Consider the following 497,057-nt stretch of genomic DNA (forward strand, 5'->3'; position numbering starts at 1 on the left):
CTAGACTAGCTTGTCTTTTAAGAAAAGAGATATTAAAAAAAATTAAAAAAGGAAAAAGACAAAAATGTAAAAAAAAAAAGCAAGTAAAATCTAATTTTTAATATTGTTTCATGTGGTTTGGTTCAAGATGTATTTCATTCTTGTTAACAATCAATTTCTTATACCAATTTCTGTTCTGTGTTGTTTATAATAATTAAAAGTTAGGAAAAATACAAATAACTAATAGGAGAATGACTAAATAAATGATGGCAGAATGGAATACAATATGTGTGAGTGGATTTGCATATAATTATTAATAACTATCTTGGAGAAATTTACCCATTGCTCTGAAAACATAACCATGAAAACAGACCCCTATATACATTTGATATTCATTCCATGTTTGTAAAAAATAATAATAATAATGTGACTGTATGTGCACTGGAAAGAAAAATATCAGGAAAAGCATACAAGAAAATATTAACAGTGAAAGACTCTCTGTGGGTTATATCATCTTTTATTTCTGCACTGAAGAAAAAATGAAAATCTATGAAAAGACATTTAAAACACTATATAATTCTAAGTTTTAAGATTTTTAAAGCATTTTAAATTCAATTAATTTCAATTACTTATGCTTCTTTTCCTTTAAAAGTGTTTTTAATAATTTGCCATTTGCCAACAATTTTTTTTTAATTTTATTTTATTTTTAAACTTTACATAATTGTATTAGTTTTGCTAAATATCAAAATGAATCCACCACAGGTATTTCTTTTAAATTTTTATTCTCAACTAAAAACATACTAAATATTTTAATTATTTTATGTGAAACGTGTCATAAAAAATTTAAAAATGACTTACTGAAATTGATGCAGATTTGAACATTGACACTCAGGATAAATCCTACTTAAAATAAGAGTGATGGGGAATATTTATTTTATGGCTAATTTTATTTTCATGGACATTTCATTAATTGTTTATCATCAGATTACTTTCAACCAAACGCTATGTTATACCATGATCAAGAAGGTAAGTTTTATCCTAAGAATGTAAGAATGCTGCAATTTTAAGAGATCTATCAGAATAGTAGTTTATTCAAATACATACTCCAATTTTTTTTTAATTTTAATGAGAACAGAATCTTTTTCTTAACAAAGAATATCTTAAACCAAAAGTTCAACATTAAAAACTCTAAAAGCAATTTCACCAAATTTAAAATCAGCAACAAAAAATGGTACTCACTCATCACAATACCATGCATCATTAAAAAATTAGAATTCTTAATCTTGGGAAAGAAGACACAGTATTAAATTCATTATCGGATGACATTAATGTGTATCAACAGGAGCTGTAAGAATTTGTTTAAAAAACAAATACAGTAATAAAGCAGAGTGTGCACACTTGGTTAGTTCTTTGGGGTTGAGTTGTAACATTCTAGTTATACTGCTGATAAATATACAAAAATCAATATATTCTTCAATTTCTACGTACTTGGCTGAAATACATGTCAGAACCCAAAAGGTCTTACTCATGGAAATAGGAAAAAAATTTTAAACATTTTAGGGATAATTTCAGGAATATGTATGACATTATAAAGAAAGTCACAATACTTTGAAGATATATAATTTCTGCTGAATAAGAAATAATATTATTTGATAACTGTTCTTAGATAAAATTATAAAGTTAATTAAACTTCACACAAAATTCATTAACACACAGGAGAATATTTCTAAAGTTTATAAGGAAGAGCCCACAGGAAATGATATTTAAGAAATTCCTAAAGGAAAAATAAATGAGAGGAAATTGGCCCATGTAGGAAATATATTTCAAGACCACAATAATTCAAAGCATGAATTTTTCAATTAAAAATACACAAAAAATTGATTTTTAAGTCTGTTATTAATTCTGTGACTTGTACCAATTTTTAACCCAAAGAATATACTTTTAAATGATACCTCTAGCTTTGTTAACTTCTCCATGTTTACTAATAACATTTATCAATTAGTACTTATTCTATTTCAAAATACTTTACTAGGCTCATCACTGCTTCTTGTTTGCAAATGATGAGAGAGCTCACGGACTCCATCATAGGACTCAAGAAAGTTTCCTAATGGACGAGAATAATTCTGAATATTTTCCAAGTGCCGAAGAATTGATGCTTTTGAACTGTGGTGTTGGAGAAGACTCTTGAGAGTCCCTTGGACTGCAAGGAAATCCAACCAGTCCATTCTGAAGGACATCAGCCCTGGGATTTCTTTGGAAGGAATGATGCTAAAGCTGAAACTCCAGTACTTTGGCCACCTCATGCGAAGAGTTGACTCATTGGAAAAGACTCTGATGCTGGGAGGGATTGGGGGCAGGAGGAAAAGGGGATGACGGAGGATGAGATGGCTGGATGGCATTGCTGACTCAATGGACTTGAGTCTGAGTGAACTCCGGGAGTTGGTGATGGACAGGGAGGCCTGGCGTGCTTCGATTCATGGGGTCGCAAAGAGTCAGACACGACTGAGCGACTGATCTGATCTGATCCGATCTGATCTAGAACAAATGTCTCTCTAACCTGTGAAGCCATAGAGGATATCACGAAGGAAAACATTCTGAAAATTTGAAACATATTGAAGGCTTTTGTTTGTAAATATTTTACAAAGTCATTGGAAACAATAGCCAAAAGAACAGCTAATCCAAAATGTAGTTTTCAGATATTATTCATTGGTCCTCTTATGTGTATTTCCCAGATGGTTGTTTATGCAGAAGAAAGAGAAGTGGGAAGGGAAAGAGACTGGAGGGAGGTAGAAAGGAATGAAAGGAAGGTAGAAATGTATAAAATTATTAGCAATTATTTTGGGTCACTTATCTATTTGGCAGTCCCTATTTTCTCATTATCCAGGAGTGTAAATTAGTTAACCTAAGATAAAAGTACTTCTGTCCATCAACAGATGAATGGAAAAGTAAGTTGTGGTACCAAAAACAATGGAATGTTAGTCATAAAAAGGAACAAATTTGAGTCAGTTGTACTGAGGTGAATGAACCAAGAGACTGATATAGAGTGAAGTAAGTCATAAAGAGAAAAACAAATATTGTATATTACCACATATATATGGAATCTAGAAATTTGGTACTGATACCAAATTTGGTACCAAATCAAATATCAAATTTGGTACTTGTCCTGAACCTATTTCCAGGACAAGAATAGAGACACAGATATAGAGAACAGAATTGTGGATACAGTGGGGCAAGGAGAGGGTGGGATGTGGGACAAATTGAGAGAGTAGCATTGAAATATATACATTACCATATGTAGACTAGATAGCTAGTGGGAAGTTGCTGTCTAATACAGGGAGCTCAGCCTGGTGCTCTGTAATGACCGAGCAGGCTGGGATGGGGGTAGGGTGAGTGAGAGATTTCAAGAGAGAGGGGATATATGTATACTTAGGGCTGATTCACATTATTGTATGGCAGAAACCAAGAAAACATTGTAAAGCAATTATCCTCCAATTAAAAACTGACTTTAAAAAATTTGAAAAAAGACAAAAAAAAAAAAAAAGAAGAAGAACTACACTTTTCTTGGGAAAGTAGCATGCCCTATTCTATTTTATACCCCAAGCTAGACATGTAGCAGGACTTCACATACTAGTTTAATTCATTTTCTCGGCCTGCTGCTCTTTTCATTAAAGTTATTTACTCTTGAATTTTCATCTTCTAGAGACCCATTTTTCTCTCATCTACTACCTATGAGGGAAAATGATCAAGAGAACTTGAACAGGACTTATGACTCAGACCCTTAAGAGAAAAGCTTAGTTGAAAGGGTTGGAACTTTGTGCTCCAGCAGAAATGTGTTTGTTTCTTTTCACTTTTCAGCAGCTGCATATGGGAGAAGTAATGGCAGCAACTCAATTGCCTGCCCTGACAACAGTGAATCAGGGTTCACCCGATTGTTGTTGCTCAGAGCAGGAGCTGTAACTTTATAATCCATCCTTTTGAATGACCCTTAAGAACAAGGACAGAGCTGACTACATTTTCTGAGAAGATTAAAAATGAAATCTATTATCGGTAAGAGCAGTCAGTACCACAAAGATTCCCTGTTTCATCAAATGGTTAATAGTTGAGGTTTATTACAGATAGAATTAAAACCACCTGCTTCTCCACTGTCTACCATTGTACTACTACTAATAATAGTATTGAATTTGGAAGTGGGAACTTTCAAAAGCTGCACTTTGTTGAGAATAAACAGTTCCTATAGCCCAAATCTTTAAAATCCAACTCTTAAAACTATTTCTTCCTTAAATCCTGCTTGATTAACCTCAGCCTACTCTGAAAACACTCTTTTTCCACTGTATTTCTTCTGTATTCCTTGGGACCTGTTGCTACCAACTGACACTTTTTAATTCAATGCCACTACTGTAATTAAGTCTCTTTCACATAAGTGTACTGGATACCCATTCATTTATTTATATAAGAACTGTTTCTTGAGCCGCTCTTGTGTGCCAGACACTCTTCATGGTGCTGGGGTTAAGGCACTGATCAATCACATACAAGATGCTCCTTCTTATGGAGTTCGAATGAGTAAATGGCTAAACCAATAACAAAATAGATATGCTTATATTACAATAAGTACTGGGAAAATAATAAAAGATGGTGGTATTATAGATAATGACTAGGAAGCCACTTTAGATTCAATAGGCAGAAAGTTAATCTTCCAACAAAGAAAACTCTGATTTGATTCTGTTCTGATTGACAGGTAGAAGTTAGCTATGAGAAGATTTCAGAAGAAAATGCAAGTATAAATGCTTCAAATTCAGAATGGACTTGGTCAAATCCAGGAATAGCGTTAAGTCTCACTCACAGAGAGTGGCAGAGATGAGCTCATAGAAGAATTAAAGGCAGTGATAAAGAGATAGGATTTTTTTTTTTTTCCTAAATTCAGTGAAAAACAGAAGAGCAACACAACCTGATGAAAGTTTCTAGAGGATCATTCTGGCTTCTTAATAGGCCTCAGATTGTGTCAAAACAAGAATGAAAACTAGGGAAAAAAAAGGTAAGGAAGTTATTCAATTAAGCCAATAGCTCTTGGTGAAGCTCTAGACTCAAGTGGAATATGGGACATATTTTAGTGGTAGAGATGTATTTTTGGTAATATGTTAGATGTCAGGTGTGTGAATGAAAGGGTAGAAGAGGACAGGACTCCCAAGGCTTTGGCTTGAGTACCTAAGTGGATGGTGGCACCACTGAACTATTAATAGACACACAAAAAAATCCGGCTGGAAAAGTTTGGGTAAAGATTGTTGAATACATGCATTTGGAAATTACAGATATCCACATAAGTATACGGGAGAGGGCAATGGCACCCCACTCCAGTACTCTTGCCTGGAGAATCCCATGGACGGAGGAGCCTGGTGGGCTGCAGTCCATGGGGTCGCTAAGAGTTGGACACGACTGAGCGACTTCACTTTCGCTTTTCACTTTCACGCATTGGAGAAGGACATGGCAACCCACTCCAGTGTTCTTGCCTGGAGAATCCCAGGGACGGTGGAGCCTGGTGGGCTGGTGGGTCTATGGGGTCGCACAGAGTCGGACACGACTGAAGCGACTTAGCAGCAGCAGCAGCAGCAGCAGCAGCAGCAACATAGGTATACACTGAATCCTTTAAAAATAGAAACCATATCATTTTTCCCATTTGTAATAATTGCAGGATAAGGAGAAATGCATGAAAAAAGCTAAACTCTGATAAAAGTCTTCAAAATGTTGTCATTAATAACCATGCAATCAAAAACCTAATTCATTAGGTCTGTAAAGGCGGAGGTGGGGGTTTTGGGAGGGGGAGGAAATCTCTAGTCACAGTGGCTGGATCTTTTTATGCTTATATTCCAAGTATTGTGTGCATGTTTTGGAACAAAACTTCTTCACCAAATAGATAATCTGATTTAGAGTGACACTACCCCTAGAGATACACCCCACCCCCAGAACCCTCCTTTCTCACCCTCAATTCTGCTTTGTCCAACCCTCCTGATGAGGAGGGTTTCCTTAATCTCGGAGAGTAAACCATGTGTGTCATGACTCCCACCCCCAACTTAAGCCATGACACTTGACTCTTTCCACTTTCAGAGAACTTGCAGACATGATCAGGTTTGCCCACCTGAATGTAGAGATTGACAGCCTGGCTTGTACATTCAGATTCTATTTCAGGAGGTGTCTCAGGCCATCAAATAACCACTGCCAGACCAACAGCGGCCCAGAGAAGCAGGGATTAATAAGAAGCAAATTCTTTGGGCTTGTCATGGGAAATCTTCCCAACCAGGCATTTGTACGTGTAACTCAAACTGACCTAGGATTCATCTTGACCCAAATATCATCCACAGTTCAGAGACTGAGAAAAAAAATCTTTATAAATCATATCTCTCCTCTCTGTAAAAGATATGGAAATTTGCCATGTACCTCTCATGCTCCTTGTGGCTCAGCTGATAAAGAATCCGACTGCAATGCAGGAGACCTGGGTTCGACCCATGGATTGGGAAGATCCCTGGGGAAGGGAAAGGCTGCCCACTCCAGTATTATTCTGGCCTGGAGAATTCCATAGACTATATAGTCCATGGGGTGGCAAAGAGTCAGACACAACTGAGCGACTTTCACTTCACTTTTCTCAAGTTCAATAATTAAAAAAAAAAAAAAAAACTTAGTCCTGGTAAGTGAAAATTTTCTTGCTAAAAACCATATTGTGAAAAATAAAACAAATGCTAGAAAATGATTCACTGCCAATATCTTGTGGCTTCTAAGAGTTGCTACTGCATATGTGCAAAGTCAACAAAGAATTAGAAGGGAGGGGAAATTCCCTGACAGTCCAGTAGTTGCTGCTGCTGCTGCTAAGTCGCTTCAGTCGTGTCCGACTCTGTGCAACCCCATAGGACTCTCAATTTCCACTGCAGGGGGCAAGGATTCAATCCCTGATGAGGAAACTAAGATCCTGCATGCTGCAGTGGAACAACAACAACAAAATTGGAAGGGAGGGAAATAAAGGAAAGGGTGTAGATAGCTGCTATATTAGTTACATACATTTCAGGCTACTCTGGAGACACGACTGAGCAACTGAACTGAGCTGATCCAACTAGCCTGACTTTATTATTGAAATTACAGGTGCTGCTATAAGCTAAATAAGTAATTACAAAAATTACTTATTTGCTTGTTTTTCCAATTATATTCAAAGTGCAAAGAATGATTTATAATTTTTAAAAAGGCAAGATAAAATCATGCATTTGAAAGTAATTATTAGCAGATGTTGAATCCATATTGGGTTCTAGAACAGTTCTAAGAAGCAATAAACGGAGTAAAGGTAAAGAAACAAAAACTTCAAGTGTATTATCCCGTTTATATTACACTCCTGAGGAAGAGTTAAGCAGAAGGAGAATAAACATTGGCTGGGAGAAGATGAGAAATTAGTGCTGTGAGTCTGCCAACAAGCCACCTACCAAGAACATTGAAAAAACTGAGTGTGCTATAAAATAATTTGTTTCAGAATGTCAGAGACCTATCCAAGAAAGAAGGATTATCAAGATGGAGAACCAAAGAGATGTCTGCTAATGACTTGCAGCTTCTTTTTCCCTAAAGGCATTTGCTGATTCTATGTGCTAATAATGTGGGCTTCATCCCAGCAGAGTCCAGCTCTAGGAAGAGAGAAATACCAGTGCTTTGGGCAGTTTCATGAGGTGAGAGAGTCAACTGAAGATTGGAGAAGCATCAAACATCTGGCCATTTTTCCTTCAGGATTTTTACAAAATTATGAAGAAGTGCAGATAGAAGGCAAATAAATAAACTGAAAAAATAGGATTCAAGACCCCACTGTAGGAGGGACTCATTCATTGCACCATTTAGCCAATTGAAAATACTGGAGAGCTACACCCTAGAATCATAGCAGAAGCCAGGAGAAGACTGAACCTAACCCAAAATTCAATCCTGGACCGACTCCCACCATCCCTGATTGGATTAAGATCATCATCCAAGCTAGGAAAGAGGTGTTACATATCATCTGGAGCTGTTACCATTTTACATACCAAGAGACAAGACTAAATTAACCAAAATCAAGAGGGGGAAAAAAAAGATAAGAGAAACAGACTTACAAACAATCATGATGCTGAGGAGAACAAACAAAAATATTAAAATAACCATGTTTAACATATTCATTAAAATGTAGGGAAAGGTGAAGAAAATAAAATAAAGAGGGAGAATTTCACCAGAAGTCTGGAATAAAAGAAATGGATATTAAAAATTAAAATGTACCATATCTAACATGGATTTAACAGCAAACTGAAGAAAGAATGGCCAAAAACTTATTTATGAATTGTTGAGGAATATCAACCCCAGGTTGAAGAACCTCTGTAAAGTTCAGCAGGATAAGAACAAAACATTCTTCTGAGGTATCACAATATAAGAGCTGAGAGATGGGGCAGGTAGAAGGCAGAGGCAGAGACACAGACAGAAAGTGATGTCTTAAAAGCAGTAAGATTGTAAAGCAATTATCTTCAATTAAAGATAAATAATTTGTTTTAAAAAGCAGCAAAAAAATAAGGAGAAATTGCCTTCAAAGAAGAAACAATAACTTGGAAAGCCAAGTTCTCAATAGAAATATGAAAATAAAGATATTTTCAGATAAACAAAATGTGAGAAATTTTTGCTAGGTAGAAAAGCAAAACCATACTAAAAAAAATTGATGATGCTGATTTTTAATAACAAAATGAAGATACATTTAATTAAAATTTTAGAATGCTCCTTAGGAGACACATATCTTAAGTATAAAAAACAAAATATTTAAAAGAAAAGAGATGAAAAATACATGCCATGACAACACTAACCAAAAGAAATATATTATTTTTGTCTTAATATCAGAGACTACTTTAGTACAAAAAGCATTTCTAGAAAGAAATAGAAATATGTCATAATGATAAAAGCACCAATCCTCCAGGAAGTTATACAATTCAAAATCAGTATGTATTTCATAACAAAATGAAAATATATGCAACAAAATTAATGAATTAAAACAGAGTAGACAAATTCACACTTATAGTGAGAGACAAAATATTCGCAATATCTGATAGAACAGGAAGATAAAAAGATATAAATAGAAAACCTAATTAACAAATTAACAAATTTAAGTTAATTGAAATATACAGAACATTGCAACACCAACCACAAAATACATATTTTTCATCTATATATGGAGTACTTACCAAATAACCATATGCTGTATTATAGAACAAGTTTTAAGAATTTCAAAGGACTGATTTCACTCTGAGTATGTACACTGCCAATGGAGGAAATAACAGCTTCTGCTGCAAGGAGCCCAGCCAGACCTCCGGCCTTAGAGCTCTGCTCTCGTCACCCAGCACAGACAGAACTGGCCTGGTGTGCAGCCCTGCTTCCCAGCGTGCTTCCTACCCAGTCCTGTCTGATCCCCGTGGTGTGTGCTCAGTTGTTCAGTCACGTCTAACTCTTTGTGATCCCACGGACTGTAACCCACCAGGCGCCTCTGTCCATGGGATTTTCCAGGCAAGAATATTGGAGTGGGGTTCCATTTCATCCTCCAGGGGATCTTTCAGATCAAGGGATCAAACCAGTGTCTCCTGCATTGGCAGGTAGAGTCTTTACCACTGTACCCCCTGGGAAGCCATCCGATCCCCAGTAAAACCTTAATCATTTAAAACACGTGCACATTCAACACAGCAACAACAACAAAACAACCTTGGGGTTTTGACTGAGATTGCATTGAATCTATACATCAATTTGGAAAGAATTGACATTTTAACGATATTGAATCTTCCCATGATGAACATGGAATACCTTTCACTTAACATACTTTTAATACAAGTTCCTCAAAGAGAAGACACAGAGCGGGCAGAGGAGAAGACAACATGAAACAAGAGAAGACAAGAGAAGGGAAGAGAGGAAAAGTTAAGGTAATATTTTGAGAAGTATTGAGAATTTTCCAATAATTGATGGAAAACACCAATCTCTAGATTCTAGGGTTTGTTTACAAACCCTAACAAAAAGTTCTTTAAAAATAAAAAAATTAATCTTAGATGCATGCTAGTGAAATTACCAAACACCAAAGATGATGCAAAAATTTTTATGCAGTCAGATAATACTTTTTAATTGCATTGAAAGTAATGACATCTTTGCTTCTCCATGGGGAAGACAACAGGGGAACCCTGGGGAGGCAAAGTTTTATTTCTTAAAGTGAATGGTAGTAACATGAGTAGCCTTTTCATAATTATACATTTAACCACACACACACATACACACACACATATATAAGACTGTTGCTGGGAAAGATAGAAGGCAGGAGGAGACAGAGGACTAGATGGTTGGATGGCATCACTGACTCAATAGACATGAGTTTGAGCAAGCTCCGGGAGTTGCTGATGGACAGGGAAGCCTGGCGTGCTGCAGTCCATGGGCTCACAAAGAGTCGGACATGACGGAGCAACTGAACAACAACAAATATATACTTTGCTTTTTCTATTTTATGTATATTTTACAATAAAAAGAGGAAATACGTGAAAGACTAAAAAGAAATTGACTGGTCCTCACGTTACGGGTCCTCATGTAAGTTAGTTACATCTTTGTCTGCATATTTTACAATGAAAGAAGAATCTTTAAAAAAAAAAGTTGACTCTACTTCTGCAGTGAACTTTTAAGTAAGAACTTCCAAAGCAAATAATTAACTTCCTCTCTTTGTGCCTTCAAATCTGTTTTCCTTCTTATAGTCCTTTCTCCCACGTGAACCTTGCCTGCTCTAACTTTCCTACTTGGCTCCCATTTCCTTGTTCTGTAGAGTCTCATTCTTTAGAGACCTCATAACACGTTTTCTTTCTTCCCCTTTATGATCATCTGTAACATGTAATCCACAATGTCTACTTGCATTTCCTCATCATGTAGCTACTCGGTAAGCCTACAGAATCTGGTTTATGCCATCACCAACCAACTGTGAAACTGAGCTGGAAGTTCAGTATTCTTCTGAAAGCCATGGTCAATAATTTTATTCGGCATCCTAGATCCTTGAGAGTTTTGGCTGAATTAACTTGGTTTTATTGTATTTTAAAAATACATAAACCAAAGCTTGCAATGGACACACAGACTGATATCATCAAGATAAAGAATAAGGGAAATGGAAGCAAAGATACTGTGGTACAAGAAGACAAAGGAGTAACAATGTGTGTGAATTAAACATAAATAAGGTTTAAAGTGAAATCAAGGGTAGCGTGCTGGACTTGGCCCTTCCCATATTTTTGCCTCATATGATCTCACTATAACCTGTGCTACAGGTATCATTATTCCCACTGTGTATTAGGCTTAGAGAAGTTAAATATCTTTCCCAAGATGAATACGGAAAATCATGATGATCACCAAGCCCATAATCTTGGTATCAGGGGTTCTCTGTAACTGAGGAAGGACACATCAATTGACAACCTGGAGAGAACAAAGGGAGCTACACAGCTTCAAATTTTCTCATCTTTGCTTTACTTAGACCACCTAACACACTGTCATTCATAAAGTAAGCATCCAATGACCTATAAGTAACATTTACCCAAGGGTCACATGGATCAAAAACATCTTACTCAGGACTTCCTTGATGGTCCAAAGGTTAAGAACCCGCCTTTGGATGCAGGGGATGAGGGTTCGATCTCTGGTTTGGAAACTAAGATGCCACGTGCTATGAGGCAACTAAGCTACTACTGAGCCCATGCACTCTAGAGCCTGTGCACCGCAACAGATAGGCCATGTGCTGCAACTAAGGCTCAATGCAGCCAAATAAACTAATTTTAAAATAACATGTTATTCGTTATTTATTCAGTCGACTATTGCTTAGTGAATATTTATTAAATACCCACATGTGCCAGATTGCAGACATTTTAGGATTTTATTTCATGTGAAACATGACTTACTTTTGGTGAGATGGAGAAAAAGAAGATCCTTCCATAAATATAAATTATATCATGATTATGGTGAACTTGTTTAGGAATATTACAAATCAGATAAGAAAAAGATACCCAGAGGTATCAGAGAAGGGGGATATCATTTACCAGTTGTCCTAAAATTTGATCAAGAGTGACTTATGTAAATCACGACTCACTGAAAAGTAATTTGAGGAGCAAGAAAGTTATTTACCATTTGGGATTATATTTGCACCTCTACTGTATTCCATTTATAGGAAAATCAGAAGTATTAAAAAGAGCCCTTTTCCACCCAGTCAATTGCTTTCTAAATTACATGAGTTATTATGTAAAATGGACTTAATCTTTTATCATCCATTTGAGATATTACCATTCATTTGAGACTGCAGTAGTTATTACATATCTAAAGTGACATTTTTATCTTCAATAATTTCTAATTCAGTTCATATATTATCTGAAGAAACACAATTTTAGTGTGCTTAATCAAAATGCTTTATGGATTCTTCCTTCCATACGCATAACAGTATGATGCTTTAACAAAAATAATAATTAAAGTATTCATTTGAATAACCACAAGGAGGCTTTTCTCTTCTGTCCCTTTAAGGAGAACCCGTTAATGGCGAAGCTTGTTTGGCAATTTCTACTCCTCAAAGGTGCCATGATAAAAATTTAATTATTTCATTAGTTTCTTAATTTTCCATTTTCTTGGAATTTCTCTCTAGGTATCATTTGGCAACTTCACTTTAAATAACTTCCATATAACTTATGGTTTCATAGCTAACTGATAAATGCACTTTTATTTTCACTCCTGTGAGAAAAATACACTTTTGTAACCCAACATTCATTTGATTTTAATATAACTGGCCAACAGATGATTAATAACAAGCAAAGTGTTATTTTAAGCCTCTAACTGTTGAAAAGCAGAGGGTACACCTTTCCATAGTTATAATGCCATTTGCACAATGGCATATTCTAAACATTTTGTGAAATGAAAATTAATATTTTATTTATATATTAGCCTTTACATGTAATTTTGGTATATAAGATTTATTTCCATCTTATGTATAGTTTTTGTTTAAATTTTCTTTTTTAAATTTTACATGCCCTTTTTATATTGATAATAATGGTCCTTCATCAAAGATTTACAACCTTCCCAATAACATCAACAGTGAGTTTAATGAACTCACATTTACTGCGTATATTTTTAAATCGAATTTTCTATCTCATCTTTCAATCTATTCACCTCCATGACCATATAACCACTAAAAGGTTTTTGTCTCTAAACTAACATGCCCCTTTGATCAAATTTTTAAAGATTCACTTCAAGGCTGACCTTTATCTACAGTTGGATGCTTAAATTACTTTTAAAATTCTCCACAAACACACACACAGTAGCAATAGTTTATCAAATATCCTCAAAAGTTTGTTTTACTACTTCTACATTCTTTTCCTGAAAACAGTTTTTATTCAGTAAATGGAAACCACATATTTAATTCTTCTCTGGCCCTAATAGAGAAAGTGATAATCAACCATACTCTTCTTCAAGAACTCAGATACTTGACATAATCTTTGAGGCATTTCTTTTTTGAGAAACCTTTTTATTTTGCATTGAGGCACACCCGATTAACAGCGTTGTGCCAGTTTCCGGTTCACACCAGTTAACAGTAAAGGGACTCGGCCATACGCATCCGCGCAGCCACTCTCCCCCAGACTCCCCCCATCCAGGCTGCCGCATAACACTGAGCAGAGCTCCATGTGCTATACAGTAGGTCCTTGTTGGTTATCCATTTTATAAACAGTAGCATTTACATGCCTATTCCAAACTCCCTAACTATCCCATCCCCCCATCCCCTCCTCCCTGCAACCATAAGCTCGTTCTGGAAGTCTGTGAATCTGTCTCTGTTTTGTAGGTAGGGTCATTTCTATCATTTTTTTCTAGATCCCACATATAAGGTATATCATATGATATTTCTCCGTCTATATCTGACTTACTTCACGTAGCATGACACTCTCTAGGTCCATCCATGTTGCTGCAAATGGCATTATTTCATTCTTTTTTATAGCTGAATAATACTCCATTGTATATATGTACCACATCTTCTTTATCCATTCCTCTGTCAAAGCACACGTTGGGTTGCTTCCATGTTTTGTCTACTGTAAAGAGTACTGCTATGAAAATTGGGGTGCATGTTTCTTTTCAGATCATGCTTTTTCCTTTGAGGCCTTTCTTAACCAAAATAATGATAACAGGACTGAATTTTGTGAAAACAAAATTCCCTATTTTTCTCAGTTCTTTTAGTTTGTTTTTTCCATTTAAAGCACGTAAAGTTAATGTTTATGTTAGTACACAAACATACTCCTAGTTTTGTTTTTTTGTCACACAAATGACATATATCCATTTTCAACTCTGAATCTCTTTTTGACTGTTAATATCATTTAGGGATACAAATTAAACTTCAAAATGAACCAGCTTTTAGTAATTTAGTTATACCTTAAGGCAATTCTTTCCAAAGTGTTCACAGAGGACTTCAGGCTATACAGCTGGAATATTTTATTTTAAAACATGTTTTGAATGTCCTGTCCAGAGCCATAAGCTTGAATTTTGACAAATACTTGTTCTTAAGTAAGGTAATTTCAGTGTTCATGTCTAGCCACTTTCCTTCAATCTTTTAATACTTTCAGGATGTCTGGGTCCAATAATAGTTTAAATTTTAAATACAGGTTTTAGCTACTCTCCATTGCATTAATCACTCATTTGAAGTATTTTAACAAGTAAGGAAATAAATCAGCATGAAGTGGAATAAACTAAAATCTTGCTACAGAATTAATAGAAAGCTGGATGCAATTTGGGGAAAATCTGCACAGACCCAAATTTGTTAATTATAAGAGAAATTGGAACATAGAAAAAAGCACATTGGTAAAGGAAAGGAAAGAATGTGAAAGAAAAAAATGTGTTTTTTATTTCTTTTTATAGCATCTTATGAAACTAATTGGACTAAAATATGTTTTAATATAGAAAATACTGTATCCCATTTACCTCACACATAAAAGTCATTTATAAGTAGTATATGGTGCATTTACCTGTATGTAGTTAGAATGTATGCTGTCTATTCATCATGACTTTGACCACAGTTACTGGATTCGTCTTCCACCATTAGCATTTCCATCATTCCATGGCCTTGAGAGAGACTGAAAAGAAAAAAAATGTTTATAAAACCAATTTCAATCTTAAGGAGTACAGTTTTTAGGATTAATGTCTTTTCCTTCCTTATATAACAAGACTATCATAAATTCTATTCTCATAAACTAAAGAGGTTGGAGATGAAATCCATATTTTTATATTGATGAGAAATCATAGTAGAATGTTAACTAAATTATCTTCAAATCTACATCTTATTTGAAGTGATGGTTTATAAGCTAAATGAATTTTTCTGGGTCAATTACTCCAATGCTCAGTAAAAATACAATTCTAGTCAATGGCAAAAGTTGAAATTAAGGAAAGAGAAAAAGTAAGAAACTCTCTGTATGATTAGTTGTCTACTCAAAGAACAAATTTATGGAGTTAATGTAATGAGCTAGTCTGAGATCTCTTCCAAGAACATTTGCTTGTCTAATTAGGTTTTTGGACAATTTGCCAACTGTAAATAAGTTACAGGAAAAATTTCTAGTTTCTGTGAGTAATATATTTTCCTATCCTTCTATATCATGAAATGTGACCTTTTCTCAAATTCCTCATTTACTCTTGAATATCTTTAACTGGTAATTACTCTTTTATTGATGACAGCATCATCTTTTTATTGCAAAATAAATTGATGGTTGACTGGCACCTTTTCTAGAACTACCTCTTTTAAAATGGGCTTCCAAGGTGGTGCAGTGGTAAAGAATCCACCTGCCAGTGCAGAGGATGCGAGAGACACAGGTTTGATCCCTGGGTTGGGAAGGTCCCCTGTAGAAGGAAATGACAACCCACTCCATTATTCTTGCCTGGAAAACTACGTAGACAGAAGAGCCTGGTTGTACAGTCCTTGGGATCACAAAGAATTGGACACAACTGAGCACATATACATCCTTTAAAAATAGTTGTGGGTTCATCATAGATTTTTCCTGTCTGGCTGGCTTTCTAGTGGCCAGGGAAATCTAATCATGTGGGTCCTTTTAATGACTCAACTTTTCATAAACCTGAAAAAACCTGTGTTTGTTTTAATGGTTAACAATTATCAAAATACAATAGAAAATGAGTGAATGTTATGTAACACACCTTATTTAACTCAGCTCACAGTATTCTTACAGTTTCTTTATATACCATATAGTTTCAATACGCTTCCCAAACGGCCAAGAAGCAGTAAACATATGGTGAAGTACAAATTCAAATTTGTCACTTTATTTTGACATTAAGGATATGAAATACAAGTTATGATGGAAATGAGCATTTGTGTGTATTCACACTAAGTCGCAGTAGTGAAGATTTGATGCTTATGATCCTACTTTTGTTGCATAGGGTCATTTCAGTCTGTGTGCATTTGTAAAACAGAGGCTTTTCAATTTACCTTATAATTCATAGGTGGCATTCAATTAAATAATATACAGAGGATCTCCTGGTCCTTTTATTTACAGATAATAAACAAAACCTGGGTGAGCGAATTCTCCTCCCCTCCATTTTGACAAAGGAGGTTTATGGTAATTAAACATATTTTAACATCAGCTTTAACCAAGCTCTCTACTCCATGCCTAGAGGAGCCCTGTGGTCCTTTTGCTTTTCCCTGTGTTTATTTTTTCCCAGTTTCAATGAGATATAATTGACATATAGCATTGTATTCAAGTATAAAACATAATGACTTGATATTTGTATATATTGTGAAATGATTACCATAATAAGTTTAGTTAACACCCATCACCTCACAGAGTTAAAATTTTTTTGTGGTGACAACTTTTAAGATCTGTTCTCTTAGCAACTTGCAAGTATACAATACAGTATTGGTAACTATAATCAGACTGCTGGACATTATGTCCCAGAACTTATTCATAACTGGAAGTTTGTACTTTTGACAACCATCATTCATTTGGTTGCCAGGTTGCCTATCATGGCAACCACCAATCTGTGCTCTCTCTATGAAATTTTTTTTTCTTTTCTTTTTTTTTAGATTCCATATATAAGTGATATACAGTATTTGTCTTTCCCTGTCTAACTTATCTTACTTAGCATAATGCCCTCAGGTTTCATCCATGTTGTTCAAATAGCAGGATTTCCTCCTTTTTTATAGCTGAATATATATGTGTATGTGTGTATTTTTTCACATGTTCCATTCATTCGTTTATGAACACTTAAGTTGTTATCATGTCCTGGCTATTATAAATAATGCTCAGATGAACATGCGGGTATGGATACAGCTTCAAAATAGCGGTTTCATTTCCCTCAGATATATGCCCAGAAGAGGAATTTCTGGATCTATATAGTAGTTTTATTTTTAAATTTTTCAGGAAAACTAATCTTTCCCTTATCCTGTTTTCCACAGTGGCTGCACCAATTTACCTTCCCATTAACAGTGCGCAGGGATTCCCTTTTCTCTGCCTGCTTTTGTGAGGTAATTTTAATTTTAACTTCATGAGGTGGTAAAAATGTGGTGGTATAAATCTTTTTTAAGTAACAGTTAAACCACACTACACGCTTTTCTCACCTGCCACACCACACAGCAGATGTAGGTGAAAGAAAGGAAAAGAAAGTGGGTTAAAGCAAGGGTAAGCTTCTCAGACTTGGTACTCGTGAAGAGAGCAAGAAAGCTAGTCAGAGCAGGCTCTTAGGTGCCCAGCTTAGCTCTCTCCAGCTCTAAAAGAAATTTGAAGATCTGCATGAATATTTTAATGCATTGTATTTAGAGAGAAACTCATTGTCAGGGCTGTGCAGATTGAATGGGTGAATGGCGATCTAAAGATGGTTACACTTAAGTAATGCTGTGACAATGATCATCATGGCATGAGGAAAGGACCCTCCAGTGCAGAAGTGTTGCCAGTCATGTCTTGTTTTTTTTTTTTTTTCCAGTAACCTGGAAGACCAGGATAAAGGGCAAGTAGTAATCCTCTCTCGCTTTCTCCCTTTTCCTCTCTCACCTGTTTTCCTGTTTCCTTTGAAATAGGCTTCTTACAATAAATACAGGCGAGCCATGTGATTATTTACGGGAAGAAAACCAACTAAAGAGGTTGGTGTTCTGGAACGTAAAGCTCGAGTTTCTAAGCATCTCCCCTGAAGGCTCCGTCCGCTTCTCCATCATGTGGTTAAATGATGCTAGTCCAGGCACTCATCACTCTGCTCGGCTCCCATCCTGGTCTCACCCTCACCCTCTTGCCATGTTAATAGTTCCCCTGAAATCCTATCACTTTGCTGGAGGATTGATGTAAGTCTCCAGCAATTAACATAATTACAAGCCTGATTATCTTCTAATTACATTATGAGTATTTGGTTATTCACTACACAAATTAGAGAAAATTAAAGAGGAGCAAGAGCCCGCTGTGTGGGAGACGAGCTTGCTAAAACAGTTATGAGCATTTGAATGCAAAGCAAGAACCCAAAGGTGAAGACCTTGTCATGCTCCTGTTGGCTCACAGTTGCTATGTTTCATTTTGGAGAAAGACAATTTCTTCCTTTTTCTCCCTTCTTCCTTTCTTTTTCTTCTTCTTTCCTTTTTTTTTCTTTTTAAATTAATGGCACACTAAGTTCTTCCTGAATAGTTTGTAACTTCCCTCCAAAATATCAAAACCATCAAATGAGATGCAACATCTCCATGCTGGTCCGTGTTGGGGCATGCAATAAGATAAGTGATTAAAAACTGCTGAATAAGTGACAGTTAAATGTACTCTTGGAGAAGGCAATGGCACCCCATTCCAGTACTCTTGCCTGGAAAATCCCATGGACAGAGGAGCCTGGTAGGCTCCAGTCCATGGGGTTGCTAAGAGTTGGGCACGACTGAGCAACTTCACTTTCACTTTTCACTTTCATGCATTGGAGAAGGAAATGGCAACCCACTCCAGTGTTCTTGCCTGGAGAATCCCAGGGACGGGGGAGCCTGGTGGGCTGCCGTCTATGGGGTCGCACAGAGTCGGACACGACTGAAGCGACTTAGCAGCAGCAGCAGCAGCAGCAAACATACTCTAGTCAGATATTTCAGTTGCAACAAAAAGCATCAGTAATTTGTTAGTAATTTTCGTCATCATTTCAGTTCAGTCACTCTATCTTGTCCGGCTCTTTGTGACCCCATGGACTGCACACACCAGGCTTCCCTGTCCATCACCAATTCCCGGAGCTCACTCAAACTCATGTCCATTCAGTCGGTGATGCCATCCAACCATCTCATCCTCTGTTGTCCCCTTCTCCTCCTGCCTTCAGTCTTTCCCAGCATCAGGGTCTTTACCAAGGAGTCAGTTCTTCACGTCAGGTGACCAAAGTATTCAGCTTCAGCATCAGTCCTTCCAATGAATATTCATGACTTATCTCCTTTAGGACTGACTGGTTTGATCTCCTTCCTGTCCAAGGGACTCTCAAGAGTCTTCTCCAACACCACAGTCCAAAAGCACCAATTTTTTGGTGCCCAGCTTTCTTTATATTCCAACTCTCACATCCATGCCTGACTACTGGAAAAACTATAGCTTTGACTATACGGACCTTTTGTCAGTAAACTAATGTCTCTGCTTTTTAATATGCTGTCTAGGTTTGCCGTAGCTTTTCTTCCAAGGAGAAAACATCTTTCAATTTCATGACTGCAGTCACCATCTGCAGTGATTTTGAAGCCCAAGAAAAAAAGTCTCTCACTGTTTCCATTGTTTCCCCATCTATTTGCCATGAAGTGATGGAACTATATCCCATGATCTTTGCTTTTTGAATGTTAAGTTTTAAGCCAGCTTTTTCACTCTCCTCTTTCACTTTCATCAAGAGGTTCTTTAGTTCCTCTTCGCTTTCTGCCATAAGGGTGGTATCATCTGCATATCTGAGGTTATTGATATTTCTCCTGGCAATCTTGATTCCAGTTTGTGCTTCATCCAGTCCAGCATTTAGCATGATGTACTCTGCATATAAGTTAAATAAGCACGGTGACAATATACAACCTTGACGTACTCGTTTCCCTGTTTGGAGCCAGTCCATTGTTCCATGTTTGGTTCTAACTGTTGCTTCCTCACCTGCATACAAATCTCTCAGGAGGAAGGTAAGGTGGTCTGGTATTCTTATCTCTTTAAGAATTTTCCACAGTTTGTTGTGATCCACACAGTCAAAAGCTTTGGCATAGTCGATGAAGCAGAAGTAGAATTTCTTCTGGAATTCTCTTGCTTTTTCTATGATCCAATGGATGTTGGCAATTTGATCTCTGGTTCCTCTGCCTTTTCTATTTCCAGCTTGAACATCTGGAAATTCTCAGCTCACATACGGTTGAAGCCTGGCTTGGAGAATTTTGAGCATTACTTTGCTAGCATGTGAGATGAGTGCAATTGTGCAGTCATCTAATTTCATCATCATCATTCTGGGAACCCTCTTTGTAGTGAAGAAAATAAGGAGGCAAACTGCAGCACGTGGTCTTCATAGATTATGCTTCAATATCAGACTTCAGAGATCAAATTTTTCATTAACTGGAAGGCAAGAATTATCTCAAATTGAACAAATTTTGGTGGAGCAAGTAAAGTTGACTCTTCTTTACTCTTTCACTGTGTCCTAGTCACTTGCTTTAATTTTTACTGCTGTCCTTCTGTTTGACCACCCAGGAAAACACATCACTTCTCATATCATGCCCAGATCTGATAACTCATATCATAACAAACAAAAGAAAACACTGTTAAATAACTAAATTAGGATGTCATTTAGAGCAGGATGGCTCTAACACCCCAGCAGCAAACTGAAAACTCAGCCAGAGTCAATTTCTATAAATGCCTCCAGGCTGAGAAATCATAGCTGAAGAACAACCAATCACAAACAGCCAACCAGGCTTTCCCAGAGAAGGCGACCTGGCTGCAGCCAGTCAAATCGCCACCTGCTTTGTCCTGTCTATAAAAGCCTTTCCCAGACTCCTGTTGGCTGAGGCCCCTAACTATTTTCATTCTGGTGCTGCTTAATCTAGTCAATGTTTGCTCAAATAAACTCCTCCAAAATCTGAGTTACCCCAGTTTACCTTTTAACAACACAAAACACACTCTTCTGGGGTTCCTCATTATACATTTTGGACCAGCTGGCATCTTCAAAGTGAAGTGAAGTCACTCAGTCGTGTCCGACTCTTTGCAACCCCATGGACTGTAGCCTACCAGGCTCCTCCATCCATGGGATTTTCCAGGCAAGAGTACTGGAGTGGGCTGCCATTTCCTTCTCCAGGGGATCTTCCCAACCCAGGGATTGACTCCTGGTCTCCTGCATTGCAGACAGACGCTTTACCATCTGAGCTACCAGGGAAGACTTCTTTTCAAAGAGAACATCATTAAATGTCAACAGGGAATAAAGTGAAAATGATCAGAGAAAAAACAAATGTGGAAAGAGCCAAGTTTCCCAAATCTAGGTACCCAAGTCTATAAGAATTCTCCCAGCACTATTTAGAGTCTCCTCCGCCCATGGCTCCTTACTGACACTTATATGGTATGTGTTGACCTGTTTCCTGTCTCATAGACACCTTATTTTGGGTATCTTTGTGTTTTTCAAGTGAGAAATTGCACTCAAGTTTCCCAGAGCCTCTCAGGCTCTGTCAGTGAGAAAAACCATTTCCAGGGCCATTTCGCAGGACTGGGCGATTAATATGATGGCTTCCAACAAATCTCAATTTGCTACCTTACCTGGTTTTAATGAGATATGATGTGACCCTAGGCGGTCAGGGATAGGAACACCAAAATATTTATCCCTAAATTGTTTCTTCCCAGGAATCTCTAGCCTTTTACTAATACCCAGCCTGGAAGGGTGGTGGTAGGAATGTGATAGAGAGGATGTTTGCTGATAGCAGAGTCTTTGCTGACAGTAATAATGGCCTCCAATGGGGAGAACTCAAACATTGGCAATTGTAAATCTGCTTTTGACAAAACTATAGCACAACGCAACCTTTTTTTTTCTGGTAAAATAAGACATCTGCTTCATAAATCATTCCTCGCATAATAACATCCCTGGACTCAGAATTCCCATCCCACTTTGCTCACCCATTCATTTGACGCTCAGCCATTCACTCTATCAAGATTTATTTATTGAGCACCTATGAGCACCTATCGTGTGTTTGACACAGGAGCAAAGCAGATGCAAGCCTGTCCTTCTAGGGCTCAAGTAAGAGACACAGAGCTGTAGGTGTGAAGGTAGTGGAAGCACAGGTGCCCTCGGAGCTCATAGGAAAGGGAAGATTGGAAAGATACTAATTTCAGTAAGAAGAGCGAGTCAGGCAAAGGTGGGTGGGAAGTGGGGAAAGGACAAAAACGAAAGCACAAGTGTGCTGATCTAAGAAAGACAAGGGAGAGCATGTGCCAAGACCACAAGACAAGTGCCTGCAGTGTGGGCAGGAAATAAAAGTAACTTGCGATGGCCTCTGGCACATAAAGTGTGAAGGAAGCGCTGTTTTATTACTTATATAACATTCAGTTCATCAAAATTGTCATTGTTCATTTAGCGTTTGTCCTGGACCATAAGCTCCATAAGCATCAACACAGCGTCTGTCCTGTTCATTGTTGAATCCTCTCTCTAGCACCGTGTGGTACTTTCTAGGTGCTCAGCAAATATGTGTGTAATGAGACTGAATTGAGATGAGGTTGGGGACGGACCAGGAAGCAGAGCATGAGGTGAATCACAAGCCATATTAAGGGATTTGAACACTATTCTGACCACAGTGGAAGGTCAGCTAAAGGATTTGAACATGAGGGGAACATGATCCCATTTGAATTGGAAATGCATTCATTTATTAAGTTAATAAATAGTGACTGAGTTTCAGGCAGTGAGATGGTGTCTGGAAACACAATGGGAACAACATCAGATAGAGCCTTGGCTCTCATAAAATCGGTTTAGAGTCTGCAGAGGGTATGAAGGAGATAAATGCCGAGAAGAAAGAAACAGCATCCACTCAAATCAGGCAGCAAAGGAACCTGAACTAGATAGCTGTTCTAGTGCATCCTGGTTCATTGTAACCTGAATGTGGCTGCCAGGAACTTGGAACATACGAGGAAGAGAAGGAGGGTTAGCAGTGTGACAGCCCAGACAGCATGGAGAGCTGTGAAAACACAGGAAAAGAGGAAGTTGACCCCATTCCTCTCAAGCTCCTCCCTGGATTTCTCCAGAGCAGAAATAGACACAGGATCACTCGTCTTTCTCCTATGTGCTTCTTCTGTAAGCTAGAGGTTTGTAAAGGGAGCTTGAACAAGGGAAACGCCATCAACATCAGGAATCCAAAATTCAGCCTTTCAAAAGACACTATGGTTGTTTTAACAACTGTGTTCTTACCAGATCTGTTCCTGTGTCCTGTTACTTGCTAAGGTCTTGCTGATCACTGCACCTTTCCCCAAATTGAATAGCAGCACATTTTATTTTTAGCATCTAACTTTGATAACTTTTTTTGCCATGGTAAGTCATTTCTATGAATACCACCTTGGAACCAATAGTGATTACTTTTCATATACGAACAGTCTGAAAGTCTCTTTTTCATTTTTTTCGTTAAAGATGTTTTAAGATAATTGGGTACAAGGATATTGTTTTCATTTTAAACTTATATTTTGCTTTCTTTTATTACTATGCAAAAAAAATATAAATTTTTTCAAGCAATAGAGACTTCTTGAGTGCAAGTTTCAGATCTTCCCTGTTGACTGCCTGGGGCTGTGAGGAACAGGTGAAAAAATATAGTTATAAATATCTGAAAATGGCAAGTGACCTTACAAATTAAGCAGAATATTATTTTTAAAAATCTCTGCATTTGCTGGAGCACTTGGCATGGGACCCTGGGAAATCTGGATTCTAAACTATTGTTTATGAAACAAACTGATTATTTAATTAATAGCTGGATTTATGTACCCAAAATGTACTATAGTTTCATATACCATTTTATGCATTTATTATAAAATGAAACTTATAATTTCTGGGAAAATAAAAGTTACAAATTTTTCCATTGTAGCTGAAATGATTAAGCCATTATACCAAAGATGGAAAGCAAAAGAGACTTTGTTTATTAATTTTCCAGGGGAAGTGGTTTTATTTTATAATGTTCAGTGGAAGATTTACCATGAAGTTATCATCAGGTTAACTTTCTTTTTTAACAAACTATATTTTTTGAGCAGTTTTAGATTCACAACAAAATTGAACAGAAAATACAGATTTCCCAAAATACCCCTGCCACTCCATGGACAAACTTGCCACCATCTACATCCGGTACTTGAGGAGTGAGCTCGTTACGATCGATGAACTTTTACTGACACATTATTTTCACCCAAAGTCCACAGTTTACTTTAAGGTTCACTCTTGGTACTGTACACACAATGCATATTAACAAGTGTACCCACCACTGTGGGGCTTCCCTGGTATCTCAGCTGGTAAAGAAGTGAAGTGGAAGTCGCTCTGCTGCTGCTGCTAAGTCGCTTCAGTTGTGCCCGACTCTGTGCGACCCCAGAGACGGCAACCCACCAGGCTCCCCCGTCCCTGGGATTCTCCAGGCAAGAACACTGGAGTGGGTTGCCATTTCCTTCTCCAATGCACGAAAGTAAAAAGCGAAAGTGAAGTCGCTCAGTCGTGTCCGACTCTCAGTGACCCCATGAACTGTAGCTTGCCAAACTCCTCTGTTCGTGGAATTCTCCAAGCCACAATACTGGAGTGGGTAGCCATTCCCTTCTCCAGGGATCTTCCCAACCCAGGGATCAAACCAAGGCATCCTGCATCACAGGCAGATTCTTTACCATCTGAGCCACCAGGGAAACTGGTAAAGAATCAGCCTGCAACGCAGAAGACTCCAGTTCGATTCCTGGGTCAGGAAGGTCCCCTGGAGAAGGAATAGGCTATCCACTCCAGTATTCATGGGCTTCCCTTGTAGCTCAGACTATAAAGAATCTGCCCATGATGTGCAAGATCTGGGTCGATCCCGGGGTTGGGAAGATCCTCTGAAGGAGGGCATGGCAGCCCACTCCAGTATCCTTGTCTGGAGAATCCCCATGGAAAGAGAAACCTGGCAGGCTATGGTCCATAGGATCACAGACAGACACAACTGAGCGACTAAGCACAGCACAGCATCCACCACTGTACTGTCATTTAGAGTACTTTCTCTGCTTTAAAATGTCTCTGCCTTTTCATCTCTCCCTCCTCCCAACCCCTGGTCACAACTGCCATTTAGCCAAACTTTTATACTAGTAACACAAGTTTTACAAAATGTTTTAAAATGCCTTTTTATACTTTCCCTATTGGTTACGTAAACGTCTCTGTGGCTGCTCCTCCCATCACCACAATCCCCTCTTCTCTCTCTCCTTTTGTTTCTAACATTTATTATTGTACAACATCATTTTCTGAAATAAAAACCTACAGTTGTTGTTGTTATTGGTTAGTCACTGGATCATGTCTGACTCTGCCACCCCAGGGATATAGCCCACCAGGCTCCTCTGTCAATGGGATGCCCCAGGCAAGAATACTGGAGTGGGTTGCCATTTCCTCCTCCAGGGGATCTTCCTGACCCAAGAATTGAACCCACATATCCTGCATTGGCAGGCAGATTCTTTACTTCTGAGCCATCAGAAAATCCCACAAGCATTAGCACAGGTAATATTATAAAATATTAAAATTTAAAAAACAGTGATGCACTCATTTGCTGGAAAATTATGAATTGAAGGCTTATTCTGAGGCATGCTCTTGGGACTTGGAAATGAACAAACAGGTGTAAGTCCATGCTCTCATACTACCTACTTCCAACCAAAAACATCTGGCACATCAAGGTTCTGGATGGTGAGTGGACTGGTACCTACTTCCATCTCTTGATCCTGCTTTTTATGCCAACCTTGAGAGGACAACAACAAAGCGTGAGAAATATAAGATTCTTTAGTCCAAAAATTCTCATTGCTACTGCTTTAAGAAATGTCACAATTAGAATCGGCATCCCAAAGAGGTTAGGGCTGAAGTGATTTTGTTTTCCTTGTATTATTTATCAAAAGGTTCCAAGTAGAAATTTCTAAGGTAGGTAACTGTAAAAAACAGAAATAGCTGAGTTTTCTCATTATTGCAGCCTACTCGGCAGTTGCAATAAAAATAACAGTTACTATATATGGGGGATGGGCTTCTCTGGGAGTTCAGTGGTACAAAATCCACAGGCTGCAGTCGAAGGGGTTGCAAAAAGTTGGACACAACTCAGGTACTGAACAACAACATATATGGAGGTTAGGCCAAAAGCTTCATATATGCACTTATGTAGGTTTATGTGTGTGTACTTCTATCACCAACTCAATGGATATGAATTTGAGCAAACTCCAGGTGATAGTGGAGGAAAGAGGAGCCTGACATTCAGTAGTCCATGGGATTGTAGAGTCAAACACAACTGAGCAACTCAACAACAACCACAATTTCTATCACATCCTTATAAAATAAGTATATTGCCCACATTTTACTGCCTCCCCCAAACCATGAATCAAAGCATACTTATTTAGACCAGCACTGTTCAAAAATGTGATAAATTCTGACATATGAAAAATATTAGATGCTACTATTTTCAAATCTAACAGTGATCAAGATATCAGCAGGAAGTACTGCAAACACAGTCACTAAGTCATGTCTGACTCCGACTCTTTGTGACCCCACGGACTGGAGACCACCAGGCTCTTCTGTCCATGGGTTTTCCCCAGGCAAGACTACTGGAGTGTGTTGTCATTTCCTTCTGCCGGGGATCTTCCTGATCCAGGGATCAAATCCGGGTCTCCTGCATTGGCAGGCAGATTCATTACCATCTGAGCCACCAGTTAGAGGTAAATTTGCTAGTCTCTCTCTGACTTCCTCAGTCCTTTCTTTCAGCAAAGAAATAACAAATGCCCACTTTGTACCAAGCCCAGTGCTAATTTTAGGAGATACCATGCTAATAAGACATAATCCTGCCTTCCAAATGGACTGTCCAGTGCTCAAAGGCAACAAGTAAATAAGCAGTTAAAATCATGTTTGCTAATTGCTAAGCTATGGGTATTTACAGGGTGGTCAGAGAGTCAATATGCATATGAAAGAGATATTTTCTGCATATGTTCCTCCGACCTCCATCCAACTGTTAAATTCCCTTATGTCCCTCTGAATATGATGTTGGAAGTCATTATGGAAATCGCTGATAGTTATTTTTAAATCGTCTACTATTGTTAGCTATTATTCAGCCTTGAAAAGAAAGGAAATTCAGTCACATGCTACAATAAAGATGAATCTTGACATTCATCTATTATGCTAAATAAAATAAACCAGTCATGAAAGGAAGAATATTTTATGATTCCATTTATTTGAGGTACTTATATTAGTCAAATTTATAGACAGTCAGAGTAGAATGGTGGTTTCAGGGACTGGGGTAAGAGGAAATGAAGAGTTATTTAAATGAATATAGAGTTTCGGTTTGGGAAGATTAGAAAGTTCTTGGAAAGGATGGTGGTGATGGTTCCACAACAACATGAATGTATTTAATGCCACTGAAAGGTACATTTAAAAGTGGCTTAAATTATAAATTTTATATTACATATATTTTATCATAATAAAAAAATATTTTGAAAACACATTAAAAAAATAATAACCACAGACAGATGTGACAATGCAAAGACTTATCTTTCATAATTGTGTCTTTGGACACAATTTTAAAAATTAAAAAAGTTTTAAAAATACTTAACTTTTAAAAATTGTATCCAAAGACAATTTAAAAAATAAAATGTGCTAGAAGATTATATTCATATACATTAATAAATATATCATATATATAATGTGATGTGCCATAGGCTTTAAAATAACGTATCTTTTAGAGTCTTACAATTTGATCTTAAGGCCTTATAGTTTGGACCTAAAGCATTTTTGGAGAAGGCAATGGCAACGCACTCCAGTACTCTTGCCTGGAAAATCCCATGGACGGAGGAGCCTGGTAGGCTGCAGTCCATGGGGTCTCGAAGAGTCGGACACGACTGAGCGACTTCACTTTCGCTTTTTACTTTCATGCATTGGAGAAGGAAATGGCAACCCACTCCAGTGTTCTTGCCTGGAGAATCCCAGGGACCGGGGAGCCTGGTGGGCTGCCATCTCTGGGGTCGCACAGAGTCGGACACGACTGAAGCGACTTAGCAGCAGCAGCAAAGCATTTTTAAGACAAGGAATATTTAAGTAGGAACTAAAACAGTAATTGTAGGTTGACTATATGAGTTAGAAACAGACAATGATATTACATTTCCTTCAGTTCTAGAGTTGAAAGCTGATTTCCCTGGAGATATGATTCTCCCACAATAAAGGTAAAAAGTAAATAAAGTATAGCTCTGTTGTTTCATCACCTTATTAAGGAAGATTGACTCTGTGCTTAGCTAGCAGGGAAAATAATTTATTTCCCTGTCACTTTATTTATTCACCTGCAGCAAGGTAAATATAAGATGTTACTTGTTATTTATTTAGCTCTTATAAGACACCTACACCATGGCAGAAAACATATCCAGTTAGGAAAGCAATTCTCTTCTTCTGATTGTAAGTGTATCCGAATTATTTATAATAAAAGTTTTCTACATACAAAATGTTAACACTTCTAAGGAAATGTATGAAAACCCTAAGTAAAATCAATCAATGTGCAATATTCCATTATTTCAGTCATGTAAGTGATTACAAGATTCTTCCCTTATAGCTGAGTTAGTAAAGAATCTGCCTGCAATGCAGGAGACCCCAGTTCAATTCCTGGGTCGGGAAGATCTGCTGGCAAAGGGATAGGTTACCCACTCCAGTATTCCTGGGCTTCCCTTGTGGCTCAGCTAGTAAAGAATCTGCCTGCAATGCTGGGGAGTCATGTAAGTAATTACAAGAAAATCAAAAGCACAGGGCCTCCCAATACTTACATAACTCTGGCTCTCAATTTCACATGGTTTTAAAAGACGGAATAATTGTGCTGAGTCAAATAGATACTTTTGGAATACATGGGTAAGTACAGATTCAACTTCACAAAATTTTTGAAGGACTAGTTAACTTTAACAGTTTAGGTATAGTTTATAACCCAAATTGAATGCCATTTGAGGCAGAAAAAGAATCCTGCATATTTTTATAACTGAGACTCAGGTTCAGTCCCTGGTCAGGGAACTAAGAGCCCATAGAATTATATTTTCTGTGTCCTTTGCAAAGCTCTAATTTTAAAAATATATATGGAAATGTATATATGTACAAAGGGCTTCCCAGGTGGACCTAGTAGTAAAGAACCCGCCTGCAAATGCAGGAGAGGTAAGAAACGTGGGTTCGATCCCTGGTTTGGAAAGATCCCCTGGAGGATGGCACGGTAAACCACTCTAGTATTCTTACCTGGAGAATCCCATGGGCAGATGAGACCATGAGGCTATAGTCCATACGGTCTCAAAGAGTGGGACACAACTGAAGCAACTTTGCACACACACGCATACATATACAAACATGAATACATAATCCATATATAGTATATATTTTACATACTTATATTTTATATATTTATAATTTTTGTTTACCTACCTTATGTATTTTTATTGTATACACATATACTTAGGGCATCATCTCTAAGAATGCAATATTTTGTGGAACTGTCTCCATTAGCGGGGCTTCCCAGGTGTCTCAGATGGTCAAGCTGCCCTCAGTGCAGGAGACAAGAGTTCAATCCCTGGATTGGGAAGATCCCCTGGAGGAGGAAATGGCAATCCACTACAGTGTTCTTGCCTGGAGAATTCCATGGACAGAAGAGCCTGGGGGGCTACAGGCCATGGGGTCCCAAGGTGTTGGACATGACTGAGCGATTAGACACACACACACACACACACACACACACACACTGACACTCCGTTAGCAAGGGCTTCCTTGGTAGCTCAGTGGTAAAGAATCTGCCTGCCAATGCAGGAGAAGCAGGAGATACAGGTTTGATCCCTGGGTGGAGAAGATCTCCTGGAGAAGGAAATGGCAACCAACTCAAGTATTCTTGCCTGGAGAATCCCATGGACAGAGGAGCCTGGTGGGCTACAGTCTGTGCTGTGCTTATTCTCTCAGTCATATCCAATTCTTTTTGACCCCATGGGCTGTAGCCCACCAGGCTCCTCTGTCCATGGGGATACACCAGGCAAAAATACTGGAGTAGCTTGCCATGTTCTCCTCTAGGGAATCTTCCCAATCCAGGGATTGAACCCAGGTCTCCTGCATTGCAGATGGAATCTTTACTGTCTGAGCCATGAGGAGAGTCCATGAATACTGGAGTGGGTAGCCTATCCCTTCAAACCAGAGTCTCCTGCATTGAGGGCTGATTCTTTACCAGCTGAGCTACCAGGAAAGCCTGGGCTTCAGTCTATGGGGTCACAAAAGAGTCAGACACAACTTGGTGACTAAACAATACCACCATTAGGAAAGATTGTATTTTTGGCTATTCACTGAATTTTCACATTCACTACATAGGATCTACACTGAGTCTAAATAACCCAGTATGTTTACATGAGTCTTTAATACTTTGTCCCCCATACGGTTTACACCACATTCCCAACAGTAAGGGTGCTGTGTCTGAACCCAACAGTCATTTAAAAGGGGTAAACCACCAACATACTTAAGTGATTTATTGGATCCGATGTTGTTAAACAGTAAAAACTCATTCAAATTGAAAAGATCGTCTTTGTTCCTTTCATTTTCAGAATTCATTAACTTTAATGACATTTAGAAATGCAGAATGGCCACAGAATTGGGCCATTAATTCTTCTGAAATATGAATTTTCAAAATTAACATTTGAAGAGGAAACAGTCACTATCTCACAAAAACCCTTATTTTGAGCTCTCAGGTTGCTGAAGCAGAGCCCGACTTATTTTTACAGTATTATAAAGAGGTGTAGGAAGTTATCCCTACAAGGATTCATGGCTAATTAAAAATTTCAAATTGTATAATCTGAAAATTAGTGTTTGCAGCAAAATCAGGCACTCAACCTTGAACATGGCATTCAGTGTGTGCAGCTCTAACGAGCTGCTTTCCTGCGGTGTGTGGTCCTTGACATTTGTCATAATCCTCAGACCACCCAAATATAGCACTCTGCTATTTGGAAGAGACACCCTACAAGTTTCTCTTTTCTCTTCTTAAGGCCATATTTTTAAAGAGCCATCAGTTACTTGTAGCCTTCAGTCATCATGCTAATGGCTTCTATAAATACTCTAACAGATCATTCTTCTCTAAATTGTCCAACAAAGAGAGGACAAGAAATGTGTCATCAGAGGCTGCAAAGGAGGCCATGAGCCTACTTCCCATCTCTGGTGAGTATGGTTAGAAAGGCACTGAAGACTCTACCCACTAGAATATCCCATGTGCAACAATGCACAAGAAATCCCAGGTGAAATGTGATTAAACATATGTGGCCACAATGGTTCTCCTGAATATTTTTTAGCCTTTCACATCACAGTGTTTAAGTGATGGGTTACACTGCATTTTTCTTGTCTTCCTCAAGAACTCTATTGGGATAGAAGGTATCTGCTTTATCATTCCTTTGGATAAAGCCAGGTCGTAGAAAGAGACAATCAATTAGCGCTTTCATCATCAATCAAATCTCAATACCTACACTCTCTTCTATTCAGAATAAAACTAGGAGTTCCAGTCACCATCTAAAATCTGAGTTTACCAGAAACAGGTAGCACGACTTTTGAAGTCTAATTTATGCCAATCATCTCAACAATAGGCAATAAAGTCATGGTGAATGCAAACTAACACTGTTTTATTTTATTTTTGGAGTATAAATGCTTTACAATGTTGTGTTAGTTTCCTCTGTACAACAAAATGAATCAGTTATACGTACACATATATCCCCTCCCTCTTGAGCATCCCCCTCACTCCCTCATCCCATCCCTCTAGATCAAGCTTCCCCACTAGCTAGCTATCTTACACACCAGTTCAGTTCAATTCAGTCGCTCAATCGTGTTCAACTCTTTGCGACTCCATAAACCACAGCATGCCAGGCCCCCCTGTCCATCACAAACTCCCAGAGTCCACCCAAACCATGTCCATTGAGTCAGTGATGCCATCCAACCATCTCATCCTCTGTCGTCCCCTTCTCCTCCTGCCCTCAAACTTTCCCAGCATCAGGGTCTTTTCTAATGAGTCAGCTCTTCGCATCAGGTGGCCAAAGTATTGGAGTTTCAGCTTCAAAATCAGTCCTTCCAATGAACACCCAGGACTGATCTCCTTTAGGATGGATTGGTTGTATCTCCTTGCAGTCCAAGGGACTCTCAGAAGTCTTCTCCAACACCACAGATCAAAAGCATCAATTCTTTGGTGCTCAGCTTTCTTTATAGTCTAACTCTCACATTCATACATGACCACTGGAAAAACCATAGCCTTGACTAGACAGACCTTTGTTGACAAAGTAATGTCTCTGATTTTTAATATTCTGTCTAGGTTGGTCATAAGTTTCCTTCCAAGGAGTCAGTTCAGTTCAGTTCAATTCAGTCACTCAGTCGTGTCTGAGTCTTTGCGACCCCATGAATCGCAGCACTCCAGGCCTCCCTGTCCATCACCATCTCCCGGAGTTTGCAAAACTCACATCCATCGAGTCGGTGATGCCATCCAACCATCTCATCCTCTGTCATCCCCTTTTCCTCCTGCCCCCAATCCCTCCCAGCATCAGAGTCTTTTCCAATGAGTTAAGTAAGCGTCTTTTAATTTCATGACTGCAATCACCATCTGCAGTGATTTGGGAGCCCCCCAAAATAAAGTCTCTCACTGTTTCTACTGTTTCCCCATCTATTTGCCATGAAATGATGGGACCAGATGCTATGATCTTAGTTTTCTGAATGTTGAGCTTTAAGCCAACTTTTTCACTCTCCTCTTTCACTTTTATCAAGAGACTCTTAAATTCTTCACTTTCTGCCATAAGGGTGGTGTCATCTGCATATCTGAGGTTATTGATATTTCTCCCGGCAATCTTGATTCCAGCTTGTGCTTCTTCCAGCCCAGCGTTTCTCATGATGTACTCTGCATATAAGTTAAATAAGCAGGGTGACAATATACAGCCTTGACGTACTCCTTTTCCTATTTGGAACCAGTCTGCTGTTCCATGTCCAGTTCTAACTGTTGCTTCCTGACCTGCATACAGGTTTCTCAAGAGGCAGGTCAGATGGTCTGGTATTCCCATCTCTTTCAGAATTTTCCACAGTTTATTGTGATCCACAAAGTCAAAGGCTTTGGCATAGTCAATAAAGCAGAAATAGATGTTTTTCTGGAACTCTCTTGCTTTTTCGATGATCCAGCGAATGTTGGCAATTTGATCTCTGGTTCCTCTGCCTTTTCTAAAACCAGCTTGAACATCTGGGAGTTCATGGTTCACGTATTGCTGAAGCCTGGCTTGGAGAATTTTAAGCATTACTTTACTAGCTTATGAGATGAGTGCAATTGTTTGAGCATTCTTTGGCATTGCCTTTCTTTTGGATTGGAATGAAAACTGACCTTTTCCAGTCCTGTGGCCACTGCTGAGTTTTCCAAATTTGCTGGCATATTGAGTGCAGCACTTTCACAGCATCATCTTTCAGGGTTTGAAATAGTTCAACTGGAATTCTATCACATCCACTAGCTTTGTTCGTAGAGATGCTTCCTAAGGCCCATTTGACTTCTCATTCCAGGATGTCTGGCTTTAGATGAGCGATCACACCATCGTGATTATCTGGATCATGAAGATCTTTTTTGTACAGTTCTTCCATGTATTCTTGCCACCTCTTCTTAATATCTTCTGCTTCTGTTAGGTCCCTACCATTTCTGTCCTTTATTGAGCCCATCTTTGTAAGAAATGTTCCCTTGGTATCCCTAATTTTCTTGAAGAGATTTCTAGTCTCTCCCATTCTATTGTTTTCTTTGCATTGATCCCTGAGGAAGGCTTTCGTATCTCTCTTTGCTATTCTTTGGAACTCTGCATTCAAATGGGTATATCTTTCCTTTTCTCCTTTGCTTTTCACTTCCCTTTTTTTCACAGCTATTTGTAAGGCCTCCTCAGACAGCCATTTTGCTTTTTTGCATTTCTTTTTCTTGAGGATGGTCTTGATTCTTGTCTCCTGTACAATGTCATGAACCTCCGTCCGTAGTTCATCAGGCATTCTGTCTGTCAGATCTAGTCCCTTAAATCTATTTCTCACTTCCACTGTATAATCATAAGGGATTTGATTTAGGTCATACCTGAATGGTCTAGTGGTTTTCTCCACTTTCTTCAATTTCAGTCTGAATTTGGCAATAAGGAGTCCATGATCTGAGCCACAGTCTGCTCCCAATCTTGTTTTTGCTGACTGCATAGAGCTTCTCCATCTTCACCGTCGGTCGCAGCTGCCGATTTTACACATGGTATGGGGTTGCACAGAGTCAGACATGACTGAAGTGACTTAGCAGCAGCAGCAGCAGCAGTGTATGTATGTCACTGCTACTCTCCTAATTCGTCCCACCAAACTAAAACTTGATGATGCTTAGAATAAACCTACAATTTATCATCCTGATTTTTTAAATTGAAAGAGAATATATTAACAATTATTATAATAATCAAGTACTAACTAATATCATTAAGGATAAACACTGCAGGACAAGAAGCATAAGTCAAGCCTGTCCCTCGTGATGACCTTGGAGGTGCTATGCTGAGTTCAAGATGCACTTTGCCATATTTATTTATTTCACACTCGCAGCAGAGATGGAGAGCAGGTACTGTCATCCCTATTTGACAGATGAGAAAACAAAATCTCAGCAAAATTAAGTGATTTAGTAAATCAAGGAACTGGGGTTTGAACACAGCTGCCCATCTGGCTCAAAACCTAGGCTTTTCTTGCCATGTCGCTGCCTGTTATGAATTACAGAAATCGTGTCATTCTCTTAAAAATTGACAAAAGGAGTGTGCTACTCTCATGTCCTCCCTCCATCTGTCTTTGTCTCTCTGTACTGTAAGTAAATATAAGTACAGCTATAGAAAACAAACGTGTTAGAGGTCAGAGAGATGGAAGACAGTTTTGCATCTAGATAAGACCATATATTTAGAATTTCACAAATCCTTTCTAAACCAAGTGACACTATTGACTTCCGGTTCAAGAGAACTTTTCTTGGACCCCCTGCAGAAGCATTCTTCCTTTTGGAACCAAGGCATCTAGACAGCAGGACCTTAAGTAGCAGAATGAGAAGCAGAGCTTTTGCTAGTGGACACCGTGGTGTTACAGTGGGTGGAGGATTTCCATCTTCACCCCTGGATTCCGGATGCAGGACTTTTGGTTATGGGAGAAACAGCACCGTGTACTGGATGCCAATTTAGGTCATATATCACCTCTTGGAGGACACTGCCCCTCCCCCAACACTGTCACCTACTTGATGCCATCACTCAGGCTAGTAAAGGTTACTCCACCTGCCAACTGCTCCAGGAAGATGGGGAATATGGTAAGACCAGAAAAGCCCAGATCATGGGCCTACTGGCTCCCTTTTTTTTGCTGCAAATTAGTTCCTTACTGGGAAGTGAAAATGTGTGTCATGCTATCACAGTGAATAAGACATTCCAGTCACAAAAGGTGGGTTTGGCAGAAGCATTGCAGCAGAGGAAGCAAATCTATAACCAGAGTAAGAATCTATTCCAGCAAGAACAAAATGCTGCCCCTTCTGTGATGGAGGAGCTCCAGCATCATCATCCTGCACCTGAGTAGCTGGCTGGTCACCTGGGGAGTGGTGCCACACTGCAGGCTCTGTGCCGGCCTCTGCTGCTGGCAGACAGAGTGCTCAGCAGTGGCCGTGGCCAAGTTAGCCTTGGTGAGTAGACACCTATGTTGCTGTGCCCATGAGTACTCTTGATCCCTTCTATCATGGCCATTTTGTTAATGAGCCAATGGGCAGTAATGGGAGTAGCTAAGGAAAGATGACTGACAGCAGCAAAACCAAACCTGTTGTCCACTTTAGCCGACGTCATGTGGGACATAGCTGTCTTTACACTTTAGGACCACTTGGAGATATTTATCCACATATTTTCCCAAACATTGTTGTCACCCATTTTCTAATTGCCTTCCTTCCAAATCCCTAGATCTGCCTTAGGGTGAGAAAGCCAGGCCCTTGGGCACCAATGTTGATTAGTCATTGGAAGGAGATGTGTTCTTCAGGGAGGCCATTGTCTTGAACCAAGGCAACCCCAATGAGGAGCTATACAGAGAGCCCTCTTCCTGCAGCATTCCTAGCAGCCGAGGGAATAAGTTCTTCATTGATGAAGGGGTCGGGTCGGGGCAGTGCATCCCAGGCCATCATGGCATCCACCATCTAGATCCTTAACACTAATTGCTGAGCAATTTGACATGAAAATGAGAATTAGAAGAAACAATATTTAACATAAATTATTAAGTTGCTATTTATATGAACAAGGTCAACATCAGCGATTTGAATTATAAAAAAAATTTTTTTAAGTCAAGTATCAGTTAATTCCTGTAATTCTTATCCTCTTATGTTGCTCAGTCTCCCATGCCAATCATCACTGGAATGCTGGCCAGAGCTTATTTTCCAGCCTTCTGACCACCACCACCCTGCCCCGCCCACCCCACCAATGGCAGATTTCTACAAAATGAAAAGACCTACCAGCTCCATTCTTGTCACCTGGGCTTCCTCCAGATAGCAATGATGGGCTGGCTTATTGTAAGAACCATCCCTCAGCTTCTTGAATACGCAGCAAATTCCCCCAACCCTCATGGTGTTTTGAAAATATCACACGTAGTAGATTGCTCTGCAGTTTCTCTGCAGCATGTACTAAATGTGTATGGTGGAATGATTTGCAACACTATTCTCTTCTTGAAATGATACACACACCCGAAAGATGCCTTTATTAACCAGATTAAATCTTAGTACGAAACTGAAGGCTTCTGAGATTCTCGGCCAGCTCAGTGGTGCTCTCCTAAGCTCTGTGTCCAAGAGCGATGTGCCTTCTACTCTCAACTCTTCATTGGAAAGGGGGTAGAACTGTCCATGGACAATATCCTGAACCTATTATTTGATGTCCATTTAGCACGAATGAGCCGTGTGTTCCTTTACTCAGTGAGCTCAATACAGCTTACTTAAATGCTTTTTAAGAGACGATTTTGAGGAACTTTCCTGGTGATCCAGTGGATAAGAATCCACCTGCCAATGCAGGAGACACAGGTTTGAGCCCTGGTCCAAGAAGACTCCACATGCCTGGGAGCAACTAAGCTCCTGCACCAAAACTGCTGAGTCCAGCTCTAGAGCCTGTGCTCTGCAGCAGAGAGAAGCCACCACAGTGAGTAGCCCGAGCACCACAACAAACAGCAACCCCCACTCGCGCCACAAATAGAGAAAGCCTGTGTACGGCAACCAAGCCTCAGCACAACCAAAAACAAAATCAGTAAATTCGAAGAAAAGGAAGTGATTTTGAAAACAAATTGGGCTTCAATAACAAGTATTTGTTATTTTATAAAACAATTTCCGATTGGTCTTCCAAAAGGAATCAATTATTTACCTCAGTCATTACTTTTATAGGATTTACCTTACAAAATCAGCTGAAACGTGTCACTGTGACTATATCCCCTTATACTCAAATTTAATTATTGACTGTCTGCAAATCATTAAACAGTGAATGTCCTGGGCATTTAAAGAGTTGCACCTGTAATGTATTTGGTTTATGGTCACAATAGGTTACAGGGAGAACCTGGGTTACTTCTCAGTCCCCAGCATTTTCTCAGGCAGAACTGCATTTTCTGTAGGGCCACTGGGTCTCTACAAACAGCATTCTTTCTGCCAGGCACTTTGTAATGTGCAATGAACGGTGTCATTTATTTTCATTTCCTCATACTTAATTGCATGCTTCTTGCTTCCAACATTAAGCCAGAAGGCAGGTGGCAGAAGCAATGAACTAAGCTGGGACTAGTGTCCTCATTATAGGCTCTGCTCCCTCCCTTAAAAGCAAGCCGACAGTTTACAACCCAGCAGAAGCCGGTGGGCTGGAAAAACGCTCCATTCCATTGCAAGCTCTGACTTTGCAGAGGCTACTGTCAAGACTAGCACCCAAGCAGGAAAAGGCACCCAACTGACTCTATCTCTCCCTAGTATCTACACAGAGTGCTGAAGATATTAAACCAAAAATAGACATCAAAACTAAGTAAATAACCTTCTAAACTACAATAGTTGACTATAGGTTGATGATGAGAGAATCAATTGATCAGAGTAGAACTCTCATTCAAATGATACACATCACTCCTAAACAATCTCTCTCCATAAATATTGAGCACAACTGCTTAAAATGGATCATCCTAAGGAACATGGTGAAGAACCAATGCAGGAGACATGAGAGACGGGGGTTCGATTCCTGGGTTGGGACGATCCCCTTGAGGAGGAAGTGGCAACCTACCCTAGTATTCTTACCTGGAGAATCCCATGGACAGGGGAGCTTGGCAGGCTACCATTCATAGGGTGGAAAAGATTCAGATGTGACTGAAGTGACTTAGCACACATGCAGCGAACAGGGTAAGTTAATTGAACATATTAAACATCAAATTTATATAATTATTTACAGATCATTCAGCAACGTAGTCAAAGACAAGTGATCATTTTCAAAAGCTAAGTGATATCTCAGTGCTATGCGATTTTATAGCCCCAAACAAAATTATTCAATACTGAATAAAGCTAAATCAAACTAAAATGAAATCAAAATAAAACTAGAAAAATTGTGTCCCTTTTTGCCAATAAATGCAACTAGTAACTAAGATTTATGGACATCTTTCTCCAAATGAAAAATACTCATCTTTTCTGTTACTGTTTTCAAGAAATGTTTCATGACCCATAAGTTGTGCTTTTTCAATGATGTCATCCACGTGTTGTTAATCGGATGGCCTTTAAAATTTGAGAATGCACACTGTTTCAGTGATAAAGAAGAACAAATGTCACAAGAATCTGATTTCTTAAGGCTTTATTCTCTTTCCTTAGGAAAAAAAGCAACTATATTGTATGAAATGCACATTTTGCTTACTCTCTATCATTTCCATACAAGCGTCGGAAGGAATAGAGTAGGGGCTCCCACTCTTGTTCCCTTGCAATAAGACGCAAATCTGGATTCTGGGTGCATATCAGGAATGAAAGCATTAATTATGTTTTTTTCTTAACCCTATCTCCATCCTTTCCTCAATCTCTATTCCTTCTCTATTTACCATTTCCTTCAAATTTTGTCTGTCATGACACCCCAGGCCCTCTTCTTTAGTGTATTTAAGTGTTTATTTTTCCACCTAGGTTACATATCTTCTATCCAGACATCCTCAATCTTTTCTACTCATTCTGCTGATATTCTACAGTTTGCTATCACTAATCATTAGGGTTTCCCGGGTGGCGTTAGCGGTAAAGAACTTGCCCGCCAATACAGAAGCTGCAGGAGATATGGGTTTAATCCCTGGGTTGGGAGATCCCCTGGAGGAGGACATGACAACCCACTTCAATATTCTTCCCTGGACAGAGGAGCCTGGCAGGCTAGGGTCCATAAGGTTGCAAAGAGTCCGACACAAGTAAAGCAGTTTAGCAAGCAGGCAAGTAATTCTTTGTGAAAAAATTAATGACTCAATCATAAATGACCACAAACTGATCCTGATGGCAGCATTACCTGTGGGTAGCATGATTTCCCAGAGAAGGCAATGGCACCCCACTCCAGTACTCTTGCCTGGAAAATCCCATGGACGGAGGAGCCTGGTAGGCTGCAGTCCACGGGGTCGCTCAGGGTCGGACACAACTGAGCGAATTCACTTTCACTTTTCACTTTCATGCATTGGAGAACGAAATGGCAACCCACTTCAGTGTTCTTGCCTGGAGAATCCCAGGGACGGCAGAGCCTGGTAGGCTGCCGTCTATGGGGTCGCACAGAGTCGGACACAACTGAAGCGACTTAACAGCAGCAGCATGATTTCCCAAAGTTAAACTGATCATTGATTAAAAGGTGCTGTGATCAAATACATTTAGGAAATTCTGTGCGCCAAATTTGAAAATTGAAACCCATGATGCAATCCCATAATAAAGAAACCTGCTTTATTCAGAAGCTCCCAAACTTACATGAACTAGGACTCCACATTTTCACGAAATGCCTGTTAACATTTCTTGGAACATTTTGAGAAACATGAGCTTAGTAGCTACAAGTTTAGGCAATTTTCAGATAATAATTTAAAAGCAATCAATAGTTACATTTATGCAACCACAGGGCTAATAAAGCAAATCAAGAACACATTCCAAGTATGATTTATGACATTAATATGAATAATGTATTTTAATAACCATTGAAAATAGTCACAAAGACTTGATTTGCTTATATTCTGAATTGCAAAATATAATTAGGCTGGAGTGTTGGCTTTTTATTTATGTCTCAGCATCAAAGACCTTCTATTTTCAGTAAAGTTCCTCTGATTTAGATTGGAAAAATAATGCTGGCCGTTCACAAGTTTATTGTCAGTCTACATATTTTTTGTTTTCTGAATCTTTCTGTGATCTGTTAGACAATGAATTATTATTATTATTTGTATAAATAAGATCAAAGTCACTAATTTTTAACAATTAGAAGTTATCATTTTTGTATCTTTGATGATGATTTTAATTTTTTCAAATGGAAGATTCATTTATTCACTCATTTAAGAAATATATATTTAGCATGTATTTTGTGCCAGGCATTGTCTCGGGTTCTTGAATGCACCAGTGAACAAAACATGCTAAAATTTCTGCTCTTGTAGAAATTATATTTCTAGTGGAGATGGGAAGAAGGGGAGGCTGTCAATAAATAATACATATACTAAACAGACAAGTTATAGAGTATATTACAAGATTATAAGTTCAAGAATTTTCCAGGCAAGAATACTGGAGTGGGTTGCCATTTCCTCCTCCAGGGAATCTTCCCAACCCAGGGATTGAACACTTGTCTCCGGCATCTCCTGCACTGGCTGGCAGATTCCTGACTGCTAGTGCCACCTGGGAAGCCTCAGCATTTAGGTGGTTTTAAAGACATGAGACTAGGTGAGAACAACAAATATGTGAGTAAATATGTGAGTGTAAATGGAGAAGGAAAGAAGATCAAGAACTAAAATTAAGGTACTGTGCTACCAAGACATTGTAGAGCCCACTGGGGAATGGCTAAGACTAAAAGGGAGTAGCCAGTAGCCTGGATGAGAGCAGAGTGTGGGTGAGAATGGACACGTGTATATTTTGGCTGAGTCCCTTCACTGGTCAACTGAAACTATCACAACACTGTTAAATGACTCTGTGCATGTGTTTGCTCAGTCATATCTGACTCTTTTCTACCCCATGGACTGTAGCCCGCCAGGCTCCTCTGTTCATGGAATTTTCCAGGCAGGAATACTGGAGTGGGTTGCCATTTCCTACTCCAGATCTTCCTGACCCAAGGATCGAACCCACATCTCTTATGTCTCCTGCATTGGCAGGTAGATTCTGTATCCCAATACAAACTAAAAAGTTTTTCTTAAAAAAAGATTGACTCTCACTCTGTGGGAAGAAAATAAAAATTAAAAAAGGATATGGTTAGACAAGATGATTGGATGGCAACACCGACACAATGGACATGAGTTTGAGCAAACTCCAGGAGATGGTGAAGGACAGGAAAACCTCATGTGCTGCAGTCCATGGAGTTGCAGAGAGGCAGACACAACTGAGAGGCTGAACAACAAAGCCAATAACTTAACAAGAAAATAAAAAAAGACTGATGTCCTCAAAACCATACAAGTGTATCAGTTAGGAAGGGAATCACAGCACAGAGAGCTGACAACTGAATTTAGTTACATGGATATTACTAACCTTGACAAGAGCTCAATGGGCAGGTAGGAACAAAAGCCTGACTGGTGGGAGCTTAAAAGAAAATGAGACCAGGATAAATGAAGGAAAACATATATAAGCAACTCTTTGAAAAGTTCTCTCTCCCAAAAGAGCTGAAATATGGGAATATAATTTAGCATGTTGGTATAGTGATAGGAAGGTCCATCAAGTCCAAAAATATTGATGATGCAGAAGAGAAAGGAGAGAATTGGTGGGAGAGTATCCATGAGTTGGGAACAGGAAACGGGGTCTAGTGCAAGAGACTTTTCTAAAAGACTCAAAATGCCGTGTGTCACTAGTTTCCAGGCAACTTTTGGCATTTTCAGAGAAGTCTGTGTAAAATTAATGAACACACATAGATTTCTATGACATTTTCACTATTATTTAGAAGTTAAGAACTCCTTAGGGAATACATACCCACTACACGGAGTTTGGTTATCCCATATAGAATTAAAAATTAATAAATATTTATGGCTTCATTATTGTAGAGATTATAAAATAAGAATAAGAGAATTGTTGGTTATTCATCATTCTTAAAATCATGTTATATGCCCAGGGAGATAGTAATCATGAGGGTACTTGGCTAAATAATAAACATGTATTAGTTAAAATCTGGTAATAGCTGAAAATAACCAACTCAGTGTATTTCAGTGTGGACTGAAAGGATGGGGATGGGTGATCCAATCCATTCAAGGTTGTTTCACATTGTATCTTCACTATCTTCATCATATAGTTTAAAAGCTGGCCTCTTTCCAGTAAGCTGGAAAGTGGTGGGAGTAGAGTTGATTGCGGCAGGGGTGGGGGGAAGGGGGGGGACCGTCACTGTTATCTCCCTTCGTCTAGAAGTGATTTATGTCACTTCTCAAACTCTGTTCGTCAGAACTATTCACCTGCTCCCCCTCCCAAATGTTAGGAAGCTAGGAAGTGCAATTTAACAGTTAACCATGTGCTCAAACTACCGCACAATTGTACTCATCTCACACGCTAGTAAAGTAATGCTCAAAATTCTCCAAGCCAGGCTTCAGCAATATGTGAACCGTGAACTTCCTGATGTTCAAGCTGGTTTTAGAAAAGGCAGAGGAACCAGAGATCAAATTGCCAGAATCCGCTGGATCATCAAAACAGCAAGAGAATTCCAGAAAAACATCTCTTTCTGCTTTATTGACTATGCCAAAGCCTTTGACTGTGTGGATCACAATAAACTGTGGAAAACTCTGAAAGAGATGGGAATACCAGACCACCTGATCTGTCTCTTGAGAAATTTGTATGCAGGTCAGGAAGCAACAGTTAGAACTGGACATGGAACAACAGACTGGTTCCAAATAGGAAGAGGAGTTCATCAAGGCTGTATACTGTCACCCTGTTTATTTAACTTATATGCAGAGTACATCATGAGAAACGCTGGACTGGAAGAAACACAAACTGAAATCAAGATTGCCGGGAGAAATATCAATAACCTCAGATATGCAGATGACACCACCCTTATGGCAGAAAGTGAAGAGGAACTCAAAAGCCTCTTGATGAAAGTGAAAGTGGAGAGTGAAAAAGTTGGCTTAAAGCTCAACATTCAGAAAATGAAGATCATGGCATCCGGTCCCACCACTTCATGGGAAATAGATGGGGAAACTGTGGAAACAGTGTCAGACTTTATTTTTCTGGGCTCCAAAATCACTACAGATGGTGACTGCAGCCATGAAATTAAAAGACGCTTACTCCTTGGAAGGAAAGTTATGACCAACTTAGATAGCATATTCAAAAGCAGAGACATTACTTTGCCAACAAAGGTTCGTCTAGTCAAGGCTATGGTTTTTCCTGTGGTCATGTATGGATGTGAGAGTTGGACTGTGAAGAAGGCTGAGCGCCGAAGAATTGATGCTTTTGAACTGTGGTGTTGGAGAAGACTCTTGAAAGTCCCTTGGACTGCAAGGAGATCCAGCCAGTCCATTCTGAAGGACATCAGCCCTGGGATTTCTTTGGAAGGACTGATGCTAAAGCTGAAACTCCAGTACTTTGGCCACCTCATGAGAAGAGTTGACTCATTGGAAAAGACTCTGATGCTGGGAGGGATTGGGGGCAGGAGGAGAAGGGGACGACAGAGGATGAGATGGCTGGATGGCATCACTGACTCAATGGATGTGAGTTTGAGTGAACTCCAGGAGTTGGTGATGGACAGTGAGGCCTGGCATGCTGTGATTCATGGGGTCGCAAAGAGTCGAGCAGGACTGAGTGACTGATCTGATCTGATCTGATGTGCTCAAAAAGAAGTAATGGGTTTGGTGAGCATCTATGCAGTCTACCATAAAACAGATACAATTTCATGACTTCCCATGAATTGTTAGACTTCAATTTCTCCTTTTGGCTCATATATTAGAATGAAAACCATCAGATATTATACCAACATTTGATAGTCTGCTGTAGCCATTGCCTGAAGATTACCCCATATCATTGTATAATAAGCCAGTGTTGATCACATTAATGATTCAGATTCTAAAAGTCATCCAAGAAAAAAATTTCACTAAAAAAAGTTCTAAGTTTTGATAGTTAATGTACTGGTTAATGAGGAAATTACACAAAATATATACAAAGCAAGATAGATCTTTTTTGAGACTGAATAAAGATGTGTGGATGGATATTTCAGGGACTTGGTATAGGATGGGGGAAAGATTGAGGTTAAAGAAGAGTGTGGGAAATGCAAACAGTTCCTCAAAGTAGGATTATGAGCAAGTAGAGGCTGGAGAGATATGCTCAGTCTAGATTACAAAAGCCTTTGTACACTAAGGAATAAATGTTTTATCCTGCTCTGGGACATCACTTTTCCAAATGAAGCATAAGCCCAAGATAGCACAAAATGTCTACTTTGAATACAGTGCTAATCTGCAGATAATGCAAAGATAATGTCTTTACATTCCAAACACGCCTGTCTCATCCTTTTCTGTCAAATACACATACAATGAATACTCACCCATATTACAAGATTTCCGCATTGCATATAAGGGATTCACAGCCCAGCAAAATTTAAGGCAATGGATTCTCTGACAAACACCTTCCTGGGAATCTGTACACTGACTGGCAGTGCAGATTCCTAACAATTGTAACGGGGACCTGAGAAGAGCCACAGCATTGGGAAACCCTAGTTCTCATTCTAGAGTGAGTATCACTGCTTTCCCCTCCCCATGCACCTGACAAAGTGGTGACTGATGACACTTCCCTTTGTCAAAGGAATCCAACTGGATTGGAACCTAGAAATGAGATGTTTCTTAATAACTCATTGTTACCCCATTCATGACCTGAGATAATGTCCATTAAGCAGAAGATAAATGGGATGGATCAAGCCCCCAGAACTACATTGAAATGACCCAGCCCCGACTGCTCAGGTAAGTAGACCCAAAGATTAGATGAATTTATTAGGTCACTTTAGAAGTACTTACCAGGTAGAACTTTCAGTTTAGACTAGATAACATTAAACCAGGTTCCCCTGCTCCTCTCTGCTAAGCATGAGTATAAATCCTTGATACAGTGCAAGAGACAACCAGAGGAGAACTCTAAAAGATGATAAGAGAAAGATGAGCTAAATCCATGGTCACGAAGATTTATCCATGTTTTCTACTAAGGGTTTTCTACTGAGTGGTGATGTCTAAAGGATATGGGATTTCCTTTTGGAACTGCGAAAATGTTCTGGAAATGATTGTGGTGATGTCTGTACAACAGTTTATACCAAAAACTATTGAATCAAATGAATTGCATGATGTATGAATTACATCTCTTAGAGCAATTAGCAAAAAAGGAAGAAAAAAAAAAAACCAGAAGTAGCTACACTGATCTATAATAAAATAGATCTCAGAACAGAGAGAATAACTAGATACAGAGGAACATTACACAATGATAAAAAGCTTAGCCCACCAGGAAAACATTATGATCCTGTGTGCTATTTTGCTAAGTCACTTCAGTCGTGTCCGACTCTGTGTGACCCCTTAGACGACAGCCCACCAGGCCTCCCTGTCCCTGGGATTCTCCAGGCAAGAACACTGGAGTGGGTTGCTATTTCCTTCTCCAATGCATGAAAGTGAAAAGTGAAAGTGAAGACGCTCAGTCGTGTCCGACCCTCAGCGACCCCATGGACTGCAGCCTTCCAGGTTCCTCCATCCATAGGATTTTCCAGGCAAGAGTACTGCAGTGGGGTGCCATTGCCTTCTCCGAATGATCCTGTGTAGGTAGTGAAAAAAAGAGCTTTGAAAAACAAGCAGCAGGGACTTCCCTGGTGGTCCAGTGGTTGGGACGTTGCCTTCCAGTGCATGGGGTACAGGTTCAATCCTTGGTCAGGGAGCTAAGATCCAACATGCCTCATGGCCAAAAGACCAAAGCATAAAAACAGAAGCAATGTTGTAACAAACTCAACAAAGTCTTTAAAAATAAATCACATTAAAAAAAAATCTTTAAATAAATACAGAAAGCAAAACCAGATAGAACTCAAAGGAGAAACACATGAATCCACAATTCTAAGTCTTCCCAACCCACTCTTAGCCACTGAGAGAACTGCTAGACAGATCATCAGCAAAGGTACAAAAGATATGAACAATACAATCAACCAACAGCGTCTAGTTAAAATATGTAGAACACTTCACCAAACAGCCACAGAATACATATTTTTCCCCAAGAGCCCATGGAACATTCACTGAGTTGGAACACAGCCTGCGCCGTAAAACACACCTCAAATTTAAACTGAAACCAAAAAGCATGTGTTTTCTGATCACGGTAGGATGAAACTAGACATCAATAACTAGAGAGACAGGAGGACATTTTTTAACCCCTGGAAATCAAAGACACACTTCCAGTCCCCAGTCAAAGAGGGAGTCTCAAAAGAAATTTAAAAATACATAGAATGAAATGAAAATGAAAACAAAATTTATCAAAATATATGGAATGTAACTCTAGTGGTGCTGAGAGGGAAATTTATAGCAGTGAGTGTTTACATTAAAACACAGGAAAACTATATCAATAACCTAAGTTCCTACTGAGAAACTAGAAAAGAGTAAAATAAACTCAAAGAAAGGAAAAGAAAAGAGCATAGATTAAAGCAGAAGTTAGGGAAACTGAAAATTTCCTATTAGGAATAGGAAATCCTCTATTATAAGAATATAACAAAGAATCAGGGAAACTAAAAGCTGATTTATGGGGGGGGAAAATCAATGAAAAGTAAAGTCTCTAGCAAGACTATCAAGACCAAAACCGAAGAAGATATAAATTCCCAGCATCAGGAATTAAATAGAGGATATCACTATCAGTCTTGCAACCTTGAGAAGATTCATAAGAAAATACTATGTCCCTGGACTTACGGAGTTCATTCTATCTTATGGGTTACACAGTAAACAAGCTAACTGGTTAAGAAGCAAGAAATAATCAGGTAGCACTCTGGCTATGACTAAAATATTTCCAGGTGATGTGAGACAGTGACAAAGCAGTGACTTGAGATGGAGAAGACAGGAGACCCCTGTGCAGTGTTGATGTTTAAGCTGAGAGCTAAATGGAGAGAAAGAGACAGTTCTGAGAATCTCTGGACAGAAGGAGAATCTCTCAGGCAGGGGTGGGGGTTAGTGAAAAGGCCCTGAGGCATAGAAGAGCTTGGTGTGTTTTAGAATTAGAAGGTAGGTGTGACTGGAGTCTAGTGAGCAGGAGATGCTGGCTGGTAAGAAAGTTCACCAGGGTCCAGATCAGATGAGACTTTCCAGGCCAGGGGCAGGGATATGAGCTTGCGTTTTGGTGTAAAGGGGATATTAGGGGAAGTTTGAAGCAGGAAAGTGACTTGTTCCAAACCATGTTTTTAGATGACCACTATGGTTGCTAACAGAGGTTTCCTAGTAGCTCAGTTGGTAAAGAATCTGCCTGCAATGCAGGAGACCTGGGTTCTATCCCTGGGTCAGGAAGATCCCCTGGAGAAGGGAATGGCAACCCACTCCAGTACTCTGGCATGGAGAATCCTATGGACAGAGGACCTGGTGGACTACAGTCCATGGGATCGCAAAAAGTCGGCTTCCAGATGGCTCAGAGGTAAAGAATCCACATGCCAAGCAGGAGATGCAGCAGACACAGGTTCAATTTCTGGGTCAGCAAGATCCTCTGGAGGAGGAAATGGCAACCCACTTGTTTGTATTCTTGTTTGGGAGATCCCAAGGACAGAGGAGCCTGGCTGGCTACAGTCCATGGGGTCGCAAAGAGTCAGATATGACTGAGGGACTAAATGGCCACCACTTGGTTGCTATTGGAGAGTGGACAGTAGAAAGACAAGAGTGGAGGAAAAGACAAGTTGAATGACTCTTGCTGTGGAGGTGGTAGAGACTCTTGGCTGCAGAAGTGGAGAAAATTATATTCAAATAAATTTTGACAAGTGATAACTTCTTACCTCAACATTAAAATTTAGAATAAGAGATTCCACTGCTAAGCTTTTATTCTCAGTATAGACTTGCTAACAGTATAATGAGTGCTTCTGTGTTTTTCCATCTGTAGTTATTATGTATTTTCTTGACTTCATCATGAGTCATAGTGATACAGTCCCAAAAGAGAAGCAATGTAATAGGAACCACATTTATTATTACAAAAGAAAACATCCCAAAATGCTTGGAAGAACATTTCACATCTATACCAATTTCAGCACTCAATTTAAGTTGAAAAAGTTTGCTTTTACCAAGTCTGTATGTTTTTGGAAACATTTGCTTTTTTCCAGTTGGGTTGTTTAGTTTTCATCTTAATTCTCAGGTAGAATTTCATATGCTAAAACTAATATCACAGTCATGACAGTGTTTTTCACATCTAAAAATTTTTTTGGTTTTATCATTATCAACAAAGATTTATTTCATGTTCATTTGGCATCTGTATAAATAAAAAGAATTAACAGAAATTATTTTAGATGCATCAAAACTATGATTTTAAAGCAGATTCACAGTGAATACTAGCTGTGCTGAAAATAATACTAAAATCTTTTAAATGTCAGTCATTAATGGAGTACTTTTGGTTTTGACAACATGTGTATGTGTGTGAGTGTGTGCGTGTGCTCAGTCCTGTCTGACTCTTTGCGGCCCCATGGACTGTAGTTCGCTACACTCCTCTATCCATGGCATTCTCCAGGCAAGAATACTGGAGTAGGTTGCCATTTCCTACTCCAGGGGATCTTCCTGACTCAGGGGTTGAACCCACGTCTCTTGTGTTTTCTACATTGACATGTGGGTTCTTTACCACCTCCGCCAACTGGGCAGCATGAGATTTTGTAAGTGATCTGGCTGAAGACAAAAGTGCTAAAAATATTATTGAACAGCAGTGTGATCTTATTGAACAACAAGGTGTTTCTTAAGGTTTGGGCATGTAACTCTTCTTAGACCAAGAGTGGAGATTGTCTCTACTTCCTTCTAGGTCACGTGCTATCTTTCCTAACTGGGAAAGATATAAGGCAGGAGGAGAAGGGGACGACAGAGGATGAGATGGTTGAATGGCATCATCGATTCAATGGACATGAGTTTGAGCAAGTTCTGGGAGATGGTGAAGGACAGGAAAGCCTGGCATGCTGCAATCCATGAGGTCGCAAAGAATCAGACATGACTGAGCAACTGAACAACAGGTCAGTGCAGGCATGTATTAAGACAAGAGGGCTGAGTGCTTGTAGATACTCAAAATGATTACCTTCTACTGCCTAAAAGTGCTAGAAATTGGACAAAGTAACTGGCCTTCCTCAAAGCATGATACAGACCCTTTTATGCTCATGAATTCTGTCAGTTCCAGTCCTTTGATCCATGAAGACAATGACTTCTTGGAGCTTCACATCAGAGTCCAAAGCTTAATAAACTACCAAATGACATTCTTATTATGGTTTAAGTGCTTTCCTTATGCTTCCTAATTCAATCATGGTTAACAAGGGAAAAATTATTTCCTTGGTTGGAAGTTTTAATTAATAATTATACTGAAACAAAGCTTAGACTTTGATGCATTTTCACAAAGAAAAGTCTTGAAGTTGATAGAATTCTCCTTTTCATGTTTTTATTATCACTAGAAGCAAACTGTCTTGAAAAATATCTCAACAATAGGGCTTTGTGTTGAAGTGATACTGATAAGATATGACTGGAAAGAAAGAAAGAGTTGGCTGTGCCTTATACACATATTGACAATCTGGAACCCTGTAACTAAATTAAAGAAGAATCTTCATTTCAAAAATGATATTAACTCTTATATTCCCAGTCCACACTAGTCATAGGAAAAAAAATCAGGGCTCCTAAACTATCATTCTTTTATTTGTCAATTTGATGCACATCTATTGATATTTATTTACTGAAATATTATATGTCAGGTACTGTTCTGGGTACTGGACATACAGCTAGGAATGAAGCGAAGTCCTACCCTCTTGGAGTTGCCTTTGGAGAGAGTCCACTCGTATAGACCGGAAAAGGTCATGTTCTATAGGTGATGACTCCAATGGCAACTTCAAGAGGGTAGGACTTCGCTTCATTTCTAGATTCATTGTTTCATTCATTTCCTTCAACTTCCCCAATTCTCTCCCTAATTATGATCTTAGCTTTGACTCCTTTCTCTCAGATCCTCACATGACTGCCTCCTGCATGACCCATATCTCAGTTCAGACAGCACCTCTTCCAAGAGGGCCTCCTTGACCATAATATTAAAACCTATGCACAAGATACACTATATATTAGGTAGGATTGTACCACAATTCAATAAGTAGACCCCGCCCCCTCCTGACCCAGCCCCTCTCCCCACAGATCCCACTTCAGAGTAAGACTCTTGTCTCAGAGGAAAAAAATCTGAAAAATGAATTTAGTGGAAGACTTTAACCGCTTCTCTTGGTCTGTGTGAGATCAAAAAACAAAGGAAATAAATGAAACTGATGTGATACAGAATTTGCCCTTGTAGTGAACGTCTGTATTAAATTTTGTGCTCTTCAAATATTATATTTTGTTTTAAAAAGTCCACGGACTCTCTACAAATTATTAAGGAAGTGAACAAAATTTTGAAATTTCAATTAATTCCAGAATTATTTAAATAAGTAAAACTGTAAATTGAGACAGAACTACAAAATGAGAGGAAAAGATGGTGTTTAAAATTTACAAAAGCATGTTTTTAGCATAATACATGCTTAAATTTTGTAATTGTTCTCCATGTTTTGATCTTTAAATGTTCATTCATTCAAGCTTGTGACTTAATGTTGTTTAAATCTTTTATATCCCCAATTTTTGTTTTGGCCAATTGTGAAAGATGGGTGTTAAAATTTCTCATTATAACAATTGATTTGCACTTTTTCCTTGAGGTTCTGTTGATTTTTATTTACTTTCACTTGATGCTGTTTTATTGAGCTGTGCTGTGCTTAGTCACTCAGTCATGTCCAACTCTTTGCGACCCCATGGACTGCAGTCTGCCAGACTCCTCTGTCCAAGGAATTCTCCAAGCAAGAATACTAGAGTGGGTTGCCATGCCCTCCTCCAGGGGATCTTCCCAACACAGGGACCAAACCCAGGTCTTCTGCATTGCAGGCAGATTCTTTACCAACTGAATCACCAGAGAAGCACAAGAATACTGGAGTGGTTAGCCTATCCCTTCTCCAGGGAATCTTCCCAACCCAGGAATTGAATCAGGGTCTCCTGCATTGCAGCCAGATTCTTTACCAGCTGAGCTACCAGGGAAGCCCGCTGTTCTATTCAGTTCAGTTCAGTCACTCAGCCGTGTCCAACTCTTTGGGACCCCATGAACTGCAGCACCCAGGCCTCCCTGTCCATCACCAACTCCTGGAGTTCACCCAAACTCATGTCCATCGAGTCGGTGATGCCCTGCAGCCATCTCATCCTCTGTTGTCCCCTTCTCCTCCTGCCCCCAATCCCTCCCAGCATCAGTCTTTTCCAGTGAGTCAACTCTTCGCATGAGGTGGCCAAAGTATTGGAGTTTCAGCTTTAGCATCAGTCCTTCCAAAGAACACCCAGGACTGATGTCCTTTAGGATGGACTGGTTGGATCTCCTTGCAGTCCAAGGGACTCCTGTTTTATTAGATGCATACAAATATAATTTTATTTCAAGTCAATTTACTTAAATCAAATTTAGTAGCTATCACTAGTTATCATTTCTTCATTTCTGGCGTTAAACTCCTTTTATTTCCTGTTAACAAAGCTACTCTCTGTGATTTTTATGAGCAAACAAAAACATTCTTGTTATTCCAATCAGGTAATATTTAATCTTTAAAATTGTTTACACACGTGATTGAAGAGCTGAACAGCAAAGAGGGGCCAGTGAGGCAGCTTAGGGCAGCAGCAGCAGGAAGGTGTTAGCATCCCCAGGACTGGAAGGACAAGGAGAGGAGCAGGTGCTCTGGAGCCCAGAAGCTGGTTCTATCAGAGCAGTAGCTAGATCACAGCAGGAGCTGCCCATCAGGAGATGAAAACACAGGGAGGGGCTTTCCAAAGGAAGTTGCCGAGAAGAGAAAGCTGCTAGAGCACAGGTGAGAAATAACTCTCCCCCCATTCTTTCTACCCTCTTGTCCTGTCAAGCTTCACACTGGCCAAAACAACACAAAACCAGAGGGCAAGGGAACCTGGGAATAGTGGCTGTGTGATAAACAGCAGGGCAACGGAGTGAGGAGCAGATGTGAGAGCAAGCAAGCTGTCTCTTGGCACTGTTAGGCTTGCCCGGAATATATTTTTCCATCCTTTCATCTTTCTGTGCCTTCTGATTAAGATGCTGACTTTTTTTTTTTTCTTGCAATATCCTATATTGCCTATAATTTTGTTTTTGTTGTTGGTCTGATAATCCCTGAATGAATGTTTGTATCTTTAAATGTTTTTTCATGTGGTTATTTTAAATTTATTGAGTTTTTTTTTTGAATTATCTGCCCTCACCCCATGTTTTCTTATGCTAGTTTAGAAATATACCATCTTTCATCATTGTCCTTGATCCATCTTGAAGAATGTGTTGTTGTTTGGGCCTTTTTGTTTTGTTTTGTTTTTTGTGTGTGTGTTTATTGTATACTTGTTAGTAATAAATTCTCTTCATTTCTATTGGCCTGAATGTCTTATTTTACCTTCACTCTTGAAAGATAATTCCAGATTGAGGGTTATTTTTTCCAAGCATTTTTGTTTTGGTTTCTGTTTCCATTGAAAAGACAGTTATCTAGTCATCTTTCCTTTGTAGGTGATCCGACTTTTCTCTCCTGCCGCTTTTAAGATCTCACTACTTTTGGGTTTTGTCATCACATTAAGATGTTCCTACTTGAAGCTCTCTTCAAGAGACAGTCTCATATAAGTATTAATAGCATGAACTCAGCAGCCAGATTACTCCTACAATTTGTGAGCTATTAAACCTTGGCTATATTAGTTAAATTTTCTGTGCCTAAATAATCTCCTACATTGTGAGGATAGAGTTAATACACGCAAATTGTTTTGAATTCTGTCTGGCTTGTGTTAAGCAATCTTTCTTTGTTTGGCTTTTTAAGTCTTTTTAAAAAATCTTTTAAACCTCTTTTTCTTATGATTCACTGGGAGCCATTGAATTTTCTGAATCTGTTTCATTTATACATTTAAATAGTTCTTTTCCTTCATTCTTCCTGTTAGATTTTGAAACCTTGATGACACATTTATTGGAGGATCTCACTCTATCATACAAGTCTCTTAACCTCTCATTTTTTCAGCTAGCTCTTCCAGTTTGTGAATTCCTTCTACAACTGTTTCTAAATCACTGTTTAGTCAGTTCATTCAGTTTCTAATTTCATTTCTAGAATCTCTATTTACTTTATTTATCAAATTTCCCTGGTTAGTTTTCATAATCTCTTATTCCTCTGTCATATTTCTATGCTATCTTTTAAAAGACATTGTTTTATATTTCTATCAGATAATTCTAATGTTTAGAGATTAAGGATTTGATTCTGTAGTTCTTTGTTTAATATGACTTCATTTAGATAGCTTGGTTTCTCTGGTTTCTAGATATATTAATACTTTTGGAATTTCAGCTGTGGGTGGTCCCTGGGGCTGGTTTTAGCTGTATTTTTCTAGAGATGATTTGCTTTTGCTTTGTCTGGGAATGGTTAAAGTCTGAAATTAAGATTCAGTAGTATATACTGCCTTAACATCTGAGACTGGAGGGCATCAAATGGACGAATCACAACTCACCTTCCTCTGTACTGTCTAGAAAAGGTTCTCTAGCTAAACAACCCTCCTTATGATGGAGACCAGACACAGTGCTTATTGATCCCTGAAAAGCAGGCTTACATTTCCCACCAGCCTGCAGAATTATTCAAACAAGCCAATCATCAATTCAATTCAGTTGCTCAGTCCTATCCAAATCTTAGCAACCCCATGGACTGAAGCACACCAGGCTTCCCTGTCCACCACCAACTCCTGGAGCTTGCTCAAACGCATGTCCATTAAGTCAGTGATGTCACCCAACCATCTCATCCTCTGCTGCCCCTTCTCCTCCTGCCTTCTATCTTTCCCAGCATCAGGGGCTTTTCCAATGAGTTCACTCTTTGCATCAGGTGGCCAAAGTACTGGAGTTTCAGTCTTAGCATCAGTCCCTCCAATGAATATTCAGGTCTGATTTCCTTTAGGATTTGCTCTCCTTGCAGTCCAAGGGACTCTCAAGAGTCTTCTCCAACACCACAGTTCAAAAGCATCAGTTCTTCAGTGCTTAGTCTTCTTTATGGTCCAACTCTCACATCTGTACATGACTACTGGAAAAACCATAGCTTTGACTAGACAGATCTTTGTTGGCCAAGTAATGTCTCTTTTTTAATATGCTGTCTAGGTTGGCCATAGTTTTCTTCCAAGGAGCAAGTGTCTTTTAATTTCATGGTTGCAGTCACCATCTGCAGTGATTTTGGAGCCCCCCAAAATAGTCTCTCACTGTTTCCATTGTTTCCCCATCTATTTGCCATGAAGTGATGGGACCAGATGCCATAATCTTCGTTTTCTGAATGTTGAGCTTTAAGCCAACTTTTTTTAACTCTTCTCTTTCACTTTCATCAAGAGGCTCTTTAGTTCCTTTTCACTTTCTGCCATAAGGGTGGTGTCATCTGGATATCTGAGGTATCCTCCCACAAAAACCAAGGTCCCCTCAGCCTCTTAATACCTCAGAGACGGCCTCTCATATCCCCTGTATGTTCACTCTGTTTGTAAGGTCAACCTCTGAATGAGCCTGCATGACGCGGTGTTCTCCTCCCCAAGGCTGTGAATATATGTGGCTACCCATCTTCACGTCCAGTGTTGAGTGTCCTATGTTCAACCACCCTCATATCCTTAAGGTAGAAAACTCTTATTCACCAACAGAATGAAGAGGAAGCAAATAAAACATGGGTTCTGAGGTCATTACCAACATATAACGCACTTCATCTAAGTTTAGAGATGCATCTTGTAATGTAAAGTGTTAGTCACTCAGCCATGTCCTACTCTTTTCAACCCCACAGACTGTAGCCCTCCAGGGTTTTAATGTAAATTCAGGCCCAAATCTCCAGTAAAGTGTGAGAAAAGTTTATACCTCTCTCAATGAATGTTTCTCTCTCTCTCTCCCTCATTCATTTTTCTTTTTCACTCAAAGATAGGATATACATACATTCCCACCATCTCTCTAGGGCATATTTTTTCCTATCTACCACTGAGGAAGGTGTTGTAATCCTTTAGGAATTTCCCTGTTTATAGGAGCTGCAATTTGACCTTTTTTTTGTTGAATCACTAACTCATGTCCAACTCTTTGTGGCCCCGTGGACTATAGTCCTCCAGGTCCCTCTGTCAATGGGATTTCCCAGGTAAGAATACTGAAATGGGTTGCCATGCCCTCCTTCAGAAGATCTTCCCAACCCAGGGATCGAGCCTATATCTCCTGCGCTGGAAGGTGGATTCTTTGCCAGTGAGTCAGCCTGCTCAGTCCTCAGGTTTATTTCTTAAGCCCCTACACACAAGACTTCTTAACACTAAGTGTAAACCCAACACTCGTGCTTCTTTACTGCATACTTTCCTTCTCTGTAAAATTCAGTTTTTAGATTCTGTGAAAGAATCCATTATCTTTTACAGAAGATTTATCATGCTTTAAGAATATTTGTTCATTTATGTTATATATCTGCACTTATTTTTTGCCTAGCGCAAGAGAGATTTTCTAAACCATCGCTCTCTTTCTCTTTTTCACACACACACCACCCCCCCACATATACACACAATGCAAACTTAACTTGAACTGTTCTGCATGTCATTAAATATTCTGCAAGCATGTGATTATTTTTGCTCCACCGCATTTAATCATAGAAATGTAGCATAATTTAGCTAACTCTATTTTCAGACTTTAAGATTTCAGAAATCTTAATATTTTTACAGTTATAAATAGTGCTGCAATGAATATCCTTGAATAAAAATCTTCGTATCTCTGATTGTTTCTGTCGAATAGATTCTTGGACGTGTTATTATCCTGACAAAGGGTATGAACTCTTTGAGGGCTCACAGTGCATTTTGCCAAATTGCTTTCTAGAAAGCTTGTAGCAATTTACAATTCACTGCAGTGTGTGATAGGTGAAAAGCAATGTATCATCGATGATTTAACGTGCATTTCCTGATTACTCATGAGGTTAAACATTAACTGACTGTGCTATATGTTTAACCAATTCACTTATAAGAGTATCAGGTGACTTTAATTATCCACTTTGGAGATTTGTTCATTTTTTCACTCAAAATATTTGTGAATCTACTATAAGCATAGCACTGCATTAAAACTAAGGATTAGCTCAACAGCCCTGCATACTTCAATACCCATGGAATAACTGGCATACAAGGGAACAATTATGTAATGATGTAAGGAATTGTAGCAGTAAATGAGAACTTCTACTCACCCAACCCTCTGTACAAAGGGAAAGGTCTTTATTTCACTGTTTTCAATAATCAGAATGAGCCTTAGTATAATCTCATGCTTTCTATTGAAAACGAAAATGCCATATTGAAATCTGACTTTAAATGATTTTTAATTTGGCTATTTTACAGTTAATATTGTTCTTCCACTCCAGAGTTGTTTTGGAACGATTCAGCATTCGCTATTTTCTGTACCAACATCTATTTCAATTCTATTGCTTGTTTCCATTATCTCTGGGAAGGGATCTGCTGATTGTTACCTAAGCAATTATATTCCAGTAAAAACTATATAAATAAAAATAAAACTGAAAATACTTTGAAATGAGCTACTCTAGCAAGCTGTTCAACGTTTTCTACCCATACCTGACTACATTTTAAATATATAACAGAGACCCCTTAGTACCTACTCTGTCTCATTTAATGTTTATTAAGTGTGAGTAATTATTTTAAAATTTAAAAAATGCATCTATAAAAAAACAAGGTAATTCTAAGATATTATTTAATGAACAATGTAATACGATGGTGAAGCCATTGGCTTTTTTTTTTTTTTTCTGGGTTGTATTCGTCACATTCTTATGAAATTAACCTTTTCCTTCAAAAAAATTCTTTCCATGGGCTACATCCCTTGGGACAGTCATTCATTTGTCTTCTTGTTGTATTACTGTTTATAATAATTTCTCATCCTAGTGAAGGCCACTTGTGAAAATTTGTCCATCTCAAAACTGTGTGATAGCCCCACCAGGACATTTCTTCAAACCCCAGATAAAAGGATTTACACCTCTTCATTCCCTTTACATCCAGAGACAAAGGGTCAGTTGAGCATGTATGCTTCAGGCAAGAATAAAAACATGCCCACACAGCTCATTTGTCTGTGTGACCAGCACCAGAGGACAAAAGGGAAATATATATATATATTTCCACTTCAAACACTAGCACCAGGTAAAATTGAATGCAGGGGAAAAGTAGAGTATATCTACTATGTCTAAAACCAAGAAGCTATTTTATTTAGGACATATCTTTTGTTTTGTTAGGATAATTTTTACACTAATTTCCCCAGTGCACTAGCTTCATGAAGAATCCATTTGCTTTGAAGGTTACAGAATTAAGAAGTGTCTTTCCTCATAGAAAACAGAGTCATGGACACAGTGGGGGCAGGAGAGGGTGGGACAAATTGAGAGAGTAGCATTGACATATATGTACTACCGTGTGTAAAATGATAGCCAAGGGGAAGTTGCTGTATAACACAGGGAGCTCAATCTGGTGCTCTGTGGCAACCTAGATGAGTGGAAACGGGTGGGGGGTGGAGGGAGGGAGGTTTAAGAGGGAGGGAACAGATGTATACTTATGCCTGATTCATGTTGATATATGACAGAAACCAACACAACATTGTAAAGCGTTATCCTCCAATTAAAAATAAATGTAAAAAAAAAGAGGAGTGTCTTTCCTACTCTCGGTCACTGCAGGCCTAATCCTAGTAGATGTGATGGGCTAGCAGAGTACGGCAATTTTAAAGAAAACCTTATATACATTGAAAAAGAAAGGGGTGAGGGGAAGAAAGATGTAATGGAAGGAAGGAAGTGGGGAAGGAGAAAAGGAAGAGTCTGCTGGCTGACCAGGCAGCCCTCCGGTCTCTGCTGGTGTTGCTAGTACATCTCGACTCAGTCCTGTTGCTCCTGTCGGGGTCTCAGCAGGCTAACCCGAGCTTCCTCTCATGGTAGTGGCGCAGTGACAAAAAAAAAAGATAATACATGCGTGCCAAGGTCACTCTAGTCCTAGTCTTGAAACTAGCATGCTGTAGCTGCCACTGTTTGTAATAGTCCAAAGCCATTTCAGTATTAATCCAGACTTAAGGAATAAATAAATGGCCTCCACCTCCTGAGGGGGCTTCCCTTGTGCCTCACTCGGTAAAGAATCCACCTTAGTGCAGGAGACCCTGGTTCAATCTCTAGGTCGGGAAGTTTTCCTAGAGAAAGGGAATGGCAACCCACTCCAGTATTCTCGCCTGGAAAATCCCATGGACAGAGGAGCCTGGCAGGATACAGTCCATGGGATTGCAAGAGTCAGGCATGACTTAATGACTAAACCATCACCATTGCAAAATACTCTGGATAAGAGAGAGGCAAAGAAACGGGGCAACTTTTAAAAAATTATCTACTCAATAGATAACAATTGTTTGGAATAAAGTTGTAAACATTAGTCTTGCTAATTTTTCTCAAGTTTATCACATCTTTAAGTGTAATTTTAATAAAAACAAATAATTTCCAAGTCTGTTATATAACTATGTGATAAGCATCTTTCTTCCCTGGAGATCAAATGGTAAAGAATCTGCCTGCAACTCAGGAGTCCAGGTTCAATCTCTGGGTCAGGAAGATCCTCTGAAGAAGAGAATGTCAACCCACTCCAGTATTATTGCCTGGAGAATCCCATGGACAGAGGAGCCCAGTGGGCTACATTCCATGGGGTCACACAAGAGGCAGACACAACTCAGTGTCTAAACAACCACAACATGCTAGCTGCTACAGGACATAACATGATAAGAAAGTAAGAATTTCTGCCCTCAAGAAGATTACAGTCTTTTGGCTGGATGAGAAGGGTATACAAATATGCCTAAACCATAGCCAAGTAAGGAAGACATCGTGAAAAGAGAACATACAGTCAAGCTGGGGCAAAAGAGGTGAAGACTTAAAGAGCAGTGTGTGTGGAGCATATTTAAACATGCGGTGAGCCAATAAAACATGTTAACTAACACTAGAGGCATGTTTATTGAATCCTCTCCAACCACAGGAGTTAAAAATAGCAACCCCAAGAGTATTCCTTTAATTCTTTGGCTGGTGATGCTTAAGGATAATATGAGAGGGGGGGGAATAAAATATAAAAAAAAAATTAACAGAAATGTTAAGAAAAAAACAATCTGAAGGAAAGAAAATTGATCCCCCTTCAGGCTTCAGGGAAAATCTCAGAGCAGAGCAGACTCAGCAAGGTGGCAGGGATGTAACTCTGGCGTCTGGGCTCCTCCTTCTCCCAAACACCCACCCAAGACCTGCACAGGCAGGTCATGAACTGTGAGACGCCTTGCCGCACAGCTCAGGAGCACTCTGTGAATTAAACGCACATGTGTCCACTTGTCCAGCAGGCACCATAAGTCACATTGCCCACGCCCATGAAAGACTAGCTTTGCTTAGTGAAGAATACACCTGTAGTACAATCGTGCCTGGGCCAGAATCCCAGCTGGCACTTCCCTACAGTGGGGCGTCCCTACTCAGCTACTTTACCCTCTGTGCCCCCATCTCTTTCTCCCTTACCTGTGTGCCTGCTCAGTTGCTTCAGTCATGTCTGACTCTTTTCAACCCTATGGACTGTAGCCCACCAGGCTCCCCTGTCCATGGGATTCTCCAGTGAAGAATGCTGGAGTGGGTTGCCATGCTCTCCTCCAGGGAATCTTCCTGACTCAGGGATCAAACTGGTGTCTCCTGCGTTGGCAGACAGATTCTTTACCGTTGAGGCACCAGGGAATCCCCTTCTCCCTTGAATTGGGATTACTAATAGAGCCAACCTCATGGGGTAAGACATGAAGTGAGATAATATCCATAAGAAACTTCAGTGCCTATGCCTAGAACATATCAGAATTACTATTTTACAGCCTTTGTGAGCAAGTGGATTCATTGGCAAAGACCCTGATGCTAGGAAAGAGTGAAGGAAAAAAGAGAAGAGAGCGGCAAAGGATGAGATGGTTAGATAGCATCACCAACCAATGGACATGAACTTGAGCGAACTCTAGGAGACAGCGGAGGACAGAGGAATCTGGCGCGGGTGCTGGAGTCTGTGGGGTGGCAAAGAGTCAGACACGGCTTACAGACTGAACAACAAAAACCACCATAAGGTATTTTTATTCTTATTGGGATCCTTGTCTTCAAGATGAGGAAATTGAGCAGCAAAAGATGGACTCAGTTGCCAGAGTTGGGCAAATAGCAGAACTGGCATTTAGACCCAGCTTGGTAGATCCCCAAGCACAGGCTCTTAATCCCCACAGCATCTTCTCATACCACCAGAAAACATGCACTACCCCAGACAGCAGAGGTTTTTCAAAACCTTTGGCAAAAAAAATTGTTGCTTGCATTGGGGTATTTTCAAGTTAAGAAGAAGCAAAGCCAAATCATGCAAACTAAAGAAGAGTGGAGGAAAAAATAAAATGTTTGCAATATATTCTCCCAAGCTTATATAATTATCCAGACAAATGAAACCCTAGACCAGCCTTTATTTGCCAGTTTCCACAGAGCAAATATAAGAGCGATCAAGATCAAGACAATTGCTGAAATTGTCTTGATGGGATCTTTCTTGGACTGAAGCAGGAGACCAGCATTCCTCCAAACAGCCCAGAAGCTAGTGCTCAACGGCCACTGGAACTGGACTCCTTGTGAGCATCCCACAGAGTGCCACCTAGCAATGGTCAGAGTGTCATTAGTTTTCATCCATACAATTCTTTCTCTGTCTGATCACTTGGCAATTGGTGTTGTTTAATCTGATTTACAGTCCAGTAGTCATGTATGGGATGTGAGAGTTGGACTGTGAAGAAAGCTGAACGCCGAAGAACTGATGCTTTTGAACTGTGGTATTGGAGAAGACTCTTGAGAGTCTCTTGGACTGAAAGGAGATCCAACCAGTCCATCCTAAAGGACATCAGTCCTGGGTGTTCTTTGGAAGAAATGATGCTAAAGCTGAAACTCCAGTACTTTGGCCACCTCATGCGAAGAGTTGACTCATTGGAAAAGACTCTGATGCTGGGAGGGATTTGGGGGCAGGAGGAGAAGGGGATGACAGAGGATGAGATGGCTGGATGGCATCACTGACTCGATGGTCGTGAGTTTGAGTGAACTCCAGGAGTTGGTGATGGACAGGGAGGCCTGGCATGCTACAATTCACGGGGTCACAAAGAGTCGGACACGACTGAGTGACTGAACTGAACTGATACTGCCAGAACCTCACATTCTCAAAATATTTTAGAAAGGAAACGACACAGTTATAAAGTAGAAAATCTTAAACTTAAGATATTTTAAGAGAAGGCTGCTGAACGGAAAGGCAGTTTTCCATCCAGAAGATGGTGGCGAAATGCACATTGATCTGAAACACCTACTGGTAAAAGTAAAGTAAACTCAACTGCAAATAAGGAAGAATTTCAACAATTCAGGAGAATTTTGACTCAGCTATTGAAGGGCATTGTAAAATAATTTCTGCTGTTTCTGTCCCCCAGAAAAAGCCCAGCCACAAAGGAAAAATCAGTTCAAATATATCACCAGAGCAGAAGGGTAATTCATTGTTGCTTCATTGCTTCCCTCAGTTTTATTTTCCCTTCCTATTCTAAAAATAAATTCAACAGTGCTTTCTACTAGAACAAGTGGTTCCTTTATGTAGGGAGAGATTAAGTTGGTGTTATTTTTTAGACTTGTTTTTTAAATTTTCAAGTTCCATCACTGAGATTAAAAAGATGTTTTGTAGATTCCATATTTCTTCCAGCATATTGAAGCCCCAAAACCCAGAATAAACCCCTGAATGCTAAGCCAAGTTTATTATAAAGCCCACATCCTTGGCTCCAAATACTCCTGTGCTACCTTTGAGCCACTGAAGTGCACAGAAGTAAACAGTCTTCCAACTGGGGACAGACAATCCGTTATTATGGGCACTTCTCTGATGGCTCAGTGGTAAAGAATCCACCTGCAATGCAGGAGATGTAGGTTCAATTCATTGGTCAGGAAGATTCCCTGGAGGAGGGCATGGCAACCCATTCCAGTACTCTTGCCTGGAAAATCCCATGGGCAGAGGAGACTGTTGGTTTATAGTCAGTCCATGGGGATTCAAAGAGTTGGACATGACTGAGCATGCATGCATAATCCAATATTATATAGTAAACTTGATAGTATCTATACATCTGTGCGTTGTATCTATAGATCCTGAAAGAACTCAGAGGGATATCATAATAAACTTATGAAAGGAATGCTCTTAAATTGCTTTACGTTCCCATTCTGTGAAACTGGTGTCACAGAAAAATAAAATCATTTTTTGTCACACTGTCAGAGAAAATATGTTCAGTAGTATCAGGAAAATGTTTACCCTTTAATGATTAGAGATAAATTATATAGCCAGGCCAACAATTTTGAATACATATTCTGTCTATTGTAGGGATAACAAAGTTGTAGGGGTTAAAGTACAGTGAGCTACTCATGTTCAAATCCTGGCTTTACCATTGAATGTGATTATGGACTTGTTATAATTATTTTGTCAAACATAGCGAGGAGAGAGCTGTTTGAACATATTTGAATTCAATTCAGTTAAACAAATAGCTACTGAGTCCTTGTTATGGTCAAGAAATTGTGCTCGGCATTGCAGGCGTCTCAGAGATGAACAGGGCACGGTAATACTGCCCCAAAAACTTATTGAGAAGGGAGATGGGATAAAATGCATAGAATGGTAACACAGTGGGTGAGAGAGACATCCCATGAAAGAATCACCAATAGTTGCTCCAGGAATGAGAGTAGGACAAGCCTAGATCGAGACAGAAGAATCAGTAGTAGTTTCAGCGGGGCAGTGGCTGTTAAGAACAAAAGCAAGAGGGTGATGAAGCTTCTGGGAGGATGTGGAGGGCAGGACAGTGCTTAGGAACATACATGCAGAAGCCAGAGTCAGGGCACATTAAAAAAAAAAGGTGACCTGCCCTGGGAGAAATACAAAAATTGAGAGAAATAAACTAGAAGTAAGTAAGCAAGCCAGGGTCTGGAATGACAGGTGTGGAATTCTTGCTTAACTCCAAAAGCAATAAAAATGGGCAACATTCACCTATAATGTACCAAGCACCTCTGGAAGCTTCTAGAAAGAGATTAAATACTGGCTTAAACTCTAGATGCAAAGATAGTAACTCAATAGGAAGCAACCTTATGAGTTTTCTTGTGTGAAAATAGCAGATTAAACTTTGAATGGAAATTTATAAATTAATTTACAACTTTTAAGAATGTGTTGGAACTTTATCACATTTTACCAAGCAGCAGGCTTTCTGAAAGACCTTTTTTTTGCAGGAATTGAAATAATTAAATTGAAGATTCAGTGTACCTGTTCAATCATTTTATTAAAAAACTCATTCTGGTTTTCTCTGAGGGAGAGATAAACCACTGCTAAGGGAGTGGATAAATCTTTTTTTAAAAACTGTATTCACCATAAAATATATGACACTATTCCCAAATAACACCTAACAGAAGCAGGTCACATTAAAAAAAAAAAAAAACTTGCCCTGTCGTACTAGCCATTTGTACTCATTTCTATACCAAAGGTTAGAAGTATAAAGATGATTGAGATATAATCTAAAGCAGAAGAAAAATAGCTTATAAACTAATGATTACAACACAGTAATGGAATACACATCATGCCTGGGGCTGGGGGGGAGGTGGGTGGCGGGTAGGGAGAGAAGCAGGGCTTCACGTGGAGGTAATATTTGATTTGGATTTTGGAAGTGATGTGATTATGTGGCACTACTGATGCTTTTTCTAGACCAAGGGAGCACTAGGTGTAAACGCTTGAAAATAAGGCCAGTGACATGTGGCTGTTTTCGGGAGAGTTACCGGTTTGGTATATTTGGGTATCAGAGAGCTGGACCACCAGGGAGGTCCCAATCCTCTGGAAGTCTAGAGATTATAGGTGTTTATAGACACCACATCAAAAGCATAAATGGGTAAAGCAGTCAAGAGAGTGGAGGAAGAGGGGGAGAAGGAGCCACAAGAACTAACGTATTATTCCATGGGGACACTTAACATGTAAAGGGACCTTAATAATTTATGGTTTCCTTAGTTATATTAATAGATGATGTGCATGCTCAGTCGCTTCAATCCGACTCTGTGTGACCCCAGGCTGTGTAGCCCGCCAGGCTTCTCTGTCCATGGGATTTCCCAGGCAAGAATACTGGAGTGGGTTGCCATTTCCTTCTCCCGGGGATCTTCCCGATCAGGAATCGAACCCGCATCTCCTGCACTGGCAAGAGGACTCTTTACCACTGTGCCGCTCGGGAAGCCCTAATTACAGGTGATATTCAAACGTAGTAATAGAGACAAGGCAACATAGATAATATAGTACAATTCTAACTCTTTCCTACTTGTCTTAATAAAATGGAAGTGTTTATATATTATGACATCCTGAATCTTTACCAATAGCTTCCTGAATTAAATCTCTCCAGACCAAGAAAAAATATGCTAAGTTAAGTTGTTTTCTTGCAGAGAGCATTTTTTAGGCATTTGATATTTGAGGACCATCAATCCCATCTAAAGAGATTCTGTCCCTTCCCTCCAGGAGCTTAGAATCAGCATCAAACACGTTAATACAGACAGGTATATTGGAATGCCACTAGGAACGAAATGGAAACATTAAAGCAATACATGGATAGACAGGTAATTGCATTACGTAAAGGTCAAGTGTAAAGAGATTTATAGTGGAAGGAAGCAGGGCGCACTTAATCAGGGCAGAGATCAGGGACTACCTGTGGAAACAGGGCAGGTAGAGGGTAGAGTCACTTTCCTAATCAACCATGGACGATTTCATGGGAGGAGTAGGGATTTGGCAGCCACCATCAGCCTAACTTGGAGCTGAAGAGTCTCTTGCTATCTTGAAAATGTGTGATTTTTGAATTAGTGAATTGAAGGCTACGCATTATAATCCAGTCTAGTGAAGCAGGAGGATTCCTTTTCTTTCATCTTTGGCTCAGGGATCATTTTAAAAGGCCATCTCTCTCATGTGAGAGTGTTCTTTTAAAAAAAGTAAACTTCTAAAAGTATATTAAAGATTGTAATGCCTAGTTTTACATCACATCTTAAATTTTGTCTACAAAATCAGATGTTGCTATTTTCCTTTGTGACCAACGTCCTTGACAATACTCAGGAACGAGAACTAACGTTAAAGAAAGCATTTTTCAGATTTCAAAGAGCCACGGGAGACATCTTGGTTCATTGTCTGGCTGAACTTTATCCTATCTAAAATTTATGAGCACGGAAACCCTTCAGATAATTAGAGCTAAGTTCAAACCCTCTGCCCACTGGGTCTTTTATAAAGAAGGAACATTTCAAGAAGAGGAGGGGTGTCAGGAGATGCTTGGGTGACTTGACAAGTATTCATTGGGTGCTGAGATTTTAAAAAGCAGTCCTAAGGAGAGCTCATACTCTCTTTTGGCAGTACATTCAGGATCACTGGGGGAAATTTTTTTCACGTGAGATGAAATGCTCACTGTTCTAGAATTACATACAATTCCTCATGTCATATCTCCAGTGGAGGTGTTGTCTGGTTGTTCTGAAAGAACTCTTAAGATACACAATTTGAAGATATTACATTGCCTCTCCACATTACCCTCTCTGGTCCTTTCATCTTTCTTAAAGATCTTATTTTCCAATCCTTTAATTATCTTTATGGTCAAAACTGAAGTGCCCTTCCATTTGTCTTGTCATGGAGGTAGGCGCTGCCTAGCGTTAAGTCCTATATTTATATTTCTCCACCCAAGGGCTACCTTTCTTGTTTAAATCAAAATGTTGCTGTTGACTCATCATATCTTTTGGAAAAGCAACAATAACAAAATGTAGCTTTAAACACATTTCAAAATAAGACACAGAGTGTACAAATGAACCAGAATTATCTTTCCTTTGTGTTACTCTGGTCCCCAAGTGGGCCCACTTTATGGGAAAGTAGGAGCCTTGATAATTCGTTCGCAGCAAAATATCACTTACCAAGGTAGTGATATTAACTCAGGTAAGCAAAATGCGTGTTCTTTTCATCTCAGCAATTCCACGCCTACTCACCTTGCAGTTGACTTTTTATAGAACATGTTTGCATTAAAAAAAAAATCCATTTAATTGCATTGGAGAAACACTTCTCTGCCACAATCCAGGCCGATACCATGTTGCAGCTGCTCCTATTTAAAGGATAATTGTAGCCTCCCTCTTCTACAAGGAACTAATTCTGATTTTGAAAGGATTTGTCCTCACAGTTTATCCTGATGAGAGAGGACTGGATTATTGCCGTGTGAAATAGCTGAATAGTCCTATTATGGCCATTATGCCACAAATGTTGTATATTGTTGAAGATCAAAGTACTGTACCAGACTCAATGGTGACATGTACAAGCATGGCGCACTTTCCATAGTATGTAAAAAATACTGCATTTTATGAGTCATTGAGTACCATGTGAGGTATCTGTGGACCCTCTATCATTTCCTTCAAACTTTCATCATTCCAAAAATCCTTTATTTTCTGGTTGAAAGGCTTCCAGTCTAGTCATTTCTCACCAGTCTCCCCAGGAAATAAACTTCAGTACTCTGTGTTCTCTTGTGGCATTATATTACGAACTGCATATCAGCCTAGTTTACATTTAAATTACTTTAGAAAAATAGTGAATAACTCTGGACAACACTAAATTCTAACTGGCAAGTTGAGAAAATGTAAACCTTTCCCAACAAAACCCTTAATGATGTTTTTTGAAACTTTAAGTAGGACTCAGGGTTGGTTAGGTTCTAAGGGGACAGGCACAGCTATTTCACCCCATAACCTTGTTAGGAAGGTCAACCTATATACGCGTGCATAATGAGATAGGTTAAAATAGAAGGTGGCCCAATGAGGTTCAAATGAATGGTCTTTTTAAAAAATGAGGCTTTTCTTCTATAGGAGAGATTGAGGCATTAGCTTTGCTGGAAAACTCACCCTTACATAAGAGGCCAGGGAAAGACTGAATATTAATTTAATTATAAAGTATGGCATACTTCCATTTTAGCTTAAAAATTTAGTATTTCAAAATGAATTCCTACAAGATGTTTTTCACAGTCTATCTGTAGAGGTAGTCTGCTGTGGTTGTTGTTGTTTAGTTGCTAAGTCATGTCTGACTCTTCTGTGACCCTGTGGTGGACTGTAGCCTGCCAGGCTCCTCTGTCCATGGGATTTCCCAGGCAAGCATACTGGAGTGGTTTGCCATTTCCATCTCCAGGGGATCTTCCTGAAAGAAAAACTAACTCCCCAAACTAACAAAAAATGTCCCTCAGGAAGTACCACTTTGTTGTTGAATAATTTCTAATAAAACTCTAATATATCATAGATAGGATGAACTTTCTAGGGGATATTTTCCCTAAAGTAACACATCCTGTGTGTAATTTGGAGATCTTACTCCAAGATTTAGGACTTAGCATAGTACAAAGAATCAGTAAACATAAAATGTGGTCAAGGAAAGCAATTGCAAATTTGAAAACATTACAATGTATGGAACCATAATTAAAATGATGATGGGTAATGTTTAGAGAACCAAATCAAATGCTAAGTGTGGTTTGTAATTACTGGTTAGGGTTTCCAATGTCATTTGTAAAACTAAATGAGACAGTGAAGTTAAATGTATAAAAATGAGGACCAGGTCTACAATAGAGGAGGCATTTTATAAATTGCAGCTATCCATGTTATTACATCAATTCTAGTGGGGAGATGTTTTGCTTATAGACACATATTTTCTGGTGCACAGGCTCAGTTGTTCAGTCATGTCTGACTCTTTTGTGACACCATGGACTGTAGCCTGCCTGGTTCCTCTGTCCATGGGATTTCCCAGGCAAAAATACTGGACTGGGTTTCCATTTCCTTCTCCAGGGGATCTTCCCAACCCAGGGATCAAACCCATGTCTCCTGCATCACAGGTGGATTCTTTATCACTGAGCCACTGGGGAGCCTATTTTCTGGTAATGAGGTATGTAAAATTCCTAGTTCAGATGACCAAATTGTAGTCTGGCTACACAACAATTTATTCATGTTTTGTTGCCACACTCAGTCTCTGAAAGGCAGTGCAGGTGATGGGATCCTGGAAGTCAGGGTCCCCAGTGTCTCCTTGTGATTTTCAACCCCAAGAAAAATGCAGCCAATTTTATTTACTAAAATATTTAACATTACCTCTCTGCACGTCTTATCTTTCCTTCTAGAACAATTGACCTCAATCTTTTTAAAAGTTGAGAGATTTTAAAAAGTCCTATGCCGAGGCCCTACCCCAAATGAACTGAATCAGATTCTTTGCAGGAGGATCCCAGGCACAAGTATTTTTTGAAGCTTCTAAGGTGATTTCACTGAACAAACAGTGCTGGAAACACTGCTCAATAAGACTCTAAAGTCATTTAAAGAAGAAAGTGTTTTGAAGTAATTTGTTTTTATATGTTAACCTACACACAACATACAGCATAGTGCTTTCCCCCCAGCTCATAAACCTTTGATGAAGAATGTACACATGTATGAATAAATGGACAAATAAATGAGAGCCTCGCTGGTAGCTCAGTGGTAACGAATCTGCTGCTAATGTAGGAGACAATGTAGGAGTTTGATCCCTGGGTCAGGAAGATCCACTGGAGAAGGAAATGGTAACCCAGTCCAGTATTTTTGCTTGGGAAATCCCACGGACAGAGAGGCCCAGCAGGTTATAGTCCAAAAGTGTCAAGATATGACTTAGCGACTAACAACAACAAAAAGCCATGACATAGAGTTGAATGCCGCAGAAATTGAAAAGTAACGTAATGACTGGGCCAGAATTTGGGGGAGATTGGATACATGTATACGTATAGCTGAGTTCCTTTACTGTCCACCTGAAACTATTACACCATTATTAATTGGTTATACTCCAATATAAAATAAAAAGGTTTTCTTTCAAAAGTTATAATGATCCTCTATTTTATCTTTCAAATCAATAAGATTTACTCAGAGGTCTCGCTTTTTAAATTTCCCCAAGTTTTTCTTGGTGGAAGTGCACCTACCCATTTGAGACATGATCATGACCAGTCCTGGGTGGAGCATTATCAAGAGAGTATTTTTTCCGATTACACGGAGACGACACTCCTGGTCTTCTCTCTATATATGAGTGATTAGAGTATAGAACTTAAAATTTTTTTGCCAACAGCTCAAATTTGCACCTGAGTTGGGAAAAACTTGGTCTGCTTCCTGTCTTTCTCCTTTGCTCTTACACTACTAGACACTCAACACTTCTGACGCCAGACGTGTGGGTTTTCTCCACATGAAGCAATTTTGTAACACCAGCTGGGTGTCCTACAATTGGACTCAATTCTGCCATTATTTACTTGGAGATAACATCAGAACTCACAGGATAAGGGCTCAGTCCCACAAGACTGCCCCCCCGCACCTCCCCCCTCCCCGCAACGCCAAAGACATACACACTTCCAGTTGCAAGTCTAGGTTGTTACTTGTGCTTCTCCTTTTTTTCAAACTTCAAACTTTTACTGTGTATTGGAGTATAGCTGATTATTTTCCTGTGGTCATGTATGGATGTGAGAGTTGGACTGTGAAGAAGGCTGAGCACCGAAGAACTGATGCTTTTGAACTGTGGTGTTGGAGAAGACTCTTGAGAGTCCCTTGGACTGCAAGGGGATCCAACCAGTCCATTCTGAAGGACATCAGCCCTGGGATTTCTTTGGAAGGAATGATGCTAAAGTTGAAACTCCAGTACTTTGGCCACCTCATGCGAAGAGTTGACTCATTGGAAAAGACTCTGATGCTGGGAGGGATTGGGGGCAGGAGGAGAAGGGGACGACAGAGGATGAGATGGCTGGATGGCATCACTGACTCGATGGACATGAGTCTGAGTGAACTCCGGGAGTTGGTGATGGACAGGGACCCTGGCGTGCTGTGATTCATGGGGTCGCAAGGAGTCGGACACAACTGAGCGACTGAACTGAACTGAACTGATGGCTGATTAACAATGTTTCGGTAGCTGCAGGTGAACAGCTAAAGGACTCAGCCATACATGGATATGTATCCCTTCTCCCCCAACCACCCCCCCTTTATCCAGGCAGGCACATAACACTTTAAAAAAAAATTATTTATTTCACTGTACCAGGTCTTAGTTGCAGCACACAGGATCTTTGATCTTTGTTGCGGAATGTGGGATCCAGTTCCCTGACCAGCGATGGAAATCAGTTCTCCTGCGTTGTGAATGCAGTTTTGAGCTACTGGGCCACTAGGGGAGTCTCTATTTACCTATGCCTGTGACCAATCAGTTATAAATCAGACGTTCCTATGGCACCTCCTTGGGGTTGCTTAATTTTCTGGAGTGGCTCATAGAACTCAGGAAAAGGTTGACTTACTGTCTATCACTTGATTATATAAGGGTATAATAAAGGACATAGAGGAACAAATAGATAGAAGAGCTACAGAGGGCAAGGTATGAGAGAGGCCAGCACCTCTACTGTTCACCACTTTGGAAGCTCTCTGAACCCTGATCTTTGGGATTTTTATGGAGACATCATCACATATGACTGATCAATCACTCCTTGAAGGACCTGGAAACACAGAGGTTCTTCTGAATCCAACAGAGAAAAATTCTTTTATCTTACAATTCTCTCTCCCTACAACAATTCGCACCGTGTTCATCTGGAGGTAGAGAGGAAGCTGTATTCTTGCCACTTAAAAAATGATGAGGGAAGAAAGAAAACAATGACTTAAGATGAAAATGATGTAAGAAATATAAAACAATGCCTAACAAAATGTTCCTAAAGGAGCCATGTATAGACCTCAAGGGATGTTCATTTTATCCTTCCTTATACTGTCCTCAGACAAACCTAGACAACATATTAAAAAGCAGAGACATCACTTTGCCAACAAAGGTCCATAGAGTTAAAGCTGTGGTTTTTCCAGTAGTCATGTATGGATGTGAGACTTAGACCATAAAGAAGGCTGAGTGCTTAAGAATTGATGCTTTCAAACTGTGGTATTGGAGAAGACTCTTGAGAGTCCCTTGGACTGAAAGGAGATCAAAAAAGTCAATCCTAAACGAAATCAACCCTGAATATTCACTGGAAGGACTGATGCTGAAGCTGAAACTCCCAATACTTTGGCTACCCGATGCTAAGAGCCAGTTCATTGGAAAAGACCCCGACGCTGGGAAAGATTGAAGGCAGGAGGAGAAGTAGAGGATAGAGGAGGAGATGGGCATCACTGACTCAATTGACATGAGTTTGAACAAGCTCTGGGAGTTTGGTGATGGACAAGGAAGCCTGGCCTGCTGCAGACCATGGGGTGGCAAGGAGGCAGACACGACTGAGCGACTGAACAACCACCACCACCACAACAACAACGCAGCCTTAGCCTTCGCCAACTGCCCTCCCTTGGGGTCCCTGGGACAGAAGGCCAGTTAGAGCGCGCAGAGGGTTGGCGCTCCCCGAGGGTTCCCGGCCCCCACAGCAGCGCAGGCAGGAGCAGTCACTTCCACCCAAGAGCGGGAACTGGGGTGGGGAGCGAACAGCTGGGTGGGGACGGCCGCGCGGCTAGAGGTGTTGGGCGCCAGAGAGAGGTGGGGAGGGCCGCGGCAGGGGCGGCGGGAGCGGGGCGGGGCCGGGGCGGGCCTGGGGGCGGGGCCGCGGAGCGGGATGCGCCACAGCGCCCCCTGGCTGCGTGCTCCCCGCTGGGCCCCGTGGCCGCCTCAGGCTCGGGCTCGCCGGCCCCTTTGTGTGCGTCGCGCCGCGGCCAGGAGAGCGCGGCCCGGGGCCCAGCCACGTTCTCCTGGTCCTTCTCCGCTCCACCCTCCTCCGGCCCCCGGCCTCGAGCGTTCGCCATTGGGCCGCCAGCAACCCGCGTCCCGCCGCGCACCCCACCCCGCCGGGCCCGGGGCGCTCACCGCCCCCCTCTACACACCACACCACACACACACCGCCCTGTCCCCCTCTCCGGTCCTCCCCACCCTATTCCAGGCCTCCAAGGTGGAGAAAATAAACTCCAAGCAGAGCAACTCAGAGACTTCAATAAAACGCCCAGGACCTAGAGCCCGAGCGCGTGTGCCGGGCGGCGAGGGGCGCGGGAGGCGGGGAGGGGGGCGCGGGCGGGGGGACAATGAGCGCATGAAGTTACCTGCCCGGCGGCGGAGCGGGCTGCGCGCTCGGCGCCGACGGGTGCGCGCCGCGGCTTGGGGGAGAGTTGAGCGCTTTTCCCCCCTCTTTTTTTTTTCTTCTTTTTTTTTTTTTTTTCTCCTCTTCTTCTTAAACAAACCACAAACGGATGTGAGGGAAGGAAGGTGTTTCTTTTACTCCTGAGTCCAGACACCTCTCTCTGTTCCGTCTAAGCTTGTTTTGCTGGACACTTTTTTTTTTTTTTTAAGGCACAGAAAAGGAGTTTGCTTGATGTGAGAGTGAAATGGACGTAAGATTTTATCCACCTCCAGCCCAGCCCGCCGCTGCGCCCGACGCGCCCTGTTTGGGACCCTCTCCCTGCCTGGACCCCTACTATTGCAACAAGGTGAACGCTCTGCTTTTGTTTCCGCCGCGTTCTGGCTGCTCGGTCCCGGGAGGGGGGCGGCGGCAGGCCCGCCGGCCGGCCGCGGAGGCCGGTCTCCCGGGCGCGCTCGGCTCGCAGCCCCGCGGCTGCCGGGGCGTGCGCTCGGGGAGTCAGTTTTGCGGAGCAGCTCCCGGCTTTACCCTGCACCGCGATAGTGCGGAAAGTGACGCGCTTTGCTCCATCGTTCCCTTCCCGCTGATCGCGATTCAGTAGTCCTGCCTAGGGTTGCCGCGGGCGCTGGGGGGAAAAAAATTAAGAAAGAACAGCAGAATACTTTGGGGGTGTGTCTGGGGTCCCGGAACGCAGGCGGAGAGTGAGAGAATTCCGTTGATTTTCTCGTTTCCCCTTCTCCCTCCTTCGTTCCTGTGCGGGCTGCGGGGGCTCGTGGTACCGCTTCCCGGCCCAGAATTAGTTGCCAGGGGAGCCGCTGGGAGTCAGGGTGCCGGGGACCCGGAGAAGCCCTCCGCCCGGGAACGGCGCTCCGCAACTCTTTTGTTTTCCCGAAGCCGATCGGCGGTAGAGCCCAGTATCCGGGCTCGGATCTGCAGGCCGGGGTGCCACGGGAGCGCGGGGTCCCGGGGACAGCTCCCGCCCGGAGGTGCGCGCAGAAACCGCGAGTTTGTTAGGAACTGGGCGGGCGCGCCGCGTTCACGTTCGGAGCAGCAGCACTCGGCGCGGGACGCGAGCAGGTCCTGGACTGGACTGTACCCGAAGCCCGGGGACCCCAGGTGCTCAGGCCGCGGGGTCCGGGGCGAAGCCGGCCGGGAGGGTGAGCGGGGCTTCTGCGGAGCTCCGCTTGTCCCAAGGATGGAACAGTCTGGGGATACATAGGAAGGGGGCGACTCCTGCGCTTTCCCGAACTCTCACCTCCCGGAGGGAGGACGCGTGGGGCACCGAGTCCGAGAGCAGCCGCAGGGCCACGGCTGTCCTCGCCTCGGGCTTTTTGGACATGTCTAAACAGTCCTGCCCGGTGAAACGTGGCGGGGAGAATTGAGTTCTCTGCGACTCTGGGGGAGCGGTTTAGACGCCCAGCTCCCGCTCGGTGGACACCGTGCCTCTGCCAGCAATCCCGCGTCGGCCCCTCGGTGAATTCCACTGGATAGAGCGTTGGGACTGGTAACATTTGCCCGGTGGCGAGTCATCATCAAGCAGCTATTTTACGTGAGCCGGAGGTATTTAGCGCGTTTCACCCTCAGCCCCGGGGCCCCAGCACGCTGCAGACTCGCAACTCAGAGTCTTGGTCAATCCAGGCGCGCGCCCGCGCGCATGCACACACACACACTCACACACACACACACTCACACACACACACACTCACACACACACGCACTCACACTCCAGACACCCTCCAGACACACACCCCACAGAGCTGTGAGTTATAGCATCCCGTGGAGAAGTTCCCTGATGCCCTGTGTATACAATGTGTAAGACCAACGTGCGTGTGTTGATGTCTAGGCAAGTTAGAAACCAGAGGAGTCTAGTCTTGGACAAGGTAGAAAGGCTTTTCATCCCGCAGGAAGCATCTCTGTAGCTAGGGACAAGTTGGAGGGTAAGGGAACTTTGACCAGAGAAGTTTCTGTGATGAAGTTTCATTATTTGTTGGTAACATAGCTCTTTTACTCTAAAGTCTGGTTTGCCTTAATAAGGAGGTGTTTTGTGTTTGTAATATTTTATTTTTGCTTATAACACGTCTACTAACAAAAATAATAGAAAGGTAGCAGCATTCTTGATAGTAAAGACCTATTCCGCAGTATTAATTGGAACCAAAAGGTCAGAAACATTTTGTCACTGAAACTGGACAAATCTTATTAAGTTTATCTGTGATTTTATAATGTCTTAGATACACATTTCACTCGTCATTCTAGTGATAGGAGGGTCAGATTTAATTTGAAAGTTAAATGCTTTGGAAAATCAAGAATTGCTCCAATATATTAAATCATTTTCCAATTAAGTGCTTTAAATAATTTTAGTGGGTTGTACTGTGCATTGAATAAATTAATTTAGAAAGTCTTCAGAATTTTTTTTTACTAGCTCATTGAAGTTCCTTTTAAGTCATCCAGTGTACGGGGAGCAAACTGTTCTTTTTAAATGCAAATCAGCCACCCTTTCTATAGACTGGATGCAAGTCTTCTATTTTACTTATTCAGGGAATAATGGATTTTTAAAGATACACAGTCATAAGATACACTTTTCATAGTAGGAAGAGACTTCATGGAAATGTTTGCCTCAGGATGTCTGCTCCTGCCCTTCTCTGGGTAGCAGTCTATCAACTATGTTTGTCACTCATTCTTGATTATATTTCGTGTACTGAGTAGATTTGCTAGGCCCCAGAAAGCCCCGGCACTAATGTTTTCTACTCCACCGTGATTAGCATTGGCACAAAATTTCTGTCCGGTTCCACAGTTTGAGCTGCTTACAGTGTAGTCAGCCAGCATTCATTTTTGCAGTGACTCAAGTAGATTTGCTGGGATCTAAAAGGTGGACAGAAGTTTGAAAGAGGTGAAATAATCTTTATCTACATTAGTAAAAACAAGTTAGCTCTGACTCCCCCCAAAGAGAGAAGACTGCAAAGTAAACCTTGTCTCTTTCAGAGGTGTCACTAGTGTGTAGTTGATTACAAGAAACAGTCACTTTGTCAGGCTATTTGTTTTCAGTAGGATGATAAGATCATAAATTACTAATTGTCTTTATTTGAAATCTGTCGACACTTTACTAAAGTCAGTGTGCTAAATCCCAGCGGAACCAGTATCTTTCTGTGCTTCAGCACCACACACTGTGACTAGACTTTCTCCAGTGACATTATTTTTTTCAATGTCAGGAGAGACCCTAATCCAGAAAATGAATATCCTCTTCCTGGAGCTTTTCTAAACTAAAACGAGGTTGTTTTACTTTGCTGACATTCTCCAGCACTGCTGCTCTATAGATTGCCAAAACACTACTTATATTGTTCAGTTAATAAACTCTGGAGGAGCAATTTTTTGGAAAACAGTTTAATTTAGTATCGCTCTGTTGCAAGAACACATTAGGTTATGAGCACATCATCATACAAAGTGGCCTCCATTTTCACGTAACCCATTGAGGGAGAAAAGTGAGAACAATGCATCGATGTTAGTTATGGCAACTGTGCGAAGCATCTCTTCTTATACAAACAGCCAGAACTGGATGGCATGTTGCTGTATATAGGTCAGCCTTTGAAATAGCAGTGTAACTCATAGACTGGACAGGAACCAGTAGGCTCAAAGTAACACTGTTTACCTCTGGCAACTTAAAGCATGGCTTTGTTTGAGACATTGAGAGATGGGTACCATACTGGAGTTTCATCTAATGAAGGCTATTTTAAGTAACATTGTATCCCTTAATTGAACTGAATGTTACCAAAAGAAATTGGATTATAGGCACTCCCAATTGGAGCTTAGTAGTAAAATAGAGTCCTCTTTTTTGTTCTAGTTGAAGATGTCAGAACATTAGTTTAAATATATACCCACAGAGTAATAACAGTTCCTTTCAGTTTCTAGTGCAGTGTCATTTCTGAAGATTGTTTTCACTGATTTTATGCTAAATTGGGACGAAGAAGTGGCACTTTTTCATTTCTGCAATGATGTGATGTGTTCAGTTATTGCTCAGTATCTGCCCACATAAGGAGTAGTAATACAATTATGTTATGACATGGCTAATGACAGGGATGCTGACCTCTGCCAGCAGTGGGAGAGGAAATAATGGTCTTTACTGTTCTCAGCGGTTGCTTTTGTGGAATCAGGCCCTGAATCTTTCTTTGACTGATTTAGACCCAAGGAAGTTCATAACACAAACCCATGCTTAATACTGGCTATATACAGAGTGAAAAATAATGGGCGTTTGGAATATTGGGCTTTTGTCATTGAAATGAGGAAGGAAAATGTATCATCTTTTCACATAAACACAGGAGGAAGAACCTGTTTGTGATGAACTCTGACTTAAAATGTCAGGGCTAACATTAAACATTTGATGACTTCTGAGGAAAACAAGATTCATTTTCATCTCTGCAGAATCTCCTTCGAGCTTATTTTCCTGTTTAGAGTATTATGTGTTTTCTTGAATGTGGCAAAACTCACCCTTCCTAAAATACAGGATTTGCAAGCACATTATGATGGAGTCATTATTTCTGCTTTAATACATGTAAGAAAAAGGAGGAGGGGAGAGAGGAGGGAGGGGAGGACTATAAGCAATTTAGAGCATCATGCTTGATTAGTTCCCTCCCTACCCCCAGAACTTCTAGGACTTTGGGAAATTCATAGTCAATACTTTGAACATCATTAGTGTAATTAAAAACTCCCATGGGAGTTTTATTAAGCTGGCATCTTTCGTAAGTTTTGAGGTCTTTAAATATGTTTTAAATAAATTTATAGGCAAGAGCTTTGAGCCAAGCAATCATATGGTTTTGGCCACTAAGTCAGATGTCATACAAAAACCTCAAATGTAGCTATTGATATCTTGATTTTGTGAGATATCTCAGTGTCATAAACTCCAATTTTAAATGTCTATGCAAAAATTTTAGTTTTGAGCTTTGGAGCTCATAATGTTATTTTTAAAATAGTTTACATTATTTACTATTCTCACATTTTACCATTTATTTTAAAGTTACTGAGTGATGATATTAAGGAGCATTTTGATATTTCTCTTAGCTGGGAAAACCAAACTAATATTTAAATATTATCTCATCAGCTGCTTATTGTTGTTTTTTTAAGTGACATGATTGCAAGGGGCTTAGAACAGAGAAAAATGTAAGGCACTTGAATCTGAAAGAAGTAGGGAAAGTTCCAAGTTAACAGTGGTTTTCTTAGGACCAGAATGGGTCTCAAATGTTGGTTTTGGTGTGTGGGGCTATTTCTTGTGGTCGTATTTTTTTGTGTGATGGGCTAAATTCAAGAAAGGGATAGGTTAGGGGACTGGGGCTATGGGCATAGAGGAAATCTTACCACGAAGGATGACTTATTCTCGTGCTTTCCAACATTTTGCTAACTTACTAGAAAGTTGAAAAAGACCCTGGGGATATTTCTCAATTACTGGAGATCCTCCTGTCTTGATGGAAGCCTACCCTCAGCAACTGGTCTGTCTGTGTGTCTGGTGCCTCCTCCCTCCCTCCTCCTCATCCCCTTCCCAAACACCCGCAATCCTGGAACAACTCCCCCTCCCCTGCTTTTCTCCTTCCCAGTCTGGGTCTGAACGTGGAAGGTCTATGTTTTCTCACCTGAACTTGCTCTGCTCAGATCCTTGGCTCACCATTGTGTTCATCTTGGCCACCTTTGGTGCTTGTCTTCATTGTCATCATTGCCATCATAGCCATGTTGGCAAGTCCATCTTTCTCCCAGTACTTGACCTTTCTTGGGCACAGAAATTGGAAACTTCTAGTCCGTAGGCCCAGGTCCACTTCCTAAAGTCCTCAACTAGGCTGCTATCCTTTTCCCCAGCTGAGTGAATGACCTAGGGTCATAGAATAATAGACTAAGAAAACAGATGTGATCCTGAGAGGAAAGCCATGGTGGGTATTTCTAAGCTCTCACTGTTCCTTTCTTCCAGCACATTTTAAGCACAGTGTATCTAGAGCTTGGGATCAGCTCCTTGAATATCCCTTATCAGTGAGAAATCTTAATTTAGACTCTAAAATAGTATGTAAGTGGGACTATGATCTTCTGATCTTTAGTTGCACATGGTAAGTTAGGTAGTTACATTTATAGTGATTATATGGGTTGGCATGTTTATGTGTTCTCATCAGAATATACATAGATAACTAAGATTGGAATAGTTGGAAATGAAGAACCTATTTAATCACTTTTAGGTAACTTGTCATCCTACATCTTAGCTTATCCAAAGGTGAATCTCAAGGTTTCTGAGAAGTCATAAGGTAGAATATTTAACTTATATTTCAAGGAAAAGTAATATACTACTTATCATGACTCGATGAACTGTTATGAACAATTGCATTTTTAAAATATTGGATCAACTGTTTAAGATAAAACTTACGTTGTATACAGCCAAATATAAGAATCTAACATGTATATCTTTGGGAGAAAACAACATTGTGATACACCATAATTATAAATACTGTGGGCCCCAAAGACATAGCTATAATCTTGGCTGCAAGAAGCTTCCCCATGAAGCATCTGAATATATGAAAGCTGCCTTGTTTAATTGAATTTAAACAAAATTTTAACATGGGAATGTTTACTTTTACCAATCTTAAAGATAGTTTCTTTTTTCTTATTTATTTCGATTTTCATGTTATTAATATACATCAGCTTTCCACGGGCTTCCCAGGTGGTGCAGTGGTAAAGAATCCACCAGCAATGTAGAAGATGCTGCTTCAGTGCCTGGGTTGGGAAGATCCCCTGGAGAAGGAAATGGCAACCCACTCCAATAATCTTGCCTGGAGAATCCTGTGGATGGAGGAGCCTGATGGACTAGTCTATGGGGTCGCAAAGAGTCAGACACAACTGAGCGTGCGTGCACGCAGCTCTCCATATATGCAGGTTCTGCACTGGCAAGTCATCCAACTTCAGATAGAAAATATTTGGGGGCGGTAGAGAATCCCAGAAAGTTTCAGAAAGTGAAACTTGAATTTGCTGCACACCAGCAGCAACTATTTACATATCATTTACATAGTGCCTACAGCTATTAGCATAGCATTTACATTGTTTTAGGCATTATAAGTAATCCAGAGATGATTTAAAGTAACGGAGGATGTGTGTAGGTTACATGCAAATACTGTATCACTTTATATAAGGACTTGAGAGACTTCAGATTTTGGTATCCGAGGGGAATCCTGGGCCCAGGCCCCTGAGGAGGCCCAAGAACAACTATTATTCAGTTGATCATTTTCTTTGAAGATGCACTTCCCAGAATCAGATAGCCTGTGGTCTCCAAGGGTTGACAGGACCAGCAGTAGATAGTGAGTTGTGTTAAATGGACTGTCCTGCTAGGAAAGCAGCCCACCAAGATGCTACAGCTTACATCTACCCTAATGAAGTGGAGCATTTTTTTTGTTTTAAACCATGCATGCCAAGTTTCATCCTAAAGAGTAATTTCTCATTAAAAACAGTTGAGTTATAAACTGCTTAGAAATGTGGTTTATAATGGAAGTGCCAACAGACTGTTAATTATAGCAGTTCTTCCATAATACTTTGAGACATGGAATTCACATTAACCTGAAATGAGTCTTTCCTGGTTATAACATGTTCCTCCCTATAGCATTCATTTTGAAAATGGGAACGTTATATTGCTCTGTGCCTGGATGCAGCAAAAAGATCAGAGGAGGGGTGATGCCAAAGAGAACCCCCCTGTTTTATCAAGAGGTATCAATATTTCCCTAGATCTCTTTATTTGATCTACAGCGAGAGTTTGCCTAACTTTTAAAATCTATCTTCAGATTTCCATTGTATTTATGAAACATCATCACTGATTTATTTTTATGCTAACAAAGGTCATGAAACCCATGTCACTCTCAATGCTTTTCTGTTTGTCCATTTTTCACTTTGGAGTTTTTAATGGTTCAGCTTTAGCCAAGTATTTATTGTTTTTCATTCTTGAGTTATGTGCTTTTATGAAGCTGTTTTGAAAGGACTCCTAAATAAACTAGTGCTATGGTTCGTTGATAAGAAGCTTTGCTAGTGGCCAAGAAAATATAAAGTGTTTTGAGTTACTATGTGGGCTTATAAGTTACATGTATCTGATCCACAGTTACAACACCATCAGTTGCTGCATGAACACTTTTCCATTCAAGTCTTTGAGCCCCTCTCTGGAAGTCAGTTACCTGGTAGAGAAATTGGCATGCGCACATACACGTGCATGTGCGTGTGTGTATGTGTTGGGTGAGCACGTGTTTTACTGTGTTTCACATTGTCCTGGATATATTTCTTCCCATAAATGCAGGAGAGTTTACCGCAAGTGGCAGAATCAGTGTGTACAACAACAAAGGCAATCATACTAGCTAGCAGGAATGCCTCATTACCACTCCTTTTTAAGAAACTTAGCCGTATTTCACATGTGACACTTTTTCACAATGATAGGGCTTTAATTGGGCAAATTATACCTTAATAAGACTAAAGAACTGAATCTTTTCTGAGGAAAGCCCTAGGCCTCACTGAAGAAAAGACTTGCTGAAGATTTCACATAAAACCTGGGCTCTTGAACCTATGTTGACTTACCCCCTAGGCAAAATAAATATAACCCTGAAAGGATATGGTTCCCTCCACTTGTTTCCCATTCTGTTTAGAAGCCTGACTCTGTTCTATGTCTGGTAAAAGTTCTGATACCTAAAAACCTTTCATCCACCTGTGTCCCAATCTTGCCTGCATCCACTAGAGGAAATAACTTATGTTTGTATCAAGGCACCCTTTTGAGCCTCAAGGAGTCAACAGAGGTAGATTATTTTGAAACCATGTGAGAAAAGATGTTCAAAAATTCAAGCCATGGTAGACCTTAGAAAAATACTGCATTCTCAGCCCATTTCTTCTATTTCTGCTACCTTAGTGGAATGACGTTTTCTCCCAAAGTCATAGATTAGTGATTCTTTCAGGAAAGGAGCGAAAGGAATAACCTTTCTAGCGGGTCAGAGGTGAATTGGGGAAAATGAGGTGTGTGTCTGTACAGACTGTAATCTCCATCTCTCAGATATTGATAAGCCCCCAGGGAGTGTCTTTTTCGCTTTCTGCATTGTGAGTCAGTGCACCTAATGAGAGATGTTAGGATGGAATCTGTTGTCTATGGGGCAGTGTAGGGAGATAAAATAAAGTTGAGAATGCCTGCTCCAGAGGGAAATGACCTCTTGTAGTTCCTGACTTCAGGGGACTAAGCTTGCCCCTCACTCCCTTCCTCTGATATATGGGCCAGAGATGGGCAATATAATATGCAAGATTAATTAAACAATGGACCAACTGGATCTAAAGATAGTCCAATTACACTGAAAGCATGTCTGCACACCACCTGATATTCTTAAGTCCTTTAACTCAATTAAATGGTTAATTTGAAAAATGATGGGTAAAGTGTTATATGCATTGGCATCTCCAAGCTCTTGTAAAAAACTAACTCTTTCCTTCTACACCAATATGCCTTCACCTAAAATGCCAGGAACAATTGTATAAAGAGAAATGTTAATAATAAAGAGGCAGGATAACCTTTCAACAAAAAGTATATTTTATCATTTGGCAGATGCAGTCATGAACATTAATCATAGAAACCTGCAGATAGTAGAAGCTTAATATCAAAGCTAATGATTTATTTTATGTTAATGACTTTCTGCCAGGGCATAAAAGACTGTTCATAATGGACTCTCTGCACGGTGTTCAGTTACTAAGGCTGATGGGATAATCTTTTTCTCTCTCCAAATTAAGCTTTTTGAAATACATTATGCCGTTATTTTTCAAGGTAACTCCAAAATTTACTGCAAAACTAATCTTTTAAGAACTGATTAAAGAAATAAAGAAGAAGAAAAATCCCAAAGCAGCTTTTCTAGTTCTTGAACAGTTTGACTTAATTAAAGAGAGAAAGTTTGCATGTATGCTAATATCCCTGAACTTGGAATGCCAAACAGTTTTCAAGTCAGCCTTTGGTGACAAGGTCTGCCTTTTGGAGATTCAGTTCCCATAAGTACATTCCCCAACAGAACCTGTTTTCATCGATTACTGGCCAATAATGAACTGAATGGTAGTAAAACCTGGAGTTGTGCACTGGGAAGTTTTAAAAATTATGTTTACAGCTAGTTATAACCAACATTATATTTCAATAAGAGATAATTTGCCTACTAAAGTTCACATAATGTGCTAATCATGTCTAGTGGTTAATAAAGGCCTCCCACCTCACTCCCCTGATGGCTATAAAAGGCTATTATATTCATGGCAACAGTTCAGGTACAGCTGCTGTGTGTTAATAATGTAGCATTGTCCCACTAATCAACACAGCAAAGGTCAGCACCCCTAAGCACCTAAACTACCTATTCTCTCTCCAAAATATTTATTGACACCCTAAAAGATTATCTGACCTGAAGTTTTCCTTAACTTAGAATTAGTTAATTCCACACCAAGCTAATTGGGTGATAAAGGTTTTGTAACCTAAGCTAGGTTGTGGAGGAGATGAATATAGATTCATACTAATCTCCCATAAACATGTTTCCCTTTCTGAAGTCATTGACTGAATTAGTGTGAGGTTGTTAGAGCCATGAACCCCTTTATAATTAAGTAAATGTGTTCCAAAGGGAGACTGTTTTCAGATTTTACATGTTATTTGAAGAGACGTTTGGAAGAAAAACAACTTTTCAATAACCAGAAGCTTTTAAAGTAAACAGAGCGAATCGGAAAACGAGAAGGGATATTTAAAGTCTAAACAGACAGGAATCTGTGTTAGTTTATAGACCTGATCCAGTAGTGAAATATTATTTGCTTAATTGTTCTTTTGGCATAGGGAAGCAATAAGAGTAAAAGCTTCTTAAACCATATTTTCTGCACACAAAGAACATATTCACGTGGGATTTCCATTTTGCTAGAAAATCGCACAAATCAATAAGCCAGCACTTATCTGCATTAAAATTAGGCAGACAACAGTTTACAGGCATAGTGATAGTGTAGTTCTCTTGATACCCTTGGTTACTGTTTCAGATAATCCTTGCCTTTGTGTCCTCAGCAGCCAAAATGTTAAGTGAACAAGATCTCCTTTTCTCATCTTGTATTATTGTCTTCTGTTTTCTGTTACTCATTTGGATAGCTTTGTTTGTGTGCGTGTGTGAAAGTGTCTTCTTCCTTGAGGACTTGAGAACCTTAAATGTTTTCAGAAAAGAAAAAGAAATGAAACTCAACTGTGTTTCCATCACCAGGAGAAACGTGAAAGGCGATCTGTGGGAGGAGCCTCTGTGTAGCACATAATGTAGGACGATACATTTGTCATGCTTTAAATATATAATGCCTACAATGAAATATGTACAGGCACAGTTGTGATCTATGAAGTCCCTGGCTCCAGTGCCATTGTTTGTAGTCTCTACGGTTGTCATACATTGTTCTTTGCACATCATACCCTTACAGCAGAATTTGACACAATTTCTAGCTTTCCGTCCTGCACCATTTTCGTTGCACAATATACATGAGTTTGACAGGGTGTGTGGAGGAAAATTCTGGCAAGCAATTGATATTTTGAAGTGGCAAGCGTTTCAGCAGCTGCTTGCTTGTGAAAAAGGAATGATAAGATATACTGTATTGTTAGTTTCAGGGAAAGCATTAAGGTTTAAGCTCTGTAAAAATGTACACATTATTCGTCAGTGGTGAAGCAAGTCTTTTATGTTTTTAGAGCTTAGCTCGCTGGCTGATGTGAACTAGAATGACATTGGTCAGTAAATGAATAGGAGTACTTTGAATTTGAACTGCTGCCAATTTTGCACCAACAAAGGAACTGACAAAAGAAAGATTTTATGTGAAATGCAAAGCACACGCGATGTTTTGGGGGCGGGGAAAGGGAAGGAGGGAGAGAGGGGAAAAAAAAAAAAACACTCACACCAGAGAATATTCTTTAATACCTACTTGCAAAGATATCAAATAGTTAAAACGCATCCATTTTTCATGGCTCATCAGCTCCAACCTAAGCTGTTTTATCTAATGTTCTTTAAAAACCTGTTGTGTACACATAGGCTTCTAGAATCTGTTCATATGGAATTTAGAGTGTTTTCCAAAATATCACACAGTGGCCTGAAGGCCTGTTGGCAGAATATCAGAGTTGCCCATGCTGGAGTCCCCAGCTCTCTCTCTCTCTCTCTCTGGTAGTGGGAAATTGTAGTTTAATCAGTTATGGCACTTTCAGTGTGTAACGTTCATTAGCAAGGCAATTTGTCATGACTGCTAATGGTCAGAATGCATCTGCTCTCTCGGTTACAGAGCGTGATAAGTAAAAAGACAAATATTTCAATACCTGATAGTATTAACTTGTTTCAAATTTATAATCCAAGGTTAGTTGCTCAAAACAGACACAGCAGCCGATTAACAAGCATCCTGTATTCAATTTTAGTGGGCCCTGTTTTTATGGATTTATGACTTTAAAGCAAACTAATGTGCTATTACGAAGGGCACAGTCTTTGATTAGATGTTCAACAGAAACTAAGTTATGAGCAGAGTACCTTCTGGGTTCGTCTGTAGAGAATTTATGTGCATAATATTTTCTGTGGAGTGCTATAAATTGAAAGCTTTAATGCACGCAGTGTTTCTGACATGCCAAATATTCTTCTTTATAATTAAAAAAATGTCACTTTCCTATTGGTTTATAAACTGGTCAGTCACTTTTCAAGTGAGATAGATACCTGATCTCTTTGAAAAGTTTGAAAATTCTAGTAAAAAGCTTCAGAATGAATTAGAAACGTCACAGCTCTTCCCAGAACTCTGCTTTATAAGATCATTGTTCATTGTTCTACACAGGAAAAGTTAAAAGATTCCCCCCCGCCCAGTTGAAAAGGCTAGAAATTGTTATGTATCTCTTATTTTCTAGATATTACATCACATTGCTTGCTATACAAAATCTTGACACATTTTCATTTTTAATGAAAGCCCATAAAATACAGAGCATAATGATTTCTTAGAAACTGAACCCAATCTTGGTTAAAAAAAAAAAAAAAGAAAATCGTTCTTGCTAGTAACAAAAGCTGTTACTGTTTAAGTTCCTGTTGAGCGGTTAGTTGGTACGCTTCGCTGAATGTTGTCAAAAAGGCTTTCCTCATGATTGACAACCCGGCAGGAATGTGAATGGAGATTTTAATTGCGTATCATGTGTGCATATCAGAGCGAGTGAATTCATGACTCTGCTTAGCTCCACATCTCTGCAGGTCAGCTGTGCCAAAAAAATGCTCTTTTATGTGCAATATCTCCAAAGAGAAAGGTGTATGTGTACTGAAGTCATTCGTTATTCATTTCTGAAGTAAAGCACTTGTGTTCCCTTAGCCTTGGAGTTTGAAAATGGAACAGAAATCCATTTGGAGATTTCTTTCTTTTACTCTTTGCACTTATACTTGGATGATGTAAATTCTTTTCTGTTACAAGTTGGGAAAAGTGCCAGAACATATTTTTCTTATGGCACTTGTTATATGAAGTGTGTTTATCTTTTTTCTTTTTCCCTAAGGAGTACTTTGAAAAGAGAAAAAAAAAAATGTAAGCCGATGGAAAAATTTACTGAGGTCAATTGCCTCTCTCTAACTTGAAATCTTTAGAAAAAAAAATTTTGGGGGGTGGTTAGTGGAGGGAAGAGAAGTAAGGCTATGTATCTGAGAGGGGGAGGGACCATGAAGCTGTATCTGAATTTTGGTTAAGAAGAGCAAGAATACAGTGTTTATGGTAAAATGACATGAATGAATATATGAATGTTCAGTTCTTAGAAAAATAACTCCTAGACTGAGAACTTAAAGGTCAAAGTTTCATTTCTGCTATCACCTCTTTGCCAAGATGTAACAGTGGTGATAAACTATTTATCTTAGTTAGCTGTCTAAATCTAACACATGTGAAATCCTTGGAATCAAACTTACTGTGTGAGGTAACTGGCTACAGTCACCCCAGATTGATCAGGAACTCAAAGTAAAAACAAAACACTCAGCAATGGATATGCTATATATAAAATTTTTCATTTGATGTGATGTGAAAATTTGGCACTTGGGTTGTAAATTTAACACCTACCTACTTTTCTGTGTCATTTTGAATGGGTGAGAAAAAGATTAGTGCCAGGGTCATTTTAAATATAATCCTAGTAATAAGTAGGGTCCTGTTGAAAAGATGGTGACTTTATAGCCATAGGATATCCCATGGGGCCGTAACTTTATTCTAGGCTTATTGTGTTATCCCAACACATTTTAGAAGGTGTCAAATTGCAGGCTGATGACTCAGCCTTTAGTATAGAAGGCCGTGGGGTTCCACTGTGGCTCAGAGGTAAAGAACCCACCTGCTAATATAGGAGACACAAGTTTGATCCCTGGGTTGGGAAAATCACCTGGAGAAGGAAATGGCAACCCACATCAGTTTTCTTGCCTGGGAAATCCCATGGACAGAGGAGCCTAATGGGCTACAGTCCATGGGGTCGCAGGGTCGGGACTTAGCAACTAAATAGCAACAATAGTAGGCAGTACAGGGTTATGGCTCTGGGAAGACACTGCTGTACCTTTAAAAGGCTAAAGAAGAAAACTTATTTTAAAAAATTTAGCTTTATCTACGGGGTGACATTTTTCTAATGTTATGGAAAACTATTTTGTACTTTATATTGAGAGCTCGGGCAGGAAAAATCTATTTACAAAATGAAAAAAAGTACTCAGCTGAATGCATTTCACTTTTAAAGATGATATTCTGGTAATGAACTTTATCAAGCAGAGAACATTGCAGGAAAAGTATTAAAGTAGTTCCTATTTGGGTTGCCTCACTTAAGGCTGTGTCACTGTTTCCATTATAACTTCTTATTTTCAGGTAGCTCTAATGCAGTCCCCACACAGATATTTGCACAGGGATGAGATGAGGATATTCTCGCCTAAGAAGCAGACTTTTTTTTTTTTTTTTTTTTTTTTTTTGGACTACACTTGTAAAGAAGCTGTAGGCTTTGTTAATAAGGCACACTTAATTCATTTTTAGAAATGAAAAGCATTTACTGAACACCCAACTGTGTGCTGAGCCTTAGGCTGAGTGTTCCAGGGGCGGAGACAGGCACAAAGATCAGTAAGTACTGGACTCTGCCTCTGTGTGACTAGCCAAGAGAGGAATGCAAATAACTGTGGCCCAGCTCTAGTGTAACTGATGTGATGCGGATGGAGTCTGTAGTCAAAGTGCTGGTGGTATAGAAGGAGTACTAATGGATTGAAGTTCAGGAAATCCCCGTTGCTTCCTGGAGGAAATGGCATTTTAATTGGCCTTAGAAATCATGCAGCGAGAGGGGGAAAGGGACTCCTATATTTTGAACTATTTTTTAGACTTCCTACCTCTTTTCAAAATGACTTGAGGCAACTAAAAAAAAAAAAAGGCCAACACCTACCTTAAGGCTATTAGTATTAATGCAGATTATGGTAGCCAGAAAAAAAAGATGCCACGTGTTTCTTAGCTCAGGTGTGATCCCTATCTGTGCTTAGTCGCTAAGTCATGTCTGACTCTTGGTGACCCCGTGGTCTGCAACCTGCCTGGCTGCTCTGTCTTTCAGATTTTTCAAGCAAGAATACTGGAGTGAGTTGTCATTTCTTCCTTTTCTTCCTTCCCAACTTGGGGATTGAACCCGTATCTCCCACATTGGCAGGCGGATTCTTTGCCACTGAGCCACCTGGGAAGCCCAGATTACCCCAATAATCAGACATTAAGTTTGGCTCTTGCTCATTCATGGAGCAAAAAATGGAAACCCACTGAGTGACAGAATGCTGATTATTTGAGAGACTTGTGAACCCTAATCATTCATAAGTTTTCCTCTCATGAAAGACTGCAAAAGACATCAAATGAGGAAATAGATGGAGGTGTGACATCACAGGATGTCTGAGGCCCCACCCAATATGGTGCCTGAGTTGAGGCTGAGGTGTCGATAGTGAGAAATATGGGCCTAAGGAGGAGAGCTTCACTCCCAGGCAAACAGGAATTGCTTCGCAAGTCAGGCAGGTAACGGTTGCCACGTGAGAGAGGGTTGGGAGCAGTTGGGGTGGAATTCAGGTTCTTCCTGAAAGTGAACTCATGCTCAGCGCTTATAGGAATGTACCAGAGAAAACTGCCTGGAGAGGGAGTTCTGTGGTAAAATGAACCTTAAGATATTCACCTATTTTTTTGAAGACTTTGTCTCAGTTACGATGAATAAGCTTTTTTTAGTGACTTCCCAGGTGGCGCTTGTGGTAAAGAATCCACCTGAATACATTTGAATCAGTTCTAATGAGATGGATGAAACTGGAACCTATTATACAGAGTGAAGTAAGCCAGAAAGAAAAACACCAATACAGTATACTAACGCATATATATGGAATTTAGAAAGATGGTAACAATAACCCTGTGTACGAGACAGCAAAAGAGACACTGATATATAGATCAATCTTATGGACTCTGTGGGAGAGGGAGAGGGTGGGGAGATTTGGGAGAATGGCATTGAAACATGTATAATATCATGTATGAAATGAGAAAAAAAAAAAAAAAAGAATCCACCTGCCAATGCAGGAGACAGACACGGGTTCGATCCCTGGTTTGGGAAGATCCCCTGGAGGAGAGCGTGGCAACTGACTCCAGTATTCTTGCCTGGGGAATCCCATGGACAGAGGAGCTTGGTGGGCTACAGTCCATACGGTCTCAAAGAGTTGGGACACAACTGAAGTGACTTAGCACGAAAGCTTTTAGAGGCTTTATATGTCGGCCAAAAGATTCAGTTATATTAAATGTAACTTCTTGAGAGACACGCTAGAGTCTTATAGTCTACCTGCAAGTTCTTTTTTAAATTGATCATCCTGATAATTAGAAATTAATATGAATGTTTTGCTTTGTGTGTAGTTGCAGAAATGCACCGGCTGACTTAACTTCTAAAATTAGTAGTCGCTTTGCTGAGATTTCTTGTTTAGTGACAGATAGGCACACAATTATAAGTAAACTGGGAAAATACAGTGAAGTGTCCAAACATATTCAGAAATGTCTTTCAGCAGTTTTAAAGGGATCTCACAGTCTTCAAGTAGTTTTTCTACTGAGATACATTAATGGAATTACACCCTGAGGGGGTGGAGGAAGACTCCAGAAGTTCCTGTGAAATCTACGGAGTTATTAGAAGGATGATGCTTCATCTTTAAGAAATATGTAAATTTTATAATATTTTCCATATCACATTCCTTGTCTGTTTTCATGTTAGTATAATACTTTAAATGACTTACAGTTGAGTCCACTCTGTTCCAGAAACCAAGTCTCTGTTATTCTAAAGTTCTGCTGCCTTCATGTATCACTCTTTGCTCTTAGGGTTATGAATTTGGGGAGCATGAAATAGCATAACAGTCTTTCATTCTTATTAAGAAATAGACTGGAGGCCTTGTACAAGCTGATTTTGTTAGGTTATCTCTCTCCCAGAGATCAGAATATTTTGTTCACTCTTAATTCTCTTTCTGACTTCCACTAATTCTGTTTTTGATAAGAAAGCTTGACAAAGTATTTGATCTTGGTTTCAAATGGAAAGCAGTGTGGCTAGGGCTCAATCATTGTTGGTCCCGTGGGCATAGTGACCTTATGCTTAAAGGGAGGGAATGGGAAAGAGGGAGGAATAGCCCATGGTCGGGAAGATACTCTGGAGAAGGGCATGGCAAACCACTCCAGTTTCTTGCCTGGAGAATCCCATGGACAAAGGAGCCTGGTGGGCTGCAAGTCCATAGGGTCACAAAGAGTCGGACACAACCGAAGCAACTTCGCACGCACGAACGCAGACAGAAGAGAATGGTCCTGGAGTTCCTGGCAAAACCTGAGTATACTTAGTGATGGGAAAGGTGGTCAAATGTGGTACTATGCTGTTAGACATTAGTACATAGCCTCACCTGAGAAGAATTTGGAAAATTCAAGAAAAGAAAAGGATCATGAAGAATTGAATGGTTATGGTGATGATTTAGGGTGCATCAGGATGGAGCAAGACCTATAACATAACAGATGGCTGAAGTTTGAGTTCCTTTTTGCCCATCCTCCTTCCTTCCATTTCAGAGAATTTGTAAGATGACTGACATTATTTTCAAGATTCCTTTAGACTTACATTGTTTTACTTGTTTTCTCATCTGCCTAAAATGGGCTTCTGTTTTGGGGCATCCATCCTTGCCTGCCTTCTCCATCATCATTAGGATCCCCTTCTTGGAAAACAATAGTTCTAGTTACACAGGACAACATGGATAGATTTTACGTGTGTATGCAAGGTTTCAACAAATACTGATCTACTTGATGTCCACAGCATAGCATTAAGTCAGGCTTGGTTTGTTCATTTTCCTTAAATTCATTTAAGTCTTAACCTCACTTTGAAATGAGTTCTTTGTAAACCAGTCAGGCATATGTAAATAACAGCTATTCTCTTTAATGACAAAAATGTGTGTTTTCTTCTAGAAACTTCATTTAGGCAGATGAGCATTTTAGCTGTTTCACTTATCCGAATCAAGGAGCTTTTCCCTTATTTAACGTCCTTTTGAAGTTTTATCTGAAATGGTAGGCCAGGGGAATGAATACATGTCTGCAGTTTACACACAGTTATTTGCAAGGTCCTGTAAAAGTGGAACAAAAAAGTAATGAAGAAGCAGATTCCTTATATTCAGTTCCATTGCCTATTTCACCATGGGTTTCAGAGCCCATGCCACAGGCTTGCTATAGACCCAGCTTCCCACTATATGGCATTTCCAAATACTGGTTATTTTATTCACTAAATATTTTCCAAGTGGTTACTATGCACCACAAACTGTGCTTAATGGTAGGAATAGAAAAAAAAATTGTCACTTAACAGAGGTAATAATCTTAGATGTGATATGAATAATCCTATTAATAGAAGATGGGTGAGGTGAGAACCAAATAGACAACTTTCATATTTGACCTCGGCGCTATTCATATTAAGTGCTGAACATCCCTATGTTCATTCACGCATTTCCCTTCCCTCCTCCTTTTCCTAATTTTAGTCCAGATGGTTTGACTGAGGGTAGACCCAACATTCCTTGCCTGTTCTCAAGTCTTGCTATGAGAGCAACTGATAGCCTGTGGGATACGATAACCTGGTAACTTAAGCCAATAGTGATTGTTTCTGAAGTAGCCCAAGGAATGAATTTTTTAAAATTGAAATTCTAATCTTACAAATATTTAAATCTTTGGAAATGTAAACTATCTTTCAGAAATAAAGAACAAGATTTATGTGCAATTCTTTTTTTTTTTTTTAATCAGGGCTTTAAATGAGCTGAAATCAGTTGTTTAGTATTATCCAATACTACTTTTATATTTGAAGTTGCTTTTAAGTTCAGGGAGCATTTTTTTGAAATGGTGAACTAATCAATGTTCATTTTGTTCAGGTTCATCATAATGGATTTCCAAAGATAAACACTACTGTGTACTGAAAATGATTTTTCTGACAAATACTGCATATTCTAGGAGACAGTCATTGCAAAATTGCTTACAATATAATTCTGTGAATCTCGTATTTTCTTAACCATCTCATTCCTTACCCTTATATGGTATGGAAGCAGACTGCAATTACGCTTTCACAATTACTTTATTATATGGGTTGAAATATACTCCTGAAGCTCTTATTACCTTTTCCATACACCGTTTGCACAGACCTGCTGATGGCTGTCAGCCGTGCTTGCCTGGGACAATCAGCCATTCTTGGTGGTTGTGTTTGAATTCAGCACCACAAATAGAAAGCACCTCTCTCTGCTTGCCAATGAATTTTTAATGTTCGAGCATTTATAATAATTCAAAGGGCTTCATTATAACCACTTGCAGAATTAGGCATGTGTGTTTTAGGATGTCGGGATATTTATTTGTGGTCTTTGTCAAAAAGAAAGAGAAACAAAGACACACGATATCATAGTGTGTGTTTGTGTCTGTGGCAACAACCTCAGCATCATATCACCCGATGTTAGAGCTCCTTTTTCCTGAGAGGGGTTGTTTAAGATTTTCTACTTCAAATAATTCACTCAAAAGCTCTTTTCTCAGTAATTGCATTTTAGGGGGAAAAAAGACGCAACTCTACTCTATGTCTTTAAATGGAAACTGGAATGCCATGTATTCAAATATGGAATACATTTACATTTAATGACAAAATCAAGAACCTTTCTTTTACATTACAAAGAGAAATGTTCGCCTTAAAAAAAATGAAAGCCAGTTCTTAGGGTCTTTGAGAGTTATCCAAAAGGAGATTTGGTTGACTTTGAGAGCCATATGGTACGGTCTGTTACCATCTTCAGTGAAGTTTTTCTTTATCATTTTATTTCACTCCCAAACTTTACTTACATTAGAACAACTACATTAGGCCATCTTTTCTAAAGTTATGACATTTAAAATATATATACTAGGAAATAGTTAAAATATAATCACCTTATGTGTTTCCTGCTGTCAAATGCCACCATAGACTGATTGCTTCCCTCTCTGAAAAAATTAGAGAGATTTGAGCCAAATGCTGATACTCTATGGGCATGTGTGTTCATTTAAGTCTATAATGTCAAGTGTTCAGGAATACTCAGGTAACTGATTATATGCCTGGATTTTATTCAGTGATTACATTTATCAGTATAGTTTTTGAAATAACATAATTGTTCACTTATTTGGTACTAAACCATTTGATGTCTGTCTTCCAGGTAACCTCTTACATAATTCTGATGATTAGTAATGGTGATGAAATGAGTTGAATAAATGGTCTGTTTATAGCTTAATGTGGTAGAAAGGAGATGGACAAGGAATTCCAGGATGTAGATGCTAATTAAAGAGCTAACCACTCGGTGTGGGATACGTTACTAACGTCTCATCTTTTCTCCAAAACAAGGAGCTCCATCATCTGCAATATTCTTTCCTGCCTAAAATGTCAGGGATATCTGCTGATTTGTTACACAGTAAAGTCTATAATGGACTTCCTCAATGGCTCAGTGGTATAGAATCCACCTGCCAATTCAAGAGACAGGGATTCATCCTTGGGTCAGGAAGATCCCCTGGAGAAGGAAATGGCAAGCCAGTGCAAGTATTCTTGCCTAGGAAATCCCATGAACAGAGGAGCCTGGTGGGCTTCAAGTCCATGGGGTCACAAAAGAGTTGGACACAACTCACCAAATAAACTACAATAGCAACAAATTCTATAATATGAAGAGATTCTGTGACTAAAAGCAACCGGAGGCCTTTTTATCAGAGACATCAAACTTACAAACTTGATGGTGTTGTCCTTCATAACATACCATGAGGATTCATTAAAATCTGATCAGTTTAATAACTAAACAACACAACACAGTGAGTTTCCATTCAGCAGACCTTAGAGCTAACTTTGAACATGGTTTTAACCAGTTCCAACTTGACGTCTTAGGAAAATGTCACTTTTTAAAAACTGAGGTTTCTTTTAAAAAAACTGAACCATCTGGGCTCAATGGGAACTTGAGTCTATTAAAGTGGGAAACTGACAAGCGTTTCTCTGATGCTTCATTGTATTAATAGGGTAAGTTAGGAAACGCATTTGATAATCACAGGCCAAGGAATCCCAGAGAGTTGGGAATGGTTGCTCAGATGGTAAAGAATCTGCCTGCAATTCAGGAGTCCTGAGTTTGATCTCTGATTCGGGAAGTTCCCCTGGAGAAGGGAATGGTAACCCACTCCAATTTCTTGCCTGGGGAACTCCATGGACAGAGGAGCCTGTCAGACCCTGCATGGGGTCACAAAGAGTCGGGCAAGACTGAGTGACTAACACTTTCACTTTCTTTCAGAGGTTTAGCTCAACCTGAGTGAGCATTGACATCTATAGTCAGGGGTCTTGCTGAGCTCAGTTTCTTGCCTGGCTCACACAGGCTTATTATCATCATTGTTATAGTTCTTATATCACTGGGACAAATCCTAGCTTTGCTGTTGTAGACTCCTTGAAAGTTCCTATTTTAAGTGGAGAGTGTGCAGGCTATCCAAATGGGCCTGCCTGCTATCAGTCTGCTCTCTCTTTAACCAATAAATTATCAGCAAGATTTAAGAAGGCAGAGTTCCTGACTTCAAGAAGTTTTTGGGTTGAAAAAGAAAAGAGTTTATACTTAAAAAATTAAACATTTGGAGAGAATAACATAAAAGGAAAATGTATTCTTAGGGCTCGATTTTCAGTCATCTTTAACCCTTTTGCTTCACATGTACAAGCCCATATTCTAGACTCTCAGATGCTGTACTTGAAGGAATGAGTAGGTCAATACCTTATAGACAAAAGTCTCAGGAAATTGAAAAAAACATTTTCTACAGCTCTCTTGGGCTGCCCTGGTGGCTCAGTCAATAAAGAATCCTCCTGCAATGCAGAAGACCCGTGTTTGATCCCTGGGTCGAGACGATCCCTTGGAAAGGGGAATGGCTACCTACTCCAGTATTCTTGCCTGGAGAATCCAATGGACAGAGGAGCCTGGCAGGCTACAGTCCATGGGGTAACAAAGAGTCGGACACAACTGAAGCAACTTAGCATGTACCTTAGCTGCAGTAAGGGGGGTGCATCTGTGCTGGTTGCTTCACGTGCTCTTTTTCTCTCAATGTGCCCCCTGACCAGATAGAGCCATCAGTAATTGACCTCAGCTAAGGCAAAGAAGAATTTTACACTTTGATCAAAATGAAGTAAACTGGAAAACTAAAATGTGCGTTGACAAACTGGTTTGACAACCAGTAGTTGAAGAAGTACCAAAGATAACTTTTATGTTTAAAAGACACATGGACACATACTAGTAAAGTCATATGTTCCTGAGATACAATGTTTACCTATTTTAAAACCCTTTAATTAGTTTATTTTCAATTCCTCAAGAAAGCACTAGAGCCTTTCAGTGTCAACCTGTCTAGCTATGCAGTCAAAGCCACAGCAGAAAGCAGAAATTGAGTAAGTGCTAACTGTGGATTTATTTGAATTTCATACATGGCTTTTCCCAGCAGCTCTAGTGTAGAACTGAAGAAGGAAATAGTAACCCACTCCAGTATTCTTGCTTGGAAAATTCCAAGGATAGAGGAGCCTGGCAGGCTACAGTCCATGGGGTCTCAAAGAGTTGGACACGACTGAGCGAATAACACACTGGTGTAGAATGTGCCCAAATAAGAATTCTAAGCAGGGAACTTTGTAGAGGCATCAGAGAACACTTAGGGCAAGTTTCTGTTCTTCTCTGGGCCTCAGTTTTCTCATCTGCAAAATAGAAGCAATAAGGACTCCTTGGGTGGTCCAATGGTTAAGACTCTGTGCTTCCAATGCAAGGGATGTGGGTTCGACCCCTAGTCAGGGAACTAAGATCCCGCATGCCATACCACATGTTGCAGTCAAAAAAAAAAAGCAAAAGTGAAACCATAATACTATTTCTTTTATAAAATTTATAGTAAGGATTAAATGATAGAGATTGTAAAACACCACCCTGCCAGCCTGGAACAGAAGTGTTCAATGAACATATATTGCTACCGCCTCAAAACTCACTCCGTCGGCATCAGCATGGCCAGAGGGCCTCATGTTGCTTGTAAACATCACTTCTGAAACTCATTAACTAGTCTCCTTTGGAGTACCTCAAACTGGTGTTGAAGCTGGCGGCACTGCTGTAAGATCACACAAGTGCCGTCACATGCGTGCACTTCTCCTCGTGGAGAAGAGGACTGTCCCAGACATGGCATCCTGTTAGGGACACCAGTCCTGAAGGTGCCAGCAGGCCTCCTGAACCCCAGGTGCTCCCCTACACGTGGCTCTGGGCACCTTCCAGCAAAGTCAGGTCCCAGAACAGAGGCTGACGACACAAGGGCTGCAGCTGGCCACAGTGAAACGTGCGTCTCAGCTGGGATGGTGCTTTAGCCTCATGCCCTGATACACTTGCTGAGATGAATGTATCCCATGAATAAACTGCCACATTAGGCCCTAAGAAGTCAGGCAAAGAAGTTCTAACCCAAGATGCCCCTAGAGTTGTACCAGTTGGGTACACCAGTTGGGTGCAGATGAATAGAACAGGAGGCCTTTCATGAAAAGAAGTGTTGCAAAGATACCAGTTACACACTTCGCCTGGCTCTTAGCTGTGTTTGCCCTGCCGTGGCCCCCGGAGGTGTCAACAAACCCACAAGGGTCGACAGGACACTCCTCCTCCTGTGATCTTCTGTGCCTTTCCCAATCTTTTTTATTTTCTCCGTAATTACCTCAAATGATATTATGACCATTATCTGCAAAGCGGGAGCCAGATTATCTTTGTTTTGGATTTCTAGTGGCGTTTTAATTTCTTAAATAAAGATTTGTAATTTGTGTGTGTGTGAGAGAGAGAGAATTTAGAGAACTATTTCTAAGATACTTTAGGGCAATCTGGGTTTCATTGTCACAGTTTGACTATTACACATTCCATGAAAGGTGAGAGGCACTCACTTTTATACCAGAGGAATGCACTCTGTGTGTGTGTTGTGACTTTCAGCTTTGGTATGAAGTTAGTAAAAAGTGAATAGACAAAAGTACAAGGAAGTTAAGATGGCTTAGTAATGACTTGCCTATTAGGGCTTGAACAAAAGCTCTCATACTCCTAATGTTAGGAGTGCTAATGGGTGTTAGAAAATTAAACTAATTAAAGTCATTTTTAAAACCACGTTTAGTCCATCTCACCAGGTGATAATAAGAGTGTGGAAGAGACATTACCATTCCATTTATACTTTTAAAGTAATTTGATAATGAGCAATTATCCTTTAATTGGTACTCTCCCTTATTGTTTTCAGGGCGTTTGTACATATATTTGAAATGTTTAACAATTCTTGGGGGCAGAGGGAGTTGGCGATCCCTTACATAGTAAAGGAAACTGAGGGTCAGAGCATTTAAGTGAAATATTTAAAATCATGTGGCTAGTAAATGACAGAATTGTGTGTGTGTGTGTGTGTGTGTGTGTGCGCATGCACGCTTAGCGGTGTCTGACTCTGCAGCCCCATGGACTGGGGCCAGGTCCCTCTGTCTATGGAATTTTCCAGGCAGGAATACTGGAGTGGCTTGCTATTTCCTATTCCAGGGGACTTTCTCAACCCAGGGATCGAACCTGTGTCTCTTGCATCTCCTACGTTGGCAAGTGGATTCTTTACCCCAGAGCCACCTGACCCAATAGGAATATACTAATAAGTGAGCTGATATAAATCCATCTCCAGACATCTACTCTATAGTCCACTGGTTCTGTTGAATTCCTGAAGTTAGGAGGTAACCAGCATGTCTGCCTAAACAGTCAAATCATGGTTCAGGGAGAACACTCAAGGAAATGCTAGTTTATTTCACCTTATGGAAGTCTTATTTTTAAAGAATGTGCAAGAATCTGCTTCTCTTTCATTATATTTAGTATAACTTTTCTTTCAGGGTATTCTTGGGAAAACTAACTACATGAAAAGTCAATAAGCTCCCCTTGAAGTAAATATTAGAAATCTTAAGTATATTCTTTTAATGTGCTAGACTATATCTCTGAAATATCTATGGAAAGCTAAAAAAAAATGACTTTTTGACTTTTAAAGTAAATATTTTCTTTATGTATGTAATTGCAAAATTAAATTATGCCCTAAAATGAGTGACCTCAATTACTTACCAAAACAAAAATTGACAAAACCATGGGAGGTACAATTATGATTAGATATAATTCCTACCCTTGGGCACTTAGAATATTATAGGCTGTATAAGATATTTGCATAATGAGGATATAAGTTAGTGATGGTTCTGTAAAAGAGATGCAAATGTTAGTAAATGGTGAATAATGGTATTCAGATATTAGGAAAATAAATTATGATCTAGTTTTCACTCATACCATTATTTGGGATACAGTGTAGCAGTGGGCTTTTTGTGCTGCTACCATGCATAGTGACATCAGTAAGACAAAAAGGCTCTCTGAGTGTCCTTTCTTTAGAAACCAGGATGAAAGGTGACTGAAATATGTGTTTCCCTTATAAAGTTGTCCGCAAAAATGTATACCTCCTTGGGGACATAGATAACTTTGAGGAATACTGCTCATTCTTCAGAACTGTCAAACCTGTTAAAAGTACAGTCTGTGTATTTATTTCCAAATTCTGCACTGCTTCACAAACGCTTCTACACTGTGACTCATGCCAATTATTGGTTTTCTGTTTTAAAATTTTAATTACAAAGTCTTTCAAACCCAGTTATTATTATCACCCATAGTAATAATTAAAAATTTTATGATGATTATAAATCTTTCAAGCCCAATATTATGTAATAATTATACAACTTATTCTTGTGTTTATATTATAAATTATGCAAACATAAACAAAATAAAAGGTCAAAACATTTCCACTTTCCCATCCAATTCTACCTCCAGAAATAACCTCTGCCAACGTTTTAGGATGTAACTTTCCACTGTTTTTACTATTTTTATTTAAGAATAAATGTTTATATTATTAGAGACGCATTTAACATATATTGAGTACTACACAATCTGGAGAGTATGTAATTTTAACCAAATGGGAATCATGCTCTGTTATACTGTGTTTTAGTTTATCATAATTTTTCAGTAAATAATTTCTGATCACTTTTTTAATACTTTGATGTCATGATTATTTATCTTGTTTAGTGTAACAAGGCTATGAGTAAATGATGTGATATTCTCTGCAGGAGATTTTGTTATTGGCACTTAGCAACAGACCAATAAAAGTTGATCAAATCTATTGATTCCTCCTGAGTTATTTTTGAAAGGTTGAATTATTTGAAATAAAATAGGACTTGTAGCTAAGACATTCAAGTTACCACATAACTCTTTTATTTAATTAACCATATATATACTGAAGCAAGAATGTATTTTCAGGCAGACAAGTCCCCGTTGCAAGTGCAACTGAGCAGAAAAGTTTGTACCTTACAGTAGAAAGAAAAGACTTTATGTAGATTTTTAGACAGGGACTCCCACATTATGAAGGTGTACAGGTAACTGTAAATGTTTGTTTACTTAGCCAGGCTTAAAAGAAACATTTTTGAAGTAACACCATTCCCAATAGTTGACTCAAAAGCACTTTTAGCAACTGAAAAATGTCAGTTAGAAGTAATTGAAATATGACAGAGCACTTAGGCAATGGCAAGATATAATGAATATCATGATAATATATATGATAGATACAATGATAGATATATATGATTGATAGTAACAATGATAGATAATCATTCATTAGATGTTAACTGAGCATTTCGGAGAAGGCAGTGGCACCCCACTCCAGTACTCTTGCCTGGAAAATCCCATGGACAGAGGAGCCTGTTAGGCTGCAGTCCATGGGGTCGCGAAGAGTCGGACACGACTGAATGACTTCGCTTTCACTTTTCACTTTCATGCATTGGAGAAGGAAATGGCAACCCACTCCAGTGTTCTTGCCTGGAGAATCCCAGGGACGGGGGAGCCTGGTGGGCTGCCGTCTCTGGGGTCGCACAGAGTCGGACACGACTGAAGCAACTTAGCAATAGCAGCAGAGCATTTACCACCTTTGCTTGATTCTGTTAGGAATTAAAATAAGACTAAGACTCAGTTTGTTCAAGGACTTTCCACTTCTGTAAATGGTTGTATCTAAATTATTTCTTAGCAACTATGATAGAATGGACACAGTTACAGAGAGATAAAGCTCAGGCATAATAAATAACTGGTAGCTCGTAAGTGATGAAGCCAGGATTGGAAGGAGATTTTCCCCTTGGAGCCTATGTAGCAAGGACAGAAAGGTCTCAATCACAGGAGGTCTACTGTGACCCCATTCCATGCCCATGGAGAAAGTGCTAATAGGTCTTCTGGTTTCCTGACTTGGCTCAGAGGTAGCCTCCATCCCTCTTCTAGATGCAGTGATCACTGGTTTTGGTGACGTTACCAAAATGTGCTCACCACCTGTTTGCCGGTCCTGTCCAATGCTCTTTCTGCTACACCTGTTGCTTCTCAAGAATACACAGTTTATATTAGAACAACAGACATTTCTAGTATACTTATCTTGACCTAAGCATGGGGAGTTCAGGATAAACAGGATACAGTCATTGTCCCTAAAAGCTCACAATCTGGTAGGGTAGAGAGACACATAAATAGGTGATTATTAATACAATGTATTGTGGAAGATGATATAGTAGAACAATGCATAGGGAGGACAAAGGGAGGCCCTGATTCAGCCTGGACTTAAGAGTTCCTGGAGAAGAAGATGGGAAATGAAGAATCCAGTAAGAATTAGCCAGATGAAAGGTGGAAACTGTTTCCCAGATCAAGAGACCAACATAAACCGAGAATGTGGGTCATGCTGGAGGAGGGCATGGCAACCCACTCCAGTATTCTTGCTTGGAGAATCCCATGGACAGAGGGCCCTGGTGGGCTGCAGTCCACAGGGTCGCAAAGAGTTGAACACGACTGAAGTGATTTAGCAGCACTCACGTGGTTCATCCTGAGCCCTTGGGGAAGTGCTTGCAGATTGGTTTTGCTAGAACAAGAAGGATCGAAGCTGGGCTTAGACTCTGGCCTCACGGATTGTGTTAGAGAGGTTGACATTTATTTGTTGATATTTATAAGAAGCCATTTAAACGTTTTATTGAGGAAGTAGCCTATTCCATGTAGATTGTAGAGAGAGTACTCTGGCTTTAATGCAGTGAATGGATTTGTAAAGACAGGATGGAAAACAGGAATGCCAGCTAGTAATCTATCAGACCTGATAGACTTCTGACTTTTTATACCAACAAAAGCTTTTTTAAAAAGTATATACTGAAATTTAATAGAGTAGATATAAATAGAGGAATCCTAGGAGTTCTTGGAAGAAGTTTTGAAAACTATTGATCTTCAGGTAAATGAAGGGAGAATGAAGTGGCAACATTGATCTAACATGGCAGAAATCAATGGAAAGATTTGTGATGAATACAAGAGGGAAAATCAGATATGGACGATTGGTTAGATGACAGTGACTGAGAAAGAAAATCATTCCCAATGTGACAACAACATTTATTGATACCCATGTACCAGATATGTATGTATACTCTACATGGATTATGTAATTATTATAACAACCCTATAAAAGAGCTGCTATCATTTATTTACAGATGAAAAAACAGGCTAAAGAGCTAAGCAAAAAACTAAGTTAGATTAAAACCCAGACCTGTCTGTTTGTATTATCCAGGAATAGCTTATTGTGAATGAAGAATAACAGACCAACAATGGAATCATGGGGGAGCCCAAGTTTTAAGTGATGACCAGAGGAAGAGATTTTAAAAGAATCAGAATTAGGATAGAGGGATGTCATTGGAAGAACTGACGTTGAAGCTGAAACTCCAATACTTTGGCCATCTGATGCAAAGAACTGACTCATTGGAAAAGATCCTGATGTTGGGAAAGATTGAAGGTGGGAGGAGAAGGGGATGACAGAGGATGAGACGGTTGGATGGCATCACTGACTCAGTAGACATGAGTTTGAGTAAACTCCGGGAGTTGGTGATGGACAGGTAGGCCTGGCATGCTGCAGTCCATGGGGTTGCAAAGAGTCGGACACTGAACTGAATTGAATTGATGTCACTGAAGCCAAGAGAATAAAGAGTTCTAGGGAGTATATTGTCAATAGTGAATATTATAATAAGATAAAGATGGATAAATGGCCACAGAATTTGCCAATATGGACATTATCAGCAACTTGATGAAAGTAGTTTTAATAGAGTGATGAGTCTTGAAGTCAGATAATGATGGACTTAGGAATGAGAATAATTGAGGCTGTCGAGACTGAGAGTGTGGGTGGCTCTTCAATACATTTATCTGAGGAGGAAGGAAAGAGATTGAGTTGTGCGTGAGGGAGGCAGGCAGCTGGAGTGGTTATTTTTGAGTATATTTATATGGAGAAGGTAGTGCTGCTGCATAAGCAGAGTGAGTGGTGAAACGATGGAGCCAGATCTTGTGGAAACAATCTAAGGACCCACTGAGGCCAAAGTGGAGCTGGTTGGGTGCTGCCTTCAGTGGAAGAAGGGGCACCAATGCTTTGCCACTGGACAAAGCAAGTAAGGAAAAATATAGAAGGTGATTGATTTATTTTACAAGTCTCGAACTTGAAGATGTGCCCACCAATGTTCCTGGTTACTTAGTGAACAGAGCAGGGTCATATGCTCAGAGGGGTGAGATGGAGTTGGTTAGCAGCTTTGAAAAGATGAGTGAATAGGTGCAGTGAAATAAGGGAAGGAGCCAGTCAAGACAAGAAAGAGGAATTGTGGACAATGCTATGGACTCATCTAAAAGCAGTTCTAGGAATACCCCAATTTCTTCTTTAAGGAGCACATAACCTTGGGAAAGCTGTGTCTAATCCTCCTTGGCATCCAGGACCCTTCCTATCTTTGGAAAGGCTTCTGTTACTATCGGGTGCTCTTGGCATTCTCTGGTTTGACCTTGCAAATTTCATTAGAGATGCACAAAGGATACACAACGTCCATCTCTTGATGTAGATGATATTACGCACTGGAAACAACATGGGTACTACCAAAGACAGAGCTCTCAGATCTAGGAAAAACTTGAATTACAGAGCAGTAAATATGCTGATAATAACTTTAGTTCAGTTACCTACAGCAAAGTTTTCCAGACTATTGGCTGAAAATATGAGTGTTTTATGAAGTTTTTAATAGGTGCTCCATGAAAGAAAAGTTGTCCTAGGTGGGAAAAAAAAAAAAAAGAAAACGTAATTGCGTACATTCTCAAGAGATTCACTACATGTTAACTTATGAAAGACTGAGAAGTCCTGCTGGATTGTTATTTGTTTAACTTTGTGTAACCCAGTAGAAGATGTGAGGGGAAAAATGATATCATATTTGGCCATAGTGTACAGAAAGCACTTGATCACATCAATGGCCAGTAAATTGAGTCTGGTGGGATCTTCAGTTTGTTGTGCTATCACTGGAGCTTGCTGGTCATAGAGCCTTATATTCTCAGAGGGGATGGTAGTATTAACCATAGAACTTATGGTTAATACTTCGAATTAAGTAAGGCTGGTCTTGCTTCCCTGAGGCTCTTACGAGCCACCAAAGAGTGAATGGACTCCCCTGGTAATCACTGAATCTGAGAAGTCACTTGTGACACCCCAATTCTTAAAGTAGGAGACACCTAAGGGACTTTCAGGAACTCTAACTGAATCTCGACCAGACCACTGAAGAACTGAAAGAGGTCGCTATGGTGGTAGCGTGAACTCAAGACAGGCTCCTAGTGAGGAAACTCAACAGGAAATTACGGAAGGATAAGGGCTGTCCCACACAACCCTCACATGCTACATCCTGAACACGCACACATGCTACATCCTGGGAATGTATAATACGTCCTGAGCACGCACACATGTTACGTCCTGGGCACGTATATTACGTTCTGGGCACATACACAGGCTACGTCATGCGCACGCATGCTACGTCCTAGGCGTGCATATTACGTTATGAGCACGTCACACATGCTACACCCTGAGCTCCTGCTGCGTCCTGAGTGAACTCGTTACCTTTCCTGTCAGCCTGAGGCACTCTTCGAAATCCTTCTGCAAAGTAAGTTCCCTCGAGGTCAAACTTTATTGCGATTTGGATTTCCAGTTTGTCATGGATACCAGTTGTAAGTTGTTTTTAGGTTTCAAGGTGTTTTATCTTGGTTTTGCCATCTATGTTTAGGGTGACCCCTCACTAACTCCTAATAGTATTCAATTCAGTATTATTTTTAGTTAGTGGGAGGCTCTTAGGGCCTCTTTAACCTGTGGATAAGTACCTGCTAGAAACAAACAGCAGCGTCAGAGCAAGGGTACCCAAATGTCATGAGCTTGTTTTGGTTCGCGAGGGTGATGCATTGTCTGTGAATGCCCCAGCTTTTCTTACACCACGGCTACCTCATTTGCCAAATATGGGGATGATCCTTTGTTCCCGTTAATTGAAAATGACATCCTTATTCATCATATGCAATTTTTTTAGTCATTAAAATTCTGTCCAAAGCCTACCCAACTGAAGGGAACGGCTGAGTAATACCAGGGCCTTGTTAATCTATTGTTATCAGCCTTCTGCTTTATCCTCCTGACATGAACAGCAACAGGAACTCTGAAGTCTACACTTTGCTTCGATTCTGCACCCAAAGTGTATTGCTGGAATAGTTATATTCATGATCTAGAAACATATTTGTGACCTAGCTCGTCCAGATAATGTCTGGAGGCTTTCGTTTTACTCAGAGGGTCAAAGACTCAGGCCTGATTATATTCCCATTGGAAATATAAATTCCTATGATAAATTTTCCTTTACGTGGCTACAGTTGAGCAACTTACCACTACAGTTGATTAAGATAGTGAGTGGACATGAACTTCTGAAAGTAAAAAAAAAAAAAAAGGCTTTAAAAATGTATCTGGGTCTAAATTATATGGCTATAATCATCACCTGAATTAAGATAGTCATAGACTGTGTCTGTTTAATGTCTTATTCTTTCTTTGTGACCTTCTGAAAAGTAGTAACAAAACACATTAAAATAATTTATATTCGATGTCAGAAGTGTGTTTTATTTTTTTTCTGCAATAAAGGTTTCCAGACCTTTGATTAAATTTATGTTTATATTTGACACTTTCTTGAGGTGCATAAATTCACATGACAATGGAAGTCCACACACTCGCAGCACCCAGGGCCAGGTTGAGTTGAATTTGGACACATGACATAAATAAAAGTGGTTTTATGTTTCACCTTCATCTGGTAGGTGAGCACTCTACCTTTTCTTGTGAAACATAATCAGTTGTGACATGGCAAAATTAGATCCTGGCTATTTATTATCTTCTGAAATCAAACCCTATAACTGGGGAAGCATGTGGTAGGTCTGCAGGGGCAGCTTGCATGCAGAGAGGAAAAGGGGGGCTTTCCAGTTTTATAAGCTCAAGGTGATTTTCTCCAACATCTCGAGCATTTTAATTAATTACCCTGAAAGATTGAGTAAATTATTATTTGAATACTTTATGGCATTACATGTTAACTTTTCAAGGACAAAGTGCTGTACTTTGCTTTTCAATAATGCTTCATCTGTCAGAATATATCTTTGAAATTTATGTAGTTTGCTGCAGAGTGAAGGGGGAAACAGACCTGGAATCCTATGAATTATTAGGAGACATCAGAGTCAAGTGTGATCTATCCCACAGCAAAAGGAGTATTTATCGATATTTGATTTCCAATTAGAAATTAACAAAATGAATGGTGAAATTGATTAGCTGCATTTTCTCAGAACATGTTAAATAAAATTGGCTTTCTTTTTAGTGAAGTGAAGTTCTTCTATGTTTCTTTTTTTGGTAACCCTTGGCAGAGGTGAAAGGCTAAGCAAACACCTTCAAGTCAAAATAAAACAAATTTTACTATTAATAAAATGGATTTGGGCATGTCAGTTTCACCCTGTGTGCCATGTTTCACAAAGTAAGTTGTGAGAGGTGTCCTATTTTGTTTATGCTTACAGATAAAAGGTGTTTCAACTTGGATGTTGAAATCTTTAATATATGTGTGAAAAAGCATTCTTTGGCCTGCAGAAAGCCTCCATGCTGAGTTTGACAAAGTCTGTTTAAACGTAGAAAGTGCGTAATATGTCATAGACTGTTTAGTTGATCTTTGTAACCAGTAACAAGCTTCTCTCTGCAGATATAATCTTTCTTTCTCCATAAGGGCACTCAACCTTTTACTAACTTCATCCTACCATCAGTAGATTAGATTAAATCCCCATTTACTGCATCATATTAATATTTTCAATGGCACACTAATCCAAGAAATAAATGTGTCAGTTTCTATGGCTACATTGTAATGGGCATAGCCATCAGAGAGTGCCTTAGGCCACATAAAAGACTTAATGTACAGCTTGAATAGAAAGCACATTATTTATTATGAAGCTATCAAGTTGAGAAATTTAGCAATCTCATTTAAAAAATTTGCTCATTTGACCTGGGCCAATTTGCCTGACTGATAATATTGAATATTTAGTATCACAATGTTTTTGCAATCTTAAGGATAAAGTGTTTTGAACTAATTTGATTTGAAACAGTTGGCTGAATGGAATGATTTTATGTCCCTAAAATGTTTATTGATGCTTCTTTTTAAGTTTTAGTGACTAAAAGTTTAAGGGGAATAAGGTCTAGGCAGGCCTCTGATGAGGGAAGTCAATTCAATTAAGCAAAAACAGTACCAGAGATAGAAACAAACCCATTTGGCCTGATTCTGTCATCTGACATGAATAGGTGGGGAGAGATAAGAGCAGGGATGGAGTTGGGAGTGGAAAAATGTGTTCCCCACAGCTCCCCACATCCCAGAAGGCAAACGGATTTTATTCTCTGTGAGCTTTGGTGGAATGGTTTGATTCAACCTGAAAATTTGTAACAGGAGATTCAGAGGAGGGAAAATTTGTAGAGAAAATCCTCTCTCCATCTTGTTCTCCTAAACCTCACACCCTTAGTCTCGCTTCTGTAATAATACGAGAAGTGCTAGGATCATTTGATAAAATTGGAGAGACCCTCTCCCAACACAGAGCCTGCTGCCTTTCTTTAGTGTATTTCCATCTGCACTGAAAACAAAATGGAAAATGACAATTTCAAATTGGTTATTTTGGTGTTATATAATTAAAAAAAAAGAAAACCAAACATTTGACTGGATTTAATTTTTTCTGAAAGTGAGTGTAGACAAACATTTCAGTTAAGTGTACCTTTTGATGGCTGGTGGAATATATAATTGGAATCTAATTATTGTTGATTCATTGATTCATTCACAGATGTTTGCACATAAAAATTGAGGGATTGTTTTCCTTAAAGGTTGCTAGTAGAATATCTCTCAGATCAAAATTTGTCTTGGTTTTTGCTATCGTGTAGTATCTGGAGGAGCCTGACATTTTTCAGGGAGATGTGTAGGGCCTACTTCTGACTATCCTTTTTTCATATGTCATTGCTTACTTTTTTGTTTCCTTATTATTTGGCATGATTTATCATTTAAACAGATGTGAAATCTGGAGTTATTACTACAGTATTCATTGGCATATACAGTTACATTTATACTTGGCATTGCATTTGGAAAACTATATTTCAGTTTGGGATTTGGGTAGAAAATGCTTTAAATTTATGGATATTTTACTGTCTTCTAAAAATCTGTTGAAAGACAAAATTGTTTTCTAGTATCTCTTTATGCTTTCTTAAAAAGGTATTAATAACAGTGTAGACTGTAATGTTGACAAAAGCTGACATTTCTAGAATTTCACACGTCAATAGAACAGTGCAAGGAGCAGTGGGAAGACAAGAGAAAGGCAGCAGAGCATGGTAGTGGCTTAAACTGAGCCCTCCAGTCTACTGAAGTCTTAAACCTTATGTTTAGGAAAAGTCAGAATAACCCTCATGACACATTTGGTCAGCCTCAATACTAAGAAGCAAAAGATACTAAGAGTAGGTGGTTTAAAATTGAGAAGAACTGTTACCTAAGAATTAGCTTGAAATACAGTGTCTGCATGAATTGGTATATTTTTATTTTATTAGAGAATGTTATCTGTCCTTCCAGTAAGAAATGGCTAATACAGACTTGTGTGGCTATTTTCCAGTACAGAATTAGCACAATCATCCTCAATTTTCTGAGAAGTGAATAAGGGCTCTTTGTTCTTAAAGCAGCAGGTATCTCTATCTTTTGTTTCTATAGCATTTCGTTTATATTTTGATAATAAAAACATAGTATTTTAATACTCTCAACATTCAAGTACAAATACCTAAAAGGCCTAATTTAAAATAAATATATACTTTTATAAACTTACTAAATGGAATGCTCTTATTTTAGTAAGAGCATTCTGTGGGCTAGTCATATTAAAAGTTATTTAAGCCTGAGAGTAAAAAAAAAGTTCCTACCATAACATTTCTTTATAGGCAGAGCTTTAAAAGGATTATATGTATTGTATGCCTAAAACATTGAGTATATAACATTGTTTTCATAAAAACTTTCATATAGCAACAAGTGTCTTCTGTATCAACAGTATTTTTCAATTGACATTTTAAAATGTGAGTTTTTTTCCCTTCCTATTCTGCTACTGAGGCTTATTGGTGAATTTAGAAAGGCTAAATGTAAATATTCTAGCGTCAGAACATGTGAAAGAAAATTTCTATGGCGTTTTGCCCTCTTAGTTCCTGAAAGAGTGAGTTATCGTTTCTCTCTCGCATGGTCATTAATAATGACAGATGTCCATGGTGCGGAGTTCACGTACATTATTGTCAGTAACAGGGCTGGCAAGAGAATATTTATTACAAGAGGAGGAGGGACAGAGACATAATGTGGAAACAGAAGACAAGAGCAGAGTTCAGCTGTTTTTTTTCTATTGAATAAAATATAATCATTCCCTAAGCTTTCTTAATAGCGTTTATTTCTAAGCACTGTTATTACAAGTATATTTCATCTGCGTAAATGTTCCTTGTAGTGTTGGATTAAAAACTGAAATGATTAGGCACTCATTTTTATTTTATTTTTCCAGTAAACCTGTCTAATAACCAAATATATTGGAATGACTCTTAAAATGTCATTTGAGTTGTTGATCATAGGACAGTTTGATTGGTAAGCTCTCTTTCCCCGCCATGATATACAGAATTAAGAGGCTTTAATGTAGAGACAGCAGCATTTAAATACTTATTTAAAAATTTGCTTAAATAAATATAATAATAATAATTGTAGGTTCCAAGAGGAAGAGTTTACAGAATACATTTATACAGCCTCTCCTTGCTTCTCTGCCTGCTTTTCTGTTCTTTCATTCTCTGTCCTACCCCTCGTTCTAATTTTAGCCTATTAAGGCAACTATACTTGGAATTCCTTTCCTGACTTAGTCTGTTGATTGTCCATCGAGGTACAAAGGAAAGCCTGTACTGGAGTCAGGTTTTCTCTGCTTACCCACACTCCCTCACCCCAGATACAGCAACAGAAGCCCAGAAATAGCCTCTTAAGTGCAAATCTCTAACTGACTGTGAGTTCTTTTAAGAAAATAATGAAGGGGGTGGGTTAAGGAGAAATGAAATTGGATAAATGTGAGGTTCTTTTCCTCCCTGACTTCCGACTAAAGAAAGGGAAGGCATAAGGGACATAGCTTCTTTCTCTCATTAATTTATAGAGAAAGCATACAAACTCACAAGTATGGAGATATAGTAATGAAGATACATTAAAAGAAAACTTAAAAGCCTTTTTCTCACTTAGCTGACAAAAGTCATATGACTTCTCAAGATTATTCTTGAGGTGGTTGTAACAAAGATACAGTTTAAGGTATGGCACATAGTAGGTGTCCCACAAATTTTAGCTTTCTTTTCCCTTGAGGACAAGATCCTATATTGTTCATCGTTCTATCCCCTTAACAGTGACTGTTGTGCACACACCTAGGAGGCATTAAATGAATATGTTTAACAGTTGTGTAAAGGGTAGATATGTACAGGACATAGAGGCATTAATTAAATAAAATTCATATCCATAAATATATTTTAAGATAGTTTTAGTTGTGCGATCATACTCTTTGAGGCAACCCCCTACTGTTGGTTGTTAGTAGATTTCACAGTGCTGTTTGACTCAAGAAAACCTCCCAGCTTATGTCCTCAAGGTCTCGTGGATGAAGTCTGCCCAAAGTGACCCACTGACAAATGATACTTTCAATTCCCTGATTCTCTGTAAAAGATTTTCTTTTTTTTTTTAATTTTATTTTATTTTTAAACTTTACAATATTGTATTAGTTTTGCCAAATATCGAAATGAATCCAGACTTTTACAGCATTAGTGGTTTTCCTTTAATTAAAAAACAAAATATATATATATATGTACCTTTTCCAAATTAAAATCAATCTGAACAAATATAAATTGTTACAAAATAAAATTGAATATCCAAAAATTACTAGTTATGGGCTTATCAAATGGTATTAACAAGCGTAAGGCAAGATGAGAACTCAACTGAAATGATGTTGCTATCTCAAAAAGCTATTCTCATATAGTCACAATGAATCAAATCACTGCTGGGGTTGACTGGAAACATTCAGAGTAGAGAACCAAATTAAAATAAATCTCTTTGATTATTATGGCTCAAGGTAAAACAGTTTTATTTTTTCTCTCCTTTATAAATATTCAGTGATTTGATTTAAATTATGGGAAAATGGAAATAAATACATACACACTTTTTTGGTAAAGGTATAGAATTACAGTAGCCATGGAAAGCCTGCATGCAGTATTTGCCTTTTCAAATAACTTCCAGTGTCAGTTATCTGGCTTTTTAAAATAGGATGGAATTACCTGTTATTCCTTTGCCTCAATTTTATCCTCTCCTTCACTGTTGCTTTGAACATGATGCCAAAGGATGCTTCATTCTGCCTGACAAGCCACAGTTATTAGAGCTTTCCCAAGTAACATAATCAATACCTTCAGAGGTGTTGCATTCTACTTTTCTTAGGAATCATGTAAAAATATTTTTCCAAGTGCTACTTTTCACGGATATTGAATGGTGCTCTGAAAATTCAATCAGAATGTGGAACTTGAAGTCACCATAGATATTTTGAGTTCCTCTTCTATTGTACAATAACAGGAAAAAAAACAACTTAAGCAAATAAGGGTATAGTTTAAGGAGTTGCAGGAATCTTGTGTGGGAGCTAACCTAAGTTTGCTGTCTCAGCTCATTTGTGCTGTGATCCTGAATTAACTTGAAAACTCCTTTTCTATGCAAGAATCAGATTTCTTCCATTAAAAAACTTTCCAAGTGCACTGTCAAATGCAGCATGTAAAAATTTCTAATTTCCACCACATCACAGGTGTCCTCCTCCCAGTGGGAGGGGCTGCTGTCCCAGGTTCCTGGAGGAAGAGTGATGACTGCAGATATGACAGCCACTCAGGCCACTTGCTTGCTCTCTCTACTCTAGTCCCAAGGCTCATGAATTGGCCCATGAAACTTTACCAGTGCCCAAGCTTGGAATATAGCACAAGTAGAATTAGGCTTTATGATCCTTGGTGATAGTACTAATAGTTTTCATAATTTAACTGTTGTGTGGATACTACTTTTTCCTCCATTTCCTTTGTCTTCCTTTCTTTCCTTCTGAGTTGACTCACCTTCCACTGGCAATGACTCTAGGCATTCCCAAGTGCAACCAAGGCTGCCCTAGAAGGCAAAACTTACTATGTTTAACATTTGTCTTTACCATGAATTAAAGGGACAAAACGATTATTCTATATGTAGGATTGTCAGACTTTCAATTACCTCTATTCTTTATAGTCCAATAAGTACATTTTTTTTTTTTTTTTTTTTTTAATGGCACATTTTCTATATCATGCTGCTGCTACTGCTGCTAAGTCGCTTCAGTTGTGTCCGACTCTGTGCAACCCCATAGACGGCAGCCCACCAGGCTCCCCCGTCCCTGGGATTCTCCAGGCAAGAACACTGGAGTGGGTTGCCATGTCCTTCTCCAATGCATGAAAGTGAAAAGTGAAATGGAATTTGTTCAGTCGTGTCCGACCCTCAGCGACCCCATGGACTGCAGCTTTCCAGGCTCCTCCATCCGTGGGATTTTCCAGGCAAGAGTACTGGAGTAGGGTGCCATTGCCTTCTCCATTTCTACGTCATAGCCCTTAGCAAACAAGCAAGAATCAATAAGTATTGAACTTCATTATCAGCCATGTAAATAAAATGTCAATTGTTCAGGCCCTTAGTCTGGACATATTTTAATCTCTCATCAAGACTATCTAGAACCTTCCAATTCTCACCAGGAAAGAATCAGTGCAGGAGCAGTACTCTGTGCCAGAGTGATAGCACTTTTGTGCTTGTATATATTCTGTATGTTTGGGGAGCTCTATAAGTGGGGCTCTCAGAAATCCAGGGATCAGGGCCATGAGACACACATTCTTGAGTACCAAGCTTCATGCCTTTCCTGGTCACGTCCTAGTGAGGAAGTGAACGACCTCACTGTTACAGAGACTTCACGATGAAAAAGATCTGAAAGAGATACGGTCAAACTTAGATGGAGCCTCGAGAACAGATGAACTATCTCCATCCAAACTTTCAGGAGACAGACGGAGCTGGGGTTGCAGCATAGACACTGGGCCTCCGGGAACGTAGGAGGAAGTACGTGCTCACTGGCAGAACCAAGGGTACTCACTTCCATGGTTATAGGGTTTAAATTCAGGGGCATATTTTTAACTCCAAGAGAAGTGGTCATCTGTGACGGCAGTAGAATTCCTCAGACGTGTTCACCCCGGACCAGAACTGCCTTGAGCAATCGGTGGGTTTTTGATACCCTAGCTCCTGATGGTACAGGAGCTGTGTGACTCCGGCCCATTCCGACTCTCTCCGCTTTTGATTTGTTTGGGAAAAATAAAAAAATTCTATGACTTTTTGGACTGTTGTGAGGATTTGTTATTGTTGTTGCTCAGTCCCTAAATTGTGTCTGACTCTTTGTGACCCTATGAACTCCAGCACGCCAGGCTTCCCTGTCCTTCACTATCTCCCAGAGTTTGCTCAGACTCATGTCCATTGAGTTGGCGATGCCATCCAACCATCTTATGCTCTCTGAGGATTTAACTGTAAGATAATATATGTGAAATTGTTTTATAAAGTATGATACAAATGATATTCTAGTATTGCTCTTGATGGGGTCAGAGGTGTTGTTTTGTTCCTATTTGATTGTTATTTTTCTCCTTCCTGAGAAATGGAGCTCTGTCTCCCCTTCGCACAGACTCTTCATGACTCCTTAATAATAGGTAATCCATTTGACTTGACCCTTGTTAAAGAAAAGATTATTCTGAAACTTGTCAAAATGATAAGGAAGGCTTTAATCCAGACTATTGTGACAGGTGGAATCAAGACTGTTGCAGTGGGGAAAACCTAGGCTCAATTCTGAATACAACAAGAATAAGTGAGGATTTATAGTCAGGGAGCTAGCTTGCAAGAGAGATTGGAGGCTAGGAGATTATTAAGGGTAATTGTTGGCAGGGGTCATTCTTGTGAGACTGACCTCATAAAGGGTGATCAGATACAAAGGACAGGATGATGGGAGACGGGGAATTTTATCAGATATTGAGGATGGGGGGGATTCTCTCTAAACTGGCTTAGAAGAATTCTTGCTGAAACTGGACACTGCAAAGACAGAGCTTGCAGCTCAAGGTCGAGACATGGTTGGAAGAGGGCTCAGAGGAGTCTGACTAAAGTTTGGTCGAGGAGTCTTTGTCAGACTTCAACTGCTGCCTTTCTCTCTTTGCCTTTACTTCTCTAGTCGGCACGTCTGCGGCCATGGTTTATGCAGTGACTATAATGCTGACCAAAATTCTAACATCAGTAGACATAAAATCCTATGATTTTTATGTATTATTTTTACAGATTTTTTTTAGGCTAACATCTCCAGAATCAAACTTATCAACTCTCTTTCATCAGTTTTGCCATTATCATCTTTGTTCTTCTGGGTCCTGGCTAAAAATCTGGATTTCTTCTTTGCACACTTCATCACATCAGTAAATGCTGTCGATTTGTCTTCTTGGAATGCACTGGAATTCCTGTTTTCACCAGTACCATCTCATGGCTGTGTCCCTGAAAGAGCCTTTATCTGCTGTCCCTGCCTTCGGATCTGCTTACATGTAACATGTGATCTTTCTTAGTCACAATGTGGTTTCCTTGTTCCTCTACTGGCTCCTTACTTTCTCTTGCATGAAATCTTAAACCTGGCATGGCCTCCACATGATGCTGGCCCTCTGCTTCCAAAGGCCTGGCATCTCATGCTCCCTCTGAGTGTTGTACATAAATTCTTGTGTCTCCATCTTTTCTCTGCCCCTCTCACCTCAAATGCTCACACTTGACCAGGTTTTTTGCTTCCTTTGGGGCTCAGGTTCTAGGGTCAAATCTTCCTTCTAAACTTTTCCTGATCCCAGTTCACCTTCACTTTTCTCTAATTTCAGTCTCTGACATTCAGAGGCAATCTACTATATTTTAGTTCTTGATATTGCACTATTTTTACACTATATTTCACTGTCGCTTCATCTATTTTTTTGTGTAAATAAGTAATACTTCAGTGATGGGGTACAGCTTTTAGGGGCTAGACATTTTTCTTCTGGATCCATCTGGATATCTTACAGCGTACATGGTAGATAAATGTTCGTTGAAAACTTATTTTTTGATTGATGATTAGTTTTCTTACCAGAGGGCTTCCCTGATAGCTCAGTTGGTAGAGAATCTGCCTGCAATGCAGGAGACCCTGGTTCGATTCCTGGTCGGGAAGATCTGCTGGAGAAGGGATAGGCTACCCACTCTAGTATTCTTGGGCTTCCCTTGTGGCTCAGCCTGCAGTTCGGGAAACCTGGGTTTGATCCCTGGATTGGGAAGATCCCTTGGAGAGGGGAAAGGCTACCCACTCCAGTATTCTGCCTGGAGAATTCCATACAGTATAGTCTGTGACGTCACAAAGAGTTGGACACGACTGAGCAACTTTCACTTTTACTTTTCTTACCAGGAACATGTTTCACTCTTTACCTGCTGCTTTTTCTCAATTCTACAAATATTCAGCATTTTGCTAAGATAGCAAGTGTAGGAACTATATTTTCTGGTTAGTTACCAATGCATTTCTTGGGTACCCACTCTGTGAGCACTTGAATAGCACTCTGAGCAGAAAACACCAGTTCTTTGCCTCTCTTCAGTGGAAGTTTGATAGATATTTGTTCAGAGAACTGATAAATGACATGTTTACAGACAGGTTTACTGTTGGAGAAATTAGGAATTGCGAGGTAAAGAGACTTGCCCAAGGTTACTTATTTCTGTGGCAGTGTTTGTTGCCATGATTGATGTGGAGAATTAAAATTATTATCTGGACAATTCAAGGTATAAAAAAAAGTGGAAAATCTATAAATAATAAGGGCAGTGAGGAAATAGGAGAATGGTTTATAAAGTTTGAGAATTAATGCTTTATCTTTGCGTAATAATATATACAAGCCATATTATTTAGGTGAAGGAAGTGCTTGATCACAACTCAGGGGTGTCTTTGGGGGTCCTTTGGAGTGTAGAGGGGTGAAGGGAGGAAGTTATGTTGTGTCATTTCTAGATGGAACACTTAATATTGTTTAAGTCAGGTCTTCCACATTTGTCCAAGGGAAGGCTTGAGTTCCATTAAGTAGATTTATGGAGACCATGAACATTCTTCTCTAGCTCAGGGATTTGTGTTTAATTTTCTGGGATACTGTCCAATGATAATGTCTTGAGGACTTGAATTCTGTGAAAGAAAAACTTAAGATAAAAATATTCTACTATCCATGCTGGCCTCAAAGTAAATCGGACCCTGAATACTATGGCCATGATCCCCACACCCTCACCAACCCCAACAGCTATTTGGTTTCCAACAACATATTTAGTGTGGTTTTGCTCAATAAAGTTTTGGATATTTGTTGCGGCTGTTGTTATTTTTATTCATTTTCTGAGGTTTTCTTGATGGTTTCTAGAGCTAGTGAAGGGATATTTAACAAAATGCAGAGGTTATAATGGTAATAGAAACTGATGAAGTTTATATGTTGCTGATCTCTGAGATGCTTCTAGCTCCTTCTAAGATTAAACAGAAGCATGGATAGAGGTTTGCATGTTCCCAGGTAGAATCAGTTAATGGGGTTGTTTTTTGTTTTTCAGCTTTTTTTAGTATAAATTTGAAAACTTAGTTTAGAAATTCAACTCTATTTTGTCATTTTGTCAGTGTAAGACACAATAGCTGGAAAAGATAGTCTGATGGTCCACAAAGATTTCAGTAGTTTCAAATTTTCTGTGATATGCAGCTCTGTGACTGTGTTCAGAGCAAGATACCATACAACTAATTCTTTAATCATTACTATGTAACTTGCCAATGATTAGCATAATTCATTTCTCTAAATGTCTTCTATGTAAGGCAGTTTATTCTTGAGTAGGAAGCCTTCCTGCATCATTGGTATGTGATGATGTCATTGATCTGTTACAGTCCAGCAGTGGCAAAACACCGTGATAAGAAACGAAAAAGAAATTCAGTGTTTTTTCTACCCGTAGGGCAGTATATTTAGGAACATTATTGCAGAGAGTCCCTTTTCTTTCTTTTCCTTTTGTGTCAGAATGCCTGATGATCAAGGAAGGATGCAGTGGAAACTGGTATTCTTGTATTGGTCAGAAATGCAGAAGTCTTATTTCTGTTTTAATTAGTGTATTGATTTATTTGTTTATATAGTTACAAACTAAAAAACAACAACCACCGTATACTTGAAATACCTTGGATTTCAACTTATTCAACAATTACCTGAATACCTATAATGTGTAATCCACTGGTTCCTGAGGAGAGTAAGAGAAAGGGAGGGAGAATACAAGAAAATCAGAAGCAGCTCAGACCTTTAAAGAGACACCCTGGGAAGAATTCTGACATGCTCCTTCTTTATCATCCTCTGCATCCAATGTGCTACTAACACCTCTCTGTTCTTGCAATAAATCTATCCCCTATTCACCACCACCTTTTCCTTTGTACTTCATCTCTCTGATGTCAGCCCTCATCATTTCTCACTGGATCACTTGAATATCCATCTTTCTTGCTGTCAGCTCTTTTGTGTGGCACAGGGGCCCTCCTGGTTGCACACCTGGCTTCCTCCCACGTATCTGCCCTCCACACTACTTCACGTTTACCATACCCTTGAACCTGCCAGTACCTTGCTATTCAAGCCATCATGAAATAACATGGGCTACTCTTCCTGCCTCAGATGCTCCCCTTTTTGTCTTACCTGGCTAACTGCTGCAAACTCTTCCCATATCACTCTCAGAAGTCATCTTTGCAGCCTCACCAGACTCACTTTAAGTTCGAAGTGCTTCTTCTGGACGCATTGATGTCTATAAATACCTTATACTAACCTTCAGACAGCAGGAAATATTGTCATTGTTGGTGAAGTCATCACAAACCTAGCGTCCACAATCCAGCTGAGTGGCTGGGTTCCAGCAGTCATGTCATGACAGCAGGTTAACCTCACCTGTCTATGCCTCAGCTTCCTGATCTTAAAGTAGAGATAGTATTACCCAGCATTTTGGGCTGTTGTTAAGATTAAATGAACAAAAATATGCAAAATACTTAGAATGCCTGCCACACAAAAGTAAGTTTTAACAAAACTTGGTTTGATTTTTATTTTTCCTCTTCTTTGCTTTTCCTTCCTCTCCCCTCCTCCTCTTTCTTCTTTTTATCTTCCTCTTTCTCCTCCCCTTGTCCCCAGTCCTTGTCTTTTTCATCCTCTGCCTCCTCTTCCTTTGAACCATCTCTCCAATCTGGCCTCTGTGGAAGCTCTGTGGATACTGGGACTATGCTGTATTCAATTCTGTGCCCCATAACCTATTGTGGAGAATACTTCTTATTGGACAGTGGGGAAAAATAACTGTGTTTTTTCCACCTTCAAAAATTATTTTCACTTTTCAGAGTTAGAAAATGTTTCATTAAATTAATGATTAAATCCAGAGGTCACTAGAAAACCTGTGTGAATACTAGATATCAAGGATGAGGTCCTAGGAATATTAGTAAATAACTGGGGTCTTTTTGTTAGTCATTGTCACAAATATTCAATATTATGGGATTTAACTTGTATTTGTTATTTGATTTTTGTGCTGCAGCTAGTTAAGATTGTAAACATTTAAAGCATTATTAATCTGTTCTCAGAAATAATGTCAAACATTTCTATATCACTTTCTGTGTGTCAGGAATGTATATAACTATTATTATATATAATAATATATTATTATTATATATAATAATAAAAATATATAACTATTATTATAATTGTACCTTTTCCTACTAGAAAAGAAATGACAGATATGATTTTATTTCTTGGAAAGTCAAAGAGAGAAATGCCATTTTCCATCAGTGAAAGATGTGTGGAAAACCTTTAGGTGTCTGATATGCAAATTAAATAGGTAAAATTAAGTCTTAACTTTTTAAACTAGTGCCCACAGTTCTAATCAGGGATGGAGTTTTTCTTTTTTAGCAGAGAAGCATCTCCATCTTTGGGGGCCTGATCCTTGGTGTGAATTCTTATGTCCAGCATTTACAAAGAGTGACATCGGGACAGCCAAGCTTGTGAAAACTGTAAGGTCCAGTTTTTCCACAGTGTCTTTAGAAATGGAGGAGTGTGTTTAGAAATAGTAATGTATTACAGTTATTATTGTAGTTTTAAATTAGAACATTAGATTAGCTATATCCTGGAGATTTTTTCCTTTTCCACAAATGAGAAATTTCAGGAAATCTGGTTTTCTGTGCTTAAATAAGTTCAGAAAATGGTAGCACACCAAACTCTGCTTCTTTTGGGTCTGCAGTGAGATTAACAGCTACTCAGAGGGTCTGCAAAAAGGCACTTGTTCAGTTGTTTACCTCACTATTTCTGGAACCCTATCCTCCCCTACCTCAATATCTACTAACATTTTCAGGCACAGTAGTGATCTGTGGGACAATCTGTGTAATATTGGTGTTTACCATTTGGGATGCAAAGATGTGAAATGTAGTGCATTATTTTTATTAACATTAAGTTTATCATATTTTAGTCATCGCTTACTCCTTGGAAGAAAAGTTATGACCAACCTAGGTAGCATATTCAAAAGCGGAGACATTACTTTGCCAACAAAGGTCTGTCTAGTCAAGGCTATGGTTTTTCCTGTGGTCATGTATGGATGTGAGAGTTGGACTGTGAAGAAAGCTGAGCAACGAAGAATTTTTTTCCTTGAAGGTACCTGGGCCCTCTGAGTTTAAATGATATTCATAATCTACATTACACAGAGCAGAAAAAGTAGTAGATTGATACTGAAAGAATCTTGGGAAAGGTTTGAAATGCAAAGAATTTGTGGGATTATAGAATTGAAATGTAAGACATAATTTCAGGGAGTATGACAAGCAATCCATAATTAGTAAAGAACAGGGCTCTTTTTGTTAGTCATTGTCACAGATATTCAGTATTATGGGATTTAACAGCATTTGTTTTTTTATTTTTTGCTATAGCTGGTAAAGATTGTAAATGTTTAGAACATTATTAGTCTGTTCCCCAGCAGCAGTTGTTGGGTTGCTCACTCACTGTACTTTGATTTGACCTAATAATGGAGAAGGCTGCTAATGAAAGCTCACTGGAGTTTCTTTTGTACAAGTGAAGCAAAGTTCCTACTTGTTTAGGCTTCAGCCACGACAAAGTTGTTCAGAAATTATCCTGCAGCACATGTATACAACTTGTATACAACTACTGTGAGTTTTTTAATTTGGCATAGTTATACCACGTAATGCTTTCTATTCTTCACAAGACTGGCATTCAGCAATATCCGAGAAGAAAGCATGTTGTTCCCCATGGTTTGTTATCCTTTCCCTCTTCAGTTAAATGTTCTTTCTTTTTCCTGTATAGCTTTCGCCACTGGGGTTTATCATTTGACCAATTGGGCCATCTTGTTTCTATGAGGAGTTTAGCGTTCAGAATTATTTTATCTATAGAAAATATTGCTGCATCTGAAGCTATCATTGGTAAACCCTGAAAACATATTCACGTATTGATTTTGTTAACACATGAAACTTAACTTGATTATTCAGCAACTTTTGTTCCTTTTGGAACATGAACGTTGATTCTCAGGTGAACTTTTAGAAGGAGGGAACCAGAAGTGGAAGAAACTGAACGTTAGTTTGGAATGGAATTTTGTTTCTACCATAATTCATATAGATATGCGCCATTTTCTTTTTCCTTCTACCATCTATGAAGGTATAAATGTTTCAGCTCTGAAAAGGAGCTATGCACTGGAAACCTGATGAGTTCCAGAATAATCTTTATAACTAACTGGCTAAATGGTTACAAACAAGACGTTTAACTTTTCTGAACGCATTTTGGGTGTGCTGACTCTTTGCAACCTCCTGAACTGTAGCCTACCAGGCTCTGTCTGTGGGATTTTCCAGGCGAGAATACTGGAGTGGATTGCCATTTCCTCCTTGAGGGGATCTTCCCAACCCAGAGATCAAACCTGTGTCTCCTGCATTGGCAGGCGGAGTCTATAACCACCGAGCTACCTGGGAAGCCCTGTTTCCTCATTTGTAAAAGGAAGAGGTTCCATGATAATATCTTTAGTCTAACATGCAAGTAGTAAAAATATATGATATGAAACCTGTACTCAGTTACTTCTACAAAATCATTAATAACAAAACTTGCTATCTACTTTGTATTAACTTTACATGGCAACAAAAGATAGTAATGGCTTCTGCATCACTGAAAACCACTGAACTGATGCACAATTGTAATCCAAATTAGTCACTTTTATTCTAACAATCTCATTACTCCTTTGCCCACTTTAAGTTATTCTGATTATATTTTGCTAGCTCTTTGGGAGAAATGGGTTATTTTTTTAATTATGAAAATGTTATTTCAGTAAATGTAATTTAATTAAAATGAGAATTTCTGCCAGCTGCTTTAAAATAAATACAGTATTTTCTCGCTAGTATGAAAGGAGTTACTATTGCTGTCTCATTTCCTCACTAATATGCTGGTGTATTTAGCTTGAACCTGAGCTGGTGGAAGTTTATTCTTAACCAAAGCAGTTCCTTTTTCATGTAAGTAGGTTAAATGTGAATTGGGCAGCCTCAGGGTGCTTTTTTGTTGTTGTTGTTCAGTTTTAAAAGTCCCCTCAAGAGGGCCCCTTTTGGAAACCTAGAATCATATGTTTGGAAAGTTGATCCAAATTAACATTAGAATGGTCCTTTTATTTTTAAAAATTATACAGACTATTTAAAATATGCTAAACTGACATAGACCGAAATAAAACTGAATAAGGGAAGTAACATTTCTTGTTTTATTCTTCCTTTGGGATGAAAGAACTGAAAACAGAAAAAACAGAGTGTGTGTTAAGTGTAGTACAATTTCTATCCCCAGAATACAAGAGGAAATGTATTTGTACAAAAGGTACAAATTAATGTCATTCATTTTCTTGTGACTTTATATGCCTAGAATGGTGTAAGCAGATCAAGAGTTTATATGTGTTTTGACTTCTGAGAAGTTGTTTATTTATTTTTAAAGAAATATTACATTAATAAATTACTAGAATTGCAATTTTAAATCATCTCATTGATAGAAATGCAGGCAGTTGATGAAGTATATTAATGTTTCTTCTCTTTTGCAAATTGTATAGCAAATTTTTCCAGAGTCAAGACTGTACAAACACTTTAATTTGTTGGAAAAGACTGAGCCATTAAATATGAGTAAAATTGCTTAAACTGATTTTTAAAAATACCCTGGAAAACTAGAGAACTACAAATTACGCTTTGGCGGTAATTTAAGTCTCTACAATAACCCAAGTCCCTAAAGGTCTTAAAAGAGTGACAGAGAAACCATGATTTTCAGACATGTGCATTATATATGCTAATGGCTTTCAGTGAGAAAGGTTTATATCCTTGTAATAGAGGAAACATTCATTTTTAGCATTTCAGACCATGGGGAACACAGTAATTACAACAGGCACTAATACCTGTCTCCTTTCTACCCTCGCTTTCACCCACCTCCCCTTCCATGTACTTGAATTATCTCAGCAGAGTTAGTAAAAGAACTTTAAACCTGTGTCATTTCCAAAGCCTTTTTTATTCTCTCTATAGTACGTTTAGTACAACATTGGTCCTCCAGGAATGTGTGACATACCTTATGTAGATATATATCATCACAGCTAAAGGAATTAAGGATATTTTTCTTTACTTAAAAGTGTTCATAGACATTCCCATTTATATGATTAACAATGATGATTTTCAGAAGCTCAGTACTGAAGTACTCTTTTATAGTTAAGTTTAGGTCTAAAGCAGTAAAAATCTGTGTCCGTCTTCAAGAAACTTTATCATTAGCTAGAACAGTCTGGCCAGTGTCCAGTCTTTTGGAATAAAATAAATCTGCCATTTTTTTTGTCAGATGAAAAATAGAAAAATAAGCAGTTAGCACTTGACCTGTGGTATATTCTATACAGGTTTAGTTAGCAGGCAAATCCTGTCTCAGCCCCATCAGAGACACAGTCTTGGCAGTGTTTGATCAAGATTCTGACATTCTTAATCCTCTATTAATTAGTACTTTTATTGAGGAATGAATATATAGGATTTCACTAGAGAACTCCTTGTAAGTAATATCAGCTAAAAATGTGCATTGTAAAGCTAAAAACACCTTTTCTAAAGAAGTTTTGCAAGTTTATTTTTACTAAAAACAGGCAAGAATAAAAATATGAAATAAATCCTTAAGTCTTTCCCCCTTTACTGTGAAGGATTCATATGGCTTAATTTTCCTGATAAAGGCATTAAATTAAATCATTTAGAGAAGTTAATCTATATTATAAGGGGGATAAAAACTAACTTACTGCAGCAGTCTTAAAGCTTGATAATAGGTCTGATTTCCTTTTATTCTCTAATCTTAACTCCTCTCTGTCTCTATCACACACAGGCACACACAAACATCCTTTATTTCTTAGAAATAATTGTCAGAGATTGTGTAATTTTTGAGGAAACAAAAAGTTATAGAGGGGGACTTGACTTCAATAGTAAGGGGCAAAGGTTTGAGGAATTTTATGGTTGTTTCAACTTCTGTAACTGGGGAGCAAGTATAAAACAAAAGCACCAGTTCTTGACTTTGTTTTATAAATGGAGAAGATGAGCAATCTGCAATATCCCTTTAAGCTGTATACTTAGAACAGGTAGTAGTCATCACCCAGAAGAGCCATTCTGGTAAAGCACACTGATAATAAAAGCTGAAACCGCCTCCTTCCTTATTCCCATGCTGCCTTCAAACTCAATTCATATTAAATTATCCAGTTAAATGTTCCGTATTTATAAAAGTATTATGCTTTCTTGAGTAATCACCCTGCTCCCCCTTGTGTTGATATTTGCTCTAAAAGCTAATTTATTTGGACATATTCTCCCTGGCCCACATGACAGACTTGTATTCATGCTTTGAGTCTTCTTTAAGGATTTTTTTCCCAGCAAAGCTTTGCTGGGGCTTCCCAGGTGGTTCAGCGGTACAGAAGCAGCCTGTAATGCAGGAGACTCAGGTTTGATCCCTGGGTGGGGAAGATCCCCTGGAGAAGGAAATGGCAACCCATTCCAGTATTCTTGCCTGGGAAATCCCATGGACAGGGGAGCCTGGCATGCTATAGTCCAAGGGGTTGCAAAAGAGTTGGACACAACTTAGTGTAACAGCAAAGGCTTTCCCAATCTCTGGGGAGCTAGGACATCCTTCTCCTCTCCACCAACCTCCATTACAGCACTTATCACACTGCTTTGTAGCTATTGGTCAAGTTGTTAAATCTTCCTGATGTGAATTCTTAAGGCTGGTCATATTTGTCATATTTACCCTAAGTTCCCCAGTGCTTGCAAGGTGCTTGGTGAGTGGTAAGTACAGAATGAATATTTATAAAAGCCTAGAGAAAGTGTTTGTGGTGGCATGAGCTGAGACCAAGGGAGAGAGGGAAAGAAGGAGAATGAATGAACCAGGAGGAGGAAAAACCACATTGCTGTGAGGGTATATTACTTCTATATTTTAGCCCCTTTTACTTTACTTTTGCATTTGAATTTTAACACAAAAACCTTTGCTTCTGTTAAATAAGGATCATGTGGGTACTTTGGTACCTTTTTCTGGGGTTGGAGGACATAATGGAAATCCCCAAAGTGCTGTATTGGGGGTAACTTCTAGATGTGTTTTGTTTAGGAAAAATAATAGTCCTCAAGGTGAAATTTTGAATTCGTAAAATATACATTAAAATAAATTAATAAAATTTAAGAAGTTTAAAATACTAACCCTAAACTAGAAAAGAGTTAAGAAAGATGAGGAAGAGCGATGCAAATTTGCTCTGCCATTGCTTTCCTGGCCTTCCTGACTGGGGCAGAGGACTGGAGTCTGCTTTTTGCCAACTCTGCCTTCTTTCTCCAGGTGATGTCCAAGAGGACCTAATTCCAGACCTCTGGGTTGCTTGTTGGCTAGATCCCTTGTTTTATGTAGGAAAGTGTCAGATGGTGCAATGGTCAAAAGTAAAGTTACAAGCTCTACTCAGGGACTCACTGTCCTCTCATCAGGTAGATGGATCACTCGGCCACTAACTATGAAACTGGTGAAGAATCTTAGAGGCCAGGTGGGAGTTCTGCTGGTAGTGGGAAACTATGGAGTAGGGGAAGAGAGGGGAATTTTTTTACCAGATAAACATTTTTTTTTGGTTATTTAAAAATTGTGGTAGAGGAAATTACAGAAGACAGAGACCATCAAAGAGAGGAAATGCCAGGTAATTACTAAACTTTTACTGCACATTATCTTTTAGAGATATGAGGATGTATCTCTGTTCACAGGAGGTAAAATGGTTCATGGTACTGTTTTCGTTTGTTTTTTTTTTTTTCCTTTATCAAATGCCTTTTCTCAAAGCAATCAGTACGAGGTGCTTTAGTTGCATTTATTGTTGATGATCCACACTGATAGTTCAGAAGCCGAAGCATCACCATTCATAATACCTTGATCCAGTCATTTAATAACATATTTTGATCGTACACATACTCAAATGCAGATTTGCTTTGCAATTTTGAAAAAAATTTTGTTTTCATCTTCTATTTTGCATTGTTTTACAATCTGTCATATTTACGGTACAATCGCTTGGTAATCTCCTGTAATCCTTGCTGACTCAGTTCTTAGTAAATCAAAAAAGATGGAGCTTTATGGTAGACTTTAAGTGGGGAGTGACAAAAGTGAAGGACGTTTAGTGTGAAAAATTCCATTGTGTTTTTCAATTAAGTTTTTCCCCCAAGAGTAGAATTGTTCACCAGCTAGTCTTGATAGGCTAGCAGTGGGGTAATTTCTCATCCTTAATATAGACAGTGAAGGAGACTAAACAGCACAAAGCAATTTGCCATCATGGAGGATCGGTCAGCACCGTGCATCAGAAAGAAATGTCCTCCATGTACCCATTCAGAGCTCTGTGACATTGGTGAATTATAGTCAGTCTCTCTGAGTCCTGGTTTCCTCTTTTGTAGCATGGATAATGGTATTATCTAATTGACAGTGTTGCTGAGAAAATAATATGCAAAATTTGCTTCAAAAAGTTACTTGCACTGAAAAAGATTTGTTGTTAGTATTATTGTATTACTATTATTCTATCAAATGATAGTACAAGGGACAGTAGTGAGATTGGGAGCCAGAGGGATAAAGACAAAGAAAAGAGTTGTATGTGGCGGGGGGCGGTTCCATAGTGGTCCTGTGGCCAAAACTCTGTGCTTCCAATGCAGAGGGCCTGGGTTCAATTCCTGGTCAGGGAACTAGCTCCTACATGCTGCTATTAAAAGATTCTGCATGCCACAAGGAAGATTGAAGATCTCACATGCTGCAACTAAGACCTGGCACAGCCAAATGAATGAACATAAATATTTTTTAAAGTTAGGGTAAGTAAACCTGTTGAGATAGACCGAGTAATCCATAAACAAAGACAGAGATACATGAGGATATCAAATTTTGCCTTACCAAAATTAAACACTATGTACAAGAAGTGGCAGTGCCACTTGAAACAAAGCTGAATGATAAAGTAATAACATCCTAGTAACAGGGGAAATGGTTACACGATTTTAGAATTTTAACAAAGAATGAAAGCTTATTATTTGTCTTTGATTATGGAAAAAGTGACTATGGTTGATCTTGGGAAAAAGATAAACATACATTAAGCCAGTACTTAATTACCACCAAATTCTTTGTTATTACCTAACATAAAGCATGGAAACAAGAATTCAATCACTTCCCAGCACTGCAATAAGAACTGTTTTCTAGATGTTCCCTACTCATTTCTGGCTACAATACTGAGAGTTCTTTTGAAACAATGCCACCAAGCAACACTAAATATGTTCTCTCCCACACACTGCATGTAAGTGAAATCAAGTAGAGAACAATTTCACTAACTGTTTGCCAAGGTCAACTTTTCTGTTTTACAAAGAGTAATGTGTTTTCCTTGACAAATAATGTAATACTTTCTGCATTGAAATATGGGCCTCCCGATAGGGAATTCTTCCTTGAATAATAATATAAATCCATGTTATCTAATTTGACAGTAGACTACTGTAAGGACATTTAAGAATCAATATTAGTGTTAATTTGTTCAAAGGAAATACATTTATTGCTAGTTCTTTCTTTTTCCACACTGTATTTTTACTAACCCAGTAATATCTTTTTCATAAAATAATTCTTTAAAACAGTAAAAAGATTCCTTCATTTTTTCCTTCCAGTTAAATTGTTTTCTCCCTATACCTGAAACAGGAGGTCTTTGGGGGCTCACCTTATCTTCAGTTGAGCATCAAAGATACCTTCACCTTCTTTCTTATTCTCTTAGGAAACCTGTATGTGTACTTATTCAATTTGATTTTGATTTTGGTGACATGGGGAAAGGGGAGTAAGAAGATACAATGCTTCAGGGAATTATATTCAATATCCTATAGTCAACCATAATGGAAAATAACTTTTTTAAAAAAGAAGATACTGCACTTTTGCAATTCTCTTCCTTTTATACTCCAGAAAACTACTAAGAGCAAACTGGCTCTTACTTCCCTAGTGAGCCATCCTCATTATTTAAAATTCCTCTACCTCTTCCTTACTACAAACCAATTGGAAGGCTGCCAGTGCACTAGAGCCAAGAGAAGTTCAAATCCTCTGGCCAGATTCCTCTTGCTGCTCTTAAGAGTGCTTTATTTCTTTGCCTCCTATGTTCTAGAAACACCCAGCCTTGCTAGAAGTTGACCTTCAAGGTATGTTTGTTGAACTAGACTGAAGGCCCAAACTCGGTATCTCCCTCCGTACCCTAAGCTCTCTGCTCAATTTCTGTTTCAGAGGAAACCTTGACTTCTTTAACTAATACCCCCTCCCTCTTCTGCCCAGAGCACGGACTGACCTGACTTTGGTCTACATTCTAGGGGGCCCTGTGGATATTTACAAATAATATTAAAAAACAATAGTTCTACTGTTGACCGATGAGAAATTAGGACATCTGGAATGGTGTAAGACAAACTTCTTTTATCTACTATGGTGCCTTGTAGTGCTTTAAGAAATAATTTGCTATAGTAATCGCTTTTACTAAAAAAGATTCTTTGCTGATATTGTTGGTAAATCATATGAAGCACTTAAAATTTCTTAAGGTTTTCACGATTTAAGTTTTTTGAAGATGTTTGAAAAATAAATGATTATTAAAGGCATACATATTACCTGTAGAAAATATAGAAAGTGAAGCTATAAAAATGTATAATTATACCACTCAGCATGCATTTTCTTCCAGCATTTATATGTGTGTAATATACAAATATATGTCATTCATATACAAACTGTTCATTTATGTAGACTATATGCTGAGAGAAAGAGAGAGGAAGGCGTCTATGTACTGTTTATATTCATGAAGAGTGCCGTTAGGAGCATAAGCTCTGGAGTAAGATGATGTAACTTAGACAAGTTATTTAATATCTCTGGGCCAGCTGTGCTTGTTGAGAGGATTAAATGAGATACTAGGAACTAAATACTTACAGAATGTTTTCAGTGTCCAAGACATTGTTCTGTTTTTCATATAATGTCTATTTTTAACTCTCGGAACAAACCCATGAGGTGTGTATTTAGCACTTAGTGTGTTGTCAGGTATAGTAAATGCTAGCTATTTGTAAAGATTTTTTTTTTACAAAATGTGGCTGGTTAGTAATACGTTTTGTAATGTATGTTTCATTTTGTGTTTAAATATTTCCCTGAATAAGGTTTTTATTTAAAAATAAATTGACTAGTTTATATTTTAAAGCTTAAATCTAAGGACATCATTCATACTCTTTCTTCCAGGGAGAAAATTCAGATTCCTACATTAGTAAAAGCTAAGGAGTAGCTTGTCATATATTATCTGTTGTTCCAAGTCAGATTATACTTTTTCTAAATATGTCATGATCTTATCAGTTCTTCCCAAGTAATTAGTTAAAATGTGGAAATGAAACTTGTTGCAAATACTCACTGCTTTGCCTTTTCCTAGTTGCTCCTCACATGGGAACCCAGACTGTGCACAGTTGGTGTCTTTATCAGATATGCCCCAAGCCGAGGGAATATGGCTTTCCAGTTAATAAAACCTGTGGTGGGAATTTCTGCACTGCGTGCATTTCCTTTATATAATAAATGACACACGACAGCAAACATTTCGAGGGGTTTCCATGAGATTTAGTCCTTTAATCAGGGAAGACTACCAGTGTTCAGAGATTGTTTTTCACCTTAGAGGTTGAGATTGAGGATAAGTGTAACTACAGTCCTAGGGACATTGTAAAGAGCATCACCTAATCATATTAGTTTCACTGTAGTAACATCAGTACATTTCTTGGGTCTCATGGTTTGGGAACATTTCCAATGAAAACTTTACAAATTACTCATTTTTCTTGATTTTTATAGGCTTTCTAACAAAATGTTTTGATCTCTTTGGCAAAAGAAATGTATATGAAGAGTGTCCTGTTTCATAGGGTCACTTGACAGTTACTTTAAGTAAAATTATTTTAAGACTTCTAAAGAATAACTCGAACTTTTGCATTTTGGTGCCAGTTCTTTCTAGGATGGTGTCCAGCAGCCACTGCTGTCACATCCTGAGATGGCTTTCTGGGCAGTCTGGTTAAAGTTGCAGGATGGAATAGACAGTCTTGGAGATTGGACAGTCCAGATAAAGTGAGCGAGTACTAGCAGTGCAGAGACCCAGGTGCTGACTTGGGAAATTCAGACTTTTAGAGAGAACTTTGTGTGATACTTAGAAAGGCCTTCCCCGCTGTACTGTACTTCCCCACTAACGTACTTTCTACTTGATTTTCTTTGAAATATTTGACTCTAATGATTTGTTTTTGACTAAGGTGTGGGGCAGGGATCTAACATTTTTCCCTAACAGCATTTTATCATGTGTTCAATTTCCCGCATGTAGTAGGATCAGCTTCTGGCCTTTGCGTTTGGTTCAATCCATTTAGGCTGAAACATGTGCTTCTCTGTGGTGGCTGCACTTGAGTCCTCATTTCCCATCCCTGGCCTCCTGGCTGCAGCCTTTCTTGTTGCCTGGAACTCTATACTGGACTAAGGCTAACAGGTTAAACAGAGGGGCAGGACACATTTGGCTCTTATTCTTTATTCTCAAGCTCAGACCTGAGAAAATGGCACGGTGGAGGGGAGTAGGTAGAGAAAGCCCTCCCCGGGTTTGCCTCGAGCCGAGTAATAAGCTCATCTGGTCCCTGTGTGCTACTGTTGATTCAAGAGTAGAGCTCCTGTTGGTTTACAACAGTGCTTGTCCCCAGGGCCTTTTTGCAGCTGATCTGAGCATGGCTCCCCCTTTGAGATCACAGCAAGCCTGGCGTTTGAATCAACTCCAGAGTATACAAAGTAAATCAGCAAACTGGTCATCGTATCAGCTCCGTGGGCATAATGCAATCCAAGAAATGTCCCTGGAAAACTGGAAAAGCTCTTACAGTGAAGCCAGTTAGAATTTTATTTCTTTCCTCCTTTTTTTTTTCTCACTATCTGTGAGCTTGTAGTGGCTAGTGGTATGTAGTAGAGAACATCTCTATAATTTATGAGAGAGTGTACATTTAGAGGAATGTATTTGGTTTGTGGTGAAGAAACTTCCTTTTGCAAAGTTTTAACAGGCTAGTCTTTAATATAATTCTCAGAACTATGTTGGGGTTTTTTTGTTTATTGTTGTTCCTGGAAAAGTTACTAAACATATTTCTGAAACAATGTATTTGTCTCTGTCAAAATTTTAATACCAAACCCCAAACCTTTCTTCCCTTTTAATTATCAAATACTGACAATGTTAAATTACATGACACAAGTCACAAAAGCCATTTCCAGGGAACTCATAACTGTAAGGATAGATTGGCAGGATAAAAGAAAACAGTTCCTCATCTCTGACATTTGGGAACACTGGACAAGGCTTTAACATTCTGGTGTAGTTAGAAATCTTTTCTTGTTTTCTTTCTGCTAGAGGAAGGAAAGAGTACCCCAAAATGGGGATAATGCCTGTATACTGATAACCTCTGTACTCATGCCTACTCATGAACTGTGTGTAAGAGAGTTAAATATAGCTTCCATTATTTATGCATATTATAAGTATTTGATTAATAATTAACATAAGATGCTATAATGCACATGTGGCTTTAAAACACTGGAGAGTTTTATTAGATCATTTTGGTCATTCATTTTCACAAATTGAGCCCTAAACACTGAACAGATGATTAACTTTCAAGTTAGTACAATTAGTTGAACTAACCTCTCTTTTATCATATGTTATTCTTTTTCTAATATGAATAAAATTAATCCTAGATTTCATATGCAAAGTTGGAAAACAATGTTTAACAAAAGTACACGTGGTTTTTTGAGATATGTGTGTATGTGTGTATATATATATAGAGAGAGAGAGAAAGAAAGCAAGAATATTGCTTGGTCTTGAATGACTGACTATAATTCTAAGAAAAGTGACATTAAACCATCATTAAAGAATCGTCTTTTTATTTTCCTTTCAAATGGAAATAGGTTAGGTGTTTGACTATCTCCAGACCAGTGATAGGGCTTCCCAGGTGGCACTGATGGTAAAGAACCCGCCTGCCAATGCAGGAAACTTAAGAGAAATGGGTTTGATCCCTGGGTCAGGAAGATCCCCTGGAGGAGGGCATGGCAACCCACCTCAGTATTCTTGCTTGAAGAATCCAGTGATAAGTTCTAAATCCTTGAACAGTGTACATGTGTTCTCAGTACCACTTACACATTGATCCGAATTCCCTAGATTCCTTAAGGGAAGCAGTTACTTATGAGTAATAACTCTTAACTCTAACGCCATTTGAAATATATGACACTTTAGAAAAATGGCATAAAAATGTCAGTACAGAAGGGAACATGTTATAAAGACTGCTTTTCTGGATATAAGACAACTGAATTATTAGTCTTATAAAACGAATGAAACAACAGTCAAGATTATGTTTTATGTTTTTTCTAGTTGAGGCAGACCAATATATTTCCCCAGGCAAACTTGCTGAGATAGAGGCCGTGCAGTGGAGAGTGGATTGCTGTAGAATGTGGGCAAATGCAAACCATGTGTTCTGTTGGTCTTTCCACTAGGGATTTTAAGTTATTACTGTTTTATGGAAAAGGCATTTTTTTTATTGTAACATATTTAAATGATAGAAAGGGAGAAGGAATTTCTGCAATTTTTTTGGTCAAAATACTGAGCACTATGGTTTTTTATCTTAATACTGAATGGCTTAGACAATAAGTTTGTGCATTAACCAAAACACTTTTGGAAAAAAAAAACTTTTGAAAAAAAATCGTGGAATCAAACAATGGTTTGGTCGATAGTATATGTGATTTTTCTTCATTCAAGAAATGTCGAGGACAATCAACTATAATTCAGTTTAAAAAAAAGAAATGTCAAAGTCATCCTCTGAAACTAATAATCATCATTAGCTTTATTGTCACATGAATTTCAAGGAAGTGTTTAGGCTTGTATAAGTCTTGGTCTATTTATCAGTCATTTTCCCTTAATAGGTATTTTTAAAGCATCTGCTGAAGGCCCAGATTGTTTACATAAGTTTTTGAAATTCAAAAGAGATTTTTCTTTCTTTGCTAGGACTGAGGTTGAATAGAGATACTTAAGATTTACAAGGAAAAATGGTACAAAGTTTAACTAAAATGCAAATTGTGTTTGTTTTAAAGTTATCTGTTCTATTTATATCCTGAGGTTACCAAGCTCTGTAACTGTTTGAGGTGTCTGACATAATCCCAAAGTTTCTGTGGATTGTTTTAGAGTTACTAATTGTCCTCAATATTTTCTTAAATCAATCTCCTGCTTTCCTATACATTAACTAGAGCAAGCTACATCCTCATAAGACAGTAGGAAATTTTGTCATTGTCAAAAGGAGCCAAACCTGTCTCATTCTCTTCAGTATAATGCCCCCAGTAAGTGGTATGAAGGATCATTTTGTAGATGATAAATACCATCTGTATGTTGGTATCAAACATTAAGACTTTACTGAACCAGCAACCCTTCTTCCTTTGTTCTTGAAGTCATCTAAAATCATCCTGACTCTGCTGATAATTTTATGCCCCAAACCAGTAAGAATATATATATTCATCTTAATCTTTGTATGACCAGTTTCTAGTGTGGCGCCTTGCATATAATAGCTTCCCATAAATATTTGATGATGAGTGATTGATCTTGAAAGCAAAGAATGATTTAGTTCCTTTATCAGAAACAATGAAAAGATTTCCATATTGGTGAAATATTGCAGAATGCAACACACAGAATGCAGCTGAGCTGTTTCAGTTTTGCTCTTACAGATATTTCACAGCAAAAACATAAACAATTCAAACTGTCAAAATGAAGGTATAAAAGTAAAAAACACTTATGCTCCAGATGTTAAGTGAGGCAAATATAAGATCCAGAAGGTCAACTTGAGCTTCTTGCCAGATGCCCTGAGATTTAGAATACATTCAGGTTTTTATATTAATATAAGAATCAGAAGGAAATGAGAGCATCGGCTTTCCCTGTTTACGTACAGTGCTTTATGGTAAGGAAGAAAACTCAAAGATTATACCATTCTAATTTTACTTTATTAATCTAATGACTTTTTAAGTACTAGGTCAAGGAAATAAAAGTGTTGAGCCTAAGGAAGATGGAATACATAGGTGTTTTACTCTCTGGTTTATAATTTCTAATATTTGAGTAGTCTTCCGTTATTCTTGAGACACTTTCGCAAACGCCATCTATGACTGCACTCACATAGCCTGAAAGGGAAACTGAAATCTAGCCTGGCTGTACAACTCCAAGTCCAGTTCCACTGTCAACTCTGAGATGTTGCTTCCTTATATCTGCCTTCCTCATGCACTCACATTAATCATGACTATATATAAACTTTATAATAGGGCATAAGTTACAATAAATTGTCACAAAACATGAAATTCCAAACTCTCCTATATCTAGTGCAAGACTTAGGAGAGTGAGGTGATAGAAATGCACCAGGGGACAGGTTATAGCAAGGCAGCCTCCCTTGAAAAGAATCAGGGGATCGATACCAGGCTTATGAAACTATTCATGTCAGGCATCCCCCGGATGTGTTTTTTTTTTCCTTTTATTAGAGTGACTATATAATACAAGAACATATACTTCTTTGCTTTTAATTTTCAAAGCCCTCTTAGTATAGAAACCCCTACCACTCTACTCTGCTCTCTTATTTGACTACATTCCGCAAGAGAGGCGAACTTTCTAAATACTCATATTTCAAACAACTTCACTTTCTTTGGGGAAACTATAAAGCACTCTGTGATCCACAGAAGTGGTTTAACTCAGGAGTTCATAAAGGTATCAGTAGCCAGCAGAAATGTTCTTCTACATGAGTGTTTGAAAGCCATTGTTTGAAATCCTATTGAAATCTCTTTACAAGGGATTTAAAATAATTTATAGATTAGAAAAACAGAGAACTGGGAAGTTTCATCACACTGCTGTTTTCAGTAGGCTGAATAATTGCTTAGCTATTGGTCTGCTTTGCTTATCTTATTCAGTGAAGGGATTTTTTTTTCCCTAAACCTAGCTTCTAATACTTAATACTTTGTTATATTGTAGATATCATCATTAACACATAGAATTTAATCTGTATTGAAATGTTGAAAGACATTGGAGTTTCAAGTCTTTTCAGCCTAATATGTTGATAAAAATGTATGTTTTCTCTAGTTTATTTAGAAAAAGAGGAGATAAAACTTGGGAGTCTTTGTTATCTATTGAAGAGGAGAGCTCATTGATCAGCTATTTAATTGCCTTTGATTCTCTCAGTGACCACGTAATTGCCAAGTGAAGCCCGAGTAACATTTGTTATCAGTTGAGTGATTAATTTACTGGTCTATGATCCGCAAGTTGAAAGAGCAAACTGACTTACGAATTGAAACACAGTTAAGATGTTTAAGGTGTGTCTCTTCTTTTGTATCACCACCTGCTTTTCATTTCATTACCTGATAAAGAAATAATTGATAGGTAAATTAATTTGCTTATAACATCATTGAAAATAAGTCAATGGACTAGATTCTAAATATGTGAGAAGAGTTTATGATGAATTTTGTGTCCTTGAATGAATTCAAATGCTTTTAAAATGTTTTTATTTCTTTGAAATAACTATATTTCATGTATTAATGCTTCTGTTATGCTTATGCATACTCATGTAAGCATGAATAGTGGTATGTTGTATGTTAAATGGTGTAAATACAAATTATTTTTAATAGAGGATGTTAGTTAGGTGTTTAAATAATGTCTCCAGGGGAAAACCAACAATAGGTTCCATTTTTTTTTTTTTTTTTTTTTTGGCTCAATTCATTCATGATGGTATAAACAGTAAAGACAGTTCCAAGAAAGCTGTTTCCTTTGCTTGCTCTTTGGGGAAAGTTATATTAACTTAGAATCAGAAGACCAGAGATTTTGCTCTACTATTTGTAAGTTCTGTGTTTTGGGGGTGAGTTTCCTAGCCTCTTGATGTTTTAGTGTTTCTATCAGTAAAACAGAAAAATATCTACAGTATCCAAATGGTGAGTTTGCATGGAACTGTCTGTGGGGTGCAGACATGGGAAGGTGACTGAAGATCCAGGCAGGGAGCGATTGCTAAAGACAGTCCCACAGATTGGTGAGTTCAGCTGCTTCCTCGTTATTGCTTCTGATGATGACCAAGAACAGAACTTACCAGTTACCTTAGCATTGTAACCTGCCATCATATAAAGGTACTGTCATGAGCTATGAGACAAGACAGGTTGGCAGGTTGATTTAGAGTACTCTTTCTTACTCTGAGATTCTGAGGAGCTGTGACTTTATTTAGCCTTTGGGAGAAAGTTCATTTGACCTTGTGGACAGGAGGAAATAGAACTCATTTACTTCTAAGAAAGCAGTAATTATTTTCTGTAAAGATTTACTTCAGACTTTATTCTGAAGTTACATTACTGTAATAACAACTAATGGCTTAACAATTACTATTGAACTCATTTATATTCCTAATAACATTTCAGACTGGGACCGGGTATTTCATTGTGACACTGTATTGCAAAAACTCCCTGTTAGACATGGCACTCTCTTTTTTATTCATAATACAAAGAGGGGAATTCTGAATAAAACTTTGTCTTTAAATTACTACACTCACTTTTCTGACAACGTAATTAAGTTTGTTTATCATTTCATTCTGTGATGTTTTGAAATTAGTGTAGATGGTGTTTTTTAGGCTCCTTTTTTTTCTCAGAAGCCTCTGTTTCTAGGGCTTTTATTTGCAGCACAATCCTAAATTCTTTCTTAGGTTAATTGTGAAATTATTCAATGTAAACTAACCCATGGTTAAAAGACTGCATTTAATTAACTTGCACAGTGAGTGTGTGGCTGTGTTGTTCCAGCAGTGAGCAGAAATACGTGAAAGATGGAAACTCTTTCCTTCTCCTCCTTCCCCATGTGCACCTTTCTCCGCTAGCCTGGCCTGTACCATGAACCAGGGGATTATTACCAGTGAGTTGCCATGAAATACATACTGTGCCATTTGCAATTTTAAAAACATGATATTGAGGTATGGATGATGATCCAGTGTACTTAAACTCAGGTTCAGAGTATTGTTTTCCTACAGAAAGATGGTATTTATTCCTTCAGTGCCTCAATTGCTCCCTGTTTGTAAGTTATGAACCTTCAGCAATCCTGAGTTTCATTAACACCTAGGTTATTATTTAGTTGTCTGAAATTGCAACTCTCCCAGTAAGACCCTCAGGACTCAAAGTGTTGATGCAGCTTGAACACTAGGAGAATTTAATTGTCTTGAAATAATGAATAGGAGAATTAAAAAAAAAATCTCGATGAAATATTTAATTCATAAAAAGCTTCTGCATTGCCATTATTAATTCTTAGTTGAGTATTTAAAAATTTTCATACCATATGTAAATTATGGTATGTCAGTTGGCCTCGCACATAAATATGAGATATATGTTAGTATTGTTTGTGCTGTTATTGTCAAATGAATAAGCAAATGAAGTCATTCAACATGAAGGGGAAAAATCAGCATGTTTCTGTAATGCTATAGTTTCCTAAAAGTCAGCAGACACAGACTGTACAGAGGCCTGTGAGCCCAGATAATGGCCATCACCATTGGCTGTAAACATGGGCATGGTCATGATTGCCCAGGAAGGGAAAGATACACCAACTTAACCCAGATGCCTTGAGTGACTTGTTGGTACTAAGCTGGAGCCCCGTTTTACTTCTGACTTTCTGGTGAAATCTCTCTGAAGTCAAGAGCAAAAGAAGCCTTTCAAATATTTTGGCCTCATTCCATGATAGTCACAGGTATTCTGCCAGCACATATATTTTGAGTCCTCTCAAAGTCAGCTTCCACTAAATCATTATTTAATCCTTTCCTAAATTAGAAGAGATCAGTAGATTTTTTTTTCCTAGGCAGGAGAGAGGTGGAAAATGGAACACCAACCCCCAGAATTTTGCTTATCTGATTTGGATGTTTTGGGGGTACTCACTGTTCTTGCCTCTCACAGGAAACCTGATCGGGCCTCATTTTAACATGAATGACTGTTGAAGGGACTGAAAGTTCTCTAGAATTTGGAATGACCTTGCTATATTCTACAGACTTAACTGCTATGTGTCTAGATTGTCATTATTCAGATAGCAACTATGAATAGAAAATAGAATCCCAGCCATTCAACATCAAACATGATTCCTTTATGTCTGAGTAGCAGAACTATTTTTGTACCAGTTACAAGTCTTGCCTGTGAATTACTTTAAAAAATGAAATCTTGAACCCTGAGATTTTTGAAAAAGATTTTTGAAAAATCTTATTACCACCATCACATAAACATAGAAAGGAACAGATGTATACTATTAAAGGTGAAACTCTCCTTCACGTCTTAAAAGAAACACAGTGCATTTGCTTCTAAATATAGCTTGTTTAAATAATAACAGAAAAAAAAAGATGTATCTGCAGGTAATTAAGGAAGTAAAAATTAAAAAGGAGAATCATGTGAAAGTAGCAAAAAAATAGTTGAGAAAGAGAATAAAACTGGGTAGAAAAAAAAAAAAAAAAACCTGATTCTCATACACACAAAAGTTGGAAAATAATACAAATCTCCATCATTTTAAGATAATTCTATGTAAAGGTGAATATGTGCCATTTTGACTTAGAGGATTGATATGTATAGGGTTAAATACACTGATGGGCTCAGTTTCCTAAGCTATTCTGCTAATACTTAAATTTAAAATGAGTTTTTGATTTTTTGAAAGTAGCAAAACCATGTGATTAACCAGATAGGAAATTCCATGAACAAAGGAGTGTGGCAGGCTACAGTCCATGGGGTCACAAAGAATCCGACGTGACTGAAGCAACTTAGCATTTGGTTTTCTGAAAGTAGCAAAACCATGTGACTAGCCAGGTATTCATACATACTACAAATCTGTTAGTTTTTAATTTTAGGCTTTCTTGAATTTGATAAGAAGCTGTTGTATATATATATTTTCCCTAACGAGAAGGCAATGGCACCCCACTCCAGTACTCTTGCCTGGAAAATCCCGTGGACGGAGGAGCCTGGTAGGCTGCAGTCCATGGGGTCGAGAAGAGTCGGACACGACTGAGCAACTTCACTTTCACTTTTCGCTTTCATGCATTGGAGAAGGAAATGGCAACCCACTCCAGTGTTCTTGCCTGGAGAATCCCAGGGACGGCGGAGCCTGGTGGGCTGCCGTGTATGGGGTTGCACAGAGTCGGACACGACTGAAGCGACTTAGCAGCAGCAACGAGGACATTTAAGTGACACTGCTTATTCTTAAAACACATACACAAAGTTTGTCCAGTGTTTAAGTATGTGTGAAGAAGAAACTTGTGTTTCAAAAGAGTCCCCATGTAGAATTTCAAAACACTCTATTACATTACAATAAAGTAGAAATTTAGATATTTTTGTCGTATAGTCTAGATGAGAGAAGAATATATACCTGGAGAAATAAGCTAATTTAAATCATTAAAAAAATGTCTTTTACATGGAACTATATAAAATGCTCTGTGTATGTAAATATTCTGTTACCTTCTTTGAGTTGTCAGATGCACCATCATAGCCTGTGGAAATGTGGACAGGGAATCAACTCTGTGTAGTCAGTGAGGGACAGGTGGGAAATGATGTTTTCGAAAAAGAGGGCACTTATAGTAACAAGTTATCACTGTCAACTTTCACCTCTACCAAATGTGTGATTGGCTTAAGCTACTTATATTTTCAAATCTGTTAATTATTCACAGTTTTGGCAGAGCTGTTGGTTCACACAATGTTGGTGGCTGTAGTCCACTTTTTTTTTTTTTGATGAGTTTCATGAAAGGGAAATTGGAATTGTTGTTTTCCTTCCGAAACCTTTAATGGTACCACCATAGTTTTTCTGAATTCAGAACAGTTTTACAGTTCTGTTATGGAATGAGTGCTAACCTCCCAGCATAATTCTGCGGTTTTAAATGTTACACCAAAACTGGCTCAGGGAAGTAGCTATGTATGGAGGATTTGATGGGTTCCAGAAGAGAAAAAGGAACAGAAAAAAGGAAGAGTCGATTTTGTGGTTGTAAGGCTTATGGTTTAGGGTACTCCTTGGGGTTCAGAGCTGTGCAAAGACAGGAAGCATCCATTCATAAGTCTTGGTCCCTTTCTACTGTATTTGGTATCATAATTTAAATGAATTCAGGGCTGAATGCCAGCATCAGTCTGTTCTACGTGCTTGATCAAATTTCCATTCTTGCTTTCAGAAAGTGTACTTTGGTAGAGGGATGGTAGACTACTTTAAGGATCCACACATAGTGGAGGGAAGTCATAAAGTTGACTCCATGCTCTAAACATGACTGTGGGAATATAGAGATCCAAATACATGGTCTCCTCTTTAATACTACGCAGCTGATCCACAATTAGTGCCATTGTTTGAAACATGTTGAGAACGCCTCTTCTGTAACTTTTCTATTCCAGTCTATATTAGAACTCATAAGTAGTTATTTCATTACATTATTTACAGTGTCAGTCTGTTATCTAACAGCTTTCCCATTTTATTCACTAAGTTCAGTTCTGATGTTTTTCTCTACAGTTCATTATGGGAAACTTTCAGACATAGAGCCAAGTTGAAAGGTTTTAAAGCAAAGCTAGATTCTACCATAACTTTTTTACGTACTTGCTCTGATGCATAGGTGATTGACTCTTTGGTAGTTTTTCTTCATTTAATTCACCCTAAAAAAAGTTTTTACCACTAACACACACACATGAAGACACACACATACACACAAAAGTAGATTCTAAAACAAGACTTTTAAGATAAAGATAAACCCATAAAAATACTATCAAGCTAACTTCAGTACTTTAAAAAGGACTAGTAACTATTTATGGTTAAATTCTGATATATTTGCTTAAAAATTAGTCATACTACTTCAGAGTCACACCTCATTTATGGTATCAGTCATATGACTACTTTATTATAAGATTATATCTAGATCTACAAGCACATGTAAGTACATTTAAAGCCATGTAATAAAAACTATGTATATGGACTTGGCAGTCAGTAAAAATGAATTTATTCATACCTGTTATGTGATACTTTTGAGCCTTCATACCTTCTATAGTAATAAAAATGCAACTATTTTTATAGGGAAATAAATTGTTCTTGGTTGTTCCTCCATTGTTACATTATGGATTAATACTTAAATATCATATCTACCTAAAAAAAATCCTAAAGATTTCTCTGGCTTTAAAGTTCTTTCATTCAATCCTAAAGATTTTTCTGGCTTTAAAGTTCTTTCATTCATGAAGGTCTGAAATGCCTTTTATGACTTTGGTATCAAGTTTTCATACTTGGATGTTAATGTTGATGTGAATGATAGGAAATAATATTTGATTGACCAGCTTCTGATCCTTGTCAGGTAATATTTTGGGTTCCTTGACATGTTAAAAAAATACCCCTGAGCATTAAATTCCTATAATCTTGGGTTTGTTGGGCTCCAGACCCTTTACCATTAGCAATCAGAATACCTTAAGACCTAGACACAATTTGGACTTTATTGGAAATCCCTTTGACTGTGGTATAAGTGTTCCCATCTGAAAGAAGTAACATTTGATATGGCATGTGTTAAGGAATTCTGTGGGCACTTAAATGCAAGAAAAACTTTTATAATAATAGCTCTGAAGAATTAGAAATAAGCAGATTAGGAGAAAAATCTTAGAATTGTAAACATGGAAGAGACCTCAGAGAAACTATTCAGTTCAGTCCTCTCCTTTTTCATAGAAGGTGATACTGGATCACTCAGTAAGGTCAGCAGTTAGTGCTCATTTCATCGACTTCCCTAAGTTCATTCATTAATAAAAGACATAACCAATACAAGAACCCAAGACACTTCCACACTTACTGTTTTCTTACAATATGTCAAGAATTCCTAAAATAGGGTTTAAATTTTTAACTGTGTTTTATCCAGAGATACTGGGCCACAGAGATTAAGTAACTTGCTCAAGTTCACATAGTAAATGAGGGGCCGACCTGGGATTTGATTCAAGCTGGCTAGTTCTAGAGTCCACGCTTCTAGCCACAAAGTAGAATTGCTGAGCAAGTGAATGAGTATGTGGTAGAGGCAGAAAGGCGCTGTAACTCACTGGAGTTTGGGAAGGACGTGAGGTTGCTGTTAAATAATGAGTGCACATTTTCAAGGGGGAAAGGTAAGAGAGCATCCTAGGTACAAGACCCAGACTCCAGGAGGTGCCTGCTGGGTTTGGGAGCTCTGATGTTCTCTAATGAGGGGGCAGAACTGGGAAAGTGAAAGAAGGTGTTGGAGCAGCACAGCTTGATTCAGAGGATGGGACTGATGATGCCATACTGTGAAGTTTGAGATTACTCCAGCAGTCAAGTAAGAAAAGGGATGAAAATAATGTACCTTAAATACCCATTGTGTGCCAGGTGGTTTAATGCTTTATACTTGTGCAGGCATGTGCACACACACACACATTCACATTCATTCTGTCCCTCTTATGAGGCACTCCCACCATAGCCAGAGGTTTCACTGCCAGTAAGTGGCTGGAGCACAGGATAGTGACCAGTCCCCTCTGATGGTATGGCTTGTTTTGACCTCATTTGGCAAGGGGCCAATGGAAGTTTTGAAGCAAAAGGGTGGCCGGATCACATTTCTTTGCTTTTTGGCAAGAAGAGAAGAGACAGGGAGAGTAGAAGTGAGGGGAGAAGTGGGGTCAGGGAGATCAGCAAGGGCTATTCCAGTCCCAGAGGCAGGAAGAGCTCTTCCTGAGGCAGTGGCCATGGGACTCCAAAAGCAGTTCTGATTTGAGGTTCCTTTCAACCTACCCTTTCCTTGATAGTCAAGGAATGCTTTGTCTGTGTTGAGCTAACAGGACCGTGTGCCTTAGCAGCAGTGGACAGCGGGGTCTGTGGTACGTCAGCAGTTGGCCAGGGCGTGGTGTTGATCCGGTATGAACAGATTTTGGTCATATTGACAGTTGTACACTCAAATGGCTTGTTTATTTGATTCATGATTAGTGCCTTTCACACAGAAGATTAGCACTCAAATTAGTGTTTGTTGAGCTTGACAAAATGTGCATCACTGATGGGTGGGAAGTTACTGCTGTACCTACTACAGGTGGCCTCAACCTTCAGTTGCTGTTGATGGTCTCAGATGGCAAAGGACTTTCGCATTTCCTGAGACAGAAGGAAACTGATGGCTTCTCAGAGTCCAGTTGTGAGTAAATTATTTTTCACATGTGAATTTCTGTTAAGCTAAGGAACATTAAAATTATCTTGTTTTATGAGTTTTCTCATTTTCCCTTTACTGGATTTAAACAGTATAAACCAGAATAAAGTATCAATTTAGTAAATAATGTGCTGTTCTATCTTAAAGGATATAAATTTAAATGTATTTAAATTAGTTTTCCTCTGCCCCAAACTAGAAGGTAAATACATAGTTATAAGTTATAGCTGAATGTTTTTCTGAAAGAAAAAAAAAAAGAATCATTTTCAACAATTTACAGAAATGGTTTAGATTCTTTAATTTTTAGCCTAAAGGGAAAATTGGTGGATGCCAGAATGAGGTAGTTAGGGTAATAATAAGAGAAATGAAAAAAAATGGACAATGAAAGGACATTATCCTCTTAGAAGGATAATGAGACGGAATAAGAAAAAAGGAGGAAGGGAGCATTAATGAAAATGAACAAGGGAATGCATCATTTCTAGGCAAATAATGAGGACATAAACAAAAATCCTGAAGTCCTTTTTTCCCTCGTCTGTATGTATTTTCTTCACAACGTAAGGAAGTATAGAGCACTATTGAAAAGCAGGCAACTCAAAGCAACTATGGCAAGGAAAAAGGAAAGGAAAAAAAAAGGCCTACCACAGGAGTATTTTCCACTGTATAAACAGTCTTGTAGATTCATTAGAAGACAATTTGGAAAATATTTGATAATCGTTGCTTTCAGTCATAACAGGTATGTGCACAATACACTTTCTATTCATATCAAATCGGTTTGATTAAGGTTGGTTGAGTTTGACATTCTTTGCTTAATCGAGCTTGCTCACTTTTTTAGATATGTCCCACTAATGAATGACTGATGTGAGTTGACATAATGTAGGATTACCGTAGTGCAGTTCTTAAGTGACTTCAGTGTATTTTGGGAATATTGTTTTAATTCTAAAGCAAGGAATGGAGGTCAGAGATCATTTAGCCCAACTGTCATTTCATAAATGAAGAAAATAAAATCTTAGAAAAGCTACATGCTTTTGCCTGTGGCCTGAGGCTGGTTGGGAGCAGCCTAAGAATTACTCACATTCCCCCAGTCCACTGAGATTTCATCACATCAGGCTGCTCCAGGATCTTGGGGCAATAGTAGAGAAGTTACATGAAGATTTAGAAAAGAATCTTCCCCCTTTTTGCTGCCATTACCAATCAACTTGTTACTGGCTTCAGAATGGAGCAAACAGAAGAGAAAACAAGCAAAACATTTTTAAGAGAACAAATTGCTAAGGGAGAGGCATGTGTTGTGGAAGGTTTAGCATCAGTGTAAGACCCCAGAGCCCCTCTCAAGGCTCCTGTTAATTAGTGAGCTTGGGCAGAGAACCATAGCCTCATTCTGGAGGGAGAGCAGATTATTCTAGTTATAAGAGGCAGAGGCAGGATCTGGTGAAATCAAAAGTTTCTTCCAGCTTTAAAATTCTGATGTAACTGTTATGAGTACCAGTGATAATCTCAACTTTTAAGGACACTTGTGGCTCATTCCTTATCAAAATGAGGGAAAATAAGTAATGTAATCACTCATAAAAAGCTACTGTTGTTTAAAAATGATACTGTTGGCTGAAAAATCTTAGATGGAATGTGAGAAACTTGTTGATACCTCACCTCTGCCCAAGGGAGGAGCTAGCATAAGCAAAATACAAAATTTTTATTGTAAAAAAAACAAAACAGAAAACTTGACCTTGTTGCTATTTAATAATCATCTACCTTCTTGGTCTGGCATAGTCAATTATCCAACTCATGAAAATTTAGAGCACTGCTACCTCAACTTTGAGCTCAGAAGGCCATAGATTTGTGAGGAGAACTTAAATAATTCTCTCTTTAGAGCAAAATATGTTAGCCATTATGCCAGAATGAAATTTAATATTCTAAAAGCTTTTGCTAACATAAATAACCTGCTGCTGCTGCTGCTAAGTCGCTTCAGTCGTGTCCAACTCTGTGCGACCCGAGACGGCAGCCCACCAGGCTCCCCCGTCCCTGGGATTCTCCAGGCAAGAACACTGGAGTGGGTTGCCATTTCCTTGTCCAGTGCATGAAAGTGAAAAGTGAAAGTGAAGTTGCTCGGTCGTGTCCGACTCCCAGCGACCCCATGGACTGCAGCCTACCAGGCTGCTCTGTCCATGGGATTTTCCAGGCAAGAGTACGAGTTTACCATTATAACTCTAGTATATGCTTAAAGCAGATACATAAAATACATTAGGCAATTCATACTGGAGACTTAATTCAGGATTTAACTGGTGTCACTATAAGTAAATTCTTCTACAGAGAATTTTTATATCTCAGAAGCCATAGACCACTGGGTGCTCCCCAAACTGTCTTGGAGTCCTCATATTTTATGGTTGTTTTCTGTAATGCTGCTATTTTGTGATCACTTTTCAGCATAAAAACAGAATAAATGAACACAATCTTACTATGCCTTCAGAATAGTAAGATTCTTAAGAAAGGAAAAGTGGCATGTTAAGATAGTCTGCAAAGAAGAAACCAATTTACAGAAAATTCTTAACAAAGAATTTGAAGAAATTTTTAGAGCCAAATAGAGGGGGAAACAACTTTTTAAATGGTTGTAAACACAGACTTATGAGTGCAGTAGCACACTCTTTTCATGCACTGTTTACTTTGCCTTCCTTTACTTGAAACTTCTGGTAGTAGTATCTTAACTGTTCAACACAAGGGCTATTTGTGATCATGAAACCGCACTGCAGGAGAGTTCCAACAGGTGGGAAATGGCTGGATGAAGCCTCAAAACCCCACACAGTCTAACCGTGGGTGCCTCTTGATGGATATCCTAGGTTATTTGAGGGATTGCAGACTTCATTTCATCTTAAAAGGATCATTTTTCCAGGCCTCTTCATAAAGTGGAGAAACACATCAAGACTCAGAAAGGATACAGAAGGGCCTGTGTGTTTTAAGGGATAAAAAGATGACCCTGGCAAAAAATAAAGCCATCAGTTTAACTTGGATCTTATCAGGACAAATAACATTAAACTTTTCCAGTCATGAGCACACACACCAGATTTATGAAGAATAAATTATACCAATTTTAATACCAGTATGAATAAAGTAATTTCATCCTGTAAATACTGGTAGCCAGCTTAAAAAGGAAAGGGTGGATGTAATCTGAATGTAACTTAGTTTCATTGATTGATTGATAATATTTTCATTAATAATTTAGGAAAGAGCCTCACTATTACACTGCACATGTGTGTGTGCTAAGTCGCTTCAGTCATGTCCAACTCTTTGTGACCCCATGGACTGTAGCCCACCAAGCTCCTCTGTCCATGGTATTCTCCAGACAAGAATACTGGAGTGGATTGCTATGCCCTCCTTCAGGGGATCTTCTTGACCCAGGGATTTGAACCCCCATCTCCTGCGTCTCCTGCTTTGCAGGCATATTCTTTACTGCTGAGCCACCAGGAAGGCCTTTTACACAGAGATGAACTTCTTATTCCAACAAATGTTGTACTCTCCAGCAAGACTATCATGGTCCCAAAATTATTAAAGTTTAAATGATAATTTTCTGTAAGATGCAGGATGAAGTACAGAGATAAAAAGACATCCCAGAATTGAGCAGGATAAGGGCCTGTGCACAGGAAGAGGCCCACCTTTCCAGGCTTCTCTCTCTACTCTGTGAAATGTGCCCTCAGGCCACAGCTGGGAGTTTCCGGGAGTGATCAGCTCTTTCTGGATTCCATCTCTTCAGATACTGCATTCCCTTTCCCACACCTCACCCCTGTCATCTAGTTGTCTTATTCACACCTAAACATTCAACTTAAAGAATAACTCCTCTTGGAAACTTCTCTAATACCCTACTCCCACCTCATAAGTCTGGCTTGCATTTCTTTCTTTGTGTGTGTGTGTGTCTTCAAGACACTGAACAGGACTGCTATGCGCACAACATCCTGAGATGGTTAGGGCCAAAGACCAGAGCTAGCGCCTAGGCCTGAAGGCCTGTTTACCCCCTGCTATCTGAATGACTGAGGGGAATTGGAATTGTGAGTGAGTTTTCAGCTCTCTGGGTCATTTCTTTCTTTGTAAAATGAGGCTTATAGTAACACCCTCATAGGGTTATTCTGATGCTGCAGTGAGTTCACATATGTGCAGCAATTAAAACAGGCACAGAGCAAACCCTGTAAGTGTGAGCTCTCATCAGCATCCTGATTTGCATCGTTATTATTTCGTCATCATTATTGTTATCATGATTGCTTGTCACTCACACTGTACTGTATTTCTGATTTCAGAAATTGGAGCTCCTGTCATGCCATATTAGGCTCTGTAGCCTCAGGATTGAGTACCCTTGGCACATAATATTTCTCATTAAATGTTTTCTCGAGTAAGAGAATAAGTAAGAGAATAGAAAAGAGAGTGGCTACTCATCGACTCTGAGAGATTATATGTCACAGTGGAACATATGGCATTTGTTTGTGTATATAAGCAAATGAAATATAGGAATGGAAGTTAGATGTAATCTGGGAATTACTGTTTTACTGTAGTCACTGTAACTGTTACTAAATTATTTATTCTAATTTTCAACTATGCACACATTTTTGTTGCTTAGCAATGGAAATCAATTGCTTTATTAAATTAAGTATGTGTGCTCATATTTTTATGGGGAGTACTAACCTGGTGACTCAGACAATTAAAGGAATCCACCTGCAATGTGGGAGACCTGGGTTCGATCCTGGCGTTGGGAAGATCCAGTGGAGGAGAGCATGGCAACCCATTCCTGTATTCTTACCTGGAGAATCCCCATGGACAGGGGAGCCTGGCAGGCTACAGTCTATGGGATCACAAAAAGTTGGACACGGCTGAGCAACTAGGCACAGCACAGCACTAAACTGTTTGTGTCTACAAGGACAGAACTGGAAGAAGGGGGCGGAGAGAGTTACGAGTCAGGGCTGTTTAGTGAATGTTCAGATGTGTGGGCCAGGGTCCACCCTCCACAGTGGTCGCCTGTCCAGGAGCTCTGCCAAGGAAGAGTGTGTTTTTTACTGTTTTTAGTATTAATATCATTGCACAGTCTTAACATACTTATTTTTTTCAGTTAAAATCTACTTAGGTAAATATTTGATTATTCAGTACTAGAGGAGGCTGTAGAGAATAGTGTAGCATTCTGTGAAATGGCCATTTGTGACAAGTGTGGGTGATTGGTGGATACAGTTGGTCAAAGGGCATACCACACCATTTTCCTTCTGTCTGTGAATATTCTGCCCCATGTACTTCCTCCGAGGTCCCTGGTCATGTTGCTCTCTTCCCTCCCTTCCTCCATTTCCTCCTTATGAGACTTTGAGTTCATAACTGGTTTGTAACTGTATGAAGTGTCTAAACTTGCACATCTATAAAATAGGCATCATGATTGTTTTTACCCCCTTGGATTGTGCAGCTAAAATGAATCCATCTTTGGAAGCCCCAGACAAGCAGCATTTGGCACAAAATGAGGTGCTACCCATGAGTATGTTGTTTTAACTGTTACTGCTTTCCTTTCTTTAACTTGCTGTTTTCTTCTTCTGCTCTAAAAATCCAAATGCCCAATGGTTGATTGTGAGCTGGTGGTATAGTACTGGTTGCGGGGTAGAAGTTCATGTCTAGATGTGCCGGGTGGAGTGTGCCGAGGGCTCTTCTTTTTGGCCCCATCTTGGCACTCAGCAGCAGGCCTGTCTTCTCAGATGAGGACATTGAACAAACCAATAGGACTGAGCCTTTCTGTTGCCATTTTTAAGGGGATGGGAGACTGTGTAAAGCATTGGTTTTCTTTTTAATACCGTTTAAGCATTGTGTTTTGCTCATCATTGGGGTGGAAACTTGGTGGGGAAGGGCACAAACATTAGGTACCTCTTGAGCTGTGAGTGGACACAGAACCTCATCACCTGCCTCCCACGTCAGAATTTGTGTCCTGGAAGTCTGTGTAGTAATTATAGTAGAGATTACTTTATAATAGGACTGGCATAGATTGCAATCTTATCTGGGAATAGTTAACTTATTAATGATCGTTCTGGCCTGTTGGCAGCCATGCTGTCTTTAAACTGTGAGAGAGATACCATCTCTCAAGCTGTGAGGGATAAGTAATTGGATGGGGACCATGAAGAACTAACTCCTGGGCATCAAGGATTCCCCATCAGACTGGAAGCACAATTCAGGCAGAGGGTTTGTAGGGCCCTTGGTAGGTGGTACACATACAAATCAAAATCTTGGCTACTTTGAGGTTTATTTGGGTATATTTTCTTCCGTATGCTTCCAGACGATGCCAAGGACTTCCAGTCTGAAAGGGCAGAGCAGCTAAGAAATTACTATAGAAATCTACACTGAGGGGCCTAATCTGCTGAGATCATGGGAGCAACTCTACCCTGTTCTTGCTACCAGAAAGAGTGCTCTGTAGAGTAGATATTTCTGTATCTTTTAGATTTAGCGTTTTTGTGAACTTTGAATGAAATGTCGTCTACGCACCTAGCTTGGTGCCTGTCACTCACCAATCATAAGTATGAGCTCCCACTATTGTTAAAGAAAGTGGAAATTAGCTAGAGGGTAGATATTAGGAAGAGTGGTGCAGTCAGAGGGGATGGTGTAGTAAAGGTTCAGAGGCATCTGACCGCACACTACGCTAGTGAAACTAAAAGGAAACAACCATTTCAGAAGTCTAAGAGAATATTCATAGAGCTGCTAATAATAGTAAATGATTTAAATATTATTTTGATAAGCAGCTTTTACTGTACAACAGCTCCACTTGTAAAATTAAAGTGACCGTAAGAGAATTCGAGATTTTTTCTTGAACTGTTCCTTCCCTAGTGTTTCCGTCTCAGAAGGAGATACCCAGTTATTTATAGCAACAGCCTCCAAGTCAACTCTGATCCTACACTTCTCCCCTTCACTCTCTTGTTTGCCTCTTTCTCTATTCACATCTGTTTCCATTGCTAATACTCCCACTCTAGCCAAACCGTGAACATAGTTGGCTTGGACTGATGCAGAAGCTTCCTAATAGTGTCCTTGATTTTCTGCTTACTCGTCTACCATCCCTCTTTCCCATGGAAAACAAGAGAAAAAACACAGATCAGATTATGTCACTGCTCTGCGAACAGCTCTCCAGTTTCTCTCATTGCGCTTAGGAGGAGAATCCAATTTCTTTTCGCAGACTCACTTTCATGAATTTTCCAACCCTTGTCCATCTCTCCAACCTCATTTTGTGTTTTTCTCTAGTTTGTTTATTTTTAATGTTCCTTACACTAGCCAAACTTCTTCCTGACTCACGGTTGCCATTGACCTGCTCTCTTAGGCTGGCACAGTCTTTTGAAGCTGACTCATCATTAAAATTTTAGCCTACGTGTCACCCCCTCAGAAAGGCCTTCCTTGACCACCCAATCCAAAATGTCCCCACCTTTCACTTTCTATGCTTAAGATCTAGCTTTGCATTTTTCATAAGTTTTTATTATTGGAAATTATCTCATTTGTTTGCTTATCTTTTGAATTGCCTGTCCCTCCCCACTAGAACTTACACACCTTGAGAGCAGGGATGTTCTTCATCTTTTGTTCACTGATACACAGTGGTTAGAACATGCCTGGAACATGATGTGTGCTCAGTAGGTATTTGCCAAATGAGCACAAGAATTTTATTAAAATCAACAAATGGTTTACTCGTGCCCCGACTATGTAAAACATGACCCAGTAGTGGGTGCTGGGATGAGAAATTTGTAGATTTCATCCTAGAAGTTTTTAAACTCAACAAAGTAATAAACACATAAATTATTTCAATGTGCTATGTATTTAGGCTAATGAGATAACATAACTATCCTCGAGCTATAGGTTTTATTTTCGATAAAACCTCAGCCAGACCCCTTTCTCCAGTCCAGTTAATCTCTTCATTGTCCTTTTTATACACGGTGGCCTCTCTTGCTCTTTCTGTCAGGTTTAACTGGAATGTGTTTCTTACCCTGGAGTGGCCTCAGTTATTTCTTCTTTGCATCTGGTAAATGCATCTAAGACACACAGTTGATACTTTTATTGGTTGACTGATACTTAATATGAATGTGATTTTTCACATCAAATGTTTGGTTTTGTTTTTACAATGAAATTCTGACCTATTGATGCTTCTGATATAATGACGCAGGATGTAGAGTAGCTTTATAAAGAAAATGAGGGGAGATTCTTATTTAAAACACCCACAGGTAATGTCTACTTTTTCAGAAGTTCACAGAGGAAATCCTTGTGACCACAGTGTAAACATTGTAAATAAGCAATCTGTTATCAATCATGTTTTATTGCCATTGGAACATGTTGAGTGCTTTGATAATGACCTTGGGAGCCAATAGCCTCTGTAACCTAGATGTAACCAAGGAACTCTAGAATAGCTCAAAGCCTAAAACATTGACCTTCAACCTGCCTGGAAGCAGATGGAACACTGTGCACACCTGGCCGTGTGTAAATGTTAACCTGTTTACTCTGTGACGTCAGGAGCAGCAAACCAACAGTGTATGCGTATGTTTTTTCCATTTCATAGAGCTTCATGGTTTTTGTTAAGAAAAGTTCTTCAAATATTAAACAAAAGGCTGTGAAATATTAGATTCATTAGAAATGTAAAACTTAATGCTGCTTTTCTAGTGGCAACGGCGCAGCACGCGTAAAAGAAGTAACATTGACAAACATTACTTATTTCTGTGGTTGTCAACATTTAATTAAACAGGGCCCCTACATCTTAAGATGTCCCTGTTTTGTATATGTGCAGTAAAAGGTTCAAATTAAAATACTGTACAATTAGTTTGCATAGAAAAATGACTTTTGCAGACCTCTACAATAGACAGTTTAGAGAAATAAGCATTTTGTGTTTAAATTGTGCTCCTTAGTATTTCAAACAGATGGCAGTGGCTTTCCTCTTGATTATAACTTTGAGGCATGCTTTACTAAATGGAATCAGCGGGGTTCATTAAGGTCCCATTTGATGTATCAGTATTATAAAAATACCATGTTAATTATCCTCAAACGTTGCAAGTTACCTCCATTTTCCTGCAATCAGAAGATGAGAGAAACCCTGTGAAGCAAATTAGTCCTAATTGAAAGAGGACTGATTAATATTTAAATAAGGCATTGTGTGAGGGATTCTGCCATGAGAAAAATAGGCTGAACATCTGAATTAATTGCATAGCAGGTTAAATTAAATTTCATATAATGGGTTGGAAGATGAGTTGGCACAGGGCTTTAGCAGTGAGCACAATGGCTGAAATACCAGTCTTTTCTTTCGCTCTTGGCTGAATTCCATCGAGGTCCTTGTAGCCATTACCTCTTTGTTGTCTCTCTTTCAATGCAAACAAAGGTACTAACAGAAAATTGCTACCACATTTTAAAAAATGTTAATCCTTTTTGGGAGACAGCACCTGTCTACACATTTTCTCCATTTCTCTTCCACCTTGGCTGTAAAATTGGGAAACATTAGTATCTTTCTCCTTGCCAGGTTTAATGAGGATTGATGTCATAAAATGCTAATGGCTGGAATATAGTTAGAATTGTGCTATTAGTGGGTTATCACTGTCTGACATTTTCACTGCACTGGAGCATGCATGTGGAGCCTGTTTAAAGTGATTGGGTTACTTAAGGGTCCCTGTTAGGGATATTTAATCCAACATAAATTACTTATGCACTTTGTTAGTGTTCAAAGGAAGAGTGTCACGTTGTACATGCTGGCAGTTTTCCAGTCAAGAGCTGTTAATTACTGTACAGCAAGTGAATACATTTTGCAGCAGTGGAAGTCCTGGGGGTGTGGGTGGGTTCTGTATCTATATTGCATCTAACTAAGAATGAGTGGATGAGCGTGCAGAGGAGAAGAAATAGACTGAAGTCATTTTTGCCCTCAGGAATCATAGTGCCATTTGTTTTCATTCTGAAAATAAAAACAAATGACAGTATGATTCCCTCCAGGAAAAAGTGCTTTGGTTATAAAGCATTTCTGCCCCCAAACTAGCAATTACCTATCTATATGCTGTTAACAACGAAATACATTTGCCAGAGCTGTAATTCAGAATTTTACGTCTTTGTGAACTTCAAAATTTGTGAAGATATTATTTGCTAATCAAGCCAGAAAATACCGCAGTGATAAAGACACTTTTAAAAATTATGATTGGCATAATTATCTTTTAAATAAGCTTGGTAGATCAGAAACGATCTTTTTAATATAACTTTGAAAGATCAAGTAGTCTTTGTTTACATTAATAACAGTTATGAAATCTGCATTATTTGAAACCTAATTGTGAAAAAGTAAAGTTCTTTAAAAAGACCTACCTATTGGCCCTGACTGCCATTGCAGTCAAAAAAAGGGGCCAACCTAATCTACATTTCTGGATTTGAACCTCTAGTGTTACTTAGAAAAGTGTCCACAGGTAATATACATATCAGAGATCTTCAGTACTATCCATGTACTGAAATAGCCAGATGCATAGATCATGAAATTTTTTGCAAACGATTCATTTTCTGTGTCAAAGAAGATACAAAAATGTATAGTTATTAAGCTTTTGTAAAATAATCCTTCATTCTGAATTATGACTCTGAACAAAGAACATTTCATTTTTGTAATTCTTATTATAGCCATCAGTTTTAAATTAAGAGTTGGAAATATGTGCCTAGCATATTTATAAACTTTCTTTAAAAAAAGAAAAAACCCTCATTTTCTTACTGAAGAATGATATTAGGCACAACTGTGTCAAACTTGCTTTTGTAATAACAGGAATAAAAATATTTTGATTGGCAGTATTAAAAGGAATTTCTTATTAAGGGGATCCCTCTGCTATTTCACACAAATCTTGGTAACAGATACAAATCCGTACGGTTAATTCTAATGCTTAGTATATCATCTATTAATGAAGTCATGCTTCAGAAGATTTCAGAGATGTTTCTGCTTTGAACAGAGTTGTAAGACCTGATGTTGGGGAGTTGATGACTAATAATTCACCAGGGATAACAGTGAAATCTGAAGCCTTCCTAAATGTAACTGGCTAACAAGCACGTGAACAAAGAGCAGTAGGTCACAGTTCTGCAAGATGGGATCTATTACCATACTCAAATACATAGAAGTCTGTATCCATCTTTTGATGAGGATCACATGTATATGCGTAACTCCTCGTAAGGCTAATGGCAGTTCACCAAAAATATTCTTTGTGCACTTCTGGGCGATGGACCAATCTCCTGAGTGTATCATGAGTGATGAGACTGTTTCAGTGAAGTTGATAAAATATCAGGGTGAGCAAAGGTAATAGTTCCTTCATAATTGGCTAATGATGAGAAGGAACATGGAAGATCTAAATCTGTGCAACAAATCCAAAATGTTTTACAAAGATGCTTAGACTCAAACCAATGAGTGCTGTCAAACAGGGTGATTTTAAAAAGAAACTGTTTCTGTATTTTGAACCATCTTTAGTTCATAGAAAAGTCAAAACAAAGTTGTTCACGTAACATAAAGATGTAACAAAAACAAAGACAATAAACTGCAAAATGCCTGCAAATCACAAACATTCCATCTTTTGATCTGCAGTGAAATTGAAGGATGACTTCATGTTTTATAATTCTAACATCTGAGATTAACAGGTATATCTTCATACTAGATAGTACAGAGATAGGTAATATTTAGATAGACAATTTTATATATTATGTGAAATTTTGACCTTCTTAGTTACATAGTCTTTTATTAACCATTTATTAACCATTAGTAATGTCCCTGAGTTTGCTGCTGCTGCTAAGTCACTTCAGTCGTGTCCGACTCTGTGCGACCCCAGAGACAGCAGCCCACCAGGCTCCCCCTGTCCCTGGGATTCTCCAGGCAGGAACACTGGAGTGGTTGCCATTTCCTTCTCCAGTGCATCACAGTGAAAAGTGAAAGTGAAGTCGCTCAGGTTGTCTACTTGAAAGTTATACAGTCGTGTCCTACTCCTAGCGACCCCATGGACTGCAGTCTACCAGGCTCCTCCGTCTATGGGATTTTCCAGGCAAGAGTACTGGAGTGGGGTGCCATTGCCTTCTCTGGTCCCTGAGTTTAGGACTGGACGATCTGGACACAGCTCTAACATTGAATCAAAAGCTAGAAGCATTTCCTTGTAGATTGCACCCAGTCTCTTTCTGTAACAGGTTGTAGATTTCATGGTGAGACCACAAGTAAAAGAGGTGCAGAGGTTGAAAGCAGGTGATTAGCCAGTGGAAATTGCTGTAATTGTGAAAGCCTTCAGCAATTACCACCCCACCTTCCAACCACCACCCCGTGTTTCCCTCATGCCTCACTTCTGGCCTAATCACAGGGACACTGTTTTTTTTGTTGTTGTTGTGTTTTTACAGCAATTCTATGGCAGTGTTAAATTGCTTCCTGTTCTCATGGAAATTTTGTACCAAATAGTTTGTGTTCTTGGAGCAAGAAAGGCAGAAAACGAACATTTGTTAAATATTGGAACTTAAGTGAAACATATTTCTGTATGGCAACTTGAAACTTTGAGAAGTGAAAGGATAGACTCCATCCAGTGCATAGTACCTGAATGTCATTCAAATGGCAAGTGCTGTTAACTGCATTTCTCAGTGTCCTAGAGTTACAGGCTTATCAGACTGACAATAAGAGTGGATTCTAGATCTTGTAAGCTTTCTTATCCAAACCCAGATTGCTAGAGGAAAATTGCTCGCTTATCGAATTGAAAGAAGACCTTTCAAGACTCTGTAGCATGATGCTATACAGAGAAGGTACAGCCTACAGGCTGAAAAAGTAGCCAGTTGAATCTCCACCTGTCTCCTTTTCTTCTTTTTTGCTGTTGAACAAGTGAGGTGCTCTTGGTCATGGCTTGCTAAATTTCATTCTTCTGTTGCTTTTTTGACACTTGCCTCAGTCTTTCCTGTTGGCCCGTGACCATGCTGGCCACTAAAACCATGCCTTCTTAAAATGTCAGCAGCACTCTGAAGTAAGCCATCACAATGACATAGAACCACAGAATGTCCTAGGAAAAGTACAGATTGAAAGTAAAAGCAGATATTGCACAATTTCAGTGTTGACTCTTGTGGGATCATTTACTTTGTTGAATGAATAACTGAATGAATAAAAGAAGTGACACAAATCTAAAACTCATCAATGGCCCTGAATGAGTGAAGATCGTGTGTGTAACCTTTGTCTTCATTTTTTTCACTTTTGAAACTTACACTTTGGTGGAGCTGTCGTCCTGAGTGTCTGTACCACACTCATTGATACATCTATCACAGTCAGTTCTATTCAGGCGATGTTTCTGAGGACCTGCTCTGTGTCTGGAACTCCACTAGTCCTAGAGGAGAAATTGGAGCAAGGCAAGGTCCTGTCCTTGATGAGTCCTTTCCTTGAGAAGGTGGTCATGAACACAGTGTGTTCCATAGCACAATAGGTACTGTCATAAACACGCGGGAACTCAGGTAGTCCTGCCAAGGGAAAAGAGAGCTGACTGCTGCTGAGAAGGTGATGTCTGAGCTGGGCCTTGAGGAGGGAGTTACCAAGCAGCCTGAGAGACATGGGTAAAGGACAGAAGGATAGCATGTCGGAAGGCGTGTACTGTATATTCTCTGCCTAGAGTGATTGAGTTGATGTGTTTAAAGTCCATCATTTATAGGGTTAGAATTGCTGTAGAGGAGACTAGGGAGGAGGCTGGGATTGTGTCATATTAGTGACCTAACACAGTGTTATGACAGTCAAAACTTCTTGACTCTGAAAAAATAATAGAGCCTTTTATCTGGAATACAGTGGAAAGAGCTGTGGATGAGTTCTTTACTATGCAGTGGTAGGACTGAGCAAATCCTGTAACCTTTAGGGTAGATTTCTCCAACTGTAAAATTAAAGAAGTGACTAGATGAAATACAAAAGTATTTTTTATCTGTTACATGGTTCTCAGATATTGAAAACTAGAGTCACAGAGTATTTTTAGGATGGTTTTTAATAAAAACATTCTATTCAAGTGGTTTCACAGTTCATGAGAGTCTGAAGGATCTGTGAACCACAGTTATTAAGATTATGGATTAGTAGGCAGGACATAGGTGGGACATTGTGTACTAAACTAGATTCATAAATTATTCTTAAATGGGTATAAAAGGCATTGAACACACATGAGTTAAACTGTGGGCTCAGAGGTTTTCTCAAAGGCCTTCTATTTCTCAGCAAGATGGTATCTCAAAGCAGATTTGCCAGACTCATTAGTATGAACTTCAAAAATTGCACAGTGGAAGTCATACACTGAGATTTCATAATTCAAACATAACAGTTAAAGGAGTTTGAGTTCACAGTATGACTGATTTCCAGCCATTTGGGAATGGTGCATGTGCTTTTCATAGGTGTTTTTTACCTTTCCCCTTAGACTAGAGTTGTCAAGGTCTCAATTCCAAACCCCACAATTAGCTGGGCTTTGCTGTCATGCCTCAAGGCAGTGACCTAGACAAAGTGAACCAACAGTCAGCTGACTGTGCGCATCAGGTCTGCTAGCCTCTTAAACCCAAGCCTAATTACTCATGTGTTTATTTCCACTTTGTGAATCATCTGTCATGCTAGTGACCAGTTTCTGCCTGGAAAGCCTAGTTGATGTCTGCACCCCCCAGAAGTTTACCAGTTGCTGCATTTTAATAAGCAGAAATAGATGAATAAAAAGCAAGTCAATCACCATGCACACTAAAGAATACTGTTATACAGTTTGGAAACAGTTCATGTGTGAGGCAGTGTGGTGTACAGGAAAAAGCAAGGATTGTGGAGCTGGAGGCACATGGATTTGAATTCTCTGTTGTGACCGGCTCTGCAAAATTGGGGATGGAAACACAAATCCTTTCATTTTTCATTTGTAAATTGAGTCCAGAAAGCCAACCTCTTACAGTTGTTGTGTGGATTAAATGACTGTATGCAGAGCTCTGGCAGGGGACCTGGAGTAGTTTTTGGTTGGATTTTCTACACTGATCCTCCCTGTTTATTAAGGAGACAATTGTGGGCAATTTCACCAAAGTGAAAATGCAGGTGACAGCCTGCAGTGCAGGAGATGTGGGTTTGATCCCTGGGTTGGGAAGATCCTCTGGCGAAGTAAATGGCAACCTGCTCCAGTGCTCTTGCTTGGGAAGTCGCATGGACACAGGAGCGTGGAGTCCATGGGGTTGCAAGATTGGACACGACCAAGTGACTAAACCAAAGTGAAAATGGATAAGTTTAAGAACTGAGAACATGCCAATGAAATTCACAAAATTTACTAAACTTAAGTTTAACTCTGTTTAACTTTATGATTAGAGTTTCTAAGTCATATTTAAGATATTCAGTCTAATTTAGAAAATCTAAATTGATGCAATGATGGCTCATAAACACCTTCTACATTTAATCTGGGTTGCAACTTAAATTTCCTAATTAAAAATGTTGAAACTTCAGATGGTGGATAACTGACAAATAGCTTCTGTAATGATCCCTTCTTAGGAAATGTGAGTTACTTTGTTCAGAAAATAACATATTACATGTATACTTTTTAAAATCCTTTACATAGAGACAGAGTAGATGATGATTTTCATGATTTTCCTCCTTTCTCTTCTATTATGGATCCATGGGGAATAGTGTAACATTTATCATCTAATAAAATTTAATAGAAAATTTTAGGAAAATTAAGAAAAAGTATTAGCCAGGCAAAATCACTGGAATTTCAACCATGATTTTGGCTCTCTGTATTTAAAAGAAAATGAAAATATATATGGTAATTAATAAAAGCTGCTTATGAGAGAGTGTGTGTGTTTTAGTCGCTCAGTCGTGTACAACTCTTTGTGATCCCATGGACCGCAGTCCACAGGCTCCTCCGTCCATGGAATTCTCCAGGCAAGAATACTGGAATGGGTTGCTGTTTCCGAGTCACTTTCTTTTAAAGAAGTATTTATTTGAGAAAACCAATGTATTGTTGTGCTTTGGCCATGTTCCAAATTGTAGTTTCCCTAGAGACCTTTTTCTCCTGTAGGATGACCTGCTCTGTTAAGTCTCAGGTATTTTTTTCTTCACTGGTAGAAAACCTATCGCATGGCAAAATTTCAAAAGTGACCTTTCTCTTCTGACAACAGATGGCAGTGTTTTCAGGGACGATAGTTGTGTATTTATTATCTACCAAGGAATCTTACACTGTGTTTCTCTCTAGAACCACCGCACTCCATCAGGAGCTGGTACACACAGGAGCACTTGGACTTCATAGGACTTTTTTTTTTTTTTTTTGTAATAGGAAAAGAGAAAGTTTGGAATGCATTGTTCCTTTGTTAGAAAGTTTTAGATATATTTTCTGCTGTTACATTTGTTTAGAGAAATTAAATCTATTCTTAATAAGAGGAAAAACTTCCTTTGTACATACATATTACCTCAGCTGTCTTCTGCAATTGAGAAAAGTGTAATACTTTAAGGAAAGCTGATATTTGTCAGAAGTTTTCACTATACACTTTATTACACCTATTTCATGAAGAATGTAGTAACACTTTCAGATGAAACTTAAAAAGAAATCCTAGGACATCTGATGGTGTAACTAGTTGATGCCTTTTTGTGGAAGTGCTTGGGAATCTAGGGTTTTGACAGAAACTGTATCTTAATTGGAGAAGGCAATGGCACCCCACTCCAGTACTCTTGCCTGGAAAATCCCATGGACAGAGGAGCCTGGTAGGCTGCAGTCCATGGGGTCGCTAAGAGTCAGACGTGACTGAGCGACTTCACTTTCACTTTTCACTTTTCACTTTCATGCATTGGAGAAGGAAATGGCAACCCAATCCAGTGTTCTTGCCTGGAGAATCCCAGGGACGGGGGAGCCTGGTGGGCTGCCGTCTCTGGGGTCGCACAGAGTCGGACACGACTGAAGCAACTTAGCAGCATCAGCAGTATCTTAAATACTCTATTGTATTCTTTTGTGTATGCATGCTAAGTTGCTTCAGCTGTATCTGACTCTTTTCAACCCTATGGACTGTAGCCGCCAGGCTCCTCTGTCCATGGGATTCTCTGAGCAAGAATCCTGGATTGGGTTGCTATTCCCTCCTCCAGAGGATCTCTCCAATCCAGCATCTGTTATGTCTACCTGCATTGGCAGGTGAGTTCCTGGGAAGCCCCACTATATACATTTAAAATGTATTTATGTTTCATAGCTGTGAGGACAGCTTGGAAGCTGTGCAGAAACATTGACTTGAAGCTGGGCCTAGAAAGTAGAGTACATTCTAGATGGGCAGAAAGAATAAGGAAGTGTTCTCTGCTGGAAGGAACAACATGAGTCCCACTAGGTGGGAAGACATGGAAATGATCAACAGTTCATTTTGTCCCAAGTGAAAGCTAAGGGGAAAAGATTGTAAAACAGGGTGGTACCCAATTGAGAAGATCCTTGAACCATAAATATGGACCAGCAGTTATCACATTCAAAATAAGAACTGTGTGTCCTTTTGTATAAATGACATTTTGAGTGGAACCCTAGTATAGTTTATGAAGTGAAGTCGTTGCTTTTGAAGGTTAGTCCTTAAAGCACCTCCTCAAAACTCAGCAGTGTTTTCCAAGTGAAGGGTAAAAACTACCATTGTAGAAACGTCTCATGGGCAAGATCTGCACTTGCTCATTTATTCATTCAGTTGTTTTGCAAACTGAGTGCCTACAATGTGCTGTGCAGTTATTTTTAACTGCATTTTGTTTCATCTTTAGACTTGTAGAGAGAAATATGATTCATTGCAGAGATGCAGCCAAAGTTCATTAGGAGAATACTTTGCATAGCAAGTCAACTTATGAGTATTGTATTGCCAGACTGTAGGACATTGTCACTATCCATTGGGTAAAATAATAATCTGTAATGATTCCAAAACAGAAAAACACATATTATGTATACTCACATTCCATTTTATGTAGTCAGATATAAATGCATATATACACACGTGCATAAGAGTATACATTTGTTGACCTAAACAATTACGTATCTATATGAAAGCAAGAGTGACCTAATTAAATTACAGCTTATTTTTATTTTACTTAGATACATTTCCTTAATATTTTTCAATTGAGACACAAAATAAAATTTCACTTTTGGTTCAGTGATCATTTTTGTATACTCTTCAACTTTCCACAGTAGTTTGTGTCTGCTGTGTAAAAAGTAAAATGACTGTCCTACTTCTGTCTGTTTCTATTATGTTGCTCTTTCTTCGCTGCATTCTTTTTCTCTCTGTGCATTGTGGGACGTTAAAGGTTCTATAATTATTTCAGTAAGATCAGGGTGTACACTTTTCTTGGTTTCACTTAGTTGTTTGCTAATAATCTGGCTTTAGTGCTGAAGGCTGTCACATACCTTATTTAACAATGCACATTTGAAACATGATGCTCTGAAGAATACTGTGGTTATTAATCTATTTTATATCTTTTTCCTAGATTATTTAATTATATCTCAGTTTTAGAAAACATATCATAATGTTTAAATTTTAAATACTAAAGAAAGCAAAAGGTGTTTTCTTGGTAAGAAAATTAATCGGGATCTACCTGAGAAAAAATTTCCATAAAATAGACACTATTGATCAATATGAAGTCCCCCAGATTTGAAGGCCCAGAATGAACCATCAGTCATGCCAGCCTTAATAATCAGCACCTTTTTTAATTATAATTCTTCTGTTCTCAATCTTGTGTAATCATGATGGGATTGTTGGCTTCACCCTGAAATTTGTTGTTTTTTTGGTTGTGTGTGTGAATGTTTTCAGCAAGAAAAGTGTTAATTATCAACATATTTCTAAAGTCAAGGGGAAAAGGCCAGAACTTCCTGGTGCACACTTGTGGAATTCACCCTGAGGAGTCCAGGATGAGTAGGTTCTTAAGTCCCTCAGTAGGAGCAGAGTAATTCAGAGACACCTTAGAGAGTCAAGAGGTGAGAAAAACACATGGAATAAATGAATTTAGAATCCTTTTGCCTGACTTAGAGCCCTGGGAAAGCTTACAGTAAAGCTCCTTAACCTTTGTTTAACCTGGCATGTCCCAATTTACTTAACCTGCTTAAGCATAACCTTCCATCATGCTGTGGAACCCACTTTGGGAAATGCTACTCTAGAATCTTCCTGATCCTAAACTTAAACATGAGGACTGAATTGCTAAGCTGTACTGCCAGTGTGGAGGGTTGGGAGGAGGACGGAGGAACGTTTCCCCAGAACCCTCCTGATTCCTTGTTCCCACTGGCACCCTCCTTTGGGGCACAGGGCCTTTTCTTTCTCACCTGGGCCGCTTTCCACAGAAGGGTTAAATCCACTTCTCCAAGAAGTTACTGTGCAAGTTTCAGAATAGGGCCTCAGATATAAAAATAACAGTTTATTTCTTCAAAATATTACCATGATAATGGTTGAAGACATTTTTTGAACAATGTGACATTATGAAACCATTCAACCTTTGTTTGAAATTTGTGGCCCTAAATGAAAATAAAATTTTCATAAGATTTAACAAATAAAGACTTTATACCAACAGGGAGTATAAAACGGTGCTTTGTATTTATCGCTTGCCTTTGTGGTTGTTGGTATAATGGAGAACATACACTCTCTCTTTCTCTTTTTGACTTGAACACATCAAGGTAAGCAGTTGAGGGAGACGGAAACCAACTGTTTTTCCATTCACCTTATTATTGAGCTGTGGTTACAGAGCTTCCGTTTTGTTATCAAAAGATCTTAACTAAAGCTTCAGTTAAGCAGAGAGAAAGAGTTAACATTTAAAAGTGTAGGAAAATAGTTCTAGACACCTGTTCTGAGTTTGTAGTATAATATTCAGAATAATATTACCTGGTGACTCACACTTTAAAACTAGTGTAAGAAATATATCTAATTATATTGTCTATCATGTATAAATATCATTGTTCTTGTTTATTTGCTTTACTTAGTTTCAAAGAACATGTTTCTTTCTTCTGCGAGATCCAGCACCTAATCATGGAATGGCTTTGAAAATTATCTTAAAGGAATCCTCAGCAAAGGACAAACAAGTCATTAACTAGGAGTTTCAGACAGACCTCCCAGCTTTTCTGTTGACCAGCAAGGCACGCTTGTTATGCTGTCTCCCTCTGGGAGAGGATACGGTGCCTCGGGTAGTAATACTAGGGAAAGCTGAAAGAGTTAGTGTAAACCTCTCTGATGCACAATGCTATTAAAAAAAAAAAAAGAAGATGAAAGAGAGGGATGGAGAGAGGGAAAGGAGAGAGATAGGGGCAGGGAGAGGGGAAAATAAAAGAAAAAATTCAAGGCACAATTTACATAAGCACGGCTTCTCCAAATTTCATTTAAGCATGGAGTTACTAAGCAATATGACAATGCCAACAAGGTATGTTTATTTCAGCCTACTTGAAGGTTTCCTCGCAAAGTGTTATAACACCAGCCTGGAGTCAGGTTGTTGAACGCTAGGCACTCTGGCGGTAGCAGCCTGGTGGAGGCATCATGCCTCCCAGAGGTGAAATGTGGACTCTTCAAGGAGGAAGGATGCCTTCCACGCCCGAGGAAGTGTCCAGGGCTCTGAACATGAAGAAGCAATAGAGACATCTTCAGCCAAGGGCTGTTAGCCTTCCTGCTAGAGGAGTGACAGATAATACTTGCACTGGGAGAATAACCTAAAGCTCTGCTTAACTCACACTCTACAAAGCCATAAAAGTCCAAAGTAGAAATAGTTTATTGAAAACTCAGACTCTTAGATAAAGCAAATGGAAAGGAATCATACAGTAAAAAATAATTTATTCTATATTCACACCCTGTTTTGTCCCATGAGCTTAAATAGCCTTTTCCTCTGCAGCTAGTTCAGATCCAATTGAACACCACAAATGTGACAGTGCTTGCGTTTCTGCTTTGTGAATATGAGCAAATTCAAAAAGCTAACTGATCAGTCCTAGTATTAGAAATATGATCACTATTGATGGAGTTGACATGATAAATAGGAGTTTTAACATGTTAATATTTATTTAAACATGCTATTTCAACTATTATGAGCATAAGTGGTTATAACCACTTATTGGCATTCAGCTTTTAGTTGAGCCATCTTTACCCTCAGTGATCTTTTTCTGTAAATAGACATTTGACACTCAATATATTTAATAATTGTATTTGTATATTTAGAAGTCGAAGTGTTAAGCAGAAAAAATTAAATTGATATTTAAAGAATAGATCACTCTAATTTGGGGATAAGTGAGTTAATGTAAATAAAGCTACTGCATAAAATAAATGGCCGAGTTATTATAAAAAAATCTGACTTTATTATTTTTACCAATAATGTGGAACCCAGCCATGCTTGTCTTCAAATTCTTGTGTATACTCTGGCATCCAGTGCAGTTGTTTGCATACAGTAGGCACTTCATATTGATTAAAAGAAGAAATATATTTCAAGGAAAGACCAATTTAGTGACTGAATTCCACTAAAAATTGAGGTCTTATAAATATGGATTTCTTTAAACTAATTTGTTATTTAGGTCATCAATATTAAACAGTCTGAAAATGGCCTGCTGGAGATTATCTTTTAAGAGCATAAAACTGAAAGCTGAAAAAAAAAGATTAGTAGTACCCAAGTATTTTCTGTATTATCTTTAATGCTAACGTTTAAAGAATGGCAGCCATAGAAAAATCTCAAATGACTAAACCATTAAAGCTTAGCCTCACCATGAAAAAATCTGCATGTCCTGGTACTTCTGTGAGCTACATAATCACTGTATGTGTTACGTTAAAAGAGTTGATTTTTTATTGTCTTCCTAGCTTTCATTTCACATTTTTACAATCATTTTTATACTGTTTGTTTTCATTTCAGGGTTAGTCAGCTATTTATTTCATTAGTATCGAGCAAAGCAAACCAACAGATAAAGAACTGTCTTTTTTATCTATGTCTTTTATAATCATTTCTTTTTTAAGTAATAAATTTACATTTTATAATCGTAATCATGAAATTGCAAATGAAATCAGTTCTAGAAAGATTAATTCAGTCGTGCTCACAGCTGTGAAGATTGTGGAAATAAATATCATTTTGCAATAATGTATTCTTGACAAAGGGCATAACAAAAGAATGATTTCTATTCAGAGATAGTGGGTATATTTATTTTGCATGTTGGGGGAGGGGCATTCAGCTCTAGCTTTTCGACCCTGACCTAGTTTTGTAGCTGCTTATTATTCAGCTATATGTTTGAGAAATCTCTGTAATTTAATTTGGCATCCTCTTCTGCATGTCTGCACCTAGCAGTAGGGGCTCAAGATATTAGCAGTGTCCCATGCTGAATCGTATTTATTTTAAAATATCCTAACGCACTCATAACTCAAAAAGAAAGTGTTAATTGTTACCAGGGAACTGCCTGATTACAGACTTGCTGTCCCGTCCAGGGCCCTGCCATAATTAGTAACCACTGTTGACATTTAGATTTAAATTGAATTTTCTTCTAATTAAACCCAGAGGGGGTTGATCCTCTCAGATGTACAGGTTAATAAAATTAGTCAGAAATTGTTAAACAGTAAGCTGAATTCTCCAAGAGAGCTGTCCCAATGTATTGTTAAGAATTCTGTAATTAATATTAAAGGCATTCATTAAATGTGAATTGTCTTTTTCTGATTTGAGTTGCATATGGTTTTGTAGCAGTTATTTCTTTAATTAGGATTGTTTCCTTTGATAACTATACTATTACTAATTTCTCTCCTGTTTGTAAATTTAGAATTATAAATACTATTCCCTCATTCCATTCTGCCATGCATAATTCACACCACCATTATTCTAGGAGCACCAATGAATAATAATAAATGCTAAAAATAAATACAGTTGTGGAATGAAATTTTGGTGCTCCAGATGACTCTTAACTGCTCTCTATTTGTCAGTGTCCTTGCAACAAAGATATTTAGGCTGTAAGCAGGTCATCAGCATTTCCCTCAGTGTATTTTTCTATCTTCTCTTGACGAGTTTTGACGTAACAGTTGCTTGATTTTGGATTGCTTTGTCTGGCGATAGGAAGTGTTTCCAGCTCTAGCTGCAGTGGAGATTCTACATATCAACATAGGCTTTGATTCCTCCTTTCCAGAGACTTGGGGAAAATACAGCTCAACTTCCAAAATGGAAACAGATGACAGGAACATTTCAGATTAATGCTGAGAGAGATAACGTGAACCTGGTAATTTTATTAATACAAGGAGGCTTCCCTTATTAACTTTCTGTAGGGTCTGGATTTAAAGGAACTTTTGTGAAGCAAATCTTTAGCTCCTCTTACCATTATTTTCTTTCTAAACTTATTCATTATTTCTTATGTACCCCACAGAATAATAACATATTGTCAACTTCACCACTGTATAAGTCTTATTTTCAGTATACCAATAATACTTTCATACATTAATACTTAATAAATAATACTTTAAATATACTGAATGATTACAGTTTTTTTTTTACATTATTCATTTCTAAAACACTTTAAGGTAACATATTTTAGAAAAAGGTTCCTTTAGCATTTGACAGTGTTTTAATGTTATACTTACTCCTCAAAAGAGAGGCATAGTTATTTTATAAACCACTGCTTAATTTTCTAATCAAAATAAACAGAAGAAAACAACATGACTGCACTTTTCTTGCTCAACTAAATTGAATTAAATTTAAAATGTTGCAGTTAAATTTAGGTGGGGGAAATTGGGGCCAGGGTATGCTCAGCACATAAATAGTTATGCCTCATACAAGACTATCTGAGAGGCAGAATTGAAAACCTAGAGTTTTAAATTATGGAATGATCTCCTTAACATCATCTGAAACTTCATCCTCAGGACATTATGGCTGGAGTACATTATTGGATGACAGCCTTATATGACAAAATCCAAGATAAAATGTTTACTTCACAGTCCTGTTAGACCCGAAAATCCAGGACAGAAGTAAGGTCCTAAGAGAAAAAGGCATAATAGGATAATAAATAAAAGCAAAAGCGTTTGATAATAAAACAAACAATTGTAGCATACTACAATTCCATGTGTAGTATGGAATTATCTCACCCCATGCCTGCCAGAAATCCTAGAATTAAGAACCGTAGTTGCGTGAAGAAATATGTACACACATGGGCTGATGGTTGTAAGCTGGAAGCACCAGCAGGGCTAGAATGCTGGCATATGACAAAGGACTGTACAGTACTCGATTAACCACAAGCTAGCTTATTTGTCACTAGTGTTTCCTGATTCAGTTTATTTTAGGGTATTTTTTAACCTATGGCAACAAATGTGGGCGCACCAAGAGTATACTGCCTGGGAACACGAGGTTTCTGCTGGTTCCTGCTGGTCAGCTGAGCACACTTGGGCCAGTCATTTCACTCTGTCTCAGTTTCCTTCTGGGTTAAGTTGAGAGACAGTAAGTCTCCTTACATCCCCATGATTCTGTGCTTCTTGAAGTCAAAGAGAAAGTGAGGTGTTTGCACAAAGATGATTCTTTTTTAAAATGTATTATGATCATGATCGATCTTTTATTAATGAAAGATACAATTATGAGATTAGTGTGAATTAATTTCCTAGTTTCTACTTTGTTAGTTATAATTCCAGAAGCCTTTTCTAGAGTGAAAATATCCTGATGCTGACTTTAAGATTGAATAGTGTTTTTTTCCAAGAAAAATGTAATTGGGACTTCTCTGACAGTAGTTCAGAGTTTGTGCTTCCAATGCAGGGGGTGAGGTTCAATCCCTGATCAGGGAACTAAGATCCCATATGCTGCATGATGGCCAATTTTTTTTTTTTTTAATGTGATTATGTGTGAGTTCTGTGGTTGAAATTTGAAGCCACCCACCCCACCCCAACCCCATCCCCTGCCCAGGCAGGTCAGGTTCTCTGTGGGTACTTGTTCATTCTCACAGGAAAGCTAAGATCTCTAAAATCTCATTCTCCAAATACCCCTGCCTTGGGCCTCCTTTGTCCAGTGGCTCCTCCCTACCACCTCCTCCAAATATTCCTAGTGTGCCCCACACTTATTGCTAAAATATCTATTCCTTGAGTTCCCTTGACCCTTCTCCAAACGTGGAATTAGACTCTTGTTCAAAACTAACAATCAAAGGTACTCCAGTTGCCACTAATCCACACATCAGATTGCCTGTTGGTTCACTTCACCATGAAATTTCTAAACCTTAGAGTACTGTGTTTTTTCCTATAGTCACATTAAAGAATCAAAAGGTTGACTGCATTTTGTTGAGAGGAGGCTAGGGTGATGGGAAGGAGGAAGATTTGATGCTACCAGTGTACCCCTACTCCACCCAGGAATGATTTTACTATAAAAAATTAAATCAAGCCACATTGAAATTTAGCTCCTTCCCCTTTGAACTTGTGTATCCAGCATCACCTTGACCTTTCATGAATTCCTTTTTATGGCTTTTCTGTGGTCACTATGTTTCTTTAAGGAGTGGTAGTATGTTGAATTGCTGTTTGCAAGAGAAAGCAGGTGGCATAGGCCCCAGAGTAGAGGTGGCAGGAGAGAAGCTAAGATGTTGGGGTTATTATTGTGGACAGAGAGTCAGGAGTTTCCATGTGTGCATGTGTGCGTACATGCTAAGTCACTTAACTCGTCTGACTCTTTGCATCCCTATGGACTGTAGACTGCCAGGCTCCTCTGTCCATGGGATTTTCAGGCAAGAATACTGGAGTGGCTTGCCATGCCCTCCTCCAGGGGATCTTCCCAACCCAGGGATCAAACCCATGTCTCTTATGTCTCCTGCCTTGGCAGGCGGGTTCTTTACCACTAGCGCCACCTAGGAGGACTGTTTCCGTGTATAATCTTACTTAATCTTCAAGTAAACCCCAAAGAGAGGTAGTAGTAGTAGTATTACTACATTTATTCTCATCTTATCAATTAGGAAACTGATAGAGATGGGGGAGGTAAATTCCTGAATCAAAGTTCTTGACAATAAGTGACAGGGCCACTTATCTTTCAGACTGAAGTTAATGGAGTTTGAAAGATATTATGAACAAGTAAAGATGTTAGTAAGAAATCCAGGACACTTGAAAAAGGATTTGCTGAGTTTTGCCAACGGAGCCTGCCATGTCCAGAAGCCTTAAACACAAACATACGTACAGGGCTGTTTTCAGCAGACTTTCCTGGGTAGGGGTGCTTTGGGGGGCAGGGATTCTTCTACACGGGAAAGCTGCTCTTTGTGCTCAGGAGACAGAACTGAAATAAATAAGATTTTCCTTCAAGAAAAGGAGTTTTGGATGGATTGAAATCACATTGGTGGCAGGCTAATGCTTGGTCTCTTTGTTACCTTGGCTTTTGTTAAATAATGCCCAGTTACTACTTTTATCTTCATGGTCTTTAGATCAATTATGTGTAATTGTCAGTACTGACATGTTCCATGAGCCAAGTGAAAAGGGATCTAAAAATACAATATATCTGAAATTAGCTTCATGGTTTTTCTGTGAATTCTTCCTTTATCCTGGCAGACTTCTTTTCTCAGAGGCACTAGCTGTATTTCATTTCGGAGAGCAATTGGGAAACACCTTTTCTTACTGTCACTCCTGTTCCCACTGTGATTCAGCTATGCAAATGCACACACATTCCAGCAACCTGGACTTCCTAAGGGAGGCCAGTGGAGGGGACAGGCACAGTGATCCTTTGTCAAAACCCCTGCCAGTCCTTTCACTTAACTCATTTGTTTTTCATAGCAATTGTGTCTATAGGAGAAATATCCTGTGTTCCCTTAGTGCAGTGAACGCGAATGATAACACTTCGCCGATTATAAAGCATCAACAAATGTATTGTTATAGTGGATCTTCACAATATCTCTATGTGGTAGGCATTATTAGCCCAGTTTTGTTGAAGAGGGCTGTGAGGACTGAGATTCAGAAAGGTTAAATGACTTTCATAATCTCACATAGCTATCTGGTGATACAGCTGGACTCACAGTCCCATCAAAACCTATTGTACCGTGGTGGAATCCAGAGTGATTAGGGCTGGCAGAGGGTAACTGTAAACAAAACCTTTGCAAATATTACATCTTAAGTTTGGTTCACCCCTTCATTCTTAAAATTATATACAATAGTTTAATATTATCTTCCCAGCAGCTTCCCACCTAAAATACTTCAGCTGTCTTTTGCAATATTTAAATTCTTCCCTCATTGTTTCCCTGAAATAATAATGGGCATAATAATTGGTAACATATTTATGAACTGCTTTTTGAGTGTAAGGCAACTTATTAAACATTTTATTTGCACTGTTATCATTTAATATTTGCAGTAATCTTTTCATTAAGTATTCTTTGCATTCTCATTTTATTCCTAAGAAAACTCTGGCTTCTAGATTTTTAAGAAACTAGCCCAAGATTTTTTCCCCAAGATTTTATAACTACTTAAGTGGAAGAATTGGAAATGAATCCAGACCAAATTCTACAGCCAATACTCATAAATTCTGCACTATTTTATATCTTAAACATGAACTTTGAAGGTCATTTTTAAAGTCCAGAGTATAATTCTGATAAAACTCAGTAGCTCTTTATCTTCTTTTGATAAAACAAAAACTCTAAAGGAGACATCCTATCCTCCTTCCATGTTTATTCCAAATCTGTGTACAAATTACTGACAGCTGGTCAGATTTTTAAATACATATTTCATTTGCATATTTCTTGCCTATTTCACATCTCCCTTTGCTAGTGCAATGCTGCAGGTGAGATTAAATGGCAGCAGAAGGTGCAAAACTGGGAGTCACTCACTTTGATTGTTCTGAAATAGAGACTGGAACTTATAGTGGAAAAGGAAAGGATCTGAAAGAGAATACTCCACCTCCTGCAGAAAGTTAAGAAAAAGGAGATAAAAGAATGTGGAAGAGAGAAAGGGAGTGGAAAGGAAAGGGGAGAGAGAAGAACCAAGAGAATTCAAGATGGAAGATGAGAATGAGTGCTCCTGAGAGACTTGTACTCATAAAGAAAGAAAAAAGAGGAAAAGAAGGAAGAATTAATGAATAAAGAAAGGAAGGAAGGAGGATAGGAAGGAAGAAAGGAAGGGAGACCTGGAGGGAAGGAAGAAAAACTAAACAAAATTTAAGCCCAAAAAAGAACTAGAGTGATATACCTCCTGAAATCTTCTATATCCCACTTTTCCCCTTGTGCTCCCTAAGTTTATAGCGTTAATCCAGGTTAACTTCAATTCTGTTACGAAATTGACTCACCGATGGCCGCATTTGAGGCCATCTTTATAGCCAGACAGTGTGACTGACCAGTGAGTTTTCCAGGGGAAAATGCTACAAGGCCACCGCCATGAGAAACTGTGCTGCCATTGAGGAGGCCACCACACTGAGAGACTCCTCTTGGAACGTGTCATTCCCGCAGAACTCTTCCAAATCTCCTGTGATCTCTGGACCAACGACTCCTGTGTCTCTGTACGGAAGGACCCACCTTCCCATGAAGGAGCAGCCTGCCATACGGACTGTGTCCCTGCACACCTTAGGGCAGGCCTGGCGGACAGGAACACACATGGTCCGCCACCGCCCCTCTGACAGGACAGAGTTTCGGTGAGCACAGATTTTTTGTTTTTGTTTTTCTTTTATTAAAAGGTGGGTATAGGAAATGACAACCCACTCCAGTATTCTTGCCTAGAGAATCCCATGGACGGAGGAGCCTGGTGGGCTATAGTCCACGGGGTTGCAAAGAGTCTGACACAACTGAGCGACTTCACATTCACTTTCACTATAGTCAGTGGAGTACTTCTCTGATAGCTCAGTGAGTAAAGAATCTGCCTGCGGTGCAGGGGACAGAGGAAACACAGGTTTGATCCCTAGGTCAGGAAGATCTCCTGGAGAAGGAAATGGCAACCCACTCCAATATACTTGCCTGGACAATTCCATGGACAGAGGGGCCTGGTGGGCTACAGTCCGTGGAGTCACAAAGAGTCAGACATGACTGAGCAACTAAACCCTGCCACCACAGTCAATGGAACTCCCACTGTTTCTCATTTATCCATGAAAAATCTTATCTCACAGATAGTGATTTAAACCTATACAGTTTCTTTAATATGTTTCATTCTACCACTAAATTAGTGCCTCAAAATGTGGATGATTAAGATGACCTATAAATATGGATATAGAATAGTCTTCTCATTCAAATAAATGCACAGATAATTTAAGCATTCTTTTACCAATTGACCTGAGGAAGATGGAAATCACTCCAATAAAAGCTGTTTGCATTTGACCAAAACAAAAACAAAAAAAAACTAAGAGTAAAAAGAAATAATGTGTAGTATGCTTATTTAACTTATATGCAGAGTACATCATGAGAAACGCTGGGCTGGAAGAAACACAAGCTAGAATCAAGATTGCCAGGAGAAATATCAATAACCTCAGATATGCAGATGACACCACCCTTATGGCAGAAAGTGAAGAGGAACTCAAAAGCCTCTTGATGAAAGTGAAAGAGGAGAGTGAAAAAGTTGGCTTAAAGCTCAACATTCAGAAAACAAAGATCATGGCATCTGGTCCCATCGCTTCATGGCAAATAGATGGGGAGACAGTGGAAACAGTGTCAGACTTTATTTTGAGGGGCTCCAAAATCACTGCAGATGGTGACTGTGGCCATGAAATTAAAAGACACTTACTCCTTGGAAGAAAAGTTATGACCAACCTAGATAGCATATTGAAAAGCAGAGACATTACTTTGCCAACAAAGGTCCATCTAGTCAAGGCTTTGGTTTTTCCAGTGGTCATGTATGGATGTGAGAGTTGGACTGTGAAGAAAGCTGAGTGCCGAAGAATTGATGCTTTTGAACTGTGGTGTTGGAGAAGACTCTTGAGAGTCCCTTGGACTGCAAGGAGATCCAACCAGTCCATTCTGAAGGAGATCAGCTCTGGGATTTCTTTGGAAGGAAATGCTAAAGCTGAAACTCCAGTACTTTGGCCACCTCATGCGAAGAGTTGACTCATTGGAAAAGACTCTGGTGCTGGGAGGGGTTGGGGGCAGGAGGAGAAGGGGACGACAGAAGATGAGATGGCTGGATGGCATCACTGACTCGATGGACGTGAGTCTGAGTGAACTCCGGGAGTTGGTGATGGACAGGGAGGCCTGGCGTGCTGCGATTCATGGGGTCGCAAAGAGTCGGACACGACTGAGCGACTGAACTGAACTGATACTTTATCTATTTTGAAAGTCCAAACAGTCATGAGTTCACATTTGAAATCATTGGAAGTGAAGCAGGTAAAAGATAAATGCATGGAAAAATTGTCATGCCAAATTTGAGAGTAACTAGGGTCTTCTTAAGAAAGAAATATTTTCTTCAGTTAGGTTATCAGTGTCATAGCTGATAACCTTCCAGCTTCTCAAACTTCCCAAAAGTTGCTTATCTCATACATCAACTTTGTTATTACCCATGTAGTTTAATATCTTTAGGAAATATTTGAGTAACGTCAGCAAAAGATTCAACTTCATGGACAGAATGATTAATCAGGTTTACTGAAAAATGCCACTACTTTTATTTATTTACTTCCTTATTACCTGTAGTATCAATATTACCCCATTACTTATTATCTACTTAATACTCAGTTTCCAGAAAGAATTCGAAGAGGTTTTATTGTTCATTCAGAGTTTATTTCCTTCCTCCTGAAATTGTGGTTTTGTTGTTAACACGTTACGTTAATCAGATTTCATTATTCAAGTTTTAATCATTTATTTCTATCCCTGACTAAATGTTTCAGATCCCTTCATATTTTTTCTGAATACAGAGACCTGGTTTATATTTTGAGATGTACATTCTAAACTCTAGTAACTAGTTTGCAGCTCCCATGCATCATATAAAACATTACACATACAGTCTTCTACTGAGAAAGTCCATGCATTGCTGTTTATGCATTATTCCTCTTTCTACCAATTTTAGACAGTGTCCCAGTCGGTTAAATTCACTTTTCAAGAAAGAAGAATTTCATTGAACTGAGTCAAATGACAGCGTTTAATAATAACTTTTTAAAAAGGTTTCTTAATGGAAAAAAGTTGTGACAACTTGATACTTTGCTGCAGAGCAGTGGTGATGCTCTAAGAACAAGTGAGAAGTGGTGGTTTGTTTTGTGAGCACTAGGAGAATGCAACATTGGAGAAGGAAATGGCAACCCACTCCAGTGTTCTTGCCTGGAGAATCCCAGGGACGGGGGAGCCTGGTAGGCTGCCATCTACGGGGTCACACAGAGTCGGACACGACTGAAGCAACTTAGCAGCAGCAGCAGCAGCAGCAGCAGAATGCAAGGGGCTGGCAAGGCCTTATTGTCAGTCACAGGGGGTGATGCTAAGGCACTTCTGGTTTCTCCTAACTTTGGTAGATCAGGATTTTGCTGCTCAATTCCAACATCAGTCTATCCATTGGCGATCATGTACCTAAGTCCTGCCTGTACCCAGCACTATTCCTAATGGATGTGAGGAGAAGAAAGAAATGGATGCATTCTAGTTAGAAAGGAGATTTCATGGAGGCACTGGAATGTAAGCATTAGAAGACAGAACTAAAATTCCTGCATTTAAATGAGGTTTTCTTTTCTCCAAGAGTTATTTTTTGGCCTGGAGGTACACAGAAAGATCCCATTTATTATAAATTTCAGTCAACTTTTTGTAATTAGCTATTTAAAGTTAGTGTCTCAGGAATTAAGGGCTGGTGATGTGTCCAAGTCCCTATTATGTTTTAAGGAAGGTCGCCGGTATTGCAGTCACTCCATCAATATTTAATGAATGTTATCAGAGGGTAAAATATACATTAGGCCCTTTTGGAGAAATATAAAGTATAAAAAAGAAGTGATACATGTTCTTGATAAGATTGTAATCTAGTAATCCTTGACAATGGGGATAGAATTATAGGACTCAGATCAAAAAGATCTAAACATATACCTAATTACAACTTTTTTCCTCCCCCACCTTTCTTCCTTCTCTCAGGGAAAACGTCCATCATAATAGAACAGCAGCTACTTTTCCAAAAGAGGACATAAATCCATCAGGGCACAGGCTTACTTTAAAAGCCAGTGATAGGACTTAGTGAGTTAGGAAAACAGCATCCCAATTTTTCTGAAACTATGTCTTTTGCTCCTTGTCAGTAATCTCACAGTGTATGTTCCCACATATGTGTGCAAAGACCAGAGGCTTAGGAGTTACATGTCAAATCTTTTCTTTTACTAAAAGAAAGCAGCATGGACACAATGAATCTAATACGTGAATGTTGAGAGAACATTTGTTTTCTGACAAATGAAAGTTGAAATGCAATGCTGGGCTTATTCGAACATTAATCTGGAATCCATGCAAAACGTCTCCATAAGCAAGAGCATATGGCAGGGAGTGCTTTAGACAATAACTGTGTGCACACTTGGCAAACCGAGGCAGGAGGGCAGCCCAAGGCTGTGCCTAGAAAGGTCTGATAAGTACAGACCCTGAGGGTGCTGCTTTACTAGTAATAATAAAAAGATCTGAGAAGGAAAATGCACCCAAATGGCTAAATGTACAGCTTTAAATCTACCCAGGACAGTGGTAGATTCACCTTGGGCCAGGGGGCTAGTAGGTGACAAGATATTGGTCTTCGAGCTTCACTGCGGGACCTGGGAGAAAAATGAAAGACACTGTTTCAGTTCCAAGAAAGTTGTCAGTGAGCAAGTCTCTGTCATTCCCGAAACCAAATTGATTATTAACAGGTCTTTCCTCATTGCTTTATGCTCATTTGGAAAAAAAAAAGATGATAGAAACTGGTAATTGACGGCTGTTTAGAAAGTGAATTCTAGAAAACTAGCTATACTTTATTGTGATAGATTTTACTTTTCCAGGTTGTAATAAGTTATTATATAGAAATGCAAAAATGTGATAATATCCATATCAATATGTATAAGGTTCCATTTACCAGCAATTGTTGCTAATTTATATTACCTTCCTTTTAGCTCTATTCAGTCATTTAAACACACAGTACCTAGGTTTTAATACTTGCTATAATCATTTTTATTGTAGAATTTTAAAAAACCACTTATAATGATATTTTCATGTTACAATTACATAAAATTTCTGAAAATGTTTGAATATTAGCATTATTTGCAAAGAAAAATCAAAATATGATCATTTGTATTTTAGGTGTAGGTTACCATGTTGGAGTTCTTTTAATACTGGACTACGTGAACAAGCATTGCTGTTTACTCTGGCCACAAAAAAATGTGTGCTGTTTTATTGTACCACCAATGATGATAATAAAAAGTAACCCAACATTAATAACCATAGTCACCATGTTACATCAAGTATGTGTCAAGCACTGTGTTAGATATTTACAATGTCTCACTTAAATCTTTAAAACTGCCCCTAAATGATAAGAATTTTTATCTCATATTTTTCAGATGAGTTGCATGATTCCTTTAGGGGTTCAATAATTCACTTGAATTTTCATAGTTAACAAGTAGTAGAATCAGGAATCTTACACAAAGACCATGCTCTTTCATGTCTTATTTTAAATCTAATAAAAATGTCTTTTGCCAGTGGAATATAGGTCTTTAGTTATTATAATGCAAGCAAGTGCTAATGTCTCTCCCTTATTTAAAATATAAGGTTTATTTATGGATTAGTGTCATATATTAGCCCTTAGAATGATGACTAAAAACTTGACATACATAAGCAACCACAAAAATTGAGATAGTGTGTTGTGGATATTACTAAAAGTCACCTCAGTGGGGGAAAGATAAAGCTATAGAAAATTGCAGTTGACTGGAATCCTAACTAGACTAGTTGCTTACAATTGATTGTGTGTTATTCAACCACAAAGATAAATTAGAACATGGGCTACTGCAATAGAAAAGTGGTTTAGATGTCATAGAGACAGTATGACTATTTTTATCTTTCAGTTGTAAACCATAGCTTACAGTGGCTGAAATGACATTGAACTGTTTTTCTCTTTGATGATATACAGCCTGTATAGTGCATTTGTAAGAGCAGATGTCACATTTTATGTATTTCAAAGTGTCAACTCTGCTGACTTATGTCTGAAGATTCTGTTTCTGAATCAATAGAATGTAGTGATTTCCATTTTTTAAAGGTGATTTCCCAACATCATAAAAAACACATAGTGACTATTGGTCATTATAATGCTGCAGTTAAACTCCTATTTTTGGTCTTGTATTTTACATACATCATACTATTGATCGTTATTTTGTGAAATCTGACTTGAATGGACAGGGAAGATTCTAGAGAGCTGACTATGTTTGGGCTTAAGCAAATTAAAAAATGTTTGCATTTCATCTCAGACATAGCTGTCCAAAGTCTAAGATGGATTGAGCAAAGGAAAATGCATCAAGGTTTTCATAATAAAAAATTATTCCCAGAAAGTCCACATATACTTTATTCATCCCATATTTCAAATTGATTTTCATTTTACCATTTAGGGTGCAGTTACTGGTAGTCCCATCTTTTAAAAAGTCAAATTTGCATTTAAATAGAAACTGTTTCAATCATTTAACATCGGAACCCAAACATTTTATTCATTTTTCCCCCTCTTTTCTGCCTTTCCCTGTTGTTATACTTTTCCATAGTCATCATGAATTCTGTACTTCTATAAAGACTGTAAATTCCTTCTTCCTTTTGTCACTTATTAAAATTGAATTGCTAATAGATTTTTGGAAAATAGCCAGGGTCAGGTGAGAGCAGAGCAAAGTAGAGTGTAAAGAACCTCATAGCTGGCAAGTCATGGTAGTAGAATAATCTTCAATTAGATCTGAAAAAGAATACATTTAAATGATTATAATTAATAAAGTAATGTCAGAAACAAAGACGGGGGGGGAAGACATTCAAAATAATAACCATGCAAGTTGTCATTTTTTACATTGAAATAATAGACTAATTTTTTGTTACCTGGTAACTAAGGGTATAACTGTTCATGAAAAAGTATAAATGTGTAAAAATATTTTGAAAGTTGGTTTGATTTTTGTTTACTTAAAGCCATTATCATGGAAGAAGATGAACCAAAGGTCAGTTTTATCAACATATAATGTAGTCTCAAGTTAAAATTTTGAATACACAATGAAGCATCATTTTAAATGTAAAGGGAATTCTCCTTTTTTCGGCATTTATAGACATCTGTGTATCCCTTTTTATTCATTTGAGACACCATTGGTAGCTCAGCTGGTAAAGAATCTGCCTGCAATGCAGGAGACCTAGGTTCGATCCCTGGGTTAGGAAGATCCCCTGGAGGAGGGAACGGCTTCCCATTCCACTATTCTTGCCTGGAGAATTCCATGGACAGAGGAGCCTGGCAGGCTACAGTCCATGGGGTCTTAAAGAGTCGGGCAAGACTGAGTGACTTTCACTTTCACTTTTCAACAGTTTAAGAACATCAAGAAAGGGATTTATTTGACTTGAACTTGCAGTACATTCACTCTGCCACAAACCTGCTGAAATTAATGACTGATTCGTTCCCAGTAAGAAAGACCACTTCATAATATTTATCTTATTGCCCATTTATTGTCTTTTTTTCCTTCTGAAACAAAAAATAAACACTATAATTCACCTGATAATATCATATATGTATTAAATGGTTAGAAGATATTTTAAAATACTAGAGTTTCAGTTTATATGTGCCATATTTTTAAATGAAGTATTTCAGTATTTAAATTGTACCATTTTCAAGGTAGTTTTTGATAATGAAGACATTTTCATTAATAAAGAGAAAACTGTCATAGCCAACTTATTCATAAGATGTAATAATTCTACTATGACTATTTTATTAGTTATTTCTCCTGGTCTCCTTTGATTAGATTTGAGCATGTGTTTGGAATTAATGGTGTAACATATATCATTTTGTCATCTGAAATTTATTTCTTACTATAATTGAATAGGATGAAACTTTCAAAAAAACACAAACCAGAGTTATTCAAAATACTAGTACTTTTTAATCTTTTTTGGTTTTGCTCTTCTAATGGATCTCTAGAGTTACTTCATACTCAGGTCTGTCATTAAAACTTACAAGGGCAACTCATTTGCATCTTACGTACTTACTTAAGTGACTTAAGGCACAAAATAGCAACTTCTCAATTGTGTTTGGTCCTGTCAATTCGAGTCTCATCAAAACTGACGTGTGATTTCTGTGAATTGCTAGCATCACTTTTCCATCATTAAATGTTGGCTTGTTTCTGAGTGCAGCTTTTTAGGGTGTGAATGGGAAGTATACATTAGGTAGAAGCCACGAATATTTAGGATTACTTAAATCAAGAAAACTATTTGTATAGAATTAGAAGAGGGAAGACAAAACCCAGATGTCAGGTGGCTCTTGATGTTTCTTTGATATGAGCATCATAGTCTACATCTGAAAGGATGTAACCTTAAAACTCAGTCTAAACACAAGGAATCTGGGAAACTCCTTTATGTCACATGGGAGGTTAATAAATTGAGGCAGATATCTTAGTTCTTGTAGATTTTTAGTTGACTCACTTCTGCTTGGAGACTGTTGCAGAGATTGCCTTTGTGGAAGAGACTACAGTAATTACCAATTGTACTAAGCTTGCTATCATAATTCTATTACCAGTCCATATTCTCTTTCTTGTTTAGAGAATATAGGTAAATTAGTGGGAGGATAGACACACCGACAATAAGATGGGAAATCATTTTTGAATTTCAAAATTGAATTGCCTGGTTTGAATTTAATTTCTTGAATTATTTCAGTATTTTCCTGAGTGTCCTGATTTTTTTTTAATGGGTATAGTGACAGGTGATAAAAAGAAAATTTTCTTGGTAGTGGAATTTTGATCTCTTTAGTGTGTGTGTTTCTGATTACTGAAATAATATCACTACACAAATGTCAAACACAGAAATTTTTAACTCTCAATTTCTATATTGTTGTTATTTAGTCACTAAGTCATGTCTGACTCTTAGTTAAGGAAATGCTGATCTAGAGCAAGTTACCTACCTAAGTAAACAGTAAATAATTTGAATCAAGTTATTAATATAGACTACTAGTAGAATTAAAAGATTCTTTAGCCAGACTGAGTATGTCTAAGCAAGAAAATTGTTATTGTTCGGTTGATCTAAAAACTACTTATAATGGAAAACTTTGGCTCAGTTACAAATCCAGCAGATAGGGCAATATCTAATTGCATTTTTTGCAACATCCAGCTCATTTTTTCCTATGAACTTTAAATAATATTCATTTAGCCTCTAGCACCTCCCTTTGTACAGGCTGGATATTCCCATAGTGTCTTCACTATAATTACTGTATTATTCCTAGAGTATACCACCATAGACGTGATTTTTCCTTCTTATCACTTTCTCTTTAATGTCACTTCTCCCTTGCTGCCAATCAATTTGATTTAGCTTTATTTTATAACTCCCTCAGCTAGTATCTATAAGAACAGAATATACACATTCATTCTTTTCATTTCCTCCAAAGAGTTTCCTATTCTTTTACCCTGTATATAGTAGATTTTTTTAGATCAAATTCTTCCTCCTGTAAATACATGACATATTTTTAAAGGGTATCCATTTATGTGTGTACACACACACATACACACATTTATATATTAGTATTTTAACTAAATATCCAGATTCTCAATTTCTTTTGCTCTTCCTATCTTGATTTCTAGGCTTGAAGAATTATGAAGAAAAATGCTTTTATATTATTTTGAGTTTTAAATCTGAATTTAAAACCAAGTTCAGCCCCTCTTGTGTCCACCTTGTAAGTTCCTGCATTGATCACACAAAATGGCTTGGCTGTCTCTTACACTTATGTCATGATAGAAACTCATGAAAGTTAATAAATCTGATTTTGTCTAGAAATCCCCAATCACATTGTGAATTGGACCCAGTAGCTCCCCATATACCTCTTTCTAAAAAATGTATCACATGCTGTTATGTCTGGTGTTTCCACCTCCGGTGGTTCTTCCTGTCACACACAGATGGGGATGGTCCCGCTATAGAGATTCATGAATCCATATCCTTCAGATACGTCCTCTGTACCAACATTCTTGTCTCAAAAGTGACCAAACCTCCATGAGTTTATTTTATATTTTATATAAAAATAGATTCTAGACAATCACTGACCCCATGACTCCACATTCTTTTTTCTTTCTCCTTCAGAGTATACAGTATTACACAAAAGTCTTGACAACTCCTGTTTTTTCACATTCAGAAACTTTGTTGACTTTACCTTTGAGTGTCTTTTTGTGTCTTTTGTTTCTCTTTTGACTTATTATACCATGCGGGAACTTAACTTCTTTTTCTGATCATTCTTTAATTTATTATCTTTTCCTAAATTATGTATTACTGTTCCAAAGACCAAAGAATTTAGCTTTCCTTTATTTTCATGCTTCTTCATCAGGTTCATTTTAAATGGGCTGGCCATTTGTCTTTATATTAGTTATTTTTGTTCATGTCTCTAATCTCAAAAGCAAAACATTTTGTTCTCCATTTATAGCAGTCTGGTTACCAATGAGAGCTGCCAAAATTCTCTGTAACAATTTGAATTTAATTTCAATTTGGTTATTGGGAAGATTCAGCTGCTCTTGGAAACTGGTGTCACCAAAACAAATGTTTTAATTTTAAAGTAAACATTTTGATTATAAACATGATGCCAAAGAAAACATTTGGTAGCTCTAGGAAGCAACAGATTGAACTGAATTAATAAAATGAATTAGTTACTGATGATTTGGGAGTGCACTCTGTTGGAAGGATTTAGGAAATTCACCTAATTAGGTGAATCGAAATTCACCTAATTTAGATCAAGTTCTACCTTTGGGCTTCAAAATAGAAAAATCTTCTGAATTTATTATGTAGTTAACAGAGTCTTTGTATGCAGTGAATTTTGATTATATGTTCCTAATTATTTGGGGACCAGATAACTAAAATGTTTTTAAAATCTTAACCATATGTTGTTATTGAGTCAAGACTAATCCTCTTCCTCATATTAAATTATTTTGTAAATATTCACCATTGATTATCTGATATTAACATGACCAAAATACTATATCTGATAATTATTGTCTATGTATTTATATAATATTTATGACCTGAAACTAAGCAATTTCCAAATTTATAATACCATTATAAATACTATGTATATTTTAGATGTATACTTTATGCTGACTCAAATGTAAGAAGTTGCTAATAAAATATTGGTTTGATTATCTGTTGGCTGTGACTCTCAACCTTTAAGATATTCTACATGCTGAATAAGATCTTGTCAAATAATGATCCCGTAAACACAATACTTAAATAGAATAGAGGAATAACTAAATTATTGACCCTGGCATACTTCAGCACTTGGCAGGCTGATAAACATAGTTGTTCCAATTGAATAGGATGGGAATCTATAACTCTGAAGCCTTGAGGCCTAGAAGTAAAGTCTTCTGAGGCCTTCTTGAGGCCTAGAAATAAAGGCTTACCTAGAAGTAAGTCTTCAGAAGTAAAAGACTCATCAAAGGCCTAGTCCCCCAGCATAAATGCACTTAAATTGGGTTCAGAGGTTATTTAACCCAACTGTGGATTCATGTCTTAATCCACTGGTTTCCAGCCTGGCTTTCCTTTTGCTTGTGTCTATTCACTTTTCCCATCTTAATAGTAAGTTTCAAAGCAGCCCTCCACTTTTTACCATTCTCATTCTCTGCTTGTGAATATGTGCCTTTTTCATGGGTTTCTGCAGCTTTCATATTACCAGCTGGGGGTAGAATGTCTGGGGGAAAGACTGTGCTCCTTTAGGGTTGTCTTGCATTGGAGGTAGTCTTACCTTTGTATTTCTTTAAAGCCTCTTTGAGAGTGTGCTGATGGAGGGGTCCGTCAGCCTGATTTTGGTTACTAGTCTGAAGATGTGTGTTTCATATTGTGGTGCAGTTCTAAAAATACTGAGGTAGGAAATCAACACCACAGTTGTGAGAACTTGAAAGAGAGCTCTTGGGGCAGGGCTCCAGTGCAGAGGTGCAGTGGGGGTTGCAGCGCAGTCATTGCACAGCTGGTAAACCTTCAGCGCATTCCCAACACCTCATCACCTGAAAGTCGGGTGGTGTGGTCTTTTCAAAAGACTTTGGCATGCCTAGTTCATTGTTGTTGTTGTTATTAAACAAAGAATAGGTTTTTACTGATGATAAAGGTAGCTATTATTTGCCTATAAATAAAAAAAAACTTTTCATATCGTCTTTTTGTCAAATTATATTACTGATATAATTCAGCACAAAAATTACCAGGTACAGCAAGGAGGAGCTTCCCAAGTGACTCAGCAGTAAAGAATCCACCTGCCAAGCAGGAGACGCGGGTTTAATCCCTGGGTCAGAAGGATTGCCTGGAGGAGGAAATGACAGCCACTCCAGTACTCTTTCCTGGGAAATCCCATGAATAGAGGAGCCTGATGGGCTACAGTCCTTGGGGTTGCAAAAAGAGTTGGACATGACTCAGCGACTAAACAACAAGGAGTCTGGCTAGAATTGGAGATATAGAGCAGTAGGTTATGGTTATGGGAAAGGGGCTTTGACCTCATTTTTTTCCCCTCATTATTAAATTACTTAATTACTTATTTGCTTTTCCATTATAACCCACCTTTTCCCAGAAGGAATGTTAAAGAAAGGGAAAGGATCAGAATCTAATCTGTGTGCAGGATGGGGACCTCCAGATTTCTGAGATGGGGGCTTGCTACTCCTCAGAAATGAGACCATGGGAGAGAAGACCCTTGAAATTGGACTTAAAGGTTGACTTGACCTCAGCTGGGTCTGCCCCAGTCACTCCACACTTGTTCCCTGCTTCACTTCCGAGTGTGGGAGAGATCCTGAGGCCTTTGTTGTAAAGACTAATTAAACAATACATGTAGAAAATTTGAACCCTAAAATATGTTTAACAAATGCAGAGCATTTTCAGGGAAGAGTGCATTGCTCCACATTCTTCAGAACTGAAAAGAGAGTGGAAATATGCTTGTCAGAAAGAGTAAAACTGCTATAAAAATTACAGTGTTCAAACTGGACGAGGAATAGATTTCCATATTTATTGAGTAAGGGGAGAGCAGGCCCAGTAACAGAGGGAATACCAACTAGATGAAATGTGGCATCTGGGACAAGTAAATTAAAATGATTCCCTGCCCCAGGAAAAACCCACTAAAAACAACTGCTTTTTACTCTATCTCATTACTGAGTGAGTCACCTCGGTTTTGAAATGGCACAAAGTAATCGAAATGATATTTTACCTGTTGGTAAGGATTCATTCAAGCAAGTACATCAGTCACTGAGGTACAAAATGCTATAGTGTATTTTTCATGATGGAAAAGATGACCAGCATATGAAGAGATGGGTCTAATTTCTCTTTTCCAATTCACCATATTTTTACAACATAAAATGAACACATTTATTTTTCTATTTTGGAGGTTATCTTTTGAGTATATTCCTAGCAGCATTGTTCAAATCATGCATTTTTCAGTCATACATGTTATCCAGAGGTGTGGTGAGATCTTGATAAATAGTGCCTGTGTACACTATGTATTATGTACACTATGTTCAATTTATATGAATAATAATATTCATTATAACATTAAAATGAAACAAGATGATTACTTTTGGCAATCTTTATTTTTCTCTTTAGGGAACTGTAGGATCATCAAGTGTTTGCAGTGCACTCTCTTAAAAGTAAAATCAGAAGAAATTTGTGACCCACAAACAGAAATTCAGAAATATCATTTTGTCTTTGAAAAGTTGAAGTAGAAAAAAGTCAGATGAGAGAAATTGGAATTTAAATAAATACTGTACTCTTAGATCTGTATCTCCATTGTCATAGCATTTATTCCTCAAGTGAAATTTAAATAAAGTTAGTGGAGAATGAGATACTGATGATGATGATTAGTGATGATTAAAAGTTTAAATAAGCTTTGTTTATTCAGTTGAATATACATAAATAAAGACATGTTCACTACTATAGAGACGCTCATAGTCTAGTAGGACAGATAGTTGTATAAATAATTTTTTGAATCTTACCAGGAGGTACACAAAGATAAAAGATGTATGATGCATGGAAGGGACAGTAACATGAAAGAGGGTTGACTGACGAGAAAAAAACTTAACTGAAATGACTGAAAAGTAACCAGAGCCATCAGCCCTTGGCATCTTCAGGGCAGTAGGCTACAATGCTAGCCCTGGATAGGTTGGCTGCCCCTCCAGTGATGTGAAGTGAGAGTCACATCAAGATGGGGGAGAAACCAACAACTGTCTCTGAAACAACTGAGTTTTGGGTCATTTCTGAATCATTAGGAGGTATTTTAGAACTTTTGCTTGATTTAATATTTACTTCAAATTGTATGGCCTTACTTTCCATGGATTCTCCTATCTCTGTAACATAATTCTACCATAGAACTTCTGCCACTGATTGTACTTAGAGGTTAGCAGTAGAGAATTAGCAGTCATGCTAGGAAAAAATTTAGCATTCCAGACAATAGGACTTTTCTACTACAGGGACTTGGAGTTCCCAAGAGCCCTAAGCAATTTAGTCTTTTGGTATTTTAAAATCTATAGTCTAAATATAGATATATGACTTTACTGATTTTTTTTCCTTTAATGGAAATGTACGTTTGTGTCCATTTTTATTCATTCCCTTATTACACAGATTTGAATGGACTCATCTGTACTTCCCTCATTACAACTAAGCTCTTATTTCCCTGAGTTCATCTCAGGCAATGTCAAACCATTTGACTGAGCTTCCAGTAGAAACTCAGACTTTTCTAGACTAAACATTAAGTTCACATGGGTCTTTGTAGAAGGACTAACTGACAAGGAAGGCCATTTCTAGTTATCCACGTTTGTTTTCTGGCTCTTTTAGACATGGCTCAGATCTCTAGAACCCCCTGATGAAAACTAACAAGAAAATGTTGTGGACTCAGGTTACAATAAATTATGCTCTAGTTCTGAAAAATTTTTCCATAGGTAGAATATTTCACAAAGTCCATACGTTATGCTACCATGGCAACTGGTTACCCTGCCACTTGGCAAATGCTGATCTCTGTATTCTCAAACTGTGGCAAGATGCTTTTCCCCTTAGGTCATCATAGAAGATTCTAGAATTTCCCAGAAGGTCTATTACAAGTAAATTGAGAATGCAAATTATGTGAAAGGACAAAATTGATGAGTCAACAGTAAAGGTCTGTGATCCTCACTTTAGAGGAATGTGTTCAGTTCAGTCTTCCGGTCCCTGCCTACACCCACCCCGTGGCTTGAACACTGAATAGCATGACTGAAAGGGCGTCCATCTCTTTGGCCCCAGAACCCCATGTTGATCTGGCCCCTGGCTGTCGTCACTGTTTTCATTTCTTCTCAGAAGAAGCTACTTTCTGATTTTCCATGGAAAGCTCGGCTGTTCCTGCACATTGTGGATGAAAAAGACATTTTCCCATCTGGCCCAGTGCTTTCCTGTGCTGGGTTTGGGAACATCCTGTGCTTATGTGACAGGTTCCTCAGTTCACTATTCCTGGTGGCACTTCACTTATAGTCATCAAAGAGTCAGGGGCCACTTGAAGAGGCTAGCGCCATAAATATCCCTTGGTCACAGATGCCCCCGTCTCCCCCAGGTGAAATCTATCCTCAGTTTAAGCAATATATGAGCTATGAGAACGTAGCTTCAAGACAATGATGCTAGCCCCTCATACACAGGAATTCTGCAGTCCTTGCCGGGAAGTCCTTCACTGCCCTGTCAGCCTCTAGAGCAAGATAGCTGACTGTCCCTGAAGGTTCAGGTTCCCGCAGGCAGTGGAGTTCCCGCAGTCTGTCAGGTCTGCAGCCCAGTCCCCCGCCCACCTACACACACAGGTGCTGGCCTTTCCGACGAGGGGCCCCCCTTCTCCCGCAACACCTATGCCTGTGCTCTGCTGCTTTTCTCATCTGGGCGTCTGGGGGAGCTCAGCCTAACTTCCATTGTTGTAGTTTTACCAAATGGAAATATCTTACAGATGAGATAATAAGGTTATCAAATAAACACCATCACAGATAAAGAGAATTTCCTTACATTTTAATCATCCCTGCCTTCAAATTTAATCTGTAGGTAAATAGAGTTGAGGTGAAAAACATTAAGATGAGAGTTCTACTTCATCTCGGTTCAGTTCAGTCGCTCAGTCGTGTCCAACTCTTTGCGACTGTATGGACTACAGCACGCCAGGCCTCCCTGTCCATCGCCAACTCCCGGAGTTTATTCATACTCATGTCCATTGAGTTGGTGATGCCATCCAGCCATCTCATCCTCTCCTGCCCCATTCTCCTTAATCTACTGTCGCCCTGTTCTATTTAGTTGGCTTCAAAAAGTTGAATAATGCTTAATTCTAAAAATGCAGCTTTTACTTAGCAAAGTAAAAGGACTTTACTTACAAAGGCCTTTGTAACTTCAATAAATATGATTGATTGGAATGTGATATTTTTTTTCACTAAAGGAAGTGACCACTATTCTCTATGGAAAAGATTCTTAGAGTAAGTTCAGAAGATGACAGTGAAACCATCAATCCACATAGGTGAATACAGGGACTTTGCTACCCAAAGCATTGTCGGGGACCTAAAACCTGCATGTGATTTTAAAAGCTAAACTTCATTCTGAAATACTCAAATATGAATGTTTGTACATTGCTGAAGCAGACAGACATTCTGTGCCATGTAAGTAGAAGAAAAATCTATACAATATTATGGTGTTTCCATTTTTGAAAACACTGATTTATTTCTGCCTGTAGTGAATGGTGGTGTTCATAGACTTGACCCAGACATAAAGAGGAAACTTGAGCGGCTGCCTCCCCGCTGTCAGTCAACCACTGAGCAACTTACCTCGCTGGGATTCTCTCCGAATTGGGCCTGTGTTTTCCCTTCATCCTCAGTTGAGGTTTCTGCTTGCCACCCTTTGCCTTGCTTTCATTCCATTTCAGAAAACAACTGTTTTTACATAAACTACAAAGTCCCAGCCAGCAGCATGTGCCGCAGGGACACGTAGCCTGCGGTTGCCCGAGGACGTCTTGTTTTATCTCTGCGCAGACCCTGCACGGCCTGCCAGGTACAACTAGTGTAACGAGGACTCCAGCGTCTCCATCATAACCAGCAGCCCCGCCAGCGCAGAAATCCGTGCCCTGATACACGGGCTGTTTGGCAGCCCAGGAAATTCTGTAAATCATGTTGCTGCCATTGATTACAGTCTGCAAGGGCATTAACCCTCCTCATGGCCCCAGGATACACTTTCCTTCACCCTGTTACGGGGCCTTTTTGAAGATTAATTCATTGCTGGAGATAAAACTCTCTCACAAAACAAGGAAATTCAGAGCAAATCTTAGTATTGTCTGGCATATCTCTTTGAAACCATTTTTAAATTGTGGCCAATGTCATTTATGTTTTGTGATACTAGTGCAGAGAATAAAAGCCTATTGGAAAAGATACTCTTTTAAGCTAGATATTATGGTCCATAAACAGTGACAGGGACAGAAGTGATCAAGATGATTTCCTGAGTAACAACCCCCTTCACTCCAGAACTTATCGTAGTTTTTTTTTTTTAATTAATTGACTATGCATTTTGGGTTTGTGTAGGCACTCACTGTTGGGTTCTCCTAAGTAGGGCTGTCACCTTGGAAAATTGAACTTCCTCTAATGCTTGAAGAAGATGGAGATCACTCTCTTCTAGCTCAAAAGCCAATGCTTAATTTTCTTGTTAGTCGCATCCTAAATGAGCAATTCTCTTCAGCTTCATTAAATAGGATAATTTGGATTGCACAATTATAAACAATTTTTATCAGAATTACAGTTTGTCAGCACGTTTCCTGGTTGTCATCACCCACCACAGTGGGGACAGTAGGGGGCCTTCTCACACAGCCCATGTGACTGTCAGCTCTGGGACCCACAGCCTAGCTTTGATCCTAGCTGCACACTTTGTTTTTACCTCAGTTTCCCCATCTGTAAAACTTCATGTGATTTTCAAGGGACTTACAAGAACTAATAAAGGTAAAGCACTTCAAAGAGTATTCAATTTTGTAAGTGACAAATAAATGCTAGATTAAAAAGAAACCGAAAGCCTTTGGGCAAAGGAGCTGTCTTCAAGGGTCTAAGGAGAAAAAGTACCTTTTATTCTAAAGGATATTGTTACGGGACACATTCAGCTTAACTGTGGTCCACACCACAGTGGGAAGAAGCAAAAGATGGGAGGTTACCCTGAGAGGCCATGCAGGTGGGCACAAGCCTCACTGTGCTCCCATCACAGGCCCACCGACTGAGTGGTACAGAGATGCTGGGACAAGGGAGCTGTGAAAGGCATAGCTTTAATGATCGGCAGCAAGTGTACGCGAATCTACACCCTGCTTCTGCTGAGCTCCCCTGGCCCAGCCCTCCACCCCATCCCTGCCGTCTCACGTTACTTCTGTGTTGAAGAGTTTCGGCTTTGATGGTGGAAACTGATGGTGACTTCAGTGTCCTTCACATATGGTTTCTACAGGAAATCTTGTTGAGAAAAGAGAGGAGTGCTTTCTCTTCTATTAAGTTTCTTTTGGTTGCAAGTGACAGACGCCAACTCTGGCTAGCTTAAGCAAAAATGAACATTTATTAGGAGACTGGAGTATTTTATGGGATCCAGCAATTGAAAAAGCAAGTCTCTAAGGACAACAGGACCCCAAGTCCACTACAGGCCAGTTAAAGGCATGAACTCTAGACCTGAACCTCTCTAGTTCATACCCAGCACTACATCTTGCTAGCTGTGTAGTCATAGTCTGGTTCTTTACCTGATCTGTGCCTTAGTTTTCCCATCTGAGAAATGGACATATTAATAATAGTTAAAAGAGGTAGTCTGTAAAGGAACTTGGGACAGGGCGGGGCGGGGCGGGGGCAGTAATCTCTGCACGAGGGCTGACTAGGTTAGAACCATGGGCACTTGTGGACACCTCTCCCCCCTAGTTCTGGATCAAGTTGGTGTGGTTGTCACGAGATGTGGAGAGGGCACCTACAGGCCAACCTGTCTCCTTGGACTGGGGTCAAAGAGGTTGGTGTCCTGAGTGGGGCTTTGGTTATGAGTCCTCCAACCATAACATGTTCACACCTTCTGAGTTCAAAAGGAAGAGTGGTCATAGAACATTTCATTTGGAAATAGTTTGTATTAATAAGTAACAGGTTATCAAATACAGCTACGGAGCATACACTTACTTTTTTTCTGCAGACAGACCAAGTCTCCTACAGCTCTAATATTTGAAGGGCTTAATGAGATGCAAGTGAAATAGCATATGTTCTTTTGTTAACACCAAAGGAGAAACAATTACTCAAGTAGACATTTAGCTCATAGTTAATGGGAACAAAACACTTGAGGCAAAATGTGCAAAGCTGCTAAACACACACACACAAATACTGGGTGTGTCATCATGTAGAGGGACACTTCCTTCTCTTGTGGCTATCCTGCATCTCATTACCCATTGGCTCTCTCAGGAGATGCTAGTTTATGCTGAGAAGGGCACTTCATACTGTAATGCACTAAGCTTAGCAAAAATAGTCTGTATTTTCCAAGGCTTTGTAATAGTGGTTTGAACTCTGCTTCACTCTCAGAGAACAATTTGATTATTTCTCTCTTACATATAAAGAACCTGGTGAGCCAGTAAGGAAATAAGTAACTTCCTTCCAGTCTTGGCAGTTGTACCCTCTTTTACTTCTTCCAGGTCTCACAGTTGTAGTAGAGAATCAGCCAAGGGGTCACTGAGACTACTGGCTCTAGGTGTACACTGCTGGTCAAATGAGTTTGAGAGAGTACTGCATAAAATTACACCCATGACAGTAACTTGGAAATTCATAGTGCATATGGCCTTTTTGAAAAAATAATTTTTCCAGCCTTTCCCAAACTTGTTGGTTTATTGAACTCATTTTCACATAATATCAACAATTCTTAACATACAAAAGAATGTGTGAGACATGGTTTGAGAATTACTCATGTGGATTAACAAATATGACTAGTTACTAACACCTTTAAATCTGCCCTGGTTTCATCATGACTTAGTTCATGGGTTGGCATATTTTTTCTGTAAATGACCTGATAGTAAATATTTTTGACTTTGCAAGGCAGTCTGTGTCACAGTTTTGTATTACAATAGCAGCCATAGCTATATGTCAATAAATGAGTATGGCTGTTTTCCTATAAAATTTTATTTATAAAAACAGGTGGCTGGGCAGATTTGGCCCATGGCCTTAGTTTATGGACCCCTGAATGAGATGAGTAAATTCATTATTTGAAATCTGCCTTTATTCCTAAAACCTTTTCTTTGGTAGTTTTTGACTCATTCTCTTTGGGTTTTTATAATTGTCTTAATTTCTTTATAGGCTTCCCCAGTCCTCAGCGGTAAAGAATCTGCTTGCAATGCAGGAGACACAGGTTTGACCCCTGGGTTGGAAAGATCCCCTGGAGAAGGAAATGGCAACCCACTCCAGTATGTTTGCCTGGGAAATCCCGTGAACAGAAGAGCCTAGCAGGCTACAGTCCATGGAGTCACTAGAGTCAGACATGACCTAGCAACTAAAGAACAACAACGACATTTCTTTATAGTTGTCTCATTTCAGTTTTGCAATGATGAAGTGGACGCTTTAGTTCATCATTTTAAGTTCCAGATCACTGTTCATACAATGTATGCCTTTCAGACAGTGTCTCTTCATCTAAACTTTGCATCTACCTGCTGTTTTTAATGAAACTGCATAGCATAGTAAACCCATCTAAGCCCTGGGGGTTCAGAAGACCTGGGTTGGGATTCCTGCATTACTGTCAACAAGTGTGATTTGGGCCAGTTTATTTTCTCTGAGCCCTCATTCACATATCTTTAAAATAGAGAGAGCTTCAGTTACAGAGCAGAAGTCTCCACTAGCCCTTGGGAGTGGGCAACCATCCATAGTATGTGTGTCTGGAGGGGTGTGGATTTGCCATCCTTTCTGCTAACCTCACTTCTGCCAGCCTCACTTCCAGTGCCTCTGATAATATGAGCCTGGCACTGAGCTGACTAAGATCTCTCTGACTAATGATACTTGCCAAAGGACCCCACAGTTGCTAAAAACAAGCCAACTATTTCATTGGGTACCAAGATAGAGGCTTAGCCATTGAGTATAATTCTGACTGTACCTATCATTTAACTTAGCACTGACTCAGAACTGGATCTTAATTCCAGAATTAGTACATCAATTAATCATCAATTAATTGTTTTTTACTTTTTCACATTTCAGTAGTTTATAATGCAGTGTCAAAATTGAACCTTATGCTGTCCGTGATATAGAGGAGGCAGAATATGGGCTTTTCTAGAGTCATTTAACAATCCCCAATTTCTGCTTTGGGGCACACCTGAGAACCTAAGCCCCACAGAAAGTGAACCTTTTCTGGACTTCCAGCCTATCTCAGTTCAGTTCAGTTCAGTCGCTCAGTCGTGTTTGACTCTTTGCAACCCCAAACCACAGCACGCCACGCGTCCCTGTCCATCACCAACTGTTGGAGTCTACCCAAAAGCATGTCCATCAAGTCGGTGATGCCATCCAGCCATCTCATCCTCTTTTGTCCCCATCTCCTCCTGCCCTCAATCTTTCCCAGCATCAGGGTCTTTTCAAATGAGTCAGCTCTTTGCATCAGGTGGCCAAAGTATTGGAGTTTCAGCTTCAACATCAGTCCTTCCAATGAGTATTCAGGACTGATCTCCTTTAGGATGGACTGGTTGGATCTCCTTGCAGTCCAAGGAACTCTCACAAGCCTTCTCCAACACCACAGTTCAAAAGCATCAATTCTTCTGCACTCAGCTTTCTTTATAGTCCAACTCTCACATCCATACATGACTCCTGGAAAAACCATAGCCTTGACTAGACTGACCTTTGTTGGCAAAGTAATGTCTCTGTCTTTTAATATGCTATCTAGGTTGGTCATAAGTTTCCTTCCAAGAAGTAAGCGTCTTTTAATTTCATGGCTACAATCACCATCTGCAGTGATTTTGGAGCCCCCCAAAATAAAGTCTCTCACTGTTTCCACTGTTTCCCCATCTATTTGCAATGAAGTGATGGGACCGGGTGCCATGGTCTTCGTTTTCTGAATGTTGAGCTTTAAGCCAACTTTTTCACTCTCCTCTTTCACTTTCATTAAGAAGCTCTTTAGTTCTTCTTCACTTTCTGCCATAAGGGTGGTATAATCTGCATATCTGAGGTTATTGATATCTCTCCCAGCAATCTTGATTCCAGCTTGTGCTTTCTCCAGCCCAGCGTTTCTCATGATGTACTCTGCATATAAGTTAAATAAGCAGGGTGACAATATAGAGGCTTGACGTACTCCTTTTCCTATTTGGAACCAGTCTGTTGTTCCATGTCCAGCCTGTCTAGTTTCCCCAAAACACATGCAGACCTGTTGACATCAAGCTGTAGGCTGCTTAAAGAGGCCATGAAATTCAGAGTCAAGCTCCCAAGCAGTGCTTCATTCACCTTTCCACGTTAACACCCAGGCCTGCCTTCACAGCAGGGTGACACAGGAGGGAAGCCTCAAGGCTGTGGGAGGTTAGGTAGCACTATGCCCTTCTCTCTTTTTTATTCAGCTCTTCTTCTGTCTTAAGATGTCTTCTCTTTCTGTACTCAAGGCAGCGAGTGAGTGTATCATTTTTCGGCTAATAAGTCGACTGACAAGATAGCCACTTCGTACCTAATTGTTCAATTTATTTATGTATTATTGATGAGCCCGAACTTGAACTCTCTTCCCTTGGAGACCGCTTGATAAATCTCTTGGCTAATCCTGAATCGCTGAATTACCTGCTGGATCATAATACGTGACATCGCTTTTACTTTGTGTTCCTAAAAGGCATTAGATACACATGACAGTGTCTGTGTTGAACAGTAAGAAATAAAATGGAATACATAATTCAGATTCCTCTTTGTGCCTTTTTTTTTTTTTTTTAAGAAAAGCGTAAAACACTTTCATTAAATCAGTTTCTGACTTCACTGCTTCAGGTTATTTTGAACTGTGCAACCAAATGCCAGACTATAGTCTCACTTGCTTTCCTGTGGTTTCAGTTGCAAGCAGTGAAATTGCAGACGAGTAACTGAGATTGGGTACTGGGAATCTATCTTCTCTTTCTGAATCGAATGGTAGTTTTCATGGATACATGGTTGAGACACCAGAGCCCAGCCCTGAGCACCATGAAGATTTCCTGGCTCTTTTATAGCATGTCCTCTGATTAGCAGAACCACTGGTGCTTCCCTTAAGTGTCCTCTCTGGTCCTGTGTTTCTCCTTCAGTAAACTTAAGTGATGACACTGAAGTGCTGTGTTTAAGAGAAGTAGTGAATATGAGCTTATTGAAGTGCACTGACGCTGGACCATAAGCGTTTATTATTATAAGGATTAGTATTTGAACAGTAATCAGAGCGCTTAAATTATAGATCAACTGTGAGGATACAAGGTTCCTTACAAGATTTATAAGTACTGATGAGTCATTAGGTGACCTTTGTGCTCTCAGATTCCCACTTCCTCACAAACAGAAGAAACGGATGTTTTAAAAATGGGAGGTCTCCTTGCATACTTCGGTCATGTCTATTCCCGGTAAAGTGCCAAGGGTGGGGGATGTCTGCCTTCCCGCAGGACCTGGCAGACACGATTCTACTTTCATTTCTGTGAGTTTGGTTACCTTACATACCAAATATAAGTGGAATCATGCAGTTTGTTTTTCTGTTATTAGCATATATCACTTAATGTCCTTAAGGTTTATCCATGTTGCATATGTCAGAATTTCTGTCCTTTCCACTGTTGGATAGTATTCCATAGTATGTATGTACTGCATTTTGTTAACCTATTCATCTGTTGGTGACACTTCGTTTGCTTTCACCATTATGAATAACGCTGCTTTGAACATGGGTATATAAATATCTATTCCAATTCCTGCTTTCAATTCTTTGAATATGTACCTAGACATGGAATTGCTAGATCATATGGTTATTCTATGGAGAAGGAAATGGCAACCCATTCCAATATTCTTGCCTGGAAAATTCCATGGACAGAGGAGCCTGGTGTGTCCCAGTCCATGGAATTTCAAAGAGTCAAACACAACTGAGCAACTGAGCGCACACACACATAGGTAATTCTATGCCTAGTTTTTGAGGAACTGCCATATTGGTTTTCCATGGCAGCTGTAGCACCAGCTTAGAATATGATTCTCTCTGCTCAGAAAAAAGCTGAGCTAATTAACGTGGAGGTAAGATTGGAAAACACAACTGCATAATTTAATCAATCAGTTCAGTTCCATGATTGACTAGGAAAGCAAGGTAGTGGCATTACTGCAGGATTGGGGAAGTATAAGACAGGTAAAGGGGGAAAGAGTCAAAGGCATCAAAAAAATGGAGTAATAGAGCTTCATTGAAATGGCCAGCTCTGAAATCTAGTCTACGTCTTCTTGGAGTCAATGAAATCAAGATTAGAAGGAGGCAGAGTTATTAAAGGTAATTGGAAGAGTAGATAGAAGTTTAAAAAGTGAAAGAAGTAGAAGAGGAAGAAATTCTAGTCAGAACGAGGAATTTGATAACTCAGTATCCATACAGAGCATTCTGATGGAGCATACTGAGCATTATGATGACAAATCCACATTGCTCCAGTGCCTACAGGAAGCTGAGGTTTAGTCATTCATTAAAACTGGAATAACAGCAATCAAAAAATGAAGGTAACTTTGAAGAGATCAGCAACAGAGATATTGAAGCCAGCAAAGGTAATTAAAACAAAGGGAAGGGAAGTAGAAACATCCTAGGAAATGGCAGATGAAAACAATTAAGACAAAAAATGCGGGATCAGAGATGATGTAGAGTCCAGAAGAGAACAAGTTAGAAATGGCAGTGGAGTGATGTTCTGGAAGGAACCAGTTCTGATCTCTACCTCTTGACCTGTGAGATGAGAGAGAAGGATTATCTGCATTGGAAATGAAAGGTGCTTCAAAGAATGTTCAAGATTTTTTTTTAACTGGGAAAACAGTGTTTAGATTTAAGAGGGGGCGTATACAGATTTATTAAACCACATTAACAACTATGAGATGCTTGAGGGCAGGAACCACACTATCTTGGTCTTTTTCTCCCTCTACCTTCCAGGAATATGCTTAGAGCATAGAAGAAGTAGAGTAATAAACACTGAATTAAGGACTGAATCAGTGAACAGATTTTTAAAATCATAAGTCAGTGAGATAATGAAAGTGAGAAAATATTTGACTTAGTATAGTTCATTTGTTCTCGATTTTAAGGAACAGGGTTGCCGGAAATGGAAAGTTTAGGAGTAGACTCAAGACACATTCTAAGCAGAGAAGTAATTCTTAGGCCTTTTCAAAGTTACCTCTCAGTGCTGGAGAGTGGTTTCTGGGAGGTCATGCTGAGAATCAGTGCACAGCAGGCAAGCCATGAGCTGCTGTACCGCTGTAGTAAGAAACAGTTCACACAACAGGAGAGAAGAGAGGGGGCAGGCTCTAGGTCCCTCGCATTTCACTCTTCCCTTCTCCCCCATGCTTCTCAGTTCTTTATCTCAGCCTTTATAGCTCAGTAACCTAATGGTATTGCGTTAATAAGTCTGGACAATCTTTATTTTGCCTCATTTTTTAACAGTTTTATTGAGGTGCCTTTTACTTATGATGAAATTCACCTGTGCTAAATGGACAATTCAATGATTTTTATTAAATTTACCAAGTTGTCCAGTTTTAGGACATTTTTATCATCCCTGAGAGATCCTTAATCGGTTAACCAATCTTAATGATGAGATTACGATAAGGATAATAGTTACATTTATTCAGTGCCTACCATGATCTGAGCTCTATTTTAAGCACTTTATTTGAACTGACTCATTTGATCTTCACAGTGATCCATAAGGTAGGCGCTCTCATGTCCCATATTACAGATAGAAAAACTGAGCCATTGGTCACATATATAGTCAAAGGCAGAACCAGCATGTGAATTCAAGCATGCTGGTTCCAAAGCCATTGATTGTAGCCATGATATCATATTGCTTTTTTAATATACTTTTAATACTGACTATCCAGTGTTCTTGCCTGGAGAATCCCAGGGACGGGGAAGCCTGGTGGGCTGCCGTCTCTGGGATCGCACAGAGTCGGACACGACTAAAGTGACTTAGCAGCAGCAGCAGCAGCATTTGAGATGCAGCATTTAAAAAAAGCCATAACTGTCTGTGTTCTTTCTGTGTTCCATGATACTTTATCAGTATGAAGTGAGAAATACAGCTTCAATGCAAAAATATCCATACGTTTCCATCCAATACATTTATCCATACATTTCCCTTAAGTAGCTGATATCAGAGATGCTAAGAAATTGTAATTTTATACAGAACAGAATGAAGTTGGAGTCTTGGCAGTTATCTGGTTAACAGAGTAGATCATTGAGACAAAAAAATTTTGTTTGGTGGTTTGAAATAGCTGGTATGGCTGTCCACGTTCATCAAATTAACAGGATAATTGCCAATTCTCTACTTTTTCTGTATCAACATAGCCTGAAACACAAACGGAAGTTTTTGCTCAAATGGTATAAATTTAGTCAGTTGCAACATTCCCGGTCACTAACCTAGAAAGACTGTTGGGGCTAGTTGGAAATGTTCCCAGAAATTCAGTTTGAATATGAGACAGTAGAAGTCTAATTGTGGTATTTGCCTCTTTGCGAAATCAACTACTGACATTTTAATCCATGAAAAATCCTGAATCTACTTAGAGATATTTCTGGAAAGATACTATGTCAAATGAGCAGAGCATTAAATAGGCATATCATTTTCCATAACTCCTCCTTAACGTTAATTTAAGAAAAATTCAACTCATTCTTAGTGTACTAAGGACTACCAGTAGAAGCTTAGACTAGGGTGTTTATTTTTATCAACAGTACTTTTTGGAGGTAGATAGAGGCAGTACTGGCTAAAAAGAATCCTAACTCCAATTGTACAGACAAAAAATGCTGAACAAAAAGGAATCAATATAGCTCTTTTTCTGTGTAATCCTGTAGTGGTGGATACATATCATTGTGCACTTGTCCAAAATTATAGAATGTACAACACCAAGCATGAACCCTTAATGTAAATTGTGGACTTTGGGGGATAATGATGTGTCAGTGTAGGTTCAACAACTGTAACAAATGTACCGCTGTGGTGGGGGATATCAAAAATGGGGGAAGCTGTGCAGGTGTGGGGTCGGTCTCTGGGCGAATACCGTGTGCTTTTTACTCAATTTTTCTGGGAACTTAAAACTGCTCTAAAAAGCAAAGTTTATTCATTTTAAAAGCTAACAATATACTGTTTTTAAAAAAGCAAGACTATTAATGTATACTTTTCTATCTGGGATGCAATAGCAATAAATATTTATAAACATACAGGTAGTTTATTTCCTCTTAAGATTATCAGAGCACTTTGCATATATATTCCTTGCCTTCTTCATTAAAGTTACTGAACCAGTCTGCTAGATGGGCCCCAGCAGCAGAGTGTTTACCATTTTAAGATGAGGGAGCCAGACCAACTCCTCCCAGAGTTTTGCCTAATGTAGATGTTTTCCCTGAACACTTCTGATTCTGACCTGCTCTGTCTTCTGATTCCACTCAAACCAGAGTAGCCCTGGGTTGTCCTTTCTGACTCCAGTTGTCCACTGCACATCCACTGATCATCTTCTTTGGAATTGCGTGGAGCCATCTAAAATCCCGCACTGACTTCCCGTAACTGCTCTGAACATCCCTGAGACACCTCCCTCAATGCCTAACACCACATCAAGTGATCAAAACTCATAACTGTAGTAACTAATTAAGTCATGTTTGGGAGGTAAACATACTGCCTAAAATATATGGAGTACTTACAAAGTTAGGAGGACTTATTAACTAATTTTAGATTATTTGCTCTTTCTTTTTAAGAAGATAACCTGGTCATGGACTCTCCTTTCTTAGAAAAATTGAAGAGGTGGCTTTATATTGTTTTAAAATATAACAGTATTTGGGGAAGACAGGGTTTGGCAAATTGCATCTACACTCTGCCAACAATATTATATGCACATATTATGTACATATATCTCAAAGAATACTATATATGCCTACTTGATATCCAGGAAGAATGCTTGAAAAATAATGAATACTATGAATTAGATATAACTGCTTTGGGTTAGTATAGAGAACTGCCCCTTTTAGACAGATAACATCATGTGGGAATATTCATTGTCCTAAGAACTGCATGAAACACAGTGTTGAAATTCCATTTTCATTTATAAAACGAGTACTGCCATTTACTCAGAATATTAATGGTTTTAATGAAGATGCAACATTTTGCAAGCAAATAATTAGTTTCGTGCATGAAGAGATAAACAGAATTCTAAGTAACAAATCAGTAATTTTTCTTGGTTTTAGATTCATGACAAGTGGAAGTTTTAATGTGTAGTTTGAAGAATTTATTTTTGTTATTCTGTAGTTACTTACAGTAATTATAGCTCCAGAATTTAAGTAATATGGCATATGTTTATTTTGCAGTAATTGAATTGTAAGCATGGAATGATGAGGGCTCTTTAACTCTTGTTTTGAACACCATACCCAAAGTGCCTGGAATATTGCTGTCAGCCCTGTACGAGTTGGGCAATTATATTGTATCGTACAAACTGTTTCAATCAGTTCAGTCACTCAGTCCTGTCTGACTCTTTGCGACCCCATGGACTACAGCATGCCAGGCTTCCCTGTCCATCACTAATTCATGGAGTTTAGACCATATCTAAATGATTATTTTTAAGACTTGTAAATTGATTTAGGATTTGAGTTACCTTTGTTACTTTTAATGAGTCATTTTGTAGTGAATCTTATTTCTCATGTCCAGTTTACCATGAAAAGAACCAAAGCTTCAAACTCAACCAGGGTAAACCAGGGTTCTCGAGAGCAGTACAGTTGACAATGGGGCTGGATAGTTCTCTTCCATGGGCTGTCCTGTGCATGGCAGGAGGTTCAGAGGTATCCCTGGTCCCTCTCTGCAACCCTCAGTAGCAACCCTCAGTCATAACAGTAAAAAAACGGGGACAGAATTGCCCCCAGTTAGGAACTACCCCCCATTCACTGTGTATCTATCATATTATTAAATAGAATGAACCAAGCAATTGTAAAAACAAAATCAAAACAAATGTTGAATACAAAAATATCCGAAGAAATGTCAAATAACCATCTAAATAATGGAATTGCCAAACTATATGGTTGATGTCGTTGTCATTATGGAGAAGTTCAAAGTTCTGTCGCTCAGTCGTGTCCGACTCTTTGCGACCCCATGAATCGCAGCACGCCAGGCCTCCCTGTCCATCACCAACTCCCGGAGTTCACTCAGACTCACGTCCATCGAATCAGTGATGCCATCCAGCCATCTCATCCTCTGTCGTCCCCTTCTCCTCCTGCCCCCAGTCCCACCCAGCATCAGAGTCTTTTCCAATGACTCAACTCTTCGCGTGAGGTGGCCAAAGTACTGGAGTTTCAGCTTTAGCATCATTCCTTCCAAAGAACACCCAGGGCTGATCTCCTTCAGAATGGACTGGTTGGATCTCCTTGCAGTCCAAGGGACTCTCAAGAGTCTTCTCCAACACCACAGTTCAAAAGCATCAATTCTTCAGCCCTCAGCCTTCTTCACAGTCCAACTCTCACATCCATATATGACCACAGGAAAAACCAAAGTCTTGACTAGATGGACCTTTGTTGGCAAAGTAATGTCTCTGCTTTTCAATATGCTATCTAGTTTGGACATAACTTTCCTTCAAAGGAGTAAGCGTCTTTTAATTTCATGGCTGCAGTCACCATCTGCAGTGATTTTGGAGCCCCCAAAATAAAGTCTTACACTGTTTCCACTGTTTCCCCATCTATTTGCCATGAAGTGATGGGACCGGATGCCAGGATCTTCGTTTTCTGAATGTTGAGCTTTAAGCCAACTTTTTCACTCTCCACTTTCACTTTCATCAAGAGGCTTTTTAGTTCCTCTTCACTTTCTGCCATAAGGGTGGTGTCATCTGCATATCTGAGATTATTGATATTTCTCCCAGCAATCTTGATTCCAGCTTGTGCTTCTTCCAATCCAGCATTTCTCATGATGTACTCTGCAAATAAGTTAAATAAGCAGGGTGACAGTATACAGGCTTGACATACTCCTTTTCCTATTTGGAACCAGTCTGTTGTTCCATGTCCAGTTCTAACTGTTGCTTCTTGACCTGCATACAGGTTTCTCAAGAGGCAGGTCAAGTGGTCTGGTATTCCCATCTCTTTCAGAATTTCCCACAGTTTATTGTGATCCACACAGTCAAAGGCTTTGGCATAGTCAATAAAGCAGAAATAGATGTTTTTCTGGAACTCTCTTGCTCTTTCCATGATCCAGCAGATGTTGGCAATTTGATCTCTGGTTCCTCTGCCTTTTCTAAAACCAGCTTGAACATCTGGAAGTTCACGGTTCATGCATTGCTGAAGCCTGGCTTGGAGAATTTTGAGCATTACTTTACTAGCATGTGAGATGAGTACAATTGTGCGGTAGTTTGAGCATTCTTTGGCATTTCCTTTTTTTGGGATCGGAATGAAAACTGACCGTTTCCAGTCTTGTGGCCACTGCTGAGTATTCCAAATTTGCTGGCATATTGAGTGCTGCACTTTGACAGCATCATCTTTGAGGATTTGAAATAGCTCAACTGGAATTCCATCACCTCCACTAGCTTTGTTCGTAGTGATGCTTTCTAAGGCCCACTTGACTTCACATTCCAGGATGTCTGGCTCTAGGTCAGTGATCACACCATTATGATAATCTGGGATGTGAAGATCTTTTTTGTACAGTTCTTCTGTGTATTCTTGCCACCTCTTCTTAATATCTTCTGCTTCTGTTAGGTCCATACCATTTCTGTCCTTTATCGAGCCCATCTTTGCATGAAATGTTCCCTTGGTATCTCTAAGTTTCTTGAAGAGATCTCTAGTCTTTCCCATTCTGTTGTTTTCCTCTATTTCTTTGCATTGATCGCTGAAGAAGGCTTTCTTATCGCTTCTTGCTATTCTTTGGAACTCTGCATTCAGATGCTTATATCTTTCCTTTTCTCCTTTGCTTTTCGCTTCTCTTCTTTTCACAGCTATTTGTAAGCCCTCCCCAGACAGCCATTTTGCTTCTTTGCATTTCTTTTCCATGGGGATGGTCTTGATCCCTGTCTCCTGTACAATGTCACGAACCTCAGTCCATAGTTCATCAGGCACTCTATCTATCAGATCTAGGCCCTTAAAGCTATTTCTCACTTCCACTGTATAATCATAAGGGATTTGATTTAGGTCATACCTGAATGGTCTAGTGGTTTTCCCTACTTTCTTCAATTTAAGTCTGAATTTGGTAATAAGGAGTTCATGATCTGAGCCACAGTCAGCTCCTGGTCTCGTTTTTGTTGACTGTATAGAGCTTCTCCATCTTTGGCTGCAAAGAATATAATCAGTCTGATTTCGGTGTTGACCATCTGGTGATGTCCATGTGTAGAGTCTTCTCTTGTGTTGTTGGAAGAGGGTGTTTGCTATGACCAGTGCGTTGTCTTGGCAAAACTCTATTAGTCTTTGCCCTGCTTCATTCCGTATTCCAAGGCCAAATTTGCCTGTTACTCCAGGTGTTTCTTGACTTCCTACTTTTGCATTCCAGTCCCCTATAATGAAAAGGACATCTTTTTTGGGTGTTAGTTATAAAAGGTCTTGTAGGTCTTCATAGAACTGTTCAACTTTAGCTTCTTCAGTGTTACTGGTTGGGTGTGGTTGGGGCATAGACTTGGATTACTGTGATATTGAATGGTTTGCCTTGGAAATGAACAGAGATCATTCTGTCATTTTTGAGATTGCATCCAAGTATTGCATTTTGGACTCTTGTTGACCATGATGGCCACTCCATTTCTTCTGAGGGATTCCTGTCTGCAGTAGATATAATGGTCATCTGAGTTAAATTCACCCATTCCAGTCCATTTTAGTTAGCTGATTCCTAGAAAGTCGACATTCACTCTTGCCATCTCTTGTTTGAGCACTTCCAATTTGCCTTGATTCATGGACCTGACATCCCAGGTTCCTATGCAGTATTGGTCTTTACAGCATTGGACCTTGCTTATATCACCAGTCACATCCACAGCTGGGTATTCTTTTTGCTTTGGCTCCATCCCTTCATTCTTTCTGGAGTTATTTCTCCACTGATCTCCAGTAGCATATTGGGTACCTACTGACCTGGAGAGTTCCTCTTTCAGTATCCTATCATTTTGCCTTTTCATACTGTTCATGGGGTTCTCAAGGCAAGAATACTGAAGTGGTTTGCCATTCCCTTCTCCGGTGGACCACATTCTGTCAGATCTCTCCACCATGACCCGCCCGTCTTGGGTTGCCCCACGGGCATGGCTTAATTTCATTGAGTTAGACAAGGCTGTGGTCCTAGTGTGATTAGATTGACTATTTTCCTGTGAGTAGGGTTTCAGTGTGTCTGCCCTCTGATGCCCTCTTGCAACACCTACCATCTTACTTGGGTTTCTCTTACCTTGGGCGTGGGGTATCTCTTCACGGCTGCTCCAGCAAAGCACAGCCATTGCTCCTTACCTTGGACAATGGGTATCTTCTCACCACCGCCCTTCCTGACCTTCAACGTGGGATAGCTCCTCTAGGCCCTCCTGCGCCCGCGCAGCCACCACTCCTTGGACGTGGGGTTGGTCTTCCCAGCCCATCATTATGGAAACCATTCATTAAATCAGCCTCTCACCTTAAAGAACATTTGACTGAAAACAGTAACTGCTAATGGATAAAAAGCATGGGGTCTTATTGGGTTTCCTAAAAATGCACATCCACAAGCCTTTTTCAAGAATCAGAGTGAAAATACACTGTTTTTAAAAAGTACAGTTTAACTTTTATGGACCAGATGTTTGCCCTTCTTCTCTTCCTATGAATTGCCTTTTTCCCCTTTCAAGCCCTAGATCCATATCACTTTTCTTAGCTCTGGGTGGTGTGTAAGTCTCCATTGACTGCCTTTGAGTCTCATATCTTTGTGGAGGTCCTATACATATATACATAAGTAATTAAATTTGTTTTTCTCCTGTTTAAAAAAAAAGTACAGGTTTAAAATTTTACATACAGGTTTGAGTGTACATTTTTTGAGAAACCCCATTAGGTTTTAGAATCACTGATATAAATGGATTATTACAAATGCAGTTTCACTGCCCAAAAATGGTATGCTATAAGGATATTGTAAAATACGGATTTTAAATATTAAATGTTGGATATTTTCCTGTCATGTGTCCAAAGAGCTTTGTTGCCTAAATTATGTGGAATGGGGAGTAGGCACTATAATTAAACTTTCTGAGGAAAGTTGGGTTACCTCTGAAGAAAAAGCAGCATCATTCTGCTTTAAAATTAAAATCTGTTAAATAATTTGATTTGCTGTAATGTTTATTTTCCATCCTAGTCTTATTTCAGTATATGTTTAAATTATTTGTTTCAAGTTTAATGTCTCAAGTAACATTGAAGGATTTCTTAGAGACAAGACTCATTACATATATATTAATATAAAATATGTACATTCTGCTCAGAACTATTAAGAAGGCATTTCAAACAAAAAATCCTGAAACTACTTAATCTAGCATTAATATTAATTTACTTAATGGTTATAAAAATATATTATGCCAGAATTTTTCATAGCAAGTATGAAATGTGCAAAAGATATTAATAATGTAATGCTTCTTACAGAAAGTGAAATTAAAGGTTACAGAGTAGTAGAGATTACATAATTTCTTTGATGTGAGCATTATAAAGAACATTAACTGATTAGTGAAACAGATTAAATATCTAACTGGGTTATGCAGTTGTTGGACTAGAGCAGAAATTGTTCTAGCAGCAGCAGTTCCATAAAATACAAGCAGTTGTTATCTTATGGATAATTAAATGTATGAAGCTAATAAGCTATGGAAAATAAGATGCTATAGGAAATCTATAGCATCTTATATCATACTATTATATATTTAATATTTAAGTATAACGTATTTTTATGCAAAAAACTGCCTGAAATTTTCATTTTATGACAATAAATCTGCCTGAAGCAATTTTAGTGAATATGATATGATATAGCTTACTATGACTGGGTAATATTTTCTCTATGAATTAAGAGAACAATTCAGTAATGCTTTGCATTTTCAGATAGTTTCTCCTGCAGTTTTGTATAGCAGTTTTTGATATATTTTACCATAATAGCATCTCCCTTATGTAGCCTAAAATAAATAAAAACCAAATAACATTTCATGTGAAAAATATTCTGTATGCAGATACAATAAATAAATATGTACATTATATAAAAAACATGTGTGTGCATGTATACTTGCACATACATACACATGATGCTCTACAAAGTCTTCATGTATTTGGTAATTACACTATTATTTACTGTTTTACACTCCTTTGCTTCTCTTTTACCTAATATTTAAGGTAGGACTCTGCCCTTCCTTATATAGTGGTAAAAATAATGTCTGCATATCATCTTCCATATTAAAGACCTTTTCATAAGTTAATTTAGGGCATATTTATCGTGATTCTGCACTCTTTCTGCCTATTGATCTTTCCAGTAAATGATGAAAGCAATCACATGAACTTGCCATGAGAGGGGAAGTTCTGTAATTTCCAGACGGTAGCACAGGGATTGTATGTTTAGTGCTTTAAATTTACAAATGCTTTCCCAATCTGAAATAATTGCACAAAGAAAGTGTAATTCTTACTCTCATTCCCCTGAAGAGTCTGCTAGGAAGTGTCATAACCAAGACTTCCATCTGATTCTTCTTATTTCAAATCCAGTTCATGGTGGAATCTCTTCTAAATTCTGCCCCTATTCTGCCGTACCTGCAAGGGAACAAGAGACTCCAATTACTCAAAAACCACATGGTAAAAGGGAGGAATGAACTGCACTCTGTCTGCCAGTCCAGTCAGCTTTTCATTAGCTCACTGGTATAGATTAGGGCTTCCCTAGTAGGTGAGTGGATAAAGACTCTGCCTGCAGTGCAGGAGACCCAGATTCAGTCCCGGGTCAGGAAAATCCCCTGGAGAAGGAAATGGTAAACCACTCCAGTATCCTTGCCTGGAAAATCCCATGGACAGAGGAGCCTGGTGGGCTGAAGTTCATGGGATCACAAAGAGTGGGGCACAACTGAGCGACTAATCTTTTCATAGATTTGGAGATGCAGAGAGCAAAATGTTCATCAGCAGCTTGACGTCAGCATGAAAAAATAAACTAGCTTGATCTGGAACAGCATGGGCACAGCCTGCTTACCGGAACTGGGCAGTTTGGTACCATGAAAGTTTTCTCTGTTAGCTAAGTGCTCATAAAATGAACTTCTTTTCACGCTAACCAAACTAGAGTGACTGAAAAAAAAATTCAGTCCCTATAAAACAGGAAGAGATGGAAAACTGAAATGTGGTCTGGTTTACAAAAGCTTTTTTCCAGTGCCCCTGGAGGATCAGTTATTTTCATGGATAGAAATTGATTTGGAAATGAAAGCACATGGAATAAATATTACTGCAGAATAGCAGAATGGTGAGATACCTAAAATGCTTTCACTTCTCACAACATTGCACTGAATTTTTTTAAATCATTTGTTTAGTGTTAACTTAGTAAATTCTGTGTGCTTGACAAGTGTTAAGTACTGGGGATAGAAAAGTAAATAGGAATGTCCCTGCCCTCTAACAGTTCATAGTCTGATATAGGAGTCAGGTAGCATAGAACAGTGCCCACACAATGAGATACAGCCTGCAGTAAGCACATGATGCTGTAGTGAACTTACTGAGGCACAGAGAAGGGACCCTAGATCATAAGTGGCTTTAGGGAAGGCTTACCTTCTGGTGGGAAGATGCTTCTTGTCTGAGAGAATCACATTTATGCCTGCTGTTCAATCATAATTAGTTTTAGTATGTCCCTCACTTTTAGAAGTGTTCCAAGTTGGCCTATCAATTCAGTGACCATCTTATTACTAGAAAATAGGACAAGAACTCACATGGACTGGGAGATGGAAAGGTATTCCAGGCAGAGGGAATGAGTGGGAGGAACAGAGGTGGGAGTTTGCTGGTCGTATGTCAGTAGTGACAAGAGATGTAGACGGGAGTGGTGTTAAAAACATTTAACACTGGCATGGCACTGGCACTGGCCATTTAGAGTTGGGCACCATCCATAAATAAGTGACATCACTGTTCATATCATGAAGGACCTTGTGTTTTGAACTAAGTAATTGGAATTTGTCTTGAAAACCTTATGGAGCATTGAAAGTGGAGGAGAAGAAAGACCAGTTTAGTATACTCAGTCTGGCTTAGTCTAGCAGTGAACAGAAAGGTAAGGGACTAACTTTGAGAATCAGTTAGTCATGGATGTTGTACCAGGCATTTCCCCTAGCAGTTCTGGTCTTCACAACAATCCTGTGACACGGCCACTGAAGCTCACAGAGGCTATGCCTTCCTACATTTACAGCTCAGTTCAATTCAGTTCAGTCACTCAGTCGTGTCTGACTCTTTGCGACCCCATGAATCGCAGCACGCCAGGCCTCCCTGTCCATCACCAACTCCTGGAGTCCACCCAAACCCATGTCCATTGAGTCAGTGATGCCATTCAAGCATCTCATCCACCGCCATCCCCTTCTCCTCCTGCCCTCAGTCTTTCCCATCATCAGGGTCTTTTCCAATGAGTCAGCTCTTTGCATGAGGTGGCCAAAGTATTGGAGTTTCAGCTTCAACATCAGTCCTTCCAATGAACACCCAGGACTGATTTCCTTTAGGATGGACTGGTTGGATCTATTCGCAGATATTGAGTGGCAAACCTGAGTTTCGAACCCTGCTCTGAATTATTCAATTCTGTGGGGCTTCCCAGGTGGCGCTGCTGCTGCTGCTGCTAAGTCGCTTCAGTCGTGTCCGACTCTGTGCGACCCCATAGACGGCAGCTCACCAGGCTCTGCTGTTTCTGGGATTCTCCAGGCAAGAACACTGGAATGGATTGTCATTTCTGTCTCCAATGCATGAAAGTGAAAAGTGAAAGTGAAGTTGCTCAGCTGTGTCTGACTCTTTGCGACCCCATGAACTGCAGCCTACATAAAGAACCTGCCTGTCAATACCAATGCAGGAGCTGTAAGAGACACAGTTTTGATCCCTGGGTTGGGAAGATTCCCTGGAGAAGGAAATGGCAACCCATTCCAGTATTCATGCCTGGAGAATCCCGTGGGCAGAGGAGCCTGGTGGGCTACATTCATAGGATTGCAAAGAGTTGGACACGACTGAAGTGACTTCAGTTCAGTTCAGTCGCTCAGTCATGTCCTACTCTTTGCAACCCCATGGACTGCAGCATGCCAGGCCTCCCTGTCCATCACCAACTCTCGGAGTTTAGAAGTGACTTAACATGCATGTAATCTTCCTAATACACTTTCTGCCTCTAGTAACTGTTCTGATCCCATTAGAATTGACTATGGAATAAAGTATTCCATTGTCATTAAGTGAGTATTGTCATTGAAATAATGAAGTCTGCTGTCCTGGTAGTTGTTGAATTGGTTTTGATATTCATTAATTTTATACTCACATTGGGTTACCAGAAAGTTTCATGTTGATTGATCCTCTTCTAGTACTAGTACTAGTAAGTATTTTTCTGTCCTCAAACAGACCTGGAATTGAGCCTCTGCTCTACCCCTTCCAAGTGACCTAATTCTTTAAGGCTCAGTTTCCTTTTTGGTCAAAGGACGTGAATACTCCCTGCCTCACAGAGTTGTTGGAAGGATTCAGTGAGTGAATGCATGTGTGCACCTAGCACACAGTGAGTATAAAGTAGGTGTTAGCTGCTGTCACTGTGAACGGGGCCTGGCACACAGCGGGTGCAAAAGGAGCATTTGTTGAATGATTGAATGAGTGAGTACCACATTTTTGTCTGGGACTGTGTTGATTACCATTACATTTACTGTAACAGCAAGACCATGCTAGATGGTGCACCCCTGACTGTCTTGTGTGACTGTCCATGTGCTGACTGTCTTGCAATTTTTCAGCAAAAGAGCATCATATGGTGCCATTCAGAAAGTAAAACAAGGGAAACCAGTCTCTCCTCACCATGCAGTATAAATAAGGCTTTGAGTGGAAGCAGACTTGGAATTTCCAGCAACAAGACTTCCTGTTTCGGGTTAGACATGTTTCTGGCACTGTATCATGCTATAAGAAGGATGTTGTCCAAAGGGAGGATGAACTATTTGGGAGAATGCTACCATAAAAAAAAAAAAAAAATTCAAATGGGAGTGGGAATATAACCTAGGGGGATAGTTAGAACTACTGTAAACATGAAGACAATAAGAAAACTCTATAAATACATGTAATGAATATGCCTTGGGATGGGCACATCTTATGCATGAAGTCTTAAGCTAAAGCAAGGGAAATTATGTCATAATCTTCATAACATATGATAAGTCAGCAGGGAGAGCTACATGGGATCATGGGTTAAATATCAAAGAAGATAATATAAAAATAAATATACCTATATAGTATTTGAAATCTCAAAGAAAATTCAGAAATTCTTCTCCTTTTTATAAAACAAATGGATTGAGTAACTTTTTAAGTTCCTTAAAGTGAAAGATCCAGAGCTTTGTTTCCATTCCTAATGGACAGATTTACACTCAGTGACTTGAAAGATTTAATCCAGTTCTTTAAAATGTCAGTATGTTTTCATTCAGAAAATAGAAACTCTCTGGCTGGAGCCTGAAAAAAAATATTATATATGATCTCAAAAGAAAAATGGAGTATATCTAAACTGAACTTCTTATGTTTTTAATCGGTCAGGTTTACCCTGAATATACCAAAATATATTTCAACACCTGTCCTACCATTAGGAGAGTTTAATGACCAGAAGTCTATTCCTGTAACATCATTGTTATATTTAGTCTCAATGTTATTTTCTGAGTAATAATAATAGGGAAGTGAGAATCTCCATCTTAATAATTCTGTACCTTCCTATTTGTATTTTTATTTGGTTCCCTCACTTTTAATCTAAAAATTATTCAATAATTGTTTGACTTCAACTCTTTTTTAAAAAAGTTTTCATCCCACTCAATTGTCACCTAAGCAGTCTAAATACAGCTTCTCTGTTAATCTTTTTCTACATCTGTCGTTCAAGTCTCAGAACCTTCTCAATGTTCTGAACTTCTGAGTCTCACATTTTTCTTGTTTTGAACAGAGCATGTTCTTCCAGACCAGACATGTGTGAAAAATAGTCTCACCTTTTCCTCTATGTGTCAGATACTGAAGAATGTTCACTGTGCTTTAAAAGGAATACTAGAAATAAAAGAGGCAACCCCCCAAAAAATGACTTTCATACTTTTCATTCCAGGTCTATGCAGGATTTAGGTACTGTGGTGAATGAGGTGAGAGCTGATACGATGTGGAAATAGTGAGCTTAGGTAAGGATTGCCAGCAAGTTTGAATGTACTTCTCAAGTTGTTCTCTTAGCCGATGGATTCAGAAAAACTTGACTACAACATAAGTCACAGGAATGTTCTGAACCAATCATTTGAAAGTGCACTGAGTTTCAGTGACATGGTATAGTTTTACAGCTTTTTGCTTTATAGAAATTCAGAAATTACTTGGAAATTCATTTTAAAAACAAGAGTTCTACATGGACTCAGAAATCATTGCTCATGATTTTCTGATATCAGACACTAGTGTCATGGATCAAGTGTGTTTTCATGATTTAGTTAAAAGTTATTTCCACTAAGTGCACCAGGATTGATTTGGAGTGATAGCTAAGCTTCTATCCACACATTCTTTTCTTTCTTAAATAATGTATAATGAAAATGGATTTCTTTTGGGATTAATGAAATTTTCTCAAAACTTGCATGAAAGTGAAAGTGAAGTCACTCAGTCCTATCCGATTCTTTGTGACCCCATGCCAGGCTCCTCCGTCCATGGGATTTTCAAGGCAAGAGTACTGGAGTGGGTTGCCATTTCCTTCTCCAGGGGATCTTCCCAACCCAGGGATTGAACCCAGGTCTCTGTCATTGTAGGCAGATGCTTTTACCGTCTGAGTGGTATTTTCATGATATTGAAAAATCTTGATTCTTCTGTTTATTACTATTTCATAAATTTGTTTATGTCACTGCATAGACATTTAAAATAGAACTAAATGACTCAATAATATAATGGAAGCATAATAAAGACAGTAAAGACAGGATGAAATGTAGCATTAGTTAAGAGCTGTTACTTACTAACCTTGGGCGACTCACCTGGCACTGTCTTGGTCCAGGTGCCCTGGAAAGGAGAGCCCATAATGAATGCTTGCATATTAACACCGGGAGTGCAAGTCCAGGGAATCCAAAGTGAGGGGGAAGGACCACGGCAGGGAGGTGGGAAGAACAAAACATGGTGTGTACTTCCAAGCGTAGTAGCTGTGCAGCAGATCACTGCTGCTTGTTAGGCCAAAGGGTCTTCTCTGAAGAGGCCACAGGGCCTGCCATGGGCCAGTCCTCTCCACTGGGCAGTACCTACCCAACTCTTGAGGTGCATTACCAGCTCTTCTGGTAATTGAGAGGCGGGGCCTCTCGATGTCAGTTGGTGTGGATTTAGGGCACCTCTAACTGTACTGTGGTGGCAGTACAGAGAGCTGGGGACTTTTATTTCCATGAGAACTGTGAAATTAAAAGCCAGTGGCCAAGGCCTGAGGGTCAGGCAGGCTGTGCAGGCCTGGGGGACATGTGATTGGATCCATCACAGACAGGTTACTTAACTCCTCTGTGTCTTAGTTTTGTCGTCTGTAATGGGATTAACAGTAGTCACCATATTACAGCTGTTCCAAAAACTAAATGGCTTAATATGTGGTTGGAAAGTGCCCATAGAGGTTAAAAGTGTTTTGAATCATAATGGCATGACTTAAGTGTGGAGCCATTAAGTGTGACTTTAAGTGTGCCACTTAAAATAATACAGAGTACATTTGCATTAATAAATTTGGTGTGTTGCCTAAAAAAGCAAACAAACATTGCATTGTAACCATACCGTTAACAGCAGATGGAGATAGTTGCTACCATGCCACTGGGCCTTGGTGTAGGACAGCATCTATGAGGATAGGATCAAGATAAATGCATAATACTGTTACTGAAAATGTCAGTTATTAAAGTTAACAACGGAAACATGATACACAGTTCTTCCCCAAATAAATGTATCACTAGGACAAAGATGAGAGTATAGATTCAGTTCCTAAACACAGCTCAGATTCTCAGTGGTGGGTCCAGTGTTGCACTTGTGGAAGTGATATTCTCTCTTTCCCCCTCCAGTGGCCAAGTCATCAAGCTCCACTCTGCCCAGATCATATTTCCTCTCCATGCCATTCAGATCTGCAGCAGAGTGTTTACCACTCAAGTTCAAGTGACAGGAGCCAACCAAGAGGGGTCTCTCTTTCGTGGTTCAGCTCTGTGTGCTCCCAGGTTGTCACGCACATCCATTCAAAGCACCGGCAGTAGTTGTTTCCTTTTCTCTGGGTGTTGACGGGCTGTGCTCTGCAGGTGTCCCTTCAGGGTCCGTGAGCACTTTCCAGGCCCCTTTGCACAGTGCCAGTTTCATTCAGTCTGGCTCGGCATGGAGGCGGACTGCCTCAGCCCCTCTCACATTTCCACGGTCAGCCTTGGAACTGGAAGATAAATAAACACACACTCCCTCTCCAGTGTCTCCTGACCTTGTTCCTGGAGAATGGAGGATGCCTAGGAAGCTTGGAGCTCACCTCAGTCTATTTTTATTGGCTACACGTTACTCTGCGTGTGAACAGTGGTGACAGCTGTGCTCAGCGCCTGTTCCCACCCTTCACATTATGCTGTAGCTTTCAAAACGCTTTGCTCTACATGAAAGAGCAGAAGTCTTTGATTTCATTGACCAAACTTAAACTATTTCTTTCATTACCAAAAAAAAAAAAAAGAAAAGAAAAAGATAACTTTTAATCTCACATTGAGCCAAGTAATACAAAACTGGATATTTTATTTTGAGGATATTGCCCTGTCTTATAATGATTTATAGTCTTCTAAGAAATGTCACATTAACTCCCTGTTATAAACATTTCCATTTTTAGCTTCTTTTAAAAAAAAAAAAAACAAAGTATCCAATATTCCTCCAGAAAACACCCAGAAATATAAGATTTTCACTTTTACAGGGGATACAATGCAATACTGTTCATGAATCCCATGAGGCCCCCATTCTTCCCCAGCAGCAGTTTTCTGGTTTTCTTCTAATGGTTTCCCTAAAAAGATTCCATTTCCTCTACCAGTGCCAATGATTGATTTATACTTCATATTCTATCTTTGATTTTTCTTATGTTTAGTGGTTTTGGGAGCCTAATATTACTCATTTCTGCTCATCGTTTACTCTGTTCAGATGGTGTTGGATGTCTACTTTCAGTTTTAAATAGAAGAAATAATAACTACCTAGTTTGAAAAGCTCTTTGGGATTATGGGTTTGGTTAATATCCTCTGAAAACAATTTTTAAAAACTGTAGTGGAAGATTATGAATGACTTTTTATGTGATTGCATCCCCTGGTGCTTTGAAATAAAAACACGAAAAAGAGTCTAAAGCACTTGGTCAGAAAGGCTAATCCCGAGTTGATGCCGTTTACATTTAGATTTAAATAAGTCAGCCTATTTACTCCTTCAAACTTTGCTTCAGGTTTTAAATTGAGAATACACAGAAATTAAAAGTCCTAGGATGCTTAGATGTATTTTGAAAAGTTATAATGCCTAAATTCAGCTGAATTCTAAAAATAATAGCTGTGACAAATGCAAGGAGTAAGGAGATGCAGTTAGTTATTTTTAATAAAAGAATATCATTGCAACAATTATGAATAAGGTTTATCTAATATGTGGTCCAGATGAAGTGAACTGGGGTCATTCGTGTAATAACTCAAATACTTTGCCTTTTAGACTGTGGGGCATGCAAACAAGCCACACACAAAGCATTGTGGATCTGGTCCCCCACCTATTATTTGTGATGGAGTTTAAAACAGTAGCCGTAGAGTCTAATCCCTCACTTTTAATGGGCAATGGAGTATAAAGCAGCATGTCATAATGAAAAACTCTTCTACTAGAAATCTAGACTTTGATTCTATACCCAGATGGACTGCATGACCAATAAAAAGTCTGTTTCTTAAGTCATAACCTCAGGGGTTCAGACATGACACCTTTGAGGACCTTTCCAAGACCGAAATTCTGGGACTCTATCCACTATAATTCAACTTCAGATGGCAACTAGATATAAACCCAAGATACAGATGCATTCTAAGAATGTTGCATCAGCAGAAGACCTGTTGAGATCCCTGGAACCAGCTTCTGGACAGGGTGTGGTTGGGTGGAGCTATAAAAAGTACAAGGATGATGTTAACCTGTTGGGGTCTTGCAGGGAGACGGTGAGCTGGGGCACTGGAATCTTGGCTTATTTTTCTTCTTGAGCTCAAGAGTTTGTCCAGACACAAAGAGGAATGACCAGGCTTGTTTTGACATATGTGTATCTTTATTTGGTAACTTATAATTCTTCAGAAAGAGACCTTAAGTTAATTTACAGTGAGATCTCTTGATTCTTAAAAAAAATCTGCATGTTTTTTAATTGAATAAAAATCTTGAGGAAGAACAGGTTCCAGCATTTAAGTATTGCTGTCTTGGCTATTTCTGTACCTTTTTTTTTCTTTGTAAGAGCTTCTGCTCCTATTGTAATTCTGCTCCAGTTTTAATCTACTGTAAGACTATGAATTGTGCGCATTTAAAAGCCTTCAAATCATTTTCTAAAAGCTGAATATTCTCCCTCCTGTCAAGTCAATGCCTTCTGTAGGAAGAGGATCTATGCAATCAAGCAAATACAGTTTAATTTTGGTTAATTGTACATTTCCTGAGGACTTTTTATGTGCTATCCCTAAGCCATAAGGACACTAAAGATTACCAAGATGTGTACTGTCTTCTGGTAGCTCACAGCCCTAGGGAGTTAATCCCCCAATAACAAAACCTGCCTGGAACCAGAGGGCTACCTGGAGGACCCCAGAGGCTAGAGACAGCCCAACCCTGACTAAGGGGAACTGAAGGATCTAAGAAACATTTCAAGAGAAGGAAGACAGTCTGGACAAAGAGGTGTGGATGTATGTGACATATACTGGGTCACAGGGAGTGGTTGTGGTGAGGCCAGACACTCATAGCAAAAAAATCAAGGTCATCTCTTTCTGCATCTCTACATTGCCGGTCTTCCAGAGATAAGCTTTCAGAGGAGTTGTGAATATCTTGATAGTAATAGAAGTGGTAGGGGAAGGAAGGGAGGATTTATTACAAGGAGTTGTGATTATGGAGGCTGAGAAGTCCCCAGATGTGTAGTTGGGAAGCTGGAGACCAAGAGTTTTTTGGGGTTTTTTTCTTCATTAAAAAATATTCAAACAATAACAAATGATATAGTTCCCATCCAAAAGCTGGCAGGCTTGAGACCCAGAAGAGCTGATGTTTCAGTTTGAGTCTGAAGGCAGGAAGACAGGTGTTCAGGTCAAGCAGTCAGGCAGGAAGATTTCCCTTTTACACTCAGGAGTGTCAGCTTTTTTGTTCTATTCAGACATTCAACTGATTGGATGAGGCCCGCCCACAGTAAGGAGGGCAATCTGCTTTATTCATTTTTACCAATTGAGATGTTAATTTTGTCCAAAGACCCTCATAGACACACCCAGAATATTTGTCCAAACATCTGGACATTGGTGGCCCAGCTAAATTGACACATAAAATTAACCAGCAAACCACCTCCCTGTCTTTTAAGGCTTACTTATAAAGCATCCAGGAATATTCTCCCAGCCTGATTACTAAATTGTCAGCTCACTGGGACTCTTGTTCTTTGAAAGCTGGTGGCTCAGCTGTTAAAGAATCTGCCTGCAATGTGGATGACATGGGTTCGATGGGTTGTGCTAAGATCTCTCCCTGGGTTGGTGAGATTCCCTGGAGAAGGGAATGGCTACCCACTCCAGTATTCTGGCCTGGAGAATTCCATGGACTGTATAGTCCATGGGGTTGCAAAGAGTGGGACACGACTGAGCAACTTTCACTTTCACCATAGAAATTCTGTACGATATCTTAACATCATTGAGATACTGTCATCAGTCTTTTCTGATAATATATTGGCATTATTTTCAGAATTGATAGCTAACTCATCATTTATGGCTCAGAATATATTTATATTTGTTTTGGGAGTTACATGCATATGTTGTAAAACCAGGCTTCTTGGCTTTGAATCCCAGCCCTGCCTCTTGGTAGCTGTGTAACTTTGAGCATCTAGCTTTACTTCTCTCTGCCTTTACGGGTAATAATAATAATACCTAACTCTTCGTTGTTGTGAAGATTAAATCACTTAATACATATCAGTTAATGCATGTAAAGATACAGGTAGGTTGTGTGTGTGTGCTAAGTCACTTTAATTGCGTCCAATTCTTTGTGACCCTATGGACGGTGGCCCACCAGCTCTTCTGTCCATAGGGATTCTCCAGGCAAGAATACTCGTTACAGATACATAGGACGTACTTGAAAAAAATAGTTTTTCCTTTAGCAAAGTATCTTTTACTTAAAATGCTGTTTCAGCCTTGGCTCAATATTACTTAAGTGCTGATACTTTTTTGAGGAAAGAGTTCTTAGGAGCAGTAAGTTGAATATACTCAATTAGCACACATTTTGGATAGACTAAAACCAAAACTTCAAAGCTTTAGTTGGCTTGAAAATGACACCAGATTTAGAAAATGAGTAAGAGAAGATGAAATAGAAAGTAACACATTTATAGAATATGCATAGGCAGTGGAGTGTTTGATTCACTTCACTACTTCTGTTCAGTTTAGTTTGCTACAGTAAGAGAAACTGTCCATATTTTAAATGATTCTTTGGCATCTTAACATTAAAAACATTTATAAACAAACCAACAGTGGGAGGGGGTGGAGAAATGCTAAATGATGCTCTTTGTTAGGTTTTGAGCTGGTAGAAGTGACAGGCGGATCTCGTGAGGCTAGACTATCTTGGGTTGAAGGCGTTCACCTGACTGATGGAAAACCAACTGTGGGTAAGTCAATCGGACTCAGGGCTCCTAAGCCAGATGACAGAGCAACTAAAATGTCCAGATCTTCTTTTCTGGGTGTGCTATTTCTGATTTGTCCTAACAACCACATCTTTCAATGAGTGATATCAGATCTGTTTAGATACGTCTATTCACATAACATGAAATATAAATATTTTCAAGATGATGCGTGAGGAAATCTTTTGGTTCTTTGAACTTAATGAGTGCCTCAAGTGTCCTTAGGGAGGTCTTTCTGTACAGCTCATGTTTATGTGGATCTTCAGGGCAGTGTTGCAGACTACAGTTCAGAGCCAGTTCCAGAACTGAGGCGTGTCCATTTTGTTGCTAGCAGCTCACAGGTGGTGGAATGCTGTGTCTATAATTATTCTCATGCTGTACAAGCATGTCCACAGCACTGCACCTTCTACCTCCGTCACTAACTCTATTCTGTCTTGAAAAATAACCTTCCAGATATTCAAATTGCCATGTCTGAAATAGTCTGGCAGTGAAAGTATATTCAGACTCAGCTCTTTGAAGCTGGCTGTATTAGTCCGTTTGATTATTTCCTTGGGAAAATTCTTCCTGTAACTAAAAGGGAAATGCTTTACCCATTTATCAAGTAACTAAAGACAGCACTTTTAAGCTGAGGATTAAGTCTGAATGGAGTGATTACTGCTTTCAAAAACCCAAATAATGAAAAGTTTGTTGTTGATGTTGTTACTGTTATTGTTGCTTGAACTCTTCTACAGTTTTGTATGCGAACTGCCCCCAGAAATTTTCTCCTCCCATCTTGCTCCTAACTTGTGAATTTGTATATGGATTTCTATGCATTTGTAATACATTAATTCTATGTCTTTGAAAATCTTCCGAGAGGAAAATGTGATCATTGAGTCTTATATTTGTATTGTTATCCATTGTTATTACCATTCTTAGACATGCTTGTAGTGTCACGTGCTCTTCTCAAATATTATTATCAAGTTAAAATTTTTTAATCATAAGGCTATTGTGGTGAAGCCAATTTTAGTCTATTATGAAAACTCTGCACTTTTTCATTTTTGAGAACCAAACTCAGAATGTGTTGAGCTGTGCCTTAGTATATTTTCCATTATTCTTTTCTTTCAGAAATCATGCCATCCATTTAATACTTCGTTACAGCTGAACTGCAATATGTATATATGTGGTATGCAGAATGAGCCATTTTGTTTTAAAACAGATTGCAGATGAAAGGAAACCATTCATTTCTTGCTTGCTTGCTGTAATTACTAGAGCACTAATTACTCCAAATCACTGACATCCAGGGTCAGGAAAGATGACAACAGAAGCATCAAAGAATAGACATGGTTCTCTTGCTGTGACAGATTTTCCATATTTCCAACCACAGTATTTTGTTTTATGGCTACTGTTTTCCAGTTTGATGGTGAAAAAAAAAACAAAACACAAAAACCAACAACAAACATGCACACAGTCAAGATTGCTGAATGTTTACTATTATTTCATTCGCAGTTTGACGGTGAGAACATGTATATGAGCATGACAGAGCCGAGCCAGGACTATGTGCCAGCCAGCCAGGTGGGTTAATTAATCTTCTCTGCCTTGTTTCAAATTGTAATTAAACAAATTCAAAGAGTTGCATTGCAAATGAGTAGCACTATCAGTAACTGCCGCAATCAGGAATAATCATAATTTATAAACAAAGCATTTAAGCCTTGTTTCCAGTTAATGAGATCGCGCTGATAAAACCCCAGAGTTGGCATTTGTTGAAAGATAATACCTTGTTTCCTCTCCAGAACGGCAAGCAGCTGTTTTGCCAGCATGATCTTTCCTAAACAGTTGTTTTACCTTTAGGAAATAAAGTCTTTACAGGTGCAGGTTATTTGAGCTTCTGACTGTAGACGAGTTAATCATTATAAGCTACACATGTCACAGATAGCTTTAATTATCAACTATTGGGGCATTTCAATAAAATGTTACATTGATCACCAGAATCCCACAGCCAGAGAGTGCTCTATGGCTGCTTTCAAGCCAAAACACCGTGGTATTATGGAAACATTTCAAGGGCACATCTGTATCCATTTCACTGGGAATGGTTGACAAGGTGTTTAATCATGAGAAGTGACAACGAAAGTCCAATGAAAATGTAAATGGTTACATTTATAAAAGTGAATGTTTGGCTATTTATTTTTAGATACTTAAGACCAGACCTTTTGATCCAGAGCCGGTATTTGAAGCAAAATAGTAACTGCCCTCTGGGGCCACTATAACATGATATGTAAGAATACTGTAAGTAAAAATAAATGAATGAATAAATGAGAGTGAGGAAAAGTTCACAGGAGCATATTGTGGACTTGAACATATATTTTCTGGAAGAGTGAAAACCACGGTAGCCTGGAGTTTCATGTGTCAATAACTATAATGTAAACTCAAACATTGAAAACAGTTGTTTTCAATGCCCACATATCCGCCCAAATACATTTGATAACTGAGAGGGGTGGGGAAATAGAGAACAAAAATAAAACTATTTTTCTTCATGGTGGTTGTCAGTGAATTAAATCTAATATATATGTCAGGGGTGCACTTCACGGGGCTTTAAAATTTCTCTAAGAACAAAATGTCTCAGGCTTAACTCAAAACAGAGGCAGGCCTGCCTCTCCATGAACTTTGCATTTAGAAGTCATTATGATCACTGCCTTCTCTGGTAGACATTCTGGAAACTATACAGTATTGTTCAGATGAGAAGGTCATTATTGAGTTCAAATACCCAATCTACATTTCCTTCCATTCAACAGAGTCAGTCACTCTCAGAATACCTTTGGAAGGTTGGGCTTCGTGTTTAGAATCATTACTTAAACTGAATTCATTCAACTAAGTAGCCGCCAAGATCCATAGGTAGTTCTGAATAGGACTGTTTGATTAAAAAATGAAAAATGTTACTATTAATTTTCTTCTAACCATCAATCCCAAAACTGTACTGACAAGTTTAGTATTACTATTAGATGAAAGCAACCTGGTATCATCTCTTTGGTGCCTTTAGGGTTTTGAAGTGTAAGGGCTAATTGAATTTGTTTGAAACAGTAGGAACACAAACTCAATAAATGATTGCTGTTATAAAGCAGCTGCTCCCTTTCGGAGAATCATTATGTCCGTCTTAAAGACTTTTGGATAAAGGATTGGAAATTCAAAGCGTATACATCATAACAACTTGGCTCTTCAGATTTTTAAATTCAAGTACCATGAATTCTATTAATCCCTGACTAAAATCAAACAATGTTATTTTTCTTAATATTTCAGTCCAGTTACCAAGAATGTTTTAAATACCAGTGATAATTTATGGAGGAGTCAGGAGCTCCAAATACTTTATGTGCTTTGTAAAGATATGACAGGTTTGTGTGCCAGAAGCAAACTATTTTTTAATAATGCAGCACATATTAAAATGTTTTTAAAATGTGCTATTGAAAAAATTCGACTAATGTAAGATAATACATACCATGGCAGGGAATAAGCTTCACAAATTATATAAGTTGAATGGCCTTTACTAAATTTTACCCTTAACATTCCTTTTGTTTACTGTAATATGGTGTGTTCAAGAATTCATTACCAGGTATTCTTTTAGGGAATTTTAATCAATTTACCCCTTTCGGCAACAATAAATAAGACTTTAGTCATCTGCAGGGGAAAAAAGATATATAGTTTTGTTCCTTTTCCTACACAATATACAATATCAAGCATCTGCATAGTTTAGTAATCCAAGCTTACTTAATATCTCTCAACAATTGTAATTCCTATTCAATTTTCAAATCAGTACATGCTTTGGGACTTACAAACTAAGTTGCTAAGTAGCAGCATATGGTACACTACTGCTCCTGTGATGTTGCTACAAGCAAATAGCACAATTCTAAAGAAATGATTTTTATAGAAAGCCAGTGCTGGAATGGCTCCAGAAATGGAAGTACACTGTAAAAATTAACGATATTCTTTTAGATAGTCCCAAAGGGCTCTCTGGCACTCATCTACTGCATGAACTCTATACCTCGTAAGTCTAGTGTATACAAACCCTTAGAATTTTTTGCATATACTTTTGTAATTGATAGACAGCTTTTATATCGAATACACCACCCTATAATAAGCCTGCTATGCTATGCTATGCTAAGTCACTTCAGTCGTGTCCGACTCTGTGTGACCCCATAGACGGTAGCCCACCAGGCTCCCCCGTCCCCGGGATTCTCCAGGCAAGAACACTGGAGTGGGCTGCCACCTCCCTCTCCAATGCATGAAAGTGAAAAGTGAAAGTGAAGTCGCTCAGTCGTGTCTGACTTCTGGGTTCATTCTTAAAATATTCACTGTTTTCTCCTATAATAGCCCTAAGTGTGCTGGCCATTCAGGACTTCAAACACCATTTAACTTTTTCTTATTCTGGATAGAATTTGAACCACACAATGCAAGACTTATTTGTGGGTTTCTAGACTCTGGCTAAGGAGGCCCATGCTGCTTGATACCTCATGAACTTACAGGTTCCCTTCTCTATAGTTAGGGGAGAAAATGTGAGCAGCTAATGGAAAGGAAGCCAGAAGTAAGGAGCAGCCATCGGCCATCACGAACTCCTTTCTCATTCTTAATCTGACGTGTTTGATTGACCACATGCCGAATGGCACAGCACAGAGGTGGAAGGGGACTGGACTGCCCACCGGAGCTCTGCCCCTTCTCCAGAATCACCCAAGCCTACTTAGATGCTCATGCCAGGAAATCCTTCTTTTTCCCTGAAGTACCTTCTGTAATTCCTTATATGGAGTCAATTATACTCAAGATAAATGTTCATTTGAATTAAATACATCAAAGGAAACAGGAGTCTGGGTTTCTTGATAGGAACTTTGTATAGCACCAAGGTCATTTATCTATCCGTTTATTTATTTAGTTTCCTTTTCCTCTTTCTTTTTCTTCTATAGAAGTTTCAAGAGTATCATTTTCCACAGCTACTTATTCATTCCATGCTTTCCACCCACAATGGTGAGATTGTTTACCAGTTCCCTGGATGTAGGAACTCTTCACTTCTCACCCCTCAGTTTGGGCTCTGTGTGGAAATGATTGAGAAGTACTGTTTTTGCCTTTTTTTTTTTAATATATACAAGAAATAATTACCTGGCAGATTTTCCTGACAGAGGTGATGGAGAATCTTTGGTTACTTGATTAAACCATGTTTTCAATAAATCACTTCCTCCTTGACTCCAATAAACCATTTCTTTCTGCTTGTTTTCCCTCCCTATCTACTTGCTTCCGTCATTTCTTTCCTCCCTCTCTTGTTTTTCTTCCTTCCCCCTTTCTTCCATAATTTTTGTTGTTAATTTGAGCATTATAGTAAACCCTAAGTATTAAATGTCCTGACCTAAGATCCTGTGTTACATTATTTCCAGGTTGTAATCAGCTTTCTCTCTGCTTCTCTTTTTCTTCTCCCACTGGAATTTCTCTTACCTGTTTCCTCAGATCTCAAGATTAAAAATAACTGTGATAAAACATAGCAATGTTTTTCCTAGAATCTTACAACTAAGCATTTAATGTACATTTTATACCCTCCATCTTGAATGGAAAAGTTGAAAAGCATCTAGGGCAGCTCTCATGTGAGTTTCAGGTTTGATTTCTAACCTCCCTGGGCACCTGTCCTTAACAGCAGCTCAGACTCAACATATCCATTTGTCAAATCGAAATTCATCACCTCCAGCCCACTACCTTACCCCAAACTTCTTTTTTTCCTATGTTGCCTATAGTCGTGAGATTGAACACCACTCCCCAGTTACCCAAGACAGAAACTTGAAGAGTCTCCCTTAAAAGCTGAGCTCTGAACTGATTCCAGATAGTACTGATTCTACTTCTCTGCATCACTGTTGAATCTGTCTCCTCTTTTCCATCTACATTATTACGGCTTGAGTTCTGGACCTCACAGTTTCTCATTAACTCAGCTCATCTTACCTCACTTTCATCTATCTCTCCTCTTGCTATTGCTGAATGATCCATGTTTCTTCCTTATGCACACATGTCCATGCCTCTCTGGTTGGAGTTATTGAGACACACACCTGCCCTGCTGTGGTGTATTGCATGACTGCAGTGGGACTCGCCCTTCTTTCTCTCTGGATCTCCTGTGCTTCAGCAATGCTTGGCACATTGGAAATGTGCAGCTTTATTTTGTGTACATGTTTTACTTACATTAATTCTTTGAGTCTTCTACTCGCAGTAGTTTTCAGCCCTGCTGTGCAGACATTTAGCAAACCTGGTCCTGCCCGTTCCATTCGAGCAGCACCCCTCCACCTGGGTGTCAGTGTCTCACATGTTAACAAAAGGCACAACACTCTTAGCACCTCAGAGAATTATTTCAAGTCCAGGACTCCAAGAATTAATGTGATAATAAACTATATAGTAACAGGCAGTTATTCTTACAGTAATATCGTATTGCTATTTGTCATACACAGTACAATGGCAGCAGAACCAATGGGACTTCCCAAGTTCTTTTTTGTGCAATGTTCTCTTATACATACTGTCAGAATTGTAATATTTAATGTTTGCAAACTTATTAATAACTCTATCTGTATTTTAGTTACAGATGAGAAAATTCTCAAGGTTAGATACAGTATAAATGAGGTATGACAACAGGGCCTGGAAAGTATAATATTTTTAAGAGCACTTTTGAAAAAAAAAATCCCTTGACTTAGGTCATAAAATTTCCATGATTGTGACATAAATTTGAACTATAAATTAGGCCAATTACTTTTAGATTGGTTCCTTTTGGCAGAAATTTCAGGAGTAAGGTCAGCTTGACTTTTTGACCATTCACCCAATAAAATAGCAAAGCTGCCAGGCTTTGAGTAATCTAGTTAGTCCAACAAAGTCTGGCATCTTAACAAGCCCAAACTAGTTACTCAAACCAGTCTTCAGTGTAACGTTCAAATGATTACTCTGTGCAGTCCCAGAGGTATTCATTACAGACAAAATTGCTCTTGTTGCCTTGCATACAAGCTGAGTTTTCAATGGGAAATGAAAGGATGCCTGGAAAAATAGGCCACCTAATTAAGTTAAACTACTCTAGCGTTTGGCTTGACATCTTCATTACTCAAAATTAAAAAGATGCTTCACTTGAGCACACAAGTTACTATTGTTTATGTTGTTTTCTTCCTAAATTGGCTTCTTACATGGAAGTCTGTTTTTCAGAATTATATCTTGAAATAGCTCACATATTTCTTACAGTTTATAAAAATGTCTTAATAACTGTATGGATACTGAATACCAGCACCATACAAATATTAATATATATCTTAGAGCTCCTGATACTCAAGCACACATTCGTTTTTCTGCATATTTTCTTTATCATTTACACTTTGATAGGGTTGAAATTTAGATGATTTTTTTAACCACCCAATCTTTATTATTATTATTGTTGTTTTTGTTATTATTAATTGGGTCTTGACTCTGTAATCTATAAATGATCAGTTATATGAGAAATGGAATTTCTCAAAAAAAATTCAAATAGAGCATAAAGTTTAAGCTGAAATTCATTTGTCCAGTAAAAGTGTTTAATATTAACTCCTCTAAGAGAGCTATTTTGGGAACATTTTAAAACACAAACACAGGTAGAGCACACCATCCACTGATTGCCAGTTCCTACTCATTGACACTAATGAGGCTGCTGACAGGTTAAATGTTGTGTATCATATACATTTCCAAGCTGTGGGATTTGCAAATATAAGACTCATTTTTTATTTCAGAAAACGAATGTTGCTGAGTATGTTTAAGAATTTTATTATAGTTATCTGATAGTATATATTTTTAAGCATTAGACAAAAGCATTTCAATGATAGAAATTATGAAACTATCTGAATGGAATAGCATGTATGGCAAAAACAGATTCTGAAAAAGCATCTAGCTCCATGTGGAGGATGGTTTGCTCTGTGGACAACTGTCAAGTGACACCAAGACATTTTGGCACTGGCCAAGGGGCCATGACTCTAGCACACAGCCTGACCAATTTAGTTGATTTTGATACATTGTGAAAACAGCCCTTTGACTTGTTCATGATGGTATTTTTTGCAGATGTTTTGCTTTAGCATATGAGCAGTGATGAAAAACTAAATGATCCTTCCTGTTAAATTTTGGAATATATATATGTGTTAGATTTTTTTTTTCTATAACTTATAATAAACTCTTTGCAACCCTATGGACTATGCAGTCCATGGAATTCTCCAGGCCAGAATACTGGAGTGGGTAGCCTATCCCTTCCCCAAGGGATCTTCCCAACCCAGGGATCGAACCCAGGTCTCCCGCATTGCAGGCAGATTCTTTTCCAGCTGAGCTACCAATGAAGCAAACCTGTCACTAAATAATGTCTAAATAATAGGTATGGCATTCAAGTTAAGAACAGCAGTATGTTGAATGATATCATCTGTCTCTGCCAACTCCACTTCCAAGACACTTAAAAGATTGTTCCAAACAAACACTAAAATTTCATTATGCCAATATGTCAAGTAGAAGTGATATCACCCATTTTTAGTATAAGAACACTGAGGCTTAGAAAAGCTGTCTTTCCACCTATCCCTCTCTCTTCTGAGACCACCCTCTTCATATCTTCACCTGCCACCTGAACACCTTTAAAAAAATGTCGTTTCCCTTCACAATTTCAGTTCCTTGGTTTTAGATCATACTTAGGCTGGACTTCCCAGAAACACAAAGAGGGTTTCAGTTTAATCTTTATATTCATATTTTCTTTCTTTCTCCTGTGTTTATTCTGATCTATGTTATTTTGCAGTTTGGACCTAAAAATTTCTAACTACAATCCTCATGGTTTGAGATTAATTGGTGGCTGTTGTGGAAGATGCTCTGCATACATTCCTTCCTTTTTGTACATTATGATCATTGATCCTGTTGCAAGCAAAATCAGACAAATAAATTCTTAGTTTTGGCATCAGATTTTTCAACTAGAACAGCCTGGTCTGAAACTCACCTGGGTTCTGAGGGTCATGATTTGAGACCAATAGAGAAGCCTTCCTTAGATGTGTCTGGGCCCCCTAGCATTTCAGGAGAAGGCCCACCTTCAAGAAGAGCTAAGCCTATTGTGAGTAGTCATTTTCTGAACTCACAAACCAGAGTGGCCTTGGAGGAGTGGGAACTGGGGCAGGCCACAAGATTGCAGGGCTGGAGCAGGGCCCACAGCCCTGGACAGCAGTTGCCTTCGGAGAAGCCCAAACTTACCTGTACCATGAGCACTGAGCTGTTTACTTCTTATACTCCAACTGCAGTTAAATGTCTTGCTTGACAAGATAATGGTAAGTTTTAGCAGGAAACTTCTGCTTGACTGGAAGTTTAGGTTAGCATTCCCTTACCCCCAAGATAACGAGTGAAGTCAGTCCATAACAGTAATAACTGTCAGTTGACAGCTACCTGTATCTGTAAGGAAATAAGCTAAGGCCTTGCATGTGTTATTTCATTGAATCATTGCAACAGTCCCCGGAGGATGAAAGTGGTAGAGGGAGTGACCAAACATCAAAAAGACAGTACATGATCCAGTTCCAATTTTGGCCCGGAAAGGCCTAACGCCCAAGTCAGACTGCATCCTTGGGCCACAGGCCACACTGTATTTTAGAACTTTAAGGTCAAAATGTTTATGTGCTAATCTCAGTACTTGTTAGTATTTGCATAACTACATGTGTTACCTTGTGTGGGGATACTCTGAAAAATAGCAGGTCGAACCAAATGAAATTGCAGATATTTGACCATCTTTTCCCTACCAAAGCAGCAATTTCATATTTTGTTCAAACACACATTAAAAACCATGCAGAGGTGTTTATTTGCAGTGCCTGGCTTCTTTTATCCAAAACAGTGATTCCTTTTTTCCCCTCTTTTCCATACGTTGGCAATCATAGTTGTCCTCATTTCCTGTGTATTTTCTGCTTTTCTTGTCTGGGTTGAGGACTCTTCTTGGAGCTTTTCCTTTTCTCGACCAAAACGTAAACAATGTCTAGAAGGTCTCGCCATCAAAGATGTCGTCCCCCTTCTCCAGCTTTCCCAGGGATCCAGCTTCTGCGTAACTGAAGGAGGAAGAACTCTAGCTTCTTTAAACTCAGAAAATTATCTCCAGTTGTTCATCTTTTTTCCCCCTTGCCCCTATCTTCAACTCCATTTCAGCAGAAGCTTTCTTGGAAGTAAAGACCGTGGGAAGTGAGATGATCCTCAGATACCTAGGGATCCACTTGTAACTGCTTCCTGGGGAAGGATCCAAAGAGTAGAAATTGCATATCAGAGAATGATGATCTTTCCTCTTTCTGTCCCGCTTAATTGAAGGAAGACCCAAACCAAGAGCAGAGGCCATCTATTTATCCTCTGCTAATTTGGCTTTTGAAGACAGTCAGTTTACATAGCCAACATTTACTGATTTCTGTACAACAGGAAAAATGAAAAGAATGACCATAAACACATGTAGTTTATATTTTAAATTTTACATAAAAATATGTACATATAAAAATAGGCCAATCCTGAATGCTCAAATCCATGTTGGCTGCCTGTGTATGTTTTAGCAAGAAGAATCTGACCATAAGCAAAATTCAGTTTAGCAGAGGTTTCTTAAAAAAGAAAATTTTATTGAAGCTCAGAGGCCATTCATGCTTTAAATAGTATATTAAACCCCATGTATTTTATTCAATTATTGAATGTAAAAAAATTCTATGTAATGATGCTATGAGTTTTCCCTGTGCTCAACTGGCTCTCTAAATACAAGCAAATCATTTTAACCTCTTTACTCCTCATTTTTTTCATCTACGGAGTGAAGGTATAGTCTCTGAGGTCTTCTCTCAAGCAGGCATTCTTTAATTTCATTTTAGCATAAGCATAGGATTCTAGAACATTATCCTAAGGAAAAAAATACCTAAGGTTATTCACTGCAATGTGATTCATAAAGGAGAAAAACTAAAAATACCCTAAATACACTAAATGTTTGGTATAAGTTACTGGAAACTGGAGTAAGTTACAGAAGATGAACACAATGACATAATATGCAGTTGTTAACAATAATGTAGATGCTATTTATAGGCATGAAAAATATTCACAATCCATTTTAAGTGATTCTATGATGGTATAATAATGCAGCTGACATTTATTGATAGCTCTTATGAGATAGTATATTACTCAGATTATTTTTCATTCAGTTCAGTTCAATTCAGTTGCTCAGTCGTGTCCAACTCTTTGTGACCCCATGGACTGCAACATGCCAGGCCTCCCTGTCCATCACCAACTCCCAGAGTTTACTCAAACCCATGTCCATTGAGTCAGCGATGCCATCCAACCATCTCATCTTCTGTCATCCCTTTCTCCTCCCATCTTCATTCTTTCCCAGCATCAGGGTCTTTTCAGATGAGTCAGTTCTTTTCATCAGGTGATCAAAGTATTGGAGTTTCAGCTTCAGCATCAGTCCTTCCAATGAATATTTAGTACTGATTTCCTTTAGGATGGACTGGTTGGATCTCCTTGCTGTCCAAGGGACTCTCAAGAGTCTTCTCCAACACCACAATTCAAAAACATCAATTCTTTGGCACTCAGCTTTCTTTATAGTCCAACTCTCACATCCATGCATGACTACTGGAAAAACTAAAGCTTACATTATCTCATTTATCTCAGTTAACCCTGAGGCACCCTGAATGAATTGAATATTATTATCATCCCTACTTTATAGATTTGAAAACTAAGGTTTAGGAGAATTAAGTACCTATATCTGCTAAGAGAGGACATGAGTACTGGATATAGCATTTCTAGCTCCAAAATCAGAGTATTATGATCTGACTTTGGTTATTAAAAATAAAACAGAATTCCAGAACAAAATAGCAAATGTGGACTAAAAAGAATCTTGAAAGAATGTGAGTTTTTCATGTATAAATTTTCTTTTCTTTATTCTCTCTCTCTTTTAACATGGATTATTTCTAAAATAAACCAAAAAAAAAGTGTAGAACTGAATCTCAGAATATATGAACTCAATGTGAGACTTGAAGACATCTGGAAAACTATAAAGAAGGATAGGCAGTTTTTGTACATGAAATTTATACTAAGCAATGAAACTTTAAATGTTTTAATTATACCCTTTAAACACTGAATGTAGAATGATGACCTGTTCGCAGAACATCCTTGGGGCCCTACTAGGGTTTCAGAAGTAACTCTCCCACATCAGTCTGCTCTCCCTAATCAGCACCCCTGTGTGGTTGGGAATATAGGGGAACGGGTGGCACATTGTTTGTTTCACAGAAGCTTTATTTTTCAATCAAGGAGAAGGTCCTTATGACAATAGCACACAACACCTGATTTTAAAATGTCCCCTAAAACTACAGCTCAGAGACTCATGTAGGCCCCAACCCAATTCTGAGAGGAAATAAATCTCTTCCCACTCCAGCATCCTTAATGAATTATGGCAAGAGAAACACCTGTATGTAAGTGCTAAGGACTTTTCTGCACTTTTCTTGAAATCCTGTAGAATGGCCCTAGAGCAGCAGTCATGACACCCAGAAGAGTGTTGGGTTTCCCTACCCCTCCCACCCCTGCTTTGAGAGTGCTTAGCCCACTGTCCTGATCCCACTAGATCCTTAAAGCTTCAGCCTGTGAACCCCACCTCAAGGGTCAGAGTTCTCCCAAACCTGGCCCCAGTGTCAGAAATCATCTGGGGCGGCCTCACATTAACCCTGTTTTCTGATTTCATTCAGGCTTTGCCCCCCACCCGTTTTTAATAATCTGATAAAAATGAGTCCCAGTAGAGGCTCGCACTGGGCTCAGTACCCCCAAGTTTGTTTGCTTAATGGGCTCAATCTTGCCCTTGAAGGTTTCTTAGAGATTGAAGACCTGACCTCCCTGATGAACCTTCTTGCTGCATTGCCTGGATTTGCTTGTCAGTTTCGTGGTCTTCCCTTCATCACTTACTGCATCTGAGCAGAAGTGTCTGATCTTCAGGTCCTGTTATCAGGGTAAATTTGCTTGTAAGAACCTTCCTGCGCCCGTCATCCCAGCTTCAAATAATTCTTATTTCATTTACACCCAGATACCACTTAGCTTGACAATTGACATGCTGTTTTATTGGAAGACGAAGTTTTTCTCTCTTGTCTAATTTACTTCCTCTATAACAAACTCTTGCAGTTCTTTGTATCTCAAATCCCACTTTGCAGAATGCCTTACACATAGTAGGTACACAACAAACGCTTCTAGGACAGATGAAGCACTGATTGCCTTTTATTTAAAGAGGTTACAAAAACTAATGAGCACAAATAAAATAAATGTAGTACGTTCTACCCAGAATTGCATTTTGATAACTGTTGCTTGAAAAATTAGTGCATTGTGTGTTTTTAAATGAAGATGATTTATTGCTATTGTCTAACATGTGAAGAAAGACAAAAAAATTGTTTGCAGGATCATTGGCTTGAGCACATCAATGGCACTGTTGGACAATTCTTGCTGAGTGTTCAGATGATTTATGTAACAGACCGAGGCTTTCCACAGTAATACATTATAGTTTCAAGCTATCAACCCTTGTTCATGCAGAGACAAAAGAATCTGAAAAATACCTACTTCTGAAGGTCTTCTCAAAAGAAATTGGAGATAATGTTGATGCTATTTAAACTCTTTTGAGAGAAAGCACCGTTACATGCAATATCTTAACTTCTGAAAACATACAAAGGAAGTTTATTATTTCCTAATGAACTCAATTTACTTTGCTTTTCATTCAGTTATTTAAATTATGCAACAAGAATTTTTAATAATACAAGGTGAAACATTTTTAAACACAGGCATTTTTCTATCCTGAACTTTCAGGAATTATGTTATAGATTAAAAATTAAGGCATTTCATATACATTTGATGGCAGTGCTATTTATTTATCTTTGAAATAAAGATCTATATGGGAAACATATTTTACAGTATTCTAACTACTGCCATATTTTTAGTGTGTGCATGATCACATGAAGCCATCACATAATTTAAAGATACGTACAAGATGATATCTTTTGAATTCTTCTGAGTTATGGGACTTGTCAACCAAAGATTGAACACTCTGTATAATGAATACAGTGTGTGGACAGAGACCCACAAATACAAGGCCCTCTGGTAGAGAAACTAGGTTTTTAGAAGAAAAGACAAAGCCCAGAAGAGATTTCCCATTATTTGTTCCTGGTCAGCATTTATTAACCCTCTTATCTAAACAGTCCAAAAAAATATAAATTCTCTGTAGTCAAAAGAAAAATCAGCTTAATTTATCTATCCAGATGTAATAATTCAGAATAAGAACAAAAATTAAGGACAGACTGTAGTGAAAGGAAGTGTGGATTGTAGAATGAGAAAACAATGTAAACAGGATACCCAGGCTATGGAATATGTAAAGCAAAACGATGAAAAAGAAATGTCATTTAACAGGCAGGGGAATGAGATCTTCCAGAAATCAGGCGAGAGATTTTCCTTCTTTTTTCACTGGATTGGAGATGCCAGGGGTGGTTGGACATGGGGAAAGACAGTGGCTTTAGTCAGGTGGCTAGAAAGTTTCCCCAAAGATCAAATCAAAACATATGAGAAGGCTCTTCTGTTACTTTCCTAGCCAAACTCTTGATTCTTGTCTCAAAAACAAACCATCTGATTAGCAATTTGACCACAGTCTCCAAGGGAATATGGTCTTCCTTTGGACACAAGACAGTATGTTAGAAAATACAGCTTTTGCTGCAAACTTAGATACTGAAATTCTGCTTCACAGATTCATCCGTGGGTTAGTAGGTTGGAGCTGTCAGTACTGATGGGTGCTGGCCTGCAGCAAAGTTCTCTGAAGAATCAGTTGTGGCCCTCTGTACTTGAGGTCCTTGTTGTCTGAGCTCTTCAGCATTCTTCACCTATTCACCATTTCCCACTGTCTTGTTATTCTTTAATTTCAAAATTGCAGTTTAATTCCTATTAAAATAAAGACAAAATATATTTATAGGGAGCAATTAAATGAACACATTACGTACAAATGGGGCAACACTTTGCTTCAATGTAAAGTCTGATCAATGATAAATATACTGAAATTCCTTTATTATGATGTCTAATCCTCTCCTGTTTGATCTGTACTTGTTTGTTTTCTCAGATATGACCCAATTCATGGTGTACGTAAACCCATTTTACAATAAGCACAGCTATGCCAAAGCTGCCATTTATTAAGAACTTTCTATGTGGCAGACATATATTATTAGGCATTTACCCATCTTATGTTTCTGTTTTCATGCTCCTAAGAACCCATAAAGCAGGTTTTGAAACAGAGGCTCACCAGCAGTAAGAAAGCTGCCCCAGAACCCACACTAATAAATGCTTCTGAGAGCCTGGAGCAGCACCATCTGCTGGACTCCAGAGGCTCCAGTCTTTCCAGCATACCACATGGCCTTCTTATCAGTCTCTGAGGAGGCATTATAAGTACTCTCAACCAGTCCAAAATCTGTCTCCTCTTCAGAGAAAGATATAGCACTTTATAAGCTAAATATGCAAATACCAATGGTAAGGTTTTAAGAAATTGACTTGAATAGATACTGGATCTGTTATTTAGGACCATAGAAATAGTCTCTCAAGGATGATAATATTTTGGAATTGCTACTTTAATGCTCCCAGCAATTCCCTCGTGGCCTTGGAGAAGTTCACGTACATTCCAGTGGTAGTCAAGTCTTGTACTAGCACTGCCCACTCTTCCCACGTTCCGTGACCTTGACTTCTGCCCCCTAGATACATGGGGACTCACGGAGCCCACCCCCCACCCCAACTCTAGGACAGAGCCATGTCCTAGAACCAGCAGTAGAATGAATCACCCCTTTGTCTGGGACCAGTGAGAAGTCCTGGGGTCAGGAGAGTTTGGTTAAGTAGCAGTGATCGAATTTTGAGTTATTTGAAATAATTTGGATCATGCTAACTGGCTATGGTTTAGAGCAAATCACTTGGCATGAGTCTTTGATTCCAGTTCACCATTCATTAACTTGGTGAAGATCCAAGGTAAAATTAAACATATTGGCTTGAATTTCATACCTTTATTTAACTCAGTACTTTCTCTTCATTTGTGGAGATGGTCTCCACTGATTTCTGTCATTTCTTGGGGAGGAGGCAGCTGCATGGCTCTGATCTCTACACAGGGAGGAGTGAACGGCACTATCAAGGCTGATCAGGAAGATGATGCCACATTGAGGGTCCATACCTGCTCTTCTCCAGCACTGTACCCTGGAACTCAGCCCTCTAGATTCTTAGAGACCATGGATTGATCCTTGGTGGCCTCTAACTCAGGCTGAAAAAAAATACATAGCCCTAGGTCTCATGGGGATATGCAGGGTCTTAGGATCAAGTGATTTTTGGTGTCAAGAAAATTGGAGGATGAAAGTTTTTTAATACCTGGCCTCACTGAGACTTGAAGGAAGAAAATAAGCCTGAGTCAGAAAAGCATCCTGAATTGGTAGGAAGTGCAAGGAATGACGTTCACTGAAGCTTCTCTGACTACTCAGCCCCTGGTATCATCATTGGTGTCCAGTTTCTATGCTCAGAGCACGCTCTCATGCCCTCTATGGCCAACCCCTTGGGATCCTGATGTGGAACTGAGGCTTCCGCCTGGTCCTTAGCTGCACTGGGGTTAGGTCCAACAACTCCTGAGAGCCAGAAGCCCCAAACCGCCCTTAGGAATCCTCTGGGGCTTCTGTGTTACCATGGGGTGGTAAGTGCAAGCCACTTCAGAGGGACAGATGAATAAATAGCCAAAGAGGCACACCAAACCACCCCACCCCAGCATTCTCAGGCTGCTTAAGCCTTTACATCTTTCACAGGATATAGTACTTTCACTTCCCAACATGCTGAGCAGTCAGCATTCCATACCATGTGGTCATCTAGCCAGTGCATTCTTGGGAATACAGTGTATTTATTCATGCCCATGCCATAGCATGGGTATATTCATAAACTTCATGCCTTTGAAAAAGTCATCTTCTCCTTCACTTACTCTTGAATGCATTCGTTTAGTGATTCATTTGTTAATTCATTCAACAAACATTGAATGCTGACTGTAACCAGGCAGCTTTGTGGAGAATGAGGGAAAATACTGAGTCATAAGCAATTGTTACATAACCCCCCAAACTGCAAATTGCCTCTAACATATAACTTACTATGGTTAAGTCAGACTTACTAGATTTCAAGAAATCAAAATAAAGTCGTGTCATGGAAGTCAGTGTTGAAGAATTACCTAACTCTTTTCCAGATTTAAAAAGTAATTAGTAATTAGTCTGGCAGTGAAGTTTTTCTAAGTTCTGTGACATTTTGACATTTATGCAGTTACCATGATACTTTTATATGGCATCAATTTACACTGTAATAGGCTCCTGGCAAATAACCATCTCATGACTTCTAATGTAAAGAACAGAAACTACTAAGTAACCTTTTGTTGTTAAAATTCTTGATCCACATACTACCCATTACCGGTTAAGTTGTGGGATCTGTGGTTTTGGTACATAAGTGCATGGATTAAATAACCTTAATGTCTAATTATGTGAAAGTAAACCATGTAGTTTAGTTAAATTGCAGTACAATTGTTATCACTGGATGTAAAGTGATACCAATTAAATTCCTTTAAAACACCACAAATTAAGATTTAACGACTGGAGACATTCTAGAATGTAAGTTATAGTACACCATAGGTAGAATATCCCTGGGTATTTTCAGTTGTTTAATGGCATTTATGAAGTTAAAAACATCTTTTTCCTTTATGACTGGAATTAATTGTACCTTATTCAGGCAAGTTTCAAACAGACATCAGATAACTTCTTAAAAGACATGTATCAACAAGTTCAGCCTTTGAAATATTGACAAAAAGACAAATTATGAATACTTGTGCTCTTATAGAGTAAATATTAGATTTTAATGGGATGGGCATTGGGGTAGAATTTGGGACCAGGCTGACGCTAATATAAACTCTTAAATTGTAAAATTTTATCAATCAAAAACAATTGAGTATTAGCAACTTTGTATCATTTAACTTAACAAAATAATGGAAATGAAAAATTACACAAGTATTAGAATTAAAAATACCTTCCTTCTTCTTACATTCATCCCTCAAATGTTCTGATTGCTTGCTAGCTAAATGAAAGTTATTTAACTTTAGCCTCTCAATTTTTTCTTTAGGAAAACGGTAAGAATAGCCACACAAAGGATTATTGTAAGGATTAAATGAAGACAGCATAGTCAAAGGACTCAGTACAGTGCTTTACACAAAGTCAGCATTGATAAATGTGCTTCCTCTCCCCTCCCCCATTTTGCATCTTTTATGTTTACTTATATGAGTACTTGTACCTGGAGCTGATGGTTTAGATCTACAGATTCAAGGTCTAAAATATTTTAGGCAAGTGAGAATTTTAATCAAACTTGCAGTTTTCACACAAAGCACTAATATATTTTTCAGTCAGGAGACAGATATTGTAAACAGGAAAATTTGGAAACTTATGATTGAACTTTTAGAGCTGGAGATTTTTTCTTTTAGCAGAACTTTAGATACTTAAGAAAAGTTACCTGCAGAGATGAATCAAATCTTTCCCTCATACACCCCAGTCTGTAACCCACACATGCCTCTACGTGACCAGGTCTCCATGCCAGATGTTCCAAGTAGCTCTTCATTTAATCATGTCTTCTGACAAAACCTAAACAAATATATCAAAACTTGTACAACATTTAGCAAGTGCAACTTGAAGATTTTCTTTCTGTTAGACAAATAGACGCCATCTGGAAAAAATAACCCCAGGCACTTGGAAGCAGGAGTATGCAGCTTACTGGCTGAACACCCCATGAATACCTTAGACTACTTTCTTTGGCTCCTACCCTCTGCCTGCTCATTTCAAATCTTGCACACTCCAGCAGGCGTGCTTCTGTCAGACAAGCGAGCCCTTGTTACCCATGCGCCCAGACACTAGGAAGACTCGCTTACTTTGAAAGATAGGCTTGCAGGAGTTATCTGGACCCCCTTTGTTTCCTTCACATTATGGCACCTGCTCTCTAAAGACTGCTGACTCTCACTGTGTTCTGATATGAATTGGTAACAGCATTTTACTAATCAGTTCCGTGTTTACCACATTCTATTTTTAAGCAGTAGTGTCCTGGTATGCTTTTTCCTTTCCTCTTTGCTTCCTCCTTTCCTCTTTTATCTAAAAGCTACTTTCTAAAAGGAAAAAGCCACTCATATGTTGTTACTTATTTTACTAATTGACTTTTATTCCTCAATTAGTATTATAGTGATATTCATGTTATTTTGCCTTTCATAATTAGCCAAACTGCATTTCAATGATTTTGAGTTTGTCATCTTCTAGAGGAAAATCAAATAAATGTAAATAGTCAGAAATCAAGAAAACCATCTTAATTTTTATTTTGATGACATAATCTTCACGATAAAAATAGCTTTTAATGGCATAGTCTTCATATGTCAAACTTTCCCTGCAACCATACTTACACAACATATTTAAGTTATAGCTTTACTAAGTTTTTGTCTTTTGTCAGTTGTGAGCTGGTAGCACTTCAAACCACAAAAGCAGTCACCTCAGAACTTCTGGAATTCATTTTATGACATCTCATGATCTGAGCAGTAGGGAGCCCTACAAAACATGTTTGATCAAATATTAATTTTATAAATTGCTTTTCCTTCCCCACAATTCCTATGAAAAAGGTATTCAGCTAGATTAAAACTCTGGAAAATTTTAATGGGACCTTTGAAATCTGTTTGAGCTCAGCTTCTTGGAAAAATAAAACTGCCTAATGGAAGCACTCTTTATACGAGAAGTGGTTATGCCTTTGAGGCAATTTTCTTCCATGCATAATAGAGAACTTGCAACGGGATAATCTGAGTATTAGAAATGTCTTTGCCAGATCTTTAATGCTGCTTGTAATACTATCTGAAGGGGTCCTGTGTGCTTGTTCACCATGATGAGAAGAAGGGGATGGTAATTTGCAACAATATCACCTTGTCTTTTCAGTCCTACCCTGGCCCAAGCCTGGAAAGTGAAGACTTTAACATTCCTCCCATCACTCCTCCTTCCCTCCCCGATCACTCTCTGGTGCAGCTGAATGAGGTCGAACCTGGTTATCACTCTCTGTGTCACCCAATGAACCATAATGGCCTGCTACCGTTTCATCCACAAAACATGGACCTACCTGAAATCACCGTCTCCAATATGCTGGGACAAGACGGAGCACTGCTTCCCAACTCCATTTCTGTGGTAAGAGTCTGCTTCCTGATTTGTCTTGGGGAGTCGGGGACCCCACACTGACAAGGCCTAAATTCATGCGAGGAGCTTTCAATCATCATAACATGGCTTTCTGAAACTAGAATAGTTCTCAGCCATGGAAGATGTTCTCCATTAGTCCTGTAAAATCCTAATACAGTTTTCCATCGTATATTTAAGTCAAGGCAAAATCAATTAACCACACATTTGATCACTTATATTTATAACCCAAAGTACTAAATACTGTTTGGCACTGAATGTCCAGTCATGTGGTCAAACTGTCTTACTAGCTTTTAGATAAAAATTATCATGAAGGTGCCATGTCTCATCTAGTGCAGGATTTCTCACCACAAGCAAGATCCCCCACATCTTCTGGGAACTGCTATGAAGGTTGGTTTCACCCCTGTTTTCTGCTCTCAAATCCCACAAATTTATATAATCAGAAAGCAAGAAAACAATTTTCATCTTTATTTTGAAGGTATGATTTGGGTGATCAAAATTTGTCTCCACTAAAATGTTTCTGTATCTTGGACTTTGTTGTTACTCCGAATCTTCTAATGTTTGACACTTCTCAAATTTAGTAAGAATATGTTATCACCAGAAAACTAGCAAAATTTAAATTCTTAGCCCCACCCAAAAGTCCAAGAGTCTGTATTTTTAACAAGCATCCTGTGCTTGAGAATAGGGACATCATAAAATCTTTCCTTCTGATTGTTACGTCATTTAAAACCTTAGTAATTTCTCTGTCTATATCTCACGGAGTGAAAGATATTATCGTCAGTATATGGCCAAGGGCAGAGCTTTCTACCATGTCATGAAACTCTCTGAGGTTAATAGAAACTTCTAATGAATGACAGGTGGGATGTTAAAGTCTTTACTTTGGTTCCGTTGTTCAGTCACTTAACAGTCCAACCATCTCTGTTGTCATTTTCATAAGTCACTGAACAGTGCTGCCATATTCCCAATGAACAAATCGATTAACTTGTTTATCTTATGTTGTTTCTGATAGGAAAGTGTTTGATGTTATCACTTATCTAAATCATTTGGATGTATCTCTAACTTGAGTGACTTCACTGGAAGGTTTTGCTGTTAACCATGAACATAAAGCGAGGAGATGGACAGTGGAAAGAAATCTATTTGTAGTTTGGGGAATGAAGTCCTGAGCCTAATGCCACAGGGCATGGTAGGGTGTCGGATTCTCCGCAAAACTGGCAGCTAGCTGGTTGGCCTGAAGGAGAGGACTTATTCCCAGCACCAGCAGTAGCAAAAATCTCTACACTATTGTCTTGGTTTTTAGATGATATTACACTATATAAATTTATCCTAAGAGTATTAGTGTGACTTCATAAAATGGAAGATGGATTTTTTTTAGAAAATACGCTGTGTAAATCTGAATAATGTTTTACTTCAAAGTAGTGACCTTGAAAAATCATGTGCCTATTCCTCTTTGGGGCTAAGGTTCAGACCCAGTTCAGGAGCCAATAAGGCATCCAGGTCATGCTTTCTAGGCTCCCCTATTCACTGAGAAGAAGAGGAAGGATGAATACAGTGCAGGAAGTACCAGCTTTGTCCTCCTCACCTCATCCTCGTGTGCTCATGAGGTTGAGCCATAGAAGGAAGTGAGATCCTCAGTCAGAGAGTTTTAGTCTCAAAACCCTTTTCCTTTCATATAATTTGCCTTCTTAGCATTCCAAGCATGCACTGGAGAAGGAAATGGCAACCCACTCCAGTGTTCTTGCCTAGAGAATCCCAGGGACGGCAGAGCCTGGTGGGCTGCCATCTATGGGGTCGCACAGAGTCGGACATGACTGAAGTGACTTAGCAGCAGCAGCAGCAGCATTCCGAGGACTCTCCCAATTCACCATCATTCTTTAAGAGATGAGTGTATAACCTCAGTGTACACTGACCTGGAGTTTGCCCAGCTTTGCTGTTCTTGGTCACTCTGTCCTCAGCTAACAGGCTCAGGACTGGCCCTGGTCCCAGTCATGAAGCACCACTATCTAGGCCATTCCTCTACAGTGCTTCCCTCTTTGCTTATCATGAGCTTCTCTCATCTTAATTCTTCATGCTCCTTTCCTCTTAGAAACTGGACTTTGGTGTTTTCCCCCTTAACATTGTGTTTGCACACTTTACAAGGCAGAGGGATCCTGTTCAGCCTAAGCTAAGCAAGTGAAGCTCTGATGTACTATTCCAGTTCTTGGCACGTGAGTCTGTCAGGATTTTTCATAGGACAGTGAGACATCCCAGTACCTCCAAACCGTATTCTGAGGTGGACATCTGCCCTGCCTCCTCACAGAACTGGTCCTAGAATTTTATGCTTTAAGTTAAAAGCTGCTCCAACAAATCCAATTTTGGCAAGACTTCGGACAGGCTTCAGCACAGTCCAGTAGAACTCTCTGTGCTGATGGCTTTTTTATTATCCATGCAATCTAATAGCAAGAGTCATTGGCTATTGAACACTTTAAACATCGCGAGCATGACTGAAGGACTAATTTTTATTTTATTTCATTTTAATTACATTACCTAGTGGCTACTGTCCTGGACAGCATAAATCCAGTTAATTATGTTGATTTAACATTAAATCTATACTAAACTCATTTTTTAAGCAAGTGTGGTCTTGGAGAATGTAGATTTGGAGGTGAAATTTGTTTTTAGAATTCTGTTTCAAGGTTTGGATCTCTGACTGTATTCCAACAGCCAGAGTCTGATATACTGCAGAGTTGCAGTAGAAATCTAATACAGTTGGAAAGATCAACTTTATTGGAGTTTGCTAATTCCTTTGAGAAACAAGAGGCCTCTCCCGTTCTTATTTTGAGCTATTATGTGTTTGGAACACCACTCATCAGTGTGTACATTTTAAATGCTTTCCCTGCTCTAAATGTTTGCAAGGGGTCAAATGATTGATAAGATACAGTCACTGTCCTTCAGGAGCTTGTAACTCTAGAAAAAGCACAACTAAGTATGAAACAATTTGAGTCAAATGTGAAGCAACTAGAGACAAGAGAAGGGTAAACAGTTTCACTGACTGTGGACCCAATAGGAATCCTACCTAGCAGAACTATAGTCATCTGGCTTGGGTATTGTATAAACTTAGTGGAAAAGGTATGATGGCAGTCCAGTTTTGAAAGGTAGTTTTGATTTGGACAAACAGAGAGGAAAGAAAAGGCATCCAGGAGAGAGCATCTGAAAAGCAGGTTGGATACTGTAAGTGGGGAGATTTGACCAAAGGTTTCAAAAACCACTCTAAGGACAGTGGACTTGATATGATGGATTCTAAGAAACCATTGGCTGTTTTCACTGAAGGCAAAAGCATTATGAAATCAGTGTCATAGGAATATCCTTCTGGCATCTCTCTGGAGGGACTGCAGTGGCAAGAAACTGGAGTTGTGTCGAGTCTGGGAGCCTGTTATAACTCAGGCAAGGAGTGTTGAGACACAGGGTACTGAGGATGAGAACAGAAAGATGAGCTCGTAAGCTGTTTGCACATCATTCCCATATCGGCGGAGCTAAAGATGAACAGCCCTTCATATTGCCATGTTTTATATTTTAAAAGCACTAAGTATTATCTTCCCTGAAAGTAACTTTAGGTCTATATGATACTCTCTTCATGCATGTTTGTATAAACTGACTAAAACTCTTTTCTAGCAACTTTGCTCATGTATAATGTGATTGATTGGTTTGCCAGTTGTTGACATATATGTAAGACATATGTATGAAATGGAATAGTGTACGATTTAGGTCATCAGTGCTCATACAGATGAGGAAATAATGGCTACAGAATCAGGATGTAAAAAAATCCCACCTAGAAATTACAGGGCTCTTTCTATAACTTCTCTTCTTTCAAGGTCTCCTCAAGTTTGGAAACAACTAATTAAAGCTAACACTTGTGAACTCTAAATAATTACTTGCTGTAAATTTTTAAATCTCATGAATATGATCCACCCTAGGTAGATTTATGTGTAGAATCAACTATCCACAACTTAATTTTACAAAAGCCCTCCAGTTTTATTAAAGCTGAGCCTTTTGCTGTTAGTACGATGCTCAGATCTTTCTTTAAAATATAATTTATTTCTTTTTTTAATTGAAGGATAATTGCTTTACAGAATTTTGTTCTTTTCTGTCAAACTGCAACATGAATCAGACATAGGTATACATATATCCCTACACTTTTGAATGTCCCTCCCATCTCCCTCCCCATCCCACCCCTCTAGGCTGATATAGAGCCCCTGTTTGAGTTTCCTTAGCCATACAGCAAATTTCCATAGGCTATCTAATTTACACATGGCAATGTAAGTTTCCATGTTACTCTCTCCATCCATCTCACCCTCCCCTCCCCTCTCCTCATGTCCATTAGTCTATTCTCTATGTCTGTTTCTCCTTTGCTGCCCTGTAAGTAAATTCTTCAGTACCATTCTTTTAGATTCCTTATATATGCGATAGAATATGATATTTATCTTTCTCTTTCTGACTTACTTCACTCTGTATAATAGGTTATAGGTTCATCCACCTCAATAGAACTGACTCAAAGGTATTCCTTTTTATGGCTGAGTAATATTCCATTGTGTATATGTATCACAACTTCTTTATCCATTCATCTGTTGATGGACATCTGGATTGCTTCCATGTTCTAGCTATTGCAAATAGCGCTGCAATGAACAATGGGATATATGTCACTTTTTCAATTTTGGTTTCCTCAGGGTATATGCCTAGGAGTGGGATTGCTGGGTCATATGGTGGTTTTATTCCTAGTTTTTTAAGGAATCTCCATACCATCTTCCATAGTGGCTGTGTCAATTTACATTCCCACCAACAGTGCAAGAGCGTTCCCTTTTCTCCACACCCTCTCCAACATTTATTGCTTATAGACTTTTTGATGATGGCCATTCTGACTGATGTGAGATGATATCTCCTTGTAGTTTTGATTTTCATTTTTCTAATAATGAGTGATGTTGAGCATCTTTTCATGTGTTTATTAGCCATCTGTATGTCTTCTTTGGAGAAATGTCTGTTTAGGTCTTTTTACCACTTTTTGATTGAGTTGTTTGCTTTTCTGGTATTGAGTTGTATGAGCTGCTTGTATGTTTTACAAATTAATCCTTTGTCAGTTGTTTCATTTGCTATTATTTTCTCCCATTCTGAGGGTTGTCTTTTCAACTTATTTATAGTTTCCATTGCTGTGCAAAAGCTTTCAAATTTAATCAGGTCCCACTTGTTTACTTTTATTTTTATTTCTGTTACTCTAGGAGATGGGTCATAGAGGATCTTGCTTTGATTTATGTCATCGAGTGTTCTGCCTATGTTTTCCTCTAAGAGTTTTATAGTTTCTGGTCTTACATTTAGGTCTTTAATCCATTTTGTGTTTATTTTTGTGTATGGTGTTAGGAAGTGTTCTAATTTCATTCTTTTACATGTAGCTGTCCAGGTTTCCCAGCACCATTTATTGAAGAGGCTGTCTTTGCCCCATTGTATATTCTTGCCTCCTCTGTCAAAAATAAGGTACCCATAGGTGCGTGGGTTTATTTCTGGGCTTTCTATCTTGTTCCATTGGTCTGTATTTCTGTTTTTGTGCCAGTACCATACTGTCTTGATGACTGTAGCTTTGTAGTATAATCTCAAGTCAAGAAGATTGATTCCTCCAACTCCATTCTTCTTTCTTAAGACTGCTTTGGCTATTCGGGGTCTTTTGTGTTTCCATATGAACTGTGACATTTTTTGTTGTAGTTCTGTGGAAAATGTTGTTGGTCTTTTAATAGGGATCGCATTGAATCTGTAGATTGTGTTTGGTAGTATAGTCATTTTTATAACATTGATTCCTCCTACCCAGGAACTCTCCATCTGTTTATGTCATCTTTGATTTCTTTCATTATTGTCTTATAATTTTCTGTGTACAGTTCTTTTGTCTCCTCAGGTAAGTTTATTCCTAGATATTTAATTCTTTTTGTTGCAATGGTGAATGGGATTGATTCCTTAATTTCTCTTTCTGATTTTTCATTGTTAGTATATAGAAATGCAAGTGATTTCTGTGTATTGATTTTGCATCCTGCAACTTTGCTAAATTCATTGATTAGCTCTAGTAATTTTCTGATACTATCTTTAGGGTTTTCTATGTACAGTATCATGTCATCTGCAAACAGTGAGAGCTTTACTTCTTCTTTTCCAATCTGGATTCCTTTTATTTCCTTTTCTTCTCTGATTTCTGTAGCTAGGACTTCAAGAACTATGTTGGACAATAGTGGGGAAAGTGGAAACCTTTGTCTTGTTCCTGATCTTAGGAGAAATGCTTTCAGTTTTTCACCATTGAGAATAATGTTTGCTGTAGGCTTATCATATATGGCCTTTACTATGTTGAGGTATGTTCCTTCTGTGACCATTTTTTGAAGAGTTTTAGTCATAAATGGGTGCTGAATTTTGTCAAAGGCTTTTTCTACATCTATTGAGATGATCATTTGGTTTTTAACTTTCAATTTATTAATATGGTGTATCACATTGATTGATTTGCATATATTGAAGAATCCTTGGATCCCTGGGATAAACCCAACTTGATCATGGTGTATGAGCTTTTTGATGTGTTGCTGAATTCTGTTTGCTAAAATTTTCTTGAAGATTTTTGCATCTGTGTTCATCAGTGATATTGGCCTATAGTCTCTTCTTTGTGTTGTCTCTGTCTGATTTTGGTATCAAGGTGATAATGGCCTCATAGCATGAGTTTGGAAGTGTTCCTTCCTCTGCAATTTTTTGAAAGAATTTTAGAAGGATAGGCATTAGCTCTTCTCCAAATGTTTGATAGAATTCTCTTGTGAAGCCATCTGGTCCTGGGCTTTTGTTTTTTGGGAGATTTTTGATCACAGTTTCAATTTCAGTGCTTGTAATTGGATTGTTCATAATTTCTGGTTCAGTCTTGAAAGATTGAACTTTTCTAGGAATCTGTCCATTTCTTCCAGGTTATCCATTTTCATGCCATACAGTTGTTCATAATAGTCTCTTATCATCCTTTGTATTTCTGCACTGTCTGCCGTAACCTCTGGTTTTTCATTTCTAATTTTGTTGATTTGATTCTTCTCTCTTTTTTTCTTCATGAGTCTGGCCAAAAAGGTTTGTCAATTTTGTTTCTCTTCTCAAAGAACAAGCTTTTAGTTTTATTAAAACTAAATAATCTTTACTCTTTGTTCACTGTTTACATTACTGTTGTTTCTTTCATTTTCATTTATTTCTGCTCAGATCCTTATGATTTCTTTCCTTCTACTAATTTTGGGGGGTTTTTGTTCCTCTTTTTCCAGTTGTTGTAGGTGTCAAGTAAGGTTGTCTATTCAATGTTTTTCTTGTTTCTTGAGGTAGGATTCTATTGTTATAAACTTCCTGCTTAGAACTGCTTTTGCTGCATCCCATAGGTTTTGAGTTGTCATGTTTTCATTGGCATTTGTTTCTAGAAATTTATTGATTTCCCTTTTAATTTCTTCAGTAACCTGTTGGTTATTTAGAAATGTATTGTTTAATCTCCATGTGTTTGTGTTTCTTACAGTTTTTTCTTGTAATTGATATCTAGTCTCATAGAGTTGTGGTCGGAGAAGATGCTTGATCTGATTTCAGTTTTCTTAAATTTACTGAGGTTTTATTTGTGACCCAAGATGTGGTCTAGCCTGGAGAATGTTCCATGGGCACTTGAGAAGAAGGTGTATTCTTCTGCATTTGTATGGACTATCCTGAAGATCTCAATAAGATCCATCTCATCTAATGTTTCATTTAAGACTTGTGTTTTCTTATTTATTTTCTGTTTTGATGATCTGTCCATTGGTGTGAATGGGGTATTAAAGTCTCTTACTATTATTGTGTTACTGTGACTTTCTCCTTTTATGTCTGTTAGTGTTTGTCATGTATTGAGGTGCTCCTATGTTGGATGCATGGATATTTACAATTGTTATATCTTCTTCTTGGATTGACCCCTTGATCATTATATAGTGTCCTTCTTTATGTCTTATAATCTTCTCTATTTTAAGGTCTATTTTGTCTGATATGAGGACTGCTACTTCAGCTCTCTTTTGCTTCCCATTTGCATAGAATATATTTTTCCATCCTCTCACTTTCAGTCTATATATTTCTTTAGGTCTGAAGTGAGTTTCTTGTAGATAGCATATATAAGGGTCTTGTTTTTGTATCCATTCAGCAAGTCTGTGTCTTTTGGTTGGAACATTTAATCCATTTACATTTAAAGTAATTATTGATATACATGTTCCTATTGCCGTTTTCTTAATTGAGGTTGATTTTGTAGATCTTTTTCCTTCTCTTGTATTTCTTGACTACATAAGTCCCTTTAACATTTGTTGTCAAGCTGGTTTGGTGGTACTGAATTCTCTTAACTTTTGCTCGTCTGAAAAGCTTTTTCTTTCTCCATCAATTTTGAATGAGATCTTTGCCGGGTGCAGTAATCTTGGTTGTATATTTTTCCCTTTCAGTACTTTAAATATATCCTGAATATGGTGCTCAGATCTTTGTGTTAGTATTTTCACATGATGGAATTTTAAAATTTGAATGGATCAAAAAGGTGAAAATATTTAGTTCTCCTTTAGATACTGTATATACTTTAGTGGTTATTATATTATTTAACATATATGCACTATTTTATGTTATATATGTTGCTGTTTTATGTAATACATAATGTTTTCTGGAAATTTATTTTAAATGTTCTTATATCTATCTGTTTTTTATCTCTATTGGCAATGTAAGTGATACAATTTTACTGATTCTAAGCATTTCCAACAAATGTCTAATATATTAGATGTAAAAAATTTAGTTCATAATTAGAAGTCAGTATCTGAGTATTACTATCCCAATAGTATGAAAAATGGAGGTTCAGAGTAGTTAAGTGACTTGCTCCATAGCTCAGCCAATGAATACTCCAGCTTCCTTATGTGAAAAACAAGGATAATGATCGTCCTTATCTTGTGGAGTGAAATGAATATTTAAGAATTGCTTAGATCATTGGTTGGCACACAGGAAGCATTATTATGTAAGTTTTCTAAATAAAATATGAAAAGCAAGAATGTATATGTATAACTCCTTTGGAGAAGTTAAAATACATGAGAGAGAAGATTTTTCAAATGAGCTATTTATACTTAAATCCTTAATCTTCTTCACATCTGTCCAAAAAAAAAAGCAATAAGCCTGCCATCACCAAAAAGTCTTTACTTTCTACTGAGTGTCCTTATATATCATTGTGATTAACCCTGGTGTCTTTTGACCACAAGATGTCTTTTGACCTCAGTTCAAATCCTGGCACAATAACATACCAGCTATATGACACTGAGCAACTTGCATAACCTTTCTGTACTTCAGTTGCTTTACCTATAAAATAGAGATAAGACACTTATTCTCATATTGTTGTGAGCATTAAAGTAATTAATATCTATGAATTTAGGGCCTGTCAAACAGTAGGCACTAGATATATTCAGTGGTATCCCCCTTTTTTTTTTTACTCTAATTCATTTTTTAAATTTTATTCATAATGTTCTTGCATATTCTACAATAGATTTCTTTTCTGGAATTGTTAGATACAATTTCCCAACTAATCCTTCTTTTTTTTTTTTTTCTTTTTTTTTTTAACTTTATTTTATTTTTAATCTTTACATAATTGTATTAGTTTTTGATAAAAATGTCACTAGGGTAGAATATCTAGCTTGCCTTCTGAAACTTGCCATAAACATATACAGGGGTGAAGCATACATAGGGTGACTTTTTTCCTTCCTTCTCCAATTTCCCACCACTTCCGTTTTGTATATTCTTGCCTATGCCAATTTTATGTGTTAGTAGTCAGTCTGGACTCTGGCAAAAAGTTAGATTTCTGGCACTTGAGAAAAGATTCCATTTTCTTAAAAGTCCATATTTTCCAAGACCAGGTTATAAAAGAGTGTAGAATTTCTATTAGTATATACTGTCAAATAAGTGCCAACTAGTTCTGATTTTCAAGGTCCAAGCTAAACAGTCATTCATGACCCAGTGTGTAAGAGTTCCATTTTTCTCAAAATTCCCTTGAGTTATTTTGATAGTGGGTAATTGAACAGTCTGTGCTTTTCCAGGAGTGAAATCTGGTTAGAAGAGCACTGGAATGAGAGTCTGGAAGGCCAGGCCCTGCCTGGGTTAAGCTTGTTAACCATGGACGATTCACTGTACCTTGGCTGTAACCAGCGGGGTTGGACTAGATCAGGCGGAGCCAAGGGAAGCCAGAACGGAATCAGCCAGAACCACGATGCTCTTATTCATCTCACTTGTTCACATTTCTCGTAAAAAATGCCCTTGAACTTAGGATTCTACCCCCCAAGAAGAAGGAAAACCACAGGACTAGTTGAGTTCTGAGATCCTTTCCAGGGCTGACATTTTCCTGTGATTCATTCTCTATCGACCACACAACTGTGATCCAGAGTTGCAGCTCACTCAGCTTGTCACCTTAGTTACTTAGTCATTTTTCCCACCATCGCATGGGCTTTCTCAGTGTTTTACCCATACCCTCACCCTAAAGCCAAATCGATTATTAAGCTGCTTGAACTTATTGGACAGAACGTTTCTTTTAGCTGGAAAATATTATTATGCCATTAAGAAGAAAGTGATGTTGTTTTCATGTTGTTATATAGAAACTACAGAGTTGTTTGGGGAGAAAGGTAGAATAAGAAAATGTCCATATTAAGTATTCATGGTCTAAGAAAAATCCCTTGATTCCTGCAAACTGAAATCAGGAGCCTCTCCTTTTCCCCTTCATCCTGGCACCCTCACTGCTGGGTTTCACCATGGGCTGGTGGAAGGCAAAATGCAACCTTGTATAAAGTCATTCAAGGCTCCTGCCTGGCCTCATGTGGTGATTGCTTGTTCTTTGTGCAGGCAACAGAAGCTCTTTCATACAAAGAAACATCGTGCAAAGTTTTAGAATGGCCTCACAGAAAGGATTCATTTAGAACCTGGGCTTTTTGTAGAGTATGGTTCCTAATGACATAGTATAGAAAATTTACAATGAGAAAAGCAACAAAGGAGATTTCAGTTTCTTTGAATACTTCAAATTTCCAGTTCTGGAGTTTAAAATGGAAAAAGATGTTAAAAGGCAATAAAATTGGGGGGTTTATTTCCCAAATGCCTTATTTTTTCCGGGCAACAAAAGCAAGCGTGATGTATATACTCAGATGTATTGTCTTTTGAAGCTTTCAGTCTGGCACACTTTGCATTCAGAGGCCACTGCACAGCTGTTTTGCCAACCATCACTTGGGTAGGTGCTGTGCAGGACACATGCAGCTAAAGCAGGGGTGCCCCTCTGGGTCTGTAGGGAGTGCGGTACATCAAGGAAGTCCACTGTATTAGAGCAGCATGAATTGCTAATATGTTGCCATTATGGAAAGGACCACTGGCATATTGAATAATGTAGCTTTCAAAGCCAAGCAGAAAATGTGATTACATACAATTTGATTGCTGTTTTTAAAATAAATATTTTCAAAATCAGGAGATATTTTATTTCATGTAATGCATAAAGTATGTAATAGTGGACTGGAGCTAAGTAAGTATCTTTTAGGACATGAAGGAGCTGATGATGTCAGCCCCATTTAGACATGAAATAATAGAAGCATTAGTTTAAAATGGAATGGATGTCACCCTGGTTTGTTTCTTTCTTTAAAAAAAAAATAGGAGCAGAAAAGCAGTAAAAAAATGATTTTGCCCACTTTGACAGAAGAAAAAAGACAAAGAATGATTACTTAGCATTATGCCACAATTCATCAAAAGTTTAGCAATTTCAGCCATTTTTTCACAAATTATCCTTTTTTTAATATTGAACATGAGAGCAATTATTAAACCATTGTAACAACTGTGAAAAAATGGACAGGTTTTTTATTCTTATTTTTGACCATATATAATAATAAAAGTGTGTGGTTTGGGGTTTTTTTAGTGTCAAATTCCTAATAAGGCTAAAAATGAGCATTGTTTGTAGTGAGTTGGTAAGCTCCACTTAAGCCCTTTCTTTGCTCAAAACAGATTCTACTTTGAATATGGTATTGTTCAGAAATTCCATGAACTCAGTATGCTAATGATTTGGGACTATCTTTTAGTTCTGTAATAAAATATTGCTCCAAAATAGACTCTCCTCAATAGTGTTCAGTAAAGGAGCCAATTTAAAAATAACTCCTCTCCATTCTTATGCCAAGTATGACAACTCAGGATTCACTTTGTGTATAAGGGTTGCTGTACTTTTTCTTCACCCCTAGAGTTCATATGGATTAGTGCCTAGCCCATGCACGGAAGAAATTAAAAAGCTATAAGACCAGTTATATAATATACTATAAGCAAACTTAAAGTTATTCAATCCAGTCTCTTAATTCCAGACAGAAGTAAACCTAAACCATTTAAGATATGCGGTTTTCTATCTAAGAGCCAAGATTCCACAACTTTCCTTGGTAGTCTGTTTGTGTTTAATTAACCTTGTAACATTAAGTTAAATTGCACTGAGAGATTTAGATTCCTTCCAGGAAGTTGTTTATTAAAGTTAAACTAAAAAATCTTAACTGCAATTTCATTCTACTTTGTCTCCTTCAGACATCTGAATGCTTGAGGAACAATTGATTGAAAGTATTTGACATTTATTAAGTCAGTCCTGCAGTTGTGTTTTACCTGGTCCAAATAACCCCAGTTCCTTTAACCTTTCCTCAAAGGTCATATTTTTCAACTTTTAAATCAAATTAACTTTTTCTTTTCTAATTTGTGATTTTAAGGAATGCCAACCACCGTGGAAGGCAGAGCTCCAGACAGAGCCTGGGGTTGCAGATTTATTTCTGAAGTTTTCAAATAATTCTATGCCCCTACATGGACATTTTATGATAGGCTCTTTAATAGCATCATTGATTGCTGACATATTTAATTTTTGACCCATCGGTCACTCCCACGGCATGTGTCCCTTGCTATATTAGTATCTAGGCAGCGGTTCCCCATCTTATTTCTGTGTAACTCACTTCTCATCCTAAAGGCAAACATCTGGGAAGGACATCATGGCGTTACTCCTCTAGGCATTTTTTTTTTTTTTTTTTTTTTTGGCTGCGTATCCATGATTTAAATAGCCTTTGGCAAACAAAGAGAGGGAAGAAAAATATTGTTACGTACTCCTAATTGTCCTTGGACAAACAGGTGCCAAGTAGGCCCATAAGTAAGACTTCCCAGGCCTTGGCAATAAAGTTTCAGTCTCTAGCTGCACCCTCCAATTGTTAATAACATGTTTCCTAAAGTGTTGAGAGGGCGTTTGGGAAAAGCAGCACAGAATCTGGATGAAAAGAGGTGGGAGCAGGAAGAATAAACAGCTGTTCAGGAGAGAAATCGTGTACCTGAGGGCTCCGTGGGACGTATGCTTCCTGCGTGTGGCCCCCTTGCCTGTGCCTTACCCCCTCCATGCATGCTGTCTGTGTCTCCTCTACCTTTGGGTCCATCCACACACCTGGACCCTAAGTAAGATTGTTAGCGCTTCATCCATCAAGTCCTGAACAGAAGTCAGACTCTGAGCCGAGCACTGCCCTCGTGTCCTTCTGGCTCTGTCTTTCCTTCCTTGGCCTTTGCTTTAACGCTCAGGACATAACCCCATTCTCACCACACCATGCAGAGAAGTCTGCCTCTCACTCTGCCCGGTGAGCTCTTTACGGAAAAGAGAACCCAGACCCCCAAGAGCTTGTTTGGTTTCATTATCAAGACTTCCACACGGAAATCCTTAATAACAGTGTTACAGGGCGTGCTTGCACAGAGTAAGACCTCAGTAACTATCTCTGATCTAAGAAATGAACTCAGTTATCCCTGATGGAACCCTTACAATTTTCCCCAAACAGGTACAGGATCGTTCTTGCTTTGTTTTTTGTTGTTGTTGTTGTTGTTGTTGTTTTCCTGACACTTCTAAGTTGTATAGTCTTCTAAAATAATACCAGTTTTCCGACTTTTAAAAAAATGTAATACCATGTGTTGTGGCATCTAAATGCATCGAGACTGCGGTAATACTTTCCATTTAGCTAAATTAATCTGAGCCCTAACCTTACATCTATTTTGTAGTTTTAACACTTAATCAACTTACTACTAATTATTCCTAACCCATACCACTATTAAATTGATATGTTTGACAATTAATTACAATGTATAGTTGATCTTTTTCAGATGTGTAGTTTTATTTTCTGAGTAGAGCTATTTTTGTAGAGAAAATTTGTCAGCAAAATTACAAGATACCTAAAGGAACATATTTCTGCCTAGTCCTCCAAAATCTTAGGGGCAGAAGAGGCAATGTAAAGAATTAATGTTTGTTAAAGATTGGCTCATATGACCAGTGTTGATTTTTAATATACATATATATATACACATATATAATCACAAAATGATTCAATCTTTGACTTGCTGTTGCCTTGATTTGGGTGAGTAGATTATTAACATTAAAATGGTGCATTATAAATCCATTTAGTCATGGAGTCATAGGAGAATTAGTCTAAAATGCTTTTCAGGAGAACAATGAACCAGTCTCACTCCAAGACACCGCTTCCTTCATTATTCATTAACTGTTCTTATCTCGAGCACATGGGAACATTCTAAGAGCAGGTTTTGTTTTTTTTTCCATTTCAGTTTTTTTCCAGTTTGAAAGTTCTGAGTTCTCTTATGTGGACAAGCAATACCTACAGGAACATAATGTTTGTCTTTTTATATTAGTCATTCATATATGTTTCTCTGCCAGAAGCAAACACACTCCACTGGAGAAAAGGCATAGAGTACTGCAGTCTTTTACCATTCTGGACAGTAATTAAAATACTAGATTCAACCTTCCTTTTCTCAGTCATTTAAAATATCACAAATGCCATAATAATTCTGAGAACAGGTCTTTTCTTCTTCACCTAATGAATATATTTAGTGTTTTAATAGATATATAATAACAAAATTGATAGTCAGATTTCTCTGAATTTAATAGAATATACAAATTCCCCAGGGAAATCCATGTATCATTTGACAGAAGGGTAATTAATTATCCTTTTATAATTCAGGATAGGGGAAAAACTTCTTCAAAATTTGTTACGTTTGAAAAATACTATTAACATTTAAGGGATTTTGTGTTTTTTAATCAAAATCATTATTTTCTTCAATAAAATAGTATTCAAGCCCCCAAAACATACTGCACTATTAACATTTTTCATATTTTTATATGCAATGCATAGTTAATCACATTTTCTACTAACCAGCAGACATAAATAATGGCTTAGCAGGTCGAGCTAGGACCAGTCCTTCATGCATTATGAAATTTGAAAATGATGTGGCTGAAAAATAAAGTCCTGCTTTAATTAAGATGGTAAATTCATAAGGACTATTGCTAAAAAACCATTATGTTATTAAGACTATCAAAAGATAAAAAACTATTTGCATTTTAATGCATTTTCTTTCTGTTGTGTGGTATACACATCTACAGTGTTTGAAAAATTAACAGGACAAAGAGACATAACTTTATTCACATAGAAAAAAATTAAATTGTTTGCATCTGTATTTACATATCTCTCATCTCTCTACATAAATGTATGCAGTTACACATGTAGGCCTCGATTGTGTGTTAGGAACTCTTTTCCCATCGCCAGAGTACCATGGTGCCAGTGGCCATTCCCCCCACAAGACAGATGCAAACTGGGACCTTTAGGCAACAGCTGTTTTCTCGTGTCTGGGGTTGTTTTTGCTTTCCCCAAACCAGCCCCATGTCTAATTACAGCAACCCACGGGGCTCAGGCCATGTTTCCCAGCAGACAACAGACAAAGCCTTTTCTGCAGCCAGACTGCGAGCTCGCGTTCCACCCCACTCTCACATGTTTGTAGGGTCTTCATTGTGCCTCCAATCTACCAGGTGTGACAGGCAGTGAAGGTTAGAATCCAGGAGCTGACAGTTCACTGGGAAAGATGAGGGCTACATATATGAAACTTGGAAAATGTGAGACTGTGGAAAGTCAGATTCTCAGATCTGGTGCCCTCCTTAAGCCATCCAGGGAGTGCTGGCCACCTGCAGAAATGAACCCATGGCCTCGGGGTCTGGAGAAGCAGTGCGGGTGGTGGGTACACCAGCTGGTTCAGGGGTGAGGCAGCCCAGACTTGACCCCTGCACGTGGTTGTGGGCCAATGAGTTCACATGCCTCGCTGTCCTTGGTGGTGAGGCTTCAATGGCTCCAGGTGTCTGAAGCCCTCAAACGGCACCCGGCAGATGGGGTGCCTCATGTTAGCTATTTGTTCCCTACTTGCTTGGAAGCCCCACAGCTGCTTGTCTGGGTTTTCCTCACACTGTCTGTCATTCCTCTTCCAGTTATTAGTGTCCACCCTACCTGGGCCGTTCTAAGAACTATTGAGCTGACATTTACTGAGCATCTGCTTTTGCCAGGTCCTGGGCAAAGTGTTTTCACAGTTTCTTCCTAAATCCCCACAGTTGCACCAGGAGAGGGTGGTGTGATCCTTTCCTTGCCCGGAGCGGGGGCGGGGTGGGAGGGCACTGAGGTCACAGGCAGGTTATACAGTTGGCAGCCAGTAGGTGGTAAGCAGCCACCCTGCCATTCCTGAGGAGGCAGAGGCTGTGCCTCTCATGGGGTGAGGCTCGATCACACTGCACTGAAAGCCTTACTGGGGCCCCTGTTCCTTCCATTCTCCCCATGGAGGTTTCTGATGGACTTGGTTCCATTCCATTCATGCTGCCCATGCCAGACAGAAACCTTCCCAATTCTGTTCTCTTGTTTTTTCAACAAAATTAACTCACTTTATGTTTACATTGCTGAAATAATATAATCAGAGAACGAGTAGAGGAAAAGAGAGCTCTTATAATCCAGTGAAAAAAAAGGGTGGGCTTGGAATTCTTGCTGATGACTTTGACAAATCACTAGGTCTCTCTGACTCTCAGTTTCCTTTGCTGTAAAAGGGAAAAAAATGGTATGACAACAATATTTACATCACTGTGTGGTTTGGGGGATTAAGTGAAACACAAGATTAATATTTCTAGTACCTAACAGTTTAAGTACATTTTCCAGTCATCATGTTGAATAGATTGGCATTCCAGCTAATGATAAATGTTAGCTCTTTGCCAAAAATCCAAAAATTTAAATTATTACCTCCTCTATGAGGAAGGCAGTGTTACTTCTTCAGGCGGCAGCAGGCTACGCTAGTAGACAAGTTCTTGTGCCCGGTAGCTGGGTTGTCCACCCTTTGTCAGGACACCATTATCAACCAACCTCAAGATATTCTTCCCTCTCCATCGTTAGGATACAAAACTTACTTTTAAAAGTGAAAAGATATTTAAATTATTTTATAAATAAAAGAAGTAAAAATTCTGGGCAACTTGCCAAGGATAGCAGATCTGAAATTAGGTCAAAATGTTTCCTTTTCTTTATTAAATTCCTACTACCTTTTCTAATATGTTTGTATCAATTTGTCTCTTCATAATTATTTGAATGTTCTGTGTGACAGGGAATGGATAAAAGCCAAAGAAATGGACAGTGAATTACGACTAAACTTTAGGTTTTCTTCATTCCTGTCCAATAATGATGAATTAATGTAACCAGGGTCACAAAGCCTCTTGACAGGACAAGTCCCAAAGGAACAGTGTGCTCAGATGCCCCCGTGGACTGAAGGCCCTACCCAAGAGCCCAGAGTGTGAACGAGGACACACGTTGTGAAGAATGGTGGGGCCCGAGAGTGAATTGCAGAGCTCCCCATGTCAATGGCTTCCTTCTTCTCATCAACCTACAGACACCCCAGCTCCTGAGAGCAGTGCTATGAGACCTCTGCATGGGACCGTACACTGACTGGCCCACTTACCCTGCATACAAACGCCACACACAGTTATCGCAGAGGAGGAGCTGGAAGATTTGAACACACCAGCACTTAGTGGGATCTTCATCAGTTCAGTTCAGTCACTCAGTTGTGTCCAACTCTTTGGGACCCCATGGACTATGCACTCCAGGCTTCCCTGTCCATCACCAATTCCCTAAGCTTGCTCAAACTCCGGATCTCCTTACAGTCCAAGGGATTCTCAAGAGTCTTCTCCAACACCACAGTTTAAAAGCATCAATTCTTCGGCTCTCAGCTTTCTTTATAGTCCAACTCTCACATCCATACATGACTACTGGAAAAAACCATAGCTTTGACTAGACGGACCTTTGTTGGCAAAGTCTCATCTCTGCTTTTTAATATGCCATCTAGGTTGGTAATAGCTTCTCTTCCAAGGATCAAGCATCTTTCAATTTTATGGATGCAGTCACCATCTGCAGTGATTTTGGAGTCCCCCAAAATAAAGTCTTTCACTGTTTCCATTGTTTCCCCATCTATTTGCCACAGAGTGATGGGACCAGATGCCATGATCTTCGTTTTTTCAATGTTGAGTTTTAAGCCAACTTTTTCACTCTCCTCTTTCACTTTCATCAAGAGGCTCTTTAGTTCCTCTTCGCTTTCCTCATCTGCATATCTGAGGTTATTGATAGTTCTCCCGGCAATCTTGATTCCAGCTTGTGTTTCATCCAGCCTGGCATTTCCCATGATGTACTCTGCATATAAGTTAAATAAGCAGGGTGACAATATACAGCCTTGATGTACTCCTTTCCCAATTTGGAACCAGTTTGTTGTTCCATGTCCAGTTCTAACTGTTGCTTCTTGACCTGAATACAGATTTCTCAGGAGGCACATAAGGTAGTCTGGTATTCCTATCTCTTTCAGAATTTTCCACAGTTTGTTGTGGTCCACACAGTCAAAAGCTTTGGCATAGTCAGTAAGGCAGAAGTAGATGTTTTTCTGGAATTCTCTTGCTTTTTTGATGATCCTGCAGATGTTGGCAATTGATCTCTGGTTCCTCTGCCTTTTCTAAAACTAGCTTGAACATCTGGAAGCTCACGGTTCACATACTGTTGAAGCCTGGTTTGGAGAATTTTGAGGATTACTTTGCTAGCATGTGAGACGAGTGCAATTGTGCAGTAGTTTGAACATTCTTTGACATTGCCTTTCTTTGGGACTAGAATGAAAACTGACCTTTTCCAGTCCTGTGGCCACTGCTGAGTTTTCCAAATTTGCTGGCATATTGAGTACAGCACTTTCACAGCATCATCTTTCAGGATTTGGAATAGTTCAACTGGAATTCTATCACCTCCACTAGCTTTGTTGGTAGTGATGCTTTCTAAAGCCCACTTGACTTCACATTCCAGGATGTCTGGCTCTAGGTGAGTGATCACACCACCGTGATTATCTTGGTTGTGAAGATCTTTTTTGTACAGTTCTTCTGTGTATTCTTGCCACCACTTCTTAATATCTTCTGCCTCTGTTAGGTCCCTACCATTTCTGTCCTTTATTGTGCCCATCTTTGCATAAAATATTCCCTTGGCATCTCTAATTTTCTTGAAGAGATCTCTAGTCTTTCCCATTCTATTGTTTTTCTCTATTTCTTTGCATTGATCACTGAGGAAGGCGTTCTTATCTCTCTTTGTTATTCTTTGGAACTCTGCATTCAAATGGGTATATTTTTCCTTTTCTTCTTTGCCTTTCACTTCTCTTCTTTTCTCAGCTATTTGTAAGGCCTCCTCAGACAGCCATTTTGCCTTTTTGCATTTCTTTTTCTTGGGGATGGTCTTGATCCCTGCCTCCTGTACAATGTCACGAACCTCCATCTGTAGTTCTTCAGGCATTCTGTCTATCAGATCTAATCCCTTGAATTTATTTGTCATTTCCAAAAGGGATTTGATTTGGGTCATACCTGAATGGTTTAGTGGTTTTCCCTACTTTCTTCAATTTAAGTCTGAATTTGGCAATAAGGACTTCATGATCTGAGCCACAGTCAGATCTTGTGGGGTTTTTGGTTGTTGCTGTTGATTGTATAAAGCTTTTCCATCTTTGGCTGCAAAGAATATAATCAATCTATTTTTGGTTTTGGCCATCTTGTGATGTCCATGTGTAGAGTCTTCTCTTGTGTTGTTGGAAGAGGGTATTTGCTACGACCAGTGTGTTCTCTTGGCAAAACTCTGTCTTCATAGTGATTCACAATCCAAGTTTCCCTGGGCACTCAGCTGCCTACAGAGGGATTTCCAAGCAGGACCTGGTCTCAGATGTACCTACCAGGATAGTTATTTAGGCTGAGTGCTTTTATGTGTCACATAGCCCATCCCCACAGCCACAGGAGAGGGACACACTATCCTTGTCTATTTGGATGAGTGCATGCACGCAGCATTAGCTTCTCAGTGTGAGAGAGCGTCAGCTATGGAAAACAGTCCTCTAAACGTGGTATAGAGGTATAAAAGAGCTACTTCTTAGAGCATAGAGTAGTTTAAAAGATAGAATGTTGGCACATTTCATTGGTACAATGGAAAGAGTACTGAAATCAGGAATGTCTGAGGGTGGAGAATCCCAGACATGACCTCATGAAGTTCAGAGTTCCATTCTCATGCAGTAGTTACGAGAAGATAGGCCCTTCCTAGCAGGACCTGTAACAGGGGACTTCAGCGTGTTCCCCATTTGTGAAATGCAGGTAATGACAGAGCGTGTTTCCTCTTGTTGTGAAGATTAAATGACATAGTACAAGTAAAGCCATACCATAGGTTTACACAGTAAATTATAAACAGCTACTTCTTTTGAATGTACCTTAATATTGTTGTTCTTTAGTTGCTAAGATGACTCTTTTGCAACCCCATGGACTGTAGCCCCAACAGACTCCTCTGTCTGTGGGGTGCTCCAGTCAAGAATACTGGAGTGGGTTGCTACTCCCTTCTCCAGGTGATCTTCCCAACTCAGGAATTGGACTCACATCTCCTGCGTTGGCAGGTGAATTCTTTACCACTGAGGATTTCCTTAATTTTCATGTGAGGTTTTATTAAGTTAATTAAATTTGATATTATATGTCATATGATTTGCAAAGTAAAGCTTTCTTATTTATATTAATTTAAAATTTTGGCTTTTTAAAATTAAAAATAGAGTAGATTAATAGCCAGTATTTTATAACCATAAATGGAGTATAACCATTAAAATTGTGAATCATTATACTGTATATACTCATAACTTACATTGTACATCAATTATACTTCAAAAAAAAAAGAAGAAGAAAGAAAAAACAATAGATTCTAATTCTCTGAGGCTTTTAAGCATGGTTACTTTTAAGAGTTTGAATCTTCTCATCTGACCTGCCATTGAAAGTTGCAGTGTTCCAGGTGAAAGGGTAGAGTCCTGGGCTGTGGCTGTGGTGGGAGGGGGCTGGCCCTCCTCCACGTGTGTCTGCCAGTAAAGCACTGGACAGCAAGGAAGGGGAGGAACCTGATTGTCCTCACAGGCTCTTACATCATTCTGTAATCATCATATGATGCGAAATGAAAAGAAGGTGAAATTACTCCCAAAAGCACAAGCAAACAGAAAAGAAATGACTAGGATACACAGCTTCCTGCAAAGGCCAGAAAAGACGAAATTAGGACTTAAATCTCCCCAGGCAATCTATCAAAATGTTGAGAGAAACACATTACTGATGAGAAAATATCATCTACTGGGAGACAAATGCACGTAACTCTGAATCGTGGATCACAAAAGGGTTTCCTCAGGCCCCTCGATGACAACTTTATGATGCATAAAATCATGAGTTCTTCTTATTACAGTTTATTGGATAAGCACCTGCATGAATACAGGGCTGCACTCTGCCCAGGAAAAGAAGATTCTTGCCCAGAGCACTCTTGGTCCAAGTTGTGAAGGAGACGCCTCTCAGGCATGAAATTTAAGAGATGAGAAAGTGATTAGGGTTATGTCCATGAGAGAGCAAACAAATGTTTTGACAAGGAATAAACCTGGTTATACGTCCTTTTCTTTGAGAATATTTGAACAAATATTTAAGACAGTAATCCTGTTGACAGTTACCAGGGAGTTTCATTTCAAACCTTTCCTATTTCTGCTTAGTTTAAAAATACAGAGGTGATAAGAACTCTAGCACATACTGTACAAGCTTGAAACCCCTTATTCTTACATCTTTTGCAATTTCATATGTCAATGGAAAATCACAGAGTCACCATACCAAATGTACACTTACCTAAAATAGCAAAATGTTTGAGGCACAAAGTTCCTCGCGTATCTGCAGTTCATCATTTTTCTGTCTCCTCTTTGTGGACAGACAGAGCTCACATCTCTGCAGTACCAAGTGTCTCTGCTTTTTGGTTGGATTCTTCATCAGCGATTCTTGCTTGTGGACTCTGCTGCTGCTGCTACTGCTAAGTCGCGTCAGTCGTGTTCAAGTCTTAGCGACCCCATGGACTGCAGCCCACCAGGCTCCTCCATCCATGGGATTTTCCAGGCAAGAGTACTGGAGTGGGGTGCTATTGCCTTCTCTGTTGTGGACTCTAGCCAAGTCTAAAATTGAACCCCAATTTTTCCTCCTTGTGTCTCATTCATATACACAGGCCTTGAGTTTAAGAATTATTAGGCAGTATTGGGCATCTATCATCTGGAGGATTGCCATATAATTTATCATTCAAACCAACACAGTTTTGAGAGTGAAGCACCTAACTAATGATGATTAGCCTAAAATTGGGACTCTCCTGAGGACACAAATTTAAGTTCCAGTCAAGACAGAGCATGTTGATGGTGATGCCAAAGGTTTGGTAACAACTCCTGGTCTTGAGTGTCTAATAAGGCAAAAGAGTTTTGTACTTAAAACATCATCAACCATTTCAAAGCATGGCATTTCCTATCACAGAGTTTAAAATGATGTGAGAAATCAAGGAAGGCTCCCTAATAGGGATGGAGTTAGAAAAGGATCTCAATAAATGACTAATTATTGACAGGGAGAAGTAGAGAAGTGTGTTTGGAGTGAGGGAGTTTCACTGAGTATGTATCATGTGAGTTGAATCACTGTCCACCCCAGATGCTCAACCTAAAACTTCATTCATCTTTTCTTCTCACTCCCTCATGCTTGCAGTCTGTGTACATAGCTTGCTTCTTCACTGCTCCCACTGTGGTCCACAGTGCCATCTTCTCTTGGGATCCTCACTGGCCTCTCCTACCTCTTGTCCCTCCATCACTCTCCACACAAGCATCAGTGTGCTCTTAGCTCATTTACCCTTCACTGACTTCTCATTGCTTCTGAGACAAAGGAGAAAAAGAAATTCCATGTTTCTTAGCATGATATTCAGGGCCCTTCTGAGGCTACTGACCCTGCCGCATACTCTTCTGCCCGTAACTGAGCTGCAGTCATGATGATTTTCTGTCACTCACTTCTCTCCCACCCAGTGACCTTCAAGCTTTTGGAAATACTCTTGATTCAGATCTTCATACTCACTGCTCAGCTCAAATGTTACCTCTTGGAAACACTGGTCTAAAGTGGCACTGTCCCTGCCACCATCACCACTACTCACCTCACATCACATTGCTGTTTTTTTTGGAATGAGTTAACACTGCAGAGCTCACATGAAAACAAAATGAATGAATATTGTCTTTGTTTCTGAGTTATCTAGTTTACTTAGTGATTTGCCTTCCACTGCCTTTCTCTCTGTGAGAGATGGAAATCTTGGCTGTCTGATCCTTGCTCTGTCCTGCACATCTTGAAGAGCAGTCATAGGAGGCACCCACTTGATAGTTGTTAAGTGAATGCCTATTCAGTCAGCATTATATCTGATGGAATAAATAAGTTCTTAAGCAATTCAAGACTCTAGGAAAGGTCATAAGGCACCCCACTGACGGAGGAGCCTGGTGGGCTGCAGTCCATGGGGTCGCTAAGAGTCAGACACGACTGAGCAACTTCCCTTTCACTTTTCACTTTCATGCATTGGAGAAGGAAATGGCAACCCACTCCAGTACTCTTGCCTGGAGAATCCCAGGGACGGGGGAGCCTGGTGGGCTTCCATCTATGGGGTCGCACAGAGTTGGACATGACTGAAGCGACTTAGCAGCAGCAGCAGCAGCAGCAGGAAAGGTCATACTTCCTATTTTAATATAACAGGGATTCCATAGCAACAGGTACAAAACCTTGGTATATGTATGTCCTCACACACACATTATATATACACACTCTAACTGTGTAAGTGTGCTCATTTATAATGATTAAAATGTATTTTATATTTTTGCCTTCCTTTCTGGCTTCTTCCTCCTAAACTTCAATCCTGAGAGCCTTAAATTTGTAAAGCGCCTAGTCAGGACAGTTTCAAGAGAACACACATAGATGTCTGAGACACCAAGAAGACTGATGTATAAACCATATATATTTTCCTATTGTTAATGGACACTTACATAACTCCTTCATTTAGGAAGATCCTAAACTAAGAGCAGGGTTTCTCTGGTGGTTCAGCAGTAAAGAATCTGCCTGCCAATGCAGGAGGCACAGATTCAGGAAGATCCTTCAGAGAAGGAAATGGTAATCCATTCCAGTATTGTTGCCTGGGAAATCCCATGGACAGAGGAGTCTGGCAGCCCACAGTACATGGAGTTGCAAAAGTCACTACTTAAAGTCACTAAACCACCAAAACAAACTAAGAACAGTTACTGTTCCCAACTCAGATGCCTTAGACAGCGATGCCTGCCAAATTCTCCAATCCAGCAGAGAGGAAAATGAGGAACCAAGAGAGTGACACAGAATTCTCCCCATCCCAAGGTGTCTGATTCTAGTTCCTCAAGATGATCAAATCTGGGGATGTTTAGCTCATGTAACATCATAAGAATGAAAGTTATGTGGTTGATTGGACTTAAAACATACTTTCAAAGTATAAGCATTAAGGTAAAAAAATATATATATAGAAAAGTAGCTTTGAAAACTGAAAACACTCCTTCAGAGATTTAACGAGGCCAAGACGTGTTTAAAAAGTACTTTAGTGACATAATATTGAAAAACAATTAAAATTTTAACATTAAAAAGTTTTGATGAGATCTGATAGATTGGCAAATAATTTGCAGAAGTATTTACAAAATGTATAGAGAAGGCCAGAAAAGAGTTTGGAATTTTTTCTTTTTCTTTCCCATTTCTGCTTCTAGGAATCTAGTCAGGAAGAGAATGCTTGTGTAGAGAAATTCATTTTGGAGTAATTAGAGATACTGGGAGTATAAGTGAAAGAGCCTGGCAAGTTCTTAACTTACCTGGGCCTTCACACCAAATGTATTCTCATACCTATTTTGGTTATGACATTCTATAACTATAGGTAACAATTTGGGCTTTGGAAAACTGTCATATAGATTTATGTCTTAAAGAACTATGAATTGTAGACCCTGTCAACACCTATGTAGGTTGAAATATTAAGTGGATATCTTCTTTGAAGTTGTTCATGGACTTTTCAGTTCAGTTCAGTAGCTCAGTCATGTCCAATTCTTCGTGACCCCATGTACCACAGCACACCAGGCCTCCCTGTCCATCACCAACTCCCAAAGTTTACTCAGACTCATCTGCATTGATTCAGTGATGCCATCCAACCAGTCTGATCCTCTGTCATCCCCTTCTCCTGCCTTCAATCTTTCCCAGCATCAGGGTCTTTTCAAATGAGTCAGTTCTTTGCATCAGGTAGCCAAAGTATTGGAGTTTCAGCTTTGACATCAGTCCTTCCAATGAACACTCAGGACTGATCTCCTTTAGTCCAAAGGGACTCTCAAGGGTCTTCTCCAACACCACAGTTCAAAAGCGTCAATTCTTTGGCGCTTAGCTCTTTATAGTCCAGCTCTCACATCCATACATGACTACTGGAAAAACCATAGCCTTGACAAGATGGGCCTTTGTTGGTAAAGTAATGTCTCTGCTTTTTAATATGCTGTCAGAAGGCAGTGGCACCCCACTCCAGTACTCTTGCCTGGAAAATCCCATGGATGGAGGAGCCTGGTAGGCTTCAGTCCATGGGGTCGCTGAGAGTCGGACATGACTGAGCGACTTCACTTTCACTTTTCACTTTCATGCACTGGAGAAAGAAATGGCAACCCACTCCAGTGTTCTTGCCTGGAGAATCCCAGGGACGGGGGAACCTGGTGGGCTGCCAGATGTCTATGGGGTTGCACAGAGTCGGACACGACTGAAGCGACTTAGCAGCAGCAGCAGCATGGACTTTTAGGAGACTTCATTCTTAACTTCATTCTTACTTTATCCTTAATATCAATATAGATTAGTAATTAAATAGCCATTATAATAGCCAATTATAATAGCCATTATAAATAACCATTATAGCCATTATAATAACCAGTTATAGCCATTATAATCAATTACTAATGTAATTTTTCAAAAATTAAATATAGCTAGCACATCTTGAAGAGATGGTGGAACACCTTCAGCCCTCAGGCTAGATTTCCTGTCATATGTGGTATAACCCTAGTGAAAGGCACTTCACAACTCTGGTTTCCTCTCTTGACTGTTTGTGTCTTCACAAAGCTGACTTATATCTTAATAGGTGGCCCCACAGGTAACAGATCAGTCCACTGTCACTCACCATGAGTCATGGATGCATTTTTAGAGCAATCTTCACAATCTTAACTCAAAGGAATGATTAATGAACTGGGAATATCAGAAACTTTAAAAATATTTTTTTCTGGTTCTAACAAGCATACACTGAGCTCTTACTCTGTGCCCAGAAATATAGATGCCAAGAAAACAACTTCTCACAGAGAAGTTATTATCTAGCTTACTGTCTGGATCAGGAATTCTTAACCTTGACATTTTGGGTTGAATAATTCTTTGTTGGGGAGGGGGATACTGTTCTTTGCATTGTAGAATGTTAGCAGCAACCCTGACCCCTACCCACTAGATGCCAGTAGCACCCCAAACTTTCTCATTGTTGCACCTGAAAAATCTCCAGATATGGCAAGATGTCTTCTGAGGGAAAAATGCTTCTGAATGAGAACCACACTCTAGCTAGACAATTTCTGTAAATGTGGAATGGGTATGATCAAAGATTTGCCCAAGTCTTCTCTTAAAGGAACACAGCAAGAAAAAGTGCAGTGAGATTCTGCCTATTTGTAGTATTAGTCTTGCAAGAACAATCAGAATTGGAGATTTGAGCTGGAAGTTATGTGGATCACTAAGCAGAATCCTTCATTTGACAACTCAATAATTAAGTCAATCCTTAGGGCCGTTCAGGACTGCCTGAGTTTTTAGAGCTACCAGAGGCAAGACTAGACCAGCCTCTCCTGACTTGGTCTTTAGGTTCTTCCCATCATAGTTCATTGCTTCTGGATAAAGGAGCCATTGATATTGACAGCATGCTGTTTAGAACTATAACCTTCACCGTTTTCCTTGGGTAACCATTTTGACAAACGCACTTACACCAGTTTCCATGATTTAGTCAACTGCAGAATGAGGCCAGGTGGGCTGCCTGTCACGTACAATCCTCTCCACTCCACTGAGCACACTCTCAGCTCTTTCTCCATTGTCATTCCAATAACCATGACATGATTTATTTTTTTTTTGAAAAATGGCTAAGTGAAAGCTAACTTTGAGCAAAATTCAGTGATACTTAAATTCTAACTTAAATAAATCCAAATTGTCCTTTTTTGGCAAGCATCTTAAAGTCCAACAATAAATTTTTTCACACTTTCAAATAGATCTTAAATATTCTCATACTTTTAGGTATTGATAATAAAGATAGTTACAGTCAACGTTTTGACCATGCATCTACTAGCTTCAAGGCAGAATGCTACCCTTGTGAAAAATGTGGAAATCAGTGAGATACCTCCTAAGGAAGCAAGACATGAATAAATCAAACTAAGCAATAGTTACAAGATGACTTTACTATGAGACTAAAGGTAAAGACAAAGAATATGAAGAAAAAGAGGAGAGAAAATAGAAAACTAGCACTAGTCCAGAGCATGCTATATGCCAGACACTGTGCTAGGTGCTATACAAACGTTTATCATGTAGTCCAGTAATTTGAAATGGGGAATATTTCCCACACTGACAAAAATACAATGTATTGGGAACAATGCAAGTGAAGGCATACGTGAAGGAAAGCAAAAGAACAAAGATATTTCATTTCATTACATCATAAAATGAATGAACAGGAGAGATGGCATGTAAAGTGGGAGTATCTTAGATAATTCCTGGCGAAGAACCATATCTCATCAAACATCAATAGAGGAGTACAGATAAAAGAATGGATAGTAGGCTGGGGCCAGTTCATGCAGATCCTTGAATATGAAGGGAGGTATTTGAACTTCATTTGTTATATAACAGTCAGTGAGAACAGATGGAGGGTTTGTAATCAAAGGAGGCATGGTTGGAGTTGAACAGTTTGCCATTCTTTTCCTGAGTCACTCCGTGGATTTCATGTATAGACATGGAGTTCTGCATAACATTAAAGCATGACTGAAGTATACTGGGAAGGCCCAAGGTTAACATAATCATCATGCGCACAGAGAAAAAGGAGAGGGTATGTTTATTTGACACAAATAAGATCATGGTGATAGATAAAGAGAAGCTGTGTTCCCATGCTGTGTGCCCCTGCTGGTCTAGAAAGGTGAGTTCATTCCTGAGCCGTGGGCAGTCTCAAGGTGCAGGGCAACAGCAGTATCACTTGGGAACTTTTTAAAAGGTAAATTCTTGGGCCCTACCTCATACCTTCTCAGACTCTGGCTATTGGTCCCAGATTTCTATCTTTTAACTAGATCTCTGGGTGATTCTGTTGCACACTCAAGTTTAAGAACCACTGTTCTAGAGTAACTTAATTTAAAACAAAGAATACTATTCTTTCTCAGCAGAAACAAAAGTAAGTCTAAGCATCCTGCTCTTAAAAAAAATACAAAAATCATAGGCAGAATTTAAACTAGTTATCTTTAAGATATAAACTAATCCAGATGCAGACTGTTATATATAGAATGGGTACAAAACAAGATTCTACTGTGTAACACAGGGAACTATATTAAATATATATATATGTATTTGTCAATATTCAGTATATATTAAAAATATTTAGATATATATCTGAATCACTTTGCTGTACAGTAGAAATTAACACAACATTGGGAATCAATAAAGTAATTTTTTAAAGATATAAGCTAATCCTAGCTAGTAAAATGAGTTAAACCCAGTCTTCAGTTTCCTTTCACCTGTGAAAGAGCAAAACAGTCTATTTGAAAATCTTATTTAAATTCATGAAAGAAACAAAGTAGATCACACTTCTTTGATTTTCAAAATCTGAATTTGTTAAATTTAGGAAAAATTATGATACAATCTGTGGAGACAGACAGATAAGATAAAGTTCCATAACCAGAAGGAATCATAACAACCAAAGTCCATTACAAAGATACTTTCTGGAACACCAAAATTCCATTATTTCAGCTCAAGCTTGTGACTTTAACTGGAGTGGTAACAGGAGAGTTAAATTGAAAAGTAACTGAGCTTGAGTATTATATATTCTTCTGTTTTTCTGTTCTGAGATGACTTGATCTTCCACTGCAGTTCAAAACAACCAGCCTCACTTTGCCGTATCAATATTGAACCAATGCTAAATAATACATACCTTTCAATTTAGGCTTATCTGTGGTCTAATAGTTTATATAGCTGTGCATTTTATGAATTTAATCCTTAAATTACTAGAATAGAGTCAATTTATCAAGAAAAAGTACACATATTGTCAATATATTTGTATGTACATATATATCTACAATAAGAAAGAGAAATAATACAGGATTAAAATAAAAATTAGAGCAGAACTAGATATTTCTGTTTTTATTTACATTTCCATTCTGCTTCACATATTACCATTGGAGTGTCTGGACATTTCTAGTGATCTTTTCAGCTGCACATCCAAGATATTAAACTAAATAACTACCTTTGATCCCAAACTCAGAGTGACCCATTTAAAGAGTTCCCATTCAACACGTTCAAAGGAAACTGCTTAAAATGGGCCATCCTGTAATAAATGATGAAATAAACTCCCAAGGGAATTTGGGAGACATCCAAGAGGTTGTGCAATTTGTCAGTGAAAAGGAAAAAGACTACAAAATACATAATAGGGAATAATGCTTCTCTGAAGAACAAACTGAGGACTGGGAAATATTTCACCAACCAATTGAATATAGAAATATATTTAGGAATAGAAATATATTTACATTTAGGAAAAGAGATGTCTTTGTAGTCAACCAACATTTTGACCATGATTGTGTTTATTTGCAGCTGTTCTTTGGACCTCCTTGATAAACACCAGTGATGGGTGTCCAGGCCTAGAGCTAGGGCCCAGGGAAGAGGATACACAGCTAAACACAGTAATATAATAAGCTCTCCACAAGCTCTAGTTCTTTGTGCCTTCCTTGGACAGAATTTAACAGGCATATGCTACTAAGGAAATAGGTCCTTTAAAAGATATTTATAAAATGCATTTTGCTAAATCAAATCGTGATCGTCAATTAACTTACTTTATAATATCAAAATTGTATTCCAGAAGAAAGAAATAAGTTCCCAAATAATCTAATTCATGTTGTCACAACATCCTCCAGCAAAATGTGAGCCATGTACTAAACATAAGAAAGTATCCTCTACTTTATAAAGAGCCAGTTAAGTGCACATTGAAACCTCAACTTATTTCTGTTTATACAGGGTCCAGTAAAAATCTGCCCTTTCTTTGACAGACTTTAAAATGTTAGCTCTAGTAGGTTCCAAACTTTTTACATTTTAATTTCAAAACTTATCAAATTCTTCCAACCTTACAGTAGTCAAACTTTCAAGATTTGTTGATTTTAAAAATAGTTAAGTTCCCAAGGATTCAGTAGTGCTACTAAGTTCATTTGTATTTTATGATTCTCAATAGTATCTGTATAAACTCAGGAAAATTTTGTTAAATACATTCATACATTCATATGATCTGCATGTGGATTCCTGGACCGTTGCAGTGACCCTGAAAGATCCTCAGTGAAATTTGGGTATTATTGCACAATGTGTGAGGCAGCTAGGACGATTAAACTTGGTGCTAGCCTGGCCTCTGAGGCTGGGGTCAGTTTCTCCTGCCTCTACCACATCACCACTCAGAAACATGATCTGTTCCCTGATGGACAGTGTGGGAATCTGAGATCTAAATGAGATTTAGATTTGAAGTTTCTTCAACTTTAATGTATATGCGAATCATTGAGACCCTGTTAAAATGTAGAATCTGGTTCTGCAGGTCTAGGTGGGGCCTGAGAGGTGAGGCCTGGCCTCTAGCCCAGGGCCCCCCATTTAAGTAGCACGAATTCTATTGTCCAAAGTGCTCACCAGCAGGCAGAAGGCACTGAGCCCCACCCAAAGCCATTCGATCTGTTTGTTCTGGGATGGAATCCAAAGAGTAGTATTTTTTCAGAAGTCGTCAGGGGATTTTAATGTGCAGCCAGGGTTGAAAACCACAAAGCTACAGCTTTTCTAGGTTTCCTGAGAGTCACTAATTTGTAAACCTACTAGTTCTTAATGAGGGAGTATAGACAATGTCATCCTGTTAATGAGAAACTTTGGAGGACAAAATGATGAAAAAAGAGAGAAAGCTGCAGGCAGTTTTCAACTTTGTAAAATAAAACATTGTATAAAATAGAACTGCCTATGCCTTGAGCAGGGTGCTTTAGGCTGGAGTCATTTTTATCCCTAAGAGATGGTTTGAGACAAGAGGACTGTCTCTCAGGAAAGGATAAATAAGACAGTTGGATTATCAGTCAGTATATACTGAGTGTCTTCTGTGTTCCATGCACTGTGCTCAGCACAGGCCTTGCAGTAAAACCATTTCCCTTGACTCTGATATCACATAAAAGGCATACAAATTATACAGCATGTTATGATCATTGTTTTGGAGGAGATATAAACAAATTGGGCTTCCCAGGTGGCTCAGTGGTAAAGAATCCACCTGCCAATGCAGGAGATGTAGGTTTTTGATGCCTGGGTGGGCAAGGTCCCCTGGAGGAGGAAATGGCAACCCCCTTTAGTATTCTTGCCTGGGGAATCCCATGCACAGAGGAGCCTGGTGGGCTACAGTCCATGGGGTCGCAAGAATCAGACACGACTTAGCGACCACACACACACAAATTGCATATGAAACATAGAAGAAATTGCTTATGAATCTTCCAGCCATATTTAGTAATGGCCTTCAAATGTCTTTTAAAGCTGTTGGAGGAGTGAAACCCAGATGAATAAGCAGAGCAGGCTCTCAGGGCGAGGGACAGCATTATCAGAAAGGGGCACGGAGGTCAGAGTGGCACGTTTGGGAGCCTGGAGGTAGACATAAAAGGGGAGCCGAGGCCAGTCCGGGGGCAGGAACCCCATCATAAAGGCCATGCTTAGGTTGCATGTGTGGGTTATGTGTAAACGGTGGGGAATATAACCTCTAGATTCCCCACTAGTGTGGTCACTATAGAGTTCTATTATGAGGATGTTTTAACATCATGTAATTTTCTCATGTTGAACACATCACAATTCTTCTTCCCAGTTTATAAGTTTGAATCTTTCTGTATTTTTGATGACATATTTGAGACCATTGAATTGGGTTCATATTACTTGCCTTGTGTAAACTTTCCATATAAAACAAAAAACCTAAGCATCAAGTTTATGCTCTCCAGGAATTGCCCTGGTTTTATTCTAAGTTGATGTGATTTACTAACCTGAAATAATCCAAAAACTTATTAGAGAATATCATCAAAGCCGGAGTCAGTGTTCGGACAGCAGGAAAATCACCGTCAGCCCCTTGTCCTAAGCTACCCCAAGTGCTCTCTTTGTGCCTGAGAAACACGTCTGGCACTCCTTTAAATGGAGTCACTTCTCTTTCACTACATGTTAATTAAAGCCATAATTATGATTCCCAGAATGGCAGAGTATCAAGCATGATCATCCTTGAGTATCTTAGGAGAAGGACTTGCTGGTTTGTACGTTTATACTAAGATGCTCAAGGGTGATCATGCTTGATACTCTGCCCATTCTGGGAAGCCCTTCTCCTAAAGTGGACCCTAAAGGGGAGGAGGCAAACAAAACATGCATGATTTGATATATATTCAGCGTTAGGCACATTTCCATGGGGTGTTTGACAAGTGCCCGATCCCAGGAAAGGTGAAGTCACTGAGTGCCTGGGAAGGAGATGGGCAGTAGAAACAGACAGGGCTTGAGGAGACGTTGGGAGGATCTCAGAGGAAAGCCATCCAGGTGACCAGTCTCCTCCCTTGTGGCTTCCAGCAGCTTGTTCCTGCCTGTAGCTGCAGAGGATCCCTAGGCCTTGAATGTCAGAATATAATTAGAAAAAGAGACTCAGATTTGTTTTTAATTTTTAAATTTATTTACTTTTAAATTTTTTTAATTGAAGGATAATTGCTTTACAGAATTTTGTTGTTTTCTGTCAAACATCAGCATGAATCAGCCATAGGTATACATATGTCCCCTCCCTCTTGAACTTCCCTACCACCTCCCTCCCCATCCCACTCCTCTAGGTTGTTACAGAGCCCCAGTTTGAGTTCCCTGAGAGACTGAGATTTTTATGGTTGCAGACTGAAGGAATTTCATGATATCCCAGACAATCGCAAACAGTGTTGCCAGAACAGCCAAAAACTGTTGGGTTGGTTTTTCCTTTTTTTTTTTTTTTCGTAATCTCATGCCAGGAGAGAGGGGGATATAAGCAAATATTTTTATATTTTGAAAAGGATGTTTTATTTTATAACATCTTGATGGAAAGAAAGCAAACAAGCCTGGCTAATGCCTTTTAAAATGAGAGAATATGTTTTTCCTAGTTAACGACAAAGATTTCACTGAGATGGAGGAAAAAAATGTAGCGTTTATAAAAATGTTGATGTAGATATAATTAGATCCATTTTAGGACCAAAAGTTTTATGCAGAAACTGACAGAAGGATACACAATAATTATAGTTTCCTGACAAGCTGAATAGAGTTTTCTTTTTTTATCTTATGGTTTTAGAAAACCAAACTGTAAATAAATATGCAGTTTGACAGATTGTAATTGCGATCAGCAAGGCGTCTTTTCATTTAATCAGATGGTGTTATTAAAATGGGGGCACAATTAAACATTTTATAATGTGACGTAGAACTCCATTAAAATTCTTCAGCAAACAGCAATTTACATCTGATGCTCCAGAATCCTTTTTCTATTTGCAGAAACGTTATTGGCTGTGACCTTCCACTGGATGGGTCTCTGTTTTTATTTTTTCTTCTTACTTTGATAAATGATATTGAGAAGCTGCTTTCTTCTGCTCGTTGCACAACTAAGATATTAGCTTTGCATGCTCTTCTTGAGTTATCATGACCCTTACAGTACACGTACTGGACCAAACAGAAAGTTTGAAAAAGCATGTTTACTTGAAAGGAAATTCATTTTTTCTGTTTATATAATAGTCATTCCCATCAGCTTCCAATTAATATTGAACTCACAGTTAAATTTGTTTCAGAAAAAGATTAATAGGAAGCTTTTGCAAAGTGTAAATATCGGTTAATATTTTATATTCCCTAGAAAAGTACATCCTTAAACAAAGAATGAAAAGGTGTGAAATTGAATTTGACAGTAATTAAAAGGAAAATGGCCTCAAAATTCTGGCAGGGCGTAACTATGAGATACTTTACTATTCTTGCTCAGAGCCTTTGACTTGACTGTGACAAAATATAGCCTGATCTTGGTAAAGAGTATTCAGAAATGTGACTAAACATTGCTATGGGATCCAAATCGGATGGTTGGATAACAGAACATAGTGGAAGAGGAAATCCAAATTGTAACTCTACACTTTTGACAGTACAAAGGAGTAGTGCAAGCTGTGGTGTATGTTGGGAACTTGCTTTGTGTAATCACTGAAAACCTGTCCCCATGCTTTGCATGGGGAAGACTTGGGTTGATTCATAGAACAAGAAGAAATTCAGCACAAGCTATAGGAGACCTTCTCAGCTTATTGTTGACCCAAAAAAATCCCCACCTATTCGTCTTATCCAGCCAAGATAACAAAGATTACTGATAATGACCTTGGTCATCTTCTGGCAGCATAATTATTATTTTCCATTTTTAAAACAAAGCAAAGCATCTCTGATAAATTGTAATTAAATATTTTTTCCCCCAAAGGACAGCTTTCAGATTAGGAAAGTTTTGAATGGGAAACATTGTCTATGTGAGTGAGACCTTTCAAGGTGAAAATTTTTTAGAAAAGTGGTCATTCAACTAATAAAAATAATTGTTCCCTTGTGGTAGTGCAAGAAAATAATTTCAAATTATTCAGTGGCCAGTTACCTACTTTAGTGTGATAAAGACATGTTCATCCGCTGCCAGACTTCCAGTCCCTTGACTGTCTCATTGCTTAGCCCCAGGCACCACTGTCACAGGGTGAAGGGTTTGAAAGTCAAGCCTGTCGGTGCTTTCAGAGCTGTGGACTGACTTGTTGATGCTTAGTCACTTCCCTCCCATTTTACAGATGGGGAAGCCCCAGTTCTAGGACATTAAATGGTTACATGAAAAACCATGCATGAGGACCAGAGGCTGTCCCTGAGCCTCCTTCTGTCTTCTCCATTCATTCACATTTGGTTGTTTTATTTTTATTCATTTGTCAGTAAATATTCATTCAGCTCCTACTGTGGGACAGGCATGTTGAAGTCATGGTGAGCTCATGGAAACTTTGAGAATAATTCATCATCAGCTAGCAAAACATGGGAAAAGAAAAAGTAGACAATAGGGCCTTACCATGTTAGGCTGCTGCTGCCACTACTTAAAAAAAGTTAGTGAAAAAGAAGTGACTGTTGGAATACAGCAGTAATCTAGGAGCCTGTGAGGAATCCGGATGGAACTGGTAGTTTTGTTTCAATAGAGTGCCAGCAAATGTGGACTACCAGAGCTCAACCACAGGTGGACATGGTTCTCCAGTGCCCAGCAGGCTATGAAGTGGAGTGAAATCATAAATGTAAACTTGGAAAACCCCTAAATAATGTAACAGCAAATATTTATTGTGCCCCCTACTTGGCACGAGGCTCTGTGCTTTAAAACAGTAAATAAAATAGTATATATATAGTCCCTACAACCATGGTGTTTACAATCTAATAGGAAAGATAGATATTAAATACACATACCAAAAAGTCACACATTTAACAACAAAAAAAGCATTTTGTGTGTTGTTACTGTGTAGCATTTTGTGGACCCAGAATCTGTCTCTTTCTTGGCAAAACCATTCAAATCAGTGTGTTTGAATATTTTTCTCATTGAAATACACCGTACATCTCCTGATAAAACAGAATCTGACACCCGTTGCCTAAACATACGTTCTTACCTAATTGCTAAAATAAGGTTTTGGTGTCACTTGTTTGGTTCATTTTTAAGTTAACTTTTTTTTAGGGGTGGGGGGCCACACTGTGTGGTTTGTGGGATCTTAGTTCCCTGAACAGGGATTGAACCCAAACCCTGAGCAGTGAAAGTGCAGAGTCCTAACCACTGGACCACCACGGAATGCAGTATGGTTCATTTTTTACACTGCTGCTCATCTAACCTCTACAAACAGGAATAAGAGAATCCATTTTATTAGAAATATATAGAAAACCCAAAATAGAACAGTGAAAAGAACCCTGGCTGATCAGGCCAAGGTCCAGGGTTAAGAGTTCTGGATCTAAAATCATGTATTTGTGTAATGTCGGGCCATTCATTAATTAAATATTTCTAAGCCCACATACTATACCCTGGATATTTGCTAATTTATTGGCAATTCAGTTTTCTTCCATGAATAAAGGATGCAAGACTCGATGACCTCAAGGTCTCTTCCTGTTCAGAAATTCTATATTTACCATGTGCCCCCAATTTGGTAAGAGTGTTAATAATGTAAATATTAGCCAACATTCAGAAAGATCCCTTATTAAACTTGGAAAGCAGAGATGAACATTCCTGAAATTGATGGAAAACCCATCAGAGTCCAATTCTAAATACCATTGGGGGTAAAAATGCAGCAGCTGTTTAGTAGTGCAGAGAAAAGCTGTGTCTGAATTTTGGATTAGAACTGAAAAATACCTTCTCTAGTTGAAACTACACAGGGAATTGAGATAGGATGTAATTACGTAGCTGGAATTTGTCCAGACTTTTGACTAACGCGCCTCCTTCTACAAGAAGTACATTCACCGTGGGATCTTTAATGATAGCATATGATCAAGACCCTCAATTTTAACACCCCATCTAAAACAAGAGTCCACTACACATTTGTAATATAGTAAATTCCCTTAACACCCATCTTGGAGCATTTGTTTAATACTGTGTTTCAACAGCACCAGTTCTTACAAAACTGTCTTCACTCCAGGGCTTCTGGTCTCACTCTGCCTGAATTCTGCAGTTCTTAATTTCTGTGATCAGTGCCTGGATGGACCATATGAATCCTATTTGCTCAGTTAGTGCTCTTCATAAAAGGTTAAGCTTCATTCAAAGACATATTTTTTTAAAAAGTAAACAGTATTTTAAAATTTAGGACAGTTACTTTCATTTTCATGCTTCAGACTGGGCCTCCAGCCAGCAGTTAGTGAGAGCAGAGGGTAGTACAAAGTCATTTTAAAGCTTTGTAGTGGGGGTGACACAGAGAACTAGTAGAGCTGGCGTTATTCTAAGCAAGGGGATACTGAGTAGAGTTCACAGGAGTTCATGAAAAGATTGCTGGATTTTTCAAATCCTCACAAAGGCTATTCAGCATTATTTTTAGGCATAAGGATGGAATGAGAAAGAAACAAAGAGCCATATTTTACTGTGAAGCAGTAGATGTAATTCATACAGCTATTGAAAGAAAAATGAATTTAAATAATCCAAATGATCAGAAGACAGAAGGTCTTATGTCCCATTTTTGACAAAATAACATGGTCAACTACCTCATCTTTCCAGACAGCATGTAAGATATATCCTTATAATCATAAAAGTTCACTGATACAAAACAAACCTAAAACAGTACCCAAATTCTACAACTGGGGAAGCCGCCAGACTTAACATTGATAACTCAGCCTGAGTTTGAGCCCTAATCTAGATTCTTCCCCCACCAACACCCATTTTCCAGAGACTGATTCAGTATGTCTGGGTGAGCCGACCAGTTCTCTTATAAGAAGCCCCCTATAGCTGCCACTAAGAGAGAACCACATGTTTGGATTAACATGTAGATGCTGGATCAGATTGTTCATTTCTCATTAACACACGAAGATAGTGGCATGGTTGTTCTCTTTCAGTCCAGAAATTGACGGTGACCAGATTAAAAGTGGCACCTATTAGAAAAATGTTGCTATTTTTGCACTGGAAGAAGTATGTACCCCATATTAAGGAGAAAAGAGGAAAAAGGTCACATTTCTTCTACTGATGATTGCCCTATGTGGAAACCCTAGATTTATTTTTTAATGCAATAAAACGAATCTATAATGTAAAAATATAGATATGTTAGTTGAAAATATTAAAACAATGTTTAGAGTTAAAGCAAAAATCATATGCTATACAATGAATACAGCTACATATTAATATGTATAATTCCTTGTCCGTTTGACAACAATGTGAAAAGTACACATGATGCATGCATTCCCAGTCTTAATCAATAAAACTTGGACTCATGAGTGGTACTAGTTGTGTATACCTATTTACGAAGTTGGCCTGGATTGTTTTAAAGCTTGTAGTGTATTTCACCTATTCTTTTATTTTTACCTTTCAACTTATATGTACCACACATTTATAAACCATTCTGATCAAGCTTGAACCAGCTTGATTACTTTTGATTTGTGCTGTAAGATTTCTTCATTCTTCCTGGAAATTTCAAGACATTTTATTCTAAACCTATTCTTTCTTTCTTTAGATTTATTTACTACCTTTAGAAGTAGAAAAGTCCAATTTCAATCATGTTTGAAATAACTCATTTTAGACAAGTACGTGCTGCTCTGCTTACAAAACATATATGAGTGGAATATGCAATTACTACAACCCAGTTTCCTGCCACAGAAACATTTCAGCATTATAGCATTACAGAAATAGAATGACATGCATAATGAAAGATTTCAAGATTCACCCAAGGCATTTATTCTCTTCACCTTAATGTTCTCAGCAGTAGCAGAGTATCCATTAAAAGGTACTATGAATTATGGTTGCCTAGCAACTGGAAGGAGCTTGTAACAGCACCAAAGAATGAAATGGCTGGTTGATAAAATGAATTTTCTCTGAGCATTAGCCTGTTGAAACTGCCTTTTCTTGTGGAACATAAAGTGCATTTATTTGTCTCATGCATTTTTTATTAGAAAATTATTTGAGTTCCAGGGACTTGAATCGTTTTGCTACAGGAGATATTTGATTTTAATGTGTTGTACTAAAATAAGTAATAAAAGACACTTTCTTCAAAGCAAAGTCACCAAACAATTCTATGTGGATTTTTGAAGGAAGAAATAAAATATTGGATAAGCTATTCCATTACTGGTTGCTAATTAAGAATGGCCTTAGATATAACTCAAAAATCTACTGATGCTGTAAAAGGTATAAGGTTAAAGTGATTTATTTTTGGTTGTGTGAACTGTAGAAACATTATGTTGACAATGAAATGCAAGAGAAGAATGGAGTTTCAAAATCTTACTCATGGCTATTTGTAAAATTCATTTTAACAAAGGTCTAAATATTTACTAAAAACTCTACCAGTTATACATTATCTTCAATTTAATTTATTTAACTTTATTGTTTTAAACATCTTCATCTTACCATGCTGTCCTCATGGAGAAATATATATATTTCTCTGTCATTACTGGGCTTTCCTTATTTGCAATGATTAGATTATGGTCTGTATAGTATTGCCTTGCAGGTCTCTTGCCCCAAGAAATACACTGGTATGACAGGAATAGGTGGTGTCAGAAGTTACTATAAGTACATATTTGAAATTGTTGTATTGTATGAGCATTTTTTCAATTTAAAGTAATTTAGATCTTCTGCTTAGGTTCATAGAAACTGTAAACAACAAAAAAATTGAGGAAACAAAAACGTCTTAAAACAGAAACTATTAAAATGGGAGCTGAAACATCGAGTGTGATTTTTCTTTTGGGTACTCATTTTCTGCATTCCTATATTATCATTATGTGTATATCTAGAATATTCCATAGTCTATATTTATCCTACTGAGCATAATATAGCATCATATGTGTTCATCTACTCATGTATGTATGGAAATTATATTACTTAAATACCAAGCATTACATTTTTAATTGCCATTTTGTGTAGTGTATTGCTTCTAACTGTTCAGTACGTGATTCATTTTTATGATAACATAATCTCTGGTTGAAAAAAGAGCTATGTTGGACCAATGTTTATTCCACTGGGTGAATAGTAGGTACTTCTTAGTCCTTAGGTATCTATTCAGTTCAAGCCTGGCCCAGGGCAGAGCAAGGTAGTTTCATGGGGGGTGGGAGGCAAATGAAAATATTATTAATCACTGTAAATGGAAAGAATTTTATACAAGATAATTACTCATATTGATAGCAACAAAAGGATCATCACTTAAAATGACTGTCTTGGCACAATCTTCACAGACCAACTGAAAGAGCACTGAAAATGTATTTGTTGAGACAGATCTGTGTAGGCAAACAAGTTTGTGATTTCAGACATTAAATTCAGTGCTAGTACTCCTCTGGAGCCTGAGTTTTCCAACTGACATCCTCAGACCTTCACTTCAGTGTAGGGCTTAGCTTATCTTATGTTATTCCCTTAACTAAAACTAGGGTAGTGGTATTTCCCTCTCTGCAAATTCTACAGTTGACTCAGTTTTCTCATTTTCAAGGTAAAGAAGTTCACATTTGAGCACTCTATCACAATTGTGTGTGAGCCTCAGACATCGTTTTGCTTGCACAAGTCTCAAAGTGCTGATCAAAAGAGAAAATTTATGTTCTTTTAAAAAGCTGGCGTCTAAAGCACAGATTCTCGCCAAAAATTGAAAAACGAGGGAGTCTGTTTATATTGATTATTAGTGTTTTGCCTAAAGAGACTATCTCTGAGGTCTGGGTCTTCCCTGGTCGACCATAAGAAGCTGATGCTATTGTTAACCAGTTAGTGGGAGATAGGAAAGTAAAGATGAGAAATGACTGTTAGCCTGTACTTTACAGCTCTATGTAGCTTACAAAGAACTTTCCTTTACCTGATCTCATTAGATTTACACAACCATTCTGTGATATAAATAGGACAAGCCCTGTCATTAGAAGATGCACCGTTTATGGCAAAACACATCAGACTTGGAGTGACAAGACCGGGGTGCAGATCAGGGCTGTCCCTTAACCATGTGTCTCCTTGGCCAAGTCCCTGGACCTTTTAGAGCTCAGTTTGCTTCAAAGGAGATGATACTGCCATCCTCAGAGAGCTAGTCTCAAAATTAAATGTGTAAAAGCACCCATCATGTAATAAATACTCAGTAAGAGAGAACAGGGCTTCCCTGATAGTTCAGCTGGTAAAGAATCAGCCTGCAGTGCAGGAGTTCAGTTCAGTTCAATGGCTCAGGTGTGTCTACCTCTTTGCGACCCCATGGACTGCAGCACACCAGGCCTTCCTGTCCGTCACCAACTCCTGGAGCTTGCTCAAACTCAATTCCATTGAGTCGGTGATGATACCTAACTATCTCATCCTCTGTCATCCCCTTCTCCTCCCACCTTCAATCTTTCCCAGCATCTGGGTCTTTTCAAATGAGTCAGTTCTTCGCATCAGGTGGCCAAAGTATTGGAGTTTTGGAGTTTCAGCTTCAGTATCAGTCCTTCCAATGAATATTCAGAACTGATTTCCATTAGGATGAACTGGTTGGATCTCCTTACAGTCCAGGGGACTCTGAAGAGTCTTCTTCAACACCACAGTTCAAAAGTATCAATTCTTCAGTGCTCGGCTTTCTTTATAGTCCAACTCTCACATCCACACATGACTCCTGGAAGAACCATGGCTTTGGCTAGATGGACCTTTGTTGGCAAAGTAATGTCTATGCTTTTTAAGATGCTATCTAGGTTGGTCATAACTTTTCTTCCAAGGAACAAGCGTCTTTCAATTTCATTGAAATTGCAGCCACCATCTGTAATGATTTTGGAGCCCCCCAAATAAAGTCTCTCACTGTTTCCACTGTTTCCCCATCTATTTGCTGTGAAGTGATGGGACCGGATGCCATGATCTTAGTTTTCTGAATGTTGAGTTTTAAAACAATTTTTTCACTCTCCTCTTTCACTTTCATCAAGAGGCTCTTTAGTTCTTCTTTGCTTTCTTCCATAAGGGTGGTGTCATCTGCATATCTGAGGTTATTGATATTTCTCCCAGCAATCTTGATTCCAGCTTGTGCTTCATCCAGTCCAGCATTTCTCATGATGTACTATGCATATAAGTTAAATATTCAGGATACCACAGCTCAGTTCCTGGGTCAGGAAGATCCACTGGAGAAGGGATAGGCTACCCACTCCAGTATTCTTGGACTTCCCTGGTGGCTCAGCTGGTAAAGAATCCGCCTGCAATGTGGGAGACCTGGGTTCCATCCCTGAGTTGGGAGGATCCCCTGGAGAAGGGAATGGCTACCCACTCCAGTATTCTGGCCTAGAGAATTCCATGGGATAATCCATGGGATTCCATGTATAATCCATGGGATCGCAAGGAGTGCGTCATGGCTGAGCAACTTTCACTTTCACTTTTCAAGAGAAAACAGAATCTGAATCTAAGTAACAACTGTGCAACATTGAGTCTTAGACTGACCTCCCAAGGTCAAACAGTTCCAAAGGCTGGGGTGAGGCTAAACACCTCTAAATCCTGCCTGGTGTATCAGCAGACTCCACCCCTGCACTTTCCATTGCAGAGGAATCATGTGAAGGAACTGGATTGGGAAGTGAAGGGACAACTTGGTTTCAAGCCAGTGTGTGAGCCCAAGTGATTGTTATTCACTGGTGTGGCCCAAATGCTGCCTTTATCCCCTGCACCAGAAACCTTTTTCTTGAGCCTCCCACTAGTATCTCCTGAGACTTTCTGGCATGATGCTATGATAGTAGATCGCAAATACTTTGCACTTAGAAACAACTTGATTTGCTTTCCAAAATCAAAAGTTTTGTAATAACAGAATACATTTTGCTTTGATTTTCAATGCATTAATAGTTACATACCACAGTTCATGATAAGCTACTAGGACTAAAATGTGTTTTTAGCATAACTAAACATAAAAGAATATAGCATTGAGAGGTGAGAGGCTTTTTTTTTAATGTGTAGCTGAATAATCAAACATATGGATAAATCAAATATTAATCACTGCTAATATTTTGCAAAGGTGTAAATTGAAATTCCAGAGAGAGCTTGGCTGATTTGATTAACATTGAATCTAATACAGCAGAATCCCACTTGAACATAAAACTATTACACTTGTAATAATCCTATGGAGTTATCGAGACAGCCAAATTGAAATTCCCTCTAATATTTGCATAGAATTATGAGATACATTCTGTTTGTATTTACCATGTGCTTCCTAGCAAAAAGGACTTTTAATAGAGAAAGGTGCCTGAAAATATTTTTATGTTTGTATCAGATTTATTATCAAATGTTTTCATATTGCTATAGTTTGTGTGTGTGAGTGTGTTAGTCACTCAGTCGTGTCCGACTCTGCAACCCCGTGGACTGTAGCCCACCAGGCTTTAAGACCCTATTATTAGTTTATCTTACAATTATGGGAAACCAGTATAACTATTTTAACACAAAAAGTATTTTATTTAGAAATATTTTCTTCACAAGACATCAAGAGCTGGACAATCTTGTGATGGATTGCTGAGCCACTGGTAGAATTAAAAAAAAAAAAGTATAGAAATATCCAGGGTAAGAGGGCAAACAGGATTTATCATTCATGAAAATTACATTCATGGTTCAACCACAATTGTTCCTGACTCATGTATGTAGGATGTGTTAGAAGAAAAAAAAAAAAAAAAGACTTCTATTTAAATGAAATCCCACTTCTACCCTCATCTGTGAAAAAGTGGCAGAATCTAACATTTTAGTCTTGGAATGACTATAGCCTCATGAATATTCCATCACTGACAGTTGCCAAGATCTTCAAATAAGCAACAACAGAAGGTCAAAAAGAAGCAGGGAACACATTACTGAGTTTTAGTTGATGTTACACTTTGATTTCGAGTGATAAATTTTTCCGTACAGTGGGTTCCTATCTGCCTGTGGTTGACATGCATTTATGATATATAGTTTATGCTCTACTGAATGTATCCGAAAGCCGCTGTCCACACAGGATGTTGTCTTTCTGACTTGTTAATTAATTCCATAGTACCCAGGAGTTCTACATTAAAGTAATAATAATAACTACAGTCTTTTTGTTTATGAAGATAGACTCTCCTAGTATTTTTCTTTGTTTTCCGGTCATATTTTAAAAATAGGAGGAAGATTGCTCAACTAGAATCTAATTAGATTGCAAGTAATAAGAGCTCTAGCATACTCAGAATTGTTAATTACGCACCTATTAGGAAAGATAAATGATTGATGTGTTAGTCTCTTAGTCGTGTCCAACTCTTTGCCACCCCATGAACCATAGACTGCCAGGCCTCTCTGTCCATAGAATTCTCCAGGCAAGAATACTGGAGTGGGTTTCCATTTCCTTCTCCAGGGGATCTTCCCAACCCAGGGATCAAATCTGGGTCTCCCACATTGCAGGCAGGCTCTTTACCATCTGAGCCACCAGGGAAGCCCAAATGAATGCTAAATGAGGCAATATCTGTTTTGTTTTTTTTTTTTTTTAAGAATACATTGTTATATCAAAGCTGATGTTAATTTAGTTTTTTCTTCTCACCGTTTAAAATCAGTATCAATAACGCTCAGCTCAACTTCTTCCATGTCTTGGATGACACTTAACTTCACAGAGCCTTTATTAATTAATCTGCAAAGTAAGGATAGTAGAACTTCCCTCACTGAGCTGTTTTGAGAACTAAATGTTGCCATGTGTCTATAGTACCTGCCCAGATCACTGCAGAACTGCAACAAGGTTGGCAATCAACAGAGTCACTGAATGCAAATCCGATTGGCTTGTAGTACAGCAAGGGGTTCAGTTTTCAAAGCAACTTTGAGTTATGATCATCATACTATTACTTCAAAGAACTTGAGTGCAATTTAGCAAAGGAAGCAAGCTCGCAAATCAAGTTTGCAGTAAGCCAAAGACTGACCCATTTTACTTTAGGAAAGACAATTTATATTCAGTTAAAAAGTGATCCTTAGATGAAAACAGTGCATCTAGTTTGCAAAGGGATAGTGAATGTCTCCCCACCGTAACTGGGATAGTTCTCAGATTTACCTGTTGATTAAGAAGCAGGGCATATTGTGAATTTGCTACGTCATGCATTTATACTTAAAAGTCTTTTCATTCATTTTACATCTGCATCCTTAACAGTTTTAAGGTACATACTGATGTTCAGTTGTCTCTTGAAGGAAAGTTTTTGAAAGCTTTTGTTACTTTCTGCAAGTAAAACACAGGCTTATGAAGATAATAATTGTACTGGATGTGTGGCAAGTTAAAAAATTTATATAAACATCTACTAAAAATAATTATGGACTAAAGATTTTTAAATCATGTGTTCTCTATTGAAAAGACTGTGCAAATGCTGTTTCTAGGACATACGATACATGTTACTTAGAAACCACTGCAACAGTGAATGTCATCTGGAAATGGGCAAAATTGGGAATGAGCATTGGTCTGACAAAAGAGATAAAGATAATGTCTTTGAGGGAAATAAATATTTTCTTCAAACTGAAGATAAGAGTGAAATTGTTGAGGACTCAGTTTTTCCCAGTATTTATACTAGTGCATGCTGAGTGTGTGTAAGTAACTGGGGGCCATCTGAAGGGTAAATCATGATTCCTATTTAAAATTACAACTTTACAAAATTACTATAGACACAAAGCAGTTAGATTCTGGGTTAAATGGCAATTGGGCAAAATAAATAAAGCAACTTAGTAGAGTAATACAGACAATGTTTTTGCACTTAAACTTTTATTTGACCTGAAGCATATGGCACTGGACCAACAAATTCATCTGCTTCTAGTTATTTCTAAGATTCAGTAATTACGTAGTTCCATAGCATTTTATCAGAGAAGGCAATGGCAACCCACTCCAGTACTCTTGCCTGGAAAACCCCATGGACAGAGGAGCCTGGTAGGCTGCAGTCCATGGGGTCGCTAGGAGTCGGACACGACTGAGCGACTTCACTTTCGCTTTTCACTTTCATGCATTGGAGAAGCAAATGGCAACCCACTCCAGTGTTCTTGCCTAAAGAATCCCAGGGACGGGGGAGCCTGGTGGGTTGCCGTCTATGGGGTCACACAGAGTCGGACACGACTGAAGTGACTTAGCAGCAGCAGCAGCAGCCACATAGCATTTTATATTGTGGTTGCTGACATCTTTGCTATTCTAAATATTTAGTCCTCACAATTGCTCTAACTCTCCTGAGCAGTAGGGTGCTCCACTAGATAGTTAATTGAAGTGGGGAGCTGTGAGATTAAGTGACTTGCCCACAGTCATACAGAATTAATGCATAAATGAGGCTAAAAACAATGAGAAGCTGATTCCCAATATAGCATTTCTCCAGAGACCACCTTGTGGAAGCAATACAGTCCACACAGTTAGCCAAGAACTGATGTGCATAGGCTGCATCTGAATCAAGCATAACCAGTGTGTGTGGTTTTGCATTCTCTCTCTAACTCAGTACTTTAAATCCTGCATAAGCAGAGTTCTTTTGGCCATGTGACACTTCAAAAGGAACCTAAAAGCCATATCCATTCATTTTTCATCAGTTTTAGTACAGTATAGGTAACATCCTTCATGCAACTCTAATCCAAATGAATTTCAATCTAATATCAGGATAGTTCAAGTTTATGTTTGTTCAGTTTAACTGTTGCAATGCCCACCAGAAAAATGCAACCACCAACCACCAGGAAAAGCAGTTTTATTGTAAGTGGAGAAGGAAATGTCTCCTATTAATAAATCCTCTATGTGTCTGTCTGTTTCTCCCACCACCACCACCACCACCACCGCAGATCTGCCTCATTCAGAATGTTGTTCATCCTGGAATTGACCCATCACTGAGAGCCTTACTTTGCACTTAGGAATGTTGTAAAATGAAAGAACACTGAGAACCAAAATGTTAGGCTGGATAGTGCCTTTCAGCATAGTAGCAAGTGGAGCAAAGCAATTATAACAACAGTAAATTGTTGAAATTTCTGTAAAGCTTGATGAGTAAGCTCTTTAGAAATGGCTCCCACCCAGGAATGGTGTTTTTTTTCCTTCTCACACAATAGCAGTCTCACTATCTAATTCCATCTACAGAGCGCTATGAATACGAATGGTTTAGAAAGTGTGCTGGGTGGCAGAATCCGGGTGACTTCATTTGAGGACCAACATATGTAAATAAAAATGATGGCCCGCCATAGCTCTCTGTGGAACACTATTACCCAACACAGAGCCCACCCACTTCCCACGGCAAAGTCTGCTGAAGCAGAAGAAAGGCACTGCCTGTCTCACGTGCAAAACATAGCCCTGCTCCTGTGTTTAAAATCGTGTTTGAATCAAGTCCTCCCGTCTCTCTAAGCTCCCAGCTTTCAGTTCAACGAGGGAGCTGAACTTCATATCATGAAGGAATCTTAGTTCTAGCACAAACTCTTTCCGTGTGGCGTTTCCCTTCCTAAGTGTGCTCTCTGTATCTGTTTCGTCTCCCTTTGTAGGCCTCAGGGTGAGATGATCAGGAGGGAGGGAGGAAGACTACTTTGGGGGGGAGCCCTCCTTACTGGGCACCGTTGTGAGAAGCAGGTCAGCGTGCACAATGCTCTTGGCCTTCGTGTTCTTGAAATTACATACTACACAGGGCTGAACATTTAAAGCACAGCATGCCATTTTATTCCTCTCATTGGTCCTTCCCTTTGGCTCCCGAGGAAGAAGCCACTCCTTCCTTTTTTTTTTTTAAGATTAGCATGTCTAAATAGCTTTACATCAATTATTAATATATCTCAAGAAAGCTGGGAAAAAACTCAACATGTTTCAATGTATACTTGGTCCTCCCATACTCCTCCTTATCTTTAAATATTGGGTATCTCAGGGCTTCTCTGGTGGCTCAGACAGTAAAGAATCTGCTTGCAATGCAGGAGACCTGGGTTCGATCCCTGGGTTGGGAAGATCCCCTGGAGAAGGAAATGGCTACCATTCCAGTACTGTTGCCTGGAGAATTCCATGGACAGAGGAGCCCAGCGGGCTACAGTCCATGGGGTCACAAAGAGTCAGACACAACTGAGTGACTACCATTTTCAGTTTTCACTGGGTGTCGTACTTTGGACTAACCTCCTGCTTAACAAATGTGTATAGGTCTCCTATTTGCTTAAAAGAGCAGTTGTTCCAAAGGGTTGCTATTTACTCATGTACTGCCCATCTCTCCTCTCTTCTTCACCCCAGACCTCAAAGGTAGTCTATACATCTCCTCCTATAAATTGATGGAAACCGCTGGTCTCGCTTTTCTCCCGTCATGACCCCAGTTTGCTCAATTGGAAAATGTGAGGAAGGGAAGATCTTAGAGATCAATGCGTTTAAGGGGAAAATACTTTGAGCTCTTAGATCCTTTTCTGCTTGGACGTGAGTCTGTGACTCCAGGTTGTCACCGGCCCCTTCTCTCCTGCCAGTCATCCTGTGAGCACTCCCCACCCCAACCGCCACCATAGTGCCGTGTGTCTGAATCCCTGTGATCTCAGCCAGCCCTGCAGTTTCCACCACAGCCACATTTAGGAGATGGACAATTGGTATCTCCCACGCTATTCTCATTTTCAGCCTCTATTCCATGACTTCAGATGCATTGTGAATGCCCCCCGCCGCCGGGTGGCAAAAAGCTAACACCCCAAGTTCACAGTTTCCTCTCTATACTTTGTTCCTCCTCGTAGCTTCACCTGAGCTACTGCTACTCTCCTAGTTACCAAGACCCGAAACCTTAGTATCACGTTTTCCACACCCTAGCCTCCAAAAGCCTATTTCTGTCTCTTCATTAGCATTCCAAGCACCAGCATCCAATGTGAGAGATTTCTACCCATTCCAAGCAAAGGAAAGTAAAAGATTATCTCTTGTTTGGAGTAATGTTAAGGTCTTAAACTATTTCTTTTACACCACTCCTTTATTCACATGCCACGTGGCATGGCTTAAAAAGTTAAAAAAAAAAAGAGAGAGAGATAAAACATGAGGATACTTCTTTTAAGACATAGGTTTGTTGTGTCATTTCAGTGCTCAGAAGTCTTTGATGGATTCCTCATTGCCCATTAAAAAAATACATACCCCTTGGGCAGAACCGCCACTTTTGGCACATATCCTCTGGATCGTGCAGGACGGTGGCCCTGTCTTCCCTGAGACTTTGTGTGAACTATTGCCCACCCCCCCTCATAGCCTTACTTCTCTTTAGTCCTCAGCTTATTTCCTACCTTGAACGTGGTCTGTCTCCTGCAGCTGTACCCTCAAAACATTGTGGAGCTCTCCAAAGATGGTCTACTGCATTACACCTCCAACTGTCAAGGAGTCATAGGACCTCTTGTTGTTGTTTAATTACTAAGTTGTGCCCAACTCTTTGTGACCCCATGGACTGTAGTCCGCCAAGCTCCTGAGTCCATGGGATTTCCCAGGCAAGAATAATGGAGTCGGTTGCCATTTCCCTCTCCAGGGAATCTTCCTGACTCAGGGATTTAACCCATGTCTCCTGCTTGGTAGGTGGATTCTTTACCACTGAGGCACCTGGAAAGCCCCATAGGACCTCCTCTATACTGTAAGCTCTCTGAACATCAGAGCTACATTAGCCTCTTCCTTGAATTCTCCACAGTGTAGAGTGTCAACCTTATCTTGTACATAATAACTCTCATATTTATCAAGTGAATTGAAGTATTATCAAATATATCTTATGTTTAATTGGAGCCCCCCAAAAGATGATTGTCAAAGTTCTGGACGTAAAATGTTTTATAAAATGTTTAAGACAATTATACCTTACTTCTCGGATTTTCTACCAACATAATGATTTAAAAATATTTTTCTATTTTCACACCCATCTTTGGTGAGTACAGGCATGCTTGGGAGACACCATAGGTTCAGTTCCAGACCATTGCAATAAAGCAAATACCATAATAAAGCAAGTCACATGAATTTTTTGGTTTCCCAATGCATATAAAAGTTATGTTTATACTATACTTAGTAAGTATGCGATAGTATGATGTCTAAACATACAGTATACATACCTTAAGTTAAAAGTACTTTATTTCTAAAATTGCTAATCATCATCTGACAAACCTTCAATTTGTAAAAAATGAATTATCTGTGAAATGCAATAAAGCAAAATTCATTAAACTGAGGTATGCCTGTAATACATAGCCATCTGGGAAAGTGTGAGTCATATCTCATAACATGTAGCACCTCTAAGCTTTTAAAATTGGAATCCTTGTTTTTACAATGCTGTTAAGAGATTACTTCAGTCTTAGTTTGAATTTTGAACTCTTGGAAACTAATAATGTACCTTTAACTGATTTTGAAATACACATTTAGTAATATTAATTAAAGTAAATGTAAGGCATTTGAAGATTGAAACCTTTGCTGTGACATTTTTTTTGGACACAGAAGTTCACTTCTTAAACCATGATTTCCACTAGATAAGCCCCCTCTTAAGATGTAAAATCTTACTCCAAAATATCTACAGGAGATTCATCTATTACTGATAGATTTTTTATAGTATAATTGTCATTTTTTAATCATTATTATTTTTTGGCCATGCTGTGTGGCATGTGGGATTTTAATTCCCTGACCAGGGATCAAACTCGTGCCCCCTGCATTGGAAGTGCAGAGTGTTAACCACCGGACCACCGGGGAAGTCCCTAATTGTCACTTTGTATTGCTATTAACATTTTCTTCTAAATATAGCTATTTGAATGATTAATAAAATTCACATAATTTAACACGAAGGATGCTCCCTTAATCTTCTATCTTCCCATTTCCCCCATCATCAAAATAAATAACCACTGACGTTGTTTCTTCCATCTTTTTCCAGGGTTTATAGATCCTTATTCCCTCCCCATTTCTTCTTTTTACAAAAGATGACATACTACTCCCTTCCTCTTTTTCACTTGGAAATCTTTCACATAAGTACAGAGCTGCTTCATTCATCCTCATGGTTGTATAGTGTTCCATTGTGTAAAATTCTTCGTAACTCAATTAACCAGTCTCCTGTTGCAAGGTGTTCCAGTTTTAGTTTTTCCTATTGCAAACAGTGTTTCACTAGGGAGTCTTGTACAAGTGTTTTGTATGAGAGCAAGTGAAGTGGAATTTCTGGATTTAAAAAAATGTAGCATATGCATTTGTAATTTTAATAGATATGCCAAATTGCCCTTTATAGGTTTTGTAACAAGTTACTTTATCATTGTCTAAATGTTAGTGTCTGCTTCATTCTGTCAGATTTTGGTCAGTCTGTCAAATGAAAAAAATCTAAGTATATTTTTTCATATAATTAAGAGCCATTCATATTTCCTCTTTTCATAAACAGTCTGTTAGAACTTTTCCTGGTGTGAGTTAGGAGGTATGGATACAATTTAATTTTTGTCAGTTGACTCATCATATATTGAATGGAAAATCCATTTTTAATCCACTGGTTCGAGGTGCCTTTTCTATTTAACAAATTCATGCATATAGTTGAGTCTTATTTCCAGATTTTCTATTCTATGATCTTTCCGTTCCTGTACTAATATTCTGTGGTGATTTTTTTCCAGTGTTTTAATGCATTGTGGTATCTGTTATTGCTAATCTTTCCTTATTGCTCTTCCAGGTTATTTCTGTTAATTTTTTCTATTTGAACTTAGGATAACTTGACCAACCTCATGAAACAAAAATTTCCTAGTATTTTTAAATTGGTATTATACTATATTTCTAAACTGACTTGTAGAGAATCAACAGAAAAATGATACTAAGTTCTTTTCTTCAAGAATATGTTAAGCATTTCCATTTCTTCAAGGCTTCTTTCATGGCTTTCAGGAGTGTGTTAAGGTTTTTTCTTATATATCATGATGCTGTTATAATTGGATGTTTTCTTCTATTATATTTTCTATCTGGTTGGAGACTTTCTAAAAATATAAAAATGAAATATGGCATATCAGAATCTATAAGCTATGGCTAATGCTGTGTTAATAGGAAAATTCTTAGCCTTAAATACTTATGTCAGTAAATATATAAAATGTATTTAAATGAAATAAGTAAGTTAGATTTAAGAGATAGGTAAGTTATAAAAGAAGAAAATAAGAATACTGCCCTCTCCTAATAAAATTAGCAACATGCCTAAATGGCTGTAGAGGAATTCAAACAAATATTTAAAGCTGTTAAAAACTGTTTGAAGCATCAACATAGAAAGGAAAATTGCAACATTTTTGATATGAAGTGAGTACAATTTTGGTACCAAAACTTGATGAGAATCACACTAAAAACTACTCTCACTGATGAGTATCAATGCAAAAGCCTAATTAAAATATTAAACAGAAATCAGGAGTAAGAATACATCTTGACCAAGGAAGATTTATTCAGGGATGTAAGAGTATCTGTTTTTCATTTAGGAAGAAATCTGCTTCAGACACATACATATATGCACAGTCCATATGCATCTCTGATGGCTTTTCATCGAATACTGTGATGTAGCTGTGGTTTCAGACTATCAATTACTATCATTTAGAGCAGAAAATAATAGGCTTAGGAGACAATTTGATAAAATAACTAGAATTAGCTGTATTTTTAAAATTAACGGCACTCATATCTACTATAGTCTTTCTTAGTATCTGATACTGTTGTGAGAATGTTAAGAATGATAAGGATGGGAGGTGACAGGCTAGGGATTCCCAATCCTGCTCAGTGGAGGCTGAGTCCATCTGAGAAAGGCTGGATGGAAACAGACACAAATAAGAAGCTCGCTGTCTCCTCCAACTTAGGGTCTGTCCCTAGTCTAGGCTCGGCAGTAACAATCAATTGGTAGAATTCACTTTGGGATAATCATCAGGAATAAATTGTGACACACAAACCAATATTTGAAATTGTTGAAACCTCAGCATGCAATTATATGCAAGGTCTCCATCTCAAGAGTATGTTGTCAGTGAAGTCATGATTCAATACCTCAGCAAAACACAGGTTAATGCAAATATCCTACTCTAGGGCATCACTTTGATTGAAGTTTCAGGAAATATTATATGTGCATTCATGGAATGACAGCCATATTACACAATATTTTAAGGCTTCATTGAAGCATAGACTTTGTGACTTGCTTATAACAATGAACTTCTGAAAATCCACTCATCAAATGCATCAGATTACCCTTTAATGTTCCAGGGCAGGATGCTGTTTTTAAAAATGGGCTTGATCAGTCTTTGTTACGAAATGACAAAAAAATCCTGTAAACAGCCAAGGACAGGTGATAAGGAAATCTAGATTGAAAATCACTTGGGGATGTATTTGACATTTTGATTTTTTTTTTAACTAACATAGTAAAACTCTTCAGAATGCCAAATAAATTATTATTCTTATCTGAATAGCCTTATTTTGTAAGAACAAGTTTGTTAGTGACGACTAGAGAAAGGTGATAAAACAAGAGGTGGGATTTCATACGTAGTTTAAAGTACTCTGAAAAGAGATTGTTCGCACGTAAGCACACTTGTTCTGATTTCCCAGTCAGGAGTAGCAACAGGTAGGTTCTAATGGAACTACTATAATCGGAGAAAATTATGTTAGGTGATTCATTTAAAATGGCTAGGAGCAGCCATGAAATTAGTCCTTTGGCCATGTTTCCCAATAAACATAGGGGCAACAGAGGATAAAACAACTTTTTCGTTAAGTCCACACCCAAACTAAAAAAATGGACATCATCTGGAACCCATTTCTCTGTTGTAATGGTGAAACTACCCTTACCATCAGAAAGCCCTTCCTGTTTTCTGAAAAAGGTTAATACTGTTTTATCTTAAGCTTATTTTCCTCTTTCTCTGCAGGACAAATAGTACCTGCAAACACATCTAACTCTTGAAAGCATTATAGGTATATTAAAGACATATTGTTACACATGTTTGGAAATAAACATTTCAGCCCATGTTCAGCTATGAATCACTTCATTACAGTGTTAGTTCATAATGTTAAATGGTTGAGAATGCTTTACTCTGCATGTTATTATGCATGCAAATAATCTTAAGGGAATAATTGCAACTAGAAATGCTCTAAGTAGTATTTGGTGAAGCTAAAAAAATATTCAATTAGCAGGAGTCACAATGAACCTTTGTAGAATAAACAAAAATATAATTTTTAAAACTTTTGTAAGACAGTAGTAATTCAAGGCTGTGCTGAATTAAAACTTGGTTTTAAACGAACAAGAAACAACCATAGGTATAGTGTATTTTGTAGTGTTAGATTTGGTGCTGGTGTCTAATTACTGTAAGCCATCACACTTTCAGTAAAACAGCAAGAGCCTTCTTGTGCCTGCAAAGCTCTGTCTATTGTAATGCATTTCAACCATCTTATAAATCATTTTGCAGAGACTAATGATTTATTACTGCTGTAATGAACTTCACAAGCATCAATACATTAGTATCCACTTTGAAAAGAAACTTGTCAGGTCCCATTGGAATGATGATCAGTTTACTATTGTTATTAATGACCCTGATCAGCTCTTTGGATCTATGAATAACCTTTTCAGATGACAGAGGTCTTCCATTTGGGAGAAAATCAATGCATATGTAAAATAAAAGTATGTGCTCTTCTTTTTCCAATCCCTTTATCAGTGCCAGGGCGTCTTGTCAGCTGTCAAAACTTGAAGCTTCAAAATTATTTTAAAATCTACCTAATTCAACCTTATCAAAATGCTGGTGAATGCATCCTAAAAGGATATTGCCATTCCAATTGCTTGTCTCTATGTTACTAAATTATGGTGTTTTCTTTCCTGCTACTTGAAGTCTTAGCTGGACCCTAGTGGTTTGACTAAAATAGAAATTACGATGTTAGGGCTTCTTCTTCTTCTCTTTTTTTTTTTTTTAATGTTCACTGATGTCAGACATTTGACCTGTGAGGCTTTTAAAACTGACCTTGTTGCTTCTTTCCATTCATTAAACTACAACCTTTGCTCTCTTGTCAGAAAAGATAAATGAAGATTCACACAATCTTTGTTTAAGAGAAGATTTATTGTTTACATTAATGTAGATTAAGTGGAAAGATACCAATTATTTTTCAAGTCAATCAGATGTCTTCTTTGAGGTTTCAATTTGTGGCCTGTTTCTCATTATAACAATTTCTGCAGACTCAGTGGACCTTTTTCAAAAAGTAATAATACAGATAGAAATGCTACATTTCATACTTTTTCTATTTAGACAATTTCTAACGTGATGTTTTTCCATGAATGATTAAAATTGGGCTTTAAAATGGTAGTTTTCATTCTGTAAGGCTGTCACAATGATTAATGTCCATATAGGATGAAAGCTTTGGAAAAAAATTTTTGAAACCAGAGTGATTATTTATAAACTTAGAAAATGGCTTCTAGGAAGAGCCATAATATCAAGTTTCAGTATTGTAAAACTTCCTAAACATTTTGATCATTGGCCACACACTCAACCAAATAGTGAAATAATTTTTAACGTAAAATTTTTTTAAAAGTTTTAATGGCCAAATAGGAATATGGAATGAAGTAGATTCCATATAATGGAATAAAGTAGAATTATTTTAAATATTTGATCTGAAAGGAAACAAACAGGTCCTGTAATCAAAGTCCTTAGTTTTACTGGTAAGAACACTGAGGCCTGACAGAGTTTAGGGCATGTCTTCCTGTCAGAGATCAGAGCCCACTGGTGACATGGAGCCAGGAGCCAGGGGTTCCTGTGCTGACACGATATAGGACATCAGATGGGAACCTGGAACTCTGCAGTGGTTGTAACCCCAGAGCCCAGCACTGTGCCCAGTCACTGCTGAGAGAGTCCTTAGGATACAGATTGCTGAGAAAACTGAATGAAAGACAAAAGCCCAGAACAGGCGGGTTCCCATGTGTGACCTTAGAGCTTCTTCTTCTTCACCTCTCATTTGAACACTTCCACCTTTGTCTCATGGTTCACCTTATAAGAATTTTATTCATAAATGGATATTGACAAGTGAGACACTATTTTTCTTTACCTTAAAAGGTGGAATCTCCAACTTGGGTGGCTATTTCTCTCATGAATTCTAGATCCAACAGTAAATAAAACTTGCATGGGACACTTTGAAGAATCTTGGAGTTGACAGTGACACACCCAGGTACCCCTCTCCCTGTGTAGTAACCTGCCCTACAACAACCCTCTTGTGTTGTTATCAATCTTTACATTAACGTGCTCCATGATGGGAGCTGACTTTCTTGCATGGCAGCCTGTTCTGGTATCTACAGTCTGTTGTCAAAAGGTCTTTTAAGGAAGAACTTGAAACAACTTTTTTTTATTTTTTCAAAACTGTAGTGTCATTGGTTGTGTGTTCTTAGAGTCAGTTCTTAGGGTCAGTTTCTAGTGAAATCAGTGTGACTGCATAGACACTGATGCCCTCAAAGACCAAGAAGGTTGCAGAGCACAGCAAGCACCAGCCTTAGAAGAACTCATTTTATCAAGTTCTCTTAGGACAGCTAGAGATGCTAAGAAATCAAAGCCTCAGCTAAGGAAGTTTTGACCACCAAGGAATGATTCTCAAGCAGTCTTTGAATTGCGTTCCCATTGTCCAGTATGACAGTAGCTGTATGTACAGGGAAAGATAAAGACCATACAAGCCAGGTGTAAGATGGGTCAGCCAGTTCAGGGAATTAAGATTTCACACAAGGGCTGTGCGTTATGACCATCTCCTTACACCATACGTATGCAGCGGCAGTCAGCCAGCATGTGCTCTTTCATTGTGAGATGGCTACTGGAGTGGGAAGTGAGGCTCTAGTCAGTTTCTCAAGTACATCAACCTCAGGCAAGTGATTGCACCTCTCTGAGTAGTGGTTTCCTCTTCTGAAAAAAGTGAGCACCATGCCTTCCCTATCCGCCTTACGGGGTAGTTAAAAAAAGCCCACAGTAATTATCTGTTGAATAAATTATCACCAAATAAATCATTTGGTGATATGTTACCTTTAGAGGCTAGCTGGTATATTAGTCACATTTTTAAGGTAGCTGGTCATAGATACTTTCAGTATGTGCAAATGAATTGATCAAAAGTAAGACCCTCCTTATGTCCAATAAATCTTGTTGCTTCTTCTCAAGTAATGCTACATTAAATCATAAATAACTTAGTAGGATAGCACAGAAATTTTATTTGTAATAAGATTCAAAGACAATCTTAGGTCCACCTAAGTACTTTTTCAGCTCATTGTTTTGCTATGTGCTCCTTCAGCATCCCAAGACATTCACAGCCCTATTCCTTTCATTTCCTTTGGTATGTTTAGCTTTTAGTCTTTATTTTAAAAAGAAAGAGAATGCCCACATTCCCTATCATTTGTTAACCCATCTAATATCCACTAAGAAAATATTCAGCCATCACCATTCTAGTCTTTTCTCATCATTATTCCCTGCAGGTAGAAAAAATAAATAAATAAACTCTGAAGTGTGTAAAAACACACAGCTACCAACTGTAATAATAGTAGTCATCCTTTGTTATGATCTAAATATATGCTGGACCTTTTGCACATATTATTTACTCTCACAGCTCTATGCCAGTGGGTCTTACTATCCTCCACCTTACATTTTGGGAACTCAAGCTCGGCAGCGTTGGATAACCTGCCTTCCCTCTGCAATGCCTCCAGAGCAGACAGGAGCAACTGGCACGTCTCAGTCTTCCGCTCTGTCTTCAGGGCTGCCTGTATCTACCTTTACAAGCCTCCCAGCCTCCAGGAATAATCTCATTCTAGAACAGCAGCTGTGTAGGCTGCTCTAGTTCTCTTCAGAAATCAGCTTCCTGGTGAACCAGTCATTCTTTTTGAATGTTGCCAGATTGATCTGAACAGTTTTAAAAGACACCAAAGATAATAAAACATAATAACCTTTTACTCAGTACTGTTTGTTACAACAAAGAGAGTAAAAAAAGAGAAGTGTAAGAAAAGGATCCCCCCTCTTTCTGTCATCAAGTATGCCTAGATGACATACTAAGTGTGGTGACACTACAATTTTTTTTTAATTCTTGGAGATCAAATAACTAAAATACGTACTCTGAGATTTGCCAGAGAAAATTGGTTCAGTAGAGCCTAATTTGTTTTGCAATTTGATCAACCACAAACTTAAGATTTTGTTTTGTTTCCTTTCATTTTGCTTTTAAGAAATTCTTTGTTTGGTACAAGCCAGTCCCCTCATTTTTGCAAGGAATGAATGTGGCATTTCCCAAAGGATTAGTCAGCCACAACGAAGAATTTATTAGGCAGCTAGATTACATGGTTGATCACTCCTGGGGCACATATTTTTTTCATTTATAATAAAGTATATTTGCCTGATGTAATAACTATGACAAAAATATGTTGTTCCACATACTCCCTGATACACAAAATTGGGTGATCCCTTTTGGTTTTAAGTAGGAATTAGAGAAGTTTTCTTGAAATAAAGCAATGCTCATTTGGAGAAAATCAGTTTTTATTCTTTGGGGAGAGCATCTGACTTTTACTTAAAATTCTGAAAGACTTAAGTGTAATTTCTAAATTATATGCACTAACTGACATTTCATTTTAGCTATGATGGCAAAACTATCTAAAATAAATTAACATAGAAACAGAAATTCTTAACTATTGTGCCAGTTGTGTTGTATGACTTCTGAACCAAATATCAAAGCATCATTGATTTTATAGAACTCTAATTGGAGGTCTTTGCACATGAATGTAGCTCTTAATGGAAATGGAATTTTATTCACTTTCTTTTTTTTAATTTACCCAAACACAATTCTTATGTGAGGCTCTGTGTACTGGCAAAGAATAAAATATTCTCAACAAATGCCTTCTCAAAGTTTATTTCCTTTTCAGCTGAAAGAGACCTGGAAGCTACAGAAAGGCACAGGGAATGTTACAGGATCCCAAAATGGGACAGAAAAATAGAATTACTATCAAAGATAAACCAAACTGTGTTAACAGGCCAAGAGCACATTGCTCTTGTGTCATTGCTGTGAAATAGATTTTGATTGATGATTTCTCTATTTTTAAATGACCTGGTTTATCTCAACATTCGTCCAAGAATGAAGTAATTAATTATTTCAGAGAAAAAAATGAATAAACCCCAATGAGTTTAAGGATAATTGAGAAACTGATAGAAACCTAAAATTCTAAAATTTCTTTTTGACTTACGAAAGATTTCTCTGGATATTTTAAGAAAGTATATTATACAAGCATAGTCTCTACAGAATATTGTTTGGTTTTGGCCATGGCACTACTCCCAGTTCTTCTGATAAACTTGGGGAGGGCAAAGAAGATTCTCGATTTTCTCTTTCCCTCTAAAGAACACCTAACTCTGCATCATTGTTTATTTCCTATAAAGAAGGAGAAAGAGCTCTTAGTGAAGATGGACTAAACCAGTAGTTGATGGCCCTTCTGGTGGAGCATTTCAGATTTGAATTCTTCTGGAATCTAAGAGGGGATTGGTAGGCACCCTGGTTGCTGAGAACGTCTGGACACCTGGTGTTTGCTTGAGAGTCTGTACTTGATCCTCTCATTCAGCTTTCTGCTACAAAGTAGAATGTCAGGCAGCACGGGTGTCATCCTCTTACCCTGAGCAATCAGAACAGGGTATTTAGTGCAGGCAAAATCAACTGCAGAGTTTTCCTGCCACTCTTTTGTCTAATGCTGGCTTTCCCCAAATGCTCGTGTACTTCTACAGTGAAACGGAGCTGTGGCAGGATTTAAAAAGTGTTTGAGAGGCCTGCAGCTGTCAGTCCATGGCATGACTTCATATGTACTTTGGATGACAGACATACATTTTCTTTCTGCCTAAAAAGACTGTTTGTTTTGTGAAGTACAAGTTAAAAGAGACTGAATCTAATGCGGAGAATGTTCTTTCAGATCCTTGATTACATAGATCTTGACTGGTGTGAGCCTTATTGGATTATATGCAGCACCGTGGTTCCAGTAACCGTGTGTGCAAACAGCAGGCAAGGTTGGGGGGTTATTAGAAAGCCTTGTCGATTCTCTCCTCCACAAGATAGGGACAGTGAATACCTTCACTGTGATTAGGGCAGACCAATGCAGAATCAATCAAGTTTAGAGGAAGTCATGCTGAACTTCTAGCATGACTATAATTAGCAACATCAGGGCTTTTCTTTTCTTGAGTAATGCATTTACTATGTTAAATGGCATTCACCATTTCACCGATGTTTTTTTAATGTTCAAAGGCTCCATGAAGATCTGCCACATGTTTATGGAAGAATTATATGAATATAATGTATAATACTGCTACAGACCATCTAGACACATCATTGTAATAATTCATAAAAAGAAGACATGGAAAATTTTTCATAATGAAAAGCACAGTTGTGAAATTTGGTTTCAGCTTTGGCTCCTTCTGTAAACTGAGATCTCAGAAACTAGGACGTAAGTCATTCCATAGCTGAAATCCTTTAGTCAAAATAGAGTCTCCATAAATATTTTAGCAGCATTTGTGATGCTTTTAATTCTACATCATTTCACTGTAGTTCACTTCAAAGTTAAATTATTAATGTCTCTTCCTAAAAGTTCAAAATACAGTATACCAAAGAGACTTTACTACTTGGAATTCAGAATAGCCTCTGAATATCTGAAAGTATATTGTTCATGTTTATTTGCATTTCTAGGAGAAAAATAGAATGAGCTAGGCAAGACTGTAACTATCCCCTTCCACTCAGCACAGTACCAGGCATGTAGAGGGCACTACATGAACAGATGTGGAATGAAAATTCTAAAACAGGAGTTTTTATTCCAGCCTTTGAAACGTCTTTCTTTCCTGCTCCTTAAACATCTAGACCCTTTCACACTACCCGCTAGTTACACGTAGCTGGGCATCTGTCTCTCTTCTGCCCCTCCCCCAATGTGCTCAGTGAAACTGATCATAAACTCTAAAAGGAAAGCAGTCAAATTAAAGTAATTCAAACAGAGATGTGAATGATTATGGCTGGCTCCATATATTTACTGTTGCCCTTTTCTCCCTTGTTTTAAAAGTGAAAAATGTTAATCCAAACTAGTGATTGTGAAAGGGTGCATTTTACCCAAGGTTCTTTGAGTGCAGGGAGCTGATACAGACCTCCTCAAATCATAGCACATTCTGTGCTGCCCACCAGTACCCAAGACTGGCCTGATTAAACTACTTTATTCAGGCTCATAAATTCAGGCTGATAAAACAATATATGTATGTAGTTCCTATCATATATTATTAAATAAATATATTTTCACTTGAGGTTGTTGTTGTTCAGTCGCTCAGTCATATCTGACTCTTTGTGACCCCATAGACTGCAGCACATCAGGCTTCCCTGTCCTTCACCATCTCCCAGAGCTTGCTCAAACACATATCCATTGAGTTGGTGATGCCATCCAACCATCTCTTTCTCCTATTTGGAGGCACTTACGTATTTTGTGGAAATGTTTATGTTTAAAAATATTTATCTCTTTACTTAGTTTATGAATGAATAGTATCACCTGACAAAAAATGAGGCATACTTGGAAGTTTTATCAAATATTTTGGGTTAAGTACACAAAGAAAAAAATACTCTAGAAGAACTGGAGAGCCAGGTCTGTCTGTTTTAAGCATCACTTTTAAGTTCGATTTTTCTGACCTAAAGCTATTCATTTATTGTTTTGTAACTCACACAACATCCATTTGCTGAACTGCAGTCCCAAAACAGGAAAACCTAAGGAGTCATCTGGTCACACCCCTGTATTTTAGAGAACAAAAACTGAAGCTTAGAGACGATTTGTGATTTTCAATTGTGGCTAACCTAGAGTTGAGTCCTTTCCTTTGATACTTCCTGAACTTGCCAGATGTGAGTTGGGGGCGCTTTCACTCCTTTTTCTCTCATTGAATACAAAACCAATTGCCAAAGACTTGTCACTAAAAACACGAAACACATTTTATCAGAAGTCTTTTGTTTTAAGTTATTCTAATGGACAGCCAGGAGATTGTAAATCATTGTCTTTTTAAATATTAATTCTCTATTTTAGATTGTTTTACTATTCTAAGAGGAAATTTCTTTTCTGAGTCTGCTCTGAGCAAAAAAACAAAAAACAAAAAACACTGAGTTTAGAACGTCTTTGAGAAACATAATGACAAAGAGCAAATGCAAAATATCAGTGGGTTACTAGACTAGTGCTTTCCTCACTTGGTGGACAATCCAAGAGTTACGTTCATCCTTGAGGTCTTTTAAGCGACTTAAGAGTTTCTGAATAAGACAAATTCTTGACTCATCAGAATCTATGAAGTGCATGCTTGCTCACCATGTTCGAAGCTACTGTCTCTATTTTTGCAAAAAATAAAAGAAGTGTCTGGGGGAAAAAAGATCTCTTTAGTAGGTTTCCCACATTTGACATGGATGCAGTAACAAAATTCACCACCAGAAAGAGCTTGTACTTAGTCCCAAAAGCTGAAAAGTACTATCAGAAGGCAGTGTGAGCCATAATTTGTACTCTGTGCACACTGACTCCTAGGACAAGTGAAATGCAGGAATCCTCCTCTGAGTGCTTGGATAGAACCTTCAGGGTGAAAGAGATAAAGACACAGTCTACAAGGGTATCAGTGATAACAGGGATTCCAGTCTTCTGGTGTTGGACACCCCACAGGTTTTTGCTTTGGCATCATTTGCAACACCTTTATCTCCTCCTAAATATTTTTTTTTGGTGGCACAATATCTGTGTTTTAAATTTAAACGGATTAAAATTAATTTTGTCTTCAGCATTTTGTAATATCTGTTGAGCTTTTTTAGACATCCTTTTCTGGAGACTGAGTCTTAATACAAATAGACTTTCTCCTCTCAATAAATGGTACATGATTCTCATCTTTGGCTCCAGTTTTCTAATCTTGGCTCAGAAATGCCTCAAGTAGGCAAATCCAGAAGCCAGAATTACCTTAGTGCTCTCAGTCTTAGGAAGCCAAAATGTTCTTGGGAACGCATATATTCCTACCACTGTCTACCCGCACACACTCAAAACAGCCCTCAGACTCTTCCTTCTCCAAAGCAAAATAAAAATTCCATCATTCTGAAAAGGCACTCTTGTATTTCTGTGGAAAGTAAAAAATTTCCTTAAGGAAATTTCAATACCAAAATTCTAAAAATCCACTGCTGCTGCTGCTGCTGCTAAGTTGCTTCAGTCGTGTCTGACTCTGTGCGACCCCATAGACGGCAGCCCATCAGGCTCCCCCATCCCTGGGATTCTCCAGGCAAGAACACTGGAGTGGGTTGCCATTTCCTTCTCCAATGAATGGGATAACAAAAACATGCGTGGGCTTGTTCACATAGTTCCAGCACTTAGAAATCTGGGGAGTATATGCCAGGCACGCATAGATGAAGACCCTTATAGTAGACTCACCAGCCAGGTAAAAGGAACGCTCTAGAAGTTTGTTTGTCTTTGGTATGGTTAATGATGGGGCCCAGCTCCTGTCACACTTGACCAACAATGGGTCCTCATCCATCTTGATGACAAAAAGTGCTGGCGTTCAGGTTATGTATTCTTTTCAGAAGGGACAGGTCACTCAGGAAATATCTTGTCACTGCCCTTAAACAGATTGTAGAGGGGAAATATCCAAAATTAATGGAACCTTTGGTAGCTAGACAGCTAAATATAGTATCCTCCATGAGCAAAGACCAAAGGTAGTCAGGGATTCTGCCAGCATTCTGGCATACCCAATACAGTACAAGTTTGGTGCCTTCTTTTTAAACAGTTCCATCACATGCGAGTCCAGTGAGCACTTGGAGAATGACAGAAATCCAGTGCTCATTTTTTAGTCTCACGTTGATCCATGCATGTGACATTGTGGTATACAGAGAACTTTCTACATAAAATGAAAATTTCTAGGCTGTAGTAAGAAAGGTCAGAACACAGTAGTTACTTGGTTAAAAAAAGCAGTTAAGCCTGTCAATACCCTGTCATTGAGGATGAGACCAACACTGCCGTAGTGTTTGCATCCAGGCTTGCAATCCTGTGCAGTTTTTGTAATATGAACAACAGCCATAAAAACTTTGTCTATGAATATTTTCTCTTTATACCTCTTTAAAATTGTGCAAGAAGTTAAAAAGACTTATGAGGCAATCCAAAAGAAAGTTCTTTATGGATTTTTACAAAATTTTTCATAATCTTTTATAGCATCGTTAGGTCATGATTAAGCAGCAAGTTTTTAAGTAGACTATCTTTATTCAGCCTTTCCGAAGCATTAAACTTCATGTATATAGAAACAATTCTCTTCGCACACATGCAGATTTAATCCATTTATATGCTATTTGAATAAATGTTAGCAGTTGCATTAATAAACACAACTGGCATAAACGAGTTTGGGAACTAATATACCTGATTCTTGTTTAGCTTATAGCTCAACTACTGGGAGTAAAACTGGGTCAGCTTTTTTAAATAAAGTTTTTATTGGAAAAAAGATTTAGACTTACAAAATTATTGTGGAGATAGTTCCATGAGTTCCTACATACCTCAGACCTCATTTCTCTATTATTAACACCTTCCGTCAGTATGGGACAACTGTCATAGTTAATGTACAAATATTGATACGTTTTTCTCATCTGAAGTCCATACTTTATTTAGATACCCTCGGTATCTAAATGAGGGCAATGTCCATTACCAAAATGGTAATGTCCATTTTCCATAATTTCCATTTTCTGTTCCAAGATACTATCAAACTATCCTATATCTTTAGGCTCCTCTTGGGCTGTGGCAGTTTTTCAGACTTTCCTTGTTTTTGATAACCTTGGCGATTTTAAGAAGCGCTGACAGGTATTTCGTATTTCCCTTGATCAAGATTGGTCTGATGTTTTTAACTATGATTAGATTGGAGTAATGTAGTTTTAGGATGAAAACCATAAGGTACCATTCTCTTCATATCATATCAAGGGTCCATGTTAACACGATTTCTCACTGTTGATGTTAAGATTGGTCGCTGCTCGGAAGTAGTGTTTCTGCTTTGTAGTGTGTCAGGTTTCTACACTGTAAAATTACTCCTTCTTGTTCTCCCTTTCCATCTCATACTCTTTGGAAGAAAGCAATGGGCAAGCCTGCTGCCCAGTCTTAAATTCTGATAACATTCTTTGGAATAAAGGAAACAGGGCTTCTTGGAGAAAGAGTGGTTCTAGGACAGGAACAAAAATTATACAAGAGAAGACGGGAGTATACTGCAGTCTCAAAAATTAAGCAGTTCAACATGCCAAAGAAAAGCCAATACATTTAAGGAGTGGGGAGTTATAGTGCCCATCCTTGAAGGTGAGGAGTATCTACAGAAATTATTTGAAATTATTCTGCATTGGAGACTTACTTGTTCTCTCCCATTGATTTATATACTTGTCTGTTCATAGAATCATTTATCTTTTTTAGTATGGGCTCATGGGTGTTTATTTTTAATCTTTGAGTTATAATCTAATATTATTTCATTTATCTGTCTATCTCAAATTATTCCAGCTTTGTTGATGAGGGAACTTTTTCAGTTGACTTCTTATATATCTCTGGCACACACCCATCACTCTGTGTTGTGTGTGTGGAGAGTAAGGGATATGGGTTTGTTTTTTTTTTCTGGTATTTTGAATGTTTTAATTTCTGTTACTACAATGTACTCCAGACTCCTCTTGTAAATTTTCTTTTTTTTTTATCTGTCTTCTTTTTTTTTTAATTTTATTTTATTTTTAAACTTTACATAATTGTATTAGTTTTGCAAGAAGCCCTGTTTCCTTTTTTCGTAGAATGTTATCAGAAATAAGATCTAAGCACCAGGTATGCCCATTGCTACTGGGGCTTCATTGCTCCTAGGACCTCTCACCTGGCAGAGGAGGGGGATATATGCATGAATGCTAACTTGTGTACATACATATACCTGTAAAGACTCTGTGTGTAATCTTCTGTGTCTATTTTAGGCTGAACATGAATTCATACTATGTCCTCAAGTCTAATCCACTGTCACCTAACCTTTGACCCTTGTTTATCTGTAGCCTCTCACATCAGCAGTGAGAAACCTGACTACTACCATCCACCATCCATTTACTTCATTGTTTATTCCAGGAAACCTGTATCATGGTATCAAAATTGTTAGCCCCCATTCCTGTGGGGGACAACTTTATGGAGCAGGATATGATGCTTATACATAGTTCCTCTACCTTTAGCCTTGTAGACTCTACACATTTCCAAAGTCACAAAGGTCAGTAACTTATTACCCATCTCCTTTAATGAGACTGTTTCATACATTTTCAATACATTAAGATTCTTTTGTCATGTTCTACCTTTCACCTTGAGACTCCCCAATCTCCTATATATTTTTTAAGTTTGCAACATGATTTACTTCTTGTACAATAATGTTCTGTGGGTTTTGACAAATTCTTAGTGTCTTGTATTCATTACAGTATCATACAGAATAGTTTTACTACTCTGAAAAATTTTTTGTTTTACTTATTTAACCACCTCTCCCTTCTGAATGCCTGACAGTCAAAGTTTACTATCTCTCTAAGCAGTGCCTTTTCAGAATGTCAGGTAGTTGGATTTGTACATACTTGTAGCTTTTCCTGGCTGGCTTCTTTTGCTTAGCAATATGCATCTAAGATTCATTCATGTCTTTCCATGGCTTGATAGCTCATTTCTTTTTATCACTGAATAATATTTCATTGTATGGATGTACTTGAATTTATTTCTCCATTCACCTATTGAAGGACTTTTGGGCAATTAGGAATAAATCTGCTACAAACACCAGTATGCAGATTCTTAGGTAGACATAAATTTTCACATCAGCTGGGTAAATACCTAGGAATGTGATCACTAAATTGTATGGTAAGACTAGGTTTAGTTTTGTAAGAAGCTGTCAAATTGTCTTCCCAAGTAGCTGTACCGTTTTACATTCCCATCTGTGTTGAATGAAGGATCTTGTACTTTTTTTCTTTTTTATATGGATGTTCAATTGTTCCAGCGTCATTTGTTGAAAAACTATATTTCTCCATTGAATTGCCTTAGTTCTTTCACCAAAGATCAGTGACTATATTGGTGTGGGTCTATTTCTGAACTCTCTATTCTTTTCCATTGATCTCTGTGTCTATTCTTTTTCCAATACCATGCTGTCTTTATTACTGTAGCTTTAAAGAAAGTCTTGAAATCAGGCAGTGTACATCTTTCCAACTTTGTTCTTCTTCAGTATTATGTTAGCTATTCCAGGTTTTTAGCCTTTTCATATAAACTCCAGAACCAGTTTGTTGAAAACTATGAAATAGCTTTCTGAGATTTGATTGGGATTGTGTTGAATCTATAGATCAAGTTGAAAAGAACCACCATTTTAACAACATTGAGTCTTCCAATCCATGAACACAGAACGTCTCTCCATTTATTTAGATCTTCTTTGATTTTTTTAATGTGTTTCATAGTTTTCTGTTTATAGGGCCTGTACATGTTTTGTTACATTTATGCCTAAGCATTTCATTTTTGGAATACTATTATAAATGGCATTTTTTAATTTCAAATTCCAATTTTTTACTGTTGGTAAATAGGAAAGCATTATATCCTGCATACTTACTATACTTGCTTATTATTTCCAAGAGATGTTTGTTGTTGTTGTAATTGATTCTTTAGAGCTCTCTCCATAGACAACATGTTGCTTGCAAATTGAGACAGCTTTACTTCTTCCTCTCCAAGCTGTTTTGTTTTTCTTACTATCTTACAGCGTTAATCATGACTCCTAGTACAGTGTGGAATAGGAGTGGTAACAGGAGACTTGCTTACCTTTTTTCAGTTCTTCAGGGAAAACATCCAGTTTCCTACTAGGTATGATGTCAGCTGTAAGATTTTTGTACATATTTTAAATGAAGTTGAGGAAGTTTCTTCCTGTTCCTAGTTTGCTAAGAGCTTTATCGTGAATGGGTTTAGATTTTTCACATGCTTTTTCTGCATCTATTGATATGATCATGTGATTTTTGTTCTTCAGTGTGTTGATGTATTGCATTACACTGATAGATTTTCTAGCCTTATACTAGCCTTATACACACCTAGGATACACCTAGGATAAATTCTTCTTGTTTGCAGTGTTTATGCATTTTTAGATTTTTTTATGCATTATTAGATTCAACTTATGAATAGTTTATTGATAGTGTATTTATATTTATGTTCATGGGAGTTATTAGTCTGTGATGTCTTTGCAGTATTTTTATCTGGTTTCTGTATTAGTTATTTTGGCCTCATAGCATGATTTAGACAGTGTTTCCTCTGCCTCTAATTTCTGGAGATATTATGGAGAATGTCATGACTTCTTCCTTAAGTAGTTGGTAGAAACCATCTGGGCCTGGTGACTTCTTTTTAGAAGGTTGTTAATTATTGGATAATTTATTTAATAGATACAGTATTATTTGGGTTATGTTTTTCTCTTTGTAGGGGTTTTTGTAGTTTTTTAATTTTAAGGAATTATTCCATTTCATCAAAAGTGTCAAATTTATGGACATAGAATTTTTATGTTATTCTTTTATTATCCTTATAGTGTGCTTGAGATCAGTAGTGATGACTCCTCTTTCATTTCTAATATTGATAATTTCTGTCCTCACTTTTTTATTGGTTAACCTGACTCAGTTCAGATCAGTCACTCAATCATGGTCCAACTCTTTGCGACCCCATGAACCGCAGCACGCTAGGCCTACCTGTCCATTTCCAACTCCCAAAGTCCACTCAAACCCATGTCAATTGAGTTGGTGATGCCATCCAACAGTCTCATCCTCTGTTGTCCCCTTCTCCTCCTGCCCTCAATCTTTCCCAGCATCAGGTTCTTTTCCAATGAGTCAGCTCTTTGCATCAGGTGACCAAAGTATTGGAGTTTCAGCTTCAGCATCAGTTCTTCCAGTGAATATTCAGGACTGATTTCCTTTAGGATGGACTGGTGGATCTCCTTGCAGTCCAAGGGACTCTCAAGAGTCTTCTCCAACACAACAGTTTAAAAGCATCAATTCTTCAGCGCTCAGCTTTCTTCACAGTCCAACTCTCACATCCATACGTGACCACTGGAAAAACCATAGCCTTGACTAGATGGACTTTTGTTGACAAAGTAATGTCTCTGCTTTTCAATATGCTGTCTAGGTTGGTCATAACTTTTCTTCCAAGGGGCAAGAGTCTTTTAATTTCATGGCTGCAGTCACCATCTGCAGTGATTTTGGAGCCCAGAAAAATAAGGGCAACTACTGTTTCCACAGTTTCCACAGTTTCCCCATCTATTTGCCATGAAGTGATGGGACTGGATGCCATGATCTTAGTTTTCTGAATGTTGGGTTTTAAGCCAACTTTTTCACTCTCCTCTTTCACTTTCATCAAGAGGCCCTTTAGTTCTTCTTCATTTTCTGCCATAAGGGTGGTGTCATCTGTCTATCTGAGGTTATTGATATTTCTCCCAGCAATCTTGATTCCAGCTTGTGCTTCCTCCAGCCCAGCGTTTCTCATGATGTACTCGGCATATAAGTTAAATAAGCAGGGTGACAATATACAGCCTTGACGTACTCCTTTTCCTATTTGGAACCAGTCTGTTGTTCCATGTGCAGTTTTAACTGTTGCTTTCTGACCTGCATACAGGTTTCTCAAGAGGCAGGTCAGGTGGTCTGGTATTCCCATCTCTTTCAGAATTTCCCACAGTTTATTGTGATCCACACAGTCAAAGGCTTTGGCATAGTCAATAAAGCAGAAATAGATGTTTTTCTGGAACTCTCTTGCTTTTTTGATGACCCAGCAGATTTTGGCAATTTGATCTCTGGTTCCTCTGCCTTTTCTAAAAGCAGCTTGAACATCTGGAAGTTCACAGTTCATGTATTGTTGAAGCCTGGCTTGGAGAATTTTGAGTATTACTTTACTAGCATGTGAGATGAGTACAATTGTGCAGTAGTTTGAGCATTCTTTGGCATTGCCTTTCTTTGGGATTGGAATGAAAACTGACCTTTTCCCATCCTGTGGCCACTGCTGAGTTTTCCAAATTTGCTGGCATATTGAGTGCAGCACTTTCACAGCATCATCTTTCAGGATTTGAAATAGCTCAACTGGAATTCCATCACCTCCACTAGCTTTGTTCATGCTTCCTAAGGCCCATTTGACTTCGCATTCCAGGATGTCTGGCTCTAGGTGAGTGATCACACCATTGTGATTATCTGGGTCGTGAAGATCTTTTTTGTACAGTTCTTCTGTGTATTCTTGCCACCTCTTCTTAATATCTTCTGCTTCTGTTAGGTCCCTACCATTTCTGTCCTTTATTAAGCCCATCTTTGCATGAAATCTTAATGATTTCTGAAAGAACCAGATTTTGGCTTTGTTAGTTTTTTTTCCTATCATTTTTCTGTTGTCCATTTCATTTATTTCTCTTTAATTTTTATTATTTCTTTTCTTCTACGAGGTTTAGAATTAACTTGTGTTTCCTTCTCTAATTTCCTAAAAGAAAAGCTTATGTTTTTTAAGCTTTTTTTTTTACATCTTTCTTCTTTTCTAATATGTGCATTTAGTGATATAAATTTCCCTCTAAGCACTGCTTTTGATAATAGCCCAGGACCTGCCAGTAATAATGTTCTTATCAGTCCACCCACAGAAAAGCCAGATCAGAGTGCCCCATTGTCAGCTGGCCAATCTATACCATAAACTCCCAGCATGAAAATAAGCAAAGAGATCTACAAAGGATAGACACAACTTGGGAGAGCTGGGAGCTTTACCAATGGGTTCTCCCATTCAGTTTTCTGCTGCATGATTCTCCCTGAGCCCCGTTCTTCAGGGGACCCGAGTCTTGCACTGAGAAAGGGAAATAAACAAGGCAGGCAAAGAACCCTGCACTCATAATTCAGACTCTGATTTTGTCACAGATCTCTGTGACAACCTAGAGGGGTGGGATGGGGTGACAGGTGGGAGAGAGGTTCAAGAAGGAGGTAACATACATATACCTATGACTGACTCATGTTGATATATGGCAGAAGCCAACACAATATTGTGAAGCAGTTGTTCTCCAATTAAAAATAAATACTTTTAAAAAATTTAAAAAGTAAAAAGAATTCAGAGTCTGGTCATGGAAGTCCATTACCAACACACCTGTTAGAGCCCTGCCACTCAAATGTGGCTTTGTGTACTGGCGACAGTGGCACCACCTGAGACCTTGTCAAGAACTATTGAGTTTTCAGTTCAGTTCAGTTCAGTCGCTCAGTCGTGTCCAACTCTTTGCGACCCCATGAATCGCAGCACGCCAGGCCTCCCTGTCCATAACCATCTCCCAGAGTTCACTCAAACTCACGTCCATCCAGTCAGTGATGCCATCCAGCCATCTCATCCTCTGTCATCCCCTTTTCCTCCTGCCCCCAATCCCTCCCAGCATCAGAGTCTTTTCCAATGAGTCATCTCTTTGCATGAGGTGGCCAAAGTACTGGAGTTTCAGCTTTAGCATCATTCCTTCCAAAGAACACCCAGGGCTGATCTCCTTCAGAATGGACTGGTTGGATCTCCTTGCAGTCCAAGGGACTCTCAAGAGTCTTCTCCAACACAACAGCTCAAAAGCATCAATTCTTCAGCACTCAGCTTTCTTCACAGTCCAACTCTCACATCCATACGTGACCACTGGAAAAACCATAGCCTTGACTAGACGGACCTTTGTTGGCAAAGTAATGTCTCTGCTTTTCAATATGCTGTCTAGGTTGGTCATAACTTTTCTTCCAAGGAGTAAGTGTCTTTTAATTTCTTGGCTGCTTTCACCATCTGCAGTGATTTTGGAGCCCCCCAAAATAAAGTCTGACACTGTTTCCATTGTTTCCCCATCTATTTCCCATGAAGTGATGGGACCAGATGCCATGATCTTTGTTTTCTGAATGTTGAGCTTTAAGCCAACTTTTTCACTCTCCTCTTTCACTCTCATCAAGAGGCTTTTTAATTCCTCTTCACTTTCTGCCATAAGGGTGGTGTCATCTGTATATCTGAGGTTATTGATATTTCTCCTGGCAATCTTGATTCCAGCTTGTGCTTCTTCCAGCTCAGCATTTCTCATGATGTACTCTGCATAGGCCCCTCCTAAAACTCCCTGGGTCAGAATCATATTTCAGAAAGATCCACAGAGGATCCATGTGCATGTCACAGTTTGCAGCATCCTGCCCCAGATAACTGTGGACAGTGATCATGCTCTGAACAAGGTGCCTGGGACAGGATGGATGGAGGTACTGTGGTAGGCCTGTCAAGGCAAGTCTCTGAGGTGGCTGCCCTTGAGAGGCTGTAGGGTAGAGCTTTATTCATCTTGACCGCCCGCCACCTTTTCTTCCGCCCACCCCACCCAATCCACGCCACACCTGAGTGCGGGTCACACACAGTGAGCATCCAGTGAACGTTTTGGGGAGGAACAAGGCAAGGAACATAAGACCCCCAGAAGCTATCTGCCTGTTTCATTAAAAAAAAGAACATGAAGGGCCTTCCCTGGTGGTCCAGTAGGTAAGACTCCGTGCTTCTACCGCAGGGCGGCCCTGATCTGATACCTGGTCGGGGAGCTAAGATCCTGCGTGCTGTGTAGCACAGCCAAAAAAAAAGAAGAACATGAAAATATAAATATTTCTAGTCTTCAACTAAAATACCCCTGGCCTGTGAAAGAGGAAATGAAATGTAATGTACCTTTTAAAGAGTTCTGACTTCTGTCTTTTCCAAGAGCATTTTTTTCTTCAGAAAATAAATTGCAACTGGAAATCTCTATTAGCTTTTATGAATGTAGATGCAGAGGAATGATCAGATGGTTTTAAATTTAAAAACTGCTGGCTAGATATTCTTTCTTGTTCCCTTATAATAGGCTCTAAACTTTAATGGTGTAAGTTTTTCTCTTTCCCTTTGGTTGATCAGTGTAGTTGAGATTTTTCCCATTTATTGGATTGTCATCTTGTGGTCATATAATTATGCTAGAGATATTAAATATGTTTCAGACACAAAATTGTAAATATAATACACAGGAAACATGAGCTTATTTTCATATCATTAAACTACATTTTACCCAGGAGCAAAGTGCATTTTTCATAACTTGCAAAAATTATCTTGCCTTGCAGCAGCACCACATATTTAACATTCTTTTAAAAGCCACTTGATTTGACATTGATATTTGGATTATTTTATTATCTGGGAATAAGGGAACAGCAGAATTGCAAGTATCAATATATAACTGACCAATTAGTAAGATTCTACTACTATTCTAAGTGGCCATTCTGCCAGTTAACATTTATTCTGGGTACAGGTTATAATTTTGGAGAACTGTTCAAATGTAGATTCTCCATGTCATTGCTTAAGCATAGAAAGCATAAATGTTGCTTATGTCTCCAAAAGTAAATTTAATACAGCAGTTGTCCTTATCAGTTACTTTTTTGCAATTAAATTTTCATAACAAAGAATGCTCCTGGTTTTATTCTGGTGGCATTGAGACATTTTGGGTTTATCAGCTTAGTAATTATGCAAATTTTAAAATAATTTATCCTTTCCAGTGTCCACAGCTATGTTCTTGTTGGGCTTTCCTTTTGAACCAATGCTTGAAGAAATGTCAGTATTCTGACATGTATACCTATATACCTTCTCGTATAGCAGTCTCAGTATGTACTAGATGCAAGTAAACTCTTTTACAATAAGGATTCCTATTGTTTGAATAGTTCTGTTAATATATGGGTTTAGCCTAAACATGGGTTTTCAGGCTTTATCTAAGGTGATAGTAGTTTCTTTTTTAGTGTTAAAATACATCAATGCTATTACTAAAATTTAGAGGGTGGGAGTAATAAAATAATAAAGTGAATATAACTTCTAATTTAAAAAAGAAAGTTCCCCTGGCAGATTTCCATTAATGTGAGTCCTCTCAAGCAAACTTTTCAGCTCATGAATACTGTATTTTACTTTTCTTTTTGTTGCATAGCACTTTAAGGATCAGAAAAGCATTCACTGGGAAGGGTGTATCCACAAATCAGCAAAATATTAGTTCATATTCCAAAGCCACAGAACTGCAAAGTGATAATTGAGAGGAAGATCCATGCTCTTGAAACTCTTCAAGAGTCATGATAAAAAGAATGTGGATTACATTTCATTTAGAATTAGTTGTTAAACTGGGGGAGAAAAGTGGGCAAGGGCAGCTAGAACAGTTTTTAACCAGAATTAAACAAAAAACCAAGACACTAAATTAAATTAAAATTACATTCATAGGGACACCCCCTTTCCTGGGAATTTTTAAACATTTTACCAAAATTATGTTACCCAGATTAGGGACATGACTATTCAGAGATGCTGCTACTGCTAAGTCACTTCAGTCATGTCCAACTCTGTGCGACCCCAAAGACGGCAGCCCACCAGGCTCCCCCGTCCCTGGGATTCTCCAGGCAAGAATACTGGAGTGGGTTGCCATTTCCTTCTCTAATGCATGAAAGTGAAAAGTGAAAGTGAAAGTGAAGTCGTGTCCTACTCTTTGCGACCCCATGGACTGAAGCCTACCAGGCTCCTCCACCCATGGGATTTTCCAGGCAAGAGTACTGGAGCGGGGTGCCATTGCCTTCTCTGCAGAGATGCTGCTAATGTAAGTGAATTCTTATTCTAAAATAGCCTCCCTGTCAGGGCAGGGGCCACGTCAGAATCATTGTCATCAACACATGTGCTCATCACCCTGCTATGGATGGACCCTTTGCAGACCACTTTTACACTGGGTCCCCTTTTACTGTGCTTCAGAGTCAGCAGCTCCCCAGTGTCCCAGCCATCCACCACTTTTTCCAGGAGAGCAGGTGGAAGAGACCACTTAATGATTAATCAGGTGGAAAAGTTATCTTCATCAAAAATTGAATGTAATGTGTAGAAAGCACTTCTTTTCTGTTCAGAGTTCCTGATACCAGCTCTCATAAACCCATCAAACATCCATTTAGCTAACGTTTGCTATTAAAGAGAGGAAATTTATTTTTTTTAAGCAGATGATGTCCACTCAGTGCTCTTTCCCCACAAAGAATCTGTTTTATACTTCCTGTACTTTCCATTTTTGTCTTAAGAGATCTTTAGCTTTCATATCACTTATCCATGAGCCCAGCCTAGACCCACAGCAAGATCTGTGCACTTATCTCCATTCAAAGTGTTCCGCCTCTTTCTTCCTTCTGGGTAATGTACTTCACTCACAAATGAATGGCGCTGATTGACAGGTGGGGCAATATAAAGAAAGGTTTTGATCAACTTGTTCTGTGAGAGCATAATTTATGTGGCAGCATTTTTAGTTAATGAAGTGAATGTTATAAAGATCCAGATGAAAATGATTGGTGTTCATGTGCCCATAAATACTTTTTAGAACCCAGTGAAAAATCCCAAGTTCTTTTTCCAATGTTAGGTCCATATTTGGGGTCAGTTAAAGCAAACTAATAAGACAGAGGAGCCTGGTGTGCTATAGTCCATGGGCTCACAAGGAGTCAGACACAACTTACCAACTCAACAACAACAAAACAGTCTCTCAGCTTATGTAACATCAAATGTTAATGTGTTTTATTGACTTCTTTCGGTTAGCACAACTTGATACTTCAAAATATATTCTGATTTATAGCCTTGAAACTACAAAATGTCTCTGGCATCCTAAGATTCAGAAGATAAAGCATTTGAAAATCAAATTGCTAATTCCCAAACAGATATCAAACTATTAGATTGCTTTATTTTTAAAAAAATATTTTGACTTGATTGTGCATTACATTTTTAAGATTTAAAAATAATCCTTCAGTGGAAAAGCCACATAATTATTTTATTTTTGTTCAGTTCTATCTCACATTATCTTAGACAAATCATTACTTTCCTGAAAATACAGTGGATACAGTGACCCTCCAACAATCAATTGGTGTGTCTAGTGTCAATAATACAGCCTCCAGGGGTAATTTCTACTCATTTCCATTTTCCAAATGTCTTCTTATATTGAAAAGCACTCTCAATTTTTAGTTTTGCTCACTGAAGTCTCAGTGCAATGCAGACAGATTGCCTGTTGCAGCATTATTTGCGCTTTTCAGAACCATCTGTCAGCCATTAGTTCTTTGCGTGGAAGTCACACGCCTTCCCCTGCAGTTTTGTAGTAGTATGCTTTCAGTTACAGAAATTAATCCCCTCTGACTTGTGTTACAGCATATCTCCCAGCACTGGGAGCTCTTCAAGCTCAGGGACAGTATATCTATGTTTATTTCTCTGAGGGTCTCTGATTAGTACCTGGCTCAGAGTAAATACACAGGAAAATATTTTGAACTGAATTTCCTACCCAAGAAATCAGTACATTAAATTCAGTCATTCGCGGTTCTAACTGCATCTTCCCCAGTAAGCTCTTTCAATATTACAAGGACACCTGTAAGCATCAAATCAGACACAGGGTCCTGTATCTTTGCCATTAGGCAGCCTGAGAGCAGTTCCAGCTGATCCACCCACTGCATAACTGAAGAATCCCTTCTCTGGGGCTTCAGGGGTCTGACAGTCTCACCTTGTTATTGTGAGGGTTAAATAGAGCTGTGCTTATCAGCTTCTTAGCACTGTGCTTGGTATATAAGGTAGGATCAACAAGTATCAGATATTAATAAGAGAACCTAAGACTACAGCTACCAAAGGCTGGCACTGAGCAGTTGGAGAGACTGATGGGTAGACAGTTGCCCACTTGGGTATGCGCGCGTGTGTGTGAGCTCAGTTGTGTCAACTCTTTGTGACCCCATGGACTGTAGCCCTCCACTTTCCTCTGTCCATGGAATTTTCCAGGCAAGAATACTGGAGTGGGTTGCCCTTTACTTCTCCAGGGGATCTTCCCAACCAAGAGATCAAACCTGCATCTCTTACATCTCTTATATCTCCCACATTAGCCAGCAAATTCTTTACTACTACACCACTTGGGAAGTCCTCTTGTTAGGTATAGCCTTCTTGTTCAAATCGGTTGTACTAAGTTAGTTTCCCAGAGAAATAAATTTAAACTGTGAAAGGTGTGTTTGCTATTTTTTATAATGGATATGTCAAAAATTTTATGCCATCATCAAACAGGGTTATAATCATGCAGAACTGTGATTTTTTTTTAACTCTTTTGACCATAATTAGTCTAATTTCACCATATATTTGGTAGATGTTAAACCTGTAAATGATAGATAATTCAAATTCTTAACTTTAGTGCTTTAAAATTAGCCACCATTAAAACCTAATTATTGGTTAAGTGAGTCTATGTTAGCGGACATTGAAAGATCGAAAAACTTGAAGATATTTGTCCAAATTAAAATTGGAATATGTACCTCATATATTTTAAATGAACATGTGTGCCTCTGTAATAATAATTTTATTATCACCAAGCTACAGGATAGAGTTTTAATTATGACCTTTCTATCAGTAGAAGCCATGTATTTGGGATTAAAAACCTATTGCTTTAACTAGTCTAGTTAAAGACTATAGCTTGATACATTCTGGGCTCCAACTTTTATAAAAACCAGAGAATACTTCTAATAACACTTTTCTAATTTCATGGTTCAGTGCACAGTCAGTAAAGATTTAAATAATTCAGAAAGAAAGCCTATTCTCTTTCTTTATTAGAAGTTTGAGTCATGCAAATTCTTTGACATTAAATAGGTTTTTAACCCTTTTAATAACTTTTTATAATGAAATTTATTGGCAGTTGTTTTAAAGAAAGGGTTTTTATATTAGCATGAATAGCATTCAGTAGTTTTATGATTAGAGACCTTGACCTTATGTGACTCAAAGTGTATAAAAGCATAAATGAGCAAGTAATGTTAATATTAACTAAATTAGGTATACTCAGAAATATAGAGACTGTATATAACTACATTCATCCCATTATCTAACATGCTATAAAATTTTGGCGGACAAATATTTGAATCTTTTAATTGTTTTAAAGGAGCTTAAGGTCACTTACCAAGTCAGACACTTTTAAGGAACTGAAAGACATTGTAATTTTCCTAGACCAATTTTACCAAGTCATTAATATTATGCTCAATAGGAGAGGATTTCCAGCCTCTCCTATCTTGGTTTCATGCTATTTTAATGTTTTATAATATATTATTAAAAGGATTATTGGAAGATTTCCATAATAACATACTAATTTTAAAATGCACTTTTTTCAAGTCCCCAATAAGTTGGGAGCATACAAATATTCTGTATAGGAAAACTATCTGGGCCAAGCAGAATACAGGTTTTAATTTTGCCTCTTGAGATGTACTTTTAAGGGAATGTCATGTGTATTTAATGATTTAACAGCCTCTAAATGAACTCAAATATCACTTTTCTGAACTGATATTAGGAAGTCAATATTCCACTTGACATCTCCACTTTTACTAGCGCCCCATTAATATTCCAGTGGAAAGTATGAAATTCAGTTAAATTTTCAGGTCTGAGTATAGTATTAAAAAACCATTTCAGCGGACTTGTGATGCTATAAATACTCGGAGCAAGTTCTCATAGAAAAACCACAGCTCCCACAGGGCATGTCTTATAACATTTCCCAATTTTCTTATCACCTATTCTTCTAATCCATTCTTTTTGTTTCAATGCACACAATCCTTTGAAAGAGTTCTGAAAATAAGGCACATTATTCAGTCCCTTCTCTGAGAACATCAAAGCAGAGGAAATGTGAACAGACATTAGCATGTTTGAATACACGTTAATATAAGATTATAGCCCTGTGAACAAAGCACTGCCTACACTTTGTAGTACAGATATGAAAGACAGGATCTGTACAAATAAAGGACTTCACTGACTAATCACAGGTAGGCCCTAAGCAGACTCACAGACTCCTAGCACCAGAGGTGGACAAGTGTGTAGGAACTGCTAACTCAACTGTTTGGAGAACCAGAGTCCCCCAAACCCTTTTAGATAAGGCAGAAATTTCAGTCTGTGAGCTTTCGTGTCCTGCCTTTAATTAGAATTATGAGAGCTGTCCTTCTCACCTAAGAGCCAAGCTCATCCATTGCACATCTGTGGGTCTGCTTTACTTGTGCTGGGTAGAGGAACCTATTCAAGGCCCCCTGAAGCACAGTGTCAAGCTTGGTAATACTGAAATGTTGATGGTATAACCATAACAGCAAGCAACAAAGAGTGTTGACATGAAACAATAAAAAATGCAGTGCCTCAATCTGAGTAAAAAAAAACATCTTTCTAACTGTGCAGTTAGAAAGTATCAGTCTATCCCACAAGCTCCCAAACATCATTGTGATCCAAAGGAGAGATTATATGCACAGAGTTGATGGGAAAGAATGGTACACTATGAACTGCAACATATTTTTATGCATTAAAATTTTTTTGAACTTTGTATCTCCCAGTTAGCCTATTAGCACTGATCAGGGACTATTTACTTTCTCACAGCAAACCCCTGTGCTGTGTGACATGAGCTGCCCAGCTTTTCTCAGAGAAAGTCTCTACAGATGCCAGCTTTGGGCTGCCAGAATGCTTGGTCACAACCATGTTAGTGGTTCACCATGAACTAGAACTAGTCAGGGAAAGCAACCCAAGGTTGATAGCAAAAGATAAATAGCAGCCTCTTCCACAAAAAGGAATGCATGGCAGCATCAACCACAGAATAAGTTTACATTTGGCAAAATGTCTTCATGGTTTTTATTTTAGTTAATCCTCAAAATTGCACTTTGAAACAAACATTTAAAGTCAGCACATTTCTCTCATATTGGTCTCTTTACAACTTAACCTCTATCGAACAAACTACACCTCACACTTTTTATCACATTTCCTGCATTAGTAAGAGCTTGTAGGGAGGGATTTCTGTGTGCTTCTCACTGTTGTTTACCTGGTACCTAGAGCAGTGCCTGGCACAAAGGAAGCACTCAATCAATAATTGTTGTTGAAAAATTGTTATCCACCTATTTTGCAGAGGTGGACAATGAGGGCCAAGTAAATTAAAAGTAGGATAACTCATTAGAACATAGCTAGTCTGATGATGTCATGAGCAGGGTTCCTTCCACCGTAACACACTCCCTCCCATCTGGGAAAAGGAAGAGAAAGAAATCAAAGAAAATGGTATAGAATTGCTTTTCCAGTTTATAATAACGAATCCAGATGCATACACTAGTGCAACTCAGGTGTTTCTTTCTGCACCTAGGGGATGTAGAAGTCGAGCCCTGTCGAGGAGGGTCAGTACCTGGCAAGGACACTGAGGACATTTAGAGGTTGAGGGTTCTACCTCCTTCTGTGGCTTTCTGTCTTTGACATTTGATCTTTGGTTCATCCCTGGAAGAACACACAAAAAATTAAGTTAAAATTTTTTAATTAAAAAATTTAAGTGCTCTTTAGCCAGTGTAAATTTTAACCATGATGTTTAAAAACTTTTGATGATGTTTTCCTCTATCATATCAAGCCCCTTGTGTAACAAGGGTCCTGATTCATGGGAGAGGCTGCCATGAGAGAGAGACCCCGTCTGAAGGAAGTAGATGGTCTGGTGCAGTGGGAGCGCCTGTGGACATGAGCACTTGGTTTCCAGGGTGGTTCTCATCTTCCCCAAGGATTGTAGTCCTGGAGAGTACTATGTCTATCCTTTTGGCAAATGTCTAATGAATTATGCTTCAGAGTTTTTGCTTTCTTGTAATAATTAGTTTTCTGATGACTATCCTAACTAATGGAAACATCCCCTAGTGGCTCAGACAGTAAGAGATCCACCTGAAGTTCAGGTTGAGGGGCTCCCTAGGTGGCGCTAGTGATAAAGAACCCACTTGCCAATGAAGGAGACACAGAGATGCTTGTTCAATCTCTGGATTGGGAATATCCCCTGGAGGAGGGCATGGCAACCTACTCCAGTATTCTTGCCTAAAGAATCCCAAGGAGAGAGGAGTCTGGTGAGCTACAGTCCATAGGGTCACAAATAGTCAGACACGACTTAAGTGACTTAGCATGCACCATCCAAACTAGACTACAGATGTTCCATTCTAGTGCATTGTAAAGAAACATGAATCTATGCATCCATATTGTCTATGGGAAGAAAAGTAGACTCCAAAACAGGGTTTTTTTGGAACATCAAAGTTGAAATCAAGTTATTCTGGTCAAATATTGAGGATAAAAATACATTTTCATAAAAATCCTCAATCTTTTTTTCAAACTGCATTTTTCCTCATTTTAAAAAATTTAACATGTGCTATACATATGTATTTCCTAGATTTCCCCTCTTCTGATGTTAAATATTGGTCTTCAGAGTCAGAAATCTAATAGTCAAAAGTGTTAAAGCTTATTTAAAATACATGTTTTTAACTAATAAGTAGATCACACAAGGAGATCACATAGAAATGATTTAATTTGTTTGGACAACAAATAATTTAGCTCTCTCTTGGAAATGCATTTAGGAAAATAATAAATTTGATTATTAAATTTACCCATGCATTTGTTCGGGTGTATGCATTTACATATTAATTGAATCCCTGGCAAAAATATGTAATCAAATTGGAGACTTAAATAATATCAACATTTACATTCTTCTCATAGCCTCTTAGAGTGCATTATTCCTAAGAAAAATGGAAACGCTTAGCCTTCCTGGCCTGATTAATCATGCAGGGCTGGATGGAGTACCAAGAGTAAGGCTCAGAAGCTTTTCTTTGGATGCTGAGAACGGTGTATGTTTGATAGTGTGTATTAAAGGGACCGAGAGTAAGCACTTGTCACAGCCTAAGCCAGAGGGGTCTCCTCATGGTGCTGGGAAAAACACTCCACAGCAAAGGGTGTCAAATGCTGACAGACAGGGGTAAACGGAAGGGCTTCAGAGATTCCTCACGTTCTCTTGTTCCTGCTGCAACTGGCAAACTTCCAAGCCTCGCCTGCAAGGCCCATAGAAAGCAGCAGCTGGTGGAGCCGCATTAGCAAATAAGGCCTCAGGGCTCCCCATGTTCCAGGCTCTGTTCACCAACTGCTGTTCACTCAAACAGCTGGATCAGAGCAGAGAGAGCCAAGACGTCGTTCGAGCTTTATGTGTACAACTGTTTTGATACGGATTGTCTGCTGGAGGCAGTGATAATGATAGCTTTCAAGGCTCGCACGTTGGACTCTGAAGGATGCTGATATTTGAAAGAAGAAAACAGACTCTGAAGGATTGGGAAACACACAATTTTAAATACTGAAACTCGGGCCTTCATTTGTTCTGATGCCATTCAAGTGTGCAATTTTAACACCCTTTAGTTACTAATACAACTAATGTTTTAAGGATTTTTTTTATTAGTTATACACAAAATGTTACTCATTTTTTAAAACAATAATCTGAGCTGAACAACCTGGGTATTATTTCCTTTTCCTTTTCAAAGAGAACCCAAGAAAAATCACATGCAAACGTGTTTAAATCTGTATCAGAGTGGGCCCACAGAGTCCTTCTCCAGCTGTTCCTCAGCCTGGCACTCTTACACTGTAGTTGTGGGCCAGGGGAGAAAAGAATGTTATATTAGCATCAAGCCATGGATGTAATAGGCAGGTCAGGAGGGGAGAACACATGTTATCTGCTTTGGTTTCCTAATTGATTTTAACTGAGCCTTTGCTTTCCATTAATTGGAAAAAGGTTTTGAAGGAATTCATTGAAAATCTCTTCATCATCATAATCCTCCTCCATTACTTTAATTGACATTTTTTAGTTTCTATAAAGAACAATATTAATCCTCAACAAAAACCTGTGAAATTTAAGGAAACAGTTCCAGTTTTCAAAAAAGTGAAATCTATCCTCTAAGTTCAATGGATCAGGTTTCCCCAATGGGGAGATAACTATTAAGAGCCATTCAAGACTGAAATGCCAATGACATGCCGGACTTTCAGTCAAGAAAAAAACAAAGTTCACTGGGCTTGAAATAAACAAAATGAGAAATGCACACACAAGTTAGAAAGCACCTTGAGACATTTGAGTCCTAAGAATGTAGCAAATGAAGTTCCCAAAAGATCAAGGATTTTTAATATTATTTGTGTAAAGCCCAAGTCATCAGTCCTAAATATACCCGAGCATCTATTTGATGGAATTCAAGATATATGTGCTGAGTATCTACTATGTGTCAAGGTCTGTGCTAGATATGAGGGCTACGCTGGTAAATGAAGTAGATTTCTATCCCTGCTTTTTTGAATTTATAATCTATTAGGGTGTATCAGGCAAGATTAGTTCTGCTATGTACAACAGAAAATTCAAGAGGACTGAAAAAGATTGACCTTTACTTCCCTTCCACATTACATACTCCCATGGTAGGTAGACCGTCCGTGGTCTGGTGTCTTCATGATAGTCAGACACTCAGGCTTCTTTCCGTGAGTCCAAAAACATTAGGGTGCTGCCTCTTGGTCCAAGACATTTTCCTGAGCTCTAATCACCACACCCACATTATTTCCAGCAGAAAAAGAACAAAGGAAAGTGAACCCTTCCTTCAAGGAGATTTCTTGGAAGGACCACCCAACACTTTCATTTATATTTCAGTAGCCAAAACATGGTCACATGACCATAAAGCTGCAAATAAAGGAGGCAGTGTCCTCTGTGAGCCAGCTTTTTGGCTCGACAAGCTAAATACCAGAGGCTTGTCCCTCTGGACCAAAGTAAATGAGGATCAGAGGGTACAGCTTGAGATTTCTGCCACAAATGGAAACAGACATTATTCATATTTTCTTTTCATCTTGGGACTAAAGCTAGATGAAGTTCACAGGAAAAAAATAAAGATCATCATACTGGCTAAAGTCAGTTTGTACTTGTAATGTTCATTTCTTCATTTATACACTGACTAGGCAAGTGTTTTTAGAATACTTGAAATGCCTAATTTAACTAAAAGAGATCTCAGGAAGGATTGAAAAATGCTTTTCAGTTCAGTTCAGTTCAGTTCAGCCGCTCAGTCGTGTCCGACTCTTTGCAACCCCATGAATTGCAGCATGCCAGGCCTCCCTGTCCATCACCAACTCCCAGAATTCACTCAGACTCACGTCCATCAAGTCAGTGATGCCATCCAGCTATCTCATCCTCTGTCGTCCCCTTCTCCTCCTGCCCCCAATCCCTCCCAGCATCAGAGTCTTTTCCAATGAGTCAACTCTTCATACGAGGTAGCCAAAGTACTGGAGTTTCAGCTTTAGCATCATTCCTTCCAAAGAAATCCCAGGGCTGATCTCCTACAGAGTGTACTGCTTTAGTCATGTACAAATCAAGATTACCTTGTAGAAATACATACACATTTAAGAAATTTAAAAGTATTGCCCACAAAGAAAGTATAAGCAGAATGCTTTAGCAGTTCAGAATAAGGAGGTTCTTGAAGCTTTGTAGATGAGCTGACTTTTGAACTTTAAAATTTATTCAGTGTTTGGATATGTGAATATGATAATGGCATCATGGAATTGTGACAAGAACACAAACATGTAAAATAAGCGTATTTTTACTCTAATCTTTGTTGGTAGAGAGAGCTGAGACCATTTAAGCTCTACCATCCTCAGTAAACTTGTGTAAACAGACGTTTCTGCCTCAAAGGGGAATTATAAGGCCCAACAGGTGAAAAAGTTCTGTGCAAACTGCAAATCACAGAGCAAAGTATTTTTTAACTGTTTTTCAAATTTTCAAACAGCAACTCCTCAGAAAGTGAATGCTGAAAGAGCAGCATAGACAAGGCACATGTTCAAGGGAGAGAGAGAGAGGCAAAGAAAAGCAGTTAGTTGGGTTTAGTTGAATAATTAGGTGTTTGATGGACACATAAGGAATAAAGTTTATTTGGAGTCTTGAATAGCATGCCAAAGAGTTTGGATTCCATTTTGGAGGCAGATATCACTGAGAAGTGTTTGAGTCTGACTCATGGAGATTAATTTTACAGCACTCTTTGGGGTGGATGTGAAGATGTTCTTTTTATTAAACGTTAAGTAGCTGTTGCAAGTGAAGAGGTAGTGAAAGCCTGAAATACGTGAATGGTGTGGGGTGAGAGAAGGTCAGATGGGAGGGGTATTTTGGAGCCGACTGAGTGGAACCCACCAGAGTTTGATAGAGAAGGAATTAACCAAAAATTACTAGAACATTTGGAGTAGAGGTGATGAAGAGGATGAAGGTGTCATCAAGAGAAACTAGACACAGAGTACAAAATAGTTTTGAAAAAGAAAACTTTGTTCAGTTTTCCAGCAGGGGTGATGTCCAAGTAGTGATGTCTAGCAGAGTTAGACCCAGAATTGGGGCCAGAATTATACATTTTGATTTAGAAATTCCCCACTAACAAAATCGTGATGCATCTTAGCTGGATGGAAGAAATGTGACTCAGAATGTTAGGGAATCTTTTAGGGGTGGAAAGTTGTAAAAAGAATAGAAGTCAATGGCAGAGCCAAGAGGAGTCAGAATAGCAGTTGAGACTAAGCATGACTTAAGCGAATTATTCACAATATGTGGAAAATACTGGAGAGTAACAGGAAATAATATTTTTCAAGTTGATGTTTCATATTTCACATTAAGATCTGTAGTCAGTCACTATCTTTCTAGAAGGAAACCAGTAATCAAAACATTTGCTTACATTCATGAGCTGACTAATTATTTTTAGTTTTCAGTAATCAAGCTCCCTCCAGTTTAATTTGCCCCATGTTATATATTAGGCAGTGATGAACACTGAACTGACTCCTATGAAAGCAGGCTGGAATGAAAAAACTCCTCCTAATTCAGAAATGTCACCAGGGGTGTTAAGATCTATTTCTAAGTGCATCTGAGGGCTAAAGAGATGAATGTGCTCTCTAATTTGTGCTTGCCACCCTCCACACAGGAGAAGTGGTCTTTGATTCAGTGTTAAAGCTGCTGTCTGCCTGGCCTAACACCATTGGTTACATGATATTTTGAACTAATGATAAGTCTATTGAAAAAGTGGTATCCTGTTGAGTGCTTCATGGTCCCTACCCAAACTGATTCCTTACTCCCTTTCACCATGCCCACTTCCTTCTACTAAAATTACGAAGGTGAAAATACAGCTTTAGTACTCAGAGATCTACTCACCACACTAATTAGCATGGGAGAATAATAATTTTAAGAAAATATTACAAAATAGTGAAAGAGATAGGTGCTATGAGGTGGAATTTGTAGGCATAAATCTGGAAACTCTGTGTGTAGGTAATTTAGAGATCACTTTCCGCCATGTCATGTGAAAACCACAGTGTTGCTGAAGGAGTGAGAAGTGAGCTCCAGATAAGTTGCACACTGTTCAAGCTTGTAACTTGGGATTTCTGTGAATATCAATTAGTTACATACTTTTGGGAAAATAATTTAAAGTATGAATCTGTTAGTAAGCATTTTTAATTTACAGGACTCTACAAAAAGATATGTTTGAATATGCATGTAACAGCTTTGTTTGGTGTAGGGTTGAGAGAGGGAGCTGCCCTATGTATAGAACAGTACCCTTTATGGGCTCCCATTAGTCGGTGGCCACAATGAAACACCAGTTCCGCATGCTAAAAGTCTAAAAAAAAGCACATTATGACCTCAGGACCTTAGAGTACGGGCCTGAAAAGAGACTCAGTGGCACAACTTCAGGATAACCGTGAATGCTAGTATTGATCAGATTATAGAAGTTATATGAACAGTTACACAGGAACAAACACTATTTTAGTAAACATGAGTGGAGGCAACATGAATGGACTCAATAAAAACCATGGATTTGGGTAGACAGTTTGGACAGGTGTGTTTGATTATCTTTAATTAACTATAACTATCCCTTTAGGATACATAAAATATTGGATCAGCTGCTTAATACAGTAGAAAGTATCAAAGACTGGAATTGAGAGATGTAGGTTTTCACTCCAACTCTGTGATTTGGGTAAATTGTTTTTTAAGATCTCCAGGTTTTACTCATTTATTTATATAGTTCTTCAACAGATATTCAAAACCCCTCAGTCTCTTCTTTTCACTGAGAACATGGCACTAGGGCCTCTGCAGAGCTAACATATATCATTGAATAGTAATAACTGCTTAATGAGGGGTTTCATAGAAAGGAGAACTGTGAGCTGCTTTTGGAAGGTTAGAGGGACATGGTTTAAATTATGGGGGAAAAAGTTGATTTGAACCAGGAAAGCAATGCCTATAAAAGCATAGGGTCAGCCTAACCCATCTCCTAGGAGAGCCAAAGACTAGGATACGTAGAAGTGAGTCTGAAGATGAAGCAGTAGCAAGAGTTGGAAAGGTCAGAAGGGGAGTATTGACTAATATGATGACTTATGGTGGAGACAGTGAACCTAATACAGAGAACAGGGGCAGACACCTCTTCAGTCACAACTCCTGTTTCAGACGGGTCTAACTGGGTTGGTAAGATGCCTAGAGAACATTGGTAGAAAATGATTTTATTACCAAAAGAAAAAAATCCTATGACTAAGTTACCTGTTGCCCTTTTCATTATTTCCATGTCATGGTAACATTTGCAGATGGGTAATTACTAGGCATTCTGACATTGTATGGGGTTTTTTTCTTAATGAAATAGAGAAAGGTAACTTTTATTTTACTTTTTCCATTCCCAAATGTAAATTTAACGTATATCTCTTCATGTTAAAAAAGAACTGCCCTTCTTTTTTCCATTTCTTTTTTCTCTCTGTTGCTTTATAAATCTACCTGCATGAACTCCCCAGTACCCTTAAGCAAGAACAAAACTGAGCTGCTTCTGTAAGCCTCACAAAATATTCCCATTATTTTAAGTTTGAAAATGCCACAGAAATATTAAGTGAAATTCACCACACTGCTCTTATACAACACATTTGACCTCTAGATGCGTTAAGAGCTTCATCCTCCAATGCTTTTAATTCTAATCCTTGCAGAGACAAAATTCACTGCTTGAATTATAAGAGTGAGTCTCATTAAGGCTAAAAAGCAGTGACCCAGATAGCATAATGGATTAATATCGTGACCTTGCAACTTTAGAGCTTTACTTTCAAATCTGACTAGGTAGTCAAATCATTTCAATAGTCAATTAATCATTTGGTTAATACCAGCCTGTAAGTGTTCTAAGTCAGAAGTTCATAGATCATGTGGCCAATACTAGCCTATATAGAATTAAGCTGAGAACCATAGTATGCTTAACTTTCAAAACCTTTTTTAATTGATGAGAATCAAAGAAATGGATTTTCATGAATTACTGTGAATGCTGTAATAGTAGTGTAATGTTAATTGCTCAGTCATCTCTGACTCTTTGAGACCCCATTGACTATAGCCCACCAGGCTCCACTGTCTGTGGGATTTCCCAGACAAGAGTACTAGAGTGGGTAGCCATTCCCTTCTCCAGGAGATCTTCCTGACCCAGGGATTGAACCTGTGTCTCCTGCATCACAGGCAGATTCTTTACATTCTGAGGCACCAGTGAATGCTGTAATCACTAATAATTATATAATATTGATACACTAATAAACACCAGTATTTTGAAACTTACACTATCAGTATCTGTTAATGATATATGTTTGCATTTCACTGCAGTGTAAAGAAGGACTGTAAATATAATTAACCAGGTCTTGAGTAATAAAATGTAATGTCAATGGATTTCCAACATTCTGTATTTTAGTATCTTTAGGGTGATACATACAGTTACGATTATCCTTCTCTAGGAGAAGGGTGGAAATGTGTATAGTTGACCAGGAGTTTAAACTTAAAAAATGGAGTTTTAAGGCCTAGGGATTTTTTTTTCCAGAAACAAGTTTTGTGAAAAATTATTCCTATCCATTTTTTGTAGATGCAAGATATACGGAACCCAGAAGGAACGCACTATAGCTCCCATCCTCAGATGGCAGCCATGAGACCAAGGGCTCAGCCTGCAGACCTCAGGCAGCAGCCGGGAATGATGCCGCATGGCCAGCTCACCACCATCAACCAGTCACAGCTCAGCGCTCAGCTTGGACTTAACGTGGGAGGGGGCAGTGTCCCCCACAACTCACCATCTCCTCCTGGAAGCAAATCTGCGACACCTTCACCATCCAGCTCAGTGCACGAAGACGAGGGTGATGATGCCTCTAAGGTAGGACTTATAAGAAATGCTTGCTGCCTAAAAAAAAACTGTTCATTAGCACTTCCCCTGACTTCAGGTGGATGGAGGTAATATCATCCAAGTGGGAAGCATTGTGGGGGACTGAATGAGTTAAATCACCTGCTTGTCCAGTTACATTTTTAAGTTCCTAACAGATCCTTTCGGAGAAGGCAGTGGCAACCACTCCAGTAATCTTGCCTGGAAAACCCCATGGACGGAGGAGCCTGGTAGGCTGCAGTCCATGGGGTCACTAAGAGTCGGACACGACTGAGTGACTTCACTTTCACTTTTCACTTTTCACTTTCATGCATTGGAGAAGGAAATGGCAACCCACTCCACTGTTCTCGCCTGGAGAATCTCAGGGACGGGGGAGCCTGGCGGGGTGCCATCTATGGGGTCGCACAGAGTCAGACACCACTGAAGCCACTTAGCAGCAGCAGCAGCAACAAATCCTTTAAATGAAAATGTACTAAACATAGGAGTAGGTTGCACCCACACAGTACAGGGTCTGCTAGTGAGTAAGGGAGAATAAACAAACATCTAGGACTCAATATCCAAAGTCAGGCTTAATTCACTGCTCATTCAAAAATATCTTTCAATTTAACTGCTTTATTTTAAAAAGGCAATATCCCAGGGTTATAATGATGGGTCTCTGTGTGTGTGATGGTTAGAGAAATCTCTGAGATCATCTGATCCAAACATGTCATATTTAGGATGAAGAAAAGAAGGGTCAGAAGTACTAGATGATGCCCTTCCAGAGAAAGGAGCCTGGGTGCTTCTTTACTTACCTTTTGTTAACGCCAGGCCATTATGGTTGTCTGTCTGCATCACCTTAAGTTATCTGTATAAAGATGGGTCTTCGTTGTCCTTATTTTTGGAAAATTAACTACAAAAGTATTTAGCTCTTTAAAGTACTCAAGGCACCCTTGTCAAATGATTGTTTCATAACCAAGTATACTCTCAGTCAAGAACATCAAAATCATCTTTTTATTGCCTTGGTTATCAGTCAGGCGGGCTTCCCTGGTAGCACAGTAGTAAAGAATCCACCTGCAATTCAGGAGAAGAGGGTTCAATCCCTGGGGACAATCCCCTGAAAAAGGAAATGGCAACCAACTCCAGTGTCTTTGCCTGGAAAATCCCATGGACAGAGGAGACTGGTGGGCTACAGTCCGTGGGGTCTCAAAAGAGTCAGACGTGACTTAATCGACTAAAGCACCACGTCACTAAAGCATCTTTCAAATATGACCCCTCGAGGACTCTTGTCCCTGGTTACTGTGGAAAATACTGGTGGCTACATGCATACTTCATATTCCTCCTAATTTTTAATGCACTAATGAATTGTCACTTGTGTCAGTCTTTTGTTTCTTTTCACTTTGTGAGAATTTTGTTTTGGGGAAACAAAAGGCAATACCATGGGATTCTGATCTATACAATTAACCTAACAATTGCTAGCTACACTGGAGAAGGCAATGGCACCCCACTCCAGTACTCTTGCCTGGAAAATCCCATGGACTGGGGAGCCTGATAGGCTGCAGTCCATGGTGTCGCTAAAAGTCAGACACTACTGAACGACTTCACTTTCACTTTTCACTTTCATGCATTAGAGAAGGAAATGGCAATCCACTCCAGTGTTCTTGCCTGGAGAATCCCAGGGACAGGGGAGCCTGGTGGGCTGCTGTCTATGGGGTCGCACAGAGTCGGACACGACTGAAGTGACGCAGCAGCTGCTACACTAATCTTTTAACAATCCAAATAGTGACACATAGATTTATTCAGCCTGATGTCAAAAGACAAGGCTGCTATGTTGACATTTTATTATTTTCAGTATTCCTGAAGCTCTAACATTTAGGGCGTTAATCCTCGAAGCACCACCAGGGTAGCTAATTCCTAGAGATGGTGAATGACTCCCCTGTGAGCACATCTTTGATAGACATACCAACACATCCAGAGCCACACCCAAGTCATCTCCTTCATCAAACTGTTACACACCATACCAATACCCCTGCCACATCTCCCCGGAGGACCAGCTATGGACAACTAGGGAACACCTTTAGAGCAGAGCCCATGGAAAACTGTTCAGACCTTCCGGTCCTGAGCTGACTCGGCCCCTTCCTTCCTTCCCACAAAAACCGCAATAAGGACTCTGGCCTTTCCCTGCCCTCTCCCATCTCTGCCTCTTGACCCTGTATGGCATGCTGGGCCTCCTGTTTCTGGGTTTGTGTGAGTATAAACTTCTTCTTTCGTGACATTCATTTCCATGACTGCTGTCTGCCGTCCCTGATGAAAACAAATGCCTGATACGTTTTACAGCAGCTACACAGCTAGATATGAGCGCCCATGCTGATCCCCTCTATCCCATGGTCTCTCCCTGTCAGTGAGCCATCCTCTCATGAGGGAAAGAAAAAGAGAAGGAGACTAACTGATAGGACTTGAATAATGTATCAGGCTAGTGAAAGCCTGATCTTTGGCTGATCACTTCAAGGGCAAAATAAATTTTTAAGAAAATGTGTGTTCTTCTAATGGTATCTCCAGCCAGTGAGCACCAGGATCTAAATGTGAACGCCAAGAATCTCTTTGTGGTCAGTGGTTTAGGTGTCGGATTATGCATGGATGATGATTCAAGTTAAATTTCTTAACATAGGTGATATGTACTACATTGCAAGGGGAAAAAATTCATGTTCTACTCATAGGAAGGATCAGTTTGTGCATCTGGATTAGATCTTTATCAGTATTCATTGTTTACATTTCAGGAAATTAATGCAAAATTAGCACCTTCTGACAGTAGATTTAATGCAGGATTATTCTTACTTACAAAAGCATTTCCTACACTCTTCAATTTATATGTGTAGCACACTGAGTAGAAATCAGAAGTTCATAGAATTAATACTGATAGATTTCGCCATTTTCTATTGACACATCAGGTCCATATCCTATACTGTTGCTGAGGTATGAATTTGTATGTTATGAGTTTCCAGGCAGGTGTGAAACTTTGCCAGTGAGTATCCTAACCAATCATTTAACTTCCATATCTCAGAGTAATTTATAGCTCGTTACTAATGACCATGTAAATGTTGTGTAGTGGAATATTCTATAGTGGTATATTCTTGAATAAGCTATGATGTAAAGGTGGATTTCTCAAGAATGCCTTCATTAAGGTGACTTTTTGTCTACACAAATGCTGTCAAGTTCATGTCTAGTTTAAGTGCATTTTCCATCTCAAAAGCTATCTTCCCATTCCAGCTATACACACTATCCTTCACCTTCTCTCCAGTTCAGAATTCCCCTGCCCATTTTTCAACTTATTTTTATTAAATGATTTTAAAAATTCCTCCGATGAAAGTGTTCAAGCATTCTTCATCACTGCCAATTAAATCGGAATTTTCCTTTATGTATGAGAAGGGTTTATGAGGAATGTTGTACTGCAACAGCTCCTGTTAAATGTGAAGTACTGTTTAGTCAAAAGGATCACTTAAATAATTTCTAATAAGAGAGCTAAAAAAGAATATTTAGTCTAACACCTGAAAAAGAAGCATTTAAACCTTCCCTCTTAACACTTTGTGCTCTCTTAAGCGATTGCATATTAATTCCAGTTTATCTAATTGAACAAGTAAATGAAATAACTTTGTTTTGACAGACAGAAATATTGTAAATACATCAGTAAAATAAATTATCACCTTATAAACACTCCCCATGGCCCTGATTGCTATGGAGCTGTGTTGACAGCCTGAAGTCATAAACTAGACATACAGTCAAACATCAGAAAAATATAAACTTGGGTAGCTTATGGTATAAGCCTGTAATCCAGTACGTGTAACACAACAGACACTTTAAGACACTTAAAGTATCTGGCATTTCAGCAGTATTTTTAGCACAGTTTTCCCTTTAAGGGAATTATGGGCTAAGAATCACAATACATATTTTTCCATCCTTTTACTTTCAGCTTCTCTGCTGAAAGGATTGTATGTGTCTCTTGTCAGTGGTATATAGTCAAGTTTTTACTTTCAAGTGAAACTGACTTTTAATGACAAAAGCGATGTAATTGTTTTGGTTTTAATTATGTTTCTTATGTTTTACCTAATATATTTTGCTGTTATGTTTATTTCTGTATATAAAACCATGCCTGTATCATGTCAAAAAAAAAAATGACACTGACCTCATTTACATACATTCACATATTGAATAAATGCTAAAATACTTGGGTTAATTTCTCCATTTAAGTATGTTGCTTTCTATTTGTCTCACATATGTCTATGTTTCTTTTTCTCTTTCTTACCTTCCTTAAGATTGATCTTACTTTTCTCATTTCAATATTTCCCATTTTAAAATCGGAAATTAAATTTTATAATCCTTCTCTTTATTTAGTAACTACTCTTAAAAATGTGTGAAAGTCTAAAATTAACATAAAAATGCATGAAAGTCTAACATTGATCAATATCTTTACCCTTCATAAATTACTTTAACTCTGAATACCCTTCTTTCAATTTATACTGGAGCAGTTATTGCTATTGTTTATCTTGATTATAATTTAAATTATAAATTATCTTTGAATTAAATGTAATTTTATGAACTTCATAAAATGCTATTTTTGTTGTTTTTACAGTCTTTTTTCTTTAGATTTATTCACATGTAAAAATTTTTTTTTCATCTGACATCATTTTCCCTATGCCTTTGAAATTTTCTCTCATGATGATCTATTGGGAACAAGATTACCTTAAAAACTACTTTAACTAGGAAAAATAATTTTAGATTGATGGTGATTCTCCATTATCATTTGAAGATATCTTACTCCATTGTATTCTGATTAATTTACTTACATCAATTTCCCAGTTCATAATTCAACTTTCAGCTGTATCAAATCTGAAATTAATGCTCATATATTGGGGGTTTAATTTCAATTATTTTATATCTCTAGTTTTATTTGGTTCTTTCTCAAATCTGTTTGCTTTTTTTTTTTTTTTAGTTGCTTGCTCTCTATCCATGGATTTAATCTCTTTTGTTCTTTAAGCATTTGTTAATTCCAGTCTGTGAAGCCTTTTGGGGTCTGAGTCTGTTGTCTATTGTTGCCACTGGCCCTTGGTTTTAATGCCTTGATTCATTCTGCTTTTTTTGCTTTTGGAATAAGAGCTGATATTCTTTAGAACTTTATGAGAATTCTATTCGACCTGGTTTGAAAGTGGACTCCTCTAAAGATGGTTTGTGTTTGCTTTTGCCAAGCGGCTTGGACCATTACAATCTAGAGCCACTTCAGGCTTAAAAGTTTTTCAGATCACTAGAGTCATATGTGTTCAGGGTATAAATCTTTACAAATGCTGGCTTCTGTTTGTGAATTATCACAAAAGATATTCTTCCCCTTGCCTTCAGAATCATCCTTGCAGGTATTGGGAGGGAACGTGCCAGGCAAATCATTTTATTTCACCCTGCTCAGAAAGTCTAATTCTTTTCAGTCCTGACTTTTAATAGGAACTCTCCCATTAAACATCCCACTTTTTTTGGTCAGTCATGGGCTTTGTCCTCTATCTGCTGTAACTTTGACTCAATTTCACCAGGTTCAGCAGCTGTCTTCAAGACGAAAGTTGGCCTTAGTACTCTGCTTGCTTCTCCGGGTTCTTGCATTTGCTTGTTTTTGCTTTTAAGAGTTTCTTACTAATTTGCTAGGTCATCTAGTATGCATTACCACACTGAACAGAAAGAGAAGGGTTTTTTTTTTTTTCCTCAAAGAAAATAGGGTGTCGCTAGAGGAACAATTAAATAAGCCTTAGAAAAGTACTTTTTATTTACTACTGTTCTGAAGGCTAGAAGATTCTACAATAAAGTAAAAATGGTAGGCAGACAGAAGTGGAGTGAAATCAAGCAGTGCTGGAACCAAATGTCAAGTCACATTGTCTAGCATTAGGACAGAATATTTAAAATTGAGTTTCAAAAGCCTGGTATTTCCCACGTTGAACTGTATTTATCACACAATTATTAAACACTTCACATGATGTAATATGTATGATACTTTTAAGAATTTCTTAGATCCAAGCAACTAATATGTACTCATTTATCAGAAATAAAGTATCCCAGTGGTTAAGACCGGAAAAGGCAATGGCACCCCCCTCCAATACTCTTGCCTGGAAAATCCCATGGATGGAGGAGCCTGGTGGGCTGCAGTCCATGGGGTCGCTAAGAGTTGGACACAACTGAGCGACTTCACTTTCGCTTTTCACTTTCACGCATTGGAGAAGGAAATGGCAACCTACTCCAGTCTTCTTGCCTGGAGAAACCCAGGGACGGGGGAGCCTGGTGAGCTGCCGTCTATGGGGTCGCATAGAGTCAGACACGACTGAAGCGACTTAGCAGCAGCAGCAGCAGCAGCAGTGGTTAAGATTGAGCTTATTAGTGAAGCAGTTTTGGGGAAAATAGTGTAATTCAGTCAAGCAGCCAGTTAGTACTCAATTCCAAATAATAGTTCCTAAAATCCATTTAACTAGCTAAATTATACTACAATGTGGTGTTTCCTGGGTGTAAATGTTCTTAGATGATTGAGCATACCTTGATTAAGTCATGGAATAAAGTTCAAGTGAGGCTACAGTGAGCAAGCTCCGGGAGTTGGTGATGGACAGGGAAGCCTGGCGTGCTGCAGTCCAGTGGATCGCAAAGAGTAGGCACTACTGAGCAACTGAACTTAACTGAGGCTACACACAGGTGCCTACCTGGCATTTTATTCATGGGAACTGTGTATCAACAGCTTGTGCATTCTCTGTGAGGCAAGAGGAATTTTTAACCTAAAATAAGTAAATGTATCATCCTAGAAAGGTAAATTTAGAAAAGACCAAATAAATCTAACAAAACCAATAAACATAACTAACAGATGTATGTAGTTATAGTCAAATCTTTTCTTCACTTTAAAGTGATTTTTCTAGACAGTAGCCCAAATTTCTTACCTTATATGAGGCCACTGAGTGTTTTTGCTAAAGTCATCCTAAAACAATACCAGAATCAAAAATCCCTAAAAATGAATCTGTTTTACAAGCTATGAAACCTATACAATGCCCTCTGCTTGTGAATCATCTCAAGAGTATAACACTTTATATATAGCTTTCTATAACTGATGTTTTGAGTCATTGAATTAGTTATTATTAATGATAATAATAAACCCAATTGTAAAATGAAAGAGGTATTAAAGCCTTACTGATTTCACAGTAACTAGATGACTTACTTTCCATGCTTATTTGAATTTATTCTCGTAAGGGGATTTTAGATGGCATAGTTTAGAAAGAAAAGAGAGAATGAATTTAAGTAGCAGAATTTTTCAGTTACAGTACCATCACAAAAAGTGCTGTAATATGCCCTGTTTCTATGGCAAAGATTTTATAATATTTACTTTATATGATAAGAGTTATAAGTGGAGTTCTATGTTGTTTGTTCAGCCTATTATGCAGATGGTGCTTGATTAAAATCTATTTTAAACTACAGCGATTACTGCAAGATAGTGTGCATTAAACAGCTCTCCCGGCTCCATTAAAGGCTTTGGGACCGCGGCAGTTTATTTTAAATATGCTTATAGATGTTTCCAACTTCTCCAGGGACATTTCAATATCAGTGATTCTCTTTCCTTGAGTCTTAACTCTACTCTGTATTCTTAAGAAGTGCTATCTAAGTAACACCATTAACACATTGCTTTTTTAAAGTGGAAAATTATTGTTTTATTGTGATAAATAAGTTAAATATATCACTTTAATTAAGCAATAAGATATGACCAGAGGTGGATTACCAAAAGCATAAAGACAACCCTAGGGATTTGGGAAATAGATATCAGTCTAAAAGTTAATACAGGAAGCACAGATATCTTTGTAGAGCTACTGTGAGAGTAGTATGTCTATGCATTTTGTATGTTTTTATTTTTTCCTGGGAGCTTTAATAGAACATGAAACAAGTCCATGGGTAATAAGGATTACAGGTAAGGCCTCAGTCCAGACATATTCTTAGTTGCTATGATTTTCAAACAACTTTTGTATATGTTTCAGATGTCCTTTTCCTTGTCATTCTAAGCCTTTGCCCACCACTGTAGAATGCAGGTGGAAACATGTGGTGACCCACTGCATGTAAGACTCCATACTGATGTTGTGAGGTTGGAAAGATTAACAGGACCTTGTTCTTACTCTCAATGTGCTTGTCATTGTGGAGACTTTATATTTTTGCATTCTATGGTCCATCTGTATTGTCAAGATCATGACATTGGAATTAAATTTAACTCTTCTAGTCTTAGAACCCAAGTAACTCTAGAAATGTTATACTCTAAAACAGTGTCCTGTACGTGATGCTGTACAGTCCTTACAGTAGCCACAAGTCCTGTGTGACTGTGTACATTTAAATCTAATTAAAATTAAATTTAAAAATCTAGTTCCTCACTTGCTGTAGCTTAGCATACTAAGCTACACGTGGCTAGTGCCTACCTTCAGACAGTACAGAGAACATTTCCATCTTCCTAGAAAATTCCATGAGATAGTACTGCTCTAGACTACAGTAGTCAGTGTCTCTGGGAAAATTAGGCCATAAAATTATAAACTTTCATCCATTCAGACAATACTCAAAATTAAGGTCCAGGGACATATTACAAATCCATTTAGCTCATTTTCTCACCACAATCGTATTTATCATCATTGTGTTCATTCCAAATAGTTGATGGTCAGAAAGGCCAGGTGTCCTTCAAAATGCAATCCATTCCTGGCATGTAAGTGGATCCAAATTATAGCAGCATATCTTTCTTTGGGGAGGTTTTGTATATGAGAAATGATCGTGTGGTTTTCAAATACGTGATGAAACTACAGCCAGAAAGTAGGCCTGACAAATTCCCAGTTCATTATACAGTCTAAAATAACAGCTCACTTCTGTACCTTTCCAAATACAAGTCAAATGCAAAGTGAAAAATAAGACCTCCACAATTAGGTGGTAATGCCCAGTGTTCAGACCCCCCCGCCCCCCACCATATCAGGTGGTAATGGCCAGTGCTCACATGGCAGACAGCCTTTCACTTCATACAGTACTGCCCACATGTGTGGGTGCATTAGACAGCCAACCACAGCAGGGGATTTGTATCCTGTTTTATTGCTTTCTAAAAGCAAAGACATTATACATACCCAGTAAGCCTTTATGCAAGGAACACTGAGCAATATAACAATGATTCCCTTCAAAGCATATTTTATTTTTTAAAACTATTTCATACGTAATTTTTATTTTTGTGTTCTCCTCTTACACCAGCTTTTGGTGAAAGGGCATTATTTTAAGCCATAGTTTGGTTCTATGAGGGCAGTTTTATAAGTGGTCAGAATATTATGATCTAAGAATACAGTTTTAGTGAGCTAATTGAATTACTGAAGAAAAGGTGGTGATCCTTAAGAAATAAATATTTTATGTGTGCCCTGTAGATTAGTCCACTCAGATGCCAGTTTTCTTGCATGACAGATAATTCAGCCTAAGATTAACCATGAGTATTTAAAAGGAGAGTGTAAAAAAATTTTTTTAATAAATAAATAAAAGGACAGTATATCAACACGCTCTCACTTTCAGAAATCACAGAGACAAAGCTGATGTAATGTTATGAGATTGGCCAGTGGTCTGGCCATAATGGAGGATGACACCCCGGCTTCAAGCTTGGTGCCTCTCAGGTACACTGTCAGATACACAGGTGAAGCCTCGGGGTGACCCTCCATAGTACATAAATGATGTCTGCTAAGCCTTGAAAATAGGGAGGCAGAAATCATAAAATGCTTGTTTCTTCTAAAGGAGAAGACTGCATCTGGCTAACCCTGTTAATAAAGACAAGCCAGGAAAATAGGGGAAGCCTCCAGAAAGCCAACCAAATTGATTGGCTGCATGGACTTGTTTAGAGATTCCTATAGGGTTGCTATCAAAACAGTTATATGTGTTGTGTCAAAACAGTAGCTTGTGGTTTCTGTATGCTTGACACTTAGAGCATCTATCTCACTGGCCATAGCCAGTGCTCCTGCTTCTGCAGAGACTCCCTAGAAAGGAGGGCCACGTTTTCCAGTAGTAAGTTAACTGTCCTACCTGCTACCATGGGTGTCACATGAATCCAGCAGATCTGAAACGTGCCCCATGTCATCCAAATACTGATTCAAAAAGTAAGTAAGACAGCCTCTTCAATAAATGGTGCTGGGAAAACTGGACAGCTACATGTAAAAGTGAAATTAGAACATTTCCTAACACCATACACAAAGATAAACTCAAAATGGATTAAAGACCTAATTGTAAGACCAGAAACTATAAAACTCCTAGAGGAAAACATAGGCAGAACACTTGATGACATAAATCAAAGCGAGACCCTCTATGACCCACCTCCTAGAGTAAGGGAAATAAAAACAAAAGTAAACAAGTGGGACCTGATTAAACTTAAAAGCTTTTGCATAGCAAAGGAAGCTATAAGCAAGGTGAAAAGACAGCCCTCAGAATGGGAGAAAATAATAGCGAATGAAACAACTAACAAAGAATTAATTTCCAAAATATACAAGCAGCTCATACAATTCAATGCTAGAAAAACAAACAACCCAAGCAAAAAGTGGGAACAAGACCTAAACAGACATTTCTCCAAATAAGACATACAGATGGCTAACAAACACATGAAAAGATGCTCAACATTGCTTATTATTAGAGAAATGAAATCAAAACCACAATGAGATATCACCTCACACCAGTCAGAATGGCCATCATCAAAAAGTCTACAAACAATAAATGCTGGAGAAAAGGGAACGCTCTTGCACTGTTGGTGGGAATGTAAATTGACACAGCCACTATGGAAGACCGTATGCAGATTCCTTAAAAAACTAGTAATAAAATCACCATATGACCCAGCAATCCCACTCCTAAGCATATACCCCAAGGAAACCAAAATTGAAAAAGACACATGTATCCCATTGTTCATTGCAGCACTATTTACAATAGCTAGAACATAGAAGCAACCTAGATGTCCGTTGACAGATGAATGGATAAAGAAGTTGTAGTACCTACACATAATAGAATATTATTCATCCATAAAAAGAAATGCATTTGAGTCAGTTCTGATGAGGTGGATGAACCCAGAACCTATTTTACAGAGTGAGGTGAGTCAGAAAGAGAAAGATGAGTATCGTATTCTAACACACATAGCAGAATCTAGAAAAATAGTATGGAAGAATTAATTTACAGGGCAGCAGTAGAGAAACAGACATAGAGAATAGATTTATGGACATGGGGAGAGGGGAGGAGAGCGTGAGATGTATGGAGAGAGTAACATGGAAACTTACATCACCATATGTAAAATAGATAGCCAGTGGGAATTCTTGTATGGCTCAGGACACTCAGACGGGCTCTGTATCAACCTAGAGGGGTGGGACGGGGAGGGAGATGGAAGGGGATATAGTATACCTATGGCTGACTCATGTTGAGGTTTGACAAAAAACAGCAAAATTCTGTAAAGCAATCATCCTTCAATAAAAAAATAAATTAAAAAAAAGTAAGGAAGCATAAAGATCAGCCGTTCAAACACAATTTTAGACAGTGGAATATGGAAACAATTTAAATTATTCAGGGGAAATCTTTTAATAAAAACATTTGCAGTGAGTCATAGGAAATTTCTCTATGTAACTGACAATCAATTATTTCTACAAAGATTGATATAATCTGCAGTCATGGAGATTTCAGTGTGTCAGATCTGAAATCTTGAAAAGTGAAACTTTTTCCATTAAAATTTATAGGGAGCCCAGGTAAATATTCCATGTGGATAAGCATTTATTTTCATACACTGTGTCCCCATTGTCTACATATTCCAATCCTTGATGAAATATGACCTCCAATGTCATGATCCTTTCACTTTTAGCATTCTTCATTATGGTCTTTCTTAAATCCTTTTTATTTCTCTTCTTGATATTTTATTTTTGAATATAGAAATAGTTATGTTTAGAAAATTTGGAAGTTATAAAGCATACAAAGAAGATAAAGATGTCAAATAGCAATGGTTTTTATGCATTCAAAATTCAGAGGAAATGAACTTGACAGTCATCCACCCACAATTGTTACTGGAAACCCTGCATCTTAAGAGATTCCCTAAATAAAAATTCACAGGAGAAGACAGTCTACAGCAAAAAAAAAAAAGTCAGGTACACTACCAGTTAGTGGCCAGGTAGAGGAGGATGGGCCTAAAAATGATTCTAGAAACAGTGAGGAAGGCAAGGTAGGCATAAAATCCGAAGACTATGATGAGCTTTGGAAGAGACAGGACACTCGCAGTGAGAAATCAAGTCAGGGGAAGACTGAAAAGTCCCCTGGATTTATCTTTGTGGTCCTTGGTGACCTTTTTGAGAGCCTAAGTGATGGGAAGGCACAGTGAGTTGCCTGCAGTCAGCATAACCACTTGGAGGAGTCTGACTGTGAAGAGAAGAAAAGCTGTGGCTCTGTGTAGCCTTGGGGCAAAGAGAAGCTTTGCTTGTCTGTTTGTTGCATGTCTGAAGTATCAAAAGGCAGTTGGAGGAGTAGAGTTAAGGTGGACTAAAGCCAGTGTCTCCTGCTCTTAGACTCTGTGATGTAATCAGTATAGAGCTAAAGCCTGGACATGAGGGTATTATTTAAAAGTTTCCCAGGTGATTCTAACATCCAACCATTGAGAATGAGCATCGAGGTCGTATTTACCTACGTGTTTAGTTTAGAGCCGTTACCCCAGTTTGCCCAGTATCCGCTCAGTCCAGTCCCAGCATTCTTGTCCTTTGGCTCATTAACCTGAGGACCAGTCATCTCACAGGATCACCTGAAACCCTTCCTGGGGAAGTCACTTTCTAGTGTTGATCTATGTCAGTCTGTCTGCTAGGTTCAGAGCCTCCTGTCCCCAAAGGGTTGTTTATCTACTTCAACTGACAGTTTTGAAACAATAATCTATTCCATAGTTTTTTAACTAAAGACAAAGCCAAAGAATTCGCTTAGTTTTTTTTGTTTGTTTGTTTGTTTTTCCTGTCTCTGGTTCTCAGGGCATATCTTTTAAGCCATGACCATATGGCATCACAAATTAGTGTTGAGGTCATTTCTTTCCATTCATTCAGTAAAAAGTTATTACTGTGTCATAATTAACATCTGAATACCATTTTAAAATTTTGACCATATTACATATATATCATCTCAGTAATCACACAATGGCATTGCAACTGATTTGCAGTAGAGGAAATGGAGGCCCAGAAAAATAATGTAGCTTACCAAGATTTCACAGCTAAACAGCTAAACAGAGGACGTGAGTGTGGATCTTCTGATGTTACATCCACCAGCCTCTCAGGAGCTCACACTTCGTATCCAATGGTGGCTGTTATTTCACACAGATTACCTTGCCTGGCAATTTATCTGAATAAGATACATATTGCATGTTTGCCAAGAAGAGAAAAGCAACAGCCATCACAGCAATAGAAGTGATGGTGCAGAACCTCCCTGATAATGGTGACTTCATCAGGGCACAGTGCATGGGGGCCCTTGTGCTGGTGGGAGAGGCAGGTGGAAAGAGGATTCCTCCAGAGACAGCACTACTCAGTACTCATGTAGACTCATATAATTCTAGAACTAGAAAGAAATTGTAGCCCAGACATCTCATTCTATAGATGTTGATAAAGTGACATCACATATTAACTAGTTAGTATCCAAGTTCAAATGCAGATGTCTAAAATACATTGTATTTTTTCCCACTTGCATCAGAATAACAATTTAGATTATCCAGATATTCATACTCAAGGACAATGGGAAGAAATGGAATCTTTCCTTAAACTGAGTGTTAAAGCTGTGCTAGAAATGTCTAGATTTGAGAGTCTAGTTTCCAGAGATGCACTCTCCAATATGGTAACCACTAGCCACATTTAGCTATTTAAATTTAAAGCAATTAAAATTGTATAAAATTTAAAATTTTGTTTCTTATTCCTGCTGGCTGCATTTCATATGCTCATTAGTTATGTGTCGCTAGTGGCAACTATATTGAATAGCACAGATTTTAGAACTTTACCCCCTTAGCAGAAAGTTCTGTTGGACAGCACTGACCTAGGGTCTGGATTATGCCATTCTAAGCCATGAGCATTACTAGGATTTCCCAGCAGCATTCCACAGACCTAAGTGCAACACCAGGAGCCAGTCAAATTTATTCATTGGATATGTTGCCCACTATCATTTAAAAATCAAAATTAGGGGCATCCTTGGTGGCTCAGTGATGGAGAGTCTGCCTGCCAATGCAAGAGACACAGGTTCAGTCCCTGGGCCAGGAGGATCCCACGGGCTTCAGAGCAGCTGAACCGGTGGGCCACAACTACTGAGCCTGTGCTCTGGGGCTTGGGAGCCACAACCACTGAGGCTCGCACGCCTAAGAGCCCTTGCTTCCCAGCAAGAGAAGCCATCACAGTGAGAAGCCCTCACATCGCAACTGGAGGGTGGCCCCCACTCACCACAACTAGAGAAAAGCCCACAGTGGGAAAACCCAGCCCAGTCAAAAAAAAAAAATCATAATTAGGAACAAAAGGATAAACTCCCCCAAAGAAAGCAGGTTGGATTGTTCATACAGTGGGGTTACTACAGGAGGAATCTCCTGCTGACTATCACAGTGCTGCTCGTCATTCAGTTCCTGCAGGAGAAAAAGGCAAAGCTGAGAGAGTTAAGGTATAATATCTAACAGTACAATAGTATTATAAAGAGAATCAGTAAGATTGTGTTAAAGCTATGTAAATTAGGCTGGAAGAGGATGAATATGAAAATTACATGAAATAAGAAGTTTTACTTGAAAAACAGAAAAAACAAAACCAAGTGGCCCTTAGAAATGTCTGTGTTTGTGTGATGTGTATGGGTGAGTATACCTGGGTAAGTTTCAAGGAAGAGCAATCTGCCCCTAAATTTGTTTAGTTCTTCTATAATTCAGATTTTGTTTTATTTCAGATCAATGGTGGAGAGAAACGACCTGCCTCTGACATGGGGAAAAAACCAAAAACCCCCAAAAAGAAGAAGAAGAAGGACCCTAATGAGCCACAGAAGCCAGTGTCTGCCTATGCGTTATTCTTCCGTGATACTCAGGCTGCCATCAAGGGCCAAAATCCAAATGCTACCTTTGGTGAAGTTTCTAAAATTGTGGCTTCCATGTGGGATGGTTTGGGTGAAGAGCAAAAACAGGTAAGAAAAGATACAAAATGGATGATTCAACATGATTTGAGAAAGTGTGTGCATCCTAAAGAAATGGCTTCTGAGGTCGTTTGGTGTGTGCTGGTGTGTGTGTGTGTGTGTAGTAGCTCCAGTCATGTCCGACTCTTTATGACCCTGCGGACTGTAGCCTGCCAGGCTCCTCTGTCCATGAAATTCTCCAGACAAGAATACTGGAGTCAGTTGCCATTCTGTCCCAGGGATCAAACCTATGTCTCTTATGCCTCCAGCACTGGCAGGAAAGTTCTTTACCACTAGCACCACGTGGGAAGCCTGGTCATTGGGTGAATTCCTCGGATACTAGAGCTAAGGCTGAGAATGTGCCCCACCAGAACCAGACTTCAGGGGACTCTGACATGGTTTTACATTCCTTTATTGCTGTTATAAATAGCATCTTAGTTCCTTTGTTTCAAAGTTTATATGGTGTAGTTACTTTTGGAAGGGCTTCTACATATCCAAGCCAGAATTACCTCATTCCTTAACGCTGCCAATGTGATCCTAAAGACAGAAAAAAAAAAACCCTAAAAGCATTTTGAAAACTGTCCACACCTCTCTTCAGCACTTAGTATTTACTCTTTTGTCATCAAAACTCTCTTTGCTCTTTGCTAAATGAACCTTGAATTTAAGGATCTCTACCCTTAGCCATTCCCTAAAGACTGCTGGAGTATGTTATTCAATCCCTCTTGTACCATATTGCTAGGCTGTATTAAATGGGCCCAGATACCTGATTATTTTCTCCTCTTGTGGATTGCCATGGTGTGACTGAGGACCACACTGGTGGGGAGCAGGGGCATGAGACACTTTGTATCTCAGCCACAGTGTAAGTCATCCAGAAGGTCTTAAGGAGGATGGGAATCATGGAAAAGAGTCTTATCCATCTCTTTGCGATTCTGTGGACGGTAGCCCGCCAGGCTCTTCTGTCCATGGAGTTCTCCAGGCAAGAATACTGGTGTGGTTAGCCATTTCCTTCTCCAGAGGATTCCCAACCCAGGGATCAAACCCGGGTCTCCTACATTGCAGGCAAGTTCTCAGGCTGTCTGAGCCACCAGGGAAACCCATGTGTAGACAGAACCCACTTCAACAAAGAAGCAGTATTGATCGCAGATTTCTAGATTTCCAGGACTAGATTGCCATTGTCACCATCTAGAATTTCATTATCATGAAGGAAAAATTAGACAAGCATTATCATTAAAGTGCAGTCACTGGATGTGGATGAAGTGGATGCAGCTTTAGCTACTACAGAATACTGAACTGCATTCATGATGGGTTAGTCTCATATTGGATTCTTAACAGAGACTTTTACCTCTCCTCCTCAGGTCCAGGGAAGTATGTAAGAAAGAGAACATCTCAAACCTGTGTACATCTCTAAGAACCTATATACCGTAGTATCTGTCAGCATCTACAATGTATACTGTGTTTTATATTCTAACAACAGTTTTACATGATTTATTTCATTTGTTCAGCACAGTATTCATAGATGCTGTTTTCTGAATTTCATAGGTTATGAAATGGGGCCAGATAGTTAAATTCAGTCACTTATCCATTCAACAAAGATTTATTGAGTGTTTACTGTGTGCCCCAGGCACTTTTCTAGACACTGTGGGGGCGAGCTGAGAATAGACAGAGTCCCATTCGTTGATTGATTTGTCTAGGACTACACACCATGACTAGAACTTATCATTCAACCTACAGTTCTTTTCTAACCAATTTATAAAAACAATTATAGCTGTAATGGTAAAACCAGCTGCTAACAAAACATTAGCTGAACCTACTTCTCCAGTTCTCTCCAACCCCCCTTTACTGTAAGTCAAAGCTGTCCTGTACAGTCTGAAATCTACACATTATGTCCTTTTCAAGATTGCCAGTCCCGGCAAAGGGCTTCACAGAAAAGCACAGCCCTGCCGTGTGGAGCTCTGCTACAAGAGTCGTCTCTGAGGATGGAAACCGTAGCACAGAAATGCTCTCTGTGTGTGAGATTAAAATACCCAACTCACAAATAGATTGGTTGACACTATGTTTTGTGATTCCACTGAAAACCTAATGTAGTTTTTTGAGACTTCAGAGCTGGTTTCTATCCTAACTTGGATCAGTTTGCTCTCACACTCCCAAAGCCAAAGTGTGGCTCCCCACTGACGTTGGAGACACACGGTGGAATTCTACGCCGGGTCTTATTCACGGATTGAGAAACTGAGTGCACCTCCACCAGGAACCCCAGCCCACCCCTGTCCTGCTCTACCCTGGCCTGGGCACCAGCACGTACCTCCCTCCCTGCTCAGACAGCCCCTGTGTGTAGTCGTGGATAGGGGCCAGGCTTCAGTGCTATAAACTCTTGCTTTGTGAGATAGAATTTGCCAGAGGAGACATCCAGAATGTGATTGCCTTCCCTAGTGACTGTGATGGCAACTTGTAATCAGAGGACATTAGTGATCCCTTCTGTGACCTGGCAGCGAGCTGGGGGTGCTGCTCAAAGGCTCACATGCGCTCCTTTGGTTTTATGTCAAGAAATTTCAGTTGCCAGTGCTACCACCGATCTGACTCCTCTTACCTGTTTTTCTAACCCTGGATATCTTTTCCTAATTACTTCCCACATTTACTAGAGGAGCTTAAATGGGGGAGGTCTACACAGCTCTTTCCTAGCCCACGATCAAATCCTTTACATTATCAATTCAAGGTCAGTGCCTGTACCCATGTTTCTAGTGGAAAAGAATAATGTTCTTATGATGAAAACTGGGTAGTTCCTCAAGGCAACAAATATAAAGCTTCAGAATTTCCCCACTAATTCTAATACGGTCTTTTATTTTTATTATAGCAAGAGGGGAACCCTGAGATAATATTCCACATTTTTGGTCTGACCAGGTAAGGTCTTTACAGACCCAAAGAATATGAGAGTCACTATTCTCCAGTGTCGTGCTAAAAAGAGAAATGACTCCCATTCTCCCATTCTGCCTTTCAAACTCAGCTCTGAGCCTTTCTAATGGAAGTAGGATCACAATTATGACATAATACTTAAGGCTTTTTAATTGTATATTGTGATAACAAAACACTTTCCTCTTTCTCTTTTGTTTCCAATTTAATATGTAACTTGTAATGAGTCTGTCTTTGGGTTCTCTCTTAACAGAAATAGTTGGGGGGTTGAAGAATGTGTTTTATAAATAAAAAATGAGATTATATAATAGCTGACCCTATTTGGGGGCTTCCCAGGTGGCCCTAATTGTAGAGAAACCACCTGCCAATGCAGGAGACCTAAGAGATGTGATGTCGATCCCTGGGTTGGGAAGCTCCCCCGGAGGAAATAATGGGAACCCACTTCAGTATTCTTGCCTAGAGAGCCCTGTGGACAGAGGAGCCTGGCTGACCATAGTCCATGGGGTCACAAAGAGTTGGACACAACTGAAGCAACTTAGCATAGCACAGACCCTATTTAACTCACTGAGTATTATAAAGCAATTTCCATAATCAAAGTGCAGTTGTTTAAGAAAATTATTCTAAGATTACTTAGGGAGATATATTAATAGAAATAACTTTTTCTCTTATGGAGAAGTTAGTATTTTAACACTCAAGCACCATTACCAAAACAAGGTACTGGGATCAGTTTGAGTCACTTGAGATAGTTTGTCCCCATGCCTTATGTTCCTTTGACTTGACAGGGGTTCAGCATAGTTTATCCTTTCCTCTTAAAAGATGATCTTGCTTAATAAAGATAGAGTATGTCAAAAAGGGTGGTTTTTGACATATACAGGTGCAAGTCTGTCCCAGGGACAAGCAGGGAGAGGGTTCAGTGAGTGAGAGCAGATGCCTCGCTTATGGAAGGGACATACTGCATCAGCTGGGCCTGCCGTGCGCCACGTGGCAGCCCCTCTCCTACAGTTTGCCGGGAATTGCCCGCAAAGCGCACATGCCCACCTAGAATGCACGTTTTGGGCATCAAGAGAATTTCAGCAAAATATCCAAAAGTGTTATTATGGTGTTTTACCACCTGTTCTTCCCCTTTATGTTGACTCATGGTGCCAACATAATATCTCTGTTTCAAACTTAATTTAATTGTATTTTACTCTCATTTAATATTCAAATTGGAGAGCACACATACTGCTATGTATTTTTAAAGGAATGTTACTGGAGCCAGTTAGAGGCAGACCATTAAACTTCAAAATTTAGGACAAATGTGCATGTTGCAGAACAGCCCCCACGTGATGCTGCTGGCTTTGTGTAGGCAGCTGGTTCAAGGAGAAGGCTAGGATTTCATGCACCACCATTGTTCAGAAATCCCGTTGTCATAATAGCCCACAATTATGAATAGCTCCAAATATAAACACAAACTGGGGAAAATGGGCAAAATTATTGATGACTTATTAGGGGCTCAGAAAATTACAATATTTAAGGAAAAACAGCTATTAGTGAGATTACAATTGAATGTTTTCTTGCCAGCCAGAGGGAACAGGACTAATGGGGCTGCTGTGTCTGTGTGTGTCACATGCTTCCTCTTTGTGGAGTCTAGGCGGGGCTAAGAAGCCACTGCAGATGGGCAGGTCTTTATTTTCAGAAGCCCTGGAAAGGGAGGAACTATATGTACTTTGATTTCTGTAAAGAATCTCTCAAAGAAGAGAAATCAAAAGGAAGCTAAAAGAAGTGATAAAAATCCTCCAGAAACACAAAACCTCCCTTATGAGTTGTTCCTACCAAAGCCACTAAACAAACTTGACATATCAGTGTCTCCATTTGAATACTTTCGAAGATGGGGCTGAATCTGGAAGGGGAACGGGATTGTGTTTGGGATTCCAACAGAAGGTTTTAAATGCTAACAGATCCTACGACAGTGGAGAACCTGGTTCAGAGACATAGTAAGTCGTTTCCAAAAGGCACCAGCTAGAGAAAAGGAAATAAAACATAAGTGTGACGGTGATGTTGGTCTTCGCTACTTATCTTTCATTGACTGGAACCTACAGAGAAAGAAAAATAATAATGTAACAAGATCATTCCCTTTATATGAGACTCCTTGGAGTTTGAGCAACCCTCAGCATCTTTGTTTATGAAGGTCCAGCTGAATTTCCTATATTTCCCTATTATTCTGAATTCTGTGATTCTGGTCATCAAAGTCAAACCCCACTAAATTAAAGAGTCCGTCCAGCTTTGAAGCAGAAGGGATCGGTCCAACGAGCTATAAAGCATTCTTGGTTCCTTTTTAGCCGCGGAAAGTCAGCTCCTAAGTGGGAAAGGAAAGTCACCTTAAATCAGAACCAGATGTAAATTACTAAATGAACCTTAAGTTCCTAATTGGAGACACAGTTGGGCTGTAATACATTTAGCAAATTACAAACAAAATGTTCTTGTTTACATTACATTAAATGGCTTTAAAGCTTCAGCCAAAGAGCTAAATAAACACGCTGTTAGGCTAAAAATGGAATGGAAGGCCTGTTCAGGGTTTGGTGTATTCAGGAGAAACCACAGCCCATGGTGCCCAGAGAGCATATTTTTGTAAATGCTGCCCTGTCGTGGGAGAAGAGAGCAGGTTTACCTTGAGATCCAGAGCCTAATGAGCAGATATCACTTGCAGGGCAACTGTTTGAATATTGTAACATATGCCTTCTTTCAGGATGCATAATTCATATCCAAGGATATTAGCCATAGCAGTTCAGCTCAATAGCAGCACCTCATTATTTCATCCCTCAGTATTTATTCCTATGTTTGACGCCTCATGAAATTACTGTTAATGTGTTTATATAAGGGCAGGTCTGACACAAGTGGGAAGAATGTAATTTCCTGCTCATTCTTTCCTGCTGCTGTGTCCTCTTCCCCTGGTAGAAGTGGCAAGTGTAAATAGTTAATTTGCTTCAATTATGAGCCTGTCCTGCTAAATTAGAAGCAGCAGGGATATGAAGAGCCAGAATTATACTTACGAGGCAGCTGACAAATCCTCTGAGCCCGCGGAATCAAATCATTTACTCCTCATTGGTGCTCAAATACCCACTACAGAAGTGCTGCCGGGGCCTTCCCCCACACCCGCCCCGTATCTTATGATAAAATTTGGATTTTATGTCAACAATACTTAAGGTTAACTAAAATCCTGTTTTACCATAGCATTCACACATGTGTTTATCTTGGCCAGTTCCTTATAAACATTATGCATTTTCTCCAATTTTTTGAATGCTAGGTGTAAAAGATATATAAAACAATTGTTCATTTAAAAACTGTAGAAGGTGAGGCAAGTTTATATTAATATTCATAAAAACTTGAAACAGCAGTTGGAAATATTATATCCAATGGTGAACATATTTTATTTCTAAATCACAGGTATATATACCTATAATTAATTGGTACACAAATGAGGTTGTGGCACACCTTCCTGGGTATAAATACACAGAGCACACATGGAAATACTCCATGCTGATATACAGAGAGCAGACATTTCACTTGAATGGTTCCATGATGTCAGAAGGGAGAGAATTTGAACATAATACTCACTCAAGTCCATTGGGCTTTGTGTATTATTAGTAAACATGTTTCAGGAGGGCAGGTTACCTCTTTGTATACCAAATCCTCTGTCCCCACTGATGCCCACCCTAATTTAAAAGATGCAGTTTGGTGTTCTGCCGTGAGTACCACACCCATGCTGACTCACAGAGGAGAAACCTGAGACCAGGGATTATACACTCTATCACAGGCATTTCCCGAGCACCTGCTATGTGCTGAACTGCCCTGCTAAAAGGGCTGCCCTGTGGCTGGGGGTCTGAATGAGGTATGCAAGGGAGATCGCATGCAACCAGGAGGGGTTGTTGCGTAAACAGAGATAAATCTCAGATACCAGACCAGTTTGATTAGATATATGTATATATTTGCCTGACACAAAAAACGCACACAATAGAAGCATATTTTAGTACTTTTTTTGGTTTTGTAGCTTCTGTTCCTCACACCATGCAGGCACATAACAGATACTCACTATATTGTTAAATATAATTGAACGACATTACACTCTCTCATCCTCATTTAATAAACTGACAGATGTATTTTGCAGCCATATTTTCAGATGAAGAGCTTGCTTCTGATCTCTACTATTCCAGAAACAGGTTACCCCATTATTGTGTAGACACATGTGTTTGCATTTGATGGATCCCAAAAAGAATCGATAGCAAAATTTTTGTCATGTTGTATAATGTTTTCAGTTCTCTGAATACCACTTTATAAAGTTCTCTGAGTTCTGGAATGCTTAAGAAAACGCTGAGCAAGTTACACAAATGGAAATTTAACTGCATTTAAGGACTAAGTTCTGTGTAAACACAGATGCACTTGCTCTAACTGTCCTAAATAATAATAGCATTCAAAGATGCTGCAAACGTTAATTTCTCAAGTACTGTATATTACAGGGAAATGAGATTAAATTATTATTTCTTACATAACCATGTTTCTAAGCATTTTCTATAAATATGAAATTATACTGGGGAAAAACTGCATTTGAAGTTAACCAAAAAGAAAAGTGCCTTTAGTTTTGTAGTGTTTGAATAAAATCCAGAATTAGAAGAACTGTGTTTTTTCTTATTATTACTGCAAAGAGTTGAAATAAACTACAACTAGAGATTAACTAAGGACCAGAGCCAAAAAGAAGGAAGGAAGAAGGAATTAAATGGTATTTATAAGATTTTACTTTTCTATATAAGTTAGATGGATTGTTTGGGGAAAGAGCAGAAAGTGAAAAAAGCAAAATGACAGGTTGTATTAGAATGTTTTCTGTTTGAGTGCATCCATAGTCACTGATACTGAACTGCTGATTTTAATTAGAGATTATTCGCTTATAAAAATGTGTATACATACTGGAATATAGTGCAACTTAAAAAATGATTCATAGAATCACTAGGTTACATGAACAGAATTTGGATTCTCTAGAACTGCCATTTGAGATCTGTTTTAGTTTAGCCATTATATATGTTTTAACTTAACCACTGAGATGCAATCCTTAGATAGGGTATGGTAGCTTTCTTAGAATAACAAACCACAGCAACTAACTAAGTTAGGACAGGATGAATTCAAAAGTGTTTGGATGAGCTGGGGAAAATGATAAATGATGTATTATGATTTTTAAATCCTCATCTGGCCAACTTTGCACTTTATTTCAAACAGCTGTAGACCATTTGGAAGCCATTTTGTAGTTCAGCTGAGTACTAATATTTACTGTGTGAATCACATTTCTTTAAAATATTTGTCTTTCCCTGAGAGAGAGGGAGAGACCATTTCTTTCCCAAACTTAACTTTGATGTAAATCAGACCCATCCCCTAGGTTAGAAGGTTTGATCATTGCAGTGGACTGCTCATTGCAAATGCAGTCAGCGTCATCTTTGGTTTCTGCAAGTGAAAGACTTTTCTCCATCCATAAATAGAGCTTTGAAACGTTTTTGTGGAACTTTCTACTGATGATTTTTAATTACCTGTTCTAAAGGAAGAATTTCAGTATGTGGAATTCTTACATGTTTTTTATCATTCTCATATATTTGAGGTCCTTCTTCAGACATCTGCATCAAATACAGGATTCAGAAAGCATCCTTGTGCAATTTTAGAAGGTAGCATCACAAGGACATACAGGGTGAATAATATTTGAGCCATTAGCTAGTTCTCAAAGGTGGAGGTTCTAAATTACTGTAGGGGAGGCCACCTCAGATTTTAATTCTGATCCAGGGCACCCCCCTTTAGACACAATTACAGAAACATACATCCTGAAATCACCACCCTTTAAATCCTCCCTCTGAAGATCTGCAGCTATTCAGGGAAGAGCAGACCCATCAAGCCGTGTAATGTGACGTGATGAGTTTCCTCTTTCCTAAAGTAGTATTTAGGCACGTGTAGGATGATCCCACATAGCCGGTCATCAATAGCCGATAGGGAGCCATCTGGAGGAAACCGGGTGCTCTGAATGCTAGTCAGGAATCCCATAACGACATCAATCTCCCCTGAAACCAGGGGGCATACATCCAGCCTGAAACACATGGAGTTGCCACCTTTCTCCCATGGTTGTTAATACACAAATTTCAGGAAAGTTAACACCTTGTGGGATGTTAACCACTGGGAGCCCCACTGTAGTAACGCTGCTGTTTTTTCTATAGAAACCAAGGGCAAGAAGGATGATAGATGTTACAGTCAGGCCATCTGAACACCGTCTTACCTGTGCTACGTAGAAAATGAGGCTTCAGGCAATGCTGTGGACCCACATGTGTAATATTTGCCTTTGGAAGCTAAATGAACCCCAGTTAGCTGCCCAAGGAGGTCACCTAGAGTAACATATGAATAAAGAACGTGATAGAAATGCTTCAAGTTTACAAAAGTGTACTACCATCGAAGATATTTTTGTTAAATATTTGCTTCAAAGTCCTGAATAGGATTTCTGTCTGTGTGGGAGAAAAACCCTCTTGAAACAGTTTTAAGGTATGAAAAGTAAATGTAAACATTGTCAGTTTAAGGTCATTCATAACAAAAAGTATGTCTTGGGGAAGAGATTGGAGGGAGAACTACAAACAGAAATCTGTCTTTGAAGAAAGAAATAAATCAATCAAAAAGCAAGAGAGCTCCATGTTTCTCATTCTGACTGAACCAAAGCATATGATATACATGAATCATACTGTTCAAAGACATTTGCTGGAATTTAGTGTGTGTTTGTTTTCATATATGGGTGTCTAAAAAAGAATCTGAATTTGACTTCCAATAAAATTAGCTCAGTAAATTAAGAATTTTCCTGTAATTGAATTAATTTTCCTGTAATTGATTAATTGACTTCTTACTAAAAAATTTCTTTTAAATTTCTTTAGTTCCATGTATTATAAAGATGACACAATGATTGTGTGATACTATTGTGTGAATTCATAATTGCCTTATTATAGTTGCCTTTATTATAATATACCAAAATGCCAAATATGAAAGACTAGGCTGAAGCGCTCCCTAAGGGAAAACAATGAGCACATTCATTTCATAGGGTCCTTTATAATTCTGTTGACAAGGTTACTCATTTGTTTACTTTAAGTAAAATGTTCTGCTTTAATTAAAATATTTATGAGTAGGTAATATTTCTCACACCTTAAATTTCACAGTCGGGGACCGGCCTCAGCAAACCACCTTCCACATCAGAAACCATAAATTGACTTCTGCTGCCAACTTTGGTAGATATTTGGTCTTTACACATAATTTATATTTAATACTTTGACTAATTCTAAAGCCACTTTTCACGCTGGCCTGTGTCTGGTTTTGAGCTCAGCATTACAAAGTAGTAGCCAAGCCTCATTCCTTGCTGTAAAATTCAAGATGTGAGAAATTTAAAATAGTCGTATCGATGAAAATGCATCCAATGGTGAAAATATTTTGTTCTTTTGGGCTGGTTTCTAAAGATTGACAAAAACAGGCTCAAAGCCTTGAAAGAATTACCTTAATGGTAGCAGACAAGGTGTGTTCACTTTGCTTCTCTTTCATTTTCGACTCTAATAACTTTTTTTATGTTAGCTTAGCGATGTGACCTTTAGCCTACCAGCAAGTTGTTTTTCAGTACTTTTGCTCAATTTAGGATGATTTTACTTGTATTTGCAAGATGATTTCCTCTGAAAAATGAAAGCTGCTGTAAATTGAAACTCAATTCAGAACACTTTTACCTTTTCACATTGAGGCATCCACACATCCATACCATCCACTGTGTTTTTTTGTGTTTTCTGGAAAGGGCATGACCAGAGCAGGCTGCGCGTCACGGCACACGTGCAGTCCGCGGCCACTCAGGCTCCCCAGCCCACTCCCAAATGGGACTTCAACTGCCATCACTGATTGCTGAGTCTTTTTTTTTTTTTTTTAATTTTATTTTATTTTTAAACTTTACAATATTGTATTGGTTTTGCCAAATATCGAAATGAATCCACCACAGGTATACATGTGTTCCCCATCCTGAACCCTCCTCCCTCCTCCCTCCCCATACCCTCCCTCTGGGTCATCCCAGTGCACCAGCCCCAAGCATCCAGTATCGTGCATCGAACCTGGACTGGTGTGAGTCTTTGAAAATAGAACTTCAAGGCACAAAACTTTAAAATAGTGATGAACCTGCAAATTCCATAACTGTTTGTGTGATTAGCATGTTGAACTTTATTGATCATCTTTGAATTCTGTCCTTGGTTTTGTATTTAGCAAGGAGATACACGTCAGGATTTGAGTGCACTGTAGCATTACCTGCCCCTTATATAAGTACGAATGGCTTCTTTACTCACATGTGATTCCCTGAGAACTTGCAGCCATAGTATCTTTCACAGATTCTTTACCAGATGAGCTACGAGGGAAGTTCTATATATGTCAGGATTTGAGTGCACTATAACATTATCTGCCCCTTATATAAGTATGAATGGCTTCTTTACTCACATGTGGTTCCCTGGGAACCTCCATCCATAGTATCTTTCCAAACCAACTGCCTCCACTCTCAGACTAACCCAGATATATCTCTTCATATGCTTTATGCAAAATGGGAAAATTTACTATTGTTAATCTTTTTATTATCTAATCTCTTGCTATACTTCTTAAAAACTTGTTTCAGTAAGAAAACACTATCTATGGGGAGATACTTATTATTGTATCATGTCTGTGTGTGTGTGTGTGTGTGTGAACACACATAATTGTCATTCTGCATTGCACTTCTCTGGAAACAAAAGCAGATGCGCTTTCTAATTTAAGACTCTCTGTTGTTGCAGGTCTATAAAAAGAAAACAGAGGCTGCGAAGAAGGAGTACCTGAAGCAACTAGCAGCATACAGAGCCAGCCTGGTGTCCAAGGTAACATGCAACCGTGTGGTCTTGGGATGGGTTATGGCCATCTCGTCTCAGACCATGATGGTCATTAGAAAGCACAAAAGATTACTTCAGCATTTCTGCACAGTCTCCTTTGCTGAAAAAGTAAATCCTAAGCAAAGCTGTATGTTATAGAAATATTTGTTCGTACCTAGAGGACCAGAACAACATCCCTTGGGCCTTTGGTGTAATGTTGCCTGCCTGTGGATTACTTGTTTTGTGGGTTAGTTGCAACACGTTCTTAATCCTGAGCCAACTCTGTTTCACCACATTCCACTCTTTAAATTTCTTCCCTCCCAGCACCCCGACCCCATCCCATTGGTCTTTGCTGAGGAGATGGCAACTGTCTTTAATTGTAGCCTCATTACAACATCATTAGGATGTATGCCTGCCAAAATAAGCAAGCAGATGCGGGGAAGATGCATCATTTCATTTGAAAATGAAAGCACCCCTTAAAAATATTTTATGCTTTGGAATATCTCAAATATGAGGCCTTGCTGTAATAAAAACTCAGGAGTTAACTCTGTTTGGTATTGGGTTATTAAATCTATATTTCCCTGTATAGATTTCTCGAGGAGTAGTCTCAGAGGCTACTGAGGCTGAGGCTGTGAAGACTGGACACTGTGTCATCCTGAGTCCAGATGTGGCTGGTATTTGGCTCAGCATTGGGTGAGGCTCTGGACTTTAGTCCATTCACCCACGAAAAATGCTTTCTTTTATCCACAAATACCCACTCCCCTTCCAACAACTCTAAAGTAATTATGTAAGTTAGTTTTCCTTGGGGAATATGCATACTGAATATATGATGTGCAGAAGAAAAAGGACCACAAAATACAAATGCATAAGAAATTTCATCTCCGTTGGTCTCACACAACCTGTTCTACTTCTAAAGTATGACACTGTGGGAAAACTGAATATTTATTATTTAACCTTAAAATTCCTACCTTATTTGTATTACCTCACAATGGATCTTACACTTTCTAATTTTTCTAAATCCTTTCAAAGCTATTTGTATTTTCTGCTGATACCATTACAAATTTCTATATAATTAAATAATTCATAGCATGTATGTAAAGTTAGAGCAGAAAAACAAGGTGCAAAATACTATTTGTTGTTGTTCAGTTACTCAGTTGTGTCTGGCTCTTTATGACCCCCTTGAACTGTAGCACACCAGGCCTCCTGTCCTTCATTATCTCCCAAAGTTTGCTCAAACTCATGCCCATTGAGTCACTGATGCTATCTAATCATCCATTGTCCCCTTCTCCTCTTGCCCTCAGTCTTCCCCATCATTAGGGTCTTTTCCAGCGAGTCAGCTCTTTGCATCAGGTGGCCAAAGTATTGGAGCTTCAGCTTCAACATCAGTCCTTCTAATGAATATTTAGGATTTGATTGGCCCAATACTACTAGGTTGGTATAAAAGTAATTGCAGTTTTGGACCATGAATTTTAAATTATTATAACTAGGCTCAAACACATCTGTGTTAATCAAAATATTAACCATTACCATCAACACATTTTTGCCAAAGAGAAATAAGTTTGTTTATTCCTGTAGCATAAAAGTGCGTGTTTCGGGATTCAAAAGACTCTCGGAATGCATTTTCCGCCTCCTGCTGGTTGTGGAAGTTGTTTTCCTGACAAAAAGTTGTTGAGATGCCCGAAGAAATGGTAGTCATGAGAACTCAGGGGAATAAGGCGGATGAGGCAAAACGTCATAGCCCAATTCGTTCACTGTTGAAGCATTGGTTGTGGGATGCGCAGTCGGGCATTGTCGTAGAGAAGAATTGGGTCCATTCTGTTAACCTGCTGCAGATGTTGCCATTTTCAGTGCATCTCATTGATTTGCTGAGCACACTTATCAGATGTAATGATTGTGCCAGGATTCAGAAAGTTGTAGCAGATGAGACTGGCAACAGACCACCAAACAGTGACCATAACCTTCTTTGGGTGAAAGTTTGACTTTGGGAAGTGCTTTGGAGCATCTTCTCTGTCCAGCACTGAGTTGGTCATCACCAGCCGTCATATAAAATCCACTTTTTATTGCACATCACAATCCAATGAAAAAACTGTTCATTGTTTTTGCATAGAATACGAGAAGATTTCACTTTAAAATGATTTTTTTGCCTTGTGGTCAGCTCATGAAGCACCCACTTATTGAGCTTTTTTACCTGTCCAGTTTGTTTCAAATGCCAAATGACGATACCATGGTTGACGTTGAGTTCTTTGGCATCTTCTTGTGTAGTTGTAACAGGATCAGCTTCGATGATCCTCTCAACTGCTTGTTGTCAACTTCTAGTGGCAGGCCACTGTGGTGTTCATCTTCAAGACCCTCCCCTCCTTTGCAAAACTTCTTGAACCACCACTGCACTGTATGTTAATTAGCAGTTCCTGGGTAAATTCGTTGTTGATGTTGCTAGTTGTCTCCACTGTTTTACGATCCATTTTGAACTCGAATTTAAAAAAACACTCAAATTTGCTTTTTGTCTAACATCATTTCTATAATCTAGAATAAATATAAAATAAACAGAAATTAATAACTCATTAGCAAAAAAACATAAAGTGAGAAATGTGCATTAAAATAATGTATAACATAACCACATTTACTTAAGAATGTATTCCAATATCAAATGGCAAACTTGAAAACCTCAGGTACTTTTGCACCAGCCTAATAAATCCATCCAAAAATTGGGTTATATAGTCACTTGGTATCATGCAGATTAATATACCCAAGATGTAAGTTCAGTTCAGTCACTCATTTGTGTCCGACTCTGCGACCCCATGAACCATAGCATGCCAGGCCTCCCTGTCCATCACCAACTCCCAGAGTTTACCCAAACTCATGTCCATTGAGTCGGTGATGCCATCCAACCATCTCATCCTCTGTCGTCCCCTTCTCCTCCTACCCTCAATCTTTCTCAGCATCAGGGTCTTTTCAAACGAGTCAGCTCTTCGCATTAGGTGGCCAAAGTATTGGAGTTTCAGCTTCAACATCAGTCCTTCCAATGAACACCCAGGACTGATCTCCTTTAGGATAGACTGGTTGGATCTCCCTGCTGTCCAAGGGACTCTCAGGAGTCATCTCCAACACCACAGTTCAAAAGCATCAATTCTTCGGCGCTTAGCTTTCTTTATAGTCCAGCTCTCACATCCATACTTGACTCCTGGAAAAACCATAGCTTTGACTAGAACTTTGTTGACAAAGTAATGTCTCTGCTTTTGAATATGCTATCTAGGTTGGTCATAACTTTCCTTCCAAGGAGCAAGCATCTTTTAATTTCATGGCAGCAATCACCATCTGCAGTGATTTTGGAGCCCAGAAAAATAAATACAGCCACTGTTTCCCCATTTATTTCCCATGAAGTGATGGGACTGGATGCCATGATCTTAGTTTTCTGAATGTTGAGCTTTAAGCCAACTTTTTCACTCTCCTCTTTGACTTTCATCAAGAGATTCTTTGGTTCTTTTTCGCTTTCTGCCATGAGGGTGGTGTCATCTGCATATCTGAGGTTATTGATATTTCTCCCAGCAATCTTGATTCCGGCTTGTGCTTCTTCCAGCCAGCGTTTCTCATGATGTACTCTGCATATAAGTTAAATAAGCAGGGTGACAATATACAGCCTTGACGTACTCCTTTTCCTATTTGGAACCAGTCCGTTGTTCCATGTCCAGTTCTAACTATTTCTTCCTGACCTGCATTACAGGTTTCTCAAGAGGCAGGTCAGGTGGTCTGGTATTCCCATCTCTTTCAGAATTTTCCACAGTTTATTGAGATCCACATAGTCAAAGGCTTTGGCATAGTCAATAAAGCAGAAATAGATGTTTTTCTGGAACTCTCTTGCTTTTTGATGATCCAGCGGATGTTGGCAGTTTGATCTCTGGTTTCTCTGCCTTTTATAAAACCAGCTTGAACATCTGGAAGTTCATAGTTCACGTATTGCTGAAGCCTGGCTTGGAGAATTTTGAGCATTACTTTACTAGCGTGTGAGATGAGTGCAATTGTGCAGTAGTTTGAGCATTCTTTGGCATTGCCTTTCTTACGTAAGGGGGCATGTGAATTCTTCTTGTTTCATCCAAGGTAAGTTTCTTCTTGAGCATTTTAAAGAGAAGTTTTAGTCAGGACATTTTACATACAAGAAAATCAATACATAAAGTCTTGGTCCCAATACAAAACACTCTAGTTAATATTATGCAGATTGCCAGAATGCTATAGTACTGACTAAGCCTTTACTTTCAAAATAAGAGTTCTCAGATTTGCTCTTAGCTGCAACTTTTCTTACTATTCATTCTCGGAGTTGCAACCCTCAGTACGTGGCAATTTGAATAAATGCTGTGAATTGCCATTTCCACATTTAAAAAACCAAGCACTTTCTTTACAGCTTACTCTGACGTTTTTCTTCTCTTTGGCAGCAGGAATTTTGCTGGAGCTGGTGAATGTCTATTTATGTACAACTATCTATTGTATCAATATGTATATAAATCGAAGAAAAGTTATAAACACCTTCTCCAGGTTAGAAAAATGGCCGTCTGGTGTTGGATATGAATGGGCTATTTGCAGTATAACCTTGCATGCACTCACAGAAAATTTACCGGCCTATCCACTGATTGCATGCAGAAGCTTATGTAAAAACCTATTGCTTTTCCATTTAAAATTATCACAAGGAAAATAACAGCCATTCATATTTACATATATATTTTCCTGTTTTTTTAATAAGTTATAAATTTTTTCTCTATTTTGAAAGAGCTAAGATCCACATGAGCAGTCATAAAATGCTACATGATAATAACAGTCACAATTCCAAGTAACTACAGTGTGCCAGCCAAGCTCTGTCTTTCCCATTCACTCATTCATGCGATCATTTGGTAAATTTCCTTGAGCACATAGTCTGTGCCCAGCATTGGGCCAGGCTTAGACGACACCTGGACACAGGAAAATGGGCAGGTGCATCCCGCGTACTTAGCTTTCTTTTGTTCAGGGAGATCACTAGTGAAAATACAAGTTCATAAATGACTGAGATCTTTGTGAATCAAAGCCTACTGGGAAATAAAGGAAGGCATCTACCAGAATGGTCTACTGAGCCCTCTGCAGATGTGACACTGGAGCTGAGACAAGGGACGACAGGAGCTCACAAGACACAGAGGGCCCAGGACAGCTGGTCAGGCAGTGCAGCACAGGCAGGCTCTAGGGTCAAAAATACCTCCTCAGACTAAGGAAGTCGGTGAGGCTGGAGCTGAGTAAACAGGGGAGGGTGGTTTGAGATGAAGCTTGGCTGGGAAGATGGTTAGTGGCCAAGTCACACAGGCCCTGCAGGTCAGTGAAAGGAGCTGGGTTTCATACTCTGTACAAAGGGACCCCACTGAGTGGGTTCCAGTAGGGGATGGCTTGATTGGATTTATATTTTAAAAGATAACGTGGCATCCCTTCTATGTGGAATCTAAAAAGAAATGAGCTTACAAAACAGAAAGAGACTCATAGACTTAGAGAATGAATTTATAGTTGCCAGGGGAAAGATAGAGGGAAGGGATAGTTAGAGAGTTTGGGATCAATATGTATACAATGCTACATTTAAAATGTATAGCCAGCAAGGGCCTACTGCACAGGGAATTCTACTCAATGTCATGTGGCAGCCTGGATGGGAGGGAAGTTTGGGGGAGAGTGGATACATGTATATGTGTGGCTGAATCCCTTTGCTGTCCACCTGAAACAATCACATCATTGTTACCCAGCTATATACCCTAATACAAAATAAAAAGTTAAAGGAAAAAAAAAAAGATAACTTTATGTGAATGACTTCCCTCACCTCCCATATCTTATTCCTCAAAGTAGGCCTGATTATTAACATTTCACAAAAGAGGAAAAGTATCACATAGGTAGCAATTGCCCGAGCCCAGCACTTGACCTGCCTCCATCAGTCCTCATGCTGGGCCATTCTGTTCCCAGGTCCTAACTGTGCACCTCACCTGCTTCCCTGAAACATGCCCTGCCCAACAAGTCAGGTGTAACACCTACATTCTCTCTTCTCAGCTCATGTAAAGCACAGTCTATGTACAATATTGTGTTAGCTTCAGGTATATAGCAAAGTGATTCAATTATGTATATTTCTCAGATTATTTTCTATTATAGGTTATTATTGTTCAATCACTCAATTGTGTCTGACTCTCTGAGACCCCCCATGGACTGTAGCCTACCAGAATCCTCTGTCCATGTGATTCTCCAGGCAAAAAGCCTGGAGTGGGTTGCCATTTCCTTCTCCAGGAGATCTGCCCAACCCAGGGATTGAACCCACGTCTCCTGCATTGGCAGGCAGATTCTTTACCACTGAGCCACCAGGGAAACCCATTATAGGTTATTGCAAGACATTAAATATAGTTCCACTTTATATAGTAAATCCCTGCTGCTTATCTATTTAATGTATAGTAGTTTGTATCTATCATTCTCAGACTTGTAATTTATACCCTTAACCCCCACTCCCTTTCCCCTTTCCCCAAAGTTTGTTTGCTATGTTTGTGAGTCTATTTGTTTTGTATATAGAACCATTTCATTTTTTTTAGATTCCACTTATAAGTGATATCATACAATATTTGTATTTTTCTGGCATATTTCACTTAGTATGATACTCTCTAGGTCCATCCATGTTACTGCAAATGGCAATCTTTCATTCTTTTTGTAGCTGAGTACTATTCCATTTATATATATATATATGTGTGTGTGTGTGTGTGTGTGTGTGTGATATATATATGTAATGGAATACAAATCTTCTTAAACCACTCATCTGTTAATGGGCTTTTGGATTGTTTCCATGTCTTGGCTTTTGCAAATAATGCTGCTGTGAACACTGGGGTATGTGTATCTTTTTTCATTAGAGTTTTCATCTTTCCCAAATATATGCCCAGGAGTGGGATTGCTAGATCGTATGGTGGTTCTATTTTTAGTTTTTAAGGAACTTTCACATTGTTTCCCATAGTGACTGCACCAATTTACATTCCCACCAACAGGTCAGGAGGATTCCCTTTTCTCCACACCCTCTCCAGAATTTATTATCTGTAGACTTTTTGATGATGGCCATTCTGACTTATGTGAGATGATACTTCATTGTGGTTTTAATTTGCATCTCTATAATAATTAGCCATGTTGAACATCTTTTCATGTGCCTGTTGGCCATCTGTATGTCTTCTTTGTTTGTTTTTTATTTTAATTTATTTATTTTAGTTGGAGGCTAATCACTTTACAATATTATAGTAGTTTTTGCCATACATTGATATGAATCAGCCGTGGGTTTACATGTGTTCCCTATCCTGAACCCACCTCCCACCTCCCTCCCCATCCCATCCCTCAGGGTCATCCCAGTGCACCAGCCCTGAGCACCCTGTCTCATGCATCGAACCTAGATGATCTGTTTCATATATGATAATATACATGTTTCAATGCTATTCTCTCAGATCATCCCTCCCTTGACTTCTCCCACAGAGTCCAAAAGACTGTTCTATACATCTGTGTCTCTTTTGCTATCTCGCATACAGGGTTAACATTACCATCTTTCTAAATTCCATATATATGTGTTAGTATACTGTATTGGTGTTTTTCTTTCTGGCTTACTTCACTCTATATAATAGGCTCCAGTTTCATCCACTTCATTAGAACTGATTCAAATGTATTCTTTTTAATGGCCGAATAATATTCCAATGTGTATATGTACCACAGCTTTCTTATCCATTTGTCTGCTGATGGACATCTAGGTTGCTTCCATGTCCTGGCTATTATAAACAGTGCTGCAATGAACATTGGGGTACATGTGTCTCTTTCAATTATGATTTCCTCGGTGTGTATGCCCAGCAGTGGGATTGCTGGGTCATATGGCAGTTCTATTTCCAGTTTTTAAGGAATCTCCACACTGTTCTCCATAGTGGCTGTACTAGTTTTCATTCCCACCAACAGTGTCAGAGCGTTCCTTTTTCTCCACACCCTCTCCAGCATTTATTGTTTGTAGATTTTTGGATAGCAGGCATTCTGACTGGTGTGACATGGTACCTCATTGTGGTTTTGATTTGCATTTTGGTAATAATGACTGGAGAATGCCAGGGACGGGGGAGCCTGGTGGGCTTCTGTCTATGGGGTCGCACAGAGTTGGACACGACTGAAGCGACTTAGCAGCAGCAGCAGTGATAATGACTGATGTTGAGCATCTTTTCATGTGTTTGTTAGCCATCTGTATGTCTTCTTTGGAGAAATGTCTGTTTGGTTCTTTGGCCCATTTTTTGATTGGGTTATTTATTTTTCTGGAATTGAGCTTCAGGAGTTGCTTGTATATTTTTGAGATTAGTTCTTTGTCAGTTACTTCATTTGCTATTATTTTTTCCCATTCTGAAGGTTGTCTTTTCACTTTGCTTATAGTTTCCTTCATTGTGCAAAAGCTTTTAAGTTTAATTAGGTCCCATTTGTTTATTTTTGCTTTTATTTCCATTACTCTGGGAGGTGGGTCATAGAGGATCCTGCTGTGGTTTATGTCGGAGAGTGTTTTGCCTATGTTTTCCTCTAGGAGTTTTATAGTTTCTGGTCTTATGTTTAGATCTTTAATCCATTTTGCATTTATTTTTGTGTATGGCATTAAAAAGTGTTCTAGTTTCATTCTTTTACAAGTGGTTGACCAGTTTTCCCAGCACCACTTGTTAAAGAGATTGTCTTTTCTCCATTGTATATTCTCGCCTCCTTTGTCAAAGATAAGGTTTACATAGGTGTGTGGATTTATCTCTGGGCTTTCTATTTTGTTCCATTGATCTATATTTCTGTCTTTGTGCCAGTACCATACTGTCTTGATGACTGTACCTTTGTGGTAGAGCCTGAAGTCAGGCAGGTTGATTCCTCCTGTTCCACTCTTCTTTCTCATGATTGCTTTGGCTATTTGAGGTTTTTTGTATTTCCATACAAATTGTGAAATTATTTGTTCTAGTTCTGTGAAAATTACTTTTGGTGGCTTGATAGGGATTACATTGAATCTATAGATTGCTTTGGATAGTATACTCATTTTCACTATATTGATCCTTCCAATCCGTGAACATGGTATATTTCTCCCTCTATTTGTGTCCTCTTTGATTTCTTTCATCAGTATTTTGTATGTCTTCTTTGGAGAAATATCTATTTAGATTTTTGCCCATTTTTTGATTGGATTGTTTGGGTTTTTGGTATTGAGTTGTATGAGCTGTTTATTTTGGACATTAACCCCTTTTCAGTTTCATCATTTGCAAATATTTTCTCCCATTCTATAGATTGTCTTTTTGTTTGTTGGTGGTTTCCTATGGTCCCTTTGTCAGTGAAATACTGTATTAGCCAAAACTCAGTGTCTATTTTACTAAAATGTTGAGGCAAATTCGATTTCAGTTCAGTTCAGTTGCTCAGTCGTGTCTGACTCTTTGCGACCCGATGGACTGCAGCGTGCCAGGCCTCCCATTGACTTGGTGGTGTCATGCAACCATCTCATCCTCTGTCATCCCCTTCTCCTCCTGCCTTCAATCTTTCCCAGCATCGGGGTCTTTTCAAATGATGAAGACCATCCCCAAGAAAAAGAAATGCAAAAAAGCAAAATGGTTGTCTGAGGAGACCTTACAAATAGCTGTGAAAAGAAGAGAAGCAAAAGACAAAGGAGAAAAGGAAAGATATACCCATTTGAATGCAGAGTTTCAAAGAATAGCAAGGAGAGATAAGAAAGCTTTCCTCAGTGATCAGTGCAAAGAAATAGAGGAAAACAATAGAATGGGAAAGACTAGAGATCTCTTAAAAATATTAGAGATACCAAGGGAACTTTTCATGCAAAGATGGGCACAATAAAGGACAGAAATGGTATGGACCTAACAGAAGCAGAAGATATTAAGAAGAGGTGGCAAAAATACACAGAAGAGCTATACAAAAAAAGATCTTCACAATTCAGATAATCACAATGGTGTGATCACTCACCTAGAGCCAGACATCCTGGAAGGCAAAGTCAAGTGGGCCTTAGGAAGCATCACTATGAACAAAGCTAGTGGAGGTGATGGATTTTCAGGTGAGCTATTTCAAATCCTAAAAGATGATGCTGTGAAAGTGCTGCAGGAAATACGCCAGCAAATTTGGAAAACTCAGCAGTGACCATAGGACTGGAAAAGGTCAGTTTTCATTCCAATCCCAAAGAAAGGCAATGCCAAAGAATACTCAAATTTGATTTACCCCTCCTTGATTTACTCATGCACATTTTGGTAGCAATGTTCTATGCAGTGCATTTGTTTCATCCAGCTTGGCTTTGCATTCCTGGGCCAGCAGCTCTTGCCCTCGCTAATGTACAGCAGCATCAGGTCAGCTACTTCTCAGTGCTCTCACTCCAGGCCCTACTCTGCAAAGGAGCCAGGGATGCACGACACCTGCCCCACATCAGGCACAGGGCTCGGTGGTGAGAGCCCAGCGATGAGCACAGCAGATCAAAGTAAAGTATTCCATAATACTTGAGAGGCTTGAAACTATACTCACTAAAATTAGCTGCTTCTCACAGAACATAATCAAAAAATAGAAACAGCCAGTGAACATTGGCTCCACCCATGAGACTGAGTCACAGGATTAACAATGTTCCTCTCCTCTCAATTACATTTTTACTTAAATGAATTATATACCATCTAACCCAGCATACTAGTTAACATGACATCAGACCTGGACAAAAATTGAAGTTAACCCACAAAAAAAAAAAAAAAAGAACTCAGTTGTAGTAGCATATTCTGACCTTCATACTTGAAAATGACAATACAGACACACTGCCAGCTGGACACCAAATTTTCTTCAGGAACAAAGATACAAATGGCACCTTGCTATCAAGTAGATACTATGTGACACATGCTGTGCTCGGTATTTTACATATGTTTCTATTCATCATCACAATAACCCTACAAAGTAAGATTTAGCCCCATTTTCTGCACAGTCTCTAGGCAGACTATATGACTTGAAGTCTAAGAGACCAAGGAGAGGCTGGTGGTTGCAGAGGGAGAGCTGAGACCCCTCACTCTCTCATTCCAAAGCTTGTAGGCTTTTCTCTACCCTGAGTGACTATCAAGTTTTATATCTTTAGACCTGCAACCTCTTATCCTCAGCAAAATTCTATGCCAACTCTTACAAATTAGCTAGCCAAGAGTAAAGCTGTTCTGGTTAAATGAAGCTGGGGTTGAGGGACAGAAGGCTGCTCACCACCAGAGGCTGGCCCTAGACCCTCAGAGGACTCTGGGGCCTGCAGAATGTTTGAGGAGCTCCCCTCTGTGCCATGCTGTTTAGCTGCTCGCATGCTTTGCCTGGTCATGTGGAACCAGTGACAGACCTTCCCGCAGTTAGATCTGCTCGGTGACAGGCCACTCTACTGTGGAAAAACATGCGTATTGAGGGTCACAGGAAAGGGATCATTGGGTGCTGCAGACACAGGCTGGATTAGACCTGGATGAACTAACTTTTCAGTTTTACTCTCTATAAAGAGAGAAGTTGGAGATATTTCAGAGGAAAGAGTCACCAAGCGGTTGAAAGAGAGGGCAGGAGATAGTAGCCGCAAAGAGTGAATTTGACATGAAAGATATGGGCATGTTCACCCCATGACAGGTGTCAGGCATGGGCAGCGATTCCAGAACAAGAATGGAGATACCATGTCACCCTAGAGGAATTTAATCTGAACAGGGAGCATTACCAAACTCTTAGATTGTTTAGGCAAACAATTTCTTTCCAATGAGAAATTTAAAAGCAGGAAGCAAAGGTTTATAAGTAGGTTTTGGAGAAGATCGTGAAGGCTTCTTCAGCATCTGTGCTTCCACAGGCACCAAGGGGAACATTAAAGAACCTCTGAGGCACCACCAGTGTTGCACAGAAAGAGTCCTCAGAGGGCAGAAATATCCCCAGGCACTCAGGGCAGCTCCATCTGGGTTCAGATTCCAGATTTCTCACTTCCTAACTGCTTGCCTTTATGCCCGTTTTTCAGCTATTTAAAGTCTCAGTTTACTCGTGTATCAAATAGTAGATAATGGGACCCACATCATTAGCTTTCCATAAAAATAAAATAGGAAACTCTTATATAAACTGCATGGTTTGACATCTTGAACACAGGAAAGTACTTAATAAATACCAGCAATTATTATTATTATTATCAAGTTTATTTTTAACATTATTGATAGGTGCACAAAGAACCAGGAAACTTTTGTGTATGATTCAGGATTTAGCTGGATCATATTCTAGGTGTCTACACAGCTGCTTTGATAAAAAGAAAAATTTTAAGTGGCATTAACATAAGAAAAATTTGCTTCATAGATATATTCTTTTATAAAGATAAAAAATGATGTAAACATTTTTTAAAATCACCTATGTGGGTTCCTTAATTGAAATGGTCTTTATGACCCTTTAATCGAGGAAGCCTTCAAAGAGTCTGAGGACTAAGAATATATGCCATTGTGGAGCCTATGGCTTCTGGGCTGGAGTGGTTTTACATGCTATTTAAGGTCATTTGAGGACTTCCCTGGTGGCTCAGATGCTAAAGCATCTGTCTACAATGCAGGAGACCTGGGTTCAAGCCCTGGGTTGGGAAGATCCCCTGGAGAAGGAAATGGCAATCCACTCCAGTACTATTGCCTGGAAAATCCCATGGACAGAGGAGCCTGGTAGGCTAGTCTATGGGGTCCCAAAGAGTCCAACACGACTGAGCGATTTCACTTTCACCTTCACTTAAGGTCATTTGGGGTTGGTCTAAGTAAAGCTTGCTATGCTATGCTATGCTATGCTAAGTCATTTCAGTTGTGTCCGACTCTGTGCGACCCCACAGACGGCAGCCCACCAGGCTCCCCCGTCCCTGGGCTTCTCCAGGCAAGAAATAAAGCTTAAGGAATCAGTTTTTACATAGACTCAGAAACTCCTCTACCTAAGTCTCAACAGATTGAAAAACAATGTATAACTTTAAAGCAATTGGAACTAGTTTCATTTTACCACATAGACCAGAATTAATATTCCCAAAATGAGTGTTGCATTGAAAGGTGTCACCTAGGGAGGCTACAAACTTATTTTATTATTGCCCCCAGAGTTCAAAAGATTTTTGAAACTTCTCTTTTAAAACTGTACTCAGCAAATTATAAGCCACTAGCAAATCAATCTTGTAACATTGTTTTAACACCTCATTCTTTTTCTCAAATATCACCCATGTACATCGCACAGACTTGGCTTCCAGTGACTATTAGCTGTTTCCAAAAAACAAATTCACCACCCAAAGACAGAGAGCTGGCTAAGGATATGTAAAATGGCGTCTCATGGGTGCTGGGAAGAATCCTATAGGGAAGTTCCCAGATATTTATTCCAAGTAAAAGCAGCATTATTGAAATAAGCATACAGCTGCTCGGAAGCCCCAGCCTGGAAAGAGACAACATTGGACAAGTATGTTCTGGTATGTTCAGTATTAAGTAATCAGATTCATGACTTCGTCACACATCAAGTTGGAGGTTTTGTCTCTGATTTGAGCCAAAACTTACAGAGTTGATGGAATCTTTTTATAATGTACGGTAAAGGACAATGTTGAACTAAATCTGATAGAGTGCCTGATGAACTATGGATGGAGGTTCGTGACATTGTACAGGAGACAGGAATCAAGACCATCCTCAAGAAAAAGAAATGCAAAAAAGCAAAATGGTTGTCTGAGGAGGCCTAACAAATAGCTGTGAAAACAAGGGAAGCGAAAAGCAAAGGAGAAAAGGAAAGACATATCCATTTGAATGCAGAGTTCCAAAGAATAGCAAGGAGAGATAAGAAAGCCTTCTTCAGTGATCAGTGCAAAGAAATAGAGGAAAACAATAGAATGGGAAAGGCTGGAGATCTCTTCAAGAAACTTAGAGATACCAAGGGAACATTTCATGCAAAGGTGGGCTCAATAAAGGACAGAAATGGTATGGACCTAACAGAAGCAGAAGATATTAAGAAGAAGTGGCAAGAATACACAGAAAAACTGTACAAAAAAGATCTTCACGTCCCAGATAATCACAATGGTGTGATCACTGACCTAGGCCAGACATCCTGGAATGTGAAGTCAAGTGGGCCTTAGAAAGCATCACTACGAACAAAGCTAGTGGAGGAGATGGAATTCCAGTTGAGTTATTTCAAATCCTGAAAGATGATGCTATAAAAGTGCTGCACTCAACATGCCAGCAAATTTGGAAAACTCAGCAGTGGCCACAGGACTGGAAAAGGTCAGCTTTCATTCCAATCCCAAAGAAATGCAATGCCAAAGAATGCTCAAACTACCGCACAATTGTACTCATCTCACACGCTAGTAAAGTAATGCTCAAAATTCTCCAAGCCAGGCTTCAGCAATACATGAACCATGAACTTCCAGATGTTCAGGCTGATTTTAGAAAAGGCAGAGGAACCAGAGATCAAATTGCCAACATCTGCTGGGTCATCGAAAAAGCAAGAGAGTTCCAGAAAAACATCTATTTCTGCTTTATTGACTATGCCAAAGCCTTTGACTGTGTGGATCACAATAAACTGTGGAAAATTCTGAAGGAGATGGGAATACCAGACCACCTGACCTACCTCTGTGGAAAATTCTGAAAGAGATGGGAATACCAGACACCTGACTTGCCTCTTGAGAAACCTGTATGCAGGTCAGGAAGCAACAGTTAGAACTGGACATGGAACAACAGACTGGTTCCAAATAGGAAAAGGAGTACGTCAAGGCTGTATACTGTCACCCTGCTTATTTAACTTATATGCAGAGTACATCATGAGAAACGCTGGGCTGGAAGAAGCACAAGCTGGAATCAAGATTGCCGGGAGAAATATCACTAACCTCAGATATGCAGATGACACCACCCTTATGGCAGAAAGTGAAGAGGAACTAAAAAGCCTCTTGATGAAAGTGAAAGTGGAGAGTGAGAAGGTTGGCTTAAAGCTCAACATTCAGAAAATGAAGATCATGGCATCTGGTCTCATCACTTTATGGGAAATAGATGGGGTAACAGTGGAAAACTTTATTTTGGGGGGCTCCAAAATCACTGCAGATGGTGACTGCAGCCATGAAATTAAAAGACGCTTACTCCTTGGAAGGAAAGTTATGACCAACCTAGATAGCATATTCAAAAGCAGAGACATTACTTTGCCAACAAAGGTCCGTCTAGGCAAGGCTATGGTTTTTCCAGTGGTCATGTATGGATGTGAGAGTTGGACTATGAAGAAAGCTGAGTGCCGAAGAATTGATGCTTTTGAGCTGTGGTGTTGGAGAAGACTCTTGAGAGTCCCTTGGACTGCAAGGAGATCCAACCAGTCCGTCCTAAAGGAGATCAGTTCTGGGTGTTTATTGGAAGGACTGATATTGAAGCTGAAACTCCAGTACTTTGGCCACCTGATGCAAAGAGCTGACTTATTTGAAAAGACCCTGATGCTGGGAAAGATTGAGGGCAGGAGGAGAAGGGGATGACAGAGGATGAGATGGTTGGATGGCATCACTGATTCAATGGACATGGGTTTGGGTGGACTCTGGCATTTGGTGATGGACAGGGAAGCCTGGCGTGCTGCGGTTCATGGGGTCTCAAAGAGTTGGACACAACTGAGCCACTGAACTGAACTAAAATAAGAAAGTTCTCAGTCTGTTGCCATGACCCATAATAAATACAATCTTCAGTTCAATTAAAAGGGACTAAATTCAAAACAAATCATTTCTTTTTACAAGATGAGTGTAACTTATAGAATTCATGCCAAGGAGAGCTATTGAGACACTGAATTTGAAAATAGAATGGATCAATTTATGACTGTTCACATAAAATTTGCAGCTCTGTAAGCCCAGACCATGATTTAAAGATAATAAAATCTCATGCTTCAGGGTGTAAGCTAATCACCTGCAAGTACCAAAAGAATTTTCCTTCCAAAAGTAACAATGTGCAATTGAGTAAGTGCATAAATTTTGTTTAATTTCCATTGCATCATGTATTGGTCAGTGCTGGAAACAAGAATCAAATTAGATGGACTATTAATCTGATTTGGTTCAGCAACTCCTATATTGTTGCATCCACTGAGCTTTATGTCTTATGTTTATGCTTTGCTATTTTAAATAACAATTGCTTTGTCAATCTTTCATTTTTATAGCACTTATCATCCTAGAAAGGGAACATTTATACACTATGCAATATTATCTTCATAATACAAAGTAAATGGGATTGAAATTATCTCGGACAATCAACAACTTGATTAATATGAAGTAGTTTGGTGTTTATAGAGTTGTATCCTTTGTGAAAGACTACTGGAGAGACCCAAAATGTCTCTCCTTGCCCCCCTCCCTGAACACACACACACACCATTTTGCTTATAGAAAACATCTTTTAGAATCAGTGGCCCAAAAGAAAGCAGGAACTAGAACTTACTCATAAACCAGTAACAAGTACACACTCACCCCCATGAAAATGCCACATTCAAGGGCTGATTTTCAGTTGTGTATACACTGATAGGATTACACTTGGCAGGTGACTGACACAAAACACACACCACTGAGTTAAAGTGGTTAATGCATTTGGAATTAGAAACAAATTGAAATGATTTCGTTTGAATGAGAAAGTAATTCTAGTTTCTGAATGGAAGGCATAATGATCTTCATATACAGTATCGTTATTTGCAAAATGAGATCGCAAAAGAATCTGACACGACTTAGCAACTAAAGCAACAACAACAAGCCTTGCTTTCATAGTTTAATTCAAAGAAAATGATGGTGCGAGTGTATTAAACTTAGGATTTCTTCATATTTCCATTTAATCAGGTTATGCATTCATGACACTTTGCTATGGAAAATGAACTTGTTTTGCCTGTCTTCCAAAACAGTGAAACAACTCTGTGTCTGTTTATTAGTCTGAGTAAGAATTAATGAGAAGTGAGGCCCAAGCAAATTTTTTCCCTGCCTAAATGAGTGGATCTCTACATAAAGATACAAATTCTCAAGATAGGGGTGAAACACAGTAAGCTTCCCTGCTTCCTGCCATCCATCCCGGCCCAGTGGGGAGCAGAGCCCACGGGATCCAACTAAAGAGCAAAGCTAGGCTTGTAATCTCCCACTTCTTCCGAAAGGGTGTGGTTCACGATGAGAGCAGACAGTAAAGAACAATCTGATATTCTGTGAGTTTTCAAAGATTTGAAAACCTACTCCCTAGAGGAATGGTATGTCTCATCAGGAGTCTCAGCAAGGGCAACAGTGACTGCTCCCAGTATTGTTCAAGGACAGTCATTCAGTCACTCAGCAAATGTGTTTGTTTTCTCTGTACTTGGCACTGAAACAGACGCATGGGACACGTAAGATTCCAGTCCCAACCTTTAAACAGTCCTTTCCTGGGAATTCCCTGGTGGTCCAGTGCTTAGGATTCAGCACTCTCACTGCCAGGGCCCAGTTTCAGTCCCTGGTGGGGGAACTAAGATCCTGCAAGCCATGCAACCCCCCAAAAAACATCCTTCCCTGATGGTGCAGGAAATTATGGTGAAGAGAGAATGCAGGAAGAGAACCCCCAATGGAGTGCCTGCCATGCTTAGGCACATGGCTAGTTTCATTATTTATCTTGTTATATTCAACGACTTCAAAAGTGTAGGGAAAACATGTAACTTCCCAAAAATTTTTCTCTGTGTGTGTTAAAAATTGTTTCAAGTGTCTAAATCCTTAGTTTGGGAAATCTGTTTGACTTGTTATAGTCCTTGTAGTGATTAAAAAATACTACTCTTTCAAAGTAAGCTTAACAGTACTGATCTCTTCATGCTTTAGAATGGAGAAGACAAATGACAAACAAATGGCTGTATAGACAAAATGTTTGGTGTTTCAGTTCAGTTCAGTCGCTCAGTCATGTCTGACTCTCTGCAACCCCATGGACTGCTGCACACCAGGCTTCCCTGTCCATCACCAACTCCCAGAGCTTACTCAAACTCATGTCCATCAAGTCGGTGATGCCATCCAACCATCTCATCCTCTGTCATCCCCTTCTCCTCCTGCCCTCAATCTTTCCCAGCATCAGGGTCTTTTCCAATGAGTCACTTCTTCACGTCAAATGGTGAAAGGATTAGAGTTTCAGCCTCAGCATCAGTCCTTCCAATGAATATTCAGGTCTGATTTCCTTTAGGATTGCCTGGTTTGATCTCCTTGAAGTCCAAGGGACTCTCAAGAGCCTTCTCCAACACCACAGTTCAAAAGCATCAATTCTTAGGCACTCAGCTTTCTTTATAGTCCAATTCTCACATTCATACATGACTACTGGAAAAACCATAGCTTTGACTAGACAGATCTTTGTTGGCAAAGTGATATCTCGGCTTTTTAATATGCTGTCTAGGTTGGTCATAACTTTCCTTCTAAGGAGCAAGTATCTTTTAATTTCATGGCTGCAGCAGCATCTGCAGTGATTTTGGAACCTAAAAACATAAACACTGTTTCCACTGTTTCCCCGTCTATTTCCCATAAAGTGATGGGACCGGATGCCATGATCTTAGCTTTCTGAATGTTGAGCTTTAAGCCAACATTTTCACTCTCCTCTTTCACTTTCATCAAGAGGCTCTTTAGTTCTTCTTTGCTTTCTGCCATAAGAGTGGTATCATCTGCGTATCTGAGATTATTGCTATTTCTCCCGGCAGTCTTGATTTTGTGTTTAGTTACCATGAGAAAAGAGAGTCTTCTCAAAGTTGGCAATGAAGTATCTCAAGTAGGTTTCTGTCTGTGTCTGTGTGTCTGTCTTTATCTCTACACAGTTTAGAAAGTGAAATTCAGGAGAATTTGATTCATGGTTTATTTTGAATTTTGCCTTACTGTGTCTGAAGAAAAGTGAAAGTGTTAGTTGCTCAGTCATGTCCAACTCTTTGCAGTTCCATGGACTGTAGCCTACCAGGTTCCTTTGTCCATGGAATTCTCCAGGCAGGAATACTGGAGTCAGTTGCCATTCCTTTCTCCAGGGAATCTTCTCGACCCAGGGATTACACCTGGTCTCTTGGATTGCAGGCAGGTTCTTTACTGTCTGCGCCACCAGGGAAGCCCTATGCCTTAGCAATTCTAGGCTACAGTTGAGAAGTTACCAATTTGCTAATTCGTTCAGGAAATGGTGTCACCGTTCTTGGCCTAGAATATGAAATTCTCTATACAGATAGTATTCGGTAAACATGAAACAAAAGATAATTTTGATATTACACCTAGACGGATGTAATTTAAGTATGTATTTGGGGGCAATACAAATTAGTTTATTTGAGGCAAGAGATATGACTATTCAAATCGAAATGTATGTTCTATTTGTCATTTTAGATATGTTTGTGTAATTTATTAATTCATCTTCTGAATTAGTTTCCAATTGAAGACTATTTCAGTGAAATTACCCACTGAGGAAAGACTTCTCTGGTAGGTCCCTCGGAAATTCACAGTGTGCATTACACACTGAAGGCTCTGACAAGTCCCGCAGGAGAGGAGCCCTCCTAACCTCCCTTGACCCAGTGCTCTTCCCACACATGTTTTGTCATGGAAACTTGTTTTTGAAGGACATTTATTTTTCCACAAACCCCTCTAATACAGTTTGGAAACTGTGTTGGGGGCAAAGTCCCTAAATCTTTTTTTTGTCCCTAAAACTGCTCACCAGGACTGACTTCTGGTCCATGAAGCCAGCCCACCTTCTTGCTGAGTGTCTGTACCTACTACAGTTAGTGATTTCTAAATGTAACATAGGTACTGGCCTGGCCAAAAATTCATTTGGCTTTTTTCCATAAGATGGTACCTAAAAACCTGGACAGACTTTTTAGCCAACCCAATATACTGCCTTTAGGCTTGTTTAAATATTGTTGGAATACCTAAGATGAATGTATGAACATATCTGAACATGTCTTTTTGTCTTCACATACACACACGTGTGCACACACACGCTCAGGATACCTGTCTACTGCTCTGTGTGCCTCATGTCACTAGATAATGATGTGATTATTGGCTCTAGAAATAAAAAGTGAAAACGTTTTACAACGACATATATTTTATAATTTTGATAGTATAGGAATTGTGAGTGATTTTTCTTCTGTTTAAAAAATTAAAGCAACTATAAAGCAAAAAGGAACATGCCCTAACATGTATTGATTTTTGTAGCTCTCTTGGTTGTTGTGTGATTGTTCCTTTCCTATATGAAGTTGGCACGGTGTGTGACTAAATATGAAATTAGCCCTTCCACAACTGGGAAAAGAAGTGAGAATGCAACACAATGAAAACACTTTCCCACATGACTTAAACACAAAGACAACAAGTACATAATCTTCTTGGCATATATGGGATGGTTTTTGAGGCATATCACTGCAGTCTGTGTTATTCTGATGTAAAACAAGTCACTGTTTACACAGCCTGAGTTAACCCATTTGACCTTTTCCTTTAATTGTTCACTGCTCTGCATACCAGCAATAAGAGTTTTTAAATGGAAGAAAAAGAAAGAAAGTAAATGACTGAAGTTTTTTTTTTTAATCAATTGAAAGTTCCTTTTAGGTACTACATTTAGTAAAACTCTTTTGATCCAAAGCCTTCCCTTGAAAATTTTCGTGAACAATTTTTGACCTGTTTCATGTTAATGCAGAAGACAGGGAGTCAATGTCTACTCCTGTTTCAGAAAACTGCATCACTACTGACACAGAAAAATATAATGAGAAGGTTCTTTGGAGGAGCTTGAATTCTTTAGGGCTCACCTTACTCTCTACTCTGCATGGAGTAATCAGGATCTCGCAGGACCCCACATCTCCATGGTTGATGTATTTTTAGAGACGTCATTCAGGTCATTCCTATGACCTGAGTATGAGAGAGTATGAGAGGCCACCAGTCCAGCACCCCAGCCTGGCCTGCAGTCAGCACACATAATACATAACCGCTCATCCTGTGGCTATCACTCAATCCCCTACACTGTGGGGAGGAAACGAGTTGTGTTGCTGGCTGACTTGTGCAATGAAGTCCCTACATGGAGTTTCCTGTCGCCATGTGTGATGAACCAGGCTCCTGAAAGTGCCCGAGCTACACAGAGACTGAGCAGGGAGAGCCCAGGAAGGCCCTGCTGTGCTGGGTAACAAGAGGCTCGTGTTGACTTATTGGTGGAAGAAGCATGACATCAGAGGCACTGAATAAGGGCACAGATGCATCTTCAAGATCTTATTTTGACCAAGTGACTTTTTTCTCCAGAAGGAAATTTGGGCATCTTCTTTCTCCACCTGGTTTCACTACTTACCATTTGTTTTGCAGTCTCTTCCTCTCAGCAAAAGTAGGAGGCAGGTTCATGCCCAAGAAGAAACAACTTGGGGTTCACTCTTGATACTTGTCAACTTCCACTGAAATATCTAGTTTTTAAGTCAATTAAAAAGATATTAGGAAATGACCATTTGAAGGTGTGTAAAAAAATTCAGGGAAAATTATGTTAATTTATGATGGAGTCTAAAATTTCTAAGAGAGATTATTTTTATCCAGTTCATTATTGAGGACAATTCATCACCAACTCTCTTTAAAAATCAAGATGAGTTCTACGGTTACTTTGAAGATACATTAATGTGGTTTTATATGACTTCAGAAAGGTATTTTTGAACTCTTTCTTCCTTATCCAGTTCCATTAACCAACATTGTTTTCTTTGTGCAATATCTAATGTCAAGGTTCTTTGAGAATATAAAAAGGAAAAATAAAAGCGAAGCATGTAGTCAACAGATAAACTCCCTCACGGACTTCCCTTCCAAGTGAGCCACACGGGTAGTTCCCGGTAGGACACTGACTGCATCCGCCACACGCACCCCTCATTTTCTCATCTTTGGATGATGAGAAAAGGCACCAAATTAGAGCTTAACATTTAAGCAAAGAAAAAATGTCAACGTACCTTGTTTTAGATTTCATAAAAGTGGTGGAATGGGCTCAGGCTTGCATAAGGTCATGTGGCAAGTGACGATGGAAGAGTTCTTGGAGTCAAGAGTAGGAACAGGTACTGATCCACGTGACCGTTCACAAGTGAACTCACAGAGCATCTTGCTAAGCAAAAGCAGCGGCTGGGTGTCCGCCTCTTAACTCGGTTCCTGTTTGTTTCTCCACAGAGCTACAGCGAGCCTGTTGACGTGAAGACGGCTCAGCCTCCACAGCTGATCAATGCCAAGCCGCCGTCAGTGTTCCCCGGGCCCAGCCAGGCCCACTCAGCTCTGTACCTAAGTTCCCACTACCACCAACAACCAGGAATGAACCCTCACCTAACCGCCATGCATCCCAGTCTCCCCAGGAGCATAGCACCCAAGGCCAACAACCAAATGCCAGTGACTGTCTCTATAGCCAACATGGCCGTGTCCCCCCCTCCTCCCCTCCAGATCAGCCCCCCTCTTCACCAGCATCTCAACCTGCAGCAGCACCAGCCGCTCTCCATGCAGCAGCCCCTCGGGACCCAGCTCCCCATGCAGGTCCAGCCCGCCTTACACTCCCCCACCATGCAGCAGGTATGTGCGGGCCGGGCCCTGGGCTCCCCTCCAGAGGTGCTGGGGGGGTCTGTTCCTCCAGTGGATTGGGTGGGGGTCCCATTCTTTTCTGTAAGTGGAGAGAGAATGGGAGATCTCTGCTTCCTGAAAATTAACTTGCATGGGTGAGTCAGGCAGCCTCACAGGATCACAACAGCTTCTGCCTTTCATAATCCCTGACTTCTTCCCCACAGTACCCATCTTTCTCGTCACTCTCCCTGTTTTCTGCCTTTGAGGGAGGCAGAAATTTGTTGTTTTCAGATGCCACTACTGCTTAAGATCTTTTTGGGGTTGAGAAGTCTGCCATATGTACATACATACACACACACACACACACACATATATATATACACATATACATATATAATCAGTATATTATTCAGAAATGAGAAATTCTTGATGATACGCCTGTTGAATCCAACAAATCCTGCAAGATGAAATCAGGCCTACTATTTCTGGTCAGAAATATCAAATTTGGTACAACCTTAAGAGTCCTAAGAAATGAAAATGTTAACCTAACCAGAGTTTTATTTTAAAATGGATATCTGGCTTCTACATTAGAAAACACAGGAGGTTTAGAAGCCTCCATGTCTACCCCACAATTATGGAAACCATTTGTGTGCAATCTTAGCTTAACTTGTCTTTGAAATAATTTTCCTTCTGGATTTTAGTGTTATTTTAAAATTTGAGAATTAGGAGCAAATGATGTAAAGTAAACTGAATATAAAGCATTTAAAAATCCTAAAAATGTGTTTTTAAAAAAACAGGTCAAGGTAGAAACTACAAAGCATATTAAATTAACCTATCACTTTCCTAATCCAATGACTTATTCCCAGGTCTATAATTAAATATGCAGAGTCTTCTTATAAGAGTGATATAGGAGCCCTCTGATATAGTCTATAATTGGCCACAGTGGGGTGGAGGGGAGGCAGAAATAGGAATCAGATATACATAGTCCCAAATCCATTTTTATTATTGTTATTATAGACAGGATTTCCAAGAGGTGACAATTACAAACCTTAATACATTACCTTACCTCCTCTTTAATTTCAGAAAACTCACAGTGCAGGTCCTGACCTTGTCTTCATCTCACAGGTGAGGAGACAGAGCTCAGCAGAGTTGACTAACTTGCCCCAAGGTCAGAGCTAGAATTCAAACCTAGCTCTGTTCAGTAGTCAGATCCTGGACTCTTTTTTTTTTTAATTGAAGGATAATTGCTTTACAGAATTTTGTTGTTTTCTGTCAAACCTCAACATGAATCAGCCATAGGTATACAATATCCTCCCTTGATTCTTAAATGCTAGGCCTGCTGCTTCTCACTGTTAATCGTTCTTGTCAATTCTTAATAGTTTCTCCTAAGACTTGGGAGGCTCTGTAAATCCTAGTTAGTTCTGAGATTAAATGATCATGGAGAGCAAAGGACTCATCTCTCTACCGAAGTCTTTGGTCCCCAAGCCAAGGATATTGATAAAGCTCAGATGACTGACTTACCTGTTCAACAGACGAGCTGTAAACTCACTGGAAAAGACCAACCTCCTTGTCTACGGCAGGTTTGTGACGAGTGAGTGACATTAATAGGGCCATGTTGTCCTTCTTTCCATCAGACATTACTCTTGATAAAAGAGACATTCGTGGGTTTCTTGCATTTTAATGAACCAATAGTGTTTGAAGAGCTGAGAGACCTTTGGTCAGGTGGGTTGACTTCTGCCTAAGGGTACTATCCAGTTGAGGGCCCATGTTTTGCTCTCAGTGCTGTAGTGAGAGGTGTTTTTTCCCAGAGGAAAAAATATAGAGTATGTGGTCCACTCCCCAGGTTGGGGGCCAGAGCTCTGTGCAGAGAGAACACTTTTTATTAATCTATCCACTCAGAGACAGTTCATTGTCTCTTTATACTCTATACCTTAGATGAGCTGTGACCCTGAAGAGTTTTCAAACATTTCTGAATTATATAAGGCCACATTTGGAAACTCAGGAGATGTGTCTTTCCATATAGAATCTTAATAGGAAAAAATAGGGCAGATTACATTGGACAAGTTACTCATCAATATTTAAGTGAGTTCTATTAGTGTATCTCAGAAAGTTTTCTTATTGAGATGGTAGGGCTTGATTTTAACTGACATTAATAATAGAAGACAAAATGGCATGAACCCAAAATGGAGAGTCAGTGCAGCTGCAGAGACCTTGGTAACTAAAATCACTATGATGCTTGATCATTGTACGTAGTCAATAAAATAACTACTGAAGATACAAGTTAACAAATGAAGGATTAAAAAAATGAGTTGCAGAAGCTTAAATATTAGAAGAAATTACAGGCTAGTTTGTAGACTCTCAAATCCTTAAAAGTTTTAAAATTTTTCATTTATTCAAAAAAGATTTGTTGAACCCCTTAACACATGCCAGACGCTGGCTGAAATTGAGCAACTTCTACCCCCATGGAGCTCACATCAGAGTTGGGGGTGGAATGGAGAGGGGGAGCAGTGGGAATAAGATAAACAGGTAAGTTATTAGGATCCCATGGGGAAAATTAAACGGGGACAAACTGCAAGATGTGTGAAGGAATAGTAGGCCTTTGGCTGGGATGGATAAAGAAGGCATCTCTCAAGAGGAGGCAGCCTCTAGGAATCAGAGGGTGGGAAGGGAGTGGGGTGGATACTAGCAGGGAGCATAGCAAGGAGAAGGGACTCCTCTGGCCTGGAGGGCCAACTGGGAGGAACGTGGCTTATCCAGGACATGGAAAGGAGGCCAGTGGGGAGCATGGTGAGGAACGGAGAGTGATGGGCAGTGAGGTCAGAGTCAGGGTAGATCCCTGGAGAGAATCCTGCAGGTTAAGAAGACTGGAAGTCTCAACGAATTGATAATCCTAAAATCAGATCCAGAGTGTCCGTCACACCTCCATGTCACTCAGTTTATTACAATCACAGTGGTCTGTGGGGCCAATGTTCATGTCATCAAAGTGCGTTGTAGAAAGCTTATGGCTGGAATTTGACCTGTTGGATTCATCATCTTTATCAAGAAGGTGTTTGCTTCCTGGCCATGTTCCCATTTTCAAACACCAAAAAAAGAAAAAGAGAAAGAGCAAGAAAGTTCATGGCTACTGTATTTTTACAGTAATGTTTCATATTTCAGCATTACTTTAGCTATTTTATTATCCTTTTGAAAATGAATGTATCCTAAAAATGATCGTATCATCCACTAGGAGTAATAGTTTTTTTTTTTCTAGAATAATATTTTATACACTAAACCCATAGACCTGGGGTTTATTTTTCAGTCCAGTTTTCTTCCTTTTTTTCTGTTCACTATATTGCCGAATGAGGTCAAGAGAAAAAAATCATTAATATCTGTCAACTTCCTTTATAACCTCAAGAAAAAAATCTTTGTATGATATCACACAGACAGATTTTCAATTTCCTTGTGTAATAAACAGCTGCTTTAGGATTTGGGTGTAATTTAAAGGTTTAAAAAAAATCACATTGAGATTGATGAATAAATCAGTTGTGAAGACAAAAACATTGATGCCTGTTGAAAAGACCTCTCCAGACAGGCAGGAAATGAAATTAGTTCCCAGTAAAGTGTGGATACGAGGATCACGGTTTGGTATTGCTGCAGGCTTTTTTAGGACTTGATATGGTGGCACAACAAAACTGCTAGGGCTACAGAAATCTAATTAAAGAGCAAATGTCCCTTCTGACATCAAATTAATCTTTATCATGTTTCCTATTTTTATTTCAATCTGGCACCAGAAAATGAAATTTAAAATTCCAGGCATGCTACAAAACAGTTGGTGATTTTTCTCTTGAGCATTAAAATGCAAAACATTCAGTCTTGCTTAATTAGATCACTAAGCAAACATTTTTTCAAAACTTTCTATCGTCATTGTTGTTTCATACTTGCAACAATAATAAAAATACCGTTATTTCTGGGTTTGACCTCAGCATCTCTTAATACAGTCGTCAGAAGAAAGCTTCATTTTCTAAATTGAAAGCAAGTAAAATTATGTTCTTCAGGCTTTGCTTGTCTTTTCCTCGGTCCACAGTTGTTTTAATACTAGTGATCTTAAATGTAGGCATTGAAGTTAGCTAAATTTTAAATCTTTGAGCTTCGTAGATAACACATCATTTTGGTTTTATAAACTGAAGTTACCCATTTAAGTCTTAAACTGATCACTTAAAAGTTAATGTTCTCCTGATAACTCTCTTTCCCAACTGAGGGGCCATGTTCATTGGATAGAAAAAAGCAATGATCATTTCTGTTCTTTGATTGTGTGGTGTTGGATAGAAGCAGGTTGGTTTGTTTTTACTTATTTTTTGCTTTCTCATATGTTTCCATACCTTCACCTAACATGAGATATTTTCAACTGCTCTAGTTTTAAGACTTATTTACTTTTAAGTTATGTTTTGTTGACTGTGCAAAAATCCAATGTGGAGAACTTTACATTAAAAAGATAGGAAAGCCTTGGTATTTACACAGTTATATTCCCCAGGCCTTTCGAAGAGTAGCATCAAATAGTTGATGGTAAAATTCATTTATTGGAAAACATGATTTATTGAGCCACTACTATGGACTTGACCCTGAGAATATCCAATAAGCAGCACACTCTCTGGTCACTGGGCAGCCCTGATGAGGGGCTGAAATAAAAATCAGCCTGAGGTTCCTCTCCCTGGGGACTTTTTCCTGCTCGTCTGCCTAGCATTACACAAGACACTTGGGAAAGAGGTCCAGAAAACTGGACAGTAAGCCCCATTAAGACATTACAGGACCATCCTGAAACTCCATGCATGACAGAGATACAAGACGGTCTAGAGAAAGAGTGGACGCCAGCCTGGAAAGCGTTGGAGTGCCAAACATCCAGTTATATTCCTCTCACTTCTCACGCCCCCCTGCTTTGGAAAATGTTTACGGCTGGAGCTGCAGGTGGTATCTACGTAAACAAACTTCCGTCTCACAAACCAGTTGTTAGTTTAGGAAACACTACTCTTTCTAGCTGTGTGAGGTCAAATAATCAAGCTGACTGAATACTCCACTTTTCAGTGATTTGTTTCCAGTCATTCAGTGCTCTGTCTTTCATGAGCAGCTTTGTTGGGAGTTTGCCTGGACATTGGCTTGAAGTCTTTATCCCTTGAATGGAAAATAATTTAATACCTTAAAGCCAATATTGAGAATTGAGGACATCTGATAATAGATGTCTTTGAGTCTTTACCCAGGGTACTTGCAAATGAATAAAAGTCCAAGGAAATAGCCTTAGTTCAAAATCAATTCTCTGATCATTCTGCTGAATTTTTTTAAAAGATAAAATCTCAACAATATTATTCCTTCAAAAGAAGCTCCCTGCAAGTCAATAGAAAATGATTTGTTTTTAAATCTCTTAGTTTTTCAGTGGGTAAAAACCATGTATGAAATCTGCTGCAAAAACAGACAACCATGAGATTAATTAAGTTGCTTTTTTTGGTCATTTCCAGCAAAGCTTGCTTATGCAGCTCTTTCACCAGATAAGCTAAAAATAACTCTTAGCGTATAATGCTTTTTGTTTACCAGATATAGCTATCTACTTCAGAGATTCTGTCCTTGAATTTTTAATAGCTCTGCAAGGATTAAAAGTCAACACTTCACCACACCAGTGTGTTAAAAGAACCTTCCTGAAGTCTGATTATTATTTGCCAGTTAATAGACTTTTCAATTTTAAAATATTTTCTCTGCCTTATACTTTTCCTCCTCTGTGTTTTCCAGTGGCAAGTTGTTTTGAATCTCCTTCCCTATATTAGTCCAACAACTGTTAAAAAGCTTTGGTTGAAATTTTTAGCTGAGAAAGAAGTACAAATAAAAGAAGAAGCAGATGGTCCCTTTGTGACTGAATGAAGAAAAAGGGTTTTGAGAACAATATGTGAATAGGTGTAGTCTAATAAAACACTCAGCCACCTGCTGCCTGAATCCTTCGGAAAAGATTCTGTTGCATATTCTGGGGATTAACTATTAATGTATCCTTGGGTTAGACAGAAAACATAAACTCTGAGGGGTTTAGGGCCTTTTCTCTTTGTTTTGGTTGAGTTGGCTTTTCTAAATTTTACATTGTTTCTCAATTCGATGTATCTGCTCAAGAGTACAAGTCAAGTAACACATGGCTAAAGGAAGGAAAGGTAAGAAAGATGGAGTGTGGGCACTTCTTTTCCATCTTTGTTTTAAGTTTTCATGGTTCTTGGGATTAGCTTGCCCTTGCAGGGGCACAAGCAGGAAGGTAGTAGTGTTTGCAAACAGTGGCTAAATATTTAGGTGCTTTTCTTCTTAACAAGGCACTTTGATCCTCATTTGTGGACTTGCTTTGCTTTTCAGGGATTTAATCTTCAACCCGACTATCAGACCATAATCAATCCTACATCTACAGCTGCACAAGTGGTCACCCAGGCCATGGAATATGTGCGCTCCGGGTGCAGAAATCCTCCCACCCAGCCCGTGGACTGGAATAACGACTACTGCAGTAGTGGGTAAGCGGCCGGCCATCGCCACCTGGTGGCAGACAGCTCTCATAACAGGCATGTCGTGAAAAGATGCCTTATTTCTTCAGCTTTCCAAAAGATAATCTGTAACGGTTCCATGTTCGCAAAACCAGAAATTTTTAAGCATTCCAAGAGTAAATGCCTTTAAACCCTGTTGGCTTTCACTGTGCATTTTCCCCATGTCCAACCCCATCCCTCAAGCTAGAGCAGACAGACATCCCCCTTGGTCACCCGTAGCAAGGCTGTCCTGTTAACACCGGTTGCTTGTCTATTTTCTCTCCACACAGGGGCATGCAGAGGGACAAAGCACTGTACCTTACCTGAAACTCCAGACACCTCTTCTTTCCACTGAGGCATTCAGGGAAGTCTTTTCACCGTGGATTGCTTTGTACAGTCAAGGCAGTTCTCCATTTTGTTAGAAAAAATACAAGTTGCTAAGCACTTAGGACCATTTGAGCTTGTGGGTCACCCACTCTGGAAGAAATAGTCATGCTTCTTTACCTTTATTATTTTTTTAATCCTTTATGGACATTGTTTTTCTTCTTCCCTGAAGGAACTTTGGACCATTCAGATTTTATGTTGGTTTTTTGCTGTGAAGTGCTGCGCTATAGTAACTGCCTTAGCAACTATAGATGTCTTGGATAAAAGTCCTGGATTTTCCATTGGTTTTCATAATGGGTGTTTATATGAAACTACTAAAGACTTTTTAAATGGCTTGATGTAGCAGTCATAGCAAGTTTGTAAATAGCATCTATGTCACACTCTCCTAGAGTATAAAATGTGAATGTTTTTGTAGCTAAATTGTGATTTGAAACTGGCTCATTCCAGTTTATTGATTTCACAATAGGGGTTAAATTGGCAAACATTCATATTTTTACTTCATTTTTAAAACAACTAATAGTTCTATATTTTCAAAATATTTGAAAAAAACGTACTCCCAAATGATTTTAATTTAAAAACAAATTGGCTTTGTCTCATTGATCAGACAAAAAGAAACTAGTGTGAGGGGAAGCGCAAACACCGTTTATTTTGTACTGCAGAAAACTTGCTTTTTTGTACCACTTTTTGTGTAATGGTTAGTAAATGTCATTTAAGCCCTTTCATGTATAAAACTGCCAAATGCTTACCTGGTATTTTATTAGATGCAGAAAGAGATTGAAAACAGCTAAATTATAACCTTTACATAGGGCTCTGTATTATTGTTTCTTCATACTGTGTCTGTATTTAATCTTTTTTATGGAAACTGTTGCGCCTATTTATGAAATAATAAATATAGGTGTTTGTAAGTAAATTTGTTAGTATTTGAAAGAGGTTTCTTTGATGTTTTAACTTTTGCTGGCAAAAAAAAAAAAAATTCACGCTTGGTGTGAATACTTTATAATTTAGTTTTTACAGTGAATAAAGCCAAACCTACTTTTCATTTTAGCAGCAAATTTAAGTAACCAGCCTCTATTTCTATATTTCTTTGGTTGACGCAAATGAAAAACTGTGATATTTAAGAATTTCTTTCTTCATACAATAGAACAGAAGATTGCCCTAAAAGTCACACAGGCTCCAAGACTGAACAGATGAGCTCCCTACCTGAGAGGAAAAGGTGGCTTCTTGGTTCTCAGCTGGTTTTAGTCAATTCTTTAAACTTCTCAGCTGATTTTAGTCATTTCTGTAAACTTCCTCCCTCTCCCCCTCCCAAAAAAGAATTAAAGTCAAATCAGTCAAATTCCTCAACCTGCATGCTTTTCACAAAATCCAGAAAACATTTAGGAATTAAACTAGGACAGGAGGAAAGGGAAAGCACACTGTCCAGAATATCGAAAAATGAAAGGTGAGTAACCAGACAGGAAAAAGGAGACGCGTTCCCGTTTGAAATTTGATAGAAATTGAGGATCTTGTTGCCATTTGTGCCTCCACAAGCTACTCTCTTTCCAGAACTCCTGGGTCTTCCAAGAGAATTCTGAGGGTACTAGGGATTTGCTAAAGAACCAAAAGCATTGAGAATCTGGCTGAAGGCTGGCATAGCTTTTACATCAGAAAGAGCAAATTATGCCCTTACAGAGTTATAGCAAGAAAACCAGTCTGTTTGGAAATTAAGAGAATGGCTGATGTCTTTTTCATGGAGTGTGTGAAATAAACTTAGCAATTTAACTAAATACAAATATATGCATTATGTAATCCAGTCAGAATTCAAAAAACAAAAGGTATGCTTGCTTTGAAATGATTTTAGGCCTTGTACACCCTTGAATCAGTTGAGCATGTAATAACTAATAAATAATGCAGATCCAATGTGATTATTAAAATGACTGTAGCTGAGAGCTCTAATTTTCCTGTCTTGAAACTGTATAAGAACTCATGTGATTAAGTTCACAGTTTATTGTTTGTCTGTTTAGTATTTTAGAAATATACCAGCACTACTAATTACCTAATGTCTTTTATTTATTATATTATGCTAAAGTAACATTCTCACTTGTGTCAAGTCTAAACTGAGAAACTAATTATCGGGATGAGAACAACCAGCTTTGACAGGTGGGTTCCACAGAAAAGTACAATGTTGTTTACAGTTTTTCTAGAGCAGGTGTGCAACCAGGGTAGAGAGAGTGTTGATACTCAACACCAAAAACAGTGGGAAAAAAATGTAAAGAAAAGAAAATACATCATAAATAAAAACTCTTATGATGCATGACCGTATTCTATTTGAATATCCATCAGTCTCTGAAAGACACACCCAGCCAGAGGAGAGATCCCAAAATCCATGGCAGAAGTGATTAGGCCCAGAAGCGATGAACCCCAGCCACAGGTGTTCCTTCCTGAAACACTGAGAACACCCTCTGTCAGATGTTGCCCGAGAAACTCCACTTTTCAGGAAGCCAGAATCCAGCCTGGGCCCAGCAGCTCCCAACTTGTAACCATAAGGAACAGTGATGGTGTCCACCGAGTTCTCTGTTATGTAGCTCTCCATGGGATTCCCAGACTTCCAGGAAAGGCATTCTGAGAGACTTGGCGATAGTGCTGAACATAGAATATCTTTCCCAGCACACCAAAGTCACAGTTATAACTCTTTAGAAAAGAAAAGAGAAAAAAGGTCTGACAGCAGCTAGGAGAAGGTTGAGTTGTCTAATGTCCACAAGAAAAAATAATCCAAAACCCCAACTGCCATTCCATTGTGAGTGAGTTGACAATGGAAAATCAGTCACAGAACAACTTCGAGTTTGTCAAACTAGCGAACATGGCTAAGGATTAAAGCTGGTCTCTGGGATCATTTTTACCTTGTTGCCTTAAAGAGGAGTCCTTTCTGATCAAAGCATCAGTGACCCACCAACGGCTATGACAACGAAGAACCGTGTGTCCTGACTCCGATTCACTACTAAGAAATTGTTTTTGATTTATGAATTTGAAATTTAAGATAAGCACATCTACAGTTTTCCTTTCCTGTGGACCTCTTGTCTTTTGCAATGGCAACCACTCCAGTATTCTTGCCTGGAGAATCCCATGGATGGAGGAGCCTGGGAGCTACAGTCCACGGGGTCACAAAGAATCAGACATGACTGAGCGACTTCACTCACTCACTCACTCACTTGTCTTGTGCAAAAGAGTTGCTGCATATGTTTGAAAGGTAATTAGACTGAGCCATATGAAATTGACTATATATGACTCTTTTACCTAAAAAATGGCAACTTCATATAGTTCCACCCAGTATGTTTGGGAATTAAAGATGATGGGGTTTTAGCTACAATGTCAGTATAATTTCAAATGGACTTAGAAGTTCTTTACAAAATCTGAGGTGAAAAGACCCAGAGAAGTAATGTTGTTTGTCTACCAGGTTCCCCACTTCCAGTCAGTCCCAGACAGCTATGTTTGACCAAACAAAGAATATTTCAAATTTCCAGATTCTAGGAAACCCCAATAAACATCCTATTTCTTTGTTATAGTAAAAAAATTAAGTGGAAATTGGTAATAAACAGACTATCTGCTGGAACATGAAAGTTTTGTTACACATAGATGTTCTCTTAATGTTTATTTGTTGAAAGAGGACGTGATCTGCATTTTCTTATTCCATTCATAACTCTCATTTTAAGGTAACTACAGAAACAGAGAATTCCACCTGTTTTGCTGATGGCTGAACATTGAAATGATGGCAAGGCAAGGTACAGAATTCACATCATAAATTTAACCCTCAGACACTTACTACACTGAGTCACCTAATGGATGAATTCATGTGAGTCACCCAACAGTACAGATCCCTCTGTTTTCCTAAAACAGAGTGAGTTCTTGACCTCCAAAGCAACTTGGAATGTCATTGCATGCAGTGCTAAGTCACTTCAGTAGTGTCCAACTCTCCATGGCCCACCAGACTCCTCTGTCCATGGGACCCCCCAGGCAAGAATACTGGAGCGGGTTGCCACCTCCTTCTCCACATTGTTCATAGTAGGTGCACAATAAATGCAATGCTAAGTAGAAGCACCAGCGGTCCATCACAAACTGCCCTCAACAGCCATTATAGGATGTGCCCCTGACGATTTTAAATATAGAGGGCATTAAATATTGTGGATAAGAATTGGGAGGTGAAGAAGAATGGAAATTTTTCATTAAGAGACCTAAGGTTACCAAAAGAAAGAATTTCGGAATGAGTTATGCTATAGTCTTTTGGTCTGCATAATCAAACCGGAGTTTCTAGTTACAAAAGTACAAGATGGAATATACTCTAGTCACATCGAGAAAATGAGAAGCCAAGGAGAAAAAAAAGGTGTCAGACAAGTAGGAGTGTTGAGAGCAGGAGAGAAATTTCAGGAGCCAAGTTTATAGAATGCTAAATTAAAACACTGATGAATAGGACACTGAGTTGTTTTACTAATTACCAAGTGCAAATATGACTTGATGAAACCAGTAAAAGACTCCGTTTCCTTGGCTCTACTTAAATTACACCAAGGTAAGAAGTCCTTTTTTAACTTAAAAAAAAGAAAAAATTATTGGAGTATAGTTGATTTACCATGCCTTGTTAGTTTCTGCTGTACAGCAAAGTGAATTAGTTATACATATACATATATCCACTGTTATACATATATCCCGTAGAGGTCATTAACAGAGTGTTGAGAAGAGGTCCCTGTGCTCCACAGTAGGTCCTTATTAGTTATGTTTTCTTTATAGTGTGTATATATGTCAATCCCAATCTCCCAATTCATCCAACCTCCCCACCCCCGCTTTCCCTCCTCATAACCGTCGTTTTTGTTTTTTTTTTTTTGAAGATGCTCAAAGGAGATTTCCCTAGGTTTATTTAGAACCAGGTCCCAGTATAGGAGCACCTTCCCTCACGATTTCACAGTCCTGAAGGAGGGAGGCAGGGAATGCGGGGAGGGAGGTGTCACTTCTAAACCAAGATGTATAGGCTCTGCAGCACATGTCTGCAGAAACTTGAGACTGTTTTCTCTTTTCCTATGCAGCCAACATCTTGTCCTTTGTATCCAGAACAGGATTACCTTGTAGGAGGTAGGAAGTGAAGACAAATTCTTGTCCTGGGACCCGGAGACCACTGAGGACAGTGGCCTGTTACATGTCAGCACTGGTCGGAACTGTGCCCTGTTAGCTGCACACACCAGCACGCCTCCTCCAGTGTCATCATTGCTCATTGTATTAACAGCTTGCTAGCAAAGACATTTGAAAGTGAAATTTCATTCACGCTGACATGAGGCCAGAAAAAAAAAAAAATAGTAACTGGAAATGAAATGGAATGACTTATAATTCTATGTACAGAAAGGAAAAAAATCACTCCCAAACAGAGACTAAAAACCAAACTACAGTATTTTAAGGCTGCAGTGTCCCTGTTTGACAATTGTGTGTTTACAATAAGCCTAAACATAATTGCTCTGATGGGCTGTCAGGGAAAAGATTAATTTGGCAAAGATTAGTATTGACTTGCTGTTTATTAAGCCTTTTAAACAGCTGTATCTGGCAGCATTCCTGTAAGTGCCTGTCATATCTGAAAATCAGCCTCACACCCTGGTGCTCGCCAGCTGTTACTAAACAATTTTCTACCACTTTCAATGTCTTTCTCCAGGCCAAAAAAGCAAGAGCGAACTACTGCCAAATGAGCCTTTTTCTCCTCCTGTCACTTTTTTTTAAAGGTGGGGGTAGGGAGCTTCTGAGCACTGAAATGTCAGCTCGTGGCCGATGGCTGGGCTGATAAGAGCTGCCGGAAGCCGGTAGGTGGTTTGGGTGCTGGGTGAATACGTTCCCCACACAAGACTGCCGGCGCTGTTAGTCACCTCACACAGACACAAAACCACAGCGTGCAACTGTTGGGAGGCTGAAGGTTTTCAAGACAGTTAGAAATCAGCGATCAAAGGCTTAGCACCACCAGATTTCCAAAATAATGTTGGTCTCCTCAGACTGGCCTATACACCTTATTAGCCGTAAGGCTGGGGAGAGACTCCACAGTGGGACCCTGAGGAAAAGCTCCCCCCTGGCCAGCCACCTGTGCCCTGTGGCCTGGGGCTCCCCGCTGGAACTCTGAAAGGTGACGAAGCCACTCAGTAGAATACAGAATGCTCCTCACATCTGGATTCAGTGGAAACCTGTAGGATAAGGCAGACAGGGATGTTTTAAAGTTCATAAGAGAAAGGGCAGATTGAGATTTGTACTGGAACAAGACCCAGTAGTTTCAAATCCAAGTACAGTCATAACGGCAATGGAAAGAATAACATTCCAATGCAGTTAGACATCAGGCTATAAAGGGCCCAGTGTTATGGTGAGAGTCACATTCGTCTTTCCAATATGACTGCTTTTACAAAGATTAATCTCAGCCTTTTCCAGTTGCAACAGGCAGAGCAGATGCAAGAGGACAATGTCATCTCTTAACCCTTCCTCTGCTGGCACTTTCCATTAAACCGTGTGTGTGTCGGGGGGTGGGCAGGGAGGAGCTGGCCTAGGAGCTAAGCTTTCAGGATGGGCATTTAAAGCAGGTGTTTGTCAACATTTAAGCTCCAAACAACTCTCTTTTGAAGTCTCTATTATTGATATAGTCTAATGCCTGACATTTGAATTGCAATCAAATCTGGTCAAACTCCCAGGCATAGACAAACACATCCTACTGATCAGCTCTAAGATGGTGCCATTCCTCCATGGCCATCCATGAACCCTGCCCCTAATCCACACACCCCGATGGTGGGTGGAATAATACCCACTCGGCACTCACGTAGAGGAATGGAGGGACTCATGTTGAGAACAGAAGGCAGCCGTGTGTTTCATGATTCCACGGGACCCACCAGGCCAGCTCAGTGCTCAGAGTGTTCATTCCTGGGGGTGCTGATGCCCAGGCAACGGTCAAAGGGAAATCTGATAGCAGAGCTCACTTAAAAATTAATCTATGGCCATAATCACCGAGTGTTCTAAGTCCTAAAATAGCCCTAGACTTATGGGTTCTGTTGCCACTTTCTAGCATAAGAGCTGCTGCTGTAGGGACTGCCCGCCCAGAAATGAGGCCACGCACTGACCTGTGTGGAAATGCAACCACTCTGCCTGGTCCTATGGTTCCTCACCCAGAAGGGGTGGCACCATCGCTGGAGTCAAGGCACCCCTTGTTGTTAGTCACTCAGTCATCTCCGACTCTTTGCAACCCTATAGCCTAGCCCTTCAGGCTCCTCTGTCTGTGGGATTCTGTAGGTAAGAATACTGGAGTGGGTTTCCATTTCCTTCTCCAGGGCATCTTCCTGACCCAGGAATCGAACCCATGTCTGTGTCTTCTACATTGCAGGTGGATTCTTTATCACTGAGCCACCAGGGAAGCTCAAAGCACCCTGCTGCAGATCAAATGAAGCTCAGAGACTACAGCATCAACCTTTTAGTTCAAAAAAAGTAATATCATTTCTAGTAGAATCCAAGAAAATCCAGGGTGAGGGCAGGGGCAACAGGTCACTTAAAGCATGTTTTGCAGGAGAGCATTTGGCAAACTTTTCTTCATAGTTTCATAGGTTTCGCTCTCTCCCATCATATGAGTAAACAGTATGGAAGGTGAGGAATAAACTAACTCAAAGATTAAAATTGATGAAGCGGATGGTGAGGTGAGGGCCCAGTGCCTTGTCAAGGACTCTGCTGTGGTTGCACAAGAACCAAGGAGAACGGCACAGGAGAGAACGCCGTCCACCCCAGGGTGCTCAGTCCATGGATAAGGTCATTGCAGAAACTCAGCATTATTGGTGTGCTGCTCAACCATGCACATCGTACCTTATGAAAGCTGTTTGCACCAACAGTCATGGATTTACCTCTGACCTAGTTTTATCCAGTTTCCAAAGTCTGAGGAGACCACTTAGAATCCATCCCTCCGTAAATTGTAACCAGTTCCATGGAGTATTGTACATTTTGTTTTGTTTAGTCTTCTCATCAAGGTAGACCCACTGAAACCTAAATCTGGTCCTGGCAAGATCTTCATACAAGAAGGAAGGAAGAATGATCTATCTAAATGAAACTGCAGTTTCCGAGTAGTATTACAAAATACACTTATCTACAAAGCCATTCTCGCTGTCGAGTTGGGTCATTTTTAACACCTGGTTTCAAGATGTGGTTTCAGCAGACCAACACAGCAGAAGTGTTAGATAGGGTTTCTCTCTCCCTCTCCCTGTCTCTCCTTCTCTCTCCTTCTCTCTATTCTTCCTTTCCTTACAGGGCAAAGATTCTGCTACTCTGTTTAACCTGCCAGTTTCTTGAATGGTGTCTGGTGTCGCATTTTCAGAACGTTCGTCCTCTTCACATGGACCACCAGGGAGCCAGGTCGCCAGCTGCCAGCACAGGTTGGCCTCCACCATCACTTTGCCCCTTATTTTGTGAAGTCTCAGATAGATGGAGACAAGCTCCATGTGCTCTCTCCCCTCTTCTTACTGAAGTAAAGCAAACAGAAGTCTCTCAGGACCTTTCTATACAACTTCCCATTCCACACTGCAGATGGTTTCAATAAAAACGATTAGTTTCATCTATTCAAACAGCTTCATTTCACCAAAAGGAGTCTGTTTTTAGCATTTTGCCTAAAGCATTGTGTTTTCCCATTTTTGTAGCTGTAAAGGAGTTTACTGGTGTTTCAGCCATTAATCATCATCATTCGTGCCACCCAACAAGACTTCAGCACTAGAGTGAAGTTGATGAGTGCTCTATGAGGGTGTTTGTGTGTATGTGCTCGATTGCTCAGTCGTGTCTGACTTCTTGCAACCCCATGGACTGTAGCCCACCAGGATCCTCTGTCCATGGGATTCTCCAGGCAAGAAAACTGGAGTGGGTTGCTGTGCCCTCCTTCAAGGGATCTTCCCAACCCAGGGACTGAACTTGCATCCCTTACGTCCCCTGCATTGCCGGGAGGATTCTTTACCACTAGTGCCACCTGGGAAGCCCATGAGGGAATTTATGTTTTCACAAAGTGGTCTTAGAATCACTTTACAAGTTAAACTCACGTACCTTTGCTGACAACCTCTGAGCATTTGCCATCTTCTGTGAGGTTAGTTCAATCATTTCTATTTCACTGTAAATACTGCGGATGCTGCCAAGCATAATAACGCTGGTGCTTGATCTTGGTCTTATCTTGATGTTATTACTTTGGAGAATATTTCCATTTGGACAGCACACATACTGAAAAAAACACTTCTTCAGAATGCATATTCAAAGAGAGAAACTACAAATAAACAACCACAAAACTTTATCCACTCTTGGTTGTTGTGCAGAGTCAACATAAACTACTTGCTAGATGTTACCTTATGTTCCTGGGTTAAAAGAAGAATTTTTTAAAATTATCTGTTGTTATTTAAGGATTAAAATGGTGAGTAGAAATATATAATAGTCTTCTCTAGTGACTCAAAACAAGAACTATATAGTGTTGTAAAGACTTGACTCATTTCTCAAAACATACCTGGTGTAACTAACCAACTGGCTGGCTTCCAACTCCAGCTTCTGTCCCCCCATTTCCCTTTGCTCTATGGGGATAGTTCTGACTGTCTTCCCAGAAGTATCATGGGGCCTGTAGGCTCAATGGCCAGGGAGATTTGAAGATTCAGTCCTTTGCTTAGTCCCCTTTGATTATTCAGTAGCCTCACATTCTCCCATTCCTTCAGAGTTTCTACAGTCACCAAGGACTGATGCTTTATAGGATGAAGTTAGAGCATGACAGCATCCAAATCTGACTTTCTTGACCTGTAGACTTTTAATTGGCCCTTTAATTATTTTTAATCCATCCAAATATAGGTATAACTCTCATCCCAGTATAAGAGAGACAAAGTCACTTTCCCTGGCTGCCCATGGTTGTGGGCATGCATGACTACATGCGTGACTCTGAAAGTAGTACAGAGGTATCATAAATTAAAGCTGTATTTCTCGACCTTAGTGTACAGTCTGTATAGTCAAAGCTGTGGCTTTTTCAGTAGTCATGTATGGATGTAAGAGTTGGACCATGAAAAAGGTTGAGCACTGAAGAACTGATACTTTCAAACTGTGGTGCTGGAGAAGACTCTTGAGAGTCCCTTGGACAGCAAGATCAAACCAGTCAATCCTAAAGGAAATCAATCCTGAATATTCAATAGGACTGATGCTGAAGCTGAAGCTCCAATACTTTGGCCACCTGACAAGAAGAGCTGACTCATTGGAAAAGATCCTGATGCTGGGAAAGACTGAAGGCAGGAGGAGAAGGGGGGTGACAGAGGATGAGATGGTTGGATGGCATCACTGACTCAATGGACATGAGTTTGAGCAAGCTCCGGGAGATGGTGAAGGACAGGGAAGCCTGGCGTGCTGCAGTTCTTAGGGTCACAAAGAATCAGACACGACTAGCGACTGAACAACAGCAAAGTATATTAAAAGATTCGCGGGCTCTGTTCCCAGATAAGCTGATGTAGTTAGCCTAGAGTGGTGCCCCTCAGTTCAGTTCAGTTCAGTTCAGCTGAAGTTTCAGCTTCAACATCAGTCCTTCCAATGAATATTCAGCACTGATCTCCTTTAGGATGCACTGGTTGGATCTCCTTGCAGTCCAAGGGACTCTCAAGAGTCTTCTCCAACACCACAGTTCAAAAGAATCAAATATTTTATCTTAGTTTTCTGAATGTTGAGCTTTAAGCCAACTTTTTCACTCTCCTCTTTCACTTTGATCAAGAGGCTTTTTAGTTCTTCGCTTTCTGCCATAAGGGTGGTGTCATCTGCATATCTGAGGTTATTGATATTTCTCCCAGCAATCTTGACTCCAGCTTATGCTTCTTCCAGCCCGGCATTTCTCATGATGTACTCTGCATATAAGTTAAATAAGCAGGGTGACAATATACAGCCTTGACGTACTCCTTTCCTGATTTGGAACCAGTCTGTTGTTTCATGTCCAGTTCTAACTGTTGCTTCTTGGCCTGCACACAGATTTCTCAGGAAGCAGGTCAGGTGTCTGCATTTTTACAGCTTTCACAAGAGGTTTCCATGGAGGCATCCACAGGACAAGGATGCAAAGCAAGGGCAGGCCAATCTTGCCATCAACTTTGAAGACTCAGATTCTCTGTTGCCAATGCCCGGGGTTAATCCCAGCTCGAGGAATCAGCTGCTGGTGATAAAATCACACCCAACTCATATCTCTAAATTATCTAATGCATGCTGTTGGTCTTACACAGCAAGAACTCTCTGGACAGAGAGCCCAGAGCCGTCCATTGCTCAGCGATGCCATATTCCCCAGCATCCTGAACATGGAGGCATCCCTCCCCATTCTTGTGGCCTCACTTGGTGTTCTAGGAAGTCTAGGAAAGAAGGAGGAAGAGCAAAGAGAAGAAGTAGTGTCTAGTAGGACACCAACACTTCCCCAGAAATCCCCAGTAGATTTCCATATACATCCCATTGTTCAGAAAAATCAGACATGGCTGTCCCTGAATGCTCATTGCTCCCTAAATAAAACCCAAGTTTTGTTGCTGAGGAAGACTGGGAGAACAGATAATTGCAAAGAAATGTTCAGTGTCCAACACACCAGGCTCCACTTATTTAACCAAAGCCTCTTCTGCTGCCTTGTTACTAACTTTTCTTTTGACCAATATCCTGAAGGGTCCCCTGACAGCAGGTGCCTTGTATTCTGAATTCATCTTCCCAGGTTTCTCTGCTGCTTTGAACAATATTGAAACCCTCCCCCAAGTCTCTCCTTTCGGTCCTACTTCCTCTAAATGCCAGGCCATAATTGCACTGACCACAGATGACTCCATCTGGTTTCTTATGAGCACTTGACATGAAAAGTTACCTAAACCAGATTCATGACCTTCCAACAAAGACTCGTCTGTCTTCCCAACGTCCTTTCCTTGGAGGATAGCATCTTGACCTACCTGGCCTCGTTAGCTAGGATTCTTTTGATTTTTAACTTTTTCTTCCTTTCATTGCTCACAAATATAGGACCATCTTTCTGTTTAACAGTGGTGAGTCCTGATGTGTTCTCAAATTTCCTGAATTACTTTCCTTCTATCCTCCCCACCTCCCTCAGTTCAGTCCCTCCGCATTCTGCCTTGGAGCACCACCACAATGACCCAAGTGATCTCCAGTGTACACGCAACTGCTGGTCTGGTTTTTTTTTTACAACCCAGATTTAATATTATAATGCTTTCATTTTTTATATTCTTGTGGGTCCCCATTGATTATAGCTTAAAATTCAAACAGCTGAGCCTGGGGCATACAACCACGCAAAACCTGGCACCAGTCTACCTTCCTTGTTACTGCTTCTCAATTTTTCCTTCCAAGATTCTGAAATCTGGCCACCAAATTCCTTGCCAATCCCAACCACACTAGACTCCCAGGCTCTTGCTGCTATAGCAATTATTCTTCCTGCTGCTGTCTCTTCTCTGAAGCTTTCTCAATAAAATTAACCTTCTTTTCTCAATATTTCCACAGCACTCTGTTTCATTCTTGGAGGAAAGTATTTTAAAGTACTGTATTTGTTTAAGGGTTTATTTCCCTGACTAGATTGATTGTTCCTTAGATTCTGTTCATCTTTGTGACCATTCCAGCACTGAGTACAGTGCCAGGTAAACATTTAGGAATGTGATTGTTGAAGAAATGAACAGTGTATTTTATTCTTTAAGATAAAAATCTCACAATCACATGATGATTCCCTAGACCAAAAGACATAAAATCATTGTTCTCTGAGTTTTTCTAAAGGCACGGAGAAATCAGATTCCTTTCGCAATCACAATCACCTTCTAATGGGGCTGGGTCCTATTAAGAGAGGTTGATTCAGTTGGTTTTGTCTCACAGAATGCCATAACAGAATTACACATGCAAAGATGAAACGAGCTGAGTTTAGGTGCAAGGGCTATAAAGAGCTGAATTGACCAAAAATAGAAAGTAGATAATTTCAAGTGACAGAGGATATTTTATACAAAAAAAGTGGTAGAAACAAATTAAAAGGAAGAAATGTCAGAGTCAGCAAGGAATACGAGCCTTGAGGCTCTGGGAGGAGGTGAAGCATCCATTGGTGGCTCTCAGGATTGTTACAACGGAATACCATATGGCTACCAAGGAATGAACCAGAGCTGTGTCCATCTACACTGGATAGGAAAAAAAGCCAAGCTAAGGAATGTTATATACAGTTCAATCATGTGAAGTTAAAACCATGAAGCACCATCATCTATGCTAATTATTGCTACATATATGAGTAAAAGTATAAAAGCAGCCATGAGAATAATAAACAGTTTATGAGAGCAGCAATGTAATGAAGGAAGAAAAGGACCAAGATCCGGGAGGGACTTGGACTGGAACCTTAACTGTATCTATAATGATTTATTTATTTGAAAAGGATGTATCCAAAAAATGAACGACAGGAAGTTAAGATTTGTAAGTTTGGGTGTGGGTATATTGGTTCTCATTATGTTACTAGCTGGGCTTTCCCAGTGGCTCAGCAGTAAAGAATTTGCCTGCAATTCAGGAGATGCAGGTAGACACGGGTTCAATCCCTGGATCAGAAAGATCCCTTGAAAGAGTGCATGGAAACTCACTCCAGTATTCTTTCCTGAAGAATCCCATGGACAGAGGAACCTGGAGGGTTACAGTCCATAGGGTCACAAAGGGTCAGACATGTCTGAAGTGACTTAGCACATATTATTAGCTATGTCTGCCTGTATATTTTGAAGATTAAACAAGTTGAATTTTCTCAGTTTTAATCCTAAATGCAAATAATTAAGTCCAGGAACATTAAGTCTATACACATAAGGATTTATATGCATAGTTTTTGTGGCTATCACAGAAAGGAGCCAAGTTCCACATTGGTCAGTGCAATGGGAAAGAGTGACAGCTTGCATGAAGTGACAAGATTATCAAAAACCTCCCAAAGTCAGCGGAGGTGGGAACCTGCAGTAGGAGCACTGGTGAGGTATGAGAACCATCCTCCCATCCTCTCCCCAAGAGTGGATTTCCGTGGGATGCAGAAATCGGGCTTTGAGTAGATTTGACCAGGTCTTTGGAACAAGTAAATTTTAGACAATATGTGCATGCGCCATCAACATTACATAATAAAAACAGAGTCTCAAAATCTTCGGGCAAAGTCTAACTATGGCTTTAATAGTCAGATTTGCATTCTTCCTTCTCTTTATTTCATTACAATATTACATTTCCCCCTTGATATATCATGATTGGGCTGAAGAAAAAAAAGACAGGAAATTTTCCAGATTGTTGTTTTCTATCCCAAGAAAAGTTTTGACTCCAGCAGTCCTTGCTCTGGATTTCACAGCATCTCGAATGGGACCAAGGTGAATCTTCAAAATAATATAAAAGAAGGATGCTAAAAGAGAAAACAAAAGATAGGGCAGCTGCTTACAACCAGTTTGGAATTCTTTACATCATAGTTTTGGACATATTATTTTTTTTTTTTTTTCTCTAAGATGGCTTGTTCCACAGCCAGGCACTCGGGAAAAGATCATCTGAAGCTGTCATGTCAAAACAGGTGAGTGAAAGTGTAAAGACAAGTCTTTGATCCCAACTAAGGTGCCCTCTGCATACACTCACCTCTTGCTCTTTCCCAAAGGGTCCAGCTGGGACCAGAGGACAAGATGGCACAGAATAGGTTGAGCTCATGAATAAGGTAATAATGTCTGTTTCACACATCATCTAGTAATTTGTTAAGAGCTGGAGGGGATGGTGGCGACTGAATTATTTTAGGTGATCACGTGCATGCATGCTAAGTTGCTTCAGTCATGTCCAAATCTTTGCAACCCCATGGACTGTAGCCCACCAGGCTCCTCTGTCCATGGGATTCTTCAGGCAAGAATACTGGAGTGTGTTGCCATGCCCTGCTCCAGGGGATCTTCCCAAACCAGGGACAGAACCTGTGTCTCCTGTAGCTCCTGCATTGCAGGCAGATTCTTTACCGCTGAGTGATCACTGGTCTAACCAATTCTGGTGAGACATCACTCAGAGACAGTTTTCCGTATCCATGGCAAGCTTAACCTGAGACCTCACTCTTCTCCTGAAGCCACCAGGAAAGTAATTCAGGAAAATAGCAACAGTTAGTTGACCCCTCCGTTCTTTTCTTTTGGCCTTTCCAATGCTTTTAATTTTCAAGTGAGTCATTTATTTAATTGAAAACTGTCTTCTGAAGCTGTATAGGAAAGCATGCTTGGAAACCAAAATGACAATCCATTGTTTTTATTGAAGGGTAAGTGGCATTTTCTGTTAATTTCTAAACCTGAGACAAGAAGGTTACTAGCTGGCTTTGCGAGGGCCTTTCTAACCTTTGGCTTTTACTTTTGGTGTATTTGTTAGTTAAAATTGGGAGCTTTCTAATTCTGCAAGTTAGCTGGTATATTTTAAGACAAAGTGAAAATGCAAAAGAAACTTGGTTTTTTTCCCACACACATAAAAGAGCCTAGTGTCCCTCTCTCTATTCTTCCCCTCCACCTTGCGCTCCTTCTGTCACCACAGTAGGTTAAAAGTTCACTTATGAAAAAAAAACTCTTTTCTCCTTCACCATGTGATGGAGAAACTATTGAAAAGCATGATCTTAAGGGTTTTTTTTTTTCAGAAATTCCTGTCTCTTTAAGACCACTCAAGTTAATTTAAACTAATTGTAACCAGAAAGCCTCTTTGTTTATTCCATTAAGGGCAGGTGGAGGGGGGAGGGTGCCATTTTGAATAAAAAACAGAAATCTATGCTCTCTGCTGAGCTTCCCAGGTGGCACTAGTGGTAAAGAACCCACCTGCCAATGCAGGAGACTTAAGAGACATGGGTGCAATCTCTGAGTCAGGAAGATCCCCTGGAGCAGGGCATGGCAACCCACTCCAGTATTCTTGCCTGGGAAATCCCATGGACAGAGGAGCCTGGGGGACTACAGTCCATGGGGTCACAAAGGGTTGGACAGAACTGAAGTGACTTAGCACACAGCATGCATGCTCATTACTAGGATAAGCCTCATCTCTTCTAGGCGAGACCTCAGAGGAGTTGTAGGGCTTCTCTGATAGCTCAACTGGTAAAGAATCTGCCTGCAATGCAGGAGACCCCGGTTCAATTCCTGGGTCAGGATGATCCACTGGAGAAGAGACAGGCTATGCACTCCAGTATTCTAGGGCTTCCCTTGTGGCTCAGCTGGTAAAGAATCCGCCTGCAATGTGGGAGACTTGGGTTTGATCCCTGAGTTGGGAAGATCCCCTAGAGAAGGGAAAGGGTACCCACTCCAGTATTCTGGACTGGAGAAGTCCATGGACTGCATAGTCTATAGGGTTGCAAAGAGTTTATTCTAAGTGGGGACGCAAAGAGTCAGACATGATGGAGTGACTTTCAAGAGAAGTTGTCCTAGTTCCTACAATGAATAGATTTCTGCCACAATCAACTAGTTCCTCTGAAATATGTCCTATCAAACTAACATAAAGTAGTTTTTTGAAGTCATACCCCATCAAGGGGCTTACAATCAAAAAAGGCTGGCTGACTCAAGACTCTTTGAGGGAGGGGAATTCGTGAGACGTTTATCTGTGGCTTGCAGTGCTGTTCTCTCTCCTGCTGTGGAGAGGCTGATGCTGGTGCATTTCTCACTGTTGAGATACTCTCCAAATGCCAGCCTCATGCCCACAGCTGCCACCAGGAGAGCACCAGCAACACCACACTGGCAAAGCAGGCCGGGTTCTCCCCACTGGTAGCCGTGTTCACAGTCCTGTTTCCTGGGAAAACACCAAGCATCTCACTGGGCAGATGGTTGAAGATGACTTTCAAAGGCTAAACTGCTAATCCTCTCCTCAGACTGTATGAAAGTTGCTCAGTCGTGTCTGACTCTTTGCGACCCCATGGACTGTAGCCCACCAGGTTTCTCTGTCCATCGGATTTCCCAGGCAAGAATACTGGAAGGGAGGGTTGCCATTCCCTTCTCCGGGGTATCTTTCCAACCCAGGGATTGAACCCAGGTCTCTGACACTGCAGGCAGATTCTTTACTGTCTGCGCCACTAGGGAAGCCCATTATAGCTCCTTTATAAAAATCAGCACAGAGAGAACAAGATGGCGGAGGAGTAAGTGGATGTGGAGTACATCTCTCTCCATGGATACATCAGGAATACACCTTCAGACACAGAAGCACATGCAGAACACCAGCTGAGAGTGGACAGGGACTGCGGAAAAGAATATATAGACCCACGCAAACCTTGGTAGGATGAGGTACTAGGGGGAAAAACAGGAGTGTTAGTAGGACTGGACCTGCCCTCAGCGGGTGGGGGAACTGAAGCAGGGGTCCCATCCCCACATCGGGGGATTGTCTGAGTCAGAAGAGAAACATTTAAGGCTTGAGAGTGAAACAGCTGATCTGTGGCAGCCTAAATGGAATGAGAATCAAACGGTCCTGGCCACAGCCATACATACCCCGGACAGGGATGTAGATTTCCTGGAATGTGCAGTGGCTGGGAGCTGGAGTTTAGGGATTGTGGCGCAATCCCAGGGCGAGGGCTGCTGTTGACTGCAGAGAGACAGATCAAGGGGATGTGAGGGAGGAGGTCGTGGTGGGGAATGCCTGTGGAGGAAAGCCAGGCAGCAGTTGAAGCAAGGCTATCGCTGAGTCACGCGAAGGGAGTGGAGCCATCACCATAGCCTCCCTCGCCCTCAGGCCAGCCTTGGCAGATGAACAATAGAGAAGCCGGCCCATCAAATGCCTGACGCACTGAACTACAGAGTAGGACCCCACCCAGGTGCCCCTTTAACTGCCTGACGTGTGGATCTACAGAGTAGGACCCCAGCCAGGAGGGCCCCTCTATGTGTCTGATGCACGAAACAACAGAGAAGGACCCCAGACAAGGGAGCCCTCTCAGTGCCTGAATGGGCGAAGCTACAGAGAAAGACTGGCCAAAGAGGCCTTCTGATCAGCAGCTACAAGAGGCTCAAAAGAGACTCTGATAGGGCCATAACTCCTGCAAAGAGGCAGTCTGTGTCCGTGCGCACTTGGCACTACCAGGGTCCTCACAAGCCAAGCAGCTGGGCCACCTTCACGCTCAACTCTCACTGGGGCAGAGCTGCCACAGGCAAAAAAAAGTCTTGTGCCTAGGCACACATGCAGGGTCACTTCGGTAGTGTCTGACTCTCTGCAACTCTTTAGACTGTGGCTTGCCAGGCTACTCTGTCAGGGAAGGGGTTTCTCCAGGCAAGAATACTGGAGCATATTGACCAATACTGGTTGCCCTACCCTTCTAGAGCACTATATTTCCTGCTGCCCTAGCCACCAACTCCCCTGAGTACCTGGCGCTGCCAGAACCCCTGCAACCCAAGCAGCTGCACCACCTCCACACCTGGACCTCACAGGGGCAAACCCAGTCCTCCAGGGCAACCTCAGGAGCAAACCCCAGGGGACAACCCACATGCAGAGGTGGAAATAAGACTACAGTTGAAACCCAGGGGCAGTGTGACTAAGGAAGAAGACCCAAAACCTTCCCATCAGCTGTACAGGCTGCAGATTAAATCCACATGATCAACTAGGCAGACTCTGTGTCTATGAAATATATAAAAGGTCATTGAGAGCTCCCACAAAAGAAAAGGCACTAGTTCTGATGGTGGACATTGGAGGCAAGAACACAGAGGAGTAGGACCAGATTAGAATCTGAGCTGCCCCCACAGCAGGTCCAGAGATCAGCACAGTGCTGGAGGGCATCGCAGGGAGGGGAAGTGGACTGTGATTCCCAGCGAGGGAAAGGACACTGACAGCAGTGACACGAGAAAAACATTCATTATTATGTTTTGATTTGTTCTGTAGATTCTTTTGGATTTTTTCCCCTTCTCCTCCCCCCACCCTGGGTTGTAGTTGTCGATTATATTGGCACTGTGAAATCTAGTTAAGCTTTTAAGCGTTTTTTGGGTTTCTTTCCTCAGTCACATTTTTTATAGTTATTATAAACCTCTGCCTCTACGTTGGGCTTTTGCACTTCTGGGGAGTTTTCCTTTTTTTTTTTTCCTTTTTTCTTTACTCTTCTGTTTTTGTTTTTGTTTTTGTTTTTTTCCTCTCTCTTTTTTATAATTTTAACTTTTAATTTTTTTAACCTATTATATTTTTTCTACATTTATTTGTTTGCCTTTCCTACTGCTCTTTTCCTCTTGCAGTTAATCTTTAATGTATATAAATCTTTTTCATCTACCTCTGTTTAACTTTGCATATCTATTCTTTCTTTCTTTTCTTTCTTTCCTTTCCTCTCCACGTACTTGTTAGTTTTATTTTCATTGCTTTATTCCCCACTTGGCACCTTGCTTTAGTTTTGTTTCCAGTTTGTGCTTTAGTTAGTTTTATTCCAGTAGATATGCTTTTTGGTTTCCTTTGTTACCCAGGTCAATCTATTGTACTTTATTTTTGCTGGACTGTTTGATTTTGCTTATGGGTGTATATGTATATGTGTATATTCAGCCACATTTTTTACTGTTGTTATAAACCTCTGCATCTATGTTGGGCTTTTGCAGTTCTGGGGAGTTTTTCTTTTTTTTTTTATTTCATTTTTTTTTTTTTCTCTTTTTTATAATTTTAACTTTTAATTTTTAAACCTATTATATTTTATTCTACATTTATTCCTTTGTTTGCCTTTCCTACTGCTCTTTTTCCCTTGCAGTTATCTTTAATATATATAAATCTTCTTCATCTATGTCTATTTAACTTTGAATATCTATTCTCTCTTTCTTTTCTTTCTTTCCTTTCCTCTCCACATATTTGTTTTCCATGCAAATTGGAAGCAAAAGAAAGCTGGAGTAGCAATCCTCATATCAGAGAAAATAGGCCTTAAAATAAAGATTACAAGGGATAAGGAAGGACACTACATAATGATCAAGGGATCAATACAAGAGGAAGACATAACAATTGTAAATATCTATGCACCCAATATAGGAGAACCTCAATACATAAGACAAACACTAACAGACATAAACGGAAAAATTAACATTAACCCAATAATAGTAGGAGACTTTAACAATCTACTCACATCAATGGACAGATCATCAAAACAAAATAAGGAAGCACAAGTCTTAAATGATACATTAGCTGAGATGGATCTGACTGATATCTTCAAGGCATTACATCAAATGCAGAAGAATATACCTTCTTCTCAAGTGCCCATGGAATATTCTCCATGATAGACCACATCTTGGGTCACAAATCAAACCTCAGTAAACTTAAGAAAATTGAAATTGTATTAAACATCTTCTCTGACCACAACACTATGAGACTAGATACCAGTTACAAAAAAAACAACTGTAAGAAACACAAATAAATGGAGATTAATTAACACACTTCTAAATAACCAACAGGTTACTGAAGAAATCAAAAGGGAAATCCAAAAATTTCTAGAAAAAAATGACAATGAAAATGACAACTAAAAACCTATGGAATGCAGCAAAAGCAGTTCAAAGAGGGAAGTTTACAGCAATACAATCCTACCTCAAGAAACAAGAAAAACATCGAATAGACAACCTAACTCTACACCTAGAACAACTAGAAAAAGAAGCACAAAACAACCCAAAATTAGTAGAAGGAAAGAAATCCTAACGATCCAAGCAGAAATAAATCAAAAAGAAATGAAAGAAATGATAGTAAAGATTCAGTTCTGTTCAGTTCAGTCACTCAGTCGTGTCTGACTCTTTGCACCCCATGGACTGCAGCACACCAGGCTTCCCTGTCCATCACCAACTCCCAGAGTTTACTCAAACTCATATCCATTGAATCTGTGACACCATCCAACCATCTCATCCTCTGTTGCCCCCTTCTCCTCCCACCTTCAATCTTTCCCAGCATCAAGGTCTTTTCCAATTAGTTAGCTCTTCTTATCAGGTGGCCAAAGTATTGAAGTTTCAGCTTCAGCATCAGTCCTTCCAATGAATATTCAGGACTGATTTCCTTTAGGATGGACTGGTTGGATCTCCTTGCAGTCAAAGGGACTCTCAAGAGTCTTCTCCAACACCACAGTTCAAAAGCATCAGTTCTTCAGTGCTCAGCTTTCTTTATAGTCCAACTCTCACATCCATACATGACTACTGGAAAAACCATAGCCTTGACTAGATGGACCTTTGTTGGCAAACTAATGTCTCTGCTTTTTATGCTATCTAGGTTGGTCATAACTTTCCTTCCAAGAAGTAAGCGTCTTTTAATTTCATGGCTACAGTCACCATCTGCAGTGATTTTGGAGCCTCCCAAAATAAAGTCTGACACTGTTTGACTGTTTCGCCATCTATTTGCCATGAAGTGATGGGATCAGATGCCGTGATCTTCGTTTTCTGAATGTTGAGCTTTAAGCCAACTTTTTCACTCTCCTCTTTCACTTTCATCAAGAGGCTCTTTAGTTCTTCTTCACTTTCTGCCATAAGAGTGGTGTCATCTGCATATCTGAGGTTAGTGATATTTCTCCCGGCAATCTTGATTCTGGCTTGTGCTTCATCCAGCCCAGAGTTTCTCATGATGTACTCTGCATATAAGTTAAATAAGCAGGGTGACAATATTCAGCCTTGACGTACTCCTCTTCTTATTTGGAAACAGTCTGTTGTTCCATGTCCAGTTCTAACTATTACTTCCTGACCTGCATACACATTTCTCAAGAGGCAGGTCAGGTGGTCTGGTATTCCCATCTCTTTCAGAATTTTCCACAGTTTATTGTGATCCACACAGTCAAAGGCTTTGGCATAGTCAATAAAGTAGAATAGATGTTTTTCTGGAACTCTCTTGCTTCTTGCAATGATCCAGCAGATGTTGGCAATTTGATCTCTGGTTCCTCTGCCTTTTCTAAGACCAGCTTGAACATCTGGAAGTTCACGGTTCACGTACTGTTGAAGCCTTGCTTGGAGAATTTTGAGCATTACTTTACTAGCATGTGAGATGAGTGCAATTGTGAGGCAGTAAAACAATGGCAACCCACTCCAGTACTCTTGCCTGGAAAATCCCATGGATGGAGGTGCCTGGTAGGCTGCAGTCCATGGGATCACTAAGAGTCGGACATGACTGAGTGACTTCACTCTTCACTTTAGCATTCTTTGGCATTGCCTTTCTTTGGGACAGGAGTGAAAACTGATCTTTTCCAGTCCTGTGGCCGCTGCTGCATTTTCCAAATTTGCTGGCGTATTGAGTGCAGCACTTTCACAGCATCATCTTTTAGAATTTGAAATAGCTCAACTGGAATTCCATCACCTCCACTAGCTTTGTTCATAGTGATGCTTCCTAAGGCCCACTTGACTTCACATTCCAGGAACAAAAAGAATTAAATATCTTTAATTCGCAAGACACCATTGCAACAAAAAGAATTAAATATCTAGGAATAGACTTACCTAACTAAGATCATGACATCTGGTCCCATCACTTCATGGAAAATAGATGGGGAAACAGTGGAAACAGTGTCAGCCTTTTTTTGGGGGGTCTCCAAAATCACTGCAGATGGTGACTGTAGCCATGAAATTAAAAAACGCTTACTCCTTGGAAGGAAAGTTATGACCAACCTAGATAGCATATTCAAAAGCAGAGACATTACTTTGCCAACAAAGGTCCATCTAGTCAAGGTTATGGTTTTTCCAGTGGTCATGTATGGATGTGAGAGTTGGACTATGAAGAAAGCTGAGAGCCGAAGAATTGATGCTTTTGAACTGTGGTGTTGGAGAAGACTCTTGAGAGTCCCTTGGACTGCAAGGATATCCAACCAATCCATTCTAAAGGAGATCAGTCTGGGTGTTCTTTGGAAGGGCTGACGCTAAAGCTGAAACTCCAAAACTTTGGCCACCTCATGCGAAGAGTTGACTCATTGGAAAAGACTCTGATGCTGGGAGGGGTTGGGGGCAGGAGGAGAAGGGGACAGCAGAAGATGAGATGGCTGGGTGGCATCACCGACTCGATGGACAGAAGTCTAGGTGAATTCTGGGAGTTGGTAATGGACAGGGAGGCCTGGCATGCTGCAATTCATGGGGTTGCAAAGAGTTGGACATGACTGAGTGACTGAACTGAACTGAAGGAGACAAAAGAACTGTACACAGAAAATCATAAGACAGTGATGAAAGAAATCAAAGATGACATAAACAGATGGAGAGATATTCCATGTTCCTGGGTAGGAAGAATCAATATTGTGAAAATGACTATACTACCAAATGCCATCTACAGATTCAGTGCCACCCCTATTAAATTACCAATGGCATTTTTCACATAACTAGGACAAAATATTTCACATTTCATATGGAAACACAAAAGGCCCCAAATAGCCAAAGCAGTCTTGAGAAAGAATACTGGAGCTGGAGAAATCAACCTTCCTGACTTCAGATTATGCTACAAAGCTACAGTCATCAAGACAGTATGCTATTGGCACAAAAAAAAAAAAAAAAAAAAAAAATATAGACCAATGGAACAAGATAGAAAGTCCAGAAATAAACCCTTGCACCTCTGGTTACCTTATTTTTGACAAAGGAGGCAAGAATATACAATGGGGCAAAGATAGCCTCTTCAATAAATGGTGCTGGGAAAACTGGACAGCTACATGTAAAAGAATGAAATTAGAACACTTCCTAACACCATACACAGAGATAAACTCAAAATGGATTAAAGATTTAAATGTAAGGCCAGAAACTATAAAACTCTTAGAGGATAACATAGGCAGAACACTCAGTGACATAAATTAAAACAAGATCCTCTATGACCCACCTCCTAGAGTAAGGGAAATAAAAACAAAAGTAAACAAGTGGGACCTGATTAAACTTAAAAGCTTTTGCACAGCAAAGGAAACTATAAGCAAGTGAAAAGAAACCCTCAGAATGGGAGAAAATAATAGCAAATGAAAAAAATTGACAAAGGATTAATTTCCAAAATATATAAGCATCTCATACAACTCAATACCAGAAAAGCAAACAACCCAATCAAAAAATGGGGAAAAGACCTAAACAGGCATTTCTCCAAAGAAGACATACAGATGGCTAACAAACGCATGAAAAGATGCTCAGCATCACTCATTATTAGAGAAATGCAAATCAAAACCACAATGAGATATCACCTCACACCAGTCAGAATGGCCATCATCAAAAAGTCTACAAACAATACATGCTGGAGAGGGTGTGGAGAAAAGGGAATGCTCTTGCACTGTTGGTGGGAATGTAAATTGATACAGCCACTATGGAAGATGGTATGCAGATTCCTTAAATCACCATATAACCCAGCAATCCCACTCCTAAGCATATACCACAGGAAACCAAAATTGAAAAAGTCACATGTATCCCATCATTCATTGCATCACTATTTACAATAGCTAAAACATGGAAGCAACCTAGATGTCCATCAACAGATGAATGGATAAAGAAGTTGTGGTACATATACACAATGGAATATTACTCAGCCATAAAAAGGAATGCATTTGAGTCAATTCTGATGAGGTGGATGAATCTAGAATCTGTTATGCAGAGTGAAGTGAGTCAAAAGAGAAAGATAAATATAATTCTAATGCACATATACAGAAATTAGAAAAATGGCACTAAAGAGTTTATTTATAGCGCAGCAGTGGAGAAACAGACATAGAGAATAGACTTATGGACATGGAGAGAGGGGACAAGAGGGTGAGATGTATGGAAAGAGTAACATGGAAACTTACATTGCCATGTGTAAATTAGATAGCCAATGGGAATTTGGTGTATGGCTCAGGAAACTAAAACGGGGGCTCTGTATCAACCTAGAGGAATGGGATGGGGAGGGAGATGGTAGGGAGGTTCAAAAGGGAGGGGATATATGTATACCTATGGCTGATTCATGTTGAGGTTTGACAAAAAAACAACAAAATTCTGTAAAGCAATTATCCTTCAATTAAAAAAAATTAATTTAAAAAAATCAGCACAGGTCCAAATGAACTTAGTCTAGAAAAGAATGCAAAAGGGCCTTCCCTAGGTTTACTAGACCATTAATACTAGATTAATGACAACCTAGTAAAAACTGGCATCTCTCTGCTTTATACCAGTGTGTCTTTGGGTTCTGACTTTTGTACTCCTGTATGTTTGAGAAAAAAAAAAAAACCTTAGTGGAAAATATGTTCAATGCCAGTTGCTCCTGGTCTGTCTTTCGGAGAAAGACAGGAGACGCGGGCAGAGCCAAGGACATTAGGCATGTAGACGGTACCATTCCAGATTGTTTAGGCCACGTACCATGGACAAGCTCCACCTCCCTAAGGCCATTTGCAAGGCCTTAGAGGAAGCCTGTGAGATTTGGTGTCAAGAGGCCTCAACTCAAGAACCAGATCACACATCATCTGAATTAAGAAATTTGTGTAGATGAAAAGGGGTGATGTTCACAATTACACCAGAACAAATGGGGCCACATGAAACAGACTGGCAGGCTGAGAGCCATGCAGACCCTGGACATGTGGGTTTAACCTCACAGAGCCTCATCCTCTTCCTCAGTAAATCAGAAAGAATTCTGGCATCTGGGGGGTTGACAGCAAGCTCTGGGCAGATCTGAGGGCCTCGTCTGTGACAAATATTTGGAAATGGGTCATTCAGGGGCTAGACCAAGGCTGTGTGCTGTCCCCCACAGAACAGCCTCTAGAACTCGCCAGCTCCTGGCAGCCGACACCTCAGAGCCAAGAGATAAGATATGTGTTTCTCTGGTCTGAGAGCCCACATCCCTGTCCAGGCTCCACAGATCCATCACAAACTGCTCTTAGAGTGAAAATGCTCACTTATCGTCCTGTGGCTGCGAACACTTGGGATCCCAAGCCTGGCAGAAGACTTTAAATCAGATACACTTTTAAAACTCATTTCAAAAGCACCTCCCCGCTGGAGGCTTTGCATGCCTCTGAACACCCAGAAAGGCCCACAATATGTGAGCACCCCAGCATAGCACACTTGGGTAGATACAACCACAGATCATGTGATATGGCAGTAGATATGGATATATGAAAGCTGGATGTGTCACACACACACAAACACACACACTGCATAGAAAGACTAAATAAATATTGGTGGGAAATGAAGAGTCCCTTGGGGAAGAGCTGCACCAGGCTTTGCAGAAAACTGAGAGCCAAACGTTGGTTTCCATGATGCACCGCCTGGCCTCCCCTGCATGACTCCAACCTCACTCTCTAGCTGCGGAGAGGGTTAGCTTCTGGGCTCTCAGTCAAGTCCCTCTCTGGGAATTGCTCTGCCTCACCTGAGTTCATGACCCCTGCCCAGGGGCAACGCATATCCACTGGCTGGAGCCTGTGTTCTTGCCTCAAGCTAGAATGACCCTTCAGGACTGTCCCCACCCTGGAGCTCCCCAGGGTCAGCACCAGCTGCAGCCTGTTTGGTGGATATGTTGCGGTCCTCCTTCATTCATCCTGCACGGATCCATGGAGCTCTCCCCTGCCATATTCTTGCACACGAGGCTCTGTTCCAGGGGTGGTTTCCTAGGAAACCCAACCTAAAACAATGCATCGTTCATCTTCTTGGTTTCTTGGATGAAAGATGTACTAATAAATAAAAAGAAACTGTGTTAAAGATGGAGCCTTCTCAGGAATAAGCCAACCTTCAGCCATGCTAGATTCAAAAGAAAACCAAGGCACCACTCGCACCCAGAATAAGGGCTTGTACCTGAAAGGCTTTTTCTTACTAACAATCACTGAGTCATTTGACTCTTTTTTTCTTCTTTTTGACCATTCTGTGAGGCACACAGGATCTTAGTTCCCCAAGCAGACCCGTGCCCCCTGAAGTGGAAGGGCAGAGTCATAACCACTGAACAGCCAGGGAAGTCCCCATTTGACAGTTACTTTAATAAAGTCATTAAAAAAAAACAAAGCTTAAACATATAAGGCCGTATTTTTTTAATTGCCTATTTTGTCTTTCCTTTCTCCAGGGGATCTTCCCAACCCAGGCACCTAACCCAGGGCTCCTGCATTGCAGGCGTTCTTTACTCTCTGAGCCACCAGGGAAACCCCTCCAATTATCTGACATCACGTTAATCATGTCTGAAAATAAAATCTATCCAGTTATTATCAGCCACCTGCTTCTTTAGGGAAACCTACCTGGGATCCCCTGGTGGCTCAAATGGTGAAGAATCTCCCTGCCATGTGGGAGACCCAGGTTCGATCCCTGGTCTGGGAAGATCTCCTGGAGGAGGGCATGGCAACCCACTCCAGTATTCTTGCCTAGAGAATCCCATGGATGGAGGAGCCTGGAAGGCTACAGCTCATGAGGTCACAAAGAGTTGGACGTGACCGAGCAACTAACACCCGAACCACAAGTAAGTCTAAGGAGGAAACGTGTCTCTCTGGCAGTTTTGGAACACAGATATTGGAGTACTAGTCCTGGGTCCCAGAACCCAATTCCAGACGCTTCTCTTCACCAGAGTTCCCCACTCACTCATTTTCTTGGCTGGGCACTGCTGCGGAGAATGCACCTCGTATTTGACCTTCTGTCTTTCTACACACATCTGTATAAAGAATCTTGCCAGAGGGTTTCCCCTCAGGCTTCTGGTTGGCCCAAAGTTTTACAGTATGATGACAGAAATGCTCTAAAGCTGATCAGAAAGCTCGCCCTCTGCACAAGGCAGAAAGTACCTTCAAGGTCTAGTTTCTCATCCTCTCCGAAGCCCTGTGAGCTGACGGGCAGGAAGATGCTACAGAATAACAACTCCTGAGTCCACTTTTGAAACTGCACTGTGCATGTAAATCCTTCCTTTTAAATGATGAACCACCATCCATTTGTAGTGAAATCGAAACTAGGTGAGTGAAATTCAGGGGTCGGAAATTATTCCATAGGATTTGCCATGTGGGATCCTGGTCTGTTTGAATACCTAAAGGACTGTGAACAAAAGCTTCACAGAAGCAGTGTTAGCACCAACCCCGACCCCACGGGTCTTGTGGCCACAGATGTAAACCCTTCCCTTTCACCCACAGGCCTGTACCTCCAACCCAATGGCAAGTGCAAAACCACAGGCTTCAAAGGTGGACCGCCCTGGCCTCCCCACCGACCCCTACAAGCTGTTCAGGGTGCCTCCCCTCCAAGAATGGGTTGAGAATTAACGTTGTCTGCTCCTGTCCTGTTAACCTTTCGTGTGATTGATGATTTCATTTGATTAGTTAGTTTGGTACAAGCTAACCTCTAAGAGCAACATGGAGGCCTCTCACTGGCGGCCTGGTGCAGCCCCTCCCCAGATCCATAGCCTTTTGTTGTTGTTCAGTCTAACTCTTTGCGACCCCGTGGACTGCAGCACACCAGGCTTCCTTGTCCTTCACTATCTCTCAAGGAGTTTGCTCAAACTCATGTCCATTGAGTCAATGATGTTATCTAACCATCTCATCCTCTGTTGCCCCTCTTCTCCTCCTGAACCTTTCCCAGCATCAGCCCAAGAGACACACGGCAACTCACTAGTGACAGAGCAGAGAGAACAATTCGGAACACCTGCTTCTTACTCTGTCTTTTGCTATTTGAGTCCAGATGACCTCTGTCCTGCCCTCTCATGTCTGGTCCACCACCAACAGATTGTATGCTGCTGCTGCTAAGTCGCTTCAGTCGTGTCCGACTCTGTGCGACCCCATAGACGGCAGCCCACCAGGCTCCCCAGTCCCTGGGATTCTCCAGGCAAGAACACTGGAGTGGGTTGCCATTTCCTTCTCCAATGATGAAAGTGAAAAGTGAAAGTGAAGTCATTCAGTCGTGTCCGACTCTTCGCAACCCCATGGACTGTAGCCTGCCAGGCTCCTCCATCCATGGGGTTTTCCAAGCAAGAGTACTGGAGTGGGGTGTCATTGCCTTCTCCGAACAGATTGTATACCATATTTCAAATCTCTCTGGTTAACCCAACATAAAAATATTCACTAAATTCATTTTTTTCTTCTGAAAAAAAATTAAGGAGCCATATTTTTCCAGGATAATATCCAGTGAGATTTAATGAAAACAAAAAAATATATATATAAATATATAAATATATATATATATATATATATATATATATCAGTTGAATTCAGTCTCTCAGTCGTGTCCGACTCTTTGCGACTCCATGAATTGCAGCACGCCAGGCCTCCCTGTCCATCACCAACTCCTGGAGTTCACTCAGACTCATGTCCATCGAGTCAGTGATGCCATCCAGCCATCTCATCCTCTGTCTTCCCCTTCTCCTCCTGCCCCCAATCCCTCCCAGCATCAGAGTCTTTTCCAATGAGTCAACTCTTTGAATGAAGTAGCCAAAGTACTGGAGTCTCAGCTTTAGCATCATTCCTTCCAAAGAAATCCCAGGGCTGATCTCCTTCAGAATGGACTGGTTGGATCTCCTTGCAGTCCAAGGGACTCTCAAGAGTCTTCTCCAACACCACAGTTCAAAAGCATCAATTCTTCAGCACTCAGCCTTCTTCACAGTCCAACTCTCACATCCATACATGACCACTGGAAAAACCATAGTCTTGACTAGACGGACCTTTGTTGGCAAAGTAATGTCTCTGCTTTTCAATGTGCTATCTAGGTTGGACATAACTTTCCTTCCAAGGAGTAAGTGTCTTTTAATATATATATATATATATATATATATATATATATACATACATACATACATACATACAAGAGAACCCAAAACAAAAAAATTTTTGAGTCTGTTAGTTTCACTACAGCAGCTGAGGTTTTATGTGCCTGGGGTTTCTATTATGTAAATATAACTCAACCAATATGGGTACTTTCCAGGTTTTTTGGCTTGATTTTCAAAACCGTTCTGCATTCACACTCTCCCTGAAACATAACCCCTGCTACGGAAGAAGAGAGGTAGTTTTGTAGGGATACAAAAATCTTTCATTAGAACATCTGCTCCACATAAGAGTTTGTTTCAATCCTAGAAATTATTCCAGGAACAATTACAACTGAGTCTGGAGAACTGAGTCATTTCTACATTAAATGAAGGCCAAAACTTCTGAGCATCGGTTCAGAGACAGAGTTGTTTGCAAGTGGCCTGTCATGGGCTGTCGGATGATTGAATCTATCGACTTTTCACTTATTAAACAACAACAACAAATTATTCAGTGTGTTTTTAACACTGGGCTAAAATAATGGCCATATGTTCACTACTTTAAATCTCCAAATTCCATTTATATGATCTTATTTCCTTAGAGTGACTCTTAAACTACATGAAATTTTTGGCAAGTATTTCTGGTAGGGTTGAGTGCTCTTCCTAATTGGAGTTTAACCCTTCCTCTTTCTGAATTCCATTCAAAATTTACAGGAGACATACTATGAGGAAGGAATGATTTTAAGTACTAGAAATATACAATATAGCTTTTAACTGCCCCCTCCCTAAGCACCACGACCTCACCCCCGCCCCAACACACACTCCTTTACCTGCATCCTTCATTGGTAACACCTGTACCTCCCTTCTCCACGTGGAAGTTCCTCATCAAAATGTAGCTGAATTACCTTTGCCAAGAAACCATCATGACTCCTGCTCTCCCTGCCCTCTTCCTCTCACATAATTTTATTGTGCCATTTACTTCAGTGCATTTAAACCATTTTCATCTCTCTCCCACACCATGTTGAAAGTTATGTGAAGGTAAGTTAGTTTTTGGATTTTCTCTGTATTCTTAGCATCTACTATAGCACCACATCCCATGTATATTAATAATCCACTCTCATGAAGCAATGGCTAGGGGAATGCTGATCTTCATCCTCCTCCTAGTGCAGTAGCATTAGCACAGCTGATTGCCGATCCTTCTAGAATGTTCTAGGTGTGTGTTCTCTGAAACACTTTTCTTCTTATCTCCCCATACCTCTCTGGACATCCTTTATCCAGATCCCCTGATAATTCCTATTCTTTCTCTTATTCCTGTAATAGCTGACATTTTAGTGGTTTCTACATTGGTTCTTCTCCTCCTGCATCCTTCCCCTGGATGGTAAATCGAGACCTTTGCCTGTGAACATCAGTTCAGTTCAGTCACTCAGTCGTGTCCAACTCTTTGCAAACCCATGAACTGTAGCCCTCCAGGCTCCTCTGTCAATGGGATTTCCCAGGCAAGAACACTGGAATGGGTTGCCATTTCCTATCCCAGGGGATCTTTCCAACCCAGGGACTGAAACCATGTCTCTTTCCTCTCCTTCATTCGCAACTGGGTTCTTTACCACTAGTGGCTACCTGGGAAGCCCTATATAAACATTCAGTTCAGTTCAGTTTAGTCGCTCAGTTGTGTCTGACTCTTTGCGACCCAATGGACCACAGCACACTAGGCCTCCCTGTCCACCACCAACTTCTGGAGCTTGCTCAAAATCATGTCCGTTGAGTTGGTGATGCCATCCAACCATCTCATCCTCTGTTGTCCCCTTTTCCTCTTGCCTTCAATCTTTCCCAGCATCAAAGTCTTTTCCAGTGAGTCAGTTCTTCACATCTGGCCTGTGAACATTGTCTGAGATGTAATCAGCATTACCATCAGCCAGAAGCAACCAGCCCTGAAGCACAACTTCTCTGATGTTTCTGTCTATTCTCAGAGGTGTTTCTCCAGCAGTGAGGTATGTTTTCAGTCATTTGTGGCACAATGAGTATCTATATTTTTATATATATTCTAGATTGAATGAAATAAGTATCTTTTGTCATTTATAAGGAATCAGTAAATCGAAGGTCTAAAGAGATTTCAAGACCAAAATAACCATGGAAATAAACAAAGCCTGTGTACATCAGAACCAAAAATATCAGGGTGGACCTAAGAGAATTCAGACAGAAAGTACAAACAGGTCACCTTACTTTCTATTTCTATTTAGGAGGCCATTCATGGCAAATTGTTGTGATTACTCAACTCTTAGAATGATAGTTCAGTTGCTCAGTCATGTCCGATTCTTTGTGACCCCATGGACTGCAGCATGCCAGGCCTTCTTGTCCATCACCAATTCCCAGAGTTTACTCAAACTCATGTCCGTCGAGTCGGTGAGGCCATCCAACCATCTCATCCTCTGTTGTCCCCTTCTCCTCCCACCTTCAATCTTTCCCAGCATCAGGGTCTTTTTTAATGAGTCAGCTCTTTGCATCAGGTGGCCAAAGTATTGGGGTTTCAGCTTCAGCATCATCCTTCCAATGAATACTCAGGACTGATTCCGTTTAACATGGACTGGTTGGATCTCCTTGCAGTCCAAGGGACTCTCAAGAGTCTTCTCCAAAACCACACTTCAAAAGCATCAATTCTTCATGGCTCAGCTTTCTTTATAGTCCAACTCTCACATCCATACATGACTCCTGGAAAAACCATAGCTTTGACTAGATGGACCTTTGTTGGCAAAGTAATGTCTCTGCTTTTTAATATGCTGTCTAGGTTGGTCCTAACTTTTCTTCCAAGGAGCAAGCATCTTTTAATTTCATGGCTATAGTCACCATCTGTAGTGATTTTGGAGCCCCCAAAATAAAGTCTGCCACTGTTTCCATTGCTTCCCCATCTATTTGCCATGAAGTGATGGGACCAGATGCCATGATCTTAGTTTTCTGAATGTTGAGTTTTAAACCAACTTTTTCACTCTCCTCTTTCACTTTCATCAAGAGTCTCTTTAGTTCTTCTTCATTTTCTGCCACGAGTGGTGTCTCCTGCATATATGAGGTGATTTATATGTCTCCCAGCAATCTTGGTTCCAGTGTGTGCTTCATCCAGCCCAGCATTTCTCATGATGTAATCTGCATACATGGAGAAGGCAATGGCACCGCACTCCAGTACTCTTGCCTGGAAAATCCCATGGATGGAGGAGCCTGGTGGGCTGCAGTCCATGGGGTCGCAAAGAGTCGGACACGACTGAGTGACTTCACTTTCACTTTTCACTTTCATGCATTGGAGAAGGAAGTGGCAACCCACTCCACTGTTCTTGCCTGGAGAATCCCAGGGACGGGGGAGCCTGGTGGGCTGCCGTCTATGGGGTCGCACAGAGTTGGCCACGACTGAAGTGACTTAGCAGCAGTAGCAGCAATCTGCATACAAGTTAAATAAGCAGGGTGACCATTTACAGCCTTGATGTACTCCTTTCCCGATTTGGAACCAGTCGGTTGTTCCATTTCAGTTCTAACTGTTGCTTCCTGACCACATACAGATTTCTCAGGAGGCAGGTCACGTGGTCTGGTATTCCATTCTAAAATGTGAATCCTACTGCCTTGGCCTTACCTAACTGATAAGGTGTGAGGGCTTTCATTGGAGTCCAGAGTCACTTGAGGCAACAGCTTAATTCTGGTCGAGATAAAGCCTGTACAACACTTTCCTTAGAAGACTCTCCTGGGAAGCCAGAAGCCAGTGTGAATCCTGCTCTTGGAAGGGCAAACTTCACTCTGGCAGTGGTTGAAAGTTTTTATAGCTGATCTTTTGCCAGCTTCTCTGTTTGTCTTAATGGGATTAGAGAAAGCAAGGCTCATGTTCACTCATCACTCAACTCACAGCCTTATCATTGGCAATTGTTTTTATATTTATTTGGCTGCATCAAGCCTTATTTGTAGCATGGAGGGTCTGTACTTTGTGGCATATTGGCTTCTCTCTAGTTGTTGTGCACGGGTTCAGTATTTGGGGTGCACAGGCTTAGTTGGCCTGGCAGCACATGGGATCTTAGTTCCCCGACTGGGGATTGAACCCATGTCCCCTGCTTTGAAAGGCAAATTTTTAAGCCCTGCACCACCAAGGAAGTCCCATCATTGGCAGTTTATTCAGCTGTGGAATGGCACCCAGGTCTTGGCCTTAACAGGGAAAATTTTAGGATCTGAAAAAATAGTGCTTATTTCACAGTTCAGTTATTTCACCTGATGGATAGAACACAATTTACCAAAAGTTCTAGTATTTTATTATGTGTTTGTGTCTGGGTTTGAAAGGTGTGATACAATCTTGGTCAAAGAAAATCTGCTAGGGGCAGTGGTGGCGGTTTTTCAGAAAGGTTTCTTTACTGATAAAAAGATACATACATAGATGTCTTGCTTTTCTCCTGGTGCCTCATGTGATATGACATTTATTTTGTGATATATTAGAAAGATAACAGACATCAATAGACATGAAAGTTACAACCTTTTGGCAGTGATCATTTGAAGAGACAAGAACTTATGTGAAATAGACATGTCTATTTAACATTCATTATTAATATCTTTGATTAAAACTAGCCTTTATGAGGTTTAAAAATTAACTGGAAAATTTAAATTTACAGAATAATAATGGGTCTGTGTCCTGAAGATTAAGTAAAAGAGCCCCTACACAGGAGACTAAAGGATCCTCCAGCGTTGACATCCTGGTTGATGGTGTGGGAAGGAATAGGTCCAGTATCCCAGCCTCAGGACAGATCTGATTCTGTAGCTCCCCAAGTGGGTAAAAATCACCCACAGTAAAAAAGAGCCCCAGTGTGTGATGAGCAGGCCGAGACCCCAAGCAGCCCCATGGTGAACCCTCCATGACCTCACTTCTCTTAAACAAAGGGTTGAACTTGTTGGTTCAGAAGCCCCTTCAGTTAGAGACCCTTCACTTCGCTGGTGCTGACTGGTGGCCCCCATCCCAGGAAGGGGTCCCTGGCTAAGGCGTTCAGAAACTCAGGGGTATGAGAAGGGACTTCCTAGACCGTCTCGTTCTTTTCTTCTCTGCAGGTAAAGATCTAATGGAATGTGCTCCTCCTCACACTCTGCTCACCCCCCACATCTGTCCTCTTTCCAGGCCCTGCTGCTTCTTGGCCAGCTGTATTCTCTCTGCTCAGGACAGAGGCAGCCTGGGTGTCCCTCTGCCCAAGCCCTCCTTGAGGCCACTGACTCTCCCACATGGCAGGTCCTGTTTTCCTACAGAGGTTCATCACCCCAAAGGCCTAAAGGCACCAGACCCTCTCCCCTTTCACTCAGTGACAGTCCTGCTTGAAAAGAAATTACACCCCTTGTGATGATGATTAATGTCATGTGTCAGCCTGGTTAGGCCCTGATACTCAGTTTCGGGTCAGACAGCAGTTTGGATGGTACTGTGAAGGTATTGGTCAGGTGTGATTAGCATTTAAACCAGTAGACACCGAATAAAGCACATCACTCTCCATAAAGTGGGTGGGCCTTGTCTAATCAGTTGAAGGCATTAAGAGTAGAAGACTGTGGTACTCTGGTGGTTCAGATGGTAAAGAATCTGCCTGGAATGCAGGAGACCCAGGTTCAATCCCTGGGTCGGAAAGACCTGGAGAAGGAAATGGCTACCCACTACAGTATTCTTGCCCAGAGAATTCCATGGACAGAGGAGCCTGGAGAGCTACAGTCCATGGGATCACAAAGAGTCGGACACGACTGAGCAGCTAACACACCCCTGGAAATAGGAGTTCTGTCCCCAGATGGCTTTCAGACTTCAGCTGCAACATCAGCATTTCCCTGGGTCTCCAGGGTTCCTGACTCACTGCAGATTTTGGACTTGCCAGCCTCTACAATTGCATGAGCCAATTCCTTCAAGTAAGTTCAGTCTCTCTGTGCATGTGTGTCTGTCTGTCTGTCTTTACACACACAGACACGCACACACACAACACAACACACCCCATTGGTTCGGTTTCTCTGGAGGACTCTGACTGATATACCCTCAAAGCACAAATCTAAGGCCCTCCTAAAACTGAAGGAGAATCAATAGAACAGCCTCTTTTCTGGCTCGTCAGTGCTTCACCTGGCTTTTATGCCCCACCACTTACACGGACCTCTTTATGAATGATCATCCACAGGAATTTTAAGATCTCCCTGGAGGAACCATGTGATTATGAGACTAAAGGAGGAAACTTGCTTTTATGTCTGAATTAAATTTTCAGATACAGTGATTTACTAAAGCAGCTTCCTCTCTCTGGATTGTGTGTTTGGTTGTTTTGTCTAAAATTCGCGTTCTGTTTCTCTGTTCTGTTGTAAGGAACAATTCTTCCTGTCTTTCTGTAGAATCACCCTGGTTGGTCTCAGCGTTTTGCCTAGTGTCTGGCACTCTTTTCCATTTTTAAGTCTGGTATTAACGTCTGGCACACAATAGGATCTCAAACTCTTCTAGCGCACTGACCACACCAGGTTAGGTGTGCCTGGTTAGGTGAGATGGGACAGTCACCTCTGTGCTTGCCCGGCAACCCCTCAGACTGCCCCTCCTCATCTCTTCTCTGTTCTTCTCTGCAGCTGTGGGTGCTGCGCTCAGCTCCTCTAAATCTATCTGCTTGGGAAATACCAACAGGAGAGAAAGGAAGGTACAGTCAAAAGGAAAGGAAATTCTAAATGTAAATTTTAATTTCTGAGCACTTGAAATTCTCTCTCTTTTCGCCCATTCTTTAACAAATAAGTAGGTGATTTTGTTTAAGACCTGTATCAACCTTAAAGCAGCAAAGAATTGCTGAGGAAAGAGAAGTGTTTACTCTAGATTCCAAAGAAATGGACCAGTGACTTGGGGACACAACCAAAATGAAAAAAGGATTTTTCCCTCAAAAAGTCCAGAGTCCAGAGGAAATAAAAACAGGTACACCTTAAAAAAAAAAAAAAAACATGGGTTACTTGGGATATATTGACAGGTTAAAAGGATAGATGAAAAATAAATCTTTAGGAAGGTGTAAAGTCTTGATCAAAGTCTCATGTTTCAAAGATGTCTGAAACAGAGATGGTCCCTACTGGGGGAATAATGGTAGATTTAATCAGTCAATATGCATAAAACCCATAAGCATATTTCCTTTATCCAAGCAGCTTTACTTTTAATCACTTGTCTTAAAGAAATAATAAGATAGGGTGGAAACATGTGTATGTAATTCATTTGATTACAGTGTGGCATATAATGCAAAAAGCTGGAAACACATTTGTAAGAGACTGATTAAATTATGGTGCACATATATCAGGTCTTCCCGGGGGCACTAGTGGTAAAGAACCTGCCTGTCAATGCAGGAGACATGAGATGCAGGTTCGACCCCTGGATCAGGAAGATCCCTTGGAGGAGAGCATGGCAACCTGCTCCAGTATTCTTGCCTGGAGAATCCCATGGACGGAGGAGCCTGGCGGGCTACAATCCATGGGGTGGCACAGAGTCGGATACAACCAAAGTGACTTAGCATGCATGCACACACACACATATAAAGAAAAGCTATGTAATGATTGTAAAAGATAAGGCAAAACCATATGGGTTGAAATGTAAAGGTATTTACTATTTACAGTGAATGATAAAAAGATTACTTATATATAGACTATACTAAATTATATATCGTATTAAATAGAGGGGGTTTGAGGAATTGTCAGTTATTGTATCATCATTATCATTGTTACCATCTTTGTCATTTGGGGTCACATCCTAAGTATCAGATGATTTACAAATGTTACCACATTAAATCCCCATGACAACTCTCTGTCAGAATTTACATATGAAAAAAATAAAGTATGGAATGCCAACTTGCCCAGGGTCTAACAGTTAGTGAGAGGCACAGCTGGACTCAAACATCTCTGCCTGACTTAAAAGCTCTCACTCTTTCAAGACACTGTAAATACATAAGATACACTGCCCACTTCTAAAAAAGTAAGTTTATAATCTAATGGGGCAAGAGGAGAGGAAAAAATATGTGTAACTAAGGACGATGGTGGTGATAATGACGATGATAATTACTGAAGCTAATTTAGGTCTGTTTGCCAAACTCTATTCTAGGTGTTTTATATTTAATCACATGTGTGAGCTTCATGGTTACTATGGTAACTATGTGACAGGTATGACTATTATCATACTTTACAGAAAAGAAAACTGAGGCCCTAGGTCATACAGTTGTAGGACTGGCCGTTTAGTTACTCCATTTACACCACCACCAAAGGTAGCACAAGGAAAGAACAAGTGAATTTTCACGAGACATCTAAGGACAGTATTACTTCCAAATAAGGATTTATAAACTCGTAGGCTGGGAACCTCATCTGCCTGTGTTTTCAGGACCTAAAACAGAGCCTGACAAAGAAGACTGCCGTAAACGTCCACTGGCTGGACTAAGCATTCTAGCCCAGGCATGCTTAGTCCAACCAGAGGAAGCTTTTTATCAGGACCTTTCAGAACTGTGAGATTTGGGTGGGAGGGTAGGGGCCGAGGAGTGGGAAGGCCCATGAAGACACAAAATAAACCCTGTGAGTTCATACTCAGTCTGTGAAGGGCAGGTCCCAGAGAGAGAAAATGGAAAAGAGACGTCTGGTGAAAGTTCAAACCCATGAAAGGGCCTGCGGAAGATAAGTTTGGAAGTTAGATGAGCACTAGGTGACAAAGGGCCTTGACTGGCAGGCAAAGGAGTTTGAATTTTAATTAGTAAATAAACCCAGATTTATTAAGAAAAAATATATATATATATTTTTTTTTAGCAAAAGCTTGACAGACACGGGATGGCACATCAGTTAACATCCAGTAAGATCAAATGAAAGGGAGAGAAACTAGGAACAAGAGACCAGCTAAGGGCATCATCCAATAGTACAGATAAGAGACTGAGAATCTGAGCTAATGAAGTCATAGTGAAGATGGAGAAGAGGAAAGGATGTGAGAAAGGTATTCAGAACGGAGATGATAAGTCCTTGGATCCTGTCTGTAAGCATGCATTGTGCTTTTTAAAAAATGACTGTAATTCTGCGACACTCCTCCTACTGGAGCTGGGGTTTATGCCTGCCCTACTTGAACATGAGCAGAGTGAGTCAAAAGAGACACCATGTGACTCCCAGGGCCAGGTCGTAAAGGCCCACGTGGCTTCCAACTGGCCATGCACCACATTAGAGGTCTTACCACCCTGAGACACCCTCCAGAGGGGCCACGAGGGCACCAGGCAGTTATCCCACTGACTCCTCTCTCAGCCTCTCTGCTGGAGTCTGGGAGGAGAGTCTTCTTGAGCCCTCCTGCCAGTCAACACCACCAACAGCTGCCCTCAAGACAAACAGATGTACAAGAATCGACCGTCTGAGCCTGCATGAGTGCCTGACCTATGGTATCAGGAAGTGTATTAAAACTGTGTGTGTGCTTAGTCGTGCAATCATGTCCGAGTCTTTGCAACCCATGGACTGTAGCCCACCAGGCTCCTCTGTCCATGGGATTTTCCTGGCAAGGATACTGGAGTGGGTTGCCATTTCCTCCTCCAGGGGATCTTCCTGACTCAGGGATCGAACCTGTGTCTCCTGAGTCTCCTGCATTGGTGGGCGGATTCTTTACCTCCAGTGCCACTTGGGAAATTATTGTTTTTTTAAGCCGCTAAGTTTGGGGATGGATTTGTTACATAGTGATCACTAACTGGTGATAGGGGAGTGCAAGTAGGTGTTAGTAATTATGGCAAAAGAAGGGCTCACATGGGATATGGTTATCCTATCTGTAACTTCAGTATTAGATCAGCTGCACCTAGCATTGTGCATAAGCACACCTTTATTGACTAAATAAATCAGTTTCTTCTTTCGTGCTAACATGTAACCTCAATAAAGTTTACAAATCTCAAGTGTACCGTTCAGGGAGATTTTAAATATACATAGGTCCACGTGACCACTACCCAAATCAAGATTAGACTATTTCCATCTGTTTGGAGGTCTCTCTTATGTCCCCTCCTAGCCTATATTCCACCCAAAGGTTCTATTGTTCTTTTTTATTTGAGGACAATTGCTTGACAATGTTGTGTTGATTTCTGCCAAACAATATCGTGAATCAGCCGTAAGTATAAATATGTCCCTTCCCTCTTGAACTTTCCTGCTACCCCACTACCCTATCCTACCCTGCTACCCTATTCCACCCCTCTAGGTTGTCACAGAGCACTAGGTTGAGCTCCCTGTGTTTACAGCAACATTTGTTGTTGTTGTTGTTCGGTCACCCAGTCGTATCCAACTCTTTGCAACCCCATGAACCACAGTTCGCCAGGCCTCCCTGTCCCTCACCATCTCCCAGAGTTTGCACAAGTTCATGTTCATTGCATCCATTGGAGGAGGGAATGGCAAACCACCCCAATGTACTTGCTATGAGAACCTCATGAACTGTATAAAAGGCCAGACTTCCCATTAGCTGTCTATTTTAAGGTAGCATTATTTTAGTCTCCAATGCCATAAATCAGTTTTATCTGTTGATAAACTTCATCAAGATGGAATCCTCTCGTATGTACCCTCTGCAGTTGTGAAAGTCCTTGTGCGGTCAGACCTCTGCAGATGACCATCCTCTCATTCTCTCTAGAGTCTCAGCTTCACCCACATGACTATCCAAATCCTCTTAATTATAGGGCTTAATTAGTCCCTGGGAACTGAGTCTTTCTCACCTCAGTTCTGCCTGTAAATGGTAGCCTCCTTCTCCCCAAGTAGAGAAGACTGCTCCACTTCCAATCTGCTAGCTACCTGCTGTAATCGGGAGGGTGTCACTGGGAGATCTGGGTGAGATGTCCTGTTCAACAAGCCATTCCTGTCTGTGTTGTTTTCTCCAGGCTCTTTCTTCGGTCTCGAAGCTGAGCAACCACAAAGCTTGCCAGTCTGCAGTTGCAGCCCAGTGGGCGTGTGTGTTTTGTGTAGTGATAGCTTGCTTTTCTTCACTGCTACGTAGCATTTGCCTGTACCACTGCCACAATTTATCCTACTGTTGGTGGAGCTTTGGGTTAGTAACTCTGGGTTATTATGAATAATGCTGCTATAAACGTGTTTGCAAATCTCTTTTGATCTATCCACTGACAACCCAATTACATCCTCCTTTTTTTCTAACAAGATTTTGGAAACCACTAACTCGCTCATTATATTTGTTTGCTTGATCAATATCTAGGAAGAATATCTTAAATTTTTTTACTGATATACAATAAGTGATTATTAATTTACCTGCTACACTTTCACTAAGAGGCACATTTTAGCCAAGTATTCTCAGAAGGGGGGAAGGGAATTATAATAGCATTATCTTTAAAACATCTTTGTCAGTGTTAGTTATCCCAAGTTAATGATGTGTAGAGCCTATGTTTCTTGCTCAGGAATGCCCCTGAGGTTTGGATGGTAGGTTTTATGGTCACCTGAGCTTCTCCCACTCCAGGTAGGATTCACACTGTGTGGGAAACATGCCCCTTTTTACAATAAAAGTGGAAGAAACATGATCACAACTGTGGAAGTGATTTATATGTGTGTTCTCATGAAAACTAATTTTAAGAAAAAGAGCATATGTAGAAGTCAAAGATCTGCATGTTGATTCCTTTAAAGTGATTTTGTCTGTGGACCACCTGGAAAATCTTTTCCATCCTCAGAAAGTACTTGGATCCCAATTTCAAGACAGTTGGCTCAGTTCATCCCAAGTGGAACTCACCTGGAGATCAGACAATTGAATTTACTAACTAAAAAAATTAAATTAAATTAGCTGTTCAAGAAAAACTCATTAAGCATGGAAAAAGAAGTCCTGGTACAAGATCCTTTGTTCAGTAGTTATACTTCTCAAAGTCACTCATTCATTTATCCAGCAAACATTTCATGAGCACCAGGTGTGGATCAGGCATAGAACTAGGCTCTGAAAAGACAGCAGTGAACAGGACCCAGTATATCCCCACATGCAGAAGTCTACAGTCAATAGAAAATGTTGCAAATAAAGGGAATTGATGAAGAGTCCTACAGAAGGAGCTCTGAGAAGAGACCGTGAAGTTGATCTCAAAGGACATTTTCATTGCTTTGGTTTACAACTTAAAAGATGTGTCATATGCACGTGTATATAAATGTGTGTTTAAATGTAACTTACTAATGAAAGCCATCAATCCTATAACCCCATGTGACTCAGACAGTAAAGAATCTGCCGGCAATGCAGGAAACCAGGTTCAATCCCTGGGTCAGGAGGATCACCAGAAAAGGGAATGGCAACCCCCTCCAGTACTTGCCTGGGAAATCCCAAGGACAGAGATATAGTCCATGGGGTCACAAAAAGTCGGACATGACTGAGCAACTAACACTTTCACTTCTTTCAACCCTATAGCAGATAGAACAGACGCGGACCTCAGAGCCTGCAATGTCATTGTTTGGAACCCTGTTTGCATTTCTATTGGTGTCTCTCATTGGGTATTGCCACCTGTCAGTAAACTTGATAGACACATTCAAATTTCGTACATTTTACTTTCAAACTTAGAAAGAGACTAATAGTTTACATATTAACACTTAAAATCAAAGCCATGGTGGTTTATTTAAATTTACACATTATGATCCTTCACAGAGCTATGAACAGAACTCTGGTTCATTAAATTGGTAATGACTGCTCCCTGCAGAGAACATTCATTTCTATTTAGTCCTGAGCCACAGCCCATGCCTACCCACAAGCTCAGGGACCTCGGGTAAGCTGTTATCTGAGGTTTGCCAAAAAGTTTGTTTCAAAATAACTGTCCCTGTTAGGCTGCAGAGTTCCACAAAGGAACCAAAACTGCTATTGTGTTTCCAAGAGCCAGCGATTCTGAAATCACCTAACATAAACGTTTATGAAATCTGAATAGCAGATAAAAGATTCCTTTAAAGTTGCAAATGTATTAGTCAGAAGATCAATACATTAAGCTCTTATCAGTCTAAGTGAGATTGTGTTAATATTATTTAACTGTCCAGTTGCCTAATAAGGAATCAAGGAAGTGGAAAGAGTAGCTTTTGCCCTAAAACCTCTCTGCCTTAAATGCCACAACCCTGATTAGAAAATTTAAGAGGAAGCTGAGACAGTTCAAGGTATTTGAAAAAAAAAAAAAAAATCACTCATTTTAAATGCCCCATAGACCAGAGCTGCACCTTGAACTCCCCTTTTCCAGTCCCCCAAAGTGCTAGAGGACCAAAAACAGTGTTGTTCTCACCAAAAGTCTTTCCAGTCATTTGGTTCCTCTGGACTCAGCCGAAACAGATTCCTGACCACCTCTGGGCTCCGTCGGTGCTGTGATCTATTAGTACTGTCTGCCGTGGGTGTGGCAGGGAGGACAGGCAGGACAGATGGCATGTATCTGCCATTTCTGAGCCCCACAAAGAGGTTTCTGGCAATGAGCTGGGTAAACTTCAAAGTTCAGGAAATGAAAACCATCATCTCCCTGGTAAATGAGATTAGATGATTAGATGGATCATTTAATGCCTCACCCTCTCCTTTAGGTGAGTCATCCAAAGAACAATTTATTCACTGTAACTGCTTTGGGTATTTTCTTCCTTAAATAAGCCTGCAACATTTTTAATGGAAAAAAAAACTTAAAATTTAAGTGTCTTGTAGTTTTTTTAACTAAAGTCTATCAATCCAAAGTAATACAATTCCACAATTCAGAACATTTACTTAAAATACCAATTCATACAATGTAAACCATAAATTAAACAGCAAATTGATGAACTGGCTGGTTACATTCACATGTATATTCCAGCCAGCCACTTAGTTTCCTTCCTGTTTCTTTCAGTTCCATCCCCTATAACTTTAGGCAAGTTGTTTAAATCCTCTAAGCTATGTATTTCCTTATTGTAAAATGAGTTTATAATAATTCCTTCTTTGCAGGTTGTTTTGAAGAAATACTGAGATAATCCTAATAAAGTACATATGACACATTGCATGAGTAAATATCAGCTCTCATTATCACAGTTTAGAAAAACCTGGAAGAAGGCTGAGTTTTTAGCTCATTCAATAGCTAAATGGAAGTAAAATTAATTCATTTGTTACATCTCTTCTTCCTTCCATGATCACAAACCACTGACTTCTGATTTTGAAGGTTTTATATATGTTTATGTTTAAGAATGTTCTACATGTGGAAGGTCCTATAAGATCCACATAAATAAAGTCAAAGGGAAGTAGAAATTAAATTATATTTGAGCACAAAACACATCTGCAGAGACTGTAATGTTTGGAAAAACTTCTCAGATGTGTGGGATTTCTCAGAGAAACTCTGTAATTCCACAAGCTATCATAGAGGCACAAAGAAGAATCAGAAATACGGCTCTAGTTACTCTAAAGGAAATAACTATATTAAAGGTAACTACTCAGTTGCCTGGTAGCTCCCACCTTGGCCTTTCCCGCACATTTTATCTTCCTCTCCTTGTAACTATGAACTGGCCTGATGGTGGATTAAGCTGTTTATCGTCTTAGGATTGTTGTTTAGTCACTAAGTTGTGTATGACTCTGTGACCCCGTGGGCTGTAGCCCACCAGGCTCCTCTGTCCATGGGATTTCCCAGGCAAGAATACCGGAAAGAGTTGCCATTTCCTTCTCCAATCATCTTAGGATATGTATGTGTAGCTCTTCTTTCAAACCCATTGATCATGTCTACATTTACAATGTGGGAGTAACATACAAATATTAACGTCTGATCATACTTGCTTTGTATAAAAATGTTTACCTGAAGTACAAACACTGCAGCTTTCATAGAGCAAAGGTTCCTATTCATTTTGTGATATTATTTTTAATGTTTGGTTCTTTTGTGTGTGTATGGGTTGTGTATGTGTGTGTTTCTTAATCATAAAAGACCTTAATTTTCCTGTTTAGAACTCCCACTTGTTTTATTCTTCAAATATAATGGCCTTCATCATTTCACTAAGTAACTTAAATACTTGTTCACTCATGTTTAGAAATTAAAGAATCAGTTTACATTAACCTTAATAGTATCTTTTTAATTTTGTGAATCAATTTAATTGTGAATCAATTATACTTAAATTTTTTTTAATTTTAGCATAATTGATTCACAATGTTAATCAAATGTATTAAACATAATAAAAAAAGTATTAATTTTGCTATAGAGCAAAGTGATTCCATTATATATATATATATTCTTTTTATATTCTTTTCCATTATGGCCTATCACAGGTATTGAATTTAATTCCCTGTGCTATGCAGTAGGCCCTTGTTGTTTATCCATCCTAAATATACATAATAACTTGCATCTGCTGACCCCAAATGCCCACTCCATCCCTCCTCCACCCCCATTCTTAATAGTATGTTGATATATGTTGCAAGTTCTATTCTCTGAAATCAGATGCTGAGATGGAATTTGGGTGTAAATTTTTTTATTAGGAATCCATACCCGTGAAAGGAAGGAAGTGAAAGTAGACTCAGGCAGAGAAAGAAGCAGAACCGCAGTGCAGGCCAGACAAAACCTCAGCCGCAGGGCAAGAAAGTCTGGAATGAGGGCGCTGACCACCTGTGCCCCACAGCCAGCTAAAAGGGCCACACTTTCCCCACCCATCACACTCAGTCACCAACACTCAAGGAAGGCCATGACCCCGGTGAGGTGGCTGTTCACAGCAGGCAGGTCCCAGGGTGGCTGGCAGCAGGCTGTCCAGTGAGCACACTGCCGCAGTGACATGTGCCCTTCCTTACAGGGAGCTGGGGGTGTGGCTCTGTGTGCATCACGGTCAGCCAACTGACATACTGTAAAACTGGTGGCCTCCAGACTGAGGTAGTAAAACTGATCCATGGAGACAGGAAAAAAATTAAGAACTTGAATGTATCTTCTACTTTATCTTCTGTTATTATGATTTGTTGTTGTTGTTGTTCAGTCATTAAGTCATGTCTGATTCTTTGCGACCCCATGGACTGCAGCAAGCCAGGCTTCCCTGTCCTTCATTTTCTCTCAGAGTTTGCTCAAACTCGTGTCCATTGAATCAGTGATGTCATTCAACCATCTCATCCTCTGTCGCCCCCTTCTCCTCCTGCTCTCAATCTTTCCCAGCAAGTTCTTTCACACTTCATGATATCCATTCTTTATTAGTCATAAAATTGTTAGGTCATAATGGAAAAATAAGATAACCTTGTAAGGCTTTTTTCAATGTGAATATGCATTATTTATTTAAATATTATGCTAGAATGGACATAGCATAAAGCTTAACCATTTAAACCATCTTTAAGTGTACAGTTCAGTAGTGCTGTGGATATTTACATTGCTGTGCAACATATCTCCAGAAAGTTTTTCATCTTCGAAAACTGAAACTTTATTAAAACTCACCATTCTCCCCTCCCCCCAACTCCTAGCAACCAACCTTTCCCCATTTCTATAAACTTGATGTTCTAGGCAACTCATGTAAGTGGAATCATAATGGCATTTGACTTTTTGTGACTGGCTTATTCACTTCACATATTGTCCTCCAGGTTCATCCATGTAGTAGCATGTGGCAGATTTGCCTTCCTTTTAGAGGCTGAATAATATTCCCTTGGATGGATTGACCACATTTTGTTTATCCATTCATCCACTGGTGGACACTTGGGTTGCTTTCACCTCCTGCCTAGTACGAATGATGCTGTTCTGAATATGGGTATACAGATGTCTGAGTCTCTGCTTTCTATTCTTCTGCACATGCATCCAGAATGGATGCTGGATCATATGGTAATGCTACTTTTAATTTTTGGAGGACCTCCACACTGGTTTCCATGTCAGCTGTACCATGTGCCTTCCCACAAGCGGGACACAAAGCTTCCAACTTCTCCATCTCTTCGCCAACACTTGTGATTTTCTGCTCTTTTGATAATAGCCATTCTAATGGCTATGTGTTGATATCTCACTGTGGTTACTTCGTCTTTTTAGCTTTTGTCTGTGATTGTAATACAAATGCTCTATTTCTACAGTGGCAGATGCATGAGTTCACTCACTCAACCAGGAGTTCTGAGCAGAAGTAAGGGCCAGAGAATGTACAGCCTTGCAAGTCCTGGGAAGGGAGTTTCAGCATCTGCACGCCAACCTGGAAACTGTTGAACGATCAGATCAGATCAGTCGCTCAGTCGTGTCCGACTCTTTGCGACCCCATGAATCACAGCACGCCAGGCCTCCCTGTCCATCACCAACTCCCGGAGTTCACCCAGACTCACGTCCATCGAGTCAGTGATGCCATCCAGCCATCTCATCCTCTGTCGTCCCCTTCTCCTCCTGCCCCCAATCCCTCCCAGCATCAGAGTCTTTTCCAGTGAGTCAACTCTTCGCATGAGGTGGCCAAAGTACTGGAGTTTCAGCCTTAGCATCATTCCTTCCAAAGAAATCCCAGGGCTGATCTCCTTCAGAATGGACTGGTTGGATCTCCTAGCAGTCCAAGGGACTCTCAAGAGTCTTCTCCAACACCACAGTTCAAAAGCATCAATTCTTCGGCGCTCAGCCTTCTTCACAGTCCAACTCTCACATCCTGCTGAACGATAAGTATATAAAAATATATTGGGATGGTGATGAAATATCTTATCAATAACATTAGAAGATCAAAAGCTTCTAGGCAATTGTTTTAAGGGAAGTTCTTTGGAGCTCCAAAAAACAATCTAGGCTCCTGAGACAAATGCTTGCTTCCTGGTTTTCAGCCAAAAACACACATAAAATTATTATTTGGCTTGTACAACACATATACACATTAAGACCTAAATTAAAATGTGCAAAATTCATACTTTTGGCAGAGTAGTAAAAGTTGCATGCATAGCAATAAAACGAAATAAAACCGAAATACATTTAAATTAATGTTAAAGAATAAAACCAAATAAAACTCAAAGACATTTAAATTACTGATTGGAAGAGAAGCATCTCTCCTTAGCTTTCTAGTTGTTCTCAAAAGCAAAAACCCAAGTTGGCACATACAAAATGTCATTGTTTAGGTGTTTGAGGCAAATTTGAAATTATCTGCACAGGATTACCCAGTTTTTTGGAGACTGGAAACTCAAATGACTGCATACCAAAAACAGCCCTGCAAGATGATAACAAAAAATAAATAGAATCAGACAGTCCCATTAGACACAGCTCTCTTCCACATGAGTTTACCTACTGAGTGAGTATCAGAAGACACCAGTGTGCAAAAGAATGTTCCAAAGGTTCTCTGGTGGCTTTTGTACTAAAAGCCAAGTCATCTTTTCCTATCCAATTCCTTTCAAACATTAGAAAAGCCTGAGCAAGATTGAAAGCAGATAGATTTCAAAGAGATACTTGGAGAGCATGAATGTTAGATATAATTATGAGCTCCTTAGGGCTTCCCTAGTGGCTCAGATGGTACAGAGTCTGCCTGCAATGCAGAAGACCCAGGTTCAGTCCCTGGGTTGGGAAGATCCTCTGTAGAAGGGAATGGCAGCCCACTACAGTATTGTTGCCTGGAGAACCCCATAGACAGAAGAGCCTGGCAGTCTACAATCCATTGGGTTGCAAAGAGTTGGGCACAACTGAGCAACTTTCACTTTCATGAGCTCCTTCTAAAAATACAAAAGACTGATATGGGTTAATCAATTACTACATTAAGTGCTACAGAAGAGTTACATTTATTCCACCAGAAAGCAAAAGGTGACTTGAGACCAACAGAGAGTGAACCAGTGATGTGTTCCAAGAGAGACCTTGGACTAGATGGCAGCCATCACAGCCTTTCAAGATCTGATCTGGCTCTTACAGGAGTAGCAACAGTGAAAGAAAGCACTAACAAATCTGCTTTCTAAGGCTTTTATTCTTGTTGCTGCTTAGTCGCTAAGTCATTTCTGACTCTTTGTGACCCCATGGACTGTGGCCTACCAAGCTCCTCTGTCCATGGGATTTCCCAGGCAAGAATACTGGAATGAGTTGCCATTTCCTTCTCCAGGGGATCTTCTAGACCCAGGGATCAAACCTAGTCTCCTGCATTGGCAGGCAGCTTCTTTACCACTGAGTTACCAGGGAAGCCCTTTTCTAAGGCTGTATTTGCATATATTTCCCATATATTTCCCACATGCTTTACAAACTCAGCTAGCTCATATTATCTCTAACTCCTAAAAGTCATAGAAATAAAGTACTACCAGTGAGGCCTGGACCATTTATGAGGGTCTAAGTGCCTGAAAACTACTCAGAGTTAGTGAAACCCTTGTAATAGTAACCTGGACGTCACCTAGGGTGCGGGCCCAGGTGTGTTATTCTCCACACTACCAAACGCAAAGCCAAATGTTCCATCTTCATAAAAGATGCATCCAGACCTGCCACATATTCATAAGCAATATGTGCAGGCATGAATTTTCCATTTCTTGTCATAATAGAGCTATGATAAGGTAGTAAAACAACTCTCCTAGACGACGGTTAAAAGAAGATAAACCTTTACAATTAACATCGGCCACTTCCCTGAGATAAGGGAGGTTTTGTGGGTTTCTTCATGATTAAATTGACACAGTGTGAAAAAGCAGATATAAGCCCCCAAACTGAGGTCAGTTCCATTCCTCATAGGTGATCCTGTCATGCTTAAAAAGATAGGTTGTTTAGCAGTGATGATTTTATGATCAGATTGTTTCAATCCATTCTATAACAGTAGATAAAGTTATTTAAAAAGAAAAGCAGATTTTAAAACTAGTCTGAGAGCACTGGTGTATGAATACTAAGAAGAGGGCCTTAGACTTTGTTGTGTAAAATTCAGCTAACTTGTGTGCTCTGGGCCCCTGCTAAGGGCTGTTAGCTGCCAGAAGAATCACAGTGGGCACTGCCTAGACCCACAGGGTGCCCAAGCCTAGAGCCTAAAGGACATAAAGGACACACGAGGGTACAGCCGCTCTGGGTTTAGAGTCAGATCTCATTTACTAAGGGACCCAGATGTCATATATCCACTTTTTAATGGTCACAATACGGGCTTCCCTGGTGGCTCAGTTGGTAAAGATCTGCCTGCAATGCGGGAGACCTAGGTTCAATCCCTGGGTTGGGAAGATTCCCTGGAAGAGGGCATGGCAACCCACTCCATTATTCTTGCCTGGAGAATCCCCATGAAAGAGGATCCTGGCAAGCTACAGTCCATGGGTCACAAAGAGTTGGACACGGCTGAGTGACTGAGCACACAATGGCCACAATATAATATCACTAATGATGACTTCATTTGTGTTTTCTTTTTTAGTATGTGCTCATCAATAAGGCACTGTGCTAAGCACTTGTACATATGGATTATTTTTTTCAGTTTAACTCTTTAAAAAATATGAGGTAGGTACTATTACTGTTTCCATTTGACAAATGGAGAAATTGATACATAGAAATAGTAACTAGGAGGTAAATTTTATTATATTATTCATCTATTTAAATTTGTATGTTGTAATTAGGAAAGAGTCACCAGGGTCTGAAGCCTGGCAGCCTGGCAATTAAAGCCCCAATTTTCAAAATACCCTAGGAATGGAAGTGTGTGTACACTGAAATATATATATATATATATATATATTATATATATGTATGTATGTATATGTAATTCTTTTCTTTTGGCCCCACTGCCCGGCTTGTGGGATCTTAGTTCCCCAACCAGGGATTAAACCTAGGCCACAGAAGTGCCGAGTTTAACCACTAGACCACCAGGGAATTCCCTGAAATATATATTTTTACTAAATGTATATTCTTTTCCCCCCTGCAATGTCTGGTCATAAGGAGAAGTTCCCTTTAAAAAGAACTGCCAAAGCATCTTGAGTTAACCTGGGTAAACCTTTCATTTTGAAGCCTAATGAACATCTTAACTCACTCTTTCCTTTTACCATAAATCTTTCCAGTTTCTCATGTCCAAGCTGTCCTTTTTTTTTCTGAGGTATCAAAACACACGTGGCCAAATCAAACAATAAATTTCCAGGAGCTCTGAATTTGCAGAGCCCTGTGGCTGGGAGCAGACTTGCAGGGCTGCAGGCACAACCCTGAACCAACCAGGCTCCTTCCCACATTTCCAGTTCTTATACAATACACACAGGCCCCGTCTCTGTTACTAGAAGAGTTAGAGGAATTGGCAATGTCCTTCCAGATAGACCTGTTTGTCTACTGGCTACATCTTGAAATGAGCTTCACTTAGATCCAGTGGAAAAGTCCAACAGAGGAGAAGGCAGGGTTCTGGCTGAAGAGAAAGCCTTGGGTTTCCTGTCTGCAACCTTGGCAAAGCTGTTAAATGTCCAGGGATGACAGCAAAGAGTGCAAGGAGAATTCTGAATATGACAGCCAGTCTGCCAGCTATTTCATCTACACACCACAGGCTTCACCCACTGCCCAGAAACACTCATGTCTACACAGCAAGAGAGAACCCTGGGGCTGGGTGCTGACCAGGGAGGCAGCCATGGTGTCATCAGAGTCATGCCAAATTGCATCTGGGACTCAACCCATTGTGGTTTTTAACAGTGTGGGGGCCATGAGGCAGAAAGCTGGGTTAGAGTCTGTGCTCTCACTACCACACATGTGATTTGGAGAAAATAACCTGAAACCTCACTTTTCTCATCTGTATAATAGGGATACGTCTCCTTCTCAGGTTTTCTGACTATAAAAGCAGACAGTGCATGAAAAATTAATAGAAATCCTGGCATGTGGTCAGTCACTCAGTCGTGTTCGACTCTTTGCGACCCCATAGACTGCAACACGCCAGGCTTCCCTGTCCATCACCAACTCCCAGAGCTTGCTCAAACTCACGTCCATTGAGTTCGTGATGCCATCCAACCATCTCATCCTCTGCCGTCCCCTTCTCCTCCTGTCTTCGGTCTTTCCCAGCATCAGGGTCTTTTCCAATGAGTCAGTTCTTCTCATCAGGTGGCCAAAGTACAGGCATTTCAGCTTCAGCATCACCTTAAAAATGTTACTTTTTCTTTTGTTTGACTTTGATAACACCAGCATTGGTATGTTTTTCCCTCAGTAAATCACACTGGATGCTTTGGTATCATCACAACAGACTTTATCTTCCCAACACAACTGTTTAGTGTCTCTTATTGATGTTTAAAGTAGAGATCAAGTTCAAATATGTTTTTTAATAAGGAAACCCCAATGGTAATAATTACTTTAGTCCTGACTGTGGAATAATTTCTTACAGATAAAAATATATATTGAACGTAATATAACAGCAATTCTATTTTTTAAACTCAAATATTTAAAAATTTAAATAAGCCAACCAGCTTTTGAAAATTCTGCAGGAAAGATTTTCTTCTCTAAAATTGATAAGGCCCTGTTAGGTTACTTTTAGCTTTTCAGAAATAGGACGGCATGAATAAAAGATGTTCATCTGAAATATTTTTGTCCTTGAGGGCAAAAAAAGAGAAATCACATCCTAACTTGCCTGCACCCTCCTCCGGGACCCAGTGCCTGGTACCAGATACTGGCCTGTAGAGGGCGCTGGGCAGTGCCCCCCACTTGCTCTTAACTGCCATGCCACCAAACACCCCACCTTGCAATTTTATCTCCCCAAACCTATTAGCTTTCCAAGATACTCTCCAATAAGCCTTTCCCTGCTACTGAACTCACTTTCTTCAGCTTCTACAACTTTTACAGTCTAAGCACATAGTGCTCTGTCAACCACTGTTGATCTCAGCAATTCAGCTTTGTCATCCCCAAGCAGGTTATAAATTCCTCCGTGGTCGAGACTTCTTTTAACCCCCACTGATAAGCTGGAGTAATTGTTCAGTGCCTGTACTCTAAAATGGGACAGTCTGGGTTCAAATCCCAGTTTCCCACTTGGTAACTGTGACCTTGAGCAAATGGTAGGAATAATAAGAATACTTCGCCTCATTGGGATGTTGTGATTTAATAACATGAAATCTTAGGAAAGGGCCCAGCCTGTCTTAAGTGCTGCGTCATTGCTAGCATTTGTTATTGTCCTGGGCCACATAGTGAAATCTCTTGGATCTCTGTATCAGTGAACGTGGGAAGCTGCAGATGAGGCCAAGTATGGGATGAAGAGATGGTTCTGCACAGAACACGTGGGACACAGAGGAGAAGAGTCAGCCAGGCATTTACGGAGTAGAGAGTGCACCTCACGAGCTGTATGAGACTCATCTCTCTCATGGTCCTGTCTGTGGCACATGGAGGGTATTCAATAGATGCCTGTCGAATTAGGCAATCACTAGACTACCAAAGGAAGCCCATTTGGTAGATGCCTCCAAAGGCACACTGCTGCTACATGATGGTCCAAGAACAACTGTAAAATGAGAAACCTTATTGGACTGAGAAACATGGTGGTGTTTGAAAATGGGCCAGCAAATTCATCATCTCACCAGGTCTTGCTTGGCTTCATTAGTGTCCTTGGATTGGCTTCTGAATAGACTCACTGTTATGAACTTAGCGAGCTTGGAGCATCATGACAGCAGCAGCAAAGATCACAGAAACCACATTATAGGATCACAGCATCACACCTTCTCATCACCCCGCCCACCACCAGGCTTCCCTACCTGTGACATCTTCTAATTGAGACCCAGCCTGGAGATGCCGTCTCCATTAAGTCAGCTAGGACTGAGGACACAGCTAATGAGGTTCTGAGTTGAACCTCATTAGTTGAATCAAATCAGATTTGATTTCTGAAGTCAGTTGTCCACACACCTCTCTCTCCCATGTGTCCCAGTCTCAGGAAATAATACAGAGACCCATCTCTCAGAGCTCCTCCCCCACTCTGGCAACTTCTTCCTTCTTCCTGAATCCCGCCCATCCCAACCCCTGCTTCCAATGGGGAGGCCTCTTTCCTGAACCCCTGTCTGAATCCTACCATTGTCTTTGCTCTGCCCACCTAAGAAGACACACCTGGATCCTTTGGTGCTGGTTATTGACAGAAACTATGACTGAAGGCTGAGTTTTTTAGATACCATGCGACCTGAACCTCTACTTTTACCCAGGCCGCTCCCAAGCATTAATGGCAGTCCAGCAAGTGAATCTCATGAGAGGTCATAGCTCCTTCCCCATATTCCTGCCTCAACATGGAATCCCAAGATGTCACAACTAGAGCAGGGTCCTACCCCGATCGCCCCTCTGCTAAAGTCCCAAGTGTGGAGAACGTCCAAAAGCCCGCTCACGACTCATAGGCCGCTCACCATGAAAGTCATTTCCCAAATGCCATCCACAGTACTTTGTTTTTTGTTTTTTCAGTCATGCCAGTTAGTAAGAAGAAAATGGTGCTGAGAATGATGTAGAAAATTTTTTTTTCAAGCTTATACCATATACCATCATACATTTATATATGAATTATCTCTGGATGAATATTTTTATTGTTTCCCCCAATTCTTATTGTAAATTACTCTGCAATAGCCTTTTACATACAAATTTGTACATGTGTCCATTTATTTCCGTAGAGTGTATTTATGAAGGCAGAATTATGGAATCAATATCATTTTTAGGGCTTTTGATATATTGGATACGTATAGTCCTTCAGAAAGATTTTACCTTTCAGAATTCTGTTGAGTATGTATGAGTCATAGAATTCTAAGACTAATAGGAGCCTTGGGAATCACCTGCCTAACTTTTACTTTGAAGATGTGGCTATTAAGACCAGAAATGGTAAGCCATTTACCTAAAGATGGAAGTCAGAATGTAATTTTCGACTTGTGCATTTTTATGACATTTTTCCTTGCACACTGCTTGCATAAGATTTAAGCAGCCAAAATTGTGAACTTAAGGACTTAAATTTAGACAACACATTCTGTGTTTTCACCATCACTCCTATTTCTAAGTCTTAATATTCCATGCCACATTATAAACTCATGAAATAGAGTTTCAATATTCAAGGAAGATCTCAAGCTTTCAATTACCAAGAAGGAAATTCTACTTGGAAAAATGCCTGAGTTTAATCCATGGTCCAGCCTTCTGGTCTCTCTTTCAAAACCATCTGTTTTATTGATGGACAGAGCTGGGCTCAGAAACCAGATGTGTTTTCCAAAGAAGTTGCTGTTATTCTAGAGGACAGAATGTCTGACTCATGACAAAAGGCAGGAATTTTCTTGTTTATATTAGTTGTTAAATGTGGAACAAATCGACAATATGTCTCTTCTTAAAAATACTTTGGCAGGCTGTAGCTCTTTTCTATTTACAAATCTTTGCTAACATAATTATAAGATTGCTTGCCTTAAATATCTTTCTCTGAAGTTTGCTAGCCTGTAGCTCCCACCACACAGCCCAGAATCCTGTGTGCTCTGTGGAAATTTTCACAAACACAGCACTAACAGCAAACAAATGTGCCTTCTCATTTTCGTTCTCACATAATAGGGCCCAAGGACAGAAAGATTGACTGGATGCAGAAAGTTTCTAATGATCACAAATATTTTAAGTTTAAGGCAATAGAGGAAAGGTAACTAGGCTGATCATTCCGTATGTTAATTCAACAAATATTTATTGAGTCTTAATTATATATCAAGTACTTTGGCAGACAATAGAGCTAAAATATGAAGGTGAACAAAACAGATGTGAACATAACAGTGATGTTTTCTTTGGGGGAGGGTTTTGATTGCTTTGCTTAAGTCTAATTTACAAAGAATCAGTTTAGCTTTGTTTCCTTGTAAGTCCAAATATAACATCTTAAACCTTCAATCAGTCCTCAGTGAGGTCTGTGCTGGATCTCTCTCTTGCAGCCTAAAAGCTTGAAAGTATCATGCATTTTTCCTCTGTCAGGTAGAAAGTACACAGGGCTTTAGAAAAGAACAGATGTGACAGTTTTATTTTCCCCCGAGTCTATTCCAATAAGATCGACAATATCCCATTCATTGATGCCAATCTTGATCTGCATAGAATGGAGAATCCATTCTAAGTTAAGATGGAGTCTTGGTACGATGATTTGGCTTATTATGCACTGCCAGGAATCTGTAATTCCAAAATATGTTCAGTAGGTCTTGGCTGACTCATGCTTTTTTAAGTTCTAAAATTTCTTCTAAGAGATCTCTCTATCACTGTATTAAGTTGTTTTCTTCCACAAAATGTCCTTTTAAAAGTTATTTGCACTCTTCAGTTCAGTTCAGTCACTCAGTCGTGTCTGACTTTTTGTGACCCCATGGACTGCAGCACGCCAGGCCTCCCTGTCCATCACCAACTCCCGGAGTTTACTCAAACTTGTGTCCACTGAGTAGGTGATGCCATCCAACCATTTCATTTGCACTCAGGCAAATCAGTAAATGTTTTGCAGGCTCAGGTTAAGGCATAATCATGCAAATTATTCCTTAACTTTAATCCAGAAAATTTCATTTTGGCATATCCTTTAAAAGAGCTAACAAACTCCCCTCCCACCCCCCCCCCCAACACTGCTCCAGTAAATCCTTACAAGACAAACAGGATTCTAGGTCTGAAGAGTTCCAGAACCTTCCTGACCCTCTTGTCTCCCCTCTCTCCCTGCAAATCCACTGTTAAAGGTCATTTTTCAGTGTTCCATTTCTTTTCATGTCTTCAGGTGTTTCCTATGACTATAGGAAGACTAAGTCTTCATTCATTCATTTTCCATTTATTCAACAAATATCAGGAGGGAAAATTTTAAATATCTAGCACTGTACTTCCTTTGTAGTGTCCAGAGTGATTTAAGAATCACTGTCTCGTAATAACCTATAATGGGAGAGAATCTGAAAAATACTCTATATATGAACCACTTACACCTGGCACTAACACAACAGTGTAAATGAACTAAGAAATCAACTGAGAAAAAGAAAACGGCTAACGTGTCCACAGAGCTCACCTTGCTACAGGACAGCACACAGGCTCAGACTCTGCGCAGATGCCTGTGGATTATGCCTGTGGATTCAAGCTTTAGTAATAATGTCAAAGATACAGGTCACTGTGAGTCAACACGCACAGCAGAGTGAGGTCCATCACCCTCACACAGTCTCGGGGGTCTTCACAGCCATAGCAGGCCTTCCCTGGCCACATTAATTCAGAAAGCCCCCTAAGAGATGTGTGTCACTGACACCGCGGAGCGCCTTCTCAGGCAGGACGTTTTTCCATCAAAGGTAGGGAGTCGCACAGCTTATGTGAGGAAGTCCGGGATTCTGGGGACACCGTGCCCCACAGATCCCAGCTTTGTTTCCCACAAGCAGTCAGTCCTGCACAAACGATACCACCTAAAAAACACTGAGCTTGTTAGGGACACCACTAGGGTGTTTGCACAAAGCTTACGAAGAGATCCCATGGGAGGAGAGAGAAGGAATTGCAAACCTACTGCTTCGTTTATAAACTTCGCATTACCCAATGTGAGACCGGCTCCAAAAGGAAGACGGTGTGACCCGCCCCTTCCACTCTGGCCCCAATTAAGGTCCTCCTGCCCCGTGTCTGTCGGCAGCAATAGGAGACCAAAACTGGGTTTAGAAGCAAAGGAAGGCTATATTCTTTGGTTAAAGGATGAACAGGTGGGAGCTCTCTGGCTGGAGCACAGGCTTTCCCCGACACAGGTTGCGGGAGAGGCTGCTTTAGAGGTCAGAGCGGTAAGGGGTGGTGTTCTCCAGGGAAAGACAGAGCTGTGCCGTTCACAGCCCCAAATCACGGCATCTGGCATAGGCCCCTCCACTCAGTTCACTGACGCCATCTTGGATCCAGGTGCCGTGTGCAGCCCTGCTGCACTCAGCTCGCAGATGCCAATGCCGCCATCTTGAGTGGAGATGGCATAGCCTCCCTTTGGCACCAGGAACTCCAGAGGGAAGAGCCTGGGGTAAGGCCTCCACGCAGCATCCCAGGAGCAAATAAAGCTGAACTAAGACAAAGGAAAAAACAAGGTAAGACTTTATTATCTGGGCTCTAGCTTTATCCCATGGGGATTGTTAATGAGCTCTGTGGTGAGGATGAAAGACCAACAGAGACCTAGGGGGGATAAGAGTTGGTGATTTTTGTCCAGCATTGGCCTTGACAAGTCAAACTGAACCATTGTGTTAGTTGCACAGGAGTTGAGAGGGGAGAAACTGTCCACTGTTACATTTCATGGGGATTTTGCTAAACATTTTTGCAGCAAGGGTCCACCCGCCCCAGCCCCCCAACCCATGCCCCACATTCCCTTTCATGTCTTAGAACAGACACCATTTCCACCGCAGCTCCTGGCATGGAGGGTCCCTGCAGGGCAGGCCTGGGGCTGAGTGTTTGCAGGTAGCAACTCATGGAATTAACAGGCCTGAGGGCTGGTACTACTAACCTCTCACCACCTCTGAGCTCCTGAGGCTCTGAGAAGTTACACCCTCACTCCAAAGCCTGCCAGTCTCCACCCAGGCCAAGGGCAGGGTCTCAGTCACCACCCTCCTCCAAGTCAGGGTGGGGGACACAGGTGGGGGTGCCCCAGACGCTTCAGGGGCCCTTCACTCTCCTGAGGCCCCAGAAGCTGTAGAAGAGAATCACCCCAAAGAGCCAGCTCTCTTTCTAGACCCTTCTCTGGATTGGGGGGAGGGTGACCCACATACCCAGCAGCCCAGTTTGCTAGGGAGAACACTGGTTAAAGTGTTCTGTAGAGCACAGGGCCTAGATGGGAAAAACACTTCTTGGTCTATACCAATCATGAATCGTGACTCACCTCTGAAAGGTCCCAGAAATGATTCAAAACTTTCCCTATTCAGGCATCTTCTAAAGTTTATGATAAACTGTCAATTATTATTGCAGTTACTATGTTGCTGCTGCTGCTGCTGCTAAGTCGCTTCAGTCATGTCTGACTCTGTGCAACCCCATAGACGGCAGCCCACCAGGCTCCCCATCCCTGGGATTCTCCAGGCAGGAACACTGGAGTGGGTTGCCATTTCCTTCTCCAATGCATGAAAGTGAAAAGTCAAAGTGAAGTTGCTCAGTCGTGTCCGACTCTTCGAGACCCCATGGACTGCAGCCTACCAGGCTCCTCCGTCCATGGGATTTTCCAGACAAGAGTACTGGAGTTGGGTGCCACTGCCTTCTCCTGAAACACCACTAGCCCTGGGAATAGGGATGGAGAGGCTTCAATTTTTGCTCATGTGTACAGCCAAGGCCATCAAAACATAGTGTCTCCTTGAGCATCTTTCAGGAGATACTCTACTGCTAGGAATCACCCCCGCCTTGTCAGTTTCCTCCAACACTGAAGTCTTTGGATTAATTTACAGTTTCACTTTCACTTTTCACTTTCATGCATTGGAGAAGGAAATGGCAACCCACTCCAGTATTCTTGCCTGGAGAACCCCAGGGACTGGGGGGGAGCCTGGTGGGCTACCGTCTGTGGGGTCACACAGAGTTGGACACGACTGAAGCGACTTAGCAGCAGCAGCAGCAGTGGTGTTTCAGAGCATTTCCTTGAACTCAGAACTCTTTGTACTGAATGAACTCATGTTACACTGCAAAAGGCCCTTCTGGCATTGTTCTTAAGTCCTAAAGAACAAAATAAGTAAAGATTTTTTGTGGCGATAATACTTTTCCAGGAGTAAGACACAAAAAAAGACTTTAATCATATCAATTTTGTAATTGAATTTGGGTATTTTTTTCCTCCTGCTGTAATGGAGACAATTTTTAGAAAGAAATTGGATGTATGCAACCAAGACAAAGAACATTTTGAGGCAACACACATCTGTGGCTACTGAGTGCATGTTTTGAATTACATTTAAATTGCCTGAAGAGCATTTGGCAAATGGAAAATTTTAAGTTGGTTTAAGCTTTTCCATGGACAATTTAGGTTTTGTACTGTTATTGTTATATCTGTGCTTTTGCATTCAAATCTTTTCAACCAGCCTGGAAAAGAGAAAAAACATTGTGTTAAAGGCTTTTTAATGACATAGTAACTCCTCTTGACAAACAGTGGATCTGTTCCATTATCTTATCTGCCAAAAAAGAAATATCTTCCAGGAGAATAATATGTGCTTAATCATGAAAGCTTTCAGCTTTGAAAGCTTCAAATGATAGAATCAGCAACAGAAATAAGTACTCTACATCCCCAAATTAGATGTGTTCTTTTGATTATCTTGCAGTAACATCTGTGGTAACAATACTTTCTGGAAACCACTGCTGATATACTCAAATAGCTTTACTAAGTTGGCCTAGTTTGTCATATGAAAAATCAATGACTTAAACAAACATGGGATTGCCCCTCCCCTCACCATTTGCCCTTTGGCCTCTCTGCTCCACTGCTCCATGGTGGGTTTGGGGTGGGGTTGCCATCAGCACCAGCTCTGGAATGGCATTCCTCAAGTTCAAATCCCTCGCCATGGAGGTGACTGGAATCTCAGGAACAGTGAGGCCAGTCAGCTCCAGTGAAGCCATATTTATTTTTGTTGCCTTGAGAATTGCAGAATTATTATCAAAGCACAATTTATAAATTAGAAAATGCACCCACCCAGAGTGGATATATTGTCCTGCTTCTAGACCACTCTTAGTAGACCTTTTCTTATCCCCAAGATCAGGCTACTTTGCAGGTGAGAACTCAGGTTCAAGAGTTCTAAAGCCCATCTTACCTGGGTAGGCCCAGATAAGGGGTAGCACAGATACATGGCAGTCTGGCAGTCTCTGATCATGAACAGGAAATTCTATGATTTGACCTCGTTAAGAAGTAGTTCCTGGGGACTTCCCTGGCGGTCTAGTGGTTAAGACTCCACTTAAGTGTTTCCACTTCAGGGGGCATGGGTTCAATCCCTGGTCATCATTGTCATTTGGTCACTAAGCGGTGTCCAATTCTTGCCACCCCATGGCTGTAGCTCGCCAGGCCCCTCTGTCCATGGGATTCTCCAGACAAGACTACTGAAGTGGGTTGGGAGAACTAAGATCCCACACAGACTGTGACAGGGCCAAAAGAGGGGAAAAAAGAAAAGAAATTGGGCCTGTTCTCCCTCTGCGTCTGTAGTGTTTTGTCCTTTGGTTGTACATTTACTGGAACGACATTGTATATTACAGTACTAGAAAAGACAGTCTCCGTTTGGAGCAGTGTCAGGGTTGTGTGGTGCTGGAGGGTAATTTGCTGATTTGAGGAGAGGGTGAGTGGAGAACTGATGAGAAGATTACAGAACTATCAAAGTTTTGGATACAAATGTGTTCTTGGTTGTCAAATGGATGATAACAGAGGCTAAATTTCTGAGAAATGTTGAACGTTTCATGGGAGACTAAGAATGGGAGACTAAGGGAACGCTGAGAATTTCCACGCCATTGCCTTAGGACTTTTCATTCCTGGCCCCACTTCACCCCTCCACATGGGAGAACCTGTACTGAACAGCAGAATTGGAAAGAAGCCCTCAGCCTTCCAGAACCACCAAGTAGTCTATTATTCATGATCTGCATTAGCCCCAGTAGACAGAAAAAGCTTCCCTGTATCTTAGGTGAAATATTATCAGTGCCGAGACAGAATCAGGGGATTTGCTTTCACAATGTTATACTTCATATGGAAAGTGTAGAAACAGCAAACCCTGAGCAGATGATATAATCTGAAAATAAATTTCATTGACTCTGCCTCTTTCTCCAAAAAAATAATAATAACACAATCAAAATACAGCCAAACAATATTATCCACGAAAAGGATTGCTGTATTCTTACAAATGCCTCATTGGTAAGATTCATTATAGCTCGTCTTACAAAATATAAGAACTTTAATATAAAATCATTCTGATAGTCCATTAGGTCTTTAAGTAACAAACAAAATTTGGGTTCTGAGTATGCTTCTATGTGTTAAAAATAAGTTCACTTTACTCAAATTATTTACGCATGTGTAATGCAAGGAGTTTAATGATGGTGATGGTGGTGATAATGTTTGGAACAGCTGTGGAAGTAGATTCATACACTGATTTGGTCTATGTGACAATCCAGATGCAGAAAGATTCCACCCAAACTTGGGGGAAAATGTATGGCCATTCAAAATGAACTGAAACGCACTTTTTTGAAAAGCATATTAATAACAATGCAAATGCTTTTTCTATCTGAATTTTGAAAAGCAGAATAAAAATGAAACTCATTAGAGAGTATGTGTGGAAAATTTAGATGTTAAAAACCTGACTTAATTGACTGAAAAACAAAGACTGCTGAAGTGAATGTGACTTGAGTTAGGGTTTATTTTAATTAAGAAGGAGCTAGCAGTCCTAATGACTTTGAAGGAAACTATGTAATTCTCTGCACTTGAGCGAGGCTAATACGGCCAACTGCCAACATGTGTGCCTTTCTGCAAATGGGCATTTTAAGCAGCGCTTTACTGCAGTGCTTACAGGGCTCAGCTGAGTCAGTCACAGTTTGGTTGTCTTTTTCTTGGTTGCCACAGAGGCCAATCACTGCTAAGTCGATTCAGTCGTGTCCGACTCTGTGGGACCCCATAGACGGCAGCCCACCAGGCTCCCCCGTCCCTGGGATTCTCCAGGCAAGAACACTGGAGTGGGTTGCCATTTCCTTGTCCAGTGCATGAAAGTGAAAAGTGAAAGTGAAGTCGCTCAGTCATGTCTGACTCCTGGCGACCCCATGGACTGCAGCCCACCAGGCTCCTCCGTCCATGGGATTTTCCAGGCAAGAGTACTGGAGTGGGGTGCCATTGCCTTCTCCAGAGGCCAATCACAGCATCCTTAAATTACTCTTAAAGGTTAATTTGATAGGAATGCTAAATTATCTGGGCTAGCCATATTGTGGCTCAGTTATTGTGATAATTGGAACTGGGTGAGTTGTGTGTTGATATAAACAACTGTGCTACCATTACCCTGAAAATGGTTGATCTCAGAAGCTTTATACACATGGACATTCTCATCCCACAAATCAGGAGTGTGGCTGAGTTGAGGCTGGTCAGCTCCAGAGTTCTGAGAGATAAGCTAGTTTCTCAACTTTCCACAGTTTTAAAACCAATCAAAAATATTTCCTAGAAAACTTTCTGACTAAAGCAGTGAAACTAGTTCTTGCTTATTGAACTGACTTAGAAAAATGCCATAGGGCTGAATGTTAACCTGCCCGTTTTTCTATTATTTCTGGTACTGAAACAGGGGACTGATTTCAGGTCATGTTAAAATTCCCCACACACATTTACCACCATCTCTGGGTGTGTGGCCGGAGAAGGCAATGGCACCCCACTCCAGTACTCTTGCCTGGAGAATCCCATGGACGGAGGGGCCTGGTGGGCTGCAGTCCATGGGGTCGCCAGGAGTCGGACACGACTGAGCGACTTCACTTTATTTTTTCACTTTCATGCATTGGAGAAGGAAATGGCAACCCACTCCAGTGTTCTTGCCTGGAGAATCCCAGGGACGGGGGAGCCTGGTGGGCTGCCGTCTATGGGGTTGCACAGAGTTGGACACGACTGAAGCAACTTAGCAGCAGCAGCAGCAGCTGGGTGTGTAGCAGAGGAAGGTGAGAATTCACCCCAAAACAAATTTTTACTGCCACCCACATTGTCCCTATGGTAAGCCTGGTCAGCAGGGTAGAGATGCAGTCATCTGGAGAAAACGTAGAAACAGGAAATCAATCCTGAATATTCATTGGAAGGACTGATGCTGAAGCGCCAATATGTTGGCCACCTGATGCAAAGAGCTGACTCATCAGAAAAGACCCTGATGCTGGGAGAGATTGAAGGCAGGAGGAGAAGGGGATGACAAAGGATGAGATGGTTGGATGGCATCACCAACTTGATGGACACGAGTTTGAGCAAGCTCTGGGTGCTGGTGATGGACAGGGAAGTCTGGCATGCTGAAGTCTATGAGGTCGCAAAGAGTCAGACACAACTGAGTAACTGAACTGAAGTACAAACAAAAAGCAAAAGATAGTAAAAGTATTAGTCACTCAGTTGTGTCCGACTCTTTGCAACCCTATGGACTGTGGCCTGCCAGGCTCCTCTGTCCATGGGATTTCCCAGGCAAGAATACTGGAGTGGGGTGCCATTCTCTTCTCCAGGGCATCTTCTGGACCCAGGATTGAACCCAGGTCCTCCTGCATTGTAAGTAGATTCTTTATTCTCTGAGCGACCAGGGAAGCCCAAATAAAAAGTAACATGCCAGGAACTCTCCTTTCCTTGGCCCAGAAGGAATTTTTAGGCAATGACTCAATGAATTCTTCTCTCATTCTTGTCCATGACAAACTAAGCCAACTGCAGACACAGGGTGAGATCTGGTTTATCCTCTTTGTTACATTACACTCACACAGAGAAACCGTCAGAGTTAAGAGACATTCTACCGTTGCTCCAGAAGTCATGGTAAAAGCCAACCTTGGAATTTGTGATAAAGAAGGAGCATATCTTTAGAGGAATGAAATCTAATAGCATCTTTCCTCCACAGGACAGGCAGTCAATCAAACCATATCTAAGCCCAGCGTGGAGTGGAGTACAGAGACACACTCTAAACTCACTCTAAAGCCACTCCTGTGGCTCATCCTGTTTTGTTAGATAGGTTCTTAAGGAAACAATGAGTTAAGCTTTAAACTTGGTGCTCCAAATTATTGGTTCTTTCCCCCCCACTTTATGTATATCTGTATACACATACATATCTTTCATCTTCTGTTTTTTCTTACGATTGTGACTGTGTAGTTTAGATAAAGTAGACATATAAATTGGATAAGTCAGGTATCTTTTATTCTCCCTTAATTACGCTATGCTCAATCAACATGAAAAAGGATAGGGAAATTTCAGTGTTGAATAACTACACAGTTAAACAGAGTGAATGGTGGCTGTCTAGTCTGATAAAATAACCCCCTGAGAACTGCCTTCTTATAGAGAGGCTCTGCTGTGGTTCTCAGGGAAATGTCTGAAACAGTGAACGCTTACTGGAAGAAGGAGCACAGTGTGAGGGAAGCCTTTCTCCTGAAATTGTTCACCTGCTGTGTAAGAGGGGGATGGTGACTAACATTTATTATCCCTGAGATATGGAAAGCCAATCTGGTACTGAGAACAACGCAATAATCTGTCAAAAATTGAACACGCTCTGATGTCCTGGTTTCCAATTTTCCTTATTTATCAAGTGTATGGGGAAAGGATTGGAATAGATGAGGGGACAGAAAAAGTGCTAGAAAGGGGTTTTCACACATTCATGAGTGGATAGATTTACAGAACAGACCTGGGTCTGACTCTGTGCCTTGTCCTGTGTTAGGTGAGTCCTGGTTGTTTGACCCAAGGTGTGTCTAGCACATAGAGAAGAGTGTTTGAATCAGAATTTATCTCTTGGGAGGAGAATTGGTTCTAAAAAAGGAATTCATCTGGAAGGAGGAATGTGGTACTTAGCTCCCAGGTCGTCAGACATCTAAGGAGACATCCTTGTCTTGGTTCATATCTGGTGTGGTCAGAGATATGAGTATGTGAAAGAGGCAAGTCTACACCTGTGCCCAGGAAGGAGTATTTTTTGTGATCATACAGAGACAGTTCCAGAACGGAAGTGTATTCGCAGAAGCTGTCTGGTTATGGAGACCCAAGGCTAATTATCCTAAGTAAGTGTTCATAAACTAAACTGACTGTATCTTCTTTGGGGCCTGAGGAAAGGTCTCAGCATGGACAGGTAGCCTCTCCTATTGCAGACTTCTTATTCTGCTGCACGTTTCATGGAGAATGTGACCCCTATGGACTATATCACTGAAGCTCCTTGCCTGCCAGTGGATCTGCCAGTAGGAGGCATTAGCAGGAGAAATAAGAGGTCCAGATATTTCTCTACTTCCTCTCTGGTGTCCCAGTGCTGGCAGTACTTTTTTCTATTGAGTACTTGAGTTCTTTTTATATTTAGGATAGTAATCCTATTATTTATGGTCTTTCCTATTTGGTAGGTTGCCCTTTCAATTCACAGATATTTTCCCCTTTGCTGTGCACAGGCTCTTTGGTTTGATATAGTCCCACTTACTCTAGCTCTTGTTGCCTGTGTTTTTGTGTCTTACTCAATAAATAATTGCCAAGACCAATGTCAAAGGGCTTTTCTGTGTGTTTTCTTCTAGGATTTTTGTGGTCTCAGGTCTTATATTTAAGTATTTGATCCATTTCAAGTTCATTTTTGTCGAGGGTGTAAGATGGTCCAGTCTTATTCTTTTTCATGTGGCTATTCAGTTTTCCCAGCACCATTTATTGAAGAGGCTGTGCTTTCCCTATTGTGTGATTTTGGTCAAAAATTAGTTGACCACATACATGTGGATTTATTTCTGGGCTCTCTATTTTGTTCCATTGATCTATCTGTCAGTTTTTATGCCACTGCCATGCTGTTTTGATTACTATAGCTGTATAGGGTAACTTGAAATCAGAAACAAAGCCACTTGCTTTGTTCTTTCTTAGGATTTCTTTAATTATTTAAGGTTTTGAATTTTTTTCTACTTCTGTAAAAAAAAATTGGCTTTGGGATTTTGTTAGGAATTACATTGAACTTGTATTAATAATATTACTTTGGGTACTATGAACATTTTCACAATATTCTTCCAATCTGAGAAAATGGGATATCTTTCCATTTATTTGTGTCTTCTTCAATTTCTTTCATCAGTGTGTTACAGTTCTCAGTGTACAGGTCTTTCATCTCATTGGTTAAGGTTTTTTCTAGATATTTTAATTCCCTTTGATGCTGTTATAAATGGGATTGCTTTTTCTGTTTCTCTCTTTCAGATAGTTTCTTATTAGTGTATAGAAGTGCAGCTGGGTTTTGTGTATTGATTTTGTATCCTGAAACTTTGCTGAATTTATTTGGAACCAATTTGTTAGGCAGCCTCATTTTGATAAATTTAGTTTTGTGATAAAGAGCACAGATGTGGAGACTTCACAAGTCTGAAACCCCCTGTCTAATCTTGATCTCAGTCAAGATTTTGTAACTCGAATCATATGTAGATCATATGTCAAATAATAGTGATAATAATAGTAACTGTCTCAGAAGCTAATGTGATATTTTAATGAGAAAATACATACTTAGCACAGCAACTGAACTATGGTGAATTTCAGTATATGTTCACTACTTCTACCCTTTCCTTCACAACCCCACCACCACTGAAAATGTTCCTTGTAGCAGAGGCCAGAAGACACAGACAAGTAGTTAATTTATGCATCCATAATGAAATTGCCATGACTTCTCATATTTTCATACATATGTGACTATTAGAGTGTCAGCAGATTTCCTAACCTGCCCTGAGCAAGAGTCTTATTTCATTCATTGTGCATGAATCTCATACATAAAGAGAAGGAGGAAGAAAAAGAGGAGTGGTAGGAAATGGAAGAAGGTGGAGAAGCCAATAAATAGCATAGGGGAAGGAGAAAGTCACTTGCATCTTCTTAGTCTGCTTTTCCTAGAAAAGGTTCGGTCAAATAAATACTATGTTTATCTTCCAGCTAAAAGGTCTCTCTCTGCAATTCCCATTGCAAGAATAGGTAGATGTGGGGAGCTGGCAGAGCCCTGGATTGGTCTATGGAATTCAGATTGCATAAGCCTACATATTCTCTTTTTATTTTGCTCACATCTTTTTCCCATTGTCAACATTTATTATAGCTATCTTTAGCACCTCTAGAAATTGAAAGAGAAACATTTAATATCTCTTTATTGAGGAAACAAAGCACAATATGAAAAAATTAAGCCACTTTTTTCTTGAAAATTTGCATTAGTGTGCAATTAGAAACTTTATCACCACTGCTTTAGTATCTTCTCATCAAACACACATTAAGAATTTGAACTTTTAGAGCAGATTTTCATTTTTCCTTGTCAATATAAGTGTTTCCATTATATGATGGAGCCACATAATGATCTCTAAGAAGGTAGTGGAGGAGGTGAATAGGAACATGACGTACTTCTCGTTTAGGGGACGGGTTTCCATTAAACGTGCTATTCAAGTGAGAAGGGACGGTTCAGATGATCAGTAATAGGCCACAAAGCTTTTCACCTACACGTCAGTGGGTCCAGCATCTCTGTTAGAAAGGTCTGACCATATGACAAGTTTTCAGTGATGCATAGATATAATTCCAGTAGGGGTCCCTGTAGAACAGCCCATTCTCCAAATGACACTGAGAGGAAAGAGCACTAGATTAGGAGTCATAAAACCTGAATTCTAGTCTCAACCATCACTATTTTATAATTTCTAGCTCACTTAACTTCCTAGGGGCCTCTATTTGTGTCAAAAGAACGTATATTAAAGCCCTATGAGTGTCACAGAAGCCCTATTAACTTCACACAAGAGAGGTGCTTTTAAAGTGCTGTGGAAAGTAGTCGTTGCTATACAGACTGTAATCCTGTAATCCCAGAGCAAGGTGACTCTGGTCAGCGCCACTTGTCCCTGAGGTTGTGGGAACAACCACCAATAGAACATAGCCCACGTGGGCCACGAAGGTGACTGCTGTCTCTTCTACAAACCTGGGGAGCCTGGAGCACACCTATGTACACAGCGTCTCTGCCACTTCCACACCCACAACACGATGCCTTGCATTCTTCTCTCCTCACTGGGATGCTTTTTAAAGTCAGAGTCCTAGTGATTGTATCTAACTGATGGGAAATAGATCATAACCCTCTCAGCAAAGTCTGGGAAGTGTAGTTTTTAGTTTTTAGCATTTTAAAAGGAAGTTGGGATGAATATTGCCACAGACAAGAGTCAGATTCTACCATATGTGCCTGTAAAATTCCTGGCACATCAACAGACATTCTTGGACTGAATTCAATATAATTAAAGAAAACATTATAAAAGCAATCAGGCAACAAATAGTAATTGGATTTCTACTATGTGCAAAAGACATTCTACCCAAGTGAGAAAATCTGAATTACCAGAACAGGAGTCCGGTACAGAACTGCCTGTACTTTCTCGAGCACTCCATATTGCTTTGTGTTTCTAAGCTTTTGAGCAAGCTCTTTCCTCTGCCTGGGGTGACCTCTCCCTCTCCTTCATCCTCCAGGATTGAATGTCTTTGGTCCTTTACGGCATTACTCAAGCATCACTTCTTTGGGTAACCTTCCATATCTGTTAGTGTACTTTTGACTTCATATAATGGAATAACTGAAAGTGGCTTAAATAATAAGGATTTATTATCTCATTATAACAACAACAAGAGGGAATTCCCCAGCGGTCGGGTGTTCAAAACTTTCTCTTCTAATGCAGGGGATGTGGGTTCCTTCCCTGGTTGAGGAGCTAAGAACCTACCTGCCTCGCAACCAAAAAAAAAAACCAATAAAGACTTTAAAAATGGTCCACATCAGGGGAAAAAAATAACAAGAAAAGATAGAGACGGCAGATTCCAACTTTGTAATTTAGCAACATGATGATGTCAACAAGGACCCAACAGCTTCCCTTATTTCTGTTCTTCAGTCCTCTGAAGAACAGCAAGGCTGTCCTTTCATGATGAGAACATGAATGACACAACTCAAATATCACGAGGTCACGTGTGCGTGTGTGCTAAGTCACTTCAGTCATGTCTGACACATTGCGACCCTATGGACTGTAGCCCACCAGGCTCCTCTGTCCATGGGACTCTCCAGGCAAGAATACTGGAGTGGGTGGCCATGCCCTCCTCCAGGGGACCTTCCCGACCCAGAGATCGAATCAGCATCTGCATTGTCAGGCAGGTTCTTTACCACTAGCACCACCTGGGAAGGCCCAAGTTGTCACACAACTGTGAGCAAAGCCAGAAGAGAGGTTTCTCCTCGCAATGGTTCCTTCTGTCAGGAGAAAAACCTGTCCTGAGACCCATCTGTAGAATTACTTCTGCATTTTCTTTCTGGGGGTGTCACATACCCTCATCTAAAACAATCATTGAAGATGAGCATAGGAGTACAGTGATTGACGGTGACTGAGTTAGACTTGTGAGCATTCACTTCCTGGCCCCACCAGGGAGGAGGAGAGGGAATCATCAAACCAGGGCTCTTCCAAGAAGGAAGGAGGAGGGAGAAGGTCAACCACAGCATCAGCTACACCTTCCCACCTGCAAACATCACACTCGCCTGGGCTGTGTGAGGTGCCCCACCTCTGTGCTCTCATAGCAACCGGTAATTAGTATAATTGCAGTACTTACCACATTGTCAACTTGCTTATCAGTTCTGCCTCCCTCTGAGCTCCTCGGGGCAGAAGCTATTTATTATTCATTTCTGTCTCTAGACTTAGCTCAGTGCCTAGCACATAGAATGTATACAGTAAACACTGGATGAACTCAAGTTAGATTACATAGATCATAATTCCGTCCATGTAAATGGATATTAGCCACTCAAAATAATTACTTTATTACCCAGCTAGATCACATTTAGACAGATCACCTCAAGTATTCTTGCACAATTAAAAGTAGTTATTTCAAAATGCCAGTAAAGCAACTAGTAAGATGGACATTAATAAGTAAACCAAGAGCTGTCTTGCTTATCTTGTTCTTTATCTTGCTTATCCTGTAGAGTAGCTAATCTTTGTAGTTAATCATTTCACATTCAGCCCTTTCATTTATATCATGTCTATATAAACAAAAGTTTGGTAACTTGACTAAATGAAAACAATTTTGAATTAAGTTCAAAAACATGTCAACAGCCACTAAATTTGTGTGCTAATATGTGGAGCCACAAGAAGGGAGAACAAACATTTTATGATCTTTTATCCATCACATTCTGGTCTCACACCGCCACAATGAAGAAGCAGAAACGGGACTTATCCTCCACCTGAAACAGCCAATAAACAAATACGTATGAAGTATTGGCTCATAACACCAAGGAAGGCGACAAAGAACAGTGGTTCTCTCAGAAACAGACAAGTGAGATGAGCCCTACAGTTGTCCCAGCTTACTGCCCTGAGAGACTTTCCAGGCACTGGTGCAGGATGGGGGTCTGGTTGGAACCCAGAGGACTTGCTAGATTTGAGATGAGGCTGAAGGCTGGGGAGACCAAGGCAGCTAGTGTTCGTAGAACAATACTAGAAAAAAAGAACGCTGTGCAGTGAGAGATCAGTAGAGGTCCTCCTTAAATATTCAGCTGAGTCCAGATCAGAACATGGGGAAAAAGGGAACTCTCAGGGACTGAGAAAAGAACCATCCAACAGACCAGAGGTAATGGAGTCCAGCACTTGCAGTGGGCCAGGAATAGTGCCTGTTCCCACCAGCCAGACTGGAAAACCTCATATCCATGGGACTTCAAGAAGAGTACCTGGAAGGGTCACATCTCAGTAGAGAGGAAAGTTATTCCTAGGCTGCTGCTGCTGCTGCTAAGGCGCTCAGTCGTGTCCAACTCTGCGCGACCCCAGAGATGGCAGCCCACCAGGCTCCACTGTCCCTGGGATTATCCAGGCAAGAACACTGGAGTGGGTTGCCATTTCCTTCTCCAATGCATGAAAGTGAAAAGTGAAAGGGAAGTCGCTCGGTCATGTCCGACTCTTAGCGACCCCATGGACTGCAGCCCACTAGACTTCTCCATCCATGGCATTTTCCAAGCAAGAGTACTGGAGTGGGGTGCCATTGCCTTCTCCAATTCCTAGGCTGAATGCTGTTCAAATTCTGCCTGACAAACATTAAAATCAAGACCTGAAAGGATTCACCTGTTTCTAAGGAATTTAACTGTCTTCTGTTTATAAGAATAGAAGAATTTTACCCCAAAGATAAAATTTGAAATGTCATCCTTCTAATCAAAAAGTACCTACAGATTGAAGACAATCCCTATAAAAATTTCAGTGGCATTTATTTTCACAGAAATAGAATGAAAAATCCTAAAATGTATGTGGAACCACAAAAGACCCCAATAAAGCAATCTTGGGAAAAAGGACAAATCTGGAGGCATCATACTCTGATTTCAAGCCATATTACAAAGTTATTGTAATAAAACAGTATGCTATAGGCATAAAAATAGAACAATAGAGGAGAATAGAGAGCCTTGAAATAAACACATGCATATTTGGTCAACTAATTTACAACAAAGAAGCCAAGAATATACACGGGGAAATTCTTCAATAAACAGTGTTGGGGAAACTGGACCCCTTATCTTATACTAGACAAAAGAATCAACTCAAAATGACTTAAAACTTGAACAATAGACTGAAACCATAAAAATCCTAGAAGAAAATATAGGGGGTAAGATTTCAGACATATATTTCAGCAATGATTTTTTTGGATTTGACATCAAAAGCAAAGGCAACAAAAGTAAAAATAAAGTGAGACTACATCAAACTAAAAGGCTTCTGGGCAGCAAAGGAAACCTTCAACACAATGAAAAGACAACCTACAGAATGGGAGAAAATATTTGCAAATCAAATATTTAATAAGATGTTAATACCCAAAATATTTAAAGAACCCATATACTGCATTAGAAAAAAAAAAGCTAGTTTAAAAATGGGCAGAGGACCTGAATAGATATTTTTCCAGAGAAGACATACAGATGGTTAACAGACACATGAGAAGATGCTCAACATCAGTAATCATCAGAGAAATGCAAATCAAAACCACAATGAGATATCACCCACACCTGCCAAAATAGCCATTATCAAAGAGACAACAAATAGTAAATGTTGGCAAAGGTTTGTAGAATAAGGGAACCCTTGTGCACTATTTGGGGGAAGGTAAACTGGTGCAACAGGTATGGAAACCAGTACAGAGGTTCCTCCAAAAATTAAAAATACAACCACGGTAATTCCACTTCTGGATATTTATCTGAAGAAAACAAAAAACATCATCTCAAAAAGATATTTGCAGTCCTGTGTTTGTTGCAGCATTATTTACAATAGCCAAGACATGAAATGATCTGAGTGTTGATCAACAGATGAATGGATAAAGAAAATGTGGTATATGTCTACAGTGAAATATTTTGGGAGCATAAAAAAGAAATTCCTGCTATTTTTGACAATATGGGTGGATCTCAAAGGCCTTATGCTTAAGTGGAAAAATCAGACAGGAAAGCTGAATGATCTCACTTTTATGTGGCATTTTATGGACGTGAGTCTGAGTGAACTCTGGGAGTTGGTGGTGGACAGGGAGGCCTGGCGTGCTGCGATTCATGGGGTCGCAAAGAGTTGGACATGACTGAGCGACTGATCTGAACTGAACTGAAAGTTAAAAAAAAGAAACACAAACTCATAAAAGCCAGAGGAGAAATGTGAAGGTGGATGAAGTGTAACTGGTGAAGTTGATCAGAAGGCATAAATTTTCAATTATATGATAATAAAAGCTTGAGAATATAATACGCAACATGCTAACTATAGTTACCAATAGATTACTAAATATTTGAAAGTTGCTAAAAGAGTAAATCTTAAAAGTTCTCATTACAGGAAATAAAAAGTTTAGCTTTGTGAGGTGGTTGTCTGTAACTAAATTTGTTGTAATAATCATTTTGTCATATATACATATAGCAAATCATTATGTTGTACACTTTGGACTAATACAATATTATATGTCATATCTCAGTAAAACTGGAGAAAAACAAAGCAAATAAGGCAAGCAAGAATTCTGTAGATAAAAGAAAAAAGAATTCTGTAGATCAAATGCTTTAAAATTCTGAAAGAAAAATTGTAACTCTATAATTCTATTTCTTTTCATTCTATTTTCTTTCAAGAGTGAAATCAAAATAAAGACATTGCAGATATACAAAAGCTGAATTAGCATCACCAGCAGACTCACACTATAAGAAATATTAAAGGAAGCCCTTTAGGCAAAATGAAAAGAATACCAGATGGAAATCTGGATCGATGCAAAGGATTTTTTTAACCAGGCTGTCCTATTTTATTTTATTTATCTATTTTTGGCTGCATCACACTGGCATGTGGGGTCTTAGTTCCCTGACTAAGGATCAAACCTGTGCTCCCTGCAGTCTAAGCGTGGAGTCTTATCCACTGGACCACCAGGGAAGTCATCAATCAAGAAGGATTGATGAGCACAGAAAACAGAAAAGAAGTTTCTGTTATTTAAATCTCTTTTCAGAACAATTGACTATTTAAGTAAAAATATTAGGAATGTAGTATGGGATTTATACCATAGGGAAAAGTAGAATGTATGATAAAATAGGACAGGACTTGGGAGGGGAGAGATGAAAGTACACTAGTATAAAGTTATGCTGTGTGGAAGGTAACCAACTGCTTCAACTGACCTGGGACAGAGGACCTTCTTAGGACACCAGACTTTCAGTGCTGCACTGAACTGGCTCCAGGCAAATTGAGATCATCAATCACCCTCTTCTATCAGGCCCATAATGTCACAGAAAGGTAGCTCTGCCAGAGCCAGACTGGTCTCTCTGCTTGACCTCTCTGTGCCTCAGTTTACTCATCTCTAGTCTCAGGAGCCTTAATGCCTTCTTATCATTGTTGCTACAGGAGTTTAATTATGTGATGCATGTGAAGTTTGGCACATACTAGGGATTAATAAATATTAGCTCTTATTATGACCTGATTTGCTTTGGAAAAAAATCAAAGTTATATTGTAGAGAATGAATAAGAGAAAACATGGACAACAACCAAAGAGATAATTTAGTAGGCTAGTGTTGGAGAAGACTCTTGAGAGTCCCTTGGACTGCAAGGAGATCCAACCAGTCCATCCTAAAGGAGATGAGTCCTGGGTGTTCACTGGAAGGACTCATGTTGAAGCTGAAACTCCAATATTTTTGCCACCTGATATGAAGAGCTTACTCATTTGAAAAGCCCCTGATGTTGGGAAAGATTGAAGGCAGGAGGAGAAAGGGACGACAGATGAGGTGGTTAGATGGCATCACCGACTCAATGGGCATTAGTTTGGGTAAACTCCAAGAGTTGGTGATAGACTGGAAAGCCTGGTGTGCTGCAGTCCATGGGATTGCAAAGTGTCAGACACAACTGAGTACAGTAAACAGACCAGAGATGATGAGAACCAGAACTGGGACAGTGACTTTAGTGTGGAAGTAAGCAGAAGGACTTGAGAGAAAGTAGCACCCACCATGTGGAGTGGCTCCTTCTTTCAGTAAATACTCATTGAGCTCTGACTGGGTGTCAGGCACTGTGCTAAGGCAATGAGGGCACATGTCCTGAACAAGAGACTTTTATCTGCACCAAATATTAGTTTATAGACTCAAACAATGAATACCTTTTCTCCTCTGTGTGTTAAATTTTTTTTAAATATAGAAACAGGCAGCATTTAAAGTCAAAATATGAAAACATTTCTAAAGCAAATTAGAAAGACCCATATGAACCATTGTCTTAGCAATTTTTCTTATATGATAAAATTATTGTATTTTTTTATTCATAAAGCACATGATAATATTTGATATTGCCTGTGAAGATTTTTTTCTACATCAAGAGAAACTGTCATTAAAGATAGGATTTTTTTTAATATATACAAATAGAGCTTATTTACAAAATTGAATGGACTCACAGACTAGAAAACAAACTTAATGGTTATTGAAGGGGAAAGGGGGCAGGGAGGGGTAAATTAGGAGTTTGGGATTAGCGGATATACACCACTGTATATAAAATATATAAACAAGGGCATACTGTACAGCACAGGGAACTATATTCAATATCTTGTAATAACTTATGATAGAAAATATGAAAAAGAATACATATATGTATGAATCACTTTGCTGTACACCTTAGAGTAACACAATATTGTAAATCAACTACACTTCAATTGAAAAAACAGAAGATTTTTTTATTCATAGCTTTTAAATTACATATTTTTAAATTTTAGGAAATATACCCTGTGATCCTTTCCTATTGTTCTAATACTTCAGAGAATTTGTATAGGCCCATGGGGTCGCACAGAGTCGGACACCACTGAAGTGACTTAGCAGCAGCAGCATGAACACAAATTTGGTTCACAGAGCTCTGCCTGCCTGAATTCAGGTTATAATTAATATCCTACCTGTGTATAATATTGCTTTTGGCATTTTGACAAATGCTTTATGATTCAAGAAATATAAAGATTAAAAGGATCAGATTTTGTGTGTCTTTTTAGCCTGTGTTGGGTTTTTTTAAGTCCAAAAGACCTACTTATTTTTAAATTCTTATTGTTCAAATACATTTATTTTTTGTTTCTTACAGGATATAGTTTATTGTCAAATAATGCTGAAGGAGTGCTCACAAACTTTTTCAATTCTTGAGGGAAATAAATGTTATCTGAAGTATTATGGACAAAACTGCTGGTACTTTGCAGCAAAAGAGGAAGGAAGTGGTAAGGAAAGTGCAGAGTGGGGCTTTATTTTTAAAAATGTATAGCATTTAGATTTAAAAGTATGCACACAAAGCATTTCGTTTTCTATCACATTTTCTACCTTTAGGCTGGGATGACCTTACTTCATATATAGACACGCTAGACAACCAGACCTTCACAGGAAGGAAGGAAATATAAGATCAGATGTTAGATTGAACATAATGACAATCCAGTTGTCATATTCATGTTTATTGAGCAGCCATCTAAGTCATTGGGTTTTCTGCTGCCAGGACTAGAGATAAACATAAGGCACAGTTCCTTCTCTCCAGAAGCTTCCTGTCTCCCCGGAAACAGAGCCCACCATCTCCTGAGGCTGTTGACAGGCAAACAGCACCCCGAAGTCTTCACACAGAAGGGGGATTCTCTGCAGGATTTTTAAAAAAGCACTTAGATGAACTATTTCACTTTATTACAAGTCAGGGAAAGGACCAGTTACAGGTAATGTAAGAACAGAGATCCCCATAGCTCTCTTTTAGGGTCACTATTGATGCTCCATGCAGCACTCACAGGTTTCCTGATTGTTTTGCAATATCATACATTGATACACGTAAAGCAAAATTATTTCACTCAGAGAAAAGTGGGACAGTTTCTTTCTTTACAGCCATGTGTACTGTGAAACTAAAAGTCAAGACCACTTAAATTACTCTGTTTTCAATAAAGGCACCCAAAAGGAGCAGTGCACTTAGTCTGACTCTGCGACCCCATCGTTACAGCTGTAGCCCGCCAGGGTCCTCTGTCAGTGGGATTTTCCAGGCAAGAATACTAGACTGTGTTGCCATTTCCTCCTCCAGGGAAAAGGAGCAGTAGCCGCTCCCATTTCTTCAGTGTCCCAATTCTCTTCACCAGCAAAGAACCACTTCCCACTGCTTATAGATGAGGAGTCATAGCAAAGAAGCCTTATTCTGCTTTAAGAGCCAAACAAAGATGTTCCTCTGAGAAGGAAGTTGCAGAGCCTAAGCCTGTGAAACTGCATCTTCAATGCCAGGGTGCAGAGGCTCCACCCCTTCCTGTGTCTGCTATGCAAAGCGTCCTAAACAATGTTGGTGTCCCCCAAGATCCATGTGCTGAAATCCTCATCCTCTCTGTGATGGCATGGGGGGACGGCAGGTCAATGGGTCATAGGAATGGAGACCTCATGAATGGGATTTGGGCCCTTTTATAGAAAGTCAGGAGAGCCTTCTTCCCTTCTCTCCTCTCTGCCATCTGAGGGGACCTGCAAACCAGGAGGCAGGCCCTCACCAGACACTTGGTCTTCCAGCATCTTAATCTCAGACTTTGCAGCCTACAGCGCTGTGAGAAATAAAGGTCTGTTGTTTCAGCCCCCAGTCTGTGGTAGTCAGCCCAAGCTGACCACGGGGGCAAAATCATCTCCATTTCATTCTCCTCACAAAAGAATTCAGACTGTAGTGCTGCAATGCATGTATATCTATCATGCCATCTAAGAGCAATGGTAAGGGTACTTCAGTGAGCCAATGAGATCTGATTCTAAAATCTTACAGCCCAAAATTATTTATTTCTTCTTTCTAGGGTACATAATTTGGAGATGTGGGAAAGGCAAGAGTAAAGAGGACATGAAAAGCCCTGTTTGTCCTGAGACTTTTAATGTATCTTTCTTTAATGCTCAAAACCAGCTTTAATTCTTTAAGAATTTTTAATCCTTTTTTTCCCTACTGAATGTATTCAAAGCTCTAAGTCAAAAAAGACCTTTAGATTTCACAAGGTCTAAGATTATGAAAACACATTGAAAACACATTAATGCATCAAATGTCTATAGAGGATTAGTGCACATCCCGTGTTAGTTTAGTGCCATCAAGTGGACTAGCTAAAGAAGTACCATCTCTGAATGCTTTCATTACAGTCTGATTTGTAGACACTTATGCCTGGAGGCCCCCAGTTTTCAGCCCCACTTACGCCTGGAGGCATTTACTGAAAATGGAGTAAATTAAGGAAAATCTTGACTTTTAGTTTCACAATACATATGGTTATAATAAAAGAAATTGGCCCACATTTTCTACAAAATTTGATTAAACAGATTGTCATTGTCAACAAATTTTGTGAGGAATCTTTCTGTCTATAGCACTTATGGTAAAAAAAAAATGACTATCAAACTTCAGAAAAGTCTTAAGTATTTATGATTCTAAAAATTAAATACTTGAACACACTGCATCATTAAGTATTTTTGTGTCACTCAGAAATTGTCATTTGCCCAAAAGCAGGCTGTATGGATATCATATTCTTTCTTTTTTAAATAAATAAATGTATTCATTTAACAAGTTATTATAAAAGTTATGTGACCACTACCTACATTATGAAATAGAATATTCTCTGAACCCCAAAAGGCCCCTGGTTGCCCTTCCCTTTTGTTTATAATTAACTTCAAACTGAGTATCCTTAAATAAAATATTAAAGTTTTCCCTAAATAAAATCACAAGATATGTGGTATGTGTGTATGAGATTACCTTCTTCCCCATAACCATGGATTTTTAAGATTGTTCTACATTGAAGGGTATATAATGATCCCATTTTTGTTGCTACATAATATTCCATTGCATGAATTATTTATCCATCCTGCTGTTGGTGGACATCTCAATGCTTCCAAGTTGAGGATACTGTGAATAATTCTCCTTTGAATGTGTTCATTCATGTGTTTCAGTGCCTCTCAGCATACAGTTCTGAAGATGTACAGGAAGGGTGTACACATAAGAGAGGGTTTGCTTTGTCTCGGAGGATATATATGTTCAGTTTTACTAACCAAGTGCCAACAGGTTTTCTTCAGGAGCTGTATAAATTTACACTTCCACCAGTGATATGAGGCTTCTTGGTGGTCCATATCCTGATCACAGTTGTTATTGACAGGTCTCTTTTTCATTTATTTTGAACAGTTTGCTGTGAGCTTGTGATTATTTCTTTTTGGTTTTAGTTGGTGTTTCCTTGATTATCAATGTGGTTAAGAGTATTTTCATGTTTCATGACCATTGTGATTTCCACTTTTTCAATGGTTTGTCTCATGCTGGTTTTTGGAGTGCTTCACATATTCTGGCATGACCTTTGTCACATATATGAGTGGATATCTTCTATTTTGTGATTTGCCTTTTCAGTCTCCTGTGGTATCTTGATGAGTAAATATAATTAATTTTATTATAGTTTATTTTAATGATTTCAGTTTCATATTTTGTTTTTAAAATTCCAAAGTAATGTCTTATCACCAGTTATGTTTGACTTAAGCACTTGGCTAGGTGGATGTCTGCTGGATTTTCCACTGTAGTTACTCCCTTTCTCACTGAACAGGGAATATCTTGGGGGAGATAATTTGAGACTAGGCCTACTTCTCCTCAAAATTTTGTCAATCAATTTAGCATCCAGCAGTTTTCTTGTCTGTGACATGTGTTACTGTGGTATTTGCCTACTGTGATTCTCTATTTCCCACTTTTTAAAAAACTTAGTAGTTGGAATTCTTCTGTGAGAAGAAGCTGTCTCCTCTTCGATTGATTAATTCAATTGTTTATTTACATCAAAAATCACTTTTGTTATATTGTGCTTGTTAAAGAGAGTGACTAGAACCAGCCCTCAAGAGGAGGAGATTACACAATGGCATAAATTCCAGGAGGGAGGGTCAACAGGACCCTCTTCAAGTTGCCAAAAATGCCAGATATCCCTTTAAAAAGTACCCACCATATTTGACCTTTAATATTAATGCCATCTGAAATAACAATTTAAGAACTACTGTATTAGTTAGTAGTCAGTACAGTCCTACAATCAGAAATCATTTTTTATACCTGGGGCACCATATAAATTATCTTTTTTCCAAATAAAAACCAAACTATGCACAAGTAAGTTGGTAATAGCAATCATTTTTAGTCCAGCACAGGGATTAAGAGTTGGATATAAGTGGATTAAAATCCATGTTCTGCAGTCGGTACAAACTAGTTAACTTCTCTATACCTCAGATGTTCATAAGTCAAGTAGGAATGCTATTAGAATGCTATTAGGATCTTCCTCTAGGGTTATTGGGTCTTTCCAGGTGGCTCAGCGATAAAGAATCTGCCTACCAATGCAGGAGACATGGGTTCTATCCCTGGGTCAGGAAGATCCCCTGGAGGAGGAAATGACTTCCTACTCCAGTATTCTTGCCTGGAAAAATTCCATGGACAGAGGAGCCTGGGCTCCTGTCCACGGAATCACAAAGAGTCAGACATGACTGCGTGACTGAGCACACACGCACACTAGAGTTATTGGACTGGGCATTTGTCTTTTGGGGTATGTCTAACATCTATGTTATTTCTATTCGAAGGAATCCTGTTGTTTGTGGTTCTGTATTTACCCTCGAGAATTATTACTACTACAGTCTCAAAAAACTTTTTTTTTTGCCCCATTTTAAGGCTGTTGTGGGAGAAAGCAATGGCACCCCACTCCAGTACTCTTGCCTGGAGAATCCCATGGACGGAGGAGCCTGGTAGGCTGCAGTCCATGGGGTCGCTGAGAGCCGGACATGACTAAGCGACTTCACTTTCACTTTTCACTTTCATGCATTGGAGAAGGAAATGGCAACCCACTCCAGTATTCTTGCCTGGAGAATCCCCGGGACGGGAGAGCCTGGTGGGCTGCCGTCTGTGGGGTCGCACAGAGTCGGACATGACTAAAGCAATTTAGCGGCGGCAGCAGCAAGGCTGTTGTAACTTATTCAGATTTCCATCTTCCTTTTTATGTGTCTGTCTTCAATGGGGCAAGGATCTGATTTATGTCCACAACACTTGGGAAAAGCCCTGGTTTACAATTATTGGTGATCCCTATATTTTTGTTAAACAAGTGAATGAATGAATAAATGAGGCAGAAAGCATAGATTTACTTCAGTGTTATCTGTGTCAGCATCAGGAGCAAACTTTGAATTGAAAACCAACCTAAAACATTTGACCTTTTCGGTGAAGCACAAATATACATAGAACAGCATTTTGTACCGTATTATAACTGAAACTGTTAGACCATGGCACATTCTCTTGTCTTTTCCCATTCCCACCAGAGCATGGAGGCCGAACTTCTCGGCAGTTTCCCACAGCAGCACTGAGACCAGACTGAAACACGCAGTCAGTTTTTGTTAAAGTCCTGAGGAAATTACAGCTCAGAGCAAAACTCCCAATGACCTTTTGGATGTGGTCACTCTGCTGTGTGAACCTGTGGGCACGAAACCTTGGGTACTTGAGGTCTCCAGCTGGCCTGCCTTCTTGCTGCTATACATGCACGTCCTTGCTTAGAACACAGCTCCCTCCGTGAGGAAGAAGCCCTTGTTTCTACACCAACCAAGAATGTCCTCAGTGACATGCAGATGCCCCAGAGTCCAAGCCTGAGATTCCCAAAGACGCGAAGGCGACTTAGCCAGCTCAGAATCAACCTCCAGGGCCTCACTTCTGGGTCAGGATATTCTAACTCCAAAGGTGGCTCACAGTAGGAACTTCATTTCTCTTCAGTGGACACCCAAGATGAACAGGGTGGGATCTTAGTTTGTGGATTTGAAAGGACAATTTTCTCATTATCATAAGAGCCAGCAGTTACTTAGGAATGCTGAGACTTTATAGACAGTAATTACACTTACTCATCACAGTAACTTTGTGAAGTCAGTAGTATCCTGCCATATACTCAGATAAGGAAATGGGTATGCTTATTTAACTTGCCCCAAATTATATACATAATGAGTAGCATAAACGTGTATCTGATGCTAAAGTCTAACTTATTGCCCAACATTAATGCAAGGGCTATACCCATGAATTAGCCAGGCCTATAAGATAGTCAGAAAGGTCTCATTTCATTCCCCTGAGGTATCAGGGAAAACCCCTAGAATTGGAGCTGGACACACCTGGTTCAAATCTAACTGTAACTTACCAAGAGTGTGGTTATGCTAAACAAGATACATAAACTCTAGCTTACTGTGTGGATTAAAAGAGATAGTGCAAGCAAAGTGCCTATAGTGCTGGGTCAGCTGTGGGTATTTAATAAATGCTAACTGTAATGTTATAACAGAATTACTTCCTGATTTCTGTTCTCACCGGGCCCATCTGCATTTCCACACATTTGGAAAAATTCACGTTTAATATACTTACTGAGAAATGTGTAATATAATTTTAAATCCATAAAAACATGATATTTTAAATTATGACACAATCATATTCTTATAGGTCAGGTGACCTTATAAATTATTGTATAAACTGAGGCACCTAAGAGCAAAAGAAAGCTTTATTACACTGATATAAAAAAAATACTTGCAGTTACAGGCTATAAATATTTTCCTGTTTTTGGAATAGGCAACAATAAAAAGAAAAAAAATTAATGACATGTGCGTAGTGATTTTAGGTAACTATACCCTTACTCTGGCAATAATATATCTATATATGGATGAAACAATGTTTGTTTGAGAGATTTGTAATCAAGTCTTGTATAAATATCTACACTTCTCCCACATACTCATCATAGCTACCTTACATTTCTAAGAACACACAGGGTTTTCTTCTTTGTTCTTTTGAATATTCTTTATAGGTTTAATGACATTTTTGCTGTAATAACCTATAATGGAAAAAATCTAAAAAAGAATATATACACATATACATAATTGAATCAGTTTGCTGTACACCTGAAATTAACACAACATTATAAATCAATTGACATATATTTATATGTCAATAAATTTTTTTTTAATTTAGTGACATTTTGGGATGAACTAGATACAGTATTTCCTTCACTCTTCACCTAACACTTACCCTTAGAAAAAAGTGCCCAGACACAGATAGCAGGGGCTTATTGTTCCAGTCAAGGAGTGGCTTTAAAACAGTCTTAATTGCTATTAAGAAGAAAATATTCAGATAAACTATTTCAAAGTTGTACTTTCATAAATATTGTTTAACATTTAATGGGTTTAAAGCTTACTATCTATTCTGTAAAGTATCCTACTTACCAGGATTTTCCAGCCAGTTAATCTTTTTAAAAATTTTTTATTTTATATTTGAGTATAGTTGATTAACAATAGTGTGATAATTTCAGGTATACAGCAAAGTGATTCCATTAGTATCTATTCTTTTTCAAATTCTTTTCCCATTCAGTCTGCTACACAACATTGAGCAGAGATCCCTGTGCTATACGGTAGGGCTTTATTGATAATTTTTAAATATAGGAGTGTGCCCATGTCTACCCCAAACTCCCTAACTATCCCTTCCCCCTAGTAACCCTAAGCTCATTCTCTAAATCTGTGAATCTATTTTGTAAGTGTGTTCATTTGTATCTTTTCTTTTTAGTTTCTGCTATTAAGTGATATTATACAATATATCTCTCTGACTTATTTCAGTCAGTATGAGGATCTCTGGGTCTGTCCATGTTACTGCATCTGGCATTATTTCACTCTTTGTAGTCAGGCCAGTTCATCTTGCAGGGCACACTAGGTTGTGTCATCCAAAATTACACATCTTACTGAGTCTTTTACTGAGATTATTTCTTTATGAAAGTTTAGATTCTTGCTTAAAATTTCTTTGAGAATTCTTCAAGTACTGCAGCCACATTCTCTGAGATTTTTGATTGTGTTATAGCAGAAACAAAGTAATTTATTTTTCTCAATATAAAGTTGATAGATACTCACTGTAGAAAGTACTGATGTATAGAAAGAGAAATTTTCTAATATTTATAATCCCACCAAGAATAACTGCTTTTTTTGGAATATTAATTGCTTTACAGTGTTATGTTAGTTTCTACTGTACAACAAAGTGAATCAGCTATACACACACACACACACACATATCCCCTCCCTCTTGGACCTCCCTCCACCCCACCCCCATCCCACCCTTTAGGTCATCACAGAGCACTGAGCTGTGCTTCCTGTGCTTTATAGCAGCTTCCCACTAGCTAGCTATTTCATATATCATCATGTCAATCCTCATCTCCCAGTTCGTCCCCCCGCACCTCCTGAGTCCACATGCCTCTCCTCTATGTCTGCATCTCTATTCCTGCCCTGGAAATAGGTTCATCTGTACCATTCCACATAAATGTGTTAATATGCAATAATTTGTTTTTCTTCACTTATAACACTTACCCTTACACATATTTTTCTATGTATGTAAAAGTATTTTATAAAATAGGATCATATCTGTTATTTTATAGATTGCTATTTTTATTCAACAAGATATCATAAATATCATCCCATGTCAATAAATATTCACCTACTAAAACTATTTTTTACTAATTAAAGAGTATGTCATAATGGGTCACTTTTAGTTTCAGCTCCAACATGTAAAAGTCATCATTCCTATTTTTTTGAAAGAGCTTTGTAGAGATACAGTTTATACAGAAAATCATCTGTTTAAACTGTACAATTTAGTAATTTGTGATATGTTTACAGATATGCACAACCATCACCACAGTAAATTTTAGAATTATTTCTATCACTCCAAAAAGAAAAACTCTTTAAGCTTTAGCTGTCACACTCATAACTCCCTAGATTTCGTTCCTGCTACCCCACACAGTGGCACAGTGGTCAAGAATCTGCCTGCCAATGCGGGAAACACAGGAGAGATGGGTTCGATCCCTGGGTGGGGAAGATCCCCTGGAGAAGGACATGGCACCCCACTCCAGTATTCTTGCCTGGAGAATCCCATGGACAGAGAAGCCTGGTGGGCTACAGTCTATGGTGTCTAGAGAGTCAGACACGACATGCACACACACACACACACTCCACACAACCAGTACCACTAGCCATGAGCAACCACTAAGCTACTTTCTGTCTCTACAGATTTTTGTGTTCTGGCCATTTCACAGAAATGCGATCACATAATATGTGATCATCTGCTGAGGACTTTTTTCACTTTTCAGCATTCGTTCATGCACGGCATGTGTCCATACTTCCTTTCTTTCCATGGTCAAGTGATACTCCATTCGTGGATGCAACACATTGTGTTTATTCATTCATCAGTTGGTGGACACTGGGGCTGTTTTCCCACACAGGTTTCAGTTGGATATGTTTTCATTTCTCTTGAGTCTATACCTGGGAGTGGAATTGCTGAAATCATATAGTAACTCTATGTTTAATCATTTAAGGAACTGTCAGACTCTTCCAAAGTGGCTGCGCCAGTTTACATTCCCACCAGCTGTGTATGAGGATTTTGATTTCTCCATATCCTTTCCTACACTTGTTATTATCTGATTTTTTGATTCTAGATATCCTAATAGGTATAAAGTAGTATCTCACTGTGTGTTTGACTTGCATTTTCCTGATGGCTAATGATGTCAGGCATCTCTGGATTGTGCTTATTGGCCATTTATATATCTTCTGTGGGTTATTTACCTTTTCATCATCAAGTTATAAGGGTCCTTTATATATTCTAGACACTAGGCCTTTACTAGATACATAATTTACAAATATTGTCTCTCATCTGTGGGTTGTCATTTTACTTACATGATAGTGTCCTTGAAGCACATGGTTTTAATCTTGGTGAGGTCCAGTTCATCTAATTTTTCTTTTGTTATTTATGCTTTTGTTGTGATATCTAAGAATCATTTGCCAAATTCAAAATCATAAGTTTACCATTGTGTTTTATTATAAGCATTTTATAGTTTTAGCTCTTACATTTAGGACTTTGATCTGTTTTGAGTTTACTTTGATATGGTGTAAAGTAAAAATCTAACTTTATTCTTTTACATATTGTGTTACCCAACACCATTTGTTTAAGAGTATTCTTTCCTCATTGAATAGTCTTGGCACCCTTATAGAAAATCAGCTGACTATAAATGTATAGGTTTATTTCTGAACCCTTAATTCTTTTCAGCTGATCCATATATATGACCTTTCTCATGTCAGTATCTCACTGTCTTGATTACCATTGCTGTATATTAATTTTGAAATTGGGAAGTATGTGTTTTCCTTCTTTCTTCTTTTTCATAATTGTTTTTGGCTATTCTAGGCCCTTTGGAATGTCACATGCATGTTAGAATTACTTTGTCAATTTCTAAAAGTCAGCTGGAATTCTGATAGAGATTGCACTGAATCTGTAGATCAGTTTAAAGAGTATTCTCATCTTAACAGTAAATCTTCCAGTCCATAAACATGGATGTTTTTCCAATTGTTTGGATACTCTGTCAGTATTTTCTTTCAGTAATTTTCCTTCAGTATGGTTTTATTATAGTTTTCAGAGTATATGGTTTCTAGTTTTTTTATAAATTATTCTGAAGTATGTTCCTTTTTGATATTTCAAATGAGATTTTTTCTGAACTTCATTTTATTATTCGTTGCAAGTATATAGAAATACAACTGATTTTGACATATTGATCTCATAACCTGCAACCTTGCTGAATTTGTTCTATAAGCTGAATCTTAACAAATTATTAAGGTTATTAAGAAAAATTTAAGTATAATAAAGCATATTTTTAAGCTTTTCATACATTTGCTGAATTTCCCTAGAGAAGTAGTACACTAGTTTGTACTTTCACCAGAAATCCAGTCCATCAAAATTAAGTTTTAACTTGTCTTCTTCTTTACAAATTAAAAAGGTAAAACAGTTTCTAATTTTTATTTAAACTTGCAATTTTTAGATTACATCTGTACTCATTGGCTCAACGGTAAAGAATCCTCCTGCCAATGCAAGAGACAAAGGTTTGATCCCTGGGTCAGGAAGATTCCCTGGAGGAGGAAATGGCAGCCCACTCCAGTATTCTTGCCTGGAAAATCCCATGGACAGAGGAGCCTGGTGGACTACAGTCCATGGTGTCGCAAAAGAGTTGGACTTGACTTAGTGATTCAATGACATCAATACTCATTTAAGGGATGCCTTCCAGAAAATAGGAGCCCAAATGAAATCAGGAACACACAGTCTTCATAGCATGGTCCCCCTGACAGCACAGTCCCAGCCTTGTCAGTTGTTCTTTTTGGTGTTTAAAAGCCTGTGTTATCAAGACAAGCTTCCTACTATAACTCTTCTATCTTTTATATAATTTTTGGACAATAATACAGACTGTAATGATATTTATGAGGCTTCTCACAGTGTCAGTAGATTTCCACCAGTCCCTAACTGCACACCAATCTAGTCTTTCTGTATTATCCATTGCTGCTTGACAAATTAACCTCAAAGTTTAGTGACTTCAAACAGCATTAATCACCTCACAGCTTCTGAGGGTCAGGAATGCGGGAGCAGCTGGGTGGTTCTGTCTGTCTCAGGTTTTCTCGTGAAGTTGCAGGCGAGCTGGCCGCGTGGATTGCAGTGATCTGAAATCCATTTCAAGGAGGCTCACTCAGGTAGTTAAAGCTGGGATGCACAGTTGCTGCTGGGTTGGAAGTCCTGTTTCTTCCCCACATGGCCTCTCGTCGGGTTGTCTAGTTGTCTTTAAGACCTGGCAGCTGGATTCCTCCAGAATGATGAGTGATGAGGGGTTGGGGGTTGAAGCGGGGGGGGCAGGCAGAGAACTTGAGATGGCAGCTGCAGTCCTTTATAACCTGACCTCATCACTTGTGCTCTATGTTATTGGTCACAACTGAGGGAACTAAACAAGGCTGTGAGCACTAGGAGAGGGGCCTCACCGGACCCCTGTGACAGAAAGAATCGTGCCGCTTATGAATTGCGATTTATTGCTGTTCGTTGCTTAGTCATGTTGGTCTCTTTGAGACCCCATGAACTGCAGCATGCCAGGCTTCCCCATCCTTGCATATCTCCCGGAGTTTGCTCAAACTCATGTCCATTGAGTTGGTGATGCCATCCAACCATCTCATCCTCTGTCACTCCATTCTTCTCCTGTGATTTATAATCAGAACATTCATTTAGTCTTCATCCCTATTTCTGGCCCAGAGCTCCTAAAACCCTTGGAATTTCCTAAGAAGTGCCGTAAAGGTATCTTTTGTTCTGTTCAGGCAGTGACTTTTGGAAAGCCCCGAAGTAACCTAAGCATGAGGGCTGGTCACCAGAGGAAGCAATTATGTTATTAGAGGATTGGAATTTATAGTCACACCCCCCCCCCAACCCTTCCAGGGAACAGTCAGGCAGATCGAACTGTTATCAGTGGCCAGTGGTTTAATCAATCATGCCTGTGTCATGAAGCCTCCATAGAAACCCCAAAGGACAGGGCTGGTGGTGAACACATGGGCTTATGGGGAGAGTGGACTGCTCCACATTCCTTTCTCCATATCTTGGGCTATGTGTCTCTTACATTTGGCTGTTCATGAGTTAAACCCTTTTATAATAAACTGGTGACCTAGTAAGTAAAGAGGGATTTGTTGGAACCCTCAATGGCTTCCCTGATAGCTCAGACAGTAAACAATCTGCCTGCGATGCAGGAGACCCATGTTTGATCACTGGATTGGGAAGATCCTCTGGAGGAGGAAATGGCTACCCACTCCAGATTCTTGCCTGGAGAATTCTGAGGACAAAGGTGCCTGGCAGGCTATAGTCCATGGGGTCACAAAGAGCCCAACATGACTGAGCGACTAACACTCTCAATCTATAACTAGTTGGTCAGAAGCACAGGTGACAACCTGGATTTGCAAATGGCCTGCAAAGTTGGGTCAGTGGTGGGATGGGGAAGGGGAGAGTCTTGTAGGGCTGAGCCCTTACCCTGGGGGATCTGAGGCTGTCTTTAGGTCAACAGTGTCAGAATTGAGTTGACTTGCAGGACATCCAGCTGGTATCTGAGAATTGCTTGGTCATGCAGAAAGAAACCATGCATTGTGATTGGGGTCAGAATCTTGTTCCTCATCAAAAATTTGTTTCTGTTCAGTCACTCATTTATGTCAGACTCTTTGTGACCCCATGGACTGGAGCATGCCAGGCTTCCCTGTCCTTCACTATGTCCTGGAGATTGCTGAAACTCATGTTGTTTGAGTTGGTGATGTCGTCCAACCATCTCATCCACTGTTGTCCCCTTTTCCTCCTGCCTTCAATCTTTCCCAGCATCAGGGTCTTCTCTAATGAGTCAGCTCTTTGCATCAGGTGGCCAAAGTATTGGAGCTTCAGCATCAGTCCTTCCAATGAATATTCAGGACTGATTTCCTTTAGGAGGGACTGGTTGGATCTCCTTGCAGTCAAAGGGACTCTCAAGAGTCTTCTCCAACACCGCAGTTTGAAAGCATCAATTCTTTGGTGTTCAGCCTTCTTTATGGTCCAAAAACTAGCAAGTCCTAATTCCTGGAACCTGTGAACATTACCTTATATGGCAGAGTCTTTGCAGATGTGATTAAGTTAAGAATCCTGAGGAATTTCTCTGGTGGTCCAGTGGTTAAGAGTTGGCCTTGCAAAGCAGGAGACACAGGTTCGATCCCTGGTCAAGTAACTAGGATCCCACTGCAGGATCTAAGCCCACACGCTGCAACTACTGAGCTGCACACCACATGAAGATCCCAAGTGCTGAAACTAAGACCTGATACAGCCAAATTAAATAAATATTTTTTTTAAATCCTGAAATGGGAAAATTATTCTGCATATTCCAGGTGAATGACACAAATAAATTCGATCACAAATATCCTTGTGAGAGAGTGGTAGATGGCATTTTCACAGACACACAGAGGAGAAGGTAATATACATATGGGACAGAGACAGAGTTGAAGATGTGGCCCCAAGTCAGAGTAAGCTAGGAGCCACTAGAAAATGGGAGCGGCAAGGAGCGTGTTCTCCCCAAGAGCCTCCAAAGGATGCATGGCCCCACCAACACCTTGATTTTGACCCAGTGATACATTTCAGACATCTGGCCTCCAGAGCTATGAACAAATACATTTCTGTTTTAAGTCACCAAGTCTGCAGGAAATTTTTTTAACAGCCACAGAAATCTAGTATAGCCATCTTAGAAGTTGGCTACCACACATTCTATATCCTCAAACATTTTCTAAAAGATTCTTTAAGCAACTGTTGTGAAATTTCCCTTTAAGCATTTATCTTAGATTACGTGATTCAACACTACAACTTGCGTGCATTTTTCAGCCATTATAAGTAAAAATTATTTTCACACACAAAATAAATATCTTATAGGCCAAGCAATAAGTATCACATTCAGCAGAACATATTTAACTTGGCAGAGCACTTGCTAGTTTAGAGTACAGTTTGGTGCATCAAAGCTCAGGGTGCAGAGCAGGATTGATTCTGCTTCTAGCTGGTTTCAACATTTGAATTTTGAGGTGATATAGTTGAGTATATAACAGCATAATCTGAAGCTGACTGCCATTGAGTACTTATGGAAAAAACTGAGCACTTTTCTATTCCTCCAAATGAAATCAAATGATAGAAATACATTAAGATAATATTTTATAATAGCAATGAGCATGAGAAGTATCAACAGCATATGAGAGATATCAACAAATCGGTGGACCATGTAAAGGGAGGGATCATATTGTCAGGTGACACAGCAGAAGGATCAGCCATCAGGACTGTGCTCCGAGGATGCCGCAGGACAGGTGGAAGCCACATGCCTTCTGGAGCTTGGATGAGTCTCTAGGCTCAGAGTCAGAAGACTTGATGGAGGACGGGAGTAAGAACCAGGGAATTGATAAAAGGTCTGGTACACAAAGGATGGGCTTCCCAGGTGGCTCAGTGGTAAAGAGTCCACCTGCAGTGCAGGAGACCCGGGTTTGATCCCTGGGTTGGGAAGATCCCCTGGAGAAGGAAATGACTACCCACTCCTGTATTGTTGCCTGGAGAAGTCCATGGACAGAGGAGCCTGGCGGGCTACAGTCTATGGGGTCGCAAAAAGTAGGACACAATTGAGTGACTAAACACCACCAACCACAGAGGATATACCCTCTAGTTCACCAGCCTACCTAACCACTCAAAGTATTTAGGAAATTTAGCATTTAATTCTGGGGGAAAATCCAGAAGACTACTAAAAATATGAATGTTTTCTGGAGAGTTTTAAAGTTTCTAGTGTGGATTTTGGCTGCCTAGCATAAATATCTAATCTCATTTTGGCTTTTGGGGGTCCTTAAGCCTTCTCTTGACTTCCCTGGTGGCTCAAATGGTAAAGTGTCTGTCTATAATGCCGGTGACCCGGGTTCAATCCCTGGGTGGGGAAGATCTCCTGGAGAAGGAAATGGCAACCCACTCCAGTATTCTTGCCTGGAAAATCCCAAGGACAGAGGAGCCTGGTGGGCTACAGTCCATGGGGTCGCAAAGAGTCGGACACGACTGAGCAACTTCACACACAAGCCTTCTCTTAAATAAGAATGTCAATCATGAATCACTAGAAATAGGAGAAAACCCAGCAGCATAAAAATCAAATATAAAGACAGAAAATTTAGAAAACAGAAAGATTTATAAATGCATTTTTAGTATACTCAGGAAGAACTGAGATATTATAACCACAGAAAAGCAGAACAGTATGCTATCAAAGAGAATAATCAGGAACAAAATAAGAGCTCTTGGAAAAGAACTTCAATGTTAACAGTAAAAGCCGAATTTGTTTTCAAAGAGAATAATCAGGAACAAAATAAGAGCTCTTGGAAAAGAACTTCAATGTTAATAGTAAAAGCCGAATTTGTAAAGCATAATAAGTGGATACGGATATGCCCATAAAAATAGAAAATGAGAGAAAAGAGGCATAAAGGATCAATTGACTATGGAAGGTTGGTAAGTAGAGAAAATATCCCAGGAAGTAGAACAAAAAAGACTAGAAAACAGAGAAAAAATATAAGAAAATTAAAGGATCATTTCCTTAGGCTTAGCATCTGAATAATAAGTCCAGAAGGGCAGGATTTACCAATTGAACAGGTCCGTGGAATAAGGGGAAAACATCTACACACAATGCTGTGAAATTTAGATCATGCAGGATAAGAGGTCGTTTGAGTTTTTCCAAACTTTCGGCCAACCCAATAGTAAGTGCCTCTGAAGAATGAGTCTAAAGGATGGGGAGGATCGGGGAAAATTGTTGCTTGTGTCAAAGCTGTTATCTACTATTTGATACTGTCCATGAAAAATTAGCCAGCCAATCTAAGAAATAAATGGAATATTTTATTGGAGCCAAGTTGAGGATTATAACTCGGGAACAGAGAACTCAGAACTCAGAAAGCTCCAAGAACTCTTACACCCACAAGAGATCAAGAAACAGTTATATAATTTTTCTGAGACAGAGGGCTATACACCAAATGACGCATTATTGACAGTTTACAGAATCCAGTCCTGGCCCCTTACATGATCAAGAAGGAATGTTTCCCTTTAGGTGATGGCGTGTTGATGCTGGCTGAGCAGGTATTTCTGCCCTTGGGGGAGGCTCGATGCATAGTGCAGACATACAATGCACAGCGGTGGGGAGAACCAAAAGGGAGAGGAAGTATTTCATGTTTAAATTTTTCATGTCTTACCACAAAATGTGAACTTTATTTCACACTGCTTTACCATGTGCGTGTATTATTCTGGGAGACCTTTTAAAAATATTTACAAACGTCATTGAGAAAAGCTATCTTTGTGGAGGATACCTGAAGGACACAGTCTAACCCTTCCGCTACTCGTATGGCTGGACCAAGGTCAGAGTGCCCTAGTGTTGGTTATGGTGGCCATGTTGCTTAGGCTCCCCACCCAGAAAGTTACTCACTGAACTGTGATGATCTTTCTTGAGATCTTTTCTATAAGAGGCAGCCCTGAGTAATTCATTATTGTGTTTACAGTAGGCATTTTTAAAGACATTGTTCAGTCCACTGCTCCTGTCCTCCTGATGAGAACCGCCAAGAAAACATTTTCTCTGGACTTAGTGCCGAAAATAAATGTGCTTCTCCTAAGCCCTGATTAAATCTTCTCTTATGATCACTGACTCAGCTAAGACACCACATTTCCTTCCCTGTGTTACCATCTCAGAGTATATTTTTATAGTCACAGCATTTGCTAGAGTGATTGTAACCTGCCCCCACAGAACTTTCCTGTCCTTTGTGGACAGTCACACTTTGAGTCATTATTCTTCATTTGTAAAGCTGAGCATCATTCTGCTGCAGTCTATTGCAAACAGAACTTCTGTGATTGTTTGGGTTAGCAGGTCTTAGCAATCACCGCAAGCTGAAATGGATGCAGAGGCCACAGATGAATGTGTCATAACAGCTTTAAACCACCAGGAGGAGCTCTAAAACAGACTACTGGGGACTATTAGACCTTCTGGCAAGGAGGGGGAAATAATACATTGTCTACATATGGAGAGTTTAAACCACGTTAAAACTTAATAAAGAATTGCAGAGGGGTTGAGGGAATTATCACACTAAAAAGTCTCCAGAAGACAAAATACAGGTGCCTAAAGGCATTAGGTTAGTTCTGTCTTTGGATTTTTTGTTTTTAAGAGAAAAATATACACAAGAAACTGATTCAACTAGTGAAGTCAAACAAGTCATGAGATTGTAAATGAGTAAATTTACACAGAGCTTCTCAACCCCTCCATCTGCCAAAATATTTCTTTCAGTGGAATCATCCTTTTGGATGAGTTTTGGAGAATGATTCAAAAGATGCTGAAAGTTTCCTTAACTCAGAAACTCTCTTCTGATTAACTCCTGGTACCTGACATCCTTTAAGAGCTTTAATTATGTCTTAGCATTCTTAATGTCTTTGAATTAAAGGCTTTACCTCAACTTGGAGGGCCCATATTGATGATTGCAAAGATTAGCTTGAATGGCTTAATCTTCTGCTTTGCATCACCATGTGGTAGGAAGGAAAGGCTTTGAAGATTAACTTGACAATGACTTTTATTTACGGGAGAAAACCAGGTGTAGAAAGCTCTGGGTGTAGACAGCTCTGATACAACCCTACAACTGGAGGCTTGTATCGGGAAATCTGCCAGGAATGGGGGCATCTGTGGAAAGAAAACAGTCAACCACAAAGAAACAGCAAAAAGAACACCTCCCAAGGGGGCTTCTTTGCTCCAGGCCGACAGACAGACAAAGCGCCGCAGACAGACAGCTCAACTGTCAGAAATAGGTTTCCTCACGGTTCTGGAGGCTAGAAGGTCAAGACCAAAGTGTCGTGCACTTCTGATGCCGCCTTCTACCTGTGTCTTCACGTGTACATGTCTGTGTCCAAATGTCCTCTTTTTTATTATTATTTTGTATTGGGATATAGCCACTTAACAATGTGATAGTTTCAGGTGAACAGCAAAGGGACTCCGCCATACATGTACATGGATCTGTTCTCCCCCAAACCCCTCTCCCATCCTGGCTGCCACAGAATATTGGATGCTCCATTAGTTTTTGACCAGGGAATGCACAGGGACCAGAGAGTATCGTATCTCACTTTATTTTTTTAATTATGAAAGTATGATAACACATTTACAGGAGACTTGGAAAATACAGAACAAAGTTACATATAGTTCCACTATATACTACAATTACTTTATTAAATAGGTAAATTGGGCTTCCCGGGTGGTGCAGTGGTAAAGAATCTGCCTGCCAATGCAGGAGATGCAAAAACTCAGGTTCAATCCCTGGGTTGAGAAGATCCCCTGGGGGAGGAAATGGCAACCCAACTCTAATATTCTTGTCTGGGAAATCCCATGGACAGAGGAGCCTGGTGGGCTATTGTCCATGGAGCTGCAGAGTTGGACATGCCTGAGCAACTGAGCATGCATGCATGACACAGACAAAAAACGTAAAATCAAGATTTTTAGTTGGAGTTTCAATATCAAACTCTTAAAAATTAATAGAACAGACAGAAAAGTAGATGGATATAGTTGACCAGAAAAGCATTATGAACCAATTCAACATAATTATGATTTATACAGTTTTCACACAACAGTAGGATATGCATTCTAGTCGAGTTCCCATAGACTGTAAACTAGGAGACACTGGAACATATCCAGGGCAAATGTCCTCTTTTTATGAGGACCCTGGTCATGCTGTTAAGGGCCTACTGTACGCACTCATTGTAACTAAAGACCCCCATCTCCAAATATGTTCACATCACAGATTGTAAGTGTTAGAACTTCAGATACTAAATTTGAGGGGCTGCAATGCAGCCTGTAACACTGCCCTTCTCTCCAGTGGTGCCCAGTATTTCTTAAAATTCTGCGGGGCAGTGGAATGGCCATAGGCAGTCAGTGGAGGGGGCTTGAATTTGGGAGTCAGGCCTGTACTAGTCTGCTGGCTTGACCATTTCCAGCAGTGTGAACTGGGGAATTATTTAGCCTATTCTTAGCCTTGGTTTCCCCATTTGTAAAATAAGGCTAAAAATACTCCCCTTGGCAGGCAGCGGAGAAAAGAGGACAGAGATGATTAATGTGGAAAAACGGTCACAGCGATTCTCAGGTGTGGACCAAACCCCTCTGAGGCCCCCACTGCCCTGGAAAGAGGAGTCCAGTCCTGCCACAGCCAACAAGGCCTGTGTGACCGGCTCCCAGCCCCCAGCAGAGGTGAGAGGGGCCCAGTGCCTGTGGGATGTTAGATGCTACGAAGAAGAAAGCCCCCAAAAGATAAAATGGGGAGTCAATGGGCATGTTCACTTAATAAACCGATGCTTTAAATACTCATGTACAGTGCAAGTGTGTGCACAACCTCAGCTGGAGCTAGGTATCTAAATTTGAAGCTTGTGTGAACTTGAGGCCACAGATCCCCACAGGGGATGTGTGTCTGTTTGGCTCTTCTGTCCACTTTTTGATTGGGTTGTTTGTTTTTTGGGTATTGAGCTACCAGAGCTGCTTGTTTATTTTAGCAAAATAGATAGCCAGTGGGAATTTGCTGTATGACTCAGGGAATTCAAACCCGCGCTCTGTGACAACCTCGAAGGGTAGGATGGGGTGGGAAGTGGGAGAGCGGTTCAAGAGGGAGGGGACAAATGTATTCCTATGGCTGATTCATGTTGATGTACAGCAGAAACCCATACAATATTGTAAAGCAATTATCCTCCAATTAATTGCTAAAAAGAAGTTTTCTGGACAGGTATCAGGAATTCGGAGAATCCGTGCCTGGAGAAGCAGAGTTCTATGGACAGGAGCCCAGGTAACTAGAGAACGCGAAAGGCAGGAATGAAATGGGAGTGAGAACAGCTTTTCCTAGTTTGTGCCTCGAATAAATCACTGAAGCCGTTCTCAGTTTCTGGCTCTCTAGTCAAGATTTAAGTTGCATGGAAGGTGCATCAAGTTTGGGTCATGTGCCCAGCCATCAGCTTGGCAAGGCAGAAACATCTAACAAGTTCCACCAGATTCAATTCAATGGGAAATGAGATCGTCCTGAAAAGGCAAAGAGTATTCTATGGCAAAGAGGCAATGGATGCTGATTGCCAAAAATCCACAAACACCTTCTGCGTTTGTGTCCTCAATTATCTGGAACCCAACATCGTAATGATTGTTATAATGCAGTTATTATTAAATCATATGCTTTTTCATCCATAGCTTCTCACTCAGAGTAGACCACTAATCCAATTTTTTTAAAAACAAGTTTTTGTATTTTCTCTTAACTGCTAACTTATGAGACAGTAGATATGCTGTGACAGGGCTTAAGTGAATGAGCATTAAAAAAAAAAATGGCCAGTGGTACAAAGACATCAGTGAGTTCCAACCATCAGCCTCCATCTGGATCACCATCAAGTCGGCATCCTTGCGGCTGAAGGGTGTGCAGCGATGGAGTTATTCAATAGCCCTTTTAGGCCAGCGCTGTGTTACAGTCCATTGAGCTCCTGCCTGTAGCTAGTGAAGCCAGAGTGTTGAGGGAATCACCAGCTCAATTAACTAGCATTAAAATACTGTACCTCTAGAATCATCTTCAGGGGAATGTGATCATTTACTCTGGAAAATATCTGAGATATTTTCCCTGCTGGATAGAGAGGGGAAATTAAATTACCTGAAATGAATTCCCAGTTCTCCATATGTGAACTCTCTGTATTACAGATTGTCAGTTTAAGGGCTGTTATTTGTCACCATGGCCATGACCCAGCTAGTGGTGACAAGGCAGCTGAGAAATTATACAGATAAAAATTGTTTTCTCTGGTTATCTACACTGATGTTATACTTTATAAAAACTACAGGAATACAGAATGTTTCTTGACTTGAGGTTTTATTTTAGCTGACATATTACCCTTGTTTCAAATATCTCTTCAGCCAAGTTAGAGATTCCAATCTTTTCTTGGTATGTAATTCTGTTTATTGCAGAGTTTATATCTTCTTTTTTTGGCTGCATGGCATGTGGGATCTTAGTTCCCCAACCAGGATCCAATCCCATGCCTCCTGCAGTAGAGATGGGGAGTCCTAACCACTGGACTGCCAGGGAAGTCCCTATCACAAAGTTTCTTAGTGGCTATTTTCTCTAGAACAGCTCCAAAACTCTTACCTTCTAGTATCCATTTCCCTTCTTATTTTTTTTTTCTCCTTTCTTTTAATAAAGTACCATCTTCTCCTGAAGCAAGGGATCAAAATCTTTCATACTTTTGCACTTTTTATTACTTATAGGATAGGAAAATCTCTTTTATATTAAAGTAATTCATTTACAATTCAGTTTATCACAACAACTAGAAACCTTAGAAGCTGCGTGGATAACTGGAACTGTTCTTAGAATTGTGATTTTATTTATTGATTGATAGGTGCACTGGGTCTTCATTGCTGCATGTGGGCTTTCTCTAGTTTCAGTGAGCTCGGGGCTGCTCTCTAGTTGAGGTGGACAGGCTTCTCATTGCGGTGGCTTCTCTTGTTGCGGCTCCCTGGCTCTAGAGCACAGGCTCAGTAGTTGTGGCTCGGGGCTTAGTGCTCCATGGCATGTAGAATCTTCCTGGATCAGGGGTACAACCCATGTTGCCTGCATTGGCAGGTGGATTCTTATCCACTGAGCCATGGGGAAGTCCGAATTCTAATATTCTTAACCCTTCCTGAGACAACATGTGTGTCAAATAAATAAGACTCCTTGCTAACAATTTTTCCATCTCTCTGTCAGAAGTTGTTAGAGTCTAGAACTTCCTAATGGCTTATTTAGCCATTCTCAGACTTCCTCTCCCAAATCCATTTACACCCTTAAAAATTACTGAGAACTTTTATGTGGATATTTACTATCTTAGAAATTGATAGCTAGATGTTTTTAAGATATTTTTAAATGACAGTAATAAATCTACTGCCTGTTAAAATAAATATTTGCATAAAACATGTTTTGGAATAAAGTTAATTAGAAGAATGTCATTGTTTCATACTTGACAGTTTCTTTAATGTCTGGTTTAATAGAGGAAAGCTGGATTCTAGCAGTATCCTGGGCTTGTAATCCCTTGTGATATGCTGTTCTGGTTGAAGTATCTGAAGAAAATCTGATCTCAGAGGGATATTTAATTAGAAAAGGGAAGGGTATTTAATAGTCTTCTCATGTAAATGAACTTTCCTCTTTGGTTCAACAGTAGCTCAGCAAGTCGTAACGTCTTAAAGGCTGGTTGAATGGAGAAACTGAAACTGTATCAGTGAACTTTTCAATCCATCAATCTGTCTCCCACTCTGAAAGAATCTTTCACCCACATGTGATTTTGTAACTTCCAAATGTTGACAAATCTCATTATTACTACGTTTTTAAAAGAAATCACAGTTGGTAATATCCACACTGATTCCATCAAGAATATTCTTTTGAATATTAGGAAAATATAAAGCTTATAGTGCTATACGAAGGTTTTTTAAAATTCTAATTTTTGATTCACAGATGTGTGTGTGAGTGTGTGTGTGTGTGTGTGTGTGTGTGTGTGTGTTGCACCTCAGAGTATTTAGAAAGAGAATTTATTACTGACTGGAAAACTTGGTCTTGGGTCATGATTTTCAGTATGAATGACCTGAATGACCTTTGAACCAAATCTTTTTGCAGTAAATAATTTCTTCTTTTGCTCACTTCCATTTTTTTTTTTTTGTTAACATACAAAGTGATATATATTTGTTGTACAAAAATTAAAAAATCTAAGCAAGTATATGGATAAATGGATAGGGGAAATATGTATACATGTGTACAGTGTCCACCGTCATCTGTGGGGAATAAGTTCCTCCAGCTGCCAGTGGGTGCCTGAAATCATATGTAGGACCAAACTCCATAGATACTGTTTTTCTCTTAGACATGCATACCTATGATAAAGTTTAGGTTATAAATTAGGCATAGTAGGAAATGGCAATAGGCATAGTAAGAGATTAACAATAATAACTCAAAATAAAACGGAAAAGTATACTGTAATAAAAGTTATATGAATGTGCTCTCGCTCAAAATCTTTTATTGTACTGTTCTCACCCTTCTTATGACAGTGTGAGAAGATGAAATGCCCATGTGATGAAAAGGAGATAAGTCAGTGGTGTAGGCAGCGTGTTAGGTTACTACTGACCGTCTATCGGTGGGTCAGAAGTAGGGCCTTAAACCTTGGGTTGACTGTCAGGAGCTGACCATGTCTGTGGCTGGGACCCCACGTAGGGGCGTGGAACTGGACAGGAAGATTGCATCACACTGTTAGGTAGTTAGAATAGGAAAAAGGAGTCCAAAATGGCAGTGGCTAAAAGACAAGGGAAAAGCCCACAAAAGTAGAACAAAGGAAGGTCTGAGGACTGGAGTGAAGACCTCAAGTAAAACAAACAGCCCTCCTGGCTAGCCCAATTTACATAGGGTAGGATGGAGGAGAAAAAGCATATAAAAAGAGGAGCCAAATTGAGCCAGGGACTTCTCTTCCCATCTTTTGGGTCTACTTGCCCTCATGCCTCAAGGATATATTTTCCTTTACTTGCCAATAAAACTGAGCTATAACACTGGTCTGTCCGTCACTTCAGATTTTTGCTACGGCAGAACAGAACTGAGGAAATTACACACTCCTCTGACATATATGGTGCTGTTTCTTGGATTTAACCTGGCTGAAACAACCTCGGCTTGGCCCCTGCAAAGTGGAGGCCAAGCACAGCAGAAGCCCAACTCGGTAAAGCTCCTGTGGCAGAAGCTGAACACAAAGAAAACCCAGCACAGTGGAAGGGACAAGAAGCCCAGCGTGCTGGAAACCGGGACAGCAAAAACAAACTCAGCAGAGAGCTCATGCGGCTCAGTCTCAGATTCCAGGAGACCTCCTGTTCAGGTAGGAATCCCTCATTCCTATGTCTGGAAGGACATATGGCTAACAAAATCTTAATTCCTTTACAATCTCTCATTTCTTGTTTCCTTGAACCCCCCGCAAACAGGCCAATGGCAGTGGGTGCAATTGAGTGACTCTGGAGAGGCTACTCCCCAGTGTGTCCCAAAGGCTCCATTATCCTTTGCGCTCTAGTAGCTGTTGCCCAAGTGGGTGGGGGTTCTTCTGTCCTTAATCTTCTTTGTGCCAAGGACCAGGCCAATGAAAACTGTGAGCATAGGTCAGGTATTTTTAGCAGATTTTCCAGCAGGTTATGAAGGGGATTCCTCAGTACATTTTTCCCACTGCTTTTTCCTCCCGTCCTTCAGTTCCTCTCTCCATCTATGCCACTGCTTACAAACTATTGGGCAGGTCATCATCTTTTCATTTCTGAAAGTTGTGCTTGAAACCGTTGGGACTCAAACCCACGTGGCAGGAACTCTGCTATGTTTAGTCACTCAGTCGTATCCGGCTGGGACTTGCGCCTGGCCGGAACCCACAGTGCCTGGCTTCAGGACCTAATGAAGCTCAGGCTCTGATGTCTCATTGCAAAATTTCTGTGAGAGACACAACAGTAGGCAAGAGGTGGATTTGTTTGGATTCAGAGAGAAGCACACTCCACAGGGTATGGGCCATCACAGAGGAGGGTGCAATGCCCGTGGAATGTGGTGTGGTTAGTTCCCACCCCCCCAACTGGGTGATTTCATATGCTAATGAGTGGGAGGATCATTCCAACATTTCAGGAATCACCCCCTCCTCCCTCTTTTGACCTTGCCTGAACTGTCCTGGCACCTCTGGGTGTGTCATTTAGCTTGCAGATTGAGGATCAAGGTTTAGTTGAATTTGACTTGTCATCTCGGACCCATTTGATTTTAATCAGCTTGTGTTATGCCCTTGGGCTATGTTATTCTTTCAAAAGTTGTGCCCAGTCCCCTTCCCTCCTGTTTCTTGTGCTTTTCCTGAGCCCCGTCCGGGCCCACAATGTTGCCTCTACAATCTTCTGGAGGGTCAACCAGAAAATAGCTGACCTTTGGGAGAGAAATGCCTGGGGTCCCAGGAGGTCGACCTGCCTAGGGATCCAGTCCCCAGGAGGTTGTTACCTCTCAGCCTGCTCAGGGATCCACCAGCCTGGGGTCCCAGGAGGTCGACCTGCCTCAACCTGCCTGTTCCCTGGGAGGTTGTCACGCCTCAACCTGCTCAGAGATCTGCCAGTTCAGGGGCCCCAGGAGGTCAACATGCCTCGACCTGACCAGGGACCCAATTCTCGGGAGGCTGACATGCCTCGACCTGCTTGGGGATTCGATCTCCAGCAAGTTGTTACGCCTAAATCTGACCCGGGGATACCTGACTCTCAGGTTGCAACAGTACTGGGTAGGATACGCTTCAGAAAGACTCCCCTCTCAAGAAGTCCACCTATGGAAATAGAAGGAAGCCTATTAGCTGTGGGACTACTCCTGGTCTCAGCAATAACTCAGGAGTCCAATGAGAACCCCATTGCCTTTCTGGAAAGGCTAAAAGAGGCCCTCCAAAAGTTTACCAATCTGGACCTAGACTCTTATGAGGGACAGGTGATTTTAAAGGACAAATTCCTGTCCCAATGTGCCTCAGATATCGGGATAAAGTTAAAACCGCTACAGCAGCAGGACCCTGCTGCCTCTTTAGATGAGATGGTCCAGACAGGCACCAATACCTTTTATTACAGAGAATAGGATAGGGAGGCCAAGGCCCAGGAAAGGGAGAAAAGGAAAGAGACAAGGCATGCCCAGATGCTGGCTGCCCTCCAGGGAAGCCCTATGGCAAACCCCAAGTCCTTAAAGGACAAGGCACAAGGCAAAAGCCTAATCTGTAGATAGGCGCAACATCGGGCCAAAGAGTGTCCAAACAATGACAAGTCTCCTAAAATAGCTTGCTACAAATGCCATCAATTGGGACACTGGGCAGCACTCTGCCCTCAGGGCCCAAGAGCCTCGAAGTCAGGTGCCAAGCCTTTCTTCACGATGGTTCAACAGGACTGAAGTGGCCTGCTCCAGCCATCCCGCCTGTCACATATAACCATCACAGAGCTGGAGCCAAGGGTGCAACTGGATGTGGCGGGTACGTCTGAGAATTTCTTGTTGACACAGGGGCTACCTACTCTGTCCTAACCTCCTACTCTGGAGCCATCTCCTCCCAAACCTGTACCATTTTGGGTGCTACAGGAAAAACAGTTAACAAAAAGATTCACCTGAGCACTTCTTTGTTGCTGGGATGGACAAATATTTTCCCACCAGTTTCTGGTGGCCCCTGAGTGTCCTGTTTTCTTATTGGGAAGAGATCTTTCCCTGCCTTTGAAATCTTGTATCTATTGCAGTCCTGATAGAAGATGCTTTAAGACTCTCTTTTGGGGGCAAACTATTTTTACCAGCCACCAAGTGAAACAACTCCTGAACGGGAGAGGCCATTTATGGATGTGTGATCAAAGAATCCTCAGATATCAAGTAGTGCTGATGGAAAATCCAGGCCTGAATATATCCCCTTGTGAGGTTCTTAACCCAGCTACCCTCCTGCCTACCCCCTAGAGCTCTCTACCCTTTCACTCTTGCCTAGAAACTTTGGACCACTGGACAAAACCCCGAGACGGACTGTCAGAAGATCCTCTGACCAATCCTGAGGAAATCTGGTACATTGACAGAAGCAGCTTTGTCTTGGATGGAAAAAGAATAACTGAATTTGCTGTAGCCTCCAATTTTGAGACCATAAAGGCTAAACCTTTGCCACCAGGTACTTCAACCCAATTAGCTGAGCTCATAGCCCTGACTCGAGCTTTAGAGTAAGGAAAAAGAGTAGCCATTTACACTGACTCCAAGTATGCCTTTCTGGTGCTATATAAACTGCTGCTATTTGGAAAGAAAGAGGCCACTTGACCATCTGAGGGACCCCAATCAAATGTGGTGATCAAATCCTTAGGCTCTCGGAGGCAGTTCCTCTGCTCTCTGAGGTTTCAGTCTCCTGTTGTAAAAGACACCTAAAAGGGAGCATGGAAGTGGCACGAGGGAACCAAGCAGCTGATCAGGCAGCTAGGAGAGCAGCATTACAGAACAGTGACCTAATAGGGGTTGCCACCTTAGTTCCACAGACCAATTTGCCAGAAACTCCTTCATATCCGGAAGGTGAGACTCTTAAAGCTACGAGAGAGGGCTTTCAAGGTCATATGGCTGGTTCCACAAGGAGGGACTCCTTTTTCTACCTGGGAACCTCCAATGGAAGTTGGTTAACTCCTTACTTGCCACCACTCATTTAGGGGGGAAGGCCCTCCAAAGATTACTAGAAAGGTCCTTTAGAGGAACAGGCCTCCAAACGACTATAAGGCAAGTGGTCTCCTCTTGTCCCACTTGCCAATTAACCCCCAAGGAGCTCAAAGACCCCAGCTGGCCCAGCCTGTCCAGTGATGTGGGACATGCCCAGGAGAGGACTGGCGTATGGACTTCACCCAGATGCCAGTTTTTCAAGGGTATAAATACCTGTTAGTCATGATAGATATATTCACAAGATGGATAAGGCTTTCCCACCTAGACTGAGAAGGCTGAGGAGGTGGTTAAAAAAAAAAAAAAAAAAAACTGCTCCATGAAATCATTCCAAGATTTGGTCTGCCCAGGTCATTACAAAGTGGCAATGGGAAATCATTTACTTCTAAGGTCACGCAAGGGGTCTCTAAAGCATTGGGCATTACTTATCATCTCCATTGTGCCTGGAGGCCTCGGTCTTCAGGAAAAGTAGAAAGAGCCAGCCAATTATTAAAATTGGCAAATAAAAAAGATAACCCAGGAGGCCTCCCTAGGATGGAAGGAGGCTTTACCAATAGCTCTCCTCCACACCCATATTGCCCCTAAGGAACAGGTTGGTTTTAGTCCTTCTGAGATGCTATATGGGAGACCTTTTGTTTATGTCAATAACCTCTTCCTAGATCCAGAGGCTCAGACCCTCCAGTCTTATACCATGGCCATTGGACACAGTTCCAACAAGATATATACTTTGGGGTGTCAACCAGGACCCAAAATATTCTAAAGAGCCACCACTATATGCTCCAGGGACTCAAGTCCTAATTAAAGTCTGGAAGGATGGGTCCCCAAAGGCTCAACTCCATCCCACATGTGAGGGCCCCTATCCTTAATACTTTCTACCCCACAGCAGTGAAGGTACAAGGACATGACTCCTGGATTCACTACTCACAAGTCAAGCCGTGGAAGAAAACAGAAGAGGACACTCAATACACCTGTGAGCCCCTGGGAGATCTCAGATACCTATTCAGGACTGCAAATGAGTGCCAGTCTAATGAACACACCCAAAACTAAGTTTCTGGGGATAAGATTTCTCAGGATAGTGCTAAAAAGCCAACACAGCTTGGCAGGGGTTATACTCTAAAACAGACAGGAGGTAGATTTCCTGATCCCTGAATGAGGAGGGGCTTGAGTCAGCTTGAATGAGACATGATGCTTCTGGGTAAATAGCTCCAACTAAGTTAAAGAAAGTCTCACAGTCCTCAAGGAAAGCATTCAGATTCTACAGGATCTCAAAAAATGAGCTGGAGAGTTCTCAGGGTGGCTACAGTCTCTCTTTGGGGGATCCTTCTCCTGGCGAGGGGAATTTGGAGTTGACTAATACCCCTACCAATTATCACCATATTGATGCTGCTTATGATTGCTCCATATATTTTCAATTGTCTAACCTGTTTTGTCTCTGCCCAGGTCAACAAGCTATAACATGCAGTGCCAGTTCAACAAGGATATATAAAACTACAGCCAACCACAGAAAATATCACTCATCCTTAGATGGACACCACTATAAGGACTCTGAGGCTTAAGACTAGCAAGAGGGGGAGGCCCAATGCCCCTCACCATCCCAGTTCAGCAGGAAGTAGCCAGAAAGACTTCTATGCCCTTATTCCCAAAGAATTGGGCCTCCCATCTCTTGAGGGGGGAATGTTAGGTAGTTAGAATAGGAAAAAGGAGTCCAAAATGGTGATGGCTAAAAGATAAAGAGGGGAAAAGCCCACAAAAATAGAACAAAGGAAGGTCCAAGGACTGGAGTGAGGACCTCAAGTAAAACAAACAGCCCTCCTGGCTAGCCCAATTTATATAGGGCAGGCTCCTGGGGAGGAGAAAAAAACATATAAAAAGAGGAGCCAAAATTGAGCCCAGGACTTCTCTTCACCTCTTTTGCGTCTGCCTGCCCTCACACCTCAAGGATGTATTTACCTGCCAATAAAACTGAGCTGTAACACTGGTCCGTCCGTCACTTCAAATTTTTGCTGTGGCAAGACAGAACCTAGGAGATTACACACTCCCCCGACAACACTACTGAGAATGGTATGCAATTTAAAACTTATGAATTGTTTATTTCCAGAATTTTCCATTTAATATTTCCAGGCTGAAGTTGACTGTGGGTTACTGAAACCACGGAAAGTGAAACTTCAGATAAGGGGGATTGCTCTACCCATAATCCCACTATTGAAGCAATACTGTGAACATCTTGGTGGATATTGTGCTGTCTTTTTCTCTGTTTTAAGTGATCATCAGGCCTGTCTGGAAAATAATGATCAAAGATAATTCATGTTCTCCAGTCATGTTCCCCATTTCCATCTAAATTATATACAACTCTCAGCCAGGGTTTCACTGGGTTGGTTGGTTTTTCTTTCTGGAAAGCCATTCCATCCGCCTTACAATACTGTCTTGTTTTGGTTTCCTATGGCTGCGGTGTCAAATTACTATGAACTCTGTGGCTTCCGACAGAGCTGGAATCTCACTGAGCTAAAACCAAGGCCCTGCTCCTGTCTGGAGGCTCTGGGGGAGAAACTGGTTCTCTGCTTTTTCCAATCTATTGAGGGCGCCTGCATCCCCTAGTTCGTGGCCTCTGTCTTCCAGGTTAGCAAGTGTGACTTGAGTCTCCCACTGCCATCTCTCGGGTTCTCTCTTCTGCACTCACACTTCCTGTGACTACAGCTTGGAAAGGACTCATGTGATTAGAGTGGGCACATCTAGATGATCCAGGATAATCTTGCCCTTTCAAGGTCCTTAAATCAGAATCTTTTTGTCCATGTAAGTTAATATTCATCCTTTTTGACGTGAAGTTGTGAACATCTTTGGGGAGCATTCTGATGAGGTTTCATTATTTTCAAAAGCAATTTATATCATTTATAAAGCAATATGCGGGACTCTTAGCATGGCTAAGACTCATGCTCCCAATGCAGGGGGCCCGGGTTTGATCCCTGATCAGGGAACTGGATTTCACATGCCACAACTAAGACCTGGTAAAACCAAATAAATAAATATATATTTTTAAAAAGCAATATGCCATATAATGGGTATTTCCTGGTGGCTCAGACAATAAAGAATCTGCCTGCAATGCAGGAGACCAGGGTTCAATCCCTGGATCAGTAAGATTCCCTGGAGTAGGAAATGGCAACACACTCCAGTATTCTTGCCTAGAGAGTTCCATGGACAGAGGAGCCTAGCAGGCTACAGTCCAAGGGGTCACAAAAGAGTCGGACTCAACTGAGTGACTAACACTTTTTTTTAATGCTATATATGCATATTCTTCATCAGATATCTTATTCATTAATCTTTGCTAAAGTAGATTTGGATGTTTTGTGTTGTCCTAACCATGACTGTGTTCTAATTTCCACACTCTTTATGTATCTAGAAACAGGTAATCTGTCTATACCTTGTCATTTGTCAATACCCTCTAAATAAAGGATATATATGTTAAAGGTGGCAAGCCACACAACAGTGATCATAAATCTAGTCTACTTTGCAACTAAAATCTCTTGAATGTTAAGACCACATATAGAGTGATATTTTCCACTCATTCACGCAGTGACAACCAGGCCCGTTTTCAGTCAACGTTCCAAGCTGATTTTAAGCCCTAGTGAAGAAATTAAGGAATAAAAGCAAGGTGAAGCAAGGAATGCTTTCTGAATATTGAAACAAAAGGAGTCTATACTCACTTGGGCAAAGAAGGGCAGTTGAAGTGACCTTAACAATGGAGGCGAGAAGCTTCATTGAAAGAACAAGCCACCAAGCATGGACACTTGAGTTTATCAGGATATAGACTCACACAGCACACAGGATTCTATACTGCATGAACAAGATGACATGGATTTGTTAGCTATGCTCAAAGTACTAATGGAAAGAGCATGCTGTGAAACTTGAACAAGATAAGTACAATAAATAAGAGGAAGTATGGTTTCATGAAACAGGTAACAGGCCAATGGAGTTGAATTTCTATGCTTTCTATCAGCTTGTGTTGGTAAGATATGCATGGGACTGACACCATGAATTGCTATGATTGCTGTAGATCAGAAATGAGTAACATAATCTCTGTCCTGAAGGGGCTGTTATGAGAGCAAGGTAAACAGAAATGTAAACAAATAATTACAAGAGGGGATGAGCTAAAATTAGACTCTGAACTGGAAGCTGCGAGAATCCGGGTGATTCAAATGTCTGCTCTTTTTCACTTAGGGTGTGGGTAGGTACAACTGGTGACTGGGGAGCTCAAAGAGGAAGTGAAATTTGACTTGTATCATGAATGGGAGGTCAGAGGACAGGGAAATTACTGAGTCAGAACAGCTTTGCAAAGGCCTGAGTGTGTGGACAGGCACGTTGTTACACCTGGTCAAGCATCCCTTTCAGGCTTCTGAAGCTCAGAGCAATCACAAGTGAGCAGAAGCCAGAAGCCAGAGAACCATATACTCAGGACCCAAACTACAATTTTCACTATCTGTCCTCCCATTTCTCACCTATTTACTTCTGTTATCATCAGTAGCCCAGCTTCTCCAGCTGTTGACTAGGTCAGGACACTCACTCTGAACTTCATCTCCTCTCCACCCCTCTCCTCCCAACTCTTTGGGAGTTAACATAACAGCCCCTTCAGGACAGAGACTATGTTACTCATTTCTGATCTGTAGCAATCATAGCAACTCTTAGTCCTTTGTCCTGTGTAATCCTGGGTTCTTAAACCTGTGCACCTTAGGACCGAGAGATAAGCATCTTCCTTGCTTCCTTTTGCTATATTCACATGATATATTTTTCTCCTTCAGGAACCAGAATTCCTTAGAAGTTAATGACATCAGGCTTTATCATCTATTGTCCTGTTGGGAATCCACCTGATTCATGAAAGGCTTTGACTCTGGGCTAACCGAGTCCCTCTTCCCTAGCCCATCATTAACCTTGATGGCATCTGTGCCCACGTGCCTGACCCAGTTATCTCGCAGCCTGTTATTCTGTGACCTTCTCACCTCCAGCCAAGTTTTTCTGTGCCATATGGCAGCTAGTAGTGTCATCTCATCTCTCTCTAGCACTCATGGTTTGCGATCTTTTTTTTTTTTGGCTGCACCATGTGACTTGTGGTATCTTGTATCTTACTTCCCCAAACAGGATTTGAACCTGGGCCCTCCACAGTGGAAGTACAGAGTCCTAACCACTGAATCTCTAGGGAATTCCCTGCAATTATTTTATATTTTGGTTTGTTTATAGTCAGTTTTACCCACTAGATGCTCTGTAAAGACTGGAATCTTCTCTGCTTTGTTTATATTTATCCCCAGCTCTTAGCACTGTTTGGGTGCATAGATACAAATTTGTGTCAGAAAATATTTAGAGATATACAGTGGGAAAGATAAAGAAAGGCTCCTAAAAAGTATCAGTGCCATGCTAGGAGCTGGGCTTTACCTTGGGAACACATGGGAGCCTCCAGGAGATGGCCCCTAGGACATGGGAGAAAATGTATATTCTAACAAAGATGTGTTCAGTTCAGTTCAGTCGCTGATTCGTGTCCGACTCTTTGCAACCCCATGAACCACAGCACGCCAGGCCTCCCTGTCTATCACCAACTCCCGGAGCCTACTCAAACTCATGTTCATTGAGTCGGTGATGCCATCCAACCTTCTCATCCTCTGTCATCCCCTTCTCTTCCTGCCTTCAATCTTTCCCAGCATCAGGGTCTTTTTCAATGAGTCAGCTCTTCGCATCAGGTGGCCAAAGTATTGGAGTTTCAGCTTCAACATCACTCCTTCCAGTGAACACCCAGGACTGATCTCCTTTAGGATGGACTGGTGGATCTCAAGAGTCTTCTCCAACACCACAGTTAAAAGGCATCAATTCTTCCGTGCTCAGCTTTCTCTATAGTCCAACTCTCACAACCATACATGACTACTGGAAAAACCATAGCCTTGACTAGACAGACCTTTGTTGGCAAAGTAATGTCTCTGTTTTTTAATATGCTGTCTAGGTTGGTCATAACTTTCCTTCCAAGGAGTAAGCATCTTTTAATAAATTTCATAGCTGCAATCACCATCTGCAGTGATTTTGTAGCCCCCAAAAATAAAGTTTTTCACTGTTTCCACTGTTTCCCCATCTATTTGCCATGAAGTGATGGGACCAGATGCCTTGATCTTAGTTTTCTGAATGTTGAGCTTTAAGCCAACTTTTTCACTCTCCTCTTTAACTTTCATCAAGAGACTCTTTAGTTCTTCTTCAGTTTTTGCCACAAAGGTGGTGTCATCTGCATATCTGAGGTTATTGATATTTCTCCTGCAATCTTGATTTCAGCTTGTGCTTCATCCATCCCAGCATTTCTCATGATGTACTCTGCATATAAGTTAAATAAGCAGAGTGACAATATACAGCCTTGATGTACTCCTTTTCCTATTTGGAACCAGTCTGTTGTTCATGTCCAGTTCTAACTGTTGCTTCCTGACCTGCATACAGGTTTCTCAAGAGACAGGTCAGGTGGTCTGGTATTCCCATCTCTTTCAGAATTTTCCACAGTTCATTGTGATCCACACAGTCAAAGGCTTTGGCATAGTCAATAAAGCAGAAATAGATGTTTTTCTGGAACTCTTGCTTTTTTGATGATCCAGCGGATGTTGGCAGTTTGATCTCTGGTTCCTCTGCCTTTTGTAAAAGCAGCTTGAACATCTGGAAGTTCACGGTTCATGTATTGCTGAAGCCTGGCTTGGAGAATTTTGAACATTACTTTACTAGTGTGTGAGATGAGTGCAATTGTGTGGTAGTTTGAGCATTCTTTGGCATTTCCTTTCTTTGGGATTGGAATGAAAACTGATCATTCTGTCGTTTTTGAGATTGCATCCAAGTATTGCATTTCGGACTCTCTTGTTGACTATGATGGCTACTCCATTTCTTCTAAGGGATTCCTGCCACAGTAGTAGATAAAATGGGCATCTGAGTTAAATTCACCCATTCCAGTCCATTTTAGTTCGTGAATTCAAGGAAAACAAAGATGTGTACTCAACTGTTAATAGCAGCTTTATCCATATTAGCCCAAAACACTGAACACATCCCAGATTTCCATCAATTGTTGAAAAGACAAACTCATTGTGATTTATTCATACAAAGCTTACTGTTCAGCAAAAAAAAAAGAAAAGAAAAGAAAAAGAATGAAGTAGTGTTCCAGGTAACCACGTGGATGTACCTTAAGAGCTCTGGGCTGAGGGAAGGAAGTCAGACGTGCTTCATAACTCCATTTATATCAAAGTCTAGAAAAGAGGAGTAAACCAACAAAAAGCAGATCAGTGGTTGCCAGGAATCAGGAAGGGACACCAGGCTTCCTGACAACAGAGCACAAGAAAGCATTTTAGGGTGATGGAAATTCCTACATCACAAGCATGGTGGTGGTCACATGACTCCACATGTGTCATAATACATCCATGGCACACTTACAACTGAGGAACATTATTGTAAACTATACCTCAGTAAAACTGACTGAAAATGGGTATGTGGATGTACAAATACTATCAATTACTAAGAGAAACTGAGGAAAAGCAGACTTTATGAGGATGTCAGGGATGTCCCTGATGGCCCAGTGGCTAAGACTCTGGGGGCTGGGTTCAGGGAGCTAGATCCCACACGCCACAACTAGGAGGTCACGTGCTGCTACTGAGAGAGCCTGCGTGCTGCAACTAAGACCCAGTGTGGCCAGATAAATAAAACTAGGTATTTTTTTGAAAGGGATGTCAGAAACACTGAGTTGATCCTTCCCCCTCCCTGCCTTCAAGGAAGATTGTCCAGGAGCAACCGTCACTGGTAGGTATGTTGGGGCTCCCTTGGGTACACTGACAGTGGAAATTTTTGTTTTCTTCCTGTGAGGTTACTTAGAGCTTTAATACAATAATGAGGACTTCTGATTCTTAGTTTTGTCTTTTTTTCTTTAAGGTCTCAGAATTGCCACTGCTGCTGCTGCTGCTGCTAAGTTTCTCCAGTCGTATCCGACTCCGTGCGACCCCATAGACGGCAGCCCACCAGGCTCCCCCGTCCCTGGGATTCTCAGGCAAGAACACTGGAGTGGGTTGCCATTTCCTTCTCCAGGGGATCTTCCCGACCCAGGAATTGATCCCAGGTCTCCTACACTGTGGGCAGATTCTTTACTAACTGAGCCACTGCTGCTAAGTCGCTTCAGTTGTGTCCCACTCTGTGCAACCCCGTAGACGGCAGCCCACCAGGCTCCCCCGTCCCTGAGATTCTCCAGGCAAGAACACTGGAGTGGGTTGCCATTTCCTTCTCCAATGCATGAAAGTGAAAAGTGAAAGTGAAGTCGCTCAGTCATGTCTGACTGTTAGCGACCCCATGGACTGCAGCCCACCAAGCTCCTCTGTCCATGGGATTTTCCAGGCAAGAGTACTGGAGTGGGGTGTCATTGCCTTCTCTGCAGAATTGCCACTAGAAATGTATAATTGCAAAGAAAGTAGATTTGACTCAGGCAGACACGGGATCAGATCTTGTCACTGTCACTTATCAACTGGCATTGTTACTTACTATTGGACATATTATTAAACTGCATAAAGCTTTAGCTGTTCTCTTCCAAAGAATGGAAATAATAGAACAGTCTAGAGATTTGCCAAGAAGGAAGTCAAATAGTTCCTCTGGAGTGGCAGGTGACAGCTGCTAGATGGGCTTGGCAAATGCCTCTAGATTTAGCAGGTACGGGGACAGTGTACTCATATGGATTTGGAGAGTGTGTCACTTACCAGGGAGCAGGCAACATGAGCCACTTGACCCTCACGTCCCACTGGAGCGATGAGGCGGTCAGTGGATGTGGACACACCGTGGTCCTGCATCATAGCTCAGGAATTCGCATCTTTGGAAATCCCCAGCCTTCTCCAGGAAAGTGAAAGTTGCTCAGTCTTGTCTGACTTTTTGTGACCCCATGGACTATAACCCACCAGCCTCCTCTGTCCCTGGGGATTCTCCAAGCAAGACTACTGGAGTGGGTTGCCATTCCCTCCTCCAGGGAATCTTCCCACCCAGGGCTCGAACCCAAGTCTCCTGCATTGCAGGAAGATTCTTTACTGTCTGAGCCACCAGGGAAGCCACAGCCTTATTCAGAGGCTGCTGGCAAACCTGCGCCCTCTGTCCTCTGGAGAGAACTATTACATTAATTATCCTGAGAGGTCGGCAAGTCTTCCCTGGGGCAGGGAGGGTGTGGTCCTCATCATCCCCAGGGTGTCTCTGGGCAGAGGATACTCTTGATCTCTACTCTCCTAGAATGGAAATAAATCTGAGCAAATTGACTGATGATGCCTAACACGGAGAAATGTAAAAGATTTGTGGAGAATTAGCTCCCAACGGGATTGAAGAATAAAATGCATGCAAAGTACTCAGCATCGTGTTTTCTACAAAGTAATTGCATCATAAATTCAGATAGCAATAATATTGACAATTACAATGATGAGGCAACACAGTGGGGGAAAAACAAGGCTTATTTTCTTTAAACCTGGCATCTCATGCCTCTTAGAGGGGAAACTGCTTATTGGGGGAAATGTGCTGATAAGTGCTTGCAGTAAAATGTGAGCACACCACTCCCCCACCTGAGGTTGCATATTTGCTGATGCCAGGATGAAGAGAAGGGCAGGGGGTGGGGGTGGGGGGAGGTGGAGGTGCTGCTGTCTTTAAGACTGGGAAGAAATTTGTTCTAAAGCCAAGTTTCTCAGAGTGGTCTCTAGACAAGCATCAGTACTACCTGGGGGCTCAGGACTCTCGGTTCCCACCTCAGATCTGTGTGCTCAGTCACAGTCATGTCTGACTCTTTGCGACCTCATGGACTGTAGGCTCCTCTGTCCTTGGGATTTCCCAGGCAGGAATACTGGAGTGCGTTGCCATGCCCTTTTCCAGGGGGTCTTCCCGACCCAGGGATCCAACCCGCATCTCCCATGTCTCCCACTTTGCAGGAGGATTTTTCACCTGATTAGCCATTGGGGAACCCATCTAGTAGATCAGAAACACCAGGGTGGGGCCAGCAATCTGTGTTTCTAACAAGACCCCAGAGGATCCTGGGGCCGGACACTTTAGCCCTAGAAAGGCTGTGGGGTGGGAGAGGGGTAAGGAATTTGTAAGCCTGGACTCTTTGTGGAAGAAAAATGTGAGGGCTCCTCAGTGGTGGTAGACTTAAAACAGCTAAGAAAATATTCATAGTTTTTTTTTTTTTTTTTTAATGTTTACTTATTTGGCTGCACTAAAGGAGATCAGCCCTGGGATTTCTTTGGAAGGTATGATGCTAAAGCTGAAACTCCAGTACTTTGGCCACCTCATGCGAAGAGTTGACTCATTGGAAAAGACTCTGATGCTGGGAGGGATTGGGGGCAGGAGGAGAAGGGGATAACAGAGGATGAGATGGCTGGATGGCATCACTGACTCGATGGACGTGAGTCTGAGTGAACTCCGGGAGTTGGTGATGGACAGGGAGGCCTGGCGTGCTGCGATTCATGGGGTCGCAAAGACTCAGACATGACTGAGCGACTGAACTGAACTGAACTGAAGTCTTAGCTATGGCATTCAAACTCTTAGTTGCTGCATATGGTATCTAGTTCCCTGAACAGGGATCGAGCCCAGGGTTTCTAACATGGGTTTTTAACAGCAGTTTGCACTGATGTTACTGCTGCCAGGATTCACAACTCTCCATTAACGTGGTGGGGAGGCAGGCAGATAAAATGCTCCCGTGGTGAAAGCAAAGACACATGTCAAGAAGCAGGATCTCAGGAGGCAGAGAGAGTCATGATGATGGAAGCCCTCAGAGAAAGGAAGCGACATGTTGGAAAGGGTGTTGAATTCTGTGAGCTTTGAGCCAATTTTATCTATAAATCAGTGGGCTGGAGTGGGCTTCCCCGGTTGCTCGGATGGTAAAGAATCCGCCTGCAATGCAGGAGACCTGAGTTCAATCCCTGGGTCAGGAAGATATCCCCTGGAGAAGGGACTGGCTACCCAGTCCAATATTCTTCCCTGGAGAATCCCATGGACAGAGGAGCCTGGCAGGCTATATAGTTCATGGGGTCGCAGAGTCAGACACGACTGAGAAACATTCTCACATGAGCTAGAAGAGAGAGAATCAGCTTACACATGGGCCATGGTAATAACATTTCAGTAATCAGATCATTCCCACAGAGATCTTGAGTACTGGTAAGGGAATACCAAGGAAGGATAAGAATAATTTTTCCAAAAAAAAAAAAAGAATAATTTTCCTTAAGAAAAATAAGGATTATTCTTCTTTAAGAATTGCAGGCAGATTCTTTACCAACTGAGCTACAAGGGAAGCCCTTTTAAGAATAAGGCTGAAGTCTAATGAGTGTGATACCACCCTGTTTAATTGAATCCTTTCTGTGATGAGACATAAAGAACCTGAGCTTCAGAAATCCGATGTTCTAAATTTCCTTGCTTCCCGGGTGGCTCAGATGGTTAAGAATCTGCCTGCAATGCAGGAGACCTGGCTTTGATCTCTGGGTCAGGAAGATCCCTTAGAGAACAAAATGGCAACCCACTCCAGTATTCTTGCCTGGAGAATCCCATGGACCGAAGAGCCTGACGCCAGTCCATGGGGTCACAAAAAGGCAGACACAACTTAGCGACTAAACAACAACAACACAGAGTGGAAACAGAAGTCCAGGTGGGGCAGACTGAAGACAGGCAGGGTGAGAAAGCACCCCGGGAGGCAAATGTTTCCAGAAGTCTGGCTAAGAATGGGGAGACGGAAGGAGATGCGGGGTAAGGGGAACATCGTTCGAAACTATATATTTGGATGGGAATGACTTAGTGAGGGAGAAAAAGACAAAGCAAGAGAGAAAGAGGGAAGAGAGAAGGGATAATTACAGAGGCTAAGCTGACTGAGTGGGGAGAGGAGGCTGATGTTGGGAAAATGCACTTGGAAATGGCAGAACGAAGTGAAGGGCACAGGTGTTGGGGGGCTGGTGGTTTGGGGTGGAAGGAGGAGGAGGGAACCACCCCCCCGCCCCCACAGTCCTTTCTTCATTATCAAGGAACACAACCGCCATAACAGCAGAAGCGTATCTGAGCTGTTGTTCAAGAAAGTCTTTTTGAGAGAGTTTTTTCCCTTCTCCTGTTAAAGGTAAGCTGGGAAGTGAAAAATCTCAGAGTGGATAGCTGTAAATGCAAGTCTTTATCTGCTGGCTGGCAGCTGCCTTCCCAGGGAGAGCAGGAGATAGACGCCCTCAACTTCCTGATGATATTTCAAATGGCTTTCGAGTCCTTTAGGAAGCCAATCCTGGGTTGTGGGAGACACATCTCAAGGTTTCAGAGAAAGAATTCACAGCTGTAAGCCCTTTTTGTAAATGCCCTAAGAAACAGCAGTCAGGGCCCATGTCAGATGTTGGCTATGTATGTACTCAATTGTGTCTGACTCTTTGTGACCCCCAACTGTAGCCTGCCAGGCTCCTCTGTCCAAGATATTCTCCAACAAGAATACTGGAGTGGGTAGCCATTTCCTCCTTCAGGGGATCTTCCCTACCGAGGGATCGAACCCACTTCTGCATTGCAGGCAGATTCTTAACCACTGAGCCACCAGGGAAGCCCCAGGTGTTGGCTACAATAAATAGTAAATCCTCTGGGAAGCCTTAAGCCTCCTCAGATAGGCACTTCAGGGGAGCTGGGGATACCCAGGGATGAGGCCTGGGTAGTCAGAAACTGCTTCTGTTTGTACAGGTCTTGTACTGTGGCAGGCAAAATCATATGTGCTGAAGAGGAACTCAAAAGCCTCTTGAGGAAAGTGAAAGAGGAGAGTGAAAAAGTTGGCTTAAA

General features: G+C 39.6%; 1 protein-coding gene and 1 non-coding gene across 6 annotated transcripts; both read left to right on the forward strand.

Moving 5' to 3' along the window:
* The first annotated feature begins 72,205 nt into the window (after nt 1-72,205).
* TOX (thymocyte selection associated high mobility group box) lies at nt 72,206-383,608 on the forward strand. Of its 5 annotated transcripts, none has more exons than XM_070382367.1 (10): nt 72,223-72,968; nt 217,657-217,722; nt 236,145-236,387; nt 324,993-325,274; nt 340,206-340,436; nt 352,154-352,234; nt 374,298-374,687; nt 375,759-375,800; nt 381,030-381,181; nt 381,481-383,608. In XM_070382367.1, exons 1-10 carry the CDS (start codon nt 72,867-72,869, stop codon nt 381,515-381,517), a joined length of 1,626 nt encoding a protein of 541 aa, XP_070238468.1. In that variant the 5' UTR covers nt 72,223-72,866; the 3' UTR covers nt 381,518-383,608. The 5 variants fall into 5 exon arrangements, with proteins under 5 accessions (XP_070238469.1, XP_070238468.1, XP_005889233.1 ...); XM_070382370.1 differs by lacking the exon at nt 72,223-72,968 and adding an exon at nt 74,045-74,179; XM_070382369.1 differs by lacking the exon at nt 72,223-72,968 and adding an exon at nt 216,101-216,159.
* TRNAC-GCA (transfer RNA cysteine (anticodon GCA)) lies at nt 114,733-114,804 on the forward strand. Its single transcript has one exon. It is a non-coding gene; the product is annotated as a tRNA-Cys (tRNA).
* Nucleotides 383,609-497,057: the final 113,449 nt, after the last annotated feature.

This window comes from Bos mutus, chromosome 14, assembly GCF_027580195.1.
Source record: "Bos mutus isolate GX-2022 chromosome 14, NWIPB_WYAK_1.1, whole genome shotgun sequence".
In the NCBI taxonomy this organism is placed as follows: Eukaryota; Metazoa; Chordata; class Mammalia; order Artiodactyla; family Bovidae; genus Bos; species Bos mutus.

Bases quoted from the DNA above. Each gene is read 5' to 3' on its own strand.
- TOX (XM_070382367.1), top strand. From the start codon at position 72,867: ATGGACGTAAGATTTTATCCACCTCCAGCCCAGCCCGCCGCTGCGCCC. The intron at 72,969-217,656 runs GTGAACGCTCTG...TTTCATTCGCAG, and splicing joins ACCCCTACTATTGCAACAAG to TTTGACGGTGAGAACATGTA. The intron at 236,388-324,992 runs GTAAGAGTCTGC...CATTTTTTGTAG, and splicing joins TTCCCAACTCCATTTCTGTG to ATGCAAGATATACGGAACCC.